General features: G+C 40.1%; 3 protein-coding genes across 5 annotated transcripts; 1 reads left to right on the top strand and 2 right to left on the bottom strand.

Annotated features, from left to right (window-relative positions):
- Positions 1 to 21,746: 21,746 nt before the first annotated feature.
- On the top strand, positions 21,747 to 35,146 carry LOC106495217 (cytochrome P450 3A24-like). The gene is made up of 13 exons (XM_013955639.2): positions 21,747 to 21,861; positions 24,782 to 24,875; positions 25,338 to 25,390; positions 26,538 to 26,637; positions 27,213 to 27,326; positions 27,618 to 27,706; positions 28,807 to 28,955; positions 30,337 to 30,464; positions 31,260 to 31,341; positions 31,759 to 31,919; positions 32,666 to 32,892; positions 33,747 to 33,909; positions 34,532 to 35,146. The coding sequence occupies exons 1-13, from the start codon at positions 21,791 to 21,793 to the stop codon at positions 34,628 to 34,630; spliced, it is 1,530 nt and encodes a 509-aa protein (XP_013811093.2). The 5' UTR covers positions 21,747 to 21,790; the 3' UTR covers positions 34,631 to 35,146.
- Positions 35,147 to 64,186: 29,040 nt separating this feature from the next.
- LOC106495220 (cytochrome P450 3A8-like) lies at positions 64,187 to 78,164 on the bottom strand. Of its 3 annotated transcripts, XM_013955643.2 has the most exons (13): positions 78,011 to 78,164; positions 76,840 to 76,933; positions 76,113 to 76,165; positions 74,626 to 74,725; positions 74,065 to 74,178; positions 73,084 to 73,172; positions 72,313 to 72,461; positions 71,682 to 71,809; positions 71,259 to 71,346; positions 70,067 to 70,227; positions 69,368 to 69,594; positions 67,604 to 67,766; positions 64,187 to 65,341 (listed from the first exon to the last, which is right to left on the bottom strand). In XM_013955643.2, the coding sequence occupies exons 1-13, from the start codon at positions 78,079 to 78,081 to the stop codon at positions 65,246 to 65,248; spliced, it is 1,533 nt and encodes a 510-aa protein (XP_013811097.2). In that variant the 5' UTR covers positions 78,082 to 78,164; the 3' UTR covers positions 64,187 to 65,245. The 3 variants fall into 3 exon arrangements, with proteins under 3 accessions (XP_013811097.2, XP_013811096.2, XP_067162436.1); XM_013955642.2 differs by lacking the exon at positions 76,113 to 76,165 and having other exon boundaries at positions 78,011 to 78,068; XM_067306335.1 differs by lacking the exons at positions 74,626 to 74,725; positions 76,113 to 76,165 and having other exon boundaries at positions 78,011 to 78,162.
- Positions 78,165 to 88,255: 10,091 nt separating this feature from the next.
- SDK1 (sidekick cell adhesion molecule 1) lies at positions 88,256 to 520,451 on the bottom strand. The gene is made up of 45 exons (XM_067306719.1): positions 519,705 to 520,451; positions 388,254 to 388,413; positions 381,234 to 381,340; positions 377,371 to 377,518; positions 308,926 to 309,059; positions 249,718 to 249,829; positions 248,550 to 248,740; positions 240,105 to 240,188; positions 233,820 to 234,014; positions 232,474 to 232,590; positions 232,036 to 232,203; positions 229,791 to 229,893; positions 228,470 to 228,646; positions 219,464 to 219,600; positions 212,565 to 212,712; positions 211,524 to 211,664; positions 207,835 to 208,016; positions 199,502 to 199,617; positions 196,256 to 196,448; positions 192,829 to 192,927; positions 187,073 to 187,264; positions 185,110 to 185,231; positions 177,175 to 177,284; positions 174,517 to 174,667; positions 172,362 to 172,599; positions 166,321 to 166,436; positions 165,846 to 166,035; positions 163,710 to 163,808; positions 154,786 to 154,980; positions 150,394 to 150,595; positions 148,238 to 148,341; positions 146,383 to 146,453; positions 140,949 to 141,084; positions 139,013 to 139,072; positions 136,980 to 137,081; positions 121,555 to 121,670; positions 119,942 to 120,128; positions 118,845 to 118,982; positions 115,222 to 115,383; positions 113,889 to 114,014; positions 106,200 to 106,364; positions 103,612 to 103,749; positions 102,079 to 102,199; positions 101,712 to 101,841; positions 88,256 to 94,448 (listed from the first exon to the last, which is right to left on the bottom strand). Exons 1-45 carry the CDS (start codon positions 520,168 to 520,170, stop codon positions 94,176 to 94,178), a joined length of 6,822 nt encoding a protein of 2,273 aa, XP_067162820.1. The 5' UTR covers positions 520,171 to 520,451; the 3' UTR covers positions 88,256 to 94,175.
- Positions 520,452 to 556,835: the final 36,384 nt, after the last annotated feature.

Genomic DNA, 556,835 nt, shown 5'->3' with positions numbered 1-556,835 from the left:
TATGATCTGCTCATTCCCAATGCAGATATTCTGTCTCTTCTAGCATCCGTGCCAGGGACTGCCTGATGTATGCTAGCCCATTTTGGAAAGCCTTGAACAAGACCATTTGTTGTCAAGATAATTTTACAAAAGCAATACCATTTCACGGCTTGCCGTTAAAATAATTCATAACATTTACACTGACATGTGCACTGCCAGCTTTAAACCTGCTCAGCTAACTTTCTTTCCATTTGGCGTGAAACTTGGGCCTCAGTGAAATATATATAACAAGCCAGGTCTGACCTATTTGCTTTTAGTCATTTTTGAATGATCTCATTTTCTGTCTTTTCATCAATGCGAACAGAGAAAAAAAAAAAAAAGCATATACTTTCCAACAGCTAAAACCAACTGAACCGATACGTATAAGATCTTATATTAAACATGAAGAATTTCAATCCAAAAGGAATATGTTTGGGGACTTTTATGAGCAACTGTAGCATGTATTGCCCGTCTGCTGCTTGAAAACAAGCCACACGCCTTGTCGGATGGTTGGAAGCAGCTGATCTGAAATATCTTGCTTTACAACATGCCCGAGGAATGAGAGAATCCAGTAAAACTACAGAATCTGCCCTGTATTATTCCCAAGCATTTAAGCAGAAAACACAGGGCCTGAATGTTTACCGACCCAAACCTTATACCGTCATTCACACCTTTATAGAGGGATTGTAACACACTGCCCACACCACAGGGGTAACACCTGATGCCTGCTCCCCTCCTGTGTTTTTGCAGGTGTGAACCGCACGTGGAAGGTCGGGTTAATCTGGAACCAGGACCACAGACCACGGCAGGAGGAGCGCGTAACAGTCCTCCTTCCTGCAACACATTTCGGTCATGAGCGTCCGACCTGGCAACCTCAACCTTGTGTTGAAGTCGATGGCCAACCTCCAGGACCTCAAGGTTAGACGTACTCCCAGCATCTGGCAGGAGCAACCGTGGCCAGATGGATATGGTAGATTTGCAGGACGCACTTGCGAGCCTGCAATGGAGAGATGTGGGTAGAGAAAAAAGAAGTTGAAACCAACATTGCTGTGTCTGTTCTGCTGTCTGACCGCTGGCCTGACCCACACCGGTGCCCTTCCAGTGCAAGGAGCAAGCTGTGGGAAGTCCTCACCGCCTTCCCGCTCCCGGCTCCTGGGATCGCAGGGATGCGCGTGTGCTCGAGGTACACCCCATGCCAGGCAGTGGGTTAAGCCTAGAGGAAGGATGCGGTGGCCCTTGACCATGTGGCTTTGCCTTTCCTCAAATAAGGGATGGGGAAGTGAGGATGGAGGGGAAGAGTGCAGGGGCTGCGCTGTCCTGCCCGGGGTGTCCCATGTCCCAGGCGGGAGCAGCGCTGAGCTCCAGCTGCAGAGCATCGCGTTGGGAAATTCGAAGTTACCGTGACCTGTTCTGGGGTTCGGCTGCCTACGGCTTGTTCTCGAAGCAGGGACTAGCAAAGGCCACATCTGCTTTCCATGGGCCCAGGCATCCTGAGCAGCCCTGGAGCAGCCCAGCGGGGAGCAGGCGCTCCTGGGGACAGTCCTCTGTGACCGTCCTGCTCCTTTGCAGGGACACTCGTAACACAGACCAAACCCTTCGTTATATCTATAGCACTAGCCCTGCTTCCTACTTAAATCCTGGATTAAGTGTTAAACTCTCTTCTTTCTCCATTCTGCACTCCCCCTTCCGGCTGGTTGTGTTAGATACGTTGGTGCAATCTGGGCATTTGCTGCGAGTGCTGGGAAAAACGAGCTTTGCAATGATTATGCATCACCTCAAGGGCACACTGCCAACTTTAGAAAAACACCAGCTATAAACAGGTTTACTTACTTACATTACTAATAATGCCATACAGTTTTAAAAGTTGAAGGATTCTAAAAATCCAATTTACCTGCCCTTCAGCTTGGCCAATGAGAAAATCAATGGAATAGGTTTCACTTTTGTTTCCAGTTGTTTTCACTTACCTGTTCCCACTTGCTGATGCGCTTGCTTTACAGCCAGGAGAGGACGAGTTTGCTCAGAAAAACTGCCCACCCTGAAAATTAAAGAAAAAAAAACCCTCCAAAACCAGAAAGAGGAAGAAATAGGAAGGCATGAAAACATTTCTATTGATTTTTTTCATTAATAAATACAAGTTTTATAGAAATGAAGCATTTGCTGAATTTAACCAGAAGTCATTCAGCATCAACAAAATAATAATCATGTAAAAGTTTAATGGTCAAATCTAATTCAGCTTATATTAGCAAGAGGTTACTATTATGGAGTAATCTTTGATAAAATTCAGGGTGTTGTTTTTCTTTTTAAAGCCAGGATTAAAAGAAAAATAACATTAAAAGTAACCTTATAGAAAGTATAGATCTCAGACAAAGTTTGTATTAGCCAAACTAAAAAATAAAAATAGGAACTCTGCAGCCTTTAGGAACAACAAATCCAATCCCAAGGGCTCATTTATTCCTGGTTATACTTTTTTGGGGGGCAGGCAGGGAGCACGAAAGGAAGGGAATGCAATTTTAAAGAGATTTATGCATTTTGGTGCCTTTGTGCTCTGTCTGGCTCAGGGTGGAAAGAGATTTGGTGGCACCTGCTCAGCACCTCGGGGACGGTGCTGGGCTTCCGCACGGCCAGGCGGCCCAGGATGCTGAACAAACCCTCGGTCGGAGGGATGAGCCCCGAACTCGCCGGGATGAGCCCCGGACTCACTGTGGCATGAGCCTTTCTCGGTCTGCTGGAACGGACTGACGTCCCCAGACGGGCACCAGGAGCTCTGCAGCTCCCTGGCTCTGGCCTGCTCCTTCAGCCCTTGCTCTTCCAGCGAACCCACCTTCGTTTGCACTCCTGCCATCGCAGCGCTGTGTTCATTTAACACAAATGACACAGGGAGCAGCTTTGCCTGTTTAAAAATTATCCTCGTATTTGTGGTGCATCATCCTGCTCAGAGACATCGCCAGAAGAAACCCTGGTCCAGCTCCCCGGGCGGCGTCAGGGTCCCGGCTTGCGCGGTGCAGATGCCCTGACCCTTGCTTCTCTCTCACTCAGCCAGAAGATGTTTTTATTCGTCTCTTTTTGCTCAGAAATCGCTGCAGCCAGCCTGGCCGCTGGGGGAGGTGAGCAGGCGTTTTCTCCTTCGAGGAGGCATCCGCTCCGAGCCTCGGCACATCAGCGAGCGCATGCCAGTGTCGCTGGAGCTGCGTAGCAGCATGGAGCCCTCCTCTGGCATCGCGCTGGCTTGCTGGGGCGCAGTTTAAGACCTCACTGCTAAATGCCCGTCACGATTATTCGGCGCTTTATTTTTGTGCCGTCCCCTGGCTGTAGGATATTGGAGGGACGTTATCTCAGACCTCCTCCATGCTTCTCCTGGAGCGCCGAGCTCAAATTCAGCATTAGCAAAACCTACATCTGGAATAAGACCTCATAAAATATTGTTAGGATTGCTAGGCAACCGGGAAGCACATTGGGAGCCGAAAGGAGCCTAAGTGGGCGTAGCAAGCCAGCGCCGGCGTGCCAGGTGAAGAAGCGAGGGTATTCTTTGTGTCTCAGCACCAGCAACACTTTGCCTTCGATTTTCTTTTGCAAAGAGGGTGAGATACGCTGCTCCCGCCTGCACAGAGGTACGTCGCTCTGTAATTGTCGGTGCCGTGGCCTCTAGCCTCCGATTAATCAAATGGATGAGAAACGCACCTAGCTGGAGCTTCTCAATAGCAGTAAAAGTAAAACAAAGTTTTTATGGTCAGAAAATTACCCACATTCCAGCTGTTCGCATCTTCCAAGGGCAAGGACTGTTCCCTCTTGCAAGAACGAGGGGGGCCGTGCTCAATAAAAACTTGTTTTATGCGGACTCAGAGCTGTTGTCTCAACCCGTTGTCTACGCCGCAGCAGTAACTTAATGCAAGCTGACTCTGGGAGGAAGGGAGACAAATAAAAAGCAGGCAATTTATTGGCAGAGTCTAACCCTAGTAATTGGCTATTTGCGGATACATACACAAGAATAAAAAGGAAACGGAGCTAGGCTTGAAGGAACGAGGAGAAGAATTGCTGCAGGTGTAAACAGGTGAAGTTTACTGCTAACATCTTTAGCTGGAATCACCAAGCGGGTTTCTGTTTTAGCCCCCGCTGTCTCCAGCTCCAGAGCAGGATATGCTTGTCCTTGCTGAGCCTGGCACGCGAGCCTGCACCTCGGTCCCCCCCAAACACCCAGCACGTGCCCGTTATCTCCCCGCCGCCGTTAAGAGAGGCGTGCAAACGCGGCAGCGTCCTGAAAGTGCCCTTGCGGTGCCGGCTTTGACCTCCGGCGGCTCGGTGGTGCCGATCGCAAATCCCCGGCGCGAGGGCCCGCGGGCGGTGGAAACGGCCTCCGTGGCGCTGGCGAGCGTGGCCTCCCTCCCAGCAATTTGTTTCCCAGTGCTTCATTTAGCGTATAAATTTCAGTTAAAACAGCTCGCGGCCGGGCTGACTGAGGCATCGTTCTGCGCAGAGCCTGTCCGGCTTCTCTGTGTGCAGGGCTGCTCTCACCAAACCGTTTTCAGAGGTTATGAACAGCTCCCCGACCATCTCCGGTGCTCTTGGGTGCCCAAAATCAGTTATCTGGACATCTGCAAAGCCTACTCTGGTCTCCTCCCACGCCGACACAGGGCTTCGGCTAATCTGTATTCAAATCGTCGGTACTTACTCATGCGAGATGTTTCATCAAGACAAACGGAAGTCACTAAAGATTAATGGTGAGAGCAGGAGCTGGTGATTTTGGCCCATCTTCTGCCAACAACGGGAACGTCTTCTGAGAAGCCAACACGCCTGGATAGTCCCGTCCTGTACAAAAAGGGACTGCAATCAGCTAGATTTGTTGAGAGCATTAATTAGTATCCCTGTAGGGCCGGTGCTGCCATCAGGCACCCTGCAAGAGCTCCATGTCGGAGGCTGCTCTTCATTAGAGCTTGGTCTTGAAGAGCTGAGGATGAGGCACCCAAATATTGTGGTGGGACAAACCTAAGATTTCCACAGCATTGCAGGGTTTGCTTAGAAGAGAGATGATAGCTCCGTATGGTACGTGCATGGTGTAACTACACCTCTTATTCCTCATGTCCCTTCCTTGCTGGATTTGGCACAGGAAATCTGCCTGAGATGTATTTGTCTGTTCCTGGGAGGGAAGCGGGTGCTGTTTTTCTGGTCTATGAGCATCACAGGTCTGGGAACAGCAGCCTCGCGGGGCCCCGGGACACGAGGGGAGCTCGCTGTTGGCACTACCACCTCCAGTGGGACAAGGTGGTCGCCAGCACCTGGTGGGTTCCTCCTCTTCCTCGCCTGCAGAAAGCAGGAGGAGAGGAGCACAGCTGGGGGTTCCTCGGGATCAACCACTCCCTGGCTCCTGGGACCTTGCTCTCCTTGCCCCATCTCACAGGTAATTTTTGGAAGCTCATGAAACTTGGCCACGTTGCCTCAGCCCTTTGAAGCAAAGCTCCTGCTCCAGGCTGCATCTGATACACGCTGGACCTCAGCATGGCCGTGTTGGTCCTTTCAGTAAAACATATTGCACCTAGAACTGTAAGTGGTACAGGGGCCAGGCACCTTAAGAAATGGTAATTGCAGACCTGGAGCAGCGGGCTGGAGTCAACAAAGGGACGCTTCATCCAATTCTCAGCTGGTATTTTAGGATACTTTTAACTTTTCAAATCAGAAAAGGAAGAGGGGAGGAAAAGGCAAAAAACCAACCCTCCATTGTGGTGCGATTTCTTAAGCTTGTTCTCAGCCCTACGGTGAATTTTGGTGCGTGTGAGGAGGCTGAAGAAAATCCATTCAGCTGTTTCGGAGGTTTCAGAGCATGAAAGTGACATCTGGTTTAAAAATCGAAATGAAAAGAAATTCCCTTTGCTCATCAGAGTCACAATGGGTTTTGGTTTCGCGCCTCTGATTTAGTGTATCTGCAGCTCCTGCCCTGAAGAACACTGCCCTTTGCTGTATTGATTTGTGGGGGGGGGGGGTGAAGTTGTGTTGCAAACACCAAAATTAGTCAGACGGATGCCCAGGAGGGTGGATGGGACTCGGGGCACTGGCAGCCCGGGGCGCGCTCACCCCACGCGGGTGCAGCGGGACGAGAAGAGTAAGGTCACAACTGCCGAAAACGGCCACCGTGAGAGCCAGCGCCAGCCACCCGGAGCGGGGCAATAGCTGGAGATGCCGCAGGAGGAAACCTGCCACCGAGGAAAGCAACCCTGGAAAAACGTGTTTCTGCTCGGGCACTTCCTAGGATTTCCAGAGGGGCCGTAAATCCCACCCGATCGCCTCCCCAGGCCCGTGATTACAGCCCAAGCCAGCCCGCATCTTCCAGCCCCCTAAAACACGAGCCGCGGTGCTAAAGCAGCCCTTCAGCCCCTCGCTGCACACGCACATCGAGGAGTTAATCCCCTGCGGCCAGGTGTCTCGCCGCCTGGCCCCACCTCGCCGCTTCGCTGGGCCTTTGGCTGCCGCTCGGCGCTTTGCTGTGCGCGGCGCCGCGCTATAGGTGGCAGTGCAGGATGCGAAGTGCAGCCCCGCTCGCGCCCCGACGCCGCCGGCTCCTCGGCCGGGTGCGGCGCAGGCGGCTCCCCCGAAGCCTTGCGCTGAGCAGAGCTGGCTCAAGCTCGCCCTCAGCTTTTTTTTTTTACCTTGTCCTTTAACGATAACATGACCGCGAGCCCCGGAATTTACGGTGACTTCACCATCAAACGTGACGAGGAAGCTCGCTGTGAGTTGACTGCTTCTTCTAAGGAAATATAGAAGCACCCAACATTCACTGACAAATTTGGCCGTGACGTTCTGCTGCGGGAATATTTTGCATTTCAAAGGGACCGAGCGGTTGATTTCTCTGAATATTTCTCACTGCGAGGCCACATCTGTGGAAATACTCTGTCCATACCGACGTTTGGTTGCTGTAAATAAAAGCGTGCACTTTCTCTGCATCCCACTAGTATTTATAAGGACCCTAAAGCCTATACAAATGTAACCATTTGCAGCAAACTTTGTCCATTTTATTCTCCCTTTGCACAGCTTCCTGGAGTTCTGGGACTAAAACGAAGAAAAGAAGCAAAATTCAACTCAGTTCTGCAATAGAAAATGTATTCCCAGCAGGGATGGTGATGCTACCAAAGAGATCATGCCAGGAAGTGAAAAGTATCATAAACAATTACAGCAAGATGCGCCTGAAAAATCCCTCCAGGTACCCAGCTGCATCTGTCGATGCTTAAACACCTTCAGAAACCTGGTCACCAGCCGAGTGTTCAAGATGTTGGAAAGAAATTTAAAAAAAATAAAAAAATCAGACAGCAGTAAAAAGCTGAAGAAAGGCAAATTTCTTTTGTCACCAGCAAGATGAAGGGAAAAACTCCAGTTTTCTCTAATGAGCAGGATGGAGAACGTGGCAAACAAGGACCGTGGTGGCGGTTCATGCCAGGTACACACGGCTCTGGGGACCAGAGGCGGTGGTGGCCGGTGCCAGCCGACTGTCTTGTGCCACCTTCATCCGACTGCCCGACCAAGAGCTCCCCTCCGCTCGTCCCGCGGCTGGATGGATGAAGCAGCGTCGCCATCTCCGACAAGGAGATATGCAGCACTTTTCCCTTACAGGATTTTAATGCGATCTTGCACATCAAGAGGATTCAAATGACAAGAATGAATGGCAGCAGCCAACCTCGTGGCTCGATAGTCTGATGAAACGCTGCCCTGGCACATCCATCACTCCCTCCTGCTGTCAGGAGAACGCCCGACTCGGGAAGATGAGTTTTTCTTTTACAATGTTTAAAAAAAAGGGGGGGGGAAGCAAGCATCTGTCCTCAAGCCTGACTCCTATTCAAATGTACCTTTGAAATAAGGCACAGCCAGGTACGCAGAATCCGTGGTTCAGCAGCGAGCAGGCAGGGCAGGACTGCGAGCGGCCCTGGCTGAAGGCACGGGCACGGGGCGAGGGCTGGGCTGCGTGCAAGCGCACGTCCGAAACTCCGCAAAGCGCAGCAGGTTGGGCCAGCCGGCAGACTGGAGGAAGATTCGTGCCTTGCCGGCGGCAGGTGCAGGCTCCTTGTGCCAAGCCCCGTCCCTTGCAGCGGCCTGGCACCCTGCAAGAGCGCACGCGGACCCGAGTGAGATGTAACGAGGTGCTAAGCCTGGGGAAAGCTCTGCGGTGAGAGCATCTGCTAAGCCCAGGCCCGCGGCGATGCCGCGATGCACATGCTGTGTTAGTGGCAACGTTCACTTTTGCAAGATGCCCCTTCGTCTCCCTTGATTTTTAAGTAAGTGGCCCTGCTCTAAAGCACGGACTCCCCAAGTTGCAGATAAGACTTATTACCTCCGAATGCTCCTTCCCTTGGTCTCTTCAGAGCCTGCTGCTGGCAGCACTGCTGTGGCTAAGTAACACGTGAAATCAGAAGCAGCTCCACGAACCCGCACAGGGCGGGAGGGAGGTTCCCATAAATAAGCGCGGGCGAAAGGCAGCGGCAGGGGCAGCGGGGGCAAGGACGGCCCGGCGCTGCGCCCGCGGACGCGCTTCCACCCCGCAGCCCTGTTACAGGCTCGTGCGGCCCCGCCGGGCCGGCACGTGGGCTGCGAAGAGGAACATCTGAGCGTGACAGCCACAGCGCGGCCCCTCCGCGCTGCTCTGAAAATTCAGGGTTAATGTCTCGCGGGAAGGGGGAAGAGTCAGCATTTTCCCAACGTGCCTCATTTTGCAGGACGCAGCGGCACGGTTCGCACTAATTATGAGACACTGATCCCATTATTATGGAGCAAAATTACCAAGCGCTGGAAAGAGCACAACAAAAACCAGCCAAGCGCTAAACTTCAAATGAGGTGGAAATAATGTCTTCTGCGTGCACGAGGCCCGGATTTGCTAATTCAACATTTCTGAGGTCAGCAAGCTCGAGCGCGGCAAGGAAGACATCGGGAGCGGGAGCAAACTTTGGGTCTGAAGTTACCCTTGCTAATGAAGGGGCGGGCAGGAGATAAACAGGATAAATCGTCTCCCTGCATCTCCCGGGCAGCAGCAGCACCTGGGAAAGGGTTTGAGACGCACGGCGTGTGGAGCCAGAGCGAGCAGGGAAGCTGCTTCCCAAGCGCAGGGGGAAGCGGGGAAGGAGCACGAGCGGCTGCTGGAGGAATTTGCCCTGAGAGGGGCAGGAGGGCTGCAGAGCAAAGGAGCCAACAGCGCTGCCTTGTGCAAGGCTTTGCAATGTCCTCCTCAGCCTGGCCGCTGCCGGTGTCCCCGCCAGCCCCTTCCCGGCAAGGCGGCCGGCCGCGAGCATGGCACCGCGTGGGGATGAGGGGACTTGTTCTGCTTCGCACGTGGCATTTGGCCGCCCTGTTTTGTTGCCTTGGCTTTGATGCAATGAGCCGGTGGGGAATAAAGCTCAGCAGGAGATTGCTTGTGCAGTTTCTAACCCGAGAGTTTCTTTTAGTGGCTTGCTGCCTCAGGAGAAGGAGAAAAAAAGAAAAAGAGAAAAAAGAAAAAAAATCAAGGGAGGAAAACTGGTTCAAGGTGTGAAGAATTCATATGGCAGGAAAGTATAAGATGTTATTGGCTCTGTCCCCCTTGGCTCCAACCTCCGTCGTCTCGCTGTGCTGAGCATTTACCGTTCTATTATTGCACATAATGACGGGGACATTTTAGCTAGTCCTGCAGAAAGAGCCCGCCCGCGTCGCTGCCCTCGCAAACGAAAACCGCGCCGCCTTGAGCTCCCCTCCCTTGGCATCCGATTGCAGCTGCACGGGGTGTTTCGGTACCGATAACCATCTTATTTTCACGTGAAGAGCTGCTTCGGTGCCATCCTTGCCCCTCTTTCGCGAGCATCCAAGGCTCCGCGTAAAACTTTTTATCGATCACACGAAGAGCAGCTGGGCTCCCTCCAGGCCCTGCCTTCACCAAGCGTTTTGATATCGGGAGAAGGAGAGGTTCAACAGAAAGCTACTTCCCTCGGCTCCCTGTGACGGCGCACCGGGGCCGCTGGCTTCGCTGCTCTCCGCCAGCATGCCATCTAGCAAGCGGGGAGCAGGGAGAAGGATTTATGTCCCGTTCCAGGCGCGTCTAAGGTCACTTATACCCAGGCACGGTGCTAGTCTGCAACAAAGGCAGGAACGAAGCCTCCTAACGAGCGGAGAGGTGATCAATAACGATTTCCCCAGGCTGCAAGCGTCCCGAGACACCGGAGAGAGCCCTAACCGTGGGCAGGAGGCATCGCAAGCTGAGCGGCGTGGGCGACTTCGCTTTCCGCGGGCCAGGGCAACGGTGCCCCGGGCAGTGATTTGCTTCCCACCTCCTTTTTGGTCCCTTCCCACTGTCACCTTTTGTGCAAGCAAGTGAGAGCAAACACGAACCACCTCCAGCTCCGGCCATCCTGAGCTCCCGGAGAACAAGATTAATGAGAGCGACCAGGAGCCTCATCAGTCCTTGTTTGGGCAATCAGAAATCCCAATCGAAACCTGCCGTGACTCACAGCTATGTGCTGGCACAGATCTGACCTCGTTTGGATAACGAAGGGCAGATCCTGTTCTGAACTGCGTTATAAAATCTTGGTGACTGGGTGTTTATTGCAGGGGGCCGGGAGGGCACTGTCGGCTTGCTGACCTTGCTGCTTTTGGGTGGCAACGCGCGATGACTTTGGACCGACGCAGCTGGAGCGGCTGGGCCCAGCGGCTTTTGGGAGAGACGCAATGGCGGCAGCAATGCTGGAGCCCCTTGGTGGCAGAAATGCCCTGGACCAGCCAGCTGGCCTCGTGCTGGCGGGTATCCCCCATCCGGCACAGCCCTTGGGGAATAAAGCTGCCCTCCTCCATCCCAAGCCCTCGATGGCAGCAGCAACTGCTGCGGTGCAGCAATTTTGAAGCAAACCAAGGTCCTGATGAGATGGACGGGAGGAAGCGTCCTCCTCAGAGGTGCACGTTCTCCCCCAACTCAAGGGCGGGCTGCGCTCACCCCTAACGAGAGCGGTTCCAATAGCGGCACTGGTGGGAGACCCACACTTCTCGGGGAAGGAAAACTAGGAGCCATCTGCGTTTGCTTTCTTGGGCCAAAGGAGGGACGGTCACCTCTGTTTCTCAAGATCCCACCAAGTCCTCTGCATGGACCTACTATTAAACAGACCTTGTCCAGGGAGAAAGACAAAAGCGCTCCCAGGCTGGAGTTTGTCAGCCAGCCCAAAATCACCCATCTCAGTTTCGCTTTAAGGACATGATACTGATTACCCCCTTTTTAACTCCTCATTTGAGGAGATGACCAATGTAAAACAAAAAAAGGATAACCCACCACCATCATTTTTCAGATTTTTTTCCTTAGCTTTTCCTAGAGGGCAGATCCACTCACCAATGGAAAGGTGAAGCCTGCTTGCTCACCAATGTTTTTGCTTTTCTGCTTCGCATACAGCTTTATTTGCTGGTTGGTGAGAATGAGAGCTCCACTACTATTGATTTTTTTTGAACTCATATAGCTCTGAAACACTGCAGATATTGCGTGGACTTTGGAACAAGATAAGAAGAAAATGTAATCACATTCGCAGCCTCTCCAGCCCTTTAATTAATCTGGAGAGCAAACTCTAGCTGTAGTTTCAGACCCTCAGAAATACTGACCACCTCTTCTGGATATCCTCATTTTCTACAGAAATGTATAGATACTCAAGGTAAAATAGCACCTCACTGGAATTTTAAGTTCTGACACAATCTGTTTTTTAATAGATTTGGGAATTTCCTTGGATCTGCTAAGGAGAGCTTCTTCTTCAGGACCGACTGCTGCACAGCTCTGTGCAATGGGCTAGAAAACAGAAATATTCACCAGACTTCTGCTAAAATAGTAAATGGTCTCCCTTCCTCAGTGCAACCTTAAGATGGAGCAAAACAGTTAAAACAAGCTATAAGAAGCTTCTCCAGAGGGAAGACCGATAGAAATCGGAAAATGCTGGGGGTGCAGCCCAGCCTTCCCAGGGACCTGATGCAGGGAAAAAATCTCTTATTCTGGTTTCGCGCACGTTCCTGTTTCCCTTCGGGGCAGGGCGCGAGGGCTCGTGCCGCGCTGGTGCCCCCGCGACGCTCCGCAAAGCCAGCGGGAGCCTCCCGGCACCCTCCGCCCGGCCAAAATCGATGGGATGAAACGAGCACAAATGGGACGGTCGCCAGCGGCCCGGCGGCGCGGAAGCTGGCCACCACGCGTCCAGCTGCAGCTCTGCGCTGAGTCGCGGCTGACAGCTCCTGTAATGATAACGGATAGGGCCAAAGCCGCTTCGCCTCTCCTTTGGAGCAGGCCAGCTGCCTCCTCCTCCTCCTCCTCCTCCCTCGCGTGCAGGCTCGCCGCACCGCCGGCTCTCGTCCGGGATGAATTTCGACCGCTCGATAAGCAAACCACGCTCCTCAAACTGCCAAAGCCCAGAGCGATGAAAAAGCACCACCTACGCACGCCGCGCAGTCAACCCAAGCCCTTAGCTTGGTTTCAGCCCCATCACGCCCTCGGGAAGCCCCCTGGGCCCAGCAGCCCCACCGTGGCGGGCACAGCTGGCGGCACAAGGGCAATCCCAGGCTTCGCCTTTAATTTTGTTTAGAACTTGCCAGGTTTGGCATAATGGAATAAATCATACCACTGGGATGCCACAAGTGGCCTCCTGTGAATCTCTTCTCCAGGCAGATATAGCCAACTCCAGCAATGCCGGGGATGTGTCGTAGGCTTGATGACATGCCATGGGTGCAAGGACATGCCATGGGTCCATGGACACAGGTGAGCGCGGCCCCGCAGTCTGAACGCGCGGTGCCAGGCTAAGCCGACCTGCTGCTCTGTAACCACAAGGTCAAACCGCATCAAGGACCCAGCATGAGCGGCCTTAAGGAAAAAAAATCAGGCAGGAAAGTTGAAAGTTGGCTGGCCTTATGTCAGTGTGCACGGCCACATGCCTAAAAATCACTTCCGACACTTCTGCCCCGCAGGCAGCCATCGCAAGTTAACCAAAACAGCAGCAATGGGGATTCGGTGAGGTCTTGCCCCGAATCGCAGAGCCCGTGCCCGGCTCCGCTCCATCAGGGAGGTGTCGCTGGGCAGGTTGGGGCAGGCAGCAGTGAAGCAGCTCCAGGATGTTTATACAGCCCAGGTAGCTGATCCCTAAAGCAGAGGGCATCCCGCGTGTTTGGGGAATGGCGTAACCAGGGGGTAAACCAGGCTGCTTGCGAAAGGCGACGCTGGGAGGCACGGAGCGGAGGCGCAGCCGGCGCACGCAGGCGCGTCCCCTCGCCGGCTCTCTGCCCGCGCCGTCTTCTCCGGGTTTGGGCTGGAGACTGCCAGCTCTCCAGGGCATCGTCAGGTTTTATGGCTTGCACGCATTATTAGTGCTTCACAAGTAAATAATGTCATATTTCACTGTTTAGCGCTGGAAAGCGCAGTAAAAAGCTAAAGTCTGAAAAGCACCGGAAAATAATTTATGGGGGAGGAATGAATTTCCCGTCATGTCAAACCTGTGCCAGAATTTATCACCGTGCCCTTCAGTATGGGTCTCTGTCCAACATTTTAAAGGTCTTTCTTTGTCACACATGTAGGCTCAGGGAAGCTGAAGGTTATTAGGAAGAGTGGGAAATGCTGGGGGTACTGGAAGAAGAGAGAGCAAAGAGTATTTTCGGGGCTCCCAGGAGCATTCCTGCTGAAAAGCAGCTCAGCCTTAAAGAAACCAGTTGCACAGTGGCCAACAGCAAATATCCTGTTCTGCATGGTGAAGGGATAAAGCGGAAGGAGGCTCAGCGTCAGTTCTGAGAACTGCTGGGCTCGGCATTATTCCTGAAATGCTTATTAAATGCGTAAAATGATGCAAAGGTGAATGAGAGCTGCCTGGACGAACTGGGGGATCCGTGCTCAACATGCAGGCTAAGAGCTGGAAGCTCAGCGCCTCTGAGTAGGGTCTCATCCTCCCTTTCCACCCAGGTAAGCAGCACCAGTTACTCAGGCCGACTGCAGAGGCAAGGATTACTTGTGTGTACACGGATTACAGGATCAGGCTGAGAAACTTGAGAAAAAGGGTTTTGAAGCCGCTCTCCCTATCTCCGCTTTTTTCCTCAAGAACCGGATGCGCCGCTGGGCACACAGGCGTGAGCGTCAGCCCAAGGGAATAAGTGTGTTTGAAAGCTGCTATTTCTGTCCTTGCCATTTATACCTGTCTTGTCAGATTTGCACCCGAATTCACCTCGGCGGCGGCGGTGGCGGCGGCGGCGGCGGCGGCAGCCGGTGCTTAACCGCTGCCCGAGGCTCCGCGGCTCTCCGGTGGGAGCGCGCCGAGCCCTGCTCCGAAACACGCTCCGCTCTGGGTGCGAGGAGCGGCGGGGAGAGCCTGCAAACGTCCTGGCGCCGGAGACGGGCTCGCTGCTCCGCGGCCGGCCCCATTCGAGACTCCCTCGCCAGCAGAGCCTGGTATTTCACATCGCTCCGAGTACGGACACGGCCCCCGTCCTTTCCCACGCCTCCCTTAGAGATTTCCGGGCCCGGCATTTTGAAACACCGTCAGGTAGTCACCAGCTAAACACTCAACAAAGTGAACTGCATGGGCAAAGCAGGCAACGAGAGCTGTTTTTACAGCTAGGCGTGAGACCGGAGCTTGTGACCTCCAAAAGGACGTTTGTACGAGAGCCCGAGTCCAGATAAGCCAGTCCCATCGACACTTTGACCCGGGTCCATGCTGCTGGGTGCATAAACTCGGTTAACTTCGCAGACTCACTTCTAACCTGCAGTTGAGAAGATGCAGCTTTTTCCTCCCCTCCGCCCTTTCCTGTTTTTTTTTTTTTAATAGTGCAGCTATCTTAACACAAATGCATGCTAAAAAAAGACTTATCACAGGCTGATTCAAACAACAGCCCAGATAGCTGCAGTCACCTAAACGCCCATGTATTTACCTTGCATAAGATAATTCTAAGGACTGAGTCTCAAAACAATCGCATTTGAATTTAGTGAAAACAGAACAAGTTCCGACTTTAAGCTGAGACTTTAAGCACTGCAGAAATGCTATTTCGGAAACAAGAGGAAGCATCAGGATGCACTGTCATGTGGTATGAAAATATCCTGAAGGGAATCCTTTTTTAGCATTACAGGTAGCTGGAAGCAGAGCAAGCAGCTGACCAGAGGGACAGGGAGCCGGGTGAGGGAGCAGCAGTTTGGAAACACTTGTATTTACCTTGTTGTGTAAATGAGAAGCTTCAGAAAACCAAGAGTTTCCATTACCGTACACAGGCCTTTCCTCTGCAGCCGGGCGCAGCGCCTCGTGGCAGCACCCAGCCGACCCTTTCACCCTTCCCACCGCGCGGACACCCGCAGCGCACGCGAGCGTCCATGTGCCGTGGGCCTGACGTCGGCTACGGCTGCGCCCAGAAGCCCTCGTGAGACGCTGCCTCGCCTATCTTGGCTCATCAAAGAGGGGTGAAGGAAACAAACGCTGCCAAGTCAGGCCATGGAGAAGCAAGTGAAGGATGAGGCCAGGATTCCCTCTTCTTCTATTACAAATACTTTGGTCTCATGCGTCTTATTAACTAGCGTGGCTATGACTGTGGTGGAACAGGACCTGCCAAGTCATGGTCAGAGTGAGTCATCCCTTGCAAAGCTGGATTGATGGTGGGGAACATGACGGAAGACATTTCGTTATTCTTGCTTCACGCTCAGTCTCACGCAGTGCTTTGCATAAGAAAATCCTAGTAGCTCTGGAGGAACAATTAGCTTTGTCACCTGTTGACTCCTTCAAAGCGACGGATCTTTCAAGTGCACTTGCTCCACCAGGCTTTGACGTGCAAATGCGGAAGTTGGCTTGTGCAATGGCTTGCGCAGACAACTCTTGGAATTACTTTCATAACCAAAATCATGGGGTGAAAAAGCAACGCTTATCTGCATGCAGTTGAACCCCTGAGGGTATCCTCTCTATACTTTCCAGAAAATAACGTGATTATGCACCTTGTACCGGGAATACATCTCTTTGAGTTTATACTTGTCCAGACTTGTTCCTGTTGCTCCCTTTTGGAGCAGAACTTGGTCTTTCATTGTATCACAGGTAAGGAGTCACGTGCAGTGCTAACAGGATACAAATTCTTTCCTTTATTAATTCTCCACTTATTTTACAAGGCTAAATTGGGAGAACCTCAAAGTTACATTTGTATTGGATTGGGCAAAAGAATATACTGCTGAGAGTTAATTAGCTATCCAGACATGATATAGTTTTTATAGCTGTCATTTCTTATAATGAAAAGGAATATAATAGTGTATTGTAAAGATTATGAAGGAAGATTGGTATGTTTCAGAGATATTACTTTAACTGAAAAGCACCTGAAAAATGTCCTAGTTTCTGCGTAGCTCCAAAGCTCAGGATATGGAACAAAACATCCAGGGGAATTAATTATATTTTTGTTGATTTTTTTAGCAAGTTTTTTAAAATCCCAAGGAAACCTATGTACAGGAGGGCATCAGTCATCTATACATAGAACTGCATAAAGTAGCATTACAACCCCCTCCAAATACATTGTTGTTGGTTTTTTTTTTAATCTAGCTGCACTGTATCAATATTTTAACCACTGGCAACAAGATGTAGCGTTCATTATGAAGCATTTTCCTGTGGGTAACTAAACCATTGTCTATCAGGGAAAATAAGTAGTTGTCTCCCCACATCTGCCTATGCAGAAACTGAACTCCTCATATTGCTATGGCAGAAGAGCTTTGGTAAGAAATTTATTTTATTGCTCTCTCCTCCTACCAGCAGCTATTTTATCTAGCCCGACTTTACATTATCTGAACTTTTTTTAACCCCCAAACCACAATGGGAAGTCTCCTAAGCTGTACAGGCTAGAACCCCGCTCATTTCCAGCCTGACTTTTATTCATGGCTGGGTTATACCCATCTGTCTCTGGGGCAACATCATAATTTGATTAAATAGCTCATCTACCTGGCATTTATCTCCCGGCAACCACCTTCCAGCCCAGCTAGCTGTTTGCTAGACTTTGCGAACGGAGCTTTTTATGGGCCCGTCTCCAGGGTGGTGAGGAATGCCAGGCACGCTGGACTCCCTAACCAGACCCCGGGGAGCTGGTGCGTTCAAACTCGAGGCTGCGCCGAGCCGGGCACAGAAACTAGCTTCCAGCTCAGAAGGTCATATGGTCTCAATACGCAACCGTAGATCTTGCACCACAAAATCATCGGGACTTTTCCCCCTTCTCCTAGGTGGTGAGCCTATCCTTTTTAATGTGGCTGTCTAGCCAGTTAGGTGTAGAGTCCACTCCTATAAGTTTCTTCCTCCTTAGCTGGCACACAACTAGCTGATCATATTAGCACCTTTGACTTAAGAAAGAGTCTAGGCATAGCCTACATTAAAGGCCCTGAGATCTTCCCCTGGTTCATTTCATTAATTTGTCTTCCTGACAAGCCTTGCTACTAACTGCTCTTCTAGAATATCCTAAATTACTCATCACAACCAAATCTAGACCAGTCCTACTGCTTGCCAGGTTGGTGTTTCTTCTGTGCAGAAGTCTGCAGTCTCTCACAGAGAGATTATCTGAGCTCTGCCACAATTACTAGCATTTTTTCTGATCCCTATCTGCAAAGTTCAAAGTACTCCATGATGATGTAACTCCCCAGCAAAGTTTATGTCCTAAGGAGTGCTGCAGATTCCCTGCCATGGCCAGTCCAGCCCTGGGAACCTCTAACAAATTCCCAGAAGTAGCTCAGCAGAACCTCTTTTATAATCATACTCAAAAGTGAGTTAGACCTAAAAATTTGGTCTTATCCAGCCTGCCTCTCCTTATTCCTTTGCAGTTCTTTTCATCAGTAACACAAAATGCTACCTACTGTTTTTTTACACATAGTTCTTTCTCTTCCAAACAGTGCTTTCTCCTCTACACCTGTGTCCTGGTCATAATTGCTATTCCACAGTGCTCCTGTTACCCCTACATCATTCGGTTTCACGGTTTACGAAAGAAATACATGTTCTTCCATTTAATTGCCCAGCCCCCAGCCATTATTGCACACAAAATCCCTCTTGCTCATCATACCTTGTTCACCACCTGGATTAGGAGCACTGCTTTCATTACACTGCAAATAACAACGCGGTACTACTTTGCTTTCCTGAAAGCCATTAATCCATTAATCTGAGCTACTTAGTGGCATTAGAAGTGGAAAAGCAGCTCAATTCTCTTCTGAATTTGCTGCAAAGTTTGGCTTTTTAAACCTCTCACCCTCAGCCTGCTTCTCTCCTGGAAGCGCGGTGACAACACGGGAATTACCACATGGTGCAGCAGCCTAAAGGTTTAGGCTGAGCATTGCATATAGACTCAACATTGCACGTTACGTGTAACGCTGTCACCCGTGAATGAGACAGGCTCTGTCACTAGAAGTGCATTTCCACAGGTATAATTGCAATCTCCACTTAGGACTGCGCCTTTTCCCACTGCGGAGCAGCGTGTCTCTGCCAGCAGAAAGTTGTGTTGTCGTGTTCACCGAAAGCTGCGACAGGATGCAGAGGACTTCGAAACGTCCATGAGAAGCAGAGTATGCCTAAAAGCTCAGTGGTGTTTAAGGAAGAAGACAGGTCTAAAGGACCCAAATAGAGTGAAGGGACAACCTGTGGGAAGGAAGAAAGGAATGGAAAATCCCTGAAGCAGTAAGTTCATTCTGTTCTCTTGTTTCCGTAAAATAAAATTCTTAATTTCTTCACTGTCAGAAATAATGTCCAACCTCCAATTTTAAGACCCTCCCCTCCCCCCCAGTTTCTGAAAACTAAAATTCTGTATTTGGGGAGGTTGCCTTAAGCCTGGTTTTCTAAGGCAGTGAGTCTTGCCTGATGATGCTGTTTGTCTGTCTGTCAGACAAGCTCTTGCATCTTCTACCTCAAATAATTTTTGAAACTGTTAGTCAGTGCTAGCCAGACGGGATACGATAGAGATGACTGCAGCACTGAGTTTCTTTGGGTGTCAGGAAAATAAGCCATTGGGTAGAGAGACTCTAGTTGTCCTCTCTGAGAGAAGTGCTGAAAAGCACTAGCCCCTAGCAGACATCAGAGAATCCACAGGATAGCCATTAGTAACTGAGCTCCTTTGGTTCTGGTGATCATGGGGCGAGCTGTTTGAAACCAGACCCTGTTTTTCTTGCTTGGTATTTTCCTCTCATTTGGTTTCCTCTGTGTTCCTTTTCCTGCCTCTCACCTCTTTTCCTTGACTCATTTTGTTGCTGAAAAAGTGGAAGAGCAAACAACAGGGAAGACAAAATGAATTTTCTGCAGCCTCTCATTTTCGCTGAAAATCTGGGACACCACTGTCCTTTCCTGAAACAGATTTATGAGTTTTCCAATTCAGTTAGGAAGAGAAAATGTATTTAGCTGCTGGACTACAGGACAGTCTTTCTTTTGCATCTCCTCTGTGTGGAGAGACCGCAGTGACAACGAAACCCAGTGTGCGTTATTGGCACAAATCTCTACTGAGCTGCGAGACGCACGTGGCTACGCCTAGAGAGGGATGTGCCTTTTGGAGCCTCGGTGGCTGTGCTAAACCAGGTTTTGGCTTTGCACTATATCAGCTCATGGATGGTGCAGCCCCAGGCAGGCAGAGGCCTCCAGAGGAAGGGGAGAGGGTGGACGGGGGCTTGGTGGCGTTGTCCTCCTCCTTCCTTGGCTGAACATAACATCAAAAGTTGGTGTTTCTCTTCTCTTCCAGGAATGGAGGGCATGAAGAGAAGTCTTCCTCATGCTCTCCTTGGAAGATGCCAAGCCAGCGCTCAGATACGACCTGCCCCTTCTTCAAGCGGCATGAGAAAGCTTAGCCAGGCCATCCTGCCATCCTGCCTCGGCCCCCGATGCCGGCAGCTCCGGCGGTGCTGCAACCTAGGATTAGGGGATGACGATTTTAATAGAAAGCCAGCTAGGGCATAAACCCAGCTCTGAGCTTAACATGTGATGTGAAAGTCAGTCATTCATTCCTGGGTCATTGACTTTCCTCTGGCATGGATCAGTAGAATCAGATTTTTTTTTTTTTTTAAATTTGTCAGCCCTCTTGAGGACTTTTTTTTAATTAAAAAAAAAAAATAGGCACAGTCTACTTGCCAGTGGTGAAAAGCCCCCACTTCAAAACCAGCAATGGGACTTGGCACCTGTCTGCTTGCTTTCAGCTGGTCCCAGAGACTATTCTTACCCTTAAAAATGACCCAAGCAGAGCAAGGATTGAAGTTTGTTTTTACAGAGGATGGAGCAATCCTTTTTTGCAGATAAACTGTATTACCCATTTCCTAACATGATAGGTCACGAACATTTGGTGACTACTAAATTCAAATTTCAAGGAAACGTCAAAATGTTGAAAGGGGAACTTTGCAAAAACAATCACTAGTCACTTGACAGACTGGACAGGAAAGCACATCTTTAATCACATACTCTCACGATGTATCTGAATCAAGCAAGGCAGGACCCAAAACAAACTTGCATAACTATGTCATTAACTTGTCTATTCATGTCATAAATTGGAGCAGACTGCAGTTATTACAAATTAATCTGCAACTGGTTTGTGTCTGAAGTTCAGGGCAAAGGGCAGGCAAAGGTGAAATGGGTACAGATGTTCCCGAGATAAGGTCAGATGATGGCTCTCAAACTATGTCTTGTGTCACCATGTGGATCGATATCCACATATCAGTCAACTCATCAATCATAGCACTACCCGTAGAGATAAAGGCACGTGGTGTTCCTAATACTTATAACAACACCCAGTGCATTCAGTAAACTTCCTTTTGAGGATATCGGCTCTGTTAGCAGGTAGGGAATTGCTCGTTTTAAAGTTATGAATGAAGCCCTAAAGATGTTGTAGTGTGCCTCTATGTAAATCACATATCCTCCTGCCCTAATGTTATGACCACTAACATCAAACACCATCAAAATGGCCAAGCTTTCTCTGCCACCATAATCTTCTCTCACCACATGTCCGTGTCTCTAGGATGCTACTACGCTGCTGCACCATCCTCAGGAGGGAACCATTACAAAGCTCTTGTTTTCCCTTTGATTTTGCCCCTTCCCAGGTGCTGCAGAAAGATGGGTTTTTCCCCCTGAATCCTGAGCTGTTGTTTTGGAAATGATGGCACCATGGCCAAAGTCTGCTCACAGTTGTAGAACAATATTTTTCTTATAAAATGTCCAGCCACAAGCCAGCAAGCAAGGTGGACCTCCAAATTCTTTGTAGCCTATTGGGGTGACTGGGGCAAGTCATGCATTTGTTAGAAACTGTTTCTGACCACCACAGATGCAAGCTGACAGTCCTTTCTCTTCACAACGCATGCAGAAACAAAGATATTTTAAACTAAATCTTAAGCTCTGCCAAAGCCAATTCAGCTGCCAGAAAAGATCTTGTCATACAATACACCAATAACCTTTTCGCTTTTCTTTCCCTTACCCTTTTGTAAACCAACTCTGACACCTGCTTTGGGATTTACCTTTACACTGCAACTTGGTTTTATTTATTTTTGGTGTAGGAGCCCAGGAGCATTACTCAGTGAAAAGTCAGTTATTACTGACTATTACAACAGAGAAACTAACTGGAATTCCTGACAATTTATACATCAAATAATTTGAAGGGCCTTGGACATTACTCCAGACAACAGGAAATATGTTCTTCAGATTTGCATACTTTTTGCTACCTTTGCCTTTCACTCCTCCTCCTTCATGACAGAAAGACAGCCCCTAAATCATATGACTAGACATAAAAGATTGCACATTGTGAAACGCTCCTATTTCCCTCTGCCCTCGGACAGAGGGAGAGCCACAGCGTGCCAGAGCTCAGAGCGGGCAAGGGGAGAGCCGAGATGAACCTCCTTCCGTCCTTCTCGGTTGAGACCTGGGGCTTCTTGCTCATTTTCTTAGCTCTCCTGACGTTGTGAGTAAAATGTCCTTTACTGGTTCTTTGCTCTTGCCATTTTCCCGTTCTTCTCAGTGTTCATTTTAACATGACTAGTTTGCTGAAGTGCAAACAGGTAGGTGTGATTTCCAGCCTCTGTAACAAGGCACTGGCAGAAGATCCATATGAACGTGTGACCTAAGATCCGTATGGATGGGAGTGCTTCCTCCAAGGCATGGAGGTTTGCAATATTCCTGTGTACCGTTATGAGCTTGCTTCTAAGCGTTAAGGTAATGCTGAACGCTTGGCCTTCTCCATTATTTGATTAACAACAGGATGTAGGCTTCAGCAAGGTCTGTTACGTGATTTTTGCACAGAAATGGAGAGTCTAAGGAAGCCTTTGCTGAGCTGACTGGCTAAAAGTTGCCCTAGGGAGGAGAGTAGACAGTAAACGGTACTACTACATCACCTGCAAAGGTGGAGAGCGGCAGAAAGGCAGCAGAGAAAGAGAGCGTTCATAAGACCAGTTCTTGCTCTTCCTGACTCCTTTAGTAGTGCCCAGGTAAGGCTGCTCCATGCACTGAAACCGGGTCCAGGAGGAATGCTTTGCAGGAGTTAGACCTCAGCATGCCTACAGGAATATTACACCAAGGCTTTTCCTCCCAGTCCCCCTTGCTGGCAGAAGAAAGGAAGCTCCCAGCGAGGCCAGCTCTCTACTCCTGGCTTTTCAGAAAAAACACTCTCAGGTGGAAACATACCTTGCTGCTGCAGAGGTGGCCGTGCCCATGAAGAGTGTTTTTCTCAGCTTAGCGGACGCTATTCAGAGCTGCAGCGTAGCCGGGCTGCCCGAAACCCCTTCTGCTGGGACACGGCATTGCCCCCGGCAGCCCTGCCAATGGGCTAGGCTGGCAGAAACTCTGCAGTGTTGACAAGCCCTTAGGCAGAGACAGCATGTTTCTAGCCATAAACCATAATGATTAATGCGGTACACGTGAGGACTATCCATTTATCTGCCCTGGCAATGCTCCAGCCTCTGCAATTCAGTAAGTTTTCTGCCTTCTGAAACTTTCAGCCCTATTTTTTGAGCCTTTTCCTGTGATTTGGGCTTAGGTAGCTTATGCCACTCAAAGACTTGTTTGGGGCAGGCTCTTTCCAAAACCTTCTGTTTGTTTGACCCAAACCTTCCTATTTCAATATCTCTGGCTGTGCCCGATTTGCTGGTTACCACACCTGTGCCTCCCGCAGCCGCTTGCTGTTTCCTGCAAGGGACAAACCCCAGGTGCTTGTGCTCCAGTGTCTCAGCTAAAACAGAAAATTCACCACCCGCTTGTACCAGGAGGCTGTTCAAACCTTTTTGCTTCTGTCTGGGACAACACTATTCTGGTTCACAAATGAGTGAATATCAGGCATTTCTGGCTCGTTTCCATCGTAAGAAGACGTAATGATTATTCTCTGGCTTTGCACTGAATGGCCCTTCTCAGATTGCAGAAGTACGGCACGTTTTAGTTGTAAGAGCATTAGGTTGTGTTGTCCTGGCCATATTTCAAAAGAATTCAGCCTATTCTCTGTTCCTACGGCGCTTCTGGGCTCTGTAACCAGCCAAACCTGGTGTTCCCTGGTCCTTCTGCAGCTCCAGCTGCCTGTAAACATTACAAATGAGCATCCCTAAACACTTGACATGGAGCAGTGAAATAAACCTTGAGGGAAAAGGTTAAAACGGAGGCAGGGCGAGGTTCAGGCAACATCAGAGCCGGGAAGAGTGCAGGCGCTCCCTTACTTCCCAGCCTGCTCCGTGGCCAGCGGCCGCATTCGGTGTCGGAGGGGGCAGAAGTTACGCAGGGAGGGAATTGCTTTGCAGAGACACGAGCTCTTGGAGCAAACTCAGAAAAACTGGCAAGGGCTCTGTGAACCAGTTCCTCACTGGCAAACACCATGTGATGGTACCTCCATCTTTCCTCGTTTTCGCTTGTTCTGTTTGGGTGAGGATGTTCAGTTTTGTGCTCCAGTCAAATCTGTGCCAGCGGGATTGGTCTCCCCCAGATTTAGAAGAGTAAACGTTACTAATTGCAAGGGAAGCTCCTCTACATCTCAGCCAGCCTCTGGCCTTTCAGAAGAGACTCACCAAGACAAGGGCTGACTGAGCAACGGCTGTTGCATGGCCCAAGCAAGATCTCTGTTAACATCCCTTTGTCAGACCGCAGCAGTTTTACATCCCCGCTGCAATGAAACACTCACCTGGGAAGCTGCAGCTACTAATAAAAACCAAATATTTTGAGGAGCTCTTTCAACACAGCCAAAGACGAGCTTCAAAGGGCTGCAGCCCAGACCCTTGTCACAAAGCAGAAGGCCCCGAGGTAGAAGTAATAACTTTACAGCTGCCAAAAAGGGTGCTTCAGAGGAAAGAAATCTGCAAAGCTGTCAATAAAATCTAAAGGGAAAACCACCAAGACAAGACTTCCTGACGCACCACTGTGCTAACGCTGGGCTAAGGGGAGGGAGAACAATAAATGGAATTAAAGTGCAGCTTGACAAAAGCCCTGTTTGGGACATCACTTCTGGCACTGCTTTGATTTCTCTGCAATAAAAATATGTAAGCTTGGTGTTCATTCTTCCATCCTCCTTTACTGCCTCTCCTCCGGCTGGCAATGAGCTCCTCTTCTGCATTTTGCTAAAGGCTCTAAGGTCCTCTTTCCAGTGGAGCACCTATTCCTTTATGAAACGATTGCTTTTACCTTAAAGCCAGCTCTCTGAAGATCTGCGTTGCAGCAGTGAGGCTTGCCACGTTTATTAAGCAGTTTTACTGGGTAATATTCTTTTGGGCCACTTTTTTCCAGCTCCCAGACCACCCTCCTCTGCTCTGAGCTGAAGTGGCATTGCTGCAGTCCGGGGTACGTTTTGGGGAGCTCACAGCCCCAGCACCACGGCGGTATAGCACTCAGTTGCATCTCCTGTCTTACAGATACGGGATCTGGCCATTTGGCTTGTTCAAGAAGTTAGGTATTCCCGGGCCAAGGCCTCTGCCTTTCTTTGGGACGTGCCTGGAATATCGCAAAGTAAGTGACCGAAGCCTCCAGGAATATCTGCCTTTGCTCACACAGCTGTCACTAAATGGATACGTGGCAATGATAAGTTATCTGCAAATGCCGAGCTCTGCTCTAACGCACAGGCTGTGCTCGGGCTGGTGCGGGATGAAGGCTCAGCAGTGGAGCCCCCGTCCCCTCCTTCGCGGCTTCTGCCAAGGCTCGAGCCAGCCCCCTGTTCAGCAGCCCCCCAAGCGAACGCTGGCGGGCGGCTGGTTTACAGCTGCCATTTACTGGGGTCCTAGCAAACCGTTCATCTACAGCCTCCTTACATGGAAGCATGACACACATTTACGCTGCTCGGGAGTTTGGAGTCAGCTCCGGCTGCCTGACAGCTCTAGACACTGGTTTAAAGGTTTTCCTCCCAACTCACATCTCCAGCATCAGCCTCTCCACTGCTTCCTCTTGATTTCCTTTTTAAATTGCTTTCCACAGGGTTTCTTGGAGTTTGACAATGAATGCTTCCGGAAATACGGGAAAGTCTGGGGGTGAGTATTTGTATGAACCAATGATCTCTTCCTAAGGTGAAACCAGAATCCATTGAAAGAGGAGAAAAAAAAAAAGCTTTAGGAAAGATCCGCTTTCTCTAACTGCAGACACGTTGCTGGGCTCTCACGGACCCAGCTCGCGGCGAGTACAGCGGTGATGACAGGGTGCAGGGGTCTGCCTACATTAAGCTCTGATTGCAGGGCTCTATGGAAGTTAATTTGCCCTATACTATGACTATAACTGTTTTAAAGCATATACAAAAGGCCCTCACCTGCTTCTAACAAAATCAGTAGCGTAGTATTAATTACTTAAGGGAGAGTTTGGAACCGGAAAGTCAAGTTCTTTGGGTTAACAAACAGCAGAAAGAATGCGTGTGAACTCCCACTAGCGAGAGAAGAAACAGGTCCAAGGTCCGCCGCCTTCCTTGTGTCCCTGATCCTCACCTGCGACCGTGCGAAGTGCTGCAGCTACCACGACCATACCCTGGGCATTTCCTATGGCTGTTATTACCACTGTTATAACTCGGGCTACAAACTTACATATCTTCTGTGATGCATCCATTGGTCCCCATAGCAAATTTTTCTTTTTTTAAGTTACAAGGCTGGAAAAGTGATCTTTATATGAAAGGGGAAAATGTGTAGATCCTCTTAGGCTACATCTGTTTGAGGAAAGCGTTCAGAACTGGCACTTAAAAAGAGACCAAAACAAGAATAAAGTTTTTATCTCCAAGGATATTTCAGTGCTGTCAGCCCAAGTCTCCAGACACCCAATTCAAGAGAGTAGAAGGGGTCGAACAAGTTTCCTTCTAATACTGTAATGTGTTTAAGTGTCTGGAAAAACACAGAGAGTCAAGGGAGAAAGTGAAGACACTTGCTTCATTTAGTATCTGCTCCTTCGAGGGACTGAGCCCTGCTCATTTCCCAGTGAATTTGGGAGGTGTTTCACTCGCTTTGTCATTTACAAAAACAGATGGGTGGCCTGGGAGCCCTTTTCCAGCTCTAATTTCTACATTTTGGCATTTGCTGACCAGCAAGGCTAGTGACGGAGAAGCATTTCTTTAGCCCATGTTGCTTCCCAGACGTCAACGAAGCCCTGCACTTCAGCTGTCCGGCTTTGTCTAGCTCTCTCCTCTCCTCTCCCCGCCAGGTTTTACGACGGCAGGCAACCTGTGCTGGCTATCATGGATCCCAAAATTATTAAAACTGTGCTGGTCAAAGAGTGTTACACCATCTTTACCAACCGGAGGGTAAGTGCGGAAGCTTTGCAATGCATCAGAGTCTCAAAAACACGAAGTACAGCAGGAAACAAGCACACGGAGCACGTCGCAGGCTTTCCCTTAGGAGATGGAGTGACTGCGCCGTTGGGATTGCTGTAAATGGCCACTATATGTCACTGTTCCCCTGCCGTACCAGAGCTGGGGGCATCCGATACCCTGGCTGGCGGAGGAAGCTGTTCGCCCGCACTTTGGGCAAATTCTGCTCTCACACTAGTAAATGAGGGATGAATTTGTCCGTCTAGGGGAGCGTGCATGAACCCATAGCAGTCCAAACCGGCGCATGTGCTGTCCTGCAGCTCCCAGCCCGGAGCGAGGGCTCTGCTTAGACGGGGGGGGTGTGCATACACACAGCAGCTCCGACACATTCAGTTGCTTCTTCTGGGTAGGGAACCGGTACCTCCGAGCTGCTTTACTGCCAGAAAAAGATGATGTAGAATATATGCCTTAAAAGAGCCTGTTTGTAAGGGAATTGCATGCTGCATTCGCACCCTCACAAGGGAGCCCGCTATCTTTGCAGGATTGTGACCTTGCCTCTTTCCCTCCAGCGCATAGATCTGGCAGGGGTGCTGAGTGATGCCGTCTCGCTAGCTGAAGATGAACACTGGAAAAGGCTTCGTACTGTGCTCTCTCCAACCTTCACCAGTGGGAAACTAAAGGAGGTAATACGCAGCGGGCCCGGTACAAACGAAATCAGAAAGTCAGTAGATAGAGTGTTTTCAGGTTCAGATAGTCACAGGGGTCTGATTTCTTTAGTCAGAGTGTGGTGACTAAGCTGGCCTGTTTAATTTATGCCTCCTAATGTAAACAGCTTTAAAAAAGCTTAAATTAAAGGCTCAACAGAAAGATCTTATTTGTAAATATTCATGAAACTGTCTACAGTCTTTTGTAAGCCTGTCTTAAAGGAGTAAAATGCACCATACTGAAGTGACTGGCTCTGATTTGTTTTGCAGATGTTTCCCATAATAAAGCACTATGGGGAAGTTTTGGTGAAAAATGTTCAGAAGGAAGCAGAAAAGGACAAGTCTATAGACATGAAGGAGTAAGTAACTGCTAGGAGCAGCAGGCTACGTGGCAAACCTTGTTAGCCAGGGCTGTGGTTCATTCGTTACTGGCAACACCGATCGCTCTCTTGGTAAACCAGACTTCTGAAATGAATAACAGGGCTAACTGAAAGCCTGGTTGGAAATCTCAAAGGGAAAATTTAAGCTGGGATGTTAGTGAAACCTCCTGGAGGCAGAGACCCACGGAAGAGCCTTCTAAGGGGAATTAGATGGGGGAAACGGTGCTTGAGCACAGCTTTGTGAATCCCTGCAGGAAAATCCTGTTCTCCCCATGCATACCCAGGATCTCTGCACTCTGCCTTCGTGCTCAGCAGCATGCTGGGCTGCCCTGGCACACATGAGACTCCCAATCCACATGAGACCCTGCAGGACACTTTTCCATCACTTGCCCCCACTACCTGTGCTTGGCGGAGGGAGGAAGGCTGTAGCATGGCCCAGGTTCTCCATCACCCTCATCTGCACCCTCCGTTTGGAACAAAACCTGCATTTTTCACCCTAACTTCGATAGTTGAGGTATGGAAAGGGCAGCTGCACACTAGCATTCACACACCAGCAAAACTCTCCCCTAGCAAAAACTCCATAAGGAGAGGTGGCCTAAAGGACCATTCGTACTGTCACAGGGCCACGCTGGGTCGAACAAAACTGCTTCCAGAGTGTGTTCCTCAAAGCAGCGTGTGTTACCGCACGTCCCCCAGAGGAGAAGCTCACATGCTTGAGAGCCACATGCTGTCCTTGTAGTAACCTGCTCAGGCAGCCACATGCTGTTTAATGTCCCCAGAAAGACTCTCTGCTTGCAGGCTGTGGGAGTTTGAAACCACAGCTTTTAAAAAATGTCTCTCATTATAAATGCTTCCCTGTTGCCACATATCCAACATCCTTTTCAAGACTGGGAAAGAAGGCCTTCTGAGAATTCATTTTTTAATGGGACATAGGCATTATTTCTGTATTCCAAATATCCAACATCCTTTTCAAGACTGGGAAAGAAGGCCTTCTGAGAATTCATTTTTTAATGGGACATAGGCATTATTTCTGTATTCCAAATACTTAACCACAGCCGGTCTTTTCTATCTTTTCCCAGGATCTTTGGAAGCTACAGCATGGATGTTGTCACTAGCACTTCGTTTGGTGTGAACATTGATTCCATGAACAACCCCAAAGATCCCTTTGTCAGAGAGATGAAGAAGCTCGTCAAGTTTGACTTTTTTGACCCGCTCTTCATTCTGACATGTAAAGGACTTTTTTTATTGAAAACTTCATTTAGGTGTTGCAGAGTACCATAAAGGTGTGCCTTTAGCAAGGGTATCAGACACTGGTGCATCCTATCCATTAGCCAATCAGCTGCTACTAGGTAACTGCTATCTAGGATGGAAGTCCTGCCAGCTGTTGGCTTCTCATTTCCCCACTGTTAGCCTCATGCTAAAACTCTGGGAAGGAGATAAGGTTGGAAGTTGGCTACTTACTATTTTTATCAATAATCAAATGATGCTGGTGAAGCTTAGTGGGCTGATCTAAATCATTTGGTTAAATAATCATGACCCACTAACATTATCTAGTGTTACTGCTAGATGCAAGGTAACACACCTGGGAAAGAAGAGCTCAGGTGACATCCACTGAAGGGGAAATCCCAACCTTGAAACAGTGGATGAAACACGAGCTGTAAGTACAGTGCTTTCGGTTAAAGTGTTCGTGTAAGCTACATTTTTTTCCTTCCCTTTTTTTTTTTTTTTTTTTTAATGGAGGACTATTAAGCGGTATTAGAGAAGAGATCTTGCCTCCATATACAGCGTAGGAAAAAATGCTACTAAAACTCATTCTCAGCCTTTGGTGTCCACAGTGCAAGAACCATGTGAACATACTAGCCAAGATTCGAAGAAGAGCCAGAAAACAGTCCTTGAAAAACAAGTTCAAACCTGAAGCTTAAGGAGAGTAGTGCTATCCGAAATGCGCTTCCTGAACAAGAGCACTGAGTGGGGCCACTAGTTAGATGCAATTTCCTAGTAGTGGAATAGTTTAGCAGTGATGGTGATCAACCTTAAATCACTTGCAACCTTAAATCAAGATTCGATAGATTGTTAAAATACAGGGAAAATTGTGATCTGTGTGTAGAGGAAGTTCTGGTGCTGTAGATTTTATGAATCTATAAGCAAGCTCAGGATCCAGCCTCTATATTGAAGGAAATGCTCCGAACAGGGCTTGAAACTGTATGAGGATGACACAGCAGTGAGTGGCCCAGCCTGAAAGGATTTCAGAACTTAAAGTGTTTCTGTTCTGAGCCACATTCCTGTTGTAGTGCTGTACGATGCACAGGAGACATGACCTGTCCTTAGAAAACACTGCCTTAGTATAAGGAGATGGCATATACTTTGGTCGTCTTTTAGATAAAAATGATACCCAGTTCAGATATGTCCAGTTCACAGGAACTTGGAAGAGGGTTATGTCAAGACAAACTAACCCAAGGAGAAAAAAGAGCACATTCTAGGTGAAAAAAGGAATCAAAAAGGAAAATAATTTCTTGGGAATGTTATTACTTCCTTGCTAACAGCCTCAGCTATCTTATGAGATGAAGTTTGTTTACAGTATGTGACTTCATTCTCGATTTATTTTTCAGTTGTTTGTCCATTCCTCACTCCCCTTCTTGCCAAGATGAATATAAGCTTCTTCCCTAGCGATGCTGTAGATTTCTTCATGAGGTCAATCTCCAAAATTAAGAAGGATCGGGAAAAGGAGATCCACAAGGTAAGCTAGCATGAACCTGCTTGGGGCAGAAAATACCTTCCTTTCAATAAACCCAAGTGAAAACCAGTTAAGGTGACAATATCAAAGGTGAAGCCAACACCCAATGACTCAGCAAGAACCCAAAGCTACTTAACTGTAAACACTTGATTTTAATGTTGTAGGAATAAACTCTCGCTTGACCAGTCATACAGAGGAGCACAATAGACTTTGTATATCCGTGATCTGAAGCTAAATCCTGATAAAAGCTCAACAGAACTGGATTAAGCTTGGGTTTGCAAAACTTGTAATAAATGAACAGACTAAGACACTGATCTTCCTTGGAGAAGATTAGGCAGAGGAAAAGAGAGGGAAAAAAAAGAGTGAGCAGTACAATAGCGCAGGAACAAGAATACTGCCTTTTGCAGGATTGTGCCTATCTCATTTCTCAAAAAGTGAAGGTGCTTCCTGGCAAAATTCTCCCTCTTAATTTGGATTCCTTTTTGTGAGATTCGTTTATGAGATATCGCTCTCCTAGCCAATGTCTTCATAAAAAGCACAGATAAGTTTCCAAAATAAAGTGCAAGTGTTGGGTTTTACAACAAGGAAGTCACATGCATTTTGGGGACCCTCTCAGTTTAAAATACAGAGTTCAGGCTATTAAACCTATTTATTCACAGAATCACAGAATGGTTGAGGTTGGAAGGGACCTCTGGAGATCATCTAGTCCAACCCCCCTGTTCAAGCAGGGTCACCTAACTTCGAACCCAGGGTTCAAGACATTTGTCCCAAAAGAAACTCTCCTGCTTTCCTTTTCAGGGCAGAGTAGATTTTCTGCAGATGATGATTGAAAGCCAGAACTCAACTCATGGCAGCAATGAAGTGAATCACACATATAAAGGTAACAACCTCCAAAAATGCATCATGGGAGCAGAGGTTGAGGAGAATATGGGTAACTGTGTTTCCTAGAGAAAGGCTAAATGGTTCACCACCATCTCCAGGAAGAGCAGAAACAACCAGCCAGTTCCAGGCAAAAGTCTGTCCCATGTTGCCAGCACTTGGGATACGGTGAATCATCCAAGTCCTTTGCCAGCCCTTAGGGCTGTGGTTTCAATCATTTATACCCAGGAAATTATCTGGCTTCTGCAATCAGATGATTTTTCCCACACAGATGGCAAAATAGCTATGAATCTATGTTATCAGGAAACAACAACAGCATAACCACAAACTGGTTGGAAACCCACCCGTTGCTCCCTGTTTCTTGACAAGACCATTAATTCCATTTAAGCTTAACTTCACATGTTCCCTTCCCTCACAGCCTTGACTGACATGGAGGTTCTGTCACAAGCATTTATTTTTATCTTTGCTGGGTATGAGCCCACCAGCAATACGCTTTCCTACCTGGCCTATGAACTGGCCACACACCCCGACGTACAGCAAAAACTGCTGGAGGAAATCGACTCCGTTTTGCCCAACAAGGTAAGGGACCCTTGAAAGAAGGCGTAGATCATCACTCATCTGGGTATCTTCTTTCTAGTTCGGTCAAGACAATGACAACTCTTTAGCTAAATATCCTCCTCTGGGATCTTCCAAAAGCTCTCAGAGGTATGTAGTAGGAAGACTCACCTCTGTAGGGATTTTATTTTGGTAGCTGAAAATTTACCTCCAAACACTTAATTCAGGGGTATTACATGAAGTTGCAGTTATAGAATATACTATGACTCTGTTGCAGCCATGAGTCTATAGCAGCCTCTCTCTCCCATCTTACCTTGGTTTGTTTTAAGTTTTTTTAATGTACATTGACTTCTTCATGAGAGGGCAGCAATAGGAAACATGAGATAGGGGGAAACCCACTGCAGTCCCGGGAGGAGTTGCACCGCTCAGCCACTCTCGCCTCTTTTCAGAGATACTCATCACTGGGTGTATGATCCCTCGTGCTGCATAGATGTACCATCAGCATCACAGGCTACCCCGCTGCACAAATGCATTTGCCATACTTGTTATCCATGCACAAATGGATATGGATTTCTAGTCATTTCTGACACTCAGAGACAGAAAATGAAACCAATTTTACTATTTCATACCTTGCATTTTGTTCTTCGGCAAGTCTGAGACACGGCTATGGCCGAGAGGGGGCTGGGAACACGGTGGTTTCAGCAGTCATTTTAGGGGAATCTAATTGTCACGCCAACATACCTGGTCACCCTTCTCCTGTTGCTCGACAGGCTCCACCCACCTATGAAGCGGTGATGCAAATGGAATATCTTGACATGGCGGTGAACGAAACCCTGCGGCTCTTCCCTCTTGGAGGACGACTTGAAAGAGCCTGCAAGAAAAGCATAGAAATAAACGGCGTGACCATTCCAAAAGGGACTGTTGTTATGATCCCACCCTTCATCCTGCACCGCAATGCCGAGCACTGGCCAGAGCCAGAAGAGTTCAGACCAGAAAGGTACAACATACATAATGAAAGGGAAGAAATGTCACGCTGCTCTTGCTCAGATACAGTAATTAATTCTTAAGTATTAGCCTCTCATTAATAAACTCCTAATGGTGGCTAATTTTTTTTTTCCCCCAAACAAACAATGCCAGTTTGAGAAGTTGCACGGTCATGGGAGCGTCTTTTTGAGAAGATGAGCTTTGTCTTTAAAGCAGGATTTCAAATATAATCTTATTGGGAGACTAACATTGACACCTCACAACATCTTGTATAAAATTTTCAAGCTTACTGGCAAGGTGTGCCTAGAGTGTTAGAATTTTTTATAACTATTAATACTTGTAGTAGTTAATAATCCTCACAGCTGAGCCTGTTTCCTTCATGCAGGCTTTGCTATGGCGAATACCAGAGCTGATCTTCTTCAGCTGATCTCTGCTTGTTCTCTGTGAAGTCGCTCATTGCTTTTATAAATGGTATATACCTCTCAAGGTTCCCATCCAGACTGAAACCACAGGCTGCTCCTAACAAAGATGAGTCCTGGTCTAGGAACAACAGAAAGCAAATAATGGTCTTTTGGGGAAATAGCGCTGCCTAAATTTTCATGTTGCTCCCAACTTCTGATGTGCTGGAAGGACAGTACTGAACTCAGACACTGAAGTGAGATCCCACCCCCTGTTCTGAGTGAGGGCTCTGACGCAGCACTAGATTGATGGGCCATGCTGATACACCTTGGTGAAAAAATAGCAGGTTTCTCTGGGGCACCAGCAAGAGGAAGTGCTTTCTAAATAAGCAAAGATATAGAAAAAGATGAAGCTTTACGGTTTCTTGCTTCCTTCATTCTTTTTCCCCTAACACATGTCATTAATCAGGTTCAGTAAGGAAAACAAGGAGAACATAGATCCGTATACGTTCCTGCCCTTCGGAGCGGGTCCCAGGAACTGCATTGGCATGAGGTTTGCTCTCCTGACTCTGAAAGCGGCCATCACCATCCTGCTGCAACATTTCACTTTCCGGACCTGCAAGGAGACTCCGGTGAGGAACACACACCATGTTTTGAAACTCACATGAGAAAAGCTGGGTGGCTTGGTAATAACATGGTTATGGTAATAACTATTAACCATAGGTACTAAAACCAGACTGCTTTGCACTTTCAAAGAAGGCGGGTGCCTCTCTCTAGCACCAAGCGGGAGTTGCAGGTGGGTGACAGTGGGACCAGGGGAAGAGTCCGGGTTGCCAGACCTCCCGTCCTATGCTCTGACAGCTAGATTGTATGGTCAGCTGGCAGACTGTAATGAACAAGGATTGGGGAATTTTTCTATGACAGAATAGCAAAACCTAGAAAAGACAGGTTTTTATTGCGTCCAAGTCAGACAGAACATTGCTGAGGACTTTCAATTTCCGCAGAAGTTAAGCAGCTCCCAGAAATAGGCGTTTCTCACCTATGTGAGTTTTCTGTAATGCAGCTCCAGGCTAGGAGTAAATTTAATTGGCTATGTGCTTTGACAGAAGGTTAAGAGAATGTCTCAAGTCAGCAAAAGTTTATCACTGCGGATCGAATCCTGTCCAAACCGAGGCTGGGTTTCTTTTCTTTAATCTCTACCTATTTCGTTTGTTTGTCTTCACATGTTTCCCCCCCCCCCCCTTAATGTTGCAGATCCCTCTCAAGCTGAGTTCACAGGGATTCTTAAAACCTGAGAAACCTATTTTCCTGAAGTTAGTCCCTAGGACTGACACTACACCTGCCGAAGCGTAAAACCCAGCGGAGTTCGCGACAGTTCTCTGGAGTCCGGTGGATACTGTGCAAACAAGGGTTCCCACATCACAGGAAAGCTCTCGCATACACGTACGGAAGAGCAGCTCTAGTTAATTCTGGAAGCAATTACCACATATTTACCTGAAAACATAGCTGTCAGAAATGTAATGCGGATCACTGGGCAGTGACAATGTGCAGCCTTCCTCGTTTTGATTGCGGAAAACAGGAAATAAATCCAACTGAGGAACTGATCATCCACTCACTTCTAGGGGGACTTCTCCATCTGGAGAGACTGTCGCATCCAAGAGAAACAAGGTGTGATGGAAATGCAAATCGCTAGACCTAGCTGGGCAGGGACGGGCGAGGTTCTTCTCAGTGTATTAACGCTTCAACACGGGTTGTGTGTTATATAATTGAGCCGACTGGTGTGAGACTATATCCTAGCTACCAAACCTCTCGTGCCATGTGTTAATTAAACTAAAGTGTGTACAAATACTGTCATTAAAAATGTTTGAGAGCTGCTCTGCGTTGTGTATAGCAGCTGAGCGCTTCCTATTTAAAAGCTGTATTCAGCCTCAACCCTTGAAATTATCTATGTACATCGCCTTCCACTTAATTTAATGAAGCCGATCCTTCATTTAACGCGATCAAGCCCTCGTACTGGTAAAGCATTTTACAAACAATATAACCGCCACCTCTTAGTCTGATGAGGAGGTTGCCTCGAGCGCGGCGCTGGGCAGCCCTCCGCAGCTCTCGGCTGGCAGAGCACCCGTCGGCGAGGAGCAGCTCGCCGCGCGGACGGAAGGTCCTCCAAGCAGCCCACGGCTGACGCCCCGCTTTCGGCGCAGCCAGCCGTTAGCGCGGTGCTTCGGCCACAAGGACGTACGCCCTGAGCACGTAAACGGGAAATATCGAGGCAGGCGAGATGTCCTACTGGCTCCGAGTTTCTCGCGCCCTGTAACACCAGAATATCGCGTCTCGTCCCGACGCCTAAAAACCAAGAAGGATGCTAGTAACAGGGGAACGGTTTGGAGGGGAGCCACAAGAACGGTCAAGTTACCCCTTAACTGTTTTTTGGTAAGCTCCCGGCAGCCTTCCCTCCAGGGCATGTTTTCCCATCCTCTTCTCCTTGACAATAATTTTCTCTCAGAGCCACATACTTGTGATAACGGAGGTCTCTTTAGCCTAGCAAACAAAACTACATGATCCAAGCCCTACAGTCTGACATAATGAGAGTTTACTTAAGAATTAAAGTCCAATCTTTAACGATGCTGGTACTTAACTGTGGGAGCGGTCAGCCAGCTGCGTGGTAGATTTGTGATCGCTGGGAATCCTTACACCCAAACCATCCTTTTTTCAGGAGGATACGATAAAATACACTGGGCCTTAATTCAAGAGAGTTAGCAGCTTGTGCTGTCCCAGAAGGCAGATAAAACAATTATAGTGCTCCCTTGTGATTCACAGCCTGTGAAATATTGTTTGGGTTCTGCTAGATACACAACATGGTGCTATTAGAAGTGCTGCCAGTAAGGCCCTCTCTATTGCTCATCTCTTGCAAAGGGTTAAAAACCGTTAGTGAAAGAACTGGGTCTGTCTTGTGGCTGCAGCATCAGCTCGGGCGGGGAAAGTGCAGTACCCCTGCATGGACAGAGAACTTTAAAAAAAAAAAATAAAAAAAAAAATGCATTTTTCCCTTAGAAAAATAGTGCCAGGCAAAACTGACTCCAGATTCAAGTAAGAGGACCCCATCACAAACAAGACATCTTTAGCAAAGGTTGCCTATAGGCCAAACAGCTGCTTCCAAGCAGAGGAAAGCAACTTTGGTATCTCCTGAGCAAAACCAAACTCCCAGGCTCGGTGCTCAGGACAAGATAGGGTTAATCCAGCCATAACCCAATACAGGCGATTCCTATATGGTGCATGGCATCTCTGGGAATGAAGTCATTAGTGTAACTGTACAGATCCTTCATTCTTCCAAATATGAAAAATGTGAATAATTCTCTGGCATGAGCCAATTATGACCTGCCAGGACTATCATAACAGCCCATAAATAATATGTATAACAAAATCATGGTAATGAGTCTTCTAGAAGAAAATTAGATCCTCTGTGTCTTAACTGCATAAAATTACTTTGCTTATATGGGCTGCCTCCATCATTCCCAGCACTTTCCGCTGCTTCACTAAGCATCACCACTTTGGGCAATCCCTCAGACCAGGGAGAGGTATATGATTTGGCCAGCAGTCTATTAGTCCTTGTAGCTGTGCATTCATCACATTAATTTTCACTGGTTCGGATGTTTCCTCTTTAAACTGGGCATACCACTATCTAAGCTAAAAAACCCCAGTGCACACGCATTTTGAGTACCAAGATGTTTTCACTGATAAAAGATACTTGCCTTATACAGACATTGCTGATTTCTTTCTTAACTGTTGATCTTTCTAGTACATTATTGCCAGGCCTGGGACATTGCCCCAGGATAGCCGGGTTTTCTGTACCAGAGGGATACTCTTCCAGACACCGCACAACCACAGAAGTTAATTTTGGGGACACTTCTGTTTCACTTCCTTCTTTAAATCCCTCCCAAATTCCAAGCAAAAAAAGGGGAAAAACCAAGAACAAAACCTGAATATCCAGCGTTTTAAGATCATCATTTAAAATCAGCATGACCAGTCATTCAGGAAGATTTCTATACGTATGCAGACATTTACACCCCATTCTACTGAAAGGCTTGCAGGGAACTTTCCAAAAGAGATATATATCCCATAATATGAGAACTGTTATTATCTCAGTTCTGATGACAGACAAGAACGGCTATAAGTGGGGAGATTTGTTTTCTGTTTCTCAATTAACTGTAACAGAGCGATCATCAGCATTACAGTAACTTGCCTAAATGATGCAATTCTTTCAAATAATTGCAAGTGGATTTCATGAAAAACAGATTTCCTGCGAGCAGCGAAAGAAAAATATTTTGTGTGTATCACCAAGTCACTTATTAAGTGTTTCAATCATCGGTCTAAGCCCTGACAGACAGAAGAATGGCCTGACTCTATTACCAAACTTAGTGTCCTTAAAGTATTGAAGTCTTGTGCAATTCCATCTTGCCTGTAAAGTGAAAAATGAAATATTTTCAGCCATATTTCACCTGCAAGGAGGAATGAGGCAGTGTTGCTCCTTCCTCCCTTTCCCCCGTTGATACACAATTTCTCTATTGATACACTGGCATTGGATGCCCACAAATTAAAAGAAAGTGCAGAAAGAAAAAAAAAAAAAAAAGAGCTGACACACAGAATTTGTTTAGTTCGAACAATCCTTCCTTCCTGTCTCAATGTCCCTATTAAAATTATCAAGCCAGTCTGGAGAATTACCAGGATATGACAGATAGTTTGGAAATGTGGAAAATCTGCAGCTGAATTTATGCACTTACATCACCCCTATCTGTTGAAAGGGACAGAATTAGGCATATTGAATTCCGTACCATATAGATACAGAATTTTGAAAACGCTTACCATTGCACAAATGTGGACAGGATATTTTATTTACTGCATCGTTAAAGGTTAAAGAGAGTCTATCTTCCCCAGAGGATTCATTTTTTCAACCCTTAATATCAATTAAAGCTAATTTCAGCTCTACCCTAATGATTAACATAAAATATGGAAAAAGCTCTAACTGAGCGTTTCTGTTCATTACTTAGAAATTCTCCTGTATCGCTAGGGCACTTTATAGGTACTGATGCAGTTTTATATCACCCATGACACAGTTAATTTTACCCACAGAGCTTTATTTTGCCACCTCTTCAACTGTTCAATAACAAGGACGCACTGAATACCTCTGAGGATATGGATCAAAAATTTTATTTAACTAGTTCATGATCAGTGGATGTTCTCTACGGGCTTTCCTACACAGCTTGGTCTCTGCAAATACTCACATACTCAGTTTATTTCACTACATGACCTGCAGCCTCCAAATCGTATGTATATATATATTCATGTATATAGGGGTATTCTGATAAATTTGCACAGTCAGAAGTTTGCAAATAAAGTAGTGAAGATAATATCTGTTCAAGGGAAAATAAAAAACCTTGCTTGCCACTTACAAACTGAAGCCAGTCCAGTACAGCTGGATGCATTACCCATCTCTGCTTGGCAAAATACTAGTTCCAGCAGCACACCACGGAGCGCCAAGAAAAATAAGAGGCTATAGTCCATTTCCCAGACTATGTCAGGGTTTTATTCAGCCCGGCTCAGAAGGCACAGATGCCACACAGTCCTAGAGCTGTCTGGCTGGTTTTGCCCTTGAACAATAGGTAATAGGACTGGAAAACACTTATGGAAAATAGATCACATAGACCGACGTGTCCCCATCGTGGAGAAGAGGGTCTTGCGCTAACTTGCCCCAAGCTTATCTAACCTTTTCAGAAACTTGTCTCTGGCATACTAATTTTAAGGTATTTCTTGTTAACAAACACTAATCGGGGATCGATTTGTATTCAAAGGTCACAGCAAAAGCCAGAGGGAAGGTGAGGAGCAATACAGATGCTCCTAAGAGAAGGTCAGATGCTGCCACTCAGACTGCTCTCTGGTGGTAACCAGATGTCAATCAACCCACCAGTAGCCTTAGCAACATCTGGGGAAGTGATCAGACGTCTGATGCTCCCAATAATTATAACTTAGACTTCAGTAGAAGCCAGCAGGATGTAAAAACGAGGGACGCGCATTGCTATATTCCCCCTGCAAGAAATGAAGCACGCTGCCCAGGTGCCTGTTCCACTCCCACATTCGGGAGGCTGCAGGGCCCTGCGCTGAGCTGCGTCAGGCTTCCCAGGCAGTTTGCTGAACCCGCATCTCCGTTTTTCCTCATCATTTCGATATTGCAGGGTTTTTGGGTTTTTTTCCTCTCTCTTTTCTTTTCTTTCCCGTATTCTGAATTTTTGTGTTTAGCTTTCAATCTCTGGAACCCATTTGTCTGGGAGTAAGTGAAACAGCTCTCTGTTAAATGGAAGAGCTACCTAATAAAGTTCTAATGGACGATATTATTCCTGTTCTTTACATTACATTAAAAGCCAGTCAGGAAATGAAAGCCCAAGAGGGTTAAGCATATTGGAAACACTCAGTAAGAGATATTCTATTGTTCAGGGGCTTCGCAGTCTAAACGTTGCCCTAAGAAATGGAATACGCAGCAAACAGAACCAGCTTGTGCTAGTACAGACTTTTCAAGCACATGCGTGTGTGTGTGTGTGTGTGTGTGTGTACGTGCACACACCCGTTCACCCAAAGATAAAAGCAGCGAGGAGACTCCAAAGGAAGAGACCACGCAGGTGGTGAACGAACAGGCAGAGGGGGATCTATTTTGCCTCCCAGGAGGCTCTGCAATGCCAGGTTCGTTGTGCGCCCGGTGCGATGGAGACACTGCCCTGGGCACAGTCGAAACTCGTCTCCGGAGCACAAGGCAGCCCATATGCTCACACACCTCCAGTCCCCCGGCAGGCGCTGCAAGGGGGACTTGTTAGGCAGCCAGGCACGTGCTGCATTTTCCTTAAGGGCTTGCAGGCAAGCGGTTCCACCTGTGGCCAAAGCTGTCCTGGGAGAGAAGCTTTCTGGAGATGCAGAATTCAAAACATCTGGGAAGTTGTCAGGGGATCTTTGTATTAAGACTGCATCCGCAGTGACTGTCATGAGCAGAGGAAGAGCAGCGCTAACGAGAAGCGTTCGGGGTGAGGAATTTAGTGACCGCAGCACAGACTAATGCGTTTACCTGCCACACACCACTGACGTATATAACTGCTCTATGCCAGTAACGTCCAAGCACCAAAAATGTTGCCTCCTTCATTTGTTTTTGTGTGATTTAAATCAAGCTGGTCACTCTGGTCTCTTCACTGTCTCACATCTTGAATTTCAGAAACCTTCTCACCACCCACGACTTCCTAGTTGTCATTTTCTTGACATGCCAAACTTCCCCGTGCAACAAGAGCAGTTACAGAAATCTCCATTTTCTGGACGAACAGTACAGAACCGAGCAGCCCTCAGCCTCCCCGGGGGGGCAGTGACATTCCAACATGCTAACCAGGGAAACGGTTAAAATAGGTCAGGATACCACTACCAATATTTTTTTTCCCTGGGATTATTTCAAACTCAAAGCTCAAAGTCTGCCTTTCAAGTTTTAGTTGGCTGAAAGGGACCACATGCAATTACTGATGCTTAAGATGCTTTTGTAATAGCTTAAGAATAAGAGGAAACTATTCAAAAAGAACAGATTATTTATAATGTCAGCAATATTTGAACTGTAAGGTGCTAACACTTCAAAATTTCCCCTCTAGGTTAAGTACCAAAGTACTTTCAGTCTTACGATCTGTGCCGTGGCAGATCCCACCCATATACACACACATCCTGTTTTCTCTGTTTTCGCTTGAAAACGTCACAGCGAAAGCTCTGCCGCTGCGCTGGAGCAGCCCCTTTTGCAGAACGGGGCAGTCGACAGCGAGCGCGCGGTGCGGTTACGGCTGCGCGCTCCTCCACCCGCCCCGGTCCTCCGCCACTGCTAGAGGGCATTGGTCTGAGGAGCAAAACCTGCTCTACAGACCAAGTAACCCAAACAATCCTGCTAAAACAAGGGTTTTCAGGGACAATTCATGTGACAGCTCCAGAAAGACAGGCCACCTCGCCTCCCTGGAGGGCAGGTAGCACCTCAGAAGCACGTCTGTAATCGCTGCAGCTCCGGACGCACACGGACACATGGACATTGCCACTACGTCACTCAGCCCAACCTGACCCTTCCTCGGAGGGAAGCAGGCCAGCTTGATACTGTCCCCACAATTCGTGGGAACGCCCTGCGGAGGTTCAGCACTAAATCAGTGCTTTGCTTTCACTGGGCCTCCTGGCCAAAGCCAACACGGGAGCTATATCAAGTTGCACAAGCCCTACACTCGCCTTGTCCTCCTAGCAAGCAGCACACAGCTATCAGGGAGGACCAGCCCTGAAGAAAGAAGAACATTGAACACCCAGGCAGAATGTGGCCCAGCGTTGCCCTTGGGAAATATCCTCCAGGTTTCACAGAAGCTGCTGTAGACTTGGGGCATCAGATGGGTGAATGATTTCCAGACACTCACAAATGTCTTTTACAACTTCAGGTGTCAGCACTTCTCAGCTGTGACGAGTGTCACCGAGAAGTAAAACCATCCCTCCTAGAAGGCCCCTGTCCTGTTTCTTGTCCACTGCAAGGGGTCTTTTGCTGCCATTTCTGTGACAAATATCTTGATCCAAAATGATGATTGGCTGACAGAGATCCTGCCCTGGAAGTTAGCAATCATCGTCTCAAATCAAATATTTTCAAAAGCTGTTTTAACATAGCAAAATGCAAACTTCAGAATGCTGAAGCATAAATCTTCATAGCGAAGCAGCAGGCCCCGAGGTAGAAGCAATAACGTTACAACGCGAACAGAAATCTGCAGTGCTGCCAATATTACTCAACAAGAAGCCATCAGGAGGAAGCTGCCTGACACACGGCTGTGCTCGCCCAGGGCTAAGGACAGCAAGAACAATAAGAGAAATTAAAATACATGTTTGCAAACCCTGCAAACGTGCATTGCAAACCCTGTATGCATGATAACTTCTGGCACTGCTTTGGTTTGTCTGTTACAAAGCCATGTCTTCTTTGTGTTGGGTTTTCTGCCTCCTTCCTCTGCCTCCTCTCTGCTAGCTGGCAGCAGGTCTGGAACAGATCTTTGGCATTTTGCTAAAAGTTTTAAATATCGGTTTCCTTTGGAGTGCCTGTTCCTTCCTGAGATGATAGCAGTTACCCTCTGGGTGCTCTCCCTGAATGCGTGCTGCAGCTGTACAGCTTATTGTTTGCCACATTTATTTAATAATTGTCCAAAATACTTGCGTTTTGGACCTTCTTGTCCACTGGCCTCTGCCTGGCCCAATGCATGCCCTCTATTGCTTCCAGACAGACCTTGAGACCCAACAGCAAACCCCCTCGGGCAGCTGTTATGGCTGTTTGAACCCAGGGGAACATTCCCAGCCTCTAATCACCCTGGGAACCACAAGAAGGGAAAGCAGACACATCGAGCGGCCTCCCTGTCCTCACTCTTGCTATCTGTAGCTGAAAGAATAATGCAGCAAAGAACATCAGGCCACACTGCACGCTGGTGGATGCACGTGCTTCTGCACATGATCCGCGCGTGCCTCTGTCCCCGGGCAGTGTAATCTCAAAAGTCCCAAGCTTCTCCTGAAAAAATCGCTGCTGAAATTGTTGTCCATTTGAGTATTCATCTTTCGCTTGTAATTTCATTTTAAAACCATTTTTGCAGGGTTTGCTGGACTTCGACCAAAATTGCTTTCAGAAATATGGGAAAACCTGCGGGCGAGTATTTTTCCTAGGCAGTCCTTATCACTGCAGTCTCTAAAGTACAGCCAAAAGACTAAATCAGGGGATGCGATCCCTGTGAAGGGCCCAGCAGAAGAAGCAATCTTAGAGGCACGTTATATACACAGAAACTTGGCCTAGCGGGAGAGGACCCCGACTAGCTCATGTTTGACTGCTTCCACTAAAAGTCAACAATAAAAATCTGTTCTTGAGAGAAGTGGGGTCCAAAGGAGTTTATAACTCAGGCAGGCAGTTTGGCAGTTCAAGTTTCGCCTGGGAAGATGTGCATTTCCAGCGGCACGCCGAGAAGCAAAGCAGGGGCAGCAACGGCTGGCTAGAAAAGAACAGCATCTTCAAACACATTGCAAGCAATAGGTGGGCTTTCTGAATTAGGAAAAAATCCATTAGCTTGATGTCAAAGATCGTGCAGAATTTAACAGAATTCCTCAGCAAAAGATGCTAGGCATTTCTTAGGACTCCCGGATCTTTTCTCGAAGATTTGCAAAGAAATGAGAAGGAACTGCTCTACTTTTAGTACCATGCTGTGAGATTAGATGCCATCCTGCTATACATTCTTTTTTATGGCCCACTTTCTATTTTTATTCCTTTTATATTGTGGAAATGTTTGCTAATAATGTATGATAGGATGCTTTGTCATGGGGAAAAAAAAAAAACTTGTATCATTTATCTGTTTCTGAAAAGAAATTCTCAGTACAAGTCTAATAAGGAAAAAAATCCTATTCTAGCTCCTGTTGCAGGAAAGGGATTGATTTATGGAGAGAGATGAAAAGCACTAAGTATGTATTGCTTGGCAAAATGAGGAATTGTAGAGAACTGTCTTTATGCATTTGAAGGCTGTAAACATCAAAGAGGCAGCGGAGCTATTTAGAGCATTAGGAGGAGGCACATCTAGGAGACAAGAGCTGAAATTAAATGAACATCTTTAAGTTAAAAACCATACTTTGGCCTGCAAATCTATTTCCTGGTATTATTACTTGTAGCACTCTGATGAGTATAAATGAAGCTTATAGAAAAAAATATCTGATCTATTTTTCATATCTGGTCAGCAGAATTTACTGTAAAAAAAAAAAAAAGCTTATAAAGCCCAGATCAGCTATCCCTGAAAACCTGGGAAAAGAGCTTCCTTTAAACTGACTTTTTCCCCCCCCCCCCAACAATGGTTGTTCGGTATAATGGGTTATTTTTCCCCCTGCACTTTCTGCTTGCAGGCAGCCTGTTTTGGCTAGCCAGGATCTGACTCTCATTAAAGCCGGGCTGGTGTCACCCAGTTTTTACTCCAGCGAGTGGATATGTTTCCAGTCATTAATAATCCTTGCGAAGAGACAACAGCAGCCTAGCTCGCACCCGGCAGGAAGCCCACGCGCGTGCAACGCGGTCCAGCGGGACGCACGGGAAACCTGCCGGCAATTCGGCTAATTGCCCGCTGTCCTGAGCTACAGCATCGCGGGGAGGAAGAGCTCGGCAGGAAGCAAGTATCTTTGCTCTCAGAGAACGCTTTCGACCACGCTTCAAAAGCTGTTGAACGTCATGCACCCCAGTGGTATACCAACATCTCAAGGACACGGTTTTCCTCGCAGTTAAATGAGGCTTGGAGGCCGGTACGCGCCCGGCTGCGGGAGCGCGGGCAGAGCGGCGCCGGGCTTTGCCACGTCCGCGGTGCTTGTGCCCAGAGCGTGCCACGGCCACGGGGGTCTCCGCGTGCGCATGTACGCGCCTGTGTAACTGGAAGCATCATACAGCTGGGGGTTCGCACAGGAAAAACATCATCTGGGTGCACACCTCCTTCTGACTGCTAGCGCCCAGCCCACGGTAACGAGACCTGCCCCTCGCGATGCCCTCGTTCCTTGAGGAGCGTTTTACAGCTGACCGATCTTCGCGGTGACAGGTGAAGGGAGCATGGGAAGGCAGAGGATGACTTGCCGAATTCTCCGGCTCTCCAGAGAAATCCTCAAATCCTTCCAGAATTACAGATTTCTTTTTCTTTTTTTGCCTTTTCTCCTTGAACTTCTAGTCTAAGGGGGACGCTGAACTCTGTTCTCACGTTAGCTGGGGAAAAGCAGTGGAGAAGAGGTTTTCTGGGCTCCTTTGCTACCTTCACCCATGAGAAAAGAGGTAAAACCCAGGGGATCACTTGCAACTAAATTGCTAAGTCACAGCACGGAGGCCCTGCAGGCTGAGACTCTCAAAATGGCCTGATCTCTTCCATCAGAAGCCAATCATTAAACACTATTTCATATGTGTAAAAGGGGGGGGGGGAGAGTAAGAAAAATGGTTAAAATAACAAGCTTCTGATAATGGACAAGATTCACAAGTAGAAGTGTGATACTTTAACCAGAAACATGCATTAATGTATAATAAATTTGATTCCTGTAAATGACAAGCACTAATTTGTATTCCGGATGTTTCCAACCCTAAAGCATTATAAGAACATTGTAATGAAGAAATGTGCAGAAGTAAACAGAAAAGGATGAACCCTTAAGTGAATTACCCTGCTTCTCATGCCCTGCCCGGAGGCACCAGGATCCCAGGCTTGTTCATGTCCAAAAGCATCAGATCCTGAAAGAATCAGGTCTCACAGGTCTGTGGAAAGCCTGGGTGAAACCTCAGGCAACAAAGATAGATAGGCTGAGGAAAACTTATCAGAAAGGTAGCTTGAATGCTGTGATACTTCAGAACTGGGAATTAAAAAGGGAGAAACACCAGAAAATACTTCTATAGGGAAAACACCACCTTCTCCTGTAGGACTTTCCCACGCAGGGCAGGCAGTGCAAACTCACCAGTTTTATTCCTTAAGCAAGCAGTGACCTCTCCACGCTCATGTTAGAGAAGAAAAGGCCCAAACTGCAGGTGGGCACTCCTACGGCAGAGCTCAGGGAGGACCAAGCCCCAGGCTGAGCTGAAATGGGCTCCTGGCCCATGGGCAGGGGGTGGTGTGGGGCCCCAGGTGAGGCTGGTTGGGGCCCATGAGCAGCCCTGGAAACCTCTTTGTCGGGGCTGGGAGTAAATAACTCGTTAATTTTGAGCTTATTGTTTCCTTTTTACTCCTAGCAGCAAGAGGAAAAATAACTTTTTAAAAATAATACTTCAGCATTCAGATGAGTAGGACGGACTTTTGGCGATCAGGTTCTGTGATTATTTGTATGGAGGCTTCTCTCACTGCTTGCATTTAGCTACAAAAGAGATCAGAGTCCAAGAGCCAGCAGAGTGGAGTCAGTACAAATAAGATCAAAACCGAGTCCGTCTAATAAACAGCATGTAGGAAAATCGTAGCAGAACAGCGGTTTGGCAGAAGCTCATATGGCATGGGACAGAAGAGACTGAGGAAAATTCAGAATGGTCAAACAAATGGAAGGAGATCTTCAAGCATTCACAATATTTTCATGCTGGGCCTCCTCTATCCTTTCATCTCCCCTGCATGCGAGTACACCACTCGCACTGCAGGCGTTCATCAGCCGTGGCAATAACTGGAGCAGAAAGGTAGTAACTTGTCTAAGGGCCAGCACGTAGCTGCATCGCCTGCAGTAGGGCTCAAGAAGAAATCAGCCTGCTGTGAATTTCCTGATGCTGTGGGCTATCGCGGGAGACGCGCCATGCCAGTCTGCCTGGCTATGTAAGCAAGAGATGAGTCCATTTATTTCAGGAGTGAATTTGACCAGAGGCTGAGGCTATTTAGGATGAAGTTGGAATCAGTGACCTGTGGGAAGCATTTGTTCAGCACCTGGTTCAGTTAAGAGTCCAATCTGCAGATGGCAAAAGCTGAATTCTACACCAACTAGAATGTGTCCAAGTGCTGTCAAAGTTTATTATTGAGGTTAGCGTTTTCCCATCTCTTAATGAAATGGATTTATTTTTCTCAGGGCATTGTATCAATTTCGCAAAGCATTTCGCTTTCTTATTGATGTCCATTCCTCAATCCTTCCCTTAAAGGGCAGATCTGAACATCCTCCCAATAGTCTCCGAAATTCTTCTCACAATCAGTTATTAAAATAAAGCAAAGGCATAAAAAAGAGGCCCAGGTGTGAGGAGAGCACAGAGGAGCCAAGAAACAGCCTCTATTCAGTTAGCCCAGATGGAAAATTTTTTTTGTCTCGGCACTAGAAGAGAAATTGAAGTCAGATAATTCGAGAGAAAGCCAAAAACGTCTTTAGTTTGGGGATTTTTCATTATTTTAAACAGAACCAGATTTTTTCTTGAACCAAAGTCCAGGAATAAATGCATGCAGCTGGGAGCTGAAGGGGAAGAGGACAGGAGAAAGGGGGAACGGGCATATGAGGTTAAAAGCCAACAGTATGGGTAGCAGTTTGGCTGTGTGGTGCCTTTGATTAGCCAGCAAAGTAGCTGGGAAGATGATTCCAGTGAAGGGAACCAAGAAGCTGGACTGGAAAGATCCAGAGACATGCCTGAGCTGACAGGTGGTATACTGGGGAATACAAATACTCACTAACATTTATACTCTGATATTTACCCTGAAAAAAAAAAGAGGAGAGGATCATGCCTATGTCTGTGGAGGACTCTTGTCTCATTCCTATACTAATCTCTAGAGATTAGTAATAGAAACATTAAGATCAGTATAGTGGAGTAAGAATAGGAATGTCTGTGTGTCCAAGCACTAGACAGAGTGGCAGAAGAAGAGATTAAAAGCATGGCATGTGCTGATGGTACCCATATTAGCAGGTCATCGAGATCACAGCACATCTATGTGCAGCTTCTCAGGACACCCAGATTAGAAAACACAAAACCCACTAAAACAAGGAACAGTCCAAACTAATGAATGAAACCATTAAGAAATGAGAGTGGGACAGAGAGGTAAAGAACGGGAGTAAAAATGGGTTGCCTAATGTATCATGCTAGGCGGTATGGGAGGGTGGAGAAGCAAAAAAATCCCAGTCGCTGTCAGCTCCTAATGGGTGCAAAAACCAGCTCCAGATTGCAGACCTGAGGAGCCCAGGAGAAGGCAAGGAGGACTCAGAAGCCAGCAGCCTTTGTCCTCCGTGTCACTGCAAGTAACCCTGGCTAGACCACCTGAACACACATCCTGGTGCTTGTGAGTGTGTGAGGCTGAGAGTGTCAGTGAGTAAAATCAGGTGTTTTCCAACCTTCCCCCACTGCAAGGTCTGGAATGAAGGTTGGCTCCATTGGTAGCTGGGCAACATCGCAACATTAATTGCTGTACAGGAAACACGTGACAGAAAGAGGACTTTGGACACTCACTCACTGTGACTGTGAAATTTGAGATGGGGATGTGTGGCAGCACCGTTCAAGATGGACCAGAAAGGGTTGCATTGCTGCCCGTGACTTCTGGCTTTCTCCTCCCAGAGGTGAATAAATAACTTGCAGCTCATGATGGACTCTTAAGGGCTTAAACATGAATCATGAAAGAAGGAGGTTAGGTTCTTATCTAAAAGTAACTTCAAAAAAGCCTTTATATCCAGGCTCCTGGATGGAGGGCAGCAGGTCTGCAATTGTTCACCCAGCTTAAGTACAGAGATATTGTTCCTTCGCAATGTGTATGTACTTTTGCATGAGATTATGTTGTAAGAGAAGAAATTATACAAAGACATGTCTCCTAACTAAAAGAAAAGAAAAGAATGAGCACGTATGCCTCCTTCTGGTGTACATCAATCAGAGCAGAGCAGTAAAAGATAATGGGTTGGATAAACTCTTCAGAGGAGCCTTCAGCTGTCTAAATCACATTTCTCAGCACTATTAAGAAACTCTCACCCTTCTTTTAAAGGGACAGATGAAAGCGGGTGTCCTGTGATGTCTCTTTGCCCTCATCCCCTCTCGCCCATCAGAGAACTGTTCTCTGCCTGAAAGGGGGCAAAGCTCTCCGTGCGCTGGCGGGACCAGTAGCTGCCTCTCCACTCACTGATGTAACACAAATTGGACTCTTTCCTCAGCACTAAATCTACTGACTTGGTAATATGCTCCCCTCTTGGCAGTGAGGGACAGATCTGAGATCCTAACAAACCTATTTGTCATTTAACCCATTCCAATCTTGTGCTAGATCTATGCTGTTTTGGGGGTGTGGAGATACGGTGAATACAGCAAGGCTGGGCTCACTGCTTTAGCCTGTTTACCAGGTCACAGAACTTTGCTGCATCCATCCATCCTTTAGAACAAGGATGTTTCACCAACTGATTAATTACCTGAAGCTTATGCAGGAGTTACAGAAAGATTATCTGGGTTTTATCATTATTGTTATAGAAAATGTTTATATTGTTACTATTACAGACTTACAAAAAATCACAGCAAACTTGGCAAGAGCTCATCAGGAGTGCAGTGTAATCTCAGGAGTCAATTAAAAAATACCTCAAAACAACCATTTATCTCAACATAACTTCCTTTCCCCACATCTCTTTTCCTGGACACAGTGAGAGGGAATGAACACCTCTTTTTGGTGTGTGCATATACTGTAATACATAATGTGCTGCAAGAACCATAGACTACAGTGTGTAATTTTCAACATTCACCTTTTCTGCCATTTTTCTTCAAAATCACTACAGCTAAAGAGCTTCAGGCCTAAGCAATTATCTTTATTTTCCCTGGGTATGAAGCCACCAGCTCCATCCTTGTCTGCCTGGACTATGAGAGGACTGTCCAGACCAATGTGCAGCAAAACCTGTAGGTAGACCCAGCTCCCTCCTTGCCTAGCAGGCAAGGCAGCGTTAGATGCTCAGGGATCACCTAGAGTCACTTTGTGAAGCATCTCATTCAACCAAGCCAGAAAAGACTTCTTTAAAATTTTAAATCGTTGGCCCTATAGAGTATCATGATGATGATGGTGACTCACTGCTCCTTTGTAACTCGTGTGGTCGTTCTAAGCAATTCCAGCTCTGCCCGAATTCTCCAGAGGTGAGCAGATATATCTTGCCTCCAAAGGCATCCACTTTGTTTTTGTTAACGCTGCTTACCTGCAGGATCCATCCTAATTTCCCCGTGTCTTCTTACTACACCTATCAGACGAGTCCCTGATTGCTGTACCACTATCATCTCCTCATGGCAATAAGGGTAAATATGGAACCACTGTCTCATAGTAGGAAGTATTGCAATGGCTCATCTAATTCTCTGTTTTCTCTCTGTTTGTGTTATGCCCATGAAACAACACAGGAAATCATCGCTATTACATAAACCTGTGTTTTCCTTCAGGAGTTCCTCTTCACTGGTGTATCTGTCACATCAAAATCATATGGGGGACATAAGGCCACCTTACTCTGTCTGTCTAAGGCTGCTGTTCAACTCACATTGCCTGTAGGACAATGGCTGTAGCAAAGAAGGATGAAGGCTGAATGCGAGAGGATGAAGACTATGAGTCTGCTGGAGATACTGGTTGGGAGATGTGAAAACAGTATTAAAACAGCATAATAACATGGGCGCTTACATTACTGTGCTCAGATTTTTGAAAAAGTTGCTGGTACCTCTGGTGTCTCAGTTTCCAGCAATATATTGGTCTGAACTGCTTACTAGAAGTACAGTCTTTTCATAGACAAAGTAACTCTCCTGCAGGATTGCGCCTTCTGTATGCTTCCAAAACAACAACGAAAAAGGACACAGCTTCCAGTTAATCTGTGTTATTGGGAAAGATAAAATCAAGGTGAAATTCAGCTTGTCAACAGGGGTGTGAATGCTGATAGCAGATGGATTGGAGCAAGCGAAAACTGGTTGTAGTATTGCACAACAATTCATTTCTCACACTCACAATGCCTGGATGCAGATGGACATTCTTGAGATGATGTTAGGTGAAGCTGTTTTCTTTTAGAGTATGAACAGAAAGGGTCTGTAGAGAGAGCAGAGAAATAAATGGCGCTGCCATCCCCAAAGCCATGGTGGTTGTGGTACCATTTTCTGTTCTGTACCACAATATTGGCCAGACTGGAGGAGTTCAGAGCTGAGATACGCAGACTGCCTCTCTCTCCAGGGGAAGGAGGGTGTACTTACATTTCTTAATTCATTCCCAAATATCAGTCTTGTGGAAACAAATTCCTTGTCATGTTTAATCTCTGCACGCATTTTCAATAAAGCAGATGGAGAGGATGCTGAATAATGAAATCCTTGAGCCTGCTCCAACTGAAGTCAGATGTAAAGTCATTATCAACCTTCGGAGCACTGAGATTATGCTTCCAGTAACAGCAGCAACTGAGTCTGAAGTCTATCGGTCTTCAACGCAATCTAGGTGATGTTCGGTTTGCCAAGACACTGCTCCTCTGTGTGACGGTTTACAATCTCTTGGTCAGCTATAGACAGTGACATAACTGAGGAGCACAAAAAGACAGTATCTAGCCCAATAGCCTGTTCCCAACAATGCCAGTAGCAGGTGCCCGTGGAAAAACATGGGAAAAGGGTGAGAGCATTAGAGGTACATCCCCAGAAACACTCTCAACCTCCAAGGTTTTGTGGCTCACAGAGCCCTTAGCTATGCCCAGGATGAGAAAGCACCTCTTCTTCATTCTGAATTTGCCACCTTCTCATTTCAGTTGATGTCTTCATTTCTTGTGTTCAAAGTGGCAGTAAAAATCACTCCCTCTTCACCTTCTGATGCCAGTCATAAGGAATGTAATGCAGCAGGAGACGATGACACTGGTAACTGCTACAGTCCTGGGCGTAGTTGGACTAAATGGACAGCGCTTAGTTACTCTGAAATTTATTTCTCAAGAACTCCCACTGATTTGCAGCAAGAACTTTTCATATTCATAGAAAAGCTTACTGGATCCTCTGCTCCGGGAGCTGTCTGCTGACCATTGCTGACTGTTGTTTCTCCCCCTTCCCAGCAATCATTGTGACACCAGTTGACCATGGTTTTACTATGTTCCTTTGACCACATAGACTTAATGTCCATAACCTCAGACACAAGTCAGAACTATTTTTCCCCAAACAATAGGTTTTTATTGTTTCATCCTAAGGAGAACTTCTATTAGCTCTCCTCTTATTATCACCTACACATGTCACATGGATGATTGGTTGAGTAGCACATCTGACGACTGGGAACAATTTATCCAAACTAGTCAATTAAATCTCACCTTTGTGCATGTTGGGTAGGCTCATCTAACACTCAGAAAAGAAAACCAAGTACTGAAAATCCTGGCATTTCCCTAAAAGGTGTCACCTTCCTTTTGAAAACAATACTGGAAAAATTAGGATTTTTGTTCCTGAAACTTTCGCAGACTTTCCCCATTTAAGCCATGGCTTTCCCTGCCGGACTTCACCCTCAGATACATTCCTGCCTGAAGCTGTGTTGTATCAGCCATTCTCTCTGACATCCTCTGTTTTCATAGGCAGTTTAGACCACACACAACATCCCAGCTGCCACGTCAGAGGAATCTCTTTTGCAACTGCAGAAGTCAGTAAGGGCCTTGGTGGATGAAGTAATCCATGACTCACATCCATGGTTTTCCAGGAGATGCTGGCGACAGAGGCAGGATGTTGAACTTGAACCAAGATTTCCTAACAGCAAAGAGCTAAAGAGCTGTTATGTGCTTTTTTCCCCTTGAAATCAGATTATCTACTAAAACAAAATGAAGTCATTGTGAAATCAATCCTGGGTCAGCTTTCCTGAAATCAGTACAATTAAAGCAAGTCATCATCAGGTTGCTGCAAAATTTCAGCTTCAGAACATGAAGTGTCCCCCCTCCCCTAAAACACTGATGAGAAATCATCAGTGTAATTAAGCGAGTTACATAATTTTTTCAGAATTAGCAGAGATAAACACGGTGGTATGAACTTTAACATAGGCTAAGAAGGACAACAGTGTGATCTTCAGGATTTTTACACATGTATTCAGTGCCTGTAGCATGAGGTATCCCAAAGTATCCAGGGGAAATCATCTGAGAGGAAGAAAGAGCACCAAGGAGCAAGAAATTAAAAGAGAAAAGAGAGGGAGGGGGATTAATCAGCATTAGTGGTGCTTTCAATCACTATGTTCGCTATAGAAATTAGATTGCTTGACTAATGTGTATCAAGTTACACATTATCAACGCAAGCCGTTGCTTTTGTTCCTCACTTTTCTGGGCAGACTGAAGTAATGTGTTTGGGTGTTCATCTATAGAGTAAAGGGGTTAATTCACTCTGGCCCTCCATCTCTCTCTGTAAATACAGCTCCTAAATTTGATGGATTGTTTCTTATTACAATATCTACTGTAGCTCTTCTGGAGAAGATATTCTTTGCACCAATACACTGCAGTTTTCCAAATCTGTGTTTAAGCCTCTTTCAGCTAAAATAACGATCACAAAATTTTAGACCTTATAATGAGGGCAATAAGCTATCACTGGCCACAGCATAAATGCAAAGGACAAGCCATCACAATCCGGAACCTGCAGATCCAAAATATGGACATAACATGACAAACACTCTCATAGCAGATCTTTCCAAGAATCAGCTATGTCTTGGAACTGAGAGCCTGCCAACTCAAAAAAGAGCTTTAGTTGCTTCCTCTGATATTGCAGAGGAATATTTAAATGTGACTTCTGATGTTAGAGGGAATTAGGGATTGAAAGAATGACATATACATATATATGTGTGTATATATATATATGTATGCATGTATGTTCTAAGGATTGAAAGAATGACACAAACATATATGTATGTCAATCTTTAAAATATTTGTATTTTTATATATATAAAGATTTATGTATACATAAAAAAATCTACACATACATAATATTTGTGTGTATATGTGCATGTGTGTAAATATATACATATTTTAAATGGTCACAAATGATATCTGAGAAAGGCACATCTCTGTTTTTCTTTACTACCTGTAATTTCACCTGGGCTTATCACTCATTTCACTAGAAGTAATGAATAAAGTAAAAATTCTCCCTAAAAACCATACTGTGTATTTTACTGCTTGAGTACCAACCCGGTACATTAATGGAGCACTGGGAGGGGCATTATAGGTATTTAGATCTGGGTATATGAGCTAAGCTTTTCTCTCTACGCCAAATTAAGGGAAAAAAAAGCAGTTTCAGAAGATTTATGTTTATTTTTGTTCTGTAATTCAAACAAAACTGGAGTTGGGGTAAGGCTGTGAGCATCTGGAGTTCTTCACAAAGTCGCTGTGAAAGTGGCTCTCTGTGCTTAGCACAAGCTGTAACTTGGCCGTGTGCTCCTGAATAGGCCAGAAATAGTTTGTCCACAGGGATTAACTGACCTCTGTGCTCCCTTTCTGACTCTGTATATTTTATCTGATGGGCTTCAAGGGATTTCCTCTGATTACTGCAGATGCTTCTGGATATATATTCAAAAGGATCCTGAATGCCTGTGAAATCTCTCCCTGTGAAGTCAGCCCACAGAGCAACCTCATGGAGAAGACGTTAATCTTGGGAGGTTCTATAGCAGCTCCTCAAGCATCCATAATTCCTGTATCAGCAAACACTTTCCACATTGCTCCTGGAATGGGATGCAGACAAGGGAGACTTTAATTTAGAATGCAACTACTTAACATCTACAGCTGTACATGATAGCCAAAAAATGTAATCTGGAACAGCTTTCCTAATTCTTACTATATATAAAGTTATATATATATGTACACGCACACACACACATACAAATATATGTTATGTATAAAGTAACAGTGTCTCACTCACATGGACATTTTCCATAAACTGACCAGGGATAAAACCCTCAATCGTGGCCAGACTCCAGTGAGCTACCATGAATGTTGGTGCAGTTCAATATTTGTGCATCCAAGGTCTCTGGCTCTTTTCTAGTGATTTTCCTTTCTAAAAAGAAGAAAATTATGGTCCCGTTCAAGATGCAAAGGAGGTATTTGGCTTAACAACAGGGACGCATAATGAATTTTACTGAATTGATAACAGAGGTAATACAATATGGATGAATAATGAAGGAGAGGGAAGAAGGTTTTGGTGCATGTTGATATTTTGGTCGCATACACAATTTTGGCTAGAATAAAGACTCAGACTGGTTCAGCTGCAGCGAGGTGATAGGTTTGTAACCTATCCTTTGTAACCCGACGTGTTTTGTATAAAGAATGTCATAGAAATGAGAGGAATCAATACAAAGATGCCTTCGTGTGTGTGTGTGTGTGTTATATTAAGACCCAGTTGATCACTTCTTGTCATTTGAAAGAAATGTTCAGCCTCAGCACTTGAAATTATCCAGCTGCAGCATTTTCTACTCAGTCCAATCTCCAGTTAATTTGATCCTTCATTTAGCTTGAACAAAGCCTCCTAATAAAAACATTTGTATTACAAATGATACACTTGATCAATGGGATAGCTCTAGGCAAGTATTTGATAATTTGAAAGCTAGCGATAAAAAGTTCTCGTTTAATCAATGTAGCAGGCCAAAATTTGGAGTGAAAGCAAGCCCCAAACTGGTACGTCACCAAGCTAGCAGACTATAATTAAATATCGGGTTATTTGGATGTTCTTACCAACATTATTGTTAGAACTGGCTAACAAAGTCTGTGTGATATAAGCCCTAATTATTTTTTGGGTAACACGATTAATAGCTTAGTTCAGTCAAAGTGAAAGGAATGGATTGAATCAAAATAAGAAGCCAACTATGCATTGAACTATTAATCATCTTTCAATCCTGTAATTCCTTTGGCCAAATCAGTGAGAAAAACATACAGATGAAAAAAACCGGAAACCTCTCGTACACACGCACGCACATGTCTGCAAGCACAGCCATGGGCACACGTGCACACACACCCCTGCTCTACAGATGCCAGCTTGACAAATCTGTCTTTTGATTCTGGGCAGAGTATTTATTGCTATTTTGTCAAAAAACGTACCGAAAAACTTTGGTTTTGTGCCCTCTTTTCTGCATGTTGGGCAGTAACACATCAGGGTGCCACCAGTGTCCTCGTCTCAGGTGGGTCAGCAGATAATATTACAGATTTTGCTGGAGTCGGCTGGCAGGGAGGGAAACAACTCCAGATAGTGTAGAGTCCTGCTGCATTTCTGAGATAGCGTTTCAAACACTCGAGCGCTTCAAGGTCGCAGGCTGCTTCGCTACGGCTGGTACGATCTCACGCACAGTCCTGAAGCTGAACGAGGAAACCTCAGCCCTCCACAGCCAAAGTGGATTTTGGCTTTATTCCCTCTGCTGTTATCTCTCACTCTGGGAAGCTTTGGGAAGCAATTGCATTGTCTGGGATTTTATGCTGTTTGCTTTTATTAATGTTGATATTAATCAGTTGTTTTCCAGGGATCTCTCAAGGCTGCTAAAGGCTGCTCTTGGGATGCAAAGACAAATTCCAGGTTAGCAGTCCCATTGTTTGCTATTATTGTTTTTAAAAGGTGCAATTGTTTCTCTCTTTGCTCACATTTGTGCCTGAACATACTAAAAAGCTCTCAGTAGCTCCAGCATCTGTTTGCACCTTGGTCAATAAGCACCAGCTCAGGTCCTCTGATATGGTTACCAACAGCTATATTACGAAAAAATTCTAACGAAGTTTAAACAACATTTGCAAGGCACATCTGGCCATTTTGTTTTGTTTCTTCATCCCTTTTAAATCAGCATGAGGATGATTTTTTTTTCAGGGAACACAGGGAAGTAGCGTGATGAGGATCCTCTTTTGTCACCCTGTGCACTGAGTTGCACAACCCAACAGCCTCAAATCTGTTTCAGTCCATCACTTTTTTCCCTCTAGAAACTTTTCCACTGTTTTGTCTTTGACTGTTATTCATTTATTTGCTTAGCTGACTTCAAGGGACATTCCTCTTGGCTGGATAAAGACATTTTACAAACAAAGGCATGGAAACATTTGTGATAACGCTGCAGAAACCGCCAGGGCGCTCGGTCCCCATGGGCAGGTAACGCTTTGTGTCGCTCAGCCGCCACCGCTCGGCTTGATTACGGAGCAGGGGTTTTCACAGCCGGCCTGGCCGCCGCAGCAGCGGGCCCCAAGCAGAGGCAAGGACCAAAGCCACAGGGCTCTAAACACTCCCCTGGGGGAGATGAAAACGAATTAGAAAGGACTTTTATTGACAAGGATGTGTTGCTTGTGCTTCAATACGCACACAAAAGAGCATAAATGCGAGTATTGGAAGGAAGGTTCTCTACAGCTGAAACTATCATTTATACCCCACGGAGAGTTAAAAAACCCTTCAGCTAAGAACCTGGGTAGAGACTCTACCTCTGCTAGCATTTTACAAGCCATCCTGAGGCTCAAATAAGGCTTAATAAATAGGCAGAGAGGAGTTATAAAGCAGCAATAGATAAAAAATAGTCTTTCCCCCATTTCAAAGAGCTGCAGATTTTACCACAGCACCCAGAGACACGGAGAGGGAAGGAGAGAAGCCACCATCAGCAAGACATGTTCTGCCAAAAATCACCTTTGGGCTGGCTGGCAGCTCCCAAAGGAGAGTAAAACACAACGTAGGCGTCCCTTTAGTGTCTGGGGAACAGAGCTTCTGCCTCCAGACACCGAGACACTTGCTGGAGTGAGAAATTCTTACTCCAGCCACAATACTTCAAGAAGAAGATATGTAAAGTGAATGGAACCCACACAAATGAGCCCTTTAGAGTAACCAAATACAATGTTTGGTCTTTCAAGAATGAAAAATATGAGTAATTCCCTGGCAAGGCCCAATTACAGCCTGCCAGCCCTAGCACATGGGTTATATCTGTTAGGAAGTAATAAGATAACATTAATAAGATTCCTGGAAAGAAAATTAGATATCCAGTCTCCTAACTGCATAAAACTGGCCCAACTATTCGGGCTGTCTCCTGCCTTCGTAGCCCAACACTCACCAGATCTTTCTTGTCATCTTTGGTCAGAAAAGCGAAGGCCTTCTGGTTTTTAAGCAAACTGCTCTGAGTGGGAAATGGAGCAAGCTCTCTGGGAGTGCTCAAAAACTCAGGGAAACTGTTCTCTTTCAAGGAATTTCAGTATCAGACATAAAAGTAAGAACTACAGCAAATACTAACACTGCTCATGAAATATTACTGTAGGTACAGAGCAATATAGGCAGCTATATATTGGGTCGTTAACCTGAGTTCACAATTCAGACACGCGCCGGCAGTGCTTTCTGACTCGGTGGAAATGGGCTGAGTAATCATCTTAGCCCTTCTGCTGGAGCCCCAAGGCACACGTCCACATCCAGACCCATCTCAGGAGCACATAGCACCAGCAAGGAGCTGGGCCCATGGTCAGCCCCCCTCCTTGAGATACTTGCAGACGTCGGAGAGAAGAGCACAGGAGAGACAGGCTGTTTTACTTCCAGCAGGATATGCGTAACTACAAGAGACTGTCTGCATTGCTCATGTCCTAAAGTAATAAACCCCCTCCCACACACAAAAAGACATATATGTAGTTGAGGGTAACGTCACACGCTGCTCAGAAGCCTGGCACGACGATCCTTCCTAAGGATGCAGCTGTGAGTCCCATCATTGTAACTCAGCAAGAAGCAGCTCAGACACCGGCGAGGGGTGTTCAGCTCTCCAAGATCAAGGAGACATCCTGACACCAGCATTCGCAGCCACTGGAAGTTTGGCAGGTGGCTAAATTAGCTTCACAGCCTCACCAGCCCTTGCCGAGGAAGAGAAGACGCAGCGTCTCAGCACATAGAGCTATAATGAGGATTAATAAGGCATGCAAAGACGTTATGTAATTGTCCGGCTGGCTGTTTCCTTTGCACCTTATGTTATCATTTATGCTTGTGCAAAGTGGCTGTAAAATGCTCCTGCGCTGATTCAATATAACTTCACAGACTCCTCATGCAGGTGCAAATTGCTCTGTGAAGTCTAGGGCCATGTCTAAATGCAAACCAATCTGATCATTTCTGTTGTCTTTTTTTTTTTTCTAAACTCCTCTGCAGTCAATTGAACATTTTAATGCCTAATAAGCTGCAAAATACTGGGTATTCATTCATACCCTGACCCCTCAGAAACTGCAATTGCACCTGTACGGGGGGTGGTGCTGCTTTGCAAGGCTCCTACTGCAGGATTGAAGCCTCCGTCCCCACACAAATCCTGCTCCCTGTGATGCCTAGTAAATAGATGGCCCCAACGCAGACCCACCACTGCAGTTCTTCCATTTTCTTGTAAATTTGCTCATTTTCCTTTCAGTTCTTGAGATGTTTGCTGCAAAAGAAAAAAAAAAAAAAAGACATCTGCAATCCCCTGAAGCTTCGCTGGGACTCAGGCTTTTGCCTTTCCGACTGCACCACTTTCTGACGTCGTGGCCTTTGGCCCCAGCAGAGGAACAGGCACATCATAAACCTCTGTGGCTGGTGCACAGTGACCGTGAGTCTGAACCCAGGGAGAGCTGTAAAAAATCAGGTAAGAATGTGGTTTTGGAGGGAACAGGGAGAAAAACGGTGCCCAACCCTACTGTCCAGACATAGGAGAAAACAACTGAAGACCTGTGGCAGCCATAAAATTAGATCGAACTAAAACATTTGAGCTGATATAACAGGGAATAACCCTTAAGAAGCAGAGAGCTTTGATAGATGCACCCCTACAGGTATTTTCAATCCTTAGCAGCTGCAGTGCTTCAGTAATGAATGTCAGGCTGCTGGCCAGCTGAGAGTGGAATAAATATCCATTCGCCTTCAGTGCAAAAAGCAGCAGTTTGACATATGACATTCAAATGATATGAACTTTAAAAGACTGGGTAAATGACTGCTGTTTGACTTGAAACTTTAAATTCCACAGGAACTGCATCACAGTTTACCTTAGCTCTGCAGGTGATTGAATTGCTGGGTTTAAAAATGAAATAGCAAAGTGTTTCTACGAAATCAGTCCACGGTATGTATTGTGTCTAGCTGGTAGTTTACACGAGCTTCAGTGGTCAGAGGAGTAAATATGGGTTCTTTCACAAAGAGCTGTTGTCATGTCCTTTGTCATTGAAGATGACTGCTGGTGGCACAAAGGTGGGTAAGGAGCCCAGTGCATGAGAGGCAAGGCTTACACATCGCAGTGGAGGACAGCATAGCCTCCACTTGCTGAATCTTCTCCTACTTTTAATGGGTATCATGGACTGTGAGGCAGGATACCGGGCTTTTCCTCCCAACACTAACTTCCTTTCCCTTAAGCAGATCTACCTCAGTTTCCCCCAAGAGGAAGATGAAAACTGATACTTCTTAGAGCACTTTGAGATCAATGGTTGAAAAGCTATATATAACATTATCACATCTTTAGAGGATTTACAGCTGAGTTTAATGTGGACTTAGTACTTTTCATTCCCAACCTCCTCAGAGCACGGTTCTCATGGAGAAGAGTGTCCTTCAGATGAAGTGCTGGGACAAAGCACTGAGTGGATCCCTTCGCCCTTTCCAACAGAGCTGAATGCTTTGTAAGCAAATTAGAGCCAAATGGGTCATGCAGAACAGATTGTGAAAAGGAACCAGTGGTCCCAGACTAATTCCTGCCCTGTGGTCCTGCAGGAACAGAGCTCGTACCAGAGAGGTACTGCTGACAGCTACAAGGAAGAGAAACTAATAAGCTTTGAGACCTGGAGCGCTGTAGGCAGAGAGCAACAGGAATGTGACTGTGTGACAGAAATGAACTTCTGGGCCATGGGACAAAACAGGTAAGAGGAACGAGAGGGGATGTACTCTACCTGGTCCTGCAGTCCAGCACCAGGACTTCTCCTGGCATCCTTCCATCTTTGCCATGGAGTAAAGCTGGTCTCCTGTTTGAGGATCTTCTGCAATTTGCCTTCCAGGACACCTGGCCAATCTGCATTGTATCCACTTCACCAGCTCGTTTTTGAGTTGTCCAAGAAATGAGCACTGCAAAGAATTCACCTCTCTATTCTAGGAGACCTTGTTATGCACTTGTTACATTAGCCTGTCAGTTTAATACCGGTAGTCATAACACTTTTATAGCCTACCTACTGAAGTGACTCTGCTCGCATTCCTCACACTAAAACAAGACCAGGACCAAAGCTCCTGCAGGAAAAATCGCAGCCTCCTGACCTTTGGGCAGACTCTGTGGTCTAATTATTCCATCGATTTTAACTGAATGGAGTGTTCAATAAGGGTGTCTGAAGGCCTGTCTCTTCAGCAGCAGGTCTAGTACAGCACCAGCAGCAATAACGTGGACAACCTCTATGCAAAGCTGGGTCAGGGTCAGGAAAGCTCCAACTGCCTTGCAAATTGAGGCAGGCACCGTCACTGTAACAGGGACCTACCCGGGGATGTCCAGCTTGCTGGCTTGCACAGCCAGAGGAGAAGGCTGAGAGCCAACGAAGCACTCAAGCACATGTTAAGCCCAGGAGTGATACCACTTCAATGAGTGAGCACCATATTGAGTGCACATGGGTGCTTAAATAATTAAACCATGAGTGAATGGGGCCAGATTAAACTCTGCAACTTAGTGGTGAACTATCCTTACAAAAACTAGTGCCTTGCAGGAACAGTTGCTAAGCTGAAGCTATGTTTGCACCAGGAAGCAGTGCTATGTATTTGGAGATATGTAGAGCAAAGGAGTTGGTGCTCAGGGTCCTATGTTCATCCTATATGAACTCCTGGAGGAGACGGGGACTTACTTCAAATTAGCTCTAGTCTGGTCCAGTGTATGCCTAAAAGCAGTTGGAGCACTCTAGGCAAGCTCCCAGAGCACATCTGTTTTAGTGTCAAAAAGGAAATTCCTTGCTCACCCTGTGACCTTTCTGTGATGTAAATCACAGCATGGCACTAAGGTGGACACATGCCAAATCTCACTATCTCTAATCTGTAAGTATTTTAAAAACAATTTTATATGCAGGTAAACTGAGGCACACTGTAGTTGAAGAACACAGCTCTATTTCCCTCTGGCTATGGTAAGCTGTGTATATTCAATACTTCTGGAAATCAGATCAGAGAGGAGTGATGTAGAACAACCTCTGCACAGGCTGGAATGAAGTCAAGGAGTCCTGTTCCATGTGCTGTCCTCAAGCCATGTTTGTCTCCTGAAAAACTCACAGTATCCAAGTGATTTCTCCACTGTAAGTTCCCATCCAGCCACCCCACAAAGCCTCCCTCTAATGGTGAACCTCCCTCTAAGGCATCAATGAAGACAGGATCCTCTTCTCCATTTAATAGCTATTTTTCCCTAATCTTCCTTTTCATCCTTGACACTGGAACTGGGTTTAGCAAAGGGATCTGAGATTTGTAGCCTCATTGCCTCTTTTGAAGCTGATCTACACAAACCAAGATTTGTTCTCCTGTGCACAAGGCTTGATGTCCTGCTGCACTTTTCCTCTAGGTCATCCTGAGACACTCAGAAGAGATGCTCAGATGAGTCTTCATCCACTCCAACAGCTTTCAAGATAGAAAGGTCTCCTTACTCATGTAATTGTACCGATTATAACCCTGATACAACCATTACACCACTATCACCTCCATCTGGCTGAATCAAAGAAAGTCAGCCCTATTACCGGTATTGCAGGCAGGGGATTTTCATTTTCCGCTGACGTGAAAATTAAGTTCTCTTAACCTGCTTAACAAAAAGCAGGTACCACACGGGAAGCAATACTGCCCTCTTTCCTCCACTTTCCTAATCACATCCTTCCTGTTTCAAGGCAAAGGCAAAGCAAAAGGTCAGGTCAGTCTCAGCACCCAAAGTTAACTGTAAAAAACAAGTGGGAAATGGCAGAGGTCTGCAAATTCTGTTCTTAAGCACGACTGAATTCAGTGAAATGAGCATGAAATTTGTCACGCATCAGCATCGCTTTATCTCTTGCCAGAATTCGGTGCAAACATTTGGAGATTAAGCAACGCAGTCCTGTGAATTTGTTCTTAGTTTCTCCGCAGGTAAATCTGGGCTGGAAGTGGCCGCAGCTGCTTACTGGTGCATGCCGAGCCGGGGCAGGGGAGCAGCGCTGCGGTGCCAGCAGAGGAAGACGCCTTTGAACAGAGATGAGAGAAGCTGAAATCCTTCGACACCTGGAAGTGAACTGCATATTACTAAAATGTTAAGCAGCTTTGTGAGAGAGATTATCCTGAAGGATATCTTCTGTAGTGTTGACATTTATATGTTAGTGATTAGTTCCAACACAGGCATGGAGTGAGTAGGCAAACCCCTTTGCCCGCTGGTTGGTCGCCTTCCTGCACTGCTGCTGGGCAAGCCATGGCCTTCTGGCCAGCAAGGGTGTGAATTCATTCCTGACCTGTGACACTGCGTGCTATTTCATCACCCTTGTCTTCTCGGTCACCTCTCAAGGCAGAGACTAGAGGATTTTCCATGCCCCTTTTGGTGAACCGCTGTGATGGCGGAGTCACGAAGGTCTGAAGGTCACGAAAGGCAGCAGGGGAAGCTGTGGTTGCACACACGTCTGAGCTACTAGAATTTTCTAGCTATCTTGTCAAGTTCATTTTGACAGTCTAGAAAAAGAGCCTTACTCTTCCACTACCCTTCCGGGCAAGGGAGTCATACTGAGGAATTTAATCCCCTGCAGAAAGGTTATTATGTCTCCTTAGGGGCTTTCTACTACATTCCTCAAAAATGCAGTGATAGAAAAATCGAAGGTTTAGCCAACTGCTGTCTAGGGGCTGAAGTTCCTAAACTCAGTTTTGCAATGGAAACCACTTCACGCTGTCAGTGACTTTGCACAGCCATTTCTTTTGGACTGGACTATATCAAACTCTGCATCTCTAAGAGCAGCTCTTACTACTGATGATACACATAAGATAATGCCTTGGGTTCCTTTTTTTATATAATTGAGTTTTCATCCCTCAGGAATCCAAGTGGCATCATACACAGTAGTGACTGGGTTAGGTATATATGCACATACAAATATTTTACCTAGCACTGAAATCTTATGGTTTGGAAGCATAACACATCCTCCTGTTGAAGGGTACACAAAAGCAGGTGCAAAAGGTGTTTAGGCAAGCATACGGAGAACACTTTGAACACTGCATGTGGTTAGCTAGTTTGCAGCATGGAACAGACATGGGAATCAAATCTCTTACTTTCACAGAAAGAAAAGTGCTTGATTGAGACTAGCAAGACAGCACATTCAGTAATTTGTATTGCTACAAAGGTCATAGTGGAATAATTAAGTGAAAAAGAGGGCTTCTACATTCACCCTGAGACACTGATTTTTGAGGCAGGGGTACTTCCTTTGAACCTTCCCACCTAAGAAATGGAGAAGCCCCGCTGGGAAAGGCAATGGGACCACATCATTATCTGGCCAAATGCTTATGAGACCTGCAGATGGATTCACTCGTGTATGGAGGAAAGAGCAAAAGCAGAGACTGGCTTCAGCTGGTTATAGAAGTAGAAGTAAGCGAGCTTTTTATTGTAATTCACCTTCCATTAGTACTTTTTGGAGGAGTAATGTGAAATGAGAAAGTACAAAGCATTATGTTCTCTAGAACGTAAAAATGACAAAGTCTAGCAAGACTTGCCAGCTGTCAATAGCCAAAGGCAACATCTTTCTTCTAGACTAGGGTTCTCCAGGACAACTGAAGACCTTTTCAGTGCTGCACCCTGCACTGTTAATTCAATTAGGTTGGTATTACAAAGGCAACACAAATCAAATCTAAACAGTCTCATGATAGCAGTGTAGATGGTGCTTGTGTTGACAGTCCCTTCTATGGGAGAAGGCTGCATGCCCAGGGGTAAAATAAGCAAACAATCAGGAAATACATGCAGTGCACTTCTCTTCCCTTCTGCAGATCTCATTAAGGGTAACTACTTGTCTCTGTTAACAAATCTGCAGTATGAATCATGCAAAAGCCACCTGAATTGTAAGAAAAATCTAAAAAAAATCAGCACCAGAAAATTTGCCACAGGCATTATTTCCTGCAAGGATGTGACCACTTGAACGCTTCTCAGAGTCATCAGAGTCTCACTGCACACAGCTGATGAAATAGCCCTGGACAACTCTGCATTCCCAGAAGACATACAGAGTCACCAGCAGGCATTAGGAATAGGAGCAATGGTAGCATTACTTAACTGTGTGCAATTTGCTCTCCCTGTCTTGATTTAAATTACACTGCCAAAAAAGACTGACAATGTCTGAAATCAAATTGCTGAGCAAAGTTCGTCTTCAAAGAGACAGAAAAAGCATCCAAATAACTCTAGTGCAAATGGTCTTGCAAAATGCTCATACTGATGTGGGACAGAGGGGTCCAGGGCTAAGGAATTTTCATTAGGATAATGCTCACACAATTATGCTGGGCCAAACCCCTAATGCCCTGTTATGAAATGGGGGTTTGCACCACTGACATTTGTACAACACAGACATCAAGCTGTATCTCCTCTCAAGTGCTAGAGAGTGGAAGCACCACCCTCAGCACCCTCTCTCAACAGTCTCTGATCTGTTCCAGCTCCTTTACTTCTCTAGATCAGCACAGCCTCTGGGGACCATCTTCAGGATGATGGGCTTCTTAGGTTGCATGAAACCTTGTGTGTCCAGAACCAGAGGGATCTTGAGCAGGAGGAAGGAAAAAAAAGAGTCATGTGAGCGGGGAGAAGGACAGTCCTGACACTGACAGGACCCCTACAGCCCACGTATATCTCAGCCACCCTTTGTTTTCAATGCATGTCCTGAGTTTACAGATGTATGTATACCAGAAATATCACTAATGCTCATGTAATACACATCTAAACTTGGGTATTAATACTCCTCAGCTCCTGAATGAACTGGTTAGTCTGTTCTGGCTTCCACACAGCACAGTTGGAAGAGCTCAGTGCACTGATCAACAGGATGGAGGAGGGAAAAGCTGGATGTGGAGGGAAAAGCATCCAGCATCAATCCGTGGAGCAGCAGCTAAGGAGGGGGCATGCAGTACCGTTTTGTTTAATGTTGAAATGTGTCAGCACTAAGGGGAGCTAGACCATAACAGAAGCTAGAGGAGCAATAAGCTCTCTGTGAAGAAAGAAATTAAGAGAGCTGTTCAGGCTTAGTACCCGAGAGAAAGGTCCTCACAGGAAAGCACCAGGCTCCCTTGGGCCTGGGCTGGAAGTCTCAATAAAATGAACATTTAAAACTGGTGATGGAAGGAGTCATCTTGCAGGGGAGGGAAGAGCTGTTTTACCAGGTCTATTCCACTGATACAGTGCTGCTCATATTCTTGCTCTCCTTCTCCTCGTCAAGACAATGGCAATATATCCCCAACCCGACGAGCTGCATTAAAAGCCCCATATCCCAATAAGCTTTGTATCAGGAAATTTAAGCAATGTGGCTCTGAGCCCAGTGTGCCATCAATGAAGGAGTGAGAGAAGACTGTAGCTTCCATATACATATTCCAAAGAGATGTTCTGGGGTGATTTTTTCCCCCTCCCGCTCTAATCTGATATACGTGATTTCTTCTTCTGAAGAAAAAAGGCTAAAAGAGCCCCATAAACCTATGGGCACCAATAATACAATACATATTTAACTTGTCTCCCTTTAATTAAAGGCAGTTATAAAAAGAATCAATTTTATGGATTGCAGAGGACTAGAAAAATGTCATTAGACTTGGGGGAGGGTGGATAGGTCACTGCATTGTTAATGGACTATTACAGTCTTTCACCTCCAGGTTACTAGTTGAGTTGCAATCTGAATCTGCAGAGATTCCAGCAGAGAGCTTGTGCCAAGTAATAATTCTATGCGTATTTTTCTGTTTCATACAACAAACGTCCTTTGAATGTGCTTGCTTCCCCCTCCGTTCTGATTTCCCAAGCATGCCTCAAGAACAAAATACATTAATGGGACAGCTTTTCATGACAATCAGTGTAGAAAGTCACGTTGGGGCTAGAAACTTGGTGTCCGCACCCAACAGTAACACCTTATATAGTGTTACCTGTCTCTGAGTTGCAGGGAATTGCCATGTTTTCAGGAGGGATTGCTTGACTTATAATTTCTAACAGCCATCGCATTTACTCTATGTCAAACAGCCCCATCTCCCAGTACTCACAGGGCCTGCTCCATTAGTACCTGCTTGCAACATTCACAGGAATCCCAGGCAAAACTGGGGGGAGGGAGCCTATTCCCTGGTTTTCCTCTGCCTCCTAGATCCTGCATAACCTCAAAGGGGAGAGAGGGCCACTAATTCCAATTTAGCTCAGACCAGGCTTACTTGAAAATTGTTACCCTTTAGAGACTGTCCGTGGCCCAAGAGAGAGGAACCTTGCAGCCTCAGGATCTCTCATGGCTATTAGCCATGGCTGTGTTACAAAACACAGCTTCAGAGCAGGCTGGGTGGGCAGTGGAGGATATTAACTTTCTCCTATCTGGAACAGGGTCTTCCTAAGCCAGGTCAAGGCAGACCAGCTGGGGACCATGGGGAAGTGAACACCCTGTGACTTAGGTGTATCAGAGGCAGAGGATGTCAGGGATTTCAGTCTGATATATTCCACCACCATTAAATTTGCTTCTGTAGAGGCATGAAAAAATGTATCAGTAACTGGTGTTGAACCATTTAAAATAACTGAGAGCATTTAAATACAGTCATTCCCATGTGCCTCTCTAATCCAGAGTAAAATCTTCCTCCCTGATCTCTGTGTGAAGTAGTAAAAACCAAGTCTGCAGACAAGGTTCAGTGCTCCTGAAGCTATCAGTCTCTGAACTCCTCAGGGAAGAGAGGAATTTAATGTGCGTGTGAGACAGTTCCCTATTTATCCTGAGGTGTAGGCAAAAGAGAGCACACAGGACCATCTCAGTGGGACTAAAGTGCAATAATGAAAAACATCAAGCCCATATTCTCACCGGAGTATCTTTGCAGGGTCTGAAAGAGAAGTTTTGCAACAGGACAACCACAGCCACTTTCAGGGTCAGGAGAGCAAACCTCATTCCTATGCAGTTCCTGGGGCCAGCCCCAAATGGCAGGTAGGTGTAGGGGTCAATAGACCCTTTGTTCTCTTTACTGAACCTGCTCACAATAAAAAAATAAAGTTAGAAAGAGCTACTGTTCCAGGAATGTCAGCTTTCAGATCTGAAGTGATGCAGGGTCTGGGGAGGCAAAAGGTTTTTGTGTTTCTGTGCATATTAGGAGAACCCAGCCAAGCTCCTTATTTCTTTCTCAACAGATACCTTATGCTACTGCTTTATCTGGTGCTTGGAGTTTGCTGTGCATCTCCAGGTTCATCGGGTGAGCAGGGGAGACCTGAAATGTGCTAACGGTTTCATAGCAACTCTTCTCTCAGAACTCCTGTTCTCAGCTCAAAACCTGAACCCAGATTTCAAACCCTAAAACACACATATCTACAGCTTCATGTCTTCCCTTTAAATCAAAGGATTAAGCGAACACAAAGATGTTCTCCCTCTGTGTGACTAAAAGGAGGGTTGCTTTTGAGACATGCCAGCCATTCCTTTCCTCATCATGAAAAACAGGGCAGAACAATCAACTTCACAGAGAAATTTGCCACTGAGCATTTTCAGGAATACTCCTTCTTAGTGATCACTTGATTTTCATGCCATAGGGCTTTTTATTCCCAGTATATGAGGTCTGGGTATAATCCTTAGTCTTGTTAGTCAGCAGTGAAGTATCTTGCTACTACTGAGACCCCAGCACATCCCTCTGATCCACTCACAGTGGGACAAGTGGTCCCTAAAGAGTGTCTGTCCAGCTGCAAATGCACCGTTAGTGATATGGTGTAAGGGTGGAGCTGCTGGAGTAACCTATGTGAAACATGCCCATTGGCAGAGTACTCCCATTAGGGTGGTTCCTTCTGCAACCAACACAAGGCACCTGGGCCATAGGTCTATAGTATCACCATATGTGCAGTCAACACAATGTGCCTGGGCCATAGGGGTGTGGTGCTTATACATACCACCAACGCAAAGTACCAGGGCCATAGATGTGACTCCAGAACAGACTGGATGGTATAATTGCCATCGCTGCAAACAGAGTCCAGCTGGAGGACGTGATTTCAGCAGCACACATCCCCCTGAACTCCGCCTGATACTGCTGCTAGTTTCGTCCCAAAGGTGATCACAGACCACATTTCAACCCAGGGGTTCACTTCCAGGGCATCTGAACACCTGGTGTAAGGGCACAGATCTGGCCCTCTGGGCTACCTGAAGGCCTAAGGGTCTCCCAGGCCTGTCTTGGGTTATTGCCTCATTTCTCAGGGGCTGACAGAGACTCCTGAACAAGGACTGTTTCATAACTAGAACTGAAAAATTAAATTTTATTTCCTACACGTCTTTGCCCTTCCAGTGCTGATTTGCATGGCATTGTGCCAGTCACCCAATGGCTCTTGTTTTAATATCTGGCCATAAACCCCTCAGTGTTACAGCTGCTGGGAGCTGGTCTCGCTGTCGTTTTCTTCAATACAGTTAATTAAATTCCATGCACAGTTTATGGATGTAGATCATAAAACTCCCCTCATGGTAATGCTGGGACTAGATGTCAGACAATGATAAATGCCTAATTTAAATGTTATAATCATGCATTCCCCACTTTCGCTGCCATTTCTACTCCCAGGACTCAGGTTGAATGTGCAGCTATTTCCCCAGCCTGGCCCTCACCTCTCAGGTCTGAACTCCTCTGGCTGAGGCCAGTACTCTGGGTCGTGATGCATCACGTAGGCCGGGATCATTATCACCATGCCCTCTGGAATAGTCACGCCGTTGATCTCCACAGTCTTCTTGCAGACCCTTTCAAGCCGGCCCCCTGCGGGGAAGAGCCGGAGGGTTTCATTCACCACCATATCGAGATACTCCATCTGCATGAGCGCGTTGTACGTGGGAGCGGCCTGGGGAGGGCAGAGGAGAGGAAAGTCTCAGGTCTGTAAGGACTACCTTGATAAGCGAGCACACCAGACTGTTCCAAGCAGAGCTGGAGGCACAACTAATCTACTTCATCCCCTTGAAGACAGGGTTTACCTCAGTCTGCTCTTCATTAGTGTCTAGATCTTAGGCCCTCAGGAGCTCTTGGATGGTTGTGAACATGGGACTTCAACCCCACCCCAACACATACCCAACACTTCCCCTTCAGGCGTTGAGACCAGCTCTAGAAGGTGAAATTCTATAATTTCTGCTCTGATGGATGCAGATCATCCCCAGAGACAGGGATGAAGTCACTGGAGGAAGCATGCCACAGTTGTCAGCATGTGTGGCTGGTGTCTCCTCCACGCAAAGTGACTGTTTTGCTTTTAGCCTGGCTTTTGGCTCAGAGTCTACATGTCAGAGGTGGGAAATACCCTGGCATCTCCCACCCTCCTTTACCTTGTTGGGCAGAATTGCATCAATCTCATCCTGAAGTCGCTGCTGCACATCAGGGTGAGTGGCCAGATTATACGAGATGTAGCTGAGGGTGGAACTGGTGGTCTCATAACCAGCAAAAACAAAGATAAGAGCCTGGGCCAGAATCTCCTCATCACTTAATGCTAAAAAGAGACATAAAAACACAGGCAAGGAGCTGAAACCTACAGCACAACCCTGATTAACCTCAGGAATTCAGCATCCCACTGGTCAATTAAGGCAACTCTACTGATAACCACTTAACACTTAGCAAAGAAAACATCCAGCTGACACAGACTGAAAGCTTCTGGCACCCACAATGTGGTGGGTCCAGCACTGATGTAATGCCAGAAAACTACTGTAAAAATCAGCAGTGTTACACTGTTATCTTTAAGATAAAATCAAACCAATGAAGTTACACGCACCCTGAGCCTGATTTAGAAAGTCTCTATTAATTGCAGTCTTGTAATTGTGCTCCCAGTCCACAGTGGGTTAAAAAATATGGGCACATGCCAGGAATAGAGATGAAGAGATGTCCAGAAGTTCCTCTAAGCTCTGAGATGAACCATGCACTGCTGCGGGATTAGTACAGCCCTGAACACAGTGTAACAGTGGTAGTAATAACAACAGTATAGGATTTAACACTGTGACTGCAGTAGTGTCCGAGTGCTGTGAGGATGCAGCCTGCAGTGCAAGGTGCCATACAAAAACTCTGTCCTTGCATCTCAGAAGTTTACAAGCATCCTGCCTTGATAGAGGGAGATAGACTAGACTATGCCTTGGTTGAGCCGTTATTCTCTGAATCTAACAATTTACATAGGATAAGCAACACATGAGCTCAGAGGTGAACAAGGTATATACAGCGTATGTGATTTGTGTACTTTATGAAACACAGTCAAACATCACTTGCCTTTGGGGAAGGCAAAGTAAGAAACAGTGGAATAAGGAGACATTCATCCTGTTTGCTCTTTGTTGGATGAACAGCCCTCAAGATTTGTCCCAGGAACTGAGATATAATCTAATATGGCTGACATGTGGCAAGCATCGTCACTGCTCACTGCTGAGGTCCTGAATCTCCCACAGAATTAATGAATAAAATCCTCTCCCCTTCCTTCCTTTAACCATGTGAGGAACAGCCCTTCTCACTGCTGAGAGGAGGACAGATCTAAAGACATACTTTTATGTGAGTTGTTCTCCTCAGCAGCGTTGGAGCTGCCATCTGAGCTCTGCGAATCAACCATGAGTTGTAGGAAATCAACCCGGTCCTGGAAAGAGAAAGAGACAGTCAGAGAAGACATGGATGGGGACGAAGGCAAACCTTGTTCAGCACATATTCCTCTCTGACATGCCAGCGCCTGCTCCATTCGCAGCCCCAACTGCAGATTCATGACCTCAGAGCACATTGGGGTCAGACTGGGGATTTTTATGAGCAAACGTACTTTCTCCCCATGGAAGCCCATGTTTTTGGCTTTCCCAAGTTCAAGAAGGGGGGAGCTGTTATGGAGGGTAGGAGACATGCTACAGCTCCTGAATGCCTGAACAGATCCTTCCTGCACTCAGAAAGAGAGTGAAGAGAAAAGGCCATCTGGGCTGCACTCACTTTATGGCAGCCCTTTTGCCGTTCCTTCTTCATTTTACTGAAGGTGCTGTTGAAGAAGTTCATGACTTTTGAGGGTAACAGAGTCACATTCATCTTCTCCAGCACTGGGATAATGAAGGGGAACACCACTGAAAGGAAAGAAAAGAACAACATACTTTAGCTCAAAGGGGCCCAAGAAACTCAAAACTGGCATGAAGCACAGCATGGAGAGGGACAAATCTGGACCCCGACCCAACAAATGGCTTTTCTGTGCCTCCAGCTCTAATTATAACTAACAGGCCTGAGTTGGCATGGAATAACGCTTGAGAATCTCCTGACTTTATACCACTATATCACCTCAGTGCCACATTAAGTGCAGTTCTCTGTGAGACAGAGTAGAAGCTCTCCATCTTATCTCTGCCAACAGATTTCCTGCTTGTAGGAGGATGAAGCAAAGACCCACATGGTTTGTACAAATTTCCCTGGGAAAATATTTCTGTGGACTTGCAAGGATGAATCAAATACTGCAAAGTGCTGAGCACCTCCTAGAAGCTGAAGAGGACCCTGAACTACTAAGGGAGCTAACAGGAAATGAAAGTGGTCACCATTTCTGACACCGATTTAGGGCCATGTGAGACGAGGTGTGTCATACCTATTAATAGGACCAGTGGATTTAAGAAATTGAATTTGAGAAATTTCTTAATGTTGATGACAAAGGGGTCACTGGGATTATTCATGGAGTCAATATTCACACTGAAGGAAGTGCTGGCCACCACATCCATGCTGTAGGCTCCAAAAATGCTAGGTAGAGAAAAAAAAAGAATGAATGGGATGTACCCAGCAGGACCGGTGAACAGAAGCCCTTCCAGGAACATTCCTTGAGAGAGAGAATCTCTTTTAATCAAGGACTCAGCGCAGAGTCCTGACATAGCAGGTCCTGTCCTGGTTTGACAGTAACCAGTGATAGATTTTTCAAAGCTTCCTCAGTTCCATTCATGACTCAATTTTTCTCAGCTTCGAAAACCTAGGCTATAGATGGAAATCATTGAACTGCAACCCAGGACAATAAAGATTGTATTCGGATTTCCATCTGTAAAAGAGAGTGTAAAAATGACACTCAAAAATACCATGTCTGCAGTATGAGGGGCTTCTGGAATGGGCCCAACTCCTTCCTCAGAATGCTTCCCCAGCAAAATGAAATGGGGAACAGAGAAACACAGTTACCCAGTTTGAACACAGCAGAGCACAGCAAGCCCACAACTGAGGAATGTACCATGGCCATGACCATGGTGGAGTTGGCCTCCAGGTGTCATCCCGGGGAAGACAAAGAATCTACACTGCAGTGTGGAAATGGCTCTTCAAAATGACTCCTTCCCCATGCTGAATAAAGAATTTTTCCTGTCATCCCCACACAGTTACTCACTCCTTTGCGGGCAGGAACTCATCATTAGCCACTTTCTTCTCAATGTTCTTCACTAATTTCTCACCATAGCCATTAATGATAGGTAACATCTGAAATGCAAAACAAAGCAGAAAGCGCTGTTGACTGTTTCACCTCCATTAAGCAAGGCTGGGCACTGCTAGGCAACACCACATTGTATTTGCAATTTGCCAGCTCACAGTGATTAACTCCAGCTTGTGGAGAAAGCATTTCCAGGCCCTAGATATTGCTTTCTCTGATCTTAATAAGCTGTCTGCAGAACTCATCCAGGTATGACTGAACAAGGGTGCCCTCACATGCAGCTTCCCCTCCAGCTAAGCAGCCAGGCATGGCCCTCAATGACACGGAGAGCAGACTGCAGCCCTCCAGGCTCCAAGGTCAAAAGGCATTTGAGAGCCTCCCTGTAGGGCAATACAAGCCAGCTGCAAACAACCAACCTTGAATTAGTGGCAGGAAGCAAAGTGGTGGCCCAGAGCTTGGTCAAGCCCACAAGGCAGTTTTTTCCAGCCTTGGGGAAGTGTGCGTGTTGTGTGGGAAGGAAGGTATTGAAGCCAGGCTGAAGATGAATAGGCTGGGTACCATTCTGTGCAAACGTGGTGGTACTGATCTGGGTCCTGAACACTCGGCTGGGAGTGAACATGGCTCCTGAGTGCCATGGAAAAGGGGTACCCAGGATCTGAGTGAGGTGGGATTAGAAAGAAGAAATTACATGTCATTGGGCCATCAGCCTCAGCTCGTAAAATCTTGTGTGCCATTTCACTCCTCACATGCCCTTCTCCCAGCTGACAAAGCCATGACAGGGTGGACAGCCACCACGTTACTGATCCAAGAACAAGGGCTCTGCTGGACAAGATCTCAACACATGGGGAGATTTCACTATTTGAGGAGAAGGTCTGTACTGACCAGAACTGCCCCAGTACTCCTCTAGCTACTGTTGCAAAGTACCAGTGTCCTCCGCTTTACCTCCTTCAGCTTCCCACTGGTGAAGGTTGGAGATAGCACAGAGCGAATCCTTTTCCACTGCTCATCTTCAGCGAGGTTGAGGGCCGACTCCAGGCTTCCATTCAGACCAAAGTTCTGCAGAGGGAGAATTTTAGAGCAAAAGGGATATTGTTATACAGGGAGGTGTATGAAGGTTTCCAGCCGCCTTCCACATGACAACCCTAGGAAAAAAAAGAAAATAGAGCATTGACTTGGCCCCTGAAGTTATAGCAGCTCTGCCTCAACCAGCAAACAGCAGAAATGGAAACGAAAGCATAAGAGTCATAAATTACATTAGTTCTAGGGTACATCCAGACTAAAGCTACCAATGTGCCAGCCACACTGGCCTCTACACTTCACCAGCAGAGCTTCTCTGTCTGTACTGTCAGCAGAGGAACTGGGGCACATCATAGCGCGGTTACTCACCAAGGGTCAGAGAGTGGCTCAGTAGCAGAGAGCAAGAATGGAAACCAAGAAGAAACTTTCTTCCTTGGTGCATGCACTCTTTGCACCAGAGAGGAAAGTTCTGCACTAGATACCTACCCGGTGATTGGTAAAAAGCGTATAGCACTCCTTCACCAGGATGGTTTTGATGAGTATGGGGTCCAGAACGGCTAGCACAGGCTGCCTGCCATCAAAAAACCTAGGTCAAGAGAAACCCACAATCAATCCGTTGATCATAGTCACTTGGAGCAAACGCAGCGTGGTTTGTCTGTGGGCAGAGCAGTGCACAAAAATTGCCCAAAACTAAAGGATTTTGAGCCAGCTGAGTTCTCTCTGACAAAACAGCTAAAGGGACGAGGCTGAAACTCTTATTATGTAGCAAAACAGGAGAAAGGGAAGAAAGATGGTGCCAAACACAGACAACGTGGGCATCCCTAGCAATCATCTGCATTATTAAAGAAGAACTTCCAAAGCAGCGTGTGTTTTGACAGAAGGCAGCTTTTGCCATGGCTTTGATCCCCTGCATTTGTGCTGTCTGAGCCCTGTTTCCACAACTGGTACCTGCAGTCAATAAATCCACACAGAGTGACCTAGCTGTGGGGTAAAGAGATTTCCCTGCATAGCATATGAGGCAACGAGAGGTGAAAAACTCCTCTGTGTCTTCTGTTTTTCAATCAATGGAGACAGAAAAACTTAAAAGCCATGGTGTGGGCCAAAGGGCAGGGAGCCGAGGGCCACAGCTGAGGGAAGCTGCCATCTTCAAGAGGCTTGAGATCATTTAATCCTTTCTAAAATGTCCTGGGTTTCCTGAAGCCTCCCAGGATTTTTGTGCAACAGTTTTGCTTCAGTTTGAGAGGTTCCCAAAAGAAACATGATAAGAGGCCCAGCATCCGCCTGCACAAAACCAGCGCTGTGCAGGGAGCAGGGAGGCAGGTTGAAAGGTAACTCCTGCCCTGGTGCTGGGAGAGGCAGGGAGCAAGATGAAAAACACCGTGGCAGCCCGCAGCTCTATTTCTGCCCAAGACAGACAGAACAGCAGCTTCAAAGACATGTGGCTCAGTCTGACACCAAGCAGTTGAGCTTTCTGGGCAGGCAGCATGGTAGAAAAATGATTGGTGCCTTCCCTCACTAATGCATCCAGAGCTGAGAGATGAAAGTTTGGCTGTACAGATTTGATGGGGGTTGGAGGGCAGCGGGGAGCTGTCAGAATCTGATATCTGGGCTCTCCACGGCGCAAGTTTCCCTGGCCCAAGGGTCACTAACACTGTTGTATGATTTTGAACATTCTGCAAAGGAGAAGCACTGGTTATTTTCAAAGCTTATAGAAACAAAAAAATACCCAAACAGGCTGCCATCATCCCAACCTTACACTGTACTGAAATCCCACCAGGAGAGCAGCCTTGGAGAGATGGCTGGCAAGATCCCTGTTGGGGAACCTGGATTTTCCCCAAGACCCAACCTGTCACTGCTGGAATTAAAATGTTGAGACTTGGTGGCAACATGCCTCTTTGCATGGGTGTCACCATGCTATTTTGGGCTGAGGAGCACCTCAAATAGGGCATTTTGTTCTGTAGTAAGAAACTCACCCCCACAGTTTACCATATTTTTCAAAGCACTTCTGATCAAAATTCAGGACTCCCTGCAAAAGGAAAAAGGAGGAATGAACAGTTTGCAAGTGAACAGTGATCAAAGCAGGTCACAGCCTGCAGTTTGGGGGATCCTACAGACCCACTGTAAGTGGCAGAGGATGCATGCTAGCTCTTAAGAGCCACTTAGGGGAGATCTGCACTGGAGGGAAAAAAGACAGCAGAGAAAGAAAACTGCACTTTCAACTTCCCCTAGCCAACCTGAGCTAAAAATATAATGAAGCCAAAGGTATGACAAGATACACAGTTTTAGCATGAGGAGACTTAAACAGGGCATCGCTGGGGCTAGTCCCGGCCTCTTCAGGGTGGCTGGCAGAAAGCACAAAGAAGCACCCAGTTTTCACAGAAATCCGCAGCCTTGGGCACCTCTTCCTCTGTTTTTTGCTTGTTTGTTTTCAACAGGTCTTCAGCTGCTGAGGAGGAGGTGGAAAGCTAGGGGGAAACTAATAGCTTAAATTAAGAAGTGTGTGAAAAACATAACACACCTCATCCTGGTCGAGCAGTACCTAAAAGTAATTTTTGTGTTCTCTATGTCTCCAAAGAGTTTCCTAATCAAAAGCATAATTTCCAAGGGCAGGGGAAAGAGACGGCCAAAGCACGGGGAGAACAGGGCTGGCTGCGAGAAAGAACCCAAAGCGTCGGCGGAGCAGAAGCTCCCATTACTCACGTGCCGGTACTCCAGGAACGTTCCCAGAAACGGCAAGGGCTGTGGCCCAGGAATACCCAGCTTCCTGAAGGTCTGAAAGGGCCATATCCCATAGCTGCCAAGCAAAGTCAGCACGTGAGATGCATTGATGCAACAAGAGGAGAAGGTGCTTCATCCGGAGGGCAAGGAATAGCTTAAATATCCGGCCCCTGCCACCCGGAGAATGCAGAAATTATGGACTAAGCAGCCGACCTGCTGAGCATGCTCTCTACCCGCAGTAAGCGTGAGCTCATTTGAGGTACTTTTTGATACAGGAGAAGGGGCTGCCATGGCACGAACGCTCCCGTCCCTCCTAGGAGGGGGCTGAAAGGAGCTGCGGCCCGACCTGTGCAAACCCGCGGGCCTGCGCCAGCGCCCGGACCCTCGGCTCTTTCTTCAGGGGCCTCGTTTCCTTGCCGAGCCGGAGGGCTTTGACCCGGGCGGCTGCGGCGGGGAGGCCTCAGAGGGCTGAAGTCCACGCGCTGGGACCTGCCCTCGCGCGCGTCTCCGCCGAGGCCTCCTGCAGAGCTCAGGCGCCAGAGCCACGGGAACTCCGCGGCCAAGCGGGGACATAAATTAAACCAGCACAATTAAGCTTTTGCCTGTACGGCTCGCTACAGCTCCTCTGAGCGACATAAGCAAAAGGGCAATTTCGCCAGCGTAACCGTCGACACGGGGACTTGTCTACGCTGGCAGAAGTCGCTCGCCCCCCTGCGCCTCGCTCGCGCTCCCAAGCCAGCGAAGGCCACCGAGGGGGACCCCGTCCCCGTGGCAACCAGCCAGTTTGCCACAACAAAAACACAGAAGTTATTCCTCTTTGGATCTACGCAGAAAAGCACAAAACGAGAAGTTATTTTTCTCTCCCGCAGCCCCAAATCCAATCTCCTCCTTCTCCCTTTGAGCTGACCCAGGAAGGGCAGGGGGGAAAGGTCGGCAGGCAGGTTTCACGGAGCAAGGAGCTCCTTCTCCTTTACTAGCCCTGTCTCTGCCTTTAAGGCACCCCGGGAAGGCCAAGGATCTGTTTTTAACACCGGCAGCGCAAACCCTGCCTCCCTTTTCGCGGGGTCCCGGAGGCGCAGGGAGCTCCAGCTCCTCCCTGGGCACGGGCGCTTCTCCTCTTCCCGTCACCCCCGCAGGACCAGCCTCTACTTACAGGAGCAGGAGGCTAAGGAACAGGACGAGGAGCAGCCAGGTGACTACAGAGAAATCTGGCAGGAAACTCATCGCGCCTCCCAGCCTGCTGCGGGAGCGCGGATCTGCTCCGAAACCCCGACCTCCGCTGAGCACTTTTTCAGCGCCAGCTTTTAGCTGCAGCCACCCTCACATGACCCAAAGGAGGAGTCTTCTCCCTTGCTCACTTGCTCAAACTTTAACCCTTGGGCAGGTTTCTCCCTGGATTGAGACCTTAATAACATGCCTGGTTCTAGTGACTTTAAATTGCTAAAAGTGTAATTTTCTCTAGGGGAAACATAGCAAAGGGCTTGACCTTGCTTAACTCTTTCCTTCTCACCTTTTACCCTGAAAATAGTGGGATTCACATGGGGCTGAGAGGGAGCTTCCAGGTGCTTGTACTGACTAAATGAGCGGCGCTGCATCAAACCGCTGCTGGATTTGCGCTCCATTAGCTGGCTCAGTCCTTCTCTGAACACCCCGTGGTCTTCGGTCTCTGCAATATCCCAGGGCAAGGAGACCCACCAACGGGAGCGCTCTGCAAAAAACACTGCCCCGATGGAGCCAGCTGCCTGGTGACTTCACCGGGCCCCAGTTCAGCTGGGCCAGGAGCCCCCTGCCACGGAGGGGTTCACAGCTTCCCGTCGTATCGCCCCTCGGACGCGATGCCCCGGGGAGCCTGTGGCTTGTTGCGATTGGACTTTCGCTGGACTTGTTGCTTTTACCGAGGGGTACAAACAGGAGGGCGCAGGAAATGTCGCCCTCTCCCCGGCCAGCCTCCTCGCCCCGCAGGGTCTCCCCCTGCCCGCCGTCCCCTGGGGTAACTCCTGCCAGCAGCCTCTCGTCGCGGGGGAACGGCAAATTAACCCTCCCTGCCCCAGTAAGGGGACGCCGGAGCGCCGGGTGCTGCCAGGACGTTTCTGGCTGTGTAGATCACCTATAGTTCAACTTGTCTCCTTCTCCCACCCCCATTTATCTTGTCCTCCTGCACCTCTTATTTTGGATACAGGAGGGATGGGGGGCCCAAAGAAGACACTGGGGAGGAGAGAAACACCTTGCGGAGACTGCAGTCTTTTTGGGGTAGTGCTCAGCACAGGCTGAGAGGTTCGTTGCAGCTGAGTCCTCCCTCTGCTCTGGCTTTTTGCTGTCCCCTCCTCCTTCTCTGGGCAGATCCACTCACCCCATCTTTGTCCCATGTCCCATCCTTCCACCCACCTCCTCCCACTTTTCACTGGCCTCGCACCCTGCAGGGTTGAAAGGGATCCATCATCTACAGGCAAAGTCCTCCGGCCTTCAGAGCGCGCAGCTGCGATTCAGCGGGGAACAGGACCTGCCTCCATCCCGAGGGTTCCCGCGGGGGCAAAACCCCTCAGGCGCACTCGAGCCTGCAGCAGTTTGACCTGACGTTGCCAGCTCTGGAGATGGAGGCAGAAAAGCCAACAGGACAGGCGCGCTGTAACAGCCGCGAGTCCACAGCGAAGCTTTTACAGGGTCACTTTTGGGCCGTGTTTGTGCTACCGACGTACCTCCCTGAAGGAAGACAGAACAGGGAGCAGATTTTCCATTTTGCCGCTGGGCTCCCCGCTACAGAGGCCAGGTCGCTGCGAGAGGTGCCACGTCCGTGCTCCCTGCAGCCCACCGCACGGCTTGGGTGCTGAAGGCTCTGTTGACTTATGCGCGTGTGTCCTGGGGCCCTGCGAAGGCTGGCGAGGGCGTTAGGGCAAGAGGCAGCTCGCTGGCTCCGCATCGGTTCAAAGGACCGAACGAGCCCTTGGCACAAGCAGCACCACACAGGGAGGTCAGCCCACGCTCAGGGTCCCAGACTCAGCAACGGCGTTTCCAGATGGGTTCCCGTTTCATTTCTGCCCCGGACTTTCTGCTTGCTTTAGGGCCTGAGGTCACACGAGATGACTTTTGTGGTTGTTTGTCTTCAGGGAACTGAGCTTTTCCCCCACAAACACGTGCAGGACTGGCTGCTTTCTACTGGAGAAACAGGGAAAACACATTAGAAATACCACCAGAACGGGCAGCAGGGCATCTGGCTGGCCGAGCTGCAGCGTTTTCAAGCTCACCTGTGCTCACAGGCTGCTGTGGACACATGTTAGAGCATGGGCTATGTCGTTGCCATTCCCTAAAGCAGGTGGCGAGAGGGTGGCAGCCCGCTGGGGAGAGCCGCAGATCTCCTCCGTTGCGCGGCCCAGCGCAGCCCCCTTCCCTCGGCCTCCCCGGAGCGCTTCGGCTGACCTAGATAGCGGAGCGACACCGAGCCCCTCGTCGTACGCGTTCAACCAGCCGAAGAGCCGGTCCCAGGGCACCCGCGCACATCGCGCTCATTTGCACTGAGAATTGACCTACTGTGTCGCGCACGCTCAGCCATAGCCCGGAGAAAACCAAAGTGCTTCTGTAATTAACTGCCAGTTAGCACAACACAACAGCATGGACAGACTACATATGGCCATATCCATAGGCTAGGAGCATTTTTGCCTGTGCCCAAATATTTATTTTTATTTCTTAAAACGCAGCAGGTGCCAGTCTTCCTGCAGGTGCAGGGGTCACCTCCGCAAACACCCGGCTGAAAGAGGAGGGCAGCAGCACTGCTGTTTTTGGTAGGACAAAGTCTCAGACATCCCCAGCTTCTCAAGGCCGTGATGTGCTCGATGGTTCATGTAATCAGTGACTGACAGTAATCAATTAGCCAGGTTATGGAAGAGTGTGTCTGATTTCCACTTCCCCCGGCTGTGCGGAGTAGCTGAACATCCAGCAGTTCGGTGCTGGCGACAGCAGCAGCCTGTTTAGCGGCAGGAACATAGTGTCCCATTTTATTGTGGTCTCCTTCTTGCAAGATCCCTTCACCTCCCAGAGCTGAGGCTGCCTTAATCTGGGAGTCGTCTTCTATCTTTGCATCTAAAGCCTAATTCTTCCCCAAAGTAACTGATTACGGCCCAACACAATGAGGACATTAGGAACCGCAATTAGAGGCAGGAAGAAAAATCAGCCAGCGCTCAGTTTTAAGGAAGGCACCACGGAGCGTACGCAGTGCTGCGGGCACGGCTGTAAACATCTCAGTCCGGGTTAGCTGCATTTCTTCTCCTCACGCAGAGCCGTTGAGTTTCCAATAAGCTCTGCTAATAGCTGTTGTGGTTTCTCCGTGGGAAGCTGGTTTGTATTTCAGTATTTTCCCCTCTCTCTGACAGCAACCGAGGCAAAGCCTGACTTTGGAGGAGGAAGAAGGGCTTAGCCCCTGCCAAAGCTAAATAAACCGGGTAGCAACTTCGCACCCGAGGAAATATTTCCTTTCCTGCTAAATGGGTTTGAGGGGGGCAATTTATTGATCTATAAACGACTGATAACTTGAAGTAAGAGGAAAAAGAGGAGGCGCAGAGGCCTTTCAGACACAAGGTCACTACAAGCACCAGCAATGGAGAAGATGATGGGTCAGGTGGAGGGGACAGTGACACCAAAGCAGTTGTTTGCCAAAGGAGAACTTCTCCTCCCGGCAGCAACGTGCTCTGATAACCTTTGCGTAACCTTACAGCGACGAACGAACCCCGTTCAGGAGGGGAAAATCACACCGTTGGTGGTTTTGTGATGTTATTACATGGGGTTCCTGCAGGCAGGCCTGGGGCTGTCGTGACAGAAAGCCACATCCGCACCAGGGCTCGTAAACTTTTGCAAAAGATCGAGTTACCTGGGTTTTTTGCACAGCTCTTGTAGTGCTTACGTCTCCCTGGCCTGGCAGACTTTGAGGAAATCTCATGCTTGCTCCGGTCTACAAAAGTCACGCCTCCTCCGAGAAGATGCCCTTCACAGTCTGCTCCAGCGTGGGCTCGGAGGCGCTCGGTGCCAGCCTGCCTGTGCCTTACTCTCGCCTTCCAGGTGCCTGGACGCATCCTCCGCTCCTTCCCGCGTGGATTAGAGCGAGAACCGCAGCACCTTCAGCCTGTGAGAGGGATTGGCAAGACAGGAGGAACCGGACGGAGAGGGTGGGATTTAGTCCGTCCTGCTAACTAACTCAGATATTCCCAACCAAAATCGCTGCCACAGGTCAGAGCTGCAGGTGGGGCAGTACTGAACTCTCATCACTGCGTAATTTTATACTAAATGAGAGTATTAAGGCAACACTTTTATACTTATGCGGCCCTTTGGACCGAATACAATGGTGGAGCCTGCACCTACCACGGCTATTTTTTGAAAGCGAAAATCACTGAAACGGCACCCAAGAGGGAAAAAAGAGCTGGGCAGGTTCTCCACATTACGTTTCCTGGCAACATCAAAAGCGTTTTAGCGTTGTGGGCAAGCAGGTTACAGGTAAGGCTGCTGCGGCACCCCAGCGCCTCGTCTGTGAAAAAGGGGAAAAATTGCCCGCGTTTTGGCCGGGATCCATACACAGCTTGTGTCCAAGACTAGCGACTCAGGAAAAACAGAGCATTTTGTGTTTAGAGAAGGAGTGACTTCCAGCGGGAGGCCGGGAACGGGCACTGCAGCCGGCGCCGTGTGTGCGGAGGCAAAGCTCGGCCCCATAAGGGGCTGGAGGTGGGAGGCGAGAGCGTTTCGGGCGCCTGGCACGGGCGAGCGCGGCGAGTGTCCCCGCACCGCGACACGGTCCCGAGTCCAGCAGCCTGGCGAGTGGGAGCGACGCTCTCCTCCCACCGCGCTCAGGCAGCAGACGTGCTAAAATAAATGAAAAATAACCCCCCAGGTAAAAGAGCGCACGTTGCTGGGGGGGACGAGGCCGTCGGCAGCGGGCTGGCACGGTTCCCTGGAGAGCAGGGACCTCGTCTCCCTCCAGCCCTGACGCCTCGGCGGCGGGACGCCGCGAAACACCGGCGACGGCCGGCGCAGGCTGCACCGAGGTGACTTCAGTGCTCCTTCTAATTTCAGCTCTGTGTCACAACGCTGGCACGTTTTTCTTCTCTCCCGTTTCAGATAATAACCTATTTAATAGGAAATGTCTCTGAGACAGCTGTTAACCCCAGCAATAAGAGTCACGCTAATGGCCAGCAGCCTCTCTGGCACGCAGGGCTATGGGCACTGTTACGTATTACAGAATAGAGACGGTTTGCAGCCAAAGCGATGTCTCCAGGGTTAATTGTCTCTAACTACAGAGGAACTTGAACGGTCCAGAAAGAATCGCTTCCTCGGGGTTCATGAACAGATGTGGCCTTAGCTCCTCTGCCAGTGCCCTTGTTCCCGACACCAGCCCAGCGCCCTTCCTGTCTCTGTTGATAAGAAAGCCCCAGGACTCTGCCTAAAGAGATCCTTGGAAGCCTTGAGTAGTGCACAGTGCTATAGAAATATTATACTTTCATATCCTGGGGAGAAGAGGAGCCATTCGGCATGTGAACCTGGCACAGGGTCTCCTGCAGTGGCTGCAGACACCGCTGAAGCCGAGGGCCCGGCCAGGCTCCCGTGCGGGTTCGCCAGCTGCACCCGGGGGTCCGCGCGTTGCACCGGCACTCGCTGTGGTGCCTCAGGGCATGATCTCTCCTGCCACAAGCACTCTTATTTGATATTAACCAGCTCACAAGACTCTCCACCGCTCCTTATCACCGCAATGAAACAGTGCTTGGCTTTCATCCACTGCACGCTTTCCTGGCTTCTGTATGACAGTTACCCAGTTACACGAGGGCAGAAGCTACGGCCCTCACATGAGGGCAAGAAAAGACAAGACAAGAAAGAACATTGCTCTGCAGAAAAGTAGTATGTGCAAATTCATGGTTAAAACACATCAAACTATAATTGGCCATAGTCACGAGTATTGTCATTACTGTAAAAATGGGCCCAGCACAGGAACAGGATGAAACATCTTCGAGCAATCAGGGAGACGATGACTGAACTGATGATGTTTAAAATTCATGCAGAACTTCAGAGGAGCATGACTGACAAATGAAAACGTCCTTTCATTTTTAAAAGCGCACAGAGAGACCAAGGCCCAAGAACTATTAAACTGCGGAGCCCTGCTTCGAGGAGAGGTGACATTACTGCTGTCTGGATGACAAGAACCAGACTGAACAGGGCAAAGTGGAGAGCAGTCCTGCATGGACTCAGAGGATCAGGCAGAAGACCACCGGGAGACTCATGCCCTAACTACATCTCAGGCACTTTCTTGAACAGCTGTATTGTGAAACATCTGTATTGCAGACACAGAGGTTCCCCTTTTCTCCAAAATGCCATGGAAAAAATCCTGGTGTAACACACAACAGTCCTCTAAAGGAGGAAACAAAAAGTCAGCCTTGTTAAAAAACAAGGTTTGGTTCACTGATTGCCCCATCTTTAACAATTCCTTCTGCTGTCTCTCTGGTCCCACAAACAGGAACTTGAGTTGTTATTTTGGGCTCTTTCTTACAGACCTTGCTCTCAAACAAACCTCTTGAAATGATTAAATGGGAAAGCACCAGATATACTACTTCCTTGAAGAGCTCCAGCAGCGAGGGAATGACCGACACTGGGCGCCGACTTCTGCCTTCCTTCTCACTGAGCTCAAAATCGAGCAACGCATCATGCCTGGATATTTTGGGGATCTCTGCAGAGCAAAGCAATATGTTGCTCCTTTAATCCAGTAACACTGCCGAATGCTCCTGAAGCATCAACAACTGAAATCCGTCTCCCTTTCACCTGCCCTGTAATTTCCTAGCAAGAATGGAAAATTATAAGCCGCAGCAAGAGTTACATCATAAAACCAATTACAAAAAGCACAGAGGTGCCGGTTCTGTGTGTATTTTTAGTGCACTCCCCATGCTATCAAACACCAACTCCTTCAAGAACAGTCTATCTTTTGCATATCTCAGATATATTTTATACTGCTAAATAACATGTCTTTCTGTTTTCAGACCTCCCAGCTGGTAGCTCAGACTCAATGAAGCAGCCAACACTCTCCAGAAAGCTATCCAAAGGTGAAGTGGCATTGCCACTTTGCAATGACCCCAATTGCTGCCAAACCACTTCAAAATCATAAGTCAAGTCAGAGGAAAAAGAAAAAATCATGAGATGGCCTTAAAGACACCAGCTGTAAATATGCTACATACAATCTTTCCATTGCTGTTTTCTTACCCATCGTGGACACGGGCACAACCTACACAAAAGGGCCAAAATTTAGAAAGAAATTCTACCGTAATCCCCTTATCTCCAAACTACGCTATCTCGTGATGACACATGTTAAAAACACACCATGGGCACATCACATTTTAGAGCCAGAATCTCTCCTCCGCCAGACTGTGCATTCGGAGGGGCATTGCTGCCTGCAGGAAAAGCCCGGCTCACCCTTTCGTGCCTCCAGGAGTGCTAGCTCCTGCGTTTCTGTTTTTCTCATGAAGCGTATCATGCATGTGACCTAAAGGGTGGCCACTCAAGCGAGTGACGCAAGCTGTTTGGCTTGTGGTTCTTTCAGCGTCGTGGTTGACATCTTATCAGCTGGTGCTGGACACCAGCCATCCCAGCATGTCTGGGCATATTCCTGTCTGACAAACCCAGCAGGTATGGGTGGAGGCTTCTCACGCAGCCTCACAGGGAGAATCTTCTATAGCAACCATTTGGCTGGTTGTATTAAGCCTTACCTGCTTTTAAAACGCCCTTATCTCTTACCTCACTAATTTCTTGTGGTGTAGAAACAGCTGCCTGGATGAATGAAGGAGTCCTCATTTATCAGCCTGGAAGGTATTAGGGGGATGGAGGACTGAGACGCTGAGTTCGCCTCTTCTGGTCTTGTCCCTTCCATGGTGGTTTCTAAATTGTTTCATATTTGCATCAGGTTATGCCACATACAGTTTCAGCATTCCCAGGGGAAAAGGTCTCCCGGCAGATTAAGTCACTGTCTCATAAATCAGTGTGGAAATTTGCCCCACTTCCATCCCAAATTTTCCATAGTTCAGTTTCTCTGATTATGCTTAATTGCCTGTTTCTCCCTGATCATCCACCTCCAGGGTGCTTATATCAATCAGGTTTGTACATTTGTATGTGCGTAAAAAAGAACCCAAGATTAAAAGAAGTGTGTATTTACAAGTTGAGTCTTGTACTCGTGGAATTACACTCTAATTAGGTCAGTCGTGTTCCCCTGGTAGGGTATGAACGATAGTGCTGGAAAACAGAGACGATTCACAGAGACCCCCAAATAACTCATCCTGCTCCGGTTTGTAAGCAAGATGTGTTTTCTTTGCGCCGCGCTGAGGCCACCTGCAGTTGAGGCCATCCAGGCACGCTCACCCCAGCCGCATGAACTGTGGCTCGGCCCCGTAGGCAACGGCAGCCTGGGCCTCCCGTCCCTTCCAGCAGAAGAGGGCTGTTAACCTGCTCCAATCCGACAGGGTTGGGGAGAGGTCGCCCCGTGTCCGTAAGGCGTTTAATCGCTCTTGGCACGAGCCCCAGGCCATATTACATACGCCTCTTTTCACCATTGCCTTCCACCCTTATCTGCGTATTCTGTTCACAAAGGCCACAAAGTGCAAACGTTTGCGTGATATCGCATTATCAAGGATCAGGGTGAAGAACAGCAGGCTCGTCCCCTCCGCCGGGACATGCGCTTCTGCTCTGCCGGGGTGCAGACACGAGGCCGGTGCTTCAGGAGTGGCGAAGGAACATGCCTCCGTGCCGCACAACGCTGGGAAAGTACCTTTTAACGGCAGCATGGGCGTTGCACCCGTTGCTTTCCCCTCTGACACATCCGTCCCTGCCGCACACTCATAATCTGCAGATTTATTATTTCTTCATAGAGAGGGGCAGGTTCACCAATTCTGCAGATAACTATTGGTTTCAGCCACCACAGGCCAGCTCAGAAATTGGCCTTTTTAAAACCTTGCAGAGTGTCTTCGCACATGCCAGACTCATCCGGCTCAGTATTATCCAAACTAGTTAATGGGGGGTGCCAAGGAGAGGAGTCCCTTCCTCGGGGCGCAAGGGAAGTGAACAAAAATGAAAAAACCCGTGTGTTCAGATAAAGCTCGTTTTGATTTTTTGGGAAATGAAGGTTCGGAATGAAAACAATCGGTGAGGCAAGAGGAGGAGAAAAAAAAAATATATATATATAAAAATCAAGAGGCAGGCTTAAAAAACTGAAAATTCAGAAAAATAAACAACCCTGGAGCAAAAACGCAAGGGGAAGAGGAGGAAACAAATGAGACAAATAGCAGGAAAAGGGTCAGTAATGAAAGCCCAGATTATTTGATTCACTCAGGGCAGGGCGGGAAGCCAATCTGCTTTCTGCAGTATTGTTTAGGCTACGAATGCCATGGCAGATTTCCCATCCGCTCCAGTGTTTATGTCCGTGCTCCACTCCTAACCACAAAAACATGTGCGGAGGAAAGGCGGCCAGAGAAGAGCAAGGGCTGGAAGCAGGAGGATGATACACTTTGGAGCTGAATGACCTCAAAAAAGCACTTCTGCGTTTTCTGGCAATTTTGCAGAATAACGTTTTGTTCACAAAATTCTACAGCGTGAGGATTTTCATCTTCAAAATGGGTACATTGATACCTCTGGGTTATTACAAGCTACCTGCCGCAGAGGGCTGCCTGTATTTATACAGCGCTGCATTATTTATAATATCCCTTTCAGGAGTAGGAAAATAAGAGTTCTCTCCTTAGCGGCTTTTTTTTTTCTTTCTTTCTCCTCTCCCACTTGGAAAACATTGATTTTTCACCCTCGTTTCTCCCAGCAGAGCCGTAGCCAATCTGACTCCGTTTTGCTTACTTCTCTAGGCCAGCTCCTCAGCCGATGCAACGCAGCAATCGTCTCCCTGGAATAAACAGAGCTGCGCGGATTTACCCGCGGTGGGATCCGGCCGCCGCCTCGCCACCACCGGCGCAGTTGCGGGAACTGATTCACGGCTGCCGCAGCGCTGCAGAGGACGGCGGGTAGGATTTGCAAAGGGACAAAGGCACACAAAGCGGTGGCCCTGGGGGTTACCTGGCCCTGAACGCGTTTCAACTCCTCTGCATTAATGAGCGGGTGGGAGTTTATCACCAGAAAATAACAAAAATATAAGGCTGATCAAATCCGGGGTGTAAACTATTTGAGAGTGTCATTTTAGCAGAAAAGCAGCAGGGAATTATAAGATTTTACAGTCCAGAACTAACAGCTTGGAGTTTCAGCCCGTTACATTTTCACTGTCCCGAGCTGTTAAATCGTAAGCACACTGGCAAGGCACCGAGAAATTTCTCCAAGCCAAAAATAACAGAAGAGGCTTGAATATATGTCACCCCCCGCCCCCTTCCAAATAAACGCACCAAGGACACACACATTCAAAAAGGGTTCTTTTAATTAGAAGCAAGTTTGCAAAAGAAGAAGTAAATTTCTCATATAAAACAGTGGAGTGGTGAAGGTGAGGCTGACAAGAGGTGTGGAACAAAAAAACAGGTCAAATCCCCAAGGAGACACTGAAGTAAAAGCAACGACCCGATCACCATAACACACCGAAGGGTAACTCTGCGACATAGCTGCGTAAGGTGGTGCTACCCCTAAACCGACAGCGGGTACCAAGGGAGATGAGGGACTCCATCCGAAGAGTGGCAAAGTGGCTACAAACTCATCATACCTTTATTTTATTTTTATTTTTTTTGCACCTTTCCGTGACCTGAGAGCTGCCAGCGCTGCCCCCGCAGTGAATGTTATCGGACCGGCAGGACCGGTGCAGTGCCCCAGCTCTCCTGCTTGCAAAACCCCACCGCACCGTGATACCGCAAAGGTGTCACTCCCAGGCGTGGCTCTAGAGAAGCAAACATACCTGGGAAACCCTGTTACGGTCTCTGCATCCAAGGATTTAAGCCTCAAGAAAGTACACCGTGATCAAACAGACTCCAAGTGAAGTAACGCATTTCTTGCCAAACCAAATTTCCTGCCAAATCTTGAGGCTCCAAAGCCATTTAAAATGTGCATGTGTCAGCCTCGAGAAGATAAAAAAGAAGATAAAAATTCTGAGTCAGTGCCCAAACCGCAGCTCGCAATGCTATTTCAGCCCTTGCGCAGACACAGCTATGCCTCACCTGTCCCTGGTGTCATGCGAGTGCCTATCAGTGCTGGCTCCTACTACTGGGAGTGGCAAACTTTACAACTTCACAAAGTGCAAGCCAACTTTAGTTGTCCGGGAGGGTTGGCGGGGTAGAGATGTGGGTGAGAAGAGGAGGAATATAGAAACATGAAGAACTTGTCCAAGGAAGCCGTTTAAGGCTCGTGTCCAGCCCAACATTTTCAATCTCAGGCTTAACGTGCTCCTAATTTAAGGGTGGCTTTCTGCAGGGAGGAGGTTTCAAGGGATACTGTACAACCACATCACCATGCACGTGGCTTTTGCGAACAGAACGGCGACATACCTCTCCCCATGTGACCTCTAGTAACACCATGGTGTTGCATGGACTCCACACGTTGTGGCAAAAACCTATAAAAATGACCTAGAAAATATGATTGAACTCACAGGAATTCAAGTTTGAATGAGACTGTTTACAATGCAAAGCGCCTGTCTAGCAACTGCCCCGTGATGGCTTTTCCTCTCCAGACACCATCTGTCATAGCAGGTACCCTTTTGGCTATCACTGATAAAGGAGTTATCTAAAGATAGGAGGTTTAGGGATCATATTCTCTCTATGGGTCTCAAGTTTCTGGGAATGCTGATTTCTACTGGCCTATCCAAAGGTTTTTGTTCTTGTTTTTTTTCTTTTTTAAAGTTTCTTCACAAATTCCTTCACTGAAAGGGATTTTCTGATACAAATCTCAGTCTGAAAACAGCAAGTGGGAGCAGACAACAGTGCTATCTATGCATAAACAGCTATTTCTCCTCTCTTTTTGGAGAGCAAATTGGATAATCTTTAGATGACCCAATGGATTTCTTGAGGGAAGAAATGACAAGAATAATAAATGTATTCCCACATCAGGACAGACTCAGATGCTTATTCTAAACAACCGCTACAGCAGCTTCTGGCTGAGACCTAGGTGTAAGCAGATGAAATTAGGTCACGGCCCATCTGCAAAGCATCACTGGCTTTAAGACTCAAAATGAGGAGGAAAAAAAGTCCTGTTGGGTAATGGACCAGTTTCCTTTTAAAAATACTTTTTTTTTCCTTCTCTCCTGCAATGCCAAGTGCTTCCAAAAGCAGGATTGCTGACCGCAGTGTGATTCCTTTAGCAAATGTTGCTGAAACCCTCTGCTCTGTTCCGCTGAGGCTTCTCCCTGCCCTCCCCAAGAAGGCGTTTCCAACTGGTAACTCCCAGGGTGGGGCAAGAAGAGGCTATCACGGATTAAAATAGAACAGTGCCCTCTCCTGTCCCTTCTCACGACTGCGGCTTGCACCCAAACAGCAAAGGTCTGTGGGTGAAACGGACTTTTGGGGAAATATAATGCTCCATTGAGAATGGGCTGGAACAATACAAGGGGCCCTGGACAGCTTATTTATTCGTGTGCACTTTTGCACCAGAGTAGGATTTACTACAGAGACAACCTGAGCTTTGGTACTCGCTGGGAGCATTCCTGACAGTGGTGGTGGGTGTCCTCTCAGCCCTGGGAGGGGTGCGAAGACGTGGGCCCTCTTTTCCTGTAGGAAACTGGATATTTCCAAGGCTATTGCATGAAAAATGAGCTCCTATTAAACTGCTCCCTGAAATGTCTCTCTTGGTCATTTCATGATGCTGTTTTTATTTATTTTTTATAAGAGCCACCAAGAGACCTGAGAAACAAGGCAAAGTAAATAAATAAATACAAATTAAATATCATAAGAAAGAGTTTTAAATATAAGCTTTCATTTTTCAAGACTGTTCTGAACAGTAAGATGAAACAAAAATAAGTTTGATGGGTAAAGTTATTTTAACATGACAGCTAATGTTTAAAAGTCATATTTCAAGGCTGTGACTCTCAAAGATTACGGCTATGAAAGAGAGCTTTCTTGCTAACTGATGGGTGTTTCCTTCCAGATAGAACAATTTACTTGATATCTGAGGTAAATAAAACATACCTATTAATCATATTTTACCAGTACAGCATGCTAACAACAAGGCACAGGCATCATGCACATAGCTATACGAAGCAGTGGGCAGAAGAATATATATCCTACTCTTATCTCAGGGGTGAGCAGGGCAGGGCACTTCCATGCTTTGCGAATGCTTAAATAAAACAAACCTGCATGTAAGAAAAGCCAACCCCTAAATAAAACAAAACCCCAGGGGGACAGTAGTGTGAACTGGAATGGAGCAGAAATTCCTTTGTTCAGGTCAACAGGTCCTAAAAGAATCACACCCGCCGTTTTGTTTGGGAGGCAGTCAGAAGAAAAGGGCCGTACAGCCAACTCGGCAGGCCCTCAGCACGCTCGAGCACTTTAGCCGCAGTTGGCTCTGAGGAAGGGATAGTCTCTTCTCCTCACTTGGTACAGGTCTTGCTGTTCTCCATGTTCTTTTTCGGTAGAACAGCGCCGTGAAGTCCACTTCCTTCATTCTATGGGGTTTCCTTGCTTTTTGGCTCAATGTGGTATCAGAATAAACCCAGGGAGCAATTGCACCTTACACCAATCCAGGTCTGGCAATACCTGCAGGAGATGTGGAGCTATGCTTACCTTTGGGCAAGCTCTTCAGTAGTAGTTTGATCTACTTTCTTCTAACCTGTTTTGCTAACTCCCTCTGGTCCTTGGAAGCCTCTTCCTGTAATGCTGCCTCTCACAGCCGTTGGATAAGCACCATTAAATCTCCAACAGCAACTGCACTGCTATGTCTATGTATAGAAAACAGGGTGTCTAAAATATGTAATCTGATGCAGGAAATAACAAGGGAGAAAGAAAACAAGTCAGAAAGTCACACAGATAATTTTGCCTAAGAAACAAAACAAAACTCAAATGATAGACTACAAACAAATTTTTGTCAGCTCAGTAATTAAAGCAAAGTCCATATGGCTTAAGAGAACAGTCAAAGTGCACAGAAGGCAGTGGTTTTTGTTTGTTTTACGTTCCTCTTCACAGTAAGCACATTTCATCCTCTTTGGAGCCCCTTCTCCATCCCACACACATCCTATCCAGGTGCAGAAAAAGGGATGGCTCACACAGTTTTGGCTCAAGCCCATGTCTTTGCAAGCCACTTACCATCTAATGAGCTGTGGATCATTATCCCAAATTCAAAAGCACTTGAACACACAGACACTGGAGTTTTTGGTTTTGAACTTTTTCTTTCTGGAGCCTTTGGAGAGGAACATCAATCCAGTGCCAAAGCTATCCAGAATCAGTATGCACCAAGAGCAGCAGTGCTCAGAGGCAGTGCCAAAGAATAAAAGCAGTTCTGAGTTCATTTGCCTTGTCACAGAGGCACTGAAAGGTGACAGAAATGCTGAGCTTGCCCTCGAACCTCACCTGCTCAGGTGAGGTGCCACCAGCCTACTCCTAACCAGTCCTGATGGGCAGCAGCAGTAATCAATGCCAGCTTGGTTTCAACGACCTGCCTTGAAGACCACCACCAGGCAGTGCCACCACTGTCCCACATCTCTCCAGAGAGGGTTGGGACAATCTGCAATAGTAGCAGTGCCCACGTGTGCCCTGACGGCACATTAGCAAGCGGCAGGATGCCAATTATCCTGGCTCTTCTACACCCATCTGGGAGGAAATGCCAGATGCTGGAGTGGCAAGGACATGCCTACTTCCAAATCCCCCTTTCAAACTCTTGCAGTAAAAATTTCAGTGATCCAGGACTGTTCCTAGGTCCAAGGGCTGGATTGGGACTCTTTAAGCACCTGACAGCTTCTTCGTGAGCAAAACAACTTGCTGCTAAACACAACAGACTCAGGAAAAGGATGAACTGGTTGCAGTTCTGCAGGGGAAAAGAGGGAAACAAAAAGGGAGACATACAAAAGGACGGAAAATAAACTAAAAATCCCCTCTCATCTTCCAAAGGGCTGTAGCTGGAAGTGCACAAAGCAGCCTGTGTAAAAGTGCACAAGATAATTCATGATCCTAATGCTTAAAAAACCTAGTGAGCTTTATTGGGAGACACTTTGTTGCTTCTCTCAGATACAAAGCTGTAGAATCAATAAAAGGCACCTGTGGACACCAGAACTCACCAAATCTGTGTGACGTGTCTTTGCACTAAAAAAATAAAATCAAACAAACCCAGCTACTGTGTACTTGTTTACAGACCAGTAAGCAGTGCTGCAGAATCTGGGCATGAAACGATGCTCAACTTCTATTGACAGGGCAGGATAACTCTGATGATCAAAAAATTTATCAATTAGCAGACTCTCTAGCTTGCCACTGCAATCTTAATTGAAAGTTTCCTCTGGCCTGCTGGGTTATGTCCTTTGACTTAAAAAAAAAAGAAAGGTACAATTCAAATGGCATATGCAGTCCACAGGGGAGAACAAGAGCCACACCAAAAATAAACTGACCTTGCATCTGAATTCTTCCCACTTGCTTCACCCACCGCTGTCTAGAGCTCTCTTTTGAGCCATCTCCTCTCCTAAAGGCCCTGGAGTTGGAATATTTAAAGAATGCAGCAGGCCCCATTTGAACAAGAAAGAAAAGCAGGTCAGCAATTCAGTATAAAAACACCAGTAGTGAGCCTAGAGCAGACAGTGACACATCTGAGCCTAAGTTAATCAGTCGGTGCTCCTAACGTGGGGTACAGCAATGAGAAGAGGAGAGAGGAAGCGCCTGCTTTTCATGTAGATATTTGTCCTTTCTCTGTATTTTCCTACTTGACCCTGATGATGGGGAAAATTTAAAAAAATAAAATAAAAAAGTAAAGGAAAAGGAGCCTGGGAGGTTTTATGTGTTTTCTCTTCAGATCACATCACGAAGTCACTCACTGTATCTAGGGAATTCACCTCCTTGTTTGGGAACGGGGGATAGGAGGAGGGGAGAGAAAGCAAAAGGGAAGAGAAGGATACGGGAGCTGCTTCCTGAAGCAGTGTTACAAAAAAGCGGTTAAAAAACCCCTACTATTCACAAGTGGTTAAAATTGTCACTTTTCAGAACTCTTTTTTTTTTCTTTTTTTAACAAAGGTTCAGCTAGTTCAGCTCCGTATTTCTAGAGTTGATTGTCTTCAGAAAAAAAATAGCCTCATTCGTGTTCCCATCCATTCTACCCTGATAGAGAAGTTACCCACAGTTCACCGCACCGGTCACACACACACAGTCACTGCGACGGGTCGCCCCGAGCTCCACCGGAGGTTCGGCTGTGCTGGCTCCTCCGTGCCGGTGTCAGACGAAGGAGGAGAACCCTGTCACTGGAGTCCGGGAGCCGGGCGCGGGCTGTCCCGTTGGGGTGTACACCCCTCCTGAGCTCTGTGTCGTGATGACAGTCTGGAAATAGGGTTCCGCCTCGCTCACCGCGCACTCCTCGTACCTGCAGGACGCCGGGTGCTTCACCCCTTTCTGCTGGCGCTTCCAAGAATTGTAGTATGTGGGGTCGCTCATGTAATGGTTCACGAAGGAGTGCTTTGGCAGCTCGTCTTCATAATCTGAGTCAGTGGCCTGGAGCATCAGAGGAAAAAAGCAGCCATTAGCAACTATGATTTAGCCTGCTCCACTCTGAAAGAAATTATAGACAAGTTTAACATCGCCAGTTGACAAAAGCTGTAATTTTAGAGTAGGATGGTCTGCAATCTGATTGCAACACACACTGGACTGCAGAAAACTGCTGTGCTCTGATTTAGCATGGCTTTGCCTGAAAAGTCCCCGATGGACTCCAGCAATATGGGATGCAGAGAAATCTGTGCTAATTCACTGCAGAACACTGCTGCAAGAGTTAAAAGTTCCTGTTTTGACAGAAGATGCAGGGGAGTGTAGAGACGACATAGGGAAATTAGCAGCTTTCAATCACACCACCAAAAAGCTTGCAATTACAATTTCAGACAGGTGAAATGTTGATAAATGTTGATCAAAGAAAAATTTTGAGAATCTCTCTTCTTCCAATGCAAGGAGAGAAAAAGTGTCTTCCATGCAAATGTGCAGAAGTTGGCCAGACCTACTGTTGTTTATGACGGTCAGATCAGGGCACCTGCATAGTAGTCAGTGAGTTTGGCTTCTGTGCCTCATTAAAAATTGAAAATTTTTTACATCACTGAAAGGGAATTAAACAAAATTACTGTTTATTTCAGCCAAAGAACTCTATTTTGTATATCCCACCTGATTATTTGTGGTATAACAATACACACAACCAGCAGCAACAGAAGAAAACAGAATGCAAAATCTGAAAAAGAATGATTGCCAGAACGGAGGAGTTGCTTTCCTGGGACGGCTCATGCCCTGGCCTGCATTCAGAAAGGATCTTACCCCTTGAAACATTTATGTGTGGTGGCTGGGTAGCTAAAAAGCTTATATCAATAGATGGAGCTGAGGAGCTCTACTGAGATGTAATCAGATACACTTTGTGCATCTGCCCCCCCCTCAAGTATTGCTGCTGTGCTACAGCTGGAGGAATCACAGGCGGCTTGTAGATCTCTTCTGAATACAGAAACCATAGTAAAGCCTTGGCCATGGCATCTAAATGCACACTTTCCTCCTGTTCCCACCAGCGTTCCCACCAATAACAGCCACATCCTGTTCAGCATGCAAACATTTACTCAGTAATTTCCATATCTCATGCCTCCTCTCAGGATCTCTGGTTTGAGCAGGCAAAAGCTTTTTTCTTTTTTTTTTTCCTCCTGATAATCTGCATAGCCAATCCTGAAGGCAATTAAATATCAAAGCAGTAACTGCCTACGACATAAAATAGAGAGGTGGGTAACCGGAGCCTGTAACCGTTAGTTGCTGCAATTAGTTTCAAAAGTTGGTATCATTCTGCTCTACAACACCACACCGCAAATGCACATCCTCCTTGATCCTCCCTGCCACAAAACTGGTCTCTCCTCCTCCAAAGCTTCTTTTTAATGCTCTCTAAAGAACAATCCTCAAAAGCCTTGCGAACCATCCTTTGAAAAGGGCACCACATCCATCATCCCACTCCTTTGCTTAGATAGCTGCTTCAATACTATTTCGTGCCCATTTTCCAGCACAAACAGTGATGGACAGGGCTGAGACATTTTTCCCAGAGTCTTCTGAAAGTCTGAGCAAAGCAGCTCTTTACAGCTCTGCAAAATTTCCCTTCCATTGTTAACCATACTTTGGCTCTATCAGAATTATGTATTATTTTATTATTTATTTATTATTTTAAGAATGCAAAGCTCCAGGTGTCTTGACACATAATTAATATTACAACGAAACCCTACCGGCATTTAATAATTATTCCAGAAGGAACTCAGCACGTCTCTCATCTAGGAAAACACTCCTTTTGCACTTGCTGCCGGTCTTGGGAAGCCAACACCCAACCTCCTCCAAAAGTCCTCCTGAACAGGTGCTTTTTGTAGCATGTCTGGAATATCCTCAGATTTAGACTATTTCACAGGTGGTGGGTACAGAGAACAAGTCCAGAATCTTGGCACTGCTACCGGGAACATCCTGCCAGCACTGCCCTAGCTGTTTTGTAAGAGGATCGAACAAAAGTGCCTCTGATGACTGCAGATGTGGCAGTAGGGCAGGGAAGAGGAACAGCAGCTCAGACAAGCTGGTGTCCTCCTTACAGAGCCAACCAAGTCTCCCTGCAGACCCACAGACAGCAAACATGGATCCCCAGCTCCTGGTTTCCTCTGTTCCTGTCAGCTAACAAGTTGCAGCAGTCTGCATCTCCGAACATTACACTACAGCTCCATAGTCTCATTTTAAGGTAACGAGCACCTGGGGAGCTGGGCCAGGGCTGCATCCCAAAGAGAAGTCTCCCAGCTCGCTGCAGAGGAACGTAGTTACAGATCACTCACCAGCAGCAAGCAACCAAGCATCATCTTATGGTGTGAACTCATACAGTTCCCACGGATGTGCCTCCTCCACCAAAGGCATGATGCTACCACTGCCCTTGCCTTGTCTTCTGACTCCTTCCCCAGTCCACCATCAGTCTGACAGCCTCAGACATGCTCAGCCACCTGCCCAAAGAAACGAGCCACTGGCTGATGAGGTGGATTGCATCAGCCGAGTTGAGGTGTCATAAGCATGGGGGGGAAAAAAAATTCCCTTCCACTGGCTCCTTACTGGTCTTCTTGATGGCTGCATAGACATGCTGAAACAAAAAGACAACTAAAAGGCCAGAAGTTCTAAGAAGAAAAGCTGAGAGGAAGAATTAAGCCACGGGAGACTGTCCCCATCCATTCCCACCTAATGCAAGCAATTAAGCAACCCTTGTCCAGTACTGTCCTTGGCTAGTGAGGCTGGGGACATATGTCCTCTTTCAGCTTGAGCTATATTCATGGAAGAATTTACCACTCTCAGCTTCTTTTCCCCACCTTTCCTTCTCCTCCCTAGAGCCCACCATTCCTTCTACTGGAATAGTTTGTGTAAATGTCAGGCAAAAATCATATCCTTCACTTTGAATGTATAAATTACAAGCCTGAGATAATCTGGCTGACTTTGTCTGATAAAAATTAGTACACACATGCAAAAAAGGTTCCTTTGATCATGAACGGTCATCCTTTGACCCTTTCATGAAACAGCAGTATCCCAAAGACCTCCATATTACTTGATAGGCATAATAATACTGGTGCAGCCACTTGATTTCTGTCCATTGCTAGGAGAAAAATACTCACCCACAAAACTAATAAAATTTCTGTACCTAAGCCAAGTCCCTTCTAGATTGCCAGAAGCCAACAAATAAAGAGGAGAAATACTGGGAACACTTTTAGATGGGCTGCTGCCACTTGTAAATACAGTGTCACTTAGACCTGCCATGAACAGAAAGAGACTATTTAAAACAATGCCACCTGCTGACAGCCTGGCTGCTAATTACTCCATTATCCCGACCGGGAGACAATACCAATTTGGTGTAAATTCAGAAGGGATTTTCATGAAACACATATAACTGCACAAACCTCATCTAACTTTGGCCTTTTACCATTGTTAGCGCTAATGCTGGAAAGGATAATTTACTTGTTAGTGTTGATACAAGGGGCTTTCTTAGTATTTCCTTCAAAATAGGCACTATTTTGACTATTCTGTCCATGTGTTTTTAAGTATCTTCTACAATTCTGGTCCCAACCAGATACTATAACCACCCTGACCAGCAAGGAATTCTCCAAATTACTGTCCCAGGTCCCTCTTTGCTCTGATGAAAATCAAGGAGCAATAAAATACATGCCATAACCTGCTTTGCACGATAATAGAGATATCTTATTCTATAGGATTTTTTTTTTTTTAGGCTGGACATACTATTTTTAATGTTTTTGAACTATTGAGTAAATAGAAACGCTGCAGGGCTTTTTGCTTTGTTTTTGGTTTTCTCCGCTCTGTGTCGCCCTTTAGTGCGACTCTGGCTTTGTTACCTAGGAAACCTCCATAGGCTGGAGTGCGATTGGATGTACTGTGACATTAAAAGCTGTCAACCAAAGGTGCACGGATGCCTGTGAAACAACAATTACAGAAAATGACAGCCTAAGTATTTTATTGATAACACAAAACGCACTAGTGCTGTTAAGAGACAAATTGGGAACCTGAGTTGGCTAGTTTAGTCAAAAGGCCAGGATTGTAGGAAATTTGAAAATAGTTCCAATTATCAATTTGTTTTAAAAAGTGACGGGACAAGAAACAACCTTATGAGATTGTTTATAAAATTGTAGATGGCAGTAGCTCCTCTTGGTTGCCACGAAGGGCATACACTGTAAGGGAGACCAGGCAAGCTAGCAGGCAAACAGATTTCCCGGGACAGGGGAACCCTTGCTCATTTAATGTGTCATCTGCAGCTGGTTGCCACACAGTGCCCAACTTGTCAATATCACTGGAGAACTTTATTGGAAACAAGTTAAGTCATATTCCATAATAACTGTTAAGTGGAAATTTATAGTATGTTCATACAGAGCTGAGAAAGCCAAAGTCAGCTACGCTGCAGAGGGCAGCTGAGATGACCAGAGCAATACCTGCATCTGATAACGTGTGCAATTTGTGAGAATATGATCTTCTGAAAGCAGGTTTGGAAGACCACAAAGACATGCGCAAACAAAAAAGCAACCAACCCCTCCACCTCAGCGAAACTGCTCTTCCATGGTTGGGTGGCATAGTAGATATATCATCAAATTTCTGTGCAGGGTGAATTCAGAATTTCTTCAGATTATCTATCTAGAGCCTAGTCCACTTGACTCATCATCTGAAAGCCTATTATTATTATTAATCATTTGGAAATTACACTCTTAGCACTCTCTTGCTCCATACCTGCCAATTAAACTACTTTAACCTCATTAACAGCACTGGTGCTTGGTTTTCATGACATGGACTAAGTTAACAATTTGATTTATGAATGCTAGAGTACTGTTTGGTCGGCTAGATTTTCCCTTTGTTTCTTTTCTGCTCTCCTCCCTTTCAGTAGGGAGCTTGGAGGCAGCGCTCCCTGGCAGCGCTGTTTTAAGTGCAGTCAGTCAGCCTGGGAGTTTCTTCCAGGCTGCTTCACGTTCAGTAACCTTGTGAGACTCGAAGGTAGTGAACTTCCTTCTCCAAATAAAATCTTGACACCTCAGGCTACAGGAGCACAAGTAAGAAGCAACAAGATGACGTGTGGGCTGAAAGCAAAAGGGTGATTTTTGGCCTTGCCTGCCCTAATGTGCGTCGTATCAAGTGGAATTTGAGATGCGTGCAAAGATGCATCAGAGGAAAACAACATCAGGACCCCTTTGCTGCAGAGGCCCAAAGCTGTACAGAGCTCTTATAAAAATAAGATGCCTTTAATTCTTCATAAGGTGGGAAACATCTCTGCCTGCTAAAGGAGATGGGGATTCTGAAATCCTTGGAAAACTGAGCATGTCCCTTAAGATACCTTTTGAGAACAGAAATGACAAACAAGAAGAACTAATAGGTTCGTGAATGCTTGAAAAGAGAGTGGTCAAACTCCTATAGCCACCTCTGCCCCTCTCCACCCCCACCTCCTCTCTGCACCACCAACATAAACAGCATTTCTAGGCTGATCAAAAGGCAGCATCTTCTGTTGCTACCTCTGCTGGGAGCCTATTAACATTTCATGCCTAAAAGCACTCCCCACAAAAAAGCGCAAGCATCAAAGACGTTATACAGAAGGACTACATATCTAAGCCCCAAGGGAAAACAGGAGGCACATTTTGTTCACACACTCACATGCACACACAGACAGATTCACAAAAACACTAGAGTCTTGATTGAGACCTTCAGGCTCTACTGCAATACACAGTAAATAAGTAATATTAATAATAGCCTGGGAAAAAAACGAAGATCACCCTCCTCTGTGTTGTACAAACAGTGCATATAGAAGACAGTAATGACACCCTGCAAGTGCATTACCAGGAAATACCACACAGGGCTTTGAAATTAATGTCAAAAGGTGCCAGAGCTAAATTCATGATCATGGTCAGCAAACTGTTTTAATGACAGGTTTAATGCTGGGTTGTTACAGTGACATGACTAAAGCACTACGGGTTTAATCTGGAGGTAATACTCACACATCGCAGAGACAGCAGCTTGAGCTACACCACGGAAAGCTGCCTGCATGATGGGTCGGCCATAGGGCAGCACAACGTGGCAGGCTGTCCGCAGTAATTAACAGGAGGTGAGAGCTAGGTAGCCAGGGAAAGCAGCTGTAGCTGCAGGTGCAGAGAAGCTACAGATGAAAACTGTCATCCTTTTTCACTACTTGCTGCTCTTGATTTATTCTTGCTGGAAGGGTCAGGTTCGGAGTAGTTTGGCCCATTGCTCGCTTCTTGGGCTGTCAGCTCAGATTCATCAGGATCTCAGCCAACAACACATAATTTTAGAGACAGGTTTACCTTTCTGTTATGTTTCTCAAAGCCTGTCTTTTAACCCAGAGCCACTGCTGAATTCCTAAAGACCATGAGCATTTCATTTCTTCTTAAAGGGGATGTGAGACACAAGACAGAGCGCTGCCAGATGTATAACGCTGGCACACACCAACCTTTGCTGGAGAGTTTAAAGGCAAACTGAGCAGAAGGCTTCTCTTGTGTTAGACTAACTCTGAGGACTGGGGCATCAGGAAACCCGAATGCTGGGCTCTCACTGCACTTGCTATGGGATCCTTGCAGGTTACTCATTCCCCAGTTACCCCCTCTGTAACAGAGGCAGCAGTTATTGTCAGTAAAGACCACTCTTCTGGATCTTGATGTTTGCTGTAATGGTCTAAAAATGCACTGTGAAAACTTCAAACCGCACTTTGGTCAGTGCAGCAATCCAATGCGCATCTCATCTTTGATCTCAGTCCAGACAGTAGCTCCAAGCAGCTGGTTATTTCTCAACACATACACCTTTTCCCGAAAGTGTTCCAATTTGCAGCCCACTGGCATCACAGGATCAGCCTGTGGGCTGATCCAGCAGCCCATAGGATCGACAGGATGTGCAGCTACGTACCAGAGAGGTGAGCACACGCCAACTGACTGACTGTGCTTTCCTTTTTACATGGCATTGGAAAACTGTGAAATATCCCTTGAGGCCAGGTCTAACTTGGCTGGGCCCAGTCTGTCATTCTTTCTTGTGGTGTTTTAATTTTAGAACAGAGCACATGATGGGAACAGCCAGCAGACACAGACATTTTAAAGTACTCAAGACAGATAAACAATGAGAAAGTAGTAAAGTGCAGGTCTGGGAATGGGATTTCAAAGACTTTCCTGGGTTCAGTGGGGAAATGAGCACCTTCAGTGACTGAGCAAGGCCTTAGCTTTGTCCAAGGCAAAGGAGAACACTCACCTCTGACTCGGATACTTCCAAGGGCTTCTCGCTCAGGCCTAAGCCCTCGGTCAGCACGGCTCCGTTGTACTTGTTGCAGATATCCTCATCAGAGTAGTGCAGCCCCCCAGGGCTTGGGCGAGGAGGAGACCTAGGAAACGTAAGGGATGAGCATATGGGATGTTGTCGTTTTGCTGAAATGACTACAGTCCGTGAACAACATCGTGTTTAGAAGCTGGCATCACAGTCTAGGGCAGTGACTCAGACACCGGTGTACAGTCCTCCCTAGATCCTCCAGACAACAGCTTCTCCCCTTTGTCTCTTCAACGATTGGCTTGAAGCCAGACAAAAAGCCATTTCCAAGAGCATGGTGTTCCCAGCTTATTACCTGGTTCCATTTTTCTTTGAGAAGGTGCTCTTGATGTTTAGGTGCCTACTGTTGAGCTCCAGAGCAGTGAAGCCTCCATTATCCAGGGTGACTGACTCTTCCATATTGGAGATGGTTTTACCTGAAGACAGTCAATGAAAGGTTCAGCTGAAACAAAGGCACTTTTCCCACAAAAGCAACTGTAAGAACCATTAGAAATGGGTTTCTAACTTCTTCTTTTTGTTTTATGACAATCTTCATTTTTTGAAAATCTCTTTACCTTTCTTTCTGGCAAATGAGTCCAATCAGAGTGGGTGAAAAGAGCTTATCAGGAGTGTGAATGGACAGAAGGAGCCAAAAGAGATAAGAGAGTCATGGTCACATGCATTTCATTCTGAGGTAGGCATCAAAAATAACATGGATCAACTGTGCTCCAGAGCTTATTTCTGTCTTTTGACTATAAATAGAATCCAGATGACTAGTTCAGATGGCCATTGAAGATGTCCTAAACTTAGGTGCCATGAATCCCATTCATGCTGACGGGAGCAAAGCAAGGGAAAGTAAAAGTAGCAAAGGCAGAAAAAGAAGAAAAGGAGAAAAAAAAGACAGGAAAGAAAGCAAGAGGAAGGTTCAGTGGGTAGCAAAGGGGAGAAAGATGCCATAGCTGTAATGAGGGGGATACAGATGTGAGAAATCACAGAATGACACAGGGAAGGGAAAAGGACATAGGACTGGCAGAAGAGGTAAAACACAGCCAAGTGTATTTTCTCCTGTGATCAAATACAGCAAGAGCTTATTTTCTCCCATGCTCATTCTTTGTAATCCCAAAGGTGTGAGCTCAGCTAGTGTCTTGGGGAAGAAGACCAGTTGCATATTGCCACTTTGCAGCAGACAGGTACTTTATCCTTGGCTTCAATTTCAGTGCTACATTAAGACTCAGTGTGAACGCTGATACCTGATGGTACAGGTCAGACCTGTCTTTTCCCCCAAAACAGAGCAAAACAAAAAAGATGAGAGATTCCTGTGTTCTCTGCTTACAAATATGTAATAGTATTAGCTCAGTAAAATACCACGATATTCATACATCTTATACCCCATGGGACTAAAACCTGATTTACTAACACTCGTTAAGAGTGAATTATAAAGAAAGAAAAGATCTCCTCTTTGGGACTGAATTACTAAATTCTGCCTGAAAGACTACTTCACTACATTAATCCCTAAGAATGGGTAAAGCAAAGACCCATCCACCTGCTCTACTCATTAATGTGTCTTTTTGGCACCTCCTAGCATCAGAGCTATTTCTTGCTGGAGTGGAGGAGGCTATCAGAGAAACATTCCTTCCAGAACTTCATTCTGTAAGGAGAAGACAAAATAAAAGCAATATTCAGAGATCCAGAATGAGGAATCTGTGTTTTGAAAGGGGAATATTTTGGCATTCATAGTTATAGAGCTGGAATGCCAGCACAGAAGGTATGATCAGTGCTTCAAATGCAAGACACTTCTAATTTCTGCAGCTCCTGAGAGTCTGTGCACAGCACGGGGCCAGTGTCTTACCTGTGCTGCAGTTCTTGTATTTCTTGCTCTGGCCATGCAGGACCAATGCAAACACCACTAACAAGATGAGGATCAGACTAGAGAGAGCCATCACCAGCAGAAACCACCACTCCTCATAAAAAGGGGCTTCTGTTTGTGCTGAAAGAACAAAAAACAAGTAATAATTCCTCTTTATGCTCCTTCAGAATTTCCCCTTCTTCCTATAGTGAATGGTGCATCCATAATACTGTGCAGGACAGAGGAATGTTCAAAGGCGGTCATATATTCTACTAGGCAATCAGCACTTTCAAGAGGCATGCTGACACTTTTCCTTGATGGCAAAGAGAGCCAGACAGGAGTATATCACGGCTCCAGCACCTCCACAAGCATCTTTCGCAGACTCAGAGCAGCACTCCAGAACCCCTTAGCTCAGAAGTCATCACCAAATGAAGACAGGTAGGTTTCTTCCCACAGCTCTGCATACCCACATTTTCTGACTGCTCCAACATGCTTAATACTCCCTGGATACAAAGAACTATTAATAGATCTCTTGTGACCCACAGATACTCCACATTTTAAAGAGGCCTGGGCCTCACCAGTGGCCTTTGTAATAGATACAGCTAGCGCCAGGGAACAAAGTACACTTGGGTCAGAGTATTTCAGTACCTACACAGTTTGTCTCCACCTTCCAATTTTCCCTGCTATTCTATACTGTTTCTCCATCAGCTCAGCCAAGCCCAACATGCAGCACGTGAACATCAGTTCTCTTCCCAGATCTGCCTGGATTTTGTGCAATCTCAAGTCATTTCACCCCATTTGACCTCTATTTCCCCACCTGGCAGAGACTCAAAATGTTACTAGCTTTCCCTTTCTAGAGTTATCTTGCCAGCGTTGGTTTAAAGTAGTAAGTACTGTTATTTTTTTGCTGTGGTATTCTCTTTGTCAGCATCCCTCAGCTTTGAGAAGAAATGCTGCCAGTAGAGCACAAATTGACAATTGCGCACAACTGCGCTGCATGCAGTAAGGTAGAGAAACACCTGGTGGGAATGGCTGATGCCAGGAGACCAACTGCAGCTGAAATCCTCACTATCACCATACCCAGGCTATTCTCTTTCCCCTGGCTGTCCAGAACCCTGGATCTAAGCAAAAGCCTGTTACGAGCCTGACGATATGGGCTCAGATTTCTTCCAGATGACTGGGTATTCTGCAGCAGCGAAAAGTAGCCACAATCTTTCTTTGCTAGGAGGCCAGGCCAGGCCAATAAAGCCCTGAAGGCAAACTGTGCAAGCCATGCTGGGCTGAGCAGATTCAGTGCAATTTGTACCTTCCTGTGCTAGCTGAAATGGCCAGCCTAAAATGCTTTATACTTTTACAACTGTGAATCTCAATGGAAACCTCTTACTTTCATGCAGCAATTTGAGATGAACATTGAAGCATCAAACAGAGATTAATTAAATAGTTCTGTTCAAGTGGAGAACTTGCAAACAAGCATTTTGTTTATAAAAAGCATCACAAGGAGCTGCATACCTGGGTTTGGGGGAATGATGCCTTCCAGAAAAAGAGAGACTGACATAGGGTCTGCTATAGAATGACCCTTTACTTTGTGTTATAGCCTCTGTGAAACCACAGACAGGAAAAAACACTGACTCTCAGCGTTTGGACTGGGTTGTTGATGCCCTTGTCCTGAAGGAGAAAAGCAAGGTAGCACTCGCACTGAAATCCATAGCCAGCTCTCACAGGCTAAGTGGCCAATTGTGTAAGGACAAATGCAGCCATGATGGTGATAGCAGCATTTACTACTCCTGCCTGCTGGGTAACTGCTGAATGGTGTTTATGCTTTTCACCCTAGGTGCAAAGAGATAAAAGCCACTCCAGATACTGGAGCATTGCCAGGTTCTCAGGACTCTCCAGAATTTTGAATCACAAAGGCATTTTAGCAGGTTCTTTTATTCCTCTTGTCTGCCTTTGCTGACACAGCAAAGATGAAACCTATTGCTCAAAAGCAACTTGCAGCAGAACTGTCTCAGCAAGGGTAAAAAGCAACCTGAGCAAAGCTTTCACAAGGACAAACTCTCCTACTTCACAAGAGGCCATCAGACTCCAGCTGCCCAAACACTGCAAGCGGAGCTGAATTTGCCCTTCAAGGTATTGAAGCTCCTCCTGAAAGTCAGAAGGCTGGTTTGTTCAAAGGCATGCTGGAAGCATGTTAAGCCAATAGCCCTGTTTACCGGGAATAACCACAACAGAGCAGGGAGAGTGGATGAGTACCTGAGCACCACCAATAAGCTCTTTGGGTGCTGGGGGCCTGGAGGTATCACACTCTACTGCAATGCCAGCACAGAGGATATGATGAACATTTCTAGGTAATTACAATTTTATATTTTTGAAAGCTAAATTCAAAATAACACAGAAAACATTTATCACAGAACCCTAGGAAAAGAAGGAAGCAGAGTAAGGAACAGAGCTGACTACAAAAGGAGTAGGGAGAAAGAGCAAACAGAGCCTTGGTGATTTATTTTAACTAGAGAATCTATTTTTGTTTTTGTTTTTTTCTCTTCCCCCTTCAAAAGCAAACCCATTTGAAAAGGTGTAACAGAACACACGATTACCTGATACTGCCACAGAGGGGACACTTGGCTCTCCATAGCCAAATTCATTGACAGCCACCACTCGAAATTCATAGGTCACCCCCTGTTTCAGCTTGTCCAGGCTGACTGTGTAGGAGGTAGCACTGCGAGGGACATCCTTCACAAACGTATCCCACAGTCCTTCATCTAGGAAAGGAGCAAGGAGAAAAACGGCGTTAACAGCGTGACTTGGCACTTCCTTCTGCTCGTTGAAAATTAATTTCCATTAATTGCATGTTTCAACCACAGGCAGTGGACAAGCCCACCTGAAGGCTGCTCAACGATATGCACATATGTCAGAATGCCCTGCAAGACCCACCTTTATAAATGGATTTATTTATGATGGGGGGGTCTTACACTAGTCCAGACGGAAGAGGTCTCCTCTAAGACCTGCACTAGCACCCACAGTGGCCTGAGCTGCCTAGAGCAGCCAGCAGCCACCTCAGTGACTCCCGAATACCTGCGATCAATTTATCAGCGTTCCTGTTATTTGACAGAGCAAGTAAACCCCAAGCAATCTGATACATTAACCAGTCCTAATCGCACAGGTTTTGCCTGCTTTTTACATTGCAAAAGGGACTTCGTGATCCAAGCTAAGCTGAGCTTTGCAAACTAATGTTAAGATTTGGGTCTTGGCTGGAAGTACTGCGGCTTTGCATGAACTGGTGCCTGGCAGACTAGTGTCACTAGAGCGCTGCTTCCTTCCCGACACCAGCAGGGATCTCCTTAGCCCCTGCTGGCCCGCAGCGCGGCACAGCCCACAGCGCGAGCCTGCAGGCAGCACGCTTCTGCGCCACGCATTCGGAAGCAGAAGTGAGTTTTTGTTTGTATTATAAAGCTATGAAAGTTGTAAGAAACACAATGCCTTCTGAATAACTGATGAGAACGGTCCAGTAGGGTAATCTTGGTTCTCAGCAGCCATACTGACATTTATACTGATGCACATCCAGCCGAGGTACTGTTCTGGTCCCTGATCCATACCCATAATTCTATATATTCACTTCAGTACAATGAAAAGAACTTTCAACAAGATGGATGCTGTTAGCAGTAAGCACAAAACCAACTATAATTAAAAATAACGGTCAATAATTTTGAGTGTAGGACTTGAACATTAATCTAAATGGACTTTTTTTCAGTAGCAATCGGTACCCAGAACTTCCACTGACAAAATGAAAGTACTATCTACACACAGGGCCAAATTCTCAGGTAGCCTAAGCCAGCATAGCTCTTAAGGATCTGACTCCACAAATACCCCATCGGGCTTCTGCTTTTAGTTATCAGAATTGTTTGAGCGATGTCTTTTGCTCTGTAGGTCCCACAGCAATGGGAATCCTATGAGAACTTCTGCATTGATACTATTTCAGCACAGGAGCTGCCTGCTTTGAAAGAAAGCCCCCTGCACTGGGAGATGCTGGTATCGTCATGACTTGTGCAGACTCGTGGTGTTATCAAGGGAACGATAAAGCAGGAGCCAGCAGCTCTGCCCAGGGTGACTTGTTCCACCGCTGCAATATACAGCCAGAATCCATTCTGGTTTTCTTTACATTTACCTGAGCGTAAACTAATTGAAGTCACCGCAGCGATTCCAGAACTGTGCTGGTATAACAGAGTGAAATTTGGCCCTCAGCCTACTTCCGTGCAATGGGGAATAACAGCAAAGATGGATTGATTAACACTGCAGGTGCATTTCCACGTGAATGTTTTAACTTTGGCATCAGTAAATATTGGCTCAGTAATCTGTAACGTGCTGCATGGCTAGCAACACACACAGCGACTAACAACCCCCAAACTGCATCTCTTCTGATCATGAGGATTGGCAGTCTCAGCGGATGCAAAAAGCAGACTGAAATGTTACTGTTCTAGCTACATTTGAGAAATGCTGAAGAACAATAAAAATAGGTAATTCTTCTGTCATGCTCAAAATTCAGAACAATACATTATTCACCAGCATGATCAGTGCATAATGAAGTTATCATAATGTACCACTGTTATGTATCAGTTGTATATTACAATGGCTGTAAAACAGGAGATAAAATATTGACTTCCCTTTCACAGGGCAATATAAGGCTAGATTGTTTCTACAATGTACAGCTATAATGTAATAAAAAAGAAGCTTGGGATTTAGCTTCTCTGAGGAGGGTGGAGTGAGGGACGCGTTTTCAAATTTAGATTGTTGCAACCACCAATACTAAAAAGATGCATCTCAGACTATAAAATATTGTCATAATTGCTAGAACTGTGTGAACTTTCATAAACACATTTGTAAACAGCTATAACAGAATTTTCAGCCCATTGTGAATTGTCTGAAAAGCAATTTGTTTACATTGAAAAGCCACTTAAATGGGGAAGAAAGGGCAACCATAAAAACGAATGTTCAACCCTCATTGCAACGAACACAATTCTCCTCCCAACACACACACTCTTTCTCACTCACTTTCCTAAACCAGCCCGGGTGCACAGTGCAGAACAGCTAGCAGACCGAGCAAGGGTAAATTTTACCCCTCTTTCCAGATATAGCTTGCAACCAGATGCATCCAAATTGAAAAGCCTTTTATTTCAGTGGCGAACTTTGCAATTAAATACCATCGCCGACACCCGTGAAGCCGTTCGCCCTACCTCTCTCCCCACCCCTCAGCCCGAGATTTACTGTAAATGTTAGAAGTCCAGCTGAAAGAGAATTCATGAGAAGGTTACCTAGCGCAGCAGCAGGCTGGCCTTTAAGTTCAGTAGGAAATCATTAGGATACCGTACGCAGCGTTTTCCACGCAGTCTGGGGAAGGACGGGCATGGCGCGGCAGGTATCTACTGCTCCGCGAGCGGCAGCACAGCCGGCAGCATGCAGCTGTACCGCGCGCAGGTGCTGCCGCTTCAGCATCTGCCCCTTCCTTCATTTCCCACTGCCTTTCCCTGGGTGCTCGGCCTCCAAAAGGATCCCTGAACGGCCGGTGCAAAAGGGAGAGCTCCCCAGAAACCAGCAATTTGTCTTTGCTTCCCTGTTTTATGAAGACTTCGCCGCACCCGGCCCCAGCCTCGCTGCCTGCTGACATGAGATTCGAGCTTTGTCTTCCAGCCTCGACGCGGGAGCCGCCCGCCCGCGCGCGCATGGACAGACGGCCTGAACGATGGGGAAGGCAGAAGCACCTTGGACCCACCGCGATGCCAAGCCGGCCCGCAGGCCCAGCCGCCCCGCCGAGGTGGAGAGCGGCGCCGCGGGCTTCCTCTGGCCACAGCACCCGCGCGTGAGCCTCGTTTCACAGGCAATTAGTCGGGGTCGGCATGCCGACCGAAGCTGCCAGTCAGGAACGAAGGCTCCGGGATCCGGCAACGCGGGCCGCTGACAAACGCCTGCCATGCTGCAGCTGGCGGGACGGAAAGCTGTCAGCTATGTGTTTCTTAAACCCTCGTCCTCCTCTCGTGGAGAAAGAGGAGGGCTGTGCCGTAAAACCTCCTCCCCATCCCACATTAGGAGGTTTACGAGGGGAAAGGCAGCGGAGAACTAAGGGCCGGCTGAATGCAAGTAGCGTTCCCGCTCCGAAGGACAACGCTAACGTGGGGAGGTGCTCGTCAGAAGGTCTGGATCCCCATGCAAGCGCCCGAGAGGACAAAAATGGGAAGTGAAGGCTGCCAAACTGTCAGCCCCTGCACGCCGTTCGCGTGCGGAAGCGAACCCAAGGCCCCGTGGCAGATGCTGGCAATGCAGCTGCACCCTTCACTTTGAATTTACTGACTGCTGCTGGTGTGAGTCCACTGCAGACACTGCGCTCCCTCTTTTGTTTAAAAATAAACAGAAAAGGAAAAAAAAACATAAAAAAGTTACTCAAGAGACCAGAAAGGAAACTAAAGTGAGATCTGCCTTTGGGGGTGTGCGAAGTGAAAAACCTCAGCATTCATGGGAAGGAAAATCTCTGCTCCAAGCAGAAGGGCTCTTCCCCAAAACCTCTGCTGCCCTCATGGAATGGATTATTTGGAGGAACCAAAGAAAGCATTTGCCTGACTTGTCTATGTCCCAAGTTCATGATTTCTGGCTGATCCGAGATTTAAATGGCCTGTTTGTGTCAGCCAGAGTGTTAGAAATATTATTATTGGAAACATATTAAGATGCAATTCTCTCCCACTGGGCTTAAGACATGCCCTACTTGGGAAAAGCCAACAAGCAAAACCCAAAATGCAGGCTGGGGGGAGAGAAAGCCGAAGAGGAAATCTCTGTCATCTTGTCCTGGGCAGAAGGCTCCTCCTGAGGTGAAACTCTAAAAGCCCTTAAAGCACAGCACAGAAAGAGCAACCCTTGGACACCGCATGGAGTTGGGAGACGAGGGACAAGAGGACTCTTCTCTGCTCCTTCCGGCAGCGCTAGAGCCTTGCCATCACCATGCCATTCTTGTCCTTTCCTCTGCACGTAGAAACAGAGGACACCACCTAATACCCATTTCTCAGCCAGGCCAGCTGCTGTCTAGGGAGTGCTCGCTATGGCAGTGGCAGAGGCTGCCTAATTGCATTTCTTCTAAAGCACAAGGAGCTGAACTGGAATCCATTTCTCTAGAGATGGAGGAGCCGAAGGAAAGGAGAGAACTCTTCTGTTTCTGTAACGCTTTCCTCTAGCACAGATTACTCTGAAAAAAACATTGGTGTGCCTGTTCCACGCCTGTGTTGGAGTATATTCAAAATGCACAGGAGGTACCCAGTCTGGTCACCTTCCACAAATCCTGGAGAGAAACAGGGAGATCAGAGGAGCAATCTCAGCTGCCTGCTGCCACCACCCCTCAACCCAGCAGGGCAGAAGGAACCCTGGGAGACAAAGCAGAGCAATGAAAAATTCAAAGGGAAGTGACAAAAGGGGGGAAGGTTTGCCATTTAGGACAGAAAGCCACCCTCTTGCTCTGACAGAGGAATCCTGGCAGGGAGCTACGGCAGGAAAAAAGAGATGATACAGCATTTAACGTCTGGGGTAATGAGGCCTATAATAGATGACACTTGAGATGTGAAATACTAAGGTAGTGGTATTGCATTTAAATAATGGCAACAAGCCGAAGCTTTTCATCTGTCTATTCAATGCCCCCCCCCCCCTTTTTTTTTTTATCTCAGAAGGATGAATATCTTCTCCTTCCTTGATTTTATGTGAAGGGCACAAGTCAACTGCCCTTCTCTTGGACAGCAACCACTTAAAAATAAAGGTTGCTCCAATCCTTGCTCTACTACCCATATAAATCACTGTACAGGAGCAAATTCTTAGAATTACATTAAAACAGAAGCTGCTCTTAATGACCAACCCTGGCAGGAGGAATTAGTTGCCTGCTTTTGTTCAGCTCGAAATTCAGATTTCAAACTCCGCTGTGCAGAGACAAGGAAGAAAAGCAGTATTGAAATGAAGCTGAAGCTTGCATGAGATAAGCAAACGTTCCAATTAGTCCGTCTCCTCTGTTGGATCACATTTCACGCTTTCTACAGCTGCAGCCACAACTAAGGAGGAGAATCCAGCATACAAATGGCTAGTTCATTTACTACAGCAGCATGAATAGGATTAAAATAATCTGAAGAGGAATTAAATGCCTCAACAGTCAGGTTGCAAGAGCAGGAGAAAAAGACCTCTTCTGTGTGTGTTTCCAGGATCAGTGGAGTGGGGCCAGGAGGAATGACCCAAGGTTAATGCAGCTCAGACTGGCCTTGGAAGGACTGTTTTCTTCCTGCTCAGAAAGACTGGGCCACAAATCCTACAGCGTATCCTTAGGCATGAACTGTAAAATGTTCATTCGCATCCAAAGATGAGACAAGCCCCAAAACACCTGATAAATTTGTGATACTGCCACTCACATGGCAGGGTTGTCTTTTGCATGAGAACATTTCTTTAGAAGTTTTATGGTTTGTTTCAGACTGATAGGGGAATAGATTAGAGTTTGGTTTTTTTTCTGGTCTAAAGCAAGACGTGAATGACAGTAGGCTCAGTGAGGTTTCTTACAGAAATGTGCAAGTTAATGGAGCTCCTGAATTGTAAATTGGGATTTTTTTCACAGAGCACTTAGAATTTTTCAGCTTGCAGACAATCTGTACATGGGGTCAGGTTTCTCTCTAAAATACTCTTCCTCAAAAAACCCTGGGTTTGGGGGCAAATATAAGCTGGCTGGCAAAAGTCAGTGAATGGTTTTGGTTTAAGTTGCTATCTGAACAATACTCCTCAAATAAAATAAAACAGGGTATTTTACACCCGTGAACAAATAAGGGAAGGAATCAGCAAGCTGACATAAGGGAAATGGAAGCACTGGGTGTCATTCCCTAATTAAGAAAATTCAATCACTCTGGAAAACTCCAGTGCTTTGAGAATGTACACATTTTCCTTCATTTTGCTTTGAAAACAATTGTCACATTAAATGACAGAAATCAGAAAGAGAGAATCACAGCAGAGCCCCACTACAGAGCAAATTCTACCAAAGGTACGAGCGGAAATATGCATCTTTAGTGATGATCACAGAACCGCAGCCTATGATTTTGTTACTGGTCTGGTTAAAATTAATTAAAATCATTGGATATAACTACCACCCTACATTCAAGATACATATAAGAAAAAGGTATGATCCTTTATATAACCAAACAGATAAACATTCATTTAATCAATACACAATCAAGCAATGTGTAACCACCTAGAAGTAAAAAGGAAAAGAACAACCAGCCAACATGGATTTGTCAAATATAAATCATGTCTAATTTCCTTCTGCGACAAGGTAACAGACCTTGTCGACTGGGGAGAAAGAGCAGACGTCATCTATCCTGACTTCAGCATGGCTTTTGACACCATGACATTCAAACATGGCCTACATGAAACAAGTATCTTGTAGATGCATCACTGGCTGGAAAACTGTACTCAGAGAATAGTTATCAATGCTCACTGTCAGAGTGGAGGGAATTAATCAAATGAGCTCCCACAGGGGTCTGGCAGTATTCACCATTTTTGTTAATGACTTGGATACCAGAGGGTGTGCACTTATTGAATTTGCAAAGTGATACCAAGCTGGAAGAAGCTGCAAAACAGGCTGGAACATAGCTGCTCTGTGATCCAGCCAACCTGGGAAAATATTCTGGAAAAAGTACATAGCAATTCAGTAAGGAGGAATGCAAATCCCCCAAAAGAAAGGAGTTCGGGGAAAGCACCAAGGAAAACTCACTGGTGATGAGGAGCCTCCTTTCACCCATCTCACGTCCACCCTGCCGAACTGGGGAAAGCTATGCTCATGCGCTGCTAAAAGTCCCGGTCCTGCTAATAACATCGATTAGCTGCTGCGTTCTGCTGCGCAGGGGAATAGATTTCAGTGTGTGGTCCTCAAAATACAGTTTGCAAGTACTTAAGGGTCCTTGTGCCTGAAAGATGCTGTAAGCATTTAAGCGATTTTTAATTTTTAATTATATTAGTTTATCAGTTGGATGATTTACCAATCATGTAGCACAGTGAAACCCAAAGCACTCAGTGTAATTTTCTGTAACTGTTCCTAAACAGGAGACAATCTGACACACCACAAAATAAACCAGGGAAGGCTGAACACTAGATGGTGACAGCTTTCCCTCACAAAATCCTATTACCTTACTGGGATGACCAACAACCTCTTCCACTGCAGGACGGGTTTCAGTTTGGACTGAAGGAAGAGAACTCCTAACACCATGTGCTTCATGTTTCCCACGGCTTACCTGAGGGCCGTGCCTCTATAATGTATCCGGTTGTGGGTTTTTCTCCTGAATCTCCCTCAGTCCACTGCAGTGTCAGTCCAGAAGCAGATTTTGTCACCAGAATTTCCTGAGGGGAGCCAGGAGACCCTGAAGGATGAAACGAGAATAGCAAACAGCGGTGATATCAGAGACCTACTGCAGTATTCCTTCTTAGGTCTACTGACAGAAGAAAAAATCCAGAAGTATTGGTCAACATACACACATTACAAACCAGCCCATTAGGCTGCTGGCCTAAGTTTTACACTGATTCTAGTATCACCAATTAAATAGCTAATGTTGGGTTTTACCGGTGCCTCTGTAAAGAAGGAAAGAGAAAAAACACTGTCATTTTAGCAATTTACATATCTGCAATGTCTGCACATTGCCACTGTTACTTCTGCTTCAGAGGTGGAACCAGCCTCTGAGTTTCAGAGAGAAGTTCTTTGCTGTAGCTGCCTGTACATTCACTTGGGAACACGCCACTGTCATGTTAAAGAGGATTCATGGTTTCTACTGTCTATGACTGGATGTGATCCATTGCACTACTATCCCAGATACTGGCTAAAGAGGACACTGGGATAAAATCAAAGCCTGCTGGCATCCAGAAGGGCGTAATCGCCAGATGTGGCCCACTGCCTTTGATGGAGGGAACAACTATTTCCTTGAGCTGGAAAGGAAGCAAAAATCAGAACTGTGAGCACTGCATGAATGATTTATGGTCTACTGGGCAGTCTAATATTATTGGAGGTCCTTTACCTTTTCAGATTATCTATTTATCGGAATCACTACTACTACTACTAAAAACCCTACTGCTTTGGTATACACATTGAACCAAGGGGGAATTCTGAAGTTCAGCTTGCTGCTCCTCTCAGCATATGAAGAAATTTGCAGACATATCCCTGTGCATGAACCACAGTGTCAGGAGGGTGTAATTCTAAATTCTTACTCATTTTAAATCCAGGAACCTCCACTGGTTTAGACAGTTTTTCCAGTTCAACTTCAAAGCATACCAGCACAATCAGAACCATGGACCATGCTGTCAGGCTGTACTGAATTCCCCGGCTAGCCAGTTTGTGTTATAATTTATTAACACTGCTTTGTTTATTCACATCAGCCTTTTAGCCTTCAGAAAAAAAGGAAACATCTTTTTCACGGGCAGTTGTGAAACCCACTGAATCACGCCCTGAGCTCCCATGATAAAACATCTCCTTGGCTTGGAACTACATGTTAAGCACAGAGTGCACTATTTCCTGCTGTTGGTCTGTGTTTATACAACTGGGTCTAGCTTGCTACATGCTTTTATGGTTCCACTCACCTTCTGCTGGCCCAGCTGTGACATTGGCTTGCAGTTCAGGTCCGTAGGCAATGGTTCTGGCTTGCACTCGGAATAAATAGGTCATGCCCTTGGTGAGATCTCGGACCTTCAACCAGCGTTGCCAATTTCCTTTTATGTCCACGGTCACCACCTTACTCACCCCTGGAATAGCCACGTAGATGCAAAATAAGAAAAGGTTGCAATGCAAAAAAGAAATCGAGTGGAGCTTATCACAACTAGAAAGTAAGTAAAATTATCTAACAGTTTGCTAAGAAAGTATTTCTTACAATTAGCAGGAGTTTAAGTAGTGATAATAGCCAATTTTCAGCACTGATAAGTATAATTAGAGTTTAAGCTTGATAAGTGGGTACTGACAAGAAAAAAACCTTATAACACAACTGGGAAATTACCAAGAGACTACACGCAACTTCACTAATTACTCTACGAAGAAAGCAGGAGGTAAACGAAGAGGACTGCATGCTGCAGATTGCTTCCTAAGCAAGAATTTCTCTGCTGCTTCTTTGCCAAGCAACCTGCAATGCTGCTCAGGGAAAAAATAAGGGCCAACTTCTTCCCTTTTATCCTGTCCTGTCATTTCCACCAATGCCAAGTGAATGCAGAACAAAGGACATATCTCCCGCGTATAACGTATGGGTGTAAATGCCATTGCAAAGAGGGATGCAATCAAAGCATTATTGACTTGGACAAGGCCAACATGATCACTCTTTTTTGTGTTTCACTCTTTTCAGCTTGGTGGAGCTTCAGGGTGTGCTAAATGCCCACACTGCAGATGCTGGTGCAGCGAAGGAAGCCTTAAGGCTGTCCTGCAAGGAGCCCCTGCAAGCCATACCACCCCGGAACAACCTGGGCAGAACTATCTCAAAGTAATGTGCCCCCATAAGCCATGCAGAGCCTCCAGCCTTCTGCACTTGTGTAAATTGTCCTGGATCCTCTCTAGACCTTGGAGTATGACAAAGACAGTGCAAAAGTGATCTAAAAACACATCAGTGACCACTGAACTCATCTTATCCTATAAACACATACATATGCTTACTATTTTACTAATGATTCCTTGGGTTCAGACACGGAGAATCTGAGGTTTGAACTTCATTCTCGCTCTTTAAGAATTTTTCTTACATAGAAGAATTAAAATCAATGCTGTTTCCTTCATCAGTGTTTATAGCCAGTTTCACATTTAGGTTCTCAATGCTTCTAATGTTGATGTTGCACAAAGTGTAGGGTGGCAATGACTACTTTGAAAAAAACTATAGTTTTCATTGAAATTTTCTAAAAGTAACCTAATGAGAAGAATTTGATATAGAAACTATTTTACAGAACTAAAAGCTTGAATTGAAAGAGTCCTTTTAGTATTTTCTGGTTCTGTAGTATATAACACATTTCAAAACAAGAAGATAAGAAGTGGGAAAATGATTTTCCCACTAGAGAAGGGTGTTTGCTAGTTTGTCTCTCCAGAAAATGCAGAAGGAAGAAGTTTTCCAATCTGGATGCTTACTTTATGCAAATCAAGTTGCTTCTTTCAGTTTTTATCAGTTAAATAAAGAATAATGTCCAAATGATTTCTGTTCAAAGTTTTCTTCTGGTTACAATTTATAATTCAGAGAATCTTTCCCCAGTTAACAAGGAAGCAGTACAAGCGCTCCCTCCTTCCCTAGGAGGGATTTCTCATTTCTCAGAGACAAATCAAGAAGCATTTGTCATTTCAAAGTAATGTTCCAAAAAAAAAAAAAGGGGGGGGAACTGTTAAAAAAGGCTCCAGGGCAATTTTGTTGTCTATAATGGTATAAAACATAACACTGTAAAGCTTAAACAATAAAAGGTCAAACAGGGAAAAGACGCTGCTAGAAAACAAATTACTGTTAGAAAGTTTTGCAAAACAAGCAGGTTTGAAAAGGTGGTTCATGAGTGGGAGACCAGGAGCTGTCACAACAGTGAGGGGGCACAGCCCAAAATCACAAATGGGTAGAAAGTCAAAAGATGCAGGAAAAAGGCTCCAGTGGATCTGGTCCATGAGTGCGGCAGCTCTGCACTGGAGGAACGTGAGATCTGGGGTTGGAAGGACCCTCCTGGATCTCAGGCTTGGGCGCCAGCTGAGCTCGGCGTGCCTCGCTGTCTGGTTGCATGCTCCATCTTAAAATGAGTTTGGTTTTACCCTGCTCTCTAAATAAATGAGCATGGCTTTTCTATCTAAGAAAAATGACAACTTCTAGGAAGGGATTGCTTACCACAGAGGGAGAATAAATATTTTTGAGGAGAGAAAAATGTTGGCACAGGAGCAAATGGGTAGAAACTGGAGAATAAATTTAGGCAAAATTTTAGAATCTGAGGAAAAGCCCTCCATAACCTCCCTCCTCAGATAAGAAATCTTCTACAGGGGAAGGAAAAACAGAGAGAAACAAGATATAGCACAGGTGGGGAAGAGAAGAGAAGAATGTTTGTGAGGATGATGTCATATTCTCACAGAGAAAATATGATTTAACACTTCCATATTTCCAGGGACAAAATGGATTCTTTAGCATTTTGTAGGAATATAAGGCAGGGAATGTCCAAAGAGCCTGAACATCCTACATACCCTCCCCACATTTCCCAGTCAGAATTACAGATGCTTTCTGCATTAGCTCTCTGTGCTCAGATCTGCCAGCAGTAATGGTTGAAAGTGCTTTTATTGTCCTGTTTTCATCCCTGAGTATAACTTTCTCAGCGCACAAGACATGGATATTCAGACTATATAGAATACCTTTATTTCTTACAGAAGAAACAAATACTAGTGATCGATATCCTTATTTCTTTGGAAAAGAGTTTAAAATGGATTGGCAATGGCTGAAATTACTATCCCTGCTGTCACCCTGCCAAAGTTGGACATTCTATTGAACTATTGGCTATCTACCAGGAATATACAAATATTAATAAGACCATCCCAGAACGTTGTAATGTTTTCTAATTCACCTTTGGAATGAATTTACATTTGTTTCCAGAGAAATTGCCAATTCCTTTTCTGTTGCTGTTCTGCCAAATTAATAATGCGTTCATGGCCATTGTATTGTTGTGGAGAGAGTTTAAATCTAGCACTGGGTAAAAAATGCTGCTTGAAAACTCAGTATAAACAAACTCTAGCATTGTTATTCTCCCCTGTCAAAAGTAGCAGTGGTACCAGTGATGACCAGCACATATGATGCCTGGGCAATCTTTGCGATAACAAAAGTGACACATGATGTAATAAGCAACACAAACAAGTCTGATGACTATTCTGGGATGGAGCCCACTCAGCAATTTTAAAACACAACGCAGGGAGACAATCAAGCACTCACAGGCTGAGTTTGCTCTTCCCTGATAGCAGGTAACAATGGCAGTATAATGACTTTTCAAACCATACAGGAATATAGCTTTTGCAAGAAAATGAGAGAGGACAGACAAAAGCTATATTCCATGATATTATAGTTTACTTAACAGTTTGGCAAAACTGAAATTGTTTTACTTACCCTCTGCCACCTGGATCCTCTTGGAAAATGGCAGAGAGCAAGTAAAAAATTGGGCAGAGATAAAAGATATGACAGTGCTTTTCTATCATTCCTCCATGAATATGTATGATCTTAAGCCTTTCTTACCCTGGACTGGAGCCAAAGGCTCATAGACTACTCGATAACCCTGCAGGACTCCATTTGCTGCTGTCGGCTCGCCCCAAGACACATTGAGCGTTGTGCAAGTGATTTCGGAGAACGTCAAGAAGCTGGGAGCACTGGGTGCTGAAAGGATTACAAATATTTTTGAATTGCAGTAGGAATAGTCAATCTGATATACATATAAATTATAAAACATCGGGTTTTGCCCAGCATAAGTCTAAAGGAAACAAGCTGAGACAGAGATTTATCAGTTGTATCAAAACTTCTTGTAATCAATCAGAAATACAGTTTGTCCTAAGAAAAGCAGCCACTCAACTGCAAAACTAAATCCCAAAAGAATGCAAGGAGATACGACCTAGAAGGAAAAAACCCTCATAGGGACACTGATTTGGGCCTTTGTTCTCTACCTAGTTGCTGAATTTTAAAAAGCTCGCAGGAGTTTGATACATTTGATATCCAAGGTCATCTTTGGTGGAAAAGGGCTGCAGATGATGACATCTCTCAAGATTAATCCCTTAGAAAACCAGCTAAAATGCAGGGCTCAAAGACAGAAGGGCACTAAGTAAGCCTACAGTCTAAGTGCACGTTTTCTCTTCGTACCCTGCAACGACAGCACTTCCCTTCCCTCCGTGTTGGTGTGCTTCCCCCGGGAGCAGCGTCCAACACAGAGAGAGCTCATTCTGACTGTGTGGCTGCTGTGGCTTAAAAAAGGAGGAGTTATAAAAAGTACAATACTTCTCATATGACTGTTTGGGGTACTTCCAGTCAGTGGAGATGAGTTCCTCCTGATTTTCAGATGTGATGGTAGAGACCAGACCAGACCTACAGTTTCATCCTGGATCAGCTTGTGAAGAGATCCCTCATTTGCCCAGTCTGGTCTAGTTTTTACAGTATCGTTCATTTTCATCCTCAAATCCTTTCCCAAATGTTTGACTTATTTGATCCATTTTTTTCCTCCAAGACCATCACAACGTAATGTCCTATCTGAAAACTAACTTTAAAACCCAGTGCCTTCCCCCCATCCCATTTCCCTGAGCCACTGGACCAAACCAGTGCTTTGGAAGAAGAACACGATCTCATACCAGCCTGATGTGTCCTGCCCTGTGAGGGGCTGCTCCTTGGGCCATCCCCAGCTGCGTTGAAAGCAGAAATGCTGACCAGGTAGCGTGTGTGGCTGGTCAGGTTTTTGAGACGGACTGTTGTCTCTGGGAGAAAGAGGACCTTCACTTTCTCCGTGTCATTTTGGATGTCGCTCTCCCAGTAATAAATCTGTAAGAACAGAGAGATACTTAAGTATATCCTACACCTAGCTTACAACCTGAGTACTGTAGGCTCTAAAAGACAACCAGGAAGACAGTGCATCTTGCTCTGGATTCCTCCATTAGGTGGAATACTAACACTTTTCACCATATGCCCAAACTTTATTCTTCCTTTGGCAAATTCCCCTGAGTACAGTGACAGGATGGCTGAGTACATCATTCAAAAATAGAGCACAGATTGAAGAATATGGCCTAATGACAGTAGATATGAACTTTCAGAGTTCAGTAATGAGAGATCAGTTTTTAAATTCTCCCTAAAATGCTAGCTATCTGTCAGCACTGGCACCCTGACACGCTGTATCCATAATTCACCTCTGCATGAACGAAACAGTTTCACCATTTGTGTTCACAGGATAGCCAAGCCAAGCCTGTTACTGCCTTCCTGAAAAGGGTAATAAAGACTTTTCCTAAGGTTCCTTGAGATACTTCTTCCCAGTCCCTTACATAATTTTAATCCTGACGCCATAAAATTAGGCTTCAGAGAAGATGATTCCAAAAGAAAACGTGGTGCCAGCTCTACTTATTGGACAGCCTGGCACTGAGAGCACTACAGCAGGCCAAAGCAAGCCAGAAAGTTGAGGGAGTGAGCCAAGGCAAGAGTCTACCTTGGCTCTACAAGCCAAGCTGTTAGAACCATCTATATACATATGAAAGGAAAAGTACCTGAATTGATATATAAGGTTGCTTGTCACTGCCAAGAAAGGATGCCAGATTATTCACACTGGCTTGGCTTTTCTTCGCTTATGGACCTAAATTCATGGAGAGAGGCAGAGCCAGACACTGAACCCGAGCCAAGTTCCAGTGTTTGTAGACTTGCCCACTTCCACTCTCTGAGGGTCCATTCTCATTCTGGAGAGGCTAAACAAAATGCCTCTGCAACATGCTCATCTCCTACAAACCAAATGCAATTAATACTATGATTTAATTTTGTTAAAGTTAAGGGAATTAAACAATTCTTCTGAACTCTGACCTGGCTCTGGTTTCTAGACTGGAGAAAGTTCTGCTTTTCCTGGTGGCTTGTAACATTCGATAGATAGAAAGCTCAGTTAATTTTCTTCAATACATTTCTTGCCCCTAGATCTTCTGTGTCGGCTGCTTTTTGGAGCAGACATTGCCTGCATGAATGGAGCTCTCACCACTATCTGTATGCCCTGTTTCCCCATCCTCTCCTTCTCTGCAAATAGTAAGACATTCTCTTTTTTTCTTATTATTTTTCTCTACCTCATTCTATTTCTTTTGGTTTTGGGACACAGTGCCATTTCCTGACTGCTTTAATTTGCCTTATGCATTGAGGGTAGCTGTAGTTGTAGGGCTATCGCACAAGTAATAGCAAAGCCAAGAAAGATAAATGAAACGAGCAGAAGTAGAAGTATTGCCTTGTAGCCTTGTATGTTCCCATTTTGGCTGTCAACAGGAGGGGGGTCCCAGGTGAGCTCCAGCTGGCTTGCGGAAAGAGAGTTTACTTGGATGTTCTGCGGAGCCATTGCTGGTGCTAGAGAGAAGAAAGGACAGAAGAATTAATACTGACAAGCAGAAGTAGTTCTTATCCAGGTTGCAATTTTCTGTTTGCAGAATGGCCCAGGCCAGACTCTTTTTATGTCACAAGCCAGCTAACGGAGTTAGCCCTGAAGCTATCTTTATCACAGGGAAGTCTCAGGTATAAACCTGCAGCACACGTGGATGGAGGATCAGCCAGGCCTCCAGAGCTGGCTGTGTTCTCTGTCTCACCCTGACTGAGTTAGACATTTAATAAGCTCAGCAGCTTTTTTTGGGGGGTGGGGGGGGGGAGAAAAAAAGAGAGAGAGAAAAAATTCTTCATTCTATGGTAATGTTCCAGCTTTGCCTTTGGCAGTGATGTTATGTTCTTGAACGCCCACTCTTGAAAGCACCTGTGTGACCAGGAGCAATGCTGGCTGCCCCTTGCCACCGTCAGCCTGGCCTTTCTACTCGGTTGCAAGGCTTTGCGATGGCCTCTTTGCACCACTGTTTGCACAGCTCCAACAATTAGGGCCAAAATACCGTTTAAAATTACCTCCAGAACAGGTCAGGTACAAATGAATTCAACTAATATTTCATGTAGAACCGAAGTTAGTTTGACATTTGCTAGCTCTCATTTCATTATACCTTCAGGTACACATACTGGACCTTCTCGGCTCATGATGGCATTTCTTCTTCCTTGCATTGCACTGTACTAGAAAACTCATCTTTCTCTTCCTTCGAGTGCACCTGGGTCACACCATCTTTCCCTTTTGTCATGATCCAACTTGGTGCAGGTGCATTTTCCCCCCCAGTAGCTAGCAAGGACGCCTGGTTTCCAGCCCTGCTGTCTCTGCCTCCGGCAGATCTTAACAAAATGGCACACGTGCTGTCTGCGGAAGGGCTGCTGAAGCACGTCCTGCTCAAACTCCAGAAGTAGAGAAGGAAAGGCGAGGCAAAGGGCATGCTTCTCCTTTCCCCTAGTTCACAGTGCCGCAGCCTTTGCTCAAAATACCTGAGAAAGCTGCCTCTTTTCTCTGTGCCCACTTACGGGCCATAAATAGAAGTGATAAAACATCCACTACTTGAGTAAGATAGCCCCGGTTATCTGTCCCTCTGGAGAGTTCTTTCTTTAGCGAGAATGACCTTCATAAGTCACACTTTTCCACCAATACTCTCTCCCCCCAGAGTTATAAAATAAAATAGTAATTAACACCCACGCAGCCTGACACCAACTATTTATTTTGTTCTAACTGTGTGGTTTCCATATTATCACTGCCCACCCTGCCGTTAATGGAAATGTTAATAACCAGCGCCAGGTTGTTGTGACAGATGCTTGGGCTCATTATCAGAAATTCTTATTTACCGCTCCATTAAACGACAGAATCGCACAAAAAAACAATTCAATCAAAACTAACTGGAGGAATTTTAACAGCCACATTAATAATCCAAAACATAAATAAAGTTAATGTCTTTTGCATGTTTGCCATCGGCAACTCTATTGCAAAATTATTGTTCTACAATTAAAATGTGAAAGGCACAATTGAAAATAGCCATTATCCTAGTGCTCGGTTAAAACTATTTGTTTATTATATTTTTCGTTTCCTCTTGGATTGAACCGGATGGGCGAATGCTCGAGGTGCCAGTGACCCGCAGCAGTGCACGGCTAGGCTTGTTCGTGGGGGCGCACGTGTCTCACCGCTGCCCCAGCTCCTCCGGGGCTCCTCCGAGTCTTGTGGGCGAATGAAGGCAGCAGCCAGCTGCCTGCATTCGGGGCAATGCAGTGCTGTTCTGTGAAGGGCCGAAAATCTCAGGATTTCAAGACTTTTCAAGCACACATCGGAGTGTGAGGCCAAACTGTTCACACAATGCACACCTGAAAATACAGCTCGGCGGTTTGCAGATGATGACGTGCTTGGGGAAACGGGAATATGTACAACCAGGGAACAAAATGGATCACTTTAGCAATATGTTTTCTTCCTAGGCAGTGACACGACTCTCTGCCCTGAGCTGACAGCTTCAGAGTACGCTCAATACCCAGGTCTGAAGCGCCGTCTACAACAGTGTTTTACTTTGGACTCCGTGTGTCAGGCTAGAAAAATGCTTCAGAGTTGCGACCGTGGGGAAGAGCCGGCGGTGCAGCCCGTCGCTGCACTCGCCACCCCTTCCGCAACCCCTTCTGCAGCACGTCTAAGGCACGCAAAGGTTAAAAACTGCCGGCCATCGCTCTCCGCTGACACCCTTGCTGCTGGAGCTGCACTTGTGCTGGCACAGGGGTGGCAAATTTGACAGGAAAAAACAAAAAAAGGACCGTGTGGAAAAAGCCATTTCTCTTTACTACTCCAGAGCTTTGAGGACAGGCAAGCGGTGTTTGGTTTTGTGCCCTGCGAGTCTGTCCTGCTCAGCTTTCAAAGGCTGCTGTGTCCCTCCCCTGATAAGCACAGATTTCGTGTTGACAGCAAGGGACAGCAGAAAGGCGCTGCTTACGCTTGATGCTGCTCTGTGCAGACAGCACATTACATTAAGGGTGAAATGAAATACTTCAAAAGACGGAAATATATCCCTGCAGACTCTACCTGTTTGAAACCTCAAACCATTCACCGAATGCATGGGCAGCCTGTACCAACAAAAGCAAATACACTTTAAAGGTGAATTCAAAAGCCTTTTGCCTTCTAGAAACACAGTTCAAGCTTTCCGAGCTCTGAATTTTTTCATGGCTGTTGATATCACTAATACATAAGAAGCAGGGTTAAAGCTGCATACCTCACACTGCTTTAGGTGTTAGTGACATTATCAACTAGAGCAGGAGTGACACAGACCCCGGGGGTTCAAACTCAACACTTGGCAGGTAGAAAGCATTTCACTCTCCCCGAAAAAATGTGCATATTCATCATGTCCAAGTCTGTCCACGTATCCTGCATTGGCATCTCATGCAGATATTTGCAAACATTTCTTTTCTTATCAGATTTCAATTCACCTTTAAGGCTGTCTCCTTGAAATTCTCTCTCTGCCAAAAAATACGGAGAAAAGCCTGAGCAGACTGTACATTACAGTACAGTCATTAGTAGAAAATAATAACACTGAACTGGGAGGATGTTGGCAGGATTGTGCAAAGACAACAAATCTAATGGAAACGCAACAAGAAGGAGAGTCAACATGTGCTCATGAATAAAGTTACACACCTAAATCCACATTTAAACATATCGCTGCCCTGATTTTTCAGTCACGCTGAACAGCCTCTGCTCACGCTGCAGCCAATCTGAGCTTGCAAAAGCCTATAACCTTTAGAAGAGAAGGTGCTTAAAATCCCTAGAGGCCGGCCTTCACCAGAGCTCCTCGTACTGCAGAAGGTTCACCTTAGTTTTTCCTGCTGCTTGCCTGGGATACTTGCTCTCTGGGCTGTGTGGCACTGACAACTTTTCATCAGGGTGGAGGTACCGTTGTGCTTCCATTCCTTTTCTTAGTGACAGTTGCTACGATGCTCTGTAGCACAGGTAGGCTACAAATCCTTGTGATTCATCGTCTAAACTTAATAAACGTTTTTATGAAATATTCCCTTCTGCTGTTACGTCTGCTCAAATTTCTGAGTAGCCAAGGAGCTCTCCTCTACTGCTTTTCCCAGTATTATGTCAGGAAATTTAGAGACAAGTCAGGGGCAAGATGCCTGATACTCAAGCTATTTAAACAAACACGCAGCCAAAAATGAGGAGAAAGCTGCAGTGGACGAGACTGAAGATTTTCTATGCATCAGCTTGATCCCACAGTTTCAAACAATCCAAGCAGATTTCTGTTTTGTAAAGACATCTGATCCTTTTCTCTCTAGCAAGCATTTTCCCCCCAGTTCACCAAAGCACGGTTTTGTGAACATGCCTGCTTTTATTCCCTAGTAATCAATATATTTGCATTTTGGTGTTAGCACCTAGAGGCCAGAATCTCATTGCACAACGTATTGCATAAACACAGAACAAAGAGACGGCTCCAGGCCTAAAAAGCCTCTAATCTGCATGGCTACACATTACAACGGAGAGGTGGTTGCAGCATGTCCCAGCGTATCAGCAGTAATCTTATCTACCTAGTCACTAACGACAAAAGAGAAGACACAGCAATACCCCATTTAGCTTGTGCTAACAGTTAAAGCCTGCATACACAGCTCCTCAAAAGTTTACACGCTGGCTCACACAGTCGTGGAAAAACAGAGCTGGAAAAGATTTTGGGAGGGGTCAAACAAGCCATTCTCCTGCATCACCCCAGGACCAGCTCTGCTGGGCAGATCTTTGTGTACTCTTGATCACGGACCTCTTTCCAGAACCCCCCCATCATCCCCACGCAAACTCTGCCAGTGTAACCCTATCTTCACTCTTAAAATTTAATCTTAGGTTATGTTTTTTCTTACTGCATTTTCTTTTCTGCATTTAAGCTCTGTGCCTACAGTGGACATGGAGAACTGACTGCTCCCTCTCACTTAGCAGCGGCTGCCCTCAGGTTATGGCATAGATAAGCAATAGTTAAGTGGATCATAAAAACCAACCACAACAAAACAGGGAGAAGGTCACAAGATGAAACGGCAAGACTACACTGATTAGCAGGGTGGGCAAAACAAAAACAAGAGGTTTTCTTGCAATATCGGCTCAGAGAACAAATGCAAGGATGGTATCTTCCAAGAATAAACAAAGAGGTCTTTCTGCAGATGTTTACAGTCACTCCTTCCATGAAGGAAAAACTGCACAAGAGAAAAATGTTCCGTGTTTATTGGCCATGTCCTTACAGTGCCTGTGAAAAGGAGGTAGGAGGAACCAACTCCATGCAGCAATACCTCTGGATGCCATCAGGAATGCTGTGTGAACTATGCTGATTAATTCAATAACAATTAGTTAATTGTGCTTCAAAAACAGCTACTGTGAAGCAGCCTTCCGCTGTGACAAAGCGGTACAGGCTATATTTAGAATGCAAAAGATGTTTCCCACCAACTTCTAGCTGTTTTAAGCTAGGCTACATTTTGTGATGAAAGTTCTTATTTATTTATTTATTTTTTAATACTGCACCTTCCAGTATCACTTAAATCTACTTTAGATGCAACAAGACAGGCAGAACCACCCACAGAGGATGCATATTGACATCCTTAACCCTGCCAACACAATTCCAGTTGCTAACATTTGACCTGACTAGTGCTCTTACCCTCTTACTGAGGCATCACAATTTGGCACCAAAAACTAGCGCTCTGCCAGTTGTTAACTTAGATGGGACAGGTTCGTGGTCACCCTGAAACCTGAAGTGAGTCTCAGAAAATGAGCAATCTGCTCTCCTCCATCTTTGAGAAGCCCCACCTCCTACTAGGGGAGCTAAAACAGCTGCAAAAAGCCAGGTTTTAGTGGGGAATTACCGTTCTTCAGGGGAGAAATCCATGTGTTGATTTACATGATAGCATAGATCAGGGTAAGAGAACTTGGAACATTCCCTAGCCTACAAGAGACCAATAGACGATGATACAAAAACATCTTGAACAATATCTCTCTTACCCTCGTGAACACTGAGAAAGGGGGAGCACAGTGCAAGCAAAGCAAAAACGGAAAGACAGACAGAACCACCTTGGAGGAAAAAGGAGGAACGAGCAGGAGAAAGAGAATGGACTATCAGGATGGGGCACACCTGCCCTTGCTTCACTTTGTGTCGTATTATCCAGACAGACAAACACAGCTCCCTCCCTCAATACGGCACTTAGTCTAGCAGGTGTGGGAAAGTATTTTTGCCGCATCCTGGTTTTAAGGGTATTAAAGACATGAGAAAGCATAAATAAAAGCAGCTGCAAACGATAGCCAAATGTAACAGCCCCAGGCTCTCTCTTTAGCGTGGTGAAGCTTCCCAACACTGCTTAGGCTTATCGATAACTCAGCGTTCTGGAGAGGTGCACGAGGGAAGAAGGGGAGTAAAGAGGGACAGATCATATTCACCACACATATCAGAAAAATGCTGAAATGAAACAAGGACTAGAAACGGAGCATCCTTTCCATGGACCCAGACTCTAGGAGGTTACTTGCCAAAGCCTTTTTTTCAAACCAACGAGGCAATCGTGTTCCGAAGAAACCTCCGCAGATATGACTTATTCATGAAGAAGCTTTATAAAATGGCAAGCGAGTTGAGCAGAAATAATTCGCACCCGCTCCCTCACCTTCTCTTCCAGCAATGGCGAAAACACTGTTGCTGTGATTACTAATCTTTGAATACCGGTTTCAGATTTCCCAACGAGCCATGTGCAATCCAGGATCTTCACGGGGCAGGTACGATCTGCACGAGGCAGAAGAGCCACTAGGTTTGCATTACAACGCCTACGAGCCAGGCCTGGCTACCTCACAGACTAGTACTGCAAAGCAGCGACGGCCCGCAAACAAAACCCAGGCGCTTTGCTGCTGCTGAAGCCCACAGTTCTGCCCACCTAATAAAAGCCTTAAATAGGCTACTACTGTGGATACGGAGACTATCCATCAAGCACCCGGGAAGGTCCTGCCCAAAAGAGAAGCCCTTACAGGATTGTCAGATTGCCTCTGGAAAGGGCGCACAGGTGGTTAAAACAGGAAGGGGGGAAATAATAAGAGGAGCTTTTTTCTCCGTTTCTTGCGTGTCGATGAGGATGTGCTCCCACCCAGGCGGGCAGCCCATCCGCCAGCAGAGCTGCACCCGTGAGCAGGAGCAGCGAGAGTCTGACGAGCATTAGGTATGCGCAAACAAACACAGGCTTAAACCCACGAGCTCAGATCCCCTCTCGCTTACATCAATGTAAATCAGGGTTGGCTCCGCTAAAGCCAGCGGAGCTAAACCAGTGTGAAAGTTGCATAACTGAGAGCAGCGTCAGCTCTGATGAGTGCAGGATTCGCCCCCCAGGAGGTACTGAGGGTTGTTCATGTATGCAAGAGATGGCAAAGAACCGCTGAACGCCTGCTACTCCGGCCTCACTCCTCTCTCGCTTACACCAGCAGGAGTGGGAGTAGCACCATGGGGGAAAGTGCCATTCTCAATCCTCTGGAAACAGGCTATCCATTAGGCTGAGTCAAAATTATCTACTTCAGCCTGTCTCCCCGGGCGCCCTGGTTCCCACGACTCCTCCTTCTCAATTTATAGTCTTGTTCCTCTCATTATAACTTGCTAGTCCCCCACTCCAATATCATAATATCACAATGTCAGCAGTCAGAAGCACCCACTTAATGTTCACTAACAATAACAGCAGCAGCTACCAAAGCCTGCATGAGCACTGACAGTTCCTTATACTCCACTAAAGTCGAGAGACATGTATCAGATAATTAGGGTGAATCTCCTCTGGATTTGCCATATACCAGAAGTTAAAACCCATACGAAAAAAAGTCAAACTGAGCAGGTGAGATCTGCCACTGAGATAACCTTTCTCTGTGGCTTTTGAAGCAAGTCAGGTCATCCATCCCCATGAGGGATTAATTTAGGATTTACAAATTGCCAGGGTCAGGGAACCCCAGGGAGTCTACAGAGGACTGTGATCTTGTGGTCCTGGGGAGAGAGAGACAAAAATTTACATCTTCTAGATTCCAAATGAGAAATCCTTGTTTATTTTTTAATCATAGATTTCCTGAGTTCAGTTCATCACTGTGGTCCTATATCCTGATTTCATCCTGGATGTCTGGATTACTCTGGCCATAATATTTTAGAATATCGCTAATTCATACTTTCATAAAAAATGGCAACTTTTTTGCTTTCAGTCTGCAAGGGGCAACCTGAAATGCCTTCGGTTCCCTGACTGATGATGGATACAGCAAACAGATGTCAGAAAAGAAAACCAGCTGTGTTTCTCTACAGCTGGGTTCACAGCAAAGCCATACAGAGGAGGCAAAGCCACAGGAGTTGAGACCCAGATGAAAAAATTCACAACCTTTTGCTCTTGTACGCCAGGATGAATGAATACAAGCAGAGCAGGACAATACAATCAGAAGAAACAGAAATCTGGCTGCAAATATAAGCCTTTAGTCAAAAATACTCAAACTCCAGCCTGTGTCTGCTGGAATATGAGTTATCAGCCAGGGGCTTTCTCACTTCTTTACCAGCGTAATTTATGGTCCATTTTACTTTAATAGCAATTGCTCATGTATTTTAAAGGAAGGTTAATTCCTTTCCTTTTAATGGAGTTGCTCTGCTGTTAGTTCAGTAAGGCTTTGCACACACGATCGCACCGTTCGTCCCTCCGCCCTCTGTGTCCTGCGCACGGATGTCCCTGCACTTAGCTCTTCACAGGCCATATAACATAGCAGCAGAACCGCTAACAGCCAATTTGTCCTAGCACTCCCACTACCGCTTGCACCGGCTACACAGCAAAGACAGGAGCTTTGCTGATAAATTCGAGCGTGGACAGTATGTCTGTCTTGGGCTCGAGTCAGTGTTGAAAACCAACATTGAATTGTTGGGTTTGCAAGAAGGAAGCTCATCGTCTGGGCAAGCATTGCATGGCAATCGCAGCTCAACACCACCTGCGCTAACAGTAACAGCCAAAGTGATAAGCAAGTTCAGTTGATCAGAAACTGATTATATTTTTGCATGGACAAAAACATCTTTCCTATGCTGAGACGTGATAAAAAGAGGCAATTAAACCAGAGCTAAACAGGAGCTGCTGCACCGTATAAAGCATTGTGCTGTACCAAAGGCTGCTTATGACCAATATTAACAACTTAATGAGCCGTTAATGAGGCACACATTCAGCTTTTACTTGTAGCATGAAAACATTGCAAATCATTTTAGGGAGCTTCTGGACTGTCAATGGAGAATTCAAGATGTCAAATAAGCCTATCAAATGTATGTCTCAATCTGGACACTATGTTCCAGTGCATTCTCTTAAAATTCCTTTTCCTATATGGTAGAATAACTTGCTTTGACAGCAATAAGACTTGCACTTAGACTTTGCCTCCTCCTGTCTTGACATTAGATTTCAGTCTCCGGAGAGCTGCAGGGATGTCTTTTTGACATGTTGACATTAAGGACACTTCTTCCACAGGCTCACGCTGGCACGGCTACATTCTGCCTTACCGTTACAACATCAGCTACTGACCTAGGTTACCAAATTTGGAGGTTTAATTATGAAACCTCTGTGCTCATCTATAAACGGATTAAGAACCTAAAGCTACCCTTAAGAAGTAGCCAATTTGAGCAGGAAAGGGAGCCAAGGTTTATGCAGAGAATTCATATCTGTAATTCCCCAGCAGTGCAGCTCCACCCGTAAAAAGCAGTGACTAATGCTCTAATGTAGGCACACTTTTGTTGTTATTTTTTACTGTCCTGTCACAGCCTTGCTGGATTAGATAATGCAGCTGAGTCCTATCTATACTGCTATTACCACCAGTGGAGCTGCATTGATGGGAACAACAAATCCAATTTGGGTTTGCTGTAGACAAGCCCCAAGTGAAAACCATGTATAGAGCGAGTCTGGATGAGCTTAAAATCCACCAAGAAATACTGATATGATCTATCCAGTGGCTGATGCTACTTTCAGAAATGGAAGGCTGTTGGGATACAGGGGTTATAATCATAACGGTTTCCAGTAATGCAAGAGAAACTGAAAAGAGGTTTCAGGAAATGTCTCTTCACTCTTTTTTTACCCTCCATTTTCCTACAGTTTTCCTTCCTTGCTCTGCTCTCATCTTACTCTGCTCTTTTGGCACAGTGCTGGAGAATGTGGCTTGGATCTTGAACTCCGAGCTCAGCTGAGAACCTCTCCTTGCTTCGAGAGAAAGGCACTGGGGGCAGGAGGAAAGGCCAGCATCGCTCCCAGAGGACAGCACTCCCAGTCAAGGGCTGGGTAAAGATAACTCACAACTGAACATGATGCTGGAACAACTCTGCAGGCCTCTTCAGCCTCAAAGGCGAGGGAAAAAGGGAAATCAGTGTTTCAAACATACCCTGCAATCCCCCCAAAAGCATCTTTTTCCTGATGTTCAGAAGTCAACAATTAATAGGTAAATACCTCTCAAGATTTCAAAGGCTTGGTGCTTTTAGAGTGCCAAGGAAGGTCAAGCCCTTTGTTTAAAGTTTGAGCAAAAGAAACCAGTAATTTAATATCTTTATTATACTACTTTCCAACAGTTCCCATCTTCTCTTGTTTATCAAGGGAAGATACTGTCAGTAGGCTGACAGGTTTTAGACAACTGCAATGCGAAATGGCCAGGATAATCCTCCTCTTCCCTCCATCAGTGGAGTCTGGGATGGAAATGCCCAACCAGTTCTTCTAGCAGTGCCAGCAGCAATGCACTCCCTATCTGCATATGCACAGTCAGTCTCTGAGAGACATCACGCATGTGTCCCAAACAGATAGGAGAAAACAGCCACGGGGGCCACAGTAGACTGACTGAAGCTGCCAGCTCTAATGTGTCGAAATGTTGTCATGCCTCTTGCAGGCTGTTAACAAGGAGGCACAGGGGACTTCTCTCCACAGCATCTTCTCAGCTACTTTCTGGGTGGAGAAGGAGATAAAGCTTCTATGTTATAAAAGAAAAGGGCATCTGAGGTGGTGCGCTTCTCCAGAAAGCGACCTAGAAAGGGGAGATGACACCATGTAGGATGTTTTGGAGGAACACATGAAAAGAATGAGGCCTGCATAAGGAGATGAAAACAGTGGAGGACAAAACAGCTTTACACTGACAACCTTCTCTGGCATTAGCACGAGAGACCAAGAGTCAATACCTGAGCACAATAAGCAGCTAAGAAGGGACAAGAGCGCTTTGCTAGAAGCAGCTCATAAAGGGAAGCCACGTCTGGAGTCAAGTCTTTGCTTCCCTGTAAGGCTGCTACCTGCTCCTTTTTCCTTAGCGTGACTTCTCCTTCCTCACGCAGGTGTTCAGCCCCATATTTTGTTTTCTCTTTCCCAGCTCTAAACTGCTATTTTTAGTCCTGGAGCTTTCCAGGTGGATTCTACCCCTTGCGTGCAAAATGCTGGAGACATCCAGGCAGCTCTGAGTGCTCCTCCTGATGTGGCTGGCAGAGCAGAGCCTCCTACCCACCCTTCAGGTGCAGGTGAGCAGGCAACTGCTGGCAAAAGAAAAGGGTCTGAAAACTCTAGGGACACCTGTGGTGTGGCAGGCAGGAGGGCAGATGAAAATAATTGCAGAAAAGAGTGAGAACAAGGATATTTGCTTCAGCTTCTGTAAGCTTTGCACCCAGGGATAAACTCAAGTTTTTGAAGAGGGAAGAAGAGAGGAAAGAAGCAATTGTCCCTCTGTCCCAGACAGAGCTGCTGTCTAACCTAGCGTTTTGCTTTGATGAAAGTGAGACATACAGGAAACCTGCTTTTCCAAAAGATGATGTTAGCATCCAGCGCAGCATTTCAGCGCAGGACTTCTAAGAAATGGATCTCTGTCTCCCAGCTCTTTGCTCCTTCCCTTCTCTTTATAGAAGCAGCTCTGAGAGATTACTAAAAAGAACAAAATAATACCCGCCCAGCTTCACCAGTTCTTGTGAATTCTGAAGGTCACCAATGTCATCATCAGTTATAATGCCACCCATCACTCCCCTCTTCATGCAAATGGATTTATCATCTGTTTAAAGGCAAGTGTCTCTCGGTATACTTCCCCCATTCTGCTACCTCCTCTCCCCATACACACACTCTCCTCCAGCAGCAGCTGGCAGAAATTATGAATTCCATTATTTTTCATCCAGAACAGCTTTGCAGTATACGGGAGAAGCACTGGAGGCTGCAGGCTCGTTAGCACAGGATTTGTATTACCGCCTTCCATTTTATTCACCTTCGGAAATTAGGTGAAGCATGCCTGCCCCAAACCTGTGATTTCTGTTTAATTAAAATGCAGGTAGCAGAGTCTCCTGAACTCCGGAGCCAACCACACAATCACGTAACGACAGCGACCTGGTAGAATAATGCTCTTGATATAGCAGCGGCTCTAACAGAGTCCTAATTTCAGTCAAGCAGAACACCACCTCTGGCAGCAGCTGTATTTAGGACTGGGATGAATATCAGTATCCCGACTGTCCCTGAACGCTCACTGCCTTTCCAATCAAAGCCGCATTCCCTGACAGCTGAACTGTTAAATGAATTAACAAGGCGAGTAGAGGGCTTGCCGAAGGGGCTGCGACTCCCTTCTTAATTTCTGCAAGTGGCGGCTTTCAATTTTTCTGTCATTTGTCAGGAGATGCACATGGTTCGCTAATGAGCAGGGCAGAGCCGTAGCCAGATCGAAACAGGCAACATTACACGGATCTTCCAGTCTGCGGAGGAGGCAGGCGGGGGTGACAACCCTGGCTTACCCCCGCTCAGAGTGAAAAGACGGAGCCGTCTCGCCGGCACAGAGCACGCCTCTACTTCGCGTGCTCCACAGAGTCCCGGCTCGCTCTCCCGGCACAGGGAATAATTGCTCTCCAGATCAATGGGGTTTGCGAGCATGCAGGCAGAACTCAAAGCGGAGCCTTCACCAGGCCCTTTGATCTTACGGGAGAACACCACTGCAATGAGAAAAAGCTTTGCTCCACCCGCAGCAAAAAGAAACCAACCACTTGCACCTAGCCCCTTCATTCACCAAGGGAATCAGGAAGCAGAGTCCGGTTGTTGGTGCCTGGCACGTTGTCTGCTAGCAGGTAGTTCCCTCAGAGGTCTCAAAATCTCTCCCTGCCCCTCAGCCAAAGGGGAGCAGAGCACCAGCACCACCCAAGGAGGACACAGGATGCATACGGTCAAGCCGCTTTCCAGGATCTCAGAGAAACTCCCTGGTCTGGGTCTTTTTGTTCGATTTGCAAAACAGCCAGAAGATTGTTTTTAATGCTTTATTCTTTAAAGTTTGTCAGGCGGCTCCACTGCCTGCTTAAGCTTTTTTTTTTTTAAAAAAGCTTAAGCTTAAAAATCCAGATTCAATGATAGGAAAAGCTTCAAATCTAACAGGGGAGAGCGCAAGAGAGAAGGGAAGATTTACAGATATTCCTCTTTCTGCACAGTTTATCTTGCTGCACCAGATGTAGAAGCAGGGTGTTTTAGTGTACTCACTCCGAACAGCACATCAGCTATTGCTATTTTACTGTGCCCCATGCTGTAGGAGACAACACCCACCTGGACCCGCTGGAACCTCGCTTGCAAAAAGCACATTCCCCCAAAGGCACACGCTGTAAACTCATTTACAACAGAGGAATCTCTTCAGATCTACCAGAATTACCACAACCCCTGCAGCAGAACAAAACACCATTTAACACTGCTCAGAAGTAAATTATTTGGGGCCTTCAGACCTGGGACTGGTCCCCTTCAGTCACCTTGTGTTCAGTGGTGTTTTTCCCTAGCAGTGCTACGGCCTTGTTGTCAACATTTTTGCTTATTCAGAAGGTTTTCTCTACTTTTTACATGGGTGTCCCATTACCAAAGCTAAGCAGACCCATTTTTTCCAGCTTGCTGCTTAACTGCCTTTACCATGGGTAAGAACATCAAGCAAACAATAACAAAAAAAACTTGTATTTCCACAGTACACGTTAACTCAAAGGTGTCAGAAATTAATTTAAAAACTTAAACTGCAATACCAGCTCCGATCACTTTACTCATGGTCTAAAACACAGCCAGTTCTGGAGGTGGAAGAGGCAGTTATATAACAAAGCATAATAACTTCACACAACAAGTGTGAAAACCTGCAGGAAGATCCTACATTCATCTTCTCTACAGCATGAACCTGGATTTTCCCTAACCAGAGTTAAACCCACAATCTCTAAAAAACCCTCTGAGTCATGCTACAACTTGAGAAATGCCAGCCCTGCCTGCCAATGAGAGAAGGCCTCCCAGATAGCTGAGTTTTCTCTCGAGTTTGCTCCGTTCCATTCCCCTGCTCCTTGTCTGAATTACGATAAGGAAGATTTGGGCTGTGGGGTTTAAAGACATGATATAACAACATTTTCCCGTTTCCCCAGTTGAATTTATTGGCTGTGTACATGTACATAAATGTCTTTGCTGGCTCCATTTGCAGCAGTGAGATATTTAGTTCTGAAACAAAAATGCATTTTGAAGGCAGATACAGTTGGATCCACTTGGGGCTTTCTTCGCAGTTGTTACAGGAAGAAGTTGGAGCAGTAGCAAAGTAGAAAAAAATGTAAATATTGCCAACTGTTTCTCAAGAATCATACTGCTCTGATTAATTTATGACTTTTTCATAAAAAGATAGTGAATGCTACACCATGAAAAGCTGAAGCAGAGTTTAAAAAAAAAAAGTTCTTCCTAGTTTAGAGCAACAGGATATATAATGAATACTAATAAAATGAATTAGCACTGAGCTTGAAAACAAACTTCATTTTATCCTTTAGATAGAAGAACAGAAGTTCAACCAGATTTGTTCAGGCCAGTAGACTGATCAGCAGGAGGGTTTGTGTCGCTATTCTTACTTTAAGCTCTAAAAGAAGTTGCTACAGATATTGATACTCTAACTAACAAATATTTCAGCACCAGCCTTTCTCCAGTTGGAGCCCCCATAAATACGGCAGAGGTGTCGTGGCTGCCAGAAGACATCAGCTCTTCTAATCCTGCGCTTCTCAACAAGAGATACTGAGAACAGAGTTGGCTCCGGGTTATGCGGGCTGTGCAAAACCACCTGTTTCACAAAGCACTCAAAGCAGCACCTAGTTAATTCTCTTCTCCTGATTTCTGCCTCCAGCCTTCCAATGCAGGGATTTAAAATTGATCAGCAAGTTACACTTCATAAATACAATCTGGATTCATGCACTAGAGCTACAATAAATAATGGCAAGAACAGTGCCCCAGCAGCTCAACTTCTTCTGAGGAGAGGCTGGATGCAGGGGTAGAAGAGTCTGCATTTTCTTGAGAGTATTGCCAAATGATTTGTGACTCCAAAACTAACATTAAACTGAACACAATGTCGTCTTGACATCAACAGCATAAAAATATAGCAAGATGTGAGGCACAGACACTGTCTCTACTCAGAACTATAAAATAAAAGAACCAGCTTTCCAAGTCTCCCTTGTTTTTTAGTTTTGTTTCTTTTCCCTTGTGGCTTTCCTATGCTCCACTTTTTACTTCTTTAACTTGAGTCAATTTTTCCCTCAAGCTAATTTGGTATGAGCAGTCATCTTTCTGAAACTGCAAAAATATTTTCTCTTCTTTCCTCTAAATGCACTTTCTTCACATATTCTCAGCCTGTAGACGGACTGGCTTTCAAATGGCAAGAGACTCTCAGTGCCAACTAACATCTTCCAGGAGAGGACACAACAAAAACCTGTTAGGGATCATGATCCTTGGGAGATTTTCCAAATCAGCCCTTTCCCAGTGCCTGAAGAATATTAAAACATGGTGGTACTTTTAGAAAAATCAATTCATTTTCCTTCTACCTACCTGCTTCGCCCACAAACACTTCCACTGGTATGCTGGTAGGGCTCTCACCAATTACATTATATGCTGTCATTAAAACTTCATATCTCTTGTATTTCTTCAACTCTGAAAATGTAAATAATTAAATTAAAAAGCAGACATTTTTTGGACTCCATCCCCTCTTTATCACCAGACCTCTCTCATCAAATACAACATTAGAACAGTGCACCAGTGCAATGGCTAAGCACTTCCATCCTTCCCTAATTCACACATCACAGCAGGATTTGCATAATTACCAGAAATCTTTGCAATGAAATGCCCAGATTTTTTATTGGTTCCTCACTGTGTTGTTCCTGTAAGAGGGACAATTCCTGATGGGTAACTAGCAAGAAGAACATTTCTGGGTCATTCTTGACGGCAGAAAAAGGAAGGACTTTGCTCTGAATGTTCAACATGTGGATTCATTTTGATTTCTACAGGTAGGAAGCAACATAGCTTCAGGCCTTTCCCTAACCCTAGGGACTTTCATGCTGAGAGTCATCTAGCAACTGCAGTGCTTGAGAGTGTCACTGCTGAAGCAGGGTGCAGAAGATGTGCAGCAGGGAGTCCACAGTCCCATTTGAGGTACTGCATGCATATCTTGTTCCCTCAAAGTGATCACAGTTTGAACATCACTCACAAAGAGAAAAGAGAATTTGAAATCTGGACTCCATTTGGCCACCAGGCAACCAATTTCTTTGCTGACATAAAGAAAACTGCACTGACAGATGAGATGGGAAAGTGAGAGCAGCGTGGAAAAAAAAAAGCAAGAAAACCCTATGGTATTCAGATAATTAATAGATGCAAAGAGGGGTGCAATAGAATCATGTCAACCTCATTAGGGGAGGCCACGGCTAAGCAGCTTCAGGATTTGCATTTGCAGGATGAAAGAATCAATCCTAATAGAAATATTTATCATCTAAAATATTTAACAGTGAACTTATAGTATGAGAGAGATCAATAACATAAATCGCTGTATTTAAATCAGCATTGAATTTATTTAGGCATGCATGGATAGGGGTCCAAATTTCTCCCTTTGCCAATAATTTTCTCTGCTATCTATGAATCACACTGCACCCTTAATTCTGTGGCTGACAGCATGTCATTGGTTTGGTAAGGTTCAACGAACCTAACCATACAGGTCCTTCTAGCTGCGGCTTCGTGGAAGTGTTTACAATTGTTCTGCTCATATATCTGACAGAGTCCAGCATCATTCCTTGGTCTCAGGTACATGGTAGATGATATCCAATACATCACTAACTCTTTGCCAGCCCATAAATAAAACAATTATATAATATAAGATACAGACTTCTTGACTGGGATTACAGCACTGGACAACTTGTACAGAGAAACTTTAATTGCTGCCATCAAAAGCCACAAGGGAGATTTTAGCACCAACTTGATGTGGAAGAAAATGGAACATCTGAGAGTTCATGCATGCAATTTCAGTTGGGATAGGGCTTCGTTTTTTTAGCCCATCACAATCTGTGACTCAAAAGCCTTGGGCAAAACCTATCTAGTGAACCATCATTACCACAAAGCAACTTGCCTTTTAACTCTGTCGAATGCTATTTTATTCATTTCCAATTGAAAACACCTCTGGAGATGCATATAAATTCATTGGGCCCTCTCTAAACTGGCCTCATACTCATGGAATGCCTGAGCATCCTAATGCTTGAATCATAGGACTAATGATGTGATACAACTAAACTCAGATGGACTGCGAAATATGAAGGAAGCAAATCAAAAGTCATTTAGCATCAGTAATACTGGGATGTTACAGCCAATAATGTTACGCCTTCCCAGCAGCCACATTTTTACAACAGCTACCTACTTGCATCATCAATGTCTTTTGACATAGGAAAAGCAAAGGCTTAAAGAAAAAAGGAACTCAAGGAAGCAGAATCATTAATCTGAGTTGATTTCTGCTAGATCCACAGAGAAGAACCATACGAGTTTGCCTATAGTGCATTTCAAACCATTACAAAGAGTCTCATCTAAAAGCAGTGTGCACTTACGTGTTAATTCATACGTCGTTAATGCAGAGCTGCTGTTCACTGTCTTGAAGCTGCTTTGGGCTATTCAGGGTAAGCAAAGCAGAAAGCTTGTTACAGTGCAAGGAAATCGTTATTGCAAATGATGTACAGCAGAGACAGAGGCAAATGATGCAGCACTCACATACATACACAGTTTGAGCTTTAGGACTATACCTTGAAGGGCAATAAAATCACATCACTCTCTCGTAACACATCAAAAGCATCTCACTCACACAGGGTTGTTTCATTTCATCCTCAAACAGAAAATCTCACAAATATACAACACAGGGAAATGTTCTGATTCCTAGATTAAATAGAACAAATAAGTAGAAAGGCAATTTCTAGGGGGAAATTCTCGACACTGTACTACATTCTTCTCAACATGCAGAATTTCAAACGTGATGGGTAAAGACCTGCAACACAGGCCACAAAGAGCGAACACTTAAAACAGGATGGGATCCGCTTCTTTAAATGTATGTTAAATTTCCCAGAGTTTCACTTTTAGCATTCAATATTCCTGCTGTGAATGAATTGTAATAATATGCTAAGCTGTGCAGAACAGCAGGTCATTGTGGAACAGAGGTGTACTGAGGTGAGAATTGTCACATTACCAGGAGAGAAGAGGGAGATTTTTCTTAAAATACTTCTCTCTCCACCTCTTTCTCTCTCTCTGGCTCCCTGGAGAAGTACAGCAAGGTATTTTCTACTATATCACTATCAGAAACATAGCTGCAGGGCCAGCCAAGAAAAAGGAAGAAAGGGGACCGGGAGGTTTTCCAGCCTCCCTGTCTTGTTAGACTAGAGAGCATCCAAAGTCACTACTTTATGAAAATATATCCAGCCACTCTTCCAGCTTTTGCCTGGAAAAAACCTTTATGCACACCTACAGCTATAGGATCTTTACATCTCTGCTTTGGCCTGGCTGGAGTCTGTATGCTCCCAGAACTCTCATTCAGGCCTGATGATACAAATGTGGTCAGAGTTAGATGCTTACATTGTATTTAAAACATCCACTTTTTCCACACACACAAGAAAATCACTCTTTTTTTTGTAGAAACCACTTTTATGGGTTCTGGCAAACACAGAAGATGATGCAAGATATTCACATAGTCTTCCTCAGCCATATTCTGCCACTCTCAGAGTGAATATTATTCTGAATATTCACTGACGTCAGTCAGGACAAAAGCTGGTCCCTCTGCAAGCACGTCTCATTGCTGGGCCCTGTCTGTCAGACTCCTACTGAGGGCTCGCATCTTTGTCTCCCATCATCCTATTCTGCCTATTCTTCCCTCTGATTTTCTTTCTAGTCTTTGTCTAAAAAAACTTTTCATTTTTCTATTAGTTTTCTCCCTCTCTACCTTCTTTCCATGTGAACCAAAACCCAAGTGACTAACATGGCAAATATGCACCTTAAACTTCTTGCTCATTTTTGCTATTTTCTTCCAAAATAATAACAAATATTAAAAAAAATTCTATTTAAAATGTCTCCTCAGCTGATTTCTTATACTGCAAAAAGAAAAACAAAACATCAGTTATAAAAACTAGTAAAAAGTAGTGGGAGAGAAAACGCATGCCAGCTGATGAAAATGCAGTCCCTCCCTTTCTTGTCTGAAGGCAGAACAAATCAGAGCAACCACGAGACAGAAGCAGCAGCAGGCAGGAACTCAGAGGACCACATGGAGGACAGAACGGCACTTTAAGCACGCTGGCATAATTAGAGTGCATCATTACAAGGGATGCTGATCAAAGGTATTAGCATTTTTCAGCATCTTCACCCTGATAGTGTAAAAGCTGAATTATCCCCAGCACTCTTAGATACTATTCTGTGTCCTTTCCATGGGGTACAGGGGCACTTATTATCTGGTACAATGATGGATTACCATTCTGTGACACTACAGCGTCCCAAACACAGGCTTACGTGTGAGCTCTGCTCGTAAAGCTGAAGGGTTCTTGATGGTTTTGGATTCTGTTCCAGATCCAGTGTCGTAATCCAGTTCCCGATAGTAGATCCGGTATCCCAACAGCAAGCCATTTAGACTCTCGACCTTTGGTGGCTGAAAAAAGTTCACATTAAGAATGCGCTTGTTAAGATGTGCATTGCAATAAACCTCCGACAGAGCAGACAGTAGGTTGCATGGACTCTTGACATAGGCCCCATGCAAAAGGACGAAGTTCTCTAGTAAATACAGCCATTATTAATATACAGGGTCAAAGTCCGTGTAATTTGAAAAACATGAGTTACAGGCAACTGATGATTTCACTCAGCTGTGGCAGTTACAAAAGACTCTTTACTTAGAAGTCTACAGCTGACACACTTCACTAAGACATAAGCTCCTTTCCTTCCTCGTCCGCAGAACCTGGTGTGCGATAAAGAATATAGAAAATGCATGTTGCTGGCAAGAGCAGTGGATTAGTAAGCCAGTATTTCACTTCTTCCAAGAAGACAACAAATAAATTATTTTGTCACAGACATTAAGAGAGAATACTAATTCTTTAGCGGCTATTTTCCTTGTGGATTCTTGTTCATAGAGCATTCTTCGTTTGGCATTATTTTACTGAAAGACTGAGGAGAAACTGAGAATTGGTATATTCTGGCTTTAGGCAGGAAAATGAAAATAGGTGTTGTGGCAATAGCAAAACTTGTCAATCAGATACTGCCATTAGTTTTTATTTGACTGAGTAAAATACTCCTCCTTCTTTCCGCAGGTCACACAAATCTTTCTACAGCAAACAGAGGAATCTTTCTGCACAAGCCAGGAAGGCATGATGGCTCTTTTCACATCTCACATCTCTGTGCCACCAGAGGACTAGATCCACTTACAGCACTCATTCTGACTGAATATTGCTCTGACGGTGCCTGCCACACCATGTACAGGACTCAAAGCACTTCTCTTGTTCTTCCCACTTGTTAAGCCTCTTGCAGAAAGGCTGGATGGAGTCTCTTCTGAATCCTCCCGCTTCAGATCTTATATCTGCCAGAGACGCTTTTAGAGAGGAGTCAAAGTATGACAGGCTACAATCCATTGGGGAGGATCAGTCTTATAGGAGAACCCCAATCTTCTCCATGAGTTTGGAGCAGCATGGTATGTATGGCCATCGAGCTGGCTCAAATACTTGTTTTTTCTGGAACATGCTGCAAGGTGCTCAGACATTGTACCTCAGCAAGGAATTCCTCAGCAGCCCTTCACACCTTCCTTCAGATGCAGATGTATAACCAGAGCTACCCATTCATTCTGCTGAGAGGAGATTTTTGTCTGAATGGCTTGCTGAAATAAGCCAGGCAAAGGGATCCTCGATGTTTGGGGAAAAAATGCCTTTCATGAATCTAATGCAGGCTAAAAACTGCAGAGAAGAAAAGATGCCCTGAGCCATTTATCTTCTAAAGATCCTTGTACTGAAATTTAAGGGGCTGAAAGGATAAATGAGAAGGATTTTAATGATGATCTTGCCTTTAATCCAGAAAAATCCCTAGGTGTCTTGAGAACTTTACTAAGAAAAAAAACCTTTGTCCATCATTAAAAAATTAACCACTGGTGTGAAACATTGTTACAGGATAAGGTAATACCATATGTAATTTTAATGAAGAAAGTAAGAATATTAAAACAGGAAAGGAGGCAGATATCTGGTAATAATGAAACACTCTGCTACAAGAAGTGACAGGAATCTTCCATTACTTTACTATCATAGCAAGAGGAAAGGGAGGACTGTCCTTTCGCAGTGCAAAGGATGTTTCTTTGGGCAAGAACTGAAAGAATTAAGGTAGTTTATGGAAACCAAAAAAGAAAAGTCTATGCTAGAGAGAGGAAATAGAGTATCAGAAAACTACACAGCTACCATGAAAAGGAGCAGAAACTGCTCCTGCAAAAAGTCTGCTTCTTTTTCAGTTGTCCTGTCCAGAGTCTGCTGAAAGCCATCCAAAGAGTCCCAAGATCTTGCTGTACTTGCTCTCATGGTTGGAGAGCCTCATTCATCATTATGTACCATATTCATTATTTTGCTCCATCCTTTGGGGAAGCTCTGGCCGACTTTCAGTGTTATTTAGCATTTGCATCAGAGAATGGCCTAGGAACACAAGATTGTGAGGGACCTTGAGAACCACCAAGATCAGCCCCTCCTGACTGCAGGAAACAACTTCTTAAAATCCTTTTCATAGACAGAGCAAGCTCCATCAGAAAACAAGTTAATTTTTCTGCTTCCCAGTACTCCTATTGGAAAGCTGTTCCAAACTTCACCACTTGGGTGGTTAGAAACTTTCATTTAATTTCTAATCTAAATAATTCATAGCTAGTTTATAACCATTTGTTTCTGCACTAACATTGTCTTTTGTTTTAAATTGTTCTTCTCCCTATAGGGTGTTTACTCCCATGATGTATTTTAAAAAGAGCAATCATATCCCCTCTCTGACTTCATTTTACAAGGAAAATAAATCAACCTTTTGTACAACAGCCTTTCCTAGTCACAGATTGGAACCCCCTGTGCGAGGGACGGAACAAATAGACCAAAAAAACTGACAGTCTTCTCCACGTCTGGCTGATGATACGATCGCTCATGTAGCAGCTCAAAGGACTGTTCTCTGCAGGATAGGGAAGATGAGATATTATTTACTGGCAATTACAAGTATATCAATCACCATCTTTTTTTCTTTTCCAGTCCTCTGGCTTTCCTCTTTTGTTTTCTATGCGATACTGAAGTTGCTTTAGCTCTGTGTCCTAGCAGAGAAGGGCTCCGCAGCATGGCAATATCATTGCTTCTCTCTGCCCTGGTAGGGAGGAATCGTAATGCAAAGCATGAAGACTGTTTTCTCCCTAGATAGGGTAAAAAAGGAGGCACTGTCCTACCACAACATATCTTGAGTACATCCCTGCAAAGGAGGAGAGAGGCTGTAAAAAAGCAAAGCCTGTCTGGCACAGAAATAAACTTCACAATGAGAAAATACTGCGAACATTAATTGGATTTGTATTTCAGATTGGACATAAGTTAATTATTACCTAGAAGGAAGGTGCTCCTGTAAAGATTCAGTGTCTTTTTCTATTTCACTTTTTAATCAGTGAGGGTGTAACCAAGCACTTAAAAAGAAAATATGATTTTTCTAAACAAAAACTTGGAGGTGGAATATCCTACAGAATCCTAAAAGGAAAACACTACTGACTCTAAGAAAGAGACTATTACTCCATACTCTGTCATATAGCTAACTAACAGGTACAGCTTAATCCCTCACTGCAGTACTGCACTGATTTGATGACAGCAAGCATGGGTTTTTTTAAGCCCTCATTTGATTCTCCATTTTTTCCCTTCTTTAAATTTAGGACAGGGCAACTCAGAAAATAAATGGCTTGAAATCTGTCTTGCTCCTTGCCACAGAAATGATGATTCTTTCCTGGAAAGTGTACTTTGCTGAAAGGTCAGGTCTTCCCCTTCCTATCTGTCTTTCATGGACAAAACTCTACTTTTGATGTATGGATTATTTAGGACTTTGTATTTATATAGAAAAAGGCTTGAGGGATCTGCCGAAACAGGTAAAATGATTATTAGTGGCAGCCTGTAGTGTTGTACAGAAGTAAGAGAAACTTTTTTTGTTGTTTAAAAAAAGAAAAAAAAAATCTAAGCCTGAATAATTGTTGTCTCTGAGGTGGAAGCACAACAGTACAGACTCCTGATGTTAACTACAGCATCATCCAGAACATTTGAAATAACCTTGTATTATTGATACAACAGACCGCAACGGAAATTACTTATTTTCTTCCCACTTTAAATTTAAAAATAAGGGACTGATTGGACCAAGCAGCTGAAAACACAGATAGTGCATCTAGAGTTTGTTTTGTGAATTAACACAGCTCAAAGCTAAAAATTTAGCTTTGCTTGGAATTCTACTCTCCCATTTAGCCTGACTGCTGTTTTCAATTTACATTATTCCTTAAACACTGCTGTGAAACTTCCTGTTAATTGTAGGGTATTGTGGGACTTGAAGATTTTTGTTTATTTGAAAAATATAGTACGGCTGAATTACCAGGCTCCATTAATATACGTGTAGTAATGACATGTAATCACCCACAACTCCCTTGAGATGACTCTGGCACAACCACCCCATTTCATTTTCATGAAATAAAAAGCATCCAATTACCTAAACAACCACCTATTTCACATTAACTACACATCAATAATCAGTCAATTGGGGGAAGGCTTATTTCTACAGTACATCATGCTTCACATCCTCTTTGCATACCATTTTCTTCACTGTGGGCTTTATTTCGAGGTGGGGCAATTGATTTACATCTCGCCATAATTCCTTTGCTAAAACTGTTCAACATGTCTTCTATTTGTTCAACATGCTGTAAGCAATGATGTTACTTAGTATTATGCTGCGTGAACTTGGGCCAGCAACCCAGTAGTACAGCCAGGCATATTTCTGAAATGCTGCTGCACAGCAATAAACAGACCCTCATACATATATTTTTTCCAAAATGCAAGGAGCCCCATCTGTACTGTAAATGCCTATGTATATTTTTCACTATAATGCAATCTGTCCGCAGCTATTCTTATTATGTGTGTAGAACATTGTCTTGGGAGCAGGGCGGGCAGAGGCTTTCCAAGCTAGGTTACAGATAACTTGTAGTACCCCACTGGGTTCCCTCTATTAGTGCTTACTCCACAAAAAGAAGTCTCAGGCACTGGGTCACAAAGTGTTCTAGCATATCCCAGGAGGCCAGTATTGGATTGAAAGATAAAGGAAAGCACAAGGAAATGCTTATAAAATGCAGACTTGGCATGAATACTTTCACATTCAACTCAGAGATATGGTGTAGAGCTGAAACTTGTTTCCCTCTACTCTGAAGAAATCTGAATTCTAGCCCTCAAAGAGCCAAAAGCGTATGTGGAGTTACTCAAAGGTATGAACAGGATCTCAAACCCAGCATACACTTCTGATTATTTCAGCAGCTGAAGGAGACAGCATACAATGTGAAGGATGGAGCTTTTGATTACCTGATCTTCACCAACACCCCAACCTGTTGAATGCTTTGTATGTAAACATGCAGGTTTTTTGATATCAATAAAAGGACTGGAGAATCTGTGAAAGGAAAGATCTTGGGCATCTCTATAGCAACTCCTTTACCCGCCAAGGCTTGGCAAGGCTGCCAAGACTCTTTCACGGGGCACAAAGTAAGGGCATCAGCCAGAAATTTCCATCCATCACTAAAATAAATGCCTAGATCAGGAAAATGAAGAATTGGCTGCAGTCCTTTGACTTTACTACAAGCTCAGGAAAACATCCATTGCAATGTACCAGTAGGGCCAACAAGTCAAAACTAACAACATTTGCTTGAGAAACAACGTAATTTTTGTGTTTTACCTACCTGCCACTGCACAAGGACAGATGAAGTAGTGTGGGGAGTTACTAACACAGAACTGGGCGGTTCACCTGGAACTAAATAAGAAAAAAAGGTAACCAAACCAATCATAATACAGGGTGGGAAATGGGCAGCTTATTCATCAAATTTTCTTTCTTCACTGCTGAACTTCCTATCCCAGTTACAGCATGGTGGGTCTCCAAAGCAATGCAGTGGATATGAATAATGCAATCCAGGCAGAAGCCAGCTACCTCTCATGCATCCCTTGCTCTACCTGGCAACATGAGAAGGGATAAGAGAAAAGCTCAGGGCCTAAATCTGGAGCAAGCTGCCTTGTGCCAGCCACTCGCAAACAACGGGATACACCCTGGAAAGGCAGTTAAATCAGCTGAGTGTCCACTTGAAAGTGGGAACAAACTGCTCCCAAATTTTCTAAGATCTTTTTGCCACAGTTGGGGCAAGGCCACATTGTTTTTAGGAGTCTGTGTCAGGTATTCACAGATTATTTAAATCAGAACAGCTTGATTTACCATGGGTTAACCCATTCCTCTGCCGTGGCCTATAGCACACGCACACACACTATCTCAGCTCCAGTACAAAGAAGGGAAGGCTTATCAGGAGCCGACAGCCCTCCACAGCGTAATGCTCTAGTGGCAGCACCAGGTTTGCTCAGCAGAATAAATGTTCACAGTTTGTTAAGGAGGTGAGAAGCTTTCACAGTGCTTCCCCATTGTGTTGCAAGGAGGCCAAGCACAACCCTGGATTCACTGCAGCTAAATTCAAAGAGAATTGAAAATAAAACTTTAAATTCTGAGACAGCGAGTCAGTACTGCCTCATTAGTACCAGTTACAGCCTGCACCAGTACAGCAGCTATTGTTCAGAAAGGTTCAGAAAGTCAGGATGTCTTTAAAAGGCAGTTAGGCACATTATTTGTTTGAGTATTACATGGGTTCTAGTTTAAATTAGTATACCCCTAAGCTCCATCCCCTGGTTTTCTAATTTCAAGCTCACGTTCTTTAAACATTCCTTGGCAAAATTCTTTGCTATTTTCATATCTTAATGGCGTATTTGACAAGTCATTCCCTGTGCAGCATCGAATGCTGTTTAACTCCTAGCACAGTATATACATATGTATCCTAGTGTTACCCAGCTTCCCAGTCAAAGGGTAAATACCGATGCTTTTTCACACTTTGGAGAGTTCCTCTCTCTGTTGGTAGCCTCATTCGAGACACTGGAGCTATTTCTGCATTGAGGCATTGGCTTTATACAATCAAGGAATCAGAAGCTGATCTCTAAGGCTAAAAATAAAAGCCTTGCCAATGTCATTCACAGTTTATTAGCCTTGATCTGCAGGATTAAATGTTCATGTTTGCAGGAGCTTCATACTCCTCCTTACTTATACTTCAACAATTTTGCCATATTGCAGACTGGTGTGGATTGTGAGTGAAAACAATTGAAGAAACTTCTTTAAATGTATGCATGGTTCTACATTTATTTTTAATGAACTCTTGTAAATTATTCAATTTCTGCAAAGATAATGGTTAGTGCAGAGTTTGGAAGCCAATCAAACGGAGTTTAATTCCATTTGGAGACTCCTGAAAGTATGATTCATTATCAGAGTGCACAGCAGGACACTTAAGACTGTCTGTTATTAATTCAGCCAAATCTCATTACTACCCATATCAATCTCCTGTGAACAAAACTGTGTTTGATGGTGAATCTTCACTCCACCCACTCCAAAGTTGCAGACCGAAATGGAGTCAGTGGAGAACATCTTGCAGCGGGTCCAACACACCCAGGAGCACTACAGAGCACCCATCACATGGCGATGCCCCCATCATGCCTCTCCTTCGTGCTTACCATCTTGCAGAGTTGTGACTGCTTCGGTCTCCGCGCTGAAGTCGCTGTCTCCAATATCATTGGTCGCCTTCACTCGCAGTTTGTAAGAGGTGAATGGGTTCAAGCTGTGAAATGTAAAAACACAGCTGAGGGATGAATTCTCCCCACATCGCCACACCTTGCCTCAAAACAAGCCTCTGCAAAGAACCTGGCCATTGGCAACTGAAGCCGTTAGAGCAGTTTGTCTTTTCCCCATATCGCCTTTTCTTTCTAGCCTCTCCCACCTTCCTCAGGCCATGAGAGTGTTCACATCCCCACTGTCACCAGCCTCTTCTCAGATTCCCTCTGGCCTGAGTTCCTGGAAACAAGCATGGATTCATAACTGAACCAGGCTTCAGAAAACAGACATTAAGTTGTAGTTCATGGAGAAACCTGTGATTGGGGCTTGTTGGAAAGGGCAAGAAGTGTTGCCATTCGAGTTTTTCATGAATATGCAAAATGTAGCTTTCAAAGTTCTGTGTAAGCTTTGTCTAAGACATCCTCAAAACACATCTGTGGGTCAGCTCATCCTCATTTCACAGATGGGGAAAACCGCAAAAGAGAAGGCAGGTGATGTGCCCAGAGTCAGCCAGTGAGTCAGCGCACAGCTGGCCCTGGAATTCAGGCACCAGCCTTCTGACTAATCCACTAGACTATAACCTATGATCAGTGCATTTTATTCCTATTGCATTTCAAATTACGGCTATTACCTGGATTATTTAATAGAGACAGCAACAACAGGTTCCCTGCAGCTCTTTTATATATGCGGTGCTTTAAGATATGCAAAGAGCTACTTCCAGCTGACATAACCTTAGCAAAGATTTTTCTGTCTTGGCTTGGAAGGGAGAAGGTGTGGGGGAGGCCGCCTTTTGACTCACATGCAGAGGCTAGAAACTCAGAGCTCTAAGTTATGGGGGATTTAGCTAATTAATTGGTAATGTCTAGCCACCAGCTGGCAGATGTAGCACTGACTACAGGCCCAAGTAAAGCTACTTGTAAGGAATGATTAAATATCAAGGAATAATGCATCCTGATGGCCAGCACTCTAGCATCATGCACATGATGCTCTTCTGGACTTTCACAGGAAAAGGCTTTTAGCAAGGGGGAAAAGAAATGTTTTCAGTAGCTCTGTCCTATTAGGGCACTGTCACTTTCCTACAGCAACTTGAATTATCTTTCTTGAAATACAGCTCCTCTGTTTTCAATAATGACAATGTCGAGTCTAAATGACACAGCTGGTCTCCCTCATTTTAGAGGTTTTGACTGCAGAGATACTGGGTATAATTCAGGATAGGTATAGCTCCACCAATGTCAATGAATCAGGTCTATATTTGTCCTATAATTGTCAAGTTTTCTTTTTTTCTGTGCAGTTGGACAAAAGGATAGCAGTGCATCTATATCCTCTGTCACACAACCAGTGAGCAGCCATAAACCATAGCCATGGATGTTTTCATAATACACCTTAAAAATCTGCATCTGAATGCTTTGAACACTGTACTCTCCAAAAGCCTGTGGCCTTTTAGAAGCAATCAGACTTGTACTAGTCAGTCAATAGGGGAAATGGACAGCAAAACAAGTACCTTCTCATAGACATTCAATTGCTTCCACAGATGTTACAAGGACTTTAATTACAAGAGCATCACTGAGGATATAATGAAGGCTGAATAACAAAGCTTAAACATTCTGATGCTATCTATAAACTTCAGTATAGAAAATACAGATAAAAATGGTTCTCATTTCATCTGGAAGAGTTCATATAGAGATAATTGCAATGCAGCAATGAGAGTGGATTGTAACATCAGTCACTACTGAAAGGATTTTTAACTAGTTGTATTTTCCAGAGCATTACATAGCTAGATATGGGTTTAGTCTGCGTAGCATTATCTAGCATGCTGAGCTTTTAGGAAGGGCTTGAAAAATGTCCATTCCAATCCAACTTTAATTAGATATGTTGCATGACCTTCAGGAAAACTCTGAACTTCTGTTCCTAGCACCGTCTCCAGAATGAGACAAGTGACCCTCATTTACCTGTATCCCCCCAAAGAGACTGTGAAGCTGAGTAATGCTTGCTTTGGATTCCTAACTATTTTAAGCGGACTGTGCTGGAATTTCTATGCCAGACTGATATCATACAGTACCTTTCAATAATGCAGGATGTAGCCTCATGGCTGATGGACGAGGAGTAGGTTTGCCAGTCTCCATTTGGCAGTTCTCGCACTTGTACAGTAAAGTATCGTATGGGTGAAGACCCATCACTTCCAGGGACCCACTTCAGCTGCAGACTCCGTGATGACACATCAGACTGGGGGGTCATCAGCTGCCTGGGAGGTGCTGGTCGTTCTGCAATTAAACCATAATTTGGTACTGCCTTGAGAGGAAGTTCAAGCTAACGTAAAATGTAAGAGCCTAACTGGATCTTCATGGTGGTAATGCCACAGGAGATTGAACTTGTGGATTTGCCACATGAAGGATACAAGCCATACCATTCCTTAGCCTCCTACTGTAAAGGAGAGCAGTAAAATTGATTTTTATCTCCCTGTGGAAAAGGTCATCATAGAATAGCCATGTTCTCTAACAGCCCACAAAACAGACATTGCAACTAAGTTGAGGACACCTACACCTTCAGTATCCCCTCTTCTAGAAGAAGATGCCCAAATTAGTGGCAGGTTAAGGAAAAAATCATTAGAGCTGTAGGACCAGCAGCCAGAGCAAGGAAGCCTTGAACGAAACTCAGGTGTGCTTCCAGCTGCAATTGCTCTTTTGACAGAATTTGCCTGTAAACTAGTCCATGTTCTTATCCTGTGCTCACTGCTTGAGGCCAGGGGCCTGCAATCTCTAGCTAGCCAAGTTCATTCTGTGCTATGTAGCTCCCTCTTTCACCAGCTGCTCCCCAATTGTGGCATGAAGAGGACAAAGAGACAAGTTGGAAGAGGTCGGTGTAGAGTGGAGTCCAAGTGTGGGAGTTATAGCAGATCCTGAATTCCCACACCAGTTATCTCTGGCAAGCGACCAGGAACCAAGAGCAGCCCACTGCAGCTGCTGCTCTTTCCAAACCCCAGGCTGGAGATAACACAGAGTTGGGGTTTGAGTGTCTGCACTTTCAGACATTCCCTCTTCCTCCCTTCACACTGGCTGACCTTGCACTGCAAAGTTAAACCAGCTGGTCCCAGTGTTGAGAGAGACTTCCCCAGAGTAATTAACAATACACCTTTAATTGAGGTGGGGAATGGAAATGCAGGTGCGAGTATGCCAGTCCTTAACCGTTTCAATATAGATCTCCTTTCCCCGTCACTGTGTCTCTGCAGTCCATCGATTTCAATAGAGAAACTCTATAGAGTGAGGAATAATTGTTTAATTGTTTATCATGAAGATTATTGATTCTGATTAAAATGTGTGGCATGTAATAAAGCAGGAATTGATTGGAGACACTGCAGTGACTTGCCTTTGAGAAGCAATTCAATTCAACTTCATCAGCACTTGTTTCCATAAGCATACCTCTGACTGCATGATTCTTCACAGCTCTGTAGGGCGAGCACTCCATTTCCGTGCCACCCCCTAAAAACATTCCCTGTATGTTCTGGTATTTCTCTGCAGCACACTCTTGCTGACATCAGTGCCAAAAGATTTGTAAGCTATTAGCTGTAGGAAGCCCTCAGTGCCAGCAGCATGCGATCCAGAGTACAATGCAAAAGGTCAATGCCTTACACTGACAGGCTGAGACAGGTATTCAGGGCTATTCTATCAGGGGAAGTGAGTGTCTTGCGGGGATTTAATACTCTTTGCTGATAAGCTTTATCCAGCTTGCAGTTTTGGGCAGGTCAGATCTTGCAGTCAGTCTCCCATGACTGGGCTTCTGTCTGCTGCTAATGCGAGATCTTAAAATCTCCCGTACTGTGAGATATATTTCCTGACTGTTTGTACAAAACCATTACTATAGAGAGTTTATTTGTGGGGGTTTAGCCACAAGCAAATGCCACAGTGAGTTGTTCATGCAGGAATGTATGGCCAGGCCATATGACTCCATGGATCCCTTTTAAGGGCAGATGTGGCAATTTCTTGCTACATTTAGGTACAGAACACCATCTGACTCAATTCTGCCCTGATCCCTGGTGCTAACTATTCTAAAGGGTACCAGGCCATTATGTAGATTCAAAGTACTGCAGAAAGATCTCCAGAGAGCATAGCTACAATCCAGCTTGGGAATCTGTAAATCACAGGCATCATTGTAAAATCCAAAGTTTTATTTGGGATTATTCAAGAAATTAAATGGACAGAAGTAACCAATTTCACTGCCTGCCTACCTTACTATCAAGTACTACAAGGATTTTAAATGCATTTTTATTAATGAAAAGTAAATATTTTTTTTTCACTCTGGAATATTTATCGTTGTGTAAATAAGTCCTGGGTTTGTTTGTTTATTTATTTACTTGTTACCAGAAGGGCTGCACTGGATAAATTTCATTATCATGTCCTCGTATCAATCTTGCCGATGTGAGGTTACACATTTTTCTCTCTCCACCCCACATATGGGACCACTTCAGTCAACTCTCAGAGCCTTGGGACTCAGTTCATAGCATGCGTACAGACACAGTACAGCCATCCATCAAAAAGAAAAAGGGTTCATTTTACATTATGACTTGCCTATTCAAGATAACCCTAAAGGATTGATAGCAACAAGGGATCATTGTTCTCGTGGTGGAGCTGGCAGTTCTGCAGTGAGCTATTGTGTATCCAGCAACAGCCTGCGCGTGGCCTGGGAAATCTGAGCACATTTTATTGAAAAGGAGAGGCTCCTCTGTGCTCCGAGCTTCCACCGTACACTTTGTTGGGCCTGTTGGGTTTTTTGGAAACTTTCACATGTTGGGATGTTTTAAACTTCTACTTTGACAGCAATCAGACAAGGGTGGAAGAAACTTGAGCTGATAAATCTGTCTGATGGACAGTATCTTTAGTGGAGGCACTTTAAGTTTCCCAATACAGTTCTAGAGATTCTTTCTCTGAGGACTGCACTACTATGCACTGGGAAGGCTGCACCTGACCTGGAGAGCGGGAATTTTAACACCAACCAGACAGGGCGAAGGTAGCTGAAATGCACCCCACTGATCTTCCCTGTTGGTGGCTGAATAACAGGCCAATGGCTTCTTTTTTTTAAGCAGTGTTACAGCAACACAATAAGGAAGACCTTATGGGCAAACAGTGTGACAGACAAGCATGGAAAATCCTTGCTGTCGCATTAATGTTGAAAGGACTTAAAATGAGAGGTCGCCGTGTAGTGACATTTTAAGAACTAAAAAGTAAATATAATTTGTTGTATTATACTGCAAGACTGAGGGAAGAGCCAGGACCCAGGCACACAAGCTCAAACAAAAGTGCGAACAATAGTTGAAAGATGTCTATGGGGGGCTGCTCTAGGTATCTGCTGAAGTACACTTCTCCCTGAACTGTGATTTTTATAAATCACAGAGGTTGCACGGCTGTAATTTTTGAGGGTGAAGTTTTCTTAAAGATCAATACCCAGAAAACACAACGGGCCAGGGTGGCACCAAGTCCAACAGTGCACAAGAGACTGATGCTATTAACATCATCCTGGCTAGTTTTGACTTTGCCAGCTCAAGAGATGAGATACCTGCTCTGCAGTGGAACATGGCATATGGTACAAGTCCAGAGGAAAGCTCACACTTCTGTTCTCTGCCAATACATTCTATTTTAGTTCCAAATGAAAAAATTCTTCATTTACAAATACAAAATACAAATTTTCTAACCAGCAGCTCTGCAGATTCAGTCTAAGACTGGATAGTCAAGCCATTTCTTGAGCCAAAGCACCAGCAAAAAATAACAGCGCAGACCAGATTCTGTAATACCTTATGTCTGTCACATTTTGATGTGTTTGGTATTTAAGCATCTGGATTCATTTACACACATATAACTCCCGTTTTCTTCAAGTAGTTTCCCTACAGAACAGAATTTGATTGAGGATTCAAAATGTGAATAACCATTTTGTGGCTGATGCAAGAAGCAGAAAAATTCTAGGCAATCCAGATGTAAATGCTCTGCTAGAGTGTACGGCAGTGAAAGGACAGAGTAATTACCAGCACATTAGGTCAGAAGTGGGGTGCAATGAAGGATCTGTGTGGAGAAATCCTGCGATACCACCTGCTCTCATTTTGGCTTCCCTAACCAATATAATTAAATCCATCACTTTCTTTGTCAAGACTGCAAACTTTCTAGAAGATGAGAGAGCTGAAAGAAAAGATCTGACTGCAGAAGGAGGCCGCATATGGCTAATATAGTGGCTGACGGAAAAATCAATCTCCAACAGCCTGGCAGCTTAGGAGAAATTTGCCTCATAAAAGTCCGTCTTGCTCACCAGGTTTCTAAAATCATGAGGTTGCTATGGTTTAGGGGCAGGTTTATGGGGTGAGGAGGAGGAGGTACACAGGCTGTAGCCTGCTTTTAAAATTCCCTTAAGCGCAGCCCAGGCTCCAAGGCATGTAACAGGGAGTACCTCAACCTGTGGCTGCAAGCATTACCTCGTTTTTCTGTAGTGATCACCGTGGCTTCCAGCGGCTCCCCCCAGCCCTGCCTGGTCTTGGCAGATGTCCGAAAGATGTATGCTGACTCAGGGGTGAGATCTGTAGCAGTAAACTGCCTGACTGTCGAGCCAACTTCCACCGTTGTGAACTTGTTAGGGCTGCTGCTGGCCAGGCGGTAGGCAATTTGATATCCTGAAATCACAGCACCAACAAAAGAGAGTAAAAGGGTTAGGATTGTTTCATAGTTTTCCGGCAGGGAGAAAAGAGCACCAAAGCTACTAGTTTATCATAATTACTTATTTACCCGAGACCAGAACAAAATAATTTGCTTCCTTTAATGCTTTACAACTCTGCTTTATATCAGCCCTTCCCCAGTCAGAGGCAGTCCCTTATGGGGGAAATTACACACACTGCGACGAACCGAAGGGTCTACTGAATATTATCCGCCATGAAACTTATTTCATTCTCCATCCTTCATACAAACAAGGTACCAAAACAGTTTAATCTTTCCTGAGCATACTAATACCTCAAGAAAAGGTGGAGGAGCAAACAGAGTTTGTGCAATTACTCTCATCCGGCTGAGCTAGTTCAAGAAAACGCTTGCTATTTCAGCTTTCCACCCAACACAGACGCATGCATAAATATATATACTTGTGCACTATTCTCCCCTCTCATACAGTTTCAGCACTGAATGAAGCTAGAAGGTTTTCAGCTGCAGAGCAGTTGGATTGCCCACACTATACAGCATTCATACCACCCGAGTGAACGCTTGCCTCTGCTTTTTGCAGTTGCCTTTTTCTCAGCTTTCCTGCTCATCTGTAACTGTACAGTGAATGTGGGAACTGCCAATAAAAGCATCCTTGCTTCGTCATTCAACATTACTGCCCTTGTCTGCAGCCCAAGGAAGAAGCCCGCAAGCTTCGAGGTCCTGCTTGAACCACGCACCATTTAATAATCAATTTTGTTGATGACTGTAAACAATAATCTCCAGTCAAACCTGCCTGACAATTATGAGTTTACAGTTTATCATGTATTATTAATGATCCAACTGTGCAAAGTAGGGCTTGCAGAGCTCTCACGCACCACTAACAACAACTGCCCCCCAAAGAGGACCTGCCAAATGTTCAAACCCATTCTGTAGAACGAGCAATTGAATCAGGCTCTCGCTTCTGGAGCTCATTGGTAACCTTCAGTCCAGCTGCTAACTTCCAAAATCAATTAATAACAGAGCTGGTGTGGGGCTTCACTGCCCAAGCTGAATGCAGTGGTATGATTAAATGCTTCATGAAGTTACAGAGGACAGAGGGCAGCCAACAAATCCAAATCAAAACAGCTGAATTGAGGCATGCCGTGGTTCTGCCAACCCTCTGCTCATCCTCTGAACTACAAAGGGGTCTGCAGACACCCGACACCATTTCTTCCTCTTGGAATTAATATCCCAACCAGAATTTGAACTCCCACCAACTCTTGGCTGTAACAAGAACAGGAGAGCTGAACCTGGAGTGCTTCATTCATGAAGACTGGTGTATGAAAACTCAGAATTTTATCTTCCCTGTGGTTACTAGACAAAATCAATGGCATTTCTTTTCCTCTGTGAGTATGCAACAATTGGCACAAACCCACGCACAGAAAAGACACACACACAGTTCATGCACTCCCTAGAGTAAATGCCGCACTCGTGTGCTGTGGGTATTCTCTGAGGAACACTAGAATTTAACTGGGATACAGATGGCGTTAGCTTTGTGTGCTGACTCTGGCAGTGGCGTTAACGATTCATTAGCACTTCCTTATCTTTTTTTCTTCAGAAGCTGTTAGGGAATGTGGGCCACAGCTACCTTACATGGAACAAGCTGGATGGCACAGGCACCTCTAGAAGCGACCGGGCAGTGCGTGTGCCAGACATAGTCTTCGAATAACATCTTCTCAGCTGGGTGGTTAGTGTTAGATTCCCAGATAAAAAGTGGCTTGATTTTCAGAGCTACTGAGCATGCTTAGAGCCTGGCAAAGTCTTACAGCCTTCAACTTTGACAATCACATTTTTCCACCTGCAAACTACCTCCTTTTATCCCCTGCACCAACTCTCCCATTACTGGTCCCATATACTTCACCATTTTTGTATTTTTGTATCTTTAATGCTATAGCATTTTAATTCTCTTTTTTAAGGTCCACAGAAAGACGTATAGCAAAGGGGAAAAGAAAGGGATACATTATGATCTTTCCCCTTTATACAGATGTGCAGAAAGTGGAAGTGAAAACCCAGGCGTGGGATCTCAATAAAAAGGAAAAATAGTAAAAGAAAGGCACTGGGGAAAATTTTACAGCAGTAGGAAAGATGAAGGAAGAGCAACTAAGACAGCAACAGAAGTTTGATAAGGGGACATAAGATGTAAAGAATAAGACCTGGAGGGAAACACAGAATATTAAAAGAATAGCAAACTTGATTTATCTAGTTATTAAAAGATAAGTATGTTATCTGGGAGATATCATTGTTGAACAATTTCCTCTCTTTTCTAAACCTTTTAAAATAGAAAGTGTAGTTAAAATGTAAGGAGGGAATAGAAAGATAACTATTTACTGCTAAATGGTGGTACTCATGCTGGAAAACCAATTACAAACATGCACGGATTAATCAAAGGAACACATACGTATCTAGGCCATTGCAATAACTTATACAAGAGTGAATCTTTGGCTAGTGTAAAAACTAATTTAGCCCTGAGAAAGAGGAAATCACTGCACAGGCTACACAAAATCGCTTTCAGGGCACTTCTGTGAAAAAAGCATCAGCCCTCACTGTCCTTTGCTACATCTGCTGTGTTGGCTGACAGTCTAGGAAAATATCTATTTTCTTGAGTATCTTGGGAAAACTTTACACAACCAGACACTTCACCTTTACATTTCCCTCAGTCTGATTCAAAGGTACATATGAAACCTCTGCAGCTGAACCCAGCTAACTTATTGCTACCTACAAGCCACTTGAGAGATACTCAGTACCTTAATTTTGATCTCCTAGATCACTCTCTCCGATTAGACAATTTGGGGCAGTCAACATACATTCCGTCATAAACAGCAGTGCTTTTCTTGTTTCTGAGTGACACACAAGACAGTTCTTAAGGCACAGCTTGGATAATAATTAGGGCTAAGACAAGATCAAAAAGATAAAATTATTACGTTGATGCATCAGCAACAAAGGATGGAAGAAGGCAGGAAATGTTGGGTGAAATCAAACAAGCCAAATCAACAGAGGTAAATGGAAAGCATTCAAAGAGAAATTAATGTATGCTCGAGGGCTATAAGAGGCAAGAAATGCGACTGCAGTTATAAAAGCTGCAGCAGTTGAAAAAGGACACTCAAAAGTAACAGAGAAAGTCACAGAAATCTGTCAGGAAAGATTACAGCATAAATTTAAGGTAGGTGAAGTATAAGAAAAACTTAAGGGGGGATGAGAGACAAATTACATGAAGTGGAACTGGTACAAAGAGGTGTCTTTATGAGAGGGGTTCAGGGAGCTTGGCTGGTTAGTCTGGCCAGTAAAGACTCACAGGGGATGCGATTGCTGTCTACAAACACGTCGAGGAGGTAAAATACACCAGGGAGGGAAGAGAACGACTACAAAAGACAACGCTGACATAGGGCAAATGGTATAAACGGGCGCAGAATGAATTTCGGCTAGGAGCTAAATGGGTGTTTCTCAGTAGCAGAGCAAGGAGATTCAGGAAATGCCACTAGAAGTACAGAGAAATTATCTACTTTTCAAATGGAGCGTGAGCAGTCTGCACAGCAGAAAACCCAACACGGCTGTCTGCGACGGGAGCAGCCGGCACTGGGAAGCTCCTTCCCTTACTGGATTAGGATGAGATGTGCTTTAGATAAGAAATCAAGGGCTATGAGTGAAAGTAAAATCTTTAAAAGGTGACCAGAGCAAACTCTTTGGGGAGAGGAATATATTACAGAACATTAATCCTCTCGATGATCGATCAGAAGAATTCATGGTGTTTTCTTCATTTTTCTACTTTTTTTTTTTAAATATATAGCATTAGATCCCAAATCTCTTCTGTTACTGGGAGTCTTGCCATTGACCAGGCCAAACTAGCATAAAAAAGCCTGAAAGATCAACTCCTTTGGAGTTTATTTATTCATTGAAACACGGCTTATTTTCTGCATTAGCATCTTTTAAAATATTTTTTGCACAACTGCAAGCAGCTTCAAGAGCTGTGCTTTCTGAACTCAATAAAAGGCAACAGTTTGAACTGCCTGTTAAATGTTAGGTCACTGCAACACAACCACTGGATTCCCCAAAGCAAACAGGCAGGAAGATGACAACACACCATGAATATAAAAAAGCTTTCAAGCTCATCACCATACAAAGCCCTGCAGGACTGACAGCACCCGTTCATGCAGGCCATGATGCACCAGAGATACAAACACTTATTAATTTGTCACAGAACTTAGGGAAAGCCAAATGAGATTGGGAGGTTATGGTCTGCCTAGCGGAGCAGCAATCCGGTTTGTTGATTTTACTGCTTATCTGTTTAGGGGCCAGCGGATGTGCAAATGCAGTCCGGGATCAAAATATGAATTTGCAAACAGGAATTACATCCAATTTTGGTTCTAATTCTCAGTGGAGTTCTTACGCTCTTTTGCAATAAGCTTCAGGTAAACGTTAAATACAAGAATACCATGAGGAATACTAACCAGGGCCTGGAAAGATGTCGAATGAGCTCTCGTTTTCAGGGAGAGCTCTCAGAGAAGCGCGCGCATGCACAGTAACATGTCATTTTCCTTCAGTAGTATTTAAAGGAGCTACGTTGGGTGCTAGGTGGATGGACTGCTGCAAAGAAGATAGAGTTAAGGCTCAGATGGTTACTGTAACATTCCCCAAAGGGGAAATGCCCAGCAGGCCTCCACAGTAAAATATTTAAACAAACAAACAAACAGGTAGTTTTCTCTCTTGGTGCCTGCCAGTATTTCATCCTGCTAATCTCACTCTGAAATGCTAGAACATGTTTTGATATAGATTACAAAAATGTTAGCTGCAAAGGTGCTTGTATACTCAGAGGACAAAGCTAGCAGAGCAGGAACGTTGGTTCAAAGGCTCTGAATAGCTGTTGCTCTTGCAAAGCAGGTGTTTTTTCTTTCCAGCCCCACCAGTGAATAACAGGGCACACTGCAAAATTATGCTAACTTCTTTTTTCCAGTAATTCTACTTCAGTGCACTTGCCTGTGATGTTTACGATTTTACTTTGAAAGTTCATTACAGTAATAAGATGCAGAGGTGTGCAGGAAAAGAAACAAACTTGTCACCTTTACTTAAAATGCTACATTGTTTATCATCTATTCTTTGAAGTACTCCACTCTTCTTAGGAAAGATTACAGAAGAACCCAGCAGGAGTAATTTTTACTTGTTTCTCTCTGACATTGGCACCTAACGACTTCCTCCATGAACCTCAATTCTTCTACTATCAAAGAAACAGAGGAGTGAGAATTGTTCAATAAAGACAACGGACTTCCAGAAGGTAGACTTGGGGAATTGGCAGGTAAAGTCCCCTGCGAAGGAATTCTAAGGGAAAAAGGAATTCAGGTTAGTAGACAGTTTAAAAAGAGACAAAAAAGGTTCAACCATCCCTATGCAGACAAAAGATGTTAAGAGCCCAATATGTTTGCATTCAGAGCTCACTGATGACCTCAAAATCAAAACCGAATTGCACAAAAAGCTGAGATAGGACACACTGCTAAGGGAGTGTATAAATAGACAGCACTAGCACGTAGGGACAAAATCAGAAGGGCTAAAGTGCAAAGGGAGTTATAATTTACAAAGGGCATCAAAGGCAGAAGAAAGATTTTATAAATGCAATAGAAATAAGAGGAAGAGAGAAGAAGGACAGGTCCACTACCTGGAATAAAGACAAGCGCAGGGCAGATGACACAGAATGGAATGGCTAATAGCTCGGTTGCGCCATTTCCACAAAAATGAAAAAAAGAAGAAAAAAGGTTGATATTGACTAGATATTTAACACAAAAACCTGACAGCAATAGAAGCAGGGATGCAGGCTGGAACAGAGAACAGGTTAAAGAATATTTAGCTAAGCTAGATGTAATCAGGTCAGAAAGGCCTGATGAAGTTTGCCCCGGAGTGCTTATGTAACCAGCTGAAGCAAGCTCTGAATAATTAGTGATTATCTTCAAGAACTTGTGGAGGACAGGTGAAGTCCCAAAGTATTCTGGAAGGGCAAACATGGTATCTTATATTTTAAAAGAGTGAAAGAAAGACCTGAGGAGTTACGGGCAAATCAAGCTAATCTTCAGTACCCAGAAAGATCCTAGAACAAAATATGAGTCAATATATAAGCATCCATGAAGATAATAAGGTGCCAAGGAACAGCCAATATGTATTTGCCTAGAACAAATAATAAATATTAAAATAGCCTGTTTTTCATTTTGACAGGGTAATTGGCCAGGTGGAAATAACAGATATGATCCACATAAACTTTAAGTAAGGCTTTGATATGGTCCCACATGGCCCTAGAGAAACAGAATCTAGCAAAAGTATTCAACACATTAAAAAAACCAAAACAGTCATAATGTTGTTATCAATAGTTTGCTTACAAATTGGGAGGGCGTATTAAGCAAGGTCTCACGGGAATATGTCCTGAGTCTGGTTCTGTTCAATATTTTCATTAATGACTTGGCTGACAGAATTACTAATCTACTTCCAAAATTGGAGGATAACACCAAATCGCGAGGGGTTACAAGCCCTCTGAAGGACAAGACTATAACTTAAAGTGATCCTGGTAACTAGTAGAGAGAGTCTGGAATCAGTAAGACGAAATTCAATAAAGAAGCATGCAAAGGATCACACCTGCAAAGAAAAAGCTAAATGTACATATAAAACAGGAACCGATCGACCTGGAAGCATACTGCAGAAAAGGGGTAGGAGTTAACAGTGGGTCATAAACCTACTTAGTTACAACACCAGTGCTGCAAATAAGTCAAATCAGGGCAGTATCAAGTGTCCTGGGATGCGATACCGGGAGTGTGTTATGCAAGACACGGGAGTCAACAGTTCCCTCGTCTCAGCAGCGGCAGAGCTCTGCTGGCATGTTGTCATCAGTGTGAGGCATTAAACTTCCAGAAACATGAAAGTAATAAGGAAAACAAAGAACGATGACAATTTTGGTAAACATGGTGCAAGAAGAAAGGTTGAAGGAACTATAACCCTTGAGGGCAGGACCAGAACTATCCAGCTTAGCTGGCACCATGCGATATTTAGGCTAGATGTTTAGGGGAAAAAAGCTAACTGCAAATTTATTTAAATAGTGAAAGATTAACATGGGACTCTCAAAGTTTAGATGCATGTCAAGCATGCTTTAAGGGATACCTCTCACCTTTCCTTCCAATCCTGTACTTGTATGATTTTATCATCAACATAGTGGTAACAAGCAGGAACCAGTCGAGGATGGGATATATTGCACAAAGCAGTGTGCAAAGTAAATATAAAAAAGTTCCTACTCTGTGGAGCTTACAGCTTCAGCAAGTAAGGCAAAGTGCAGCCACGTAAGACATTGCAACACAGTTTGGATAGCAAAGTACCATTTGTACTTTCTCATCATTTGTATCGAAAGAATTTTTTTTTTCCTCCTTAACCACATCCTGTGATTCAAATCCCAAACTCTACCGAGAACAAGCTTATAGGACACTGCTCCTTAAAAAGGCAGTAAATCAAACACACAAGACAATTCAGACGTCAGGCTTCCTTGAGCTGCAGCGATACCCTGTGTGGTTCTGTCCCTGGCAGCTAACTGGTGCCAAGTTTCATGCAAACTCTCTCTTTCTTGTGCTCAGAAAATCCCTGCAGCTGCTGCCTGTGAATCACATATGATGATTTCCCTGCTGCTTCAGGTGCCAGGATCACCTCTTGAGCACTTCTGGAAACTACACACCTGAGGAAAGTTTGAGTTCTTGATTCAAGACTTAAACACGATGCAGGGATACTTAAAGGGATGCCACCAACACAGTAAAAATCAAAGTATGTCTCCTCCACCCCAGCAATGAACGCTGTGGGGAATATTCCTAAAAGACTAAATATAAACTTGAACTATGGCAGTGAAATCAGAAGCAGAAGGGTCTAAAAGAGCAAGAACTAAATGAAAAGCAAGAGTTTTTGTTTCTCCATTTTTAGAACTAAGATGAATCCTTGCCTGCTAGAACCACTATAAAATGTGTTTAACATTAGCACAGAACTCTGAAGACAAAATTGCTGTGTAACTATTAACTACTTTATTTTTAGAGGCAAGAATAGATTCTTACATTATAAATGTCTTCATGTTTAAAGTACAAGTAACCCCTGGTGTACGTACTGGAAAGGCAACTCAAGAGTAAGGGAGAAGGAAGGTAAGCAGGTTTTTCATGAATTCTCACCATCCCCGGCTGTTCCTGTTCCCCTTGATGGAAAGCCAAGCGCAAGATAACTCCTTGGGACCTGACAGATGGTATCATCCAAAGGAAGCAGTAAAGCAGAAGCACACATGAAACTGCAAAGTTTGGCATGCCTGGCAGAGGGGAGCGGGGGGAAGGAGAGGAAAATGCAGCTCTCCCCTGCTGCAGCTTATCAGGCAAATTGCCCAAAAGCCAGCCAAATGGGTTACAAATCCAAACCCAGATGGAAAGAAAGATGACAATTCAGACATAGTGCCATGAATGAAATGCAGTTCTGACTCAGGGAAATACATCCCACGGGGCCTGGCAGAATTTTACTCTCGCCACAGGGCATCACGTCTCTCAGCTGACACCAAGGTGTTTTCTTTCCTTTAGCCACGGATTTGCTTCCGTGTGGTTTCTAACCCTACGAGCAAGAGGAAGGCAAACCCGACAGCCAGCGCTCTCCCTGTTCGCCAGCCCCCGAGTTTGCTGCCGCATCTCCTTACCCAGAATAATGCCGTTGGGCTCCTCCGGCGGCTGCCAGACGATCCGCACCGACGTCAGCCTCACCTCGGGGAACACCAGCCTCACCGGTGGCCCGGGGGCTGCAAAGGAAGACAGAGATCGACCAGCGGGCATTACCCATCAGAGGGATTACAGGTTCTCTGCCCACTTGTGCAGAAGGCAGCCGGAGCTGTATCTCACCAGTAATAAATGGATGGTCAGGAGCACCTACACCCCTCCGTAATACACATTTATTCTGGGGAACTCTGTGGCCAAAAGCCTCCAGCACCCATGAACACCAAACACAAGACAGAAACAGGGCAACCTAGAGTGTTTTACTGCTCCTGTAAAATGACTTTAGTGGGATGCTCTGACAAATGAGTTGTGACCTCCGTGAGAATTATCTCCTAGCAGTGTAGCGGGGAGTCCCCGTGAGCCAGCCGCGTTACCTCCTCGCCTTGGCACCAGATAACTGATTACAGACTATGAAGTGAGTCTGAGTCACTGAGCTGCCTTTACAGAGAGAATTATGTGTCGGTTTCATCCGCTTCATACCTGTTGAAACTGAATAATATTCCTTCTCTGTGTCATCTGCCCCAGCTTCCAACTGCCTTGTGATTTTGCATGTGCATTTTAAACACTTCTGTCTGAGCAGGAGAACCTGAGGCAGGTTAGAGGCACTTTAATGCAGACGGTGGCTGGTGGCTGTACTGACCATCCCAGGTTCACAAGGTGAGGAGATGCTAATTCATAAATTTGCATCCGCAAAATTTCCCCTTCAGCACAAATTCCACCTGCAGTACTCCTGATGATACTTTTAATTAAGTTGAGCCCAGAGGAGACACAACATGTTTATATCGGGAGTACGGAGATGGAAGAATAATTTGTATCATTTGCCAGCATGTACTTAAGGAGGGAACTGCTGTAATGGGGTTATCTTAAACAAACAGTTTTTAAGTATTTCTCATTATATTCTGCTATGTGCAATTCTGCAAGCACTTTTTTTCTCCCGGCAGAGTCCTGCTAACAGTAACTTCTCTTTGTTCCCATTCAAAGGAAAGCCAAGACACCGCACAGGCAATACGCAGAGAAAACAGCTAGCAGAACGACTGGGAGCTGCTGCCCCTCTTCCCCAGAACAACGCAGGCTCCGGCCCCTTCCCTGCGCTCCACACAAAGTGCCGTTTTAAGCCAGAGATCTGAACGTGTTTTCAGGCCAACAAAATCACCTTAATGAAGCTGTTTGTGGAAACCAGTGTTTATTCCATTTCTTTTGGGAACATTTTGACAAAAAAAAGGGAGACTGGTGTCTTTGCTCATTTTCATTGGGAGTAATAAGGAGCAGCCTCTTTACACAGACATTATCTTTCATTGAATACTAAAACAGGTAATGAAGCTAAAGGTAACTTTAGCGTCTGCAAAGCCAAAAACATTTTAACAGCTGAATTAAATTTCCGTAAAAATCCACCAGCAGGAATGCTCTGAGCACACAGTCATGTTCAAACAGAATCGGGCTGGGCGGGGGGGGGATTGTTCCAGTTCTTTTAACACATCAAACCGCACTCAGGAATCCCTGAGCTCACGGGAAGCATTGGAGGGAATTACAAAGGGAAGCTGATACGATCATCTTCCAGGGTCAGTGTCTTAGTCTTCTGCAAAAAAACTGAGACTGAATTACTGAAGTTGCAAATTCCCAATCTCAGTTCAGCCCAGATAGACCCAAATTGGTTTATTGATTCAAACTGCAGCATTTTTTTTTTTTTAAAGCCATGATTGAACTTCACTAGGAATTCATAATTGGCCTCTAAAAATTCTCTTCAAATGAAATTGTCTACATCAATCTTCAGAGTACGAATATTTTTAGAAGTTTTTCCCCCCTTGATCAGCTGCGAAGAAAGAGGAAAAAGGGGCTGTGGTTTTCAGTGTTTTTTCCAAATCCTCAGCCCATGACCCATGGAACCACGCTGAGTTATACTGCGTAAGGATCAAGTCCTTGAAGTTTAAAATTGAAAAAAAAACAAAAAAAACCCCACACAAATAGCCTTAGTTTGGGTTATCATCTACACTTGTATCACTAAAAAATGGTGTGAAAAAAGATGAAATAAATAGGATATTTATTTTGGTATCCCATAAACTTACCATCATCCTTGGTTCTCTCTATAACTGCAGGAGAGCTGGGGACTCCATCTCCAATACGCGTGAACGCTAATACCTGGATCTCATAGAGCACGTATTTCCGCAGGCCAGACAGCAGGAAAGACTGAGTGTGGTTACCTCTTACTACCTGGCTCTTTGGTTCAGAGTCAAAATCTCTTGCCTTAAAAAGGATCTGCAGAATAAATGTATACAAATACAGAAAGTAAATGATTATATTGCATGAGTACTGCTAAAAAGGACTGAGCATTTTGGATTCCTCCTTTTCACCAAATACAAAATGAGATCATATTCACCAAGCAGATTGCCCCTTTCAAAACTAGCGCACTTCCTATATCTTTTCCTGGTGAGTTATGGAAAATATTAATATCCAACAGATGAATAATAAATAACAAATGCAAAAACATACCTAGGTAAGGCATTAAAGATCTAGTAAACATGACACTCCAGTTGCACGTACCTTGTAACCCAGGACGAGTCCGTTCTGCTCCGACTCGGGGACCGCGGCCCACGTCAGGAGGATCTGGGTAGAGCTCACCGCTTCGGCGGACACGTTTGCAGGAGGAGCAGAGGGAACTGGAATCACACGGCATTACAGAAATCAGAGCTAGGTAAGCCCTCCTAGATCATTTTGCTCCCTCTCCCTATCTGCTTAGGATTGTTCTGTAAAGGCCAATCACTTCTCTCTTTCCCGATCTATTTTTATACATCCCTTAGAAGAGTATTCTAACCCAAAAGGGTAGAAAAAAGAAAAGGCCTGGAACACATTCTAGACAATCCCTTCTTCTCTTGTATTCACTCTACATCATTTTTAAATTTCAGCCTACTTCACAATTTCTTACCATTTCATTGCAGAAATCACAATGTTTGTAAAGAGCTAAACATTCAACACTAATCACTGGCTACAGATAGACAATAAATACCTACAGACATGAATAAACTGCAGGTTCTGAGTATCCGCAGGAATAAGAATCAAGTTGAGATTGGAGATAGAAGTCTATTTCCTAATATTTCTTTCCCGTACATTTTATTTCCCTATGCCAAAAGCTGGAAATCTTTATGAATGGCAGTTTATCTCATGGTATGATCTGTTCTAACAAGTTTTATGCCACCTTGGCTTCCTATATTATCTGAAAGGAAATTATAGCATCTTGCCTAGAGTTAGCAGTAATTCCAACCACCGGATTGTGCCCAGGCCTCCCAGTTCAGAAAGCAGCACTTTAACCTCTGAGCCATCTGATTATGTGCTAGCACTCAGCATTTGCAATACATCAATTACAGACAGATACATTAACACAAGGTGTATTTTAAGAGACTGATATGGCGTAAATGAAAGACGTGCCTACTTCATTTATGTTGCAAAATTGGCTCTTACGAAACTAAAAACATCATTAGAACTGATGGCACAGGAAGACTGTAATTTTCTCTGACTCAAGAGAGAAGCAAACTTACATATTCTCATGCCATTAAAACCCTAACCACTGCAGAACAACCCCACAACTGCAAGTTATTGTAGGCAAGCTTAATACCACGCAGTTACGCAGGTAGCATCGGAGGCTATTTTTAAGAGTTCACATTTTATGCTGCCCTTTCACATTTTCTTCTGCGGCATTTCCAACATCTGAAGGGTACAATCTTTTTTTAAAGCATGATACACCTGTCAGAGCTCGGAGAACATTCGCCAAGTTATGTTACACAGGCACTTATGGACAGTAAGGCTTGATTAGGTCCTGAATATATCACAAAAGGGAGCACAAATCTCTGCCAAAAGTAATGCTTTCCCGGCTGTCCGAATGCAAGAGCAGAGCTATTGTTCTGAAGGCTAGCTCCTGAAGCTCCTAGCAACATGAGCAAGATAATGAGAATGACACCAGAATTAATATAAATTGGAAAAAAAAAATACACCAGCCCCCACCCTTGTGCACTCAAGGTTAACCACAGAGATAGTCATTTCTGAAACAATTTCCCCATTACCAATTAATTGGGACATGAGAAACAGAGCACCATCGCACGACAATGCAGCAGACTAAAATCCGATTTTTTCCTCCAACGCTGAAATGCCTTTTTTTTTTTTTTAATCTTCTCCTAGATTTATCCCCCACAAGGATATAATTATGTTAAAGGAAAATAGATTGCCAGGAGCCATGAATGTCTTTGGATAGCTGCCATAACTTTATCGGTAGATCTTCACAAAGAGCTACTCCCACATGAATCACTTCTGGAGAGAGAAAGGGTGGAGGTGGGTCGCAGGAAACCAGAATGCGTAGAGGAAAGAAGCCCATTCCAGCCACGATTATTTTCATTTTATCTGGTTCGAATCCTTTCAAAAAAGCAAGCTGTCTTATTTTATAAATATTTCTCTTCCTCTTTGATCAGCAGCCACAAGATTTCCCAAATTTAGAAAAGGTCAAGGCTGTGCCTAGGCTGGTTCTGTGCATGCATGCTTGCTTTGAGGCACATCTATGATCACGCTGCTGGTAGGGGAATCTAAAGTTAACAACGGAGAGAATGGTGTATCTGAAGATTTATTAGCCCAGGCTCCTCTTAGCCCTCAGTGACAGCCAGAGCAGCGAATGCTCTCTTCTCCTGGGAAAGGAATCTAAGCCCAACACTTAAACGGCAAAAATACTTGTGTTCATTGAGTGTTTTGCTCTGTTTTAATTCCCCAATACCGTTCTCATTTCAGTGTTGAGAATTTTATTCTAATAGGAATGAATGAGTTCAGAGCCCGCAACTGGTATTACGGATCTCGTTGTTCCCAATCTTTTATCAAGCAGCAGACCTTGCTTGGCTTTTTAGGAATGAATTGAAATGTCACCTTCACTTCTCTGACCCCTCTCCCATCTCAGGATATCTCGATTTAAAGTTTTGCAAGGCTGATTAGTAGCTTGAGTGAGGCACAGAGATCCCTCTCTTTCCTCTGCAGACTCCCTCCTCTAATGCTGGTTTGCTGTTACACTGTTATAAGCTCCAAAGCAGAGTTCTCATTAGTAACCCTGCAAGAACAGTACCTAAGCCAAGCAATGTCCAAGAAATCTCAGAGCTTTAAAGAACTGAACCAGAAATACTGAAACTAAATGATTAGCTAATCCAGCAAACCGCCAGCTGCAGGATGTACTTTAGAAGATCAAACATAAATTATAGAGTTACTGGTGCTTTGCACTGGAACTGCAATGAGAACTCAAATTTTTAAGGTTATCCATGTTGGCACCCAAGATTATGCACCCCTTTCTACCTCTAACATAACCGTATTTAATATACGGCAAATGATCCTGGTTTAGGTCTCTAACTGGGCCAAAATCAGCTTTTGATAAGCTGGTCTGTATTCTGGCTTTCTGAGAAAGCTAGATAGTGTGATGCAGTGGTTCTCTCCATTTTCACAGCTCATTTTAGCTGAACAACCATTACTGCTTTTTCAAAGTAAAAATTAAGCTGGCATACTGATATCAGTAGGAGGTGCAAGTTTAGAGCTATGTCTGTGGCAGAAGTAATATAGCTGCAGTATGCAACCATTTTGCCTATAGAGTTGGATACCGCAGGCCAAATTCTCAGCTTGTATAAACTGATAAATCTCCGCAGCGACATTGGACCCCATACGAATTTATCAAGCGACGCTTTATCTCACCACAGCAACTGCTTCATGAAGGTCAGTCCCTGAAACATCAGGAGATTGATCTTTGCCATGGATATGTGACCATGCTTGTGTAGTAGCTGATTTTTTAAGACACTGGCTATGCACGTTCACGTACCTGAATATTAGGAGCCCCAAAATATTAAGGCAGTGGGTTAGGTGTATTTGAGATGAACTGTTTGAAAATAAGAAGGTTTATATTTAAAAGGAAGCAGTCCTGTCAAGGTTGTTTTACTGCATTAGAGGTTGTGTTAGCATTTTCTTGCTTTCTGTATATTATACCTAAGATCATTTACAATTTATTGAGTGGAAACTAGGCTTGTTGCTCTGCAGTTATTTTACACTGTAAAATTAAATGAGTTATTTAATTTCTAACATTACAAAAACTTTTTGCATTGATAAAACCTGACCTGTTTAAAAATCCTAAGTCATTCCACTCTATCTTCAGCTTCCTGCAACTGTAGTCCAGATTTTCCTTTTAGGGTTTCCCACTCGTTTTTTAAACCTGGGTCCACAAAACCCACAACATTATTTATCCTCTCATAGTTTCAAGACACTTTTTTATATTTGAGCACTTCAGAAACCAGAGAAAACCTGTAATAGCATGCTCCTTTACTGTTAGCATGTGTACTCAGCTATTAGTGATATGATCACATACCCTAAAATAAACAGAAGTGTTTAAGTACAGCTTTATTTTTAATAAAAAGTTTGGATTTTCGCTGCACGGTCATTAGATACCAAGAGCTAATGCAGTGCTTGGGCTCTGACTTCTTAGGTTCCTTGCATGGTCTAAAACCCAGGACTATAAGTTCTGCCACTAAACAACCATGTGATCTTAGGCAAGTCACCTCTGGACAGCTGTGAGGGATGTTAAAAATCTGCAACACCTGTCAAAATCAACTTCCCTAAGTCCCTGCATCTATAAAATGGAAACAAACAACTGGGAGACTTGCTTGTAAAGTACTTTTAAAACATAAGTATGTAAGTGATAAATATAATTTTTCTTATAGTTCAGAAGACAGACCTAAAAAAATTGCTTTTGACCTCCTTCTCTGGCTTCAGGTATCTTTTATTCTTATTTTAACCCAGTCTGACTGTGCATACACATTGATTGCAGATTCACTGAGGTTATTTGCTCTAAACGCAGTATGCTGCTATGTCAACATTTCTTGTATATTCTAAATCTAAAAAGATGCAGCCAAAAGTCTGAGCCCTGAGTTGCTCTATTCCAGAAATCAAATGTTAGTATCAAAGAAAATACATTAAAAAAAAAAAAAACCACGAGTCCTTATGGCCTAGATCACAGCTTTGCATTATTTTGATCCTGGTTTCAGTTTGCCTCCTATAATCAGTTCCAAGTCAACCTTTTTTTAATGCTGCAAGAAGAAATGCCAAATACACACATGTAACCTCTGATCTTTAGATGCTGAGCAAAAGCACTATAATCCTAAGGTTTTATGAAATCACTTAATCTTAGTATTTACTGTATTTCAAAAGAAGTGTTTGAAGAGCAGTGGAAGGGAGAAAATGGAAAATGCAGAATCTTTTTATTATGACACAGAACACTTCAAAACTATTTTGTCTGGGTCATATAATCTTTAACTCCAGTGCAAACATGCCGTGTTTAAAATACCTCTGGCAATAACTTTCCAATTACTGCTTCCCCCAAAACAACATTTTAATGGAGGGGGATGACTTTGTTTAGCTTTTCCCTCAGCCAGTTCAAATAAGAGCTGTCTGATCAACGGACCGAATCCTGCAGCGTATGAGGCATTCACATCTCGCACTAAGTAACACTGCTTGCTACAAAGCACACACAGACGTTCACTTGTGTGTCTTTAAGTGCACAATAGATACAGTACTAAATTTCAAAACACTTTTTTATTAAGAAAAATATGGGGGAAAAAAATGAAGCAAAATGTCCATGTTGCGGCTTGCTTAAATACAGGTCACAAAGAGCTTTTATTATTTAATTTTTAAACCATACAGGTCATCCATTTTGTTATTCACTTGCAATAGATACCCAAATTTATCAGTTGGTTGTAGAGCAGGTCTGAGAAATAGGTTTTGTGGAAGTTAACAGCTAGACAGCAGCTTTTCAAGATCTGTCTTTAGTATTGCTGCAGAACTAACAATAATTGACTGCTGCCTGAAATTCTGAGTTTGCTTACTTCTGATATTTGAAGGCCCTAGGGTAGTATACACAGATCAGGCAGACAATACAGTACCTGTGTTCGATGTGCATATGAAGGTTATGTCTACATAACCTTGTGCAAACAATTTTAGCAGCCAGTTTTGAAAACGTGTCATCTAAAGCTTAGATAATTACCTCATTTCCATATGGGTAATCAGCTCTCTTAAATAACTTGTGCCCTTCTAGAAGTATTTGGTTCTTGAAATTAATTTTCAGATAACCACAGCTGCCTGAAACTCTGCCCCAAACCAGAGGCAGACAGGGAAAGGGGGAGAATGAGGGGCAATGGGGCTACGCGGGAGGGAGAGGAAGCAAGCCACGAGGGATGAAGAACGAGAGAGCTGCTCAGGGAGAGAGGCTTCATCTTGTATTGCCCATACTGCTGCCAAACTGGAGCAGGAGTGGGGAGAGGTTGTTTTGTTTGCTTTAAATAAATAACCTACAGCTTTATACATGAAAACATGGTAGGAGCAAAACAAACAAATAAATTACAGAACTCCCTCAAATGTCTTCATGTCCTTTTGCCTTTAGTGAATGCAGAGACTGCCTTTTTCTTTCATTTTAGATTTAGTAGATCAACAAGCAAAAAAAAAAAAAAAAGAGGCTGAGTAACATGACATAAAATACTGAAATCTGCTGACATGTTCTTCACAGCAGACATTATCCTTTGACTTACCGGACTCCCGTGTACGACCTCGCACTATTTCACTCCATGGTCCTGCCCCGATGGCATTGAAAGCCTGGATTTGCAGTTCATATTCTGTCCATTCCTCCAGATCTTCAATCGTGTACTCTCTCTCCAGCCGGTCATTAATAACCTGCGTCAGCGGGGCAGACTGCAGGTCCACTCGCCAAAACTTTATCCTGTACCCCACCGATTCGGGATTGCCATTATACTGCGTGTCGGGGAGGGGCTGGCAAGCGAGACAAAGAAAAAGCACATTATCATACAGCATGCATCGCCAATACTTTCCAAACTATACGCCAAGGTTGTCTGAACTCATATAAGGTCACAGGAAAGCAAAACGTATTGAAGGGGTTGATTTTTATTTACAATTCGTGACCTCTAAATGTTTCCGTCGCTTGAAATATTCTTTTAATTTTTACCTTAAGTTTGTACCAAATAGATGTGCTTGCACAGCTATGCCACTTGCTGCGGGTGTATCAACAAAAGTGAAACCAATACGACAGATTTCAGGTCTTTATGATTAATTATGGAAATGCATATGATAAATTGCTGAGCCATATGACAAAATCAATTTATCGTGCATTTTTGACTTTTTAACTGACTCTCGGCCTACTCATTTATCAGCAGAGATTTATTCTAGGATTCTAACTCCCCAAGCAATTTCCGAGATTAAAACATGAAATAATTAGCCTGCTTCGAGAAGTTTCAGAGTTTTTCCCTGTAAGACTCTAACTGCATGATGCCAAGGGTGACTGCTATTGAGCCCCGCACCACTGGCAAAGTTTGACGTACATTAACATTTCACAGCTTAGAAGACTACAACCTGCAGGCAAACAGGGCTAGAAATGTGACCCTTATTCTGTTGGAAAGAGGGAATTCCCAGCTCCCAGGAGGACACTGGTTCACCTGTAGGTCTTGAAAAGGAAAGATTAAACTTTTTTGAACACTGGTGATACTAAGCAGGAAAAAGGTATGCTGGGGTCATTTTCGGCTGCGGCTGTTGCTCCCCCTGAACCCTGCACAGTCTGACTCGGGATAACCAGGTTTCCTGACAGCACAGTGGGAAACACACTTGTAAAAGTTTTCAAGAGTCTCTAAAAGAACCTTGAGTTAATTTTGATGTAAGATATACGGCTCTGGATAGAGTATCTGAGGTTGCAATAGGATCCAAAGGTTTAACAAGGCAGGCACGGTGTTGACATGGTAAAGCCATGAATGAATTATGTGGGTCCTATCAAATGAACTGCAAAAGCTTCTCTACGCATACGGAGGTGACACCTTTACGTTTGATGTTTTGGTCTTTCCAAGGATCAGAAGCAAGTTCTGTTTCCCATTGAGAAACGGGAATTGTTTTTCTCCTGATTGCAGAAAAAATCCTCTTGTTTCTAGCCCGATTTCAACTTCCAGCCATAATAAGTTTACAGACAGAAAAGCTAACATTTGGGCAAAAGGAAACCTGTGCTTCATCAACTTCACACCGCAGCAGCCCCAGCGGAAAACCCTCCCCTTACAGGGGAGAAAAAGAACCGTTTTGGAGCAGGCTAATTGCCACACAAATCCCGCTGTAACAATTCTGCAGGCAACCGAGACCGTCGAAGGGGCACAGCACTTCCACCGAGCTCCGCACCTCTGCGATCAATCATTCGTTTTTACATTTCATCACATAACGCCATAACCTTTCACGTAAATACAATCTTCCTACGTGAATACAATGTGAGACTTTACTGTCTTAGGACGACAGCTACTGCTATTCGGTACCCGCCAGATGACTGTCAGCGGCCTGCGGGTACCTTCTGGGGGACTGTTTTGCACCAAACCAACAGCTGAGCCCTAGGAAAGTGCAAATCGGCTACAGTATTATATTTCTGTCCCACATGTTGACCCAGAGCGTGGAACCAGAGAGTCCCAAAAGCCCCGGTTTTACACACAGGCATGCGTTCCCCCGACGCGGAGGCAGAAGCAGTGGCAGCAGGCAATTTAAGTGATTAATAACGCACTTAAGGTAAGGCTCAGCTCTCAGGTTATTCTGAAAGCAGGGAATAATCTCGCTCTCGCTTCCCATGCCAACTGCAAGGAAAAGGCGTTCCCGAGCCCCGTGCTCCCGCCTCGGCGCCCCGCCGCCGGCCCCGCGGCCCCGGCTCACCACCCAGCGCATCCAGAGGCTGGTCTCGCTGGCCGTGCGCACGCTGGCGCTCCCGGGGGCGACGTCCGGCGGCGCCTGCAGCGTCCGGATGACGCGCGACGGCTGGCTCAGGGGGCCGGGGCCCGCCACGTTCACCTGCCTCATGCGGAACCTGCGGAGAGACACAGCGGACGCGTCCAGCGGCCCGAGTGCCGGCCCGGCCTCGCAGGACGGCGACAGGGTGTGTGCGTGTGGGGGGGGGGAGCAAAGTGGGTCTTTCGCGACGGCCCCCGAAGGGCGCTGCGGCAGGCGGCCTTCGTGTTCGCTGCCGAGTACTTTATGACGACTGTTTTAAGATCGTCGCAGAAAGAAAAAGGAAAATCAGATTAGCTTAGGGTCTACAAGCAGTTTAGGCACTTGCTTAAGAAATTTCTGTTAATTATACCAAGTCCGATGAGCTTATGTTTGGCAGTAAGTGATTTTCTTTTGCAGTGCTTGTACAATGCATTCAGAAAGGTATTAAAATATCAAACTTTGGAAAGTCTCATTCCATGTCAATATAAAAAATATATATTGGTGATAACATTTCCCCTCAATTATGGGTTGAAAGAAGCTGATTTTTCCCCGTGCTGCATTTTCAGTCTTCCTGCGCAAGAAAGATTAAGTTATTTAATATGGATATGCTTCTCAAAAAATACCCGTCTGCTTGAAACAGTCTCTTCTACAATAGAATTCCCCACTGGGTCACAAAAGATTTAGAGAAACCTTTCTTTCAAGACGTACAAAATAATTAAGACGTGCTGAATATTTCAGATACTCTCACCTGTCATAAACACGAAAAGATACTGCAGTTAGAGGCATCCAATTCTTGCCCATAAATACATGACCTGTTCCTATTAAACACTTCATTTTTGGATACCATGACTGAGCTTGGTAAAAGGTTCTATCTACTATCATCTATCTACTCTAATCTCTCCCTAGAAAATGCATTAAAGAAAACACATTAAACAACTACTGTCCTTGATTTCACTCTCAAACATTGGCACAAAATACAGAAAAGAAGCTGGCTGATAAAGATGCAGTCTGATAATTAGCTCTCATGATTTATCTCCTCAGCGGATAATGACTAAAGCTGCTGAAGGACAACAAGTTTGGCATTTGGCAACAACTTTCTAGGTTTCAGAAAATTATATAAAATTACTTGACACTGAAGTGAAAACAAAAAAAGCTCATCTTTGTGTTTGTGTGTGAGAGAGGAAGTATTCTAGACAAAATTCAATTGCGTGAATTATGATGGAAAAAAAAAGAGAAGAATTGGAAGTGAGAAAGGTGCAAGTGCCAACCAATGCAACTTGGATCACTTGAGAATGCAATGGGCATATAAAATCAGTGCAATACTCCAGAAAAAGAACAGAGACGTAGCAGTAAAAGAAACAAACCAAGAAGTACAATAAAAAAAAATTCCCAACCTAACATACACTTCCTTGTTATTTGTTATTTCAAAGACATTTCTCCTTGCACCTGCAAGGTGTGAAAGTCATATGCATTTTGTATGTTGAACTCTGGTACAACTTACACTTACAGCATCTCTTTTTTGATTCAATGATAGTTAACTTACAACAGAGTTTGCAGAATTCACTGCTGTTTTTTCAGCTTTAAGGGTCCACCTCCATGAGGAGAGCAAAATCCAGCTCCTCAACCTGAAAATAATTTTCCTAAAGCTCTGTCCTAGAAACCTCTGCTCAAGTTGCACAATTTTGAAATAGCTTTTAGTAAAAATCTTAGTCCTTGAAGTGAGGTGTAATACATTTCAGTGGGGGGTTTGAGAGAAATCCAGTGTGTTTCTGGACTTCTGACTAAGCCAAAAAAAAATTGTGTACCAGCACTGAATTAGCTGTAAGTGATGTGAACTTTACTTTGGTTACACCTTATTACTTACTAGCTCACAACAGCACACAGGCAAGCTAACAGGCCTTTCAGCCAGGGGAAAATGGACAAAGTTCCTAGTAAGCTGATTTAACACTTGCTGCTATATCTTCTTGTCAACCAGCCTTTACATCAGGAAGCTCTTCCATGAAAGCATTTTTCATTAGGATTGAGCATCTCAGATTCTCAAATCTTGTCCATACTAAAACAACGCACCACTTGAATTGTATCGATTTAAAAATCAATCTCATTTAACTGGGGTGCACTCATAATGTAGGTTCACCTCAGTCAGCTTAAGCCTTCCATATATCTATTTAGCTTAATCTGGTAAATTCTTATAAGCAAAGGTTTCATCTAACTGATGTTATTAAGCTACATCAATAAAAGTACATTTAAACTGATGTTAATATGTAATCACAAGTTTGCACCAGTTTAACTACAATTGATTTGTTCCCGCTTGGTGTTACACTGGTGCACTCTTTAGACTAGGAAAGCCTCAGGATATCAGTTACTCATAATACCATTCCGCTGTGCACTTGGCTTCCCTATTTTAATGTTATGAACCATATCTTATGCAAATTCCAATTAACAATATCAGACAAGTAATTTTAAGTATAAACTATGGAAACAGTGAAACCTTTTCCCTTTTGTTCAGATTACAAAATACAGCCAGCTGTTTCTGATTAGGAAAGCTGTTCCATGCAGCAACTTACTCATTTATTCATGCTGCAGTTAATCACCAGCTGTTCTTACCTGTAATGAGTGTAAGGAATAAGGTTTGGTATCTCCAGCATCTGAGCATCAGGCTCATTCTCCACCTCATGGAGATTCACCCACTCTTCTTCATCACCCAGCACACCAACCTGTACATGGGAAAGATAAGAACAAATGCAAACCCGACAATACAGCATCCGCATTTGCAACGTGTGTTGTCACTGCAGTCGAAGGGCCGATACTTTTAAATACATAATATGTAGCAAATATTTATTTTTATATGAAAAGGCACTACTTATTGGTAAAATGGCTGCATAGCCAAGTGTCTGTGCATGTGTTAGGACTTCACTGGGATTCTCTATTAGGACGTATTCTGGAAAAATACCACGTGAGAGAGCGAAGATCCTGTTATCTTTCACTACAGCTCCAGAAGGCTCTCCCTTGATCAAGATGTAAGGACATAAAAAATGTCCTTCAGGGTGAGACCAACAGTCCAGCCAGGCCAGTATTCCAGCTCCACCAGTGGCAACAGATATACTGATTTGAGAGAGCTGCTCTCCCACTACCTGCCTGTAGTCCAGTCCCCTCACGCTACTCTGCTATCCACAGCCATGAAATGAGGGGTGTTAGAGGGTATATCCATGCCTATTCCCTTTAGTGTTTATTTATGGACTTAACATCCATGAATTTGTCGAATCCTTTTTTAACCTGCTAACCTAATCTACTTCCACAGACTCCTATGGCAACAAATTCCAGAAGTTCATGACCCACTGAGGAAAGAACTGCTTTCTTTAAACTTTTTAAAATAGATCCCTTAGGAGTTTGATGTGGGATACTAGTTACGCATAGACATTGTCAAGACACTTGATAGGCAACATAGCCCGAAGTATCTAACATTTCCCCAAGTATTTCAAATAGAAAAACTGGTTTCATTCACTCTTTTTTCCCCCCCTCTTTCCCCTACAGGAAAAGCCTGATTTATTTATAGATGTTTGAGTACTTTGCTCACCCAGGAGTTGCTGTGCTGCATATTTATGTTTGTGCATGAAGAAATGACACAAGGAAAATTAGGCCAAAGAAATAAGTTGTGCCTTGCATTGAGAGAGGGAGCCGCTGTGATCTCTCTAGCAGAGGTCAGCTTCCATGGAGGGATATGCTTGCGAAGGTCTTTCAGTCTGATGGGTATCAGGGACACGGCCACACACCAAAGAGCTTATAAAATAGATGGCACTGTAGATTACGGGCCTTTCAAAACGCCCAACCCCAACTGTGCTATAGAAATTTTAGTAAAGTTCATGGATACAGAGGCTTAATTAATCAGCAACTCGCACAGGTTTGCAAGGTAAAACAGAACAGCCCTAAACTGAACCAGAGAACAAAGAGATGATAAAGAGAATTTTTTGAAAGAACTACATGAACAAAGAAAGGGGGAGTGGATTGATTTTCAGTCACAGAGACATAGGACGCTTCCTGATTAAAAGAGTTTCTGATTAATTTTGTAGAAAGACTTTAGTAAATGGTTATTTTTGCAAAACTCCTTGCTCTTAACGGCACCACCTCAAAGCACTGCAGTAATTGTAGAGCAGCAATCCGTTGCGTTTCAGAGACTGCAAATAATTTCCAGCAGTGAGTCAGAGTCCTCTCTTTACATTCGAAGAACAATAAGAGCTTTTAAAAATATTTCTTGCAAAAAAGACCACAGGTTTCAATGGCTATGCAGCAGCAGGCAGGTCATTAATACACATTAAGGACCACATGGTTCAGACCCAGAGGCCCACAGGGCTGTGAACAATTGCCATTGACTTGAGCTTGAGAGGCGTCCAAAACCTCCGCCTGTTCTGCAGCTATATATTTACCAGCTGCCTGAGAAGGTGGAAATACTGAGAATCTTTTGCTGATTGAGAAGCAACAAAAGCTTCTCTGTGCCCAAGTTTACGGCAAGCCCCTAAAAAGCTATGCCAGGAGGCGGCTTTCTACTTCTCATCATCCCTGTTAGGGACAATCGGCGCAGCCCAAGAGGAAACAGCAGACCCCACCACGATGGGCATGTTGGTCCTTGCCACGCTCAGGAGCCAGCTGGTAACAGGTGCCCACAACCTGTGTTGGGAGCTGGGGGCCCCAGGCCAAGCGGCAGCACAGACAGCCACAACTTACATCTTTAAGATCCATTTGCTGCCATGCTGCCAATGATGGGGTCACAGATACGTAATTCAGCAAAACTTTTTATGAAAAACAGATTAGAAATTTGCTGGAGTCGAAACTGGCTAATGCCTTGTAACGTTTCCAGGATCTGGTGCCAGCACTTGGGCAACTTTAGCTTAATGGATTTCATCTTACTTCTACTGAAATCAGTAGTATAACTTCAGTGCACATTTCTGTGAGGAGAATTTTCCGAAGTCAGAGGACTGGAGCCATTCCAAAGAGGATAGGTGAATGGTTGGGGGCCTTCTGCAGGGCTTCTGGCTCATGTGGCCAAGGAATTCTGGGTCACTGCTAATCAAAAGAGGAACCACCTATTGAGCAATAATCTCAGAAATGGGGCTTGGAAGAGACCTTCAGCGATGGACTTCCATATGTTTACTTCTGAAAGATCTTTATTAGATTCCAAGTTTCAGGCCCTTGATTTTTGCTGAAGCACTCTCATGTCAGATCAGGGGAAACTTATCACCTCCAAAAATCAGAGTACAAAAGAATGCCCAGGAGGCAAAAAGAACTGTGGGCAGTAGCACGGATAAGAGAGTCCTTTGTGGGGCCAGAAAGTCCACTATGAACAGCTCTGTTCGGAATAACGTTCATTTTGAGGCTTATTTCTTATCACTGCTTTTTGGATAACAGCGTAAGCAAACTTTAGAGAAGGATTATGTTTGTAACAGATGTACACGTGTTCACGTGTGCATTGTTTTAGCAGAACACCAACTGCTTTTTTGTTACAATTGGCAAAAAAAAAACCTCCTTAAGAAATGCACTCTGTATCTTAACAGTACAATAGGGTCACAACTCCCAGGAGGTCGGTGGGGACGGCCACAATAAAAATACCTACGTTCACCAAGTCACTTCATTTGATTCTCCCTAACCATCAGCCATCACAAGCTCTTTTCCAGCTCTGGGCTGAATCCTGGTAAGGTTCCCTACAAACCCATACTGTTCCTAAAGCATTATGCTCAATAAAAGGGTATAAGCATTTCTTATTACAGAAACAAGACAGCATAAAATAATATTGAAAGTGATATCAGAAACCTTTATCTTTCTCTGCTTTAGTTTCTCTATTTATAAAACAGAAAACAATGCATACTTTGTAAAGGGATTTAACATTTATGACAGAATGCACTATAAGAGCAAAGCTTCAAAATTCTGTCTTTAAAAAGATTTCAACGAAAAATGATTAAAATTTGCAATGAAAAATCATTTACTTGTGATTTCTTATACAAGACAGTGAAGTACTGCTTCCAAAATTGACAATAGTTACAAAGTACTAACTGCAGTAAAGGAAAACACAATGCTCCTGTACATCGTAGAGGTTCCCTGTGTTCTTCTATAGCTCAAGGTATGTCAGAGTTTTCATTATAGAGGTCTATAACTCAGGGATTTGAAATCGCTTTGGGATGAAATCTGGTACACAGGATGTCACCCTGGATGCATTTTTTTTTTCTTACAAAAGAGTACTTAAATCAATGCAGCCATTTTTGATGTAAAGATTAGTGAAAACATAAAACTGTCAGAGCTTCAGAAACTTTATTTACCAGCTCTGACATGAAAATGACACCAAGAGAGTCGCCTCGTACAATGGATGAATCCTAACAGGGCCACTGCCTTAACCCACAAAACCAGATAAATTCATGGTTAAAATTACAATGCCTTTCCCAACTCACAGATTCACAAATAAATATAACAGCAATACTTTAAAGGTTTTACTGCTTTGAAACTCCCTTTTCCAACTCTGCTAGTGCTCACCATAATATTCACAAGAAATTTCTCTCGAAATAGCAGATTTTTTTAAAGCAAAATCTGGCTGTATTAGCTCATACAGTGCCCACAGCTCCATGACTTGCACCACCTCCTCAAAGGTGGCCTGCTGCCTTTGCCCAGGTCTTCTGCTGTCTGCACAACAACATTAATCACCAGAAAAATCAAACTCAGCAGAAGTTAGCCCAGCTTCACTGAGCAACCACTAGAATGCTTGATGTGGCGGGCAAAACATCTACCAAGACACGGTAATGATTATGTCATTTACCTATTGCTCCTGACAAAACCCCAGGAAAAATTGAGCAAGAGAAAAATAAGCTGAAACTGGACTGCGGCACAGAGGAAGCGCAAACACGAAACCACACGAGCAGCAGCTGGATTTCATAGACATTTGTGGTTGCAAATTGCCAGAAAAAATGTCTACAATATGTAGAGTATACACTAATCAAATCTGAGAGTTCAGGATGACCTGTGGTAATAGGAAGGACGTCCTGAAACTCTCTGGGGACGAACGTGTTACCTGCGAGTGTCAAGGCCACAAGACATTTACTGCTGGACACTCTGAACAAGCGTCAGCAAAACCTTTATATTACATCAGACTCTCTTCCCTTTAGATTATAGTGTATTTAATGGAAAAGCAATTTTAGAACTATTTTTAAGATGGCACTGCTACTTTTTTGTAGTTCTCCGGGAATCCAGTTTGCTCCAATCCTCTGGGTGTAAAGACGGAAAAGAAACAGGCTAATAATTTTTAAGAAATCTCTTCAGAAGTAAAGAATGTAGCTTTACTAGAAACACAGGGATGGGATTGTAACACCTGATACTTCAGTATCTACCGGGACTAAAATCTTAAAAGACCTGAGTCTCTCTCATCTTCACTGACATAAATCAGAATTAGTTCCACAGCAGCTCCAGCAAACTTGCACCACAGCACAAAAAGCAGAAGCCAAGGCCAGATGTACAAAATTTCATGTAAACTGGAATTCCCAGCTGTGTTTTTCATCCAAATTGTTCACAAAGTATCAGACTTCAAAAATGGCACTTAGCCAAAATGGCATACTTGTTACATTTTTAGACCTGCCCTTATTAACTAAGCCTTGTACCACATAAGGGAACAAAGAAGAAAAAAGTGTTGGTGGCAGGTCAGTTCTACGGGTGAATATAAAACGGATGAAGTTTGTAAAGACTCAGAGATTCACAGGAAAGGATATATCCCAGTAGACATGGAAGACAGAATATAAGGGATGTTCAGTGTAAAGCTATTGCATAGCTGTACGAAAGGGGGGGACGAAGACTGAAGTGCACATGGCAAGACCGTGTCAGTCATGCTTTGTCATGAACCCATGGACAGGACAAGCGCCGCCCAGAGGGACAGACCTGGGAGGGAGATGGATCTAGTCCTCTCTTCTCTCAGGAGATCACACTGTTCTTAGCAAACTGTAACATATTTTTCCTAGGTTGTTGGCTGATACATTCCACTCTACACATTGGTCCAAACTTTCAGAAAGGCTAACAGTCAAAAAACGTGCCAACCGATGGAGCTATAGTTCCTGTATCTGCTTGGACAGAATATTTATTCTCCAACTCAAATGATTAATTGCAAAGTACACTAAAATATAGATTGGCGTTTCACACCTAAATGTGATCCTATCACTCTATAATACCACTCATTTTAAAATCACAGCATGCAAAAACATGTATTAAGTGGTTTTTAATTTAATTTTAAGGCATGAAACACAGATACAGTACTATTAAAAGCTGCACATGAGTCAGTGAATGAAGGCTCCAGAAAGAAAAATCCTTCTTATGTTTCTGATCAGAAAATACTGTTGTAGGCTGGGTGTAACCACTGCCCTTCAGCTTACATAGATCTAAGAAACAATTATGCTTATTTCTGCTAAAATATGACGGTTACAACAGTAGCCTGCACCCCAGAAGAGGCACATCACTGCCTAGAAAAGTGCACAAAAAGGGAACAGTGGGGTTTCACTGGTAACCGTTTTGCGAAAGCTTGCATGTCTTTGAAAGACAGGCAGAAAGACCCGAGAAGTTGAGAGCACAGGTCCATGGCACGTAGATCCACGACAGAGCGCTCCTGCCCTCATCTCTGCTCCCACTGCCATGTTCTCGTCCCCTCCCTGGCACTGGCACTCTTCAGACCACATGCACAGCCTGTTCAGAGAGCTGATCTGTCTGAAACTCACTTACAAAAAACTCACTTGTTCCTGGCTGGATCACATGCTGGAGCAGCTCAGGGCATGATGATCCCACCAGGATCAGGGCAGACAGAAGGCAGGAGTAAGGAAGTGTTGCAGTGGGTGATGGGGGAGAGAAGAAGCAACAGGAGCAGGACAATTGGAGCTCTGGTTTACATTGGCTAAAGGTGCTGTGAAATCACACTTTAAGAGAGGAGAAGTGTGAGTGGAGTGCTGGCAGAATGGGACTGTGAACAAGGATCATAAGCATCTGTCATCCTGGAAACAGGATTTGCTATATCCTTAAGGAACCACCAGTTTCCTTGCATAACTGAAAAGACTTCTGTTAACCAAGTGAGCAAGATTTTTTTTTTTTTTTAAGTATTAAATCCATTTGGACCAATGTTTCCTGTTGTGCCAAAGCTAAGCAATGAGGTAAGGTCTAGGAGAAGTTTTCAGAGGAAGCTGTGCTGAAAAAAACTCCTGCTCAGATTCATCATGACTCTGCAAAGACTCTGGAGCAGGAGCTGTGCTCCCTTCTCAAATGGAGCACATATTGGTGGATTAATGATCTATCAGAACCACTAATCCCTTGACTTTGCTAGCAATGCATAAAATGTTGATGAGTGTTTGTGGATGGCAGATATCCTCCCTTCCCTCCCTGCATATCGAGAACCCTGCAATCCCTATTTGTACCTGGGGCTCTTCGTGGATGCACGTGAACTTCATGGTCGTTATTACCACAGTGTTAAAACATCCAAATTTATTTCATTTCAGTGGTGTTCTGTTCTGATATAGTTATAGAATTAACGCAATACCAACATGGTGCTCTAGGACAAAAAAATGCTTCTCAGAATGTGCCAAGCCATCACATTATAGGATTTCAGAGTTTAATTCTGTAATATGCAATAATGTGTATGTAAATGGCACAAAATGTACCAACTTGCTCACAACAATCTCATTACTAAGTGAAGTGATTGTATCAACACATCTAAGTGGTGACGGTGATTTAAGAAGTCCAACATTTGGTCTTAAAAACAGATTATATTATTTATAAAGATCTGTGGGTGGAAAGGAAGAAGCATAGCTCATCTGTCAGGAAAACAAATGAGGAATGCATAACTCCTCCAAGGCATAATGACAGCAACTGAGAGGGACATTGTTTAAAGCTGATGAAGAAAAGAATTCATCCTATTCATATCTAGAGACCTGGATAGAAAACCTTAGTATATTCCATTACAAGATAGCACAAATATACTCAGTCTCATGAACAATAGGATCTTTACTGTTCATTGCTATTCTTCCTATAGTTCTGCTCTGTGACTTAGGAGGTAATAACTCCAGGTTTGTATGTAGTTTGAAAATGCACGTAACAGAACCCAAACCCAGGTTTCAAACCATTTTTTAAAAAACTGGACTTAAGCTCTGCTGAATGTGCTGCTTAAGTGGCATCTGGTGTTCTTCTGAAAATATGCAAAGCTTCTTTACAAAAAATTCATGTGAATTATTTAGAGGATAAGCATTCCCACATATATGTATTATATATAATATTTTTCCTTTGTCCTGTGAAAAGAAGTTACAATGTTCATATCACCCTTTCTCTCACAGGCTGCTGCACAGGCATTTCTCACCTCAGCCTCTAAAACTCCCTTGTGTTTCAACCCTTCCAGGACCCTGTGAACAGTTGGCCCAGGCCATTTGCTGAACAGCTTTGATCCAAAGCTGACGAAAAACTGTGATCCAAACAGCAATTGCTTATTTAGATCCTTTTTAACCGATCAGAAACTTCATTTGGAGCTTTGCGTCAAGGACATACCTGGCCTTCAACTATCCACTTGGAGATGGAGGTTTTGCCGTCATACCCTGGCCGGAACTGAAGTGTGGCAGAGCGAGGACTGATGTTGGAAATCACCAGGTTGGATGGAGCACCTGGAAGTTCTGAAGGAACAGGAACATAAATGAGAGGCAGAAAGGCTTTTGGTTTAAGACCCAATAATACATGTTGACATTTGCTGTTGCAATATATAAGATACCTTTCTAACAATCATAATAGGGGAAATACTTGTTCCCCCCCCCCGCCCCCGTCTTTGCTAAATACAGTATTCCTCTTTCGGCTGCATTGAGCATACATAAAATTTTACAGATCAAAAGTGAAAAGAGAGAGCCCACCTACAGAATTACAGCTACTATTTCAGAAAAGTTGCATAATGGAGACAAAGCATGGCGGCTCAAGCGGGAAAGCTACTTTCCAACTCCAGATCTGCTAAGTCAGTTGTCAAGTCACACAATTCCTCTGTGTTTCTGTTTCTCTACAATTAATGACAATAAATATTTCCTGATTCTTCAGGTCTATAGAGCTTTAATATAGTAACAAACGTAAAAGACTAAAATTTCCAGGGCATGTAAGGGGAAGATTTTGTGATTCTAATATTGACCTATAATTGGGTTTTAGAGGGAGATGCTGATCAGCTTCTGACGCCTGAGTAAAGCAGATGAATTGTGTTAAATACCTGTTGTAAATACAGAGGGTGACCTTCTATGAGGAAAAATCTGGAGCCTAGATCAGATCTTTGCCTCACATCAGTCAAGCTTAGAGTGGAATTTACATTTTTAATATTATCTGAATTATCAACAAAAGCAAGTCCGGAAAAGGGACCAACACCATTTGTTTAGAATAAATTCCCATTAGTACCTGCATTGACGAGCAATGGAAATTAGTATTATAAACAGTAATCATTCATAATATTGTAACTGTGTGAAGATACATCAGATAATGAGTGGACAGCTTTTTGGCATATATCTTGATTATGCAGAAATACACAATATTTCTTGATTCTCACTTCACATTTCTGGGAACTAAACCTGCTCTAATAGGATAATGCTGTTATCTGGCTAACAACAGGGAGCATGGCATTGATCGGTCTAAAACTTGTCACAGTTACCTAAGATTAGCAAAACGAAATGCAAGTATACTTCAGGATATATGGAAAAGTTCAAAAATACCAGAAGAGACCTGACATATCTGGATATGTGGAAAATCTGGATTATCTCACCATCAGTGATGTACACTAACTGCTCCACCTTGGAAAATTCTACTTATACAAACTAGAAATTAACTCAGACTGCTTTTTCGAGGTCTGAATTGTCTTTTTAGGTTGCTTTCTGTACTGGATGAGGGAGAGTGCTGAATTTTAAAAACCAAAAGCAAAATGCTAAATCTAACAGTTAACAAGTCCCCAAATGGTAAACTCAGACACTGCATACTGAATTATCTCATCCCAAATCTTTTTCAGGCCACCATACTAATTCTTGTAAACAAGATTTTAGTTTCATTATACAAATGTCTTCTCATAGGTGACATAAGCTCTACTACTTATAAATAGAAAAAAACCTTTTTTCCTTTTAACAGTATCCAAACTCTATTTTTCCTCCAAAGCTCTGTTTTTTAAATGATTCAGGCTGCCTTCTTATGTTACTTTATAAACATCAACAGATTCTGTATTGTACCCGCTTTAGGGCTTTATTTGTTCCTTCTGTTGTCCCTACAACATTTTTTTCATGTGTATCAAACAGTCTCATCTTTTTGGCAATTTCAGAGTGTCTCATGTTAATTTTTTTAATGTCTTTTAAGAATTAAATTGAAATTATGTTGTACAGAATTTCAATGCTTTATAAATAAAACCATTTTTATTATTACTGAGCCAAAGTCATTCATGACCTTCAGGAATACAGAAGCAGACAGAGTCACATTTGAATTTGTTCCGTGTAGTTTTACCAACCTGGGGGCACACCAGACGAGATGGTGGAGGAAGTGACCCATCCGCTCCCTTTCGCGGTCGCAGCTGCCACCTCTATAGTGTAGGTGGTGAGAGACGAGAGCCCCGTAATTTTGTACTCGAGAGTTGTGTTGGTTAACGTGCGGGCAAGACGAGTTTCGTTCCTGCCATACACCTCCCAGGAGATCTGGTAGCCTGAAAAACAATTACACAGGAGTCAGGGGGCTGTAACAGTGGTCAGGTCTAGTTTTTCTTCAAAAACGCAGTTATGCAATAGCCCGGACACTAGATAAATTGCTGCTTCTGCAAGATTTATTCGTGGTCAATGGTGCTATGACTTGTTTCTTACTCTACTCCATTATGGAAACCTTTTATAATCAGAAAAAAGTTTATGTTAGTATTAGCTAAAATACCCAAGCATTTTTCTAATACTACTAATTTCTAATGAGCAGTTGATACAGGTACCCACAGGATATCATCTGCTCATCACATTACAGATGGGAGAGGACGCGGAGTCTCAACAGACTGTCTCTTTCTTTCGATGAATATACAGTGCACACTATGAAATGGTTAGCAATCCTGGGAATAATCTCTCTCAGAAGGATGGGCTTTCATTTTGTGAACTCTATAAAGTGAAGAGGAAGAAACACTGGGAAATATAACATCTTCTCACCAGCTGGAATATCTAATTAAAGACCAATCTGCACTTAGTAGGGCTACTCCTTTTCTAGGCTGAAGCAGCCATCACTGCTACGTATCTAGAAATACTTACAAATCAGACAATAATGATCATGTAGGAACATTGCGGGAATCTTCTAGGAACTGAAAAATCTCTACTCCCCATTGCTTGTTCCTCACACAAACCCTTTTGCAGGGCAAATCATTATCTTTTCTTTCAAAACCATCATGCAGCCAATCTATTGTCCAAAACTGCACTCACCCTGACCTCCCTATTATTCTTATATCATAACCAAGTCCTAATACCCTTCCGTTTTTATCACTTCTATAACCGTATGCCTTCCAAGAACTTTTGAAACTTTACACAGTCTGATTTGCTCAATTTTGCCTCCAAATCTGCTTGTTCTCCTCCTGCCTGTTCCTACTTTATTCTCTTTTGAACCCATCTGAACCTTACTGTGCCATTCTCCAGAGAGCTTATCTGAAAAGTTTGCTTGATTGCAGCTTTCTTTGTGATTTGGCTCTGGGGAAAAAATACACATAGCTCTTGAATGCCTATGAAATGGCAGTGAGTGAAAAGGACTAACAGAAAGAAACCCCGCGGAGCAAAACTGCGCATGAAGCAAGCTGGCTAGTAGAACTCCCTACTGGGTTCCCTTTTCCCATCATCCAAGATGAGGAATTCAGACCAGTTGGAGTTTTTTGGTTGTTCTCTTTCTTGTTTTGTTTTTTTATCGTGATAAACTGATTAACATATACAAATTGGAATAGCAAAACACCTTATGGTATTTGATCAACAGGGAAACATCATCTAAGGAACTGAAAGCATGGTCAGCCAAACGTTACAACACAGTTTGAAGGGTGTGAGACGTTATCCTCCCTCCGGTGTCAGCTACCATCACTGACGGTGATTCACACTAACCTGTCTTTGCATGAAAATGGGCTTGGAGTACTCACATAGTCCCTAATTACATTTCAGGTGATTGGGCAGTGATAAACAGCTGAGGGGTGATACTTTCTTAACCCATTTCAACTACACTGCAACCACTTGTTTGACTGCACCCTTCCGAGGGAAACAGAAACTCCTGGAGGTTAATCTGGAATCAGTTTTAAGTGTCTGAAATGTCCCATCTGTAAAATGGGAATGAATTAAACCAGCAGTTTCCCAATGTCTCAGAGACGCTGTGGCGTTCCAGTGCCACCTGCGAAGACTTGAGAGTCATTTACTGGAGATGGCTGTTTAGGTAGAACAGACAAGATTACAACCTGACGGAAGATTATGAGGAAACTTAAGGACTCTGTGGACTTCATTACTGGCAGATGAACAGAAAGCTAGAGGAAGACTCTCTACTGTATTAGATGCTCAGTGAAGGGGCATGAAGGAGCCGTAAACAGAACGACCGTCACAAACACCCATTTCTTTCAAGAGCTGAAGGACTGATGCTTGCTGCAGACAGGGCAATGTGGAAAACAAAAAGGGGCCAAGGAAGCTGCAGCCATGCATGGCCCCACTTCCCAAACCGTGGTACAGCAGCATGTCCGCGCGCAGTCCCAGATGGAGCAGAGACTGGGTGAGGGCCGTGCAGTGGCTTGTCTGTCGGCCCAGGAGTGGTGGACAACCCTGCTATGCCCATTTCAAGCCCTGCATGTAGGCTGGGAGAGGAACAAGGGAATTTCACCTCAGAATAAAACAGAATGAGTTGTTCAAAAAAGAAACAGCTAGAAGATAAGCAGGGGATTTTAATGTTCTCCCTACCTATTTGTGGCTTACAAACAATAGAGAGTTTCATGTACCAAGCACTGGGCAGTCTTGATTGAGAGAACTCTCCCATCTAGATAAGCTTTGGATACGCATCAAATTTCGGTGATTATTCTCTGAATATTTTGTTTCCTCTGTTATGACCACAGAGACGAGACCCAGCTTCCCTGCCCATTAGGCACAGAGTCTCTATGTATGTATTTACTGAAAACATTTTCACCAGGAAAAATATCCCAAGCTCTCACGTAAACTGAAGAAAAGGCAAAGAGGAAGCATTTACTGTGGCTATTTCAGTCCTTTCAGTCAAAGTATTTCAGGCTTTCAGTCAAAGTATAATAAAAACGCAAACAGCAAATACATACATACATACCAAACAGACACAAAGCCAAATGCAATTGTGCATAACAAAAACAGATGAAAAAATGCTAAAGGAAAGGAACAACAACAGCAGTACCCCCAAGTAGTACTTAAGCCACAATGACTGACAGATGGGCCGAACTCTAGGACATGTGGTTGGTAAAAATGTGCTGTTTTACGGACGCGATCTCTGCCAGAAATGTGTACAGGGAAGTCCAGCAGGCCCGGGCAGAGTGCGTTTCCTCTGGCTTCGGTGCGAGTGAGAACAGGAGAGGTGCCGCAGAGCCTTCCCCTTCGCTCTGCCACTACACCTTCTCCATAAAATGCTGCCTAACAGAAACTAATGACCAGAGGAGTTTCAGAAATAATTTTCTGTTGATCTGGAGTAAATTCTCTACAAGAGAGCAGTACACCCAATCACAAACTGTCCGTCTACATCCAGGTGCTCATAAATCAGAGTTTACGGAGAGAAAGAGGACGACGCTGAAATTCGCAGCAAGAGTAATGGGCAATTCACCCGAGCAGGCTGGCTGCCTGCAACACCCCCTGCTTCCCTCCTCTAATTCTGGGACATGGAACGAGAAGTTAAAGTAACGATATCAATGAGCAGAAGCGATGAAGAAATGCCTTCCCAAGCGCTCAGATCTCCCTGTACAAACCTCGGAGCTACTCAGGGGCATGAACAACTTTGCTCTTGTTTTCTTCTAGACCAAAAGCGATGTGCGCCAGTAAGGAAAAACTCCCTTCCCACAAGCTTTGCTGGGCATTTTTACACCTGTATTTCTTCATGAGCAATAGAGTGGCTTGCATTCCTTCTTTTTAAGGCAATTTGTCCTGATTATAAGCCAGCCCATGGTCTTGCTCCACTGGGTTCCAGCTCAGCCAAGGCGGGGACAGCTTGCTCCTACCAGAGCAATTCTGCAACACTAAACATATCGTTAGTGGCTTTGCAGAGGGCAGATTGCTAATTGCTGTGTTAATCAGGGGCTTCTGTCAAAGCAACACTGAAGCATTCAGTATCTTACCTCTAATCTTATATTTGTATAGCCCCTTTTACACTGAGGGAACCTAGAAGGCTTTACATATGGTACTGGGTCAGAATATTAACGGTTGGTATTAAAATAGTGGAGGCAAGAGAAAGGTCGTGGGCTAGATTAAAATAGTAGGTATTCATACAGCAAATGTTCCCCAATATCAGGATGGAGTTTCCTTCAGGGAACCACTTTCATGTAGGGCAACTCTTTAGCGGAAACCTTAACACAGCAGAAATGTTTGTAACAGGAGCTAAGAAGAATCCAGTTCCAATTCATAATACTGGGGAAATTCAGTACAGAGTACAGTATTATTTAAATCAGGCAAAGTGCCCAGCGCTTATGAAACATGATATTATGGCTGTAAATAATAAGGCTAAAACATTTCTTTATAAATTTTATTTTTATACTTCAGATGAACTCAGATATACAATTAACTGTCTTTAAACAGTGAATATTAAAGACTATTGTTTTTATAGCTCATTCTCAAGTTCCTGTCACAAACCAAAATAGGCAAATCCTCATGCTTCAAATTATGCATCCAAAGAGACACTTTGCACTTGAATAATTACCTGTATATTAAGAGATTCTGGTGCTTAACATGGATGAATATTAGACCATCTTGCTTAGATAGCTAGATTTGGATTTAGGTGCCTAAATTTAAGCACTCAGGCTTGAAGGCTTTGGCCATCATCACTGAATCAATACTGCTCTGCTTTCAGAAGTCATTAGTTTTTGTTCTTAAGGCATTTAAATCAATTCATATTTCAGGAATGCTACCATAGTATAAAGGCATAAGATGATCTGCATAAGGGTTCCACATACACTATAAACAGCATGGAAGACACAAGCACAAATGGTGCATATTAGAGATACACAGAAAAAACACTGAAAAAAGCAAGTCTCCTTACAATAATTAGCACTGTCAAAATTATAATGCTTCACAATATTGCATTGATATAACACTTTAATGCAAAGTCTGATTTTTTATCCTTAGTTTTTTCCTCATTTTTTACAAATTATAATACAATTAAAAAAAATGCAATGTTTCAATGTCAATGCTCTCAAAACAAAAAGTTTTGGTCCATGTGAAATCTTCTTCTCCCTTCCAAACTACGATTTTACCTCTAGTAATTTAAAATTTGAGGGCTCTGTTGCACTTTGAAATTTTGAAGCCCTTTGTTACATGGAACGTCCGTCCCGTGCAGTTGTAACACTTTTCTGTCTGAAAACTGTATGCCTCTGTTGACAAGAGCTAGGATTTTTCTCAACTATTTATGGTTTCCTTTATGAAAAACAATGAAGTAGCTGATGTTGCATCCACATTGACATAAAATATAAAGATAAATAGCATGGAGCAGTCAAATGGCAAGCTCATCCAAAAAGAAACAAGAGAGCTCAGTACTGTTGTGATGGTTTTTGCAAAATTAAATAATGACATGCAAATTCTGTCACAGAGCCCCTCTCTGGACCACTCCATCAAAGATGAAGGGTACAGCTGATCTGGGGGGTTGGCCTGGACTGCAACTCCTAGCAATGCCAATGCAGATTTTTCAGCTCTAACGTCAATATAGGAAAACTCAAACTTTGGGGCAAAGACGAAACACCGTCTCACAAAGTTTCAGAAATTTAGTAACACTGGTGGAGGTCATAGAAGATTGAACAAGACTGGAGACACAACGGGGAGCTGATTTCTAATACAGACTGCCTTTTCACCGACCACAATCATGAGCTGCTGGTAATTGGACCCATACTTTCTGTAACGCGCCCTAGCTGACATTTCAATTACCCTAAAGAGGAAGCAGGAAGCCAACACTCACAGTAGCCAGTTCTCCCTAAATGCTCTATTATACCAACATTTTTTCACTGCAATGATACATTCCACCCCACACATACATTAAAAAAAAAAAAAAAGGATAACAGCTGATACTTACCTGTAATGATGCCATTTTTTTCTACAGGTTCTTGCCAGCTGACCTTGAGAGATGTGTCCAGAATTTCAGTAAAGCTCAGGTGTCCCACAGCTCCTGGCTCTGGCAATCAGAAAAGGAAATCTGTTAACAGGAGAACCCCACTTACTTTTGATCTGATTCACATGGCAAGGTTAGGGCTGAAGAAAGAAAACACTACGCCAAGGCCAATGGAAGCCTGCTGGAAACATCAGTAAGAGCTGCAGGGGGGAGGAAAGAATGCAAGGTGTTAAGAAGTGCTCAGGCTATCATCACATAAATTATTTTATCCAGTCCTCATCCTAACTGTGCCGAGAACTAAAGAGAGACGCAGCGGGAGACTCGCATGCAACTTGTTCTCTGTCTTTCTTCTTGATCTAATCTAATTAGAACAATCATGCTGGCTGAATCCTGGAAGCAGCTGCACGTGCTGTTTTCCCTCGGCTACATGATGCTGCGTGTACCGGGGCTGCTACAGAGGCTCATTTTCCAGGCCCTGGCTCTGCGACGCCACTAGCTGAACGCTCATCTGCAAAGAGTCTTTTGCCTCTGCAAGGTCAGTGCAAGGTCGGAGTTACCGAGCCAGTGCTTAGACAAACTCTTTCAAAACATCTCTAAAAATGTCCAACATAATGGCAACTATCTCCTGCAAAATGAATACAAGTGTGTGAAACTTTTAAAGGATTTTTATGATGTAGCTCAAGAGCTCTTAAAAACTTCAGCTCCCTAGTGTGCAATGAAAGAGTATAAAACGGAATGACTGTCAAGAATATGACATTCTCCTTCAATTTTTATCTTCAAGGAAGACATCCTGACTGATTTTTGATCCAACTGCTGTTCTGTCTTCAATCGATGTACTGGAAAAAGGAGTTTTTGTTCACTTTATATTCACTGTGCTTCTGTCATTGGATCCCTGCCTGAGTATCCTCCAGCTCCACTGACATCAGTTGGCAATTTCTCCACTGCAATTTCATATTTTGTTTCCTCTTCACTTTAGTCCAGTTTCTCATTCCCCTCCAGCTATGATAAAAAAAAAAAAGCCTGCCAGTAGGTTGACTGCGACCACATTTGCAATTCTGCAATCCTAGTGAGGAAAACTTCCAAAACCATTCTGCGATATCTAGTCGTCAAAGAATTATGGAAAGAACCGCTGATCTGGTAGCGAGCTCAGGAATACCTAACCGGAGCACAGCAATTGCACACTGGGCAGGAGCAGGTTACCTGCAGACACGCAAACCTCATACTCACAAAGCTTTACTCCCATTAGGTCCCACAATTGCAGGCCAGTTTCAACATCATAATGAAAAACAGGTGCAGGTTGCACCAAGCCAGGACACATGGCTTCTGACTGGATGTCAGATTATATTTGACCTACAGCTCTTCAGCAAACAGATTGGTTTGCACCACTTTTTTTGTTTTAAAGAAACACCTGACTTTCCTATAAAGCCAGGCAGCAAATTATCACCTGCGAACATGAACGACAGTCCTTTCAGATCTTTTTTTCCCCACCACATAAATCCTAAAGCCACCTAGAGTCACTGAGTTCTCTGCAAAGATACATTATACTATACTACGCTTATCTTAATGAGTATCTTCTTAGTCATCACAAAAGCAAGGGAAAGCAATTCTGAGGGATCTCAAATTAAAAAAAAAAAACCTGCCCATCTCTGCTAGCGAACCTTCTTGCAGCATACAGCTAGACATTCTCGCCCAGAAATAAGTTTTAATAGATAGAAGTTTGGCTTTCTACAGTTTCATGTTTCGTGATGGAATTTTACCCCCTACCTTCCACAAGGTCTCTAATATGAAAGGCTCATTGCTGCAGGCTTTCCCCCAGCAGAAATACTAACAGAGTCTCTTTCCTCTACCCAGCTCACTAATCTTCACTAAGCCTTAGGGGTCTCATATCTTTGACATCTTACTCCTCAGGAAATTTCACCAAATTAGCCACCAGGTTCAAATGCTGTTGGAGGGAGGGAGAACAACAGATAGATATCAAGGCAGACAGGCAAATACATTTACAAACCATGACTGCAGAAATTCTCATTTCCTTAGGAAAACAGGCAAAAATGTTACACTTGCACACATGAACCCAATGCAATGTTTCTCCTTCCTCCGTGCTTTTGCTTTTACCCTAAGTAAACATGTATGAGGTTATATTAACATCATAGATTTCTGATAGTTAAATTGCTATCTCTGAGATCTAACAGTCAAAAGGTTGAAGTCTAGAATCTGCTTTTTCCGCAGAGGTCTAGCATATGGAGGAGATGGACTACAAAAGGAAAATCCATGGACAAGTACTTAATTTTCTTCATATTCTTTCAAAAGTATCTCACGAACAATTGGATTAGCACTTTAAGCCTCACTTCTATGAATATTAATGCAGTCCATAATCAGATTTTTCTTTACGGGAACATTGACTAACCTGAAAGATCCCTATTAAGGCAAAGTAGTATTTCTAAAAACAATACCTTAATGGCTGTATTAGACGCTTTTTATTCTGATTTATCTGTAAATGGGAAGCAGTGTTTACGATGCTCCGTGAAAGAAAGAAGACTGAAGTGCTGGTCAGAGCCAAGATCACTATGGACACGCAGTTAGCTATGAGGATCACTGCAACTTAATTGTTATCTGTATCATACACCTGCTAGACTTGTTAGTCCCAACTGTGTCTTGGGCAAACACTTCCAAGGGACCACAGAGGTCAGAACATTCTGTGGTGCAGCAAATAATTCATACACTGAACTATCAAGCTCATTTTATTTCATTCTAAAAATCTGACTCCAGTTTTGCAAAATAAAGGTTACTGTGCTATTCTGATCTTAGTTCTTTTATTTTTATACAAACGCTTGCAATATAATGTAGCTATATTTTCAGTATACTGAACAACAGAAGGAAACAATCTTAAATTAATCATCGCAATCCACATATAAGTATTTAAATATTTAAGTTTCAGGAATGGCCTGATCTGCAGAAATACTGAACTTCAGCACTGTCCTCAACCTCCACAGGACATTCTCATGCTCAGTTCCTGAGCAGATCAATTCATATTCATTTGGATGCCTAAAAATGGATTTAAGAGCATAACGGTTCAAAAAGACATAATCAACTTATTGTGTGTTAGCTGAACCAGAATATGGTGCATTCAAGCTTCTGAAAAATCTAAGAAAATTCATCTAGGCCTAGACCATAATGAAAAAAATATTAAGTGCCTTGCACTTGCCACAGGCTAAAAGATCACCGACAGACAATTGCCCAGGCTCATCTGACGCAAAGTAACTTGACAGGATATGATAACCCGACTGTGAAACCAAGTCCCTGTTTTAAGTGCCCCGATTTGACAATTCTGGCCTTTATAGGCAGCCAAACAATCTCCCAGCAGCAAAGCTCCCTACCAGTGCTGACTACTCACTGTCTTCAAGGGTGCGCAGCAGCTGGGGTGTGCTTCGTGGTCCATCGCCAGGGGTGGTGAAACACAGAACGGATGTATAATAAGTAGTGAATTTCTTCAGGTTGGTGATGCAGCCACTATGAACACCATGAAAATCCGGAGCAATGGTGACCATAGTTACGGTCTCTGGTGCATCCACTGGCCATGCGAGAAGCTAGAAAATTTAAACATTGATGAACTCTCATTAGACGTTGCGCCTATCTGGAATCCAAGTGTGCTTGACTGCCAAAACCATCTGAATCTGATTGAAAAAAACAAGCAATACTGTTACACTACTGTCAGCTCTGACACTGAGCAGATGGGTATAACATTGCTACTACGTTAACTGAAGGGATGTGTATGATACTTGTGATGGGGGATATGCCGATACCATGGTGGTACTGCAATTCCAAATGTCTGCTACTGAGCAATGCCAAAATTATTGTGAGCAGTTATTTGTACGAATCTTTTGTTCCTTTCTGAGCTGCTCTGACCGGCTCGGACAATCTCTGCCTCTGAAAGGAGGATGAAGGAAGAAAGGAAATTCCAGTGCTACTCCGAGCGACGTGCTTTATCTTTCCTTGGTGCTCCTTGAAAGATCCCACTGCCTGGGGAGGGTAGCGGGAGGAGACATCCCTGATATCCCATTGCCTGACCCTGCCTAAAAGGCTAAGATTATTACAGTGTTTGATTGTCTTATGATATCCATACTGGGAATGATTCACACGATTCTGGGACTACAAGAAGCATAGAAAACTGTTGTAAAAATGATTACTACAATTTTCAACACCAAGGTCCCAAAAATTAGACTCCTGAAGACATTCTCATGCATTAAAAGTAGCCTGCTTGTCAGATGTGCCCAATTCTTCCAGATTTCATTCATCACAGTGGATTTTCTAGGTAATTAATATTTTTTAAAGTAGAGTATCTTATATGTAGGTACCTAGATGAAGGTACCTAGATTTCTGGCAAATGACTGATATTTTAAAACAATTTTTAAGATCATCTTAATGGGTTAGGAATCTAACGCTTTAAAGTGCTTATGAAATTTCTATTTTGTCCAAAAATCCTTATCCTGTGACTCATATAAGCATGTTAAAATTCTGGGCCTTACTCAGTATCTCTGTAAATCATGCTACTTGCATTGATTTCAGGTTCATAAACATGAATAGATGCCTGAAATTAATGAGCCATATTTGACACATTTAACCACTGTCTGTAGTTTCTGATAATCAGAAAGCACAGTTAGAGGACTATAAGGAGTAATTTTGTTAGGAGTATTTCATATTTGAAAAAGTGCACTTTACAACTTCTTGAAATGCAAATAAATTTCAAAGAAAAGATAAAAATGGAATAATGGTTGATGGAATAGTAAGTTTTATTTTCTTTTCTAAATCACCTTTGTGGATTACAATTGTCATTTATAACTTCTAGGGACTGTACTTCTCTTTTTCTCAGGAATACTTCATTGAGCATTCTTCAGAAAACTTGCAGGAAATAAAGGTGAACACTTCTGTCAGCTAAAGGACAGAAGGGGTTTAACCCTTTGGAAAAGCACAGGCCTAACTTTGACTACAAGTAATTTATAAATCATATAAAAAATATGCAGTAGAAGTAACTGTGACAGAAATGTTCTCACACAGTCTTCATAATTCAATTCAAAATCCCCATGAGGAGCGGGAATGGTAAAGCTCTCGCAATCTAATGCAGTTAAAGAAATCCAAGTAAAGAGAAATTTTCATCATTTCAGAACAGTTTTCACTGACCACTGACAGCTACAAATAATGATTTTAGCTATTTTGTACAATTGCTAAAGAAATTCAGACTTAAATTAGAAGTAGCTATGCAACGAAATAGGGACCTTTATACTGAAACTCTCTGTGTTTGAATAAAACAAAGAGTAAAAATCTAAAGTATGGCTTTTGGAAATCTGACTGAGCTCACCCTGTTTGGACTTCCACTGGAATAATATAAGTTTGAGTCCACAGGGCCCCCAAAATGTTTTTATTCTCCAGAGTTTGATCAGAACTCAGTTACTACTTCTGGACTGAGGTTTCCAGACACATGCTTGCAGTCCAAATTCCCTATCAGTCACATTGTCCTGAGAGCTGGGTCTGTCTCTGGGAAAACCAGACAGCTATACATCTGCATGTATATATTACTTTGGCAGAGGGATTCTGAAACAACCACTGTTCTTTGTATCTATCAGCATGAGAAATATACAGATCTGGACAAAAAATACAAAAACACGCATGCACTCCTCCGTCTCGGTTTCCTCATCACTTTGAAGCATTCTTAGATAAGGATCAAGTCATCTGAAATGCCTAAAATCCACCTAAAACCCCACAATCCACAGCTTGCCTTCTGCACTACACATTGCTTTCGGCCCAGCTAACATTCCCTCCTCCAACGGCTAATCCAAGCTTCCTCCTCTCTGCTAATAAAACATGCTTGTCTTCCCCTTTGCTGCTCTGCGATTCCTACAAGATTTCTCTTCTGTTCTATGAATGTTTTTAAGCCCTTCCATTATCAAGTCCATACTGATGAACCATTGAAGGAATTTCTATTAAGCAGTCCTTCCTGAGAGACAGAAATAAACCACTCCAGCTACCTTCTTAGCATACACTCCACTGGTCAAAGTACCAACAAGTGCTTTGTTAAGCACACTCTGCTCTGCGTACGGTAATAGATATTGCCAGTTGCCCCATCAGCAGGGACTATTCATGCTAACTCTGTGTCATCAAGCACGATTAATAAATTTTACATTCTTCTCTCTCCCAAATCATCACAGTGGGAAAGTTAAGACAAATATTTAGTGTGACATCTTGGTTCCTAATGAAATGAATGGGAATTTTGCGTTAGAGTCGATAGACTTCTCAAGGTTGATTTTCAATGGCACAACAACATATCTCGTGTGCTGACTTTCCAACTGTTTGATATCGAATTGCTTTTTGTGTTTTGGAAACTCTCCAGGTAAATGACAAAGGGATTAGGACTTCTAGCCCATGACATATTTCCTTCTCCTCTGTGAGGACTTGCATAAATCGGCAAACATTATGTTAGGAGCAACAACAGCTCAGTTTTCTCTTCTTTTTACTCTTTTAATATACCTCTGATAATGAACAGTCACATTGGAGATACACAGCTTACGAGATTGAAATTAATTTTGTTATAAACCAAGACTGTATAAAGCAAACTTGAAGTTACAGAGATCTTGTTTCTCTTTACCTTGTATCCTTGGTTAATACCATTGATAAACTGCTGGGGTGGAGGGTTCCAGAGGAACTGAATGGTTGTGGAGTTCACGGCTTCCACTTGCACATTTTGCGGTGGAGCTGTAGGCACTGCTCCCGGGCAGTCAAGAGGCAACCAAAATAAAACAGAGGGAAGGCAGGATTAGGCGACAGAAGAGAAAGATGAACACAGAACCTACTCCCTGTTACTCATGAGTCACAAAGAAATACCAGCCTCGAGAAAAGGATGCACTTCCTGCGATATGGCAACCAGCAAAGATCTGGAAAGAAAGGTAATAGGGTTATTTCCCATTTTGTATTGGAGATTTGTTTAAGGAGAGGGGATGAAATGATTTCTGTAGCTTATTATGCCACAGATGAATTTCTCATCTAGACTTGAGATAGAAGCTAGGTAATGACAGGTGGACACATTTCTCTCAATTATCCATGACTGCACAGAGAACGAACGGTTTCACCACGAAATTTCTTGAGTCCTTTAATTTCCCAGAACAGACAAGCAAACATGAAGTTTGCACGATTAGAAATCTAATTGTGAATTATAATCTGGCGACAGCATCTGTTTATTATTTACTGCTGCTTAAAAAATTATGATCAGTCATATCCAATAAAGAGTTTTCTTGGAAACTGAAGACATTCTCATTTTATCTGATATGATACTCATTCCTGTATATTGGTTCAAAATACACATTCTAAACGAATATATCCTCAAACCTACTAGAGGCTGTAAAAACACTTTATGTCAAGTATTTAAATAAACAGATGTTTTTTTCAATACAAAAGACAGAATGGAACATAGAGGTATACTGGCTTCAAACAAAGAAATAATACCAAAGTATTTTGCCAGTTAACATAATGTCTCTTAAAATAGCTTCCAGGCAGTTTCTTGAACTCATTGCTTTAGGATGTCATTTTTGTAGTTCACAGAGAAAGGAATATGAATAGTCAGTTTATAGTTTATAGTAAGTTTAATCAGAAAAAATTATTTCAGCATAAAGGCCTAATATCCTTTGAATCCTAAAAATGAATTTAATAAAGCTTCAGAAATATTACTATTGGCAACCACGTATATTTGTAGACTGTGAAAGAGGAATGAACCACAAGTCTCTCTGAAGCTTGAAAAGCTTTATTGCTTCCTCTTCCAAGGGAAAATTTCTAGCGAAGCCCCAATGATCTACGTTTCTAAAAAGTATCTGTAATTCCCACCAGGAAGTGGTGGTTTGCTCCACACTTTTCCAAAACAGGTCAGAAGCTTTTAAAGTTCCAAAAATCTTGTGGAAGATGAGTCTTTCTATGGGGAAGAAATCAAGATTTTACATTCAAAATGTAAAAATGCCCCTTTGTCCACCAAAAGCTACGTTTTTTTGAAACAGATAGAAAGGAGCATTGTTCTTAGCTGTGCAGAAGCTATCATGAGAGTGCGGACAACAGCGTTAGGACAGCGTCCATCAGTCAAAGACACCCACAACCTAGAAACAGTCACACAGATAAGTGGAGTAATCCACAAAGAGACCAGGTCTAAAAAGACGAGAACTTCCACTCTCATGCACTGTGTCCCTAAAACTCCTCGATGACTACATGACTTGAAAATTTAGCTCTTAACATTTTTTTTGTACCTCAGAAACTGCATGTTATTCAGAATTCTTTTGCCCTCATCTAAGACCCAATGTCACAATTTATGAACTATACATAATTATTGAGTTCTAAAAACAGAATTTATCTAATACTACTCTAAATTCTCATTAGAATCTGGGCCCTATTTCCTGCCATATATTATAATTCCCTGTATGCTTTTGGAAGGTTAAAATATTATCTCAATGACCTGTAGACATCATAAAGTTTTTGTGGTTAAGAGATTCACCAAATCATCCTGATATACAGTCATATATATTAATGTCATTATATAGTCATAATGAGCTGCTTTGGCTACATTCCCCTACTAAATTTTTTTCTTATTCATGTTCTTTGATGAAATCTGTTCATCATGAGAGCCACAAGATGTACTTAGAGTTGCTTTGGTGTGCAATACTTTGTACAATTTATGGTTGACACGAGAAGATTTTGTAAAATTAAAATTCAGACTTTCCTGCACATTTGCATATTCTCATATTGTATTTGCCAGAGATTTGCTATAGTAGGAGAAAATTGTATTAGAAGGCCCTGAGTTAGTTTTTTTTTTTTTTTTTAATCAGAAAGTCAACTGGATCTCATTGGTAGATTAATCTCCTTCTGTTATGAAGGGTAAATCAGCTTTGCATCATCCCGCTGTCCACTCATTCCTCTTCCTTCCGCTGTACTGCTACATTACAAGCCTATCTATAGGCGCTATGTTGATTTTCTAACATGTAATAATTATAGGGAAAATCTATACATAATGCAGCTGCTGCTGGACAGCCACACCTAAAGAAATGTGCAACTTTGGCAGTGATGGGAAGTGTTTTGTTCACAGAGCGTATGAAACACACCCCGGTGACCCATTACCTGAGAGTTAGCAGTACCGTCATTCCCAGCAGGACATTCCTACTGCCTTCATCAGGGCCCTAAAATACTTACTAACATGCACACTGCTGCTTTCATTGCTGAGGGCATTATTTTCTATAGTGGAGGATCCCATGGATGCTCTAAAATCAATAGCAAATTTCCAGGGATCTCGATAAGGCAAGGATTTTATCCTATGAATCTGATAAGCCTTTTAGCTATGTGGACAGTGTCCAATTGAAAATATTGCAATTTTTTTAACAGGGGAAAAAACCCTGTGTCAGAAAGCCCCAAGTCTGCATTTATAATCCTTACTGCATCACACCTCAAAAGAGCCCAGACAAGCATTTTAGGATAGGTTTACCAAAGTTTTAGAAACGTGGATAACCAAACGCATTATTAATTTCTTTTAAAATGTGAAATATTTTTCTTTCATTAGTAGGTAATTTTCTGAAACAAGAATAAATCATTATAGCACAAAGAGTACCTGCTATAAGAAGACAAATGATAAAAATCATGACCAGAAAACATAAACCCTTCAGAATGCTGGAAATCGTGAATTATATTAAAATTCATCGTTGGACAACTTTATTGAAAAATCAACATCTGCATCTCAATGAATACATTTAAAAGATGGAAAGAATGTGGTCTGTCTAACATGCATAAGCTTAATTATACTGCAGAAGACATAATATAATACATTTTTATATTTTTATCAGTAAAATATTGGCATTATAACCTCAAATTTACTTCGAAGTGCCAGTACAAAATTATCTATTTTATGTTCTGATATTAAAGACTTCCTTAGGTATCTGACCAGTTTTGCATTTAAAAACATGAAATTTGAGAGAAGGTAAATGCTATATTTAGAGAGTTGACCTTCTGGTTATTTCAAAATTCAAATACTTTCCCAAGATCATGTTTAGCAACTAGCTAAAGCTGCAGCTGGCCACATAAAGGGTTTCCTAATTGGATGTACTATTTAGCAGTAGGTATCCATCCCTCTTTCTGCAAGTTTCTTGCTGTCAAGCCATACAGAAGCTACCAATGTCAAAAAGGTGTTTTGAAAGTAATCCTTAAGTATTTACATGCTCATTTTTTAAATCTGGTCTTCATCGTGTTTGTGAGTATTCCTAAAACATCTCACACTGGAGTCCCATTTCAAACTTTATGTCACATCTGTCTCTCATTTCTGAACTGTAGATCAAATTGGTCAGGCAAAACCAACTGCTCGCTCCACCGTTCCTCGCTGTAATGTTCACTGGGCTCAAATCTGTCAGAGCTCAGCTCCCTGGCTGGCAAGTTAACGTCCAACATCCCGAGTAGGAAAGGTCATGCAAGCACTCTAGATAAAAGCCATTAAAAGGGTTTCATTGACAAGATAATTGAGAGAAGGCATTAAGGTTAAGCATGTGTACATGTAATTATTCTGCCTCTATCTATGTGCAAATAGCATGTAAAACCTGCACAGTTTCCGACAGCCAGACTACCGGGTTTAAACATAGATCTTCAACAAAGGCTTGCCTCATCCTCCTCCCCAGCTCCTGACCTTTGAGATGCCAGTTTCCACGTCTCAATAAAGCAGGCTCAGAGAACTGCAGGTTTTTCTCTAAGTGAGGATTCAGCTGCTCCTTTAATGCACTGGCTTGAGGAGCTAAGCTGCACAGCCCCAGTGGGAGCCGGGGAAGAGCTCTGCCTCGGAAGCGCATGATTCTCACTGTGAAGCTTATTCCCTTATGCATCTGGCCGACATCCTCTGCTGTGTTTTGAACTGCAGCAGGTGCATAGAAAAAGTGGTCTCTGCAATTCTACATATGCCAATACTGGAAACTCAGAAGTGTTAGATTTGGCAGTAACTGATGAGTTTGCTTTCTGCAGCTGGGAAGAGCCTTTTTTCTTTCTCGTGTGCCTCTCATAAGGACAAGATTTTATCTCTTTAGGAAGCAGGATTTTGCAGCTTTCCCTGAATTCTGATGTCAGCAAGAGCTGGGGGCCAGGGGCTTCAGTGAGACCACTGCCAAGGCCACCTTTGTGAAAGCATTAAAAAAAAAAAAAAAAAAAGGAAAGAAAGAAAAAGAAAAAGAAAAGGCAGTAGATGGGAAATGGGGAAATGACACCTAACAGTGATAAAACTAACAGTTATAAAATCCAGACACAACAACTGCAGCCTGCTTCAGTAGTGAGAGCAGCTGGCCGTGGATGCTTCACTGCTGTAGATAAATTCTCCATAGGCAGTGAATGAGCATCTTTACGTTGTTTTTGGCAAGTAAGTCTAAGGGAAAACTAAAGGAAATCTTGTGTTTCACCTAGATAAAATTGAATGCCTGTAGAGGACACTGATTATTCAAAGATTCCTTTTTCAAAATTATTTTCTGCTTACATCAGGAAGTTTTCAATTAACAGCGACAGTTAATGATTTTTTCCAGCTCTTCAGTCTCATGCCTTATGAACCTCTCTGCTTCACTTCCTACTGCCCAAAGACCTTTGGAGCTGCCTGAACAGATGCATCTGGTTTTTATCCTTGTCTCCATACCATCAAGACGCCCTAGTCTGGTGAATCTTCTGCTCAAATTTTCCTAGCTTTTTAGGGTGTCCATGCACAGCACAACAGGGAAAATAACACAATAATAAACTACATGTTGAGACCTACGAACTTCAGGACATAAGACTGGGTTTTGGGACTCTCCTGCTATCTGCCAAAAGAAAGACACAGCACTCTAAGTAGACACAAAAGCACGTTAATGCCAATGCAAGGACGCTAATGAATGCTTTATCTCTGCTTACAAACTTTGCTTTGCCTAAATCTAAGGAGCGGTAGGAGTTTTTCAAAGAGAGAGAAGCTCAAAATTATTCATATTAGTGAGATAGAAGGGACAGACTAAAGGCAAAGGATGGAAGATTCTTGTCTCCCAAACTGACCTGCAGGAAAGGATAAATATGTCCAATAGTACAGAACAAAAGAGAACATCACCACCATCCAGAAACACGTTTATACGTCTCACAGAGCTACTCTTGTATGAAGAGGTATTGGAAAGCGTCAGTTTTTCATATGGCAATGTAAAGTCATGTAGGACACTGTTCATATAGGTAAAAACTCTCTATGCAGAAGGCTGGCACAAATCTCTGTAAAAAGTAACATCAAAGTAAGGAAGAGCTGGAGAAGCTCTGATGAAGAAAGATCTATATATACACAGCATCAAAGCATTATGCTGAACATCACTCTGAAAAGACTTTCAAGATTCAGAGACAGTCAAACTGTCTGACCTTAGTACTAGGATGTTCAGTGCTTGCCAGTAAGTCTCCCTGATGTTATATCTAACTGACATTATGTGCCAGTTTCTCTACAAGGTTAAACCTTCCAGCATCTTGCAAGTTTGGCTACATGCTGGGAATGGGTGATTTTCAAAGAGCTTTGAGTAGTTGATTAGTTATCGGTGAGCTAAAGCAACACCAGAGGACTAATAAGGGATTAATGAAGTGGGTTCTGGTATAAATCCACAGTTTATATAGCCAGTCAATATTCATCATGACAAAGGTGCCAATGTGTTGATTTGCTCCTGCCAATGGGTTGATCTGCTCCCAGTGTTCTTTTCCTGCCAGGCTTTGACTGCACAGCACACTTGATTAATACGAGGTATTTCAGGTATTTTTCATCTGCAGACAGACAGGTTCTTGCCAGCATAGCTCAAATCATTTAATGCATGTCAAAATAGAGGTGGTGGTGGTGGCGGTAGGGGAAGGGGATGGATGGGAGTGTGTGTCTTTGACATTTATCTCAGCTCATTTTAAAATCAGAATACGATTTACAAGGCAGCTTTACGCATGGCTATTTTTTACTCCTGCTGGTTTGGTTTAGGAAGGACATTCCACAGCAAGAAACTGCCACTGGCTTTTCCAGCCATTTCCCAGCTACAAGAAAGATAAAGGAGCAAGGCTTAGGACAGCAGTGCATTGCATATGGAGACTTGATATTAATCTAGTTTCAAATTAGACTGACATCAACCAGCCTCCCTTCTTTTCAACTCAGAATGTAAAAAGGCTTCAAACTCTTTTTAAAACAGACTGTATGCCTTAGGTGATTTGCACAGAACCCCAGCAAGGCATTCATTAGGAGATGACAGCATCCATGAAGTAATTATTCACTACTATTATCAAATATTGATTTAAAATAAATAAGAAATAAGTAGTTTTTCATCTATGTCTAACCACCATCAAACAGTTAAGGATTATATAAAGATGAACAGGCCACTGCAGATTGTCCTGCATTCTGAACTTTCTTGCTTGTTAATATGAATGCAGGACTGACTTGCACTTAATTTATAACAGGGGATTTATATCCTTATAAATGACAACAGACAGTCAATCAATAAAGGATGATATTAACAGCACGTAATATCAAGGGAAATTAGAATCAACTGCAGGGTTAAAGAAAAGGAGTGTGAAGTCGAAACCTGAGTCTTAATAGATGGAAGGTTAAGGTTCCAGGACAGCTTAAAAATGTCCAAATAAACAAAGTAATGAATTACAAGCATATGCACAAAAGAGATTCAAATTCTGTGTGCAAACTACTTCTCAGCAGAGATCTGGTCTTTTGTGGGATACAAAACATTAATCCTGGCTGTAAGGAGGGGACTATAAGTAAAACATTTCAAGGTCTGCTATAAATACTTCTAGAAAGAGGTGGAGTGTGTCTAGCCTTCTCTAAACTGTGAGGCTTTAGATGTTTTAAGACAAAATACGCACAGCTTCCTTCTTTAATTGTTGTGGTTAATTAGTGCTGCATGTGAATGATCTCATTTTAAAGATCTCCTCACAACTCAAACTGTATCTAATCACATTATAAGGTACTCCTAGCAATAATTAACAAACAACTACATATTCTTCACTGATTATAAATTAGCTGATGTACTGTAAAATTCTAAGTTTTTAAAATAGTTTGTTTTATGACCAATGAAGTGGAGATCATGTACAGTCCAGCACTCAGAATTCAGCACAATCCTGTAATTATGGGAATATATGAAAGCTCTAAGGGTCTAGTAGTTAATTATCCTAAGGATTTTTATACCAATCTAGAGGCATAAACATGCCTTACGCTGGTTATAAAATGTAATTACATATCCTTTTGTTGATGTAATTTATACTCTTCTTAAAGCACTTACCAGAAAGGTATGGAGGAGCCGTAGCATAAAAATCAGGGCTTTAAAGATAAAAATTATCTTCCTCTTGCAAAAGTCTGTATCATTCCTGAAATGCTACAGAATCTTCTCTCTCTACAGGCCCTATTTGTTCCCTTTTTCTAAAACAAACTATTTTGTGATTGGCAGAACTAACGAAGCTGGTGTGCTTGGAGTTTGTGACCTATATTGCATATATGGCCTCCGACCACCACAGAGCCAATCCCTGCCATATTCTCTGTGCCTCTCCTACGAGAGCACTCTCAGCCCCTGCCCATCACACATCCTTTCAATCCATTCCACAGGACCTCAGCTCTCTTCAGCATCTCTTTTTGCTGTGGTTGATTCTGACCTACATGTGTGCTAACATGCTATCCTGTGGGTCAGCAAGAACAGGTAAGTTTTGAATTCAGCCACAGTTTTTTCCAAAACTGAGACAGTAACAGAGTCTCTTCTCTTGCCTCTGCATAGGTATGGACTTTTAGAAAAGTTGTAGGTGTTTCCTACTTCTGATACCCCAAGCCCTCCATGAGATTTGATTGAGCTGACCGTTCATTTCAAAGGGTGTTAGATGGGACCATCAGAAAGTGCATCTGCTCCCGAGGAAACTGTGCTATAAACTGTGATTTTATAGGATTCATTGTTCTGATTTGCTCACCTCCCTGTAAAGTGTACTCTGTCACAGGTCTGCTGAACGCTCCCAGCCCGGCTCCATTGTAAGATGCCACCTGGATTTCATACTGGGTCCAAATGATAAGGTCTTTCACTAAGCAGTAGTTAATTTCGGCACTGGTGATGTTCTTATACTGGTATTCCCCGGGGAGCCCTGCCAGGCGATACCTACCATATGGGAAGAAAAATTTGCTGTTAATTAGATAGTATCAATTATAGCAAATATCCTGGCTAGCGAAATAGCTCCCTTTTTGAAGGGGCAATATCCAAACTTTTACAGCAGAATTATACAAAGAATAATAATAATAATTAAAAAAAACCCACAGAAACAATAGACTAACTCCTGAGAAGACTGTATCTTGTTTGACTGCTGTAGTATTTATAATCTGATCTCACTGAGCTTACATGCTCAGGGCTAAACAAAACTGGTATTTTATCCTGTTTTATGGTTGTAGAAAAATTACAGCTTTTTAAATGTGCCTTGTCTAGTAAAAGTTGTGATTTAGTACAAAAAATAGCCCAGATGTGATTTTTATCAGGGTGCTGCTGTAAATCAGTTTGAGAAATGCTTTTTTCCTTCACCTCTGAAATCTGAAAAGGAAGAGCTCAGAGGGCGTTGACCTTCTCGTCTCTGGCACTGCCATCTCTGGCTTCCACCAGGATTCACTTCGCAGCATGAATAAAATAAGGCCTGAATACATTTGAGGTTGAAGGAAGGGCTAGAACTGGAAATTCCAGGAGGAAGGCTAATCCAAAAAAGGATTAGTGGTAAATATCCTGAAAACTTTCTGCTGCAAGGTGAGAAGGAAAATAACCGAATACATTTTTCCTTGTAAAAACTGTACAGAAAACAGTCTGTTTGATGTTTCTCTTTAGGCCAAAAAACTATGGAGAAGAAATAAATTATAGAAAACAAACAAACCTCGCAAACCTACAAATGTGAATAATACTGTTTGGTTTTCTTCCTTTAGAAAGATGGTACAATGGATGCTTACAGTATGCTAATCCACAACAAATCAGAAAAAACATAGACCAAGTAAGAGCACGAGGCATTACTATTTCATGAAAAGACAAATATGGGAACATTTGGATTTTTATTCATCACACAACTTTTATGCAGTCTTATTCATTCTTTGCTTGATAATAATCACCAAAAGCTTATTGACACAGAACAGCTTCTTTGATATCTTATAGTGTGATTTTAAATCACCTAAGTTAAACTGGCACCATTTCTACAACTAGACAACTTCTGCATGTACTTAGGCAACAGTCTGTTGTAAAGTCTTCTAATAAAGAATTCAGTTCTTATCTGTAATGCTACTTTAGTGTGAATCCATTTATGAAACACAAAGAAATATCAGCTTTCAGCTGAGTTTACTGAATGTCTTTCTCTTTTGCTATTTAATGCACTATCTACCTTTTCTTTCCCTTTGGCTCTCGTCAAGGTTGTATGAGTGTTGGCAAAGTCAATTCTTTGTGCAGTGCTGTTTTGTGTCACACCTAGCAGACAAGGTGTGGAGAGCTCCTGTGAGCTAATCTATTATGCTGTTAGCACGGCACTCCTCTAAATGCAGCACTGCCAGGGAGAAAAAGGGCAGGGGAAGAAGGCCAGTTCAGAAATGTCATGTCTTCATGATTTTTCTCACCATAGACTTTGATGTATACTCTATATGACTTGTGCAGTGCACCTTCACTTTTAAAGATCAGATGTTCTATCATTTCAGTATCCTGCATGTCTTCAGTATCGGGTCTCTGGGCTGCACTGCGGTTTTGATCTTGCTATACTCTAAATTCTACACAAAGGCAGTGTAGTAATACCCTTTTTCTGGGCACATATTGTGGTCACCACATATTTTGACTTGGAAGAACAGCTTGGTTTATTACCTGGGACAGTTGTGCTTTTATATGACAAACTTAAATTCCTGTCGAATAAATGCCTTCTCTGCTCTGTAGTCTAGACAAAGCATTTAGACATCAAAAATGTTCACAGATTGCCCATAATGAATATGATCACTCTCTATTAAAATGGAAAGTGATGTTATAGTGAGGACAGGGATCAATTACGCTGATAGCTGTGGTAGAAAATGCTTAAGTTAAACATTACTGAGAATGTTATATGGAGAAAGAGAACAGAACAGATTGCCAAAAGCAGGAGGCTATGGGACCACTTGCTCAGAGGAGTTCATGCCCAGACAGAGTAGGAGCCGTTAGGAATAGCTAAGGAATTAATCCTATCATTCGGTAGACTGCTTTGAAGCAAAGAACTGTATAAACAACACTTGTACCCTGTGTAAATGGGAACCCAGATTTCATAACAAGATTCTGGCCATGGGCAGAAAAGCATCTTTTCCCACTTGTCACAGATGACTGGCACAGCTCTCAAACTGTGTCCAGCTCTTAAGACCGCAGGTACTTGCACAAGCGGCACGCCACTGTAATAGGCTCTGTGCAGGTGACAGGGAGATTAACAGACTTCAGCTCTGCCTGCAGAGAGAAGGAACTTTCCAGCACTATTTTGGGAACTCACCAACACTCTAACATCACAAAAGCAACTCCACCCATACCAGCAAAAGCGAGAGCACAGCACGAACAGGGTGATGGCATTTATACTGTAGCATTTAGTTATCTTTCAGTAGGTCTGGAGCATAGTACACTAAAAATGTCAGCAGCCTGACTACAACAGGGTATAACCATCACTTGGAGAGGTGTCAGGGGTTGTGCAATGCTTGGGAGTTTCCCCACAAAAAGTCTAATTTAGAGAATGTCTCCCTTACTAAAGGCAAGGCCCTAGCTGGCTGTTAGCACAGCAGGCTATGTAGAAAGCCAAGTAAGCAAGTAAGCTGCAGCTGGATTAGGTAGGAGTGAATAACTGATTCCTAAGAGATTAGAAAAGGCTTGTGCTCTGCAAAGTCTCAGGGTGGCAACACCCTTTCCAACAAAATAAATCCTGTGAAAGCAGAAAGACTGGATATATTAAGGATTCCCAGTTACCTGTCTGAATCTGCTTCTCTTTAATAAATACAGCTGGGGCTGAAAGAATCTTACTCAACTGACTGATTTTCAAAACCAAACCAAAGTCTGCCATGAAGTACCTGACCTGTCATTCCCTCTCTCCATTCTGTGTGGCACAAAACTGAAGTTTACTGATGCTGTTCTTGTTCTTCAATAATGCAGGATCCCTTTGTTCATGGTGTCTTCGGTAAGAAAATTAACCTTTCTAGCAGGAAGCTTAGACTGTAATAAGCAAATATACTTCTGCAATCCATAAGCTGCATCGTACCAACCCGTGTAAACACTTTTAGTATACGGTGCTTCACTTCCTTTTGAAAACAGAAGAGGTTATCTGGACACGGGGAGTCTCCAAAGGGAGCTAGTCCACACAGGCAGCCCATTCAGAGTAGCTAATAGAGTAAAAAAGAGCTCCCGGCCTCCTGGCTCTCTCGTGTAGACAGACCAGAATTTAGATATCTGGATTTTTGTAGCCACTTAAACAGAGGCCTTTTCTCATCTGTAATACACCAGAGCAGCCATGACATTTATAAATAATAATTAATACATTAAATAAAAATTGGGAATAGCCTTTAGCACATGCTTGAATCACACTAAATTAGGAATTCCCTTGTGCGCACATAAATCTAGCTCCGCGTTTGCTACGTTAGGAACCAAATAACTTACCTTAGGACGTATCCGTGCAGAACTCCGTTATGTTCACTTTCAGGAGGAGGCTGCCACTGGACCATGATCGACTGATTAGTGCGCCCACTGGCCACTATGTTTTTAGGGGGGGCGCTGGGGGGCTCCTCAGGTAGCATCAACCTGAATACAGAAGAATGTGATGGAGGTGGGTGTTGAAAGAAAATGATAGATAACATTTCTACTTTGTGTATCCACTACATGTGAACCACTTCCGTTTATCAAAGTCCGATGACTAGAAAGAACTATAATGCTGATCAAACTGCTGAAGACATGCATGAAATAGTTACAACAAATCAACATAATAGGAAATCAGTTAAGCAAGCAACAAGACAGACAGCTGAGGTAACCTTATTCTCTCTGAATCACCCAGGCTGCTGCAACTCTTTAAAAAGATTACAAGCATGAATGAGTTAGAGCTCAGGTCCAGTATCTGTGACTCTTTCCAAATTGTTTCTTTCAATATTTTTCATATCAAGCGCCTACATTTTGAAAAAGCCATTTAGAGTTCAGCTGTTCTGCAATTCAAGCTCACAGCAAGCTTTGGTTCACAGAAGAAAGGGGATGCATTTGAAACTAAATTTGATGAAGCCATCCTTCTATGTCACATCTGGGTGAATTCCAGAAGTGACATTGCAATGATTGGGTGAATGCTGTGCTCCTTCCAGAGCTAGCTGCTGGGGCTTAACACAATAGGAAAAAATATTTAGGTCGCACATACACTTATCTTTCAAGACTCTGCTCAGCTGATATTCTGGAAATATGAGGGCACCTTTCTACCAGTGTATGTTGATATCCTGCATCTCCTAATTGCCATTAATACCAATTACAGACAGTTCCAGAGCAATCTCCAGAGGCCTGGGTAACAGCTAACTGCTCCGTTACCCAATTACTGTGTAAAAGATAACTTTATTGTATTTATTCAAAAAAAAACCCCAAAAAAACAGCAGATTTCTCTCACAGTAGTCCTAGGTTATTCCATTGCTTGTACCTTTACTACACAGGGATTTTCTTTTACTGTACCTGCTGGTCTCAGAGCTGTACTGTCCCTTTCCCACCTGGTTAACAGCGCACACCCTAAACTGGTAGGTTCGGGCTGGAGTTAGTCCGCTCACAGTGACACTGGTCATCTTTGGGTCAAGATTTGATAGGTGAACCTTCCAGGGAGAATCTGTTGGAATAATTCAGGTTGGAAAAAGATTGAGGTGTTTGTTAAAAGCCCTGCAGAGGGGAGAAAATGTACTTTGAATGTACAGAGCTCTTTGTGCTCGTCTTCCTCAGAGGAACTTCAGGAAGAAGTTTCTTCTCAACAAAAGAAACCTTCCTGTCAACCCACACAGTTATGCAGATTGCACATTTGTCTACTGGAAAGTGATGCTGCACATGCCATGGCATAATAAATAAAAACTATATTCATTAACATTTTAATAAAAGAGGAAGCAAGCATGATAAAGACAGATGGGCTGTGTATTTCACAACCCATCTGTTTGGCAGTCCATTACAACACCACACCCATGAGTGGCTCTGGTGGAAGGGCTGTAATGAAATTCACAGTCGGTTTGGAATATCTCTCTACCCAGCTTGCAAGCAGGTGTAGAAGCGTGACTCTCTCTGCCAAATCAGCTCTTTGCTGTAAGACTTGAGAAAGTTTCTGCTGCGGATTCCGCGTCTGCATTTTTTCTAGAGATAGTATACGGTATTCGGTCTCTTCATTTCCTAGGAAGATTTCCTGGTACGCGCAGCCCTGGCAGTACTATCAAACCCCTGTTGTCATTTCACATACTTCACACGCCAAGCTCCTTTGCTGCCTGAATTACATTTTCAAGTTTTCAAAGAGGTCAAAAACGAAACATGTTGGAAATTAAACATCCCGACTTCTTTTTTTCCTAGCATGGTGTCATATATTCTCCCCAAAGTCATGGTTGAAATAGTCAAGGAGAGGTGACATTTGGTGTGTGTTGCAACAGTGCAGCTACGGAGTCAGCCAATTTAAAGATTTGTTCAGCTTTTAAATAATACCAGCTGTTTTCATGCTCCCTGCTCAAAATTATAAACACTTCTGGAAATTACCGAGGAGCTAGCTGTAGATTTTGGCAACGTATCTGTGCATGTTGCTCATCAGAAGTGCATTGCAGTTCCTGGCAGGTCACCTAGACGTCTGCCTGAAAATGAAGATGAGATGTCCCAAATGTGGAAGGCTGCTAAACTTCACACCAAGATATAAACCACTAATTTAGTGCTTTTCTGGCAGATTCCTTAGCAAGTCTAAGTCCTCTGGGGTGTGATGCCAGTTGGGCTATAAACGCGGCATCTTTTAATTATTCAAAATATATTTATTCCAGTAATAGCCTTCTGAGAACAAAGCTTTCTTTTTAAACAGGAAAACTGACACAGCAAAATGGGAGCGCTGGAGAGGGACATTTGCACAGCAGTCAACTTCCATCAGCACCAGTTGTTGACGATTTACCAACAGTCACTTCAGCTGCAAGATCTTGATGGCAATTTATCTTAACAGAATATTGAGCTTCTTTTAGCAGGCGCTCGGAGGAAGCACACCTGCGCTAACTAGGAAAGCACTGGCCAGGAGTTTTTTGCACCCTAATTCCCTCTGAAGTTTATCAAGCTCCTCTTGAGACTTTCCAAACAACCGTTCACCTTGTTACACACAGAGTGAATGAAAACAAACCATGGAAAGCCGAAGCTAAGGTATGGCTGACTTACTAAGTTGCCTAAAGCAGATTCCTGATGGAAAATGGGAGAGCAGGCAGCCCCAGGAGAGCCAAACACCCCCCCAGCCCAGCTGATGGGTAGGGGTCCATTCCCTAGGGCAAATCAGTCTCATTTGTTTATGGCCAGCGTAAACACCACCTGAGTGTGCTTAACCCCAGCAGCTCAATGTAGTGAGTGGTTTGATTCAACAACGGGGCCTATTAATCTCTTCAGCACCTTGGGGCTTTGCTCTGTTTATATGCTGCATCTGTAGAATACTTTATTTATTCTTTTTCCTCTCCTGGTGGAAGATAAAAGATCTGGCAGGAAGAGAGATTAAACTGAAAACTAATATAAACGAACCCTATTCATCTCCTGGGCACTCTGATTTGTAAAGGAAAGTATTCGGGCAGGATTTGCTTGCTCATGGAGCAGTGGATGCAGTGAGTTTGCAGAGCATCTTTAAAATTTAAATGTCAAGTTTCTTCTGACAATCAATAAACGAAACATTTTGAAAGCCTGTTCTTCCATCTTAAATGCATAACAAAACCCAGAATTGTACAGAAGCTTGTTTCACCGTGTAGGAAAGCAATTCTGACATCAGAAACATTCCATAAAATTTTCAACACTCCCTTCTCTTCTCCTTCAGGGATTACTGTTGCTCTCCTGCCCCAGGAAGCCCGCGGAAGTTCCACGGTGAAAAAAGACTTGCCAGGTCAAACTATTAAATAAACCTCCGTTATATTGAACCGACTGTGCTAATCCTTCATTTAACGTAAGCTGCCCAGAATGTACTCTGGGCTTTGCTTGCTCATTCTTCCACTGTAATTGCCACTTTCTGAAAAACTTCCATGCTTAGTTGTCGATCTTCTTAAGGACATTGGGCATGTGGAATTAACCCTGATTGCCTCTCCAAGTTAATTTATTTGAAACTAAGAATCTCACAGGCTACTCTGTAGTTTACTGTTTGATTTTGAGGGGTTTAGAAATTATTTCTGGTCTATCAAGAATTTTTGGATGTACTTGTGATAAGCTTGATAATACAGGTTATTCACAAAGGGACTTTTTTTCTACAGTTCCCTATCTACCCTGAAATTCTTGTATTAATTGCAGGCTCCTCAAGAACCAATTCTGATTTGACACCGCAGATGAGATCTACAGCAGAAACATGATTTTTGTAGCTAATGGAATACATTTCCATCTCCTTCCTTCTCCAGGGGGTTTTGTACAGACAGTACTATTGGAATTTGCCATACTTCTGCAATTTGCCGAATTAATCTCTCAGATGTTCTTGACAATATGATACTACAAAAAGTTCAGATAAAAACAAATTGGCTCATCCTTCCTTTGGGGAGACTTCAACAATGTCTACCATTGGCCTGAGGAAAAGTATCTTTTAACACTACCATATATAGACCTGAGACACAGTTGTAACAAATAACGTAGTTTTGCGTTGATTTTTTACAAAGATTGATGTGTTCAATTTTTATCACTTGAATAATCCTACCAAATTCAGGAAGACAATTCATGAGTTAAACGTGTACAGATGCTTTTCACAGGAGCTTTAATTATCTCCTCACGGGCAATAACGTGATGAATCTGAGTTCCATCATTACATCACAAAGCAGATACTCAGGAATACAATAAAACAAAAATGGGCTTTTATCTTAACTGTACCCAGCGGAAAGTACCTCTTTAAATATTAATTAATTTGTTCAGATAAAAGACTAGTCAGAATAACATTTGATTAATACCAGAAATTTAAACCTCCTAGGAATAAAATAAACATATCTCCTAACTCCATGAAGATGCTTCTCCAGAATTCCTAGGTACGCCACAATTGTGGTTTAACAAGTTGTGAAACATCCAAAAATTATGTTAGTGCAAATGACAGTAATGTATGCTACTACTTGTTGGAAAATCCTACTCCATATGAAGGTTCACTTTCCCGGCTCTGTGTGGGTAGGAATACTTAATGACTGTGCTTCCCTGGAACTGTGTTTTTCAAATTAGATTATAAACTTGCCCCCAAATGTTTGAGGCCATATGTCTCAAATCACCCACAGACACAGTCTATTTTGAATACTTATGATTTGAGAATTATTCCATTGTGCCAAATATACTCATTTTAAAGATTAGATGACTTGGTGACTAGAGTCATTTATATTTCCAGCAGTTTATGTGTGCGATCTGCCACTGTTTTTTTTCGCTAATTGAAATGAGGTTTTTACATCTTTTTACTGAATTGATATTAATGAAAAGGAGTTTTAATCCATGCCAGGTGGTGTGACACGCCTCTCTTTAATGTAGCTAGTAATTAGTCCCTTGAAATTTATACTCATTATTTTGAACCTTCTTCAGTTAGTTCTGTGTAACAGATACTGTTATTATGTATTCATTTATGGTACCTGCTTCAAAATGCACAATGGATGCTAAAGCTATGAGAAAATTATTCAAAGCAAAGCAACCAAAAAATGAATAAAACTATGCTACATTTTGGCACCTGTAACTGCAAAACAAAACCCACCTATTAAAACTCCATAGAACCAAGTTTTCTGCGCAGCCTTGCTAACTGAAAAATAATCTGTAATTCTGATGCCCCTCCCTAACTTTTACATATATATAAAAGCAAACTCGAATTAGGATGTTAAGCAGACTGCACTGCTGCCAACAGCGAAAGAGCTACAAACACAAGCAAATGAGCTTATAGGCGGCATATGCAGAATCCTTGAGAGCTGTTCCTTCTGCAGCAAAACCAGGACCGGCAGAAAATCTGAATGAAAGTTTTCTTTGCAAACCAGAAAGAGATTCTGCACAGTCACATCAGACAAAACTACACCACCATAGATCATGTCAGCCTCATTCAAGAGCATCACTGAAAGAGGGGGTGGCGTGGGGGGAAGGAAGGATGCTGCTTGCCATAGGAGTAGGAGGTCTGTAGAAACTAAGTATAAACCACACACCACTGAGCTCCAAATAGCTCTCAAAAACAATACACTCCAAGCAAATAAAAATGAGACAGTGACACTATCCAGACATTAAAGTCATCTGTGCAAACCAAAGTCACTGTTGACATTGTTCCACTATTCTGCTGACATCTGTAAAGCTGTGCAATAGTACATGAAATATAAGAGAACAGTAACTTGTGGAGTATTCAAGGGTTCAGATTCCTCCCTGTGCTATTTCTGTGAGTGACCATTTAGAGACTAAATATAAAAGCAAAGTAAGTAAAATAAAAATGAAAATTCCAAGGACAGCAAGATCTAGAATATTTCTGGGAGTTAAGATGCTCAGTTCACAGAAAGTCTGGTTTGTGTTTGGTTTTTGCAGCTGCAAGCTTGCTGAAGTACATACACCTATGATTTGTGATAATGAGACTCTCTCAGTGGCAGATTGCAATGCCATCAGCCAAAATTATTGGATCTATCACAGAGTGAGTGAGAGTTCACAGGATCCTGCGGAGTTCTGAGGGACACTCTGCATAATTTCTGTAGAACTTTTGCTGATTTTTGCAGAGCCTTCTGCAAATTTCAGCAAATGAATTATAGCATTTTCCAACTGATGGCACATTTACCCCATTCCCATACTAGAACAAGCGCAAAGCATCCTTGCTTGAAAGACACTTAAAAACCTTTCAAACTTCACCTTGCCCTGAACGAGCTGCCTCCTTTCCTAGGGACACTTCCCAATTAACGCAGCCCAGCGCAGGACCCAAGGGCATATGTTCTGCCAGCTCTGCGCTGTCTCCATGTAAATACTGCTCTAGTATCTTTGCATCATGTTCCCAGACTGGGAGTTTATTAGCTTGTCTTCGTCAAAGCTACTGGGAGAAACGGAAGCACAAAGGTAACAACCTTGGGTGACAGAACAGGAAGGAAAAGAAAAGCAAAAAGGCAGTTACTTGACTGGAGTCAATAGGAAGGGAAGCAGAGGGGGAGAGAGAAGAAAGGAGAAGGTGGTAAGGAAAAGGTAGAGAACGGGTGCAAGCAGTTGGATCCAGTGTGGCACAGAACACTGAATTTCTCAAAGTTACTCTGTTACACAAATATCAGGACTCTTTGCTCTAGAGAGCTGTTATAAGGACAGCAGCCCTGGGCAGGACTTCAGAGCTCTGCTAGGATTAGAAAACTGCACTTGGCTCAACAGCTGTCACGATCATCAGTTCTGGGACATCCATATCTGAAAAGTTATGCACTCCAGCCTGCAAAGCAAAAGGCTTGTGTGGGCTCTGAACTCAAGCTCTCCACCTTGCAACACAAACGCTATTCTCTAGGTAATCAGAAATCAGCACTGTTTCACGTTTAGTTATGCAGTGGCTAATTTCCACACGTCAGAAAAAGTGATGCTCTTAATTTTTCCATCTAAAATCAATTGCTAGGCTTGGATTTCCAGCTCTTAGGGTGATAGAGATTAGAAAGTATTGCCAAGGTGACTGATTTCCATACAACCTCATCTTTCACTCAATTCCTAAAGAGGCATTAGCAGCGTCCCTGAATAACCTTGCAAACAAGAGAGCCATAAAGGACCAGCCCCACGGAAGAGGAAACTGCGAGAAGTGGCAATTTACAATGACCAGGTTTGTAATCTATGAACCCAGATCCTTCTGTATCTCACAGTTAAGCATCCTCAACCATCTACTTAAAAGAAAGATGTAAAATAACAGCATAGGGAAAGTGAAGAGAATATATGAATCCACATACATGTATGACAGTAGGTCCTGTTATTAGAGCTGTTACCTGATAACAGATCAGAGGTTTGTTCCTCAGACAGACCATCAACTCCTTGCATTATCATACATATTATTATGTACTCTTCAGCTGAAATTGAGGCTCTAACTGTATTAGGAGATCTATGAACCCAGAGGAAAAGACAACAACGGGAAGAAATAAAATACAGCTGCTGCCATGTTGCAGATGACGTTTAGAAGCACAGAGAGATGAACTGATGTGCTTGAAGTCAGGCTAGCAAAGTTGGGGGAAGAACAAGGCTTTCCTGGCTAACAAATTCACCATCTCAGGCCTCCTTCTGTTATTTAACTCTTTCAGCATGATAATAGTTGAATGTAAAACTCATGACTTCCCATTCCTGCACACTGTCTCTCAACAAGGAAATAATAGGAATTTTTTTTTGGTAGCTCTGGTAAAAGCTAAATCTGAAAGAAGGCTGAATAATTAAGGAAAACATGAGGTTGAAACGTATTGGACTTTACTCACTGTTCTCAGATAGCTCTACCATGTAGTAGAGAACAGGGCTGTTTCCGTCAAAGGGCCGCACCCAGGAAAGCACCACGCTGCGGCTGTACGAGGAATTCAGAGCGGCCAGAAGATTCTGAGGGGAATGAGGCAGTTCACTATTGAGAAAGGGAGAAAAAAAACAGCACAGAAAATCAATCTACTTTTCATTCAGCTATAATCTTACAGGCAGTTAGATTTGCACATGGCATCAGCCTTGCATTATGATGGATATAAAACTACCAGCAGCTATTGCACAATTATATAAATGAAAGATATCTCTGAATTATTCACAATTTTGTACTGTTTGGAAAAAAAATAAATTATGCTGAAAGTCCCATGGCTGATGCTTAGAACAGCTAATGGAACTGTTACTAAATGTGGAAAAAAGCCAATTTTCCTATTATTTTTTAATTGAGACAAGTTGATCAACACATTTCTCTTCTTGCTCCCCCCCCCCCTTACAATGACGTCCTAGCAATGGAACAGCAGTTCTATGCATAAACAGTAAAACATATGAGAGGTATGATTTAATACGGAATTTTTCATACTCAGGAAAGCAGAAGACATTAACACTAGCCCTATAGAGTTACTAATCAAAATTACCATATGTATTCTTAGGCTACAGAACAGCTTGATTTACTTGTGGATGGAGGCTTATGCTGTCATGGGTAGAATCTTCCCTTCATATAATAGGGATTTTTTTTTGGAAGCACCCAACCATAAAATGCAGTGAAAATGCCTGCAGAAACCCCATGGAAATACTAAATGAAACATTAAAAATAAAAATAAAACAGCAGCTCAATTAGAACATGTAATTTCTCAAAATAAATGCATTCATTTGGACTCATTGTCTGAAAGTCATAGAGGCTGCATGGTGCAGTGAGGAAACTAAATTCTGCTACATTCCTTAAATGCTGATCTGTACTAAGTGATAAGAGCCCTCTAGCCATTATAATCAAAGCTGGTTTCTAATTCTTCCCTCTCAAGGAGGACAAGGATCTCTGACAACGAAGGAAAAGCAAGGAGGACCGCTTTTCTCCCATTTGATCTACTGCTTCTCCCCAGGAAAGCTCAGCAGTAAACCTTCCTCACCTCAACATACCCTCCTGCTAATCTACACTGGCCAGAGCACAAAGCCACAAAGGTACTTGCCAACCTTAATTTAAAAATGTACTAATTGCTTGCTGCGATGCGTCATGTTCCTGAATGCTTAGTTGCTAAAAACCCACAACTTCTTAGCCACTCACAAAAGCGAGCACAGACCCTGCCTTTAGGTCAGAACCGTACGTTCTGGATTCAGATTTCTTCTGGAAGACAGGGGAATGCACAGAGAACCAGATGATAGCTTTATTGTTTTTCCAGTCAAAACTGTGAATGTCCTTGTTTACATCTTTATAACGGTTACTTGCTGCGGAGTCAGTTCAAAGGAGGTTGCTAGAAGAGTCAAACAGGAACGGCAAGGAAAATACACAGATAATGAGAAATCGTAACTGGAGGGCTATCACTTGCCCACCTCTACCTAGACTAGAAGGGTTAACGCTTCCTAAGGTTAAACCTGAGCTCAGAGTCTCTTCTCATCTCATCTGACTTTAAATGCCTAACGAAGTCAGAAGCACAGTCACCCTGGGTGCCTTCTGCAGTAAACATGGAAGGACACCTCCAGGCGTGATTCGGATATTAACTTCATTAAGTCACTCTCTAAGGATGCCTTGCTCTCTCCATTGATTATACGGAGTTTAGGCTGACACAGGCTCATGTACAGAATGCCTGCAGAAACCAAGCACCAGGCTTTTGATACTAAGACATGGTCACTTGGGGGCTAGAGGAAACAGGGGGCATTGGAAAGAGTAGATATGGAGCCCAAAGGAAGCAGATTTAGAAGAGAGCGCTGCAAAATTTTGGACAAATAAATTGAATTATTTATTTCTACAAAAACCTGCTTCTGTACCACTGCAAATTACTGCTTTCATAAGTTCTCTGGGGGTTTTAACTACCGTGTGTGGGGTTAAGTTTAGGGAAGAGAGGGACCTGGAAACAGATTTGGAAAGTGGCTGGACTGCAAGACAAAATGGAAGAGTAAGCCTGTCATTTGAAAAGTATGGACTTGGGGTTTAAAATATGGCCGTTTACCAAGGGACTATGAAAGCATGTTACTTAATTTTGAATGAAACATTAAATTATAATAAACATTAAACCTCTGCTACAATTTATCACTACATCCTGAGCTGGCTGGGTGGAAAAGAGTATCTGCGATTAAGCTGGCAAAGGAAATACTGAAGGGAAGAGAGCAAAGTGTCATGCTGGGACCCGGCTCCCAGGAGTCCCAGACCCTTCGTCGTTCCTTGCTACACCCTGCAGGGACCATCCGGAGATGGGTTGCGGCTTCCAGCAGCCGATGCTCGCGCAGGGAGCAGTGTACAAGGGATGACTGTTGGGGAGCTCACGGCAAACATCCCCAGGTAACTCCTTCTGTGAGCTGAATAAACACCACTGGAATTTATGCAGGATATTTTCAGGGCGTATATTTACCATGTAATCTTGTTTTCTCATACATTTAGAAGGGCTGGATTAACAGTTTATTTGAGGACAGAAGCTATGGGACTAAAAGAACTTGCAGTTTGGTCTCTTTTTCTCAGGGCACAAGTACTGAAAGATTTTTTGGAGGAGAGCGGATGTTTCCCTCTTCACTCAAGTACACACAGAGTTATAAATGCGCTTTTTGCTTAGGATCTGGTTTTAGCTGATTATTCTGTTAGATTTGCACCAAATGGTAATTAGGCAGCAGCATGAAGGAATGGGCACTTTGGAGCTGGAAAGGCACGAGATGCAGCAGCCTTGGAGCACACCTATCTCCCCGAATATCATATTTTCTACCCATATGTATCCACCCCAAACAGCAACAGATGGTGCTTACAGATTTAAATCCCTCAAGGCAGATATAACAAGTGCCTAAGAAACACACCTGGTCAGAAATGAATATTTAAAAGTACAAAGAAATTTCAGCACAGAAGTGTACTGCTCTCCTTGTAGTAAGCAAAAGCAGAGATTAATAAATAGTAACTCCTACTTTAGCAAGCACTTACACTTTGTTCCCTTCCCATTCGCTACCACGCACTGCGTAGAAGGGATGATAAATGAGACCTGTACCACCATCATGAATATTCGTGTTCCCAAAAGAGGTTATTGCTTCTTTTTTCTTTAAGAAAATTACTTTTTCTTGCTCCTAACATCCGAGAAGGCATTGCATGCAACGGTAAATCAAAGCCTTCCTCAGGCTGAGAAGAACCTCAGACTAGCACTGCTCAACTTCTGATACACCACGGAAGCGAACAAGGCTCAGGAAAACAACACACACAGCACGTAACTGTCCTTGATCGGACACCAGCTGTTTAATTCTAGCATTATCATCTCTTTTTGTAGTTGCTGAAGCCCCAAACAGGAAAAATATCAACCTTTTTGAATACAGGATATCTTAGGCATCACTCCTCTCATGCTAAAGGGTTACATGGAGCCAATTTTTCCAGAACTTCCCTTGTACGATAGCAAAAAATATTATATGGACACTTCTAAATCTGTAACTGATAGATAAATCCAGGGTTAATGACATAGCCACCAAGGTGACCTGAGGGGACCTTGACAAAGCAATTAAAACAGAGGATTTGCAAGAACAGAACATGAAGCCACTGTGACAATCCAGGAGAGAAATATTAGCTAGTTACAGATGATACATGTTCAAAACAGAAACCCTAATGTTTTGAGTCAGCTCATCACTGCCAGAGCGTACCTGAAAAATTTACTCCGTAAACGCATACAGTGTTTTATAAAATTAGCTAAAAGCAGACTATTTGCTAAGGGAAATAAACCGGACATGGTTTGGAGAGATTTCTGAGAAAAATGGTCCAACAGCAGGTAATCAGAGAGACTGTGACTGAAGAGGGGATTACTAAAAAGGCAAGGGAGATTAAACAAGTCTTCCTGTCAGTTTATAAAAAGGCTCTGCTCCTACCTCAAAAACGATTTCCTAAATCAGACCCGCCATACATGCAGGGTTTTCTCCGAAGCAGGTGGTTCTTCTGCTAGACCTGATAACTTGCTAAGAAGTTGAGGCAAGAAGTCTAACAAATCACTCAGCCCTGATGGCTTTGGTCATAAAAGTTTATAATGTTTTAAATTAAGAAACAGGTCATCTATTGCTCAAGACTTTCCAGTTTCTCTTATAAAAGAGCCCTCTCCAATTTTTTAACACAGGAATGATTCTTGCAGTGCATCCAGTAGTAGTGAGGCTTTTTGTCTCTTGCAGATCTACAACAAGGTGGAACTTAGAAATTAAGCATTTGCCAAATGAGCACACAGATTTATTTCCCATTTCATTTTGGCAGTCAACACAAGCTCAGATGTACAGAGGACATCTACAGAGAAAGACTTTTGAATTTTATGCTTTCTCTTTGCTAAAACCCCCTTTTTTTTTGATATACATTTGATGACGAGCAGACACAATTGCTAATCTGGTTGATTCCTTCTGGAACGTCAAGTGCATTTAGACTAGAAGGGAACCTTATGCTTTGGTTCCCAATATCCCAACAGAGAGCTTGGAAAAATAACTACAACCTTTCTTTTTAGTGAGGAAGGAATCACATACTTTCAAGGCTGACGTCCTTCCTTTTTTTACTCCCCGCAAAAGGGAAAAGAGATGGACTATCAGAACCGAGGCATAGGGGATGCGTATGAATGTAAGTTCGTAACGAGATGTCATTTCGATTTATTAGTCTGTATTGCTCTTATTGATTTTACTTTTAGTAATCAAGCTACTTGATTAGGACGCAAATTTGAAAGAAATCAGAAGCAGTAGCAATTACAAATACCTCAAGTAAAAACGTTATCAGGCGTTCTGTATAAGTGATTGACAAAGGCAGCGCTGTTGCTTCTTGGCAAGCTGCTGGGTTTCGTTGCAAGTGGTTAGCTCACCTCTCCTGCTTTTGAAGAAGAGGCGGAAAAATAGCAGTTCTCTCTCTGGTGAAAGAGAACTGAAAGAAAATGAACTTGCTGCCAGGAATAAATTGTCTATTTGTGTATTACATTATCCTACCCGCATTTTTGTATAGAGAAGGAGTCTAGAAGATTTTACCATGTTGTGACACAACCGATGCTTGTATGGGGCTCTGATTTCCCAACAACGCAGCGTTACCATACTTTTCAGCCACATTCAAACAACAAAGAGATTCCTTAGAATGGACTGCACGCAGGCAGATATTGAGCAGCCGGCACAGATAGCTGCAATTCTGCATCTTTTATATATACTGAGAACCCTCAGGATACTTTGAGTTGGAATCAGCAGAGTTTCCTGTCAGGAGAGTGATACACTGTGGTAACTCTGAGCTTATTGAGCTTTAGGAACAAGCATTTCTTTCTCTGCGTGTACTTCATTCTTTATGGTATTTACAGGACTATAAAAGTAAGCTAAATGAAGCTGGGATGTTTCATTACATACAATTATTTTCAGGATCAAATCTTATGACTTGGAGGGATGCAAGAGAAGCACAAGCTCATCACCAAAAGACCTGCAAATGTTTCTGTGTTTGCAGTTGAGAAGCTCTGCTAGAAACACAAATAAATAAGTACAAAGTTTAAATCTATTTCTTGCAGGAGAGAAACATCACTGGCAAACAGCACTGGTTTTACCTTGTGCAAATCAAATGAAGTGACGTATATGAAGAATAAACACATTTACAGGGAAGACAAATGAATGAATAGAGTATCTTGACCAGCAATTAGTTTCTGTGCCCAAGTCCCATCAGTGCAGAATTGATGAGTAAGGTAACCTTTGGCTGCACTTTAGCAAGTTCTTCATTAGTTTTCTGGCTTTTCTTTTCATATATTTTACTTCTTTCACAGACATGCCAGGGAAGACGATCCACTCTGTTTGCACCAACGAGGTGTACCACAGTAGAGCCCCATTCTGCTAGCACCATATTTTCCTCTAGCAAGAAACAGTATCTTCTCCACAAGCCTGTCTTCTAACAAGGGAAGACAAAGGAAGAAAAAGTTTTGTTTCCCTCTTTTCACAGATTGGAAAACCAAACCACTCAGATTAAATAACTGAAGGGCACCCTGAAGGTCAATGGTTTTGAATTGAATGCCTTTCAATGGAAATGAGTAACACTGTTATTTGCGCCTTTGGAAATCTCTCTTTACATGCCCGGAGATAGAGAAGGGATATGCTGGTTCCTGGGGGAAAAGAGGTGGTAAGACAATTAGAGTTGTCGGATGAAGCTAGGTAGGCTACGATATTATCTGTTGGTAGACTGCTCTAGTCTGTAATTGGCTGAGAGGCCTCCTTTGAACATTTGTCTGACATTAGTGCTACTCAAGGCACTGAAGTGTAAGTGCTCATAGACGGGAATGTACATGCCCTGTTTGTTAATGTTCTGCACAAGAGAATTATCCGGGAGAATAGGGAAGCTTATAGATCTGTCTTTCGTACACGAGCTAGAATTTAATTTAAGCTTTACTTCAAACATTTCCTTTCCACATATTTTCTTCTCTATTTCACTTCTCTTCTTGTATCATGTATTTCTCACTGATTTGGTGCTGCTGAGCCAAATGATAACGATGAAAGCTGCAAGGGAAGGCAACGTTTTTGGCATTCTTGCAGTACCTGTACTACTTTGAAATGTCACAATTCAAGGTATGATTGAGTGACTTAACAGTTACTGAAGTCCTCTAAAAGAGTTTCCCTAATTCCTCTGGGGAAAGAAGAGGTTACAGGCCATCAGCCACAGAACATCAGAAGGAGCAGAGATACAGGATTAAGAGCCAGTGACAGTGCACGGGCATTAGGAGCCAGCCAGCAGAACTGCAGCAAATTGGGATGCAAGGAGAGGCAGCCTCAGGAACATACAAAAGATGCGCCTCTCCCCGTTAACTAGTAGCATGAGTTGTACATACTACAAAACTGTTTCTCTCTGGTCAACAGGGACCTGCAAGTAAATAAACCTGCTGTGCTCATCTGGGTTGCATAGGGCACCTTTTGCTGTTTTGGATTAAGAAATTGTCAGACTGCAAAAGCATTTAGCACATATTTGAAGCTTTACTTCAAAGTCCAGCTTATAACATTCTCTGCAGTCTTTATTCCATAATTTTCTGTCCTCCACTCAAAAACAATATATTCTGAATTGTCTTCTGCTCTTGGATTCAAACCAGCTGTAAAACGCACTCCAGGAGGAGAGCTGAGGAGTGCTTAATTAGAGAGAGAATGTATGACCGCTCTCTCAAAATGGGCATCTGATCTAGCCTTGGCATTGTCAGAATAATGCTGTATCAAACAGTGCTCTGCATAGCAAACCTCCGAGGTGAACTCATTATACTGCCAGCAACAGAAGTTGCCATCTTCTCAGAGAGATCAGGCATGACCAGCAGAAACAGATGCAATTTTAGCTAAATTAAAGCATACAGCACTGCTCAAAACAAAACAAACAACCCCCTCCCCCAAACCCCAGACTACATAAAACATAACCTTCTCATTCATTTGATCTACTCCACACACGTACCAAAACCATAGCTGTTGCTTTTAGTGATAAAAATGCTACTGTATTTCACACCAGTGGAGTGGCAGAAATAGAAAACATGGAACTCCACAATGCCATTTTTATAATCCTTTTTCAGAAGCGAACTGCGCTTAGACTTTTTTTAAGATCCTTAGGAATAAAGAAAGGCACACATACAAATATTTTTTTCCTTTGGAAAAATTCATATGAAGGAAACGTAAGAATAAGCAATGCCTGCCCAGGGACCAGCTATTCTGATACGTGTTCAACAGAGGGAAAAACAATACTAAAAGGAGGAAAATGTTTTCCTATAACCTTGGTATTGAAGCCCAGCGCTTGGGCTTTATGTGGATGTTCAGCGACATGGCATCATGGGATGATTCAGGTTGGAAGGGACCTCAGGAAGTCTCCAACCTCTGTGGGCAACCTGTTCCAATGCTTGAGTGTCCTTGTGGTTAAAAAAAACAGTTTCCTGATATCCAGCCTGAACCTCTCCTGCTTTAATTTCTGCAGACTGAACAAGCGCACTTCCCTCAGCCTTTCCTCACAGCGCAAGTGCTCTAGTCCCTTACCCATCCTGGTGGCCCTCCACTATACTAGCTGCAGTTTTTCAACGTCTTTTTTGTATTTGGGGGCCCAAAACTGGACCCAGTATTCTAGGTGCAGTCTAATGAGTATTGAGGAATTATGTCCCTCAATCTACTGGCTCTGCTCCTGTTAATGCAGCCCAGGATGCTGTTAGCCTTCTTCACTGCCAGGGCACACAGCTGGCTCATGTTCAGCATGCTGCCTACCAAGAGCTCCCAGCTCTTTCTAGCAGAGCTGCTTCCCAGCCAGTCAGTTCCCAGCCTATATCATTGCAAAAGATTATTCAATTCCAGATGCAACTTTGCATTTGTCTTTGTTGAATTTCATAAGGTTCCTGTTGACCCACATCTCCAGCCTGTCTAGATCCCTGTGAATGGTGCTCCTGCCCTTGAGTGTATCAACTGTTCCTCCAACTTTCGGTACCATCTGCAAACTTGATTAGTGTGCACTCTGACACCTCCTCCAGACCACCGATAAAAATGTTAAACAGGACAGGTTCCAGTATAGTCTTCTGCAGTACTCCACTTGTTACTGATCTTCAGGTAACTAAGACCCATGAACCACTCTCCTCTGAGCTCAGTCATCCAACCGGCTGGACATGCACAGATGCTATCCATAAAGATGCACAGTCTACAACTGGCATAGCTGGCTTCAGATACTTGGAAATCAAAGCAGCATGGCAGCATGCAAAAGCAAGAATATTTCAAGGCAGTTTCATTAGCAATAAAAACTGGCTTTGTTTCTTCTAAAAAAACCCAAACATCCACACTCCCCGGATCTCCTAGAATCTGCTGGAAAAATATTCAATGGCATCTGAAAAAAACACAGCATATCTTTAAGTTGGAATACTCACATCACTTCTAGTCGAGCCATTCTGGAGTCATTTCCTCCAAAAGAAATGACCTCGCAAGTATAGTCTCCGATGTCACCTGACCAGGTCTGGCTGATGAGGAGGGTTCCACCTTTCTCTACTGTAATCCTGGAACTGCTAGATGGATTTATTACAATGCTGTCTTTCTTCCAAACGTACCTGAGTATCACAATGTTTCAGTTAGTAAATACTAACAATAACTTTAAAATATATTTATTTGAACTGCACAATAAGATACCAGTTTCTACAATCACACATTAAAAATAACAGGCCCCTACAGTTACTTTCAAGAACAGCATCTTTCACCAAATCTTGGTTTTATATCAGTGATCAGAATGAGAAATGTAATTACATTCAGGATACAATATAATTTATAAACAATATTACGGATTTTACATGGAAAAAGTGAGTTACCCCTAAATGACCAAGTTTGTAAGTCTGCCTTCATCAGCAGTTTAAACTGAATCACCAGGCTGTGAAGTTAACTACTGAGGTGTTGGCTGATGTCTGCTAAAGTTGTAATAACCTTAGATTGCCATAATCAGTAACATCTTAAACTGCTGTGGCAAGGTTTACTAGCGCTCATCTGTTAAAACACATTCATAACAACACATCACAGAGATGTATACATTCCATGGTCCCCAAATTAAGTATTTTTAGATAGTATTTTTACACCCGTATTTGTCTTTTTTTAAGCTCTTTCTGCAGTTCACCATTCTAGCACCTTCCAAGCTGTTCCCTGTATCTTCTTTCATTTGTGTTGCTTTCAGACTACATAAATTTTCATGTTAAATTTATTTTTAAATGGTGAGCTTCCTTTAACTGCTCTAGCGCAAATGTTAATACTTCAGACCAATTCTGCTTGCCTTTACACTGTTAGAGCAGAATATATTCCCCAGTTATTGAGCTGTTTCCAAGAACAGGGGCATTTCTTGCATCATTTTCATGCACCCCAATGTAAACGCTTCTGAAAGGCTATTCCTTCTCTTTGGCTTTTACTCTCATTAAGTATCAGCTTCTGACAAGTTGGTTTTATTGATAGTGTATTAACCTTGACAGTAAAATCATGGAAGGCTGTATTGAAGTCATGAAGTGGAACATAGCTCATTGTAAATAATACATAAGGCTGAAATAGAAGATGGGATTTATGTGATTAATGATACAGTGTGCAACCTTATAATGCAAGTATCAGGGGTCTGGTGTTAAAACCTGGGGTCCTGAAACTTTTCAGCCTAATGCTATTCACGCAGCTTATGAAATTAAGCTCAGAAAAACCGCACAAACAAGAACTGACACCACCAACCTGATTGAAATTCTAGGATCATGAGTTGCTTCGCATCGCAGAGCGGCCGTGGTTCCTTTGATCACAGTGCTGTCCTCGGGAGGGTGAACAATGACAGTCCGATCTGAAAGGCACGCAAGCCGCAGTTCAGGCGAAATTACAGCATTTTGACTCGGGTAGTCCCTGCGCAAGCAGGCAACCCAACGTTTGTCATTCAGAGCAAGCAGGCCATCTCTCTCGCAGCCTTCGCTGCGAAGGCCCCCCTCCCTCGAACGGTGTCGTGCCGGGAAGAGGCTGGGCGCTGCGGGGTGCATGGCACGGACGGGACGGCAGCAGAGGGCCCGGGCGGGAGGAGCGTGAACGCCGTACTAACTCTCGCTGCGCTAAGGGTGTTTGGCAGCTCCCTGAAGTCATAAAGCCACGCGTATATTTATAATGCTAGGCGAATGCTCAAAAACATACATTTAATCAGGAAACGAGCTGTACTGTTTTGAGTCGAGGAAAACCAAAATAAACAAACAAAACCTGGGCAAGAGAAGAATATTCCCGAAAACGCTCAGAAAAGGGAAAATGTAAGCAGCACCCTAGAATCTCATCAAATCTATGAAAGAGGACGAAGGAGGAGGAGTTGCTGGGAGCGTGAATTTTCCATATAAGACAGACATGCTGTTTACTCAAATGTTGCAAAACATCTTTATTCAAGCACCTCCTGTAGACCCAGGACACAATAATTGCCTGTAACTACAGCAACCAGACCTAGTGTGAAAGATCTCTGTTACGCTCAGCACACTGGAGTGGCAGCAGATAGCATCAGCTGAAGCAGCTAGACAACTAGGACAAGCACAGGAGATAGGTGGCTAATGTTAATCAGTCCCAAATCCCTACAGAGATAACCAGTAGCTACTGAGATATCTCATACATGCACAAGAATAAATCATCAGAGAACTCAAAGGCAAACATGTAGAGATATCGCCATAGGCTGTATCTAACAGTGCTTAATTTTTAGCATTATTCCAGATGTACCTGTGTATGCCTTCTAGCTTCATAATGTTGCTAAACAAATATTATTAGGTTACATTCCCTTCCTGGCCACCCCCCAGGCCGTACAATGAACAGGACCTATCTTTAAAAGATATTAGCACCATTCCTTTGAGAATTAATAACGTGGATCCCCTTTGCACACCTGGATAGCAGACAGTTTGCAATATCCTGATACATATAACATCTTTGTTTTGTCAGTATGGCATAAATATGATGGCCATATGACACATATACATCACTTTTACTGCCAATATTGTTTTCAGATATTCTCAAGTTCAAAAGGCAAAATGTCACTGATGTAATTTGGACTGTTTGGGGATTAACAGATGTCAAAAATACACCAGTATCATAATCAGTCTCAGGGCTGTACATCAAGCAGAGGAGAAGAGAGAGGGCCTCTACACTTCTGTATTTATTATCATTATTGTCTCCATTATTTTTAATTATTTTTAGTCTCAGCTCAAGGATTGTTATTTCCTACTGCTAGTAGCAAAACCCTGTTACACTTTAACACCTTGGCTTTGGACTAGTCACATGGAACTTGTATTTTATCCCTCCCATACGGCAGTGTCACTTAGGAGTAACACAGGTGAAACTGATAGATCAGACTCTCCACACTAACAGAGAAAAAACAAGTAGAGATGAAGGGCAAACGGTGAAGAGCAAAATCATTTCATGGGCCGCCCTGTGCCCTGGCAATCTGCAGCATGAGAGAGTAGCTGAAGCCTGCTGTACTTTGCTTTGGCTTCCAACAATGCCCAGGGCCACAGAGAAACGCAGAGGTTTGAGGAAAATCACATCCGCAGTAGCTGGGACCACAGCCTTAGCAACAGCACGGGCTGCTCTACGCTGCCTGCGGACTCCTGGAGGCAGAGGCAACCGCAAATAGCCAAATCTGCAAGCTGCAAGAGCGCTGATGTACAACGCAGGCCAGTGAAGCTTCAGCAAGGTAAAAACCTGAGTGAAACTGTAATTGTGATTAGATGCTCTAATTTATTTAAATGCAGTTCCTTTCACAAAATATGAAAGTTTATATGCATAACTTCACAAACCAAAAAGATAATTCTGACTGGTTTCCTAAAATAGACGCATTATTCCTATTAAATTATACAAGTATCTCTATTAACTAGAAAAGCATAATTACTTATGAAAATTTCCTGAGCATACCGCAAAAATTGATGAATACTTGATTAAAGATAGACTTTAAACAAAGCATTATCCTTACTCCACACTGTCAGCATCACAAAGGCATTCAGAGCTCCTTCAGAGTTGACTGCATAGCAAGTGTAATTGCCGGCATCTTGAAGGAAAACGGGTGTTATCTGGAGCCCTCCTGATTCAAGAAGAATGAACCGAGGAATCTGCACTGAGCCGCTGGCTAAGATCTGGTTCCCTGAAACAGAAGGAAAAAAAACCAGCACAACTGTTGTCACTCAGACTGCAAGGATGAAGCACTGCAATTCTAGTTCTTCCAAAAGACTATCACAAACCAGCCAGGCTACTCGGATGGTACACACAATCACAAATGGCAAAGCAATCCCTCCACTCACAAAACCAAAGAAATCAAGAAATACATGCCAAATGGATCTACAGAATCTCCAGAGTAAGACTGGGCAAGAAAACGTGGATTGCAGCTTTTCCACAATGGCGCAAAGCTGATTACCTCTCTTCCATGAGATGGCAGGTTTTGGAGCCCCTGAAACTTCACAGGTTAGCACTGCAGTCATCCCCTCGGTAACAGTAGTATCCACCGGAGGCTGTATAAATGCTGGTTTAATGTCTAGAATCAAAAATTTTAAAAACTCAATGGATCAGCTATCAGAAAGATCTCTTAGGTATTATCACGGACAACTTTTATAGAGCTGATCATGGAGCAGGACATGACAATAACACATGAAAACCTTTCAGCAGTGACTGTAACCTTTCATTATTCATCTCCTAGGAATTATCTAACTCAATTTATTACCTACATGGAAAATAAAAATCCATCAGTGCTTGCACTTGTACAAGTAAGATGGCTTACAGATAAAGAAGGATAAGTGCAAAATGAGCGTTTGGGGGAAAGCTGAGAAATCTAGATAAACAAAACTATTTTCTTTCATCTTCATAACCCGAAGTTCTTTAAGATGAAAAGCAACTTGAGAAAGGCATTAACTTTCAAACTTAAATGTCAGCCAAAAAAATTCAGAATCTGATTCTCATCCAAGACATTTTTCAAGTTTCATTCTCTCTTATTTTCCCCCAGCTGCATTTTATTACATTTTTTGCTGCAGTTTCCTACATACGTATTGAACTGGGGCTGTTCTATTTTCTAAGGTCAGTACTGGTAAACTGCCCTTGGGTTAAATATCAGCTTCCTGAAGATGAGACATCACAGACAACATCAGCTATGTTCTCAAGGAGTTAAGTATTATGGGTATCCCTATTTATAATTGTTTTTAAAAGACAATATTAGTATTTGGAGTTCTTCCATAGAGAGGAGTGTACTTCATTAGCCAAACCATTTAATCAGACTTTTTGGCCAAAAAAGATATTTAACTTGAATTTTCTTTGTTCTCTTTACAAAATGTTGACAAAATGCAGATAAAATGATACCATGCAGAATCATGAAGCAGTAACACATATTCAGAGGAGAATTACATTAGAGTAGAACTAAACTATTTAAGTATAAAGGATAGAGAAAATTATTTTACAATTAACTTTTCTTTTTTTGCACTATATTTCTCCTTTTGTAGAATGAGGTAAGAGAGCTCATCCCAACCCACTAATGCCACGGAAATTATTTTCTACAGGCTTCAGTACACTGTGTTCAGGCCACACAGGGAATTTTTGGGTATGTGACAGCTAGAACACCTACACTTTATGAAAATCAAGGTTTTGAGAATGTGAATTGAATGATGTAAGCATAGAGCAGTGGAGAAATCTAACTGATTTGGGTCCCTGTCATTTTACATAAGGAGCAGAAATGACAGCGCAACTCATGACTCTCTGTTGTAGCTCCTTACTCACTAGTTACATCCAGGTAGGTGTATGTTTGCATCTCCCCAGCTTTATTACTCGCAAAACACTGGTAGATCCCAGAGTCCTCGGGCTGCAGCCCGTGAATGCGCAGCCCACCGCTAAGCAGTACTTTGTAGCGAGGGTTCTGCAGCTTGCCGAGAGGAACAGAGTCTTTATACCAGACCAGGGTGGGAACAGGGATGCCTATATAACAAAAGAATTTCATTATTAGTCTTTGCACAATGCATTTTGTGTCATCGAAATACATAGCGCTATTATGGTCATATCACTGGTATCCCATCCTTCCACACCAATTACTTATATTTCTACAAGCTGCTTTTGATAAATGGAGGCTGCAACGTACATTATCAATGGCAATAATATACTGTAGAACATGTGGGAATAAAACCAGTAGTGAAAGGGGAAATGTTGAGAAAACACGTTATCAAATTACTTTGTTCACCCAATCATATTTCATGCTACCACAAAATAAGATTTAGAGCAATTTCATATTGAAAGCCAGAATCGTGTTACTTAAGCAGCAGCAATGTGGTAATACTGCAAGTCTATAAGACTGTTCCATCCCAAATAAGATTCTTCTCTGCTACTGTAGCTAAGATGTCAAAATAAAAATAAAATGGCAAATTACACATAAAAAAAAATGAAGGGCTCATATGACCATATTTCAGTCCTAATTTGGTGGTTTAGTTTTAGCTGATGTACAAACAGCATGTTGCAAACAATGAGATAGTTTTAAATTATTATTTCCATTCACTCAAGCTTAATTTGTTTTTGAAAAATGCAGACATTAACAGAAACAAAACTATTATACCTATTCTGAACACAACTCATTGTCCCATTTATTCCTGATTTCTTTCATGTGCCTGTTGTACAAATACTGACACAGTTATTTCAGTTCTGCTGTAGTCATATCCCAGTTAGCTCGGATAAAGTGGCTGTACATTTAGTATTTACAATTAGTGTAGGATTCCCATTTCCTGGGGAGTCATTCAGGGTATAGAACAGTCATACACCAATGTTTCTATCTCTCTCCCCCTATCAGACACTGTTTTGTCCTTCCAGCCCAGAAATCCGTAACTTTTCCTGATCAAATGCTGGGGCTCTGTGCAGGGGTCTGAAGTAAAGCAGATGATATGCGATTGGATGACCACCGGATCAGAAGGGTATCAAGCTGACCAAAACACAGTATTTGCATAATCAGTAGCTATTTTTTACATATACCACTTAAAGCCTTGGTGCTTCACATTCCTTTGTAATAAGGTAAGAGTAACAGTTACTTGTACCATAGCGAAACCGTGGAGTTTAATTCATCAATGAGTGAAATTTGCCCAAACAGAGAAGAACACTCTATCATAGAAGCATTAAGAATGGGATGCAAGTGAGGAATTGATCATGGGCAGATAATGAGTTTCACTGTATTGCTGGCAATGCCTTAAGGTCCTCCGAGGCAAAGCACTACAGGATGATCCATATTATCATCATTATTATTTTAAAAGTCCCCAAATTAAATACTATTGTATTATACCTCTGTTCATATCTCCTTTCAATTTACTTGTTCCCTGTGTACAGACAAAAGCTATATTAACTCCTAGAAAGAGCATACAAACAATATAAGGAATGACTGAAAAACAACATTCAGTTCCTGCTGTTATTTTTATAAACATGTATCATTTACTACAATCACCTCTGATGCTTTTATTCTGTTGATAAAATAAAATATACTCATAATCTAGGAGGTAATCATCGCAGGAAGAAACCCGCTATGTAGGGTGCATTGTCTGACAGAACAGACGTAGTGCAGTAGCTTGCAACGCACATAATTTAAATTTCATACAACAGCCCATATATACAGAATTAGCGTAAATTCCAATGTTCACGATTCTCGGTGAGAGTGTTATTCATCTCTTGAAAATCCTCCCGGGCAAATACAAATTATCACTGAGTAATGAAGAAACAGATGATGCAAAATGGAACAGTTCTCTTAATGCAGAGGAGCCTGGAAACGATTTCAAGTTTAAATAATAGCAGCGCCATTCTCCCACACATTAGGCTTGATGGGCACCTTGGAAATAATGAAATCCTGCGTTCAGTACTTCAAACCTTTAACACTGGTGTCATTCCATAAATCCCATTCTGCTAACAGTATTAGCAAACCTCCTAATCCTATAATCACTGTGAGATGCACCTTCCTATCGCCAACGCAGCTGACAAAGTGAATATTACCATCTCTATTTTTCTCGGGTTTTCGGTTACAGATATCTTCCTCTACTCAAAGTTACGAGTCTGAATAACAGGATCTTATCTAAGCGTTCTGGAGCCTGTCAGTAGCATTCATTTGGGCTTTAGTGATCTTCCCAGAGAGATTTGTCTTCAAAATTGTACAAATTTTCCATTTTCATTTTGCTATTGCTTTAGCCATAAAAATATTTAAATCTAGTTTCTTCTCTTCTACCCCTCTCCTATTCCCTCTTTCCCCTAGGAATTTTCCTTCTCTTTCTCTCCAAACCCTTCTGGTGAAAAAAACGAAAAGAAGAAAAGACTTTAAAGACCTGCTGGCCTACATCTTTCCAAGCAGTATTCGCTCCTACCTTATCGTTTGAGGGATTGCAGAGTGGCCTAAAAGACTAGCAATAACAAATAAAATAAGCTTAGTTCTCAGCATGTATACAATGCTATTCATTTTTCAAAGAGAGGCTGACAAATTAATCTAGTGTTGCAGAGGAGCCTGGAAGCCAGGAAACTGAGACTTTGCTCCTGGCTTTGCCGCTTTCTCTGTAACCTTGGGCAAATAATTTATGCAGTCTGAGGCTCAGTTTCCCCATCTGTGAAACAGATGCTTGACTCTTTGCCAATTTTAACTTATTTAAGAACCTGGATAAAAGACTCTAAATATTCACAGTGTCATTTTTGTTGTTTTTTTATAGTCTTCACTAGCTCCCAGTGGGCTACTGGGGAGTCCCCAAAGCATCCTTCCTGGTACTTGTCTAAACAGGTAGAACTAAAGTCCAATTAACTGCGCTCCCCAGACACCACCACCACTGCCTGCAGCTCTAAACTTTCTATAAGCAAATAAGAAAAAGCATTTAAAGGAAAGCCATTGAAAATGCAGGCAGCATCAGCGACTGCTGAAAGATATACGGCAGAGCATGGTTACAGTGCAGTCTGATACACTGCAACTCCATTACAAGGAAGTAAAAAGCTAGTCTGTGCAAGCTGCAATTTTATTTACAGTTAATCTCTGCTTATACTGTGAAATTAATCTGTCTCTCACACATTCAAAGTGCACAAAGCCTGAGCAAATGGGCTTTGTGCACAGAGCTCCATGGGGCTGGGGGAAATGCAGTCTGCCGTTCTATTTGCGGTGAAGGTGCAGGGCAGCTTCGCATTCCCCTACTGCTATTATCCTAGCTCCTAGCTCGGAGTAGGGGGGTAGCAGCCTTCGCATCCTTTTTTGAGTGCAGATTTGTATAATAATGGATTAAAAGGCCCCTATTTTTAGGTACTGTATAGAGCTAGTACCTGCCCCTTACAAGCCTGTGATATACATAGTCAGCAACATAATCCATGTGGAGACAAGTTTCCATGCTCCCGTACCACATTCATCAACAAATCAGAGGTGCACTGAAAGAGTTCAGCAGAAATAAATTATTTGGCTCTAGTAATGGTTCCCATATCTCAAATAAAACCTCATCTACTGAGAATGATTATTAGTGCCCTATTAATCCCCTCGGGAGCTAAATTGCTCAAAGGACGAGCCAGAATAGAAGCAAGAGTTAGAAATCACCCTCTTATCTCCCTGACCTCTCAAGGATTTTTTTTTTTTTTTTTGGTAATAAATGAAAAACATTTGAGACAGCAGATAGTTTTCCCACAGTGATAGAGAGACAGGCCAGAGACTGATCACACAGCTGTGTACAATTGAAACACTTTTTCAAAAAACCTGAGAATGCTTTTTAAATTCAATTTCCCTAATGATACAATATTTGGGTTTAATTCTGCTACCTGACAAATCATCTCCAATAGAAAATGCCAGCATGTTTGACATAACACATGCTGAAACATAAAGATGGTGGTACGTGGCCAGAATAAATGTCTATCTAGTCATATATCGTTCCTTTGAAATTGGCTTGTCTTGGATGCTCAGCCACAAAATGTAAGAACAAAACAAGGACAGAATGCTATTTCCATCTTTTCAGCTCCAGTAATCTGTGCTTTAGCTACTTCCTGAGCCACAGGCTGCACACACACAACTGGGTTTAATAGTCCTTATGAGGTTTTCCTTCCACAAATACATTTAATTTTGTTTTTCTAAACCATTTGTATTTCTGATCTTAACTACTGCCTGTACCAACAACCCCCACAGCTTATATGTTCTTTGGAAAACTGTCTTCTGATTTTGTACATCTCCTACCTGAAAATGTAATTGGGTGCCTCCTCTACTCTTGTAGTAAAAAAGAGAGAATCATCTCTTCCTAATCACCTTTCCATACGGTAACCACCCTTCATTGCTCTCTTGCATGAAGAGTTCCAGTCTATTTAATTTCCCATTATTCAGAAGCCATGCTAGACCTCTAGTTATCCTATGCCTACTTTTCTGCACCATTTCTAGTTTTTCTATACCCCTTTCTCCAATGGAGCAATTAGAAGCGTGTAAAGTCTTTGAGATGAGGGTGCCCCGTGGCTTCACACAGTGCTCCAGTGACATTTGCTGATTCTTTTCTGTTCCTTTCTTCCCCGTACTCAACGTTTTGAACCACTGGTTGGCACTGAGCTGATGTTTCCAGAAGACGTACCTTTTCTGAATAGTAATAGCTAATTTCATCTCTGTCACTAATTTCGTCTGCAAGTTTATTGCCCAGTCACTTTGAATCATTAGAACCTTCTGCGACTCTTCTGCAGCCAATTTTAATTTTGATTACCTTGAATATTTTTATATAATCAGCAAATGTTATCATCTTACTGTCCACTTTCTCTTCCCAGGCATCTATGCACATGGTGAACAGCACAGGTTCCAGTCCCTGGGGAGCTCCATCGACAGCAGGTCCCTACTTTGAGAACTGAGCATTTGTTCTCTTTAAAAAGCCATTAATTCACAATGAGACCTGGTCTCTTATAACTTGATGGCTTAGTTACTGTAAGAGCCTTTGGTAAGAGACCTCAAAGGCTTTCGAAACTCCAAATCAGCAGGAGCACCCTTATACATGCTTGCTAACTGCATTAACAGATTTGTAAAGCTTCCCTCTACAAAATTAGTGTTGACTCCTTCCTACATGCAAAGCACAAAAAATGCTTAAATCATAAGGGAAATAATATAATCATGCAATAAAGAATATTTTAATTGGCCCAGATCTGAAGAAAGAATGCATCCAAATAAATGGTCAGTGTTGGAGAGAGAGGGGTGTTTGTTTTGTTTTTTGTTTTGTTTTTTACAAGATCGTGTACTTTTTACCTAAGAATCTCAAGGCATTTATATGTGTACTGCCTGTTAACCTGAGCATCAAGAAAATCGAGGCACCAAATGGCTAAGTAGCTTGCCAACATGATGTGAAAATCCATTGACAGAGTCAAACTTAATATCCAACTTTATTAACTTAATTACCTGCTTTAATCACAAGATTATGATGCCTCCTATTTTTTAGAGTGCTAAAATAGCATGTGCTTCTATTTCTGTGGATCTAAAACTTAAAAAGCATTTTATTTTAGGTGGAATTACAAACATTTGAAGGCATTTATGTTATTAAAACACCTTCCAATTAAAAACTGCCTGAAACAGTCCTTCGGTAGCACTCTAACTACACTTAAACATTACAGCTGCTGACATTCTACTCAACATAAAAGCTCCATAATCTTTAGAAACAAGGAAGTTTAAACTGCTGAATTTACTGACTGTTTGTATTGCAAATGATGGGTTCCAAAACCGTACTTTTACCTCAGCTCATTTACTGCCTCAAGACACTAATTCTCGTCAAGCAACAAGAACTACGAAGTCAAGCTCGTAGAAGGGGAGGAGCAGATGTCCTGCCCAACAGACAAACGTGAATGCGCCTGCATTACACACATCAGAATTAAACGAGAGCAAAAGGACTGCCGGTCTTCCCAAAGGCAGAGGACATCCCTCTGGCAGAAGGAAATTCCACCTTACAATCACCAGATCAGTGATAGTTAGCAATGATGTACAGGCCTCAAAACATCAGAAGTTGATATAAGATGCTTTCTTCAGTGAGGACCAGACACTTCTCTCTCATGCAAGCTTGAGTACCTCTGCGCACTCACCCATCGCTTGGCATAAGATGTCCACGTCCTTCTCCGCTTCGGCCAAAATCCGACTCTCAGGCTCGGCAGTAAAATATGGTGGCTCTTTAAGAACAGGGAAAACAAACAAAAGTAAACAAATAAAAACCACAGCGAAATGAAAAATAGATGTTGATTTAAAGAATTTCATATAATCTCTCCACAAGCATTGCATTTAATACAGTGTATTACCAGCAGAGTAGTTTGTCTCCTTTTGGGGGCTTTTTTTTTGGGGGGGGTAGTAAAAGCATCATAAAAAAAGCCAACACTTATTTGCTATGATGAATATGAATTTCAAAGAGAGTCAAGTCAATGTCAGGTTAGATTTAGGGTTTTGCACTGCAAATTAATACTCAGAGCAGGGGGCTACTTTTCATTTTATAGGTTTGAATCATGGAATGTTTTAATTCTCAGTTCAGAAGAGCCTTCCCGAGGGGTTTATAAAGGTTTATATTTACAACACAGGATTTTATAGGATAGTTTGCTTCAGTATCTAAACTAAACATCACCTCATGAAGGCATGAAGCATGTCAAATAAAGTGCCATAACATATCACAGGATAAGTGCAGCATAATTAAAAAAACCTCTCCTCAACAGTTTTATTTCTTGAAAGCAAACAGATTTAATGCTTTAATTGAAGTTACAGTAATAACCACAAAAACCCACACTTTATCATTAGGACTAAAGAAAAGATATTAGACGTTTAATTAAACAAAGACAAGATTCCAGAAACTGTAGAGCGTGCTGTCATGTAACTCTTCTATGCAGCATAAAATTGAAGAGCGTCAAGTCAAAATCCCACAGGCATTAAGGTTGCAGTAATTATCATGGTAACTAAAAACTGTCATAGTCTGTTCAATGCAATTATCATCCCAGTACTGTTTTTAGAAGCATTTTATTTGATTGTAACTACAGTTCTATTGTAGCCTAGGCAAACTGACGGTGAAGTTTTAAAAAAATACAGACAAGGCAATATAAATGGCTTGTAAGAACAAGCTGCTTGTACTTTCATCTTAAGGAATTCAGGTAGGTTGGAAAAAAAGTGTAGCAAGCTACAAGCAAGATCCAAAGTCATCTAAGCTGATCTTTTCTCAAAGCTTTTCACCAATCATATGTGCAAACCAGACATGCCGTTTGTATTTTTGATAGGATATAACTTATTTTCACAAGTGAAAACAAAATCACATCAATTTAGCCTGCAAATACCCTGTCATTTCTCCTGCTATGACCTGTAGTACAGCAAGTGTTGCTATCAGCATTTCACAGAGTGATTATATGATGTGCCAGCAAGTACACATCAGTAACCACCAGGACTGCAACTCCGAACACGCTCACAGCATGCCTTCCCGCTAACTACAATAAAATACTTGCTTGAGTGCACAGAACTGGGGTCCCATTTGGGCTCCGATGGATATTACAATTCTGTAGTCATTCCAAATAAAGTCAATCAATATTAGTCTTCAAAATCTTGCGCACAGGAGGAGGTGAGGTTGCAAAATAGTCTGGAATATGCATTTACCCAGCAAAACCAATAAAACAAGCTACATGATTTATTATATTCTAATAATATACATGTGTTAACATTATTGATCCTCCCTGCGTAAATATAAAGCTATTAATAAACATACATAATATGAGGTGATTTATTGCATATGATCTCATGCATTAATCTAAGCAACAAATTGAAAAGCTGAACATTTAATTGAAATTCACTGATGGAACACACTGTTTGACATGTTTGATCATCTAAGTTGCTGAACCATCTGCAATCCATCTAAGCCCATGTCCAGGTACTGCACACTTTCCCTTTTTATGCCCTCCTCCAAGCCTTATCTTGATGCTTTCCTTGAGCTCCAGTTCCCAGAATTTTATCTTTTTGGCTTCCAAATTTTTAGCCTAGTACCCTTACTTATCTATGTGTCCATCTGCATACCCTCTCTTAAAATAAATTTTGAGCCTTTTGTTTTATTTCAGTTTATTTGATTGTGAGGGGAGGCAGAGGGGAAAGGTGGCCAAAGCAGCACAGAAGCAAGACAGCATCCAGGCACGTACCCCTACATCCAGGCCTTCTAACTTTGCACTTCTAGTTGTGGATGTCTCTTCTGTCAGTGAGGCTCCAGCATATTTTCCTCTTTTTAGGGGATTGCTGAAAGTACTCCTTTCACCCTCCCCTTTCTATGGCACTCTAACCTTAACAGGCCAATTTTTAAAACTGGCAACCTTCAGCTGCCAGCAGGTGACCTCAAAGATGCTAGTGGCTCCATAACACTGCTTATGAACTATTGTTGCACACAGCTGCTGCAGATAAACTTGGCATATTTATACAGTCTGCTTTCCCTCTCTTCCAAAAATCCTATCCCACCACCTGTGCTCCTTCCTTTAAATCCCATACAGGTTGTTTTGCTACCCTCGAAGACACCGATTACGATACCAGATGTTTAGGGGAGCTGGTTATCAAGCAATGACTTACCTGAAAAGAAACTTGAAGTTATTGATAACTGTCACTTTGCAAATAGGACTGTTATAAAAGGAAGATTCACACCAGCTTTTTTGAAAGAAGCAGGATGACACTGCAGCAGACGAGACGGAGCAGCAGATAAAGGTCTGGGGTCTAAAGGACACAGGCCAACTCCCAGAGGACTCCCAGATGACACTACCTCCCGTGCCAACAGCGCTGCTTTTCCACATACATGTCTCTTACACTAGCAACACCAACAGGTCCTTTGCAGGCTCCATCCTACCTGCCTACTGCATTGAGTAGTGAGGGTTTATAGCTTCAACACAACTCAGACTGCTGAACACATTAAGCAGAAATGGCTCCAGTTACAGGTCCTACACAACAGAAATCTAGAACTTCTAAGAGTCAGGCATATGATCTGCATAGGAGGGGTGTGCCTAAAGACCTAGAGAGAGACCTGTTGCAAGTGTGAAATTCATGGGACCTGAATTTGGGTGTTCTACAACACCCGGTGAATATCTATCAGGAAGAGGCCACAGAAAACAGCAACATTTATGGGGTCAGATGGCATTCTAAAGGGGCATTCTGGCTTTCTGTACATATGACTATATTGCATATTTATAAGGCTTGGTTTGGATCACACAGTGTGAATTTGAACATTTATTGTTGTAGGCAATAATCACGTGCTGAAATTTAATACGCGTGGTGAAATTACAATGTCTTCCAAACTATCTAAACGTGCCAGACAAGCCCCCAGACACTGCTATTTCAAGGAATGACAGTCATCTCTTGGTATCAGGTCAAACATTTGATTTAAATTATAGAATCACAACGGTTAGAGGAGGAAGAGACCTATTATACCAAGTTCACCCTGCTGGCAGTGCAGTGTGCTGTGCAACGAGAGAAGTCACGTCTCACATTAGACTGAAAGAAACAGATACTATATTGCTCAGCTATCATATCGGCGTTTGACTGATCTTAACTAAAAGGTCAAGAACAAGCAAAAGGGAAAAAGAATATTTGAATATAAATGCATGCTTTTTATAGTTGTTGAGAGTTTGGGGGGGAGGGGGCATGTTACACTACAGACATCGTTGCAAAAACAGCCTCTCTGCAAAGCCCTTGGGAGCCTGCAAAATTTGATACTGTTCTAACTTCTCCCACACAGAGTTACATGGTCACTGATTTTAACATTCAAAAGATAGCAGTCAGCATCCATTACATACCCTTCAAGCTGCATTGGAGATGTGTGACCTAATCCGAGATACCTACATGAAAGTCAGAAAGAACAGAGAAAGCCCCAGGGGCTCCTCCAAAGATGAAATTCCTGTATCACTCAGAAATTCAGGCCCACATATTTAAGAGGAAAATTGAGCCTTCAACATGGAAGCCTTTCTCTAACATTAGCATAAACTAAGTTATTTGGTGAATATCCTGCAAAGAAGGTAGAACAGAAAACCCGAGAGCTCCTTATAGGTACAAAGTCTGTAACTCCAGACAGAAGATCAGACTGTGCGGAGAGACTATACACTGTGTACCCAGGTATAACAGATTCCTTAAAGCAGGGTTTTTCTTTGCATGAGTATCAGGTTAAAACAGAAACAGATGAAAAGCTCTTCTCAGTCTCGTTTTGAGCTTTGCATGCTCTGAGTCATGGGAAAAATCCTTCTGGCTTGGGAACAGCTCCTTTCAAAAACAGATGCAATTATGTCACCTGGGAACCTATATGGTATGTATGACTAACCTCCCCTACTGTGACCTGCACTCTAAAATCCTGCAACGGCCCAGAGCACGCAGCTTCTGTCTGCAGAACTGAAAGAAGGGGGAACTTCCAGTGCACATCATGGATGGAAGTGGACTTCCCAGAAGTCCCGTTACTTCACTATGGGATAGGTCCAGGCTGGGTCCCGAGTGCATTCGGGCGCAAGGAGACACAGATACGTCAGTCTCATGAACCTCTGTGGCTCACCAGACCAGAAGTAGTAATAACATAGTGAAAGATTATTAAACTATTACATGAAATTCATAGATGAGCCCTTTAACAGCTTTCAAAACCTATTTCTTCCACATAACTTCTTTTTTTCCCAACAGGCTACCTTATTTTTCTGCTTAGAGCCTCTGCATCCAAATTTACACCAGTCAAATTTACACCATTTTGTATATAAAAGTTTTTTTGAAAATGCTCATTCTTTTCTTATGCACAATACATAAACACTATCATCACAGAAAAAATTCCTTCCTCTGCTTTCAAGACATGGTGTGTAGTGTTTCTGAACATCTAAACTGGAGCCGTGAGGGCTAATATATGCAGAGCTGAGTGCAAAGAATTGAGGGGGCTAGCAACAGCTGAAAATAATTTGTTTTTATCAGCAATACAAACAATGGAAATTCATGAAGAATGGCAATGCACAAAGAAGGCCCTTCTGCATCTCCACACTTGCTCCTGGAGAAGTGGAGTGAAGGAGGAATAGCCATATAGATCATCCCAGCTTCTAGCCAGGTTGGTCCTCCATACTAATACTATTTATGTTTCTGATGTGTTCCTGAATCTCATGATCCCATGAAACTGTATCTTTTGTACTTTATGAGAATCAGGACAGAGAAACAGACCTACAACACTCACCTAATGTCCTGTTTTCAGAAAGAAATATATCCAGCTGGGACGTAAAAATTCTCTCTAGGAAACACTGAGATGAGAATAATATATCTATTAATGCTGATCAACACTTCCAGGCACAAAACAGCCCCAAAGAAGGTGGTAAATCCTCTACTGTGTTTCTGCTTTATGCCATATCATAATGACAATACGATTGCATCATACTCCTTTGGATACGTCAGCAGGGCTTCAACACTCAGTTCTGTATAACAGCTGATCATACAAGGTCATTTTTTTTTGTTTTTCTTTTTTCCTCATTTTGTTCAGATTTTACTTTCTGACTGCAACTGCTTTAAGGAACACTATAGTCTTCATGTAGTAGAATGGTTTCATTCCTTATTCTGTGTGCCTAAAATTCATAATTTCCCATAGAACAATCATTTTAAAAATGACTAGTGCAATTTGTGGCTATAGGAACTTGCAAAACCAGAGCAGAAGCATTTAAGATTAGTTCCATTTTCAAATTGGTTTGCTCATGAGAAGACTCCCTAAATTACTTAATTTTCCAACAGTTAGTGGTAAAACAAACGTGCTCTTATCTAATCTGCAACAAATCTTCCCCAAACTGTTACTCTGCCAACGGAGGAACGTGCTACCCTTTAAAAATTTGTAACAACTGCAGCTAATAAAACCAGAGTTTGGAACCACCTCAGTTTATCTTTGCTGGAAGAATATGAAGATGTCAGAAATCTCTTTTCCACATTCAGAAGAAAACCGCCCTGCAACTAAAGACTAGAGCACTTTCTTCCTGTTCACGCAGTACTACTCTGTTAGATGTTCAGATTTTTCAAGGGTTAGGGTGATCTTAATTTACAAACAGGAGATGCACTCTCAGGAATATTCAGAAATACTATTGTAGGTCACAAACAGGAATTTAAGCTGAGCATACACACCTCTGTACTAAGCTCCATTGCCTTCTAATAGAACTCTTGTCACCTTTCGAGCACGTGCTCAAGTTGTGTGACTTAGCCGGGAAAAGCAAGGACTGATGAATTGTGGAGGGTCATCCGCCACAATGTATTTGTAAAAAAATGGCTCTTATTAATTCAATATTTGTGGTATCTTTGATGAACCACCTTTTTATCACTACCCTTGTTCTACCTGTTAATAGCAAAATAACTTTTTCTATCAACCCACAAAAGCTCTCATTACTATACCATGGAGGGTCTTATTTGGTTTTTCACAATCATTTTGAAAACAAACTTGTTCTATTAACACAATTTCCTTTTCCTGTTAGTCAAGACCCCTTGCTAAGCCCACGCTATATCATCCTCCCAAAGAAGCACAGCTCATTATCAGATACATTATCGACATGCACACACTACAAATATCTCATACATGCAGCTGGACAAGCATACTCGAGTCTCTGTAAATACTACTCCAGTAGGTTATGAGGGCTATATCACAAAAATGCTTAGAAAAAAATCCTTAGAATTATTCCATCAGAAGAAGGAGCGAATGTGGTTTGAACCTGGTCTGCGCTTTCTTCCAGAACCTTTCCCTTTGCTAATTAAACAACAGCCTGATCCATCCCATCCATTCTGTGATCCCAGAATTCTACGTGTGAATAAAAGTTATGAATTAACTACTAATCCTTTGATTCAGCTTCCTGTTTAGAATGAGACATCCATTCTCCAGCTCAAGAAACTCATAAATAAATGTATCAGCCTTCACTGACACATTGAGTAAACACCTGCACCTGAAGTGTCTTGTTCCATCAGAACAAAATAAAAGTAATCGGTAAGAAATTTGTTTCTGCTTTCTTTCATCTGCTTGTTCATATCTACAGGCCTTTTCATAACTTCATTCCCTGACAGCCCCCTAAAACTGGATAAGAAATACATAAAGCATCTAAAAATAAAAGAGTAGATAAGCTACTAAAGAAAGGCAACTTTGCTATTTTAGTATGATCCCCCAATGACCGTTTCTCATTTTTATTGTAACTATATTTAAGAATCTTTTTACATTAACCAAGAGGCTGCTTTAAGTATTGCACTAGGCTGGACCTGACAGCAAAGCAGCAAAATTAAGCTAGTTACAATAAAATCTTATGAATAAGGAAGAGTTTAAACCAAAACCATAAATAAGCGAAATCTGTCTCTGTTCCTTAAAGGGGAGGGAAGCTGTGCAGTAATAACTCTAAGAAACAGAGTACAAAGAAAAAGACTGGAAGCAAGCTAATAAATATAATAGGGACACAGTGCTACAAATGAACCTGGAACAGAGATTTGTACAAAGAAGAGCTGTTTTCTCATTTAACATGAACTGCTTTAAATTGCTTTAATAGAATAGACGTCATACAGCAGAGTCTTAAAAACTATTTTCAGAAGGCTAAAGGAATGTAGATGATTGTGTGCTGAATTCTCTCTGCAATGTACTACAAAAATTCATGTATATGAATTCTGATCAACATTAAGAGCTTGCATCATTGCCAGAGCAATAATCTGTCCAGGACACCTACATGGTTACCACTGTGACTATCACCTAAGACCTAGACTTATACAATCAGCACTGGCTTATCATTCTAAAACTTCTCTTTTATACTAAAATTCCTCACAAGCTTTAGATTGTGTCCAGCATGCTCATTTGCATCATTATATCAGGACACGACACGCACGGTAACTACCACTTTCAAATCACGACCTCCCTACTACAGCCAAATTCCAGCATAGTGGTGATGGCGGAAATAGGCCAGTTCCTCCAGGAAAAAGGGCTGAAATGCATTCATGCCTCTTTAAAAATATGAAGTCCAAAGCTTCCCTTGTGGTCAGAGGTCCAGCACGTAGCGTTGATGTTAATCTTACTTTCTTCTCCCTTTTGTTGCTTCAGTAATGACATCTGCCTGCCTGCGTGCTCAGAAATGTCTTTGGCCTCCCAACTGGCTCTTGCAAAAGACAACACACAGAAGTGCTCCTAAAAGGCTTCATTTGGAAATGCAGGCACTTGACACATTAAAACTAGATGTAAGCAAGCTAGGAGTTAATCAGGATTTAATGCAGCTAGAAGACAAAATGTGGAAACTGCCCAATAAGGATTTTACTACTTGATTTCCCCAACTTCTGATTAAATGCATAGTTTCACAGGGGATCCAGAATCATATCAGTATTTTAAAAAAATCTATTTGATGAATTTATATTCATGGAGAAGAACAGCTGAATTAATTTGGAAGATAACCCCCTTTCACCTCTTTTGTTCCATTCAGCGATGAAAGGTTCAAATGTAAGGTCGATAAAATATTAAAATATCAATTTTTTTCCTATTGTACCTGAATCCAGAGCCTGTTTTACAAAAAACACACTGCCTTGAGAATTACCCATTATAGAAAGGAAGGCTTTTGCTCTTGCTGGTTCCTCTGTGCTGTCTCTCAATTTCGCTTCACAGAAGTACATCCCAACGTCAGCAGAGGTTGGGTTGGTGATAGTGAGACGTCTCCCAAAACTGCTAATTCCACTGGTTATTTTTATTCCATTTCTCTTCCAAGTCACGCTTAGTCTCTCAACAGGTCTTCCAAGGTTAAAAAACAAAACAAAAGGACAACAATAAAAGAATATCCATTACAGAATAGACTTATCTGCAGTTATATATAGATTATAAAACTCCTCTAGCTCTTCCTCTGTCCCAGACATCAGACATTTAGAAGTAAATCTATATATAACTTCTATATATCAAGACCACAGACTATGCAAATGGCATCATGCAAGCACAGCTAATTGATACAGCAATAGAACTTAAGGATTAATAATTTGATTTCTCTAAGCAAAAGGATATAATGAGTAAATACTGCTATGGGAATCAGCTGCGCAGGAAGTGCTTTCATTATAACTCAATTACCAAAACAATATTAACCATATCAAGAAAATCTCTGCCCTCAGAGGGGAAAGTAAATCTGTTGGATTTCTTATCATCTGAGGACCTCAGTTTTTCACTTCCCCTAGAATTCAATGCTGTTCCTACTAGATGGAAGCTTTAGTCCCGGGCGCAGTAGGAAAGCTACAAACTGTATGTTATGGCACATTATACACAGTTGAGCAATAATCAATGTAAACTGAATCTGTAATAAATTACTCCATAGAGTAGAAAGTAGGGGGAGAGCCTTCCTAATTTATTTGCTAGGAAGTGCAGACTATTCACTTAAACAGTATTACCTTTCATGTCAATAGGCAATACAGTTATAATATTATTAACCCTTAGCATAATTATCTCTCTTAAGGCAATGTTTGAACCACACTCTCTTACTTTTCCTTACAGAGTGAGTAACAGGTGGGAAAGTAGCTCTATCTGTATTCTAAATCAGTATGTTGAATTCAGTAATGCTGGACAAACAAGGTTATTCGTAAGGTTCTTCAAAGGAAAAGCAAGTTACATGCTGCATTCTGCTCCAATCATTCAAATAATAAAAGGAGGGAGATATTCCTATGTCCTTTTTGGTAAAGGACAGCGCATTAAGAACAGTTCCACACAAGCCGCTGCTTTGACGATACCTGGCGCTGGCCACACACTCCAGCGTGACGTCACCGCTGCCGGCTACGACGCTCGTATTCTGCGGAGGGACTACGATCACAGGAGCCACCGTGTCCGACGGGTCGCCGGCACCTACACAGGCGGAAAAAAACTCGTGAAGACTCTGTACACCTGCAAACGGCAAAGACCGAACCGTCTCAGGCAAAGGGTCTTGTCAAGCGACAGAGCGACAAATGACACTCTGCAGCTTTACCAGAGATTTTAATCTCCTCGTTAAGGGGAGATCTTCAGCCTGGCCATTTTCAACGGCTTTCATTACACCGCACAAACACGCTGTTCCAATATACCCAGCTTGGTGCCATTCAAAACACATAACTCACAAGAACTACTCCCAGATGGAGTGCAGAGGCCATTCCCAAACAGAGAGCAAATAAATTAAGCATCCTAAAGGTTTTCCATTGTTGAGCACTTTTATTTTTACCAAACGCTTGCTGACTTACAATTTTTAAGACCTTTTCATGTTTTGTTTAATCTTACCACTTCCATACCGTTTCAAAAGAGTCTGCCAATACTCATGTTAGTTCTTTAAAAAGATTTTACCCACTGGGGAGCAAATAAGAAATTAACAGAGCAGCATATCACAGCAACTTCAACGCCCCGCTCTTATCAGCAAAGTAAATAACCCAAATCTGCTTCTCTTTCGTGAGGCATCATACTGTAAATAATTTAGCTTATGCAACAGTCAGCAGACACAAAAAAATGGCTAAAAGGCTGCTTGTAAATTATCTCTGTACACATTTAATAACTGAATTAAAATACCCATGCATTCGTGGGTACTTTGCTTCAAGCAATTCGTTTGGGAAAGAAAAATTGGCTATTTTTAAACTTGAATATGAGAGTAATAAAAATTTCTAAAGATAGAGAATCCAATAAACGAAATACAGAAAAAAGAAATGAAAATAAATCTAAACTGATGCAAACTGAGTCAACTCATCAAATGTTTTCTACAAAGGAGGCTAACTCATGCACATTACAGGTAAGCAGGGTGGCAAAGGCCAGGTATGAACCCCGATACCTCTCTTAAGATATTGCCCTAAAGAATAGAAAATGGAAAGAAAAGTCCTTGTTTATCTAGCAACTGGCATGCCAAAAGCTATTTGCCACGCTGTTTCACTCCTTGGCTAGACAAAACTTTGATACTGGGGCTCAGAAACTTTACAAGGTTAGCAGAGAAAACAAACCTGTTTCGCAAAACAAATTTCTCAATTACAGAATGAAAAATATTTCCATTTTGACAGTTTTTTGATTAAGAGAGACTAATGTGCTAAGGGAGAAGAAAGCATGCAATAAAACTTTAAAATTTTAAGAAAACCACCTGCACACCTGAATAAATTCAAGCATTTGAGGAAGTGCTTAAGGAAGTGCTGAGAACGTACTTCAACGTTTCTTCCAGGAAACATGCTCCGTTGGCCCGACACAAAAACAAAGTTCTCATTTGCAACGATATAAACCCAACTTCTATGGGACCTCGAAAAACTAAGTTTTTAGCAGATTTTACCTCTGCTCAACAACACTCCCGGAAAAGGTATTAGCAGGCAGCAAACCTTCTAACCAAATATCCCTGGTGGTCTTATAGGTATTCGTGACAGGAATCTCCCAGATGGTAATTGAAGAAAATAAAACGTAATTGCCAATCAGATTAGTAGTTTGTTACTGATGAGAAGAACGAACCTCAGAACAGCGGTTCACCACCACCGCTCTGCGCATGGGGAAGGTTTACAACAGTAAATGCTGAGAGATCAACAAACAAGGCAAAGACAAAACAGGGCAAATTGGGCAATAACCATTTCTTATCTCCATCTGTAAAAGAGGAAAACCACTTGTTCTGCTTATCAGCCCCCCGGAGAATGGCTCAACCACATGGAAAAACAACCAAAGAATAGAAGGGGGCTTTGTTGTAACCTCTAGGAGTTTTACCAGATGAAAAAGGCTCTTTGTGCAGTAAACAGATAAGCGCAGGAAATAAAAGTGCACTTTACTCTCCCTGCAACCAGGAAAACCTAAGATGGCTTTTTTGACTTTATTCCTAATTGTAACAAGAACGAAAACGAAAGTCGACGCTTATTTTCATTTCATACAAGCCCTAAAACAAATCTGTTTTAAACAGTCTTCTGATAAAGATTTTGAGCGGGTGAGTTAATACAGATGTGGTACGGAGAGCTCATCAAAACGCTTAGCGCTTGGATTCTGCATACTATATCTAGAAATGTCAGTTGCAGAAATAACAAGAATATATATAAAACAACACAATTTCCAAGCATTATCTAAACAGTTTCTAGGCAGCATTCATATTTCCTATTCAAAAACAGCTTAAGTTCCCATTTGCAGCACAAAGAAATCACTTGCCATAATTCACTCTGGTCTCAATCCTGCCAAATAAAACTCAGTACGGACATTCCCACAGATCCTTTTGCAGAACAGCATTTGCAGCTTTGTTTTGTGGCTGCTGAAACTATCAGAGGAGGAATTTAGTCCTGCTTTAGAGTAAAAATCTCAATGTGCAATATGGGTTCTGTAATGGCTGTAATATGGGTTCTGTGTGTACATGCCCACTGTATCTTTTCAGAAATTTATCCTTTCATAAGAAAGCCCCAGGTTAGAACTTAAGAAAGTAGCCAAGCCCCTAATAGAGATAAGTAACACTGTGATTTTGTTGCAATGATGTGAGTGATACAGCAAATCAGATTTCAGTCTGGCCACGGAGGGTAGAGAGCCATTTCGAACAATCAGGTAATGAAAAGGTACCCAGACTTTCTAAGTTTCTTATCTCTCCAGTCAATGAAACCATTCAATCCCCCTCCTGCCTCCTGATCTACTACAGCGACACGATTCTGCTCGGCTGGGTGCTCCACTAACACGCCACGAGGAACGCCAGGGTCAGCGAGCAGCCATTTTCTGTGAGAATCCTTTGTAGAAAACAAGTGATGTTCCTCTCTTCTTCGCTGTTCGCTTATGCCCATTAGGAAGAAATAATTATCAAAGAGGCTGAAATGGGAGAGTGGTACGGATGCCCACAGGAACGGGGGCACGGCAGGATGGCTCTGCTAATGGAGCACCGCCGTCCCCCCGGCCCGCCACCTTCTGCGCTAGAGCTGCTCCCGGGAGCCCTTCGCGCAGCTACGGAAGGGGAGCAACGCCAGGCCGAGACGCTGCCTCCAGAACCGGAGCCAAGGGACACGTAACCGTCGGACACGGCGAGTCTGGGGCGAAGCTGTAGGAAAGCCCCAGAGGCTGGGCCGAAAGGCCCTGCAGGTCACCTAAGGGCTGTGCTCTTAATCCGATTCCGGCCCACAACAGACAACGGGATGGGAGGACTGCTGCAGACTCCCCCAGTCCTAACCCACCTACAGAGTTTCCTCCAAACGAGAACTGTTACTGCTTTATTTTACATTATGTCTATTTTAGCCACAGCACTCAGTATTCGCAGTCTTCCCTTTGCTTATCAGCCCAAATACTCCCAACCTTCTCACCAGACACTGTCTGAATCAGGGCCTAGATGTGTCTTCAGGACCAGGCATGGTCCACCTCCGAGGTGGGAATACCGTACACGGAGGAGTCTGATTCGCAAGCGGAGGGAGCTCATCCTGGAGCGGTCCCAGTGCTTCCACCCCCAGCCGCTCCTGAAGCGACTGGTGAACTGCTGCGACGGACGGCCCACAACATTATAGTGAAGCGGCGCCAACGTTACTTTTCCATACAAGAATAAAAAGAATAGAAAAAAGAGACAAGAAAAAGCAATGAGAGGATCCGGGATCTTGCTGTCCCTCTAAACACAAACGCCCCTCGAGAGCGTGCAGAATCCCCGGTGATTCTGCACAAAGCAAGGCTACTTTATGGGAAGAGCGGGAAAAAGAAAAAAAGGGGAGCTGGGGGTTAACAACTCCTGCGTGGTCTGCTGGGTTTTATCACCAGAGGATGTATTGGATTGTGCAGCTCTGATTTTGTATCCCACTGAACTTTCCTCCTTTTTTCCTCCCGTCTGACCTGGAATAAAACCTGTCCCAAGTGGCTCATAGCACTGATCTTTTTTCTGCTGATGAGCTGTAGAATTCTTAATCTGTGTTATTTAAATACAATAGTTATGTAGACTGCCCTATTATCTCTGAAAAGACATAATCAGTGTTTTAATCTTTACATATATTACTGTATAAGGTACAGGGAGCTTTAAATATAATTTACAGATTAGAAAGATCACAGACCTTGTCAAAGCCACTTGGGTGCTTAATTTTCTCAACAGAGATGAAATCTCACTCAGGCCATATCACTGAAGATTGAAAAGGTGCTTTCCCCCCAGAATGTATAAACATTAGCTTCTTTCTCAGGTCTTACATTACGGCATGCAAAATTTATCTACATCCGTGTTTGCGGTGCAGAATATTAACAGCATTACTTCACGGATGCTCAAATTCATCTCAGAGAGAGGCTGTGCAAGCCAGTCTTAATACAAGGTGGGAGAAAGTGTTTATCTCTAGAAAAGAAGTAATAGCTTGAGCCCAGACTCGACAAAAATGACAAATCTTACTTTTGGGACTGAGAATTTAAATTGCTTATAGGTCCCAACCCACTGATGACACTTAACAAAAACAAGATTAGCCTAAGCAGGAGTAAGAGCTGCCCAAATAATCAGCAAGATCACCCTCATTTACTTATTATGGGTAGAGCCTGCAATGCGATGCTGTTAGTCATTCCTACCCTTAGCCTTAGTCTGCAATTACTTCTCAGTGCCCTGTTTTCAGCAGAGAAGGAAATCCCAAGGAGTATCCAAAAATGGATTTATTTCTTTATGTTATGCAACTTGTCTAAGAGAAAAACACTATGCAAAAGAGATCACCATTACGCTACCCACAAGCTAATGGAGAAATCGAATACTTCAGCAGAACTTTGAACCTTTTAAAAGTTAACCTGGAAGAAAAAGATTAGAAAATCTTCACTATAAACGTCCTACAGACTTTCAGACTTGCACAGTATGCAGAAATGCCTATTCAATTACTATGCAGGATACACGCGAAGCTTATTGTTACAAAATTATGGATACCTAAATTAGAAAAAAAGTACAATGGGAAATAAGAGAAACAGTTCAATACAAATAGCAAGAATATTTTGTTCAGTGTTATTGCATCAAGAATGTGCAATTTGAGACTATGTAATACGGAATCTGAGAAAAAAGGAGAAATAACATTCACATTATGTCTCAATATGGCTCAAGGAAAAAAAAAGGCCCTTACAAATACAAACTGTGTAATGAATACATTTCACTTTTTCCACGTATAACCTGCAGATGTTTTGGATTATCACTCCATAATGGAATAATTTCCCTTTCCCCTTTCCAGTACAAGATACACAACAGGATCTTGATCAAAAGACTAGTAAATCCTGACAACCACCTGTATGCCTAAGAGAAAATAATGGTGCCAATAATGAAAAAAAGCATATTTCTAAGTCATAAAACTCTATCCTAAAACATGGTTTGTCTATTTGTTCCCTACTAATTAGGCTGCCTGTTAATAGATTATAGAATGAATGAGTATTAAGATAATAAAAGTTACCATTTCATTTTTGCTCTTACATTACAGCAGGGACTGTATTTATTTTCAAGAAAAGGGAAATGTGTGATGTTGCTGAACATTATTATATACTGTACAGCACTCTGCTCAGATTCCCGAATGTAAAGAAAAATAACAGAGCCTTTCCTGTGGGGATGGTTCATCCTTACTGCGTTTGGCTCTCAACCCTCCTGGCTTACTCCAGCCATAGCCAGTCGGTGCTCCTGATTTCTTCTAAACTTACACAATAAACTTCAAATCATCTATTCTTATCGGTTGAACTCATCTATGTAACGCTTCCTTGAGGTACTGAAATACTACAGTGGGAGGAATGGGAATCTCTGAAGGACACTACTTTCAAAGAGAAGCATGCCTGTATTTGGACCTCTTTTTGGACTTCTTTTGCAGAACTGTCCTTTTGAGGTGACATCTAGTTGTGGGGAATCCAGTACAGTACAAGCAATTCATCACATTTGTTCGGTTTCATGGACGACATTAAAGCTCCAGATGGAGTTTTTGGAGACAAAAGTATCTTATTTATGAAATAATAAGCAAACACAGAGTTAGTGTATGAAGCATTATTATGATTTTTCACTACCCTAGGATATCTTAGGCCCCTCAAACACGTACATATCAAGGGAATTTCTGACCTTCCAACCTTTGAAAAAATAGACTCTAGACTCAAAGAAGCAACATAAAAACTTAGCATTGGGGATGAAATTTATAGTGAAAACGGCCTAGTTGTTCGAATCAATCACAGTAAGTGAATTCTTATGTATACAGTGCTTGTCTTGATCCAGGCATCAGACATCACAACACATGAATAAAACCCCAAATATGAAAAAATGAAAAAGGTTTACGAAATGCAATACAAGCAAAACGAATGATCTAGGTCAGTTATATTTATTGACTCAACATGCTCTTGTCAACGTGACTAAGCTTTGCCCACAACAGATCAAAGGCATGATTAATTTCCACTGCAAGTAAAACAAAAAAAGGAGTGAATAAAAGAATAAAACCAAACAAAATAAAGCAAACAGATCACAAAATAAATACACACTGGTTTATGGGGTGGTATGGCAAACAGAAGCCGTTATGAAAGGTTTCATCAACAACTGCTTAGGGAGCCCTGCATAAATTAATCTTGGCTGAATCACCCATATGTAAAGCAGTCAAGTACCTGAAAAGCCGCACTCCTTTCTTTTCTACTCCTCTGTTCTGGCCCGGTGCAATGTTACCATAGATGTTACAACAGTACCACTGACACATATCACTTTAAATAATAAAGCTGCCCAAAGATGATGAAATTTTACCTGCAAAATTTTACCCAGTCAAGCTTACAATTCTGCAAGCAGTTCAAAATGTATTTAACTTCAGGCATATTGTTAATCAGTTTGAAGAGAGCAGATATACTCATATGCGTAAATTAAGGAGAAAGATAATTTTGCAGAAACAGAGCTTTAAAGGAGAAAACAGAAAATATATTAATTATGCAAAACTTCAGCATTTATCCAATAAGATGTTTTATGTGTATGGAGCTTTCTGATAACTGTAGTGGGAACACAGGACTAGAAAGCACCTCTTGAGCAAGCCTAAGAGGTCTCTCAGACATCCCATCATACAATTGTGTTTATGAATGTCTGTGGTAAAAATACTGAGTTTTTTGAACTCTGCTTTCCCGGTTGGAAGGTTTCCTAGCGCTTTGTTGTTCAGAATGTCAGAAACACTCCTAAGTTCCAGCTTAAACGCGCCCCATTTGTTCTTCTGCCAATGTTGTCCTTTAGCTTAAATAGCTCTTTTCTCCCTCTGTGATGTTTACATCCTGAAGTATTTATAGGCAACAATCATATTCCTTCACAGTCTTAATTCCACTAAGCTAAACAAGCCAAACTCTTCTTGTCTGACAAGTTTGAAAAGATTCATTGAAATATATACAAACAAAAGAATAAGAGCAAGAGCAAAAAAAATAGCTTGCATCACGCTATAAATGTTTCCAAATGTTTGAACAAATAACAGCCACATTTGTAACAGCTTCCCCCCCCCCTTTTGTAAAGACTTTCACACAGACTGCAAGAGCCGTTAGTTTTAGCCCTAGGGAAAGATTAATGGAGAACTCGGCTCTATCCACAAGATGACTTGTACCTTTGTGTGTAGATAGGACAGCAATGAAGAGCTTTATATATGTTATTAGATAAAACAGAGTCTAAAACACACGTTGAGAAGCTTCTGAAATCTTGTAGAGAGTGTTTAGGTCCTATTTCTCGGAGTAATGAAAGACAGGAACCTATACAGAGTTGATTCATGGACAGAAGATGCGTTTCTGTAAATCACAGCCACCCACTGGTTGCCCTAGAGGCAGCACCAACGCCTTTAAGGTTCACAGTGCCACAGTCTCTCCAAGCCACCTTTCACCAGCTCTGCTCCACAGACAGGGATAGGGGTGGGAGACATGGCTTCTTTCCCGATTTTGCCTCTTTTCAACAGACCATTAAGCACAGGTGACCAGGAACTGCTATTTATGAATGAGCCCTCCACAACTTGGGCTTGTTTCTCCTCTTTTCTACTACATGAGGACTACAAACTGGGTTTGCATTTTAGGACTATTTCAGAAATAAGTTCCCAGTATTATCCCGTGTAGCTTTAAGGAAATTATGCCACTACTTAGTTACCTAGCTCCCTGTGATGACTCGGCAGCTGAATTCAAAAAAAGACCAAATTTCTGCTCCAACACTCCAAAATTCCCTTCTCACAACTCCTCGTGCAAACAGAGCAATTTAGAAGTTCAGTCTCCGTCACTGACCTGACCTTCCCCCATGCACAGTGAGGGGTTTCTTTTTGCCTAGAAACTTATCATCCAGCACATCATTAGAGCTTTTAACATGAAAAAAAATATATAGCCCCAAGCTATTCTAGCTAAAGAACACTCAGGTGGCTTTTCAAATCATCAGATAGCTTTAATATCAGATATATAAGTGGATAGAGTGTGTAATCTTATTCAATAGCAGTTAAAAGGAAAAAAAAAATCCATGGTCTAGCAGTGGAATCTATTAGCCTCCGAGTCATCTTCAAAGCCATGCAAAAAGCAAGAGGTAGAGCAGCCGCTTGCAGCAAGTCGGCAGGGTGAGCACGGCCCTCTGCAGCATCTCTGCAGCCAACACCCCCAACCTTTGGATTTTTAATGGCATAATCTGAAGCATGCATATGGTTAAGAAGATTTTAAAATAAGTGATCAGTGGAACTGATTTTTAAGAGGCTGTATATTTTCATGATGCACTTTAGGGCATCGTAAGCAAAGCATCCTTTTCGATAGAGACAGGCGGGCAGCGAGGAGGAGGCTTGGAAACGGTGCTCTGCTGCCCATGGAATTCTGCACCGGGCAGCAGCAGCCGCGTCCTGCCAAGGACAAAAAAGATCTTTTAGCTTCTTACAGCCCTGGCAATTTCACTTCTCTGGATATTTACCGCTCACATTTTTAATAAACGTCAATTAGTTTAATAAACCACACATCAGTATTTGGATGTTAAATAAAAATCATACTAGAACTGTCAGCCAATCATGCGGTCCAGAAATGCAAGATTCAGCGGCGAGACATAAGCAGAGGGAAGAAGAGAGAAGGAAAGCTGAGCGGGGGACATGGCTGCGTTAGGAGAATCAAAGAACCCCCGGCAGTTTAGATGTTGCAATTCTTAACTAGCAGATTCTGGTTTACTGTCAAGCAGCAGGAAAGAAAGAGAAATGGTAGACAATAAAAAGCTGCTTCTATTTTCAACTGTATCTTCATATGTGGCTTCATTTTTATATCAATGCAATGCATTTCTTAACTTCTCATTTTGGCAAGAGACAATAAATAAAATCACATAAAAACTGACAATCCGGTTGCTTCTTTTCCCACTCATTTATAACAAGTTTAAATACATTTCTGCTTAGAAATGAAAAGGTGGTAACAAAAAAAAAAAGAATAAAAAAAAAAGACATTCCCATTTGTCCTTTTCTGGACTTAGAAACCTAAAGCCCAGGGATAAAGGAAAGGATCTCTGGTGACTGCTGGGCAAAATTATTTAAGAAATGACATCACAATAACAATTTATTTTATGACAACAAAAATTGAAGCACTATTTTCACACAGAAGATTGAAGATTGAATGTGCTCTATGGAAGACTAGAAAACAAATATGTACAATTGACCACACTGGAGCTTCTAAGATCTATTTTTTTGTAGCATCTTTTTAAATGAACCTGACGTTGTGATGCAGCAGACTGGAAGAACACATTTGTGCATATGTACTGATCATACGAGTAGCACTGCTAAGGCTAAAATTAACACTAAATTGCAGTTAGACTCCAGTTAACCTATTGTGATAAATCAAAGTGCTACTTTGAGGTTGTTTGCATTTACATTCAATACCATTCCACATATTTTTAGGAGGATATCGTATCAAACAAGTTGGATTTTTCTAGTATCATCTTAGATTCAGGAGAATGCTATTAGATGCTGGGCAAATACATGAAAATAATAAATAGTACTGTATTTTAGATACTTCCTTATACCTAGGTTTCTACTGTACCTGGTTGCTTGCTTAAAAATCTGTGAACTTTTCCTGACAGATTAAATAACAGAATTTAAAGCTGCCCTCATCGAGGATAAGTGAAAGATGAATCTGAAAGTACTCCATGGTTGATTTGTTCTTCACGAGCAAAGGAAGAGCTTCTGTTTCATAGCATTTGGTGCCAGTAAATGTGTTTAGGCCGCCAAATTGGCCACCATTATGTAAAAAGCATACACAAGAATACTTATATAGATCTGAACGACACACTCATTCAGCTAAAGCTATGCAAATACATTTTTGCAGTTACTGGATAAGCAAGGTGTTGATGAAAGCTTTCTCCAGAAAATCCACTCTGAGAACAGTGATCAAAGTTAGCTACATTTAAACATTATTTGAACTTAAAAAAAAAAATCACACAGATTTCAAAAACTGCCCTCACATCCTACATGCATGTAATAATTCACGAAGGCTTAAAGGACAGCCTCCTCTATAAATATCTGTAACACTGGACTAAACAGGCTGTTTTGTTCTTTGTTGAAACTGCGTTCTAACCAAGATGCTCTGAACAGTGTTTTAAGCTCAAGGTCAACTCTTGCTGCATTCTATTTATATATTTATATGGGAAACATGCTTTGGGATCCAGACTGCTACCTTGCTCCCAAGGTCTGTTGTTTCCAAGTCTTTACATAAAAAGAGCAGAACCGAAAAACAAGAAGATACCCCACAGCGTTCTTCCAACAGTTAGCTCAACCAAACATACGGAATGACTTGTCAAAATAATATTTTGAGAAATAGGTTAGCAGGGGCCTCAGGTCCACTCCATATGGTCTAAAGATCTCCATTCCCCTTGACCATATCATGCTACTTCATTCCTTTCTTCTATAAAAGGATATAATCCTTAATAAAAGTAGAGTTGTTCAGGTCACAGAGATCCAGAAGCAATAAAATATTTCATTTACATATTTAGTGTACTATAAAACGTAAAAGCAGGGCAAAAATCACTCACACAGCAGAGCTCAGAATCCAAAGAAATATTTTGCTATCAAAAGAATGAGTTCTTCTTCCTCTTTAAAGCACAGATGTTCTTCTAAATAAAGTGAGGCTTTCCCCTTTGCAGCCTTTGTGATCATCAATCTTCGGTTATTTTACAATATAAGGTTGCCTCACACCTCAGCAGGGAGAAAAATACACGGTGCTGTATTTCCTCTGTAGCAAGAACAAAACAACTCTGAGGGCAAAGAAAGCTCCAAAAGAGCAAACAATAACCCAGCTAAAGAAAGTCTACAAACTTATTCATTCAAAAAATAATTCCACAGATGGATAAGCATTTAATTTTCTGAAGTAAGAATAAAACAGCATCTCTGTTTTCTGGAAGATGGAATAGGTTTTTGTGTCTGCCTATTTATATACAGTATATAAATACATGCTCAGAGAATACTGCAAGTACTGTAAAAAGAAATCTAAGGGGAAGTTATTACTCAGTGCTCTTTGTTGGTATTTCTGCAGCATGGGTAGTGTCAGCATTGTTAAAAATAAATTGGTAGACGAACCTTGCTTGCCCAGTGCAAATGCTGTTTGCATTAATGTACTTATGATTTCCTATCTGCCGCTCCCAGATAAGACAGAGTTTTAAGAGCAAGATGTCTTTTCGATCTCGCATTGACTTCTTACGCTCTCAGAAAAGCGCTGGCTCATTGTTTTCAGCTGCGGGGACGGCAAACAGCCCTCTCCACGTCCGAAAAAGGATTCCCGGCTCCAGCAGCGGAAAAGAGCAGCTTATTTCTACGGGGTGTTCTCATCTCCCAGCTCACCCCAAACTTCCCATTTCAGGCTACTTCTCATTTGCAATTATTATCCTAATACGACACTAGGATGTCTCAATGGAATTAGAGTTAAGTAGGAAAATTAGGGGGAATAAGTGAAAATTAATTTTGAGAAAATGTTATTCTTCCTTCCTGTCTAAACCATGAATTTGTGTCTTAGAAAGAAAGAAATCCACCCCTAGGTTTAGAAACACACAGTCTGTTCCAAAACATCCTTGGGTTATCAGTTTTAAACGAACGGGGAACGTGTGATCAGGCAGAACACAGCAATATTGTTTAGTTTTAATCAACACATTTTATTTAGATTCACTCTAGAAATAACGCTAGCAACGTGAGCCTGCTGGCTGGCTGGTAACGGGCGGTGGTGGCGCAGAACCGTCAAGCGTCAGAGCAAGGCAAACAACCAGAAAGTGTTGCAGGATTCGCTTCGGAACAAAACGCCGGCTCTTGCCTGCTCTCATACACGTACAATCTCCAAAACTTATTTATAGACAGGATGCAGGAGGATGAATCACTTCACTTATACCCACACATGAAATGCATTTGGATATGGATTAAAATTATACTAAGCAGCTAAAATAAAACTGGAAGCCACGGCGGGAACAGCCAGCTGTACGCTAGCAAGGGGCAACGGGAATCCTCCGAGGGATGTCCCTTAGCCTGCGATGCTGAGCCATTTTTGCCTTGTTCTGCTCGGTGACTTCTATTTTCTCCCTTTTTTATTAGTTCTGTAAGCTCGATGCAGCCATACCTATCCTCAGTGAAAGAAAAAACTAAATACACAGATCACACGCGATATCAAAAGCTAATGCTCACCTCTGCACCGGCTAGTGAAGACACCCAGCAGAGTGAGATAGAATTGACTATCTCCCCTCCCCTCCTTACTTTAAGGGTAGTTATAAAGAAGAGATTAGCGTGCCAGACAGTTTGCCTATTTGGGAGCCAAAGGATTTTAAAACGTAGACCAAATTTAAGACAATAAAATGCATTAGATCTTGAGCCACAAAACCTCTGAGAAAACTCAGACATACAAACAGCTTTTCAAGATAAACCATATTCTCCCCCTCCTACTGCATCAAGAGCCTGTAAACCAACCCCCCCCAAAAAACAGAATAAAACTGAAGTGGTATATAAAAATAGAAGTATGACTGAAGCATTTCTGACACTTCTCTATCACTCTTAAAAAAAAATAATAATAATCCTGAGCTACTGAAGTGACTGAAAAAACCTAAAAATCGATGCATTTTCACCTGGCACTTTCGAAGAGGAGGAGGATTACCGGGTGTTTCAGCAAAGTGGTTTAACGCAGCTTTGCAATGGAGCCCATCGGACGTTACAAATAACGCTCTCCGCAGTGAAGCGTTTCGCCGCTCGGTGCTGCGCCCCAGGACTTGCCAGCCCGCGGGGAGCCAGGCAGGATCGCGTGGCGCGGCGGCACCCAGCGCCCAAACCACGCCGCCGGGGCCACCAGCGCCTTCCTTGCTTGCCACTCAGCAGCCGCGGCACGTCCAGCAAGCAACGGTGGGCAAACCAAGCGGGTGTTCTCATGTGAATGGAACAATTTACAGGCTTAAGCTTCAGCATGTACCCAAAGGTTTGGAAGTGTCGGCTTTTAAGCGTTTCTCTGCATTACTCATTTTTGGGCAATTTTAGATTTGTAGCTATGGTCAGGATAAAACCGCCCAAATTTCTGACAGACGTTAACGATCTCCCATAGATACTTCTAAACTACTCAAAACTGTCTTCGAAAGAGGTGAATGCTTGAACCTTCCCTTAATACATGGAGGATGGAACTAAACTTAATTATTTTACAGTGAATTATAGGTCTTTCTCAAAATAATTAAGTGATAACCAATTTAAAAGACAAAATGAAAAAAATAATACCTTGCAAACAAACCTATTTTTCTCAGCTCACATAGGGGAACTACAGTCACCAAAAATGCTTTAAAAAATGTTTTCAGACACCAAGAAATTTCCTTTTGTTTCCGATTCCTCTCTAAGCATACAGATACATGAAATATAAAACCCAATAAGGAGGGAAGCAGAACATTTTAAATAGCTGATTTAATTCTGCATAAAGTCTTTACTCCTACCATTAAAAAGTACAATTTATTACCGCTGAAAAATGTAAGAAGTAGAAAGTGCTCTTGAAAAATAATAACTGCTTCTACCAGCACACCAGAGACCTCTCCAGAAGATGCAGGAATCATTATCTCCATTTTACATGGGGTGAAAATGAAGCGAGGACAAACACTACTGAAATGAGGCCACAGCAGGTAAGAGTCTGACCTGCTTATTACGCCCTTTCGGCATTCGAAGACGCACTCAAACACAGGATGGAGAACTCTTTTTGTTTTTCTTTCCAAACTCCAGCTGGAGGAAGAAGCTGCTATACAATATCCATGGGGATCCTGCAAGCTCTGAGGCCAGCTCCCCTTCTCATGCTCCCTTTGCAGCATCCATTTCAGCTTGTTAATGCAATGTGGCAACTGAAATTAAACCCTGGTGCATGTCTGCAGATAACACTAACGGGACAGTTATTCACAGCATCTGTGGTCAACAGCAGACAGGATGGGTTAAAGAAGACCATGTATTCTCCCAGGTTTTATCATAGGCAGTGTCAACCTAAGAATAAAACAGGCAATTTACATTTCTCAGAGTTATCGTTTCAAGCTGCTTGCACACTCTGGCACATGTCACCACACCAATTTAACTGAGCTTTAGCTATTGGATCAAGCATTGCAAATGAATGTCTAAACCCTAGATCTTAATGTATGTTAAGACCGTTTAAAGAGCAGGTTACATTCTAGTGTTAAAGAGCTGCTCTTCTGTTCCCTTCAATCTCTACAGTAATTTTGCTGTATCTTTCTCTCATACTTTTTAAAAGAAATAATATTTCAAAATAAAAAGTCAATAGGAAAAACAGAGTCTGCAGCTTCACTGGTGTGTAATTTCACTGTTTGTAAGCATTTTATTCCCTGCCTACCCTGCCCTCAGACCAAAATGGTGAACATGTCCAGGGCAGGAGGGACTGCTGTTCTCAAGCCTTTGCCCTGACTCCCTGCAAGATGCCTAACAGCAGTATTCTTCAACTTCCCCATTTTTCCATGAACATTCAAAATCAGCTCCTGGGTGCTTTTTACACCCACAGAGCAGTTGGTGCAGTATCACTCCTTTGGCTGGAGCAGTGGGCCAAAGCTGCCAGAAGGTCAGGGCCTGCGCACACCACCAAGCTCTGCAACCTCTTCCTCCCTCCTGGGAGTAGCTGCCCGTGCTCAAGGTCAGCTCCGATATGGCACAGCTGTGTAACCTTGGGATCAGACTGCTGTGAAAACAGCTAAATTGTGAGAGAGAACTGTATGAGAAAGAGCTGTGAGAAACCTCATCTAGGGCCTCTGCCCATCCACTCAGGAGCTGCATTAAAGCTCAGGTCCCTGCCTGAGCCACTTTGTAGGTATGATGTACCTTGTTGGCCCTGACTTTCTACCTTGCTGGCTTGAATTCCTGGCTTGATCTTGGACCTGCCTTGTTGCTATGGACTTGTCTGGTGATGACTGGACTGTTGTCTGAACCTCACCAGACCAGCTCTGCTCTTCTTGTTCAGACACTGTAGGACTCAGCCCCTTGGCAAGGAGGTCACTGGCCATGCCTTAGTCCCTCAGCTCCAAACTCCCCTTGGCTTGCAGAGCAACTCACCCTTGCTGCTCCCTCATGGCCAGCACCCAAATGCTAGGCTCAGGCTTTGAGACCTTTAACGTAAAAGCAAGATAACTTAATATATTTTGTGAAATCTGAGGCCTTACTAAATTATTTCTCAGGCATAAGCCTATTTGTAACTGTTTGGACTAGAAGCTCAAAAAAATTAAGTGAAGATGATGAAAAGAAATACAGCAGCATCAAAACAAACGCATAAAAATAAGGACCAGCAGCCTGATCCCTGAAAGCCTCCTGAGACTGACCCTTGATAGCCAATGGCAAGCAATATCTCTTGCCTCAAAGAGCATTCTTCTGAAAACTGGAAATGATCAGTCTCCAAACTGTTCATTTTCAGTCTCTTTTCCAGTCTATGTCAGTCATTGTAAACAATGATAGACTACAAACCGAAAGGATGAAATGAGATTCTGGGTAAACTGCTTTTGCTTTGCTTATCTTTTCAGTGTATCACTGTCAACAGCTGGATGAGCAAACTGGATGTAACACAGATTAGACTGATAGGGCTACAGGCATATCTCTGTTGAGCTACATATACTGGTGGCACTACGTGTCTGGAAGATAACTTGTATTAGGGAAATCTCCTGAGTAGGAGTTTTTTGATTTGCATGTAGAAAAGGCTTTTGAGGACATAACTTAGGATGAGTTTGCTTCTCCATAATCGCTTGATTACCACAACCAAAAATTGGAACTGGGACGAGAGTACTTAGCTTAACCGACAGATGTCACCCCATTTCTGAGAGGATGTTAAAGGATGTTTGAGAAGGGGGTATGACTTTCTCCTTAGAAGGAATGAAAAATAAATTGAATTCTCTCCCAGTAACCTTTATGAATCACAGTTTCCCCTGTTTCCCAGAGGAAAATGCAATTTTCCTAGAGGAAGGGGAAGCAAAAAAGAAGGTGAATGAAAATGCTTTGATCCTTCTATTTCTTTCAGGGATCACTTTCTAAGGAAGTGACTTAACAAACCTATCCATATGGCTGCCCTTTCCCAGGGGTCTTGTACCTAGAGATGTATCCACAAGGTGGGCTTAAGTCCCCTAAATGACTTGAAAGAAAAGGAACATATATATACATTACTAGTTCTTTGATGTATCTTTGAAGATTCAATTCAGCAATCTGTGAAAGAGCTACTCCTTCAAATGAAGCAATATTAACATGAGTTTGGTCTAGACGTTCTCCAGCCATCTCCAGACACTCTTCTGGCCACTGTTATTTCTCTGACCACTGAGAGAGTTCATACTGAGCTGTCTCACTGACCTCCTGTCTGCTTACAGTCAGACAGTTAGGGTTTTTTTTTGTTGTTGTTCTGGTTTGTTTTTCAATCAACTTGACCAAGGACTAAGAAAATCACATAGTAAGGAAAACCCTGAGTGCTGGGGATGCAGAGAATGAGCTGTCTGGTTTCATAGCAACCCTTCCCCTTCACAAATACCCCTGATTTGGGGGGAAAAGTCTCTTTAAACAACAGATTATAAACTTACTAACTTTTATAAAGAAAGCTAGAATCCTCAGTCCTTCTTACAACATTACAGGAAAGGCATCCAAAGATGAAAGGGTACATTTGACAAAGTACACATATATATTACCATTATTTGATGATCAGCTTCAGGTTAAACCCGTCTGCCATGAGACTGGAGATTAATAGTGATAGCTTCTTTTAATGACTGCAGAAATGCCACAGTGCCTGCCAATAACAACTTGAGCAATGAACAGGTTGCTATAGAAGGTATTGTTTATGCACCACTGACTGCAATCTCTCTACAGAAAATTTAATAGACCCTTTTTTCCCTCTCAGCAAGCTCATGTGCTTGGGGATTTAGAACTGCATTATTCCTTATGACCTGACTTATTTATCATGTCAATCATAGTAATGATGTGTCAAAATTATCACAATTCTGAAGCCTTCCCTTTATCATCATGTTGAGAGTGTTCTTTCTCAGCATTATGAGTACATATGACAGAAGAGACATCATAGACATTGATTTCATGCATGGTGCTAACAAAATCACAGGGTTAAATAGTTACTTCTAGAGCCAAAGCACCATGGAATAACTTCTTTCATTTTTCTAATTCAGTTCCTTGTAACGGCAGCTAGACACATAGCTGCAACTGCAATTAAGGAGAAAAGATGGGGAATAAAACTGCCCAGAATCAATTGTCAAAGGTCAAATTAAGACACTGGAATTTTCAGGTCCTGACCCACCTGACAGCATTCAGTTGGCCCTCTGATATCACCAGTCAGGTTTGAAATTACAACTATTGCAATTAATAAGACTAAAGAACTAGACAAGCAGGTTTCTTATTGGTGAGACTGTCCTTCGCCATCTAAACAAAAAGCTTTGCCAGGGACTCAAGTGAGACATGGGAAAACAACGTAGATGGAGGGACATCGTAACTGCTGAAACAAAGGTACCGGACAAGTGTTCTTGCAAGGTCCCAGCTGGGTTGCTGAAGATTACTGACTCAGCAAGTTCGGGTGTAGCATTCCTCAGAGCAGGTTTCTGAGCAAAATACTGGATTGCATCAACACCAGGTTATTGACTGAGGGAAATTAAAGGATGAGAAATAGTTAACAACAGGAGTTCTGTCAGAGGTACAACATATATTCTTTAGGTTCAATTTTCTAGAGCCTGAGGTCTGAAAGAGATGGAAGCCTCTTCGAAAGGGTCTGGAAAGCATTCTAAATTTCACATCCCATAAGTTCCTCTCTGTCACAGAAGATTAATTCTCCATTTATTCTGCAGGCTAGCAAGAACTCAGGAAGCAGGTAGTGTGTGCTCTCCTGGAGGAGAGACAGCAAAGCCCTGTTTCCCTCTAGGGCTTGTAACTGTGGCTGGAATCATTTTTAAATGCAGTTATAGTCAAAGAGAGTTTTAACAAGTTTGAATGCACATCTAACATCGTTACATTCTGAAATATAGGTTGTCTAATGGATAGCCTGTGTTGCAGCATAATTTTTGCTACAATAGCTGTCTGAAATGATATTAAAACCAAGCTAACTATAGACATGTTGGAAAATACCTGTCGGGTATAGTTCCAATGGTGTCGCTATGAAGCCTATTGGAAGTGTCCAACCTATGGATCAGCAAAAATATGTACCTTAATAAATACTAACAAAACAGAAAATAGGTTGTTCAGTGAAAACATTGATGGGGCTGCAGAACACTTACTGCTGAATAACAAAGGTGAGTATGCCTCAAGGGACTCTAGAATCAATGAAAAGAAAATGGATGTGGCCCCCCCATCCAGTGGAGCTAAGACAGACAGGTCCACAAAATGAACTGACAACAGCCCGGAAGAATTGCTTACTTAGGAGAAGTAAGCTCTAAGAGCAGTTACCCAGTGGAGGGATATTTAAGTTAAGCTTTACCTAATGTTACTTCAAAATTACTGAAAAGCAAGCAAACCCTAAGAAAGATCTTGAAAAAGATAACTTTTTTTTTCTACAGAAGTTAAGATTTAGGTTGGAACAGAATGAAGATTTCACAATTTAATACGCCAAGTATATGTGCTGAGACTTTGGGGTGCTTCTTTTGGAAAATAAGTTACAGTGTAAAGGCAGTCTGATGTTGAGGATTCACTGAACTTTTAAGTCTTAAAACCAATCCGTTCTCATCTCATGGAAACCCACCTCCTTAGGACACTTTGAACACTTAGAATTGTAAACCTCCAAAGATGCAGCCTTGACCATCAGCTTGTGCACCATATCTGCCTACCCACGCATTAACAAAATGTTTAACATATTCATTATTTTAGTGTCTAGTAAAGAAAATCTTGAAACTGCATTTCCAATACTTTATTAGAAGATAGATTTCCAAATTTGCACTAAGTTATATCCACTCTTATGTGCAGGCACACAAGCTGAGATTTGTGCTATGTCTGTATACAGGTTTAAAATCCTGTGCACTACTAAATACAGGCATAATGGGCCAGATCTTCAACCAGAATATTTGTACAGATCCATTTAATTCAGGAGACAAATTAATTTATTTTACCTTAGGATTTGGATCATATCTGTATCTGTGTATATATCCAGTCATGCTAGCTGCAACTCATAAGGAAACACTGTCATCCAGAAGTGAAGAAATGTTTTGCTGAATGAGTAATATCTGGCAGAAAAAAGCTTTGTTCAGAACATAGTTAAAGAGCGAGCCTGATGAGCACTCGTGCTTGGTTGGAGTTCTCAGGCTAAAATCCCAGTTGCATGCTTCACTAGAGAACAGTTCCAGAGGGGAAAAGCTGGTGAAGATCTGCAAGACTATCTGCAGCATAAAGGATCATATTTTGAATGCAATAACAGAACCATTAAAGCCAGTACATAGGACTACAGGTCTTATATGTTACGGAATAAGTCCGGCTCCCAAAGAAACGGTAAAGTATTGCCCAGGTGCAGGACTTTAGGGTAGATAAATTTATTACACTGTCTAAAGGATGAGAGACTGGGATCTGGCTAGGATCAGCTTATTCTTGCCATAGAAGGAGAAAGGAGAAAGGAAAAGAAAAAGGAGGAGATCGATCAAAAAAACATAGCAGAGCACTGAAAAGTAAGGATTTTTATTCTTGCTACCTTAGAAGGCTCAGATGGATGGGCAACTCCATTGCTGCTCACATGAGGGCTCACCAAAAGTTTACCTATATAGTCCAAACCTTCCTTCAATGACAGCATCAGCCACCAACCTATTTTTCTAAGGCTTCATCACCCCCAAAAGTCTGCTACCCTAGGCAGTTAGCTACTATGTCTATACCTAGACGTCACCTTGCCTATGAGAATCTCCACTGCCACTCACAGCTACATGAAATAAAAAAAAAAGTGAAAACAGAGTTGGAAGGGAGATCAAACTAGATCTGCCTACAACAGTTATTTGCTTTCCTACTGCCAAAAGAGTTTGAGAATCACTGTTACAATTATTTTATTTATATATATATATAATCTCCATATATATGTAGACAGATATATTCATACATAAAACTAAAGTTCAGGGATCATATCATACCATCATATTGTGGCTAAGAAAAACATCAGCTGGCTGAACAACTGAAGAAATGAATTTTTAGCTGCTTCAGTGACACCACACAAAACCCCTTCCCTCTTTATTCTGGAGATGTTCACTAATATGTCAACAAGCTCTAATAATGGTAAGGAAGTGACTGTAAGTGTGGTAGCAGTAAGATCAAATTTCATTGCTGGTGCCAAGATTACCTTTCATTCATCCCTTGTGAGGACTCTATTGAAGGGAAAATGTTTGCAACACTATTATTGTACATTTGTGCCTTCTTGGTCAAAAATAGCAGCTGGAGAGTTAACTTCCAACATCAGTTTTCATTTAAAATTGATTTTTGTAAATAAAATACCGTAATCTTACTGTTTCAATATCTTAATTGAAAACCGATAAAGTTGAAACATATATCTAAACCTACTTAAATAAAAGCTAAAATCAGCTAAAGTCTCTGCAGCAATAGAATCTGTAGTGCAAATTTCATCTAATTACTTTCCTACCATTGGAGGGTCCTCAAATGTACTTCGATGTCTCTTGTTCTTTTCTTACAAAGCTCTCCAGATTAATCGCTTAAGACTGAAGTGCTTTGGTGTTGTGCTCAATATAGGATATCACAGTGAAATATAATGACCTGTTATATACAGAAAGCCAGACTAGATTATCACATGCTTTCATATAGCTTGAGACTAAGAAATATGTCTGCAAAAGAAATGCTTCAATCTCTATAGACACAACTCTACAACGTCCCCACCATAGCCCTTTAGAGCTAGACTGAGCACAACAAAAGCAAGTGGCAAGGGAAGGTGCCACATCTAACAGCCCTCGCCCAAGGCACATTCTGGAGCAGCATGGGGAATGCTGCTAAATGCCCATGCTGTCCCTAGAGGTCCATCATACCAGAGGAAAGCCTATCATCTTTGCTATGTCCCTGTAGTGCTAGTAGTGGCAAATAAGCTATATAGTATTTCTTAGGAATTTCCATATAAAATATTCTCTTTATTATGAGCTCAGTGGATAACAGAAGTGTTAAACATAGCATGAGAAGAAAATACGATACACAAAATTCACAAAACACTGAAAGATTGACAGCATGCCTAACATCATATTGAGTCTGAATTTGGTTTCATGGTGGTTTAAACAATATGAACCCACTTAAAAAAAGTGGTAACATCATCTTGAGTGACTTAAATTCATGAAAGTGAAGATATTAACCAATCAGGTTGTATGGATCGTCTCTCAACAATCCATTTAGCTTTTAATTACCCAATAGACTGTAATAGCTCCTTTGGAGCTGTTACACTCCGTCATGTCAATTTGGCTGCTACAAATGCACAGCACAAAGTCCTCAAGCTAAAAATCATTATGAAATTATTGTTGAAAAAGATTGTTGGGCATGTGCAATAACCAGATTTTAAGCTTCTATGTTTTAAAATTTCTGTTTTATAAATAGCTAAAGCAATTAGATGCTGTTTTGGAGCAATTCAAAACCTTTCAGTTTTGAGATACAAAGCATTTCTTGAGTCATAGAAGTGTAAAAATTCAGTTAAACTGGCAAACTTCTGTTCGCAGTCTGTCATAACCTCGTATTTTTTCTTACCTCTGTATACAATCTATTCAGCTCATATTTTCACATAATGTTCCATCAGATGAAACACCAGAAAATATTTTAGAAAGTAAATGCAAGAAACCTTCTAAAAAATTCAGTCTGCACTGAAAGCTATGCAATACCAAGAAATTGATGTGTGTACAGTTGAACAAAATAAATTCAAAGCAATAAGGAGTGCACGTAGCCTTTCTTGGACACTAAATTAAAAAGGGAAAGAAAGGATTTAGGAATTTGAGAATGAAAAGATAGATGAGTCTTAATTTAAATCACAAGGGTAAAATAACAAGGAAAGTGCATTGGTGGGATTTGCAGAGAATGAGTAACTAAATGATTTACGCATTTGAGAGAAAAAATCTGTATATAGATAAGATATATCTTCCCACTCGTGCTCCCCAAATCATGGAAATTCCAGCTTGAAGCAGAGAATAGACTTAAACTGGAAAAGAATCTTGTCATGGACATGGACCAGGACTTCACAGAGTCAAGGGTTCTTCAAACAAAGATCAGACAGATTGTCCCTGTCTCAAAGATCTTGCAGAGCAAATATAAGACAGAAGTCCCCCTCTCAAAAATTATATAGCCAAACAAGAAAGCAGAAGGAAATTATTCAGCTATATTTGACAGCCTATCAGCTGCTGGATCACGGTCAAGTTTTCTGGTAGGCATCCCAGCACAGAAAAGCTTCCTTGCTGTCTCAGGGAGGAGAAGGAGGTCATGAAGGTCCTCAAAAGTGAGGAAAAGAAAGACAACTGTGGGACACAAAACATGAGTGTAAAGGTCAAAGCAATAGCCAAGAGCAGCTTTCTGAAGTAATACAACCAAAGTAAGACCATGTTTTGCTTAGGCAAAAAAATGAAGAGACATTGTGGTAATCCTAATGAGAAGCTGAGAGCTTGAATAAGAGTTCTAGATTTACTGGAAAGGCTCTACCATCAGAGGAGTATTATGTAAGAGGAATTTGTAAATAACAGACACAACACAAATGTAAGGATCTAGAAAGGCGACAGAGTAAATGGTATCTAGGCAATGACGTCCTTTGGGACAAGCAGCATGTTTGCGTTCTCTGGGGCAACCAGAATGAGAGGAAGAGGTGTGGCAGGATCTGGAAGAACTGCTATGGTGAGATAAAGACGCGAGTTGTCAGAAGTGACTGATGAATAGTCTCTTCTATGAAGAGAAAGGGCAAAGGACACCTCAAGAAAGTTGAAATAGGGATAAGGTGGGAGTTCTCTAAAAGACTGAGTAGACTAATAGCGAGGGAATCACGTGAGGATAGTGTCAAAAACAAAGAAGCGGTCAAGATTTTAAGGAAGATATGTACAAATATGTCAAACGAGATTACCACTCCGTGTGTTATTGGAAGTGGTGTTAAGGAGCAACAACAAAAAGTAAATGACAAAGTAGTGTGCCTCTACCCACTATCAACTTTTTCATAAAATTTATAAAATTAAATTCCTTGGATAAACTGTGTACTTATAAGGCCAAGTGGTTTACAAAAGTCCCCATTCCTGTATTTTGAGTACTGAGAATACCAAGAGGAGCATAAATGGTTAGGAGAAGAAAGGTACAGAGAAAGTCCTTGAAAAGACCTGAAAAACAGCACAATTTTGAAATGGATGCAAAAATCACAGAAGAACAAAGCATCGAAGGTGAAACATGACTGGGTGACAGAGAAACTCACTGGAATACCTTCATTATCCAACCTGGAAATTTATGTTATGAAAAATTTAGGAATCAAAAGTTTTCATTCCTATAATCTTGTACTTTAGTGAGCCTAACTAGCTTTATAAGATGCAGATATATTACTAGCAAAGTCGGTTCAGCAATCAACAGAGAAAGGCTTTGTAGGCAGAGAACAATTTGGGTGTCTGTAATTCTCTTTCCAAAACTACTTTTTAGAAGAGGGGACTACGCAACGCTATTGTTGGGGAGTGAAGTAACAACCCAGTATGACAGTTTATTTTTGTTTTGTTTGTCTTTAAAAATGTAAGAAAAAAACAACCCTGCAATTCTGCCCATTGTTTGCTGCTCGCAGACACAAAGCCCTTCACACCTCTGCTCAAAGCTGCGCATGCAGCACCGTGCCACAGCGCCATTCACACAGTTCGGCATCTCACTACAACACAAAAAGCAGCAGTTCTTCCCCTGCTACTTTTAGGAAAAATTAACAACAGTCTTGGACAGATTTTCAGCCTTGGAATGCCTTATATTTAATCTCCCCTTTTATTTTGTCTTCAAAGAAACGTTACCTCCCACCTCAAGTAAGTACGATAAACATCATTTAGGGCGTACATTTTAGGAGTATCTATAACCACAAGTATAGGCTTAACTTCTACCTGTCTTTAACAAATAAATATAAGGGAACAAGAAAAGGTACAATTACATCCCACAATGTCATAAGAATCAGTATGTTGAATATTAAGCTTGAAAAGATACACAACCTAATAAAATGGCCAAACAAATTTACAGCATGTGAGACATTCAAACCCTCATTATGCTGCATAGAGATGTGTTTTGAGTAACAAATGGGACATCCTATACTTTTTTAAGCTTCTACACTCTTTAAGTAAAAGTTATGTTAAAAAGGTCTTTGTCAAGATGGTAGAAAAATGTGGCCTTCCTCAAAAATTGTCGTCTAGTCTGTCGATTTGGGGTGTTTTGCTAGCAGCCATAAATCAAAGATTAACCTTTCTTTCCCAGATTAACAGTTAGCAATATCCTAACATTTTCTTGCTATATTTCAACATTAGCAAAAAAGAATTAAACTTCTGTGTTATCAGACCAGTTAAGTACTTTATTTTATTAGTGTTAATCACAAAGATTAATATCAATCACAAAGGCCTGACTCAACTGTTCTTTTGAAATAACTGCACTATATTTTAAAGATGTACATGACAACATGAAAGAACATCTTTCAGAAATTCTTTATATAAATAAAAGCTTTCAATAATTAATAAGGGGAAAAAGCATATTAAATCTTACCATTGTCCACCTAACTGATCTGTAAAAATCAAATGTGACTGTAGCACAAGGTAGCATAAGAGATTCAGAAAGGAATAACCAATTTCTTTCAGAATAAGTACTGAAACCATGCCCTGGGTGATATTCTGGGATCCAGGAAGTACAAGCTGAGAAAATGTCAATGCATGATGTAATTTTAATTTTATTTTCCACAAGATTATTTGCTCTAATAGTAATTATTATGATTACATATTATGCTTCTAGTTAAAAGCCCACACAAAAGTTCAATGAGATGCAGAATCCTTTTTCAGCTCACAGCCTGAGCTATTGTGTAATTTGTTATGAGCCAGATCACTAAAAATATCATTACAAAAACACCCGTACTGTACAGTAATAGAAAGTAAAATGTTCCCTGCTTATAAGCTTGTAGTACAATTAGGGGACTTCTAGTTTACATGTGATGTACAAATAACACAATAAATAATGCACATAATTTTTAGATTAGCACTGCTGATAGCATTTAACTGTAGCACTATAGTAAGACTTGGATCTAACATCAATATAACTGACTGCAAGCCTTTTGCTTAGTTGCGATCTACAGAAGAATCTAATTAGACTAAGAAATATTAAAATATATTTAATGGTTAACATAAAGCTTCATAAAAAACAATCACCACTAGTTCAAGGAGACAATCAATAGCCTTTAGTTTGAAAAATACTGTGGTTACAATTATAACTGGACTGGCATTCAATCCATCCTCTCTCCTTTTTCATAAAATCAGTATCTTGAAGAATGTTCCTATGGCACTACATGCACTGTAATTTTTCACTCTTTCTCTAAATCTCAGAAAATGTGCTGTACATAGCCCCAGGAGCTAACACAGCAAAGATGAAGTAAAACTCGAAAAGGAGCTGTCTAGTTTAATCTATGAATGTTCACAGTAAGGGCTTCACGCAGAAATTTGTAATCAGGATTTTCACAAATGATGGTGGCAAGGTTTCACGGGAACTGGTGTTCTTGTCATCTGTAGGGCCCGTCACACAATAACCTGCAAACGTTTGCTGCTTCTCTGATTCGAGAATCCCCAAGCATTATGTTTCTCCGCAGTGCCCAAACACACATACTATATCTTTTCATTTAGAAACCACCCTGGCTTAATAGCCACACATTTGTTATTTGTTATGTGTTCTGCAGGGAGAAGTGCAATATGCACTCAAACAAGCTGATGGAGTTCCAGAATGCCAGCCAAAAATCTACCAAATTAAACCTGTCCAGCATACTGGTCAGTATGTCAACCAGGAGCAAACTCTGAAGGGGTGACGGGTGGGTGAGGGACCCGGGAACCACCTGGGCAGAAACACCGGGTGTCAGAGCTTCTAGCAAGGATGACTTCACTCTAGGCAAACAAAACAGCATATAGACTATGCATCTTGCTTATTAAGCACTTCTGCTGACTAAAACCCCTCAGAAATGGGAAAACGAAAGCAATCCTCCAGCTATCCCTTTTCTCTAACATGACAACCAAGTCTCAAATCTTTTATTGATGTTTTCTTCAATGTGGTTTGCTTTACAAGTAATGGGGCAGAAGTTTCACAGAAGTTTCTGAGTCCAGTATGCTTCAGCATATCCACTGAACAGCAGTGGCTTGTATTCAAAAAATTAAAACTAAAAATATATATTATATGACCTATGACCTGCACTTATTCACGGTCACACAACGGAATCACATCCTCATGCACAGTACCAAAGACAAAATGGACACGTGTGGTTTGAAAGCTACTTTTCCTTGCAATTGCCAGACCTCCAACTATGGCTAGTTCAAAAACATCCTCTATCAAATGCAAAATTAATTCCAACAAAGATAATCAAGTTAAACTGGTACAAGACAGAGGAGAATCAGTTACTTACTGTCCTCCTTACATTAGCCAAACCTTTCAGCTAGTTTTCAGGGATGCTTTCTCAGCTTTTGGTTTCCATTCTCGTATTTGCCTGGTGTATGGCCTGTATATGAACTGAATTATATGTTATATATTCAGAATTATATTCAGAATCATCATGTCTTAAAGCAACTCTTGTATACGTTAACAAAGCATATTCACTGCAGGAGGCTATCTGCATATCTTTATCTAGAGCATCATCTCACTCAACATCTAAGGTAATTCTTTCCCCCCTCATATTTACGAGAGGATTGAAAGTTTGAACCAGTGTTAAGTGTTACTATGAGAGTATCCCTATCCTATATGTGTACGATTCTCAACAACAACCAAGTGCCAACACCACCGAGGCATCTGCAGTCCTAGTCACACGTGCTGTGCTGGACCGCTCAGCCCCACCAGTAACAGAAGCTGGATGTCTTTCCCTTTTCCCTAGCAGAGAGCTAAAGCAGAGAAGAATTGTCATTCTGTGTGGATCAGTGGGTCCTAGAGGAGAACCAGGAGAGAAAAGGAAGTAGGCTGGAATAAGAGATATGGCTGGGATTTGGGCTAGAGCCTCCACCACGGGGCAATCTTGTGATATATTTTAACCTCACTATCATGACATATTCAAATTATAACCATTATTACCAGTTTGAAAGTCTGACTGAGGTATTACATACTGCCTTTCACAGGTTGCTGATAGCACTTAAAAGTTGAATGTGTGATTAACAGACAAGGGAAAAAGCCTGTAAAAGACATCCAACAAAGTCTCTTAGAATATGATAAAAAGGATAGTTTCTGCTTAAAAATGGAGTAGAGTAACAGGGATACTAGTATTTTGTAGCGGGCCACGTTCAAAATTTGCAGCATGAACAATAGCCACTACCTTCTCAAAATTTATTAAAAACAAGAAAAAAATTGCTTGTAAATCTTCACAAATCAAAATGCAAACACTTCAATAGATTTGTTCTTCCCCAATATTTTATTCATATCTGTATTTTGCAATTTCAATTTATGTGGATGTGCATGGGGAGAAAGGGAGGGTGGAGGACAGAGATGGATTTTACATCAGCAGTTCCCATTAACACTGATGAGAATTGCAACTATAAAAACTCTGGTCACTGATGCTCTTCTATACTCATTAGGTAATTTCCAGCATTTTATTCTTTAGTTTTATGTCCTCCGTCCTAAAATTTCCAATGTAGTGCTTAGACTCTGCCAAAAAGTCTCGTTGTCTGCTAGCTGTCTTTTGCAAGTAAACAGCATTGTGATGAACTCAGAAATATCCATTTTTCCCATAATTGGTTGGTACTAACCGATGCAGCTCAGCAACAGAAAAATGAGGAAAATACATTACAAAAAATTAGCTGATGCAAATCCTCTCTGAAAACATGGACATTCTACTACACATTCTCGCTGCCAGCAAAACACTGTGAAAAGAATTTGACTCTATGTCAGCAAAAACAGGTGTCCCCAGGTTGAAAACTAAGGGACTAAGATCTGTATGCGTTTTATTGTTTTATGCCAACAGGAAATAAAACTAGATCTGTCTTTCCTTCTATAGCATCAGAATAAGTTGTTCAAAACTCTCTCCTTCCAGAATACCAGATGTTTTTCAGTGTGCCAAGAAGATGAGACTAAAAAAAACTCAAGGTAATATGTTGTAACAGATCATGTGCTCAAATTTCACTGATCACCCAGGATCAGTACAGCTGATCTTGAAGTTTATTACCCTGATCAGGTCACGATCACTGCTGATAATCATCTCTCAACAGACCAGTGCTGATCAATTTGCATCTATTAAGTGTTTTTGCCTTACTTTATTACGCCATTGTCTCCTAAAGATGACAGATGCTGATGTATTTTTTATAGGGATTATTTGACAGAGCTCCTAAAAATTCTATGAAATAATTATCCTTGTGTATAGGAGTCAATTTTGTTTGGTGAGAAGAGCGTGGGACTGGGAATTACAAAATCTGACTTCTAACCTTGTTTCTGCCACTGACTCTAACTAAGTGATCTTAGGCTAATCACTTTTATCTTTCTGTGCATCAATTTCCTCATTTTGATATTGGAAGTAATGACACGCACCTTTGTAAAGACTTTTGAGGAATACTGATGAAAAGCATTAGATATGAATCAGGCCTTATTATTAATAATAGTAAATTGCTTTGGGATCCTTGGATGATAAACGTTATTTAAATTCCAAGAAAATATTAGTACTTTAATTGCTTCAGCTTTCAGATCTACTCCAGTTTTACTTGCTCACATACTGACAGGTAAATTGAACTCCAATTACTTCATAGCAGATACACAAAGTTATAAATGAAAAAGATATTAAATTCATTCCTTAGATCATTATTGCCCCAGCTTCATAGGCTTTAGAACATGTACTTTAGAGTGCTGAAGGTCTCACATGGCAAGCTGCTCAGCCAAATTTTAACACTGCTCTAGGAATATTCAGTATTAACGGAACCTTCTTCGCCAGTATTGAAATCCCCAAATTACATCAATAGTCAAACTTCAAACCTCCTATTTGTGTAACATTTTATCAAAGTCATTGCAACTGTGATGGAACTACTATTGTTTTGAAATGATATACTGAACAAAGTGTCATTATCAAGCAGTTTCACTGAGAGAATGGAGAACAGAGCCATAGTCTATTAATGTATTACCATTGATTTATTCAGTAATGTGCCCTATATTTTCAGTCGCAAAAGGCTTTCTAAGATTCACAGTGTCTATTAGTGCAATTATCCAACATAACTGCTCTGCAGGGCAGGGCTAATTTTGTTTCTTTGCTTTGCTTCTAGTGCTGAACGCTGCCAATAACATCCGGGCTACAAGACAGTTGACTTTGGGATGTGATGTCAATATGAAAACAAGCACAGCATTGGCTTCATCTGCTCGGAACGACAGCTTCGCCAACTGTCTTTGTAACAAGCACTGCAGAGAAAGCAGCTGGAGAATCATGTTATCTGCTTAGCGGGATCCAGCGACAGGACAAGAGGCAATGGGCACAGGTTGAAGAACAAGAAATTCCGTTTAAATGTAAGAAAAACTTTTTTACCCTAAAAGTGACCAAACACTGGAGCAGGTTGCCCAGAGAGGTTGTGGAGTCTCCTTCCTTGGAGATATTCAACGCTGGACAGCCTGCGCCTGGGCCAGAACTGCTCCTGGGCAACCTGCTCTAGGCGATGCTGCTTTGGGCAGAGGGTTGGACTGGAAGATCTCCACAGGTCCCTCAACTACGATTATTAATTCCAGTCAGATCACCAGGTTGTTGATGGGTGACCTGTAGTCACTACTCTTAATTAAAGAAAGAAGCTGCAGTTGGAAACCTGACTGGTTATAAGAATAATATTTCCCCTCATAAAGCACTGCAGAGAACTTTTTCTCCTGTTTACCCACGCTTCACCTGAGTGAAGCACAGCAGAAACATGGCTCTTCAGCCACTCAACTTCAGGCAAGACAAGCACAATAGACTTAATTACTAATCACTTTGCATCAGAAATTATCAGACAGAATGAAGAGTGCTATATCACTCAGTGTAATACTGCCAGAGTTAAAATTTTTCTTACCTCAGAAAAATCTCTGCTTTGCCTCAACATTATGAGGCAGAAAAACATTACCCTGTGACAGCGTTCCCTTCCAGTAACATTAAGTCTTCATTATAACCCAGATTCCACGTCGAAAAGGAAAAGTGGAAACCTTACTGGTTACTTAAGTGCATATTAATTATTTAAAAAATCCCCGTCTGCCTCAGGGCCCTGTTTAGGCAGCTCGTCTTCACCGTCCTCAGCAGCAGTGAGAACTCCCCGGGAAAAGGTAACAAGTTCTTGTTGTTTTGCTAAATAACAAGCGAATTAGATTAGCAACGATGGCCTCAGCCGTGGCGCTTCTGCGAAACTTCTGGGGAAATAAAACAGACTGGCATTCAGGGCCCAAAGCAAAACTCCTTGTTTAGGTACCTGAACCATAGCTTAATGTTCGGTCATATTTGTTTCTCAGTGGGGGAAGAGAATGAGAAACACTAATCTGGATTAAAAAAAAAAAAATTCTTTTCATTGAATAACAACAATTAAGCCCCCTTTTGTCATATATGAAAATTAAGACACCAGACTGAGCCGCTGCCAGTTATGTTCAGTGTTTCTGGATCAGAATTTCTGGATTCCAAAGGAAAAAATTTTGGAGTTCAGGACTTGTACATTTTTATAATTTAAGGTTCTGCTACAACAAACTAGCAAATCTAATGCAGATAACATTCTATTTGGGGCTTGCACTATACGCCCTAAGACCTTGAGTATTGCTAGCATCCATTTCATTTTCTAAAACAAATAAAAGAGTTACACATATGCAGAAGAAGAATGATCTCTGGTATTTAGTTTCCTATGGAGGATATGGACACTGAGAAGTGAATTATTTAAAAAACAAAAGGACTATGTTTTAGCTATAGACAGGCACTATAAATATTTCAGCAAGTATTATAATTGGGTTCATTTAAAATACTATCTACTCACAGAACATTACATTCAAAATGCATTGTGCAGAGTAACTCCCATTTGTTTCACTCACATCAAAATATCACTCAAAAAAATTAAATTCTCTTTTTTGTTGTTTTTTGAGGGGTTTTTTTTGGTTGTTATGCTGTAAAACACCATCTTCTCCCTGAGAGAAAGAATGATGTTGTGGAACATATACTTCATCTTGCCCCTGGATAAAATGACTGCTATGAAAAAAAAACAAAAAAACCCAACTTCCACAGCCGAGATAAAACAACGCACATTATCCCAAGAAAATCTAAGGTCTTGGACAGTACCTTATGTAAACCCAATGGTTAAATCCCAAATAGTTTCTTTAATTATGATTTTTATTCACCCTCCTAAGAGAGAGCCAAATTATGCAAGGCAAGTATTATAAAGCTCCAGGATTGTACTTTAAAGACCTGATTAAGTATCTCATGCAATTGCTGAGCTAACTGCTCAGCCCAAGCACTGCAGCAGGGAGGACAACACCAGCGTAGATGCAATCTATGCGCTGGAATCGCACATCGACAACAAAGCTGGAACCAAAAGTCCTTTCCTTGACATTTTTGGCTTTTGCACGATTAAGTGAGAATCTTAACATGGATTATATTCCATTCTGCTATGTTCTTTTTAAATTGGATTTTTTTTTCTGTAGTAAGGTAGCAAGGAGGAAGACTGGCACGCTGAGGATTTGTATGAAATGGAGTTCACCCACTGGAGAAACCTGGTTCATTTGCACAGAGATGTCAGGGTATTCAGTGGTCTTTTCTTTATCTCCCCATTGACTTTAAATAGGAGGCTTCATGGTTCTGATGCTATGGATTGCAATGTAACAAAAAAGAAAGCCAAAAGGCAGTGATTCCTATCAGATGCTTCTAGAAGAAAGGGTTTGTTTTGCAGAAGGCAAAAGTGTTAATATCCTCTGCACATTTCTTAACTTTTAGATGTTATCAGCCATGAATACAAGAAGCAGGAGCAAGGAATAATCTCACAGGATTCACTGAAATGTTGGCTACCAGGACAAAACTGAAATTCCATAGCTTTTTTATCCCCCCAGTACAAATACAGCAGATACGATTTCTCCTGAGAGCAGCCCACTATTATCATTACTAAATTCCGTACAAGTGTCAGGTCTGCCTTTTTTAGCACTTTCAGACTTCAGTCGCAGTGACAGACATATCTTTCACCATTTCTAATTTTGAAAGCAGTGCAGAATTAAGTTAAATGTGATGGTAAGCAGCATTATTTACAGCGTCAGCTTTTTAAGTGTTGAGAATGTCAGCTTTTAGAAAACAGCTAAAAAGCTTTTTCACTTTCGTTGAGAAACAGCAAAAAAAATACTTCTGAAGTATTCTTTGAGATCTAAAATTGTGACAGATTGAAGTCACACTGGAAAAAACATCCTGGGGTCCAGCAGCTCTCTGCAGTTTGTATGTGTCTCGGGCATGTCACATCCATGGTGGCACCACGAGACTGTTACATGTTCTTGGGGGGGGGGGGGGGGAAAACATGGATCCGAAGCGACACTGTGTGTTCATGCACCAACTTGCTGTACCCACAGGAAGGAGACGTAATGATAAAGGGCAGGACGGTCTCACCACTGTGTCCAATGACCCTCCTGCCCTCTTATTCGCCTGCTCCTGCCCCGGACCACCCGTCCCGTTGCTGCTGTACAAGCCCTGGCTGACTGGTGGCACTGTCCTACAGTGTTTTCCAATATAACCTTTGCCTAATGTGGCCATCCTGCTGCCCTGACCAGCTGTCAGCAAATGATCAAAACGGGCCCCTTATTACTTCAACCAGGAAATATTCTTCCACCAGGAACAAGAAATTCTGTTCCGTTTGTTTTTCAGAGTGTAACCAGTAGAAAATCCACATGCACATCCCTGCCCCCAAAGTATGCAAGGAAAATTATGTTCATTAAAAATCTTTTTGTAATGACAGCCTTGCTATCAAAAGGCTCAGGGATGATTGACCTTGGCATTCAGGATTAAGCCAGCATTATTTTTCTTGATTACCAGCAGCAGAATAGTGGGGAAATTATAAAGCCATTGAGAGGATTAATACAGCCTTGATCTCTCTCTCCTGGCTCTTTATCTCAAGCGATTAAAATTCTCTAGAAAAAAAAATGGTTATGTAGCATACGCCTGCTGCCATGGATAGATACAATATCGACTCCATGCATCAGCTCCCCATGACAGCCAGGGCAAAGGTTAATTATGCATGCTGTATATAGTTTTAATCACTTTAATCAGATCACCGTTCTGCTCCATTCTAAGCTACAAGTTTCCAAAAGCAGGAGAAGCACTTCAAGCATGGCAATGTCTAGCTGTTGCTGCTGCTGCTTCTTTTTTTTTTTTTTTTTAAAAGGGGGCAGGGGAAGAAAACATGCTACATTAACCACAAACAAAAAAGACAGTGCAAAAACCTATCGACTAAACAAGAAGTCTGAGCCCGAGCATTTGTGTGAATAGAGGCAGGATGGCACAGAACGGTCAAAGAGCGAACGTAGGTCCTTTTCCAATTTAGAGACCTACCCGGATGGCTTTCCAAAGCTCTGGAACAAAGCATGTTCTCGACAAGCAGTCGAGACTTCTCTCCACCTTTGTCTCTGCTTTCAGTGCCTTACTCTAGTAATGCCAAAGAAGAACAAGTGAAATAATTGCACAGTGGCAGAAAAAGCCACATTAAAAGAGACAGAACTAACCAGTTGGAAATCACAGAAGTCACAGTTCTCCAGCTTGACATCAGAACAAAGGACTGCTCCTTTTAAAATTTCTGCTACGATTATTATAAGCTCTATTCAGTGCTTTGTGCTTGCATTTTACACAGACAAATCTCCCATTTATGGGCATTTGGCTTGAGAAGAAAGCACTGAATAGTGCTCTGTTTTATTTATTAAAGAATACTAGCCCTCAGGACGAAGGGAGGAAGTGCCATCCTTGGAATGAAGTGGGAGAGAAAAGCCAGCCTTTGTTTCCTTCAGAGCACACAGGCACATTGTTATGGTCTACTTAAATATTTTCAAAATGGGTGGAGTGAGGAGCGTGTTCAGGCTTCTCACCAGCAGCCAATATTTATTATGACATAAAACTGTCAAACACGGATGGGTTCTGTCTTTTAACAATATGATCGCTAAGCCAAACTTATCCTGATTACAAAGCTCTTCCACATCACCAGGCAGAATTGCCATGCAAGGGCACATTATGCCTGCCAGGTACAGTTTGCAGGGTACTTCACTTTTATACTGCAAAGCAGAAAACCAGGAATATTATCTGGCCCCAAATAAGCTTTATTTTAGAAAAACATCCAAAATACATGACAATTCTTGTGAACTCAAAATTTCTCCAGTGTTTTATCAAGCAAGCAGAACCCTTAACATTAATTTATTTCCCTTCATTTCACTGCAGCCCATCAGTTCTTCTCTATATAATGCTTTGGATATACCTGGCTATCAACAAGGGACTTTAAAAGTGTGTAAAGATAATTTATTCATTTTATTTTTAAATCCAGCCATCTGGAGCTGTGAACACATCTAGAGATTACATAATAAGTCTAATATCTAACAAAATCCTCCCACATCTGCCCAAAGGAGGACTCCTTCATCCAATAAAACCGCCTCACCCCTAATCCTACAGCTAAGACTATCATGTCCTGTTTCTGTTAGTTCCAGCTTTTTCCCAGGTGATTTTACTGCACAAAAGACCATATTTGAATTCCTTTTATTTCTACTTTTTCCTCAGTATGATTCAAAACAAATTTTGCATGTGTTTGGGGGGTAGGGGGAAAGGAAGGGAGAAGGAGTTTTAGATAACTGAATAAGAAGTCACCCTTGTAGTTTGATTCTCCATTTAATCCAGTATACATCTTCAAGTACTACTGAAAACTCAATACAATAAAGGCTGCTCTTTCAAGATTCTATAGTTCAAGATGACAAAAATCAGCCAGGATCTTTATTTCATAAGCTTTTTAAAATCAGAAGCTTCTGTGAAATCTTACAAGCACCAGAGATTTCAGAAGCATCAATTTTGAATTGAAACATCTTGTAAAGTCAGCATAGAACAGAAAAAAGAACCCATTTACATACAAATAGAATAGTTAAGATAAAGCATGAAGAGAAAAAAGGGTTCTCCATTACAATTAAAATTTGAGAGCAGAAAGAGCAGCATTTCTGATCAATCACTTCAGTTGCTGGACTGGAACTCAAGAGACCCAGCTGAGGCTTCCAGAACAGACACCCGAAGTTTTCTTTGACAAAGTAACTTTTACTGACTCAATTCCTACATACAAACTGGAACTAGGACTTCTTTTCTCCCAGTCTTCTGTATTTCTATCTATCTCTATCTTGCGAGCTCCTAGGGTCTTTCCATCATCACCACATCGCACAATGGAGCTCCAAGTCTGCTTGTCATCACCATAACACACAGGTTTATGGAAGAGACAATTCTGCTTCCAGTCACTGCTGCTGATCAGGATAACATGCACACTGAATCCCCTTCCCTCCTAGAAACATCTACCTCCCTGTGCACAGATGTAAAGGGCAGTGAGCTTTTCTCCAACAGTTGCTGAGTGAGAAGCAACCAGGTACCAAAGGCTGCATAGAGCAAACTATGTCTTCTCACTGTCTTACTGAGTTTAAAAATTGATGCCAAGAGGGCAGATAGCCTTTGACCAGCATCTATTTTTCTATGAAGGAAGTTGCCACAGTTAAAAGGTGACAAACTCCGGCTGGTTTTAGAACAGACTTCTCTTTTTTCACCTGTGTATTTCTGAAACCAAATATCTCAACCAACTGAAAATGGAAGATTTTGAAACATTTTTTTTCCTGACTTTACTTGATAAAACACAAATAAAATATCTGACTTTAGAAAGTAAACTGTATGAAGATAGCGACAGTCATGTCCAATGTATGGTGGAGTTTATCTTCAGAATATGATGGAGCTGACAGAAAGATAATAGGATAATTTCAAGGTTCTGTGAAAACTGGAGTTAGTGAGGGCAGGGTCGATTCCAAATGCCACTGTCTCTTTATGCAACATGCAGTATTGCAGTTCCAGGACAGAAAACCTCCCCCCTCAAAGATTTTGCCAGCTGATATTATCACTATCAGAAAAATCACTTTAGAGCTTAGCAAGTAACGAAACACCTTTCAAAAATAACTTAAGATGATGGGAGCTAATAGCAGCAAAAAAGCTTGGCTTCTCAGCAAGATGCTGTTTTCAATAAAGAAAACAAATGGCAAAACAAAACAAATCCTACTGTGCAGAGAATGACCTTTAAGTGAGTCTAACCTTATTTCAGTGTAAAGGAAATTAAAGTGCGTGGTACTGATGCATACATAGTCAAAAGTGTCTTGTGCTGGTAGCAAGAGTTCCCATTGCTGCTTTCCCCTTGACCTTTTGCATCTAACAGAAGAGAGGAAAGAGAGGGGAGACCATCTGGATTTCCTGTAGGCAAGATGTCTGTTAACATACATCATGAACCAGCTAGTAAATAAAGACACCTTATGATATTAGTGGAAAGCAAAGACCTGTATAGCTCAGAGTATTTCACCAGGTGAGGTGATAACTTTGCATATAGTTCCCATTCTGAATAATCTGCTCTGTGCCTCCTGTGGTAATCACATTTAGCATTTATTTGCCCTTCGGATACAGAACGAGCTGAATGACTTCAGACAGTCCTTTTTCCCAGGCCATTAGAAAAGAAGCCTTTCTAAGTTTGTTTTTCTAAGCAACCTGCTTCTTTATTTCTCCATGCGACATATATCTGAAGTGTTGTTTTTCAATCAATACAGGAGAGGAAGCTAATTCTGGCAGAAGATCCTTGAAGTTGCCCTAGCCATACTGGATTGTCCTACCCTCCCACCAGTTCATCACCCATTGCAATTTGCTCTCTTACGGGAAATATGCACGTTAGATATTTCTTGGCCTCACGCAAATGTCTTTTCCCTCCACACTTCAGTCTGTCTGAAACACTACTGTGGACCAATCTGCTCAAATATATCCTCTACATGAATAATTTCAGAATCCTACGAGAAGTGATAGCTGCAGAATGGAAGAGGAATTTTTGGAATCCCTTCAAGATAATTTTGATCATTAAGAATTCCGGCAACCCAAACAAACAGACACAATGGATACATCCCTAAAGAAACTGAATTTTTTAAAATAAGTTTCCTTAGCTGCTTTATTTGCTATAATAAGAAACTGTGATGACTGCTAAGATAACATTAACTAGCTTCCTCATAGAACAACGCCGCTACAACATATTTATTTGAAAGGTGCAACACCTAACGGGGATGCTGGATGAGGCTAAAATAAGAACGTTACCCAGGACACAGAACCTTTTTTCCCCCCAGTAAGCCGATGATACTTCAATAAAAGTTTACAGTGCTGTAGTCAAACTCATGGCTGATGCCCTCTGCTGAAGTGGTCCAAGAACAAAGTGTATCTGTATTGTAGACACCAAATTGGGTTACAGATCCAAAATTTTCTCGATTCTTCAAATACATCAAGAAATCTCTATCCAGTTAGATCTCAGGATGCACAGTGAGGGGATACACAACTCGTCCACAGCACTTAAAGCCTCAGAATAATAATTTAAAATATCCTGTACATTCTTGCCTGTAAGGAGTAAAATACGATTCCAAAACAAAGGCATACTTTCGTGATTTGTAGTGCTGTTCTGTATTCCAGTCAGGAAAATCTTATTTGTAGGATGTGTTTATGTAAGCCTAGAGATACATCCACAGCCTAGTTGTCGCATCTTCAATTCTCTACACGGCACTCCAAGAATGTAACACATTCTCAGTTTTAAGCAAGTGCCCTGTTGCATTTTGTGAAGTTGTGCGAGGAAACCAGACACTGATGATTATCTGTCCTGCTGCACTTTGTAAGCTTATGCGGCTAGGATAAAGTAAGTTTTCATTTATTCCACCTGTAGAAACCTCTGGCATCATACTCTTCAGAAGACTTCCCTTTCCTTCATACAGCGTAACAAGAGATTGATCCCTGCTTTATCTCAGAGTCCCAGCTATGAAGTTGCATTTATGAGAGCGCAACAGTCCATCTTAATTGGCCTCTATAGACGGATGATGTTTGTTCATGTGTCAGTGACATTCCAAGCCTTCTCTTTTTTTCTCAGCACAAGTCAAAATTACCAAAAATAGCTACACAAAGAGTTCCCTGCACAAAATTTCAGTATTATAAAGTACGGTTCTGCAGCCAGAGTAAAAAAGCTGCATGTATTGCTGGAAGCTATACGATTGTAAAAGCTAGCAAAAGAAACCGGTAAAGTATGTTGCACAAAAAAATGGTTAGTTCTTTTTATTTACTGGTTCCAACACTCTGGTGCAATAATTTGAGAAGCTGAGGTTTTTGTTTTAGACATCTGACCTCTCACTCACTGGCTTCCTAGGAACTTCTCTGTATGACAACAACAAAACATACATACAAAGAATACTCCAAAGGTCTGGTCGCTCGTATATCTTTCTAAAAGCCTATTAAGCAAACTTCGTTCCTTAATCAACATGGAAAATGAAAAGAGCTAAAGTCAGTACAAAGTTTTATAAACTAACCCGACCAGAATTAGCAACAAGAATTCCAAGACTATGGACCACCAGAAGTCACATGTCTCAGGATGATGATCCAATTGCTAAGCAAGCTAAGAAATCCAATAGACATGTTTTCTAAAAATAAACTGTCATTGAAATGACAATGGTTTTAAAGTGTATTACACTTCTGATCTCAAGGAGAGAGTTGATACAATTTGTTACAAGCATAAATTGTGCTAGAGGTTAAACAAACTTTAAACTTCCTTCAACCATCATGTATCTTTCTAGTCACAAAGACTGTTACATCCAAAGGGATCTGAGCTTCTACATGTGAGCAATCATTACAAATCTCTCCTCTCAACAGTGCTTCACATTCATTTTTCAGCAAAGGGCAATACCCTTCAGCATGACCTCAAGAAGCAGAAATGGTACAAAGTCACCGTGATCCACGTGCTAATGTAAAACATCCATATACTCCACATTTCCTTTTGGTATCCTTTCCTCCACGTACGTGCTGCTGTAGCTTCTGTTTAATTGCAGATCACCAACACTGCAAATTTTATTTATTCATCTAACCAGACTAGGTAGCAAAGGCAAATAATGTAAGTACAGTTTTTTCTCATCTCTGAAGAGGAAGGTGGTGTTCACAGAGGATCCTGCCAGAAGCAACTTAACCCAGCAACTCTAGATAACATACAGTATTGAATTAGGAGAGTATTAACACTAAGGGTCCTTAGGGAGCCTCATATATTTCTCTCAAACATACCTATCATTATGGATTTTCTTAATTTAAAAATGAAATGCAGCAGACAACACCAGTGATAATTACCTTTATGATAATGCCACCACCCATTTTATTGCTCTGAAAGTCAAATATATTTATTAAATCTGCATAAATTACAATATTATTAAATTCTAATGTACGCAATACTGTGTAAATGAGAGACTGGTTGGGCCTTTTTACTAGTGTGTTCTAGCCAGCAGATATAATTTGTATTTGTATGGCTGCTGTGCTTTAGTTTATTTAATAATTATGTAACTTAAGTCTTAAAATATACTAAGCCATTAATTGAGTATCACCAACACTATAAAATCAACCTTCTATAAAGTAAATGTTGATGAGGCAGCCTTATCTCTTGCTCCTTAAATAAAGTTGGGTTTTCTTATGTAGACAGTTTTAATCTCATTAGACTGAAAATCCTGTTCAACAGTATTTAATAAACCAGTTCTACCAAGAGACACATACTCTGTGCAGAGATACCATTTATGGGAATAAGTTATATGGCACATTTTTCAGAATCAGTGATTGCTGACAGGCTTGTTTACTGTTCATTAATAAACAATAAAGGTATCACTCCAGCTGGATAATACCGAGGTTACTTGATTACATTTCCTTCCAGTTACTGCACCTGACCTATAACTCACCCAAGTTCGGGGCATTTATTCTGGACTTTGCAGAGAACGCAGCAACAATCCTTCACTGTGGCAGCTAAATATGTCAGGATTAACATTCTGCTAACTATTCAAGCAGAAATTACTCCAGAGTTGTAAACTAGGGTTTTATGAGAGGTTTTATGCCATTTGTGGATTCTGATCAGATCTGGGAAGATATAAAGGATCAGTAATAGGCTGCCACAGAATTCACCTCTCTGTTAAGCAGAAAATAAAAGTCCTACCAAACCTTTTTTTTTTTTTTTTGAGGAAGAACCGTATAAGAAGTTTTGTATATTGCTATAGGTTCTTCTCATTTTAAGGCGAGATTATAAAAACTCAAAAAATTAAAATCACACACAAATACATGAAGTAATATTTCTGTAGCTTGCCCAGAACATTTTAGTAGTAGTAAACACACCTTTCGTTGATTTTTAACCTATGAATTGCAAATTATTTTTTATTAGCTCCCAACCAGTACATAATTCTGCACTGTAATCCTCACTAGTTATAGGATTCTATCAGATATAGCATTAAACATATGGGTGCATATATATAAGCACACACAAACGACACTTAAAAATATGTATATATTACACATATACACAACGACATTTTGTTGGCGCTGGCAACAGACAGTGAAAGTGCCTTCATCTGTTAATCTTCTGTCACCACAATTATCTTCTATTTCTCCACCTTCTATACAGCTGCATTTACACAGCTCACAAACCCAAAGGGTGACCTGACACGCCTTGCTGTCATATATTGATAACTCTAAACCCTAAAATCTGAGTTCCACTATTTGAGAATATTCCTTCAAGAATATTATGCAAGCATTTAAGACCAGATATGCTCGCACGTAAAACAAGCCTGAAAACCAAGTTTAGATAAACAAACTTCCTTTCAATCTCCCTACAAGTTGGCCAAATTAGTAATTGACAAAAATACCCCATTTCACTTCCAGAGGTTTTCCAGAGATGCGCCGATTTATGTATTTTTCCTTTTCTTGGCTGAGACAGTGTTAACAGACTAGTGGAGCTCAGAATTTCATGTAAACTAGGCACAAATTGTTGTTTGATCAAGAAAATGTAAGTGTCATATAGAACGATTTAGTGTATAACATATACATAATGTATAATTCACGCATGGTACACACCTGCATTCTGCACTATTCAAAAGGAAAGCAATTCAAGAGCTGCACAGAAACCACTGGGCTGCTGAGCATCTTCTGGACCCCAAAGATCATTTTCCTTTCTGTGTAAGGTTGATAGACTCAAGTCCCTACTAGGATCAGCCCTAGGACAATAAGAATACTTCAGTGAAGTTTAACTATGTAGTACCACTGAGACGCTTGACGCTTACTGAATAGAAAACCGCCAGTCTTCTAGCCACAATTTCAATATTTTTTTCCTGAAATTTTTATTTTTTCTTTCATGAAGTATGGCATTCAAACAGTATTTCCAAGCCACTGTTGCAATCAGAATATCAATAACTTATTTAAAGTCATTCTGCTTGGTAGCGGGAAACACCACCACAGGATGATCAGACTGCCGATTCGATCACGCAGAGCTGCTTTTCCCTCCCTGCTTTCTAGAAAGGCTGTCATCATATGGGACTTAAACATTAATTCCTGGCTTGTAGAAAGTGCAAGAGTTTTGTAATCACCAAATACAAATTTGGCTAATGTTTGGTCAAATGAAAGTAAATGAGACACCACCTTGAAAATACAAACTTGTGTTAATGACCATCATTAACCTGGTTAGCAAAGGCTGGAAAGGTACTCGCAAAACTAGATCTTCTGTAGCACAGTACAGAGCCGCCGGGCAACAGCCTCCAAAGCTTGCTACACCGTACTTTGTATTGCCATCGCTGACCATAAACCTCTTCCAGAACTGTCTTATCAACTGTCTACATTGCACCCTGCAAACCTCGGCAATTTAGAAGCTGCCTCAAATTGTTTTTCAAAGCAGATTTCCCCTTTCACATAGGGATGGAATAAACACAAACTCTTCTAATTCAGTAATCAGGACAGATAATTACATCCCCTTAATTGTTTTCTTTTTCCAGCTTAAGTTCATGTTGATGGGAGATGGTAAAATTAGTCCACCAGCCATCTGAAGTTTGCCACTTGCTGATTAAAGCCTTAATTGATTCAGAATGTTTTACAAATCAGCCTGTGAATTACTTCAGGATCGTGGTAGACACTGTAAGAGAGAATCCACGCACATGCTGCCCTTGGGAGGGAGGATCTCATTCCCGCAAATCCACAACTGTGTAAATAACTCTGCTCTATGTTGTTTTGAATTCCAGAGCAGAATATGGCAAAATGAGAATTAATTACAACAGTAAATTGCTGTGACTTATGGAGAACTCTTATTCTTTCCTAAACTTCCTTTGTAATTTCTGAATAGATTGCATGCAATACGTTCTTTAAAATAGAAAAAAAAATGTAACTTATTGTCCCCATCTTCTGTAAGTCTCAAAACAGAGATCTACCACCACTGTGCCTGATGGCAGTAACACATTCAAAGACGTAACTGTTTCTGTGATGCAGAGCATTTTTTACCTGAATCAGGATCTGCACTTTTCTTTGGGATTTTATATCCTTATATTATGCAGACTTGGTCAGCTGTGCCCATTTTCATGGACTGTTACCCAGGATTTCTATCTGAAACCTGGATTCAAAACTTCCTGGGGTGATCAAAGGCAGAAAGAGGAGAAATCTTATGTTCTTCGCAAGGGCTCATCAAAAGGAAAAGCTCTGGAGCTAAAGGTAAGTGCTGTCCGCTCACATTGCGAGTTTGCGGAGGACAGCAAGCAGCAGAGCTTGGACGTGAGCCTCTGCTGAGCCCTCTGAACCGACTGCTCCGTTCGACTCACCCCTGCGTCGTTCCAAGCACAACCCCGCTGCCGCGGAGGAGGCGGAGAGCACTGGAAACACACCATTGGAAAAGAAAAAACGTTTCTGCCACGTATTCCAAAACCTGCCAGATTTCACAAAATGTCCTATTCTTTACAATATATCATATCTGTAATAATTGTAGCTTGCCTCTTTTTTAAATAGCTATGTCTGAAAACATAATTGGATGCAAGAAGAGCTAAACTGCAGAGCCACTGGACTGCAGGCCAGCGTTTCTGCAAACCCCTCTCTTCCGGAGGCAGAGGGGCATCAGCGCAGACGGGTTTGCTGATCTACTATTCACACTCATTCACAAAACCTTCTATCAATCATACAGCTCATGAAGGTTAAATTTACTTGGGAAAATTCTTATTAAAAGACATGATTGGCAGAGTTCTACATAACAAATATTACTTACGTGAATTGCATTCACTTGTGATGAATATTTACAAAATACCCCCCATTTAAAGACAACCATTTATGACAAATGTGGTATCTTCAGCAATACCACGTGGCTGAGCTTCGCACTCCCAGCTCCGCTGGTATACTGTCACAAAGCACACGTAAGTGCTGCATTAAGATACTGAAGTCACCAAGGTTGCTTGCAATTTTATCAAATGAATCTGGAATGAAATACCAGACCCATACAAAACTAAACCAGGATAACTGCCTCATTAAAACTTGTATTTTAAAGGCTTCAATGGGGGGTTGTCAGCAGATTTCATAAACCTCTACTTTAAAGGCGCGGTATCCATTTCCAGATAATAGCTTTATTGCTTTAAAAGCAGCAAAATATAGTTCTGAAGAGAAGTTGCCTTAAAGAAACAGTGCTTGCAAAGGCTTGCAGAAAAAACTGCTTGGTCATTATTCACAATAAAATCATAATTTGTATGTTTTAAGTTTCACAACTTGGAAATACGTTTAACAAAATTGAAAACATCTCATCTGGCAAACGTGACAAAAGGATGAATAGAAAAATATACTACCTATCTGCATTTGCTAGGAATAAACTGACAATTCATTTATGGTTTTGGACCATTCCTCCTCTTAGAAGTTATTCCAGGTAGGAATCAGGGTTAGGAGTCATTGCAGATAAACAGTGTCACTTCATCCCTCCCCTTCGTCAATACATGTGGTACAGCAGCATGTCACACTGCCAGGTTAATTAGGGTTCTCTCACTTTTTCCATTATAAGCTCCCTTTGAGAGCGTTTGCAACAAGCTTGTACAAAAGGATTTATCTGAATTTTTAAGTATCACTGTATTTTTATCTTTAAAACATGAAAAAAATCCTCCTCAAATAGCCCAGTTGACTATGTCTGCACGACTGGTAACAGCAAGGTATCAGCAACATTACAATCCACAACAAAAATGCGTAATAGTCTCAGACTCATTTGTCAAAATAAATTCTGCATTATACCCAAGATAGGAATTCAGCAATCACTATGTGGTACAAAGAGGTCTGCCAGATTCTATAGGATTTCTCCGCATTAGCCTGGGAAGTGCAAATTGCCCTCTTTGTCAGCGAACACAATATCTGATCTCTCATCCACAGTTTAATCAAAGGCAGTCGTCTTCTCTCATCACATCTAATGCAATTCTCTGTTTTTGCTGGCAACGTGGTCAATAGTATTAGTTTTTGAAATATCCCAGACTTTCACAGTTGCAACATACCATACCAATCTTATATATGAATAATCAATATCCTTTTCATAAATCAAAGTGGCAGCTGATAATCCAAATTCTATCAATGTTTTCACTTTTCAACAGTGTGCCACATTCCCAGTGCTTGTATTTCATATCACATACTCTTTGAAGGGTTAAGTCTGTACACATAAGCTTATAGTATAATTTACAAATTTGCACTTTTCTTAACTGAAATTGTATTTAACAGGAACATAAATCTAAATCCAGGCTACATTCACCCTGGGACATTCCTTTGCACTCTCCTACTGTACTGTCATGGTGCTGGTTCCTCCTGAAGGGCTTTTACAGTCAATTTATGCACTGAAGATAGTGCTAGCTCCAACTGTAAGCTAATGAAATCCTGGAGATCTACTCTCATCTCGAAGTATGTATTTGCATTTAATAACAACTTGATTATACTTTTATACCCCAACACAGGATCTTTAATTTATATCGTATTAGGAGGACTGGCATCCCATCTGATTAGATTCACAATTCAGCTGAGTAATCAGTGCAATCTATGTCAAAAGAACCCCTGACTTAAGCAAGTTATTCATGCAAAAGTTTTTAGAATCAACCTTCCAATACTTACAGTACTGCTATCTAAAATGTACTTCAAGTGCTGTTCTGTGGGAGCAAAAAATTAACAGTTAACAAAGATGCAGATATTTTCCTGAAGTTCTATACTGACTTCAAATTCTTTCAAACTGAGGAAATACAGGTTTTCCAGAGCAATATCCTGCATCCAAAATGCAACTGTTCTTTCTCATTCTAATACGACAGTAAAGTTCTTTGAAATAATTTTCCACTGCGCTTGTAAGATTTCATTCTTACATGCATGATAAGAAGATTATTTTGAAGTATGGTATGATGATAACACAATCTTATATTTAGCTCAGTTAAACATAAATCGCAAGAGTGGTCCCAAAGAGTTGCTAGTTTCCAAAATCTCACTCATTATTTCCACGGTTAAAATTTACATGATGTTTTGAGGGTGGAGAAACATAATATTGTCAAAGTTCAATACATTGCTTCTTAATGTTTTTATTAACAAAGTTCCTCTCGATAGAGAAAAAAAAGGTCTTATTGCTTCCTTTCATTAATTCCTTATAACTTTTTAGGTATTGTCTATTTGCATTAAAAGGTGAAACCTGTCTTTTCAGTTAAACAAAACTGCTGAGCATCTGTTTTAGTATTTTTTTAAAAATTGTACAAATATCTTTGTCAAGGAGGCCTTAGACAATCTTCAACTCATTAGAGATAAATGGTTAGAGATAAATATTACTGCTGTGGAATATCAAGGGCATATCCACAAATGAAATAGAGTTAATTTGGATGAAGAATCAATGCACAGCAGAACTGTTAACATAACAACGACCACAAAATTCAGAGAAGCAGAATAATTGTCTGAAGGGAAAAAAGTCCCTCCAACAATTAAACACACGAATCCTGCCACACCAAAGGTAATAAATGATAATTGCACACTACATTTATATAAATCTTCACAATACATCCCATGGTGTTTTACAGTTTAAGAGCAGATTAGATAGTCCAGCATGAAGTTTGAGATCAATACTATAATAATACATTGTTGAAGTATAAAGCAACCATGCAAAATTCTTCTATCAGAAAGCATGAGACTGGTCCGGAAGTGATGAGTCTAGACTCACAATACCCATAACAAAACACTCCCTTAGACTTAAGTTCACAAGCTACTGAGTTAGACATATGTGAAAGCTCTCTGCACTCTTATTATAATATATATATAAAATTGAGCTGGGCTCAAAATTAAGACATTTGCCTGTTTTTCAGCTTTCTCTTCCTTCTGTCAAATGTTTGTATCTCAAATTTTCATTTTACGTTATGCAACAAAATGAAGCTTAGATTTTCAACTAAAATAAGATGCCAAAGAACTTTTGCTTTCAGAGATAAAGCTCCCAAAATAAAACTAAGTCACTCCACAGTAATTCTTGGCGGTGCTCCAGGGGCAGGGTTACATGGAAAGGAACATTTGTCATAATCACTTACAATTGGAAAAGAACAGGAAAAGGCCACTATTAATTATACAGCATCCTGTACGTATATGGGACTTTTCAGTCCTATCACTGTTCAACATTAACAGCCCTGGACCTTGGATAACATACTATGGGAATAGGTAGCAAGATGCAATAAATTCTCTGCCCAGAAGGACAGAGATTTACAGTCTAAAAAGGCAGATATTTAGTTTCACCTCCTTTGATACAGTAGGTCCATTTGAATTATATGTTGCTTCTCGGGGTTTTTTGCTTGGTTGGTTGGTTGGCTGGTTGGGGGTTTTTTGGATGAGCAGCGCATGCTCATTAAAATAAGAATGCAACCACCCTCTTTCTGCAATGTTCTTCAGCACACTCACTTTTCCGCTGTATGAAGCTTTTTTGCTAGCTTTAACAGACTTGATTTAATATTCACGATCACCTTGAAAAGGCCATCTGCAATTTTAATCACTCACTACCAATTACTTTCTTTAATAGCTATGACAGTATCACTCACAGTGATCTGATAAATCCACAAGGATAGGTGAAGGCAGCACTGGCGGTGCAGTTTCTTTCCCAATATTTGCAGAGGATATAACCTTGCAGACTTTTTAAGCATTCACTGTCTTTACTAAGTCAGGTTTAGGAGCACATGGTTCCGTAGAGTGGTTCCAAATGTAGCCAACACAGAGTAAACAAGCAAAAGTTTTTGTCACTCCTTAGTAGACAAAGAAAGAAGAAAAACAAAACCCAAAACAACAACAAAAAACCCACAGAAAAAAGCTCTTTGTCTTTGTTTTTTCATGCAATAGATTACCCAGTGCAGTATTTTCCCTATACACAAGAGCTGTAAGCTGCTTGTTCTCAGCTTGTAAACATATTTAACATTTATAGCAAAGCAAATATAGCAGGCCAAAAGAAAAAAAAAAAGTAATTCTTGGAAGAATAGGTCCTCAGAGACTCGGACATTGCGTCTGCCTTTCTGGCTGCTACAGTCCTTTATTTCCCATCACAGAAAGCTTGCGGTTCTTAAGAGAGGCACTATTTTGCAATGATGTTTTCCCAGATTACAGCAGGTATAACTTTGTTCCCACATTCAATAACTAAAATGATTTATCCACCATAAAAAGGTGGAGTTTGGGATTGTGGATCACTTTGAAGAGGTTAAATGGATAGAACATAGTTTATAAGGAAAATTTTATTCCCTGAGCAACCGCAAACTTTAAAAAAAAAGAAAAAAAATCAGAACTTGAATTATTATAATGTCTAAAAACTGCCCAGATGCAAATGACAATATGCAACACTAAGTGGTAGGACAGCAAAGGGTAACGGACATCCCGGATTGTCAGCTTAGAGCTCCCACACTACAACCAAGCAGACAAAAAACTGATGGGGCTTCTATGTACATCAGGTGAAGCAAGCCAGGCTGCAGGCAAATCCGAGTTTCTTCTCCTATTATAAAAAAGGGGAGGGAGGTCCAATTATTCTAAATTACTTCAAAATTCATGGAATGCCCTTACTAAAATATAAAAGGGGTTCCAATATTTATTGTTTTTATTTATTTTTGTTCAAATTTGGAGAAAAAATTGTTAGCTGTTTTCAAAAACAAAGTTGGCTGTAAATTACTTATCTGTTTATTGCCCATCTTTTCTACCGAATGAAACAGTAATGAAGAAGTGAAATGCCTTATCATAATGCAGCCATACAAAGGAGAGGATTTAAAGTTGTACAGATGACATTGAATCTTGCATGTACTAACACTGAAATGATTATTTTGCAGTTTTAATCATGTTTTTTTTTCATTTTTGTTCATGGCTGTTGTTACGCACTGTGCAGAATTAGACAAATCAAGTATATATGGCAGAAAGATGATGCAGACATGTGATGGGTTTCTATCCTTATTCAGTTTTCCTGTTCTGTGATGTATATTGGGAAAAGATTAGAAACATCTTTAAAAGGTTTTAAAATCATACGTTTATGAAAGAACAAGAGAAAAAATAGTTTTTGTAAACATGCTGGGGGGTGGAGGGATTATTTGCCACGCTGGCCTTTAACACGTGTAAGGCAACCTTTAGAATATCTTCAGGCTTTCGCCATGCGTGCAAAAATTATTCTAGTCAACAATATAGATAAGGAATAATAAATATGCTCAAAACACATGTTTATCAAACAATTTGAATTGCCTAACACGATGACAATTTAAAAGAACACTATCAAATAGCTCCTAAAGTGCTTAGTTTTTAAATTGAAGAGTGATTCCTACTCCAATGAATGAAAATGATATGCTACAAGTATATCCCATTTGTAAGAAATAACATGATGCTCGCTATTTTGCTTAGCAAGCATTTTGTATCCTTTTATCCTGTGGTTCACAGTCCAGCTAGGACAACCTGTTTCCATTATAGAAACACATAAAGCTGTCACAGCCATACATTACCTGGACATTTTTTTAAAAACATGGTATTTTAAGAAAAAGTCAAGCTCTCTTCAGTAAGTTACAGATTTTTGTTTTACTGCCAAAGCATGATTTCTCCTGTGTCTTCAAAAATCAGTGAGATCTGAAGTTAGGTGGGAACCTCTCATTGTGGTTTAGCAGCTTTAGCAATTTTAAATAAAAATTATATTTTAGATACATCCAACTTTGTAAGGACATGAAACAAAGAGAAGGATTTCAAATTATCTACTTACATGGCATAACAGAAGGACTCAAAAGTTCAAAAGGTAATATTAAAGGCGAAAAAATTGGTATGTGACACTGCAGTAACCTCCAGCTGTTTGAGTAAGCAGCTGGCGGAGGAATGTCAAACAGCTTGTTCTCCCTGCCGGGAGTCAGACTACAAGAGTCTTCACGAAAAAACAAAACAACCCCTGTCTCCCCACAACACACACACAAATGCCTTTGAAACAAGTCTTTAAAAATTTCCAGAGGGGGGGGAAAAAAAGTGCTATTTATCTTGGGCATAAATGGTAACAAAGAAATTCACAGTTCTAGAGAAGATCAGTCAGTCCTATCATCCCTGGAAGTGGTCAGCATTGGATATTGCTTAGCTTAAATAAAACTTCAGTGTTTTATGATTTCTGTTACTGTTATCATATTATTACTACCTATTTACTAGATATGAATTTTTGTAGAATCACCGATACACAGCAAAAAGCTTTCCAAAGATCCCAAAGTACTTCTTAAACTTAAGAGGTCTGGGCAGGAACTGTTCTCTCCTGCCAAGAACTGAAACAATTCGGGAGCACAAAGCATTTACCAGGGACAGCAGGATATTAGTTCCATTCCTGAACTGCAATGAAATAGTGAAAAGAAACTTCAGAGACATTTTTTCATGATAGAACGCAATTAAGCTGGGCTTGGACTATACTATTAATTTTATCACCTTTGCCCAGGCAAGCCGACTCAGTCCTGAGTGACCAAGATCATCTTTTCATGTCTGATCAAAATAGCGTTTATTTTAGTAGCTTCCTTTCATCTTATTCCACAGTAAAGTACTAGCACAAGACTGACTAGGAAGGAACACACTAATCAAAACTTTCATTTTCTTTGTAAACTGTGAAATGTTATAAAAAAGAATGTAGGTGAATCGGAGAAAAAAAGTTTGTCTGTTGAACTAGCAAAACTTGCCTGCCTTCAGACAGTTTTCTGGCATTGCTCTTGGGTTGGTCTTTCAACAAATCATCACAGTTTGTTCAAAATGGCATTTTGCTGGATGGCATGGATAATTGATGTATGTCACATTTTATAAAATGATTGCAAGGTAAATTCAATTTTCTCTTTTCCTTATTTGCGTCCTCTAAGAATCTCTCATCTGCACATATCAATTACAGGGCAGTGACAGAGATAGGAGACAAATCTCTCCGCTGAATGTAATAGCAAAAGCGATTAGAGATTGGGAGAGATTAATTGCATGTGTCAGATATAAATAAAAGGTTCAGGAGACAACCCTTGGTTTTGCGACTGTGTGTGGATTCCAGAACTCTTACAGACACACAAACCTATAAACAGACAAGCGAAACGTGAAACTACGATAAAATAGTGAGGTAGATTTTAAGACCCTCAGCATTTTCCGTTTTGTCAGAGCAGTGTGCATAATGGATGCACGCTTGCCAAGGGAACACACGCTCAACCGGTGTGCATCTTCCTAGCTTCCCCATAAACAACAGGATTGTATTAGCTGCATTTAGGAGAAAAAGGAATGAACTGCTCCTTCTTTTATACAATTTTATTTCCTTATTTTCACCGGCAGCTGAAGAGGAAAGAAACAGGTCTAACTTAAAAACAGAAGAAAACTTGCTCTGCACTTAAATCTCTTCTGTACATTTGTTGATGCGACACTTTAAGAACATGCATATCACAAAAAACAAGTGTCAGATATTCAAATGTTTTATGCTGATTTTGGCAGTTTAAGTTTTCTTCAACAATAAGACTGAAAAAAATATTACAGGAAGTTTACTTTATTATCTTTCCATTGCAAAAAGACATCATCTTCTTTTAGGACTGATATATTTAAACTATTATAATGAATCTGAGAAAAGTCAACCAGAAGTCAAGTCCTACTAGCAGGAGAGAAACTCGTTGCCTGGGACGGGGCAGTGCAGCAGATGCAGAAACACACTGAATCTGTGTGGTGAGAAATACTGTCAAAAATAGTGCGAAGAGGAAGAGGAAGAGACCTCAGACAAACAAATCTGTCTGCTATTTATCAGAAAAGGCACTGACAGAATATTTGGGTAGAGCCAAAGAAAAGCTCAAACTCCCACAGAAATGTCTTCATTAATATTTATTATCACTGCAGTTTAGCTATATATGCTCTTAACCAGTTTTCCCTCTGTATCACTTGTGCTAAAAACGAGGAACATTTTCCTTTAAGGAAAGGCAGAGCATTATGGCAAAGTTCTGGTTGAATCTAAAAAAAAAAAAAAAAAAGAAGAAAAGAAAAAAACTTTGGAGTCTAAGGCTGTCGTTAAGTCCTGAACTTAATCTTATTTCTTTTTAATATATATAATATGATTCTACACTGCAGTACAGTATGCCTTTCTCAGTAAACCATTGAGAATATCAGTCTTCACTAAAATCCCTAGCTCTGAATGATTAAAGACTAACTTAATAATTGTTTCAACATTGCAGAGACAGTCCTTTACCATTAATTCAATTGAGTCCTTTTTGTTATAACTATAATTGTTATAAGTAGTTGACTTTATAAATATATAGCCCCAAATCATACTTAAGTTGTATTCAACCTATTCTCAAAACAGTAAGAACCAAAAATCGTTGTTTAAAGATTTATGCCCTTTTGTATTAGAGAAAAATGGAGCACACAGCTTCTGTACAGAGCATCAAGCAAGACTGTATTTTCGCAGGGCATTAAAAACAGCCAATGTTATCATCACCGTACAGTTTCAGGTCCAAGCACTTCTGCGGCCTTCTTCAAACGCACTTTTTGGATGACCAAGGAACATTAAGCGAGCATCAGACCACAAGGCACTCATTTCCTCATGAAACCACACAGCACATGACCACTGCGACACCCTTCCTGCAACTTCTCCTTGGCAAAGGGAAAGCAAAGCTTGTGCAGAAAATGGCAAAGGAACGGATTAAAACCAGTAGATGTGGTGGAGGGCTGAGCTGGGCTTCCCTGGACTTTCCCTGGTATTTGATCAGGACCCACAGCATAGAAAAGTACGATCAGAGCACAGAAACGCAATTTCATTTCATCCCATGTTCCTGTCTTTTTCCAGCAAAAAAAGTGTCATCGAAGCATTAGTTTCATCTCAACAGCACTGATCCACAGAGGCTAAGTGAAGCCACTTCCCTTGACATGGGCTAAAAGCAGCTTGACAAGTTTATAGAAGTTGTGTGAATTTGACCTCAGAACAGAAATATCTATTCTCTAGGGGGTCCAGCCTATTCCTTTTTTCTGCATACACCTGAAAGCTGGAACTAGCTATGAAAAATTCATACAGCAATATGTTTCAAACAGACCCATGAAGGATCCTCAACATCTGCTGACTTGAGCAGACCTTGATGGTTAATATGAGAAATTATGTTTGAGAAATGCTTTCTTCCAGAAAGGCAAATGTCTGCTCAGAATCTGCTGAGGACTTATCTTCTGAACAAACCTGACAGAAGGGTGTCAAAAATAATATTGTGTCAAGTACAAAGACAGGTAAAATGGCACTTTTGCACTCTCTCTCCTAACAGCGTAAAAAACATTTTATTTTTATGGACACTGAAAGCAACCTAAACATCTTGTGCTATCATGAGAACCTTTCTTTAAAGAGGAAAAACAAACAAACATAAGTCTTTGAGGGAAAAGTCAGTACCCTGCTATTCTGAAATTGAACTCGTTCCTTCTGTAAATTTTATATTTTGATAAATTAAATTGAAAAAACAAGATAGGCTTCAACTAGAGACAATCAGCGTCTATTTAGCCTCATGTAGGTGACTACCATTACAGACTAAAATGTCTCCTTGTTGCAAGTAGAGGCTGGACAGAACAACCTGACACCCTCGTACTTTAAATTAATTGCAGTGCAACCAAGCCAGGAGTTTAATTTTTAGTCCTCAACAGTCTGTCTAATTTTTTTTAAAAAACATTCCCAGTGCTCAAGGGAAAAATTTATCTTCGTTAAATGATAATTGGCTTTATTATCTTTGACTCTTCAGAAATGCTGGCTGGCAAGGTTTTTAAAATTTTCATCAATCTTGGTTTTTGTTTTTACAAAGCCTGCATGAGAAAAAGACGTCAGTCTGCAGAACACTCCATATCTCCTGATATTATGAATAGGTCTTGAGACTATCTAATTTACTAATAAATCTATTGAAGCGACATGCATCTCAATATTTCACAGCTTAACGAGAAGGTCCAGAAGCAAGGCCCTGAATTGCAGTTCCACATGATTAGCGCTACAAAAGCAACTGAAGCAGGAGTATCTAAGCTGTCAGAACAGCTTACACATACCTACCTTTTGCAAACTTGCCATTTAAATCATTCACTGGGGGACACAACTTTTTCCATAAAATACTTCAAATAAGAGCTAAAACAGCAGTGCATACTGTTAAAGCTTCTACAACTGGGCTAGTGGTGCTCCCACCTATAGCTTTGCATTGAAGTTAATAACAGAAAAATCTCAGCAGCGCTTTTTGGGACTTCTCAAGTGGACCCACAGTTTTACCTTGTTGTCATGTCATAAAGTAGCAAGGACACGATGTGTACACTGCCGTGAATACCTCAGCCAGTTCTTTACAGTAATAGAAAGCTCCCTATGAATCTGGTTATTTATATTTTTTTATACCTCTTAAATTCCTTACTTATATACTAGAATCCCTATAGTTTCATCAAGAATCTCAAAAAAAAAAAAAAAAAAAAAAACAGAAAGCCCTCCCCGCCCCCCCCCCCCGAACCACTGGCATGTGTAAGTAGCACAGACTGCAGAAAAATACCATTTACCATTCTTCTTACTTTCTTATGTTCCATATTGCAACTGAAAGAGGCTTGGGGCAAAGTTTCACAGAAATTTAGCTGGTATAAGGAGTATGGCCCTGAAGGAAATATCAGAGTTTTATGATGGCCTTACTTTAATGAACAGTTTCATCTTTAATTGTCCTGCCAACACTGGTAAGATCAAAAGCATGTCATTTTATCCCCCTGACAAACCAAAGTCTTTAGGAAGACTGTCTGTGCTGAAGAGTATGTCCGACTGCAGGAGAACAGCCAAGAAAAAAAAAGCCTAAAGAATTAAGGCCCACTTTAAGACATTGTCACCAAACCTATTGCTGGATAGACAGGAATAGAAAAGAATGATAACGATTTAACTTTTTTATTATAAAATAATATTTAAATCTAAAAATGAATAAGCTTGCTGCAGCTCAGTGATATATTAACTCTCACACCTCTCTAGTCGAGTCTGGAATTATAGTCAGTCTACCCATGGAGTTAATCGCAAGATCTTCCAGAATACAGTAGTTGTGGATTTTCAACAAGGAGTAAGTGATGTAATGGCAAATAGAGTTTTATTACTATTCCTGTTACTAAACTTTTGACCTTCAGTCTTTTCTAGCCAAAATTCTGTTTAATTTACATCAAAGCTGAGACACATGGTTAAAAAAAAAAGGCAAAATTTTAGTCTAATATACAGTTCAACTGGTTTTAAGACATTTTAAGTTCAGTACTAATTGATGAGATCTCACTTTAATTTCAGATGTGGCATATTCCCAGCATGTTGCCTGTCGGATCAAATTTAATTCATTGGAGGTTATGTTAGACAATAAAAATATGAAACCTTATCAGGTCAGAGAGATCTGAAGTTTTAGCTCATCTTGACTACCACATTTTCGGTTATTTCTATAACCACTTCTTCTCTATAAGTATTAGCTATGGCATTTGTCACTGTAGAATCTAAACTCATAAATCTCTCCTCTGTCACCTCAGGGATGATCTAATCCTCTTGAAATCAGTGGAAACATCCATTTGGAGGAGATGTTCACTGTTTTCAAGGACAGTTGCATTGGGCCTTATGCTATAAACTTAACTATTTTGGAAACTTGGACTTTCAAATTAAGACGCATGATTTTTAGAGGACAGGCATGCAGAACACCAGTGTTTACCAAGCTAGGAACTCAGCCGTTAAGGAAAAACAATACTGCTTGAGTACTTGGGCTGTATTTGAATCTTCCCAGGTGGTGACCATACCTGTTGGCTAATACAGCTTTACTGCAAAGCTTACTGAAGGAATGAAGTAGCATACAATAATGCATCTGGGGTACATACCTGAAAACACTAAGATGCCCTAAAGCTCTGTTCATTTTCATTAAACCCTGACATTCTCACGCCTTCATTTTCAATGTCTGACCAACCTCAGAATGTGAACAAAAGCGAGCCCAGACATAGCAGAAACAACAGTGACCGGCTAGAAGGATTTCTTCTGAAGGTGTTCTCCACCTTCTACGCACTGTACTTGTAATCTGGGAGCAATGGGTGGATCGAAGGCTTTACGCTTCTTGGGAATCAAAGAGCTATGGGCTGTACTGACACAAAGAAGTGTCTTTAATTACCTTTAATACACAGGGCCCTAGTATAGAATTCCCTGCTACTGCGGCTTGGAGACTTGATTTTTGAAACACGTTCTACATAGGACCATCCTCAAGTGTTCTTATTCAACGTGTGTCAAATACAGCCATTAATCGGAGGACAGTTTAGCACATTTTCCAGAAATCGCTCAAACTTTCTGTTTAGTTCCAGCCACAATTCAACATGTTGACTTTAATTTGCAGGATAAGGCCCTATAGCTCATATTCTGCTTACCTCACGGACCATACCTTTCTCCTGGTACCAGTCTTGTATTTGGGACCAGAACAGGCACTGAATCTTAGGGCATTCTCAGCTGTCAGGCTTTGACTCCGCAAATCTGCTTTTCCTAAAGGCCGGGGAGAATCTAATTCTGATGTCCTTCAAGGAATAATAGGTTGTGCATCCCTCTAACAGTGTGTTCAAGGTGGATGACTGCCATGGGAATCATGCATAGTTTTTTTCTTCTGTCCTTGATAAAAGTGGCAATATGTGTGCCAAGTCATGCAGCTAGATTGTACTCAATAATTAATATATATTGCACTCACACAGAGATTTGATATACCATTTTACTTGTGACACTGTTTATTAGAATCTGACTTATTTTATCTTAATTAATCTGTTCTACTAAATTTGGGTTTTATTGGTTTTGATTATTTTATACATGTCCTAAAGGAAACAGACTCGTGTCATCACATTTAACACCTGATACAAATCAGACCGTGACAATTCAACGTAATATCTTCCAGACCTGGAAGCACCTTTAAGAATGATGTTTCCAGCCACTTGCTGGAGTTCATTATTACTCCTCCAAAACACATCATTTTTCTGCAACCATCCCCTGCAAACTGCTTCAGGACCATATTTTTGCTATTTACTGTTATTGGACCCAGCAGGTTTATTCACTTCTATCTAACGTATCACATATGTTTCTTCTCCTCAGATCAAAGTTCAGAATGACCATCTCAATTTCATCTGCTTTACAGATACTGCAATGTCTTATTGCCAAGTGCCTTTCTTCGACATACACATAGTATTAATAATCATAGCTATCATGCAGGCAATTTAAAACCTCATTGGCTAATATCCATCCTAACAAGCAAATCCATATCTGGCTTTCCATCCTGCCTCATTCTTCATTTTTTTTTATCCATTTAATCATTTCTATTTTTCACACTCTAGATAGACTTTGCATTCATGATAGCAAGTCCGCATACATTTAAAAGTTTTCTTTTCCATATGCCCCTATTACCTTCTGTTCTGCATAGCACTTGTTATGCATGCATGATCACAGACTTTTTCTGGCATTAATTAAGATATGAAATTATGGTGGGAAGTATATTATTGGGTACATAATACAAACAATACAAACCTGCTTTATAAATGAAATTACTGAAATGTTAGCAAACCTATTCATACACCCTCAGAAATAATAATGTTTACAATCTACATGCCACAATATGGCCAAAACTCACAAATGGATTTGGAATATTTTCCCTTCAGAAAGATAAACAAAAAAACCCTGAAAAGTTCCTCTCGTTGCCTGCTTCAGGTGTTTATGAACATACCTGCAAGAAAACACAGGCTTGTCTCTTCTGCTGCCTGTTGCACCACACTGATCCTGCCCTAAGTGACTTCTCACACAATGTACCCCACATTCCACTAACGGAGCTTCCACAGGTTGTTTAAGAATAGCTTTCTTTGATATCTGATTAGAAATTTTATCAGAAAATCATGTTTTGTCAAAAATGAAATGTTTCAGAGGAACATCTTGCTTTTGATGAACTTCTGATAAACATATTCCCATATTAAGCATATATGATAAGCATATTCCCAACACAGATTTGCTAGATTCCCTGCCTAGAAACCCAGATTCCCAAGTTTTGCTATTCCAAGGATTCTAGCCATGTTGCCTCTCTCAAACCTAATGATGATTTTCAAGATCAAAAGGCCTTGGGCATCTCATCATGCTGATTGCTCCGGAGCCGAGAATCTTGCATCTTCTAGGAATCAAAACCATTAGAGCAGCCTCTCAGCAACGCTGCCAGTGTCACAGACAATTTATACAATCATCTCTTTCTTATCTCTATGGTCAGACACGTAAGAGTCTCCACACTGGCTCAACAGACTAACATAATCCCTGCCTCACTGCTACATTAAAAGCAGCTTTATCGAAATGGCCTTAGAAAAGGAGTCAAACCATTTTATATGTTTAGAATACTGATTTATCATACACACACATTTGCTGAATACTTTACGACAGCTTACATATGCACATTTTTGCTGAATAATCATGTCAATATATTTAGCATGCAGTCAACTTTCTGACCCCATTGTTCTGATGCTTCTTGTTTTCCTTTGCTGTAAAATCTACTCATGGAATGCCTCTGTAATGTTAAGTGTTAACACAGTTTTTGCAATGTAAAATAATAAGAAATAATAATGAAATGCATGTTCCCTGGGACTCTGTGATAACTGCAGGTAAAAATAATGTCACAGACTGGGAATAGACTCATTAATAAAATTGCACTCAAAAGAGTGACTTGTTTACTTATGCACAATGCAAAACAATGTATTATAAAACCCTGCATTAAAAAGAAATTATGATCATGACTTCACAACAAACCTCTAGGGATACCATTCATCTACCTGAATTGCACTAAATAAACCATCAAACAGCTTTAAGGCTGATTTGTCAAGGTGCTATTGCACCCTTAGGTCCCTTTGATTGCACAAGGAGTTTAGTGTACTCCAAAATAACAAGGAAGAGTTGACCTCCTCTAAACATCCATCCTTTGCTAGCAAGGCTCTTTTTAAAGGGCAGACTTTTGTGAATACCTTCTGTGACCTCAGTACCACAGTGCATTTTCAGGGATTTGGATACTCACTTGCTACATTGAGATGAATAAATGGACTTGTCTTGTTCTCACCATTCTTTTCATTGACAGCCTGGACATAGTAGCCTCCTGCATCTGTTGCAGATGTTGCAAGGATCACCAGCTGATTCTCCAGTGTTATGGCTCTATTTAGGAAAGTAAAAGATTGTGTTAAAACCAGAAGAATGGTATTCACTTAGCAAGAGACTTGACAGAATTGTACAATTTTCATCAGTCATCTAGATCGAGGTGCTTGGGTATCCAAAACAGCCTTCCAGCTTCAAACACATTCACAAAAAATATTTAAGATCTTTGACAGTTCTGGGACTTTTCTCTGTTTAGATTGTGTAGGATTTCTATGGTGACACATAGAAAGCTACAAGATATGAAATAAAAAAAAATTTTAATGGCAATAAGAAGTTTTACAGGGAATGGCAAATGACACCGACCTATAGCCTGCAAACTGCATAGTTATGGGTTGATGATCCTGACAAACACCCGTTTTACTGAATGCTAACCTATTAAAGTCTGGAGCTCAGGGAATAACACCTAATTCAGTGAAAAAATCAAAGGCAACAGAACCTTAGAAGGTAAACTTTCTGTATTTATGGCATCAGTAATTATCTCAACATCACAGACAACGAACATAGACAAGTAAGAGCCTAATTAATACACGCGTATGAGGAGCTATGTGTTGATAGGGAGGGAAGAGTAAAATTATTTACTCTAAAGCAGGTAGGAAAGCACAGTCCCACAGTTAGTGCTGGCGTAGTACTGAGGGAGTCAATAAATGTCATTGTTTAATACAAGCTTACTCTTGCTTAGGGCTGCTACTTAACACGTCTCCACAAACTTCCTTGTAGGCTAGTGTTATCCATTTGCACTTTGCATTTTACACGTATTGGACAGTCTTTTCTTGACAATATAGATAAAGGTTTAAGTCTAGAGGCAACATGTAAAAGTTTCAGGGCTTAACCGAACATGAAACAAGAAGCTCAAAAACCACACGAGAATAAAATGAGAACACGTGAAGTTCCGTAGAAAGCCTGTGGAGCAAATAGCTGACACTAATGCTGATTGGGACAGGCACAAACTTGGTGATCTGAATGCAAGACTTGGAGTAAGAAACTCCTACCTTTGCTGACATTACTTGATGAGAAGCCCCACTGAGTTCAGCTGTGCTATTGCTCATATCCTTGAGCATGAGGTTGAAGCACAACATGTAAAATTATTATACAGGACGAAACAAGTTCGTACATCAATAGTCCTCAAAAAGAGTTGGGCGCTAAGTCAAAGTATTCATACACTCGTCAGTCAACAAGGAACACTCCTGCATGCCCTCCTCCTGTTTTGGCATGGTGTGGTTATGTTAATAATTCACAACTATTTTGCTTTTGAAAAACATTTAAAGCAGTAGAGAAAAAACACATTCCTCCTGTAGCACACTACTTTTTATACGTAAGATGTGGCATACAAAATGACAGTGAGAAGATAACAGCCTCTACTTGAACAGCACTCAAACGCATTTGATTTACTCATATCACTTTGATTTTCTAATGCAGACACAAAGAACACTGAACTTTGATAAAGCTATTAGTAGCTACCAATAAATAAAAATCTCCTGAAAAACATACAAGGCCAGATTTTCAGCTCTGATAATGGTACGAGTCTGTTGAAGCCAGTCATTGTACACCAGCTGCAGATCTTGTTTATTTTATCTCAACTGACAGTTTTTATTAAAACCTATAAGGAATATGCCAGTATGAAATTTTCTTCCTTATTGAATGAACCTGTACTAGCTTAACCGACTTAGAAAATTAATCAAAGAAAATGTGTGGTAGATTTACAGAGTGTGTGTATATAAAATGTAATTAATATGACATTTGATAAAGCAAATAAAGGTAAAATTCCAAAGAGGCGCTAATAATTGAACATTAAAAGACAATGACTTTTACATTTGTTTCTTCTGTAGTTCTAAGGAAAGCAGCATTAGAAAGATTCTTTGAAAATACTAAAATGTATTTCAGACTGCTCTGATGCCAGCTGCAGCTGTACCCAAAAGTTTTAAGGGTGATCTTTTAATACTAATGAAATGCACGCTGCTACTATCTGTATTAAATTGGCTAGAAACTCTGAGAATGAAACCATTGGACTCATTACGCTACTGAAGAGCAAAGGACATTTAAAAATGTATTTATTAAGACTATTTAAAATTAAGATTTTATTGAATTATAATATGTAAAAATATTCATTGGAATGTGAGTAAAATAAGGTTTATGGGTGAAATGTAATGAACTTTCAAAGACTATATGAACGTAAGTGTGTATATCTGAACTGAAAGAGATCATTGCAATATATGGCTAAGCATTACATATACCACGCTCAAATTAGCATGAAAAGTTTAAGATTCATTTGAAGGAAAATAACAAAAAGAGTTACAAGACATAAGAAAAAAATTACTGAAGACAATTCTTTTGGATTATCAACTACATAGTCAAATTGATGTTAAATTAAGCACCAAAACTGAGTTACTGAGCTACTTTTCAGAATTCTGAGAAAAATTCAATGTTTTAATTTCAGTTACTAAAGATAGGTATAGAGTGAAACACTTGAGATTGGAGGCTGCAGACTCTGGGAGTTATTTAGATCAAGTAAGAGCTAAAATGGCCATGTGCATCAGGAATATGAATTATTCATGTTTTGAGGACTCATTAATTCCAATGTTTCTAAGCCTTTTCCAGATTCACTGCCCAGCCTTTATCGGGGTTACAGCCACTTTTTGCACAACAGCTGCACAGACTGCCCTCAAATTGGCTTAACATATTTTCCTGGTTTTATTGTTTGTTTTCATTGTCTGTTATAACTTTTAAATTATGACAGCATCACACTAATGTTCTAAGGAAAATCTGATTCCCGGCTGTTCAGTTTACTAGCATATTTGAGGAAGACAACTGCAGCAGATGGAGTTGATCTGTCAGTAATTCATACTCAGTATAGAATTTATGAAAAACATAAATATTGCTATTTTAAAGTAATAATGCGCTTAACTCAATCAACATTTTCAAGACTGGGGCAAGCAGCAAGTTCAGTAAGCGGACTGATTCTTCAGGGTTCCTTAAGCATAAGGAAAGGGTCATTTTAAATCATACATTTTAATAGAAGAACTTAAAAAGCATCTCCAGAGTTCAGTGGAAGCCTGTAGAGAACAGCAGCCAATATACAAATAGCAATGTACGCACCTGCAAGTGGTAAAGCAGCCATTATGGTGGGTTCAGTATCATGATATTATACCAGTATTTCAATGGTATCTTTAACACAAAGAGTAGCCACAGACTAGAACAGATCGATCTGAAGGCGAAGGGAAGCCAGGCCTTTGACACTAACAGCTACGGCTATGACAGCCTAAAGAATATGGTCGGACAGGATGGGAAACAAAGCAATGATGGAGATAAAAGAACTGGATACATAAAAGCACTTCAGTATCTGAAAATGTAGACAGGTACCTAATGAGCTTTTCATGACTTCCATTTATTTCAGGCAGAACTAAGCACTGAGGTACGTTCTGGGATTTTTTAATTGCAGCCTTCTGTATTGTCAGTTGTGCAAGTACTTTAAACAAATCTCATGCAAATGTTTTCTCTAAGGTTGACCTAAAGCCTATGGAAATTCTTGGGAAGACATTATGTTAACATCAGTGGAACATGGATCCAGCCTTTAGAAATAAATAAAAGATTTTCCAAAAGTGGGTATCATCATTAAGGCATTTATGATAATATTTTTGCAGTTAAATAAACTTTTCCAGCTCTGGAAATCGGATCATTTATTAAAATACTGCAAATGCACTCTGCAGTATCTTAAATAGGTGGATTTCATAAGAAATGCCATTATTAACAGAAAATACCAAAATCTACTCTATAGTATAAGTGGATAACTCTTAAAAGTTAGATATTTCTTAGGTTATTAGTTATCAGATTACACAATAAACAGATAATACTAGCTTACAAATGCATCACTGTAATAAAACGAAAACCACAGAATAACCTGATTGAGCCTCCTCTTAAAAGATAGCCATCTGTTCATGAACCAGTGTGCAACACTGCAACAAAAAGGCCTTCACAAAGCCTCTTTTCCAATGTTACCTCCAACGAATACAACTATCAAATCCCTCTTTACAAGATAAACTAGAAAATCTCTGTTCTCCTTTAAAAACTTTTATTCACATTACATAGCCAATCTTCCTCCACAAGCCAAATGTTGCACAGTAACAGTGATATTACTAGGAAATAGAGAGATTATGGAGTAATAACAATGTAATTACTGAAGGACTTCCCTTTGGAAAAATATATAGCTATATCATAGTTAAAAATACAGTTATCATAGTAAAAAATACAGCTGTTTAAGTGAAATCCTGATCGTGGGTAGTGAAAGCTTGGCTTAACAGAGTGAGGACTTCATCTTCCATGCATCTTCCAGTTCTGATTGGAAATTATTAATCAAAGTTTTATTTAAATACATATCTTCTGCTAACAGTCCACATTTTTCAGGACTCCTAGAGCAAAGCGTTAGTATATCTGCTAGAGTACAATATGTTCATAGCAACAGAGCGCTAGGCACTGTGACTGGATGTCAGTCGTATAAAATTTGTATTAATAGATAGCTGATTTGCAGTAATAATATACCTGAAATCTGAATCATGCTTTCTATTTACACAGCTGATGAATATTACGTAAAACTACACAAATCAATGCATTGATTTTACAAACAACACTAGTTAATACTACTGTTTCTCTATGCCAAGGCATAACACATGATTCCAGAAAATGACTGGAATTTCTAGTCATGAGAGCAAAGCAAATTTAAAGAAAAACAAGAAGAAAAAGCTCTAATTGCCAGGCACAGGTGGAATACTATCAGACAGGGGAAGCAGACGAGCTATCGACAGGGGAAGCAGACGAGCTATCGACACATTTACGTAAAGCTGACTGCTTGATTTTGGCAGATACATTTCCAGGAGGAAATAAGAGAGCTGGGTAGAGTTTCATTTTTCAGGTTTGGCTTCCCTACTTTTAGCTGTGGCTTTGCAGCCTGCGAGATCTTGGTTTAGCAAGGCTATTGACATTATTTCTCATGTTTCTTCAAGAAAGCATTATGTAAAACATGTTCTAGACAAAATAAGTGTAAGATTGCTGCAAAAGTGGATGGAAAACCATACTTAAAGAATGATCCGTGGCCCACTACCAGCCTGGAAGGCAACAGCAGGTAGAAATCTGCAGGAGCTCTCTTTGATCTGGCACTATTTAATATTTTTGTTGGCATTTGTTGACTGAATATAGATTTCACTTACTAAATCTACTGTTAATGTCACAAACGCTCTGAAACACAGGATTAAAATTCAAACCGATCAAGACCTATTCAAGACATACTCTGTAATATTGAGTTTTGCAATTCAATGAAAACAAGTTGAAAACATTATATTTGAGATGGAATAATTGACTCCAACAATACAAGACGGAGAATAACGGTGTTGGCAGAAGTCTTAGGAATCAATAGCATCATGATTTTACGAAAAAACACAAACACGGTGTGCAAACAGAAATATGACATACATGAGAAGATTAAGAAAATCTTCATTTGGAAACAGAAAAGTCCTAACAAATGGCTCCATATATGTATATGGCTGCTGCAAAGAAGTACCTCAGATTTAAGCAGAGTTGTCAACTATTGAATCTTGTTATAAAAACAACAGCAGTCCACCATTGGAAAAGCTTACTTTTATTTTGTGGAGTTAGAAGTTCCCAAAATACACACTCAGATGCACATATCCCAAATATATATTTAAAATTATTCTCATATTGAGCAATTACGGTTCTTGAGACAATGCTACTAAGCCAGGGGCAAGTGATGTGACATAATTATTATCCAAAAACTCCACTCCTTTGTTTTTTTATTATTATTAATTTTAAACAACAAAGGCTTAGTCCAGCTGATACCAGTACTTGTCACGCCTGTGCTCAGGTGTTATCTGACCGAGCCGTGCTGATGAATGTTTGCCTGGACGTGCTACTCTAGCAACAGCAGTCCTCAAACGAAAAGAAAGATCCAGACTTTGAAGATAAAATAAAAATCTCAGTCAACAATGGAAACTAAAGATTCAGAATAAAATAAGTTAATTTCCTCAAGTCGCTTCTCCTTCTTATAAAACTGTTACTGCATTCAAAATATTGGTGTGTAAACAGAATATCTGTTTTCTTCTCTCCCCAGTTTATCACATAATCAAGACATTGAACTCCACTTGCAACATCCCTATCTGTTGCTATGGACATAGCTAGCAACCACGGGAAAAAGGAGTAGAAAAAATTTTAAATATAAATGGTTTCTTTAAACAAAATTTTGCAGTTAGAAAGTATCACAGGTTGTTGTTCTACATAGCTGACTGACTTCACTGACAGCAAGCCCAAAGGCTATCTGTACTCATTTGGAATTTCAGAGTCCAATTTTCAGATACAAATAGACATGAATATGGCTCTGCTTTACGATATTTTTCTAGAATTCATTATTAAAGTTTCTTGCCTTTTTTTTTTTTTACACTGACTTTCTCCTCTTCCTTCACTGGGAAAGGAATGCTTGTGGGGTTATGAAATTGCATCTTCACTTCTGATAAAATGTGTCAGCATAAGAGTATGTAATATTATAGTTTGTAGTCAAGTATTAAAGAGCTTCCTGTTGAAGCATATATGCTCATACCATTATTTCACTGAGATATATACTTGAAACAAAAATGAATGCAAGCCACGATGGTGAACTGCACTAAATGTAAAACAAATTAGCAATGGCATGTCCCTGTCACAGGGCGACACACTGGAAAGATAATCGATTATTCAACAGTGACAGAAAGGAAGCTTCAACCTCTTAACATATTTAACAGATAATTTTATACGTGCTATAACTTTGTCTACTTGGACGCTCCCAAAATTTATTTATTCAAGTTCCTCGGTCTGCCTTCAGCACCACTTCTGCCATTTTTATTTGCCTCCCACATCTCCCATTCGAGGCTGTCGCCATCTTCACAGAGGTGTAGCTGAGAGTAAGATTTTGGCATGGCTGTTCTGCAGAAACATCTCTAGTCTCAGCGACTCAAAAATCCACACCACAGCAATCGAAGCATCCACACAGTTTGGAACTAAATCTCCAATTTGAGGAAGGGTCGAAGCAAATCTCTCTTTCCAATAAGTTTGGCCTGTTTTCTCATCTGAGCCAGTTCCTTCTTCTACAGCTATATACATGTACATAAATACATGTAAAACTGATACATTGATACATTGAGTAGGTAGTGTTTTTTGACAAAAATTATCTGGCTACAGTCATGAAACCTACTGGTAGCTGCACATCATTGAAGATGAAATGGTGACATTGTGGAAGACCTAAAGAGAATGTTACTTACAGTTGATGCGCCAATAGCTTCAAATTACTTCTAATTCCTATACTTTCAATTTCTATATTCATCTTACAAAAATTACACCCAAACTTATCCCAATAGTCCTACAAGCCAAAAAAATGCTAACAGAGACAACCTATCTATTCAACACCATTAGGTGACCCAGTATACAAATCTGTTAAAATAAATGGGCAAGTTTCACGGAATGGGAAAATTTGTACTGCCATAACTTATTACACACTTGTTTTATGAAACAGTAGTGGATGTAATGCTCCAAAATTAACATTCATTATTTTTCATACACATTAATTCTCCTTTTAATAGATCCAAATCCTTAAACAAAAGCCAGGGATATGGTAGGACATAAGAAGTGACCCAAGCATCCAACTCCACTGCTGTCATCTGTATGAAGAACAGTAGTACTGGGTAACAATAGAGCAATTTATTCAGACAAGTTTTACTATGAAAGATAATTAAAGATTTAGCAGCCTAGATTAAAACAACGCTATCCATGTATAGTGCTGCAGTTTGCTAAGACGAGCATTGCATTACTGCTGCAAATTGACGGTACAATTTTATTAGACAATGTCTTAGGTTTGTCACCTACATCAAAATAGGGATCCTGTTTTGTTATTTCTACTTGCACACCATTAAGACAAACATTATTGCTACACAGCATGAATTGCGCACAAGCCTTGGGTGAGTTATTCAGCCTTTTGGTCTATTTGTTCTGCCAGGAGAGAAAGAGGATAATACATATAGGTATTTCTTTTTATCCTGAAAATTTAATCCAGAGGCTTAAATAGTTAATATCGCTAGTACTCAAAAGATGTAGAGGATTATGTAAGTGCTAAATTTTAATACTCTTTACTTTTCCCTCTTGCTTTTCAGTTTGACTATCAGACATTTTGTTATGACTTTAGGCAAGGCAACTTCTTGACTTCTCATTTTCAACTGCTTTAACATCTCCTGAATTATACACACTGAGCAGGCGAGTATTGCTTTCCAAACACCAGTCTTATAGGAACTCATGGTATTGTACTACTTCTTTCAGCAGAAACCCCTGTATTTTAATTCTACAAATCTGTACTGAATACAGATGCATTTACTAACAGACGTGTCTACCATAGACTCCATAAAATTCTGGTTCTTTATTGAAAATAATAATATAGGAGAGGAAATTTCAAGTCAATCACCTACTTTATTTTAATGCCATTAATGCAAACATTTCAAAGTGCTTTAAATTAGTGACAGTAAAATGGAGAAAACACTGATTTAAAAAAAAACAAAGAATAAATGAGTGGGACTTCAGCAGAAAGTTCAAAGAAAGCAGTGGCTCCCTACTTCTACCATAAGTAGGCCATGCAGTGAGATAAAAGCAAATCCAAGTTGAGTACGTTCAACCATGCAAGTTAAACATCCAAATGAAGCAGAACACTGAAGACTTCAAGATAAAAAAAAAAAAAACTAGAAAACTGAGTAAGATATCACAGTGGCATTTTTTGTTATGGTTTCTATCCATAAATGATTTCCCATCAATATTTTGGGAAACAGACCATAGTAACCAACTAGAAAATACTTCTCTATCTGTAGCGTTTTATCTAGTCAGTTAAGTCTCTTCTACACCTTACTAGTTACAAAATACTACAAACTCAAAATTGCAGCAAAAACGGGGAGAAATACCACTTAGTCATAAACATGAGGCAAACGTACATGAAGCTGTGGCATAGCAAGGCCACAGAATTCTACAAAGTAGAAAGCGCCTAAGTTATGAGGTGGGTTATGTAACAGATTGAAAAAGTAGCTGCAGTTATATGTAAACCTAACCATTTAACCATCCCTTTCTCCAGCACCCCAGACAACATGTCAATACATACTTATCTGCCTATAATGACAAGGAGGGGCTTTCCACAGCCATGTGTTTTTAGTATGCTTGTTATCAAGATTTCTTCTTCCCACACAAAGTATTACTATGCATATTAAAATCCACGAAACTTCAATGTGTACATTAGCATCTTTTAAAATTAAATGTTCTGGCAGATAGCCTTTAGATATCCGGAATGATAGCTCCCTTTTGGGATCCATTTGTGTTTTGTATTTGAAACCAGGTTGCAGCCCTTGGCTCTAAAACCCATAAAAGAAGAGTTTGGTAGCCACCTAGAATGTAAATAATGCATGATTAAAGGAGCAACAGCTCATATAGATTTTTTGCTTTCAACTTGTGCAGTGTTGCCAAAAACAGGAAGACAGGTAACCTATCAACTCCATTTATTTCTAAATCACTTGGGATCAATAGATGGGTGTGTTCATATGACTTACTGCTTATCTGACTCCTGAGTCAAATGACACAAATTTCCGCGTGGTAGAGCAGCAACATACATCCAGGGCTTCTGGTTGTAAAGCTTAAATAAGTCAGAAGGCCAAAACCCCCGTAGTAAACCCTGCCAGTCCTTTGGTGGAATGACAGCAGCTTTACTTTAAAAACAGTCCCAGAGGTAACATAGAAGGCAAAGAATTTCAACTCCCTTTCATCCATATGGAAACTGTAAGCATCACACGTTGCCCCTAATGAAGAGCAATAGAGAGTGCGCATCTGAGAGGCTGCCGTGTTTACACTCGCTGGCTGATCCATAAACACTACGCCTATTGAGCAGGCAAATGAAACACTGAATTGTTGTCAGTAGATGCAGTTTTGTTTCTTTGATTTTACGGCTACAATATGCTTCGCAGAGCATTTTTATTTCCACTGCAGAAGAAACACTCAGCTATAAGTTACACGGCAAAAGAACTCGCAAATCCTGAGAAAACATGCCTGCAAATTAGCAGCCCGGCTTCTATTGCCTGGGTTGGGAACAGAATGCTCAGCATCTTGCCAATGCAAGTAATTCTACATAACAGTTAGACCAGAACAGAAAACCTCCGATGCCCCCAAAGTCTTTACTGCAATCTGTCTTCACATATTTATCTCTCTACTTGCAGACATTTCTGCTGCAGAGATTTTAGGGATTTGCTCCTGCAACGCAGCAAAATGCTGCTCCCTGTGAGCCCCCCTCATCGGGAGAAGAGGTGCTATTACCGAGTTAATGGACAGTAGACACAACAGTTGCCTCACCTTCAGTTACTGACTCTTATTATCCACTTCGCGCTGTAATGAGGCTCTGTACTTGCTCACATTTACGTAACAGCAGCATCAGCTATCCCCTAATCCTGCGACACACTAAAATGGAAAGATAGATGCTGGAAAACATTAAAATGCCCTTATCGCTTGGCTGCAGGGATATAAACTTAAAATAGGGGATTGTTCTTCAGTTGAAAATAACCAAATACATACATTTACTTCATTATCTTTTTAAATAACTCTTATAAATGCTGAAAGGATCCTTTGATTATTACTGTAAAGATAAACAATGAAACATTCCATTATATCTTACTTAGGTTAGATAGAAACAAATTCAATTCCTTCCTGTACATATTTTTCCCAGGTGCATTAATACACTTCACATTCAAGAACCAACTTTTATTACAAGCCGAGCGTGTGGGGAACAGGGAGATAGGGAAAGAGAACAGAATGAACAGACTGCTAATGAGAAAAAAACATACAGCCCCTTCAGCGAACCCCTTTAATTAGATGTACTTTTAGATTTTTAACTTCCAGGTTCTTAATCCTGTTGTCACTGAACTCAGAAGATAATGGAGGACAGAAACAATACTCAAATAAATGTTGTAGACTACTTTGCTTAAGGAAATAGGAGTTAGCAGGTTAATTTGGACAAGCAGAAAATTTGATACAGAAGAAAGACAGAAAATGGTCATACGGCAGCCAGAGCAGATGAGGCCAACGACAGCGAGATGTACGAGCTTCAGAATGAAGCCTCAAAAACAGACCTCATGAATAGGAGATGGAGAACAAGAAAGTGGTTAGGCAGACTTTGTTTTCATTCCTGGATACTTTGCAAACAAAACTAGCAGCTAAGTCATGAATTTGGCTGTTCTACAGCCCTTCCTGAATCAGAGAAAACTACCAGAGAAATCCTCACCCACAAGTATAATTAACTTCGCAATAATAATGGAATAAAAAGATAGTTATTTCCAAATTAAAGATGGTTTATTGCAGGTTGGTAATATTTAGTAAGCTAAATTCTGATTTGCTAATAAGAACCTTTATACAAAGAACAGAAATAAGTTTAAATAGTAGCTTGGTGCTTTGAGGTACCCAAAGCACATTGTGCAAGTGCTTGATCTTTAACACAGAGCAGAAGCTGAACACCTACCCAGGGACTGTGCTTTTTTTCTTTTCTTAAAGCTAAAACAATTGCAGAGGTATACAAGCTCAATATATGTAAGTTTATACTTTACCCCAAAATGGTTTGTGCGAAGTAACAGAGATCACTGGGGGAAAAAAAAGGTCACGGCACGGCTCATTTTTAAATGAGTAGTGGTGTATGAGAATGAGCAGAAGAGAGGACACACATCCACACTAAAATCTACAGGTCGGCACCTCAGGAGATATGTCAGATCTGGTTCTTGATAGATCCCTCTGCCAACTCAAGCACTCAAGTTCCTCCTTCAGCTCATCCAACAGCCTGAGTTTTTGAAGTAGATGTTTTAAATTCTGTTCCCTAGCGTCTCAATAAAGCTGGTAGTGCACACATGAAGATAGGGATTGCTATAATCACAGAACCAAATTTTAAGATCTAATGACGCTGCTCCACAGATAATTTCAGAGTTCTGGTTTCAGATGCATTCATGATCTTTAAATGAAATTAATGCATGCCTTTTCCTCTCTCTGACCTTACCCTTCATCACAGAGCGGCAACGGAAGAGGACTGCTTCAGAGAGGAACGCAAGTCACCCAGAAAGAGCAGAAGCAGCACCAACACCACTGGCACTATCTCCACACTATCTCCCTCCTAAAGAAGCAGAGGCACTGTCAGTTTAAAGAAACTCCTCACTCAAATAGTGCAGAAAACTGAAGGAAAAAATTCTCCACCAAAATCCAACACTTCAGTCGTGGAAATTTTCCTACGTAGCTATCATTGCTGAATAGGCAGAATCTTAGATGCCTCAAGGACATATCAAAGGAGTATTTTGGCAATGCCTATGGCAAGAATAACATTAAGTACATTCACAAGAACCTAAATTCTCTTTTTTACAGCCAAACCAGGCGGAGGTTTACCAGCCTTGCTGAGCCACCTGTAAGCCTCCTCTCCCACCCCCCGATACCGTTTCTGGGTGCAGACACTCTTCCAGCCCGTGACAGCGTGGTGACCCTGCAAATGTGCAACCCACGCTGCTCAGGCTACGTTACACTGTCCCAAGCTTGAGATGAATAGTCAGGGCACCCACTTATGGGAGCCTGCAGCAACGTGTGAAGGGTAACATTAAGGTGACCTGCAAAGATGGATGAGTAAACCCCACAGCTCTGAATTTCAGTGCAGTATTGCTTTAAACCATACTTCATCCACTTAATGTAGATTTAAAGCAGGTCCTTAGGATTGTTTTTAAACAAGAATCCACTTAAAGGAAAAGGAAATAAAACATTTGCTGAAACACAATTGTAATTCTACATTCCCAACACTTCCAGATTTGCATTATTTTCTGCAAACATCTAATTGTAGGTCCAACAAATGCAAAATTATGCACGCTGGTTGTTAAACTGAAATGGGGTAAAATGCTGTAGAGGCCAACCAGTCAGCATTAAAACAACAGCTGCTCTATTACACTATACTTCAGAAGTGCAAATATAGGCTGTGCTGCAAAGTAGCACCTAACACTAACGAGACAAACATGCTGTTCTCTGAGTAGCAGAACTAATGAGGCTTTTTCTCCTGCAGATTTGCATCTTATATCCCTGAGTTCCCTCCTGCGTCCCCCCCCAAAACCCGTTATCTTCTTTAATAGCTCACCCGACAGCTACGCTGCCCTCCTTTACAACCTCCAGCCCTAAAGCATTCGGCTCCACCTTGGTGGCTCTCACCGAGCAGCCCCTGTTTTCCAGCTGTGGGACCAAATCCTCACCAAATCCTCATATACTTATGAACACAAATGTTAGGCTTGTGCAGATTTATTCAACTGTATGCATGTAAAGTGCATTCCTCTATAACCGTTTCTACAAATACCTAAATACAGGAATAACTTTCATAATATTCTTTAACCGTTACATGTATCTTCCAAAAAGCTACTTGATACTCTTTCCAGTGAAAGGTGGAAAGCTACTGTAAAAATATACCACATGCTTTCTTCTTCAAAGCCCTCACATTTTTCCAACATCATGGACATAGAGATGTTATGCCTCTAACTTCCAGAACATTTCTCAGGCACAAAAACCCTTTCAGTTAGCATCTAAACTTCTGTGCCTTTGGGAAAGAAAGCCCTGCAGCTCCACTGAGTTTTTATTGGACTTCTAACTTCATAAAAACTTTTTCACTATCAGTCTTTCAGAAACTTTAAAAGTGCCTGAAATCCAGCATGAGAGATTCTGCCTTTTGCATCTAGGAAAACAGCATGTGCAATGAAGCAGAACAGTTTTTTTCAGATGAAACAGCTTTTTTAACCAAGCGAGAAGGAGTGTTTCAGGATCCTTAAGTCAGAAGAGAAAAACAAAGCTTGCATACGTTTCTCTGCTGGCAGCATTACCTGTATTGGTAAATAGTGGTCTGGGCCAATATTAAGTTTTTTCTCAGGACCAGTCTTTTTTCTATCTTTTATTCCCTTCTTCTAGGGACCAATTAACCCTTTGACCACAATAAACAAAAGCATTGCAAACTGAGTCACAAATGTTTTTCCTGAAAATAATACAAAAGTCTTTCATAGCTTATACTTGAAAACAGTAAGGTAACTGGGGACCTCTGTTTATTGCACTAATACATAGACTGTCTTGCTCGTGCCATATGCTCTCTCCAATTTATTGTATTCATTTGCTGTTTTTCATGATATAGGAAAATAAAAAACTCTCAAACTTCCACTGTTGTGGACTCTCATTAACATAATAGAAGCTTGATTCATAATGGATTCTCTGGGAATCATCGTAATATAAATACTAAATAAGTAAGTCATTCATGTGCTGAAATGTTCACAGGGTTAAAAACTGTAATAGCTTCTGAATTAAAAAATATCTACAAGACAATTTTCAGTTCAGAGGTTTGAGTTATGGAAACTAAGCTACTGTTAATTAAAAAAGAAACCACTCAAATTATAATTTACTCTGGTCTTTTTATTTGTGTCCTTACACTGACTGCATTTCATTCTTTAAATAATCAGTTGCTTCAAGAACACTAGGGAGAAGAAAAACGTATTACAATTACATTGAGGATATGCCTGCTCTCCTATTTAAGCTTTAAGCTTTGCTTCCAGCAGCCAAGCAAGTAGCAGGAAAGTGGAAGGTTAAAAACTTTGCAGTTCATCTCTGCCAAAACAGTAAAAGAAAAATGAGATTGCTGAATAGCTGACAATGATGGCAGAATCAACACAGCAGTGATCTGCCTATAAGCTGCAAAGGGCAAAACTAAGGCATCTGCTTAAAAGCTTATACCAACTGTGGTATAAAAAGAGTAAGGAAACCACAATAAAACATAATTATTACAAGAGCTATAATTATGGCATTATTCTTTGGGATATTCAATGTTGTGCACATTAAATGTTGTACGCTGTGAATATTTAATAATTATATGCTTACTCAGAGCTCTTAATGTCCTTAAAATACAGGTATTTTTCATGCATTAAGATGAAATTACACATAATTTTTGTCCTAAGGGTCTGCAGTTGAAATAGATGGACACCATTCTGCAAGTCTTCTGCAAATTCAAATCTCAAAGCTTTGGAAACTGTATGTGTTTACAGCCACTGCCTATCAATTTTTAGTTCTTTTCGGTGTAACAGCCTTGACCAATTGTCACCTTGACGTCAGGAAAACAAAATGTAACCTTTGATCGACTCGATCGATTGGAGCTATGTTCTGTATTATCATACTATAAGAACTACTGATAAATAGGAACCTGCAAATTTACGAGTTGTAGCAGATCTCGAAGAAGTCTAAAAAGCTCCAGATACATGCAAAAATACTTCATTACTAACAAGTGAAATGATACATTGCTACAATAAGAACTAGCAGGAAGCAGGATTCACTAAGTGTCAACATAGGATAAAACACAGTTTCTACTTAACTACTTTTCAATAAACCACATAGCCAGCCAGTACAAAGAAGACAGATGCTGGTATGCAAAGCAGCATAAAAGGGGCCAGGTATATAGTTATCAGTGCGGTATAAAGATATAAATGAAAGATAAATTATGAGATTTTTCCCCTATGTAGAGGCTTTAGTACAGTAAACATTGACAATGGATTTATTACATCTTGTGCACTGCATCCTTACCTGAATGGAGAGCACAACAGCTAGACATAGATGTATTTTATACTAGAAAGACTGACATTTTAAAGCAGTTTACTTAACTTTTTGTCCACAGTTTGGGCTGTTTTAATATCGTTTATGGCTAGACTTAATATTTGCCTCTTTGCAAATACTAACCTTTCCAAATACTCTTTCCAAATACTAAAACCACAAACTCAAGAAAGAGGAAACAGCTTCCAAGGCTGCTGCTTGGCTCACAGCATCAGGATGAGAGCTCCTGAAGATCCTGCAAAGCCTTTCACTTCAGCAGTGAGCTGCCCGTAACTCTTCTCAAAGCACAGTTTTCCACCTGCATCCAGTAATTTCTAACAGGCCGTGCTTTCTTAGGGCTTACGGAGCAGTATCAATAGGCTTGCAGAAATCAAGATACATGATATCTGTTGGTCCACCTCCATCCACAGAGCCTGCTACCAAGTCACAGAAGGTTTAACACTTTTTTTTCCTGGCAAATAAGTATTTGAACCTTTTTGTTGTTTAGGAGCTTAGAATTAGTTTCTTTGGCTGCTTATTACAGTATTTTTACAGGAATGAAAGGTAAGCTGACTGGCATCTAATTTCCCAGATTCTTTCTCCCCTTCTTAAAAACAGGCATTACATTTCCTCTTTTTTGGCTTCCCAAACTCATATTCTGTATTAATTCTGAAGGATAATTGTCTACGTACCCTAGATAAACTCTGGCCAATTGATTAAGAAATACTTGCGGTATGACATCAAGTAAGAGGGATGGTTATTTATATAATAAAGCTGAAGATTGCTTGTTTTCAAAAGCACTATGATGTTCTCCTGTTTTTTTATTATAACTCATTTTCATTTTATTATCCCAGCAACAATGAATGCTCTAGCATTCTAGCTAGCTGGAGAGCACTTCCGATCCTCAGGATATGGTTTGTGGCCTTGGAAGGATACTGAGTTAAAAAGAGAATTAATATGAACTAAATTAAGCCCCTCAATGCCCACCTTACTTTTTTAAACTGAAGTCAAGTCATGCTTGAGGACACTTTCCCAGGGCCACGAACAGGAATTTTTCCGTGCTAAGCAAAGGCTACTGAGCACAGCATTCAAGGACAAGCTTATTTGCAACATCTCGCTATTTCCCGGTTGGTGCCACTGCTTGGGGTCACGGAGGCGGCATTTTGTTTGGCAGATAGATTTTTGCAACACAAGGAATGATTTAAGATTTAATGGGATTTTATGGTCTTGTAATATTTGAGGTGAGCGCAATACATGGCCTTCTCGTGCTCGATATTTAAAGGCTTGCAGATAATTGTGGAATAATTTAAGTAATATTTGGTAATGTGTGTACTGTTCATAAAATATGTATTGCCTGGTGCAGTGTGTGTACCATTTATAAAAGTTTAACAGATCTAATCGTTACCTTAAGAAGCACACGAATTTTATTACACATTTATGCACTGATAAGCACTATTTACTATCCTTTTATACATATTTGTAAATGAAAAAGAAAAAAGGTTGAAAAGGGGATTTTTTTATATCATACCTTTGACAAAATAATGTCATCATTATCCTTCCTAAAATACTTAACTCTAGAATATTGCACTTACAATTACATTTCTTTGTTGTTTGTTTCCGTAAAAAATTTCCTTATACCTCACATAATGGCATAAACATTATTTTAGAACTCTAAAAAATATGCTATTTTGAGAATGCAATGCTCTAAAAATATCTTTGTTATCAGGGTTTTCCAGGAAGTAGATATATAAGGGGAGAACTAATTCTTACATTATGCAGCACACTGATATGAAAGTCATTTGATTGAAAACATAGAAAAACTATTTTTTCACCAAGCCGTACATTTAATTTCTCTCCTTCCTCTGCTTTTGAAACTAAGAGTTTCAACTTGTTGCTTCATTTCAGACTCTTTTATTTGTCCAAGTCTAATGAGAAAGAAATCCATAGTCACCTAAAATATCCCATTTGTCACTATGCGGCATACAGCCACTCAGAACTTCAAAGCATCGGGACAGACCAAACTGGGATCCTTCTTTTTCAAAAGCACTGGCTCCATGAGATAAGCAAATCTTCATTAGCTGCTTGCTTTATGGAGACAATGAATCAATTAAGCAATTCTGAATCCAGGCAATAAAGGGCAATAATACAAACGTATACACTGGATAACTAGCAGTTGTAAAACTTGGAAAACTTCCCATGGTTTAGATATTGCTGATATTAGAATTGGTTGTACGATTTTTTTTGTTTACTACAGACTTTTGTACTATTACTTTTATTGAATAGCAATAGTGGATATCCATAATCCAGACTGCTTGCTTTGTCCTTCTAGAGGCTCTCAAAAATAAGGCCTTAGATGTGTGGGGTTTTTTTTTTTAATCAAATATTTCACAGATGAGAAAAATTCAAATGATACACGGTAAACATTCGCATTCCGTAGCAAGCATCTCCTGTGATAAGACTGTTCTTCGTTCTCATAAGTGGAAGCACTCCAAATCACTTTCTGATGTTTGAAATTGAGCTGCTGAAAAGAGAGTACTCAAAGATTCCTAGTGTGGGAAATAAATTTAAATAGTTCATTTTCTGTAAAGGCTTGAATAAATAGCTTTCTTATGCATTTATTTTTTTAAATTACTTAGCTTAATATAGTCAATGCCACTGCTCTGTTGTTCCCTTTTAAAAAGTATTTTTAGCACCAACATACAAACAAAGCATTATGACTATAAAACCCACAGATGGGTTTAACTTGGAATTAGGAAAATGCAATGTTAACAATGGCAGAAAGGAGGATATTATTTTTCAGTCACACACACAAAACACACAGAGGAAAACCAAACTGCCTTAGCAAAATTTAAATTGAGATATGATACCGCAGTTCCCAGTAGCATTTATAATATATATTAGCTTTAAAAAATACAACAGTACAGTGGAATCATTAGAAATCTCAGAGTAAATTATCTATGTACAAAGTTGACTATGTGCAATACTGCAGAAGTAATTCTACTTGATGAGAGTGAAGCCCTTACACCTTGGCAAACTTTTTTCTCCGAACTATTGCTCCTCATTAAAGATACTCATTTCAGTTAGAAAAGCCAAAGACAAGGAATTCTTGCATACCTCCTGAAATCATTGTATCACCTAACGCAAAAAGAGGCCGTCACTGAGAATTTCCATGGGAAAGGAGTTAACCTGCGTGCTATAAAGTTCTACAGGGAAAGCTCACTTAAGTGTGATATAAAAAGTCCTTCTAGAACAATAATACAGAGAAAGTCTGTTTTCCTAACATGGAAGAATAATTATTTTGTTTCTAAACTCTGAATCTGAGTTTAGTGCCTAACAAAGTAATACTTTTTGCTCAAAAAGAGAGCGAGCAAGCATATGATTCAATGTTTTGGGCTTTTTTGCCTTCTTCTATTATTCATACAAGCTGACAGCAATATGTGTATGTAGGCAGTCTATATATGATTGTATGAATTAATCTAATCCCTAGACAAAGACATAAATACAAATGGCAAATTGCAGTATTTTTCTTGTCAAGTAAGGAACATAGCAATCATTTCTTCTATGATTAAAGCCAAATTTTGGTTCTCCTAAATGAAATTGCCCCAGCTTCACTTGACCACTGGATACACAAGTGAAATTCAAAAGATTCAAACAACTGCATAAGTAGGTCTGCAGTGTGATGTGCCTGTCAGTAGACTTTTTCTATTCTCGGCAAAAGTATCAGTTTTCTCAGGAAAAGGCCTAATCCCTTTATTACACCTTCTTTCTTTACTTTTTTTCTTCTTTGCTTTCTCTTCAAAGACCTTTTAACTTTTTCAGAAGAAGTCTTGAGGAATGTTTTAACAGTTGAGCTGATTGCTGCAAATATTGTAGATGAGAGGAGTACAGAAAGATCACGTTTTACACGGCTCAAAACAGGCCTGCAGCAAGATGTGAGAGTCAGCAGGTTTTGTTATTAGCCTCCAGAAATATCCAAACAACACAAAAATCTCTGCCCTGTACTTTCTTTTCAAAAACTAATATTGCAAACATACCGAATGTCATATAGAACTTAGCATTTGATAGCACAAATGTAAGTTGTAGCTACATGTGAAAACTGGAGAAATAATTAATGAGGATTTAAATAGAACTTTAAAATGCGAATACTACAGGTTGGAAATTCTGTGGAAGTTGACCTGCAAAAGAAAAGTCCTATACCTCTAAGAGAAGAGCCAAGAGACCACCCCCATCTACACGGTGCCACTGCGATACAGAGTTATTAAAGGTGCTGAGAAGATTCCAATTGCAAGACTGGAAGCAGAGATATCGGGAGAGATTTCTGCAAAGAGGCTCAAGTAACCGCTTTGGCTTACAAATATTGATCTGAGCATGCAGATGAAAAGCAAACACATAATTGGTCTTAGAGACAAGCCAGAATGTAACAAAATCAAGCTATCTGCCTTTTCCCCTTTAATTCAAGTACGGAGCTGCGTGGATTCCACCTTTTCACCAATAACTGGAAGTAAATTCTCTCTTCAGTTTAAATGCAGGATTAGGCTCATTCCTGAATCAACTCACCTTGCCTCTGTAAAACCTCAAATGGCTAAGAATTTAGAAGAGATGCAGAATTCAACAGAAAACATCCTGTATCGCACTGTCTTCGGTTGCTAGGCATTTTAGCTTTTGCTTTGAAAGGACGCAGGTCATGAATTGCAATAAGCCAAACTTTCCATGTTCTTCTAACATTTTATTTTTCCTTTACTGTTGTTTCAAAACTAATTGTACCTCCACAATCCTGCCAGCCAAAAAGCCTGTCTGTCCTCTGTAAATGTATGAAAAGCAGAATTCCTGCTCAACTCTAAAAGATAATTGGTCACACAGCATCCCAGGGATATAGCTAAATATACTGTAGAGGAGGGCAAGATGGGGAAACTGGGAATGGGAGGCATCACTTCACCTATGTCTCCTGTTCCATATTTTGGTTTCTCTCAGATACGTATTTATGCCTTAGAAACATGGAAGCGTAAGGAAGTTCCTGGTGCAGTGTTACTGCAGACAAGGTATGTCTAAATACACAATGTCCATACAGAGCCTCCCTCAGTAGACATTGAAGCTGCTATGAAATTGCATCAAGTCCTGTGCTATTCCATTAACCCGAGGCGCAGCAAAGGACCTTCCCTAAATTTCAACCAGGGTTCCCACATCACCTTTTGGCTTCCTAGCCCATTTCAAAGGAGAACTCCCTTCCAGCTGCTATCCTACTTACCAAATCCGTTCACGCGACAACGTCAAAACGGATGCAGCGCACACACAGCAGACAGCAGGCAGTGGATATCAGGTATGTAAATTAAGTCTTCGAAGAACAGGATGTAAGAAGAGAACGTGACAATGTTACAGACAATAAGTAGCGAAAAAGACACGGCAAAGGAGACTCTGAGTAAACATAATTTTATCCAAAGCTGTCTGTAAATTACCATTCTTTAAAAGTATAATTTGACAAGAATTCCGGAAATGTCAGCTAATTAGAGACAGATCCTGATGGATTTTTCTTCTTAGCTACAGACCCACATCCAATAACCCCAGAATAGTTAGACGCAAGAGGGCAGCTGTAGCCTTCTGGAGCTGCCATTTATGTCTAGATCCTGGGAACATCAGGTATGATGATCTAATGACCTCTGCTTTCCCTTAAGATCACCTCTTATTATTTCACGTAACAATTTTTAATATCATTCAACAGTAACTTACATGGCCAAATATAATTAAAATTCAGTTTTACAAACTAAAATAGCATCCAGAGATCTTTCTTTAAAATAAAAAGACGACATTTAAATAAGCAATCCAGTAGGAGTGGAGGGCTGGGACATTTTTGAGGAAGAGGTAAGTGATGAGAAGGGTGGATTTACTAGCTTTAAAGATCCTTTAGAGAAAATAATGCCAGTATGCTTTGTCCTGCTCTGATGGCCTCTTCCAAAACATGCATGAATTTTAATGATTACTTTTTAAAATATTCCCCACCACCACCCTACATGCTGAGAGTATCAGAAGCCCCTGTAGTCACTAAATAATTTCCAAATCCAAGTAGTAAAATGCAGGCAGAAAAATATCCATAATCTGTTTGGGTTAAAAATTAAAAAAAAAAAGTCAGAGAGATATAGAGAGAGTGGAAAACACCTAAAGGGGGGAAAACCCAGATGTTTATGGGAAAATAGTTTTTTGTCTACATAGCAGAGGAACGTGAGAGGGCTTTTGAAATTAGTTATGTCTATTTAAAAACTCTTTTTGCATTGAATCTGCTGAAACAGCTCTCACTGATGAGTTGTCATCAAAATGCGGTATTTTGATGATGTGTGATAAAAAGTCATCACCCTTTTTGATAGCATAGTAGGGAAACTATCTTAAGCAACACTGGAAAACAGCTCACTTTGAAAAATATTACAGTAAGGAAGTTTTATATGGAGAATTTTTGCAAGTGCTTTTATTTATCTTTACACATTATCGCCCACAAATGTTACACTGTTTGCTGTTTGGCACAGACTAACAACTGTTACTGAGTTCACAGACATCGAAGACTTGGGGAACGCCATTACATGGTTTCTCTCTTGCACATAATGGTGTTTTACAATAATGGAGAAGCACCACTAACAAGTGGCTATTGTTTGACTCTGAAAAATACCAGAACAATGTCTTCAGAAATTTCCATTATTATATACTATTCTTTAAGAACATAAATAAGAAATACGGCTTCTGGAGGTCAGCTTGAATTAAAAATTTTCAATATACTGCACTAATACCATCAAAATCACCAACTACACACCACTTTCGATAACTACAAAAGCAACTGATGCTATCCCTACCTTCTTCCCCTTCAGGATCATTTGTAATCCTGGAAACCATAACACAGAAGACAGATTTGACTACAGCACTCACCCACACAAGAACAGGATTTATTACATGTTCTTTCTAAACCACTGCAGTTGCAACGTAATTGACTTCTGCAGTCCAAGACAGACAACTTGGCAGTCTTAACACCTGCACTCTTTCTGTTCAAAATCTATTGGCCAATAGATGTCAAACTGCATCACAAGACAGATAGCATGTTTATTTCATAAAAAAATCAATATACAGGATAAAAGCTCTTTGGGCAGGAGGACAGAAAGGAAAGGGAGGGGAGAGAGACCTTTAATACTTTGCTGTCATCTTTGTTAATTTAATATTAATCTGAGGTATTCTATTAAGTCTCATGTATTAAAAGCACCTCTTACAACGGGATCCTAAATTCTTCTCAGTGTCGAGGATGCCAAGCCTACCAAATAAACAGATGCCTTTGTCTAAGACCATTTTGCTACTTTGCATTCATGCCTGCTAATGTCTCATGTGAATTGTTTTTTAGTGGTAAAATCTTGTCTATAATGTGCAAGCATTGCAGCACTTTGAAGTAATGAAACCCAATGGACCCTTCAACCTTATTCCGTTTATGTTATATAATGATAAACTCATTATTTTTACATAAAACGCTATTCTAGTCTACAAAAGGATGCTATAAGATATAGGAAGCATGTCTGTAAACCTCGAAAACCAAACATATATCTGTCAGTTACACTCTGATGACATTTGCTCAATTTGGAAGGGAAAAATGTATTTATTTTATAATTGTGAACACCAAAGAACCTGAAAATTAAGCTGAGCTCTTTCTCTACCTCTTTTTAATCCTCACTAGTAATAAACATCCTGCTTGCGTACACCTATGGAGTCCCGCCGCCTGCACAGTATGCCCTAATGAACTCTACCACAACCACTGAGCAAAATAGGAAGGATATCACAGGCCTAACAAACTGTAACATTCTGCACATCTGGAAGAAAAATGACTTTTTAAATTTAAACGTGCTTAACCTGCACCACGTCTATTGTGGATTTGCAGAGAAGAATGGTAGCACCTCCTATTTTGCCTCTCCTAATAATTCTTAAAATTACAGTCCTGAGTAGAGAGCTCATATTTTAAGAGCACTGGTTACTGTCCTCCTTTCTACTGGTAGCAATAACCAACTTTAAAGGCCATCACAATGTATGCGTTCAAATTATTTTTCCCCACGTGTGTTAATTTGCATTTACATTTTAAAACATGCCGCTCACAGGCATTTTGTGTATTATTTTAGCTAAATTAGTGAACAAAGACTCTAAAGACTGTGTTCAAACCCTTTTATCTCTCCTCATTATAGTCACCGTTAGAAGAAAGACTTTGGTATCACTGGGATTTCTCATCAATTGCATAATCTTACCAGAAGAACGAGTCCATACTTGTTGCTCTCTGAAGATGGCTTCCTTCTATAATCACAGCCACTAATATGACTGACTTGATACGTACGGCAGCCATCATTATCGTAGTTAAGCATCAGGACAGGAAGAGTCTCAGGATGCTTTAGCTTTGTAGCGCATAACAAAACAGATCAAGAACAGAACCTGCATGCATATCAATGTAGCCACTACTGTACTGCATCAGTGGGACAAGACACAGCAGCTCGAGGAAGTCTATCTTCAAGGCAGCCGGACTGCCGCATGGGAAATCTTTATTCATTTATGTCAAGAAAAAACTTTTATTTTAAACCTTCAGAAAAGTGACAGCTACTTATGATGAAGCAGAGGTTTGTCTAGGAGTAGATTATATACGCAGGATAATAACACAAAAATATGGAACTTAAATTACATGTTCGGCGCTACTGTGATCAACACTGACTGTATTTTTTCTTTCACACTAAATTTTGAGAGAAAAGACTATATCTTGCTGTGAGTATATACTGTGCTTAGTACCTTGTACCAACATCATATGATCCAGCCACGTAACTGTTCCAGTTAAAGCTGCTATCAAAGTACATAGATAATAAGTAAGCATCAATGAAGAAATAAAGAAAAAAACATAGTTAGCCAACACATTATTTCTCTATTTTACTATTATTTCTGCTGTTAAAGCTTTTCTCTCTCAAGGATTTTAAAGCAGTTTATTTTTACGCTGTGTTATTTGCTCTGTAGAGTAATGCTTCTGAGTCGTGCCGCCACACTTCAGTTAATATAGACTAATCCTGTTATACAATACTCGTCCCTATTCTCCAGAGTTTCAAAGTAACAGCTTTTCTGTTCAGACTCCAAAAGATATTGTTTCCTCTGCTACCCTTCACAGCTCCAGCTGCTTTGACAATGATGGTATTTACAACTGGGAAAAAATGGTTAATAAAATTACAAGCATCTGCTAAAGAGGGATTCAGACAGTAATGTATTGTCGTCTTGGTCTCAGTCCGACATGGAAGAGTCATCCTTCTTTCTGAAACCAATGTCCTGAGGGACGTGAAACTACACAATTCTGCCTGGCTTTCACGTTCACTCTTTATATTGTGGATACAGTTCTTTAAGAAAGCATGTGAATCAAGCGCAGGAAAGGACGTATATGATCAGAAAGAACTGTCTCATCTCTCACAATTTAATTAATCAAATTTCCATTTTTACATGATGTCCCCAGCTCCTTTCAATAATGGCTGAGCATTTGAAGGTAAAAGCTGCAGGTTTTCCAAATGCCTCACTGTGCTGCAATGTAAGAGCAGTGTTCTGCTGCCAGCATCATGCAGAACTGTTTTCTGGAGATTACAGTGTGAAGCAATTTGCATTAAAGAATGTATGTGTGGGACATAAAGCAAAATTAGTCTTTAATGCCTTTAATCCCAGACAAATATAATTCATGCAGTAATAAGGATATAAGATGTATTCACATACACCACTCTGCCTGTTAAACACTCCAAGCCTTTTAAATGAATAGCTCTAGCAGAGGGCCCAAGATCTGGAACAAATATTAAGCTATGAGGACACAAGATAAAACATCTCCTGTCTCAGCAGGTAGGAGAGACCTCAGAACTAGGAAAACATATCCTCAGTCTTTCCCGTGTAGCTTCAGACAACTGCATACAGCTAAATCTGGACTTTAGGGTTTGAGAAGAAAATGAAAAATCAGTGACAGAATAGAATGAGACCTTTGGCTGGATCTTTATTTTTCAGTCACTGGATGAGAAGACTGAACCATGTTGGTACACACAATTGCAATACATGTGTGTATATACATATATATGTATAATATCCATATATAAAAATATGTTGCAACATACAACTATTTTATACATTTGTTTTACACATATACTGACTTATTTTATATAAAATATCTTGCATATACATATATACATATGCAAAGTTTGGTACATGTAATTAGATATCTAAATCAACATCTAACAGTAAATGACCTTTTGCTTCGCTGAAGACCGCATTTCTAGTCATTAACATGGATCCAGATATTTCTTTCTCTTCTTTAATATTTACAAAAGGGGATAATAAAGCTGTAACATTTCTCATATAGTGCGCCATAATGGCTTTAGTGCACCTGTATACCATTTCTGTTCCTGAGTTCAAATAAAAAATGGAATACACGTTTGCAGTCATAAATGTCATTTGTGATCCAGTGTCTTGTTCCCTAACTAGTCTCATTGTCACATAAACAACTGTGTAGATCAAATATATATTCCAGCCATTTTTAAGGTCACTTTCTATTTTGATTGTTTTCAGTAAACAGCTTAGCACTCAGGAAGATTTCTAAACGACCCCAGACCGTATCTCTGGAGAACGCTTGCTTTAGTGTACATGTTTCGAATCTTAAGAAAGACTAAGCTAAATTGACTTGCCTTCCAAAACTGTGGTACCTACCTTCCAAAGTAGCACTTCTGTGAGCTTGTTTTAGCCTGTAATCTACATACTTCCAGTAATCTTATCACTGTCAATCAAAATAAAAATAGTATCTGGGGCAAAACATGTCTCTTTAGACATCCTGAGTTGTATCAACTCTCTAGAGAAGAAGGGTTCTACATATGAATAATAATAACATATATACAGAGATTTATGCCTTGTGCAAATAAAGCAAACAGCTATCAAAAGAGAAGGCAGAATCAATAGTCAACTAAACTAGGAGGGTCAAACCAACATTTTCAGGAATGCTAAAAAAAAAAGTGACTGATTTAAAATTTACTTACTCTTGAATAATCACTTCTGAATAAATTTATACCATCACCAAAAGTAGCATAATGTATTTAGAACTGGTTGGAAAGGTAAAAGACATGAACAGGGTATTAACTGACAGCTTGTACTACTGAAGACCATGATGTATGCAGGAAAAGGCTTAAACAGTAAGAAAAAAGGCGTCTTTAAGGTTGAAATGAATACTTGAAGATAAGACAATAAGTACATCCTCAAGAGTTCCTGTGTACATATTGAGGCATATTTTGTCAGCAAAGCATATTAAATAAACACTTTTTTCCCCCCCTTTATACACAGCACACTTTTGCAGAAGGGGCTGCAGGAGCAACTGACCACTATTAAATCACTCATCTCTAGTATACAGGTTTCAAACTGGATCAAAACATTAAAACGAACAATCGAGTTGAATAAACACACTTAGAAACAAGAGTGGCAATTTCCTTGCAATAAAGATTACTTTGATGTGAAGTATGGAAGAAATCTAGCATACTGTATCAAATGGGACAAAGATTTACAAGAATAGGAGAATACAGAAGTGATTGAATTTGTAAGGTCATTGTGTTAGTGTTCCAGCTCTGAGAGAGTAAAGCAGCAAAAAAAAATCCAGAGGATAGTCTTCTATTTCAATCGGGCAATCAAAATACATTAACTGAGTCAAAAAGCAAGAATGATCAGTTGTTGGAAATCGGCTCTTCTATGCATACACTATAGCTGTTGGATAGCAAAAGTGAAAGCACAGTATGTTTCCTCAGTTTTCACTTTGGAATTGAAGCCACATTCGTTTTACAAGTAAAGCTCTAACAGATTTAAACTTTAGCTTCCATCTCCTGAGAACTCAGAGTTCAGAAGATCTTCTTGAGAGTTCATAAGAGCAATGATGGCAGGTCCTCTTCCCAACCCCAACACTGGGTCTCTCGGAGTGCAACACACCAAAGAGAAGATGCTTTTCTTTCTGGTCTGCATTTGCTTTGTGAGCATTTAAATAGTAAAAAATAAATTCTCTGTAAAACGCCGTTCTGTTCTCTGTACTGCTCAAGTTTCTTTGAGCTCTTATGCAAAAAATTTTAAATCCTAAGAAAATTAGACATTAAACTTGGTCAGAAGAACAAAAAGAGATACATTTGCATTTTTCCTCTGCAATGGTTTACAAAATAGCCAACAGGAACCAACACCTGAAGACCAGACAACTTTCAAAATTTGATGACTGGATTTAAAGATCTGATAGTTTTTTTATGGGGTATTTTTGTTCAAAGATGAAATAGAAGAAAGTAGAGTTAACAAACTCCTGGGTCAGACATTTCTAGTCCTTTCTCACTGTGAACTAGATGAGCCAACAGGAAGGCAGTTTGCAGAAAGAACTGATTCTGAAAAAGCTTTCATCAGCTGCACTGGGAAAAGTTGTTTGAATTTCAGAAGAAAATTTTTCTCGATCCCTGCAGCACCAGCACACTCTCTAATCTCAAATCTTTAAAATAAAACACCCAAGGAATGAGAGGACACGCAGTTTGCAGGTAATGATATTTGGACTGTATGTCTAAGATTGATCAGATTACTGAAGCATGAATTCACAGAGCATTCAAACTGAGATGGGTGAAAAATTAGTTTGCATATTTTACATTACCAATGTATATGAAATACTGAGGAGGCAAATCTGATCTTATTACACAGTGTCAGTATTTTCTGTATATGAAAAGTCCTAGCTAGCTTGCTCACACAATGCAAGACGCCAGTTGTCAAGTACAGAAAGTTAGCTCTGTCACTGAAAAATGTGGCAATTTGCCAGCGATGTCAATCTCTGAACATATACCACTGTTAGCATCTTTTACCTGCCTAAGAGGTGCCAAACACCCACAAGTCCTCTTGAAGTCATGTCACTGAACTACGTATGCAGACCGTTTCAGAGCCATGGCTTTAGTCTATTAATCGTCAACTGATGTGTTTATTCTTTGGCCTACAGAAAATGAGTAATGAAAGAATTTGTTCAAGATTTTCTCCTTTGGATTTCACACTTGATTATGATGATTTTGTAAGTAAATAGTGAAAAATACTGTTGTGTGAGAAAATTTTATAAAAAGACAAAAATGTGCTTATCCCAGTCCTAAAGAGCTATTCAAGTTTTATACTACTACAAATGGAGTTACTTCATAAGCTTGAGAACCCATTCCTGAGTGTCAAACCTAAGAACTAAAAACTATTCTAACAAACCCATTTTCAGCAAGCAAACAAACAATGGGAGAAGTACTGAAACTCAGCAGCTCTCCTCCCTCTACTTTAAATTACTTTAATAATTCTAATAAAGATCCCCATTAATGTATTACACCACCTTAAATATTACCAAAGCACATAAAACACTGCATTCATCTGAAGGAATAGAAATGAAATTCATTCATCTGCCACTTGACCATCAATACTCTCAGGAGACTGATCCAGTTCCAACTCAGTGAAAACAGTGGATTCCTCTAACAAATCAATTTTCCTTTTCTTTTAAAAACAAAGCAAGTCACGTATGGAAAAAATAGTCAAGAATCTTAATTTGGTATTTCTTTTCGTTATATCCCAGAAACAGTCATTACTACACTTGCGTTAAATAAGAAACATGTTTTATAGTGTGAAGTGATGGCCAACACTGTAATGGACACCAGATAGGGGTATTTTTGCTGAGATTCCTAAAAGGCGTTACTTAATATTGCCTTTCTTTCTGCTGGCATCTCAGTCACTCGAGAATAGGTTTACACAGTGTATCTAAAACAAGTTAATCTAAGAAAAAATCCAGATTCAGTAACTCTGATTTCTTTTTCAACAGGACACTGACAAAGAAGGTCACTATCATTAATTAGTTGGGAGAACCTAGTATATTTTTCCTGATAAATGTCCCTATGCAAGTTTTTGATGAATATTCTGCAAGGATAGAGGTAATTTTCATTCCTGCCTAGCAGCAGTACTATAAAATACAATTTCTTTAGACTTGACAAGTAAGTTATAGGTTTTTATATGAAACTGAGGGAACCTGTTCTCCTTTCAATTTTTTTCTGAAAGTGCATGGACAAGTGAAATGCTAAATTTTAACCATAGGTAGGATGTTCATGAAATACAGTTATTTATCATCTATTGAGAGCAAGAAATAATGAAAACATCATAAATGTCTTTCCTAATACAAAAAGGCAAAAATAAACTTCTGGTGTGGCAAATTGATTTTTAAAAATTCCTTTAAATGCTGACAGAGCAACATGAAAGAATTATTGCAAGAAAATCAATATTTTTGCCAATTTTGAGAAAACAGCATTATTATGCAACCTCATCTCTAATCCTCCAGAACCAATAATTATCATAACCTTCTATTCTGTTTTGATGAAACAGAGGTACTCGTGCATATGTGTAGTTACTGGATCATTTTCTTCCAAACACATTTCAGTTCCTAATGTATCAGTGTCAAAACATTTTATTGTTCACCTTCCTGAGTCTTCTGGGCTACCAGTGTCTAATTTTTGATCACTCTAATTTCTGGTTGTCCAGGAAATACATTTTCATCATTGTTTGGTGAAAGATAACATTAGTTTTGGATGTACAGAGAACAGGGGAAAACAGAAAATATACTGAAGTTGAAAAGAATAGTCAAAGCATAGGCAACAGGTTAAAATGGAATAATTGTCTCGGTAAGCAGGGGAAGTAATGAAGCCTTGTCTCTTCTCAATTTGTACCTTCAGGCTGACCTCCCATGTGGATTCTCTAATGTCTAAAAAGGGCTGTAGCTTTTCCCTCACTAGATGCACTATGTCTCTCGCTTCCACTCAACTTAACTTTTTAGAATTCAAGACATCTTCCCCTCTGTCAACATCGTTAAGTCAGTCAAGAGCTTCCAAGGGGATTCTGGAGGCCAACAGCAGACAACATCAGAGAGCAAGTCGAACAAGACGACTTTGGAAGTAGGTTAGACCAAAAGGAGATGACAGAGAGCAAGATGGAAGAAGAAAGCTGGAGTTTTATTATTTTTGTATTAATTCTTTTCAATGTTTTTTGACTGTTAATTCCAATTTAGCATTCATCTTTTTCATTGCAAATATAAATCATTTTACTTATTTTTCAAATTACAAGTTTTGCAGATAAAGCAGTTTTTCCTCATTTACCTTTTCTGAGTCAGAAACATATGAAAGAGAGGTGAGGTGGAAAGAGATGACAGTCCATATTTCCTTTTTTACTTTTCTGTTTAATATATGTTTCCATCCTACATTTATTTTGCAAGTCACTACGCTACCTATTACTAATTTTTTCATTTCAGCTGATCTTTTTTCCTTCTTCAGTTTAAATTTACTATTATTTTATTTTTAACAAGTGATTAGATAGACAACAACTTCGGAATGCAATATGGTACTTTTCACTACTAGTTTATTTCCTATATGTCCATAATTGCTAGCTTGAATAAAAAAAACTTTTTCAGCATTATCTACTGCAGATACCCCATGTTATGAACTCATTTATTATAGTTAACCAAATTGTTAACACATGCAAATGATTTTTAACTTGGGGCCTTGATTAGGCTTCGATGAGTGACTGGAAGTGAGACGCTCTCCAAGCCACTGAGCCATCAAATTCCTTTGTGAGCCATCCACTTTCCCTAACTAAATTCCATGAATATCATACTGCTGCTTCCTGCTTCATTCATTTTCATATTATTTTCCTCTTCAGTGTACCACTCCTGCTTTATTTCACCATCTAAATATTTCAGTCTTACATATTCTGCTTCCCCACCGAGCTCCTCCTGCAACTCGCCCGTCTTCCCGTTTCGTTTGCTCTCCCCAGCGTTCATGTTCCCTGCTGCTTCTCCACATTCAGGTCTTCTCTCCCCGCATTTGCTCCCCTTTTGGACCATTTCAGTGCCCTCTGTACATGTTCCACTTTTGTATTCTTAGATACTCCCCTTACTCCTCTTTTGCACTTCTTCAGTTCAGAAGATTACGGTTTTACTAATCCCTGATGTAACTGTAAGTAGTAATACTCAGCAGGAGAAAAGTTAATGTCCTAACTAACTAACATCCCTGCAGTACTGTGTAGCACACTCGGGGGAGAGCCACTCACTAAAACATTCTGGCCAACAACATAATCATTTTCTCGTTACACGCTGCAGTTTTCGCATAGCTTATTACAACGCACGTTGTTAGACACATTCACTGTAAAAAAAAAAAAAAAAAAATCTGTTTACTTCGCAGAAGGAAGCCTCGCCCTGTCTGCCACCAGCCACAGCCGAGTGCAGAAAAAGAGCAGGAAGAGGAGCAAAACAACAAAAAATGGCAACCAAATAAACAGCAGACCTAACAACTGATCTCTGAAGAGGAAACTCGTGACGGCTCCCCGTGCGGCAGTTCACTTCCAAAGTCACCACCCCCCTTTTGAAGCCGCCGTACTCCCCCCGCTGATGCCATCATGGTCTCCGCGCTGGCTGTGGAGCGTGGAAGAGGTGCTGCCCCGTCACGGGCGACGCTCCCCCCTCGCCGCCCCGCAGCTCCCCGTGCGCGTTGCTGCCGCTGGCGGGGGGCCCTGCATGCCAGGTCGGCCTGATACAACTGCTAGCCATCTCCCCATAACCAAACTTTCTGGGCGAGAGGTAAGCGAGGGGAGGAGCAGTGCGAAGAGAATTGTTTTATTCCCATAGGTAGGCTTCCCAGCAAAGGAAGTCCCAGAAGCTTATCTCAGAGGGATGGGACAAAATTAATGATGGAAAGTTTCCAGCGCCTGATTAAAGTGATTCACTCTATGAGAAGCTAACATTTCTAGTTCCATTTCTAAAAGCTTTTCTTCCACACTGCTTACAACAGTCCGCCAGATGCCTAAAGAGAAAGATTACTCTGTGCTGAATTACCTGATGGGGGTTTAAAGTTATTCTGACAGAAAAGTAGAACAAAGTTTGCCCATGGAAGCAAAAACTGTGGTGTTCCCCCCCTTCCCCAATTCAAAATTCAGTTACGAATGATACATGAACTGCCACCGTGATCCAATCCAGAGAAATATTTAAAAACAATAGTTTCTGCAAAAAAAGTTTAAGTTCAGTTGAATCAAACTTTTGTCCTGAATTTTCTTTATAGCTCTTATCACAGATGGTCTTCAGAAATATGCTTTCCAGCCATATGCTTGCCTAAACTTTCTCCAAGAACTTTTTCTGTAAACATGGTAAATGTACAAAGACTGCTACAGAAGTAGTTTTCTTTTATGCTAACTGCTTTTTATTTTTGAAATCAGTAATTAAACTTTTACCTAGAAGACATCGTTTTCCATTAAGATGCCGGAAGCTCTTATTGCTCTTTTTCTGGGACAGGAGGTTTTTGTCAGCACCACTTCAGACAGAAAAACACCTAACCTCGCCTGTTAGCTGGAACATGCTGCTGATGAGGGAAGTAAACTGCAAAAATCTGCAATTTCCTGCACCGAGAAGTACGACTGAATTCCCTAGAACAGGTGCTTCTTTAAAAAATGATTCTGACTTTCAAGATACAAAGTGAAAATCTCTAGACTCACAAAGATATATATATATACACCAGAAAACTCCATCTTACTCAGTCAACGGCACTCACTCTCATGTAGTCAGATAAAAAATAATAGACCTTGGCAGCCTCCTCAGGCATATCTGTTGAAATATTTCAGTTGGTTGAAATGCAACTCAAGTACTTAATGTTTTAAGCTAATGTTATATGGGAACCATCATCTGTCATGCATGAACTTAGAATGAGGTAGACTTAGCTAACAAGTTTTTCTTGGATGAGGCCCTCATGATTTTGGGCAGGCAGCATTTGAAGTCACAAAAAACAGCCCCTCTTAAATGGGCGAAAAGATGTCTGGCCATGTAATTAATTAATCTTGCCTGTTAATCAAAAACAATCTTCTCAGTGCATCCAAGAAAGTCATTATTAAACACAGTGACTGAAAACCACAGATAAATGCTCTTGACCATGACAGGCAAAACAAGAAGATGCAGCATGGGTGATACAGTATGCAAGAATTAAAAACTTGTTTTAATTTCCAACCAAGCAAAAGAAACACCATTTAACCCTGGGTATCCTAAAAATAAAATTAAATTCACAACAGTTACAAAAAGAAGGAGTGCAGGAGCAGTGGGGAAGCAGTGAAGAGATGGAAAGGAAAAAGAGAGCTAGCATATGATGGAAAAGTGCACTTATACAAAGAACTTGCTAGGGGGATAGCTGTATTACTTTACTAATCTCAAACCATACCGAATGGATAACTGTTTATGAAGAAGTGTGTGTATATATACAGATAGATAGATATAGCTCTTCAATGAAACACTACTTTCGTACAAAAAGAGATGTCAAAGTATAAAAGTTTGTGTCAAAGTTAATGTGCATAATATAATGTATCATGAGTCATATGGAAAGAGTTCAGGTGACTTACTCCTTCTAAGGCTGGTATACTGTTGGAAAACTAAAAGCCTAAATAGGGGAACCAGTGATGATGCAACCCTGAAGTGGAGTGGCAGATATTTTCAGAATTGAAAAGAACTGGGTGGAAAAAAAAATAAGAAAATGTACACATCTAGTGATTTCCTGTTCACTGTCTTTCCGATTTTTTTGAAGGTGAACCCATGACTTAAGTACAGCTATAGAATTCCCTGAATCCCTTATAGGCAATACTAATAGGCATATAACTCGCAACACATTTAACATGTATTTTTTATTTAATCCACTAGAACCACAAAGGAATAATGTATTAAAGTGGTCAGTCTGCACATTCAGTAAATAAATATCAAAGTGAAAGTGAGGAAAAGCTTTACAAAAAAACATGGTCAGAAAAGAAAAAAAATATTAATTTTGAAGTCCTTGAAAGAATACATCACCAAAAAAAAAAAAAAAAAAAAACTGATCTACTAAATTAATTAATTAAATTGATTGTAAAAATTTACTACCCTATGCAGCACAGAATAAGTCTCTCGGGAGGGAAGTTACCAGAGTCAGTTTCAGCCTTTCAACCATGAGAAACTTGTAAAGCACCTCATAAACTCTAATACTGGAGAAGAAAAATAAAAGTTTCCTATATTCTAAATAGCTCAAGCAATAATCTACAAAGTACCCTACTGTACTGCTTTTTGCTAAGTGTTCCTAGCTTGTCTATTTTTATTAAACCCAAAATAACAAAATGTATAATTCTTCCCGTGCACATTATAGTTCAGTTCTCTTCCCAGTTTGTGAAAATTCCTGTATGCCAAGTATTAACTTACTCTCTTTCTCTTTAGTTGACTTGTTGAGCCTTGTATCCATTAGAAAAGCTAAAATCAGTATTTTAGAAACTTATCAGATTCTGCAAGCAAGCACCTTCCTAAATTTCCTATCCAAACATTTTGACAAGAGACCTTCCTATACGAATAATAACTCATTCCTCTTAATCACAGAACCATATTCATGAATCATAGAACCAGCTATTTCTAAGGCAATCACAAAAGATCATCTAGATAAGTCCTCTAACTTAAGGCAGGACAGTAATACCTAGATTATTCCAAAGGGAGACTTGTCATATCATACTTTTAAAAATCACCTGTGAAGAATACTTCAAAATCTCTTCTCACAGAGAGGATCCAGTGTTTAATTTTTCTTATATTTAGAAAAATCTACCTTAACTTAAATCTTGACAAAAAATCAGACTATTTTCTTGATCCCCACCACCTATACAGAAAAACTGATCATCATCCAATTAAAAATAATGTAATATATGCTAGAAAATGTTATTGTGTTCCTTCCTAATCTTCTAAACCTGAGCAAATCCCATTCCTTCATCTTTTCGTTGTCTGCCAGTTCTTCCGGGAGAACTGCGAACTCCACAGTCACAATGCCTCCCATCTTTGGGGAGACTTGATCTCATTGCAGTTAACCCTGCCACAGATACAATGAAAGAATTTCCGAGTCCATAAAGAAGGAGCTGGTGATCATGAAAAGCACTTCAGTCAATGCTTCCAATAGATATGCTAATTAATAGAGATAACCAGTCTTAATCAAACTAATTACATTACAGACTAAAAGGTATTTAGAATTTAATATAGCTTCTTGTACATATCTACATTACTTTATGGTGACCTTAAGCAGCAACCTGGAATATGTATGTTAATACCTTCCTTTAAAGAATTAGTAACATATAATTTAACTGTAAAATTTAAAAGAGAAGAAATATGTAAGAAGCCATCACAGCTTTTATGATTTCCCCTCTTCTTTAATACTGGGGTGGGAAGGGGAACCCTGTCAACTCTGCTACAGATGAAGGTATTTCTCAGAATTACAGACTTCAATTTCAGCTTCTTGTTATTGATCCACGGCATGCGTATGTCAGGCCAGCGCAGTGGCTCAGAGACACAGGGGAGCTGCAGGGAATGCTAAGAATACATAACCTGTTGTACCTGGGGCATCGCAGCGCGTTACCTGCGCTGTGGCACCCATGTATCTTGCAGCTTCAACATGACAGTGACATGATCGTTTACAGGAAGATGGAACCAACGTATTCTGGCAGAAAGGACTGAGTTTAATTAAGCAAGTGCAATCATGCCTGAATTCTGTATATTACTGTGAAGGTTCCAGTGTCCCCAAAGGAAGAGGAGCAACATATGATAGACATTTTTTGTTCTTTTGAACAGCAGAAAATATTTTATTGTTAGAATATTTTTAAAATTATTTTCATGTTTTTTAAAACTTCACAACAGGAAAGGTTAGCAGCAGCAGTCAGCTAGTATCAGGTATTTTTTATTTTTTAACTTTACAATCCTTGCTTTCTGTACTATAATTAACCCTCTTCACAGCTCTGTCCATCTAGACTTTTTCCACTTGAGTTCAGCAGTTCCTTCTCACCAAATACCTGACATCCCTCAAAATGCCCTGCATGACTTTTTATAGGAAAGCTGGCCCTAAAAGATTATCTTTATTCTTAATTGCATGAAATAACCATCTGTGCTGGGAGAGGTATTTTATTCAGCTTTCTTGCAAAAATCTCACTACTCCTTTTAGATTGCAACCTCTTTGTTGTCCTTATTTCAGATACTAAGTGGTGTCCTGCTTTTTTGACCTTCTGTACCAGAGCTTTATATGAAGCGATCTGATTAAGGTCTGAGGTGGGGAATGAAGAAAACTATGGTCTATAAAATATTCTCCTTACCCATTTTTTTTTCTTTCTCTATTAAGTTTTCTTTCTTTTCTCATTTCCACAACAATAAATCTCAGGACAGGATCACAGTGTCATTGATGCCAACAAGTTTCCACACTAAAGGAAAGTATGAACATAAAATTATTAAAAGTCTGTGGACATGACTGGTCTGGGAAAGAAAATAATTACAATTGCCATCTTCACTTTGCATTAAAAGGTCATTTTGAAATGCATACCTTTAACCACATTTAATTACAAATTACTTGTAAACATTGTATTCTGCATTTTGCATTCAAAAATAATAGCTGCAAGTGATAAGGTAACTACAGATTCTCTGTACTACACAAATTATTACACATACAAAGACATGCATGAAAGAACAACTACAGGAGAAAGGAATGGTGTATGAATTATTTCTGTATACTGCATTTATATTAGCAAATAAAGTAAAAGCATCTAACATTTCCCAGTACTCTTGACATGACTCTGGTATTAGCACTGACATGAGCAAATAAAGTTTATTTTGGATGCAAATGAATAATGTGCCTTTGCATTTTCACCTGAAGAAACAGTACTTCTGACATGACTGCTAGCTGTATTGCACCTGCTTTTGGGGAGGAATACGTATGCACCCTTACGCTTGAGCTCTCAATCTCTCCAAAGACAACATCATATAAACTGAAAGAGTTCAAATGCATCATGAGTAATGAGTATAAAGGTCTCAAAAATCTCAAAAATAACTTGGCTTCCAACCTTTCGTATCTATAATCATTGCCTAAAATGACATAGATGAGGAAAATTGTTTAGTTAGCTGTTACTACATTTGAACAAGAAATCAGTATTCTAGGTCCCACTTCTGAAAGAGAACAATCAAACCTTCATTTGATCTTTGCTGATGTTCTTCTACACTCCTAAATTCATAAGGATATCAGGTCCTAGTCTAAAACAAACAAAATTCCAAACTGAAGTCACAACTCATAACATCCCTAAATAAATGTAAGAAGTTGGCAAAAGATCCAATCTAGTCACATTAAATATTCTATCGATTTGAATTAGAAATGGATGATTTATGTGACAACAACTCATCATCTTTTAAATCTTTCATGTCAGTTCAGGCTTTCCTTCACCCTGTGAGGCCACAGAATGTTTTAAAACTTCAACTCAGTATGAGCCCTATACTAGGAGATGCACATTCTTTTCTACAGACAAATTCAATATCTTTAGGGACAAATCAGAAGTTACATGTAACATAGTGTAAATTATATCCACTTAGATTTACTTAAATTTCCTTAAATCTGCCTCATCCTGCTCCTTGTAAGGTGTGCAAGAGTATAAAATGGTTGTAATGCAGGACATTCACACGTGAATCACGTTAGTCGCAGACTAAATGACTGATTAAAGAAGTTACTTCTTTCACTATTTGTTCTCCTCCTCTTCCTTAATCAGCTTCTTAATTGCTCACTTGTCAAAACTAGCTTGGTAACAGAATATATCTTTACCAGCTGTAACAGGAGCTTTTATTTCTACATGTACGGGCAGACACCTGGATTTAGATTTCTTAATCTGTTTTAAATAGACTTCCTCCTGGGATTTGATTTAGTTGCCTAAAAACAGGCATTGAATGCCATGAGAGGTGACCTTGGATATGTGACACTCCACATGGTGCTGCAAACCCAATACAAGACATAATGGAGACCCAAGCCCTTCCGGAGCTGCAGCTGCAGGCAAGTGGGACAGTGTAGCTTGTCTTAAATGGTACTAGACACTACATGCAGACAACTGAATCCTGACCCAAGTCACTGTCAACACTCATTAAACCAGGGAAGCTGGAGCTAAATGGCAGGAGACAAATTACAGAAGAACTAACGGCTACCTAGCTAATATTCTTCTAGGTGTCAGACAGGTTCACACAGGCTTCCTTAACTGGGGCAGCTAGAGGGGCAGGTCTAAGTCTAACAAAGTGTAGAAGGGATTCCACTAGTAGCAGAGAAGTAGTTACAGTCATCATTTCTAAATTTTATCCTTTAATTCATTTTTCCTGTAAATATATACTACATATCTTCTTGGGCTTTTACAACAAGTAGAAGGATTAATCCAAATTCTATTTCCATGTAAAAGGTCTTGTAACAGGCAGATAAATGTATGAAGTCTATCTCAAAGCATCGACTGAAATGTTTTGCTCAGTTGGAAATGTTTTTATCCTATCATTTTACTTGGTTAAAAAGGCCTCTGGCTTGAACATCCTTGTTAGCTAAGTAATCTAGTCACAGTTACTTTCTAACAAAACTAAGAATATATTGGTGTGTGTGTGTGTGGGGGGGGGGGGGTTGCTGATGTTGATACAATATCAAGAAACAGGAACTGAATCTATAAGAGAATGCTGGAACATATGCATCAAGTTAAAATGTAGCCAAATGGCTACAGGCAGCAATTAGAGGGTGTAAAAATACTGCATGCTAGTAGACACTCCTATATTCATTGTTTGTGATTGGGAAGTACTTGGGAAAGTGATGGCTTCTCCTGGGTTTGGCTGAACACACCTCTTCCTCCCCAGCTGACTCTCATCACCTCACAGTTGGAGGTTATTAAACCACAGGTCAGCTCTCTACATGTTGCAATATCAGTTCAAACTTATTAGATCAAATCTTTCTCCGTGGTTTAAACCAGGGTGACAGACGTTGCACTGAGGCAGCTGGGGAGCATTCTTACTGCCAGCTCTGCTTTAGGATGGTAATCCCTAGCCGAGCGGAGACAATGACACCCAAGAGGTAGTAACTTCCAAAATCACATCAACCTATTCAAAGTGAACATAAGCCTAAATCCTAAGCGACCATCACATCTTTTGAAGTAGTCAGTGTTTGCTCCCTCCTGTTCAATGGGAATCTGGACAGGAAGGTGAAGCATCTGTCCTCCTCTAAGGAGACATCTTTACCTGGAAAAGTCATCTCAGAGAAAGGTCAGATGTAAACTTAAGTGTAACAACTATTTCATAACAGCAAACCATAAGAGCTTTCTTATTTTAAGAGATAACAATTATTCTGGCCAACTGCCCCTTTTATACAAGTCCTCAATTTTGGAGAGTGGGAAACAGCAAAAGGGACATATCCTATGCCAGTTTTGCCTACTGGGCACTAAGCCATGGCTGCAGTCAAATTAGCTCTTGCTGATTATATTATTTGCTACTAGATGTAACTACTACAATATACTGACCTTTTTGTTGATATAAAGTTTCATGTGCAGAAGGTTATTTCCCATTATCTGACATTATTACTAATGACCTACTGTGTTACCCTTTAGTAAGCTAGAGCAACACTATGAAAGGTATTTTACTTCTATTAACCTAAGATAGGGTTTGACCTGGCAAACTGCTAAGCTCTCTAAATTTCTAGATGAAGCTGAAAGTATTCAATACTTTGTAGGACTGGCCTACGATGATAACTGGCCTGCCAGATAAAGATTGGTAACTGTCCTGCAATCGCTTCAAACTAGCAAGCACTAACCTTAAAACTAGACTAGAACTGAACCACCCGATGCAAAAATCCAAAGACTTTTAAAAGATGTAACAGCACGTAAAGGAAGCCGCTGTTAAACACAGCCTCATTAATTACCATTCTACTGAAAACACACAGTAAAAAGCTAATTTTTTTTTTCTTATTCTGAATGACAATGAACGTGTGGTTATTAAGACTCAGTTAGTGGTGAAGAAATTATCATCCTTTCCCATGGGTCATGAGTCATTAGAGGAAAACTAACACATTAAAAAATCTGCTTTAATCACTACGTCTGATTATGGATAAATTAACCAATTAAAAAAAAGAAGGAAGTTTATAAAATTCAAAAAGTTTCTGTGTTTTTTCACATTAACAAAAGCACTCAAGTCATACTCCTAAATTACCGGTAATATCTTCTGAGGAATATCTGTATTTAAGCACTTTAAAAGAAAAGCAACTCCTATATTTCTGAATCCAATATGGAAAGTGTTAACACTTATCAAGTCGCACTATTTGTAAGTTGGTAATATTAAGTTTGTATAAGATATGGAATAAAGGCATGAAATGTAATGAGTAACTGACAGATTTTACTCTTGTAATTTTGGAGTCCTATTTAATGTAAGCTGTATTCTGAATCAGCTATCTCTTCTTATGTTAAGAAGTACCTCAGTCATATGAAGAGTTCCCAAGATACCATGAAATCTATCCAAGGCTACTTCAGCCCCATGCCGCAATCAGTCATGCTCCTTTTAGATGTTAATATAACTTGAAAACCATTATTTGTCATAGGTTAGCGACAAAGCACCCAAATTACAAACAGTATCATCATTCTTCTTTGAACTCACTTTTGGGCTCTCTGCTCAACTTGCATACAACCCTGCCAAGCCTATGTAATAAATAGTTAGCAAACTTCTTAGTACAGATATTTTAATTCCACATTCTCTTATTTAGCTCGTCTGAAGACACAGTGTTGAAATGATATTTATATACTTGAGATTTCTATCGTCTTATTGTAGGAGATGACAGGTTGACTGCAAGATGGGAAATTTATCTACATAAAGCCCTTTATGAAAATGCATACGAAGGTGAGTATCAGTTACAAAGTAAATTAAAACATACTGCATTTGAGTACAACAGAATCGTGACTGAACATATCAGAATATGCAGAGTAAAAAGCAGATCTGTCATCATGACAACTGTAAGAGTCAAAGAAGTTTCTTTTCAATTCATCCTATTACTTTAACCATCAGAAAATGAAAATGAGGGAAGAAATTCTCCAAATAGTAAATACTCTGAAGAGCTGATAAAGTTTAAATGAAGCAAATCACGCCACACTGATCTCTAAAACAGACTACTACAGAAGATGGTTGCCTTCATTTCACTTATGGCTCATGAATGTCCTGTAACATCTGGTAAAGTCACTTACACTTTGGCCTCAGAACACCACAGATGTGACTGCACTATTTTCCAAGCACACTCAATAAAGAAACTGAAACGGCCTACTAATTTGGGATAATCTTCCAGTAACGTTGGTACAGCTGTCATAGTTTCTTCATCTTAACTGATATATTCATGTTGCTATATTTCAATATAACCTGTTCAGTATAGTTGACTTGCTAGTTGTTGTCATTCCTCAATGTAAATGTTTCAAAAATGAAGTGGTATTACTCTATCTTAAATGATCTCCAGGTACTAGATCTCATGTGTCACTATATTTACATTGTCATCCTGAACCTTCCATATTTACAATTCCAATTTCAGTGGGACAGTCCACAGATCTCTCAGTATATGGACAGATGATCAAAAGTGTCAAATTAGTAAGACTTAGAGAATTTTGACTAGTCAGCTGAGCCATGACAGCTGGTTATGTATATCCTCCTAATCTGCCCTATTTACTAAGCAAAACATACAAACTTATCTATCTTCAGGCTGGTTACTGAAGGCTTACAATTGTATAAAACAAAATTTTAAACTAAAGTGGTTTAGTCTGTAACTGGAGTGAGCAGAGAACAAACACATAGTTCAGTAAATATCACAACAACCTAGTTCCTATTTCCTATCTTTAATCAACGCAGTCCTTCTCATACAGTTCTTTTTTCATTCTTTCTCTAAAAGGAATATGTGTTCACAGTTTTGGACTCAGACAAGCTGACAGCATACTAAAATGAGAACTTATTGACAGATTTCTCAAAAGTTCAAAAGTACTATACCAGAAGTGTTGCTGGTTCTGAGATCTACACGAACTGATGGCCAGAAGCATTGTCTGCTTCTGTTCAGGAACTGATAACAGACGGGTGCCAAATTAGGTCCCAGAATGGGCTGAGAAGCCACCACTGGAAGACCAGCAGCCCTTGACTGGGTCATGGTGTTAATCTGTCTGCAATGTGAATTGAGGTTAACAAAATAGCTCTTGAGGGATGGTTACTTGACGCCTGCCCTCTAACTGCAGCTGTATTAACTCAAGCAATTCCTCAACTACACAGTTTTGAAAGATTTTTGTGTTTCACCTGTCAGTCAGTTAACAAGATCAGCTGAGCCATAACTTGAATGAAATTAATAGTAAACAGAAGTTTCAAAAAAGATAGAGGCTATTTATTTTTTTAAACAAAAAAGCTTAAATTCTTTTCTGCTATGGACCAACTCAGTGCAAACCTTGAAGGATACAGCTCTAAGGATAAAAGCAGTCTTTGGGGAAACAAGGTGACTGACGAAATAGCTGGAACATCAGTACTCAGGTACCAAAACGATGAGTACTCTTATAAAAATCGAGATATATTCAGTTCTTCTTTTGACTTTACTGAAAAAAAAAGCAGTTCATGAAAGCAAAAATCTGTGCAAAGATATGTAGCAAAGTCAGGGAACTCCCTGAAGAACTGTGGTCTTTGCTTAGATTATTGTAAATATGATCTAATGTAGAGAGAGACCTTCTGCAAGAAAGACTCATTTCTGAGCCATGGTTTAAAAATGAGCAGGGAAAGATGAACTGAAGAAATTTTGGATAGAAATATAAAGAGATGCAGAAAATAAAGGAGAGCATATTAAGTAAAACTGAGATAGGTAAGAACCAACAACGAAATAATACAGATTTATATGAAAAGGTTGAAAGAAAAAAAAGAGAATATTTCAAAAAATGCAGAGCTGTAGTTATGAGTGCTCAGCACTAAAAATTAGTCCTCTTTTTTTTGCTACCCTTTTCAGTATTTTCCATCTCTTTAAAGTCTTTCTAGCAAATCATCTTTCATTTTAATTCTGAGCTTTTCTCCTTAAATGCAAATGAAGCCTTGCAAATAGGTTTTCATCTGTTTAACCGGATCTCTCATCTCTCTTAGACAGTTGCTTACCTCCAGTTCTTTATTCCTGGCTGTAACACTCTCTTTCAAGGACTTTTCTACATTAGGAGAAACTGAACGACAATTAATTTAAAGCATTTATCACATTTGTACAGGCTGGACACTCACCAGATTCCAGGGTAGAAATATTTTTGCTCTCAACCAAAGCAGAACCACCATTTTTGGTTAAATAGGAAGAACAAGGTAATATAATACGGGAAAATTCTTCCCAGGAGATAAAAAGCAGGAGAAATTGGTTGAGATGGTGAATTGCTGAAAAATTGATTGGAAGTTCTGTTTTCTCAGCTCTGTAATTCTGTGTCACAATTTAAGTGTGAATCTGGCTATAATGCAAACATTTACAATGATTAAAGTATTTAGATGAAAATTCTTTGTAATTTAACAGATATTTTTGACGTGAGGAGAAGGTGTAAAAGCCTTGTTCACCCACTATTTAATGGAAAAAAAATGTGAATATAGCTCAGAACTTTCATATCCTGGTCACCAGATGTTTTAACTGTTAACACTTTCAATGGTTATTTGGAAAAATTAAAGCCTAGTTTTATGTCACAGTTCTAAAAACAGATCTCATACTTTCTGCTATTGTAAGATAACATATAATGGGATTTACTGTTCCCCTTTTTAGTGATTCTGATTATACATTAGCTCTGTACACACAAACAGACAGGAGTCAGATAAAAATCAATGCAGCAACAAGGTTCCCTTTTCAATGAAAAGTATCTCAATTCTCTTTTGCCATGCAAACAATCACTGAGTGGTACTTTTTCCTCAATGTCTATTTATGATGCAAGCCAAAATGAAAAAATCAATGCCCCTCAAGAGAAGTGTCTCTCTGTAACCACAGTAAATGACCCATTCTCCTTCCTTATCACAGCCGTGCCACTCTTGTAAAGCTTAAAAAACACATGCCAGGAATGTCAGTCAGAAGAAGACACCTCTTTAATGATCCTTCTCTGGGAAGGACGTTGTAAAGCTTTTAACAAACAGTTCTTATGTTCAATTCACAGATTGAGAACAGCTCCCAGGATATTGATTGGTTCATTTTATCAGAAAGCAAAACGCAGAAAGTATATAAATTAAAAAAACCCACAGATATCACTAAAATTCACTGAAAATGTTATCTCTGTGCCTTTTCCTATTTGTATTCTTTTGAGCTTGATCATATAATCAATCCTTATTTCTAATAAAAGAAGGGGTCTCAATACCTTTGAGACTCATTAGAAACTATGAGAGGAGCACAAATAAAGTTGCTTAGGATATCTCATTCTAACCAAATTTGTCCAACAAATGTTGCATTTGGCACTTAACAGCAGCTATAAAACATGTACATTTACCACTGATTTTATGTAATTTGGTTGTGAACCTTGCTGATCTTGACCACATTTGTATTGAGTGGTGTAAACCAATCCATTTCTCTCTAAATTCTTGAAATATTTAAGACTGTTCAGAAAACTACTGGGAGTGTTGCTAAGATTAAAAACAGAACCAGTTAATTTAATTTTTAGCAATAGTATATATAGAGTGCAAACTACAAAATGAAGAATGAAGGGTTAATTTACACTAGTATAGAAGCCAAATAAGAGGTGACACTTAGGCTAGGAGATCATCTTCAGGCTGTGGAAAAAATAGAATACATTTTCTCATAGCCCTTAGAAGAGCTTAAAGCTGAAATGTCTTCTCTGATCTTATTGTTTATTTCTAATCTGCATTTATTACCCTTTTTGCTTTCATTTTGCAGCTAACATATCCCTGCAAGACTCTATTTGTCTCCAGATGTCGATCAGTTTTAATTTTTTTTGCTAAATGTCTTCTGGATCTAACCCCTTTTTCATACTATAACTTGGTAATTGTAGCCTTTTATCTTTGCTGTTAGCATAAGCACAGTCCTCAGAGGAAGATAAAGCAATAACATTCACTGGAGTTAGGTGTCATGCAAGTAGATTTTTTTGTTTGTTTACATGATTTTGCAAATATACTTTATTGTAGCATTCTGACTGGCATGTAAAATGTAAAAGTTATAATTCATTCCACTCTCTCTTTTTAATGTTGTGCAAGTACATTCGAAAGCAGACTCAATTTAATGTTTTATGAAATTGGAGTCTGACTGCTGCAATTTCAGATACTTAATTGTAATTACAAGCTCTGTTTTTAAAGAAACTGTCATTCAGTAGAGTCACATGGTCCAAAAGGCTTTCTCCTGAAGAAATCAGTAAATAACATTGCCCAGAAATGTTTACTTAATATTATTCTTAGAAGTCTCTGCTGCTTACCATAGAAGACAGTTAATTAGGCATAGAAATATTGGAAGTATTCAATAATTTCCTCACAGGAAAAGTGGCGTTTTGCTTAGTTTTCTGTTGTCACCTCCTCTTCCACGAGCGAGGAAGTGGCAACAATCCTCATAGCTGACATTATCCAAATACATGGGAAACTGCTAGAGTTTGGAGCCTCTTCACCTGAAGAAGCTGGTGAACTGTGTTTTAACCCAATGAAATATTCCCTTCTATCTTTAAATAAATTTTCACAACTTTTCCTTGCTAAATATAGCTATACAGTGTCTTTTTTGATGATTCACGTGGTATTGCTACGGATTGGTGCCTAGCTAATCCCCCTCCTGAGTGGACTGTCTTTCTAGCATATTAATCCTTAATCAGCTCAGCTCAGCGATGATGGGACAGATTGTGAAAATGCTTCAGTTGGTGTACTGAAGGGTAAGAGAGTTCAAGAAATTTCTTCCACTTGTGTTAGTAACAGCCATAATCAAAGGCTTAGGATTTTTGCTGATGCAGTAAATTCAGTTAAAAGATTTAAAGGCATTTCTGTATCAGCAAAATCTGTATGGGGCCTGGTGAATCCTAACCCTAAGGAAAAGGGTTTTTTAGTTTATTTCAGGATACAAGTATAAGCATTCCTGTTTTACTAATGCACAGCTATATCTATTAGGAGAGTGTGTCACCGTGACACCCAGGAAACCTTTTCTAACCTTAGTCCTTTGTGAAACAGCCTAGAAGAAAAGATGAAAGAAATAAGAGAAATACTTATTGCCCTTTCGCTGAATCAGGTTTAGAGAGTCGAATGAATAACCTGAAAGGCCATACGAAAAAGATGTCGCATTTTTTCCCTTCCAGAATGCCTGGAAGCATTTACGATCTGTTGTTAAACTCTTACCTCAATGGCTTCCCCAGTCTATCATAACTGAGCCTTAAACACTCTTTCTATAGCAGTAGAAGTGCCACTTCTTGATCACTAAATCGCTGGCCAAGTTTTTTCCTTCTTTGAGTCTCTGTTTTTCAACCAAGCGCCATCATGTATTTACCTCCTGTAATCTCTCCAGGTTTGTTTGCATTATTCCTTTAACATTCCACTTATTTAGTGTAATCTGTGAATGTAATTACAATGGTTCCATGTTTATTCTTTTTTTAAACAATTTGTACGACTATCAAATAGGAATATCTTCATAGATCTGTTTCTCAAAGTTTGTTGTTTATGCCATATTTTTTTAAAGTTTTTCAGCAAGTCTAAATCTTTTAAATTAAAAACCATTATGTTGTGAATATGCTACCTTCTCATTGCATAAGCAAGAAAATACACATAATCCTTTTCTGCTCACAAATCTGTAACATCTTCTATCTAATCTATTATAAAGAAAGCATATTATGATGATATAAAGCATCATAACTTTGTTAAAAATTATTAACTGGTGAATTTATGGAGGCGGACAATATCAGTGAGTTCAAAAGAGGACGGACAACAAGTCTATAACCAGAAACTGAAAGAACTAGGCAGGAATGAACCCTCCAGCATCCCTAATTCAGAAATTCTTGATGCTAAGGAAGAAAAAGGGGAGACAGCTGAATGCTCTCCCCAAAGATTGTCTTGTTTTGCTAGTGGCGACGAGAGACTACTGGGCTCGACGGACCATTAAGCTGAGCCAACAGGGCATTTCTTATGTTCTAATGGAGAACCTAATTTGTCTTTTCTAAAAGCCAATTACCACCATAAAAGACTGATATTATTATCAAGTTAGGACAATCTGTAAATGGAGTATTCCAAGTTAGTAGCACTTACAGAAATGTAACTCATGTTAATTGAATGCTAATTATATGTGTAATTATTTTGGATTATACTGAGCAATAAGAGACAGAGTGCTAAAAGTTAGTGTTCAATGGAAGTGCATCATCTGAAAACTTGAAAAAAGTAAAAGGATTGGATTTCCCTGTATCATTTTATACATCTTTTCCTTTAATGTTTTTCATGTTGTGCGATACTAGGTCACATACAAAACCTCCTTCCCATGATCTGTATTTCAAGGAGAATAAAACATAATGGTTAATAAAAGAATATTTAAAAACGCGTTCTCACAATGAACATGCAGAGCTGGAGAACTGGTCCCTTTTTATCTGGTGGCGTTGCAATGAAGAAAACACTAATGATGCGGAAAATACGTGAGGCATATGGGATACATACTAGTCATCCTACTTCAGGTACTATTTTACAGAGCTATCTGAAACATACCCTAAGGTTCCTGACACCTTATTCAGAAAAATGGAGTAAGATTCTCAGGATCTTTGAAAGAAATGGGTTAAATTTCTGTAATTTTCATGGTTGTGCAAAAATAGCTTCATCTGGGGCTAGATTAAAGCATAAAGCACTTGAAGCCTGTAAATAACAACTCAGATCCTAAAGTAATGGGATAAGACAATTTAAATTTCATTATATGAATCTAAGCTAGCAAGTTTCTAAAAATTACCAACACAATGTAAAATTTTGATTTATGTAGCAAATAATGAGACCCTACAATTCATGCACTGCACATGAGACAGAAAAGGGAAAGAGGGAAAGAAAGGCAAAAGGAGTCAAGGGAGGAAAATTACATTTGGTATTAGAATTTTCCTTATTTTTCTACTGTTCAGGTTTTTACCTTTTCTAATCTATATCATTCCATGAACGTTGGTTTAAAGGACAATATTTTCTCACTTTCGTATTAACTACATTTGCATGTCTGAGAATTTATATGGTATTTCCCCTGAGAAAATATTATCCTTTGGCACATCTTACTGCTATTCATGTTAATTTTGTCTTCATTTACAAAGGAAAGTATCAGGTCAATCTATAACAGCTATCCTGGAATGAACGTTGCATAAGCCATTTTTGCAACTTTTTTCTAAGTTTCATTGAGCTGTGTTTGTGTCTGTGGAAAAAAGAAAAGGCATAAAAGCTTTATTTAAAAAATTATTTAGATCATACAATCAGGCATTATCATGACAGAGGAAAATAGTTGCTAAAGCATTTAATTCTACAGAAAAGGCCAGAGAATGCAAAGGAGAAATGTTTCACAGGGCACATTTCAGTCAACATTTTCAAACAGTTGCTTCCCCATTGCTGCTTCACCAGCAGTAGCAGTGATAGAAGCAATCCATCCAGGTACGAAAATTTCCAGAACCATGTTGTCTAATCGGTCAGAGCAAAACCTACATAATCAGCAGCCTAAAACAAGCATGGGTACTGTTTCTCTCTTAGCATCCCCCATCTTAGAGCTGGGCCAAGGGAAACTTCAGAGGAGGACATTTATCTTGTACTGCCCCGGTCCAACAGAAAAAAATGCAGCGACAACACTACACGCTCTATTCCCAACACAGCTGTTTAAGTAGGTGCCAACCTCAGGCAAAAGTGTCAAGAAAAGAGGAGAGGAAAACCCACCCTAATATTTCCACATATTTCCAAACTCTATTTTATTAGCTGAATCTGAATACGTAGAAACAAAGCCCAGGAAGAACTAAATCAGCAAGTGACAATTCTAAAAATGCACAGTAAATTGGAATTCTTTCTAGATACAGCTCCAAACGAGCCATTCAGTTCCTTTGCCCAGGACTGATGTCCACTAACCAGATTATTGCCGAGTCATTCTTTTCGTGTTTTTAAAGGACTGGCATTAAACTAGCAGTCAAGTAAACCTTTGGATTTACCAGGCTTTGAAAGATGTGTTAAAAGCTAACATTAGCAGGTGAGAACCAATTGGCTAGGTCCTTTAACACACCTGGTATAAATTACCAGGTAAGCCTTCTGTTTCATCCACAATATCATATAGGATGGAGATATATATATATAAATATGGACATATTTGTTTCAAACAGAACTCTTCTGCCTATTCTGAATGACTATTTTTAGTTTGCATCCAACAGTAGATCCATACTTGACTTAGTTTAATATTGCTCCTACTCCATTTTAAAGCTTTTGTATTGTCCAGTGCTTTGCAATACAGTCAGCTTTTAGTCAAGTCTGAACTTTCTCCTTCGCCAGTGCCACCAGTTTGCAATTAGTACAGAGGAAACCTCTTTTGGGGTAATTCAGTGGCGCATCAGCAAAGATTGTAACAGCTTGTGATTCTCAGTCCGTTTTTACTGAACGGTAGAAATAGAGCAAACTAGGTCAGCATCATCCCTCCATAAGGTTTATCCCTAAGTTCCCCGAGTGAAAGCTCAAACACTAGATCAAAGCCACACCTAGACTGACACACTCGTGGGTCCTGCTAGGATGAGCTTCCCTAAGAAAACCTCTTGTTAGGTTCCATGGGAGCTTAAAGCCTGCACAAATGAAACAGGAACATTTCCTTGTTGTTGTACTTTACAGCTCCTTGAAACATGCTGTTATTCTCTCCGAAGACTGTAACTGAAAGTTATAAGTTATAAAAACTGATTTATTCTTGCTGAAGGACTATTTAAAATGATCTGAACTAACAGAAATTTAAACTTTAAAAGCTACATCAATAGTTCTATCCTCAACATTTATTTAAAAAAGGCTTAGAACAGAGAAATATGATATAATTTAAAAATGAATTCAACAGTTGTTTTTGCTCCCTTAGAGAGCAGTTATTGCCTGTCATATAATTAAATGAATATGCCAGTGACAGAACACACAAAGCAGCAGGGAGCACAGAAAAGTACAGAAGCTTCTTGTAGTCTGTAAGCCTTTTGGCTTACCACAGTGAGAAAAACCCATCATATATTAGAAAGAGAATTAAAAGACATGATCAGAAATACATGAAATTGCAAAAGGAAAGCTCCATCAGTATATTACATATTGTGTGTGAATCAATCCAGATGATGCTCTGAGAATTTTATGACACATTACAAAACATGCTGTTGCACTTTATCTTGCATAAACATTTCTTTAAAATTGATAAAGTCAGATGAAAAATAATATTACACCTTGAAAAGCTATGTTGAATGAATGAAAATGTTCATGTAGCTTCAATCCACACTGAAGATTATAGTATCAAAAGTTCATCTACTCTATTTCAAACCAGGCTAATGTGTATGTCACAACTGTAGACACTTTTGACATATTTTTGGCTTCAGTTATGAGATCTTCTAAGGTAAAGAAAAAGAAATGGAAGATTCTTCCTCATCTCTATACAGGAAAAGAGTGAAGCGGAAGTTTTGGACCAGAGGATTTTGTGTCTCAAACAAACGTCTTTGTAAGGCATCATTCTAACTGTCCAAATTCCTCAAAGCAAGAGGAACTGTTAGAAATTAGAACTACAAATTCTGTCCCTTGAGATACAGAAGTGGCATTAGCATGCCATATTTTGGACACCACAGCAGTCAGCAACACTTCCAAGAACATTTATTAGCCTGCCTCACCTTCACCATCACCAGTCTGGTGACACCATGGTGGCAATGCTTAAGAAGCGTCACCATCGGATATCACTGGGTATTTCTTCCATTGTGATTTTGCTATGGCCTTATTACGCAGTCACATATTTTGTACATAAGCTTGTCTCTTTTTTTTATCTATTGAAATTTATGAAGAAGATTTATGAGAAATGCTTGCAGAAGCTTAGACTAAAATGCCAGAAACTAAAAATGAAACTCCAGGATAAAACGTACAGTGTAAGCAAAGTCGACAACACACTAGCCACTTTTCAACAACAAACACTATTCTTCATGTTCTCGCAGTGGAGATAAGGACAGTCACAGAGTACTGAACTTTGCCCCCAGTCTAATCGGGCCACCAGAGTCATTGCTACTCTCTCCATGTGGCCATGTTCCACTGCTGCAGTATCTGGAAACAAGAATATATTCTGAATAAACAGATGGTTACTGACAGAAACCGAGGTGCATTTCCCCAGATGTGACCTGCTGTTATATTACCTGTGTTGAATTCCATTATATAGAATCCAGAACCAATTAGCAAATTTTGGTCCCGTGATTCTTACAGCTACACACAGCAGCGAGAACATTTCCCTGGAAGCTGCCGATTACCGTGGAATTTTGCTTGGGGATGGTGTGTGCCACTGATTAAAGATAATCGCTAAGAGAAAACTATGGCTACTAATTGTTGAAGTTGTAGAGGAATATATTGAGATGATTATCAACTTAATGAAGCTGGCATTGAAATGTGTTTTTCCGATCTGCTTACTCTGTGTACTGTGTCTTCTAACTGAATAATACACTGTGTTTTTACTCAGCCTCTGTAAATAACAGACTGATCTCCCTTGCCTGCAAATGGCAGCAAACAGAGTTCCAGGAAAAATAATAAAACAAACAAATGCAACACCCAAGGCAAAAATCAACCACTTCAGTCTCGGTGAAAATAAGCATTATAGGGAAAGCTTGTTTGAGCATACTTAAACTTAATGTTAATTTGTACTTACAAATCTGATTCAGAACTATTCACTAATTAAAAATAATTTGGGGGTGGAAATTTCCTCTGGATGCCTGTGTTTAAGTGCAAATCCAAAACGGATTAATTTGCAAACCAAGCTACACACACCTTCTTCGAAGAAAAACTAAAACAATCAGTTAAAAAACCCTCCCTTCCTCTGATTACAGAAAAGCTACTATCCCTGAATGAGGTTTTCCCTTGTTCCAAGTTTATTTACTATGTAAATTACAAATAACTTCTTCCCTTGAATGACCACACAGGGAAAATTTGCCGGTTTTGACCTTACACCACAAATCTACCATAATCATTCAGAGCTGCGCCTGTGAACACCCATTCTTTTGCTTCATGTGTATATTCCAGCCTCACCCCTCACCTTCCTAACATAAATCCTCTTTTCCAGGCTCCGGAAATTTTGCAGCATACATCTTAAACCACTTTTGATCTTTTGATGTATATGTGCACACCCTTGCAAGAAAAACAGCAGTGCAGGGCCATAGCCCTAGCTCTAGACTACCGTTTGAAGATTCCTAGTTCTCTGAAGCGTGACTACAACACACTTCAGAGCACTTTCTAGAGCTCAGAAGGCAGCTATGATTTTACGTGGACATAGCCAGACTGGTACTTCAGGTTGTGCCATGAGGAGCAAACTAGGCAGGACTAGTCCCTTTCTGTTTTCAAACCTTCCAAACGGAGCACACGTTACTGCTCTGGTACAAATGATCTGTCAGTAACAAATACAGATAACAAAAAATGCCTCATCTTCTTTTCCTTTGTACAGTATATGCAGAAGACATCAGTGCCTGAGTTCCACAGGTGATCGATCTGTAGCAGTACATAGCAAAACTTTAAAATTACTTATGCTCTAAATACTGAACATGTTAACTAATTAATCCTCACAAAATATCTGTGATGTAGATTTGTAAGTATTAGCATATGCCCTGAAGCATGAAATTTGATTACCTTTACCATTATTTTAGCTTCCATACAGATATGGTTTAACAGTGAATACAGAATGATTCTCAGGAAAAGGGGGTGGTTACCTGCAGCTAGAGCATTTGACTTAAAAAGTCTTCCAGGAGTACTGATATTTCAAAGGTTGAGTGCAAACATACAAATAAACATTCCTGTAATTCTACTGAACACATCACTGATACAACACAAGTTGTTCAAAAGAAAAAAAAATGATACATTTTCATTATGTCTTTCACGATTTGAATATTGTGCTCAACAGAGCTTTTCTAATACCATTGCAAATGGCTGCAGATTCTCTTCCAATTGCCAGGAAGGTAACTAAGATGCACAAAGTATAAGACATGGTAAAACTCTCTTCCCAACTTCTAATAATATTAGGATATTTTCCTTGTCATTCTTTGGATTAATTCTGTTTCTGTCTCCTCTATGTTAAAGGACTACGATCAATTATATTTGACCACTCTATATGAATATATGCAAATAGCTCAGTGCAATGGCATTATAGTATTTTTTGTCCTTGTTTTAAGGCACCTAATATTATCTTTGTTATTAACAGCACTACCTAATGGGCAGGAATCAACTTTACAGACGAATGAAATGCAAACAGAGATTTCAAATGATACGGTTCAGTCTCTCAGCATTACGATTCATGATGCCAATTAGTTAGAAATGATACGCAGAAAACAAAGATACAAAGTTTCTGAAATCTTTCAGAATTCTGCACAGAAGGCACTACAGAAATAAAAATTATTAATATAGAAGCAGTTGCATGAATTTTCTAAAAGTATAAATCTGATTTTAAACAATGGATATTCATAATACCATGATTTTTCATACTGGAATCTTAAAAGGAAGTTGATAGATTTCTATATACTTAAAAACCCCTCTAACTTTTATAATTTACCATTGAGAGTACAGCCAAATGAGTGTCATAAATCGCTAAAATCCAGCTGTGTTGCTTTTACTTACTGCTTAGGAACTGTAAAACTGTAGCATATAGGAATGATCTTCTCTTGCAAAAACTGCTCATTTGACCTAAACAATGGTTAGTTAAATATGTTTTTAAAAATTTTCAGAGATCCAGATCTTACAAACAGTTACGCAAAAAAATGCAATAAGTTCATTCACATACTTGAAGAGAAGTATATGTTTTAGCACTGATCCATTAAACACCGCAAGGATCAAGCTTTTTGCATAGCACATAAAATGATTCAAGGACTCATTTTTAAGTGCCTAAGTGCATATTCTCCTAAGAATACCACAAAAATTGCCCTGAGAATTCTGAGTTTTCAGAATAATTAAAAAATTAAATAAGCTTACATTAGTTTCTTATTAATCTTCCTAAGTTATATCAAAGAAAGAATGGATGAAAGAGTACTACATGGCAAACTACATTAGAATTTTCAAAAACTCTAATAAGCTGGTATTAAGAAAACTGCATTCTCATAGAACAAGATACAAAATACTGATTAGGACCTGGCTGAAGTAAAAATAAACATAGCATATAAACAGTCAGTTCCACATTTGGCGGAGTTAAATCTGGACAGTCCTAATGTTTCTATTATTGGGCTGATGTTGAATGATGACTCATGTGATACGGCAAAAATGCAAAGGACAAAATAATATTTGGTTTAGTCAAGACTAGAGGAGGCTATAGGGAACCAACTGAACAGTCAGGGTCAAAAGGAAAATACAGTGTCAACTAATGTTGATAACACTACATGGTTTTGGAAAGAATAACATCAAGCATACACATACCAAAATGGCTTAAAACAATTCGGATACGAATGAACGGGCAACTAAAATTTCTCTTCTGGTTTGTTCTATTTTGAGGTATTCTACAAAAGTTCCCATTTTTATTCTCTTCCTTACATTGCAGCTGATTCTTCCCACTGCATTCATGTAAATTAAATTGTTACTGATACCACAAAACTGAGACTGACTCAGAAGTTCTTTATTTCTCCGCATTCTGCTAAAGAGCACCTTCTTGCTATCTCTCATGGGTCATGATGCGGGGTGGGGAGGAAATACTGTCCTCATGTAAAGACTGTTCTTTCCTCACCTGAACATACTCCAGCCACTGCACATCTCCCTTCCCCTTTACGGCTAGCAGAGCACAGAGGAAAGTAATCCTTGCTAGTTAAAAGACTATAGTACAAAGAACTTCTTAAGCATGACTATGTTAATAGAACAGGGGACTCTGTTGGAGCAGACAGTAACTGTCAAAATGGGAGGGTGAACCTTCAAAGGCTTACCCAATGTACTACACTTAAAAATGTAAATTTAAAAAGCTTATTAAAATACTAGATTTTATATTAGCATTTATTAAGTACAAGTTCAGAGTCCTTTCTATAATTCTGGTAAATCCCTTTTGCAGTTTAATAAAAGAAGATATTCAGCATTTGCATGAGGGTAAAGACCCAATGGACTTTTTTTTTTTTTTTTTTTTTAAGGTATGTGAGTAAGAAATGCAGCCCTTTAGAAGCACTTTGATGTTACACAAAGAAAGGTTTTGTTATTATGTTATTTCAGAGGGATAAGTGAAATGTTAGAGAATAAAAGCATCTGGCATCTAGCTGAGGAGCTTAGACCAGCTGTCGTACTGTTTGACCATTTTACGTCCTGCATATGCTCTTTGTATTACTTAAGCTAATATGTAAAACAAAATACAGAAGATGAAATGCATCATTTGTGCTATTGATATAAAACAACTTGTCCGTGCTATCCAATACATACCTATCAAAAAACTCCCTAAAGTACTGTATTTGATGAACACACATATTTTACTATTAAAATTCACACCTACCAGCAACATAATTTATTAGAGCAGATCAAGCGAACACCCCACTGGGTCGAGCAGGCTTCACAGTTTGTAACAGAAGTCTCAGAGACCCCATAATTCAGTACGAGCTCCCAATGCATAAAAGAATTCTGAAAGATGTTCCACAATCAGTAATTTTTCTACTGATGAAAAAATTTTGCTTAAATAATTAAAAACATGGGGAATGATGTTCAGGTTCTTTATTCCTCCAGTATTGCCTATATATGTTTCACGAGAGGAAGCAATGGGTATTTTACACATTAGGTTTTCTACTTCATGCTTGGTATTTTTTTTTATCCCATTTGTAGAATTGTTTCCTGAATAAGAGTGGCTTGTCAAAGAGACAAGAGGATGACAACTGAAATTCTACCCTTATGAATCTTGATTAGCGTAGCTCATCACCACAAACCTTTTTTATTCGGTGAAATTAACACTGACAGCTATGGATTAAAAGCTATCAGGCATTAAAATATTAAACAATCATTTCTCTTTTTTTCTCTGAAATGAGAAGATTTTGCAAACTACCTGTTTTTTATTAAATTATCTGTGAAGCATTAGCTTATTTCTTGTACTGGAATTCTAAATCATCAACATACAATAAGGGCCTATTTACAAGGTCTCTTCAAGGTATTTTCACTTCTGCTATTAAAAGGTTTCTTAAAAATAAATTAATTTACTCTTTAGATAATGCTGTTGAAACTACAGCTGGATCCAGTTTATACTGGATCTAGCACCCAGTAAAATGGTTGCACAAGAGTGTCTGTTCACACTCTCTCGTGTAGTCTTAGCCATTACTTACTGCGTATCTGTCATTTTCCTCACTGCAGCACTTCTCTAATTCCATGTACATGTGTAGAAGTAGATAGATCCAGCTCTTTGAAAATATAACTTGATTTGTTCATAGTCACTATAGATATTAATAACTTACTAACAAACAAAGCCAATGCAAAGATGTGAGGTTATATATTTAGTTTTGAAAGTGGCTATTGTGGTTAAGCATTGCAGCAGCAAATTACATTATCTCAGATCAGTTCCTAAGAAAGTGCTGACTGCATAGAGAAGCAAGAGCTGAGACTTTTCTAGGCACTTCCACTAACCTCTGCACATTTTGGATTTGGCATTGAAACAAGTTTATGACAAGGGATACCATCACACGCACAAACACTAGAAAGACTTGCAACAGAATTAACACCGGCATATTTTTATGGTGGGATCATCCAACAAAGCAAGGAGCTGTGTCTCTTTACTAAGCACAGTTAATTTTTCTAAGCCTTGACCAAGAAAGATCCAGTGTATTGGCAGCTGAGAAATGGGGCTAGGGAATGTTTTTGCTAACTTCTGCATCAGCCTTATGAGATGGTTCATGTTAGTGGAAACTCTGTAGAGATAATCTGCAAGCCTGGGGAAATCAGGATTTCTCCTCTTGTACCTCAGCACTAGACAGAGCAGCTAACAACTTCCTCTCTCCTTCTATTTAACAAGACAAAACATTATCAATTTTTTCCCAGCACACTTATTACTACATATGATCTATTTTTCCCCAAAACACCTCCTTGTGAGCCTACTTCCAGCTGCGATGGCAAGACTTGTATTAGGAAGATGGGAGAAGATGATAGGGTTGTTTGTTTCATATAAGGTCTTGTAATAGAACAGCTTTTCAAGAGATCTGAAATTTCTCTTAAACGACTCTGCCTCACTTCTCAACCAACATAATGACAAGCAATAAAAGAGCTATGGTTTTCATTCCAAAACAAGTCAGAAAAAAAGAAAAATAAAATGCTGAGTAGATACGCATGTTAATACTCCATACAATTAATTGCCCAATTTTTCCTCTTTGATACTCAAATACTCAATACAAATTTGCAGCAAAATGGCATATTTTAATAGGACTTTAGAGAGCAGGATCTCCGGGTTAGGGTTACCAAGGGACAGTACTACACCTGACACCTTTATGTGGGACCTTCTACCTATCTTTTGCCTCCTCAAGACAGGACATTTTTTCATTCTCTTCTATCATAGTCCTAGTTAAGTAATAGTATCAATTCTTGCTACGGACATGTTCAGTACTGACTTCAGCTACTGGAAATCATTGACATTTTACCTCTTCTTGATCATAAAATTTCAGCTAAAGTTGTGGAAGATATAAATAAAAATAAATTAAAATGAAACATACCTAAGATTTTGAAAGTGTATTAAGAGCTTGTTGCTGCAAAAGCTGTTGGGAAAAAAGAAAATGCAGCTGTCTAACAGCAGCCATTGAAATTTGTAAGTACCCCAATAAACTCTGCTTCTTGTAGCTGCTAAGGCCTGTTTCAGTTCCCATGGAAACAGATGATGGATTGCCAAAAATGAGATTTGACGTTTTAAAATAATCAGTGATTTGAACTAGTGATTATTATAAAAGTATTGCACTCTTCTCCCAGTGAACAAGTATTATTACCCTGGGAGAGGGAACAAGAACACATGGCAGCTGGCAAACAGCAACAAAGTTGTTAAAATTCTTGCAAATGGTATTGGTTGCTTAATGACAACAGCAAATGCAGTTTCTTGAGAAATCATTGCGCAAAATCTAGCAAAACTATTGTTTATAAAGTGAAGAGCCTTTGAGGTTTTGGAGAAAATATACAAAATGTTGTACAGATCTTATATTCTAATGCCTTCAAGCGCATGTCACAAACAAGGTCTCCCTCATACCTCTTCTTTGGAATTCAAGTAGCCAGGAATATACATGCTAGAAATTGCCAGAATTTGCCTACACTGAGCCTATAACCTACGGCCTTTCTGTTCTTGCTTTTTAGGGGATGCTATGCCTTTTTGTCAATCACACGTTAGGTTCCAGTCCGGCAAATAGGCCACTACAAACACCAAAACCAAAACTGGGCAATGCCCTGTTTTCCAGAGGGGGGTGTATCTGGGAGGGGACAGTGGCATTATGAAGGACTAAGGTGGGGCTTGGATTGAGAGGGTCAGTAAGATTTTGGGTGAAGAAATTAGAGAAGTGAGGCAGCTCAAGGAGCTGTGCGTGGGGGCTTCCCTGATCTTTTGACTTTTGCTCCTATGGGATTATAGCATTTTCTCTGTCATGTGAGTGAAAGATGAAGACCACTGCTCCCAGATCATGATGTTCCCAAAACTCCCTCATCCCCCCCCTCCCTCTCCTGGGATCTGGGACCAATTTCCCCAGGTCATGCCATCTCCTGGGTTCCTCTCTCCTCCTTTTCTTTCCTCCATCAGGGTTGGACAACACACAACCCATCCCTCTCCCAGTACCCACAGACTTCACACATGCACCTGCGTTGACCCAGCTATAGCTTTCTGCCAGCCTGTGCTGACAGCATACATCAGTTGGACAGAAGGGGAGGAGAGGCACGGACTTCCTCCAGCATTTTCCTTTCTTATCTTTTCCCCTTGCCACTGCTACGATGAAAATTTGGCTGATGATCTATGCTTCTCTTTTCCTGCCCTAGTAGCAGGAGTTTAGAGCTGAAGGCAAAGAGAATGAAGTTGAGTAAGCAACTAATGACTGTGGTCACGCCAATAAACAGATCCTTGTTTGTCTATATCTATAATTGGTCCTGACATTAAAATGCAAACCAACTGATTTATATGATAAATATACATACATACATATATATATACACATACATACATACATATATATATATATCAAAACAAATGGTAGGGCTAACATGCAGCAGTCAAATAGATTTTACATGAATATTTGCAGACTTTGACTGTTTTCCCTTAATTTTAATTGCAAGATGCCTTTACCAGAGTTAAAAATCATGCTTCTCATACAGATCAAATAGACCCAAGAAACCTCAGACAGGGCATTTACAATCCATTTAAATTCATTTGGAATCCGTTAGATGAAGGCCAGACACAAAACAACTAAAGATTCCACTCACAGCTAAGGATCAGAGATAAGCCATAGGCAGGCTGCCAGTTTCTTCCTTTCTCTACAGCATTAATTAATGTAAGGTCTGCTTCACATTTGCTTCCATGTATCAACTTCTTTAAATGCAAGCTGAATACCGTTAACAAAGTAGACTTGACGCAAATCAACCACAAAAGCCGCAACGCATCCCCAGTGTGCTAAGTTATGGTTGTTTTTCTGAATAAAACAAAAGTTTTCGATATGAAAATAAATCTCCCAAAACAATTGGCTCTTAAAATTATTCAATGTAAATCATTATTATAAAATCAGAAACTTATGTGTCTTAACACCTTTGTATATCATAAAGGAATCCACTAGAATCAGGAGGAAAGACAGGATTTGTCTGCTTCTGCATCGAAAGAAAATTAATAACCCTTCATAATATGCAGCCTGAAGTCCTCACAAATGCCTTTACTTCAGTCAGTTTTGATGACTAAAAGCCAATTGGTAAACATAAGACATTATGTGCCATAATATTTGATAAGTCACAAATGTTTTGCATCTATTCCTATAAAAATATAGCTATGTGAAGGTCATAGGAGATAATTTGCTCATAGGGATCTGGAAACTTGCCACTTTTTAAGCACAAAGCAAGAGTTTTATTTTGCTTATTTGCTCTTTAGTGATTAACACTTATAAACACATTCTTATCTTGGTAACATATAAAAATAAAATAGCTTGTAGAAATAGCGGTTCAAAGATGGACAGAAAAATGTTTTCAAAAAACAAAAACCACTCACCCACCCACACTACTTGTTAAGAAACTGATGATAAGGATATTGATGATTTGGCCCTAATATCATAAATAGTTCTGGAAATACAGCAGATCCAAGAAGCAAGTTGCAAATCACAATGACAGTGAGTCTTCATATCTACCCACCTCTAGACTGGACATAATTTTTAGAAAAATATTGTAAATCCCCTTTCAGAGAGCAAAGCTATTAATACTTTTCTTGTAGTTCTTACTTTCTCAAAGTACATCAGTCCCCAGAAAGCAACAAGCTCATAAATCAACTTCCTAGTGACAGCAGTGATAACTAAATCATAGCTAAGCCAAAAGGTTTCTTTCTAGCGACACTCCCATCCCTTCCCCTTTGTTTTACAAATTCTAAATCTATGATTAATGAGCATGGTGACATAAAAATGATTTTGTTTTTCAAACGTGATCATCTTAAAAAACAATATCTAGTAGCCAGATTTTCTCTTAGACAGTGATCTTTAAAGTTTTATTGATATTTACAGCAGTGGAAAATTGTACTGAGAGATACCATGAACAGTTGAGGCCCATTGTAAGACAATATTAGTTCCAAGTACCCCCTCTTTTTCTCTCAAGAAATACAGATTTTATAGTGCTAGTATAATAGCAGTAACTTCACTAGATTTATAAAAAAAAATCTATTAAAAAAATATGTTTTGGTACCCACATTTGTAAAGAAACAGATTGGTCAAATCCCAAAATGAGACTCGTATGCCATCAAAGCGCATCTCTTGGAAAGGATCCACTGCCAAATAAACCTTGCTAGAAGGCAGGCTCTTTGGCAGTGATCTAGCTCTACCATCCCACTGCCACCCTGCAATGGGCTGTGTCCCTCCCGCACACCCCTCATCTCAGCACACGCATGGTCCCCAAACGCGACCCAGTCTACCTCTCCCTGCGCATACTTGACATAGGAGGTTGCACCCTGGGAGTTAAGGTCTGAATAAATTTGAGATATGTATTTAAAACCATTGGTGAACAAATTCTGAGCAGAGAGAAAAGCAGTGAGCTTGAATCTTGACAAGTCAAACAGCTTTAGAAAATAATCCTGGGATTTGTTTGCTCGGAGGTGTTAATGTTTTCCTCTGCTGAACACAGCAGACGTAGCAGTACTCACAACAGCCCACTGACAGTATCCGGGACGCCTCAAACTGAGGACTTGAGCAGATGATGGGAGATCTCCCGGCAGTTTTTCGTACACATATGGGCCTCGAGGATAGCAGTAAAATGCCATGTAAGATGTTTCCTAGTGCTGCCTGTTCCTTGAAATTGAAGTTATTCAGTGCCGAAATTTAGTTAAACACATACTTGGGTACTAATGCATCTCAGGTTAAGGAAATAATTTAATTCGACAAAATTTTCTTCGTTCTCAGGTATTGAAAAGTTGATTTTAAAATTAATGTGATGCCTTGTACAAGGTCATATATCCACAGGTACTGACAGATAAAAACAGCATACAATTTTCTTGTCATCTCTCTTACTGATGAGAGGTGCCATTCCAGTTCATAGTGTTAGCAGATGTAAGAGCTCTGCAAACCTTTTTCCTTTAAGGTATTGCTCAGCTAACACACTGCAGACTTGACAGTCTCTGAATTTATTGTTCACTAATGCTAATCATCACAATTTTAATTAAAGTATTATCCAGTATGTGTGAAAAGTAATTATGTGCAACTAACATAAGTTGTATGACAGGACAGTGGTTGCAGAGAAATGCGTTGTTGGCACTGGAACCGTTCATAAAAAAATGATGCGGTGTTTGTTTTGAAGTGAAAAATGTACACATGGAGCATAAAGTGAGCTGTTACCACCAAGGCAAAACCTAATTTAATACTAATACCAACCTCTAATCTAGCATATTATTTCTGTATCTTTTAAATTTTCTTATCTTTTAAAGCATACTCAGTTGTAGCTACTGTTAGTGATATTGTCAGTAATATATTTACAATTTTACCTTAATATAGTTAAGGTAAAACTTCACCTTAAGTGGTTAGTAAATCTGCACCAGCTTTGCTTATCATGTCGTGGATGTCCAAAACCACAGCAAGTCCTATGCAAGAGTTGCTTGGGCCTAACATATTTTCATTCCACAATTTGCCAGCACATTCAGTCTCTGTAAGCGATACTAATGACCACCTTCATTCATATGTATAATGAAAAGCTATTAAAAAAATAGATATTAAACTCATGTATACCTAAAGGCAATGCAATTCATCGTCATCTGTCTGCCAGGATGAAGCACATTTGGTTCATTTACAGTTAACTGAGTGACAAAATTCCACCTAGCTTTAAGGGCCACTATGCCAACAGTGTCTTTAGATGACAAAAAAAGAACTTTCTGTGCTGTGTCAGGCAGAACTCCATCAGCAAAAAGAAACGCGAGCTAAGAATCAGTTAATGCCTCTAGTGAACCAATTATCAACACAAAAGCTGCAGAAAATCCTAAAGGATAAATTTACATCAAATAGAAGCCACATTGAGGACCTAAGTTTGACTGGTTTTACTTCTGGAAACAGTGTTGGTTTAAACAGCCACTGCTGCTTACTCCCTCCTCCTTGCTGCCCTTTCAGTTATTTGGAGCCATTTAGTGAACCGGAACAGCACAGCAACAATGACACTGCAACCAGCAGAAACGCTCATCCAAGTGCAGCTTATTAGAAAAAATAAAGATTTCATGTATGAATTGGCTTGGAAGTTGGCTCGGAAACATCATCATCAAGCAGTTCCCGCAATTCTGAGTACACATAACCTACTGCAAAATAAAATAGGCCCTAAAACTGCACGCTTCACTTTCTACTCGAGGGACACAAAAACGCCTCAATGTAACACTGAATATCGTCTACCTTAAAAATGCAAAATGGGTGATCATTTGTGAAAATGAAGTACAACTGTTGATTTCTGGGCAGTATTATCAAATTATAACGCTATCACTAAAATTGCTGAATTACAAATGCCTCAGTGTAAATGTACACCAGCCTCTGCAAAAGGGTCTTCTTCATCAGCCCTCGATGCAACAAACAGTCAATAAATCTCACTGCTGAGCTATCAAGACAGAAAGAAGTTACCACAAATCTAGGTACATCAATTTTAGTGCATGAATCTAGAAGAAAAAGTATTTTTAAATGTAGAAAGTTACTGAAGACGTAAAAATGTCTTTACAATATACTTTTTTCTCTTAAAAAAGAAACGAATGATAAATGGATTGACTCCGAATGTGAGTTTTTTCAGTGAAAAAGTCCTTCACTTAGAAAAAGGTAAAAAATTCTATTAGAGTACTAAGGATTTAATTCCTTGCTATCACAAATACAAGGCAATTTTAGACCTTGATGGTGCTACTGTCCTTTGTGTGTCTCCAAGGCAGTGTACCTGCCTCATGCAGAGAGAAAGTCAAATGCTCGTTGCTTTTAAGTCTGATGAAGTACAGCCAGGCAAGGCAAGCTGAAGACTTGACATCTCAGGGTAGCAATCTCTTCTGGTACAGTTACCTTTAGAGAGGCTATTGTTTTCTGTAAGATGTGAGGGAAAACAGGTGGAATTACCCCATCAGTCAATTCACTGGATTACAGCGCAGTTCTTATTTCACATTACTCTGCTAGTACATTTGGAAAACATTCTTATGTGTAGGTGTTAGGCAAAGTCTTTTCCAAAACTCCTTGAGAAATGTTCTTTGAATATAATAATAAAGAAAAATCGCAAATCCTAATTCCTCTCTTTATTTTCTTTTGCTGTTGTTGATGACCTCTTGCTCTTCTCTCCCAGATTCTCTACTTCACGCCTTTCTAGCATGTACACAGCTTCCTTCTGATGATCTACAAACATCCCTTTAAATGATCAAATTGAGACTTTGGTGAAAGAAAAAGCAGAAAAGCCAAAATGAATATATATACTCACTGCACTAATGAGGAGGGGAGAAGTTTAGGTCTTAAATTTTTAAATACACACCATCATGCCATAATAGCTCTGCTGCAGGTGTGTTAGTTGCCCTAGGTCAGAAATTGTATCAATAACCCCACGAGCATATGCAGGCCATTTGGTTCACTTGCATGTACTACAGAGGGATTTGTTGACATCTTCACATCAGCCCACTCTTTTAGGAGAAACTTACCATGAAAAGCTTATAAAAATAACAATCGTCATTTTAATTTATATCTGGCAGCTTTAAACAAAATTTAAGGCATCAACACAGCTAAAACAGAAATTAATACATAGTTATTCACTGCAAAGTTGAATAAACCTTTCCACCATGAGTCACACTGCCAGTTAAGTTAAACAGAATATGCACTGTTTGAAAAAAATAATAATTACCATTATCTTAAAAGGAAACTTCCTCCTACAAAATATCACAGCTGTGTACACTCACATGGTAGGAATACCATTTTGACTTTTCCCTTAAGCTACTCACTGAATCAAAATGTTTTTCCCCTAGCCTAAAAAGTTGACACTCTTCAGCCTAACAACCAGTAAGAGAAAGAGGAAATTGGTCCATTACATATGGTCACCAGAATTCAAGAATATCTCCTAGAACCGTCCAGCATGCGAAGGTGTATAGTTAAGATTAGAAAAGGCCAAGAACAAATAATAGTCTTGTGTCATATATTTGTAAAGCATCTTCAAAAAAATATATACAGTGATGCCAGAATTTGTTGACAATTCAGTAATGTATCTTTTGTTCTCTAGCTCCCTAGAAACATGCCACTGCTGGAATGCTGAATAGCTTTGAAATAAACACTGGCAGAACTTCCCCCCCCTCCAATGTCAGCATGCATTAAAAGAAAGATATCAGCATTTACTTCTTTGAGACTGCTAGGTAAATCCTTCTGGCCACTTAAATGCCACTCCTTAAAACAGCTTAAAGCATTCATTTCATCAAAACTGCTACTTCCTTTTGATCTTTCAAATTTCTCAAATAACAACTCAGCACTCATACGTATCTCAGTTTCCCCACCAGAGACATGACTTCATTCGAAGGGTGACAGTAGCCCTGTACTCCAGTCATCAGGATCATTAACACCTCTCCCTCGTGTTAACGCAGTATAAAAAGTTGGGTGCAGTGCTGAGTATCTGTATGTTAAGGTTCTTCCATGAATAAGAGTTCATGTGACCAACTATTTGAGGGAATTGTTTTCTTAAAAGTTGCCACAGATAAAAAACGTGTCAGTACCAACTTCGTTTGTATTCAACAGGAATCGATGAAAAATTGTGTACCATAACCACCTCTACTGTCCTCGTTTTTAGCGCTGTTTATCTCCTCGCTCTGCATACAATGCAGTGATGTCACTCTTGGGGACCATTACTACAGCTGACTGAGCAGCTGATTGATTTGGCTAAATCATTGTAAGCTTGTTTAAGAGGATTAAAAAAGCTTTATATTGATTTAGCAATACAAGGTACTTTTAATCAGTTTAAAGAGCATCCATACAAGGTGGTTGCCTCAATCTAACTGGATCAGTAGCTAAACTGATCATTCAAATTGATACACCTTTGTGTGTACAGAAAACATCACTTGAAATGCACAGCCTGCTCTCCAGAGGAGCAACACAGTTCCCGTGAGAAAGATATTTTTCATTTCTAACAGTTTTATGCCTTAATGTACATCCTCTCTGGGTCTCAGGTTTCATGTACTTTTAGGGCTGCCATATTTACTTCCACAATTTTACAGACAGCAATATGTGAGTTAGTGCTGTATGGTTTTTCTAATAGCTTGAGGAAGCAGTAGACCTCCTGCACATAGATTGCACAGATGACTGGTACGTGCAACATAAATCTGTCATTTCCTGAACTACATATATCAAACTTACAAGGAGGTTCAAAATTTCAGCACATATACTTCTATTGCAAAAGTGTTCAGATCTTCCTACACAGCCCAGACAAATGTAAAAGTCCTCAAAAATTCCTTTCGGACAAAACAGCAGAGCAGAGAAATAAAAATACATGTGGGAAATGTTAGATATATTCGACCCTACTGTAGAACAAAATTTTGTCATTTCCTCACTTGTAAACAGTGCCATAGTGCTACAAATTAGAGATAATTTTGCCCTAACAATCCCAAGAGGGGAGGAGTAAGAGTAAGAGTTTAGATTATCAAATACACTTTACATATATCTCTATTTGCAATTTTCCTAGACTGTAAGGGGACCCACACAGAACTCATTTCCAGATATTGCAAGCAGGCCCTTGCCTACATCACTCTGTTGCCCACCTATAGTTCCCAAGCAGCTGTCCGATACCTGGATAACAAGGCTTCTTCACCACCTGCAATTTTTTTGATTTGTGTGTTCCCAGCAGTGGCAAAATAAAATTTGTATCATGTCATGATTGAAGGAAGTAGATTCTTAATGGTTAATAACTCAGGATTTGTCTCATAGCTCTCTAGGAGATCACCCAAAAAAACATTGTTTCATCTTCCAGCTTGTTTTCCATCAAATTACTATTAAACTATTCATAAATTATTACACAGTTGCTTCACATTCTTGCAATACTAATTTTAGCAATTTCAAAGAGCTTAGAGAAGATACTAGCTTTTGTGTTTAAGAAATGCACGAGAGGCAGTAAAATATACAGTACAGATTAATAAAATTAAAATCCAAGAAGTTTTCTCTTTCTAATATAAACTCTAAGGATTCAGCAACCCTTCTGGAACTTAGCAACATCTCATTACCATCAGCTGCTAGCATCTCTATCCCTTTGAATACGTGAAAATATAATGCACAGAATTAAAAAAAAAAAAAAAGCCGCCTAAATTCTTAGCATTTCAACAGTTTTCTAATAAAAAAAATAGCTTCTAGTAAAAAATTAGTTTAGATTTTTTTAAAACGCTACAGCTAACCCCTACCATCTCTAAATAAAATTATGAAGGTAAAAACACAGGCTGGCCTTATAACCATCTCAGGAAAGGATAAATGAGCACACCTTGAGATAATGCTTGACTAATCACAGTGCAAGAACTCTGCCATTAGTGGCTGAACTGCTAATTAGACAAAAAGAGATAAAACTGTCATTGTACACCAAAAAGATAAGGGGGGAGAAAAGCAATATTTACAATTTTACTGTGAGGAAAGTAGTATTAGCATAACTCCATGTAAAAATTCAGCCTTATATGTTAAAAAACAACAACAACAACAAAAACACTCAGTACTCATTAAGTTAGTCCATTCAAGTAAATATAATTGAGAGATGAGTATTCACTTTTCCAAAATATGCCATGAAAATGAAGAGAGTGAAGAGAGGGCAGACATTCTGCATATTCATTCCCTTATGCTGCACCAGGAACATTAAAATCACATGAATTATTTTGTCAAACTGCTTAGGAAGTTCAGAGCTGGTTTTAAAATAGACATTTATCTCAAACTTAGTATGAGCTATGCTACTCTATTCTCTTTAAACCTTAATTAGTGTACTTAAAATGTAAGTTGTGTTATCAAATGTAATTAATCATATTTCAGAGTGGGTTTTTTCTCTTTTTTTTTTTTTAACTTTACATCTACTTACATTCTGCTGCTTGGTATAATCTTGTGCCCATCTCTAAACCATGTCACTTGTGGTCTCGGGTAGCTGAATAAGTGCAGCAAGTTTAGAACTGCAGCTTGTCCTTCAGTCACTGTTTTTCTCTGGTTTGCGTCCATAAAATTTCCCATATCTGCAAAGAAAAATTATACTAAGCATCATGGAAGTACTTGTATCTCTCCCTCTTTCTTCTCAGGGGTCAGAGAAAGAAATAACTGTGCTTTACAATAGTCATTAGCATTACTATAATTAGGCAATATGACACAACAGATCATGAAACAGTGCTGATTAACACAGATTCGGGTGAGCAATAAGGCATAAGGCAGAGTCAAGTGCTGCTAGTGCACATGAGAAGTGCATCAATCAGCAACACTGCACGGTCTAAATGTTCTTTTGCAATAGCTGAGTCTGTTTTTAACTGAAAGTGACATTTTGATAGAGTTTTTTTTAAATATATCCTTGTACCATATAAAAGAGCTTATTGTGTGATACAAAGGAATGCAAATGGTATATATCATTTTATTAATTTCTTATCACGACATTTTTCCTTCTATCCATAGTTACATGCATAGACAAAGCAGCTGCATCACTTATAGTCCAACCAATGTACAGTCCGATCTATGTGAGCAGCTCAGAAAGGCCAAATGGATATTAAAATAACAAGGCTATAGTTATGCTGGTAGCTATTAGTTCTTTTACGATGTAAATAGTGCACCTGTATCTTTGACATTTACAAAGGCATCTCTAGTATTAAACAGCAGCTTTTAATAAGGATTTTAATGGAAGGAAGAAACCTCTACAATGGCAGAACATCTGCCTCTGAAGAAGTTGTCATTTCACAGACAAGTTCACGCATCTATGGAGTCTTTGTTAAAAATTCAGTAAATGCTTTTCTCTTGTTTTTCTTCTGCCTTTTGTATCTTATTTCTATCCATTAAAATAAACAGGGCTGTAGGCTCCTACTTATTCACTCTCTAAAGAACTTGTATGCATTTTAATTTGCTTTAAACTGAGAAGCTGACACACAGAGATATCTTCTGGTTTCCTCCATTGAATTCCCATTTTTTTAGGACCATAGGGTTCTTTATAAGTTCTCTGGAGCAGAAAGGGATGCAAGGGAGACAGAATCATACAAGACTACTATCAGGTCTGTGGATGGAAGATGAGAAGAGACAGAACAAGAGCAGGAATTAAAAACACATGGTATTTTAAAGAGGCTTTAATCATCTTTGTGATTTTCAGGTTATTTATTCAGACATAATCAGCACTGTACTTCCTTTGTGGCTCCATATTTCTCACAACTGTAATCAGATCATCTACTTGAAAAGAAGTTTCAAACCGTGTAGGTGGATCTAATTAACTTCACTGTCATATGATTATTCTAGTCTTCACAATCCACGAATTTTTAGGCCCATTCTGTAATTAAGATTTACTCAGCAGTTTTCTTATAAATATCTGTTCCCATTCAGTTAAGTAATACATTAGCATGAACATTTTTAAAATCATTTAACAAGTTTGCTGCTGCTTCAGAGATCTAGGACATGGAAAATACCTCAGATCTTTCTCAATGCACATTATACTTGTGACTTTTGAATTTTCACTACATATCTTACGTTTGTTAAAGTTTATTGGGAAGCATTTTCTATCCAGTGGCACCTAAAGTTCATTTCCTGTGAACACTTCTAAGTTAAGCACCTAATGTATAGTTCTCTGTAACTCTTAAGGACTGGACAAGACGACCTAAATGCTTTGAATTCTGTTTTCCGGTATTTTTTTTAAGAATAATACAAAAGTAGATGATGATAAAATATGAGGTATTTCGTTATACCCATATAGCTTAAAAACAATTAATTTAGATCAAAACATGTTAAAATACAGAAAATAATCACAGTAGCAATAGTTACCCTGGACAGAGGAGGACACTTAAAACTTGTAGGACATTTTAACCTGTGGGAATACAGTACAGGTCTGAACGCCCAGTTTCACTGTAGGAACCATATAGGTCACTATAAGACCAAGACCAAGGATCTGTCATCTCATAAGATCTTCTTTACTTTGTCTCAACATCTTTATCAGTGAAAATAAATGAAAAAAATTTTTTTCTTAATTCAGACAGAGAAGTCTTAACAGTTATTTAGCCTTGTTCAGCAATGCAGAAGTACCAATTAAACAGAAAAAAAATTAAAAAACAAAGAAAAGGAAAAAAGATTATACTTCTTTCTCTCCCAAGAACAACCAAACACACAAAAGAAAAACCCTGAAGAAACAAAGCACTTTACTGCAAATCTTTCCCTCATTCGGAAGGGGAAAAGGCTCTCTCTTCAGGAGACAAACTTCTCAGCAGTGGTAGCAAGGTAAAGTATTCCTGTGCCTCCCTCTTACGATGGTTCCCACAAGGACTTTCTCAAAAATTGTGCCCTCCACCATGCCAATCCAACTGCACGTATAGCAGCGTAGGGAATCATACTCGGGGAAACAAACGGTTTTTACAAACTGCACAAATTAACAGTTGCTTTGCAAAAAATGTTGGATGAGCTTCTCTGGGACCTGGTATAATTCACTAAAACAGAAGAAAAGTTTTCAGAAGAATATTTGTAATGGTCTGAGGCACATCAGAGCAGGCACCGGCTCAGCAGGAGGAGCACCCAGCCGGGCAGGACGGCTGGGGAAGGCAGGGCAGCTAGAGCAGCAAGGCCCCTTCTTGGCAGCAGTGCATTTTTAGACTGGCTCCCAGCATCCTTAAAACAGTATCACTGAGAGATCAAACATTTAGTTACTGAAATAGTCATATAATTTACTATAATACAGGAAGCTGGTGAACATGAGATCAAAACCTTTATAGTATCTGTAACTGTTTCTATTTTAAAGCACAGAAAATTCCAAGTAACTTCCCTCATGACACAGTTATTAGTTTTCATCTGTTCCTTGCAATTGGCTTTCTAGTAAATAATTCAATTTATCACCTAAATTCCACATATGAAGTGACATTTGCTGCTACTGGTTTTACAGATACTGACCCTGAGGAAGAGCAATCTGATCCACGTATCATTGCTAACACGTAATATACAAATCTCTCTCTTTTTGTTAATGTGTTTACTTCAAAGAAAGAATAAAGTCTTATTTTCTGATGATTTCCAAGTTATTTGGATTATATTTTCTATACATTAACAGAAAAAAAATGAAAATAAGGCTAGACCACCATTTACAAGGTAATGTAATTTAGCAGTAACACTAGAGAAAGTCAATTTAACATTTCCAAATGAAAGTCAGATATCAAATTAGAGGCCAACTCCAAAAAATCCTCCACAGTCCATACTAAAGAGATACAAATATTGGAGAATTTGGTTCAGAAAGATGTTCAGAACAGACTTCTAAAGTTTGGTTAGCAAGGTTTTAGCTGTGAAACAACTATTAATTTTGTAACATAAAAATAATGTTCTGAAATCTTCACAGAGCTATTCCCCCATACTGTTTTCCTTTAGATATCCTCGCTCTGTCCTTCGGGCTTTTTTTTTTTTTTTTTTTTTTTTTGCCTTTGTTCCTCTCTGTATCTTCAGGGAAGGGTATAATAGTTTTCTCTCATCCTACAACTATCTCCAAATGATTTCCTGTCTTGATGACTTTGAATGGTTCAAAGCTTTGCTGAAAACTTAACATTGCACCACTCTGAACTTGTTTCCCAGGTGATAACTACATTAAATGTGAATTTTTCTCGTGTGAAATTTTAAAATATGAAATCTAATAAACTTTCAGACAAAAACTGGAAAATGTTACTGCTATGTTGTTTTTGACACATGAAAAAAATCAGTTAGCTAACGAATCACAAAATAACTTCTATTCGAACATACATGCCACTTGAACTTCAGATCTTCTCTGCAGCAACGCCCCCATCCTGTTCCGTACAACACACTGATAAAAACCAGCATCAGACCTCTGCAAAGCTGGGATGATGTACCTAAAAAGACACAATTACAGAATTATAGTAAGCCTACAGGCAGATCAATGCTACTTGATACATCATTTCTTATTTCTCCTCTAATAATTTACACATTGTCTCAAACGCATATTGTATTTTTTCTTATAAGTAGCATCATCATATCATCTCTGACCCTAGGCTACAACATTTTCTGTACTATATCTACGAAAAAATATTTGAATTGCATAAAAAACCCTTTCAGCTTAAAATCTACACTTCATAAATACTGATTAGTCTCCACAATTTGCCTTAACATATAGACTTAAATGTTTCCCTTAGTTTTAGCTACCTCATTCATAAAGCAAAGATGCCTAGTATTTTGCTCAGAGGTGGCACAACAAAAGCACAACCTAAATGTAGGCAATAGGAGTCTTGCAAGAAACATCAAAACTCTCCAATGAAAAGAAGATGTTTACTACCCTGTGTGACTAGCTCAGCTCAGAAGAGCACTGGAAAAGACACAGCGCACTGTACGTTGTATTTGTTCTGCCCTTCGGTATACTTAAAAAGTCACTTAGTCCACTAATGTTCACCTTCCTCATTCAACTATATCTGATAGCCCAACATGAAAATGAGCTGATAGGCACAGTTTTAATGTGAATAAAACACAGGAATAATATAGATAATCCTGCATTAAACAAACATTAATCAAAGTGTAAATTCCAGTCACCTTCAGAGATCTTATGGCAGGATTAATGAAAGTCTTTATGAAAAGATAAGGAAAAATAATACTGCTGAATTTTAATCTTCAAAATTTAATTCTACTGAAGAAGGCTTCTCATCTCATACTCACACATACTATACACACCCACATACAGAGCTAATGTGTGAACAGAATCAGACGGTATGAAAACGAGGGAGGTGGAAGAAATCTAATTTAAGTGATAAATGAAGACTAAAATCGCTGCATTATAATTACCATCAAATACACAATAGAAAATAGTTCAGACAACCTAAAACCAGTGAATTAAAACACCAGTACCACCAACAAATCTTAGTAACCCCTAGCAATTCCCAGAAAGCCCTGACTTCCCAAGCAGGTAACCGTGTTGCCTGCCTGTCCCGGTGCGTTTCAGCCTGCTCCTCCCAACCCGCTTGGGAGCGGCTGGCAAATTTTCTCCAGGGATTATGACAATTTCTAGCTAGTGAGATGGAGAAGACTCAAAACAGTGCCTTCCTCACCTTCCCCTTCTCACTAAACGAAGGGAAAGCTAAGGAGGACTCAGCAGGGAGGACTACTCTCTTTGGGAGTAGTAAACCAGGTGATCAGCACACAAATACTTGCTGCCCAATGAACAGATAACTCTGGCTCAGCCGTCCTGCCTCCCGCCTCCTTTCTATGCCAAAGGAGGCACAGGGAGAAGCTAGGTGCATATACAGGGTGCAGGATACAAATCAAGAGAGAACGAGGCTTCCTTGGTTCCTTACAGGATTCCTTCTTTCTTTACTCAGCAGGTGACTGCTGCAAATCTCCACTAGTCAAAAAAAAAAAAAAAAAAAATCTGACAAAAGATATCGACAATTCATTTTTATAGCTAATTTTACTAAACAGTTTATAGCTTTATAAGGTTTTCTCGCTCCCCTAACAGTTCAGTATTGTACTTGGCCAACATTTATTTTTCTACTTGTCTATTAAATGGAGCTAAAATTAAAGGCTTTTTTCTTTGGTATCCTTCTGTGCTAAGATAATAACGTAGAGTTCGTTTTCCTGCCGTTAAAGACAAAACAAACCTATTACATCTGAAGTGCGCTACTTTGGTTTTCTTCTCTGACTTGCTAATGTTTCAGCGGGGAAACATTCTTACTGTGTCGCCTGCAGAAAAGAGAGACTTTTAAAACTTTACAGTGCGCAGGCAGCTGCAGCGCAGCCCGCGCTGTCCAACGGCCGGCACCCGAGCACAGCTGCCGCCAGCCGCGGCAGAGCAGGCGAGCAAGGGCACCGTGGGCAAGAGGAGCGCGGAAACCGGGTGAATCAGGTTTGCTTTTCTGGGTAACACCGTAGCAGGGTACACGGAAATTGTGAGCCAAAGAACGCAGGCAGGAGTCTGAAAAGTATTTTGGAAGGGTGATCTAAGAGGCAAGAAGCAACAGGGACAAAAGGAAGATCCGAGGGAAAAGCTAAAAGGAAATGAAATGGTCTGGCTGGCACATTGCCTGCGAACGGGACAGGAGAGCGAAGAATGCTAACTAAACTGGAATACAGATATGATGGAAACCTTATCACACAGGACCTTAAGAGAAAAGACCGGACTCTAAGCTGATGCAAAGCTCCTCACAGAGCTAGGAAAATAACTACTGATCACGAGAAGCTACAGCTTTTGCTAACATCTATGGTCCAGAGCTTGCTTTAAAGACGCTTGATTAGACTTTTCCAAAGGGTGTTCTGTGAAAGCTGCTGAAGAGGGTACGCTCGCTTCTAAACAGAAACAGCTTCTCTTTTTCTGACAGACATGTCAAAGAAAAATCTAATCTAGATGGGGGGGGGGGAAATGGATTCAAATGTTCTAGTTGCAAATTTCAAAATGTAATCATAAAAGGAAGTCTAATGTCTGGGAAAGTCGAACATAGGCTTACTCATTTTTATGCTTGATCTTACAGTAAAGATGTTAATAGAGTCTTGGACTCTGCACAGAAATCCTAATTTCAACATCTGAGGAAAAAAATCCTATGCAAAAACTAATAATCTACTAAAGTTAGGAGAATTAAATAACAAAAGCAACAAAAGAGGATAGAACATATATTTGTGTTATTTGAAAATACAAAAAACAGGCAAGAGATAAACAGATACTGATTTAACTTCTAGTTCTGTGTTTACAATTGTAAACAGTCTTTATGTACCTCAAATGTCTGATTTTCTTCTTCTTTTAAAAAACACTTTTCTATTCACCCCGCAGTAAAATACTGCTTTTTGTGCTAAGCTTTCATGATTCAAGGTGTTTTCTGACAGGCAAAAGGGAGAAAAATAGTTCTTTCTAAATTCAAAAGATTCTCTTCCACAGACTAGATTTATGCCAAAGGTTAACACAGGTTTTTTTGTTTGATTTTTACAATGACAAGACATGGTTTTGCTTTAATTTTGTCTGCACTCTAACTTCCAAGAGAGAAGAACTCACCATTGTCAAGATGCCAGAAGGCCACTTAAGGCTTCTGGCCATTTGCGCAAGTCATTTAGAAAGTCGGTTTATTTGTTCTGAGTGGTACAACCGGCTGGACACCGGCTGTTTAAAAAGTTGCCATAGAAAGATGTAAAGTGAGACGTACGAAAGAAAGCGCCAAGGAAACTCCCTCGAAACCCAAGTGTTCCTGCGCAGGTATAGCAAAGAGTCAGAACTTAAGGACAAAGCGTTTCCCCGCACATAAGGGAAACGCCAGCTGAAGCTTTCTTATAACTTTCCAACGTTGTATTCCTGATTTTAAATGCTGTCAGAGCTAAACATCAACATATAGGATACAGGTTTTCAAAAGCCCTGATTGTGAAGACAGTAATGAATTAAAATCAAACAAGCGTTCTTAGCTAGTAATATAGCTTATTATCTATTCAAATGCTTTTAACACAGGAATTATGCATCAACTGATCTAACTTTTTATACAGGATAAAATTTAAAAGTGCCTAATTTTAAAAACATATACATAATAAACACATTCTTTTAAGTAGTTTGGGAGAAAATTGCACTCTTGCTTAAATGTAACTTTGGCTTGTTAAATTCAAATAAATTAATATTAAGGCCACAAAGCCAACTATGAAAGCCCCAACTGGCCTAGATCTTGCTTTCAAAAGACAAACAAATACCAAGAAAAAAACAAAATGAAGAAAAAGTCACTGTCTTAACTTCAAACGCTCTTAATTTACACAAACTAGCCAAAATAGCTACTTCAATCAGTAATATTGATTTGCTTTTTGTTACGTGTCTCTCAGACCACAGTGAATTTAAGGCTCTTTTTTAAATACTTAACACAAACTAATGTATGCACAGTCACTATAAAAGCCAGGCTGCGCATACCTAATCAGCATTTTTATACAAAGAAAAACTGTTCATTCAGGGTCACCAATGTCAAGCAATGGTATGCAAAAACTCCAATTTGTTCTTTACTCATTTGGCTTTTATAATAAGCTTTGAATGTTTTCGCCTTGTTACAATATAGACATTACTTTAAGACACAATAACTAACATAATTTACTGAAAATGTTTGATGATTCAACCTGCAGCTGAAGTCACTTACGTAAGAAAGATTCATGCATTTAAACAGAACATTTACCTACTTAAGAGAACCACAGAATTAACTATTACAGGGTCAAAGGTTAAATTTTGCAACTGGAATTTTTATGCCTAAGCGTACTCTTTCTTGCTTTCATTCATCCTAATGCACCTACGTCATTTAATCCTGTCTGGAAGACTACATGCCTGCTAAGGCAGCAAAGCTTAAAACTTTCCATTCCTATAGAATCAAAATCCTGTTTGGCTTATCTCAGCCAGTGGCAAAGAATTACAAAATAATAATAGGGCTGCAATATTTAAATTAATATTTTCTATCAGTGCTATTGTAATTATTATAAGCTAATATTTTCCTATCTTCTTAAGCACCTCTGTAGCAAGTGTGTTTAATTAGAAATGGAAACAAGGGCAAAATAAAAAATGCAATATAAATAAATATGCCTTGCATCATATCCTGAAATTCGCTAGAGTAAATTAACTACACTGATAAGAAACAAGGTAGTGTGTGTACTGATACGCATACGTACAGCCTGGGAAAGATGTTCCAGTACACTGATCCCAACTCATACTGCAATACACAGTCAAATTATAATTTTGGGTCTTGGTGAGTTTATTAAAGATGTGTACATATTTAATAAATACCATGGCATTCTGGCATTTCAGAATGTCATACACCCTCACTCAGGTTTCCTCCAGTATCATAAAACCTAAGTCCCTCAGTCTACCACATCTACAAAGCTTGAGTTTGCTTTCTGTTATCATTCCTTGTTCTTGTCCTCCCATATAGTTGCTTTCTCTTACTGTCTCAGCATTTACATGGCTAAGAGCTGTTGTCAGCTCCTTCTACCAAGAAATTCCAATAGACTTTGCTCTTGTTGATCAAAACAACAGTGCCGTTAACTCCAAGTCACGCTCAAACCTTCTGTGATTAATTGTGCTATTAAAGATTGCTTTTTTTCTAGAAATATTCACAAATCTCCTTTATAAACTGAGCATTACTCCATGATGTGTGTATGGCTCAAGATATCAGCATATTTCAAGGCCTGAAAACAAAAACAGCTAATAAAAGACTGAATAAATTATTCAGTACTAAGCAGTCTCACCTAAATCAAAGGTCATTAATTTTCAGGAAAGTGCAGATAGAACTGTATGTTTCTTTGGAAACATAGTCTCTGAATACATTTGTGCACTACATGACCTGAGAGGATTTTAAAACACCTATTTAAGGGACTCTTTTTCTACTCCTCTAGAAATGTAAATAATACAGGAAATAGTATTAATGTTAAATTATAATTTTGAAAATCTTTGAGAAAATGAATTATAGACTACCTTGTTAGACTGAATTGTCAGAACAGTTCTATATGAGGAAACATTTCAGTAGCAGTAGTAATATAACACTCAGTGCATTAATAGTGGTATTAACCATTAGAAGTATCTGTTCTTGCAAAGGGAAAAAAAATCTCAGGAAGGCCAAAAGTCTACTAGTGACTTTGGTTTTGTTACTGATTTTAAAGTGGAGGTACTCAGACGCCATAGTAATGCATAGCAATGCAAAACTTGATATCAGTACCTACATTTTTATACCCACTGATACTATAATTTCTATCTATAATGATGGAGCACAATTTTTCCCCTACCTTAAGCAATGTAATTATCATCAAAACGCAGTATTTAGCCTGGTTCGCTAAGGACAGAAGTGTCACGCAAGGGGTCTGTCTAGCGCACACACACCCCTTTGAAATTCCTGAATTCACCCAGAAATTTCAACCAAGTTTGAGAAGTGAAGAAGTTGCATAGATATTAAACTTCTATATGGTCTATGGAAACTGGCAACTGCATAGGGGAGTTGACGTTCCCACTAAGGAAAAGGCAGACAAAACTCAGCCGTTTTACACTTGTATGTTTGGCCAGTCATTTGCTGCCTATCAGCAAAAACGCAGCTCTGATTAGCACAGCATGTTTTTTCTCTTGCTGATGGGATGTTGTGAGGAACCTGGAGGGAGTGAATGAGGTCCAGGGAACAAGCTACACAGATCCATAGAACTGTTTGTTAAATTACAAGATTAATTTTCATGCTCTCAGAAGTGAAACTGAAAGTTTTATTTTTTTTATATATATATGTGTGTGTATACACGTATATAAAATCATTTAAGATAGACCCCATTCTTTTATTTCTACATCTACTTATTGAAAACTGCCATTGAGCTTAGTTCTCAGTAAGAATGAGCAGCAAATCAGACAACATTTATCTAATGTTTGCTCTGCTTTCAAGACACTACACGTGGTAGAGAAGCAAGGTACCTAGAATAGCAGACAAAGTGACAAAAAACCCTTTTTCTTTTGATTCGGAACAGGAGAACTTAAATCTGTAATTAGTATCATTGACACAAAAAACATCAAGGAATATGCCCACTCTTTAATATAAATTTATGTGAATTCACATTTTCCACAAGAAAGGATTGTTGTTACTTTAAAGTTTCTATATTTAATACTCCAAAACAGAGATCCTAACATAATTTTTTGCAAAGGAGATTCTCCCAGATCATCTCCATTTACTACAAACCATCTTTCTTCATAATAAAAAACATTGTCAATGTATTGTCTACAAAATTGTTTGAAGTATTGTCATTCTTTTTTCAATTACACTTAAAGAAGCCTATTAGATGGTTTTTATTTACTTATATTCACTGGAGTAGTTGGTTATTTCGCTGTCATTGCGTAACCACTTAAATTCCAAAGGCCAGCTGCCTTCAGCAAGGCATGTCAGTACAAGGCGATTTCCTTCCAAGTGTATCTGGGGCAAGCCTGGTTCAGTCTTGAAGTACGGTGCAACATCATCTGAAATAGAGAAAATGGTTTTATAAGTTATTTAAATGAGCATTACTGAATTTTATGCCACCAAGATTTAGCTCATTTCTTCTCAAAATGGCCAATGTACAAGGACAGCATGTCCTAGCACTTAAGGTTAACACTGCTATATATAGAACTAAGTTTTATCTTCAGAAATATAGTTCACAAGTATTAAAATAATAATAATAATAAAAAACACACAAATGTGAAACCCTCAGGCCCTAATGCTTATTTAGAAGAGAAAATAAGTGCCCTCTCTGATATCCTTTGGTCCTGCTAATGCATATGAGATTTCAGCATTGTCTACTGTGGCTGGCAGTGAACAGCCCTGTTTTTCTTTTTCTTTCATAAATTTGTGAGTGAATTTAATCCTTATTTTATTTATTTATTTATTTTTAAAGAAAGCAGAAGAGTAATCTTGGATAGAAGTGATTATCACAGCAGGAGAAGTCTCAGGGTAAATGAAAAATGTTGATAGAAAAAATAGTCTGGAACAAAACACCTCACAAAAATCACAAGATTGATATGTTTTTCAATATTATTGCAAACCAAAATGCGTTAAATTATATTACCTGAAATCAATTACAGATTTTGAATTAGGGTATTTTAATAATGTTCAAGGGTCAGGTACAGCTTCAAACTCATTCTCCTGTGGACCACAAATGCTTAGAATACTCCAAGCAGCAAAACTGCAAGCAGAGGCTGTGAATATAACCATAAAGGATGTGCCTTTTCCAGCAGGAAAGACCTCTCCTCCAGCATTATGAATCATTCTGCGCCCAGTCATACTCTCGCTGACATCAACAGGAACAGGATTTGGCCAGCAGCAAGTAAATGGCCCACTCAAATTACTTATAATCCAGCCTCCAAAATTCTATCAGCTAGAACGAATACATCATTTGAAATAAGAGGTCAAAATAAAATAAAATAAAAAAATCGGGGGCTCAGATTTTCTTAAATTCTCTATGAGCTCCTGTTTGGAAACAAATACATTTTTGACACACACTCATTAAACATCTCACTGATATTACAGAACCTGGTTCTGTAATCAATACCCATTTTTGCACAGAATTTGTTTTCTATTCCAGCTCTACCCTTGGTAATATTGGGCAGGGCACATACACACAGATTCGCAACTGGCAAATTGCCGCAGCTCCACTAAAATCCAGATCTACTACCATCTTGCATCTGCTGGAGACCCACCTCTTAGTCAACTCTAGAAAAATCAAGATTTTCATGTTTTACATCTCAAATTTCTACTTGTAACTGTGTAGGAACTGTAGACTGTCCATCTACAAAGTTTACAAACACTTTGTATTGTCAATAACAACATGTTTATGCACATATGCAATAGGTATTACATTCAAGATCAGAGTTTTAATATTAAAAATGGAATTTAATAGGTTGACTCAATCTTATAAAACTGTATAAACATAATCAGTCTATGAATTTGCTCAATCATGTGAATGCCCCAAAGTTTATTGGAATAAGCTGCAAGCAGACAAGTTGAGGTATATTATGGAAACTTTATCAGATCTTTATTCTCAAAAATGCTCCAGTGGCAAAATGCTTTTGCTACACCTGATACAGAAAAAAAAGTAAGGGCACTTGAACAGAGAATAGAGATGCCATAAAACAGAGCTTAAAAGCCAAAGAAAGTTTTGGATACAAAAAAGAAACAAGTCAAGTCATTGGTAAGCAGAAAGCACTGACGTGACCACACGACCAGCCAAGGACAAGGAAAGCTAGAACATGGACTAAACTCAAGGTCACCAAAGGGAAGCCATGAATAAAAAACACATGAAAGATGACAGCAGGGACACTAAAAGGAAATAAAATACTCGCCAGTTATGACGATGTTGTGGGGAATTAACCAAAGCAGAGATTATAGTATCTATTGTGCTTGATACCATTACTGGCAATAGACGATGTAAGCAGCTGCCAAACATTTGCTAAGTCATACATATGCACAGCAGGAAACATTTGGCTATTTAAACATTTATTTACTATTTAATATCTTGAAGTATCTTGCATAACACTGGAGTTTCCCACAGCTTGGGAGCCCCAGCTTCTGGGAAAGCGTTGTTTTGTGGTGATCCGTACATGTAAGAAGGTTCGTGATGTGTCTGTGACCCCAGCACATGCTTAGAAACCCCAAGCAAGAGATAATATGGGATTCAGCTCCCAAGTCCCAGACTGCAGGGCACGCAATGGGTTTGCTAGGACACCTGCAGGAGCGCGCCGCGAGCATCCGGAAGCAGGAGCTCCGTTGTGCCTGCGACGAACGCACATACTAATGAACAACCAGCAACCAGATGACAAATACCGAGCAATTGCTGCTGCTGCTGCTGCTGCTATCGACGGAGATGAAAACGCTGAAAATTCCTCCTCCTCAGCTAAAAGATAACAGCAGAGTGCTTTTTGAATATCTGCCTCCTGAACACGTTTACTGCCTTGTTTAAATTCCTCGTGAAAATTACACTTAAACCAGAAGACGTACTGGCAATTTTTTTTTTTTTTTTTTTTAAACCAGTGTCTAGGCTATCAACTTTTGTTTTAACTCACATATAAATTAGATTTATTTAAGGCTTAGAAAATAAAATGTTGAAGCAAAACAGTATTGCAAAACTTCAGTTACAATCATGACTTAAAAATACAACCTTTTATTACTATTAAATATAACTGTTCCCTACATCATAAAGATCAACTATTAAAAAGCAAAGGTGTGGCACCTAACAGCCATATATTAAGATTGCATAAAGATTCATAGAATAAGTTTTCTCAGTTTTTAATACTTACAAATACCTATTTAAATAAACACTGTTCCCTCCTTCATACCTAATTTTTATATTCATAAAGGAGAAAATAACTTTCACTGTTATTTTAATCCTCTTATTGTGCAAAACAGAATAATATCAAAAGTGTACAAGTTAAATGTTATTCTAAAGGTAAGAAGAAGAAGAAAAAAATCTTTCTGGATCTGATTAAGATTATTCAGTAATATCAAGGAGATCTAATTTTCACTTAAGATTTCTACATTTTACACTTTTGTCATCTTTCCCATTGAAATTCTGCTAAGGAAATAATATTTATTCAAGGAGAAAGACGACTTCATTTTTTGAAATGACCATGTACATAACATAACAATAGTGTAATGAATATTAATTTGATAGTTTGACTAAAGATATGTACACATCTATATAGCCTGTTTAGAAAGTACAGTAACTTAGTTATGAATCACTTTTTCATCTGACTCCTGAAGTCCTCTCCTGGCGTGTTTTTTTTTTTTTTTTTTAATGCAGCAATAGTACTTTTAGGTATCAGTGAAGCTTTACAACCTAGCCTAATATGTGAATTACTTCTTGATATAATTGCTGTAACACTATTTAACTGTAACATGCAGAGGTTTTCAGTAATCATTACTGACATATTGACAGAATTGAGTAAAATATGGAAATATATCAATTAATAAAATATTGCAATAGACTGTATATAATCTATACAAAACTATTGTGCTTGTAGGGTCTACATTTCATTTTCCTATATTAAAATGATATTTATCTTGTCAAAATGACAATTTGATATTACATATGGTTGCAAATTAAATTTTATACACTCTCTACCCAGGGGCATTTGATGACAATAATTATTTCATAACCTCTAACAATAATTAAAAACAAAGAAAAAAAAGAACACAAACAAAACAAGGCAAGCCAATAGCTTACAAATCATCCAAAACATCCTGGGGAAAGTATCAACAGCCCTTATTAAGCCACCATAATCAGCACCATCAATCAGGGGAGAGTCCAGGCAAGCCCAGGTCTGAGGTCTCAGTGTGAAGGCAGCAATCAGCTGAGTGGGACATTTTATTACCGCACTCTGCTTTTTAGACAGCTGAATTTCCCAGGGCAACTAACCTTTCCGCTAAATTGCTAATCTTCCTTTCAAAACTTATTTTAGATAAAGCTCAGGTATTTTTATACTTGCTATTGAAAGAGTTTAAGCGATCCTTTACATTTTATGAGGAAACGACCTCATTCGCTGTTCAAGGCCGTCTGACCTTTCTGAACGCACAAGTCACATGCCATAGTCTTTGAACAGCTGATAGCCAGAAGACCGCAGCCCCGCGCGTTAGGGAAGAAGGAGCTCCAGGCGAGGGGAGCTGGCGGTTTTCAAGGCGTCCCGCCGCTCCTCTGGGGCCTGCGGCTGAGGCAGACGTCAGCCTCCCCCGTCTCCTCTCACCGTGCCGCTGCTCAGGGACGTGTCGTTACCGAGCGGGCCGCAGGGCAGCACCAACTCATCCGCAGCCTAACGCTGCCGTCCCGGGTAGCGGCCGTGCTGGAGCCGATACGGTCAAGGAGTCGCGGTGCGGCTGTCACTGAACTATTTGCTATGTCTCCGGTATCTGAGAGAATTACAAATTTCTGTTTCTTGCTTTGAGAAAAATAATTAGTAAGATTTATAGCCAGCTTTATCCACAAGTAAAGTTGAGCATCAACTGCATGTACATTTAACGACTTGTACCGATAAATTGTCGCCCTACTTCTTAGCATTTAACTTTAGAAAGTTATAACAACTTCTGCAGGAAAAAGCAGCACAACATCTTAAAGCAATAAACTATTTTACATAAAATCTGACTATAATTCACCTAAGAAAATAAATGAAAAAAAGGCATTTTTTTGCCCCATTGTAATTTACAGCATTTGAAGCAATTTATTTTTCAAAAGTGTTTAATGGCTACTGCAGATCACTAATACTTTCTTTAAACTGGATATACAGAGGAAGCTATAACAATTTCACATATGAGAAACAGGAACAGTTCCAAAATGGCAGATATTCCTAGGCTGGCCAGGGATGTTTTGGGCACTTCTCCACTACATTACATAGGTGAGATGATAGTCTACAAAGTTACTGAATATTCTGAAGCAGCCTTATGTCAATTCCCACATTCCCTTAACTTATGAAATCAACCAACATTTTAAAACTAAAAATTTAAGTAAGAGTCAGACAATGTTAGTATGACATACAGCTTTTTTAACAATATTATGTATAATATTTTGAGAACATAACCATTATTGGAACATTTCCAGGCACGTTTTAATCTCTAAATGTAATTTTTACAAAGAGATTTCTAATGAGTAAGGAAATGTTAAATCCTTTCATAGGCTTCATGGGTATTTTGGGAGTCTCCTGAGTTAGGAGATAGACATTATACTTAATCATACACTTGCAAGATTACTTAAAGGGGTTGAACTTCCTTGTGGACATGAAAAGTCAGCAACAGAGCGCTGTGCTAATATTTCGGAGAAGGGGTGGCAGGAGGAGTCCGTATGAGCCCTACGGTCCAACCAGTAAGGCGAAGCCATTAGCACGGAGTCTCCTGAAAACAGTGACGTTTACCTGCTGGTATAAAGAGGTTCATGAAATGAGCTCCTTAAACTGCTCTTTTCAGAAGAAACCTGTGAGCCATCCAGTGAGATTACTCCACGATGAAACGGATATCTGCATTATAAATCAGTACCCAAGCAATTTGTTGATCCTCTTTTTCAGTGATTTATTTCAGAGCTCCAACGGCATAACCACCTTTGTTATTTCACCCATGATTACCCATTTACCCCTAACTCATACAAGGGCAAAGGATTTGGAAGAGAAAAAGGCTGCTGCCCGCAAGCCTCCCCCGGTCGCACCTTCCCACCCCACGCGAGTCCAAGCCCAAGGATGCTGCCGCCCCCCCAGCGCTCGCTCCCGTGTGCAGGATCACAGTCAAGCTGGTGTTATATGAAAACGGTTCTCAGATTTCAGCGCGATTCTGTTCGAAGCTAAAGTTTAATAGACCTACTAGAATACTTTTTAAAAGAATATAGCATGCTTTATAAATTAACCTGCTTCTCTGGCAGATTTACTCAAACCCTTGAAGTAATTTTATCTTTTAATCTTTTATTCTTGATTTTCTCAGCCAGCACACACCATCCATTTATCGAATTCAATTATGTAATCAGAGCTCACTAAAAATCCACTGAAAGCAAAAAATGAAAATAAAATACTGAACAAAGGCTCCATAAAAAAAGTAGCAGAAAAGCTTTGATGACTTTGGCATTTCTACAGCACCGTACTGCTCACACCTTAGACACATGATTAAAATGTCATGAAAGGCAGAATTTTTAAGTGGATCAACAGGGACCAGTCTGGCTGTTCTAGGGTCCCTCAGGGAAACGGGGATCAGCAGGAAAAGAAGAGTCATCTCAGGGAGAAAACTGCCGAAAAGGAAGAACTGGCTGGCGAGGGGCAAGATACAAGTGGGTCATCCAACACGTGAGATACTTGGACTTTACTAGTTAAATAGAGGAACGTCTCACCTAAGGCCACCCTTGGCCAATCAAGGCTTTAGAAACCACAAGAACATCTCTTAACTTTTATGCCGCCCTTGAAGGATAGAGCAAAAAGCTAAGAAAAAGCCTATTCCAGTCCTACAAACAGGAATAATGAAATACTGTTGTTATAAGCCTCTTAGCTAAAAGAATTTTTTGCCTACAAAACAAGCAAGCCTTAACGCTATACAGTATTGGTTTCTTCTGAATGCTCTTTGCCTCTTCAGCTAGGCTGATAAAAAACAGTAGATTTTGTCCGAGATGCAAGGAGCAGCAATAGGATAAGGTGTCTATCTGTTGGAATACACAGCTTCTGCAAGTTTTCATCAAGTCTGCATGCCAAAGTCTCCGACATCTGACTACCATCCTTATGAGGATGGTGCAGATTTGTTTCTATGGAAATCTTAAGAAAACACAGGAGAGAATATGCCAAAATTATCTTAAAAAATTACAGAATAATTATGTCTCATGTCTGGATACTTGCTCCATAACCTGTCTGCCTTGCTTTTGTGCAGCATTAAACTACAAGCCTTGGATTATACTGCCAGGGTAGCCTGTCTGTTCTCTCCTCGGTACATGCAAAGCTTAAATATATTTCAAAATACAGTTTCAGGACCTAATTCAGCATTGTACATACACTTTTCTTTGGATTGATGCTGACATTTTTACATAAAAATAATGCTGTATGCAACTGTTATCTTCTTTGAGCTTCTCTCCAGCCCTAGCAAATAGGTGCATCACAGAAAAGCAGAGAGCTCTCCTATACTTTATTCTCCCCGAAAACCACGTTCAAGCATAAATTTGCAAATAAAAGCTATAAGAGAAGGTGGTCTGACTATTTAGCTTTGTACTGACTGGAATGGGGACTAAAAAATGTTCAGTGGCTATTCAGCAGTTAACCAAGGGAACTTAATCTCATAAGGACAGCATGAATGAACATGGCTTCAGAAACGAGGGAGAGTACCATCGTAGGGACCTCGAACACATCCACCACTAACCATATTAGCTAATTTTGGCTAACGAGTCTGAGCCCCCTGTGAGCTTACATTTGTGAACTCCTAAGCCAAAGTCAGATTAAACTGATCTTTCAGTTCCTACAGGGTGCTATTAAAAAAAAAAAAAAAAAAAGCAGTCCTGCCCCTCACAACCTCACAAAATATATTTTTTATTAACGATGTAATTCGAACACCTGTATTCTACTGAGAAAAGGGAAGTCACCAGTCTCCAGAGAAGTACCACATCACCTTCATCAGTGAAGAACACTGCAACGACCCTGTTAAAATATCACCACTTTTTTTCCAGAAATGCTGAGTACCTAACAGTTGCAGCTAAAAACAGGTGTTCACGTCTTGAGAAAAATCAGTGTCTAAAATCCTGAAGACACTAAGAGGAAGAATAATGCATTGAGTAGAGTGAACAGATTGAGAAACTCCCACATTTGTCTTCGTTATATATCTCTACCTTAATACATTTTCAGGTGGGCCAGTAAGGAATATTAGAAGTAGATTAACCTGTTCATAAATCAGCAAGCTAGAGCAAATACATCTCAATCACTAATAAAATATCATTTGACCATCTGTCTTTCCATCGCTCAGTTTTCCCAACAGATAAGAAAAAGAAAATAAATTTTCAACTGGGATATAATTTTCAATAAACCCAAACAAAAATACAACTGGTTTATTAAAAAACACACCTATATTGATTTCAGTTTACCAGTCCATAGCAAAAACATACTGCACAACCACCTTTTTTGGTCTGTGTGCCTAAAGTTATAATCAGTCAGCACAGAAAAGGAAAGAACATAACATCTATGAGGTATTTTCCAGGAAAATGAGACTATATAAATTACATATTGAGGCTGACTAACAAGTCCACAAGAAAAGCAACAGCACAGAACTGTTTTTGCAATCACTGTTTGCTAGGAAAAGGGATGTGAGCCATCTTCAGGTAGGTTAATGATAATTGATACAAAAAGAATATTTTAAGACTGTCTTGAGGATTGAATACATAATACAAAATTATAGTTAAATTAAAAAAGAAAACTAGAATCAGGAAACCCAAACTCAAGGCAGGAAGAATATTTTCAGTGATCCAAAGGAAGTCTATAATGTAAGTGCAACTATGGGGAGCAGAATCCCATCAAAAACAGATTAAAATTCAGCTGTGACATTCACAGGCTGATGCTTCAGAGCACATACTATTGAGTGCGAGCTGCTCTGCACTGATTGATAGCTGATAACTGCAACCTTCTGGGGAATCGGGACCATTTTCTTCTTATTCCTGACCGGGATATGCGATAAGCTTTCTCCCTCTTCCCTTTCCAAAAGGAACTTTTCATCTTAATTCCTGACATGTATGCATACATGTACTAGATCCCATGTAATCTCTTGTGAAAATGAACTTCAGTTGCTTATATGGGATAAGAATTTGGAAAAATTACATAGTAAATCTTGGGGCACATACCAAGAAGTCAGATTGAACTGATATATTTGAATCAATCTTCTTCTGAATTCAAACCTTCTAAAAGGCTGTGAAAGTTAGTATATGATCTACTCATACACCGTCAACAATGTGAACATATATTAGAGCACTGAGTTACTTTAACTGTATGGATTTGCAAGAAGGTTATTCTACCCAAAATATTGAATATTTGAGATTCAGGTTATCTTGGTTGTAAGTATGACATAAATCACTAAACACATCAGTTAAAATTAAAACTGCGTTTTACTACCTCACACTAAGCCTGGATTTCAAAGGACTGATGCATCACAGTAAATATTTCATTAAAATAGCAAGTTATTTTTCAAAAATACTGCCACAGTTCAGAGCTTTCACACAAAAGTATGAAGCATTCTCCTAAAGTGGATTTCCTAAACTTTTATCAAAGACAGTATCTGATTTCATATTGGAGTAATACTGAAGCAACTGTATTTAAATCAGTCCTGCTCTCCCTCAATATCCTAAGTATAAATCAAGGAGATGAGCCCACATTACCCATTTTTGTCCTGCTCTAGACAAGAAAAATAACTTGCTTGTTGAATACCTCTCCTATAATCTCTGAATGCAAATACAGTATCAGCTAAGGTTGAAGGACAGTGCTTTTAAAAGGTTTAATTAGGGATAGAATTAAATTGTTTTAGGACTAAGTAAGTTTCGGGAGGAAACCTATGTATTTCTAGCATAAGTGACATTTATTGCTCTTAAATACACAGTCACTGGAAGACAAGATTTCAATAGTTAACCGTTTTTCCTCCTTAATGGAATAATACAAACAATAATTGGTTAATCAGTTGTTGGCCAATTGACAATCTTTTGTTTGATCTGGATGGAATAAATATTGAATTTAAGATTATGTACCTGTTTGCATGCTATCCCAAGAGAAAAACTAAAACATTCTGTAATGCACAGTTATGATTAACTTTCAACAATTCAGTAGAACAGGAGTCCCCAGTGGCAAGAAAGAGCATTTCATATCAATAGTTAAGTAGATTAATTAAAAATTCTTTTTTTTTTAAACTTGAAACATCAATTCTCTATTTCAGAGTCATCTGAATAGCATTTGCCTCTGAGTCTCTCATTTCTCGATGTAAACAGATCAAGTGTTTTTCCTAAATCTTGACTAGTATGCAACATCGTTTAAAGAACAAGCACCACAATTTATTCCCTTAGCAACTTCGGTGATTCTAAGATTGTAGGCACCAAGGAATGAATTGCTGCAGGAACACCAGCCTTCGTATTTCCACCCTTTCTATCTTGTTTTAAGGCACAGAAATTTCCTGTTGTATCTTTTTGCCTTATCCCATTTTTCCCTACAAAAATGCTTATTATGACGAAACTACAAAAGTGTCTCAGCACAATATGCAAATATAAGAAAATAGAAAAAAGCTACAGTAGTTTCTTCATGATGAAAAAGAAACAATCTTATTCCTCCCCATCTACCTAAAAATCCTTACACATAACCAATTCTTTGAGTTCATAAAATTCACTCCAAGTCATCTGTTTAACAAACATCCATTTAATCACACCAGATTCCTCAAGGAAGACTTCTTTCCTCTTTTGAGGCAAGGTTTCTTGAAACTTGCAATATTTTATTAGAAAAACTCAAAACTGAACTGAAAGGAAGAGGGCCACAAAAGCACAAAAGAATTTTTACAGGACCTGGACTCTGAAAGGAAAAGAGATGGAGGTCAATAACATAATTCTGTTCAAAATCCAACCTAAAAGTATCTTGGTTATCCCCAAAGATTCTAAGAAGGATTTTTCCACATGCAATTGTATATTTTTTCTCTTAAAATTGATGTCTTTAGCAGACCAGACAAGAAAAGGAACAAGCTAATATTATTTTAGCAGAGGCTCAAGCAGTTCCTTATGCATCAGCTTAAACCTCAGTGAAGGTTTCCTGCCTGGTTTGTTAATTCTGAGTCTCATGTTTTCGATTTTCTCTCTGACCGTCTGTAGCAATACTTCGGTTGAGTCAGGCCATTCCAACATTTTTAGAGTTTGCTGTGACAGGCAGTACCATAAGGAAAACACTTCAAGAGCTGAGCTTGACACTACGAGCTTGACACATGCTTCACTTTTAAAAATCTCTTGCCATTCTTTTCTTTGCTTGGTATTTGTGGTTTTGGATTGTCCACTCTGATTCTTCTACGACCAGAATTCTCCTGTGGTTTCTTCCGAGTACTACATAACCCTGGAAAAGGTCAGTTATTATGGGGCATAGCTGAATGGGGCAAGGAGCAAGACAGTTCAAACGCATCATAACTCTGCTGAGAGCCTATCTGGAAATATTTTGCATTTTTTTGTAAAGCTCTTGCAACTCTGAAGACACAGTACACTCCACCTTCTGCTGCTCTACTGTCAAGTAAGACCCTGAAACATCTCTTGATGATTTTGAGCTGCACCTCCTTGAATCTCAGCATCCTAATAGCTAGTTGATAAACACCACTGTCTTCTTTCAGTATTTGGATAAATACTCCTAATTAAAATCCAGATACTATGAAATAATAGTATCACTTATATCATTTTTACATCCACTTTTCTAAACTATCCTCTTAAAGAAATCACTAGCTTTTCTTCCTTGCAGCAGCTAAAGCAAGTGGCACAGCAACATTTTTCTGTGTCAAACAGCAAAGAGCACAAAGGTTAAGTTGAGGCATAGATCTAGGAAGACTCACAATATTTGGAAGCATTTTACATGGATTTCATGAGCAATTTGCAAGTTGTGATAAAAACAGGATGATTCATTTGTCAGGATTCAAATCGCAGCTAATATGGCCCCCAAAGAAAACCTGTGGAACTGAAGTGCCCCTGGAAGTTACAGAGCTCATAGAAAGTTATTTGTTTCCATCAAGTGCTATAAGTTGAGTGAAAGGGCAGGAAAGAAGCTCAGTACAGGTACTATATACCGAATGCTTTAGATGTTTAAAGGTACAAAAGAATAGCCAAAACCCAGAAAAGTATGTTTTCAGCAATAAAGTATACATTTTCAGATCAGTAACCTGATGTGCTCCAACAGCTGTTATTTAATGAGGAGCAACATTCCTATCTCTAGGAAGCACTGACATTTGACCAAAAAAAAAAAAAAAAAAAAAAAAATCATACCCAGCCTAGGAAGCATTGCCGTTATCTCACAGCAAATGGCTACAGCAAAAGCCAGCAACAGGGCAGCTGAGTTTCTCCCCTCTTAGTAGTCTGAAAGACAAAGAACCTAAGGCCTGAACTTCCGCTACGAGCCCAGAAGAGCAGAAGTGCAGAACACAGGCTAAAAAGGGCGCCTGAAGCCATCATTGAGGTATTTTGCAAAGGCCGGGTTGGACCATTCATGGAATTCTTAAACATCCTTTAAAGAAAGTTATAAATGTACTGAGAGGAAGAGGCATGAGAATGTATGAGGATTAAATAAGCAGGTAAAGAAGAGAGACCCCATTAACTTTCAAAACACAAACAAAACCTCCAAGGAAATCCACAACCGCTCCAGGCTGAATTCTGTAGTAAAGCACAACTTCAGTGCTTTGTATACTTTCTTAATATTCAGTGATGTTTATGAGGACTTGAGGAGTTCCTCAAGGAAATAAATTGTTAATGTTTAAATCCTGACAGCAGGTAGGAGGAAGACTGCCCAACAGAACCCTCCCCCCCCACACACACACACTGAATATTGCAGGATTCCACTCATTATCTTAACAGCAAAGGAAGCTACTGTTGCTACTACGTAATCTACAGTCTCCAGTCATTGTAGGGCCATATATATCCACTAAATATTCTAACACCAGGATGAAGCCAGAGTGAAACCTTACATTTAATGTAATGGAACAGAACAGGAAAAAAACATAAGTGTGCTTTTCATAACTTGTCCTTGGTAGAAGATGCATTTTCAATTGATTATTTTGCAGAACAAGTTGAATCAAGAAGATGAACAGTTGATGAGCATTTCAGCATCTGGAAGTACCAGAAGAGAAACACTAGCGCAACAATAGGAAACAATGGCTCAGCAAAGGCACCATCTATTATTATTTCAAAGAGAAGATTATTTCTAAATAGCAAAGCAACCATGAATATCCATAAAAAGATACAAACACACATCTCTTGGCAAAAGGGACAAAGGGAAATGATTCACACACAGACCTTTGTTAAAAAGCAACACCCACTTCTTACTGCTGTTATTTTCCTTACGCGTAACTTGTAATTTTCTTTTTTGCCCTTTAAACTTGAAAAAATGTGAATAGGTTTGTACATTGGATAAGGTCTGCCTCAAAGTCAATTCTAAGTATCTCAATAGCGCTATTGAGTTCAAGGTTCGTAAGCAGACAATCATACACTATGCTGAACAGAGATGGGATTATTCATATCCTTAGGTAATGCTGAATTAGGACCTAAATGCAATTAAAGCACAATCCAAAGCTCTCAGACCTCAGTGGAAATACTCCCGTCATCTTAAGCAAACTCTGGAATAGGGACCTGGTTAGCGCTCGAGTCAGTAACAGAAGCGTAGAGCGATTCTTGCCAAGCCCTCGAAGCAAGCATCTCCCTGCATAATTTGTATAGACAACTGGATAATACGTTGCAGCGCACAAACACGGAGAGACAACTTCGGATACTTCTCATGCAGAAGAGCAGGCATTAATTCCAGGCCGGATGAAAGCTCCTCTGAAAACCTGACATAAATTGGCTACCTTAATTCTCCCTAGTATCATCACTTATTTCTGTGCCTTTTGCACTAAATCCTTTCAGAACTAGCCAAGGGGAATTCTTTCCCCACCTCGGGATAACACACATACATTGAGACTATAGAATTATCTTCAACAATTCTGACTAAGCATATAATTTCCTCTTGTCAGAAGTTGGAAGAAATGTATCACTGTTCTTGAAAGCATAACTCAGCTTGACATATCTGAAAGCCAAAAAGAGCAGTTTATTAATCTGGATATTTTGTTTTATTTTTCTTTGGGTTATAAATAAGAAGCAAGTTAATACTGTTTTAACTTTTGGCAGTTCTAATGTTAATTACATGTACTGCATTTTATAAATCAGTACTTTATATATAAAGCGTTATTCAACTTGCCAAGTGTAGCAATAGATCAATGCATTTACTGTTCTTGCTAATGTTGATGAAGGACATGCATCAAAAAGATATGTAAAGGAAAAATAAAAGATTTATTTGCAAGTCAGAGAGGGTTAAATTCTATTTAGGCAGAGAGGGAATTTAAACAGTGTTTTGAAAATGATGTCATAACTTTATTAAGGTTTGAGAGGTTTTCTTTTTTTTTTTTTTCCTCCTTTTAATTTTTAATGTCAAGGCCTGAAGCTATCATAAGCAGATTGCTCTGCATACAGATCTATTACATGAACTCTGTATATCTTTCAGAATATAAGTGTAATGAGTTATGGCTCCCAATCTTTAAGTGTATTTTTACTGAAGTATCATATTGCTCTGCTCAGTATGCAGTACCTCTAACTAAACACACTACTAGGTGACCAAAAGAATAAAGCATAGTTGGTAACTACTTCACTACTTGAAAATGCATTACACACTACAGTTAATGTGCTTAAAATTTTAAAGGATGTACAAAGTAAGATTTTGATTATATATCAGCTTTAAAGATTGCATTCACTGAACCACAGACTGTAATAAGGGAAATGACTCAGGGTTAAAAAAACATTCTAAGACCTAATACTTACACACCCAAAGATCTTGAAGGGATAAATAACTCATGGTATTATTAATATTCACTATTGTTTTGCACCATTTGCAAAGAAAACATAAGTATATTAAAATTAAGAAGTACTAAAGAAATAAAAGCTATCACTGAGTATGTACCAATACTAGATCAATAAATTCTTGGTTAAAATGCATTACCAGAAGCATGTGTATACACAGACTGTAAAAGTATTTACTGAAATAAAAGGAAAAACTGTTTTCCTTCCAGCATGGATAGATTTCTCAGAACAGAAGTAACAGCTACTCAGTATATTCTGTCCAAAATCACAGCAGAGAGGAAAAGGTTCTTTTATACGAAAGATAATCAAAAGCTCCTCCTGACGATATGTCTTATAAAATTACAAAAAGTTATGGAATATAAACTTGAAGTGTTATTTCCTTTAGAATAATAATATATATACATATATATATACCCTGTGCCATTATGTTCAAGTCATCATTATATTTTAGTGCAATATGTCTCACTGGAGAATAAAGAGACACCTCTATTATGCTACCAAATCATTAAATTAAGCCCAAGTAGGCTCTACTTGCTGCCATCTGTTTCTTTGGACAACAGTCAGGAGAAGCAGCAAGCAATGACTACCAGCTACCAGCCATGTTAGCCTATTTATGAAACGGTTAACAAGTAGTAGCAACTGAAAAAGAGAGTGCTGTGTTAAACCAAGGGGAAAAGATCATTTGGAAACTTTTCCATACACCAGGATGGAAAAAGATTAAATTCAATTTAACCAAAACTTTATAGCAAAAAAATGAAAGCATTTAGCCTCCAAGCTAAGGCATGTCTTGGAGGGCAGTGTAATACCTTTCACAAGACTCCAATTAACCCTGGCAATGTCAGGAGAATTTCTTCATAGTTTATTTTGCCCGAAATTATTCGGCAGAAAATGTCCCTACCCCCCGCCCTCCACACACACACACCAAAAAATCTTCAAATACCTAAAAGGAGTATGTGTATAAAACAGAAAATGGTCAACTGCTTCAGGCAAAGCTCAGGTTTGTAAGTTTAGTAGAATTTCATGCAACCCCAGTCACCTTATTAAAGAAACGAGAAGAAAAAACATCCAAGCAAAATGCAAGAACGCTGCACACGTAGCCATTCTGCCCAATGTTAAATTGTGAGAGTCAGGAGGCAGGAAGATCCGTAACTGACTGCCTGAAAAACTAAATAAAGAACATTTACTTGTAGAAGTACTATACAAAGCTTAGTCCCATCTCATTGGTGTATAACACACAAGTTGTAAAAGATGAGAAAAAACAAACACTTTCCTATAAGATACAATTACACTATATCGTAATCCTATTTTCATCTAATCATTTCTGCTGGAGCCTAATAAATATATATATATATATAGCCTTGATAAATCCTGCTCAACAATATGGGGAGCAAACCTCTACTGTTTCCTTTGAACCTCGACCTCCTGACACTAATGAAGGTGTACATCCGAAAGGCACGCGGAACAAGGCCGAATCCTGAGTCACGCGCTCCCCCGTACCCGGGACGGGGCAAGCCCTGGCGCGTTTACACGTTGTATGGACAGCCGCACCCCGGGGGAACAGTCTGCTGACCGAATTCTCTGCAGGATGCCACAGGTCCCTGCAGCCATCGCTTCCTGTTGGATACGTTCACACACGCCACCAAGCCGACAATTTAGAACCGGACCAGATGGATGCATAACCCAAAACAAGAGCTGTTTGTTAAATGTAAAAGCTATTAATCAAAATAATTTCCTTTATTAAACTCCGTGGGACAAACGCAGCTGACCCATCACACGTGTTTCCTGGGACCACGTCCCGGTACCATTCCGACCGAGGTTACCTTCACCAGGTCGCACCAAAGAAAACATCGACAGCAGAAACGCTCTTCCCTAAAAAGGAAATTGTGGGACAAAGGAAGCAGGAAAGGGCATCTAAACGCCCTCTTTACAGAGATAAGGCGTATTATTCCTTTTTCCACAGAGGAAATAAAGTTGCCAGTCATTTCAGAGAAAGTAATCAAGTTATTTTTAAAAAAAGAACAGTTCTTTGTTCAACAGGAGCACTAACTTCTTTTAGCAAAAAACCCCCACACGGGTGGGACTGTAATCAAAATTCCAGTGAAATCTAACTTTAGCTTTCACTAGACACGTAATGCCAACCCAGCTGGAAAACAACCTGGGTTACCTGGGTTCGAGGTGCAAGATTCACAAACAATGCTCATTGCTCCCCCTTTTCCGACGCTGCAATTCCTCATATATTTAGACATCGGACTGAAAGATATCCATGTATAATATTTGTTTTTCCAACCTAAAACCTTACAATAATACCATTTATCTGAAACAGGTATGGGAATGTTCTGATTTTAACAACAAAGAAAATTTTGTACAAACAAATTAAAGAAACATAGTCCTATAGAAATATCTGGAAAAATGGTTTCTAAAAATCTCAAAGGGGCATTTAAAAAAAGAAAAGAAAAGCCTACAGCTATTGTGTGCCAGAAAAAAAAGCTTTTTATATTCCGAGATTATCAATTTTGGAGGATTCCACTGAATCAGAAAATAATCAATGTTGTAATCCCATCCTAATACTTTGATGCATTATTTATTGCAAAGAAAGCTCGTTTTACAAATTGTTCTAATTGCGAGGCAGAACGCCCATATTCTGGGACAATAGAAAGTAAAGTGACACCAATAAGCGAAGGCAGTTGGCAGCCCTCTGGGCACTTCTTTTACGTCATCTTACAATATAAAAAAGAGAAAGTAAGGAAAGAAACAACGTTTCATACCTGTTTTAAGTTAGAAAAAAACCCAGCATCTGAATTGCAAAAACTATAGAGAACAGTCTGATCTAGAAATTATTTACCTTTCTACTCTATATCCTAAATACCCTACAGTTATTAATTTAAGGAATATTACATAAATACTCTTATTCATACAATTTTCACCGACAGAGCTTTCATTGATGTAGTTTTTGAAAATTTTTGAAAAAAATTTCATTAACATCGATTCAAAAAGGCCCGTTCACAGAGCAGATCTTTCCAGAGAGACGCTCAACCAGAAACCTCTGCCTGACTTCCAAGCAAGCCGACTGAAACACTAGCTCGTTATTATAGGCTCATTAAGAAGCAAATTGGTTGTTTTTCCGTTTGTTTAGCAATATTCAACAAGTACTTATTTTGACACTGTTCTCACATGGAAATACATTAAATTAGCATGTTCCATGGTTACAGGAAATATTTATTGGACTAAGGCCAATTCAGCAGCCACAAAACAAAAATAGTAAGTTTTAAATGAAAGTAACATACATTAAATCGCTTAAGACACTTCTGTGCTTCTTGTCAACCTGTTATATCTGAACAAAAGCTGACCATTTCCATCGTTCTACCTCATATTTACAAATCTCAAATTTACAATATCTCAAATGCAGCTTTACTCTAAAAAAACTCAAGGTGATCTACATGACAAACAAAAACCATACGACCAGAGTAGACTTCCTAGGGATACTACAAGATCATGAAAATTGCATACGCAATGTTCAAGAGTAACCTCAGTAATCTCTCCTTACTAAGTATAGAGGAAAAGTTCTATTAATAAGCAGTGAGCCTAAATTAGCATTAACATAACATCTATTTAAACTTTCAGCCTTTGGTATATATCAGCTTAAGAGAAAACAGAAGTAGTACACTAATGGCAAGTAAAACAATGAAGTGGTAAAAATAACATGATGATGGATTAGAATATATTGTTCTACTTGGAGTCAACAGGGCAAGTGCTTTATAAAAATTATGTTTTCCTCTGAGAAAAATCAGTACAATACTAGCTGGTACAAGCAATAAAAAAAAGCTTACACAAAACACTTCCGACTTTGCTTTCCATTTTAATGGCTGCAGGCAAAATTCAGAATACATTTGTCAAGTTGATATTATCAACACAACAGGGGCATGCCTGACTCGTTCTACATTTGTTCTGAAAGTTCACTTTTAGTGGCCATCAGCCAAGAAGCAAGAACACAGGAAAGCAAAATCGCTCATACTCAGCAGACACAGAAATATACCTTTAAATATTTAAGAGAAGTTTCAGGAAATATTATCACATACTTCTCTAAGACGTCAATCACGTTCAGTTCAACATTAAATACAAAAGCCCACCCAATCTGAAAACTGAAGGTGATGTGCACTCTCTCTGCTCAGCTAGAAACATCCTAGTCTGATCCGTGACAACCCGTGCCAACATCTTTAACGTTTTTCTTGACATCTGAAATCGATTTCAAATAGACAGATCCACAAGAAGGCAGGAATTCTACGGAAAAGGAGGGAAGAACAGCAGTCTAAAAAGGAAAAGCAAACATATAGTCTTAGCTTTTGCCCTCTTTGATACTTAAAAATCATTTGTGTCATTAGGCAAATAAAGAAAAACTATTAAAAAACTCTTAAATGTAGCTAAACCTTATCCTCATGCCTTTGAGATGAATACCAGTCAAACATTTAAAAAAAATTTTCTAATAATGCCTGGACAAAGTTTTGTTCACATAATTTCTTAGTGAAAGGCTATTCTTTCATCAAAATAAAAAAAATCATGTACAAATGAAAGTAATTTCTTAGATTTCTTATTTTCCAGCTTAAAACATATAGGGTGAGAATAAATACGTTATATAGACCAAAAAGCAATAATTTGAAGCATGTAACTGATTCATCCATGGATTGAAGGAATGCATTGTTAGTTTGAACTACTTAACTGATAGAAATAATATTCACAAAAATGATTTAAGTCTCAAAAAAATAAAAACTCCTTTTTAAATACATACAGGTTGCAAATTCAATCAACCCTATCCACTGAGGCTCTACACGCAGAACCGCCACAGACCACCACTGTCATAACAGGAATTTCAGTATCATTTACAGGATTTGAAGGATAACACAGAATGGGTTTGGGCTGCTTATTTTTAGTGAGGGCACAATGATATTGGGGCAAGGAGCTTCACTTTGGCACCACTACAATGCTTGCAAGAGAGGGATTTCAACAGCTGTCCTGTACAGATGGTTGCTTTTACTTACAAAGCTTTGAACTGAAGAAAGATTAAAGCTCTGACTGAGGGACCTTCACCTTGCTTTTTGCTTGCATAGTTGCCAGAGGAAAAAAAAATGGCAAACGTAGATTATAATGAACATCTTTTTTACATTATGCACACAGTATTTCTTAAATTTACAAAACACATTTATTTGATTTTAGCATCATACAGTGCATACACTAAGGGTCCAGAAATTCTTCTGAAAATTTCAAAAAAAAAAATCAGCTTTTTCCTGCCAGACTGTTTAGTATTACAAAAATAAAAATATATATATATATATGCAGAAGAAAAGAATCTCTGAGTAAGTCAGAAGCAACCATTATAAAAGCAGTATGCCACACATGGTATGACTAATGATATATGTCTTTATTCTACGATAAGTAATCCTATTTTTCATTTAAAGTTGAAAGGTGTGAAAGAGTCATCTCTGGGAAAAATTCTGGTTTTCTTTAAAACAAGGTGTAATATTGAAGTATTACACTTCACTGATTGTTGAAGTAAACTTAGAAAGCAACAATATGCACTGTTCAGTGAAAAAGTATTTGCATTAAGTTCACAAAAATCAGAAATCACTGTGCAATTCCTAGAGTTTCATTTTTGAAATCTGTCTCCAACCTGACATTTTAAACACCTTGGTGAAAACCTTGGTTTACTGCAACTCAGGTAGGTGTCTGATGATATCAGTCATTCACATGTCACAAGAATATCTCCATCAGTAAGAGTTTTTCCTGAGCCTCAAAGCTGGATGTCAATGTTTTAGATAAAGGAATGACAAGATCCCTGGCAGCTGTCGCTCCCCTTCCAGCCTTTGGAGTCTTCCATTGCACATCAAGGCTCAAAGCAGATATCAAATAATTCTATTTGGGCAGCTATATACCATTTGGAAGCCAAGATGGATGGAAGCCATGGGCTTCAAAGGTGAAAATTTATTTGAAATTGTACAAGAGAATTTAAGAGCTCTAAATTCTCTCAAGAGATTTAAAAAAGAAACTGATTTTTGATTTCATCAACTGTGTTTGTAAGAGGATGCCTTTTTAATCAAAGAGAAGTGAAATGATAGAATACTCTTGAAATCTAGTAAAAGCAGAATCCTAGAAGTTAAGAAACTTAAGCTACTTACATATTCTTTGGAGCTATAAACTTTTGCTGGAAACTACAAACTGTGTGTTCCTCCTCTCCTTTCAGCATGCAAATACAAAATGCACCCGATAAGCAGAAAGGAAGAGCAGAGCAAAAGTTTTGACATACGGTGTATTTCTTGGTTTCAGAATGGCTCAAGGTATTAGCACAACTGTTTTTAGCTACAGAATGAGAGAGGCACATCAGTAATTTCTTTTAACTTGTGATTCTCTCTTTTGAATAGATTCTAGATCAATTACTTTCATGCCAACTATTGCAGAAGGCCACATACGAGGCTCCTTCCTTCCATGAAACCCACGTGGAGGACTTGGTGTGAGGCAGTCTAGTGACAAGTGATTTTGGAAAATGTGACAAGTTATTGTTACATCTTATGTGTATCCTGTTTGACACAAAGCTCAACACATCACATTTTTTACCCTCTCCAGGGAGCACAAAGTTCATAAAGTCCCCATAACGGTACCATTTGAAAATCTGAAGCAAGCAGCTGATCAAGATTACTTTTTTCTCATTTCTCAGTGAAAAGATGCTGAATCAATGATTCCACGTTTTCCTTCCTATCCATATATGGCTCAAATATGCTTCCTGCGATACCACTGTGATTTCAGACACCAACTATCACCAATGTATCAACTACATAAAGAATCTGAAAACAGGAACAAATAAGGAACACAGCTATAGGATGTATCAAATAACAGTGCCTGCTTAATTTACTGAGCATTTACCACCTGAAAATAGATGTTTCATTTTGCAAAGCATTGAACACTTTTGAAAGTTAACTAAATGACACACACAAAATACCAAACATCTTGCAGGTCCAAAGCCTAAACAAAAATAGCCAGCAACTATGTAAATAAAACACTCTCTCTCTTTTATTCTGAAGGTGTCATCAGGGATAAGAATTCCAGAGTATTTATACCACATACTTCTAATAAACATCATTAGATCATTAATGAAAATAAGCTTCAAGAGTTCAAAGAAATCTGTTTATACACATTACTTCAAACTGTCATATTTCATCTAAATCAATGCAGACTTTCATTTCTAATGGCAATAGTGGTTTTGCCCTATATTTCTATAGGCAGAAACAGTTGAACTATTCAGTTGGACTATCCTTGTCCAAGCTTTCCAAAAAAAATTTACCCTCAAGCACAAATCAGCATAAAAGATGTCAGCTTGCAATGTGAGCAATTAAGAAAAAGTTTAAAGCAATCAAATATGATCTTTAAAAAGGAAACATACATAGGCAGATAAATTTTGTTACACCATCGTAACAATATGAGTAACAAGATACACAGTTAATGTTTTCATTCTCCTTAACGGTTGTTGTCTATTCACTGAACACTGAAAATAGATTTTTTCTTCTCTCCAAAAATTAGACATATCAGTCACTAGATTATACACTTCATACAAATTAATCATTTCTTTCACAAGATCCTTTGTTGGTCTAAAGGAGCTATTTAGGGAAAAAATGTAATAACAGTGTATCGGTTCATCCATCTCTCTACTGATATGATGATTAGGAGTTTTATATATATATGAACATGTTATGAATCCATCTGTTATCAGGGTTGAAATTACACAAGAATCCATAAAGTAATAAATCAGCATGGATTGACAGGGTCCACAGCATTTAATACCAAAAGAAACCTGAAAGAAACTAGCAGTAAAACAAAAGATGCCTAAAAGATACCTGTGTACTGTAGCACACATGGGTAAGCTTTAAGAAAACCAGCTTCATCAAGTTAAACTGCAAAGAAAGAGAATAATGGAGCCACTGCAGATTTTTAACACAAAAAAAGGCATGGTTGGGGACCGACTGTGAAATGAGCTGGGTGAGATCAGACTAGCTAGAGAGTAGTGTAGGGATGGAGAGCAGAGACCAAGACTGAGCAGAAGCAGACTGAGTCCTCAAGGAGACACTTGAGATGAAAAAAATAAAGAAATTAAGCTTGAATTCTTAAAAGAACATTGACATAAATCCTGAAAAAAATCTCGAATTACTGAAGAATGTCATGGTAAATTTTCAAGAGAGTTTTGATTCTCTGTTTTGAAATTCTCCTAAAATATAAAGCAACACTATTTGTCCTGATGCTTTAGCCTGAAACCCAGAACTTTATATGAGGATTTCAAAATTCAAATAAAGTCTAATTCAACTACATTCTGTTCATAGTCCTTCTGGTTTAAAAAATGGTGAGAACTAGCATGTCTTTAAAATCACTCCTGCATTTTTCCAGAGGAGGGGAAGAAAAGGAAAAAAAAAAAGCACGAAACAGACAATCTGGATTTCCAAAACTACGCTAAATTTTTTAGTTATTTCTTCAAACTTTACAGACTGTCAGATGATATATATAGATACCTATTAGTAACTGCTTCAATTATGGCTACAAGAAGTAATGACAGACGGGTTTCTGTCATTCTGTCAGACAGAGGTTTTCTGTTTGATTTCTTTTTTCCCCTTCTCCTCCCCCCTGTCCCACCATAGTAGCTATTGAAAGCTAAGACTATTCCTCTCCCCCCAAACACTTCAGAAATTCTTTATCCAGGAGTGGATTGGCAGAAGTGATTGAAAATTGTTTCCAAATTAAAACCACAAACTTAATTGTTATTAAAAGTTTATTTCTTGAACTCTACTTGCAAAGCAAGCTTTCCTCCCTCTTGTCTCCTCACCACCTAAATAACAGACGACAATCCTCTGTTTCATGGTAGATTATCATATGCATATCTCCCATGCCGAATCATCCTCAGCTTTCACAATGCAGGCACAACCCGTCAGGAAGAGCTATGCTGACTACATTTCCCATATGGAATCCTACAGCTGGAGTTCATTCGTTAGACCAAGTAAAAATCCCGATATAAATTAAAAAGAGTATTTGTCACTGTGCTGTTTTACATCTTCTGATGCCTCTAGCATGACATTAAGAAGTATTGTAAAGCAAGCACACTGTTCAGTGAGCCATGGATTTAATGAAGTCCAATTATTTATGGACTGGCTTGTGTCTGTAAGATCCCCCCCATTCTCAAATTCCAATAACCCCAAATTCCTCTTTGTTCAAGACTCCCTAAGTACCATTAGTCCAGTCCCACACATAGCCTCAGGTCCCCTCCATATCCCTCTATCTTCCTTCTTCATCAAATCTCCAGATTCCTCCGTACTTCTAAATCCCTCCTGTCGACACCTGAGCTGTTAGTGGCCTGTGAAAGTCATGAACTGTGGCGCAAAGTTCCTACTTGCTCTTTGGCCAACTAGTATCTGTATAGAGACTGACGAGCCAGTAAGTCAAACACAACAGATAATTGCTGACTTTGTGCTTAATGGAAGAAACAATTTCAGTCCTCCATAGTACCCAGCTACCAGTTTTCAGAAAACTAAAACTGAGGCTTCCACCCCACTGCCAAGTATGTTAAGAGTTATTAGCATGAAAACAATTAATGCAGTACAATTGTACTGGCCGTTTCTTCCTTGAGAAAAATGGGCATAGAATCAAATAACGTAAAAGCTAGAACCAAGATCTTTTTGAAATACATATGGGTAAAGATCCCCCTCAAAGGGGGAAAGTGTTATCTTTCTTGGTCCAGGTTCTGACCCTTGATACCAGAGAACTCGTCCGGACACGGAGAGCTGACAGACAAGCGTCTCGCCCTGCCCTGCCCCTTCTCCAGGTGGCCGCTATGTTCCATTCAATCCAAAAGGCAGACGACACTGATGGGCTTTCGGTCAAGGTGCTATCAGGACTTTGTTTGCCTGTTTTAAAATTCACATTTTTTGTATATGAAGTTATCGTAAGCTTTGTAATTTTTTTAGTACCTTATCTGTTATGTGTGTGTTACAACAGTCAGTTTTCATAGCATTTGCTTTGAGAAACGCATTCTCCCTCTTCTTCAGTCTATGACATGATATTTTATAATGCTGGTAAACCTATGAATAGTTCTTACTTTCTAGCACTATCTCAGGATTAAGTTATCTAAATCAAATGTGCCTGTATTACATAAATACACGACTGAATATACTCTTACTGTATCCATCGTAGTTAATCCTTCTTGGTCTTTCAAAGCATACAAGAAAATACCCTAACATAGACATCACAGAACTTAGAAAAATGATAAATCAAGTTATTTTCCTGTCTCTAGGTTATTTATTCTTAAACAAATCAAATTATTTAACTAAATTTTACTAACTGAACTATTGACTTTAACAGCTCTTTCAAATTAGCTACTAAGAAAACTTTCACCCTTAAAATAATCAACATTTAAACATAGCCTTAACTCCCAGCAAACTTCAAAGTTTCTCATTGGTATTTTTACCAACCTTCAATTTCATGACAGAACATTACCTCAAATTTTGTTGTTTAATATAGCAGCATGGAGTTCTTCTCATGGTTTGAGTTTTGTTGCTTCAGTAAAAACATACCAACTTTAACACAAGATTTCTTCTCAGACATGTAACTACCAAAGCAATGAGAAAATCTACAACAATATTATTCAATGGCAAAAGGGGAAACTGCCTAGAATAAGGAAGCTTATTCAAAGGGCCAGAATAGTTAAACAGCAGGGTAGAGAAGGCTAGTGAGAAAAGGTCCTTTGAAAAGTTGAAGTCCAAATGACAGAAAGAGAAAAGGCCATGAAGTCTTGCACAGCAAGTGTAAAAATATAGCAATGGTGGCCCAAAAAAGTTTCAAGAACAACTGGATAAGGACAAAAAAAAAACCCAAATAGTAAATCTTTCAGAGTCTGTAAGCATAGTCTAAAGGAACAGCTCAAGAAAGGTAAGGCCATGGCAGAAAAAAAAACCTAATTCTTCACATCCATAGTAACTATGGCAAAGCCTAGAAGCTCCTCATGCCACAGGTCTTTTTCGTGGGAAAGATACTGATGGAACCATTTTACATTAACATATTAGCAGAAAAGTTTTCAGAACAAAGCAAAAACAGGAGTAGCAACAAAATACTAAATCTCTATAGAAATAATGCATAAGCTAAGCCCATACCATGTTCTTTTCAGTCCAGTTGGGAAGCATGTGGTTGTTCATAAACTGAGGCGCATATGGCATGCATACCTGAAAAACATGAGGATTTTGTTCCTTGTAGCACCCTAATGTACAGCCAGGTCTGTCGTAAGGAGTAGGAAGCCTCGAGCAGTTCTGACTGTGTGGCTCTACCATTTCTTAGAACAAATAGACTGTGTATGTGCAGATAGGTTTTATTCATTAAATAAGAACAAATCAGCTGCAACAAGGCCAGCATCAGATCTACTCCCTGGGCTTTAGAGCATCTGGAAAAGTGTTTGCTGCCATACAAACATAAGAAAATCTGCGCTCTGTATGTTTTCTCAGAGATGATATGAGAGTTGACTGCGTAACACAGGAAACATTGTAAAAACAAGATGTCTTACAACCTCCAGTACTGGTTACAGAGTCTTGGGGCCTCTCTCACTCCAAGGACTAGGCGGCTCGTCCTCACAGGCCCACGCCTAAGACAGCGACGCTGATGGAAAGTCAGCCGACTCTATGTGAGTTCTCAGCCCCCTCGGCTGTGTTTCCTCCCTTGCTCCAGTTCTGCACGCAAATACTGCAGTTATTCTCTGCTGATAAAACTTCTTGCCAGCAGCTAAGCGTTACCCAACACATTGCTCTCGCTGCATTCTGCTTTGCTCTTTCCTGCATTGCCACCCACCTCTGCTGTCCCTCGTTTTCTTCACCAACACCATTACAACTTTTCTTTAGAAGTAGCCTAGTCCATTCAACTAAAATACCTTTTAAAGAAAAGATATTACAGCAGTATTTGGAATAATGCATTAATCAACAGTGACTCAGGATGAAAAAACAGTCACTGTGATTGTTCATTAGTTCTTAGAGAACATGCATCCCTCCTTCTGCACCACCTTATCCCGAGTAGGGAGGAATGTGAAGACAAGCATCACACTTAATATTTATAATGAAAACTGAATGGCAAGCTTCTCTTTACAAAAAACAAACTAGTGAACTGGATTAATTTAAGTAAACAAATATTAATAAGTCTCTAGCTTTTCAGAGGACCCAATCAAATATGTGTGAGTAATTCAAAGTGATTACTGATAGTTACCTTAACAGAAAACAATATTTATGATGTTTTCAGGATTTGTTGAACAGCTCAAAACTGTTACAAAAAACACCTGCTATTCCAAGATATTTCCAAGATATTTCCAAGAATTTCTTACAGAGCAGAAAAATATTCCAACAGATACAATAAAAAAGGTTCATGCCAATACAGTATAAATTACTCACTCATAGCTATAAGGCAGATGGAGGTCAATATTACTAGCATACTACATAGTAATTTTAAAATGCGATCAGAGCTGTCAGCATTAGTAACTACATTATGAGGTATCTGAAGACCCAGGAACTGCAATAATAAAATGAAACGATAACCTACTTCAAGGAAATACATTTCTACAAAGTTCAAAATTGAAGGTACACAACTAGCCCACAACCTTGAACACAAAACCATTTACACGTCACGCAAAACTCGGTACTAAGAGCATATGCACTGGATTTGATTCCTGCTGATACCATGTAGTTTTTCACATCCATCTAGAAATTATATGTATTATGACATATTATTACCTATATTACAAGGCCACTTAAGTGCTGATCGATGCTTCTTTTACAATGAAACATGACTTTAGCACAAATAATAATGATCTTTGATTGAATCTTTGATGTTGAACAGCTTATTGCCAGGTTAATCAGACATTTTAGAATTATTTAAATATAGATATTATTACATAAGTAATAGAGAATAATAGATATAAATAGCAGCTGTGATCTCTCCAACTTAATTTAAAACAGAAAAGCCCAAAACAGTGGTTTCTTTTTATTGATTTTGTAAACACTGATATAAAACAATCAAAAGAGTCACTTTGAGTCTTGATATCTACTTTTAGATGAGCTCCCTAACTTCTCCTTTATGCTAAAATTATAGGCATAATTGACATTTTATCAACATCATCTTCACAGTTGTAATGTTAAGATGCTTCTTAATTAGCTAATTCCTATGAAAAACTGATTGCTTTCTGACACTTCATCTTCAGCAGATTTTAAATCTACTAAAAATGATATATGAGACTGATGAGGATGGCATTAAGTGATACAACACCACTTTCACAACAAATTCTCAGCATCTACAAATAATGCTACAGCATTCAAGTGATAGTGAGCTATCTGTAAATTAAAACTCTTTCATCTGTGAACAATTGTAACAAAAAGACTTTCCCATTCCAGGTTTAGTATGTTTCAAGTACTTTATAATCCTGGAAAAATGCAGTATAGTTTAGTATCCGTCATGACACTAAAAATCAAAATACAAGGGGGTCCATTTGGCTTGTGCAAGGACCTTAGTGAATGCTATTTGATCCAGTAAACATCAAAACAATCTCTTGTATGAACAAGGAATGGTTAAGGTGCCAAATGGCTAAAAGATTAAACAATAATTTGAGGATTTTGCCCACAATTTAAGAATTATGTTTTGTAATGTGAATTCTATCAAACGTCCTCTATGAACTACTGGGAGAATTGGATCATGGTATGGTGGAGGGGGCTACAAGTCACCTGAGAAAGAGGACTGGAAGCTGCTTTTAACCAGCTACGTTGGAGAGTGGGAAAAGTTACCAACACAAAAAAAAATCAAGGATAGAGGAAGTTCCAAGCCCTGTGCATGGCCCCACAACCCAGCAATGCAGGCTGTTACTCCCCAAACTGGCTGGAAACGTCCGGGGCTGCCTGAGCAACAAGAGGTCCCACAACAGCAAGGGAGCAGGGGAAAGGGCTTCGGGCATCCATCTCTGCGCAACAGGATGTGGTTGGCAGTGACAGGAAAACAAAAACGGGCCACCACGGCCTGATCACCACTTTAATTACTCTTTCCTCCCTTTGCTGCTGCGCAAGCTTACATTGCAGACCAGCTTCATGCCTTATATTCCGCTTTTAAAGCGATATTTTAGAAGCATCAACTGGCATCTAATCTGACAATTTTTTTTGTTGGTTCCCTGTGAGATACATATTAGTTTAATAACAATTTGCCTTTTTGTCAAGATTCTTTCAAGGAAATAAATATCCACACTCCTCCAGAAAGACTTAAGTATCACAAAAACTTGAAAAAAATTTGAAAACACATAATTATGTAGTCCTTTCAGGAGTCAAAGTCTACACAAATTGTAACTTGTATTATTAATACAAGGAGTACACATATCAAAGTAAAGCTAAAAGAGTTTCCAGTACAGCTATGAGATAAATCACACTATCATCTCTCAAAGAGAAGAGTCATCTCATCCTCTAAAACTGTCCACCTGCTTAAATCATTCAGAATTACAGCAGATCACACATCCAAATATGTTCAAGAAATCAGGAAATGCATTTGCATTTTCATCAGCCTATACAGCCAGAGCAGGAGCACGTATGGCATCTCTACGGGGTTTTGCCTGCTTTGAACCCATCCTAGCCCTGACAGTGAACATCCATTTCCCGCTAACCTGTTAAGACGACCGTTAGCAAGGTCTGCTTCTTGCAAAGGCGCACGAGCCTCGCAGATGCCATGTAGGATACACCCGGCCACAGTCATACACGCTGCGTTTGCCACATTGATGTGCGATGCCGCATCTTTAGAGCGGGTTTTTCAAATGCGTTAATGACAGATCACCAGTGTATCACGTACATCATGTAGTTTGCTACCATTTAAAACAGTAGTGTTTCCTCCCCGCAGTCTACCAAGACTCTCAGAACCAGGGAGTAGATAGCATCACTTCACCTCAATATTTTTACCCAGTCCTTCAACAGCAAAGGCTTCAACACATGTCTATATCTTAGCATAAAGAAATTCTACTGTGGTTCTATTGCTATTCTTAGTCCTGTTAGATTTACTATGCCCATAAGAAAAATGATTTAGTATTACCATAGATAAAGCTAAGATCGGCAATATTGCTTGATTTTCCACTCCTTTCATTTATAATCTTTTTTCATGAAATTGAGCCTAAATTTTATTCTAGAAAAAGCCATCAGTATCTGAGGCAATTTTTGTTATGCTGGTTCTTTTTCTCCTGTTCCAAACAGTAAAAATCTGAAAAATAGTAAAATTCAATATATTTACAATTTATTTAGATGGAATAATTTGAAGTGAAGATATCACTATGAACACAGCTCTTAAATGAGTCACAACTTTTATCTTAGCTGAGCAAAATCTAACATTTTTATGTTACTGAATAGATTACATAGGAAAGATGGAAGACCATGAAAAAGTAGTGCACTGATATGGAAAGAAACAGAACTGCCCTTTAAATATGAAGCTTAGAGGAGAGTGCACCATATTTCAAAGACCATGCTCTTAGAAAGATCTGGGCATCCACATTCGTTATGCTTTGGAGTTCTTGCTTTATGCACTTTGTATCTTTGGAGAAGTGAATAAATAATGTTTTGTTTTGAAGATGCTGGTTTTAAGTCATTTTAATCAAGCTGCTGATCCCCAAAGTGCAAGGTTTTGCAGATGCCCAATACAATTAGGTACATGGCAGTAAAATGGCTAGAAAAACATCCCAAACATTGTATCTAGGAAGAGGGACAAGTGTTTCAACTGAAAGTGGAAAGAGTCAAAGATCTTCACTCTAGGCACTCACTGAAGGGAATCTGAAAGAATAATGGAAGTTTTTCCCACCATCGTGATACATCCAGTAAAGAAAGACCTAGAAATAATGAAATGATTCTTTCTGCACTACAGGCAGGAAGTTTCAACCCTTTGAAATAGAATTATTTTATAAAAATACTAGATTTAAAGCTCCTCTCCCCTGTACAAACTATCAAGGGCTTAGGAATGCCTAAGAAGGTCTGGAGGCTTCCTAAAAATTATTTAATCCAGTTTTGTAACACAATCTTTTCAAGGAAAATATGCTGCTATTAAAATTAAGCAAATGACCTTTCCTAATTTATTATTCATGATTTTAATGTAATTATATCATTGCAATCCATATCTTTGCACTATTCTGTCCTATGAAACAAAAATGTTAAAGTGTTTAGCAACTTACCACTTTGAGTTATATTATAAATTTGCCTGGAAGTTGGTTTTTATACTTTGATCTAAAACTATTACCCAAGTCTTGTACAATGTAATTAAATAAATTAAACCAGCCCTTGGGGACCTCTTGCTCTGAAATGAAATTTCAGATCCAAAGAGTGCCTGTAACCTTTACTGTAACCATGTCTAAAATGCTGCTTGTAATTTCACAACTAATCAGATCTTGATAGAAAGGCAGACACTTGTTGATGGGACTCCTCCTCACTGATATCCCCAAGCATAAATTTACCACAGCATGATTGAAACGAATCCTATTATATCAGTTCTGAAGTAACGCATCAGGAATGCAACTGGTCAGTCACACAGCACGTACGCTGCTGGACTGTCTGCCAGCTCGTTGAAAAACTTGACCGTGACACACTACATTTTTATTCTAATTCAGGCCTCCTCAAAATCAGGGTGATTGCAAAGCTCAAGTTAGCAGTGATCAGCCACAGCAAGTTAGTAACAAGAAGCCAAAAGTCTGAAGCACTACTTTAGAAGACCAGCTTTAAGTGCGAGTTATCTTGACTTTGTAGAGGAAGTCAAATATTTTTTTTAATCCTACCTCTCTCAAAAAAATAGCAATAATCATCACTAAATGAAAAGCAAGAATTAACTATAGAGACAGCAGCTTGTGTGGCATTATGGAAATATACAACTAAATATATGCAAAAAGCTATATTCACAAGGAATGTAAGCAAACAATAAAATAGTGGCTCTTGACAAAAACACAGGAATCAGACATGGTAGATTTTTACCACACAGCTGAAAAAAATCTCTCCTTCTCCCCTCAATTCATTAATCCAGGTGATTAATACAGTGTTGCTACTGCGTGCAGGATATGTGATTTCATCAGTTTGCACACCAAAGTAATAAGTATGTAAGATGCCAGCTGAGATTATTAAGCTCTGGATTCCCGCATTCCCCACGTAGTTATCTAGCCTTGCCGTGGAAGTACTCGGTAGACGTGCGCACTGAACGTGGCTATAGCGCTGGTACCGCATGTCTGTTGAGAAACAGTGAACTCCAAGTCCTGTCCTGTCGCTCCTGTCCACCGCTGGCATAGTCCCGATGTTATTTGCTATTACCAACACATTAAGGTTTAACAGCTGTCAGTCGTTACTGAGCAAACACATGATTTTGTAAATCTGGATATCATCAGCCAGAAAACAGCAGGAGTCAGTAATCACTGCTCAAGACTCTGTATAGTTCACTTAACTGTTCCTCTACCCATCAGAATGACTTTTATATGAATGACCTTGAGCTACAGAACACATTCTGCCACCTGAGAAACTTGTGATCCTGTCCAGTGACACCGGATGAGCAGCCTCCGAGGGCAGCTGCCTACCACCCTGCTGCCTCCCCGCCGCCAGCTGCCGCACCGACGCGCTCCGACATTAGCAGAGCACCCGCCGCCAGGGTGCTCCGATCCGAGGGGGTGCTGCAATTCCATAAGCAGCAGTTGTACTCCTTGAAGCTCTAGAAGGATAAAAGTTGACTTCTCGCCCAGAAACTTTTCTTTTTTTGCACAATAATTCTTTTACAGTCAGTGGAACTTCTTAAATGTTTTAACTTAAGCAAGTACTTTGCTAAAATGAATCTCAGCCATCTCTTCACTATAACAAAAGACAGAGTATCAGCCTGAGAGACATTTTTAAAAAGAAGCCATAGGTAAATGCAAAGGAAGTATTACAATGCAGATACTTTTATTCCTTCCAGCTAAGAAAATAACATGCTATCCATTCTGAAACACAAAGGTAACCAAGGAAGCACTATGTCATTTCCAAAACGTTCGCTTTGCAAGAGTAAAGTGGCTTTTTATTATTTAATTTCATCTATTTCTGTATATTTAAACTTTGAAAGCAATACTGTACAGCATCAAACCATTTCTTATGCATAACAGGCATGTAACAAGAATTATAAATGATGAGATACTAAGAAAACATTAATTTCTCCATATGAATATTTCCAAAGGTCATATCTGCTTTCTTCATTTATCCAAGGCTGATTCTACCTTGTTCAAAGTATCTCAGGCTTGTATCTCATTTATTTGGTTTTGCTACAGACTAGGAAAAGCTATAATGTTAGTGTAATTTGATCTCCCTAGAAGATGAATCAATCTGTCTGAAGAGCATCACTAATTTTAATAAAAATAGGTTGATTAATAATATTAAGCATTTTCATGCATAACTGAATTTTATTTTTAACTTATGGGTTATGGCAAATGTACGCAAGGAATAGACTTACAATGTACCTGTATAAACACCACCGTATGATATCAATGAGTAATTTCAAAGTGCCTACATATGGGGAAGGCACATATAAATAAATGGATTTGTTGTATTACAGCCAGAAAACTATATAGTCAACACGAAGTAAGCCAATACATTCAGGAAAATAAGTAATTTATGTCAAGCATATAAACAGCAGCCACTCAAAATCCTCTTGCCAAACTTGACAGTTCGATTGTGCCAGCCACTATATTTACCACCTGGGATAAAGACAGTCTTACTTATTTTGCATCTTCCAATGAAGTCAGAAATCATCCCAATTTCTCTAACCTTCCTCCTCCCACTGAACTGAAATTATTAAATACACCAATTAGAAGAGCTAGAAAGAGGCTTTTTGGTCTCCTAGCTCACTGCCCCTTGAAGGGCAAAGCATCAGAAGAAACAGCGTTTTACCTGAGCATCAATAAACCAGGGTACTCCAGTATCTGCAGTTATACTTTATATATGTGATTCATTAATAAGACCATTCTGTCACATCGAAAACAACTTTACTGAACATCAGACATGACATAGCTCACTAAGAATTAAAGACCTGCCTGAAATAACTCCTGCCCCTTACAAATCCATTAAAAGGGTTAAAAAGTGACTATAGTGTCTCAGACTTTTTTTTTTTTGGGGGGGGGGGGGGTGTATCTTCAAGGTTTTTTTGTTTGCTTGTTTAACTTGCATAGTAACAGCAGATAACAAGGCAAAAATTAACTGTGTTTGCTCCCTGCTTTCCTACAGGTCTAATGCCTCCGTGTGACAAGTGAAGACCTCTCTGTATTTCATTTACCCATCTCAAAAACATGAATAATGCTCAGCTGCCTCCTGGGAATTGCGTGGAGGCCTAGAATATTAATCTTGGAGAAGTACTTTGTACTGTTTTCAGTTCAGAGATTTCAAAGTGCTAGGTTTCATCTTGTGAATCTACTCCTTACTGCCCCTACATTACCAAGCTCACACAGAGTTAACTGTGATCATTTAAATCAGTACAGCTTCTAATAAACTTGAATACTTCAGGAACCAAAAAATGATGATAAAGGTAAGATAACTTAAACCAACATTTCAGGTTTTCCTACTTATGGATGTAAAATGTATTGTGATATTACATAGTCCATCCATTTCTACTGTGCCAGTGCCATGTTTAACATTTACAACAGTTTCCTCCATGGCCTTCTCTGCCTAGATGAAGAACGCTTAAGGAGTCTAAGAGTGATAATCCATTTAATTATAAAAACCTTATCTAAAATGGTTACAAAGCAGTCCTAGCGGGTGAGCTTTTGTGTTGATATTTAAAAGCCTTTCTTTACATTTTTATGCATAAAATATATTAAGTTTTTAAAATCCTATGGAAGATTCAATATTTTGTTGAAAACCTTACTAGGCATCACTATAGAACGCAAAATATTTTTCTAGTTGTTATATGAATTAATGGCCTGATGTTCGGAGGTAAAGAACAACAACAATTAAAGTAGTTAACCAAAACCCTGTTGATGTCCATCATAACTAGAATTTACTAGAAATACTTGTGTTCTGAAGAGAGTTCAAAGGACTAGAAAATCCTGCAGTTACAATACAAAAAGTTTCTGTGAAAGTATTTGGTTTCAGTAAACCCAACAGACTAAGAAATGAAGCAGGAAAAAAAATCATAAAAAAGAAATCCCACAATTAAGCTCAACATTCACAATATATGGACAATGAGCTATGAGAAAACTTTATGGCTCAAGTAACCATTCAAATGAGCAGATGACTTTTTCAAAGCTTAGTTAAAACATTTTAGTACTTCTGTTGCTTCACTTATATCATCTTCTTCTAGGTGTATATTTCTCAAAATTCTTTTGCATTTACACCAAGTAGGGCTTTATCATGACATCATTAAAACCATTATAAATGCTCGTGAAATTTCACCTCTTTGCTGTACCTTAAGCCCATCCTGACAACCACATGGATTTTCCACTCCTGCTTTTCGCTAGAGATCATCTTAGCTAATCCTCTTCAAATGTTCACCAGAACATACACATATGAAAATATGATTAAATCCATTTTATACTATATCACGAAAGGAGTTTATTGGTTATGACACTGCATTTGAATCTGGCAATCTGATAAGAGCAGCCCCTGAAGTAAACTAGTCAGTGCAGTAATGTGTTTACACCAGAGATCTGGGCAGTGAGTCAGTTGAAATTAGAGACAACCATGTGTGCAGAGATGGTGGACAGAAGGGTACTGCCTCAAATCTGTCTCAAAAATTGTATATTTTGATCTAGCAATTAACAGCAACTAAACCGCACTTTTCCACTGATGTGATTCATTGTGTCAAAAATAGTTTTAAAATCCAAATCTGCCTTCATAAAGAATGTTAAAAAAGGAATTAGGAGAATTTTAGAAATATACTCATCAGAAACATGGATGAGTTTTTGCTATAGAGTCAAGAGTTTTGGCATTCGATTTAATAATAGATGCCTTCAACAATAAGCGAAAACAATCTAGAGCTATTCATTCTCTTGAAAAAGTACGCAGGAAGGCATTCATCTAAGTTTGCTGTAATATACTTTAAAAGCAGGCTGAATGTAATGGCAGTTAAATCTCTGAAAAGCTACTCCGCATCGTTCTATATTGTTTTAGCGAACCCAAGGGAGCATGTCTTTCTGTATGTTTTAGTGATGCACACAGCTTTGACGACACTTCAATTATCTCTAGCTGAAATTGAATCTGTTAAGAACACTGTAAACCGAATAATCCAATTCCTTCTAATACACCAGACTGAATCCCTGAGCCCTAATGAACATTTTTCCTCTTTCATTCCCTCTCCCTAGAGCTAACTAAATTGTTGAGTCAAGAACCTAGCAATTATGTATCATTTAAATATTTTTAGTTTATACGCATTCATCATTCGCAAGTGAGGACATGATTGTGCTAAGCTTCCCAACAATGCAATGTAATTTTAATTACCAGAAATCCAGCACGTTAGGTGAAACAATGCCATCAATATCTAAAACAACGCACTCAGCATGTCTAGAAATATTGGAATTACAGGAAAACATGGTTTATAGTACCAGCTATGATTTTTTAATTAATGTATCTTTATGTACTCTGCATTTCATATACATAAATTTGTATAAAAAGAACACAAAATAATGTCTAAGAGCTTCATTTTCTTGTTAGCATATATCCTCCAACAAACCTAACTCCTAAATACAAGACAGTGTCAAGAACTCGATAGTTTCGAGGAGACTGTTTTTACTCAGCTGGACAATAAACTTCACACAACTCAGCTGGACAAGATCATGAGCAACCTGACCTAATGTTGAATACAGCCCTCCTATGAGCCCAGAGTTGAACTAAATGATCTTCAGCAGTTTCTTCCAACCTAAGCTATTCTACAGTTCCTACACCTCGAATCAGAATTTGTTGTCCCAGTTACACATAATGCCTAAGAAGAAATATTTATATGATATTTTAATAGAGAAACCTAGACAGTTCTATGCAATATACTTTAAAACTGCCATTACTTTTATATATTTTGCATTTTGACAATTTTTAAGATAAGTAATAATACTGGATCTGGGACACAAAATTGGCTACAAATTCTGAAAGCCAAAATTGAATAGTAAGCTGACAGAAGTCTGCTCTCTTTGCTGTTAATTTTCTACTTCAAAACAATTATGCAGTAGTATTCCACAAATATCCACATCCGCAGAATGACGAGACACCTGCAACACTACAGCTGCAACACCAGGAGAGGGGCAGATCATGTCTGAAATTCAGCAAGAGCTGGGCACTTCCCCAGCCTTGCTCTGGAAGGTTCTCATGCAGCACCACCGATTCAGAGAATCCTACAGCGCGTTGCGGGATTTTCAGATTATTGTTTAGAAATGGAGGGAATTTACTGACACAAATTACTGTAGCTTCTCAAGATCACTACAGATTTAGGCAAAAGCAAGAGCAAGCTGCAGTATTAATTTTTAAACATACAAAGACATATGTAATAATACTGACCAAAAATTGATGATACTTTAAATATGGCATGAACTTCTCCAGGAAGTAATTCCAACCAATACAAAAATATTTGATTTACAAAGCAAATATTAGTTGGACCAACAATAATTGAAAAATATTGTCTTCCCAGAGCTATAGTTTCCAAACTTTGATTCTGTAAAACTTCAAGCAGCCTGAACTTGCACTTTATGGGCAAGTGAGCATCTCTGCTCCAGAGAAAACTCTCACCTTTTCTTTTGGTAATTGTTTGGCATATTTCAGTGAGCCACGCATCTTTCACTGAACCTTACAATTTATATCACCTGAAAATTAAAAATACTACCATTTTAAACCCATCTAGAGAAACTTCAACCTCCTTGTCCTAGGTAAATTGGAATATTTTGATCTTTATCTAATGCTGCCATTAGATAACCTAGGTGAATTTCATATTGGTTGAAATTACGCCGTTGTCATAATAAGAGTGATCTTCTGCAAAAGAATTTCAAAAAATATCTTTTCCACTTGCTCTTCAATAGCTAGTTTAATAGTTAAACTGATAATACAACACAACAGAAACAAAATGCCACAGTATGGGGGTATTAGTTTCCCGTTTGACAGGACTTGAACTTCAAGTACAGGCAATGATCAGACACTGAGGACCATGCCTTCTACATGCTCTATTAACATTATTTTGACAAATGAGTAATGTCAATAATTTCCACAAGGAGGCATATCTAACCTTCTTCAGAAAGTGGACATTTAACATTGGTTTCTCTTTATCCAGAGCTAATTTTCTCAGCTCTTGCTTCCTCATTTCTTAATTAGTTGTGCAAAAACAACAGCGTGCTTTTGCAAGGCTAGTGTTTTACCTGCACTTCTAAGATGACTTGAGACAGCTCTCAAAAATGTCCTTTAGGACTATCCAGTCCGTTGTCACACCAGTGAACACAAGTAATTTTTCCAGAGAACATCCCAGTAACTCTCCCAAGGAACACATGAAGAGGCAATAAAAGGACTGCTTTGTCATCTTTTGGATGAGACTTTAAAATTAAGTCCTAGAAAGTGGTGTCCATTAAATAACCTGGGGCAGGGGGGGAAGGCTTTTAATAACAGAATGGGAGCCTAGTGAATTAATATTTGGTGCATTTAACATTTCAGGGTTTGCCTGAAGCTCAGGACACAGGTCCCTCAGGGCTGCCTGCAAGCGCTGCTTTACTCAGACTCACCATTTCCAGGAACATAGAGTGCTTTGTAATTGTCCAATTCATCCTGACTCATCCATGGCCTAATACCAAACAGGATTAATACTTGCTTAATTGCTCTCACTTCAAAACCTCCATATGTACCCTAGTCATTCGATCTGGACAGTCAGTGTTCAGAGCAACTCTCTCTTTAAGAGGGAGACTCAATTCTGAATGCCCACTTCAGCCATTGCCCGTATTTATACCTGTCTGGGTTTACATTTGCCCTTAATGGCTTTACCTGAAGCTAGGCCTCTTGGGTATTTAATGGTGATCCTCCCCAAACTCCCTCCCTTCTGAATCGGACTTAATCTGCCAAGGAGCATGTGAACTGTGCAAGTGCTATCGATGGACTCCCTGGCTATGACTCTAGATTCTTCTCGAATCCAGGGGGTTGCCAACGCTTATTTTCATTCGTACTCATCCTGCTAGCCAACCACTCCTCATTCAGCCTGAGCTGCTCCCTTTATACGGTTGACTAACGCCTCCTTTAAAATACATAATTCATCAGATACATACACTTTACATTATGTGATATTTTATGTGCCACTGCCTTTCCATTGAGGCCACGCATAAAACACTATTAATACAAGTGAAACGCATCGTATTAAGTTATTCTGCTTAAATATATCTATGAGACAAAAATCCTCTCTTTCAATATTTCTATCACACATCACAGTATCACATACCTAAATTCCCCCTCCAGTTCTCACAGGTTTTCAAAAGATATGAAGGACAGTCGGGTCTTTCCCGTGTGGCTCTGAAGACCTTCCCTCCGCATTTTCTGAGAAGTGCTGAATTTACCTCCCAGGCTGCTGAACCCCTTCATCCTCAAGGGCTACAAAGAGGAGAGAAGCAAGTTTGCTTCGCACTGCCCTCGGAGTGAACTTGAGGAAATCGTCCTTGGAACGAAAGCACAGTCCAGACCCTGCGCCCATTCAGTTCGGAACTATGGTGGCTGCCCTGCTATTTCAGTTAGACACAATATTCTTCAGTTTTTCTGGCAATCTACTGTACAGCCTTGCTTTACATTATTATCAATCCTTAGAGACAGCAGAATTGTAGCTCTCAGTGAAGCGATTCTTATTTACTGCTTAGGCGTATTTCAGAAGGGAAGGCATTGATATATTCAGCATTTCCTGGTCTTTCTGTGGCTGTCTCTACTACATACACTGCAGGATTTCTGTGTAGGACTTGTATATTATTAGAAATAGTATCCTTTTAAGGAAAGGTTAGGTTACATATTTAAATTGCAAATGTCAAAGGCAAAATAAATTACCAAGTTTTAACATCGTAAATATATTGTACAGAAAAATATAATAGAAAAACATTAATTTATCTTTGGTTTGAAAAACAGAAAAAATATACAGAAATACACAGCCGATTTGTGCCCATTCCCTACAGTTGTTGAATTATTTGAGATATGTTTAGATTGTGGACAGGAGTATCTTCGTACATATAATATTTACAAGAAAATAGTGACAACTGGAGAAATGGAAAAAATATTTATCCTTATTTGGAAAATTGTTGAAAAGATCCTATTACCACTCAGAAACAATGAACGGCTGTTACTTCAACTACCGCGAATTTCAGTTCTGTTCTTATCTTTTGGGAATTTGAATTGCCTCAGATATTTAAGGCTATGTTTCGAAAAGACAATAGTATTTTACAACCAGAAGACACATTTTCAGATTATGTTTTACAAATCAGATTGAAATGAGAGGGAAGGAAACACCCTAAAGGTTCAAGTCTCCAAATAAAACATCTATTTAGCTGTGGGGCTTAACAGCGCCAGGCTTTGGCGGATCCCTTTCTTTAAATCAATTGCGATCGATAGGAGGCGGATGGCTGGCCTGTCGCACCGCATCGAGCTGCCTGCGGGATAAGGTCACCGCATCCGTCAGCGGGAAACTGCTGCAAAAGCGGCGCTTCGAAAACTCCCTAAACTCGGAGCCCATCTATCTGAGGAGAGCGCGTCGGGGATTAAGCTGTGCAGTGGAAGGAATTAGGTGGGGTTACCACATTTGACAGGGTTTGTCAAATGACTTCTTTTTTTCCCTCCACCCCCCCCCCCCCAACCTTCGTGGAGAGATGCAACAAAACTGTGCTCTATCATCCCTCTAGTCAAAAGGGATTTCTAACAGTTTCCTCCTGTGGGTATTTTCTTTCCTTGTATTTTCAAACACCCTTTTGACACAATTTCCCACAGACTGCATAATTTTAATAAACACCGCACTGTGCGCCAGTTAGCAGTAAAGTAGTTATTACCATAATTAAATGTTGTCTCTTTGAGGGGACAGATATTGCAAGTTCATACTACATCATAACTGGTATTGTACAGCAAGCTGTAAAATAGTCTCTCCTGTTGCTTCAGAAACTCACTCTAGAATAGCGATAATTACCTAGTTACATTACTTTTATCATTACTTTTACAGTATAGCCTGTGATATACATACTGTATCGCTATGAAGAAAAAAAGTGAAAGTTAAACTTTTAAAACAAAGTACTAAAACAAACTGTCTTCAGGTAAGATTGGTAAACATCCAGACGTTTTCTTTGGTGTTTAAATGCCAATTTTGGTTATATATACACCAAATTATAGCAGATTAATCTGCTATACTGACGCTAAATCTGATGTTCCTTGTTTTTTTCCGATGGCCTCACCTACAGTCTTACTTGCTTCCTTAATACCAGAAGCAGAAATAACAACTGATATGACTCTACTGAAAACAGGCTGATGTATCTTTTTTCTAAATTATAGTTTAGAATAAGAAGTTGTGTTGTTTAACAGTCTGAGTACTAATAAATAATTTATTACAGAAACATTAACCACCTCCCTGAACTCCCTTTCCACTCATTAGAAGAAACAGGCAAGCATGTTTCCAGAGGACCTGTTTTTGAGGTCCCCTTAGCAGAACACCAATGAGACAATTTGCAACTTCGTGGACAAGTAAATCTCCATTCATTTGTTAGAACATTTCCTTCCACCAGAGGGCTGTGCTGCCATTCAAAGAGACTTGGACAGGCTGGAGAGGTGGGCAGAGGGGAACCTCATGAAATTCAACAAAGGGAAGTGCAGGGTCCTGCACCTGGGGAGGAATAACCCCATGCAGCAGTACAGGTTGGGGGTTGACCTGCTGGAAAGCAGCTCTGCTGAGAAGGACCTGGGAGTGCTGGTGGACACCAAGTTAAGTATGAGGCAGCAATGTGCACTTGTGGCCAAGAAGGCCAATGGGATCCTGGGCTGCATCAGAAAGAGTGTTGCCAGCAGGTCGAGGGAAGTGATTCTCCCCCTCTACTCAGCCCTGGTGAGGCCACATCTGGAGTACTGCGTCCAGTTCTGGGCTCCCCAGTACAAGAGGGATGTGGCACTACTGGAGCAAGTGCAGCGAAGGGCCACAAAGATGATTAGGGGACTGGAGCATCTCTCTTATGAGGAAAGGCTGAGAGAGCTTGGCCTGTTTAGCTTGGAGAAGAGAAGGCTGAGAGGAGATCTTATCAATGTGTATAAGTATCTGAAGGGAGGGTGTCGAGAGGATGGGGCCAGACTCTTTTCAGTGGTGCCGAGCGACAGGACGCGAGGCAATGGGCACAAACTGAAACACAGACACTTCCATCTTAACATGAGGAAAAACTTTTTCACTGTGAGGGTGACAGAGCACTGGAACAGGTTGCCCAGAGAGGTGGTGGAGTCTCCTTCTCTGGAGATATTCAAAAGCCGCCTGGATGCAATCCTGTGCAATGTGCTCTAGGTGACCCTGGTGGAGCAGGGGGGTTGGACTAGATGATCTCCAGAGGTCCCTTCCAACCTCAGTGATTCTGTGATTCTGTGATTCTACATTTACTTACTAAAATGTTGAAAGACTGATTCACCTTTCTTGACTTCTCTGGAAGAATTATAGAAATATTCTGGTTAAACAATACAGTTTTTCTTAAATAAATAGTTACTATAATTAGCTAATTGCTAATCAAATTAGGCCAATGTTGTTTTATTCCACTGACCTAAAGCTTAAAATAGCCGGGTGAAATAAAGAAAAGTAGTCCAAGTATACCAGAAATTGTTCAAGCTCTCTAGTACCCTAAAAATGCATTCTAATGCATTAACAGGATATTGTTAATCTTATATCCTTTTATTCCTACAGCACTGAAAGGATGCATGGGGTGGGCATCTCCTTCTGAACAAATAGGTGAAAAATCATCTCCTCTGACTGAGATACTACAGAATTCCAGACCGCTGGAGTCTGACAAAAGAATAAAGTTCTTTCCATAATGGCTCTCCCAGTCCCTTACTCACATAAGAGACTATTTAAAGAAAATCCTAGATATTGACTATTGCTGAGCCCTTGTTCCGTATATAGAATTAGCAGAGTTGTGCCCTTTCACAAACACAAGCAGAAGGCATAAAATTGCTCACGGTGAGCACTCTCGTAATACATACACACACAAAGTCACGATCCGCATTTCAATTATTAAAAATTACAACTTTATAATGAACAAAAGACTCTCCATTGATACAGCCATCTAATTTCGCATCTTCCTGAAGAACTTGAATGCATCCAGCAAATTAACAGATGTAGGATCTAATGAGTCTTCAAGACAGAAGGATGGGGGAAGAAAATAAGATAGATATATATCATCAGGATTGAATTTATGACAGAGAATGATTCACTAACATTTTGCCCTTTAAAGGAAAGGCAAGCATTGTATGAAAGCATCGTAAAGCATCTAGAGCATAAAAGTCATTCAGACGGAGGAAATTGCAAAAACTAGCAAAATATACAACCTGGTAGAAAGGTTTTCCTTATTCTTCATAGCTTTGAATGTAAAATAAATCTAAACAAATTAATTAATATGCTGAGGGCTCCATAAAGCACAGGTCTTCTGCAGAAAGCACAAAAGACATGTTTGCAACTTATTGTTATCAAGTTCAGTCCTCATTTCAAGCACCTCTGCTGATCCCACAAAAAAAATGGCCAGTATCAAGCTGCACTAGCTTTAGTGTTTTATTTTTGTTCCATTACCTCTAATTTTAAACAACCTTTTTTATAAAGCCAGTTCTTCAAGCAAACAACCCTTTTAAAGAACAGACTAGCATTCATATACTTATATAAATTATCACTCAAACAAAGTATTCCAGGCAACTATAATTATCCCTTAGCTTTAGTAAAAACAGCCAATTTGAGCTCATTCTCTTTCATCTCTTCCTAATATTAACATTACAAATAATACTGCTCTACCTTAGTATGCATAAACTTCCTAAACAGAAGTAAATTTATTCATGTGTGTAAATGCTCATGGATCAGGCCCTAACCTTTTGCTGCAAGCTATCCTTCTAATTACCTAATGCTAATATAATCTCCTTGTATCAATTTTACAAAACAGTATCATACTCTATTTGATTAAATATTTCTTCTGGTTTCATCGGGAGAGGGGGGAATTTTAAGCTTTGAAAGATATATTTGATGCCTAATTTTATTATCAAATTAGGCTTCTGGTTCATGTAATTGCGGCCATTGATTTTAGCTGATTTTGCTGAAGTTCCAATTTAACCTACCCTCCCATCACTCTGAAAACAACTTTAAATAGCTATTTCTTAATTTGGTAAGCATATGTATAAAATTCTTATTAATTCGCTCTATATTTCTGTTATCCATCAATGCAATACTAGGTTCAGATAAACATAACATTTCCCTGTTATCTTTGCCGCTGACTCATTCCATTGATCCTGAAGAAGCCATTTGATTTTTCTTTGTTCTCCCATTTCTGCAGGTAAACAATGCAATAATAATGTAATAAAGTATTAATTTTTCCTCAAAAGAGAGTTTTAAGTAAGACGTTTAGCCCACTTAATGGTTTGAGGATATTAAGTACTCACAAATTGTCAGGATTAAGATAACGCATCTAACTAAAAGGCAGACATATATTTTACTCCAGTTGGAGATGTGTTCTGAAAAAATTCTTAAAAGAATTTCAGCCCCTCAGTAGGTGTTAACCACAAAAAGCTTTTCAGAGGGGAATCGGTATTCTTTTCTGAGTCACTTTCCTAATATAGTTCTCTCCACAGGACTGAAAAATTCAGCAGGAATTTAAGAAAAAAATTATTTCCTACAATACTTGCACAAAGAAAAGTGCTGTAGTACTTATTCACAGGTGAAGATGGGGTTCAATACACAGAAGATATTTGAAGTTTTCATAAATGGAGAGGTTAGAGATGCAGAAGATATTCAGAGGAGAAAGAACGGGAAGAGTATTTTCAGAGTCAATAACCTCCTTCCCTTACCTTCTGCAGGCATGATCCTCAAACACTGCTTGATATACCAGCAGCTTAATTCTATTAAAAGACAGATGGGAGCTGGGGCTGCAGAAAGGCTAGGGGACAAAGCCAGCGGCTTGGGCTCGGTCAGACAGCCTGGAGGTGGGCACAGCGCGGGGGTCTGAGTGCCCAGGCAGCCGGCTCCGCTTCCAGCGCTACTGAAGGGCCTTCTGCCCACCCTGCCTCTAACGGTCGCAATTTAAGAGGTGGCTGACAAGCTGGAATTGGAAAGCCAGGGGACATCGCTAACAGACGGTGTATTTATACTGCTGTGATGAATGTGACCACAGCTCACCTTTGGCTACCTTTAAACCTGCAAGCTTAGATACCAATAACAGCATATCCACAGCAGCACAAAGCTGCTGTGGTTTGGAAGATTTGACAAAGAACTGACAAAATACCCTGGTGGTTGCTATGGCTATTTATGTCTAAAACACTGCTGTTTAAGTTACTTACTTTAAAATTGAACTCAAAAGGACTTTATGGGCTGTAATCCTGGTCAGATCCTCTTCGTAGCACAGGTACACCCTTACCTTACCTTCCATTCGCATCTGGCAAGCTAATCATACAGACTTTTCTTTGATATGCACCTTGCCGTATTTATTCATTCATCAGCTCTGTGGCCTCAGCAGAGGATTACCGCAAGATATACCACATAGCTGCAATTTAAAGTTGTTCTCTGCAGACTGAGCCAAAACCAAGCAATTTGTAAATCATGGCTATGCAGCAAGCAAAATCTCAGGCTAGCCGCTTGAGAAGACATTCTTATCCTTATGTATTTTATATGATGGGCTTCAAAGTAAGTGGCATTACTTCCAAGTTGTTTAGTTTCTGGGAGAAAGCAATGCGAGTCTGTAAATGGTTGAGAAATACAATAGAGACCCTTAACAGCACAGACGCATTCATTTTCTCTAAACAGAATTCAAAAGTACTTAGGAGCAAATGAATTAAGACTTATAATAGGATGTATGAGAGGTCCACTCTAGACTGTAAAGAAAACAGGATAACCTAGAACTTTAGATCCAGCTAAGCAAGCATAAACAGAATGTAAGAATAGCAATATAATACTTATCTTCATATCAGGATGTGATAATATGGAAAAGTAGCAAATACTTGTAATATCTCAGCAAGATGAATAGCTATCCTGTGCAAAATACAGAGGAATAGGGAGAAGTAAAAGGAATCATTCTTCCTTCCTCTAAATGGCATTCAGTGATAACAACTATTAACCTAAAATATTTCTACTCCCGTTAGAAGACATTCAGTAACTAACCTGCCTGTACCCTAGCTAAGCAAGCCTAGTAGCTATAGAATAAAGCAACTACTGACAAGACCAAACTACACCAGTGGTAATTTCACTACAGGCAGATTTCTTTTTGGTTAAATTGGCACCCTAAACCCAAATATTAGAAGAAAAGAATACCAACAAGAACAAAATGCATAATATATCATTCCTGATCAATTCCTTCAACAGGAGTAAGAAAATAATAGCAGTTATAGAAGAACATTCAATAATTAGCTCTTCAAATATATTAAACTTTTGTTGCTTTATACCTAGTGGGTATAATTGGTTTTAATGAAAGAATTTTTTTTAAGCTTTCTACTAAGTGTATTTCAGTAAGAAAATTTTATGCTACTTCTTACTTTAGCCACAAAATCATTTGTGGTGCATCTCATGCTAAAACACAGATCGGTGTCCAATGATCCAAGTCTTAATGGTTTAATATCCCTCCTACATTTTCATCAGCTTATACTTATCAAGAAAATAATTCACATTGCTTTATTTTAAAAAAACTTTACCTTCTTTTCTAGAATTTTCCCTACTTGTGAGTTCAAAAAAAAGTTGTTTAATAATCAAAACCCTCAAACAGTGGAAAGCTTAGTGCAATGCTCTATATATTATTCTTCAGACCTTTCTCAAATTTGTTTCTGTAAACTCAGGATAATGTAAAAATGCAGTAATTTTTTGAACAGACAGCAGACATACTAGCTCATTGACCAAAAAACCTCAAAGGCACTCACTTCTGTCAGGGGCTCACAGGACATACCTAGCAGGCAAAGCGTACAGCACTATTTGGAAAGGGATTTTTTCAGTGAAGGGCTGATGGCCGACACTTCTTCAAGGCCACCACCGAGACCGGCGCTACGGCAGCTCTGGGCACTCACCTCAGAATAAGCTCTTTCTCCCCTGGGCTCTCCAGGGAGCAGTTTTGCCCTGGAAAACGACTGCTCAATGATAAGAGCACTTTGTGCCTTCATCAGTAACTAAAGTAAGGTTAACAATTCCACAGCGGTGTAGTGTTGTCATACCGTATTAATCCCTTCCAGACGCTGAGTAGTAATACCACCATATCGTGACCTCAAAGTAATTTTACATATATCTACAGCCTTGGTGCAAGCCTTTTAAACCTTCAAATTTGGGAAAAAGCTTATTGGAAACATGATTTAACACACATTTATGACTGCATACCTAGACATCCAACAATTTCTGTGCATAGGAATAACAAGTTACAATTTTTTCTATCCTTAGTCTATTCACATCATAATCACACTTATTCCTAAGACAAAAAAAACTGTTCATTTTTATCTCCAAGATATATTGAAAAAAGTACAATTACAAATTCATCCAATCCAACATTAAGCAAAATCTTCAAGGCAACCTTTTCTTATATCACACTGATTCATCAGAAAGGCTCCTTAAAATTGATATTGCTGACATCGCTGTTCATTTCAGCATAACAGTGAGTTTAACCCAACTGCTAGACAGCATAAAAGAGTATACAGAGAATAACAACATATTATGCAACCTAGTCCACCTACAAGTTCCTACTCTAGTCCACCTACAAGTTCCTACTCTAGTCCACCTACAAGTTCCTACTCTAGTCCACCTACAAGTTCCTACTCTAGTCCACCTACAAGTTCCTACTCTAGTCCACCTACAAGTTCCTACTCTAGTCCACCTACAAGTTCCTACTCTAGTCCACCTACAAGTTCCTACTCTAGTCCACCTACAAGTTCCTACTCTAGTCCACCTACAAGTTCCTACTCTAGTCCACCTACAAGTTCCTACTCTAGTCCACCTACAAGTTCCTACTCTAGTCCACCTACAAGTTCCTACTCTAGTCCACCTACAAGTTCCTACTCTACAGCTCCTGCTGCTGATAGTACATCACGTGATTCTGCCTTGCCAACAGCATTTTCATCCCAGCCTATGACAAGCAGCATGTTGGAAGCTACTCCTGCTTCCCCAAAGCTTCACCTTATTCTGGATGTGGCCCCACCTCAGGACAAGCCACTTCTTGCTCTGCATTAAGTACTACCAGTTGCATACTTCACTGGTGAAAGGGGCAAGCCACTGTTCATCCTGTTTAGCGGAAGCAGAGTACAAGAAACGATACTGCAGTACAATCTGGGAGAATTAATGGAGCACTGTTTGCACAGAAAGGTACAATGGAAACAGCTTTTCTGGTTTGAACATGAGGAAATTTAAAGAAATATAAATAAGAGGCAATCAACATGAAACCTTATTTTATAGCAGAGGCCTAGACACAGAAAGGGCTAAGGAAAGATATGATATAGTAAGATTTAGGAAGATGTGCAGTTCTTGCCTAAGAACAACAGATTTGTGTTTGAAGTGGGGGGTTGAGAAGTGCCTCACGGTGTTTACAAAGTAACTTTTCTGAACCTGCGAACAATCAGCACAATTTCAAAAGAATATGACACAAAAGTTATTTCTGATAAAGCTCACTATATAAATTATACAAATAGAATGAACCAAAGCAGAAGAAGTTCTTGTTTACAGAAAAAAAGTGGATTTTAACAAAGCATTAATCTATCATTTCATATCACAAGTCAAGCTATTTGCAACTGAATATTAGAAAAACTCATACAGGTCACACCTGCTCCTTATAAAGTGTTGACATTCTTGCTGTGTTTCACAAATATACTGCCAAAGCTTGAAAGTACAAGATAAATTTACGCAATTAAGTTTTTTGTTTGGATTACTAAAACAAGTCATAATTGATTGCTCATATTCTTTACTTCATTAATGATTCTCTAATTAGCAAAAACTTATCAGTATCTGTGGCTGGCAGGTTAGCAGTCAGTGACAAAAATACAGGTGTGAAATAACCCAATTTACAATATCAGATGATGTTAATGATTTAACACAAAGTAGTAAGGTCCCATGAAATATAATCTAAATTCCTATTACTACCTACTGACAATCACAGTTTTATATCATGAAAAGATTACTATACTTATCTTCTCATTAGCAGCTAATTTCACTCATTCCTCTTGCCAAGATAATTGTAAGAATTTTTTTCAGGCTGAAATGAATTAATAGGGCATTTGGACCCCACTCATTTTTCTCATGATAAATTAATAAGGACTTGTATATAAAAATCAAAATAGTTGTGTTAACTAATTACTAAGACTAAGGACAATAAAAACCTGTAATGTACTGGAATTAATAAAAACTTCTTTTCATGTGTAATAGTGTAATCATCAGATTTCCCTAACTTGCAGTTGTATTATAATAAAGTCAGAAAAATGAGAAGCAGAATAGAAGGCTGTTATAAAAATAATTTCCTTTTCAAGATCTCGACAGCTGTTTCTCGAAGCAGAAGAGGTTAGTAACAGTGTAATCATGAAGTTAGTATCGCATCAGTGTTTTGCTCGAGTTATTAATGATTTAGAGAGGCAATGATTAGTGAGTTAATGATTTTTGCTGATTAAATTATCCTTAACCAGAAAAAACTACGGAGAAAACTTTTAGAAAAATCTATAGATATGGAGTAAAAGCAGGAATACCAAACCTAATATCTCTGACTAAGCGATACTTACTTTTCTCTGCAGCTCTGCTAACACTGCTCCTGCTGTAGCGCATGCATGTTTAGTACACGCACTTTAAAATCACAGGTAAGGGTGTAAAGAAGATTGGTGAATGCACGGTGAACAGAAAATTGGGTCTTACAAAAATCGGTCTCCAGGATGTCATCCTGCTTTACCACCAACCAAAACAGTCATAGCTAGGTGACTAGGGCATTCTGTTGGAAGATGAGGAAACTCGAATTGATCCACTAGGACTCAGAAAAGAACTGGACCAAATGGTATGGTCAATAACAGCCAAAACTGGTTTTCCTTACCAACTTGACCTGTCCCATTTGCTAAACCTTAAACAAAGAAGCTCTTGTGACTTTTTTTTTTCTTATACTCAAGAAGTTCTGAAACACAATCCCACCTGACATTGTCATCTCATCAGTAATTAAACTAAAAAGCAATAATGAAGTGTCAAAAATAATGCCTCTAGTGAATCTGGGGAAAAAAAAGAAAGAAAGAAAGAAAAAAAAAGACATTTCAGCTTACATGGACCAAGTGCAACAATGCAACTGGAGGTACCAACGTTCAAATGAGATGCACAGCTGATACCCTGACTGGCAGTGGCAACAACCCAACATCAGATAAATATGTCCTAAACAAATATGCCAAGGATCATTTGGGGACTTTTTTGTAATGAAAAAATACCACCTCACAATTGTAAATTATTACTATCAAGTCAACCACACCTGGAAAGCATGACAAATTTCTGCTGCTTATCCCTGCTGCATGCTATACAAATGGTTAGGTTACCTGAAAAATCCTTCTCCCCCTAGAAGCAGATATTCACCACTACTGAATGCAAAGACTGATTTCAGGGGTCTGAAACAGGAAAACAGATTATTTGGAATTTCTATTTAAAAAATGGGGTTTCAAAACAAGAAAAATGTAAACATGGACTTTCAAATTAAAAGCACTGGAAGTACATGGCTGCAAATTAATGTACCGTTTTGAAGTTTTGGAGTATAATATATTCTGCGAGAATGGTGGGCTCAAGTTTTTAAAAAGTAAACCATTAAGTATAACTTGGAAGAACAAATTTTGATTTATGCAAACATCAGCACCTCAACACAAAGTTAAAACAGTATCTGTCTCTGAGCTTAATTACTTTATTGGAATAGAGTCCCTTCTAAGCCTTTTTAAACAGTATCTTGCCCAGAGGGTAGTAGATTCATCATTCCCATGGATTTTTAACTAACATAAAATGTTCCACAGAGCCTCCCCTCCCTTTGTTTTTTTTTTGTTGGGGGGGGGGGGGGGGGGCACACACACACCAGACCAGGGAGTTTCCCCCCCCCCTCTCTTTTTACACCACTGAAAGAGGGCACCATTCATATTCAGGCATTTTCAAATTTTGTTTAAAAGGGCATGATCACTACTCCAAAGCTCAACACATACACACACACCCCAAAAAACCCGAGCAGCAGAGAAATACTATCTGACTTGAAATCTTAGGCAGTATTTTCATTTTCATTGGGAAGAACTGCCCAATAGCTTCCTTTTCAATCTAGCTGTACAAAGCTTCTGAAGATCAAAGAGGTTTCACTCAGACAAATGCATTTTCATGCCAATGGCTAGGAGAAAGAATAGCCTTCAAACAAACTGTTCAGTGAATCCCTAAGTAATCAGGCAGCAGAACAGAGAATAAAAACCTTCAAAAAGGTCAATAGATAAGAAAAAAACCCTCGATTATTAACTTAGGGGCTTTTTTTTTTTTTTTTTTTTAACTCCACTTACCTGGAGTTAACTGCTAACTGTGGAATTTAGCCATATTGAAAATGATTTCTCTAAAACAAAGAAATGCGTTAAAGAAAGTAAAGACTGCTGAGAAAGAACAAGAAACATGCAAAATTGAAATCACGGCACTGTTTTCTGTTTAAGATAAAATGAGTTTTGTTAATTATTTCTAGCACCACTGCTTAAGAAAATATTTAAAGAACAACAGTAAAAATCCCTCAGGATATTAAGAAGTCCACAGAGCAGATGATTTACCTCACTATGCATTTAATACATACAAGCAGTTAATAAAAGTATACAGTCCTTCATAAGAAGGAATTAAAGCTGTCTTTTGTAGCATTACGGGAATCTAAAAAACTAATTCTAATCCCATATCCAGTATCACAGCCGAAACAGGCCTGACTCAGGATTTCCAAGTGAACATTTGTGCAGCCTTTGTGTCACGACTTTCTACATCTCAAACTTAACAAGCCAACAGCAAGAGTCAGGCATTAACGGCCTGGTCACACACAGTAATTCTGAATCATTCAAGTCTGCACGTGCCGTGGAGTTGAACTGAGTATGGACAACTGCCAAAATCTTTCTACAAGAATACAATTTCCAGGTGGAAAAAGAAAACTCATCTAGTAAAACCAAGCGTGCAGACTGCTAGAAGGGTCCCATTCCCTTCACACAGGGTAGATGAAGGCAGAAGGTATAAGAATGCAGAATAAAATTCCAAGATTTAGTTTCTCAAGGTACAACTTCACTGCTTCACAAGAAAAGGTCAAGACACGTCTAACTGTACTTCTCAAACAGATTTTATTATCTACTACTCTATTTTTCGGTTTCACAATTCCTTTCTGTGACACCTACAGAGTTCAAAAGTGGGGGGAAAAAAACAAAGAAAAATGCCTAAATAGTAAAATACCATGGTCTGACAGTGTTACAGTTTCCAGTATCTGAGGAAATACAACGTGAAAAATAAGCTGAAGGGTTATGCTAGGTCTAACCAGACCTACCAGAGCAAAGACCCTACAGGGAATGTTGCTCTGAGTGACAAATGTTAAAACAAACTTGAGAATAAGGTTTGTGTTTGGTTACGTCAACTAGGTTTGCACCATATCTGTGGTTTATATAGTCTATTTAGACTAGTGTCAGACCCCATAACTGTCTTTATAAATTATAGAGAGACAAAGGTTGGCCAAAAGTCAAAGAACATTTATACAGTCAAATATGCATCAGTTCAGAATGGATGAGGAAACCTTCTACCAGTTTTTTGTATGCCAAACTATTTCACCTGCTCTCTCACAGCTTTCTAGCTATCAGCCTTCACTGTGAATTCTATTCTACTCAACTATGTCATTTTCTAATCAGTCATGGAAATATAAATTAATTTTGCTGGAGTTGTTTGGAGCTAGAGTTTCTTCCTGACAAATCCATGTAGCCCATGTCTAATCAAATTATGTTTTTGAAGGCATCCTCTAAAAACACATTAGTGACTTTTACCACAAATGCTATTAAGTCAGTTAGCCTCCAATAGTTTGCTGCAATATTTTACAATTATGCTTGCAATTCACAGTTCTTAGACATTAGCATCAGTTCCCAAAACACAGAGCAACATTATTCCCTTCTATTGACAAGAATCTTCTTTCCCAGAGAAAGATCTTTTGAAAATTATTTTATGACTGTAGATAATCATTAGTAAAGTGCTTTGGATTTTAGATCATATTGTCCCAACAGTAGCAAATGTGTCCACAGGGAGGCAGAGAACATAGGAAGTGTCAGTTATTCCATCGTTTGCCTACCAGGAAAGTTCCTGCATTTTCTTCTCATCTCCCTCCCACATGCCTTAAACATGATGAAACACAATTTGTCCAGTAATTATCCTCTATATGCTTGGTTCACAGTAAGAAAGCCAATTCACAGCATGGAAACGCTGCTTGGAAGTTGTAGTCTCTGGAGGCCATGTAGTTCAGCCTCCCACTCAAAGCAGGACCGACATGAACACTACATCAGGTCAGCCACGGCTTTGTCTAGCCGAGTCTTGAAAGCTTCCAAAGGCAGCGGCTCCTAGACTCTCTGGGTACCTTGTTTTCCTGCTTTGTTACCTTCCTAGCTAAAAACTGTTTCTAGTTGTAACCTGAGAACAAATGCTATTCAGGCTACGCTTAGGAAACCTGCAAGGTTTCCTTGCACTTTGACATTTTTATTCCTTAACTGAAATCAAGTGCAAGTCTTCATTGTTTTAGATCATTTTTTCCCAAAAGTGAATTCACACGACGTACCTGCTTGTGATTTATTCTAAGATTTGCCATGATGAAAGGTGATCTTAAATCTTCAGAAGAACACAACAAGCACTGCTGTGACATTAGCACTAGTCATACAAGCACTTCCAGCTTTTCCTTTTTCTACTCTTTTCCTGTTTGGATGTATCATGAAAGGTCGCACAACAAATTTTTCATTGAAACACTAGAATTACTTTTAAAATACTGGGAAAACACCTGATATATCAGGAGGAACACTTTTTTTCTACCATTTTTAACTACGCATTTCTAGAGCAGAAAACATTATATGTTATAGAGTATTGAGCTCAACCACCCTGGGCTCACTGAAGCCGCCTTAAAATATAGTTTTGTGTATTTTCAGTTCAAGGTATGCAACATTGTTTCAGAGTATTATTTTTATGGCATGAAACAGATTCCTTTTTGCTTGCCTGAAGTTTGAAACAAGGACATAATGTTGGTTTTTTGAGGATATAAATTCTGTTGCAGTAGTGATTTAGAACAAACTAAGTCTAGTACAGTCTTATGTATGCACATATTCTTTATATCAGAAAAATTGAACACTTAGATTTAGTATGGCTTTTCTAACCCAAAAGGGAGACAACCCTGAATTTGAGGCAACCCACAGTTTTTCAGCTGATCTGCTTGGAAGAACCTTGTCTTCCTCTCAGGAGAATATGGCACAATGGTAACTAGTTATCTGCACTGAAAATGGTCAAGTCATTCAGTATGTCTTTCATTGAATTAGGAATCATCATAAGAAACAAATAATTACTTGTCATTTTTACACTGCATATGTTAGAGCATCAGATTTGAGTTTTCAGCCTCTGCTCCCAGACAGTTCCTCAGGAGACGAGCTCCTCCTCACTAAAGCTAGGAACATTTTGCCACATTGGGAGCAGGCTACGACTTCCATCGAGGACTATTTTAGGTGTGAACCAATAGGTGTTACTGCAGGGTTACTGCTGAAGCACTGCAATATGGTCTCTAATTAATACCTCAAAAGTAGGTTAAAGTATTAAGCATTTTTAAATGATCTAATGCTTGAAGATATATTATTATACAAAGGAGTATTATCTCTGTTTAATACACATCAGCATTGAGATGGATTATTTGTCATCTCTACCTACCTAAGTGATTATCTCTTAATGCATTTTCAATTCCTTCTATGTATGATAAACTCATTTTAAACAACTGACTAATCAAAGCAAATAAACAGCACCTCACTTAGTTTTCTTGCAAGATCTCCATGTTCACAACTTTCCCAAGAAAAAGTTATTAAAAAAATTCCTCTGCAGTTCAGAAAATGAACTGAAACACGTAGCATAATACTAAAAAAATGAAATAATTTCAACATATTAGAAAGTAATATAATGTTCAAATCACAAAGCTCTATGACAGACTGCAAAAAATAATAGGATATTAATTATCTGGAATTCAGCTGAGCTGCAAACCAGCCCAAAACAAGAACAGTATCATCTTATGAAAGAATAGGAAACAGAAGTCAACATCTGCAACATATATGCTTTAATATATGTCCCGTAAGACCAAAAAATGTTATTTAGCAACCACAGAGGTTGTACAGGAGCACCTTAGACAGTTTGCTGGTTGTGGGAAAAGCTTCACAGGTAACTGTAGGAATGAAGGTGAAACACTAAAATTATAACAAATGAGAAAGAATTAAAATGCCACAATTCCACAGCCTTTGTATTTTACAAAAATAATTTGAGTTATTCAAATCTGTAGATAACTACAATGGGGGGAAGGAAGAGGGAGGAAAAGGTTTAAACAAAAACCCTATTTGTAGGCATTACTATAGAAATCCAGAAAATCATATAAGAGGATACAGAATTAATTGCAGAACACACTTCAAATTAATCATTGATGCACTGTTGTATTTCAGAATAGATTTGAACTAAAGATCACGGTTCATAGTTAATTTTGGTGGCAAAATTAACTTCATTACTGGAATAGCACTCAGTCTCAAGTATGATCCACAAAGCACAAACTCTGTAGCTACTAAGACGACTGAAAATCTACATACAATTCCGTCAGTTTCGCAAGGACATTTCTTCACATATCTAGTATTCAGTACTTCACTTCAAAACCAGAAATCCTAAAGTAAACTTTAAGTTACTGCTGTAGCTCTGTATCACTGTTAATGCAGCTTTATTTTAACATAGGGAAAAATTAATTTTCTTTTAACTTCCCTTGTTTCCAAGAAAAATTTGGTAATTTTCACATTCGTCAGGGAAATTTCACAGGTTTTTTACTGTTTATGCATTACCAGTAAAGCTTCTCCATTTGAAAGGTTCTTAAGACCAACCAATGTTTTGAAAAAAAGAACTTGTACCATATGGACTGTTGACTTTGCTGTTCCCTCTTTAATATTATATAGTAAATCCCAGCTCCACAAAAAAATCTACATCCTTGTTCGTATGCCAGTAAAGTAAAAGAGAAATTAGAGCAGCTGCTTAATGAGCGGTCTCAAGTTCAGCAAGGACATCACCGGCGCTTATTTTACCTTCTAAATACTCTTCCCTAGCTGTAGCTGCCTCAGGGTCCGTAGCAAACAATCTCTGGTGGACTGGACGCTGTGAGCTTCAGGGGTACGCCAGGCAAAGCGGCAGCCTTGGATTACTGTACAGTTTGAAGAATCTAATATAGCACTTAACGTTCTTTGAGATTCTGTCTTGTGTGGTCCAGGACACTGCTAGTTTAAAATATTAAAATGTACATGTGCACGCATGTCAGGGGAAGGGAGACAACTTTAATATGACTATCACCAATGTGCTAAGTAGTGATACACTGAATAATTCTGTAACTTGAAAGATGCACTTTGACTAAATTATCCTTACTTTATGCTTCACTTGTGTAGGAAACTACTTAAGCTAAAAACAACCTCCTATAATTCTCTGCTGCATGGATTCTTCAGTTGCGTTCAGCACGCCAGCGAGATGCTATGCTATCTGGCATATGGGGCACTAGTGCCATGCAAGGCCAGAGTCAACATGCCTGTCCCCTTCCTGGCAGTCTTCCCTCCCTCCCTGCACATCCAAAAGTAGCCATGGGACAAAAGGAGAGGCAACATAATTGTCAAACAACTGCATAGGGCTAGCCAGACTCCGTGACGTGCACAGGTTCCACACTCAAATAAGACCACTAGCACTGGGATCAGCTGCAGTGCTCAGACCCAGTCACTGCCTCTCTGCTTTCTCCAGCTGCTGGATTCTCCCTACCTGCTTCCCATAGGCAACCGCTCTCCCAGGTCACAGTGCCTTCTACTTATGCATGCATCAGTCCAGTGTCACCTGTCCTGCTTCCATGCTCCACAGTACAGTCGTTAATTCACAAACTAACTTTTCCATACCCCTGGGAGAACCACTCACACAGCTCCTTCTCCCCCAACATTGATAGCAGTTAACCCATTACATCACATCTCAACTAAGAATAGGGCAAAACAGCAGCACAGGTCAATAGATTCTGGAGTATCTTGCTGCCCAGAGAACTGGAAGGCAGTGACAGCCGCACTGGTTTATCCAGGCATTTAGGACATTCATCTACCTGCAGAAGACTGCTGAACTGTTTTGATGAAAACATAATTATTGAAGTGAGGGGTGGAATATTGCCAGTTTTCTTATGAGGCTGCAAAAGGGCTAGGAACAACTGCTGTATTGCAGTACAGGTTTTCAAGGATAACACTTCACCACATAAACAACCAATCAGTTCTGCTGTTCGTACTAATACTGAGAGAAGACCAGTAAGTTGCATCTTGCTAAAGCTGTAGGACTCCTCACATTGCACTCAGTTCTTTTAAATAAAAGGTTTCATCACTGCCAATCTGAATGCAGCTACACTGATGGCAGCAGTAACAGCACTGCTAACAGACATGAGTATGCAATGAGATACCAGCATTTTTAAAACAGCTGTGTAAATTCACTGATTGCAGGCCTTTATAAGCAGCAAAGATACTGAGAAGCATCACAGGCTTGCCTATGCATTTCCATTACGAGTTGAAGTAGAAAATGATCTTGTGCTTGAACAGGAACAGGAGAATGAGAGAAAGAAAACACAAAGTTAAGAAAGAAAAAAAGAAAATTTAGAAAGCTAAATTAGGAAAGAACTGTAAGTAATGATCTCATTAAATAACTGTTATACAACAGCTGATCTTTTAGGTGTTTCAGACAGTCATACATGGGATTGGATTAAATGACTGCAGAAAAATCCGCAATGGCTCAGTTAAAAAAGGATTGTTCAAATAAGCAACAACAAGGTAACTATCAAGACGGCAAGGAAAAGCACAGGAGAGAAGCTTCTTGTCTCTTGCAGCCTGAACTTGTTTGCTCTGCATTTTAATACTGAATTAAGTCTTGAAGAAAAGGATGTCATAGACTTCAGCCAGGAGGACAACCCTTCCTAGCTGGGGCAAAAGTGGGGATACGCCAGCAGCTTATGAGATCTTGTTTCAACACATGACTTCCAAATCTCCTTCTGATAACACATCCTTTCACTCTTCCTCCTTAGCACAACGCAAGATCTGAAATTACTATCTCCCAGTGAACTGAGCTTGGTTTAACTTTAGTATTCAGTACTTGTGGCAAGTGCTAGGACCACTGCCTGTGGAATGAGAACTAGCTGTGTCACCCTGCCTACCAATACAAAGAAAGGAAAAGACCTAGAAACTCCTTTGAAGAAACAGAGGAAAACATCCTTGAAAAGACAGGATGACAGGCTGCTAGTGAGCGAACTCTAAGTTGATGACTCATGCTTTTTTCACTTGGGTTAACTTGTTTTATTTATGTTGATTAAAAAATGTTATCCTGCCAAATTGCTCTGATTATGGCTATCCCATTACTGCTGAGTCAGTTGCCAGCTTACAGTGCTTTTCAGATAAGCATAAATAAAAAAAAATTAGAAATACATGAAGTAAATTAAAGAAGGGAAGCATAAAAATATGGAGTGGAATTTACTACTCTCCATTACGAAAATTCTTTGCTGTGATTTTTAGCAGGCTAAGGATAAAGGAACTCCTGAGTTTTTCAAGGTGCTCTCTTTTCAAAAAGAGCTCTAAATTTTAAGACATAATAGTTTAAGGGGTTTTTTTTGAAAACTCTAAACAATATTTATGTTTGTTTGTATGCCCTATAATAAAATTGACAGTTGCTTGACTTTCCAGTTATTTCATTTCAAGCTTTAATCAAACGATCTCAATATTTTAAACGAGTTCAGCTATAATGATATCTTGTCATGTTAACCTGCCATTCAAAATGTTCAGTAGTAAAAATCATCCTCCCCTCTGCTCATACACATCTCAGCTTGCTTGATTAAACCTCTCTGAAACTCATCCATCTTTTGCTCAATCTCCAGTAAGCGTTCTTCTAATAAGCTGGATGAGAGGATGGAGCAAGTTCTTGGGGAGTCAAATGAAAAAAGAATAAACTCCAAAACACTAACACGCTATAGAAAAAAAAAAGAAAGGAAATAAACTGCAAATCCCTACCCCAACATTCTCAAAATAACACTTAACTCCTGAAAGCCCAAAGACTATATAACAATTTTCAGTCTTCATTTGGGAACTTCTTTACAGGGTCCAGAAAAAAGCACCACGGTAAAGCATATGCTGCGTAACAATTCGTGTGTCATATTTCTGAAAGGAACAAGAACAGCTAAAAGCCACTAGTCTAGTAAATACATCAGGTTTTTATTTCAAGAAAATGCTGAATTTAAAAATACAGTTTCAGCTACACTTTTTACTTTGTCTTCATGTTTTTGTCAATGAGCATGCTCAGGCCACCTTCTAATACAAAAGCAGCTATCAGAGCATAATGTTTCACAAAGAAAAGAATAAAGCAGAAAACAAACAGCAAAAGACAGTTGAATGAAATTAAGTTTCATAAATACACTTTGATGACTTTATAATACAGGTCTATAAGTCTAAGGGGTCATAATAGCCCCAATGAAATTGTCAATAATTCACTTTACCAAATTGGATCCCTCCAGCTCACATTTGTTAACTTTAAAATCTACAAAAAGCAAAACCTGCAGAGAAGATATTACTGACATAACAGTTTTGGTTTACTAACCATAACCTAAGGTCAGGCTACTCTCCAGGAGCATTCGACCATGACTAGGACCCACCTCTCCTTTTTGTGAGCAGGGGCTATTGCTTACAGGTCCGATAAATGCCCACTTACCCAGCTGCCATTACCAACACTATCGTTTTATCTTGAACAGCTTATTTATCATTTCTACCAACCACCACTACACATGCAAGATGAAGAATGGTAGACTAAAGGACGGAGCAAAACCTTTTTTAACTTGTTTCTTCTTCTATAGCCTAGAACTTTGCTAGTCACAACTGCCTCCGCTATCACCACATTTCTTCCCCATAAAGATATTGAATAATGCCTTAACTGAGACTGCAGGATAAGCTGTGTATTTGTAGAATGCAGGATGACTGTTTCCACTGACTGTTCTTTTGGAATACATATTCATAAAAGGTTGTGTGGGTTTTTTTTGTTCTAATATCATTATATAAATATGCTCATGAGTCATTGCTTACAGAAGATCAATTGTAAGTAACATTTAGCCAAGCTTATATTCATACTTTACACTATCACACAATCACAAGAAATAAGAACCACTTGAGTTTAATTACACATTTTTATCTATTGCCTACTTAATTCAATATTCAAGGCCAATAGTTTGAAATTCAGCAGGAGTGTGGGTTGCTCACTGCTTCTCCTTAGCATACTATAGTGCCTAAAATAGTTAAACCTAGAATTTCCTCAGATTTTTAATATGTACATGGCATTATTTTCAATTGAGCAGGCATGGAAAGAAAACACATCCTCATTTCTTCAATCAACGTTTTTGCAAAAAATAATCCTAATTGTATGCTAGTCTGTCTAAGCTGTGTGACAGATAAGTGAAGGATGGGAGAGGCTGACTTCAAATTCACTTGAATTTTTCCCTCAAATATCTTGCAGTTAGTAAGATTCCTTTGTCAGGAATCAAAGGCTTCCCAAAGGTCAATGAGCTCAGCACGAAGCTTTTGATCTGGAGATATTTACGTACTTATTGACAAACGGAAGCAATATAAAGCACTGATCAACAGTAGAATTAAAAAACCCTAAAACCAACTTGTTTTTCACAAAAATAACAATGCAAGTTTCCAACTGCAAAAGTTTCATCAGCAAAAGCCTTGCACACAATTTTGTTTCGATGCCAAACTAATAACATCCAACATGTCCAGAACATCTAGGGTCAGTTTTTTGCACTCTCCTTGTAAACTGGAATTACGGTATTTACATTCCAGCTCCTAGGAAATGAGCCAGATCATCTTATAACTCTAAAAAGGCAAGAGAGGTTGGTACCTAAGAAAAAAAAATATCTAAGACATATTAATATTAAAGATGAGAATAAGTCTGCTTAAAATCCTCTTTCCATTTGCCTTCTCTATATAAGTGTCAGTATTATCCATGAATTCCTTTGGTCATGGCCAAATTCTATAAAAATTTCTTAAAATTCAAGAGCAAACTTCTCCTAGAATTAAGCTCAACTTTCTCTGATTTCAGTAACAGCTTCCAAGGCTAAAAAAGCTTTAAAAAAATGAAAAGAATTCTTGACATTATCTCTATAGTTTTAGTCTTCCTAGCAATGGAGATTGCCAACCTTAACTTACTTCTGGATCCCAAAGAACATCAGTAAAATTATCTCCCATCTCCAGAGGAACCACAAATTTAACATTCATGCAAAAGCACTCTGGACACTATGATACCAAGTCAGGTACGTCATATTTATGTTAAGCAGTTAAACAGCATTTACAGTATTTGTTTCTGTTACCAATCTTCCTGTCTATTCATTTCAAAGCTTTATGTCCCTATATGCAGGAAACACACATACTGTAAGTGCTCATTTTCTGCATTTCTCATCTTTTTTCTTTTGTTGGGGGAAAAGAGAGAGGAACCGAACATCCTACCACCAATTTGAGACAGAAATATTATATATTCTGGATTATCTTGAGGAATTAAAATGTCCCTTGGTTATAATTTCCAAAGCAAAATCTATTACATTTATTCTGCATATATTATGAAAGTTTTAAATCCCATCTGACATAAATTCAATTAAGTACATCCTTAGAGGACTGTTGCACAGGTAATGGAACCACTCATAAGGATGTTTAAAACTTCATTAAGGGATACAGGTAAATTATATTAAGATTTATTCAACTAATTTGTCATTAAAATAATTCAAATATATTCCTTAACAGGAACGATTTGTTAGTTGATTAAATCGGAGCGTTCTGTTGTTAGCAAGAGTCAAGGGAAAAGTTGGAAGCACCCAGTTCTTACAGCACCCCGAGGACGGCCCTTTGCCTAGTCTGAAGAGGCTCATTGCAGAGCAGCTTCCCTGCGAGGGCGCAGAGTCCACAGTCCCTTATCACATAAACCCACTTCACCTCGCCTGTACTTTCACACCCCAACACGCCCAGAGCCTCTACAGGACTCACAAACATAGCACAATTGTTTCAAAAAATGTCCACAGCACTTTTATTCACAATCTTACAAGCCAGGCAGACCTCCAGCTGACAACCTCGCTCTCAGCCTCAGAGGCAGCTTGAATGCCTGCGACCAGGAACTCCTCTCCGTACAGGCAGGAGTAGGGAAGACCATGGTTTTCTGGTTATATTTACAGTTTCCTGAACAGATGGGCCCACCTGGTTTACGTGGAAATTGAAGAACAATGCCAGAGCAAAGACAGAAAACGGCAGCAAGCCTAACACCATGCCACAAACAGGAACAGGCAGCACAGGCAGGTCCGAGGGGCACGAGGGACCAGCAATCAGGTACAGGCAACGTGAGCATGAGTCAGGCCCCAAATCTGAGCAAGTTTAGTGAGACTGTGCACACAAGAGAGAGGTGGGGAAGGTGCGGTTACTAGAAATAGCGATTATCCATAGTTGTTACTTCCTGGAGTTGCTCAAAATAGTAAAGAGTAAAGTAAATAGCAAAAAAAAAAAAAAAAAAAAAAAAAAAAAAAGTAAAAATAGTAACCCCGGGAATTAACAACTACGGATAATCACTGAATTGAAAAAACAATCACCATTACCCACAGAAATTCAAAATCATTGACAGAAATGCTTACGCCACTAAAGTACACTTCATGTGCCTACTGTCCAAAGCAAAGTCAATCAGATAAACCAGAAAATTAATAGGAGCAACTTGCTCTCATCCAGATGAGCTTGGACCTTCACAGGTAGTTTAAAAAACATCTCCCCAGGAGCTCTCAGCTCTGCGAATGCATATTTTACAACATGTTCTTTTCAAGAACAGAAAGAAGTTGTATAAGAGTTCCTCTGAAATGTATTTGGTGATTTCAACAAAACAAAAAAACATGTTGTTGAGTCTTCTCTGCTTGTTTAAAAAAAAAAAAAAGCCGTAATTCTATACCACCAAGAAGTACAACTTGGATCATTTCATAGATAAAGGAAAAATACCTTGAAAACAGTTATACTAAGCTGATTTCCACAATTAAAACCAAAAACTACCTTTATCCTGTATATAAAAGTCACTCAGCCAAGCTACCTTAATTCATAAAGCTAATCATTTACAGAATACTGTTTTATCAAGCACAGCTTGACAATACAGTTGAGATCTAAAACAAGTTTTTTTGTTTTTTTTTTAATGTGATCACTGGTATATGTTAAAACTTCTCAAAACACATTTTACTTGCATCTAATTTAGGATTCTTTCCCATTTATAAAAAAATTCACTAGGGATTTTTAATTAGAAGTACTGCTTGGGTAATAATTCTTTTCCTCTATCCACTCATCTTGGACAAATATTTTTTGGTAGTGTATAATGCATCAATGCTACATTTTAGCTACTCTGAGAATTGCTATATTTTTGTTTTGTGGTTAAATGGGACTGAACCAACGTACTGGAGAAGACTGATGAGAAGATGAAGTGAATGATTAAGGAAAACTCATAACCATTTTTATTGTCTGCCAAATATATAGAGAGGAGTTAGTTTCAAAGCATACTAAAACACTTCCAATAAGCTAAGTGAACTGCAAATCAGAGGAAGAAATATATTCTTTATAAAGTACTACAGTTGCTTTGAATGTTCTAAGGTCTGCAGAGGCTGCACAATTTTAAACACCCCCTCCTGCCCTCAAGTAACACATCATCTTTCTCAAATTAGAAAAATCTATTTGGAAGAGAAAAGCATTGCTACTTAAAAATGTTTTGTTTCTTCTCTCAGAAGAGCTTATTGTCATATACAAAATCTGTGATATTGTTTTTACCATGTATGAGGTATTCGATTACAGAATCTGTGCAGGCTGGCAGCTGCGTCTCCCAGGGGGATTTTGAAACCCTGATACCTTAGTCTTTAGATAAAAGATGGGGTTTTGTCAGTTATTGCAATTCTTGAATTGCAGATTTGCTCCTATGGGATATTCTAAAGACCAAGGGTATATATACCTATATATGCTTAATCTGAGTTTTCATTCAAATCATAGGTTCACTATCTGTTCAAAAATACAGCTGGAGTTCAAATTATTGTCTTGAAAAACAGTTACTGTACTAATATCTAAAGAAAGTTAATCTAGTGATTTAGCTAATTATTTTGCCATTCTTGGGACGTAAAGCAAGTTTATTCCCAGAAATGAGAGTTTTCTCCCTAGTAAAAAGTCAATATATGGATTATCTGTAATTTATTATATATTTTGTTGAATATAAGCAGAGCATAGATCTTTCAAACTGTCAAAACAAGAATTTCACATTTTTTCACTCTAAAATAATTTCAGATAAAAACAAAGTAATCAGAACAATGGCAACACTCACTGAGATAAAGTTCAAAGCAGGAAATTAGTTTTAGCTGTCTTATATCAGAATATTTACAAATGCTATTTAAAAAAAATAAAATAAAAAGAGCATCTCCAGGGTTGATGTATCCTTTTCTTACAACTTAAAGGGAAGTAGTTAAGCTTTTTATTTAGTTTTGAAACAATTACTCCAATAATGTTGAGAACTTCACAGGAAGTGGACTTTCCCCAGACTCTACTGTAAATTAATTACATATGTAAAGAATAATGTCCACAGTTGCTGTACTTTGATCTTTGATTACTATGTGCTTTTTAAAACCATAGTTAATGCTAAATCTTTTCAATGGACTGAGAGATGAAGAGCTTTATGAATTGGACCCAAAATGGGAATACGATTATTCATTTAAAAATATAAATTCGCATCTTTGGGGTAACCTAGACTAATACAAGGAAACCTGTTTCTTCTTTGGCAGTGCTGCATGAAGACAAAGAGGTCAATCCACAAGTTCTGAGCTTGTCTTCTACAGCTTTTCTACATGCCACGTAGAAACGGAATGATTTAATCTTTCTTTCCAGCTAGTACCGGGGCTTTTGTAAACAGTTATGTTCGTTGATTAACTTTGTTAGTTATATACCAATTTATAAAATACAATGTATCAGTTTTATTATCATGCTTGACCAACATGCCAATGTTTTTCCGAAATCACTCTTGCACTGGGCACATTGAAACCAAACTAACAAGAAACTTAAAATACTTCAAACTTCAAGTGATCAAGTCACCCTTGTTTTTGTAGTGATCTATTTTCAAATGGTGAGAAGAGTCATATGGCATTAATATCTTTCAGTCATAACAGGAAACAGTAGATGTCAAGATTTATTACTATATATGCATTTTTATATAGTCATAGGAGTATTTAAGAAAAAATAATAGCCTAACGACAGAAAAAAGATATTATTTTCTATCCTTCTCTTGATTTTAGCTCTTTTTACCTAATTTACTGTACAGACTACTGTACAAGTTAGGTCTGCACACTCATTCATTTCCCTGCATTTAGCACACAGACAATATTAGCGTTTCCACAGACTTGCATTAAAAGTGCATAAGCAGTGCTTACCATGGATATGCCACCTGACCAACAACTTCTACCCAGCAAAAGATAGCAGCCTGTTGAGGTTTATATCATAAAATAGCTGGAACAACAGCTGGAAGGAGATGATTATGGCACTTGGCTACCCTTGACACTAGGTAAACACAATGCTAAAGGACCAGGCATCTTTCTAAATTCAGCAGTCTTCAATGCATACTTCTACTATCCTAATAATTTATACCATAATCCCTCTTCTCATGAGGATTTGGAAAGAAGAAAGTCACTGAAACATTCCAAGTATAAATTAAGGTGAGATTCTTAAAGTTATTTTATTCTGTGGCATTCCAGAAATAACCCTTCTGATCTCATATTCTCTTGATTGATATTCTGGCAATAATTAACACTAATTTAAACGGGAAACAAGTTAGAGTTAGCTTTACAAATTCAGAAAATGTTTCATTTCTCCTGAAAGCAAGCTATCCTAGATCTTCAAAACATTATTAGTATCCAAAATAATATCTGTTAAGAGCCCTTTCTAACTTCATTAAATCACTTTCTACTTTAACCTATTCTTCTATTCAAGATTCCTAAATTCAAGAATCTGATAATGCTGTCATTTGAGCCCAGCTCAGCATGATCGTGATTTTCAGGTTTAAAATGATTCTGTTTAGAGGGATTCTTCTATTCTCTAGACTTTCTGTATGAAATTTCTCATGTTTCTGTGATGAAGTGATGACGCCTCTGTTTCTGCCTTCTACTCTCTGGGACAGCAACATTTTTCTTTGATTGTTTCCACAAGCACGTTCCTCTGGCCAAGTTTCATAAACTCTCCTGTCCCTTGAGGCTATCATCAACTCAGACTAATTCATATAAGAACTTCAAAATATGTCACAGTCCTTTTTGAAGGTGTATTTAATCAGCATACTAATGCATCATTAAGGAAATATGAAGCAGAACACACTACTGTCATTAGCTATCATAACAAATCATGTATTACATAAAAAAACATTGTAACAAGTAGCTGTTCTCCCCAGTCTCCCTTCTACTTACCCAGGGCTGGGTGTGCGCAAGAAAACAACACTGTAGTGAATCTACCATTAGAGGGAACTGTGCTTCCAAGGAAGATGGAAGAGCTATGCCAGTCCTGCCACTACCACTAGTATTGATAGAGCTACCAAACTGCTCACTGATATTACTTTTATCAATCTTATGTGTATGTTTTGTGCCTCCTCATGTTCCCAAGGAAGTCCATAAGGCACAGAGTCAGGCCATTACTGTCCCTCAGTTCCCGAGCAATCCTTCGGGCAGCTAAGGATTCCAGAAGTGGGGCAAGACATGAAAGTCCAACACTCATCTCAAAGCTGTTCCTTCCTCTTGAGGTATATTTTGCTATTGAATCTACTGCAGGCACCTATCAAGGAGTAACTTTTCAGGACAGGGAATATGAGGAGCATCAAAGGCATTAACTGAATACAGACTGAATAGCTGCTCTCCTTAACTTGACTTCTGAACAAACCTCAAGTCTAGTGAACAGTTTTCAACAAATGCAAACCAACAGTTCTGCTTGAATTACTTGAAAGTTTTACAAAGTAGCACATTCTAGAAGCAGGGCAAAGTTTTTGCTCGTTTTCATCAAATGCAATTCAGTAATTATTGGAAATAATACATATTTGGAGATATGCATTTGATAACATATACTATCCACTTGTGAGTTTTGTTTTACCTCCTGGAACTACCACCCTTGGAGCAGAAGCAAAGCAATCTCAAAAGTTCACTTCAAGAAGCTGGAATTGCAGATGGAGCACTTGTTCCACATGCATCCATTCTCAAGGCAGAAAGGACATCCTGCTGTGTCCACTGATCAAGAATGAGGCTATCACAACATAGTTTAAACCTCTGAAGTTTTGATGATATGCTAGTAGAGAGTGAAAAATGTCTCATCCTCCCACATAGAGTTGGATCCCATCTGGCTGCCTTTCTTTCCCTTTTAGGGAAAAGTAAAAAGTAAAACAATAGTAAATAATTATTAGTTAGAGCATAGGGTCAAGGGTGATCATTCCTCTCTAAGACAGCACGAGACACACATCCAGCCTACTGTATGCAGCCTCCAGTTCTCTACTGCAAGAAAGGCACTGACAAACCGGAGGTAGTCAAAGAGAGGACCACCAAGATGGTGGGGGATTGGGGCACATGTTGTATGCAAAGAGGCTGAGAAAGCTGAGTTGGTTCAGCCTGAAAAGAAGGCTCAGAAGGGATCTAATTGCTATCTTAAACTACCTAACAGTACCTACCTTAAAAAAAAAAAAAAAGTTTAAGCTGTTGCCAGAAGCAGTAGTAGCAACAGTTGCAAAATTCCTAAGCCAGATCTGCTGACACAGTAATACTAAAAAATATATATTGTTGACTTCACCATTATAAGTAACTAGGCCTTAACCTGTTGTCCAGTTGCTCCCAGAACTCCAGCTAAATTAATGTTTAGGAGTGTATACTACTTAGTACATGTGAAATGTATAAACATACATTTTCTATGTGCTTTCAGCAGCCACAGATGTTAATAAACTTGATCTTGAGTGGTGCAATTTATAAACAGTGCTTTCTCTCAAACTGTGGAAGGAGGTTCTCCAGTTCTTGTCCACATATTCATTTTACATTTATCTTTTTAAAAAGAATAAAGGTCAACAATTCCATTGCAACAATAACAGATGTATTTGTCAACCAAGGGAGGAGACGGGGAGAGAAAAAAAAGAGAGAGGGAAAAAAAGAGTAGTGAAGGACTAAACGTATTCAGAACTCAAATCTAATTTTGTCCTGGCTTTTTGGCTCCATTCAGTAAGTATGAGGAGGTGGAAGCAGAACTCTTATTAATAACATACAAAGTGGAAGGTCCTTTGAAAAGCTACTAGATGGAGTTGATTACTGAAAATGGAAAGCGTCTGGTTGTTTATTGATTATGCTATTGTATTTAAGAATACCCTTACATATAAAGTACTAGTCTGGGAAAGCAATATTGATTTTGGCTTTACGACTACAACCAGAATAGTCCCTTTGCAACACAATGCTTTGTTCAATAAAATATTATTTGTGCCATACAGTACAACCAGGTACCACCCATGATCTCCAAGTAACAGAACATTAATGTGGTCATTTGAACAAGGGGTTTTGTTCATTTTTTAATTCCTTGGGAGAACTCTATTTGCTAACACAGGTACTACCAAAATACCAGTCATTTTCCTCATCATGGCAGAGCACAACTACAAATTTGAAGCTTACTAGCCACTTTCAGTAAGTAATCAGTTTCAAAAAGATGCTAGGGATATATTTCCAAATTCCTTTAAATTAAAAGGGCACGGTTCAACTTGTTAGTATTCATGCTCTGGAAGACAGCTCAAAAATATTTAGGTTTTTTTGTTTGTTTAATTTCCCAGTAACCTACATTATATTTCCTTTAAATAATACAGTGGTCTTTGCTCACAACAGATCCTGGTAAGATAAGTACCTTTCCAGCAATCCTAAACCAAAAGACTACTTAAATACAGAAAGGTCTACCTAAAAGAGCTGAGGTTTTTTCCGTCCTCCTAATGCCAAACTGACAGATAAGCCCTGTAAAGAGCAGGAACACAAGAGGTTATGGACAACTTAAGATTTTGGTCTGGATATTACAAAAATAATGAAACTTAATTTTTGCATCATTTTGATTTAAAAGGTGAAATAGCATGGTGGCAACAGTGCACATGGCTTTCTGTGGAAAAAACTGTGGGCGGCAGCTGAATTCCTCATGAACATCAAGAGAAAGCTTGCATTTTGGGGTCTAATCTAGGGAAAGCTTATATGGAATTCGTTAGCCTCTCCAGATTCTTTCCAAATTGTGTCTCACATTTAAACAGACAATTCATAAGAAAATAATAATAATAATACTGTGTTTTCTGGTCTCGGTATATAAGAACAGAAGTGGAGGTACAAACTGTCAGATAAACATGTAATTTGTATAAAAGTTCATTGCTATTACAAAGCACTTTTTCTGTTGAAAACAGAACCCTGAGTACTGAATGGTTGACAATCTAATTAGAACGTGCTAACGAACAATTGACAATTCAAGTAAATCCAATGTTTGCCTGGCCATCACTTGCTTTATTACTACCTGTAATTAGAGATGACTTCCAATCAATTTAAATAAATCTTCAGCCACTTAAAAATAGTCTAAGAACACTTACAGTCTGTTTCTCAGCAAAGAGAGTAAGTTGGCCATTAGAACACTAAAGCTGAATGGCCATATAATAGTACTCAGGATAAGAAAGTATATTTGAGTTTTCTCTAACATATCAACAATGAAATGAACATATATCAAGTACATTAATTCTCATTCAAAATTGAAAATAACTTTAAAATAATGTATTCTAAGATAAGCTGTTCTGGTCTAGGACATGTGCACAGGTCCAGATAAACATTTCTCAGATAGTTTACCAGAGTTCAGACAAAGTCAATAACCATGAGGTCTTCTGGCAATAAAACGTAAAACTTCTTTGGCTCCAGACTGTATGTCTACTGTAAGCATTAATACTCTTTATACAGTATAATTAGTGCACAATGCCATGTGAAAAAATAAAACTCTAACATATTTGCGCCAAAAACATTTATTGCCTCAAGAAATGAAAACTACTTTTGAGGAAGCCTTCATTAAATATTTGTATTAAGGAAAATTTTGTCTGAGACATCACATATCTTTTACTCCCTAGTTTCTTTACTCTTCTCATAAGGAAAAGTGATTCTACAGAATTAAAGAAATGAAAAGATAGACATGAGAATATTTATAGCACGCTGATCTGTTGCACTATACTAGAAAAAGATCTAGCTGCAGCTTTGAAGCCATATTGTAGTCAAACATTCTCCTAAAAATTACTTCACACAAAGAACTTGAGCTTTCTCACTTCTCAAAAGCCTGTTCTATATATTTTTATAATGGAAATTTAAAATCTTTTAAAAAGGCAATATTATGAAGTCTGTCACTTGCTGTCACCACAGGAGTAATTTTAACTTTTACCAGAACATTGTTGATAGCAAGAGTTCCACCCTCAGGAAAAACACACACAGTTTGTGATAGAAACTAATATTTCTAAGTCAAAACTATTTTTCTGTGGCAGTTGCATTAAATAATATTAATATATTTTATAATATACATCATTTGGTAAAGATTAAATTGGAATGACATATGAAGTTTCTCACATCTTTTAAGTTAGCTGAGTATATTGACTGTTTCCCTGGTTTATGTCCAAAGATGAAATGCTGGTGATGGATAGATAAAAATCTTTATCTGTGATATAAGAAAGTCTCTCAGCTCTAATGGTTCCACTCAATTTTCTCTGCAAACGAGCATTTAAAAGTAGAAAAAGGAAACTCTGAATCTGCAGACTGCAAATCCTTACCAATTAAATTATTTTGCAGAAGGGTGGCACAATTGGCTTCACCTCCGCCCTAATTCATAAATGTTAAGGAGATCCCGTCAGGAGAGGGAGATCTGACTATCATTTTTATGCTACCAACAGAATCAAAAGCTAACTGGAGAAGCATTTATCTTTCCAAGGTCTTTATAGATTCCAATACACTATATTACTTTTAAGATTACTAAGAATCTTGCATCTTACAAACTTTTTACAGTTGAATTAGTACATTTTAATCACACAAAGTTCAGACAAAGCTACAGTACAACAGCATTCCAGTCCTGCATTATCAGCTAAATGCCCAGATAATTAAAACAGCAAGTAATTGTTGCCTGTACTTACCTTATTTCAATGCTGAGGGGAACACAGCCAAAATTTTCAAACATAAGTGCCTAAACTGAAACTACATCAAAATACATCTCCAGTCCTCCAAATACTTATGCAAGTATTTTGATTATCTAAGAATGATCCTATTGAAAAGTGTATATGAACTGTGGAAATGCAAAAGAAGTGATGTTTGCGACTTCAGATCAGCACTTGAGTCAAGGGGAGTTCTCAGAGTGCAACCTCTTTAAAAATACCCCCACTCAAGCAACTGCATCTTTATTTCAGTGTTAAGTTTAGGCATGTATATATTTATATGAACATTATAATTTATCTCTGCAATGTTTGCTTCTAAGATGCTGCACGATCGAAGCAAAAAAAGTACTACTCTTGTTATATCTTTCTTTGAACAACCTTTCATTTTATACAAAAAGAATTGCTATATTTTGTGTTTCCATGTTCATAAATCATTCCAGAAAAAGATGAGAGGCAGTGTACCTCTAAGAGACCAGATTAACCAAGTTCCCATTTTCTAAAAATGACTAGTTTTTTTTTTTTTCTTCTCTCCATTTCAGACATTTTTCTGGCTCTTATCAAAAGAGAGGAGATAGCGGTGGTATTTCCTGTTGGATCAGCACAATTAAAAAAAAGAGGGGAGGAATAAAGGGGGGAAGATAGAGAGAGAGACAAAGGGAGAGAGAGAAGAGAAGGAGACTCTTATCACATCCTCAAGCAGGAGCCAGGAGGCAGAACACTCCTACCTTTCTTCGCAGCTTTTGTTGGAGGATTTTCTGTCATTTAACAGATTTTCTCAGAACAGCTAGGTGTGTCTTTTAAGACAGACACAGAAGAGAGCTCCCTGGATGTAAAGTTCCTGGAAGTCCCATACCAGGTGCCCTGGGATGACAAGTCCTGTGATTTGATTAGTTTTTGTTACAATTTGGGGGGGGGGGGGGGGGGGCGGGGGGGGGGGGAGTGCATAGGCTACTAGTCTCCACATTGCTGCAAGAGCAGTGCAGATATGGCTCATTTCATCTAATATTTTATACAGGAGGTTTGAGGTACTACAACAGTACATGACAAAAAAGTTCAAGACTTATTACAGAGCAGTTTCACCACCCTCTTTATGGCCTTTCTTGGCTGCTTGGTGCAGCACAAGCAGCATGGTTCAGGTTCTTGGGCATGGGACAGCTCATGATAGCTGCAGCTCAGGAGATTGGCTTGTCCTCAGAAAAGCCCAAATTCAGGTTTCACATATAAATACTTGCTACATATATAAAAATTCTTCAAGGAAGTAGCCTGCAAGCAGCTTTTCTGCCTTTTATCTGCCTGGTACCATCTACCAGTTCCTAAAACTTGGTGGTGTAGACCTGCTGAGCACTTAACTATTCTTCCCACCTTGCTACGACATTCGTCAAAAGCCCATAGGCTGATGTCCAATCAATGCATATCCAGCAATATGTAAAAGAAACATATAGCAGAACATGCTCAGTTCACAAATATGCTGAAGAGAAATATCTCCTGGATTTATCAGAACCTTCCTGACCAGGGAATATAACCTCTCACTAAATTTTCAACATGAATGCAGATTGCTGAGGAAGGTTCAGAAAAATCTGTGCATCCTTTTTAGAACCGCAAACTAGCAGGTTGAAGAGATTTTTTTTATTTTTTTTAATTAAGAAAAACATTACTAATGTAAAATCTACTATAAATAAGATTTCTGCAGCTTTCTCACAACAGCCTGGATAGCTTGATTTCAGTCTTACTAGACAAGAGTTCAATCCAGGGTGAAAACTCCCTCCCCCTGCCCTCGTCCACAAGAGGCATGGTCAGAGATCTACCTCAGCTTGGGGGAAAAAAAAAAAAAAAAAAAATCAGAAACTTTATAGTCATATATGCCAAATAAATGTTAAATCACAAAAAGACCTAAGCAACAACTTCCTCCTATATTAGAGTTATTGTTTTGATTGGAGGCTATAAAAAACACAAGTATCTGTGCAACAGACGAATTCTTTTTCTAGGACTGTTCTATTTGCAAGTGTATTATTGACATAATCAGCCTTACCTAAAGGTCTCTACCTTCAAGGAAAGCAGGAAGTATTTTTTCTTTGTAAATTAATCTTTCACAAGGGATATGGCTTTTTGACCAGTACATTTCCTTTAATTCTTAGTCTGCTTGTTTTCTCTCTCCAGCTTGCCTTCCATCTAAAAGGAATAGAGACGCCACAGGATTTTTTTTGAGAAATAACTAAGGATTCCCCATGTTTAGTGTCCTATTAGTGGGTGCAGTGACTGAGCAACTTCTTCTACAGTATCAGATAGCTCCTGATTATGATTCTTTGATCTTAGTTTAAAAAAAAAAAAAGTTGACTATGGCATTGGTGAAAACTCTTAAAATCTGAATAGTGCTTATAAAATGACAGGAAAAAGAAGTTATATCCACAGACGAGCTCAATTCCTATTTTGTTGCCTCAAAACTGGGGATAGGTAGCACGCAAAATCATCCTGTCAATACAACAGTCATACATACAGTCAAGCAACTTTTCTACTTCCTTGGTAGCAGTTTGGTATCACTTTTCCAGCAGCAGTACAGTTTTGAACCGGTACTCACCACCGGACTGCTTCCTTGCCAAGGCTTGACTTAAGCCATAAAGGAGCAAGTAGGTTCAGATAGAGAACGGAAGCTTCTCTTAGCGAGGAACCCCAGCTGACAACTACCACAGCTTCTTTTTGTCTGAAAGCCTTCAGGAAAGCCTCAGGTATATTGCGTTTGGGCTGGAACAACTCTTTTCTAACTGTTTTATGGTATTACTGGAAGTCTTGGTTAATATCACAAGATGGCTATTCTTGTATTAGAGAAAAGGGTCCAGATCTATAAGTTCTCATGTTCAGAGGTTATTACTTCCAACAGACTTCTATTTCTCCGGATCAATGGATCCATTTTAGAACAGTACAAAATCAGTGACCATGTCAATTATTTTTATTTCTCTTAATATCATTTTATAGACTGATCTTCTCCAAGTACATCTAGTATTCTGCTACAACGTAACATGGATCTTTATTTTGCTTAACATACAGTGAACCTGACAGAATATTCAAATGATTAAAAACAATATCTCTGCATGGACAGGTATAGACACTTGCATGTTTTTCCTCCTGTGCTGTCAGCCAAGCACAAGCCAGTTTGGAACTACACAGCTACAGTAAGACAGCACAGACTTTCAGCAGGTGCTTTTGCGTTATACTGAAACATAAGCCAGTTTTATACAAGTTTCTGACCCAGAATACAAGGACAAATGACTATGAAAGAATCAGCACATGTTCTTTCAGACATATCACTCGTCACGCAACTAATAATAAAGAAAATAGCTGTTCTCATTTCTTCAGTTTAAGCAATAGTTATTTTAGTATTGTGTATCCTCACTTTTAGAGGTTGTCAGTGCCTTCTCCCTCCACCTGCTAGCTGCACATGATACTTTTTTTGTAGTCTGGAACATATGCAGAAGTTGAAACAGATTTTATTATGTACTAGAAGCTACAAAACTCTCCCAGTTAAAGCAACGCCATCCCCAAACCTTTATTCAGTTAATAACATTTAAGAATAATTCCAGAGAACCCGATAACTTGACTGAATGAGTTCACTCTCATTGTTCCTTATCCTGGCTTTAACCATAAACGAACATGCGTTACTATGACAAGAACAGCTCTTGCACTTTGAAGCTTCTGTAACTCTCCTTTGAATTGCCATCATTCTCTAATATGGCCCATCACAGATACCTAAGGCAACACAGCATTAAACTACCTTTTTTCAAAAGTTCAAGTTTGCCATCTGTATTGTACCCAGAGTCTGCACTAATGTGAACCTTTTACTGAAGAAATCGCACACTGTATAAGATACAAATGACCAACATATAACTATATCAAGCATCAGTATTTGGTATGTAGTAAGGGTAGACAATATTTATACTGGAAACTTAAAAAGAAAAATAAAGTGACAGGCAACCTGGCCAAGAACAAAGGTAAAGGTGGTACTAGGCTGATCATCTTCTTTCAACTCTCCTACAACTGAAACAAAAACAAACAAAAAAAAAATGTAGCTTTCTATATTAAAATGTTAGCTCAACTGTTTTGTGTACTAACTCTGTCAATGTTTGGATCATAAAGCAATAGTTCATGGAATATAGTTTACCAACTGCTTCCATGGTCTTCACGGTAGGTTGTGTGGAGTTTCAGGAAACAAATGTGTCTGGTGCAGAGAACTTAGTTCATATCTGCTATTTGAATGCATCACAATAATCTGTCTGTTTTCCAGTGTATTAGATTAACATTTATCTCTTTAGGCACACAGCTTATCTGCCCAAATCAAGACAACAACAACAAAAACACAAAAAACAAACAAACCTCTACAGTGTCTGGAGCTATGTCTCCAGAGTGTCTTAGTTATGTACAGACTTATTTATTGTCCCAATTTTGGTCACTTTGATAAAGGGAAAAAACACTATTCAATCCTGACAAAATGAGCATTATTTTCAGAAAACCAGATCAGCTATTTCCAAAAAAACAAAAATTAGTGAAATTATTCTCATATAATTTTGACATGGCAGAAATGTATATCAACTCCAACTATGAATGGCAGTGATAAAGTCAAAGGACTTCTTACTTGTGTAAGAATTCTACCTTTTGGCAAGTATTTTCATGCCTCAAGTAGATGACTTACCCAAAAATTGTGTTTTGAGAGAGATTTTCTACAGAATCTAAAGCTTTCATTTCAAAGAAAGTATCTCTAGCCTTGTAACTGCAAAAATAATCTCAAAAACCAAGCTCATACTGTTTCAGTATACTAGCAAGAGCTAAAGTTGTACCTTTGTCTTTGCCTTTCCTATTCATATCCTTTTCTGCCATAATAATGTGTCACACAGGTCAATCAGTCTCAAGACCCAGGCCTGTTCTTTTCTGCCTATGTCTGTTTTTATTGCTACATCATGAATTATTAGGTCAATTTTAATTTCTGCTTTCCCATACACCTCCACTCCTTCCTCCACAGGATTCAAAAGACATACTGCTTTACAATAAATACGTTCTAAAAGGACATAATTCTGCACTTTCATGTGTTTTTCTAGCTAGCTGATAACTATGGAATTTCTTCATCCATATTAAAGATATTAAAGATCATATGGAATCATATCTAAACTACTGGACTTGTTATAGAAACAATCATCTGCCCACGCAGATATGGCTATGGTATCAAAATACATATATTTTTGAATACTGAGATTATGTAATATTGTATTATTAATATTAGATTTTATATCACTCCTAGGGCTGTTGTTGAAAATGTGGAATACTATTAATAAACAAACATTGAGAAATATGTAGCTTATGAGTAAAGTTATATACTTGATTTGAAATTATGACTATTGTTATCATCCTACATTACACCATAACTTATGTAAAGGCTAATCAATTCTTATTTACCAAGGCATTCTTGACTAGGTTGAAAAACCAAAAGATTTTGAGACCAGGGTGGGGGAACACCACCCTGCAGGCAGCTTCAGGTATCTCAGCTTTGTTGTATACTGAAAAAGGCCACAGCTTCCAATACTTCATGGTTTAATAGTAATGTTCTGCTGTATCATGAACAACTGGGTAAATCCTGACTATCATGATTCCCTGCCTAATGGTGTCCTACGAACAGCATTCCAAGGAAGTTCATACTAATTACGGTAATTTATTGTATGGCAATTTTATTTGTAAGCAAACCTCAGGAACATTATACCATTCATTACATAAGTATATCACTCACAATCTTCATGTTTAGCTTACATAAATTCTCCAAGTGCAGCTAGTCCCAGTTGCCACATAGCAGCATGAGGTATTTTCTTTTCACATAATAATAAGAAAAAAATACTTCACATATGCTTCTTTAAAACTACTGCAGGACTCTGTGACATAGATCTTCAGTAGATGTACTCTGTCTTAAACAGAAACAAAGAGATTATATAGGATAATTTTTCTTTTAACCTCTTACTAAACTCCCCATCTTCAGTACACCACCACCAGCCAAGAATATTTGGCTGCAAGTTTTCCACTTCGTCTCTCCGTTACGCTGCAGGAGATAATCCAGTATGTTTTCTGAAGGAGAAAGTTAACAGATTACCTGTCTTGCATTCAAAAACTTGAGTAAAGCGTTAGAGAGGGATTAGATACCATGGCCATTGTAAGCAACTCAATATGTCCAAATTAGGAAGCCTTAAATTTTGAGAATAAAAAGCCATAAGATTATTGATAAGCTAGAAAGTTTCCAGTAGCACACAGAGGTGTATTTCTGTATGAAAGACCAAAGAAAAAGATTAATTACAGTACCAGCATATTTACTCCCCCCTCCAGCCAGTGATTTTTTTTCCCCCCTCGGGATTTGATTGCATAGAATAGTCCCGTGGCAAGAAAAATACCAACTGGATGGAGGACATTACAGAGAAGGTGACCGATAAAGGACAACAGAAATCACTCAGTAATTCACAGCGATGCTGTCCACAGGTATCATTTAGAACGGGTGGGCTCCAGCTCTCAATCAGCATGCTGAGACGTAAAAAACAGTGCTAAAAAATAGCCTGTATTTGAATGTCACTCATATCCCTGTTTGTATTCAGAACATTCAACACACAACACTAGAGTAATTTAAAGCAATACATTCCGGTTATCTCTTAGATCATTATGATTAAATATAAATAGGCCAGTTCTACTCTGTTCCTTCACTGATGGGAATTTTGGAAGCCAATTTTTATTTGATTATATTTAGAAGTCACTTCTTCAAATATCAAGAGACTCTTTGAATATCAGTGTCATAAACAGGACTCAAGAATTCAAAGACAGCAAATTCACATACTAACTTTTCATTTCTGAGAAGCTGGAATCATACTCGATACTAAACCACAACAGAAAGAATATTCCTTTGTCTACATTAAAAAGTCACCAAGTAATGCAATATTGCTGCTAAGCCATGAACTTAATTATAATCCTGTAATATCATACTTTGGTATAAGTGGAAACGATATAGCACTGGTGCTGTAACATTTAGGAAAGCTACGACACCACGCTGAATACAGAGGGCCCTACACCTGTCATTAACCGATGCTACACATCCTCCATTTGGGTCATCACCACAGCTCATAGTGATAGCTTAGATGCAATAATCAATGACTTATTCTGTAACTTAAAGTTATGACATGATCAATTTGATTAAGAATTCCTACTAATTCCACATCCCCCTGAAAAATTGCAAACACTTCATATAAAGATTGAGTACAGTCAACAATTTTTGGATCACCAAATTTTTAAAGGAGTAATCACAATATGTATGACAACATTTATCATTTAGACCTTCTGTTAAAGCTGTGTTTGGGGGTTTTTTGGTTGTTTTTTTTTTTTTTTTTTAAGCTATGGAACATTAAGCCTAGCAGGTCATATTCTCTAGTCTCAGGGAAGCACAGCAAACTAAAAGGTTGGACTCGGACACAGTTACAGTTGTCCGACCACTGCAGGCTCAGCCACAACTTACAGCACTCAAGAGACAACACTGAGCCAGCTGTCAGATGCAGCACGCTAAGCTTCAAACACACTTTTCACTTTGTTCATGATCTTCCCTAACTCTCCCACACAGCCTGCATGGAAGGTGCCTGAATGCTGGTAAACAGCCAGTTTTCACACCAATTCCAAAATTCTAGACAGTCCTTCTCTCCCTTTGCAGCTCCAGGACGGTCCGATGAAAGATAAAAAAAGCCACCCACCTCACAGAATAGAGCATTTCCCTCAATCTGTATTTCAAGCTGCCTTTATTTTAAAAGGAAATTGTTTCAGGTTCTTGCTATTTACCTCCCAACTAGGCTCTAATTCAATATTTTCAGAAGAGAATCATGCAGCCATAATGAAATTCAGAGGAAAATTAAATATAAAAAAGATAATGGTAACTTCCACAATCAACCTATAACACCCCTGAATAATAAATCTGAGAAGACAGAACCACCTTAAGAATTTTTTTAATGAATACTACAAATGCATGGATCATTTTTGAGACACTAATTCATAACTATACAGAAAACATTGTCTATATAGTTATATAGCACTCCTAATTATCTGCATTTATTAGACTACCATCTTAATTTATCTAGTGACAAGTCAGCTATCATTAATCTTTTGCCACATTCAAAGTGGAAGAAATGTTATTATCTACCATTCTATGTTTTTATCTAAATTATGTGGTTTCTGTGCATAAGGAGGTATGTTCACCTAAGCAATATTTCAGTTTAACAGTTTTGGGGAAAAACAGTTTGCAGGCAGTGCAATGCAGATGCCTGCACCCAAGTATAATGATGTACAGTATAAATAAAGTATAAAATCATTTATATATGCTTCAGCATTACTGTGTGGAATCTACTGACTTGTGAGAATACTCTAGCGTTATACATGCATACTTTGAAATGCTCCTTTTCTTAATCTACCTTGGTCACAATGGTACTCACTAAAGTGACTTAAAGCAAACTATACAACATTTCAATTGCAAAGACTGGCAAAGACTTTCCAAAATGGTCAGCAAACCATCCAAACAACCGACAACTCATATAACATGCAGCGTGCAACACAAAGCACGAGGGTTCTTTTATAACGTCCTATGAATAAGAGCAAAACTTGCTAGCACATGGTCCACTAAAATAGAAAGTTCTCATATCTTTATATGTTGGTAAGGTATCAAATACTGATTAAAAACACAAAAGAATGGTGCATGAAACTAGAGATAGTATCTGAGTTAATTTTCAGTTCTGACTGTCATTAATCTCATTTATTTTATTTTTTTGCCTCAGTTTTCTGGTCTGTAAAATAGGGAGAAAGCCATTTATTCCCACAGATCAAAGGATTAGCTCAAGCTTATAAACCATGTTAAACAAAAAGGGATTTTCCTATAACTGCTAAGTAATACAATTACTGGTGCTTTTCTTCTGAAGTGAAGGAAAGGAATTATTTTGAACAAGAGTTTGCTTTTACAACATGTTTGTTCCAATTACATTTTTATGTCCCAGTAACAAGGAGGAAAGCACTTTCATTTTTATCAAACTGGTTTTACCCTTTGCATTAATTTTAAAGTATTTTTATTGTATGTAATGGATAACTGGGGGGGGGGGGCAGACTAGCTTTTTTTTCCTCATTCAAAGAAAAATAATTAAAAAAAAACTTCAAAAGTTTTACCATAAGCAAGCCAACCAACCAAAAACAAACAAAAAACAAACCGACCAGCCTTTGCTAAACAGAGGCACACTCTTCCTTTAAGAATCTTTATTGCTTTAAGATATTCTCACAGTCAGATTGGTTTTTCAAGTTGCTTGAACAGGATACCAATATTTTTGTTTGAAATTCAGCCCACTTCTTCAGAAATAACAGTAGTAGACTACTATAAACATTTGCATTGAACTACAGTTTTCCATGTAATGACGGCAAAACGTAGCTCTCCATCCACTTCATCAGCACTCTTGGCAGCCACAACCCTCAATCTGTGCCAAACAGCGTTTGCACGGAGAACCTTCTGCTAGTTTCAGGTAAAACTAGACGAAGCTGTATTGCAAAGGAACAGCCAGACCCGCAGTTCTTCCGATCCCACCTGACTACGCAGACTAACATACTTGCTACTTTAGGGCAGAAACAAACAAATGAGAGGGACAGGGAAAGGAAATAAAGGGGCTTCCAGGCTTTAAGCTCTTACCAATTTATTAAAACAGTTCATTAGTGAGCACACACAAATTTTAAGAGTCGAAAACCACAGAGAAATATCAGTGTTTATATGAAATGGGATTGGCCTATTCCTCCAATAAGCATTATAAAACATCAGCATACGAGTAAGAAAACAAAAGGTACTTGAAAAGTGAAGCTCTTCCAGTGACTCACTTTTTTCATCACAATTGCTTTTAAGCCACAGCAATAGCATGACCTTCCTTCATATGAAATGAAGAAGAAACGATATCATTGCAACAACATGAACTGTAAAGGTACTCCAAACCTGCACATTCTCATCCCACAAAATAAGCACTGTAAAAGATAAAATATACCTTCAAATCAAATAGAACTATCATTTCAAATAGAACCTGAAGCCTAAGCAAACGGAAGATAAATACCAGGTTGTCAAGACTTGTAATAAAACTAAAATGCACAAAAATAAACAGACAGAAAACTGTAAGGGTTCACTAACAACTAAGAGTTTCATCTTCATTAAAAAAAAATACTGCTCTAAAAGGAACTAACGAGTTCCAAATGTAGACAGAACAGAAAGGTGTTGAAGCAGTCTGCACTGTGATGCCCTTCAGCCTCCCAGGAGGCTAAAGATCCAGGAGGTCCTGGCAGTTTATCACACTACAAAGCTAATCGTGATCTAGCCAGCCATTTTTAAGTCTGTTTGTTTAAAGTTTTACTTGAAGTTATATATGTCAATTCAATGTACCCCCTGGAGTTTGAAAATTATAGATTTAATACAGAAGTCATAAGACACTAAAATATTCTAAGTTTACATTTAAAACTTAAAATGTAATGAAGCCATACATAACTTGTACACTAATGATATTTCTTCTGTTAATAACATGCAGTGTCTCCTTTGTTCACGCCATCACTGTGGATTTCCCCCACCCACCCACCCCATCATGGACCGTCAACACCCTAATCTTGTAAAACATCTGGATACCTAACAATTACAGCCAGTTTTCTTTTTCCGTTTCTTTTTTTCCCCTGTGCTAGGCTTTAATTTCAGACTTATAAACAAAGAACAAAGACTGCAGATGGAACAGCACCTTTTTTCCCTGCACTGTCTCACTGCAGGACAGTGGAAGGGGGGATTGCGTCAGCTCTGTGAGGTCCCACGTCTCAGTGTGCACAGCTTAAGAGCTGGGATCCACGCCTACGTTTGCTGCAAGGGCTGTGCAAGCCCAAGCGCTTGCCTTTAGCAGTTGTTCCTCTCTCTGGCTCTTCTGGCAAACCCAAAAGAATCTGAATTCTGAACAAAGGTTTACCCATCTTAGGACATTTTCCAAAACAAACCAATATGATCTGTCAACTAAAACACAGTATTTTAGTGTTCTTACGTTAGAAAGAAAACCAAGCTGTACATGCATGCGTGTATTGGCAGTATCGCCCTTCCCCCCCACTCCCCAGCTGTTCTGGATTTCATCTCTCCCACTGCATTGGACAGTCAAGTACATATCAGGATTTCCCAGCACATCAGTTCTTTTTTTTCCAAGTTAAATCACAGTGAATTCCCTCTGCTGGCTGATGGCTGCATGTCTGGTCATTATCTTTCCTAGATAACTCCATTCATGCGTTAATAATTCTTTGCAACTTACTCAATTTATTCAGACTTGGCTACCTGACCAAGAACTCTTATTTCTGTGTTCACCTTCATCTCCTCCTGCCACACAAAACTGCCTCAACCCTACTTGTTCACTGCTGAATGAATAAAATCATACATATTTTTTATTACGAACAAATTCTTCACATTATCCATACAGAAATATGGCTTTTCTTTTCCTTTAGGCAGCACAGAGCTAATCAGGTCACTGAACAGAATATTCCTCAAAATCCACAATTTGGAAAAACTGCTTGAGGATTAGAACCTTCCCAATTACCTTCTGAACATCCAACAACAGTGCACTTTTTTAAATATACTAACGCTTGTAAACTTTTCTATAAGATTTAAGCCAGAAAACTGGCAAGGAGAATACCACAAACATTTTCAAGTGACATGCAACTCCAAAAGGAAAAACAGAAGACGAGGAAATGAGCAAAATATGAGCTTGCTTCTACGGGGTTGTTTACTACAAGACAGTAGGAGCAGTATCATGGCAGTAGACCTAAACTGTCCTGCTGCACAAAGAGGCATGTCTAATCAGCACTGACCCACAGTACAGCAAGGGCCTCAAGAATACTAGGTGTCTCTCTCCGAGTTAGCGGCTGCATATATTCAGTGGAATTCCATACCAACACAACACATTTGAAAACAGAAATTGCAATTATCTATGGATTGTTTTTCTCTTTATAGTTGTTTGTGGAAGTTCCAGTGGCATTTTGCCATGTTTGAGGGGACTGTTGTGATTAAAACAAAATGAAAAACAATAAAGTTTCTCCTTGATAAAGTTACATGCTGGCTGAGTTGAAGTGCCACTTTCTAATTGTTTTTTCCTTCAGCTGTCTGATCTGCTCTCCTATGCTGCTAGCAGAGATGGGCCTTGACACATACACAGAATAGAATTCCCGCTCAGGGGCCCTCTTACTACGTCAATCAAAATTAAAAACAAAAGACAAAAAGAAGCCAAAAAACCTTACTGACAATTTTCCAAAACAATTCCCCATCCAATTTTTGACTATACAATATCCCAGGGTCAATAACAAAAACCTCTTGAAGGGTGGGAAAGTAAATGTATTGGGGGAGGGGGCAATTGAAACAAGATGACAGGCCTGCTTTCCTCTAACACTAGGAAATGTTTTGTAGAACACATTTCAAGAGTTGCTTTTATTTTTTGCAGCCCTCAAAAAGACAAAAAAGTTAAGGAGGGTAAGAGAAGCAGCAGTAGATCAGCTTTAGTACAAATGGGATTAAACTCAAATGGATTCCACACCCATTGCAAAGAAGCGTGGCTACATCAGCAGCCAGGACAGAACTGGATCAAGGATTAGCCGATCCAGTCGGCTAGTTAATAACTATCCTAACGAGCTGGGCTCTATACCGTACTGGTGATACCTGAAACTGCACCCCTTCCCCATATTACAAAAAATGGGGCAGAATACTACAGTATTCTACTGTACAGTACAATACAGTACAATAACTCTATTTGATTTGTCCATATATTATTAAATATTCAAGCTGAAAGCTCAATTTTTTTTTATTTATTTTTTTACACTTGGCAAACAAAATTAGGAAGTTAACCAAGCTAAACCTTTGTCTTTGAAAATACTAAAGTAACTTTTATATTCACTTCCAATCAAAACAATTAAAGGGATAAGTATGTCAACATTTAACGGACTCAGACACTACATGATCGGTCAAATTCAGACTATTTACCATGTGTGCAGTTGCTCATATTGCAGTAATTGATCCCAGCCATGTAAAAACACCATCAGTCTGCAAAGCCACTTCTCAGCTTCATACCATTTCAATACCTTTCTTCCCCTTGCACACACATAAGTTACAAAGCAAAGAAAAAAGCAAAACATAAGACTTTTTTGTTAAATTTTAGTTAAGCTCATTATGGATTTTAAGGATGCAAATTACTTAATTTACTTGACTTTTCCTCTGTTTGAGCAACATAACACTTGTTCAAAACATGACTGAAAATATTTTTCCAACACCCTCAACTGTAATTGGAATAATATCTTATCCCAAGGTGTCAATACATGAAATATGGCCTGGGAGCAATCTTAAATCTACAACTAGGAAACATGTAATTCTAGCTACTGACTTTCTTATTTATATAATGTCTGAATGTGTATATGCTTATTATGTAATAACAGTAATAGTTATGTATGTTTACAATTACACATTACAAGGAAAACAGTTGTGGTAGTCTTTAAAAAAAAGAAAATAAAAAGTGCCTATCATGTTGCAATCTGAAAAGCCATACTCTTCCTTAGAGGCTTACCGTTAACTTCCACGCTGGTAAAAATTACAGTTGTAAAACCTTTATTTTACATGTGCGTCACAACTTATTTCTGAAGAAAACCAACAAGTGAAGCACATAAACCAGTGTTGACTTCCTTAAATACGCATCATTGACACAACATTGATCACTAAGAAATTGAGAACTCTTATTGCCTCTGAAACCTAAAGATGGCAACTTAGATGTCAACGTTAGCAACTTGATTTTAACGTTAACATACAACTATGACAAATGAACTGATGACATGTACAAATTCCTGACATCTGTAACTTCACATAACAAATGGAGCTGACAAATGGATCTGATGGCAAATGTTATGTGACTCAATAATTAAGGCTGTACTGAAGTTCGCACTACAACTGCACTGGGTTGTGAGAAATTTTCTACTGACTTGCAAATTAGGCGACTATTTTCAGTTGTCCAAAACGCATGCAAACTCAATCATAAAAAACCCTACAATTTGATTTAGTAGTGTTCTTGACCAATTTCACTTAGCTACAAAGCAGCTGCAAATCAGACAGATTTTCTTTTAGAAATTAGCAATGAACAGAAGAATATTCAATTATACTACAGACGGTTCTATGAAAAAAAAAATTGTTTCATGAATTTCCATACTATGAACATTAATATTATGAGAACTTATAAAAACCATTCAGTTTTAGAAATTGTTTCCATGATTCAGATGAAATATTAGAACACAAGTATTTAAATAATTCAGTGCCTCACTGACTAAACTATCTCAGTTCACAAGCTAGTTAAGCTTAGTTGAGCTCTCTTTGTTCACAAACAGAACTTGCTTGCTATGCCCAGGATTCGTTTTCCTCATTAGTTCTGTAACTGTGGATGTTATGTGGAATGGTAACAAATCACAAAACAAGGGATTTTGCCACACATTATAAAATCATAGAACAAAGAAATAACTATGCAAAGAACATACTAAAAGTTCCCAAGGAATTCCTTTTACACACACATTTTTAAAGATGCAAAAGGTAGTAACACTTAAGCATATACTTTAACATGCCACAAAATCCATTCCTGTTGAGCAAAGCCTTTAGTAAAGTGTTTACGTTCAGTTGATTTCAGCAGGACAAAGGCAGCTTTAGACACAGTCCCGGTCCGAGTCCGGCCTGGTACATACTGTCATGGGTGATACTGAGGCACATGACAGGAATGAACCTTCAGTACAAGGCTCTAATTTGGGGTATGATACATATTCTAGAAGCCCCTGTAGAGCAGTTTGCTTCCTCAAAAATGGGGGGGGGGGGGGGGGGGGGAAGCTGGAAAGAAGCCACTCTGCTCCAGTAGGAACAGTCCTGAAGGGCAAGGGATCCATTTAGAAGGGTAAAGTGCTTTTACTTCCTCCGAATTCCAAAGCTGGTCTTAAGTACACATTTAAATACTGCTGTGAACCAGGCAATAGTCCCTCTGAGTCTATATATGTAAAAGAAAAACACACCCCACACACATCCCATGACCACTAGCACTTTTCTACCCAATTTGGGGATTTCACCATTCAATTTGCCGTTTCTAAGCACAGATGATCCAGTTATAAAAGAAACTTTAGTGACTGCTGTTTACATACATGAAGAGTCTTCAGCTATGGAACCCTAATCTCTCTCCACCTGTAATAGCTCTGCTCAAGCTTGGGCTCTCTCTCTCTCACCCCCCCCCCTTTTTTTTAAATTAAGAAAAAACACAACCAAGTGATTACAGCCAGTTTTCTTCCTTCTATTTGTAGAGGCAGACCATGAGTGCAAACCAGTCCTCTCCCTTGGTCTATGTTTCCCAGTCTGGAAGACACCTGACTTGCTCCAGAGTATAAACAAGAAGTAAGCCAACATATAAGCAGTACAGAAAACAAAGGAGTTTATGCCAAAATATACGCCCAAGGTCTAAGCTAACATGAGAACACGGATGAAGCTGCAGGGCTCTCTCCCAGGAACCTTCCAAAATGCAGTTTAGCCCAGGCCTTTTACTCAAAACATTTTTTTAAATATGGATTGCGTGCAATAATATGCTAGATGGACACTATAAGACAGGGTAGCTTCTTAAAAAGAAGAGAAGTCTGCCAGTAAATAAAGGTTTTTCATTTGCAGATGTCCTTCTCTCTACACATCGATTAATCATTCCTAGCATAAGTTACTTTTGGCTTTTGTTCATAAATTTAAAGTTTGTCATCAGAATTTACCAGACTAATAATACAATCACCAAGCTGTTCTACATTATGCCTTGGCTAAATATCCCCTGGCTAAATATCCCCAATACCACAAGCTGGAAACCTACTATATTATTAATTAGTGCACTAAGCATCTTTTTCTAAAAAAATAAAAAAATAAATAAATTTTGCATTGGTTTGGTAAATGTTTTTAGACTCCTCTCTTCTTAAAAGGTGTTTTTTCAAAATGCAAAGTACAACTGATGATAAAGGGAAAAGTCAGGATACTTTTTGCCAAGATATTAGTCACATTTATTTTACATTTCCTGGAACATCCAGCATAATCCATCAAATAGATTGTTGTAGATCTAAATTTTGAACCTGCTATATTTAAAGACCAGACCAGAGTGGAAAGAAACAGCTTAATTAAGAATAAAAATAATACACATGATTCCTGTAAAAATCTGAACTGTCCTCACAAACCACGCCACATTAGAATATGTATATATGCACACACTTCAAAGTACTTTGCTTTCCCAGGGCATTACTATTGTTTCATTTGGGGAAATATAATTGCATTTTATATATGACCTTTACAGCCTCTTTGTCACAGCTTAACAACAACCTCCTGGCAATTTCCACAAAACATTCAACCTTACTTCAGGAAACTATAAGAGAAAATTGCAAAAAGTCATACAAACATTTGGTAGAATTACCACTGTTTAGTTTAGGCTTTTCTACCCATAAAATTAATATTGGATTTCACTTTTAGGTATGCAAAGGTACTGAAAACATTGACAGACTAAGGTACTGAAAGCACTCCAATTTAAAGCATTAACTATATAGCAACTAACTCAGCCTCCCATGTTATGTCAAATACAGCTCATTTTATCACACTTAACTGATACTTAATTATGATTAAGATGTGGCTCACCTGTGTATTAGTCTCTCAGAGGCTGATAGCTCTAAGGCCCTCACAATGTTCAAGCCACACTGTTACTTAATTGTATTTATTATGAATCTCCATTAAAAAAAATAGTTGTTTTAAGCTATCATAAGTTTTTGAATCATCACTGTAATCAACAAACAGGGTATGGGGTATTTTTGTGGGGGGGGGGGGGCAGGGGGAGGGAATACTGCCCTACAGTTACTGTTTTTGCATTTGACCACAACAGTGCAAAAAAGCTGCCCCTTGTACCATCTTAATAATGAGCAATTCATGTTTTACACAGTATGTATTGCAGTCTTGGGAATTAGCTTACAGAACCCACGAATACTGAAAGAACCAGTGGATTTTTAAAACAACAGGATGTTTCCACATACCTTTTCCTCCGTAGCAATGCCGACTGAAGGATTTTCCATTCCTCCTACTCTACTGCTCATCTTGTCCCCACTGTGCCCTTCACTTGCACTGCACAACTGCTTGTAGGGCTGCATTGTGCATGCGACTCGGGAACTAATCCAGGTTTAAAAAAGGAATGATTAAAACAAATCAGCTCCCTGATTCAGTTCAAAGTGTACTCCCAGAAATAGCTATAGGAACACATCTAAGGTGACAAGGTGAGTGAGGGTAGAAATAAGCAGCAAGGATAATATCATAAGCCATTATTACTGTTGAGTCCAACTTACAGCAGAATTACTGATTTAAAAAAACACAACATTGACCAACATTTTTACATGTTTTGTCAATTATTTCCAGATTAAAAAAAAAAAAGCAACACTTTTCCCATTTACTTTTGCTACTAGAAATACATTCTTATCTCTCTCTCAAGAGACAAAATACCTGTATGTATGCAGCACCTGAACAAAAAGGGGCACTAGAAGGAAAGGCCTCCTAAAGAAAATTTTACCTTCTAATATTTGTTTTTTTATTCTTCTTTCCATACACATGCCTGGTTTAAAACTAACTTCTCCTACAAACAAAAAAATAATAAAAGCCATAAGGAATTAATTACAGTATGTGAAACATTTTCCTGAAATTTCTACATTATTAAAAAAAGATTGTTACCACACTAATGTTCATCAGTTTTACTTTCTACAATGGGCGAGATTTTTAGAGAATGTTAATATTTTTAAGTAACAAAAAATAATTAAACAATATGATTAGAATTTTCTATAAAAGTAGGAACACAAAATTTTATATTTTAATATTTAAAAGGCTCATAATGTACCAATCCCTACAAAGCTATTCACATATTTTATTGTGGTTTTATTTATAGTTCTGTGCATTAATTGTGAAAACTTTGCACAGCACTAACCATCCACAGCTTCTGTAATTCCTAAATGTTTCAGTAACGCAAACACCATCCTTTAAAACATACTTAATGGAATAGTTGCAAACTAGCTGGAGGCTCAGACCCAACATTTTCATAGGAGTACTATATGGTCTCTTTTGTGTTCCAGCTTATGGTTAGTAAAATTATATTTTATTTCTACAGAAGTCTTCCATGACCCATAGCAATCTTTCACCTTGATTAACAATTTAAGATGTAAAGTATGTGGGGCCATGGGCCATATACTTAGATGATACAGCACAGCTGGCTCCATTAAGCTACACAGTCTTCCAGACAAAAATGTACATATCTTCCACACAGAACACGTGATAATTTTGATGCTTCCAAGAAATTTTGAACTTGTTGAGTATGCATGACTCAAATATAGGCAGGAGTCTATAGAACAGGTCGCAGAATATCAGTCTTCCTACATAACAAATACTGAAGATGCACAAACTATGCAGTGATGCCCAGAAGTAAACGCAGCTTTTCCAACAAGCACAGCCACCATGCACGGGGCTGCCTGGCATGCCGCATTCCGCAGCATTCCCACCGCGATCACCAAGGAGTAGCTGTGTCCAGGCTGCCAGTCCAGAAATATCAGCGGGGGAAGAATCAGCATGTCCTTCTCTTTCTTTCTAAGAAATCCTGATCACAAATAGCCTTATATTTACACCAGCAAGACTTTGACCCTATAAGGTTAATATAGTAAAGTTAAATTTATCCTTACCTGCCAAATTTGTTTTCTGAGAATTAGTGCCTGCTCAAAAGGTGAATTAAGTCCTTTCAAGGCTCTAGAGCAGTCAACATATCTAAGTAAGGGTGAAGGAATCCAGAGAAAGTATTCATCTAAATTTGATCTCTCTATGAACATTTTAATTTAGCACATCATATAGTAAAACTGAAGAACAAAGTCTTGTACTTAACATTGTTTTCAGAAACAACTAAGAAGCCGAGTACAAAATTATGTACAGATCATACCCCTTGCTATCTGGTTCTATGGCAGAGAATATTAATAGAATATTAATTTGAGAGAATTCAATGAGATTACATTTAAAGATTAGAAGCAGCCAGGAAACAAATAACGAGGTTTTTGTGCCTTTTCTTTTTCTTTTTTTTCGGGGGGGAGGGGGAGTGCCAGGAAGGTCATTTATTTATATACGGCAACTTCAGAGTGAAATTTTGCCTTGGGATCTATGGAGGGGAAAAAAAAAAAAAAAAAGTAGCTGCATTTCAGTATGAAATTTGCTATTGCATAAAATCATTCTATAGAAGATGCAATATGGCTCCCTAATGGGAGTAATGGATGTTAGAAAGGTTAACAAAAACAAAGTTTAAGAGCAGTAGAAGTAGCTTCAATGATAGATATACATCAACTTGGATAAAACTTAACAACCTCAGATTCTAATGGCACTTCTGCAAAGAAGAGCTCAGAAATGTTAAGACTGGCTTTCTAAAAGTGTGATACTAAAGTTTATTAAATTATGGTATGGTTGTTCCTCTTAATACATAATGTGGCCTTAAGGAAAGAGGATTAGGAATATCTTCACAAGAAAATAAAGCCGGATTGTGGAACCCCTATGAGTACTATGTTACCTTCAATCTAGCTAGCATGGATAAAAACATCATTGGCAATACAGTGCCACAGACTACTTGGATTCCACTAAATGTCTTGAAGACAGTGAAAATAATAGGAATGGCTACACAGATTTTCTTTGGGAAAGTGAATGTCTGTATATTAGAATGTTCTAGAAACAGGAAAGATGACAAAAATAAGGAGAGTTACCTATTCTGACAAAGAGGTAAAAACCAATACACTCACTACTAGGTGGCAGAAAAGATGAGTGAAGGAAAGTACTGTCCCGGATGCTCCCGCTCTGAACGAGTCAGAGTGCTGTGCCCTTTTGTACCCGCTCCCCACCCCACGACTCAAGCACCAGTCTCACTGGATGCTGTTAACAGAGAATTACAAACACAACAGTTGCTTCCAGCTCAGCTCATTTGGGGAATATCAGTGGCAGCTACATTATTAAAAAAAAGTTGCATCTTCTCTTGATGACTTTCTCCCTTCCTCTTGCCTACCATTCTCCCAAGTGTCTTGCTAGGATTATGTACTAGCATAGGTGTAGTATCTAACACCCCTTGAAATGGTAGTGATGATAGGAATTTAAATCTAAATTGTTAGGAGAATTATAAAATGGATCTGGAAGTGCATTCCCCAGACTAAGCTTTGGCTGAAGTGATCTCTGACGTACTATGCAAGTTTTGGAAAATGTTCAAAACACTGGCAAGATTTTTCCAGCTATCAAAAACAACTATGACATTTTCTATAACATTCTGCAGTTGAACTAAAACAACTATTGAAACATAGAAGAGCAGAAGTACTTCTGTCAAGAACCATATATGAGTCAAAAAACCACAGAGTGTGTCAGTACTTAATGCTACTTAATGCTACAAAACGTAGCAAGCTACTTAGCCTTTCACATAGTCATACAGCTTAAAAAAAAAGTCTGGAATTATTCAGTATAGCAAATACCTGCTGAAAGATGACACTGTCTATCAGTAAGGGGTAAACAGCACATTAAAAAACAAAACAAAACAAACCCACGCTTTCCAGTGCTCCACCCTGATGCATACAGACACACTTGGCCATAACACTAGGGATTATTTATGCAATCCGAATTATGCAATCCGAATTAAGTGCTAACATTTGAAAACTGACCGTTTCACACATTCTAGGTCAGAAACACTGTGCAAACACTCAGCCGCTGAGCAGCAACAGGAGGGCAGGTCCCGACCCCTCACAACCGGCCAAGTGGCCTATGACAGGCCCCAGAGGTTACTCACAGTGGGGTGGGGGGTGCAGGTAGGGGGCTGTTGTTGTGTCCCCCCCCTTCCCCTCCCATTAAAGAACTGAAAGGGAAGATCTGATAAAACTGAAAGAAGTCCCAAGAAAACCAAGCCTGTTGAGATCCTGCCTTTACATATTTAAAATGCCATTTTTCAACAATATCTACACAACCTAAATTCACTGGGGAGCAAAAAAGGTGTTGGTTAGAAAGAAAGAACACTGTCTTTTCTTTCTTTATAACATAGCAGCAATTTAAATTATAGATTTTAAACAGGCTTTTTTCCTCACAGGGATAAAAAAATCATTGAGGTAATACTAAAATAATTGTAAGAAATTTTAATTATCGTAAACTTGTAATTATTTAAGTATTGACTACCCAGACATTAGCCTGAGAAAGTAAAGGTCAATGATTTACTATTGGGCATTTTGTCTACTGAAGTATAAAATTATGTTGGTAGCAATTTTTCTGATTAAAAAAATTGCATACTCCAGCTTTCTCAATATCTGTTTAGATGATCAGACAAAGCAATACAGTTAATTTCCACCTATTTATATGTTGGCTTTTGTCCCCCAAAATAAGACACTAATAGAATTCAGAAAGGTTGAAGATTGCCTTCTTAGGTTTCTTTGGTTATATTGCTGATTTAAAGTTAAGATAAAAATATGATAGGTAAGTAGGCTTAACACACATACTCCTTCCATGTTTTTTCACTAATTAAAATAAACACTAATATGATGTACCTCTAAGGAACATTTATTAAGCAGATAGTGCAAACAGAGACTGACCTCTAGAATCACTTCACAAATTATTTTGAAATATAGTAAAGTTACTAGATACTAACAACCAACAACCAACTAAACAACCAACGTTTTCTTCCAGTAGATACTCTAAAATATATTGCTGAAAAGCAATATATTCTAAACTTAGTTTATCTTTATCCCATGACCTTTCAGTTTGCCTACATCTGCTCATTTTGTTTCCAATTCCTTTGTGCGACAAATATAACCAGATCAGATCCTCTCCATTCCTTCTGCCTTTTGCCTCACCCACTTAACAATAAAATGCATAATTCATATATTACTAACATTTACAAACAGTCATGTTTTTACTTATGCTTTCAGCATACTATCATGTAGAGCACTTGCTAGCCAGTGACGACTCTTTGTACAAGAGTCAAAGAATCGTTTAAGCAAAACAAAGCATTCTCCATCACTTCAGACTGAAAAGAATGATTTTAAATATATATATATAAAAATATATAAACAAATAAATTCTTATAAAGAGACCCTGGAATCTTCCTTTGAAGACCAACAATGTGTTGAGCGTTGGTATATCATGGGCAGCAATAATTCAATGACATTTAACATTTTTTCATTATCATATTATTGAGTTAGGACTATGACTGAAGAAAAATGAATACTAAGTTCAGAAGAAGCACCTACTGTTGATTCTCGATTTTAAAGTTCTTATACCTTTGAAATCTGATTCCCCCCCCCAACGCCAGCCTAAGTCATTTTTTAAACTATATACTATCAACTAATGTTTATGTAAACCTGAGGTTCCTGAAGCAATGCTATCATAGCCTCTTCACCGTCCTTGTGAAAGCTGATCACTTCTATTCATTTATACATATATATATATTCATAAATGTAAAGGATGCTAAGGCACAAAATCTATTTCATTATCTTAGAATAAGAAGTACACTTACAGCAGATAATTAGCAATGTGATATCCCATGAATCTGTAACTACTCAATTTTATAACAAACACTTTAATAATTTAACACAGTTGCACTATACCCAAATATTGGACCCCTTTCTTGCATCTTAAAACAGCTTTGGGATATAAATTTTCATTTAACTTACACCAACATAAAACTAAATGACTTACTAAAAAGCACTAAGATGTTTGTCTTTTATTCAATGTCACCTTCAAATAACCATAGATTTATGTAATATTGGAGGATTTTAATCAAATACTATGGTTCCTACCATACCCAAAGGATCTTTATAACAATATTCCTTTGGGCTACACATCTTCATTTTACTTTAGGTTCAGAGGCCTGCAGCATTCAGAACTCCTAAATGAGGCGAGATACTACATCCTTGAAAAAAAAAAAAAATCAGGATGTAGCACTGCATTTGGGATTCCTGGTTGACCATGATGTTTGCACGTGTTCTACGGAGGTTCTGAGCCTCTACTTGCTACACACTAGCACAATGAAACTCCACAGCTGAGAGCTGATGCCTGTTTTCTATTGACCAAAAAGAAGGGAACAAAAATTGGTAGGAAACAGGCACAGAAGTTTCAGATACCTTTTCTGTGTTTCTGTTGATCAAAAGTATATTTCTTGGGCTCTTCGCTGCCTGATTGTACACTCAAACACTTCAGAAAGGAAAACGACTGCCTAGTGAGATTGTTCTGTACTCAGTGAATTTTTCCTTTACTCTTAGTTTCTTCTAAGGATTGCTCTGATTGCAAGAACAAAGCACTCAGCCTAGTTGAATAGATTCACTGCCTGCAAATGAAGTGTCTTCTTAAGATTTCCCTTTTTCAAGGCACTTTTCTGCCAAAGTCTCATGAATCCTTCTCAGGGATGCATTAATTTTCTTGTCAGATTGCACTCTTCAGAGGGAATCTTTCTCTCTGCAAATACCACTATTTTTCACTAAGATTTAACAGTTGCATCTAATTTTGTTACTTGAATAAAACAAGTGTTTTCACTTTGAAACTTGTGCTATTTTTAATATTAAACTAATAAATCAACTCTTTTTGCTCTGGTAACCTCACTTAGAATTTGAATTTTGCAATACTGCACTGAAACAGAAAAAACTTTTCAGAGAAAGAGGGAAGGAAAACTCTTTATAACCACACTTTTTGAACTCCTTTGCCTAGGCTTCTGAATTGCTTTATCTTCTTTTAGGGGCTTTTTTGTTTGTTTTTCCTTAGACTACTGATATGCTTATTAACAATTTAATTTCTTTTTATATTTCTTATATTTGATGAAACACCCAGAGGGCAACATGCAGAATTCAGATGCTTTATTCAGGAATAAACCAGAAGGTCGCATAGATAATTGAGAACTGTGTCCTCAAAGAATATGACCATAAGCTATTCATTCAAGGAATAGCTCAATACAATATCCACTTCCTCATCCAGTGTCTCCAGCATAAACATCAGAAGCAAGTATAAGGACCTGGAGCCAGTGAAACAGAAGTGCTATTAGAACTGACACCTTCACTTACTCCCATGGTATTTTCTGATGCGTCTAGCCTCTCCACGAGATACTTCCATTGGAATTCCTCCTTTTCCCACCCACCCCCCAGCAGATGTATTTTAAGGGGTCAACTGTTGCTCAGAAACAGCATTGCTTCCACCATTAACATTTCAGAGGACAGGCTGAAGTCAGAAGTTTCTCTCTCCCCAAAAATGTTTCTCCATGTAACGTCAAAACTCCAGAAATTCAGCACAAGATGACATTTGCAGAAGATGCAAACTTTACTTCACTTAAAGTGAAGCTTTATTAATTGAGAAACTCTTCTCCCTCACTGAAAGTTAAAGGGCAGGGAGAGTTGTACAGAAAAATAATGCCCTGGAAGGTAATTTTTCTAGCTTTTCTGCTATCTTACTTGCCAGTGAAGTCATTAGGTAAACTACATTTCCCTCCATTCAGAAGTACAGTGTAAGGTTTTCTAAGCAACAGTCCCAATTCCACATTGTGCTCAGATGTGAGAAAAATCAACACAAGTTCTATTTTACTATCCAGTTAACTACCAGTTGCTACCACAATAGTTGACTGTTTAACATATTTTTATCACCTCTTGGCATAGTCATTTACTACTACTTGTAAAATCCAAGCAAGAGAGCAATCTGCTCTAAAGGCACTGGCAACCAAGACTGTATCTTTTCAAACTGTGGAGACGTCAGTATTGCTCTAGGGACCTGTCAGCGTGTGCGCATGTTACATGGTGGGACAAAAACAACTAACTAAAAAGGCTACAAAAGCAAGAGAACAATTAAGTAATTCTTAAATTACTTTGTCTGATGCTGTAAAAAGCACTAAAACTAATGGAGAACCTGAAAGAATGAACATTAATAGAAGTCCAAAGGAAGTTTGTAAAACGGCAGAAGCTTACATATGATTTGAATTGATCTCCTTTCCTGCCACAGTCTGCTCAAGTTTAGTCAAATCTTGCTTTAAAGAACTTGTACAAAGAAAGAGTGCCCAGATTTTAAGAAAATAAAACAGGATCAAAACTTACACTGAAGAAGATAATTTCAATTATTATCCACTCACCAGGCAACTGAAGGTTAACAAAGGATAATGTGATCTGGAACCAACTTAATTGAACCAAAAAGTTTAGGTGTATCATGGAAAAGGTACTTCTTTACTGTTTCAGTTATAGATCAAACTAATTTGTCCAATACAGTCCAAATAATGTTTTCTGTTTGTGTGCTTGATGGATCAGAAACGCCTGGCAAGTATTAACATTTCAAGGCTACAGTAATTTCTGCAATTAATCCTAAAGAAAAGCTTTTACATGGTTGCATAATTAATCACGCATTTAGAATTAGTACATGGCATGTTTAGGGAATTAAAAAAGCTTTATTAAATGACAGGTAAAAGAGAAATCACCATTAAAAAAAAGGACATACACATTTGCCAAAATAATGTGATTAGAACTTTAAGCATATATGCTCACTGATTACATTTAACTAAAGGTCTGAAGGAAAAAAAAGTTCTCACTTCTAATTGGTCTGAGGACTGAGTCAAGACCAAGTAATTTAAGAGCATTTCCATTGCTTTGGATAAAACAAAAAGCTATAAGCAAGTCCTTAAATGAGGTCTCAAAAAGTTAAGAAACAGCTTTTTAACCCAAAAATTACCCTACCCTAAACTACAAAAATACATGCCAACTCAATTTCTGTACACTGCCCCACCCCAACCTAGCTCACTAGTAAATTGGCCTAAATTCTACTTCAACAGCAACCAAAGTGATTCCCATATTTGCAGCATCATAGCATAAAAACAATGATTTAACAGTTTGAAGTGAAAAGCACTACATAAATTAAGTTTACCACCTTGTGTCATTCCATCTGACATGTTTTATTTTATCGTACTGTAGACTGACACCAGGAGAGAAAGATTAAGTGTATGGGAGTTGTCAATTTGATTGTAAAAAAGCACTTTCACAGCCAAAAGGTGTAGCCAAGGTGTATCACAACAAAAACATGAAAGCAATACAGTGGGATGGCTACTAGTTCCTATAAACACAAGCTATTCATACTCAGAACATGCTATCATAACCGCCTGACGAGCAGTCTGCAGGAATATTTTTTGCAATAAAGAAATCAGCAGACAGGCCAAACAACGTTAGCTTGGCCTGCTTTTAAAGAAAAATTAGAATACAAACAGTCAACCAGTCTCCAATATAAGAAACAAGTCACTGAATGTTAGTCGTTTAAGACTACTGGGGTATGTGAAAAATAAGAGAATTTTCTATAGTATGTTTTATATTAAATTCCATTTTATTCATGCTCACAAATTTCTCTAGCATGTAAGATTAAGATGCATAATTGTTCCTATGGATTCAAAAGAGAACAATCACATACAAAATGCAAACATTTTAACTTGAAATATTTGCTAGCAGAACAAATCTATTACTATTTATGATGTGTCTAACATTAAACATAAATACACAGTTAAAACTAACATAACCAGATAAAACTGGAAACCAGCTGATGGAACTCTTAGGATTCATTTTGTGCTAAAGTAAATTAAAAATATGCAGATTAAAAAGGTTCAGAACTACTCTACTTACAGTGTACTAACAGTCACTTTAACTCACTATAAATGTATTTGAGATACTTGTCTTCTGGGAGGCTGATGCATTGCTTGAATTTCTTGTTAACCTTAAATTAAAACTAGCATTTTTAAGACTGTCTGTACCTGGCTATTCTGGAAAGAAAAAAAGAAATCTTTTATAAAAGCTATTTTTTAAAAAAAGCATGAGAACTAAGGGGAAAAAAAGGCTGAATACTTTCCTAGTTGTTTGTTAATACTGGCTTACCAATATAGAAAAAAAAAAAGCTTTACTTTTAAGTAGGTAAAGGTTTTGGATCATGATACCCTTATTTAAGCATATATATTTTCACTTTCACTCTGACTCACAGGAATCTCACCTGCAGGCATAAGAAGTGACAGTACTTTTTACAGAATTATGGTGTCTTGAGTTTGACTTTAAATACAAAACTTACTTTCCTTTCTCTGGCTGGCTGCTATTTCACTAATACACAATGAGATCAAAAAGAAAGGACTGACTTCACCAAAGTGGAAAAAAAAATTTAGGAGATCAAATTTTGTTATATCTCCTTATATAGTACTTTTTTTTCCCCCCTCTCCTTCTGATCACGAAAATAAATCAAATTTAGGAAAATCACTGGCAACACAGATCAGAGAGTACATGAAAAAGTATCAAGCTTACTCTTCCACAACAGAGAAATTAGAAGTGAAGACATGAAATATCAATGCTGTCTTAAGACAGCACAGCACGGAGATTTCCTTTTTGGGGGGGAAACTCTAAGCACCTGCAGAAAGACAGATCCACATTGGAAGCAGAAGAAAAGGTACTAAAATGCAAACATATGGAGCACGTGCACATTCAGAATTATTGTCCAAAACTGTAAGCTAAACCAAGAATTACTGTTTTGTTTTTTTAACAGAATGATTTGCTTAAAAGTTACTTTTACTTTACCTAAGGTGGGGCACTCAAGACTCACTACTACTAACATTCACCAAGTGTGCTACAGCTAGCTTATTTCCATCCCAAATGGGTGTGCACTGAAAACAAGAACCAGTCTAATTTATTCATTTTTCACTGCTATATACAAAATGTTGTTCAGAACCACTAAATTTTGCATCAACCTATGTCTGAATTATTTTCCTCTCTTATCCTATTTGACAAAAGAAGTCAAACAGTACAGACAGAAGGAGAGTTATTATCTCAGGCTTTCTTTCACAAAAACATCATGTCCTTTCTACACCTGTTTATCAAGCTTCTATTACCTAAATAAAAGCCCTCCTAAAAATTCATTTCTAAAGAAGCTTGTTTTCTTATTTGCAGAAATAGAAACAAGGATAAAATTCATCTCACTGAGCACAGAACAGTATCTTAGACTTTAAAGGCCAAAGAACCTTAAAGCATAACAGTTTTCTTTTTACATTACTACCTTACAAGGAAAACTAAATCCCAAAACTCAGAAGTAACTTGGATAATGTCCTGTAATTCCCAAAATACTTCTTCCAAGATCATCAAGTTTCTAGGTTTATTGCCGAAAGTAGTTACTTGCAGGCAACAGGCTTAAACTTCCAATCTTGATAAAATATATGAGAACAAAGTAATTGTAAGACCAGAACATACTTCTACTTCCATCACAGGCAAAAAAAAAGTCAAGTTTGCAACAAATTATGAACGACTTCTCTTAAATATATGCTAGCATCTTCATGATGGTGCCATTGATACTTACTTGACCTGAGGCAAATTTGTTTTTTCATGCTTCGTTATCTACACAACCACATGTTAAACACCAGCCAGTCAGCAGCATTCTGTTTCTATACATGGGTATTTTTGAAAGGAGACACAGTTTGAAAACATACATTTTAAAAATGGAATATTTTTCAGTAATTAGATCAAAATTGTTATTTGGCTTTTCTTTTGAAACAGACAGTCCTCGGGGGAAAAGAGATTGACAGAGATTGTTCTATCCCTTAGGGGTTAACATTTGTATAGCTGTCTCTTTGTTGGCACAACCCAATTTGAAAAGAAAGAACCATCTGCCCAGCTGTCTGGAATGCAGCTCTGTCTAATAATTCCCATGTTGAAAAATAAACATTTCACAAAACCCATGCACTAAGGAAACTGACTTACTTTTCTTACAAGTAGGCTATCAAAAACCACCTTTGGAAGACATAACACATTAAAACTTCAATTTTGGTTTGAAGTTCTGACTTTTTCACTATTTTTCTATTGCATACAATTTTTTTTAGGAGATTGACGAGTCAAATTATATAACTTTCAAATACAGCAATTGCATTAAAAAGACTGGATTAATGCAATTGTTCCAGTTTGCTTAATTATTACCAGCACTACTATGAACACTCCCATGGAGCAAATTATCTAAGTGTTATATTTCAATAACAATTATGGTGTGTAATAATCCAATAAAAAGCTTATAAAGTGGCAGTAGTAACATATTATGGGATGATTATCAGAAAACACTATTCTTGGGTAAATAACTTAGAACAATTAGTGTCATTAATTTTTTCAGACATTACAATTACTATTCAGATCAATTCAGAAGAAAACACAGAATACTAAGTTACATACAGTATGTTCCTAAACATCTCAAAAAGAAATAGCTTTGGTTTTATTATTTTGTTTTTATCTTAACATTTCATCTTATTTTCAGCTTTTTTGAGAGAGTGGATGGGAGAAAGTGTTTTCTTATGTAGTAAGGAATATTTGGACATAGTGGATCCAATCGATTCACTCCTCTTCTGCAGTTCTCAAGCATTAGCTGCACCATGACTACTTAGTTCAGTCCTTAATGAACCATAAAAGCTGAGAATAAGTCTAACTTTTGGCATATCTTTTCAAAACTTAATAGCCAGCCAGGTCTTACAGATTCCAGAAAACATTTGGCTCAGCTCTCATGCTAGCCTTGTCATACAGGCCTGTAGTTTGGGCAGTGTCTTCTTTTATTTCAACTATCATTAAATAACAGGGTATTAACAGCTCTCTCAGTCCAAATTATCTACTGATACCTTGTGACTTAAACTGTTATAGAACTATGAAAAGGGCTTGCAGCTGTGCTGTATTAAAACAACCTCTGTATCAGTGTTTTGGGATATCTTGTGTATTCTCAGTCAAGTGGAATTTAGAATTAAATAATGCTTAATACAGAATCTGTTTAAGCATCAAAAGTCAAAACTCCCATTGGCTATTATGTCTGTGTACAAGTCTGCAAAACTGTGGATGATCTAGTTGCAAGATCTATTTTGTCTTAAGACTGTAAGAGACTGCAACTCTTTTCTCCTTGTTAGAGTGAAGGGAGTTGGTCGTGTCTTTTCCTACTGATTCTAAAATCTTTCATGAAAAAGGTCCCAGAATTATGTACCAAATATCCTTCCCTGCCATTTTTAATTACAAGCTATTATGCTTTTCTAAACTATTTCTTCTTGTCTCCACTTCTGCATCCTTCCCAATGCCATATACTTTGATCCACTCCTCTCCATCTTCAAATAGTAAATGGAAAATTTAGTATTAAAATATTTATTTTCTCTGCACCAACACTGTATTTACCATGTCCCAATTTCTCAGTCCCAATGGCAGCATTATGCTCCTATCTATATGCATGAAGATTTCAAGATGTAACCATCTGAAAAGGGAGACCACTCTTTTCTTTGTCACGGTAATTAAATAAAAGAGAATTTTAACTGTACTGCTCCCAAGTGCAATACTATTATATACCATCATATATCCAAGATTAATTCTCCTCACTTGAGTGGATGCCAGGCTAAATTCACACAAAATATAGTAAGTTAGCTTTTGCACTTCATTAATACTGTCACTTCACTAAGCATCCAGTACATAAAAGATGGGAAGTTTATAAGGGTAAAAGAAACCCTAGATCACACCACAAAGAAAACAGAGGATGCAGTGATTTAAAAACACACGTTGTTTAGACAAAAAAAGGAAGTACATGATGTTGAATTGCTAAGTCTTAGCTCTTCACTAAATAATGCTCTATATTATGGTTCCAAATTCAAAAGCATACTATTTTAAAGTCTCTTAATCAGTACAGCACTCAAATTCCACAGAAAGTATTTTTTTATTATGTTGTTTCATGACAAATTCTACAGTGGTCTCACACCAGGATAATACTCAATGAAGATGCGATAAAAAGGTAAAGCATGATGAGAAGCTGAAGTGCCAAACTCCACTCCATGAAACACCATCAGAAGAGGCAAGATATTTAAAGGGGGTGCAAGACAGTTTTGCCCAGAATAGATTTAAAAGCCAGTTTAAGGAGTGTGGAGTAAAAGGTCAAGATAGCAATATAAAAAACTACCTTTGCATTATGAATACCAGACACCTTATTAGCAACCCTTTTCTTACTCAGGAAGCTGAAAGAATTCAAAAAAAAAAAAAACTTTCAAAAAAGTCCTTCTGCTACATGTTGCTTTACTGAAACCAGCTAGAAAACCTTTTCACCATTGCTACTTTAGAAGAACAAAGATGAGAATTATGGAGGCTGGGAAACAAGCTGTAGACTCACAGTAACCCTATGGAATTCTCTTAAGCAGCAACTAAAGCCATGATCTCTCTCTCAAGTGGCAAACTAACCTTCCAAAGCTACAACCCACATAGAAACCATACAAAGTGTGAAGGCTACCACAAGGGTTGTAAGTTATGACCAGAACTTTTGGAGATGTGGACTGAGACATAGACAAGAACCAGCTCACCCACAGGGTACTAGTGATTTGCCTACCAAGGAGGCTAGATCGCCAGAGATACGGCTGTAACACTACCAGTCCCTCAACTAGTATTTACAGCCAGGTGTAAAATAAGCTCTAAAGAATCATCTGACTTGTGCTAGACAGACACACTGAAAATATGCTATGGGAATAGTGTCCTTAATAAATCAGTTTCTTGTAAAGAAAGTTTCTGTTCATAGAGAAGCCAAGTTTCAGGAAAGGTAACTGTTGTATACTATATCCTGAGATAGAGAGAGGTATCGCATACTAACTTAAAAGGTCTTTTGCTGTACATTACTGACCTCTTTCAGAACAGAAATCTGAGAGATAATCAGGTTAAGCACAGCAACGCACAACAATCTCATTAAATTTTGTTTTATTACTAAACTTGTGTAAGGTGCCAACTGCTATTAACAAAAAAAAGAGCTTATCAGATGCTGCTATTTTAGAGACATTCTGATTGAATTAGAGTACAGAAATGATCTCTATCTTCAATATTTCAAAGAGGTGCAATGCAAAAAGAAATATTATTAAAAACTCAACTGCAAAGCCAGGCTTCCTCTTTCCTGTCTTGATAGAGGGGAAAAAAAACCCAGGTTACAAACCAACACAATGCTTATTAAAACAAGTCCCTTCATAAACACTGTTTTTTCTTAAACTTCTGAAGTAACCATGTAACATCGACTTTGTAGATGGCTTTTGAGGGTTCTAAATTTTTCCTCTTAAAGGTGAAAATTAAAATTTACATAAACATTTAATGTATTACAGTTTAAACTACTTGGAAATGTATATGCCAAACTAAATGAAAATCTTATAAAAATTGCCTTATTATGTTAACTGGAAGCGTTCGTGTACAAATAAAGCAAAGTTATTTGATACTCCAGCTGGTTACCCTGACAAGTCATTTCACTTTGTATACATGTGTATGTGCATACATACAATTTGCACACATACTGACTGGGGAATATATCTAGCAACGTTTACTCAATCTGTTTACCAAAGGGAGGAACATACGTCCCTCTGAAGGTCATAAGAGAAACACAGTACATTCTCAAATACCTGTTTAAAGGCAGAGATGACAAGAATTACATTTAAGAAGAGAACTGCAAGAGGAGAAGAGCTTTCTATGTTGAAAAGAAGGGAACTGGACTTAAAAACCCCTGAAACATTAATTTTTATCAGGGTTTAATCAAAATAAAGGGATACAAAAAAAGCACCAACCTTAAAATCCAAATTTTGAAGACCTCATGAAAAATTCCCCCTACCCAGATAAACCCCAAATAAACTGTCCATTATGTATGAAGCAGGACAAGTCACGTGGTAGGGGATGGGCCAAGAGGCCCATTAGTTACTCCTGCCAACCAGCTAAATTATTCAGCCTTCTTACCCATAAAAATCTGTGACTAATCTAATACTGTGTTAACAACCACTATGGTACTTCTTCATTCTCCACTAGCCAGGCAGCTAAGATCTATCACCTATTAGAAGCAAGCAGAGTTCCATGCTACAGATTCTATTTACCAGAAAGGAAACCCCCCCAAAATTTGTATTAGCATTCAAAAGCCAAGAGTTGAGATTTCTATTCTAAAGTTTCTACAATAAATATCAAAAAAAGTTTTTGTACAAGGCAGAAAGTAGATAATCAGATCAGATATTTGGTGAATATTTAAGAGACAAAATATATTTTTTAAAAAAACAGAACCACTTAAGATAATCATGAGAAATTGTGTATTTATCTAAAATTATAGTTTTGCTGTCCATCTATAGCAAAATCTTTTCCAAACTAATTGAACTGAACTTTAAGTACAATAGCAGCTTGGCCCATTTTGGCACCAGTAGTAGGTAAATAAACTGCACTGCATATTCTCCATCACCTCTTCTGGAATTTCAGGCATCTATGAAAGATAATAGAAATGATAAGTTCTAGTAAAACCCTGACTCAGTTAACATTACCAGGACTTCAACTGTATGTTGAAAACAGTGAAGGATCTTATGTGGAACACTGCCTTCCTTGAAGTGTAAAGAAATCCACATCATTTTCTCTCAAGAAGGTAACTGCATAGCCAAAAAGTTATTAGTTATCCCAAAAAGCTTTCAGTAATTTTTAGCTTAGCAAGCCACTCAACAAGTTAAATATCCCTCCCTGCAAAAAGTGAATTTTATGACCAAAAAAAAAATCAACTGGATTATCATAATTTTGTGTTATTTCTTGGATTCGTCTATACTGCTCTTGGACTGAAGAGAGCAGAAAGATTTAAAAAAGAATCTAAAGTATTATCTCACAAGTCATCTTAAGGTCTTAGTCACACACAGAGCTACACAAAATCGCTCACCTTTCTAGGTTTTGAGCTTACGTAGCATCATATGATGTGTTAAAAGTATCTTTACTGTGCATTGTACAGTTATTAACCAAAAATATTACTCTCTATGCTGCACGAAAGGATTTCATGGTCCCTTGGGCTGTACCATACAGCCCTTCAAGTTACTAACAGAGATGACAAACCAGATCAAATAAGCTTATTTAAATAGCATAAGTTGCCAAGGGGCTATATCTAAAGGGGCTCATACATGAAGCAATTCTTACTTGGTGGTGCCCGAAGCTGCCCAACACGTGCTTCCCCCAGCCGCGGCGCGGGAGGCGGGCGGCAGCTGCGGGGCCGGCAGCGGCGCGCAGCCCCCACCGCCTTTGCCCTCGGCGCCCTCTGCCGGGCCGCCCCGGCTCGAGTCTCCCGGCGCCCCGGGCAGTCGGCGGATATACCCTCGGCCTTCCTTCAGCTGGGTGAGCTCCAGCGCTGGCTCCTCCTTTTCTTCTGGCCGTTTCAGAACTTCCTGACATCTTCAGCAGAGCTAGAACTCTATGGCTGATGTAATCTAATCCCCTCAAACAGTGCAGACCTCCATGAACTGCAGATGCTTTAACACCTTCTTTCCCAGAGCTCCAGACCTGCAGCCATTCTGATATACAGCTTACTTCCTCCAGCAGCAGCTGAGAGGGGAAGCACAAAACGAACTTCACAGAAGATTTAAAAGAAGAAATTCACTCTTTAAAGAGTGTATGAACATGAAGATGTAGGCAAACAATTGAACCTCCATGTGGCATTTCCCTTTCCTCCCACTCTTGTGGGGTTTTTAAAATTCAGGCCTTCAAGCTTCCTTTCTTGGGCCTCTGAACTTCTGGCTTCTACTGAAATATGGACTCCAGGTCATCTCCAAGCAGCCTTCTCTGGCAACAGTATGACCTCCTATTCAGCAGCAACAACAAAGTCCTATCCTATTTTGAAAGACTACCCTTCCGCTCTTCTCTTTTGCCCCAGTTTTTTTTAAACCCCACTCCGACACCTTTTTCCTCTTCCCACACAAATGCCTCCTCCCTGCAGATAAACAAATCTAGTTTCCTTCCAAATTAGTATCTGTTAGCATTTCCTTGGAAAAGCACTAAAGCCTACAAGTCAAAGTAAGAAAACAGTATAAATTTTACCTGAGTCACACGTAATATTTCATTAAGATAACACTGAAATTGCCTACATTCTCTACACCTCAATATTTACTTTCTAGCTGGCCTGCAAACTTTCAGTCTTCTAAAAGGCAATGCTTAACATAACTACCAAGTAGCAAAGAGAATGAAGGTGTATTTCAAACTCATATTTTACATCTAAATTTTACTTTAAAGAATAAGCAATTTTTCCCCATCCAATATATTTTAGGACTAGTCTAGCTAAAATCTCCATTACCACAAGGTTCAGAAAACAGATTAAACAAATATCTGTTAGGAATTGGTTAGGTATGATTGATCCTGCCATAACTTAGAAGAACAGATTGTTGAACCTTTGTGCCCTCCTCCAGCCCTATTTCTTTGGTGAAGGACCAGTGAATTGCAACATCAACATCATCTTATTTTTGTTAATTTATCTGTTAAAAACACATGCAAAATTAGGTATATTTAATTCAGTCATGAAGATGCAGTATGATCAGAGAAAGCTCACAGCCTTGTGGTGGGGAGACATCACTAGCCAAGTTAAGCAACAGAGTGAGATTCCAGCAACAGAGAAGTAGGCAAGAGGGGCTGACAGGCAAGAGGGTCAGAAGAGGTAGGAAGAGGTGCAAAGGTACGTAGACACAAGAAGACTGTAACTGAGCTGTGGAGAGCCGTTTGCTGGTCCTGCTGCTGAGGAATAAGGGCAGGAGTAAAACTCTTGACTGCTGATGCCAAGAAAGCCTGCTTACCATAACACTCATCCTGGAGCAGGAGACTAAATACTCGGTAGCATCAGGGATCAGTAAGGGCTGGCTGTTCCAAAGGGAAGGCAAGCCAGGACAAAGGGTAGCCCCAGCACAGGCAGTGCCCTCACCAACTGGGGTGCAGTCCTACAGCATCTGAACACAACAAACAGCAGGATGGTGGTAACAGGGTCCACTGACAGTTCCAGACAAGACCAGCAATGAACCAGATCCAGGGTCCTTCCAGGAAGGCCAGTCAAGACCAAAAGGAGATGAGAACTAGAGACAACACTTGAGACAAGTTACAACATACATCTGAGGGGTTCATCCAGGAGACAAGCTACCTACCATGTAGGTCTGAGGTTTATCCAGGAGGCAGGACCAGAAGCAGGACTAGAAGCAGACACACCAACATCATAGCTCAGGTAAGAAGGTGCTCCTGGGAGCTCTATGGGCAGAGGGTGGGGGTGGAGGCCCCAGGTGAGGCTGGTTAAGGCTGTTAAGGCCTATTAAGAGTTCTCAAGACCCTGACAGGCAGCACATTTAATCTTCATGTCCATTGAGAGAGGCAAAGTTGGCAGCTGAACACAGCCACACCTTAACAGTCTATTACCCTAAATAGCTGCTAATTCTAATTAGCTGATGCTTATATCTTACTAAGTATAGCTGTGCTGATCAGATTGTGTTAACATAAAATGAAACTAGAGATGTTAGTGTAAAACAGAAAAGACCCACTGACTGTGGAGGCAAAACATTTGATAAAAGCTTCACGGATGCTTCTGCCAGTTTTTACATAAATAATACACACTAATGAACCCAAAGTATGAAAAATCATTGCTCAAAATTTCACAAAAATTTCTAGAGCAAACAAAGCCAAGCAAGACTAATAAAAAAATGTTTTCCATTTACTAAGAATAATGTACAACAACTTGTCAACATGAAAGTCCTTAAAGCACTGGGAGTTGTTTTTTATATAAATGATGATCCAACTTCAGTAAGATAAAACATACTTGACTTATCAATAATATCAGTTCTCGTGTACTTGAAATTAAGCTTTTGCTGAAGTACCATACGGAATGGGGCCTATAAACAGAGTAATTGTTTCATTAGTTTTAATAAAATTGTATGCAATCATTGCTCAATGATTTGGGGATGGAATTTAGCTGAATGAAAATCATAATCAAGCCAATGTTCCTAAGCCAAAAATAATGAATTAATTCTTAGAAATGTTCTTCATTATCAATTCCTAGTAAGAACTCTTTAACACCAAGAGTCAAGTCAAACAGCTTATAATTGTCATTCCTTGGCTTATCTAGTATATCTTTTGTTGCTAAGATGGGGAAAATGTCAGAAAAGGCAAAACTATCCACGTAACAATACCTAATTGCTTCTAATTTGAACAGAAGGCATTTAACAAGAAAAGCAACTATTTTTAAACGTACTCTTAACATTTAAGATCTCAGACCCAGATTCACAAAGGGGTTTATTCTGTGCCTAACTTGTAGGCATATAATTTGGGCAGTTTAATTCACAAACCTAACTTCAGTGTCTTAGTTGACAAGAGCTGGACACTGAAGACTCTCGGTAGCTACTATGAATAAGGAGTACAAAATGTTAGAAGTAAGTTTATCTAGGGGCTAGAGGTTAACAAAGGTTAGGTTTGAAATCCCTCTTCTCCAAGACTCAGACTCCCATCTACAGTGCTGAGTCATTTGTTTATACATAAATGCCTGAAACCCCTTCTTACACAGAAACTACATATATACTAATAAATCCACGGGCATTGTCCAGGGATCATCCACACTGATAAGCTGTTAGCATAGTCCTTGGCATGATTTTTGGCCATATATCAATTAATATTCTTCCAAACAATTCCTGGACATGATTCCAGGCTAGTATGTCTACAGACCATTTCCAAAATGCAGTTTGGATGCATTCAGCTTGTTTTATTAGGTAAGAGAATTTAATATATGGATTCTATCATATTACATATCATATCATGTTCTATGCAACTTTTGGTTCTATTATGCCAAGCAGCCCCAGGGCCCGAGAGGGCCTGGTCCATTTTGTTTACTAGCATAGATGCGGTCTTAGGTTCTGAAATTGTCTCTGGGCACAGAAAACTAGTCCCACTGCTTTCTTCCAAGGACACGGTTATGTCATTATCTCTGTCTCTCTCCAGGATATAGAAAATGTGGGTTCAGTCTTGTCCCTTAGTACAAGGAGTTGAAATCTGAAATTCCTGTATCCCTTTCCCAGGAAAGCACCCCTTAGCACGAGTCCACAGGACAAGGCTGGAAGTGTCTTCAATTATCCAGTTGAAGCTGTCCCTTCTACATCCTCATAAACAGAGAAAGGTCAAGGGACGGAAAGGAAAGGGCAAAAGCATGCACACACAAATAAGAGAGATGATAACTCTTTGGCATAATGAACAGGAAATTATTGAGAGGGAGGAGTCGTGGGTTCCTCTGCCTGCCCCAGTACTATTTATGCATTTTATCTGTATTTTTAAGTGCATACTTCATCTTGAGAGTAGGAACCAAATCATCGGACTTCCCACTTTCACTGAAGTGCTGAAGTTTCCTGCTGAAAATAAAGTTTACCTGCACTAAACTCTGCACTACTATTGCTAGACTATTCCAGATTACCTGAGATAGCTTTTCTATTTATAAGTTATCTCTGTGTAGCCCTGTAAAATGGGGAATAGAGGAAAAATCAACAGAAAGTTAAAATACACAAAATTAAAAAACAAAGTACAAATCTCCTTCCACGTAAAAAGCAGCATGCTGCAAAAATCACTTTTATTCTGGTGCTTTTTTAGTTCAATTTGATCTTTTTATTCAACAGCTCTATATTACTAAAAAAAATACAAAATTCAAATGTATCATGTGATTTTACTTCATTTGCCAAGGCAATAGTGTGCTTACATGTGGCTACGTCTTAATGGAAAAGATAAGGGAGCAATTTCAATAAATCTTTTAAGCTTGTGATATTTTTTCTTGATACTGCTCCATCACCCTAAGAAATCACCTTAATTAGACTTCTAAGTTAAATATCCCTTTTTCATAAAACTATTTAAAATATAAACATATGTTTAACTGGGCTTTGTTCTGTTATTCACATGTATTTATCTGCAGTTTTTCCATCAGACCAAATGGGCCCAAAAGAAGTGCTGTCTGAAAAGGAAAAACATACAATTAACAGAAACTACAAGTCCTCTTCAAACAGCTGTCTACTTTTAATACAGATGAATACCCCGATGCTTCTCAAAAGTCTTATAAGAATGATGCCACTGAACGTACTAATTTTCCCTGCCAATCTTACATTTTTATTTAACACTAACTAGGTTGATGTCAAAAAAATGAAACAAAATTATATTCCATATGTCATACCAGAAGCAGCTTGTAAAGATTAGCATATTTATAAGACAAAAAATGCATTTTAAGTTATGCAAATATGAAAAAATCTTTTTATTTATAAAACCATTTTTTCTAATTTAACTTAAAGTATGTTTTTCTACTTTACTTTTACAAGATCAAATAAATTAAATTCTATCCTGTAGGAAAGATATTACAGAGAGTAACATCTGATATTGTGCAAAATGTCAATCAATAATTTAACCTTTCAACCTGTAATGCCAGGGTCTAAGGAATAATCCATTTGGTCCAACTTAAGACAGAGAGAAGTCAGTCAGTTTGGCAACAACCATGACTGCTCAATACACTCCATGTTCAAAATTATATTGGACAAGAACTGAAAATACAACTCTTAGTTTCCAACTAAAATCCAGTATTTTTTTACATGAGTCCACTTGTGCAAATCTCTTCTTGGGTATCTTTTTTATAGTGAATTCATTTAGATAATCTTTATAAAACAGCGCTCTTACACCTGTTTAAAAATCTGAAAGGTAATGCGAGTTGCAGATGAACAATTAAAAGCATGTGCAATTAAAAGCAGAAGAGCAATATACGAATAAAAATATTATTAAAAACAAAGTTAAAGCACAGTTAGCATGCTATACTGACCTTTCTTATGGTCACTAATAATACATTAATAAAGTCAGGATAATATTTGTCTGCCTCTTGGAGACATAGTTCTCTGTATGAAGTTGATGGACTAACAAGTACTTCAATATATTCCACATGTATTTTGTTGTATTGCCTTTGGTGATAATATATAATTTAGTTAAACTAATTTAACATCAATATCAAAATAGCTTGCCAGAGGAAACTGTATGCCAGTTAAATACATATTTTGCCTTGTAGCAACATAATTTGTTATCTAAGAATTTTTACTAAAAATTAGTTATAATTCTCTGACAGATGTTTTCAAAATGTGAAAACTGACCAAAAATAACTTTAAATTAATAATTAAAAGTACTGAAAAAATTATAAGACCCCTTTTGATAATGAGACTGTATTTCTTCATCACTGTTATTCATTTTAAGAATCCATAACCCGTGAATAGCAGATTTTTATTTTATTAACACTGTCATACAAACTAGTCAATATAATAGCAAAGTCTCTAGTAAATCATCTTTGCATGTACTTTATGATGCACTAATAATCTGTAATAGAATTAATAGGGTAACTTGCAGGAAGTAAGCATTACAGCTACAAGAGTATTTTTGCTGCATAGCTCTTTCAACCTACTATTCTTAGCTAAGAAAGCACTTTAATTTCTCTAAATAGCTGTTCAGTAATACAGAAATACACTAATTAAAATCTGTTTTTCTTCATTAAATTATGTCATTGTTGAACTTCTATAAAAATGAATGTTTGCTATCATTTTTAAATATCTTTTAAATAACCGAAAATTCTTTGCCCATATTATTGATAATTTAATTCTGTAAATTCTATAGGTCTAGCAAAATGCCTGATGACTGACAGTTGTTGCCTTGATAGTGGTAAAGCTTCCAGAGCTTAAAATAGGGCATTTTAATGTCAACTGTCACATAAACTGTTAACATAAATGTTTGCTGTTCATAATAAAGAAAGTGATTTCCATATTTTACACTTTTTTAAAGAATAGAAATCCTGGTAATTCTATTTATTAAAATATCTGGTATAATTTATTATTGTTTTGGGGGAGGAAATGGAGTGAGAAGGAGGAAAGAGGACAGAGATTAAATGACCCATAAAAATAGTTCTCAGATACAGCATTGGATTGATTCATCAACTACTAATCACAGAATTACTTCAACAGAGAAATCAGTTCATACCAAAAAATATCAACACAGTATCTGCAGATGCTGTAATTAAAATTCATTTGACATAGACATTTTCTTAAAGTATTTATATCCAATAAGCTTAATATATAACAAATGCAGGTTACTTTGTATTTCTAGTACTGATGATACCATAGATGAACTATACAGTGTAATCATCAAATCAAGAAGTGATGACAGGCTACATGATGACCTACAGAGCTTATAATATAGTAACAGTAACTGTACCTAGTATCTCAGAGGCAACATAATTTTAAATATAGCCTAACATACCAAAAATGTATGGCCTAGACTACTATTCATAGGACTGTCAGAGGGGAAAAATGGCTAAGGATAATCTATATTTCAAATAAACATATCACGTATGTGAATGATTTTTGCCAGAAGAGATCCATGCAATATTTTCCTCCAGAAATTTTAAAATGAATTAAATTGAGAAGAGGGAAAGTCTATTTTTAAGGCAATCAAAAACAATGGGCAAGTCTAATTTTCCATATTCTCCTATCAGGTCTATTCAAATCTCACTTACCTGGCTAAACCAACAGCCACCAAAATAGCTCTTGGCTATAGACTTGATATAATTACACCTGAAGCTACAAGTGCATACCCGATTTCTGTCTATGACAAGCTTCTACTTCCAGTTTATTCCATTTCTTTTCGTATCTCCCACCACTGATACATATCTGTGAAGTATAACCAGAATTTTATGCTCCTAGTGATATGTTGACCAGAATCAAGATACTCTGACAAAAGAAAATATGATTTTTTTCGCCCGAGTATTCACCTACTAAAGTTAGCACAAGCCAAATCTCAGAATAATGGTTCTTTAACAATACTGTTATTTTACAACAATAATATGTTAATGTAGTTACCCTTTCATATATTACTGAACTGCAATGGATGTTTGCCTTACCATTATTATTGATTTTCAAGGCTACCAGGTGGCATTAATTAGTATTTTCCAAATTAAATTCTCCACTATCATTCACAGTAAAATATTTCATCTTGAACTCCTTGAGAATAACTATGCATTCATAAGTCTTTCTGTGTTTTCAAAAGAGAACTATAAATATTCCAAGAAACTTGTTTCTGTTAACAAAATCTTCCAAAATTTGGATTACATATTACAGGCTAAAAGTTAACTGGTTTCTAGGATCTAGAACATTCTGTAACTTTAACAAAAAAGGTAGGAAAAAAAGAGTGTTTTTTTGTTATTACATTATTCTGCATACTTAACTCCTTCTTATCCATCCAGTAGGCTGGACAGAATACTACAGAATTCTTGCAAATTCATTCTTTCCAGTCCTACCACATTTTCTTTCTGTTCACCATGAAAGTTTTCAGAAGTATAAAACCTTTTAGAGTAGTAAAATCTCCTGTTACATTCACAAGCATGAATTAGGGAGCTGCCCTAATAGAACTGCAAAACAAAAATGCTGAAAGCCAGACTTACTTTTTCATTATTATTATTATTATTCCCACAGACTGCTAAATAAATATATTCTTTTCTTCTAAACAGATTCTTGTGGAGAAAAACATTTCATCCAAACAAACAAACAAAAAAAGACAGAAAAGAAATCCTTAGTTTAACAAATTCCATATAAGTTTAAGACTCAGTGGAAGAAAGTTGTGAGTCAATTCTTAAATGTACTGAAGAATCTTGAAACAAAATTAACCTAGGAATACAATTAAAAGACAAAGAAGGAATCATAAAAAGTACCTACTGAGAAGTAATGATCCACAAAGGTATCATCTGCCAGACATAGCACAAGTGAAAATGCTTAGTGAAGGAATGGAAAGAGAAACACTAGAATGAAAGCCTTGCCGTTACTCAGCTGAAGCATCTATACAACCCCAAAAGATGCATGAAGAAGGAAATTGTCTACACTGAGCCTTAACTTTACAGATGTTCAGGGCTTACATATGGCCCTTAGAACACCAAGATCCTGAGAACTTTTCAGTCCACCTCCTGGTACTGTTGCATTCCAAATGTGCACTCCACCAGTATTCCACAAGTGCTAAGAGCAGAACTGCATTGCATGTGTGACCCAAAAAACATATAGTATCATTAGCAGCATCAAGAGACAATAAAAATGTCCTATAAAATGATGTTGATGACCATGTCATGGGAACATAAAACAGGACCATCTTGTTCAAGCCTCATATACTCTATCTACACTTGATATATTCTAAACCCTCACAGCTTGCCAGTGTTTTTCATATTTCTGCTTATGAACTAAGCTACTAAGTGCTTCATGGTTGATATTTGTGCTTGTTCCTTCAAGACACTAAGTTATAGATATACGCATCATCAACATCCACTATTTAATTTTGGAAACCTTTTCAAAAGTTGATTCTTATTTGGTTCTAACACAGCTTAGATGCTGATTACCTACAGATAAACATATTTTATAACAGCATTATAAAACTCCATTATAAAGAGTCTGAGAGCTGACTATTTAATTCAACAGCTATATGGCAGAGAGTTTTCAGAGAAAACACAGTAAACCCGGAAACCTGTAAGATTCCATCAATCCCTGATAGTTTTCCTGTCTTAGAAATATTACCTATATTTCAGGTTAACTATTGTCTTCAGGAGTAACTACTTCAGGTTAACTACTGTGTTTCAGGTTAAGATAATAACTAGAGCATCCAGCACCTAAGTAAATCTGTTCCATAGAGTTTTTTTAACCTCCTGCATTGTTCTTGTATGTCTTCGTAAATCTCAAAAGAAAACCAGCATTTCTCTGAAGGCTCAGACCAGCCCAGGAAGAGCTTTATGATTATTTTACAGTATTACAGACATCTAAGTAATGGCCTGCTGGGCTAGCTACACTGTTTGCAATGACAAGCAACAGTAGCATCTGTCCTTACTTCCTTGAGGAAACACAAGCTATCACAAGGTATCAGAGACCAAATCCCAGAGCTCCCTTTTCTGCAGTGCTGGGGAATTTAGAACACATTCAAATTCTAGGAAGCAGCTATGCATAAGGATACAGGTGGAAGGATTTAACAGGCATTATCCCATTCTTCACTCCCTCCCGAGTAAAATAAATGAATTAATATACAAATAAATAAATAAATAAACCAGATAACATGGCAGACGTCAAGCCAGAGAACACATGGTTATGGACACAGATATGTCCATAATTTTAACAGAAATAGTGTGATCCATCTGAAAGAATTTATCAAACTTAGATTTTTTTATTCTGAGATTTTCTGAACTCTAAAGATGTAAAAGTTGATCAATCTGTGAATAAACTGAATTTAGTTTCTTCCCACCTAACCACTTTTCATCTCCAGAATTATGAAAACGTTATCCTAAACATTGTCCTACAAAACTGCCATTTAATAATCATATTTCTTATTTCTCTAAATATTTTGTTTTCCCTCACCGCTCCAAGAACTTCCTGAAGTAAAAGAGGAAACTGACAGATTAAAAAAGTGTTCAACCGATTATACCCAAGCATTATTCTTATTACTTCTTATATTCTTATTAATAATGTTAATGCTCAACTAAAATAGTTTACAAAATGATAAATGATTTTCTCTAATTTCTCCCACCTTCAGTATTGTAGGGCATTTGTTCAATCTGTGATTGCTACATTTTTAGATAATGGTTTTAAGTTCTTTCAAAGTGGAAGGAGACAACTTATTAGAGAAGAATCTGGGACCAAGATTTAAAGAGAACTTCACCTTAATGGACAAACAATCAATATTAAAGGGATATTTAAGGTAGTTGCCTGCTCCAGAAGTCACAGAAATGATGAAGAAAATGTTGGATATTGAGCAATATTTTTACTTGATATTGACACACCTGTAATCTGTACCATCCGGTACATGTCTGCTAGAAAAAGAGGCTATTAAAATTGGCATTATATGCTTCCAAGTTTATTATCACTTGTTGATTTTCATGCCATATGTATTTTATTACAAATAAAACTCTTACATGACAACCCTGTTAAATCTAGTATCTGAGACTTAAACTAAATTCTTTCCTTTTTGAAGACTGCAACTACTTATAAAAGTTACATATGACAAATTGGATATTTGTTATATCAATGAAGTATTATTACCTTCATCAACACTTGCACAGACTATTTTGCCTTGAAAGAGTTTGCATAGGTTAATTGTTTGGAACTTAATAAACAATCTTGTTGATGATGCATGAACAGAAATAGGATCCAAGATGATAAAATAGCCATGAGAACACTAAAGAAGATAAATGGTAGAGGATTCCCCTGCCACTATAATCACAGTGACCAAATAAAACTCTTGTCCCTATCTACAGTCTTCCAAACAATACAGATCAGAGAGGATATTTAGTAAGCAAATGTCCCTTTCAAAGGACTGATGGAATACACCCTACTTAAGTATTACAACACTAATCCAGTTTGATATAAAGAAACTTGTGGTTTACAAGCAAACCCAAAGACCAGATGTTCATTTTGATAATCAGGCTAGACTAACTGTAACCTGAGGGGCTGAAGAGTGATGGAGACGTAACTGCAGAGCCTCCAAATCCACATCACGGCTCCATTCCTCTGGAATCCCTAGAGACTGTTCCTGTTAGATAACCATCTGCAAGAGCCAGCAGCTTATAGCTGGTTTTCCTATTGAACTTTTTTCCTATAATTTTCAGATTCATGAGAAATTTATTCTGTTCTCTGTCCAGGTGGACAGCATGAGCAATTTATAGATAAGGACTCTAGAAAAGATTCTTCACCTTCCAGTGTGGAGAAAGGTATTTATGCAGTATCTCTATCGTCTCCTACACAGTACAACCTTTCTGCCGGTATACATCACTGCAGTAACTATGAAAAAATTAAAGACAGGCTAAAAGGAAAGGGTATTACTTAAGGTATCTGGAATGCATATTAATTAATTAATTAATTAATGTACCTGGAAAGGGTATTACTTCCATTACCAATCTGAGTAGGCAGGCTAATTTTTCAGTTCCTGAAATCTATTGAACTACATACTTTTCCACACACAGAAAAAAAGATTTACTTCAGTGCAAGAAATTAGATCAGAGCAACAGTCAGAAGTCAAGCCAGAGAACCCACGGTTATGGACACAGAAGAACATTTTAAACGCTGACATTAAAGAATAGAACTTCACTGGGATTAATCTGTATAATTTGAGTAATACCTATTAGTAATCCCTATTGTACCCATTAACTACTCTGCCAAAAAAGAGTTTGAAAACTTCCCTGACACAGCTCAAGCTTTTAAATGCCTAAAACAAAACTAATAAGAATTTTGTAACAGCAGCACATCAGTTTAAAGTAAAAATTACCATCCAACAGAATGTTTTTACACGTGAGGCTTACTGAATATATGCTCAAATTAAAATCACCTACTTTTACATACCACATTATACTAGTAAAATTACATTACTTACCATGTTAAATCAAGCCATACAAATCTTAACCTTTTTTTATGATATTAGTTTGTATTGTCATTAGTTTCCCCCTACCGAAAGGATTTATTGTGATTAGCCTAAGACATTTTTGCAAGTTCTAAAATACAGATGATGTGCACTATACAAGGAAAAAAAACCAAAGACCTTCTTTGTGCTACATGAAAATGTAATAATGCACTTCATTTTTTCCCCCAAAATTTAGCAGGACATTTAATAATTGACCAATAGTGATGATGGATCACTTTACCAAAGATTCAGAGCCAAGGTTTCAGAGCTTGTAACCTGTTGCCTTTAGCTGTGTCTTCAAAGATGGTACATCTGAAAGATCCAAATGCTTTGTTTCTGACAGAACTACTGCACACACATTGATATGAAAAATGATGACTAAGTAATGTAATAACCATGAGTGTTTTGACTCTAACATTATTACATTTGACAATACAGATTTATGAGATTTGGGATCTGCATTTAAGATCACACAATTTATACAGTTTCTCTCTGTCAATAAATGAGGTACAAAATGAAACTACAGTTAGATGCAGTCGTAAATTCAAATTATGCTTAGAAATCTGAAATCCAGCAACATATACATTTAAATCATAAAAATTAATTTTGATTTTTCCCCTAGTAAATTACAGTATGATGCATAATGCAAGATACTGACATTAATGTCTCTATTGAAGCAAAAATAGTCCAATCACTTAGTATATCACTTACCTAAAAAATTGTGACTTTCATAAACATCAAGATGCTGTTCTTAAGTTAATTACTACAATATCATTGTTTTCACTTAGTTTTAGACAACTAGAAAAGTTTATAAAGGAATATTTTGTGTGTACAACAGCAACAGCTTCGATCTAAATGTGAGGCTAAAATTCTTAAAATATATTGCAATTTTTCACTAGTAGTAAACAAAAAATAAAGATTAGCCTGTTAATTTTGTGAAAAAAAGAGTTTGAAAGGTCTATATAATTAAATATGCATTGACTGTACACAGCAGAATGAGTTGTTTAAAATTCAAATACTGCATAAAGTTAAAAGTTTCAACTTAGGTATCAAAAGCATCTTACAGTAATTTGGGGTAAGTTAATGTGAAATGTGAACAAATAAACCCCCCAGAAGGAAGGAGGAGGCCTCCAAGATGAGCATTCTAAAAACTGACATGTTGTTAGATGGACTTTGTTAACAATGGGCACTATTCATGCTATTTCTGCATCTTAACTCCGTGTTCAGTGTATTTTACTTCTTCCTTTATCACAGCATTGCTTCTGCCAGCAGAACTGAGAGGAGCAAGTGAAGGCAACTGAGTAGGGGAGAGGAAACTAAGGGTGGAAATTAATGCCAGGACAATATTTTCCATCTTACACTGCACCCTGAGGGCCACCTTTCTGAACTGCCACATAATAAAAAAAAAAAAAAAAAAAACCTAAAAGGATACAATTATTTAACTCAATCCCAAATGACACAAAACATTCTTTAAGATACATCAAAATAACCTGTTGAAAAAGAATTATTAAAAACAGGGCAGAGATGTTAAAATGCAATTTTGGAAAACATAATTATGCAAAACACTAACATATCTAATACTAATATGTGAATTTAAAACTTCTCTCTACATAGAAATAATACTTTGTATACAAAAGCATGAAAAGTAAAAGTACATCCAACCAGCATCAGTTTTAGGACTTCAGAGGGCTTGAACACACTCAAGGCTTCTAAAAACCCCAAAATATAAATTACTATGGACAGTTCTTTTTATGTACAGTACATTCTATTTGTTAGCCTTACTACATGAGCACAGATGAGCTATATGTCATATATTTTATTTGCCTTGATGCGGCATCATACAAAGCGTGAGAGTTTATTCTGCATGGAGCCACTTTCTCAGAACCTCAGGGCTGCTGAGACTATTGGATGTCAGGAAAAGTTACTGAAAGCTGCAAATATATATGAAATTGACATTTGCTTTTCACGAAGGATATAAGATTTGACTGAATTATTGGAAATCCATATCTGGCAACTTCAGCACTGGTTTCAGGAGCTCTTTCAGTCACGGCGCCTAGGTCCTTAAAACAGCACTACCTCTGGTTTACAACAAAACAATAGCAAAGAAAAAACATTTTCTTTCTTTCTCAAGTGATATAATATCCACCGCCTTTGTCACAGGTTAACAGTTCACACAGAACTCTTTTGGTACACATAGAAATTTGCGTGTTAAATAAATTCAACATTCAAGTATAACTGACAACTAGATGCACTACATGTGCCCAACCCCAATAGTCACTGATAAATTGGTTATAAAGAATGCACAATATGCCATAATTTACCAAAGCACCAATGCCTATTCACTTCATGCTGCAATGAATTTCAAGTAAACGTGAGTAGTATGCCATTAATTATGAAAAAAAATGACAGCTAACACTTATTCCAATATAGTGAACATTTGCACAAAAGCTGGCTTATCAGTATTTAGAAAGACTAGCAGCTCTACAACAAGATATTTAAAACACTAAAAGTTCTGGTAAGAAAACAGGCTCACAACAAGTTCACTTACAGATGTGGAAATCCAAAAATACTCAGCGCTCCATTTTTTTATATACAATACAAACACTTTGACCTCTTTTCTATTAAACCCTCGGGACAAATATTAAATAATAAAAAGTATCACTGTTCATTCCTTAACCTAGTAAACCTTTTTGACAAGACTACACAAGCACAAACTGTGACAGTTACTCTTTTCCTTGCCGGTTCAGCAGAGAGTGATCAAGAGAAGCTAAGCTTTTGGTTATCACCCAACTATACTAGCACATGACAATTGAAAACTTCTAGTGATGTAACCTTAGCTGAGATCAGAATACACCCTGGCAGATAGGTTCTTTCCACACTGAAAAGTACACTGAAACTTACGTAACTGAGCCACAAAATAAAATCAGAAGAGTAAAAATATTATCTCCTAATTCAACAGCCACCAATTCATACTGATAGATCACTTCCCTTTATTACTGTACTTGTCAGTTTGTGAAAGCTTCCGTATTTTGTCATTTGTAAGTATATAAAAACAACTCCTGCTTCCTGTCCAAAGGATGTCCTTGATTTAATAACTATCACAGTGCAACTAACAATTCAAAGGGCAATGGAAACACAACTCTACTTAGTTATACCTCAAAGAGAGTAGAACCTAGACCAAAGAATATCCTTATTTCATTGAGTCCTTTTGGATTCAGCATTTAAGGCAAGCCATGATTTTCAGGTAATTTAAAACCTTTATCTGGCTACCATATTCTCTATTGACACTGTTTTTACTTTCACAGTGACACTTGCCTATGTATTTGTTGTGTGTTTGTCTTTCCTCACTGACTGCCAACCTACAGTGGAAATTCACTACAGAAAAGAAATATTAAAACAGATGTATTCAAAAATAAGGCAAATGCAGAAAATGAATTGAAAAAAGCGTTTTATCTCTTCTCAGTCAAAGAGCACTTAAGCTGAAAGTGATACTGCATTTGCTGGTGACAGCTATTCCGCAAGCACCAAGCCCCCATTCTGCATTGTTGTAGATGGAAAGTATCCATCTCTGTCCATGAGATTAGAATGGCACAATTTCAGAACCATCTTAAATTTTCTCACTGGCTGCTCCACTAGTTTTTTATAGTATAGCACCTCAACGACTTAAAAATGCCAAAACTTTAAGTTTTAGGTCTTGCCTGGATTTCTGTAGCAGAATAATAAGATTTGCGGTCTTAAAATTTTAACGGGTATGACAGTTAATATTGCAGACTTTTATTGACAACAGTATGCCATAACTATGTCTGTTCAGGTTTGGGGTAGCAGAAGACACCGTTATGTTCTGCATATTAAAGCTAAAAATTATAGTCATGAGAAACTTGAACAAGATTGACATGGCATCTTATTTTAATTATGATACATTTACATAGTGAATGTAATGTTGAACTACCAGCACTAAAATTTCTGAGTTTGACCTGCTTCTACTCTCATTAACTCAGAATTCTCAACAGAAGATTCAGAAAAATATGCATAAATATCTGACCAATCAAATGCTAATAATAAATCATGTATAATGAAAAAAAAATAAGTCTGAAAGGTTATCAACAATGGTATAGTGGAACTTGAAATAAAGATCTTAAGTACTGTATAAATGAGTTCAGGATATGTTTTCAAAATGCATAGATATGAAATCTACATCACTATTATTCATTGCTATTCCAAATTTGTGGAATAATGGGAGACTTATCCTTCATCACCTGAAACATACTTCTGCTGATGGCTTCATTAAACAATAGCATCACCAGCCTGTTTTGTTTGATGAACTATGAATTAAAGGCAGAATCACTTAATCCGTTTTCCCATTTCAATGAACAAAAATGTTTAAGAGTGGAATTTTAGCCTTATTGTATGGATAACCAGCACTAGCAGAAACGTCCCATGGTCAGGCACTGTGAATAGGAAATACTTTCTCTCAGTCTACATCTTCAGGAAGTTATTGTGTAAAATACATGTATCCTTTTCAAGAAAAAAAGCACAGATTTTTCCGAAGCAGTTCTTAAAAGATAAGCATCTTGCACACTAATTACAAGAGAGAATAAAGTGCAGAACTTAATAAAAAAATAATAAAAATGTTTAAGATAACTAGGAAGAATATTATTTTCTTTTTAAAATGTTATTTTAAAAAATGATGGTTGCACTTGCTGCTTCAGGAAATAAGTTTAACAATAATCAAAATATTTTTCTCCACTTGAGACGTGTTTACATTTTTAAAAAAATCTAATGGAAAATTAGAAATATGTTTATGTCATTTACCTCAAAATCTGGTGTCTGAAGTGGCAGGCATTGAAATGATTTTAAAAAGGCTGTAACTTCTGTTACATCCTCTTCAAAAACAAATCTAACTTCTTCTTGATGATAAAAATGTCTTGACAGAAGGTGAAACACAGGAGTTACTATTCTTGATCTTTTGCCTCTTAGTCTTATCTAACATTTTTGAAAAACAATGCCTGGGATAATCCATCATGAAACAATCTTTCTGATTATCTGTTGTGAACAAGGTCTTCCAGCACAATAAAAACCCTGCTTCAGATAATACAAGTGTCCTAGAAAAGCTATTCTGTGACCAGTTAGAGGATAACTAAGGAATCTGCTCTACCTTTTGCAAGTAGAATGAGGGGTTTTAAACTATCACCTCAATCTTTTACTAGCAGTAGACATTATTTGTATTACAATAGCATCTAGGAGCCCTAATCACAGACCAGAACCCCATTATGGTAGAGGTTGTATCAACCTGGGACAAAAAGATAAAGCAAATTGAGGACAATAGTCAGAAACACGCAGATGGGCATATATCTGAGCAATGAGGCAGTATTCATCAACATGAACAGCAGTGTTTTCAGTGCATCACCAACTGAGCTACTGTAAAGTTTTGTTTATGCATCATAGAAAAAAAGTGCTTGAAGAATTTAAAGGAGGTATTTGCTGAGGGACAAAGAGTTTCTCCTAAGCAAAAGGGAGAGCAGGGAAGAAAGCACAAGGGTACTATTTTGCAAATGTTATGTTAGCATGAAAGGTTAGAATCAGAATTTATTCAACCTCTTGATACTAAAGGAAAGAAAACAGTCCCAAACAATCTGCTTGCTCTATACAAGAAAAGTTAGTAGTACTTTTACATGCACAGGTCCACGAGGACTTAAAATCATGCTAATCAATACAGACCTTTAACAATATTGCCAGAGAATCCCCCTCACCTCATTCTACCCACTTCAATTAGACTATAGCAGAATAGCATTTGCCATTCTGTCCCATGTTATGACAAATAAGTCAGTATCGTCTTTGAACTGCAGGTACAGCATAACACCATGTATTTTCTTTCTAATGACTGGATACCATTTAATTATTTCAGAAGTATTTAGTCTCAATCTCCTTTGCACTTCCTCACAGGTAAGAAAGGAGAAACATGCGGCATCTCCCAGGTTGCAAGGAAGAGAGCAATGACTTTGGCACAGTGAAACTATATCGAAGCAAATGTTAGGTGAGCAAACAGTACAAGTATAATGAAATGTATTTTTTCTGTATGTCTACATGTTTGAAATATTTGCACTCTAGCTCCATTATTTTCTTAGTACCTTCTCTTAAAAAATACTGAGGCGACTGAACAGATTTCCTGTGTACACAATGCCCAAAAGACTCATTATCAAAGCCTCAACATTCTTAGCTAATCGGTGTACAGAATTAGGTTAAGATGAATCTTAGGATGGAAGTATTGCCTACCAGCTCTTCTGCTTCTTTGTGTAATAATGAGTTACAAACTCTTCAATTTCTTCCTGGAATCAATGCGTGTAACCGATTTGGCCATGCGTCCTTGAACTATTTAACATTATTCCCTACTTTCTAGTCCAAAAAGGCTACACCCAACAAATTATTTTCTTGATAACTTGTAAGAACTAGGAGTTTATTAAAAAATATGGTTTATAGCTTGAGGGACTATAAAGCGGTGTCCCGTACGTCCCATTGACCTACAGGACATTGATTTATCCACCAGAATCTACAGGCTGTCTGCTATTAGAACAAGGAAATGTGACAAACAGGACTAAAGATTCAAGTTATCTGTTTAAAAACCACAAATGCTTTATCATTTACCAAGAATGGCACTTTAAAAGTTGTCTGAATGGTGTGACACACCATAAAATTGTAGAATCCACTTACACATTTTGCATAAAGTGACATAAAGTCTTCCTTTGTTGATGCTCATATCACCATTTTTACCTGCTGAATCTGCATATTATAATACAAATACTGAAAAGTAGTATCTGTGGAATTTACAAGACAAGTCAACAAGACAGAGAGATAGAGACAAAAATCATTATTCCCATTATAGATCTTGAGAACTGAGATACAGGAGAATTAAGGGTAACATTCATATCGCCTAACTTTAGCACTCATCTTAGAAGTTTAGGTTAGGAAGACTTGCTTCCTAACCTCCCTCTGACAGAGGAATAAATTCCCTTAAAGGGTGTTCCAGAGAAGAAATCCAATGTTAAGTCTCCTGAATCACCCCTTTAAAGGCACTAACCTTTCTATTTTCTACCCGGGAACACTGACCTCCAAACTTAAGAAAGAAGTTAGGCCAGTTCTTCAGTTAGGCCAAACTTAAGAAAGAAGTGTATAATGCCTTGTGTTTTGTCTAAGTCTGAAAGCTCTCTAACAATTTAAACTGATCTTAGTGCTCCCAGGGTCATGCCCCCTAGCCACACATTCCCATCACCTCTTTTGCATTGTTCCTGCTGCTTCTCTGACCCCAGTTTGAGCTAGTTCAGGGAGCTAAACCAGCTGACAATCTACACTTTTAATATTAATGAATGAGCTGTTTGTATTACGTTTCAGGGGCATTTCACAGATAAGACGTATGATTAGCAGCAAACTACTATATTTTCTAGTAATAGGTTTGTTATTTTTATAGCAATGGCAAAAGAAAATTACCTCTTAGTAAACCAAAAACACTAATACTCAAGATACAGTATGCAAGCATGTGTAGAAGCCAAGCATTTGTATAATGCATAGATCTTACAAAATCAGGCACGTTTGTTTAAAAATAATATAAAGTTTGTGCACTTTAAAATAAAAGGCTCTTCCTCTCTCAGCTATGTAACCCCTTGAATGCAGACCTGCGAATGCTACATACACTAATTTCCATGGAATCTATTGGAAGTTCTGAGAATGTGACATTTCAAAGATCATGTCCATAACAGAATGTGAAAATTTTACTTAGATGAAAAAAATGTTATCACATCTATTTAACACCTATTTATAACCAATGAACTGGGAAAACAAAACATTGCCAACAATATACTGAAAGGGTGCCAACCACTACAAGCCTCCACTGTAACAAATTTAACTGGGCCACTCATCAGAAGAAAAAAAGTACTTCCTACAAAACGAAAATTATGAAATTGTCTGCACTAGTCTGTAACAAGACCAACATCAGCACAGGCAGAAATAACCCCAGAAACCCCAACTTCTTCAGGAACAGACCTTTCAAAGCATTTTATTTTTATTCTGCATGAGTTTTATGGGTGGTGCAGACATCTCTGAGGCAAAGGGAGAGAATAGTCTTTATTCACTAGGAAGTACGCTATAGTCAGGAATGGAAACCAAGTCTCACCACTGATGTGCTTTCCAGCTGTAATAATGATAAGTAGTTTAATCCAGTGCAGCACTATAGCTGCTAACAGTTCTTTCTTTAGCCCATGCACAAGTCTTCTTGTGTTGAATTTAAAAGGCTAAAGTAAATGAAAGATGGGACCAAGCATGAACAAGAAAGCAAAACAGTGAAAAGTGAGCAATGAGCATTATTCAATCTTAGTTCTGACTAAGGTAGACAGCAAAATAGTACGTATCAATTTAAACTTAATCATAATGCACATGCGTAAGGAGTTCACATTAAGTTGCACAAGCAACCTTAGTTTTGGCATTTTCTCATCTTTGAACATGTCTTTTTAACTTTATGAAAGTTATTCTAACTTATAACTTCAAGAAAAAACATCTTTAAAAGGACCATGAGGGGATCAACAAAGTTATCATCAATTTGTTTGTTAAAAACTATCTTAAATAGATTATATTTATGCATATATGCAGAGGGAGGAAGAAAGCTCTATTTCTGCAATGAACTCAGCATGGATTGGATTTTGCTCCACGTGGAATCTCATTGCCTTCCGTCTGCCCACAGAGTCATTACAGCAAAAAGGCCAAAGTGAACAAAACAGCTAGTCCACTCAGAATGTCATGGTTCAGGCACAGCTGTATACAAGCTAAAATAAATTATTTTCATGAATTTAGTAATCAATAGTTCATTATAGACATGTACCTATGTGCTGATAAGAACAGTAAAATAAAATAAAACTCTGAGACATACAAAACTCAAGCATTTCACTCACAGATTCCTAATAATTCGCTTCAGATTGTTTATTAAAATTTCTAGTTTTTTCTTAATTAGTCAGATAATCTTTAAAATAAGAGCCAATGCCTTTGTTATTCAAAATACATGGCTAGACACAGAGATGACAGAACCTTCCAGAACAACCTTTCAAGGACAACAAACGATGGACACAGATTCCCTTCCCCCTGTGTTTTTTTTTTTTTTTTAAGTGATGTAAATGTCCCACAACTTAACTCTGAGACTGAACTGCTACAACCTCCCTCTCCTTACCTAGTTAGTTTCTGGTTTAAGTGTCTTCTGGTAATGCATGAAGACAACAAGATAAACATCTATTGCCCATGGTCCTCCTGCCCCCTAATAATACTGTTACAGTGTGCTCTCAAGAAACTGTCTGAAACACTGTACTTAAAATGTTATTACATATGTATACATATCTCTTTTAACTTGCTTTGAGAAGTCTTGAAAATTAGTCATTTTTCAGCAAAAGATAAGCATATAAATCAAAAAGATTTACCACAGTAGAGTTGGAAGTCACATGATACAGACACACAAAAAAGCCCACTCTCTCCACCATATCCATATAGAGGCGGCTTGTATTTACTCCTTTAAAACCATTTTTAATAATTATAATCATATACATAAAGAATTCACGTGTTTAAAAACTAACACATTTTTAAATGCTCCTCTAAAGAAAAGGAACACCAGAAGTAAATCCACTACGAATTAATGAGCTTCCAATGAATAATATCAGAATCTTTTGGAAATAAAAATGCATCATTCAGCATCTAATTCGTAATGCCTTTCATTCTCAAATAAGTGTCACCAACCACCACATTTAGCTGTCCCTCTGTTCTTCTAACACCTCAATACTCTTTGCAAGTTACTTACCATCTTTACATGTCAAGCGCATTTTGAAATTTGCTTGAAAAGGCTTCCTACACTTAGCATATGTACAAATTAGAGCAGACTAAATATTTGAATTAAAAAGCTGAACTCCAGAAACATTTTCTTCCACCTTCCATGTCACTGTTTCTATCAAAGCATAATAGATCTCCATACCACCTCAAATACGCATTCAGGTCCTTGTACAATTCTGAATTACAGATTTGATCAAGTGAAAAGATTACACTTCCATTTCTGTTAAACTAAGAAAAATCAGACAAGCTTCTCTTTCTTAATATTTAAAGATACCATCTCCTGTTAAAAAAGCTTAAAGCTATGCACTGGTTTTATCTATTTTAAAATCATTCTGAGCTACAGCCATCAATCCAAAAGAATTAGTATTTTTTTCTAAGCATTGTTTCATTCTTTAACAAAAGTAAGACATTGGGAAGGTACTTAAAGCCATTAAGATGCATGTAGAGTAGCCTCTAGCAACCTTCAACCTATTTAAACAAGCGGACTTTTTTGGTTTCCATACAAATATTCAAGTATTTTAGTAAACATTTTGTACCTTAATAGTCATCAGTGTTTGTTAATCTCATACATAACTAATAAATTCCAGTCCTGAAGTGAACTCTAAGTATTCAACAGGACTATGCATAGGCACACTAGACCACTGAGCTAGAGGTCACTGCAGTGTTCTTCTAAGTACAGTAGCTAGTTACTGTGTTGAAATGATTCACTTTTACCATCACCTTGCAAATTCTAAATTAGTAATTATAGTGATTATCAATTAGCATCTCATCACTACTTGATGACACACAATGACTTGAGGCTAGCTAGCACCTAATACTCATATTTAACAAAAATGCCAAGTGGCATCATGGCAGGGGCTAGCAGACATAAAGAACTGAATAAGCAAAGAAAGGTACAACTGTTTTCAGACTCTTAAAGGTTAATTTTCCTTATGAGCTTCCCATTCACAGATGGGGAATGTGGAAAGCAGGGTGAGACACGTGCACTGTCTGAATGGGTTTCTGTGCAGACCTGCAGCCAGGACACAGGTGAGAGTACCATCCCAGACTATGTTCATGGGACAAGCCACAGCCTTTCTTATCCGTCACTTTCTTCCTCTCAGAAAAACTCTTCCATAATGAGAAGGCCTGCACTAACAATACTAAGGTTTGAAGGGAATACCCTATTATCCAGTACAATAAACCACTGTATGTTTCATAATAAGTAAATTCACTTAGAAATGGAAAACATCATATAAACCATTATACCTAATTATGTAACGCAACTACCAGAGAAAACAGAGAAGCTGAAGAGCTAAGCACGAAGTGTATTTACTAGTTGTTTTATTTACATTTCTCCTCTAGATCTGCTTTTGTGCAGAAGATATTCAAGCCTAGAGAATACTCAAACAACCTGTCGCTGTTGAAAATATTTTTTCATTCACTTTACAGTACAAGATATTTAATCTCAATGACTTTATCCAATGTTTCCTATGAACTAAGGAACTCTGCATTTCAGTATGCCTGAAATATTTTATTTCTTTAATGCTGAGATAGTTATTACATAAATGTTAGTTGGTTATAGCATAGTATTATGATTCATTCAAAATAATCATGGCTCATATATTTAGAATGTTCCTTTTTTTATCACATAAAAAGATCGGAGTCATGTAATGCTCTCATGCCTATGACCACATCATTCCATTAAAAACTTTTGGTGGTTGTTACAGAATTTCCATTTTCATAGAACCAGGACTTTTATAAAAATTGTCATTTCCTGTCTAAAGTAAATTTTGGCATAAAAATGATGGATATATTAAAGAATTCAAAGAGCCAAAAGAACCGTGACTTACAAATGAATACAAATTTTGGGACAATCTCATAGAAGCACTCTGCACACTGGTTTGTGTGACTTCCACATTGGCTTGTGTGTTACAGAATTTTTAAAGAACTACCTGTAAAATGAGTATTTCCTCATTTTCTGTGTTATATAACAACAAAAACCTATTTTGTTCCTGCATAATCTAATTGTTTATCTTTCATTGTTTAATGGCTACTAAGCTCCATACGTTTATCTACACCAATATTTCTCTCAGAAAGAATGTAGCTTTTTCTCTTTGCTTCCCCTCCCCCCTTAATTACTGATGGGCAAAACTAACTTGGTGTTAGGACTTCTCTTTAGGATAGTTTGTAAACACTGTATAACTCCCAGAGAAATGTATTATCTAAAACTGATAATACTGAGAATGCTTAGTAATCTGAAATATTATATTGAAATATTTTTCCGTACTATGTGTTAAACAAAAGTTTCAATCCACTTTTTAATCCAATAAGATGGCTAGTTTACTACTAAACCACAGAAAACTGTTTTACAAGACATCTGAATTGGTTCCTGAATCACTTGCACCTAAAACTGGCCTCAATTAAATTTTTTTACATTTTTAATGTAAACAGCATGGTCAAGCACTTGCCTTTCAAAATAAAGCATCATGTTGGCATCTATCAACAACTACTAAAAGAAAAAAAGAAATGTTAATTTTAATTTGCAGGGAGAATTATGTTGGGTATGTTTTGTTTCAGAATAACAATAGCCTGTAAGGGCATGCAGGCCTCAGCATAAGTAGTTTGGGAATAGGAATGACAGCATAAACAAAGCATTGAGAAAGGTTTATGAGGGTGGAGTCCATTATTAAACACTGGATTAAAACTCTTTTGTATCCTGCGGCTCAAAACTTTCAGAGGGTGCAGCAGTAAACCCTGAGCAGGCAAACGACAGTAGATTTGGCTCTGTAACCCCTCTTCCTCAACATGCAAGACCATCCAGTTATTAAAACTGAATGCAGTGTTGTTCCCTATGAAATATTCAAAACCAAAGAATTAAACACAAAGCCCATTCCCCTTTATAGAGTATTAACTTCCGCTTTTAATAACTTATTGTCCCACACTACACAGTTCAGCCTTGTACCACACATACCACTCCAGTCAGACAATACACACAGCAATAAAACTCAACCCAGCAAAGAAAGTGAAAGCTGCATTTGTTCAGCGTGTTATTTTGTGCAGCCAACTGTAATGCTTCTGCCTGCCATTTATTGTTTACTCTGTCAAAGAATTATTAAGAATTAAGCTACATTTGGCAATTTTTTGAGAAGGGAATTTAGATGCAAAGTGACTGACACTTGATATTTAAAGTCTATTGGACGACTCTGACCCTTCGTTTACAAGTGACTCATTTGACTGCAAGGATCTCTGATGTGGAAATGCCCAGATACGAATCAATCGCAGTTTTTGTCTCGGTTAAATGTTACTTGGCAATCCAAGAGAAATGAACAATGCTCGAACCGAGGTTCACATAGAATGGTCCTCATATGTTTAAAGAATTCCTTTTACATGCCTGACTTAGTTCTAGTCGGTGGATTTATGTCGCTTTCTCCTAATAACTTATCTCAGTGCAGAGTGTTTTTAAACACACACAACCAGCAGTTAACTCTTATGCTGCCTTAAAAAAAAAAAAAAGGAACAGAAATGTACGGACACGTTTAAATAAATAAAAAGGCAGGTTTGATCCCGATAAGGCTGTTGATTCTTTGTGGGAGATGGGGGGATAGGAGAAGGATAGGAGGACAAGAAAGGGGAAGAAACATATAGGTACAGTTTGTAAACGCCTGTTCCATAAAGGAACAATTGTGTACAAGAAATAACCATTTCTACATAAAATCAGCTCAGTGCGAATTCTGCAGTTTGTTATTTCTGATGGGGCTAAAGTAAAATGGTATATCTTTACACGAGAGAGATTTCCTTCCTCTTAGAAGGCAGATGCAGCATTTCTATAAACAAAAATGTCTCTAGCCCTACCTTGTGCCAGTGCTTGCAACATGTGGAGCTGAAGCAACAGAAACGCCCACCATCCCCGACAGAAGAAGAAACAGAAGTTTAACTTTATCATCATGCCGTCTCCCCAGCTATTCCTTCGGGCAATAATTTCGCGATCCACCTTTCTTCCAACCATTATTGCCTCTCTGATCCCCATCCGATTCGACTGCCTGCCGCTCCTGACAGCGCTTTGGTCACTGCTCATTCCGCACCCCGAGGCCGGGTTCTCTTTGGTGCTTTCGGAACATCGCCCGCTGCCTTTGCCCTGGAGTTTTGGGGGAACAGAAGCCCCCACTTTACAGGAACCCAGGAGTCTTTGATTTGTGCTCACTTTGCACGCAAGCCGAAAGCAGCACTCCGTATGCCTCACTGTATCACCTCCTAAGTCAATGTATTTTGTGGAGGTATTGATTGCACCAAAACAACCAGTCAGAAATGTGAAACACATGTTTCTCTGCACTATCACATCCAATGCCTTCAGCAGAGAGGGAGTAAGTTTATCGGCGTCAGTATTTTAGTAAATCCGCATCTTTTAGCACAGAGGAAGACTGATCCATCTTAGCCACCAGCAGACAATCCAAAGAGTACCTTTCATACCACAAGGATGACGGAAACTGTTACCTCTGTGATTTTTATGAAGCGTGGCGAGTTTTCCGGCATGTATCCCATTCCCCGGTAAAAAGCTTGCTATGGAAGTGTTAAATTCTTGTACAAGGAAAAAAGCGACAAAGAAAATAAAAAAAACTAAAATGAGGAGAAAGTATCTCGCTATTCCTTGCGCTAAGGATTTATTTCAGACAATTTCAAAATTAGCCATGCAGACAGAGTAGTCTCCAGATATCCCCGCAAAGCTCTGCGTGGTTATATTAATCCCATTTTCCTTTGGATACAAGTCTCTACCGTCAACAGAAGGGTTTGAAGAGTCCTCGACCAGGTAAATTTAGCAGCTCTGGCTGTGATTCCAGCTAGCTGTGCAGTCAGTCAGCCACAGGCCAGTGGGGGTGTCACTTGAACTCTCACGTTCAGCCGGAGGTAGGGAAAACCTCAGTTGATCTTATTTCCCTCCTCCTCGAGGATAGGTGCAGGTCTGTGTCTTGCAGGCAGACCACGACAGAAAACACCTCTCACATGTAAAGCGTTTTTCTTCTGGCCGGTTATGGAAGCAATAACGAAACAAACGTTCAGCTGGATAGTGTCCGGGGCGGGGGAAGGGAAAATCTCCTAAAACAAACAGCAACAAGGTGAAATCCTTCCAGCTTTGCTTAGATGGACTCCTGCCTTCCTTGTTTATGCAGCCCAGGGATCCTGGTTCTTCCTCTGAGCGTCTCTCCCCCACAGAAGCTGTAAACACAAGAGGGAAAGCGCTATCACAACAGCAGCAGTAGCGGCAGTAAAACCATACACAATTAAAAAAAAAAAAAAAAGGCACCGAAGGCTTTAACATTTAAACAATGCGTCCGGTATTGTTTCAGTCCCGCCTACCGTAAAGGGAAAAGTTTCGTGGGAGATTCCTTCTCCACAGTATTACAAAGAATATGAGTAGTTATAAAAGAAGAACACCCAGGATAAAAACAAGTTAAAAACAAAGAACCTAAGCGTGAGGTTGATCAAACAAAATCTTGTCAGCTCTTCCCCCTGCCCCCCGAAAGACAGCCTGAACTTTTCTCACCTCCTTCCAACACAACCTCGGTTTTAACTCTCCCCTAGCAGGACGCTCGCACTTTGCCCACCCTCCCTGCCTGGCGCGTACCTCGCCATCTCCGCCCCACACCGTCGCTCCCCTCTCACCTCCCGCCAGCCCAGCAGACACGCTTCCCCCCCCCCCCGGCCGCCGCGTCTCCTCGCTCTCCCTTCGCATCTCTCCCGCGCACACACACCCTCATCTCTCCGCAGCCCGCAGAGCTCCCCCTCCCCAAACACACAGCGCGCCTCACCCCACCTTCCCCTGACCTACACCTAAACGGGGCTGTGCCTGCGCGGGGAACACCCGCCGCGGAGCTAAGGAGGGCGCTACGGGAAGGTGGGGGGTACGTGTGTGGAACTGTCAGGACTTGGGCGGGGGGGCTCATTTCAATACAGGTTTGCCCGCCTGCTCTCCAGAGGCGCTGGAGGCGGAGGAGGAAGGGGCCTGCCCCTCCCGCGCGCGCGCACACACACACACACACGCTTACACACACATATTGCCCCTCCCCACGCGCGCCCGCGCGCACACACACACACACACGCACTGCCCGACCACGAGCGCAGCATCTGCCCGCAACCGCCTCTAACGCTCATCGCCCTAACACCCCACCCCTCCCCCTCCGGTAGCACCGCCCCCCGCCAGCCCGCTGATTGGGCGGCAGGCGCGCGGGGCGGGGGGGGGGAGGGCTAAAGAGTCGCGCTCGTTAACGGCTGCGCGCGTGCTCGCCTGGGGGAGCGTTGCCCTTCGCCCCTCCGGTAACGGCTGTGCGCGTGGAACCCTGAAGGGAGGCTCTCACTCGCCTCCGCGCGCGCGCAAGCCTGAGGGGACGCTGCCCCTCGTTCCCGCGCGCGCAAGCCTGAGGGGACGCTGCCCCTCGTTCCCGCGCGCGCAAGCCTGAGGGGACGCTGCCCCTCGTTCTCGCGCGCGCGCGCCGGGCGGGACGCTGCCCCTCGTCGCCGCGCTCGCTGCGCCCCCTAGGCCCGCGGAGCGTCGCTGCGGCGGCGGCGGCTGCCAGGGGACACGCCAGGCACGCCCGGGAAGGCTGGGGTGCGGCTGCTTTGGGCTTGTGTATTCCCAGCAGCTATTCATTTTGCAGCGAACACGGAAAATAGCAGGGCTGTGACAAAGCCAGGGAGCCTGGAGGTACAAATTAACCCCCTTCTTGCTCTTTGTGTTGCGTTTAACTCAGCCTGCGAGGGTTGGCAGCACGGCAAAGTTTCTGAGTTTGCTTTGGTTTTATTCAGTGAATCTAGCAAATGTTTGAGTTGAAGCTTTGCAGTCAGCTTCTGCTCTTTTTTTCTCCCCCCTCCCCTTGTCGGCAAGCTGTCTTTTATGATAGAGTCATGCAGGCAAACAGTAAATTATCCCATCAAATATAAGGTCATTTATTCTTATTAAGGACTGGCATTACAGGATTCTGAGTGAGGCATTTTATTCAAGGAAGCTCCTTCATGTACCTTTACTATCTTGTAGCATAAAAAAGGGAAAGTCTCTCACTGCTTTCAACACACCCCGGGCTTGAGTGAGTAGTATTTAGTAGTCCCATGGCAGTGTCTGCCCCCTGCATATCACACGTGCTCCTCATTTGCACCCTCTCCTGTGCCAGTCATCAAATGAATGCGTGCTACTGCTCAGTTTTTCCTCTAGGGCCTCCCTTTGATTCTCACAGGTATATCTTGTTTGCCAGATTCTCACCTGCACAGGTGCCTGCTTCTCCTAGCATCTAACAGGTTATTAAGGCTTATGGTGTTCGGTTGCTGTGCTTTATTTCTTCTTCCCTGTGTTTGAAAGCTTGTTTCTCTGTACTCAAGAAGTTGTTGTTCTGTAGTCCTGGCACCTCTTCCTGGTGGCTAGAAGGTATTAGCTGTAGTTCAACAGCTATCTCATCCTTGTGATCAGTAGTGTGTCAGCAGTGTCTCGTCATGTCACGCTTTTCTGTGTACAGACCGCATGAATAATTACTTATGTGTATCAGGACCCAGTCGTTATGGGTTTTCCTTCATTATGTCCATTTTAAGAACAATGCAAAGTAAACCCAGGTTGTTTTCAGGTGTGTTGAGAACTGACCTCAAGGGAGTAATACTGTATTTGTAACTCCCATTGCATCTTCATCAGTAGTTAATTCACTGCAGCATGAAGAAACTACCTTTTTATTTATCTAGTAGTTTTAGATATGTTTTTCAAGTTTTGATTTGCCTTAACTGGAAATGGAAAGTGTACTTAACTGTTTTCTTAATTGTTAACAAAGGAGCACAGGGGTGTTGATTCACTAGCTGATGGAAATTTTAGTTTAAGATTTCAAAGTCAATTTGAGCTGTAAGAAAATACTTAACACTTCCTTATAAGTTATAAGGAAGGCAATTTGAGGTGGTTATATTATTGTTGGCTAAAGATTGTTTAAAAAGTCATTGTCAAACAGTTAAGTTTTAAAAACAAGATGTTACAGAAAAGGATTTGTTTCTATGATCTTTTTTTAACATTAGTGAAAGCATGTTTCTGCTTGTAATTAAGACGTGTTTGCTTGTAACAGTTCCAACCTGTTCAACATAGAAACAAACATAAGAACAGAAGGTTAACCTATTTTCATCGTTCAGGCCGTGATCTTTTAAAATTATTTGACTATGGTCTTAAATATTTAAATATGGTCTCTCTTATAGTCAGTAACTCAACATTTTGGGCAGAATGTTTTCAGTTGGTTATCTCCTTATTGAGGTGATTAAGTCCCTGTAACATACCACAGAGGATAACAACGGTGGCTTTTTTCTGTTTGCCTTGGTTACAATAACTGTATTTAATGGTGTTGAAAGCAGAATAATGTCTCTGAAGTCTTGTTATCTAGGTTAGTAAACAATTCCACCATTTTAGTACCTCTGCTCTATGCCTGCTTCTTTACATTCCTACATGCATGTAATAAGTGAGGAGTTAAACTGCTAAACGCATATCAGGAAGACTAGTAAGAAAACAGCTCTCCCACCCAAACGAAGCAGAAGCAATGATCTGATGTTCATGAGGAGAAAAGAGGAGGGGATGGATATTTAGGAATTGTACCAAAGTAAAAGAAAAGAAGAGCTAATATGACTAATTGCATTTAAAGGAGAAAATGAGGTAAACAAGGATTTTCTAATAACTGTAGTGCTGTGCAATGATGTATAAATGTGATAAATCTCCTAAGGGCTGAAGACCTTTGTATAATTAGTACAGAATGGTGTGACACTTTATTTATGTAAGTGGTGAGCCCCTGAGACAAAAAGAGAAAGGAATAGAAGATTCCATGACCCAAAACAGGTCAGCTAAAGGAAGGCAGCTTCCTAGCCAAGAAAATAGGATCATAGAACTAATTCTAGAGAAAAATCTCACCAGTGTTGAACAACCTTAGTTATTAGTTCAATTTTATAGGAGTTTGTATCTTCTAGGGCATAGCCTCTTAACCATTTCTACCATCTAGACTTTCTCAGCCAAACTCCTTTAGAGAGAGCATTCTCATATACAAATAATTTTTATATAAGTTTTTGAGAGGTGCAGAAGGTTGTTTTGACCTAATGTATCTCCTGATATACCCTGTAGTTCTTGCCGTTGTTGACAGGTAATACCGAACTGGAAAAGTGTAGATCATACCATACCATTTTTTTCAAGCAAGAAATTGGTATGGTTTGCTTGCCTATTTTCGTCCTCTAAACTGAGTCATTATCTTGCATTCATTCTTAAAAAAAATAAAAATAAAAATAAAAGAAATTACTGATTAACTTTGTATCAGCATGTGGTATTTTATACCAGTGCACTTTCTTGAATGAAGATTTACTCTACCTGAAAAGTTTAACTGCTAAAGTAGAAAACTCTCAACAGTAACTTTGAAAATTACAGGGAAAGAGATGGCAAAACCTTGTAATACTATTGCAACCTAGATGTTAATATTCTAGCAAGATCTTTGTCTCAAGGAATGTGGACACATTAATATTTTTAATCTATAGATAGAAGGGTTTCCTATAGAAGGTGTACATCTTGTGGGTACCCTGAAAATACTCAACACTGTGTTCAGTGGTTTGTTCCTACACCTCTGTTTTCCTTCATTCTAAAATTTGAAGTGCAGAACTCAGGGCAAGCAATTGCATTAACTTAACCACATGGTTGTCCCAAAAGACTTTATACTGTCTTTCCTTTTCTCCCCAGAGAGAGTGAGCTTTAGAAAACAATGAGTATGTGAGTAGAAAGTACCTTGCTTTCAAACAGAATTGTTTTTCAGCATACCAAATCAACCTGAATGCAGTAAACTATTGGAGGGGGCTAAAATCTTCCTTAACAAGGGTATATTCCCAAGGGTCACTAGACAGCTGCTCTGCTTTTATGGTGTAAATATGCGTCTACATCAATAATAAAGATTGGAAGAAAATGAAAAAATATCATATTACATAGCTGGAAATCTCAGGGGGAACATTAAACAATGACTTCACCACGCTTCTGGAAGTATCTTCTGTAAAGAATATTTACAAGAAGAACAAGAATAACTCCCATTCAATTCTGCTCAGTTTAAATAACCTAATATGATATCAGTTATAAAGCCCCAAAACAAACAGAATGACAGATTTTTGTTTTCTCCATGTGGTTTGAATTTACATAAATGAAATTAGAATTAGATTTGTATGCTGCTTAGGTCTGATTTTGAATTGAGAAATGCTAGCAAATTCAGAGTTAAGTTTTTGTGCTTAGTGCTTGGTATGATTATGCTTAGGAGTCTTGAAAGTAGACAAGGTACAGTTCTAAGGCACAGTGGTAGAAGTTGAGGGTTGAGTGAGTAGATTGAAATGTATGTTTCGCAGCTTTTGAGTTTAAGAGCTGTTCTGATAGAGCTATAGCACAGCTGTGTTTATATTCAAAAACGGTTAAGCTGATATGGACAGTGCTTGTACAGTCAGGAGAAGGGGCTAGTGTAGTTTCTGAATTATGCCATCTTCTGTATTATCCCCATGTAACAATAGGCTTTCCTATTTAGCTATCAGAGGAAATTCACAGTGACCTAGCCACATTGGCCTGCTGTATTTTATGGAGTAGAGAGTTAGTGAAGTAACATAAAGGATCAAGACAACAGGTTCTGCGTTTTTGAAATGTAGACGTTTGAAAATATTCTTAGAGCCTCCCAGAGGAAGACTACAGGGGCTATAATGATTCTGCTCCAGACAAGTTTGGCTAGAATGTAGAGAGAGATCTTATTTTAAGAAGTCTGTGTCTTCAAACATCTGTCGATCTGGCTATCCAGCGATGGGTTGCAGGGATTACCCTTTCATGAGTCAGACGATGCCCCTGGCATAAGTGACCTGAGCACTTTGAGGAATGGCTGAAACTGTCCATAAATGCTAGGGAGGACTTTAGAGAAAGACTGAATCTTTTGGTGGTACCTAACCTTTATGCTTATTACTGCCATCTTGGTAACTTTCTCAGTCTACTAGTGGATCAAGAAAAAAAATAAAGCAAAACCTTAAAATTTTAAGTACAAAGGAAATATATTCCACTAAACTGCAACTGAACCTGCAGTAATGTTACTACTGAAATGCATTAATTCATTAACTTACCTGTGGTCACACTAGATAGAAGACTTTCAGGGAGCTCCAACAGGCTACAGGTACAGTAGTGCTACCTTCTTCCCTTTTTTTTTTTTTTCCTCCCAGAACTGAACCAAAACCTAACCACAGTATTAGAAGGTACTGATTCTGCAGGGTATATATTTCAGGTAGTACTTAAAATTTCAATCACCTTGAAATGATATTAGATTTCATAGTATTTTCCATTTTTAAAATGTTAACTTTGTTTTGAAAAAAACAAGTTTAAGTTATTGTATACTTAATAAGATGCAGTGCGATTTCAGTTGGTTACAGTTTTCTTCATGTCCTTTTCTTCTTGTTGTACTAAGATGTTATGAGGTGACATGGCTTCACCCAGAGGGTACTAGTTCAGTGGTTAGTGAACTGATCATTCTCTCATATGCTTACGTACAAAGATATTTACGGCCTCAGGTGGTATTCTTGCAGTCCCTGAAAAGTGTTGTAGAAGTACAGATGTGTTTTTATCAAATGCATGAGTTGTTATTTTCAGATGCGGTATAAACACTTTTTCTGAAGTAAGCAAAGACACCTGTTGAACATTTTGTGATGGGATTGCATTATTACTGTGAAGAAAAATGTTAAATGTATACATAGATATTGTATTTCAAAAATAGCATATTCTTGAGATACTGTAATTAACTGAGAAATGACAAGTAATAGATGTGATGAGTTCATGATTACAATAGTGCATTTTCTAACTTGATCAACATGATTTATAATGGAATAATCTTAAAAGAAAAATAATTTTTATTGCAAGTTGATAAAGAGTTTACAGGAAGAAGGATGAAAACAATTATGAGGGCTTGAACAATCACACTAACTGAAAGGGGGTAAAACTAATCATCTCAGTCATGTTATTGTCATTGTCTATGGTTTGCCCATCATAGTAAAATAAACGCATCATAAAATGAGAGAATAAGTTTTAAAACATGCATAGAAGGTATTTATAGTGATTACAATATTGGCTGCTGTATTTATAATTATTTTCCTTTCTATAGGAGGAGAAAAGGTATTGATTAGTAGTGTTTTAAATTAAGATTTAAATCCAGCGGAATTTGGCACTATTGGGCTTCAGCAGAGGGTTTTCTGCCATACTGAGAGTGTTGCTTGTCTTTTAATGACATTCTAGTTTTGTTAATCTTTTGCGCTTGCACGCTTGCATATCCAAGAATTTTCCAGATTTACTGATGGCTCAGGTTGAGACATCAAGCTTAAATCCCATAACTCTGTTTTGCAGAAATAAAAGCTGGACCAGATTGTGTCTGGAGGTGAAGACAGAGGATTAAAGTAGATGAGCCAATGTGTCAGCTGGTTTTTAAAAGTTCTGGGATTTTGGCATAAAATTACATTACAAAACACTTTTCCCTCAGTTATTTGGCACAGAGGATCTTCACCAACAGGTTCTTTTCTTTAGCAGCTAAAATAATATATTTGCCACCACTGTTCACTTTGGCTGAATCCTTGTGTACATCAACTCACCCTTTCTTTTGGCTGACTGTCTATAATTCAGCTGGCATGTAATCAGTGCCTCACTGCTTTTCAAAACTGGTTCTTCTCAGTGCTGTGATTCTTTCCTTTCCTCATGAGCTTTTCTAAGGTGATTAAAAGCAAATAAATTATATCTGTGAATCTGTTCAAGAAAAAACAGGGGTCTGGAATAACACTAAAGAGCTTTTTTTTTCCACAGATCTCTTACCATGATTCTACATTCAGAAAATTAACTTTGTAGAAATCCAGGCTGTGGACATGGACAATACATTTTACCCTTCTCAGAGCTTTGGCTTAAGGTTATTAGTACAGTTCTGTGCTGTGAAGGGAAGAATGTATCTTAATGATGAATTTTATCTTGATTTCTTTATCAATTATGTTTTATTTTAGAAGGCTAATCAAAGATGTTCTATATGAGCCACTTGGATGATGCCATTGCACCATTTTTAGAAAAGCCGTGAAAATGTATTTAAATGGAATAAGACTCATCTGGTCTGTTTACTTGATTCAGATTCAGAATCTCACTTTTCAGTAGTAAACAAAATATGAAATGCATATTCCTTGAAAAAAACACCTGTAACAGAGATCCACACCAGTGGTAAACTTGCGCAGCAGCAGAATGTTACGATAGCTTTGACTGCAGTAGCTGAAGCGAAGGAGGAATACTGGAATAAAAATAAAATAGATCATCGTCTTTATTAAACAAGTTTGTTTATTAAGGAATATGGCAAAGTTTAGTGGTTATTTATCATAAAACCCACTAATTTTTCTGAACTACTTTGTAATCCATCTATGCAGTAGTTTGGAATGCTTGTGCTTAAAACAGATGCCTGCAATATTCTTCAGAGAATATTCAGACCAGAGTGAATTAGAGACAGATGGACACAGAAAAATCAATAGTTCAGAGACTATCTCAGATGCATGTATTTCACATAGGTCAAGTTTGATGAAACCTAAGTTTCATGAGTCAACATTTCTGATATAAATAATTCACAGTAATGAAAAAAAACACTAAGCCTGTATGGGATGAATATAAATATAGTTTTAAAATAGTTATTTGAGAGTTATAATATGATCTAAGTCTTGTGGTTGGTTTATATGTAAATATGACTCTATTGATGTGACTTGATAGGACAGCGAAAGATTGGTGATCTTTAAAAAAAATTTTAATAATCAGTTTAGTAAGATATGGAAAAATTTCATAAAATTCAGACTGAATGGCAATTGTAGTATGATAACACTGGATTTTTTTTCTTTGTTTTTAATGAACCTATTGTAAAAATCAATATAAATCTTCAAATTAATATTAAAATCTGATCTCAGTCCTGGTGTTTTTTTGTGTGCCATCAGTTTCGAAGTGTTCCAGGATCACTAACAGCAGCTTCCTTTAGGAGTTGCTCTGCAGAGCTCTCATAGTTACAAGAGAAAAATATAAGAACAAGCTATGTGGTGAGATGTTATGCTATGTAAAGTACTTGGTAATCAGGGCAGCACTCCTGTTACCTCAGCTAACAGTGATATAAAATAAGACCCAGCCAATTTTGGATCACTACAGAGACATAGAACTTAATTCTGATCTCACACATTAATTGAACTGATGCAGCCCCACAGATTTTGGTGGTGTTACTTCTGGTTTACACTGGTAAAATGAAAAACCCACGGAAATTAATGTAATTTTTTCCTAGAACTATAGTGGATTCCAGATCAGATACTATGTAAGATGTCAGTGTGTTTTCCTGAGAATGTATATCACAGCTTTTCATGACAGTCTTATAAAGGACCTGTTGAAGTCCCCTCACAAGAACAAAAATTAAGCAGATATAGGTGAAACTTCAGTATCCAGTTGTAACTTATGTTTATTCACTTGCAGTTGAACTAAAATAAGTATGAAGTTTATAACCATAAAAACCTATTTAAAAAAAAAGTCAATAGCTAGGGCTAACCAAATTATTGAAGGATGGTGCCTACATCACCCCTTACAAGCACGATTCTTTTCTATTTTTCTTCTGTGTTTGGAAGAAATTAAATGATGTATTTCTTTGTTAGTCAAAATTAGTATTTTCTGTGAGTTACTAGAAAGAGCGCAAAACACCTTTAAGTTTATAATGCCTGGATAATTTATACCATGGTTTCTGAAAAGAATTGCAGAAGAAGTTCTGTGAGCTGTGAGGGTTGTTTTTAACAAATCTTCAACTTCTGTAAAAGTTCCAGAAGAGTGGAAGAAAATTCTAATGTGCACATGTTTTAAGGTTAAACATGATGCCAGAAGTAATCTCAGGCAACCTAATTCTAAAATAAGTACTCATGCATTGAAAGGCTGATAAAGATGAAAATATTAAAAACAAAATTTAACAATCAATGCTGATTGATATGATCTCATTGAGAACAGATATTGAACAAGCATGCTGATGCTTTTGATGAGATTGCAAGGTTGACTGATGGTCTGTATTGTTTGGTTTAATGTACTTTGACTTCAGTACTGCCATTTGGTCATTATGTCTTGTGTGACATTGTGGTTAAAAAATGAGATAAAAGTGTATATTATATAATCTGTTTGGCCTTTTAGATTAGTATGATAAATTGAAACAACTTAAAAATCATCATCTGGTTGAAATGTGTCTCTAGGAAGAAGTGTGTGTATGAGGGAGCTTGTCAGATCTCTCTTTTGGCCTGATGTTTTTCAGGATCCTTCTTGGGAAATGGCATTCTGACAGTGGAAGGCTCTATAATCTGTCAGGAAAAGCATGACCTGGAAAAACAGTTGGAAACTGATGCTAGATGATTTCAGACTACAATAGGAGTAAGAGTTGTCTACAGTAAGATTGCTTCTGTGTGGTAACACTTAGGAAAACAAATCCATAAAATATATTGTAAAAAAGTTAGTCTGGAGTCTCCGTATTTAATTCTTATATCTGATAAGAGCAACTTTGCTTTGCAGCATCCTTTGAACCATGCCTGTATCTTACTACTTTCTGACTCATCTTCAGCCTTTCAAAAGAAGATTTACACAATGCCCGAGACATCTTAGAAGCATAGATTAATAAAAAATAAATTGGCCTTGGATGTTGGCAAAAGTCAAAAACCTATTTTCAGAGAGCTATTTCATTCAGTCATAATTAGTTTTTAACAAAATGAGTAGCTTTAAGCATTTGGATACCTGGGTGGAGTCTGAATCCTGCTAGCTATGTTTGAAGTCTCAGGGACTTGCAAGAGATGAAGAAAAGCTTTCATAGATGTGGCCTTACTACTTCAGCAATGTACATCTGTTCTAAATAATGTTGAGACTAATTCTGCCCATAGTCACACTGATATAAATCCAGAGTAAACCCCTGATACTGCAAGGAAATAGCATGCATACTGAACTTTAAGCATGGGACAAATCCTATTTATTACAGCAATAATGTTCATCTTCTTGAAGTTAGATGTGTGTATATCTTTGCAGGGTTTACTTTAAATAGTCACCCCTAGTTTAAAAGAATTGCACCTAGAGCAGAACTTGGTGCTACAGCTGGAAACATTATTCCTTACTATTGGTTTTCTCTTTCCCAAGCTGTGCAGGTTTACAGTCACTTAGTGTTCTTTATTTCAGCAAAAACTCATTAAAAGAGATTCTAAAAATTGATGAAATATAGGTGATTATAAACCTCTAAAAAAAAGAAATAACGCTACATCTTAAATTGTTGCCAAATACTGCAGATTTTAAATCACAAACCATTTAAAATTATTCCATTTTAGTTATTTTTAATGTATTTTTAAATAACGTATGAAAATATTTCTCTAGAAGAACATCACAAAGTGTCAAAAAGAACCTCTGTTTTAGTCTTATTCCCATGCTGCTGACAGGTTACGCTTTGCATTGGCTCTCTAATAAACATTTGAGTGGAGAATAATTCCAAAAAAGAAAAATGAAAGAGAAGCTCTCTGGTACATTGCAGTATATTGTCTTATGACACAGCTAAGTATAGCTAATTTATTTGGAGCAAAGGGGTTATTAGGGTGAAGATTAATGCACAAATAACTCTTATTCCTGAAAGCTTACTGTGAGACATAAACTCACAAAATCTGTTGCACAGGTGAGTTTACAACTGTGCCTAAAGTAGCTGAGATCTTTATATGAGTGTAGTAATGCCTAAGGTACTCTTCCAGAGGCTGTTGCAGAACAAAAAGGGGAAGGATCTAGAGATTTTCATCACCACTAACATATGTAAGCACGTATGCTGGCAGAAGAGTAATTGTATCTGTGGTTCAGGATGGTATATGATTGCAAGAGGAATTAGTACCGTGATTTCACAATGATAGGAACAGCATAGAAGCCATTAATCAACAAATGGGAATTGTTTGTCTTCTATTAACTATGTTGTATAAATGCCTAGATTATTATGGAGCCCTTTTGTTTTGCTTTTTTTTTTTTGAAGCACTGTGTATTAGACAGAAATGATATTGTGAGTTTGGTAGATCCATAATCTTGTCCTGAATAAAAACCCCTGTAATTTCCTACATGGATCTTATGCATATCTTAAGTCTAGTATAAGACGTAGTAGTAATATACCAGAATGTCCCTCTAGGAAGGGTGGACATTATAAACTGTTGTTAGTAGTTCCAAGGTCAAACATAGTTCTTTCATAGAAAGTAAAAGATAGCACTACATTACCCTGTCAAGTTAATACAGTGTGATAGAGCATCTCAGGCAGCACATCCTGAAAGACTGTAAACGTCTAATAGATTTAAGGAAACTGTACCTCAGGGAACATATTAGAAAGAATTCATCAACGGATCAAAACTGTCTTGGAGCCTTACTTATTGGGGACCAGCACAGTTTTAAATTAATACGTTCTTAAGAAAAGCCTCAAGACAAATTGTATTTCTTGGATTAGCTTTACAAGGATGGGTCAATAACTTCTAATTGAGAATTTCTGGTTGTTGTTTTTTTTAACACTGGCATGAGCAATTTCAATAATTTTAACTCTGTTAATTAAATTTTGAGTTTTTTTCCCAAATGATTTTCAAATTACTTAATGTGCTGTTTATATTCTGTCATTCTTTAGAGATGAAATTGGACATATTTGTGAAGTCTGAGCAGTGTGCCTTTAATGACAAAGAACTTTAATTATAAAATATGTTTTTGCAAGTTTTGCATTAATCAGCCATAAAATTAACAAAGTGTAAAGCTTTTGCACATGTTCACGTGCTTACAGAATATCAGCAATTTTTCATCCGTAGGTGTGTCACAATATATGTAAACACTTGGAATCAATGCTATTTTAAGGGCAATAGCAACTAATAACAATTCTGCTATTCTGTATGCTTTGAGTAATTCCTTCTGCAAGCAGTCCCAGTAAAATCAGTTACTCTACATTTACGGTGTGAATAAAGAAGCTGGCCTTTATTTATTTTTCATATGCAATCAAATTTAAGCTCAGCTTTGGAATCTCTCATGCACTTTATAGAAATTTCAACTGTTCTGGAAAACTAGTTCAAACCAAATGGCCCAAGATTTCATCCTGTGGTCCTTTTTCTCCATTTTACTGCAACAAACATTCACTAGATTCAGAGGAGTCTCACCAATGTAAAAATGGTGTGATAGAAAGGCAGTTCATGCTGTGTGGATACATTCTAAGAAGTCATGCAACTAAAGAGGAGAACTGAAGATAAATATGCAGAAACATGAAATAACTGCAGAGTATAAGTTCAGGCATTTGATGACTTACATGCTGATAAATTCTACATGAAGTTGTTTTCCTGCTAAAATATAGCCATGCTTCATAGCTATATTTTTGTTCCAAATTCACAGAAGAACTTTCCTAAAAGGAACTTGGGCAGACTTTGGACACCCAAGTCCAGAAGTGTGTCCTTCAAAAGCTTCACCTAAGGTGCATAAGGTTTCAACAGTAAGATTTGCAAGGTATTTTAAAGTCATCTTTTTATATATGTCCCACAGTAGGCATGCTTGATCTTGATCAGGATCACTAAGTACACATTCCTTTGCTCTCTCCTAGGAAAGGGGAATTTCAAAACTCCAAAGGCTGCTTCCTGCATTTAAACAGTGTTGAATAAAATTCACGGACAGTCCTTGGAGCGGAGGTTGGAATTCACATCTCCCAGATTTAGTGCTTAAATTAGTGCTAAATTCTGTAACTAAGTTACAGAACCATGCTCTGTCTTGCCCTCTTTCTTTCTCTCTGACCTAGTTAATTCTTTCTTATAAAGTGGTGCAGCTTCAACAGCAAAGAAGAAGAATGCAACCCTCCTGGAAAGCCTTGGAACATGATTAAGCTTTGGACTTCTTCAGGCTAACCCCTGTGTAGATGCTTTTCCCATTAGTTTGTTTTATAAAAAGTGGAAGCATCAGAGGCCACCTCTATTAGCATATTAGCTTAAAACAGGAGTGGGTTTGAAGTGAATCTACCAGCTGTCCACAGTTAGTGTGCTTTGGTTTGCGTTGTGGAGTAGTCTTGCTTCATGTGAACTGGATTCATTTTGGATGAAACTAAACAAAAAGATGTTCTTCAACTGCTACTGAGTGTTCAGTCTATTGGATCAGACAAGCACAAGTCTGAAGTAAAACCTCCTGAAACACATGTAGATGTTGGGTCCTCACCATCAGTTGTTTCATTTTATAGATCTACTGTTGCATCACACTAGTTGCAAATTTAGACATGGCCTCATTCTCCTAAAAGAAAGCAGGAGCATCTGTTCCATCTTTCAGAAGGAACAGCACTTAAGCCTAGGAAAAAATGCTGTAGGCTATCACACTAAACCATCATAAGTATCTTCCTGGAATACAGAATTAGAGGTCTAAACCCTAGAAAGGAATGAGATTTAAGGCACACGTCTTTAGTATTTTCTACATGCTGGCTTTGGTGGTTCCCTTCTCAACTTGTTGTCTGTTTTAAATTCCATGTTGAGGTGCTTGTTTTTTTCTGTGGATTGTGTAAATAGTTAAAGCACCTAGCTTACAGTCATGGATTCTACTGGTGTTGGGAAATTAAAGCTTGAGATGAGCACTACAATGACTATGACTCTTTTATGAGTATAGTCTTTAGTTTAGACTTTCTGGTTAGTAAGAACTCCTTTAATGGCTATTCATATGGTAACATTTTGTTTTTCTTCAGCTGCACTTTTCCTTTCCACAAACATCTCAAGCCTGTACTGTACTGACAGTCAGCTATGTTAACCCTATTATGTTCGTGCCATTTAAAATCAGGATGAACTATAATGCACAACTTAGGAAAGCTTTATACCAAGGAGTGGATAAATACAATAGGTTAATAATCCTCCAGTTCTGGAGCAATTGCTATTTACAAAGGACAAACTGTGGTCTACTGATGACATCATTAGAGAATTGTTTTAATTAAACCCTATATTGCCTATGTCTCACTGTGACCGCCTCTTACCATAATTTGATTTGTATAGGGCACTCATTTGCAATTGCTGCAGAATATTGCTGCAGAATAAGATTTGCTCATATTTTTGCTGGCCTGTGTTCACACAGTAATTAAGAACAAGCTTAAAGTTAAGTATATGTTTAGCTACTTTCTTGAACTGATGCCTCTTTTATTCCCCTTCATTTAAATTCATGCCTCAGAGGGAAATATTAAGGATCTGATTCTGTCAATCTTATTGATGTTGAGTAATGAGTTAATTATTAGATTATGTCATTTTGACATAAACTAATCTAATCTCAGAACAGGAAAATCCAAATGCAGGTTATTTAACAGAGTCTGTTCAAAGCTAGAATTAAAATGTTTTGACAGTATCACACAGAAGAGGAAATAAGATTTTATACTACTCTTTATTATGAAATATAAGCCATTGTTTGCAATCCGTGGAAATGACTAGATGTTTCTTCTATTTCAAGTACCTGTTGATTTTTAGTGTTGGGCAAAGTGTGATCAACCAAAATGAATTTTGGGAAAAATAGCATTGTTTTTATTACTACCTGCAATTTGACTCTAATTTTGTAGTTCCCATAACAACATCCGAATGAGTGAAAGCTCTGTACCATTGCTGCCCACTGAACCAACGGGATATAGCAGGCTATTGCTCTGTCTTCCTTGTTTCTCTGACAAAGACAAATGCTCTGAGAAGCTGACTTCACATTGTGCTTTAAAAAGCAAACTTTACTGTTAGTCACTGTCTGTATTTTCCCACCTATAAAAATGATAAAAACAAAATATCTAGTGTTGGGAAATTCTTATGTATCCTTTATAATTCATATTTCTTTTCCCCTCTGGATGCCCAGAGAAATACAATACAGCTAGGTAATTCTCAATATCATAGCAATCAAGAAATAAAAAGATTCTTTTTCAAAATAATGTTTTATTTCCCAGTACCTCATATCAGATTAGGCAGAACAACAGCAGAATCCAGCACATCAAAAAGCTGAGGGACTCTTTAAAATCATTTTAATCTTTTCTGATGCAAATGTATTAAGTACATATAAATGCTGTAAGGCAAGAAAATAATATTTTTATGGCCTGCAGCTTATTCCTTGCTAAGTTAGATGTTTATTTCTCAAAAACTTTTTTTATTCTCCAAATAATAAAGTAGACAGCTGCATGAAGTAAACCTCAAGCTGTATTCTGAAGTCTGTTTGAAGAGAGTGCTTTAGTCCAACAAATTGGGAGGACTTATACCCCCTCTGGTATGCTGTTCACAACCTGCTATTTTAGAGATAAAAAGTGCCTGAACTGCCTTTAAAATAGTGAATAGCTTACTTTGCAAGTAGCCATAATCTTTAATTTATTTATTAAAGATATTTTCATAGAATATTTGTGTTAAACATGACAGCTTGATTGCACTGGGGTCTTGCCCCAGGGCAGCTATTTGGATGCATCACATGACACAGAATATCAATATAAAATAGTTTTGCTGGAATGAAAAGTCTGTTTATCATACTGTCCGTATTTACCATCTCAAATGCACTATTCAACAGTTTAGTAAAATTGAATAGTATATGCTCCAATTCTCTCTTGGAATGTCGTGATGTTAGGAAACCGTTGTATTTCTGTGCAGAAGGAGATGAATCTTTATTCTGTAGCGAAGCCTTGCCTAGAGCATTATGGTTTTTCCCTACCCATATGTTTAATGCATGTTCCTATATACAGATTACAGTTTGGCCAACCTTCGCAACTAGCTTATAGCTATCCCTTTCAAACCATCATTATGCTAATCAAGCAATTTTTGTGTTATCCCCATACAAAACACTAAGCCAAGAAGGAAATAAGTTTGAGAATACATATTAGCATCCTTAAAATAAATACACACACACAAACACAAATACACACATCCATACATATATATTAATTAGGGAAATGTAATACTTATTCCAAAAACCAGCATTGCAAACCTAGAAAATTACATTAATATCTTTGGACTTAAATTGATCTGCAAGGCATGGAAACAGAGTTATAGGACTTAGTAGTCTGTCAGCAATGCCATACAGTGAAACTGAAGAATTCCAACAAAGAGGAAGATCTCTCTAATGTTTTACAGCCTAACTTCAGAGTGGTATGCAAACCAAGGATGTGCTTCACATTGGTATGCAGCAAGGAAACATAGCATTGTCACCCCAGCAACAAAAGAAAAAGTTAGCAACCTCTGCAATAAGTATATAATTATAATGAAAAAATGTAGCGCTAGTTTAGAGAAAACTGAATTTTAAGCATTTTTTTCTTTTTTTTTTGAATATACTTCCTTCCAAGTCAGGGCAGGTCTACACTATGCAACTGAATGAGAAACAGAGACCCCAAACTTTGCAAGAAAGCTCTGGAACCAGAGGTAACAGAGGACCTGAATTTGTCTTTGTCAGTGCTGCATTGCTCCGTGTGATCATTTTAGATTGGATTGGCACCAGCTCAGAAACTTCTGTATGGTTCTCAGTTATATCCCACAAGCATTCCATCACTGCTACAGCAGGACAGTTGAGGCTGTTTTGATGCCTTAACAGTACATTTCCTGATCTTAGCATGTTTGGATTTCTTTTGAATCTGATCTATATTGTTATTAATGCTGAGATTGCTGGATGTTGTCATTATTAATTGAAATGCATCTCTAAAATTTGGGGCCTTTACCTGCCATTTAGAATTAGCGTGTACAGTCTAAATTCCATGTTACTGTGGAACTCAATTTTTAATCGGTTTTGATCAGTTTTATGTGAGAAATTAACAAATGGGTATACTTACAAATTTTCTGAATTCGTATTTTTTAAATGTAGCAAACAATTGTAATCCTTTTTGTACAAGTGCAGATTACAATTCCATGTTAACTCTGAAACCGTGGCCTGATTCTCTCTAAGTAATAGTCATGCATATGTTTTCTCAGTGCTTTACAAAATACGGTCTTCAGCTATGTGACTGCTATTTTTTCTACAGGCTTCATGCTCCATTCAGTGCAGAGGAGTGTTCATGCTTGCTTTGAGTATGTCTGCATAGCACAGTGAATTGGTATGCAGAAAATCCTATGGAAGCTCTGAGCAAAAATGCCTAAACTTAGAAGCAGACAATTCATAGCAGCCAAGAGCTGCAACTTCGCTGAAAAGTCCACTTAGCTTTGACTGTAGTGTGCTCAATATGGATTGAATCTTGCAGACATTAGCTACTAAAATCAAAGTCTCTAATTAGCTATGTAGGCTCATTTTTCAAAGATTTACAGCAACCACGTTTGGTCAGATTTTCAGAAGAATAGCAAAACCCAGGTCCCTGAGGTAATAGGTGCTTGCAATATTTCAGTTCAGTGTTCCAGGGTGTGAGGCTCAATGTGATCTAAACTTCCAGAAAGGTGAACGAATGGGGTATTGTTCATTGCATCTGCTGAGCCTCCTCTCATATTTTATATCAAATTGTATTATATATTAATTGTTCAGAAATCCTATATTTTTAGTATTAGATCCTTCAGTTTAACTAAAAAATAACTCAGCCTAAAAAGGTCAATGGAAAGAAAATCTGTGGAGGTAGATCTATTCTTAAGGGTTTCTAAATGCAGCCTATCTGAGAAGTTCATTGGAAAGTCTAGGTGAAGGAACAGTGACAGTGCACCTGTCTCTTTTAGCTGACATCGGAATAATTAATTTCATGAAAATGACTTCTATTGGAGGTTAATTTATTTTGGCTGACAGACACATACATTAGTATACATGTCTAATGCTGCAGTCAGCCTGAGCTTTATTTAGAATAGTTTATTTATATCTTTGGGTGATTTTATTGTAAGAGATGGAAGATGTATAGGGTCATCAAGTATGAACAATTTTTTCTCAGTTCAGACAAAATAAAATACCAAAACAACAGAATATTGACTGCTTGAATATTTTGGCCTTCTGACAGAAAATTATTTCCTTTCTTGCACCAGTGAAGTTTAAGCAGTTCCTATATATGGTACATTTGGTAAGCAAACACAAAACTCCTCTCATTTCACTGATACTGATAGTGTGTGAGCATAGTGAGAAGGGGACACATTGCATTAACTCAGGATAAAAAGTAGTGTTTGTATGCAGCTCAAGTAACTCTGCTTACCTGCTCTTCTGGCCATAATTTGGTGTTTAAAATAATCTTTCTTGTAGTTGTAAAATTTACTGATACAAAGATGGCCGTCGGTAGCAGAAGATGGGGATTCCTTTGGAGTGATCTTCAGTAGGAGCCAAGCACAAAATATAGTATGTACATTTTAAATGGCACAGATGTGTTAGAATGGAATGACTCCATACTTTAGAAAGAAGAGCAAACCTGAGACTCTTTAGTGGGTTTATATGCTATTCAAGTCTGGAAAGTCCAGCAGTGGAAAATGATCTAGATGCCCATTTCAAGTTCTGAGTTCATGAAATCAGTACAATATCTTTTGAAAGTGAATTACAGTAATAATTTCCCAAGAGATACTTCTTAGGCTTTTTTTTTTTTTTTTTGTGCATCTGTGTGTAGATGGGTGGAACCTAATGTAATTTTTACAGTTTAGTTTTAACCAAGCTTATATTTGTGTTCTCAGCTAATCAAGAAGAAAAAAAAGGTGGATTCTGTATTTGTGTAATTTAGGCAACATTTGGCTTCCTCAGTTTTTATGAAAAGCAAGTAGACAGTATTTGTGGGGAGAGTGGATATGCTTTTAAGGATAGATAAGTTGCCTCTTTTGACCTCATTGTCCAGTTTTCTCATGCACTGAAAGTCTCCTGGTACTTTGGCGTCCTTCCCAGAGTAGGAAGTCTTGGGTTATCTAATTAGACTTGGTCATCTTGTAGAAGGGAAAATGGAGATTCTTCCTACCCTGATATATGAATGATATATGCTAGCTCATCCATTTTCATTACACTTTTCTGTGGCTAGGGTCCAAGTATTGGATGGAATTTATATTTATCAATTTTTGTGATATCCTCCTGTTAAATCAGTGTCATTGGTACAAAGTCAAATAATATTTATATACAAGCTAGACTGAATGATGTTTCTGTTGCTCATTCTACATCCTACAAAAAGACATTTTGGGCAAAAAGATTAAATGAAAACAGGAGAGGCAAGAGAAGAAGCATTATTAAAAAGTGTTGCAATCATAAAAGATTTTTAAATAATCTTTTCCATGTATCTAAAGAGAGTAACAGAAGGGTTCTATTACTAACCAACAGAGAGAGATCACAAGTTCAGAATAGCTCCCTGAATTGAGGAAATCAGTGGCCCTGGGCCATTCCAGTTAGAGCCTCAGAATTTAAACTGCGGCCAACTCGCCTTTATTGTCTTGAAGGAACGTAGAAAGAGAAATGCTTGCTCAATTATCTTAGAACTAGATTATTAAGTATATATTGAGGTGTGGTGTTGTGTTCTCCAGGACATAAGTCTGTAACCTCTGTTCGTACAAACCACAGAAAAATCCATCAGAAGGCGGCCTAACAGCCAGTCCACATGAAAATAGCTGGCATTAGATTAGAATGTAAGTTGTGAATTTTGAATCGTTTCTGCATTGTCGTGAAAGAAAGTAAAAAAAAAAAAAATTGTTCACACAGAACCAAAAAGATGGAAATGAAGCAGAGAGAGGAGCTGTTGTATTGGACGTAAAGCTGAAGGACCTTCACTGTATGTGGATGAACTTGTGAAACATATGGCAAGTTATATCATTGGTATATGCTAGAAGTAGGACTTCCATTTTCCAGTCTTCTTCAAAATGAGATTAATTTCAATAAATATAAAGCTTTTCTCTCCTATATTTTTATCAGCTATGTGTATGTAAGTATATGTGCAAACTGAATAATTTCTGAAAAATGCAAGAATTGCAGCAGAAATAATATTTACAGATAATAATACTAAAATAACTAATTCTCCAGATTCATTATCGTGTTTTGGTGTTTGTAGTCATTCACACTTGTGCATGGTAGTTGTAAAATCCTATGAAATCGTAATAGTAGCATTTTACAATCATTTTGCATCTATGTGTCAGGCAGTGAGAATGAGGTCCAAGCTATGTAGAATCAGATTTATTTTAATTTAGGTACAAATTTATTCTACTTGTGTGGAATACCTGGGTTATTTAAATGCAGAATGTGTATCCCGACTGTCTTCAGACTTGGGACTCAATATTAAACTCTTGAACAGATATCCCTGTAAAAATTAAGCAGAGATTACAATTCAGTAGGTCAAATGAATGAAACTGAGTCTAAGTTTAGCTAATACTTTCGTCTTCACGGATATTTCCTCAAGGATGAGGCTGCAGTTCTCATTGCTCCTGCCACAATGCTAGCCATATGGAGTTAACTTAATTGTTTTTAGTTCCAGTTTCTGAATTACAGTTTCCTTGAAGAGCCATAATATTCATCCTTGCATTCTCCTTGGTAAGTAATCTGAAAGAAGAATCAGTTCATATTCAAGCAAACTTTCTTTAAAGCACCGGTGACCACAGTTCTTGGTATAGTCTCCCTTTCTATAGACTTTGCAGATTCTATAAGTGTGCAAGGTCACTCAGAAAGGGAGGGAAAGAGAGAGAGACAATACTAATTCTGTTGCTATTGAAGTGTTACGTGGGAAATGACCTGGAAAAAAATTCCCTGAAGAGCAGTAGGGTGTCAGTGCTAACTCCCAAATAAAGAAAACAGTGAAACTATTGAACTGTGCCAAGTGTCATTTTTTTTCATCTCCTCAAACTGTTAAAAGACTGAGTAGTGTTGTTGACATAGCAAGAACTTAAAAAATCTCTCACTAGAGGTTACTCATCAGAAGAATGAACTTTATGGAATTAGTTTGGGAAATCTAATGTCTATCAAAAATCTTCCACTGCTTGTCACATGTATAGAAACTGTAAAGTATGTCAGTCTCATTTTAAAAGATTCTCTTAAAATCCCTGTCTTCCATAATAGTCCTATAGTGTCAGTAAGCAATACCATAGTAATGGTGTTGATCGGCTTTCAGTTATCCAGAATAGTGATTATCTTGGAGGGAGGGAGGGTAAATGCAAATAATATAACGTGTGTAACTTACATTATGTGCGCAGACAGTAATGGGGAAAAGACAGGTTAGTGATAATGTTGCCAGTGAAGGACAGAGATACCTGTCCAAAGTCAGCACAGCACAGCCTTCTTCAAACATATCTAGAGCTGGACTGACTCAGGTAAAGCCGATACGGCTGTCTCTGCTCCTCCTGAGGGTAAACTACACTTGTGTTCCTGGATACACGAGAGGTGATCACACTGATGCTGTATCAGTACAAATAATGGTGTGGGAACCATCACCAGGTGACACTCACAAATAGGGCATGTTAACGCTGCACAGCTAAGTCAGATGCACACGTTAGTTTTGAGCGAGCTGGAGCATCACCACAACATAATGTGGCATTATACAGAAATATTAGGTTTGGTCCTGAAAGCAATAGAGCTTTAACAGCATGGCCCTGAGCCATGGCTAATTCATAGGATCCTTCCTGAGGACTAGTTTATCCACATGCAAAAGCCATGTTGATTTGGCTACACAGCTGATTTAGTTTATTGGTGCTAACTTGGGGATATCTGCGCTGTGTTCCATTACATGTTGGTGGATTCATAGGTGCTCGGGTTATTTTTCTTAGTATGCAAATGCAAAAAACATGGGAAGAAAATGATGTCCTGTTAGTCTGGTGTTATTAGAGATTTTTTTGAAGGCACTGCTTCAAAAGACTGGGTCTGACACAGGTTTGCTGTATAAGAACAAGGCACTGGTGTTGGCTAAGGTTTCAGGAACTGGTGTATGGTGACTTACCATTTTATTTCATGATTAGTAAAAACATATGTAAGGAAACTTATAGTTAAACATTACATTTCCGATCTTTATGCTTTTGGTAAGGCAGCCCTTAAGGCTACAACATCTATTGCTATCTGGCAGAGGGCCACTGCTACTGTCAAAAGAACAGCAACAGTAAAATGTGTGGTAACAGTTTTAACCTAAACCTTGGGCTTGATGAGAAGAGGAACTACTGCTAGTGAACTTTTTCCCACCATCCTTATGACTGTGAGTAATTTGCAATTCTGGCCCTCTACTCCACAAAATATGGTGACGTATCTACCTAGCAAGAGCAAAAACAGTCACGCGTGTGTGGGTGTGTATACTGGGAATATAGCTTTGCAAAGAAGCTGCAGTTATATACACAATACAGCATATCACACTTGCTGAACTTAGATTGGTTGAAGACTTCTTATGGAAAAAAAGTACAGAGCAGTAGAAATCATTTATTTATTTTTCTGCTTTTCCCTCTTGTTGTCATTTGTCTTTAGTATTCACTATTTTTTTCTTTTTCTTGTTGACCTAATTCTTTTCCATTGCTTTCATTTAGCCCTTCCCTGAGCTCTCAGGCTTATGGTTTTCCAACTGTAATTTTATGTTGATTATGAAAATGAAATATATCACATGAAAACACTGCTTGATGGGAAAGGTATTGGCCTACTTTACAAGACTCACTATAATTCAGACACCTTTTTCTTCCAGTACAAAGTACAAGATCTTGCACATGCAGGTGACCTTTGATCTAAGATGTATTTTGTCTGGTTTCTGTTATGTCTCAGCCTTTAAATACAAGGTAGGTCTACCTGCTTTTCCCCCTTCCAGGAAACATGTCTCATCCTGGTGAACTGCATCAGAAATTCTGACCAGAAAGAATATATTCCCTTTGGGTTAATGCTTGTATGGATGCTGCCTTGCAGCCTTTGTACATTTAGAATAATAAGGGTTTTATGGCTGAATACCATTCCTCATTTCAAAAGAAGGTGCAATGCTGACTTCACAGAGGCTGGACAATTTATAAATGGCAGCAGAACCCTGTGATTAAATTACAGGCTTATTATTTAGCCACGAAACTATGTATTGTTATTTGCCATGTGCATAAAGAGATTATCAGGAGTTACCCTTCAGGGACTATAATTTATAATTTACTTTGCAGGTGGAAAAAGTTTATAGTTTGAGAAACTGTGTGTGAAATCATGTTTGTGCCATTGTGTGTGATGGAGGGGAGGAGAGAGGAGGACAGACATCAATAAAATGTTTAGTTTAATAGAAAAATCCATGCAGTATATGAATATAAGGTAGAATGATCTTCTTTTCTTTTGTGTTTGCACAGTGCACTGTTATCTGTGTAATTCTGGAGCCATCATAGCATTATGCACTTTTGCAGAGGAGTCTTTCATCTGTAGTAAGGCAGTTTCATGCTTGAAAAGATGCCAAAAGGCTCCTTATAAATTTTTCACTCAGCATTATTAAAATATACATGTAGCTCAAAAATATACAGTACACTAAAGAACATCTAATAATTGCTATATATAAAGTTTTGTGTGGTAACATGACGATTGCATTTTAGGTAGCAATTAAATTAAAGTGTATTGCACCCAATTGTCATGTTTAATAAAAACAATTCAGATTGAAAATTCAATTAAATTATTAACATCATTGATGCTATTGCACATTCATTTAAAAAAAAAAAGTTACTGGGTTATTACTTGATCTCAGTTGATTTTGGCTTTCACAATGAATATTGCCAAATCTCTGCTAGTCATTCTTTAAGAAGATAAGAAGAATTGATCAAACTAGTAGTTCATTTAGTCCGTGTCCTCTCTGACATTTGGCAGGATAAAACATTTTGGTGACGGGTGTGAAAAAACCCACTAGGTGTTTGTATTAACAGCCATAACATTGGCTTAAGGTCTGAAGCATAGAAATCTTGTATCCTTTTTAACAAGTTTATCCTCTCTGATGCAATTACAGATGTTTCTGTGTAAATGTCTGATCCTTTCTTTGAATCTACTTTGTCTTTGGCCTCTGATGTCTTGTAGCAATGAGTTCCACAGGTTGATTTGCATGTATTGCCATGCAGTGTCACTAATGAGAAAGTGGTTCACAACATTTTATTATGGAAGTGTTTGCTTTTTTTTTTAATTAAGGGGTTTTGTGCATTTTACATACATACTTACCAAGATGCAATGCACTTGCAAAGGCAGCACACGTAAGTCAATTAGATAAGCATTTAACTTATTCCTGTGAGCAGCACATGTCATCGGGGGGAGGAATCACCAAGGAGTTTGAGAGGGGCTCAGGGACTGCTGTTTAAGATAAGCAGCTTCCACTAAGTTGTAGTGGACTATTCCACAACTGTAATTCTAGGAAATGATTAAAACATATATATGCCTTGTGGCATCCCCAATTTAAAAAAAAGACAGATTCAGTGACGCACTGAAAGGGCAAAGGTCATGCTGTTGTTTCCAACAGTAAATCATGCATGAGGATTAATTAGTCAGTGTTTTTACAATGCTTTAGAAATGTGAAACTTCATGTAAGTACTAAGTAGTCACAGTGTTAGTCACAGCCACAAATTTTAGTTTTCTGATGTCTGTACTTCAATTTTTACCTTAGTATTCTTCTTTTCTTTATATGATGTGATTTTCCATTATGTAGGACAGTTTTTAGTCTGCTTGCAAGAATAAATAGCCAGTTTGCTGTAACCTGTACAAGTCACTGACAAGGAATAATAATGCAGCTATAAGTAATAGAAATAACCCCACCCTACATTTTCTGTATGTTGCTGAGCTTCTTTTCTTCCTCACTGGCCTGGGTTTTGATTTCCTACCTATGAGTTGACAGTGAATAGTCAGCCTGAGATAACTGTGCGTTTGTTTTAGGAATTGTGACATTATGTTGTGTGCTGTAAGACTGTGGCATGCTTTTAATATGGTACAGTTTGACATGACGTATATTGCAAGCCAGTGCCAACAAAGCAGAAAAAAAACAAAACAGTGTATGAATATTAGATGGGATACTATGATGGATTAGGCTGCAAATATGCTTTATGCCATTTGTTCTTTTTTAATGTGCATTGTCTTTTTTATAAAGGTTGTTGTGAAGAAGGTCAGCATCTACCACAAAGCCATGTTTGAGCACGTCATTCCCGAAGATCCATGAGTTGCAGTCATTGTCCTGAGGGCTTAAATGTTATAGCCATAAAAAATATTCATGTAACACCTACATGCAGAAACTAAATTGGGAATGTCTCAGGAGTATGACCCTAGCCCACAAATCTGTTGTCAGAAGTGTTAGAAACTAAGCCAACTTCACTTAATCAGGAAGATCATGTTTCCGAGCCCATTATTGTCCCAGATCTCCTGTGCACTTATAAAACTGCAACAGATGGTTCCCTGTGTTTGCACAGCTGCCAGAACCATTGGTGATAATAATAATGCTCTTCACTTTTATAATACTTTCCATATGACAACCTCAGAGAGGTGCATAGGTTGCTTTCGGTTTTTTGTGCCGTCTTGGTGAACATCCCTTGGGGACATAGTTTGCTAAAGGCTCCCAAAAGTTTTTCTCCGTTTTGTGTCCCCATCCCTAGGCATCTAGGCTGCCCCGGGCTGCAGCTCGGTTTGGTATTTATGGCCTGTTGCTGCATAGGTGCTTTTTGTTTATACACAGTCTTCTCACTGCTTTTTTACAATGTGTTTTGATCATACCCTGTTCAGAGATCTCAGGATATATTAGGTGCTGGTGAAATGATTAGAGGGGTTGACAATGGCAAAAAGGGCTTATAATTAAAATTGTTCAGTTACATGTGTTGCCGTAATACATGTATTATGTAGGCCTGTTTTACGATTTCCCACTACAGAACAGAAAACAACATATTGGTAGATCCTTCTAGGTCTTATTTTTAATGTTGTGTGAGAGAATAGTGTTATAGAAAAGTTTATGTGAACTCTTGCTTTCCACATTATATAAATCATGTATGAATGTATATGTATAGAAACACATACATATATGTGTATACAGATGCATATGTCTATAAATATACCCTATAAATGGCATATATGTGTGTGTGTGTATAATGTGTGTGTATTTGTAGATGCAAGTACATATATATGTTTGTACTTAACTCATCCTGTATATAGATGTGTATGCGCCTGAAATCAGATGACCTTTCTGTCCTATTTTCCATTCCATTAGAGAAAAGACAGCTCTGTCCAACCTGGTTATCAGTAAACAATTCCCAGTCCAAAATGAGACAGAAAAGATAAAAGTAGAACAAACCACAGCATGTCTGAGACCTATTGCTGAATGATCACCTGCCTTCATCAGGAAAAGGAGGAGAATTTGACATCAGATGCCAAATCAGTGTGATAAATGGAATGAATGTGCTTTTGATTTATTGCTGCACAGCTACAGCATGGAGTAGTAGGGTAGTGAGGACACCTGGCCAGTAAGGAGTCCGGCCTTACCTCCGGTGGATTGGAATCTGTCCCTTGTCCATCCCACACTGTGCAGCTGGGAGGGGTTTTGATGCTGGAAAACACTTTTCCGTGCCTGAGAGCTTGCTTGTTTCTCAGTCTGTGTCAGTTGGTGTCATAAGAGAGATCCTGTACACTTTGCTTTGGCAGTAGGAAGAACAGTAATATGGAAGTGGAGATTAATAGCTCAGACCTATCCCTGTACTTCAGCTGAAAACTTTGGCATATATTTGGCTTTGTTTTCCCTAGTATAACTTCGTGGAATTTGCTAGATTTTCTTCTGATTTGTAATACCAGAGTTTACTTGTGATGTAATTTCCTTTCTTTTCTGTGGATTGTTTTCATATACTTAGGAATCTTGCAGTTTTTCCTCTTCTCTTCTGCATGAAAATGGAAATAGTTCTATGTGCTCTGTGTGAGATTCCCAGACTACTCATCAACCTGTGCATCATTTTCAATATTTAAAAAAAATAGATGAAAACATTTGAGGAGAATGGGTTTTATCCTCCACTTTCTTATATTTATTCCTTTTTATTTCCTGCTTCTCAGTTGACTACATTTTCTAGCCAGTGAACAGTGTACTGGAGGGTTTTTTTTTTGCAGAAGTCCAGCTCCAATTTCACTCAGCGCTGTAAGCTGAGAGTCCTGAGACTTGCTAATTGGACCCTTTCAAAACAGACATGTTTTTTTCCACTAAAAAGCAGCCCTACTAGTCTCAATGTAAAGAAAGCCTCTGAAAAAAAACCTTTTGCAGTCACAAGAGCATTTTTGCTTTGTTTATTTAATAGGGCTAATGATGAATGCAGCATTATCTAGAAATTGTGCACCATGGCTGTAAAACAGCTATTCTGATAAATGAAAAGGCTCTGGACAGATCAAATATGCAACAAAAGCCAGAGCCTGCCTTTACGGTGACATTTTTGGAAGACTGCCTAACTGTTATATCGTGCCATTTCAGTGGCCCCAGGCTCGTACATATATTTAACATGTACATAAATATATACATATAAATATGTAAACATATGCTTTACATATACATAAACAACCTATGTATAGAAACCAATAAAATAAAGTTGATATGGCTAACAAGCTAAAACCGAGCTTATTTTCCTTAAAAGTGCACATATTGTATGACTACTACATCCATCAATAAGAGGAAAGAAAGTGTGATATAGAAAACCAAAAATAAAACAGAGAGGAGGTTAAGGCAAAAGAACTCTGTCTGACAGAATTCCAGTTGCCGCTGTATAAAAGAGAATGACATATACTTTCTTTTTAGAGCATATGCTATAAGTTGTATTAAAGAAGAAAGGGTTTTACAGGACTTCTAAACATTCCTAGAGTTCTGGAAAGGATCTTGGAAGTAGATCTGTAATGCTTTTCATCCAAAGATCTCAAAGTGCTGTGCAGAGTGATGAATTAGAACACAGGGTAATATTAATATTTACTTTCTTGGCTGCAAAGAACCCTGCGATGCTTTAGTGATCAAGAACATCCTACATTTATATTTGTATATGCAAGGGCCTGATTTTCAAAATTGCTGAATACCCAGTAGTTTTCAGGCAAAAATGATTTAGGATTATAAACACTTAATTTTGAAAATCTTGAACAATACTCTATAAAGTCATGTTTTACAGAGACATCAGCAGTAAATCAGCAGTTAAGGCTTCACTGAGAATTTTATACAAAGTAGGACTCACACTTCAATTACTGAATTTATTCTCCAGACTAGGGATAGAACCATTCATAGGGAAAACAAATTTCCTATGAGGGTTTTTAATTAGAATATTTACTAAACTTAGGAGAAGAAATGTTTTAAAACATTCAATATTTGAAATATTGACCTGTTCTCTCACATTTTCTTTTTCCCTGGTTTTAAAGACTGCAGTCTCCACTGCAGTTATCCATGCCTTTATCATTTCCTGAATTGATTGCTGGCGTGTAATCTGTATTGGAGCTATACCAAAAGATCACTCTGAATTTCCAGCTAATGTAGAATTCTGCTGCCTTGCTTCTTAATGGAGCAACTTATCCTTGGTCTTTTTAGGTCTGATCAGCTTCCAGTTCATTTCTGGGTACAGTTCAAGGTATATAATGTTTGTAATGGTTGTAATGGTTAATTCAACGTAGTCTAGAGACCATCTTTCTTTAAGTTATACCTACTTATTTGAAAAAATCTGAAAAGCAAAACTTTATCAGGATGCTGAGACCAGAACATTTTCCACAGAAGAGCAATTCATTTCTTTTCTTGGTCCATCAGAGCCTAAGTGTGTTAAGCTTCATAGTATCTGGTAAAACCCTACCTTTTCCCAGGGGCTACTTGTTAGCACGGTGGATTCCATGTGGGTGACTGGAGATGTTTTGCTTTCACTTTATATATACCATGCATACTTTATTGTAGATTACCAGAACGTTCATCAGTAGACCTACTGAGAAATAAGCAAAAGCTTGCTTGGCTATTTAAGAGTTAAAATCCATGAAGTTGTTATGGAAGTTCATACTATCCTTCTAATTTCATGAAAATAATTGCAAGCAAGTTTTCAATTGTGAAGTGGAGATTGTAGGGACATTCCTAGGTAAGTAATGCAGCAAAGCCTGAGAGAGAAACAGCTATCATATAACCAACAACAAAAGCAGTTAAAATCACACATCATGAGTTTGTTCATTTATTTTTTTCATGAATCGTTTTACAACTAGGTTCTCTGGCGTTAAGGCGGTTTGGCAGAAGTTAAAATACTGGAAGGGAAATGGAAAGCATTAATCTATGGGATTCTACATGAGCGTCTTGGGCAGTGAAAAACACAAATGCTAATTATAGAGTGAATAGGCACAACTGCTGATCAGGATTTATTACAGCATTTCTGTTTTGTGGATGTATGAATATTGGTGTGTCTGGAATTGTGTACACATGCTGTGCTTTCCAGATCATAGCATCTCTGAAATCATGAAGATATGTGCTTTGCAGCACACACTATTTCAGTTTCAGAAATGTGTGGACCTCGGCCATATGTCCAGGGTTCTGCTGCCTTTGGCTCTTTTTGGCCTCATGTTTTATATCTAGAATTGTCACTTCTGTGTTGTGATGGCTCATTCTGCCTCCAGAATGTTTGAATACCGGTGATTGACAGTTTTTACAGCAAAAATTAAAAGCCACGCATGGAACAAAAGAGCAACAGTAACCAAAACAGATATGTTCGTAAGAAAAAAAAGTCCATTCTTTCTTCTTATCTAGGAGTGGTTAGTGCAATTCTTCTCTTTTTTCTTGTAAAGTAATCTAATGAAACTTATCACAGAATAGTTGGTGTTGGAAGGGACCTCTGGAGATCACCTGGTCCAATCCCTCTGCTCAGGCAGGGTCAGCTAGAGCATGTTGCCCAGGACCATGTCCAGTCAGGTTTTGAATATCTTCAAGGACAGGGACTCCATGACCTCTCTGAGCAACCTGTTCCAATGTTCAAACACCCTCACAGTGAAGAAGTGCTCTCTTACGTTAAGATGAAATTTCCTGTGTTTCAGTTTGTGCTCATTGCCTCTCATCCTTTCACTGGGCACCACTGTTCAGAGTCTGGCCCTGTCTTCTTTACACCCTCCCATCAGGTATTTATCAACATTGCTAAGATCCTCTCTGAGCCTTCTTTTCTCCAAGCTAAACAGTCCCAGCTCTCTCAGCCTCTCCTCTTATGAGAGATGCTCCAGTACCTTCATCATTTTTGTGGCCCTTTGCTGGACTTGCTCTGGTAGCTCCATGTCCTTCTTGTACTGGGGAGCCCAGCACTGGGCACAGCACTCCAGATGTGGCCTCATCAGTGCTGAGTAGAGGGAAAGGATCACCCTCAACCTGCTGGCAATGCTCTTCCTAATGCAGCCCAGGATACCATTGACCTTCTTTGCCCCAAGGATGCTTTGCTGGCTTATGTTCAACTTGTCCACCAGGACCCCCAAGTCCTTCTCTGCAAAACTGCTCTCAAGCTGGTTGACCTCCAGCCTGTACTGGTGCATGGGATTATTCCACCCCACATTCAGGACTTTGCATTTCCCTTTTTTGAGGGATGTCATCAGTGAGGCTGTATGCAAGGAAATCCAGAAAGGAGAGAGCGGTTGTTTGCCCTTGACATCTGTAGAAAATACTAACATTACAGCCTTTGCCTGGAAAGGAAAGATTGTTAAAGTAATATAACACCATATTCTTCCCAGTGCCTTGGGGAATAACAGGTTTGGTTCTAATCTGGTTTATTTAAAATCTTGTACCACATGCATCATGATGATACATAAACCTGTTCTATGGGTTTAGAATGGGTTTAGAATATAGAATGGGTCAGGTAGCCCATTCTAACTAGCAGCAGTAATTCATTCTTTCTTTCTCCCTCCATCTCAGAATATCATTAGCGGATTAAAATTATTTGTAATGATTGTATTTTGGTTTGATTCATACTTTTTTTAAAAATAATGTGATGTTCTGTGGAGTTTCTACTTGCAAAAGCCAATGGAAGAGTTGTACCTTTCTCTTGGAATGGAATTGAGGAAGGCTTATTATGAGTCTATGATTCCATGGCAGTGTCTGAGACTAACCCTGAAAAAAATCCCATCTCCTGCACACAAAAACTCTCCATTTGCTGCAGACACACCTGTCATTCTGGAGAACTGACATTGTGACTATAGGCCTCATCCTGTTGTTTCAGGAGATGATTTACATCAACAGCTCTGACTAGCAAGTGCCTGGGAAAGAAATATCAAGTCTAGATTTTGATAATATATTTTAAATGTTCCTAGTTAAACTGATCAAAGCAGTCAAATGTAGTTTGCCACTAGGAATGCTAATGAAATATTTGTAGTCATTCTACATTTCATGACTCGATGGCGGTTTCTAGTAAAGGATGGATTAACCAAGCACATGTTAGCACTGATAGTAATGTGAGCTGGTCAGCTTTAAAATGTGCAGACAGTCCTTTTCTCAGCTCGTGTAACAGATAGACTTCTAAGACACTGTTTGTTCTCAACTAACTGAAACATTGCTCCATTTATTTTCAAAATGTGTAAAGTGAAAATTGCTGCCAGGCTAAAAATTATATTACAAGTCTCTGCCTCCAGCAAGTCCTTACAGCTGAATTAAGGAAAGCTGATAATATAAACACTGATAGACTTTTTATTGTGGCTGCACCAATGTGAGAATATTGCTGAACTCTGAAGACTTGCTTCTGTCCGGCTTAGTTGTTAACAGCTGACCACCTAGGCAGCAAATTACACTGACGATTCTAGCCTGGAGCTTCTGTGCCTTGGCTGTGTCCATATAAGAGTATCTGTCTCGTCAGTGACAGCTTTCTATTTGAAAAAGAGTTGAAACTAATCTCAGTGTTTTCAAACATTTACATTTCCAGAGAAAATTAAGAGATCCAAAATATAGACTTCCCTGTCTCCTTCTTCCTTAATTTTTCTGCATCAAAGAATTTTTAAAGACCCTTAGAGGCAAATTTGCAAAGATGCCAGGCAACAGCAGCTGACTTCAGAAAGACCTTTGGTTACCTGAAGCCTATTGTAACCTGAATAGCTGTAGCACAAATTTTCCTGTGTTATTAGTGTCAGTGAAAGAGGAAGGTAGTGTTTTACAGTTTCACCAGGAAAATAACTGCATTCTGTGGCAGTGGGAACTGTGGAAAAGCCTCATATAGATATGCCTTGAGTCACCATCCCTAGTTTTCAGTTTCTGCAACGGTGGGGATATTACAAGAGTGATGTATCTACATTTTGAAGTTGGGTGTGCTATACATGGTAATTCTTTCGGATAATTAAGGCTTAGTCCTGAAAGTTCCTAAAGTCTAAATGTAAGGGACATAAGTGCTATTTTTTTCACGTGATACACCAGAAGCCAAACTCCACAGCTGTTTTCAGTGTACCTCAGAGTTCAAAACTGTTGATTTCTTTGGGTCAAATTGTTTTGCAAAGAAAACAAAACAAAATAGATAATTGGAAAATATCGGCTCTGAATGGATGATGCTTTTTCATGAATGAATAGTTTAGATTCTGTGCTCCTCTTTCTGTTCTTCCAAACCTGCTTTTGTTAGCCAATTTACTTTTGAGTATTTTGCAACAATATGGGTCTTCTGTAGTTAGTCATGAAGGAAGGCATACAGTATGAAAAGGATATTGTGCACGAAAGAGCAGCATAAAGATGTCCAGGAAGTGGGACTTTGATATGTACAGCTCACATAATGTTTCTTAACTAAGCATTGAAAAATAAAAGTCTGAATTTTAAGTTCAACATGTAGAAGTGACTTCAAGTCTTGCTCCATATCCACATCAATTCTACAATTGCTCCCTGCAAGTTATCTCTCCAGATTCCTCAGTAACCCATATAACAACCCTTTTATTGCTAATCATTTGTATAGTGGTGTTAGCTATACGCAGTGATTTACAACAGGTTGACTGTACCACGTATAAAACTGAATCCTTGCTTCAGGGGACTTGCAGATTAAAGGCTTGAGTGGTGCCATATTCTGAGGTGCTGAATAAGAAGCAGAATATAGAATAAGAGTTAAATGCTATGTACTTCCAGTTAGTGTTACAGACTTACATACTATGCAGCATTTTCGTAACTGGGGTAAGTTCCTCAGTTTCTTCACTGAATCCCATACCTGTTGCTTACCCTCTGCATGGCACATCTGTTTTGTACCCTCCCTTTGCATGCAGCTTTCACAGCTTTATTATCCTGTGCACGCAGCCCTTCATAGCACTTGGCCAACTATGTCTTCTTACTGGGGATCCTGGCTGAGAAGAATAATGATAATGAGATGAGGATATAGATATCACATTGCTTTGAGTGACTGCGTGGCGACCACTTTTGCCAAGAGCTGATTGTGAGCACAGCTTTTGGTCTTTCCAGAGCAGACTCAGTGATGGCTGACAGAGTGAGATCTCTGCCAACTGCAAATTTTGTGAACTAAAACAATGATTATGTTTCAATGGGCTGGAATTCTAATTGAAGTTAAATGCTTGTTTTCTGTGCCCTCCTTCTGCCCTGGCCTCATCTCTAATTCTTAAAGCAGGAGCTAGCATGTACCATTGATCCTTCTGAATTGTACTGAGGGAGTAGGGCTTCCTATTGATGTATTAGCTTCTTTGAATGGATGATGCTTTAGAATGAGTGAACAATCCAGACTCCCTTTCTTCTTATGCACTAGCTTTTGATATTCAGTATGTGCACAGAGCATAGCGCATCATATGAAGAAGAATATTATAACCAACTTCTTCACAATTCAGAAGGGAGAGCCAAGAGGTGTGATTAGAGTAGCTGCATCCCAGAGCCAGACTCACACTGCCTTTACATTGTGGTCTGTGTCAGTGATATTTAGTGTCCGGGTAGTGATCTTCATAAGAGACTAATCTGGGTGAGGAGAAAAGCAGAAGAATAAATTCCAAATTATAATAAGTAATTATTCAAATAGAGCAATGAGATTTTTCTTCTTAAATATATAACACAGAACAGCTGAATTTTATACCAAATCCTGAATGCAGAGAGGGAATGAGGGAGGGAGGGTAAAGCAGCCAGCTGACAAGAGAAACACAAAGTCATGAGGAGATGTTAAAAATGAACCAGTTTTCAGTTCATTCTTTAGAAAATAGCATCAGGTCTTTCCAGTGCCTTTCAAGCCTTATGGGTCAAATGATAGTTGACTTGTTCTTACTTCGAGGAAGCACCCTTTATGATGTGAGCTAAGAACTAGCATAATTCACTCCACTGTTGTGTTTCCTCCTCTCCCTCTGGTGTGGTGTGGACTAGGTTCTCCACTGCAGAATGTAGTAGGAAAAATCATGTTGAATGCTGCATCTTCCTGTGGTTCTAATGCAACAGGAGAGAAAGAGACACTAAAAGCTCTATACAGTAGCACCCGCCTTTCTTCATTATTTTTTTTTTAACTGGAGCTTGCTAATTAAATCATTAAAATTTTATCTTCACTTAACCATGGATAAAACCATTTGAAACATTTAATTAGTATTCTGCAAGAGATACATGTGAAGCCAGAAGCATTTATAGGGTGTGGGTGACAGAGAAAGATTGAGAAAGAGAATATATGAGAATGCATTTCCTTGCAGCAAAGCTGCCCATACTTTCGAATAGGCTGTAGATAAAACTGTACCGTTGGCAGGATTAGGTGCAGTTCCCACTGAGGTAATGACATTCACATGGCAATACCCATAGCTAACATCTAGATTTAAGAGCAAATATATTACAAATATGTTTTGCTTTGCCATGTTCCCTTTAGCAGGATAGTGAAAGAAGTTACAGTCCCTCGTGGAATTTGTGCATCTCTCTCACATATTGTATAGGTTCTCTTTGTCATAATCTAGAGCAGTGCCATAGAGTTGGGAATCAGGACTGTTTTTGCATACTGCCCTAGGAGCTGTGCAAAAAACCACATACTGTGCCTAGGGACATTTTAACTTCATCACGTGGTATAAGATTGCAGAGAGATGGATTTATTGGCCAAGGCTCACTTTAGGAGAGCCTTAGCCAGAGAAGGACTGGAAATGTAATTGTGGTCACGACATTTTGATGCATCACACAATAATTTTTCAGTCCATACCATAGCAGTCCTGCACTTGCTGTATAGGAAAAAAGTTTGAAAGTACAGTTAGGCAGAAAAGAATTCAAGTCT

Source organism: Apteryx mantelli, chromosome 16 (genome assembly GCF_036417845.1).
Source record: "Apteryx mantelli isolate bAptMan1 chromosome 16, bAptMan1.hap1, whole genome shotgun sequence".
NCBI lineage: Eukaryota > Metazoa > Chordata > Aves > Apterygiformes > Apterygidae > Apteryx > Apteryx mantelli.
The sequence above is the reverse complement of the archived record's forward strand: the minus strand, read 5'-3'. Positions and strand labels throughout refer to the sequence as shown.

What these genes read in the sequence shown, in the direction of transcription:
- LOC106495220 (XM_013955643.2), bottom strand. Translation starts at nt 78,081, where the DNA reads ATGAGTTTCCTGCCAGATTTCTCTGTAGTCACCTGGCTGCTCCTCGTC. An exon ending in GGAGAACAACTCACATAAAA is followed by an intron (nt 70,228 to 71,258) that starts GTATGTCTTTAG and finishes GTCTCTTTTTAG; the next exon opens with CATTAAGTGATGAGGAGATT. An exon ending in ATGCAATTCTGCCCAACAAG is followed by an intron (nt 69,595 to 70,066) that starts GTAAAGGAGGGT and finishes TGCCCTCCCCAG; the next exon opens with GCCGCTCCCACGTACAACGC.
- SDK1 (XM_067306719.1), bottom strand. Translation starts at nt 520,170, where the DNA reads ATGTGTTTCACATTTCTGACTGGTTGTTTTGGTGCAATCAATACCTCC. An exon ending in ATGGCTCGACTAGAAGTGAT is followed by an intron (nt 219,601 to 228,469) that starts GTGAGTATTCCA and finishes CTTTCTCAATAG; the next exon opens with TGAACTGCCTCATTCCCCTC. An exon ending in GATCACTACAGAAAAACGAG is followed by an intron (nt 150,596 to 154,785) that starts GTAATGCTTGCA and finishes GTTTAATTGCAG; the next exon opens with AACGACCAGCACCTCCCAGG.
- LOC106495217 (XM_013955639.2), top strand. Translation starts at nt 21,791, where the DNA reads ATGAACCTCCTTCCGTCCTTCTCGGTTGAGACCTGGGGCTTCTTGCTC. An exon ending in CCAGTGGGAAACTAAAGGAG is followed by an intron (nt 27,327 to 27,617) that starts GTAATACGCAGC and finishes TTTGTTTTGCAG; the next exon opens with ATGTTTCCCATAATAAAGCA. An exon ending in GGACCTGCAAGGAGACTCCG is followed by an intron (nt 33,910 to 34,531) that starts GTGAGGAACACA and finishes TTAATGTTGCAG; the next exon opens with ATCCCTCTCAAGCTGAGTTC.